Below are 525498 nucleotides of genomic sequence, written 5' to 3'. Positions count from 1 at the left end.
GATTCATCTATTTTTAAACAAATTTGAAACACGAATTATGGAACGGAGACAGTACTAACTCGTGCTCCGTATGCTTTGTGATGGAGTGCGGCCGCCTCTTGCGAGCGTTAGGGATAAAAAAACAGGTCTCTGTTCTACGGCTTATGACGCTAATTAGTTAATGGAAACCTCCTAGAAAACAAATCATGCGAAGAGAAGACGAAATTAACCTAACGGAGTCGAAGAGGGCATGAGCTCGCGGCCAGCCGGACGAATCGTTGAGAAGACGGCGACGGGTATGCAAAAGCGCCTGCGGACTGCGGGCTCTGGGCGTGCGCCTCGCTTCGATCGGGCAACCGGAGGTTCGAGGAAGAGAACTTCGCCGTGAACGAATCGTCTTATTCCTGCATACTTTTATTTTTTAGAGGATCTTATTCCTGCATTTGTTCGGGGGTTTTTGGCACAGTGTTCGTCGTTTGTTAGCAAGATTTGATGGTGCGGATTCGACTATGGCCCAGCCAGGCAGGCCTTTTTTTTTCTTTTTTTAGAGGAGCCCAGCCAGGCTGGGCTTTCGGGATAGAGCAGGCCTGTATTTGTTTTGTTATCATGGCCCATAAGCCTGCTGTGACCATCTTGGCTCTGTTCGGTAATTTCAGCCAGGCCTGGGTTGTTCGTTTGCGTGCCGCCACCTCGCGCCACCGCCCGCTAGCTCGTCACCGCATACAGGGTGAAGCAGTGGCCGCCCAGACTACACCTCCAGCAGCACGAAAAATAACCTATCCAGCCTGTGGTAGTAAGCTTGAAGCAGTCAATTTAAACGCTGTGTGATCATCAGGTTGAGAGAGGAGGTACCACAGCGATAGGCCGGGTGTGCTATGGTTGGCTAGCTAGCTCAGGTTCAGCTTGGAACATACGAATAGCATAGGAAATTTACACTCAACACCGATATTTCTACAGGGGACTTGCACAAAAATTACCGGCTTCTAGACAGAACCGGCTTCCGTAGGCAGAAACGCAAGCAGCCAAGGAGGCACCGAGAGTCGATTTCAGCGGCAGCAGGAGCGATGGCAACAGAACACTGGTCCCTGATACAGTATATATTGCCGTAGCTGTCCCAATCGAGAGCCCACGGTAACGCTCCGACTCCACCCACGGGATGCTTTACCTGCGTACCGCTGCAGCCTATCAAGAAGAAGCACGACTTTTCGAAGAAAAAAAATCAAGAAGAAGCACGTATTCCCGATAGGTGCTCCTGCAAGATCTCCCGTCAGGCTGCGTTTCAGATGGGCAGAGCTTCCAATCCCGTGTGCCAAGCACCCAGTTTTGACCCCCGGATTCCAACAAACTTGATGAATTTGCTCTAGGTCTAACCTATGCCTGCCCTATAAAGTGCCTCATCACTTGTATACGAGTGTCTTGTATAAATGTATCTATTTGCACGTTCAAGGAACTCTATAGAAAGTGCCTCGCTCTTGCCACACCAGACTTCTCTGTTCGATCGGAATTCGCACTCACTGGCCACTCTTGCTTAATCCTCGCTTGTTGCAAGTCGATCGATCGATGTCGAGTCTGATAGATATTTGGACGGCGGAGCTGGAGAGGATTCGGGCCACGAGGCGACCGGAGGAGCCTTTCAGGCCAGTGGCTTGGCTCGGCCGCGCGGGCGCACGAGAAGGCGGCCACTTCGCTCGATCTGACGACCATGGCAGTACGGCTCAGCCGTGCGACGATCGAACACCTGACGACAACATGGCTTGGCCGGCCAAGAAACAGACCGCTGGTGGTGCTGGCTCTAATTGCTCGCCGTCGCCGGTGGTTGTTCGTGAAGACGCCTTCTTGTCCATCCTGGTTGATTGTTTGGGCCAGTAGATCGATTTGTGCTGAATGCTACTGTAGAATATAGGCATGCTATACTTGTGCGAGTGTGCTTTGTTATCAGGCAAATTCAGCAACTTCTGAAGTCTCTGTCAGAAAAGCCCGGTATCTCCAAAAAGTTCATTCTCATGGGCCATCAAAAAGGGAATTCGTTTTCACGTGTACGATATCGATCGAGACGACGCAGCCAAGTGGAGCTGTATTTTCATTTAAACCGCCTAGTCAAAAAGATATTTTTTTTGTGTCAACTACGTGCGAAATATCTCCCTGCGCAGAGATATTTTGCTCCCATGTCAGGAACTCGATCGGGCCCTGAGTTAGCTCGTGCAACGTTTTCCCTGAATGATCGCTGTCTATTGATTGACAAGCAGTGAAGCAGGGGCCAACGGTTGATGGTGTGTTGTGTTTGCCGTCCTCCGAGCGTCGAAGACGTTCCCACTCCAGCAGCACCTCACAAAAACTCCCAACCTCGCTCTGGTAGTCTGGTGCCGCGGTTGCGCGTAGAGATGCCGTTGGATTCTTCGGTTCCCCGAATCAAATGCCGGAGGACGTCCCAGTGGTGCAAGGAACCTAGACGGCAGAACCAGACACCGGAGCGCGCGCACCCGAGCCGGATCCGCGCAGTAGAACGGCATCTCTCCGGAATCCGGATCCGCACAAGGAATCGTAACAAAAGTGTCCCTTTTCTCCACGCACCGGTGGGTAACTAACTGGGTATGGCAAAGGGATATCCCCAGGAATCGCCACGGGCACGACGGTGGCCGCACATAAGCTTGGCCTCCGAGCGCGCGCCGTGCGTCACATGGGAAGGCATGGCCCTGGAACGGACAGGGCGATAAGCCTGTGGCCACTCGGCGCCGAAACAAAACACCCGTCCTCTTTGAAGGAGACTTGAAGGAGACCGCTCGACACTCATCACCCCACGCACGCATCCCTCTCTCGCAGGCAGTTTCCTCCCCTTTTCCCACTGGCAAGGCAACTCACAACAAGTGGCGCCTCCAGTTCCAGAGCTCACATCCGCGACTATAAGTACAGCCCAGCACCCCCGGCGTAAGAAACTACCACCAAAGCAACCCAAGAGCGAGGAGCTAGAGCTCAAGAGCCTTCTTTCGAGTGTGTAGACTTTGTGCAGACAAGAGTGTTTAGACTTCAGACTGAACAATGGCTGGGTTGGTCAGTGTTTGGTTCGCCAAGTTGGGCAGGGAGACGGCAACGCCGGCCGCCGACGACGCCGGTCTTGGCCTTGGCCGGCGCCACGAGGGCGACGGCGTGCTCGAGGTGGAGAGCGTCAAGATCAAGGGCGGCGGTGTGCAGATTCAAGAGAGGAGGAGGCGGAACAGCGGCGTCCTCTCCAACTCCGAGGCCACGGTGTGCATGCTCATGGACCGCTTTGCCCCGGCGTGACAGCCCAGAGCCCACTGTTCGGGGCTTCAGGCCGGTGTTCATATACGCTTGAATTTCAGGGTAGGAGCGCGGCGCGGGCACCGCAGAGATCCACAGCGTGCGCGTGCTGCCTGTAATTTGGGGAGTCGTTCTTGTACATATAGAACTCCTTTTCCATCGCTTAGTTGAGTGACGGTGCTCATGCCTTCCGTTCAAGAAACGATAAGTAAGTGTCTTCTTTTTCCGCGAGGAACGAATCAACTGTATCCTAAGATCTTGTATATATGTATAATATGGATCTGTCCTTTGAATGGGTTACTTGTGGAGCCTCCCTCCTCTTATTTTTGCTTCTTGTGATAACTTTGCTGCATTCCGATGGATCTTCTCCCGTACTTACACAATCCGGAAACATTTTCTTCTTTTGGGGAAAGGTCTGGAAACAATTTCTGCTGAAATGTATTTATTGTACAGAACTTATTTGTATAACTTTAAAAATAATACTGGAAAATAGAGAAAACTAGTCAATGAGAACGTGACAAGAGAACAAGATGAGAGGAGAAAGACAAGGGGAGAGAGCATGTCCCGGGTGGAGATTTTTTATTCCTTGTCAAAAAAGACCACCCGGCGTGGATTGCTTATGTATACTATCTCCTTGCTTTGTTCTCTTTCAATTTTTTGATTTCGCAAGCAACTTACATGCGAGCACGATTTGTCTGAAAAATAAAGTTGCGTTTACCATTGGTGAAGGTAAAAAGTACAGGACCTGCTGCTAATTTACACACGGAATGCATTGTTTTCTGTCATGTGATGTGAACCGACTCTACCTCAAGTGGTCTGGTTTATTGTGGTGAAACCAGTCCATCCAGGATCAGGTCCTAGACTTGACATGTGTGACACATTTCTTGGATTATTTCAGAATTTAACCGACGTTATTATTTTAATGATAGGTGACTTAGTATGCAAGAGTGTTTTCAGCTTAGTGCATGTGTCTGGCAAGAATACTTGTATGCCATTTTTTTACTAATTTAATACGGAGTACACATAGAAAAGTCAAAAGTATTACTCACTATAACCGTTGGGTTAATATAAAGGGTGTGGCTATTTTCAGCCAATTGATTTTTAAGAAAAAATCTTTAAATATCAATCGACTCACTTTAGCCATCGGATTAAAATTTGGATGTCATCCCTATTTTCTCACCTCTCACGCATTGCCCTTGAATTAAGATCTAACGGTCAACACGTCGACTTATCTTTATAATTAAAAACCAGTCGCTTCCCTATAACAAAACCCTAATATAAATATAGACTACATAAAAAGTCAAAGGAGAAAATGCCGGAGAGCTAGCGATATAAGTCTGATATCTAGTAGTATGCAAAGGAGAAAATGCGTTAACAGTAACATCAGCAGCTGAATAGGAACTCTGAAAAAACAGATTGTATTTTTGTCCGATAATTCCTTACACCGATGTTAGGGGCATCCCCCGATATTCAGATACAAGAACAACACTTTAACTGTCCTTTGCTAGCTAGTAAGATACTACATTTTACCTGCAGCTATATATATCCACCATCAATGGACTGAATTCCAAGCAATATCTATCTTTTTTTTGTTGAGAAAAGCAATATCTATCTGAAAGACCGGAAGACTAAACAACTGGAACAGAACAAACTAAAATGACAGCGATACACTAAACAAAACTGGAACAGGACGACAATAGCAAATGATACTTCCTGGCTGGGTAGTGTAGCACCGACCGATCGACTTCAAAGCAAACCAATACCCCAAGGCTGGCTAGGGTTTAGCCCTCCCCTTCATTCTTCACTGGGCATCTCATTAAGGTCAAAATCTCGGGGATCACCTCTGGGCGCTGCCGGTGCTGATACGGCAGCTTCCGCGGCCACGGCGGGTGTTGCAGCTGCGACGGCTTCCGCGGCCGCTGCGACAATGGCGGCCCTGGTTGCATCTGCTTCCGCCCGTACCTTGTCAGCGATCCAGTGCCTACGCTTGTGGCCGCCGAGCGCCTGACCGGTGCGGAAGACGAGCTCGCACCGGGAGCACTGGTACGCCGCGGGCGGTGCCAGCCGTATTGGTGCCGTCGGCGGCGGCGGGAGGATGATCTGCAGCCCGAGCCCGCTGCTGGCATCAGCGGCGGCGGCATTGGTGCCACCAGTGGTGGCGGTGTTTCCGCTGGCGATGGCGGCGTTGGCGCGTGGGATGGCATTGGCACCGCCTTGGCTTGCCATGAGGCTCTGCACGGCGAGCTGGGCGACCAACTGCCGGTGCTGCTGCCCGTCAGGGCCGTACTTGTTGGCTCTGTTGTGGCTGGCCATGTGGCCGCCTAGGGCTTGGTAGGTGGGGAACTGCTTGTCGCATCTCGGGCACACGAAACTCCGGTCCGACGCCGGCGACGGTATGCGCCTCGCCCTGGTCATGGCGTCCGCGGCTTCTGCCGGCTCCGACGAGTGCGCTGCCTGGATTTCAATATCATGGAGGAGCCGACGCTTCTTCATTGGCTTCTTGGCATCGGACACGACGAGCTTGCCCAGCTTCTTGTCGCGGGCCTCCGGCGACGATGCTGCGGCGACCTTGGCCTGCTCGATCGCCGCCGCCAGGGAGGCGGAGGACTCCGTGATGATGCCGAACATATGCTCCACTGCCACTGGCGGCACGGACTTGTCAGCTTCCCACAACGCGGCGCCGGCAGAGCCATGGCCGGGCATCATAGGCAGCCACGCGCCGGCATCAGAGACAGAGACATGGTCTGGCATCACAGGCTGCTTCTCGACTTCCGGCGCGTCGAGCATGGCGACGTTCTGGACATGGTCAGCTGGAACCAGCTCGAGCTGATCGGCGGCTTGTAGTACGATCTGGCTCTGAGAAACGGCGACAGGCAGCTCCTCTTCTGGTTCACCCCCGCCGCCGCGGAACCCGGACAACTGCAGGAGAATCATCGCAGCCTCCACCTCCTGGCTGCAGAACGAGAACGACGACTCCAACACCGCCGTACTCACGGACGAGGACGACGACGCAGCGCTCCCGGCGCCTGCGGTGGGTGCCAGCGGCAGGCGCCCGCGCTTGGCCGTCACGGGCCACTTGATCGAGAGCCCAGACGCAGCAGCCCGATTCTTCCGCCGGGCCACTTTCCTCCGCCGCTTCTTCGCGTCTCCGGCTCCGGCCACAGAACCAGCGGTGGGATTGGGAGCGGGACGGGTCGCCCCCTTGTACCCCTTCTCCGGGTGGGATCTCAGGTGCCCGTACATGGCCTTGTCCGACGGGAACACCTTGTCGCACTCGGGGCAGATCAGGTCGCGCAGATCCGCCCCCTCCGCCGCCGCACCGCCGCCATTGATGATGCTCAAGCTCTGCCCATGACGCGGCGGCGGCGGAGGCGCGTCGTCACCAGCTGCGCGGCCCTGCCGCGCCTGGAAGTAGAAGGTCCGCGCCGCTACCTCGCCTCCCGCGGTGGCACGAGCTGCTGCCTGAGTGGTCACCGTCGCCGCCGCCTCAGCCGCCTGGAGGTAGTAGGCCCGCGCGTCCATGATCGAGGTTGCTTGCTGGTGGTGCCGACCTGAGTTAATTCTGCTCGATTAGGACGGGGAGGAGAGTAATTAACTGGGGTTAATGGCGGCGGTGTGGGCTTACTCTTGGGGAGCTGGGTGTGGTTGCGTTGATCCGTTTCAAGGAGCTAGCCGGGCGAATTAAACTACTACTATCTCTTTGATCCTCCTTTAAGCCGCAAACAAGAAACCGAAGCAATGCAAGACTACCGGACACTGGAATGATCTGATGTGAGAATCTTTAAAAGTGCTCTCCCGTCTCACTGCAATTCCTTCTCCTCCTTCACCCTGGACTGGAAAAGGGCAAGATCGGAAAGCGGCCAATCAGTTACAAAAGCAATCGCCAGTCAAAAAGAGGAGTACAAACCAATAAATAACTTTTGGAATTACTAGTCGATCCTAAACAAGCACCAAAAGAGTCCGTATAAATTGGATGCACATTTTAGTTGGACCAAAAAGCATAAAATCACAAGCCTTGTTGGGAAAGAAAAGAGAAAAACCGAGCTGAGCAACGAAAACACATCTCCATCTCCGTTGGGATCGGAGGATGGGTGGTAAAAGAAGCTGCTGCCCAAGTTCACCTACTAGTACTATACTTCCAGTGAAGTAGTATAAAGCGCATGTGAAAAAGAAAGTTCCATGCACCGAGGTGACAGGTGTGATCCTCTTGCAGCCTTTTCTGCCAAAAGAGTAACAGAAAGCCAGAGATAAGAGCTGGTTGTACTAGTATTAGCTCGTAAATTAAATGTGCATCACCACTAGCATCGCCAATGAGGGAGGAGTTCTAATCCCAATGCGCTTCATGCTTTTCTAGGAAGGAAACCGATCGGAATTTTTTTTGAATCTGCGTCTCGTGCAGTTATAGGAAGACAATCATGAAGCGGGGAAAGATTTGATCGAGGCGCTTATTGCTGCACAGACATGCTATACATAAACACTAATCCGCATTGTAGTGAGACGAAAACAAGCAGCTAAGCTTAAGCCGTTTAAAGAAATAAACAAACGGACACGTAAAGCCCCACCATCAAGGAAAAGAAAAGATCAGCGAAAAGGTCCTCCTGGGTCCAACCAAAACTGAAAGAAAGACAAAAAGAAAGGAGTCCTGCTGCCAGACCCCATGAACGGGGGACTACAGTATGACCAGATACGGAGTATTAGAGCTAGTTAGGAACAAAGCTCATCCGAATTCCAAGACAATTGTTGTTCTGTCTGGATAGATCGATAGATCAGGAGCATGAAATTCAATGCAATAACAAACAGAAAATAAAAGAAGCGGCTCAATAAGCATATGGAAGACGAGATTGAGCCGGGGGTAAAAAGAAAACAGATCATAACAAAATGGGATGCTCATGCGTATTGAATACACGACTCCTCTATATATGCAATCAATATTTTTCTGCTAATAATAATCAGCAAAAACACGAACCAGGAAGTTGAAGAGAGAAGAGACCGATCAAATCCATGCACACAAGATAGTAAGAGGGGTGGAGAGAGAGAGAGGGGAAACTAATGTCATCTTGAGAGAAGAACAACTCAAGCTAAAACCCCATGAGATGACACGAGAGGAGAAGGAACAACTGTGTTGGTGGTAACTACCGGAATCACAAAGAGGAGGCAGGCAGGCGAGTGCGGGGAGCTATTATAAGGGGGCTCTCTCTCGGTTGGTTGGTATTCCCACCTCCTCTCCTCTCCTTGCTGATTGGGGACCAGCAGTATCTGCGAGTGAGCTAGTTATGGAAGTGGCCGGTGTGCGAAGCGCGTGGGTGTGTGTGTGTGTGTGGGTTGGGGGGGGGGGGGGGCGATTGCGATTCAAGATCAACGAGGATCAAGGGCAGGAGAACGTATGGACATAGGACGGTATAGCAACATGTCACGATAATATGAATCACGACGCTCTCACTACTCCGTCATTTGCTTTGCTTCTTTCTTACGATGAGGGGGGAGGACAAAAAGACCATGCTTATCATCTAGACATTCGCCCCGTCCTTGTCAGAATCAACAACCCCATGTATAGATGTTACATAGTACTCATTTCGACCCAAAAATATGGAGTATTTTGTTTCTGTTGAACAATCCTTTGACTAACAGTTAGTCTATTAATATATATTCCCTCATTTTCACAAAAGCTGGCATATTTGGTTTAGTTAAGACAAGATTTGACCAAAAAATACTACACTAATATGTATTTTTTTTTCATACATGAAATTTATACTCCCTCCTTTTCAAGCGTTGGCACAACTTTGTTTTTAAGAACCTGTTACTCGGTAAATTTTTTTTAAAGAACTGCGGCATGCTTGCAGTATAGGTGAAGATCATGGGCTGGGCCACTGTGTCTGTCTCCGTCCAGCCTAGTTTCGAACTCGGCCTTCTTGATCAGTTCGGCCTGGTCCAACTCCACCAGGACCTAGCCCCACGGTCCAGCCGAAAGGAAACCCATACTCCCCAGTACTCCAGTTCACAGAACGCTAGAGAAGGGCGGCGTCTCTGCTGTCTGCTCCTCCGCTGTCTCAACTCCCAGCTTCCGTCGCAAGTTGAAGCCTTAGCACCCGACGGCGGCAGGCCCCGATCCGAACCGACCGCGATGGACTTCGCCCTCGTCGACGGCGAGTCCTTCTTGCCCTCATGCTCCACGCTCGTCATGGTCTGGATGCTAAATTTCCGCTGAAATCTAGCCCTGGTAGCTCCTTCTGGTTTCTGACTTTCTGAATTTGCTCATCCGCTTCCCCTTCCGCAGCCCGCGCTTTCGATCGGCAACGTGGGGCAGCTCGCCGTGGACCTGCTGATACCGTCGTCAAAGGCGAGGCGCGTGGCTTACCTGGACGAGCCTTCAGCGCTGCCCTGCGCCGGCAACGATGCCTTCGGCCCCGACGCCGTCGGCGACCTCGCGCTCGCGCTCGAAGGTTGGGTTTCTCGAACCTCGATCCGTTGTTATCCTGCGCTGTACTCACCGACAGTTTGATGAACCGTGTTAGCGCTGCTGCTTTACTTGCTTGTACTCTTGACCCGTAACTTGTTTGATGAAATGCGTTGCAGCGCAGCGTGCACTGTGTTTGGTATGCACACCAACTGTTTGATGAAATGTGTTGCAGCGCTGCATGTACTGTATTTGGTAGGCACGCCAATTGTTAGATGAAATGTGTTATGGTGCTGCATGTTTTGGTGTGCGCACCAACTGTTTAATGAATTCCCCACAAGTTTTTCTCTCAAAACGGATCGATACAGTGATATGTAAACACATGAGTTTGTGTTAGAATACAAAGATACAAAACATGCAGTACTGTACTGTTTGTGTTAGAATATCTGCATGTACTGTATTTGGTGTGCAGACCAACCGTAATCACATGAGTTTGTGTTAGAATACAAGGATATAGAAACGTTCAGTTAGTGAAATATCAGTATGACATGCATACTCACCCTCACCATATTTCGCATGTTTCTTTGTAGAGTATGAATCTCCATCTCATGGGCTGGCTTTCATTCAACAAAGATCTCCGATTATCACAGTATGTTGATCTTAGCTCTTCTGTTGCTTGCCGGCATCTTGATATGTTTTAAGAATCTTCAGTCATGGCTAGATATTTTCAACTTGCTGGTGTTACTTAGGCAGTACATTAACGTGTCCGAATCCTTTCTAGCAGATCAATGTTCCTTTGTATACGGGGTTATGAAAATAGGTTCCTGTTGGAAACACCTTGTTCCATATTCTCTCCCTCATAATTTTTCATTGTGTATCTGTTCCTTGCTAATTACTTATAGGTACATGGAACATTTGGTATTCTGAAGTCTGAACTGAATCAGTTGATGCAGTACAGAGTTTGTAATTCTTATGATTAATTGTACCATTTTTTTTCAAGGAGGTATATTGGGGGGCCCTCATGGCTTTAAGGATGCTTGTAGCTCTTTGTACTTTTTTCCGAATTGTGGCAATGAGGACCTCAAAATGTACAACTGGTGGATACATTATGGCAACTTTGGTTTCTCGTTGCAAATGCAGGGGATGATGGTTTCATTTGCAAATAATATTGCTAATTTCATCAGCAGCATTGGAAAGGAACATGTTGTTATTCTTTCAAGTTTAGACTCTGGGAAGAGGAGAGTAATTGATGCATCCAGGTAATTGTAATGTGTAACTGCAAACATACTATACTATCGCTTGGGTTTGAATGTTCTTTTAAGATTGGGATGATTTGTTATTTGTTAACCATGTTTCATCAATGCAGTGATATGCTGTATTACCTTTCAAGTTGCAATGAGGATGGTTCTGACCCAGAACACGAGAAGTTAGGATGGAAGAAACTTGAGGAATACGATCCATCTCAAAGACGGTGGAAATATCTCTCTAGTCTCATCGAGGGTGGTGTTCTTTCAGAAGATGTGGATGATGATCCTGAAGAGATGACAACATGTGATTACTATGCGAGCTTGCCATTTGCGGCTCTATTCTTAGCCTGCAAGGTATCTGATTTTGTTTCTGGTCGAAAGGATTTTTACCTGTTGAAGCTACTGTCATTACATCTCCCTATTTATGACAGGCCAAAGGTTTGAAAGTTAGCTGTGTACTATGCTACTGCTCAGAAGGGGACAATATGCCAGAATCTTTCCACTTGGCAGAGGCACTATGCAAACTTCAAGGCCAAGACCCTGAGCAATTCCATGGTACATTGCTAACCTCAAGCACTTATCCCCTTAGTTACTCTTGAATGAACACACTAATAACATTGAAAATACCTGTGTTTATTCGCTTGTTGTCAAAGAGTGATCAAAGCCAATCGTTGAGATTGCTGTGTAAATTATAAACAAATGTTTATGTGAATTTACAGGAAATGGGCCAAATGGATGGACGATTCCCTTGTCCTGGAGATCAGTTTATGGACCACCACCTGATATGTCTATTTTCTAGGCTTATCTAGTAAGTGCAAATGGCAGTTTGCATCTGATAATCTACAATCATTGTGTTGTTCACTACTACTTAGAAATATTCATCCTTTTCTTGGCCCTCTCTTTAAAAAATAAATAAAAATACTTTACCCAAATATTGAACTTACGATTTTAATCCCAAGTTAGTCCTGTACCCCACCATGGAAGATTTTGGATTATTCTTGACATCTGTATGAACTATGCTGCAATTCAACATGATAGAATAATTTGGCAAAATTGGTTATTTTCTGGTGACTTGCTTGAATAGAAATGGTTCTCAGACCTTTAGAAGATTAACAACTTCTCTTATACGGTATGCAGTATTGAGCTGTGCAAATTGTGTAGCGAAGTTATAATGAACATCATCCACTTATCAACTCGTAGCTTATCAATAACCAGTCGACTTTGTTCACGAGATTCATTCTAGCCCTTGTTTGTTACTATAACTCTGTTACCAATATCAATATTGCTGCTGCTGTGGGCCAGTAGCACATTATTCCATGTGACCCATGGTATATTTCTACCTGGGTAACCCATGATATTAATAAGATGCTAGTCGATAGTGTGATATCAGGATATATCGTTTATTCCTTGTGCATCACTGAAGAATCTGTAAAGAACACATCCTTTGAGCCATCTTACTGAAATTCTATGGTAGTGTTGCAGCCTTGCAGGTAAGTAGGTAACCACACACCAATTGAAATTTCTTGTCCCGTGCTGATACATCAATAGAGGTACTGCCAGTTCAATTTACTAGGATAGCCAATTGGCTCCTTGTCTTAGAAATCACTAGAGCCACCACTACCAGTTGGTACTGCGTGTCATAATTGAATCTACCTTTTCATTATCAAAGCTCCCTGATTGCAGTCTCGCTTTTTCTTTGCAACTTTTGGTTGGTTTAATAAAAGGGGTTAATAAAATTCTTTTTCTCGTGATATGATAGGCGAGGTAGCTATCATGGTCAATTCTATATTTAGTACCGGCCTATTGGGGATGCTGAACTTCTAACGTGAGACTGTGTACCAGAAAGCTCGTTGAAGGTGAGTAGCAGGTACTTTAGTCAAGTGACAAACGTTTTCCACCATTCCTTCTAGAACTCAAGGCATCGTTATACTTGAACCTGTAATTCGGTGACTTTCTTATTTATGTAATTGATAGCTATGACTTTATGAAGTCAGATCTTTGTCATTTGAACCCAGACGCAGGTGTTGCACCTGCAAATTTCCATATAGTTTCAGTAGTCTTGATCTGATTATCGAATTCCAATCTCCAATTTGTGGTGATTCTTATTTGCAGCTACTGTTGTTGTGCACTTTGGTTAGGTTGATTTTTATGCCGTGCAAGATTCTGGGCGTGTTTAGTGCGCACTGCTTTATGAGAAAGTGGCTGCTAAAAGGTGGACTGCTGGTGAGGCAATTGCCTAGGTGATGCCCATTTGCTTGCTCATTTCAGTTGGCGACTGGCCCCTACGGCACATAATCAATACGACTTTTAAACCCTCTGCACATGTCTGTGACTAGAGCTGCATTCTGCATGTCTTTCCCCTGTGACATGGCTGGGCGGCCAGGCTGTGGCCATTCAGAGTAGGGTCTAGTCTGCCTCAGGCCGTCGTGCTGATAGTCAAGCTGCTGAGCCCAAGGAGGGAAGATTTCGTCACTTGAGTTGTGACATACGAATCTAATTTCCTGTCTGGAAAGTTGTTGGGCAGAGTGTTTTTTTTAGAGTGAGAACACAATACAGTTAACACCATAACAGGATTGTTACTAACAACCTGCATATAGAGTATAGACCAGCGGTCAAAAGAAAAGAAACTGTATTATAGAGCATAGTACCGTATAGAGAGATTTACATCCTACAGGAGCATGCATTTATGCAGGCATGCAGCAATCATACCGTACATATGCGACCTTGACCACTTTCTAAGCACACTGACTCTCTGGTCCTATGTTAGGTTCGTGCCATGTAGATTTGCCTATTTTCCTTCCTTGTGGTAGATGACAAAAGCGACCGTTCAAACACATGGAAAACGAAGCTAGTTCAGCTGATTCGGGACTGTTGATCCGATCATTCTCGAGTTGCCAATTCAGTACCTTCTTTAAACCATTGCTCTTGGTGCGAGCAAATGCAATCTATTGACGAGAGATGGAAGCAATTCATTCTCGGATTTTGGTAAACCTTATCTTGATGTATCAGAATCAAAGTTAGTGCTAGGAGTAGTTGTTTTGTCCCGTCAACTACTAGTAATAGCATTATTAATTTTTTTAAAAAGCTGAGTATAGAACTAATTTTGATTCTGATACATCAAGATAAGGTTTACAAAATTATAAGTAACTATTTCCTCTGATCCTAAATTCTTGACTCAAAATTGTCCAAATATGAATTTACCTATTCTTAAAAAACATCTGGACACATGTAATATTTTGACAATAATTTAGGATCAGAGAGTACACAACAAGAGAAGGCTTTAAAAAACGCCTGTCCACAGCATGGGCCCATGGACAATGAAATGCAGCCATGGAGGTAGTATTCCTCTTTCCTGTTGAATTGATCCCAATAACTGCACCTCCATCCATCTACTAATCTGCTCGTCCAATTAATAACATCACATGAACATTGTACCTGTTCTAGTTGCCATCACCATCGACCCCTAACCTACTCTCTGGAATCTTGATCCATTTTTAAAGAAAGAACCACCAACCCAGCAGTGGATAACATCATAACAAATTAACAAGCTCAAGCAGTAGGTTACGTGTCTCCTTCGTCTCACTCGCAGCAGCAGTGGCAGTTCTCTGATCTTGCCAGGAAAGCCACAACACATCTCCAAGTCACCAAATGTTCCCCGAGAAAGAAAAAAACATCTCGTCTTTACTAAGAAAAGATATCTGTTACACCTCCAGTCCTCCATGCAAGCCGATCACGTTGTTGTTGCGGAATATACCGGTGCCGAAAATAGAGGGGGGGAAAAACAAGGCACGCGGTGCCGTGGCGACCTTGGCCGTGGACAGCAAACGAAATGAAGCCGGTGAGATCAGAAGGTGGCTTTCTTGAGCGAGGTGATGGTGACCGAGGAGCCGAGCGCCGATGACCCGACCTGGACGTCGAAGGAGTCGTAGCGGAGGAAGAGCTCGGCGACGAGGAGGCGCGCGATGAGCACGACGAAGTCCTTCCCGGCGCACTGCTTGTCCTGCAGCGTCGGGGACGCCGTCTCTGGCCCGTTTGACCAGACGACGTGCCGGAGCAGCCTGGCCCCGTCTTCCCCAAGGAACCTGTCGGGCACGTACTCCTCTGCGCGCGCGAAGACACGCGGGTCCTTTGTGGCCATGGGCTGGTACCCGAACAGCAGCTCCCCTTCCCTGACCTCGTACCCGTAGTCATGGCTCTCCACCACCATGTCCTTCTTGGCCCTTCCGTACTGCATCGCCACGGGGGGCTCGATCCGCAGCGCCTCGTACACCGCCGACTTCACCAGCGGCATCTCCGCCAGCGCCTGCATCGTCACCTCCCCGCCGTTGCCCCTGACCGCGTTCCGCACCTCCGTCGCTAGCCGGCCGTGGATCCGCCCCCCGGCCCGGCCCAGCCACTTGATTAGCGACGGGAACAGGATCTTCATCCCGCCGAAGGAGTTGAAGCACATGGCGAAGAGGATGTTGTGCACGGCCTCCTCCCGTGCCACCCCCAGCCGCCGCTCCCCTTCGTCGATCACGGCTCTCCCCGCGTCACGGAAGAAGTCCGCGAGGCGGGTGTAGTCTTTCCGGATGAGCGCCGGAGGGAGGCGGAAGGAGTGGAGCAGCCCGTCCTCGACGAGCTTCGGCAGGCCGAGGTTGAGCAGCGGGCTGATCTGGAACAGCACCCACTTGGTGATCAGCTTGGGGGCCTCGTCCCGGAGCGGGGAGTCCGCCGGGTCTTGGCCCAGGAGCGCCCGGCAGAGGAACCCGAACGCCGCGTCGTCGTTCCGCTCCCCGAAATCGGCCTTCCCGGCCCGCGCGAGCTCGCCCTCCATGAGGGCGAAGAGCTCGCCGTAGACCTCACGGAAAGTCGCGATCACGTGTTCCCGGCGGTGGGTGAGGAGGTGGAAGAGCAAGGACTTGAGCGGGGCGTGGTTGGGCTCGGCGGGGTCGACGTAGGAGAGCACGCGGTAGCCGCCCGTGAGGTCGACGGAAGGCATGAAGGTGCCCGTGAAGAGGTCGGTCTTGTCGACGAGGGAGGTGTCGAAGAGGACGGGGAAAGAGGCGGCGTCCAGGAGCGCCACCACGCGCGGGTCCTTGGCCACGAAGGGGCCTGGCGGCATGTTGAGGCGGACCACGGTGGAGCGGTGCGCGCGCACGCGGGACGCGAAGAACCCGTCGCGCCCCCCCGGGCCGTAGAAGTACTCGAGACGGTCCTTGAGCGCGCCCACCAGCGGCGGGCCGTGGTCGCCGGGCACCTTGCGGAGCGGGAGGCGGCGCTTCGGGGACACCACCTCGTGCCGGTCCGTCGCGGACGCGGACGCGCGCGCGTGCCGATGCCGCTGGCGGCTGCCCGGCGACGGCGTGGTCAGGGAGAGCCGGAAGGTCGCCGTGGCCATTTTTGCTGCTTCTTCTTGATCTGTGTGTGTACTGTGAGCTCTGCACAAGCTTAGCTACCGCGGTGGCAGCGCAGAGCGGGGTTAAACGAAGTCCGCGGCGCTAGCTGAGTAGCTGCTTGTGGTCGTTACGCGCGGGGGAGTATAATAACTCGGGTTGTGCCTGGGGCGGCGTTTTAAAAAGTTGGAGGCAGGCAGGTGTGTGTGCATATCGACCGACTGCGCGTGCGTGGAGGGAGCGGGAAACGTGGTTATTTTCTTTCTTTGGGCGCGCGCCGGCCGCGTGCACGTGGAGAGTCAGAAAATGGGATCCTTGAACAAACGTGTGTCCTAGTATAGTAGTGTACCGATAATAAAAGGTGGCGAATCCAACCACTCGAGTACTCGACGAATAGCTGGCGCCTCCACTGGAGCCGAGAGCGGCAGTGTAACCATTATTAGTTAGTGCTGATGTCTAATTCACTCGTGTCGATCTCATGAGTCATAAGAATCTGTAGAGTACCGCTAGAGTAAAAGAAAACATTTTACACGAGACATGAGGTGAGGATAGCCCGGTCATTTGGGAATATGCTTGTTTTAAGTATCGCAACCCCTCTTGTTTAAGAACCTTTTTTTTGTTGTGTAATTTTCTCTCCACAAAACTCACATTTCTTCATACTAGTTTGTACTAGCTAGTTTGGATTTTGTTTACCCTAACAAACATTTGGCCATTTTGAGACCGAAATAATTAATCTTACATTACCTCGCACTCTTTTCACAACTCACTCCCTTTTAACTCTGCATTTTGTTTCCCTTTTAACTCTTTTGACAACTCACCCCCTTTATTTTTGAAGATTACATCAGAGGCGAATACTATACTCTCTGAGTATTGTAATGTGTAAATACTACTCTACAATACTACTCTCTGAGTCTCTGTTGTGACTTCTGTGTGGGAACGCTTGGCATGTGTGGAGTCGTGGACCACGCCCAACTTTACTATTCCGTTCAAAGTATTGGGCCCTATAAATGACGAAGGACATATTCGTGCGCACATTATGCAGCCAGCCATCGAACGGGAATTGTCCTTTTATCATGGTCGAAACGGCAAAACACCTACTACGCAGCACAGCAGCAACGGTGGGGTAGCAATGCAGGAAACTTTGGCTCTGCCGTTCTGCAACCCTTCCGTTTGGTTGGCGGGGAGCAGTCTTTCTTTGGACTACTCGATCCGTGGATGGAACCATTGACCAGCACTTCAGCAGCTTGTATACCTGTTCTAAGATACATACTGACAGGTACTATAAGCCTGCAACGTATATACAGTACACCTGTTTTCCATATACTGATTCTCATATGACATCGTGTACTAAAAATTCTAAGATCAAATGTTGTAGCCGGATGCCTGGAATCAGATAATCCAGTTGCACAAGAACAATCATATACATGAATCATTGATGGTATTGCCTTTTTTCTTAATGTGATCTCTGCAGTCCGCCAGCTCTGCCCAACGCCCTCATGCAGAACGTGCATCACCTACAACGGCATCCTGCAGGAATCAGAGTTAAATAGTCTGACACGGTGAGGGAAACACCTGATAACCATGAAGCGGTGAAGTAACTGACGTTCGAAACAAGCTGATAAAATTCCTTATTACTTGGTTGACAATAGTGTATTTATGAGCTAGAATTTCAGTGAATCAGTGCATACAAGAAACTAACATGTTATGTAACCCTACTATGCCATATTGGCAAAGAGCTATTGCCTCAACATCACTGAGTCTAAAAGTACTTCTGATAATCAACTTGCCTACCCACCTCCTCCTGTTAAAGGACAATAGACATACTAAAACTCTGACTATTCAAGAGATACAGAACAAGACTTACTTTTCAATGAGTCTTGGCATTATAGCTAAAACTGGTAACCGTGAAGAGTTCTATTACTAGCCATGACTTCTGGGATCAGCAACTTGGTGTACTTTTCTGAACTCTGCACTCGAGTATTGACCGACGGCTCGCGAATGAGGTATCGTGGGATCACCGGAAGCAAGAGCAACCACATTATCAACAAAATACTGTTTTGGAAGCTTCCCAACAACATTGCCTTCCTCATTTCCTTCCTTATCCAGAAAGGCAAAATGAGGAATACCTTCAACTCCAAACTCGTCAAGCTCTTGTTCCCACTTTGTATTGTCGACATTTAACATAACAAAGTTGATACGGTCCCTACAAAGAATTCTTCCGGTAAGTTAACTAACATTTAAAGAAACCTACCAGGTGATGCAAGAGGTAAGTTGTTGATAATTACTTTAGATATGGAAACTGGCGCGGACATTTATAGCTACGATATCTCTTCTAAGATGATGTACAGTTATGGTTCTTCTAGACTATTTTGATCCACAAGTGTATATATCAGAACAACTGAACAAGGCGCATATGACCTGGGTGCAGATCAGAATTATCGTTTCTAGATTCACTAAGGAAACGTGGTCCATCAGTACTTTTTTATAAGAAGAAAGTACATTAATTAGCTAGATCTTTAAGTATGGTTTAAGTTTGGCAAGTGTATGATGACTACTGCATGCTCTTACAAAGTTAGAACGGATTAAGGTAAGCATATAAACCCTCCAGATTTATATTTTTTAAGGATTGCTTCCAACACTGAATGCGTGAGTTCAGATTCCATAGCAATAAAAGTATTGCAACTTGCAGGTATGATGTAGCACTAATCCTTTAAGTACTTTAGTGTTTCTGACCTTTCACTGACTTTTGATGGATTCTTCGTATGCTTATAAATTAATTCCCGTTTTACATTGGACCCCGTTTTACTCTCTTCGATCCGATTAAAAAATTTCTTTAAATATTCCAGCTATCTCAATTTCCTTGAAAATGGTGCTCAACCAACAAGAACAGGAAGGCAAAATTCTTTAAGAAAAAGAAAGAACCTTGTCTTCAAATGGAGAACTAAATGAATAAAAAAAAGTAGGAGAAGATTACTGAAGAATGAAGGAACCAAATCATATTTGCAACTTCCTCGGGGTGCAGAGGAGTCAAAACAAGAGTACATGTCGAAAGGGAGTTTACTTGTACTGCTGCTCAACTTTGTAGATATCTGGTGCTAACTCTCGACAAACTTCACACCAGTCTGCATAAAACTCAACAACAGTCGGCTTGCCATTTGCGAGAGCCTGCAGATGCACTTATATCAGGCTAATTAAATTCTGAAGGCAATTAGACATTTAATTCAAAGAAAAACATATCCAAGGAAATAAAGTCAGCACCGCCAGGAAAATGGAGGCTCAGTCATAATAGGGTTGCTTGTGAATTTGTCATGAAAGCCGTTCATCACAGTGCACAAAATCTATATATACTACTCCCTCCGTCCCATATTAAGTGCCGAAATATTACATGTATCTAGACGTATGTTAGTATATAGATACGTCCATATTTAGAAAATTTTGAGTCACTTAATATGGGACGGAGGGAGTACTTGTTTCATTTCAAATAGATGTCCTTTTAGAATTGGGCACAAGAATTAAGCGTGTGGAAGAAATGTCCATATTGTCGATATCTTTTCCCTCGCCTAGGCATTATTTACCTCCTTTTCTTTCCCAAAGCAACGCATACAAGCACAAAAGTTATTTTAATCGGGAAGTGCGTGGATCAAAGAGTTAGTTAGCTCCTTTTTATGAGTCTGACGAACGATGAATAGGAAAACAATGACTAAAATTGCATTGGAAGTGTAAAATGAGAAGTATCTTGAGAAAAATTGGAGATACTAACAATATCTATTTTGAAACAGACGGAGAAATTTACTGATGGATCATACAGGAGCAAGCTTTCACATGAAGCAGTACTAAATCTACTTTGACATCTTGCAACTCGAGTAACATATATATTAAAATGAACATTTGCGGTATAACAGACAAAATGATAAACCAACAAAAAGCGATTGCATGTTCAACTTAATCTTCTGAATATTAGGACACCATGGCAACGACTAGATGAGTTTGCTTTTATAAATTAGATGATAAAAAAGTTCTGATCACGGTTGAAGAAACAAAGTGAGCATGGCCGAAATGACAGGTTATAGAACTGGACTCTTTTTCTTATCTACTGACTACTTCAACAATTTCCTTCCCAAATTGGCTGCAAACTTGTAATTTTACCATATCTGAACTGAAACCAATGATGTAGTGTTGGTCACTTAACTATAACTTTAAGCATAAAATCTATTAGCTTAAAAAAAATCTATTATCTTAAAAATACAAATCTGGAGGGTTGCACTAACTAATTTCAACTACAGAAGATGGCAGCAAAACCTCCATTTGCTCTTCACATTTAGCAGAATATTCTGCAACAATTAGTATGTCTTTTTTTCACTATAGAGCTGAGCATACAGCTCCTGTGGAGCAAAGGCCAAGAAGCGCAAACCTCTTCATATGGCACAGCATTGGCCGCTAGATCTTTGAGGGAAAACCCGCCAAGTTGGAGCCTCTGAGATGCAAAGAGGCCCGTAGCTGCAAGAGTGGAGAGCAAAGCTACCCTTCTGTTGAGATCCTTATCGGGGACAGGTGGGTTCTCAGCAGCAGCCTGGGATGTGCTGCTGCTTGTCTGGACCTTTTCCTCGCCCATGTCAGCTTTGACGTCCTGCTCGTCCTGTGGAAGCAAATGGGAGCACCAGTCACTTCACATGCAAAACTGCAAGTTCATGCTGTCTGACTGCAATCTCTACTACTGGTCTTGTGAATACGAAGCAGGCGAAGCACAAACCGTATGCTTGCTAGGATACGAGGACTAACCGTCTTTGGCTCCATGGAATCGGGCGGTGCGACACAGACCAGGGTCCCCGGCCGGCGACTGCCCTTCCACGGATGGAGACAGAAGGGAGCGGGGGAGCGACGGCGGAAGCCGTGCTGCTGGCCGGGGAGGAGGAGGAGGCCGGAACACCTCGACGCGACACTCGCCATTCTAGCTTGCAGTTTGTGGCTTCGGTTCGGTTTGGGGAGGCGTGCGGGGGACGAACTGACGACGAGCCGCCCGGGTGGAGATGCCGGGTCAAAGCGGTAGGAGGAAGACGATGATGATGTGGGTGGCGGACGCGGCGCCACGTCTCCCGTAATTCACGCCATGGAAATGGACTCCAAGAAAGAAATAAGAGCGGCCCACGGCCCAGTAAACGAAACCTAGATATCAGATATAAGGCCTTTTTTCATTTTTGAGGGGAAGATATCAGGCCTAGGCAGCCCATGCATGTGTCTCCCGGAAACCACACCCCGGTAATAAGGCCCAAAACCCAACCTGGGAAAATATCGGCCAGGTGGAGTTGGCATCGTCTTCGGGGCTGTTTGGTTAGCTCCTGAAAGACTTGCGCCTGGCCTGGAGCTTCCTTGAGGTGTGCCTGAAGATTGTTTGGTTGCTGTCCTGAAGATTGAGGATGGTAGCCTGGCCTGATGAGGATAGCGCAGTGATTAGTCTGACCTGACAGCACTGACAAGCTCAGAAGGAGATTAGCCTGGTCCAGACCTCCTATTTTGCACGCCTGGGTGCAGCAACAGCTGCCTGGCATAGCATACAACAATTAGCAGATATATTTTTTTGTCTTCATTTTCTACTATTACCTACTTGATGCATCTCAGGCCAGGCTCCAAACCAAACACTCAAAGCGAAGCTAGCCTCCTCAGGCACGAAAGATCAGTTTTTCAAGTTGAAACCAGGCTTCATAATTTCTCAAACATAAAGCTCAGGACACCAACCAAACAGACCCTTCGTCCCGCCCGTCCGTTGGAAGCAGACACAGAAAAAAACACAACACGCGATCATCCATTCATTCTGTCGCTTGCGCCATGCATGCCCGCGTGCCAACCTGCCCTTCTTCGAGCCCCTTCCCCTTTGCTTTGTCCGATTGCCTGTCCCCAGCCGACTGCCCTCATCATCAGGTTCAGGTCCTCCGGTCCAAGGGAAAGAGGAAATACAACTACAGCCGTAGCATCGTACAGTACAGATCGACTCCAGTACAATAATGGCCGACGGGACGGGCAGTGGTTCGGCGTGTACTAGTATTAGTATTTATTTATCAGGGCAACAACTAATTAGGTGCTGCGATCATGAGAGGGAACCCAAACATTTTGCTAGATCTTGGCATGTACTTGGGGTCTATTACGTGCTCAGGGTTGATTTCCAGCGAATACAGCCAACTTCGCTGAGCCAATTGCCGTGCGTCACGAACGTGCGCCATGTGGGATGTATCATAATTCGCCGGTTTCTGCTAGCTAGTACCTGTGATGTGAAGGGAATGTAGTGTTAGTGTAGATCGATGGTTTGTTTAAGCTATGCTGCATTGTTCTTTTGCCCCGTGTGGTGTTGTTACCGTTGCAGGGTAACTTTCTATTCCCTGGATGTTCCCTTCCCCTGCTCCCAGCCGGCATAGAATAGTCCGCAGTCTATAGAGAGCATAGCATCATACATCATGTCCGATCAACAGCCCGAAATGCTCTTTCTTTCCCTCCGACAAGACAGGAGCTAAGATTTCACAGCCAAAGAGAAACAAACTGCATGCTCAACACCGATGAATTCCTTTCCACTTGTTAGTGCAAGAGAGCACGGCCGGTTCTCAAATGTCAAGTCGTCGTAGCATGCACACTCATTGCATCATGAATGAAGATTACAAAAAGGACAACAGATCAACGAAAGGCTCGGGAAAAGGTTGCTTGGACTTGAGCTAGCTAAGCTAGGACCGCATGAAACGACCCTGGCCGTTCCTAAAGGTTTGCACAAAGCTGAGAGACGCACCACTTGTTGCTTGCTACCACTCCACCACCCAAGTCCCATACCCTGCCTTGCCAAGATCGCCAGCATCTGCATTGGTATCTTCAAAAAATTACCACACTAACGTGTCACACTGTCAGTGCTCAACTGCTCATCCATCAGTTCTTGGACAGTTGGACCGAGCAGCAGATTGTGGGCTGTAATAAGTTTGATGATGGCAAGCACTCAGCTCATCGTTCTCGAACATCGTCTGACTCAAGGCAGAAACAACTTCACCTCCAAAGGGCAACGGTAGTAAAAAAACAGTCGAGTTAACCCTTTGACTGTAACCTTTTTTTCCTCCAACTCCATCCAACAACGCTTTCGAAAAGTTTGAGGCAAGCTAGGCTTTACCGAAAGGCCAAGGCTCTCGCGTGCCTTTTGCTTCTCGCAGGTCTACTAGATTCCCCGTGTCTCTCTCTGTAATAAACCTGATCCAGCCACAACCCACATGCCCTGGGACAAATGTTCACAGAAATCGGAGAGATAAATCAGCCATGCCGGATTTGCTCATGAAAGCCAAAACTAAACGCTCGTGTACTGTAACCCGATGCGATGCCTCGTGTCCACGGCCACGAGTATGGAGTATGATGACAAGCTTCCACAGAGAAACACGCACCTGGTGACCTGGGCAAATCTGCTTGTAAGTTGTAACATCGTCAGTCGCGTTAGAACTTTGGATTGGCCGTCGTTGTTGGCTTTGTGCCTTTCTTTCGCGTGTCCTTCGTGGCCTGGCTTTGTGCCTCTCGGCGTGTCCTTCATGCATGCAGTGCCAATCCTAGGGTGCCAATGCCATGGCCTTTATTGGCACTGCCAGTGACAGTGCCAGGTGCCCAGGTCCATCCATGATCCATCTCCAGCACACCACGCACGCCCGCACGCCCCACCATCGGCACGAGCGCTGAGCAGTGAGTGACTCACAGAAGCCTCCCTCGATCTTTTTCCAGGCGGCCAGGGAGCAGAAGCAGGAGCCCTCGTCAGGCCTTCAAAGGGGGTTCTCGCCTTTCTGGGGTTTCTGTTGCACTGCGTGAGATCTATCAACCCTATCCACCGCTGTGAATCCCCCTGTCTCTCGTGCACCGGCCCCGTAATAAATGGCGGTGCGCCAGCACCCTCCAGAATTGATGGCCGGATCGGTTCACGCCTCCTCATTTATTACCGTCCGATCGATCAGGCAAATGATGCCGTCGCGCCTCCCCCTTGGTTGGTGGGTTTGTTTTTCTGAAGGCAGAAGCAGCACAGAGATGGCTGGATCAACGTTCAAACTTCTGCGGGTCTCAGACGACCACAGAGCGCACTTCGTTTGCACTTGGATTGGACTGACAAAAGAGATGGCTGGATCATATGGACGTTGGTTTCAACGAAAAGAAGGGTCTTTGGCATGCACGCCCTCTCGTGCAGCGAGATTCCTCCGTTCTTCTCGTGGTTAGCAAAGGATTAAACCGGACCGTGGTCTCTCGGTTAAACTAATGCCGCTTTTGGCCGTTATCGAGACAGGAGAGCTGTTTTACATAACCATCAGATATCAGTAGCTGAGACCGGTAGCTCAATTAGGAAGGAGAAATTGTTTGTCCCCTGCCCCTGTAAACTTGTTGCGGAACTGACTTGTTTAAATTAGAAAGGGTTGCTTTCGTTTCGTGCAGAATTCCCGGGAAAACTGATACAGTACGTTGGACAACATTGCGGTACTATACAAGTTTTTCTGTGAGTTGTTTATCACACTATCACAGCAGGTTGTTGACAGGGCCAGGTCGAAGCATACCAAACACGTGAACGGCTCGGCACTCTTGCCGCGATCAAATTCGACGGCAACACCCGGCGTGTGACTGCCAATATTTTTCTGTCAGCAGAGTGGATGGCAGTCTTGTGAAGGGAGATTGCTAAAACACTCTCACTAGTTAAATGGAAAGCGAGTACGGGTGGTTGATTAAACAAATGGCGCTAATGGCGTGGAGGATACGTGCTTTTGAGGCAAAAACAGAGCAGGGGATGGCATTCATCAAAGGAAAGGGAAACCAAGAACGCCATCTTGTCCCCGTCTCCCTCCTCCAATTTGGAATCATTTAAGTCCCCCCACCTAATACAAAACACGAGAATAGTTCGTCATTATTGCGAGCTCCCTCGTCTCCTTCCCCCCTTCTCTCTGATTCCTACAACGCCAGCGGCGCAACCATTGCTCGCGGAATGCCGTAGCAGAAAGCGATTGCACGGCTGTAGAATCTCTCTCCGTCGATCCGTGCCTGCGCTGCGAGAGGATCGTTTCAATGCAGGGGGGCCGGAAGATGAAGAGCACCAGGGAGATGGCCGCTCCGGAGCAGCAGCCCAGCCCGAAAGGCCAAGCATGGTAAGCAATTGCTGTTCATTTTACTATCTCTTTCGCCGGTTCATCAGGGTGATTTCCTATCCCGCGGTCTCTCTAATGCTCCTCCGCGTTTTGTGCTCGTCAGGTTCTGCACCACGGGGTTGCCCAGCGACGTCGTGATCGAGGTCGGCGACATGACCTTCCATCTCCACAAGGTCAGTCAATCTTTACTCCACGAATTCCAAACTTTTCTCGATCTCTTATTTGGTACTACCAGGAGTGTCTGGGCATGCGCATTTTTGCTGTCCTGGTCTCCATTCGGTGCTAATCTTGCGCGCATTTGCTTCTTTGTCGAGCTTCTGCGTAGAGCGTGGAAATTTACCGCGGCTGTTGATTGATCTGAAAATCACTAGCGGCAGCTGAAAACCGATACCTTGCTTGCAGTTCCCGCTAATGTCGAAGAGCAAGAAGATTCACGACCTCATCACGAACCGGGAATCAAGCCAGGTCGCCAAACAGGAAGGAGGGGAGCAGCAAGCATCAGAGGAAGGGGGATCCGAAACAGGGGAGATCAGGGAGGAGGAAATCGTGCTGGAGGTGGACGAGGAGTCCGCCGACGCGCACCGCATCCGGCTCCCGGACTTACCGGGCGGCGCGGAGGCGTTCGAGCTGGCCGCCAAGTTCTGCTACGGCGTCAAGCTCGACCTCACCCCGGCCACCGCCGCGCCGCTTCGCTGCGCCGCCGAGCGGCTCGGCATGACCGACGACCACTGCGAAGACAACCTCGCCTCCCGCGCCGACCGCTTCGTCTCCAGCGCCGTCCTCCGAAGCCCCCGGGACGCGATTCGCGCTCTCAAATCCTGCGAGGGCCCTCTCCTCTTCCCCATCGCCGACGGGCTCGGGCTCGTATCCCGCTGCGTCGATGCCGTCGCCGCCAAGGCCGCCGCGGCCACGCCCACCGCGCTCTTCGGCTGGCCTGTCGCCGCTGACGCTGCCGGAGCCGGAGTCGGGGACCGTCCTCCCCCACGCCGCAAGAACAATGCCGCCGTGCCGTCCACCTTGTTCGACGACCTGGCCGGCTTGTCCCTGGTCACCTTCACCCGCGTCATTTCCGCCATGAAGGAGCGGGGCGTCGGGCCAGAGGTCATCGAGGGCGCTCTCATCGCCTACGCCAAGCGGTCCATCCCCGGGCTAGCACGCTCCGACCGACATGTCGCCGGCGCCGCCGCCGCTGCCGCAGCCGCCGCTCCGCGGTCGGCGGATGGCGACCAGAAGGCGCTTCTCGAGACGGTCATCGCCAACCTCCCCGAGGAGACCATCAAGAGCAGCGCGCAGACAGGCACGGCCGTGGGCGCCACCACCGCGCGCGTGCTCTTCGGCCTCCTGCGCACGGCGAACATCCTCCAGGCGTCGGGGGCATCCCGCGACGTGCTGGAGCGGCGCGTGGCCTCGCGGCTCCCCGACGCGGCCGTCGACGACCTGCTCGTCCCGAGCTACTCGTACCTCGTGGAGACGCTCTACGACGTGGACTGCGTCGAGCGCATCGTGCGGCACTTCCTCGAAGGCCGAGATGGGATCGCTGAGGAGGAAGACGAGGAAGGCAGCGAGGCGGAGACGCCGGGCAGAGCGGGCAGCAGACGAGCCATGCTGGCCGTAGGGAGGCTCATGGATGCCTACTTGGGGGAGATCGCCACGGACGCCAACCTGAAGCCGGACAAGTTCTGTGATCTCGCCTGGGCGTTGCCGGACTGCGCCCGCGTCTACGACGACGGCCTTTACCGTGCCGTCGACATCTATATCAAGGTAAAGGAACACATTGTGATTTGTGAATTTCGTCTTAATTCATGTTTGCTGCGCATTGCCGGTGCTCACAAAGTAGCCGCCGTGTTTTTTGTGCAGGCTCATCCGGCGCTCAGGGAAGAGGAGAAGGAGAAGGTGAGCGGCGTGGTGGACGGCCGCAAGCTGACGCTGGAGGCGTGCACGCACGCGGCGCAGAATGAACGGCTGCCCCTGCGGACCGTCGTGCAGGTGCTCTTCTTTGAGCAGCTCCAGCTGCGTCGGGCCATTGCGCAGACGATCGTGGCGAACGAAGGCGGCGCGGCAGGCCAAGGAGGGGAAGACGTCGACAGCGATGGCGGTCGAACGTGGCGGGTGGCGACGAGGGGAAACCAAATGCTCAGGCTTGACATGGACAGCATGCGGAACCGGGTGCAGGAGCTTGAGCGCGAGTGCACGACCATGAGGAAGGCCATCCAGAAGATGGACCGCCGAGGCGGCGCTCCGGTGGATAGAGGAGCAGCGCCAGCTGCAGAGGGGAGGTGGGGTTCAATGGTGACGAAGCGATTCGGATGCAAGTTCCCGGCACAGGTCTGCCAGTCACAGCCGCGTTCCGTGGTGGCACGGTCTCGCCGGCCACGGATAGAACAGAGCCCCTGAATCCTTCTCCGCTGCACATCATAGCTTGGGCCATCTTGTTTTGTTCTCTTGATTCTTTTCTTCGATTTGTGAAAAGTGAGGGGTTTAGCTAGGAGGCATTGTGAGTTTTACCATGTTTGTTCAATCCAATTTCGTTTTAGCATTGCACAATTGCTCGATGTCATCTTGCTGGCCACAAGTCACACATTGGTTAAACAAAGTGCTTCATCGTTTCCTCATCACTTACAGTTACAAAAGCCATTGCCACAATCTACAGGCTTGGTCAAGACACTGGACTACAGAAAGGAACAGATATCAATGGCAGGTGTGGTGGAGACACCTCACCAGTAATCCCCGCAGGAGCAGGAGCCGTCCTTGAAATGGTGGAACCGCTTGTTGTCCCTGACGATGATCTCGCGTCCGGTCACCTTCGCCATGAGCTTGACGGCGTTGTGGCAGTCCCCGCAGATGCGGAGATTCTTCATGACCCGCAGCGGCGTGCCGGGCGGCGTGCTCACCAGGCCGAACGCGATGGCCAGGCGCTCGCTGTGGTACATGAGCGCCTGCACCTTGGCGTCCTCGTCAATGTCGTGCAGCACAAAACGGGTGTCCGGCACGTACCCCGCCGCACGTATCTCCTCGTGCAGCTCGCGCACCTTCTCGTACGCCTCCTGCCGCTTCGTCCGCGCCTCGTTCGCCTTCCTCCGTGGCGGCGGCCTCGACGCTTCGTTGAGGACACGCCGCGCGTCGCCGGGGGCGCCGAGCTTGCAGTACAGCGTGGCGATCCTGTGCAGGATGGGCGTGGTGATCGCGGACCGGGACCTGGGACTGGAGAGCAGGCGGTGGGCTCGTCTGAGAGAGGACAGCGAGCGCGCGTCCGCGCAGCACTGGAGAACCGTTACCTGCTCTTCCGGCGCGAGTTGGCCCGACACGCCGCCGACGGCGCCTCTTCGGTGGAGCATTTCGTCGAGCAGGTTAAGTGCGCCCTCGGGGTCGGGTTCTTGGCACAACCTCGCGAGCTCGTCGCGCTCGAGCCGGCACCCGGTGTCTCCGGATGGGATGTTACTCGTGATACCAGCGGGAATAGAAGCAGCGCCGGCAGACGCAGAGTAGAGCAACGGGCGGCAACGGCCGCGGTAGTAGCGGGTCGTGGCGGTCGGTTGGACGAGGCTCCCGAGGCTGCGGCAGCTGAGGCTTGCGGCGGTGCGGAATGAGGAGGCGTGAGACGCCGCCGGTGCTGCGAGCGTTGGAGTGATTAGCATGTTTGCCGGCGACGCGTCTATGCGAGCCAGAAGCGATAGGGGAATTCGCTAAAGGCGAAGCAGAACTCCAGAAGGGGCAGCCGCAACCGTGTGAGCGTTCGATCGACTTCGACCAAACGAGAACGATGACGGAGGTCGGAGCCACGGGACGAGAGGGCAAATGGGCCATGTGTGTATTGGGCCGAGAACCCGTTCTAAGTTACTGGACTGCCGTATGCCCAAATAGAAAGCCTTTTCCACTCTGAGTTGCGATAAGCCATTATCATCAGAGCCCGATAATAGGCCCAACAAAACTAGCTTATGCAGGACATCTGTATACGGGCCTGCTTAATTCGCATAAATCCCTTGCCTCAAAATACTCGCATAAACCCCCACTGGTAATAATCGCATAAATCCTTTGCCCACGACGATTTCGTTCGTAAATTTCGAAAATCAGAGCATACGCACACTTTCTTGCGACCAGTGGACAGTACCACACACCATAAGTAGGAGGAAGACCATTCAAAAACTGAATAGGAGGAATGAAGGATGGCACATATGGTTGACTATTATCCTTCTGGTAGGCAATGGCATTGCATAATTAATATCTCCTTTTCTTTTTAAACAATGTTAGTTTCATCTTAAATTAAAATCTGAAAAATTGCTTATTTATAAAGAAGGTATCAACACTTATTTGCTATTGTAATACATGTTGCTAAAATTTAGGACTTGGATGGACGCCAACGATTGAGTTCCATCCCGTGACGTTTGCTAGGCATTTGGATGGACGCCAACAATTTGACGAGCCCAACCTACCGCAGGTGTGCGCATTATTTCTCCACCAATTCTTGGGCGAGCGGATGGCGTTGTTTTTCTTTGCCAAAAAATTGGCAGCCAAATTTTGTTCGTTGTTTCTCTTCTCCTCCACCATGACGTAGACAACGATGTTGGGGTGGTCATCCATGGCGGATTGGCCGGTAAGCATAGAAATAGAATCAAGAAAGATCTAGGAATACAATTGTGGCATCATCTTCTTCGGCGACGCATCGTGCCATCCGACAGTCAACGGTGACGGTACAAAGCTGATGTTACGGTCTTATGGGTGCCCAAACTCGAAATAGATCAAGGGAAAACTTAGATCATCTAGTGTCTGAGTACATACGGTTTAGATGATTTGTTATGTCTCTCGTAGCGGGTGAAGAAATCAATACAACAGTTCTTAGCAGGAGTTCGAGAAGAACGTGATTTTTTGACAATGTGGTTGATGGAACTCCAAATTTATTAAGTCGTCTAGCTTCTGACGATGTGATGTGGTAGGATCATGTAGGTTTGCGGGCAGGAACTGAACCATGGGGAGCATGTTTGTGCGGGAAGGAGGACAGGAGTATACCTGGGCAAATCCCGAGCCGGGCTCAAAAAGCCCGATGGGAAAACCTCAAGCCCGAGCCCGGCCCGAAGACCGACAAAATGGCCATTTTAGTATTAAAATAATTGTTTTTGAAATAAATAAATGATTTTTTATATCTATTTTCCCCAAAAAAACACGGTTTTTTGTCATTTCGAGCTTTTTTCGGGCCGGGCTTGGGACTGGAAAGTGAAGCCCGGCCCAGGACGTCGGGCTTCGGGCCGGGCCACCCATGCCCAGGTATAGACAGGAGTAGAGGCCAACATGATGCATCAGATGATCATGCTATCTTCAATATCCACGAGCTTGCTAGCTAAATGAGAATTGACGCATACAATTTGTCCAATTGTTTCTCGTGGGTTTTCATAACCCTGTTGCGCAAAAAAGGGTTTGCATTTGAAACATATGTCTGAGTTGTTACGTATATCATGATCGATACATAACGCGATTGAGTCATATGTTTCTTTACCCTAGAAAAAATATTTCTATTTTACATATCCAGGGGTAGATCCTAGAATTTCTATAATAAATCACAGGTAGCTAAGCTAATGTAGTTCCTTACACACCACTACACAAGCATGTTGTGATTGTGCCGCAACAGTCGTACGTTCCGATGAATTTCTTTAGCAGGTAGAAACGGAAAGAATTTTGCTAAAATAAAATGTTTTTTCCTAAAGAAAATGTGCAATGCAGATCGGTGAAGTTCGAGCAGCTACCAATCTTTTGTAGCTGCAAGAGCGGCAAACCAAACAACTGCTACTTATCTTTTGGCCACCCTGGTTTCAGTAATGTCAAAAAAAATTGCGGGGTCACTCACGGCTTAAAAAGCGAACGTACCCTAACATAACCAGAACACGAAATAAAGATGATACTCTCTCCATCCGACAAAGAATGTTTCAATTTTGATCAAATTTAAATGCATCTATATACAATCATGTCTGCATACATTCAAATTTTGACAAGACATATCTTTTGTTGTTGTGTTGGACGGAGAGGGTATGTTATCTACGTGGAAGCTATGTCGGCACAGTCCTTCGGAACTTTCTGATATCTTCGTCCGAAGACAGCGAGGTCGACGTGTACCCACGTGGCCGCGTGCAACTCGCGCTCCTCCTAGCCTCCTGCCGACCTGCCACCGGGTACAGCGACGGCCGCGCCTGCCTGCCGGCTGAGCCATTCGGCACCACCAGATGAACGCAAACCGAGAAGAAAAATCGGAAGAATTCAGTCGCCCATCACATCAAAGCGAAGATCCCGGACGAAGGAGATAGAGTTTAACATTTTTTGTTATTGTGGTCGACCAAGAGATTTAATTAGGATTAGAAGTTTAGAACGCGTAATCTGCTGCTGTTGGCCACACATTCGCATGTGTGTCCACGTCGAGACGACGATGTCGAGAGTAATCGGTTTTTAAGATGCCTATAATTGCCAGATAGGCAAGCGAAGTGGGATTTTTCTACGTACCTGCTTATGTAGTTATGCGTGGTGCGTACGGCTGACACGTCGGTACGGCTGCTTAAAATATACAGTTCCGTTTGGCTAAATTAGAATCACATTTGTGACTTGCGATTGCAATAAAAGGCAGCTCCAGCGGCTAATGCTAGTGGGGAGTAACATAGAGTAGTATATTACTAGTCTAAGTTAGCAACTTCATAATGGTAATAGCATATATATGGTACCATGCATTGTGTCATTTATTAGTTTGTAGACTTATTTTGTTTTGATTTGTGTAGACTTATATCTAGTTACCACGTCTTTTTTTTTCATTTAATACCATGTCATGTCACAAATGCCTAGTTGGCATCTTATGTTATTATCTAAGTTACTTTCATATGAGCAGCCTAACAGACCAACCGCACACGGTATCAGTAAACAAAAAAAAAGGGAACATCTGAAATTTCACTTGAAATCTTAAATCAAATAATGTCACGAATAATACTTATCCATCAATTAACTGCGCTATTTTAGAGTGTTAAAAAAACTATGTAAAAAGCCAAAGATCAAACAACAAATTTATACTGCTATGAAAAATTTGCCATAGAGATTTTGAAAAGAAGAGAACTCGTCTCGGGATGAAAAGAGGGACACAGAGTGCGTCGGTCCCAAAAGAGACATCAACGTGCTCTGCTAATTTTCCTTGTGTATGTATCTAAAAAGATCCACAATAGTTCTGCTAATTATCTTTCTCTTTCTTCGCATCCTGAAGGCTGAATCCCAAAGTCAAAATTGTTCGCACTAAATTATGCATGCATGCAATAATGCACTGGCAGGAGTCCCCCACGTGTCTCTCATGGGTTCGTCGACGTTTACCCCCGGAATTGTCCAGACCGTTGGCCACCTGTTCCGTCGACCCCAGCAATCCAGCTAAGCTAATTAAGCAGCCTGTACATACATATCCGCAGAAATCAAACCCAAACCCAGCACTGTCCCTGACGGCCTGACCAGAGCCCGATCCGCGCGCAGACAGAGAGCCAGAGAGAGAGAGAGAGAGACTGAGAGGTTCGTGTAGCTCGGCGATGGGGAAGATGCCGTCGTTCCTGGAGATGAAGACGGGCGCGGCGAGCGGCGCGTCGGAGGCGGCGCAGGCGCTGATCGAGTCGGACCTGCGGGAGCTGGGCGTGGCGGCGCGGAAGCTCGCCAACCACGCGGTCGTCCTCGGCGGCGGCCTCGGCTTCGGCAGCTCCCTCCTCAAGTGGCTCGCCTTCATCGCCGCCGTGTCAGTACACATCTCTCTTCATTTCCTTTTTCTTCTGCCTTTTCCTTTTGGGCGAGTGGAGAGAAAAGGGGAAAACTGCTTTGGTTTTGGCAAAGGGGACACCCACCGATCTCGCTTTTTGGGGTTCTGAATGGATCAAGTCATATGTGAACTTGCTTGGGTCACCAGGACGGTAAACTTGGGAGGGATCGCTAGCTTGGAAGTAATTTAGGCTGTCCCGTTGTTCGGACTTCAGAGAGGCGCCATGGGTGAAAGACTGAAAACTAAATATTGGTAGGAAATGTTAACAAGCTCGTCAACTCAATCGTGTCGGAACTGGCGAAGTATACCGAACTTGTTTGTGTTTTATTTACTGTACTTCTGAATGTTAGGAATAAGTTGCTCCTCTATAGAATTTCTATGCCGTGTCAAACTGAAGTATTGTTCGGAAGATGCACAGCCTAATGTTTGTTCGGTTGTCACAGTATTAGACTTTGTCTGAACCTGGAATTAGCACTTCTTGAAGATTTGTCGGTTGTCACTTGTCACAGCATTATGCATTATCTGAACCCTCTCATGTTCTCTTCTACTGCAGATACCTCTTGATATTGGACCGGACAAACTGGAAGACCAACATGCTGACGGGCCTCTTGGTCCCTTACATTTTCTTCACCCTGCCTGGTGTGCTGTTCTCTCTGATAAGGTGGTTATGGCCGCAAACAACCTACTGCAGCATGCTTTCATGTTTAAAATTAAATTCCAATTTTCATGAGCTGGCGGATTGTTCTATTGTAGTGGATTAGCAGGATCAAAGATGTGAACTGATAAAACACTGCTTATATCAAGTTGTCATACTGTTTGGTAATTGACTGACATCATCATCATAGGTTAAATGTCTGAATGACGTTTTCCTTTCAAAGAATTTCACTAGATTGATGATAAAATAAAACAACTTTATAGGTTGTTGATAAAGCGACGTAAAGGCTATTGCTACCTGACTACAAAACTCAAGCTACCTTTTTCATACTTGTTATTTGTTGGTTGGAGTATAGCTGATACTCGCATTTACTTCCGTGATTCTATATCCTCTATTGATATATCACAATTGCACAGCATTGCACACAAAATTAAAGCAAATATGTGATGTCAAACATCGAAATTGCAGGGGAGAGGTTGGTTGCTGGATTGCGTTCATTGTAGTCATCCTTCGGCTCTTCTTTCCTCGCCACTTTCCTGGTAATTTTTTTGTTCTCTACTATTCAATTTCATAGTGTCCCATCCAAACAAATTTTCTTTAAGTGTGTTGCATTACACAACGAGACTGTCTCGATTTCGGTCCATATAGTGCTACCAATATGTTTTTCAAGTAATAAATAAATTGGTAGGCCGTTAAATTTTCCATGGGTATCAGAATAATTTTCTTCACCTGCATCAGATTGGCTGGAGCTGCCAGGCTCTCTGATCCTTCTCACGGTGGTCGCCCCAAGCCTATTCGCGGACACCTTCAGGGGTGACTTCGTCGGCGTCGGCATCTGCCTTGCAATCGGGTGCTACCTGCTTCAGGAGCACATCAGGGCATCAGGTGGCTTCAGGGAGGCCTTCAGGAAGGCCAATGGCGTGTCCAACACCATCGGCATCGTCCTGCTCTTCATCTACCCCGTCTGGGCCCTGGTGCTGATGCTGCTGTAGAAGAAACACCATTTCATCGCTATCAGTGTCTGGTTCACTTCCGTTTCACTGTTCGATGAACCCTCGTGGAGACCCTATGTTGATTTCATGATTTGGCATCGATCGTCTGGGCTCGATGAACCCTGCACGTTTGTAATTGTACCTGTCCGGGGCATGTTTTGTTTTTGTTGCGGTCCTTGATTTGTCGGGTACATAAAGTTTCAATAAGAACATCATCTATGTTGCTTTCTGTGGTGAAAATGTGAACGAGTCGTTGGCTAAATTCTCAAGCGAGGTCTTCTGCTTTGCTTTTGAGCATACGATGACATGATGTTAAGCAAAGGTTTACCGGCAACAATACGCTTGTAATTCCTAGAGTGTACGGAAACAAAAAGTAAAGCACTAACCGAGCTGGAGGATGGGCCGCCGTGGTCCGTGGATAGTCATTTTTGTGTGGAAAATACTCTTTTTAGGCCCAGCTTTACGCCGCAGACAGTTTTAGAGGGCTTGTGGGCTTTGTGGCCAGCTGCATGCCGCGCAGTAATGCCTCCACAGTCGCACACCCGCAGCCCGTAGGAACCGAAGAGTCCACAGATGCAGCGCAGTAATGCCTGCCAGAGAGAGGTCCGGTCTCATAGGATCTTTTTTTCCGTTGTTTCGGGCTTTTAGCTCCGTTTTTTCTCACTCGCCGCGGGGTGACCACACAAGGTGCGCGCCAACGCACATTCTTCCCCGCTCGATAAGCCATCCGCTTCTTTTTATATCTTCCAGACAATATTATTCTCCTGATCATCCTGGATCAACTCGACCAGGCTGCTGCTGCAGTGCTAATGCGTGGACCAGAGGAGAAGAGAAGACCATCAGTATTTGTCCTGTCGGCCCGTTGTTACGATCAGCCAAATCACCGACCTCGATCCCGCACCTTTGGCGTCTCCACGTGCGGCTCGATCTGCCACGTCTCCCGAGAGACGTCGCCGTCACCGCTCACCAGCGCACAACTAGTCCCCGGTCTACGTTGTGCCGTGTACACGAATGTTGGGTACGTGGAGAAAGCGACGATTTAGAGAGCGGCGAGAAGATGAGCGAAGTCAAAAGGCCGGACGGAAGTGGTAGTAACCATGGCGATCAAAAGGCTCTCGAGAAAGGCGGAGAAGAAGAAGAAGAGAGAATCTGCTCCCCCTCCACGCTCGTGCCCGCGTATCCATCCACCCAAAGCCTCCAACTTTTCATCTTGTTCTTTGTCCCTCCTTCCCCCTTCTTCCTTTCTTTTCTCCGCAACGGACTCACGCAACACGCATCATTCCATTATCTCCTCTCTGCGTCGTAGCGGCGACGCAACCGGCCAGGGAGTTAGCGTGAAGTGCGACAAGCTAGCGGCTAGTGTGTTGGAGTGAGGAAAAGACTAGGCGTTGTCGCGTATGGGATGAGCCCGCGGCCGGGGGATGGCGAACCGGGAGAGGGCGGGCGCCGGCGCCGTGGGCAGCGCCGGCAGCCTCGGCCTCCGCGTCGGCCAGGCCGTCTTCTCGTCGGCGGCGCTCCTCTTCATGTCCGTCGGCGTCGAGTTCTTCAGCTACACCGCCTTCTGGTACGCCTGGATCTTGCAGATTAATCTTGGCTATGTCCTTTGTCCTCCAAATTCTGCACCCGCATGTCTGGCTCTGCACAGTCAGGAGTGCATGCGTGTCGAATTGGGGACGATTCTGCCTTCAGGGGTACAGTGATCATCAGGTTTAGGATTTTTTCTTTACATTTAAGTCACAGGGCACCTGTCGTTGATCTATCATACGCAGGGCTGTCTTTCTTATATCCTGAAAACAGAAACCATGTTAAAAGTTTTCTCTACAGACTGCATACGCGCGGTTGATTGTTGATTCTGAAGTTGTCTGAACCCCGTGCTAAAAAACTTGACAGCTTCCTAGTGACAATCATGGGGTTGGTGATCCCCTGGAGCTGCACGCTGGTTATGATCGACGTGTACTCCATATTCGTCGGCTGCCCGCTCCGGGTGCCGGGTGTCATGGCCATCGTCGTCGTCGGAGACTGGGTACGTTCTCTCATCTCGCATCTCCTAGGTGCCACACTTCACCTGTCCTGTCAGTAATTAGCATGATGCACGATGTGTCTTGTTTCAGGTGCTGTCCATCCTCTCGCTGGCCGCCGCGAGTTCGAGCGCCGCCGTCATCGACGTCCTCCTCCAGTTCCATGGATCCCAGTGTACGGCGAGGCTGTGTGAGAGGTACCAGCTGTCTGCGATGATGGCCTTCTTGTCCTGGTTCCTCACGGCCGCTTCCTCCCTCTTCAACCTCTGGGACATCGCCTCCAGGTGAGGAGGGTGAAATGCAGAGATCCTGACTGACTCCAGTATGACCCCGAATCCCCGATTCAGTCTTGTTTTGGGTACAGTAGGTTGGAAGGAACGCTTTGTAGTATTCAGAAACCTGCCTCTGGCCAATTAGCCAATCTGTGGTCGATGCCCACCCAACCTGATAAAGGGTGCTTCAAGTTAACCTTATGCAATTCGAATGATCAGATTCATGCGAAACCCTACACTAGTTTTGTTCACATCATTCTATGGTCAGTATAATATCTGGAGAATTCGTGCATAGATAGAGGACTGGACAGCATTTATTTTTCTTTTTGAGGGCCTGAAGAGCGAACGAACGTTCTGCTCGTCAGTCGTCACACCGATGGGCTAACAACGTGTCCATAGCGTCGAAGGCCTTTGGGTTTCTTCCCACTACACTGGCTGCGCGCCTGCGCATATTCGGGCCTCCATGCATCCTCAGTTTTGGCCCATAGGATATGTAGCAAATAAATTCCATTCGAAACGTGCAGTACATTAGCTAAGTTAGGCTTTGAGTCCAACAACACAAAGCACCGCCGGTTCTAAAAACAGGAAACACTGCCGAAGGCCATATGCACCATGAGTGTCCAACATTTCACAAGTTGATCAAATTGTGTACATTTCCCTTCATTAACCCGTCAAAACAAAACTGTGTACATTTCCCTTCCCTAAAAAAAAGTCATGTACATTTCCCTATTTTGATTGTATATGAAGATCTTAATCGGTGGCCGTCTCTGTTCATCTTGATTGGAGTTTTTTTGTGGTCCATGGTAAAGTAGCAACGCTTGAGTCTTGGACAATGCATCCAACTATTATTGGCATTTACAAAAAATAATAATATTATTGGCACGTGCCAGTTGCGCGCGGGAATAACCCTGGCTAGGGACATACACAACCACTCAAGCTTATCGTCTACCTGGAACTGCAACGCACGATGCAAATCATGCTACAAGCCAACGACAAGATCGAGCAGAGAGAAATAAAAAAACACGTGGTTTTTTTCCTTTGAGTAAAAGGCCAGATTGGTCGACATGCATCCTGTCCCCCCCTCTCATGGTGGACTGCCCTGCCCCATTTGTTGGCCGGCTTTTCCAGCCTGGGTGGTATCCTTGGATTCCCTCCAGGTTCCCATTCACAGATGGGTCGCAACCACATCAACGCCAAATGGATGTTGGTTTCATGTACTATCATGCATGTTGCTCTGCCACACACTTGCTCTGCACCTTGGCAATTGGCATGCGCTTTTGCCTCACTGGAGCCCCACGGGCCCAGGCTGCCCCCGGTCGATCTTTGGACATGTCGATGTGTCCAAAGCATAGGCGTTGGTTCACTCAATTGGAATTATTTGCACCACAGCTCCTTTTCGCTGGATCGTAATTAACTACCGCGTCTGCAACCGTACGTGCACCCAGTCACGCTGTGGCTGCTGGTGTGCGACCTAGTTAATACGACCATATGCCGATATTTGCTATCTCACCTAAAGATCTAGTAGTGCCTTTTTCTTTGGATTATTGAGTCTTGTTGATGACCGCGATGCGGCCGTTTGAATCTAGATGACAAAGAAACCACATCGTCGAAGATACTAAGATCTAGAAACCTATTGTTTTTTTCAGTGAACGGGCCTGAAAACTTTGTTACTATATTATACCGTAGTTATATATATATATATATAATCAGGATCGTTTTCGCTTCGTTCGAATTATTGGACAGGATTGTTGAAGGACACCAAAGGTTTGTTCATTTGCAATTTTGAACGGGTGTTGGACGTGCTGGTCCATGGACGCAATCATGCATTTTACGACATTCTAGATTTTTGGCCTGCAAAACGTTGATAATGAGGGGCACACGGTGTACAGCTTTAAAAACTATGGCGATCGACCACGTTTGGTTGCATCTCCAACGCCCGGATCTCAGACATAACGAAAACAGAGAGTAGACACGATCTTTATGTGTTCTTGAAAAAATCGTCAGCGCGTATATACTGCCAATTGTGTCACAGCCTCACTGGCAGTAGTGGTTATTTAGTTTCCTGTTCGCATCAGGTGTGCATTTAACTTCTCAGTTTACAACACAGTGAAAGAAGTGCTACGTATGGTATCCGAGAGAGAGTTCCTGAGTAGGAATGCAGTAATTAAAATAACTACTACTACTACTACTAACTAAGCAATTAGAAACAGATAGCAGATCCTTTACTATAGGTCAAGCAGCTAGCCAAACAAGAAAAATAATGTGCCTGGAGTTGTTGGAACTGAATTTGGCGGAGTAATCCTAGTGGAATCAACTCGCATGGTGATGGGAATGTGCATGTCACTATATCATCTCGGCCGCTGGATTAACTAAGTTTAGTATATAGACTGAAAGATTCTTGGTTTCCATAAACTACAACCTTTTGCAGTGAACTGGGAACATGTATTTTGTCCCTCGTGGCTTCTCTTGATCGCTTCCATACTTTGTCCCCTCCCGATGCATTATATATCTTGGTGCCATGGATAGTTAGTCAACACTGTGGATTTTCTCAATCAAACCAAGGAAGCTTCCCGGCCCGGCTGTAGACACACGTACTAAAACGGGCGTATCCAGACGAACACATTCTATTTTGGCGATCTAGATCGCCGTTTTGCATCGTCCTTGTCATAGCCTGCTCAAACCCACAACAGGCATGTGAATGTGGGTCGAGGGAGGCCAGTGTTTGTCTTTTACGATCTGTAATCGTCCGTTTCGAAAAACAATCTGTAATTGTGTAACCGGAGCAATCATCTTACGTTGAATTCTAATTTTCGTACGTAGTGTTCACCGTCTCATGATTGCACTGGTATTATTAAGCCAGGGCGATGTCTTGAACGTTTTGTCTTGACGTATCGTTTTCCCCTAGCTCCTTTTCGTCCTTGCAACTGTAGTACTGTACTACGTAGTACTACCGCATCACCGGTTAATGGACCAAAAAGTATGCTATATTCCCACTTGACGCGATGCGGCCGTTCAGTAGTCAACCCTTTGCCGCCCCCGACTTCAACTGGCACCAATTCCACACTTATACAGTTTGCACGGAGCTGCTGTTTCCGAGATCAACGGGCTGGAACACGACTTAAACATTTCAGGGCTCAGGCAGATCCCCTTGAAACAACCACCTGAAACAAAACCAGCACCCAGAATTCCAGAAACATGCCAGCATACCACGACCGTACAGCTCGATCAGCGCCTACGGTGCGTGCACGGCTAATATATATCTCTCCGGAAGCGTATATGGCGGCCGGCTCACCGTCCAGAGATTCCCCCTGCCGCGTCCGGTCCGGCGCACCGGCGACAAGATCGATCACACCGTGGCGTGCGTCGGTCGAGATCTCGCGCTTCACACGCAACGAACGTTCGGTGAAGCTAGCTCGAGTCGAATCGAACTCTCCTGGTCAGGCGAGAGGAGAGCCGGAGCACCAACTCGGAAGGGAGGGAGCGACGGACAGGCCACGAGGGCCGGTCGGTTGGGTGAGCGAGAACCTGAGAATTATTTGCGCGCGCGGGCGGACCAGACCAAGTGCCCGCCGTGCAGCTGCGGGTGCAGGACGTGGCCGGGCGAGGGATTATGTTGGTCGTTGCGTTGCGCGCATGCAGGGCGCCACGCGTCCTCGCTGGCTGGCTCTGGCCGGTAGGCGACGCCCCCCGTTCCCCCGGCGCTTTAATTTGAGGGATACGGGGTGCATGCATATGCGTCCATGCATCGCCTGCTTTGTCTGTGTTGGCGTTCTTGCTTCCTTGCATGACGACGAACGTATGTTGTAAACGCATGCATGCATGATTTTCTCCGGGACAAAAAGACGCGCGATTTCGCTCCCGGTCGAGCGGTACAGCACCTGGTTAATTTCCAACTCCGATCGATCTCTCCTGGCGGCGCGGGGTTCATCCGGTCCAGGGGTGTGTGGTTGCCATCCCTGTGGCTGCGAGAATTGAGAGATGGGCACGATCATGCATGGGCTCTAGTTAGAATAGCGAACCAACCACCGTATTCTATTCATGCATTCCGTGGACCGTATACATGCACGTAAAATCCCGTGTGTAGGCACGAATATGGATAGGGCCCTCTGAAACGGCTTGTCGTTTTCCAGGCGCTTGTATGCATTATAGGGCCGGAACCGATCGAGTTAATTTCTGGCACGATATGATGACACGATGGTTGCTTTATGTATGTCAGCTACCTGTAGTCCACATACATATACGCTCGAGTATAATACAAAACGGCATGTGTCAAGTACGTACAAACCAAGTGCTTCTTGCGTCCGTGCTTTGGGAAGAGGGAGCCAATATATATATAGATCTTGCTGACACAATTAATTAGGACACACTTTCGATTCCCTTTTCCACGAGCTTAAGTTTTTGGATCAACTGGAGTAGTTTATAATCTTACTTGATCTCGTCCCGTCTAAAAGTTCTAATCCAAATCGAACAAGAAGATGTAGTAGCCGATATGATCATGTTTCGTGTCCGGTTCTAGCCTAGCTTGTAGGGAGCGAGCCAACAAATGCAACGACCGATCTGTATACGACACTCTACATGCCGTGTGCGTGTAACACAAGATATGATGAAATCCGTCCAAAGAAACGAACCGAAGCCGTTCGCTCAACCTAGAACACGCTTGTCATGGTGCGCATGCATGCAGCACGAATATTGCTTGCCAGCAATATACCGTGTCTATAACGTTGATCGATCGTCACGGCCATGCAGTGTGCCCATGCAGCCACGTGAACTCCGTCAAACCCTTCCGGCCGGCCGCGCCACGCGTACGTACCTCTAGAAGCTTTAAATTCCTCCGTGACGACAGACGCGGCCGGCAGTACCCGGCATGGCGCCGCTCCGCCGTCTCGCTCCCTGATCGGGGACTACACGCTACGAGCGTGCACTACTCTACATGTGCCTACATGATGACATAGCCTGCTATAATGGCGCGGGCTTTGGCATGCTGTCCTTTTGGCCCTACCCGCAACTGAAAAAGGTTTCAATGACGCGAACGAGACCGGGGATATTATTCCAGAAGCTTCGGCAACACGCTCACTCTGTCTTTTTCTTTTTCTTTCGAGAAGGCCAAGACCATATATTAAATCAACCAATCCTTACAGAAACCATTTTTGAAGTAAAAAAAATTACACGCAAATTTTCGTAAGTAATTCGTTATCTTCCTCCCGCACTCGCCGGTGGCGCGCTGTGAGCGAACCTCGGTGCTGCCTCTGGACTTCCGAACCACGTCGGAGTCAGGAAAACGTTGTTGACATAGCAGCCGAAAAGTCGTCGGTTTGAACCAGAAGACGTTGGCAACATGCCGACAACCTGCAAAACACAAACACAAGACCAGATCCAACACTCTAGAAGAGCAGCGACCAACTGTCCCGCATTCATCAACGCCACCGGCAGGATCGCCGTCGATGAGGTGGACGAGGAATCATGAAAACCTACGATAGCACGAAGCGTAGAGAAGACAAGGACATCCGGGACGAGATCGATCTGGAGGCACTGGTAGCGGCGGCTAGGGCGTGGGCGTTCTTTTTTCTATCCGGGAAAACGACCCACGCTCCCTCCATTCAGCCAGGTCTTATACATCGAGTCAGCAACCCTCGCCGCACAACCTTAATGCACGCCAAGGATCAGCTATGTGCACAATTTAGATGAGAATTGAGGCAGAGCATTTGCGGATTTAGCTGGCCCAGGCAACTTTGCAAAAACACCTCACGATTTTCCTATCTTGAACACACATGCATGGCGCAACTTTCTCTGATACGGGCCACACATGGCTATTTTTATTTTTCTCCAAAATATTTTTAGACTATACTGTAGCAACTAATTTAAGATTATGAAGCCAAGTGTGCATTTTTGCGTTCATGACTAAAGTGTTCATTTACTGTGAATTAATGAACTAGCCGCGGCGTATTTCACTCTCGCTACGATACCTCTACCGTCAGAGGTGCGAGCTACAGCAGCGCTTTACGATCTCTCTCTTACGGCGCTTGAAGGATGCGTACGTTTCCAGAGCCGTTGGATGCTAATCGGCGGCAGCTTTCCTCTAAACAATGTCACGTCTGTCTGATAGTGTTTGGAGGATACCTCATCCTGTAAAACTCTGCGTATCTCCGTCCATTCCCGTGTACAAGGCGTGTATCTGTCCGTAACTTAACCGCGTGGGGATTCTGCAAGTTGGCCGGAAGTTCACTGCGCTAGCTAGCTTGACGAGAATAAATATCCTCCGGCCGAGACCCCGAGCAGTGAAGGAATTGACCGTGTGTTACGTTGCCACGAAAAGCCCGCCCAGTCCACGCCAAATCGCTGGCCGCAACAAACCTCCAGCCTGTGCTGCCCCCACTCCCGGCTACACGACAACTCGCCCCTCTGCCTCCCCGCTCCCCCCGTACTCCGGCCGTCTCCCTCCCCTTCCCCCCATATATACCTCTTCGTCCCCATCGCCGTCTCCGGCATCTCAGACCATCGGGCAAAGAAACAGCATCTCGACCAACACAAGAACAAGAGCAAGAGATTCGTCACTCAGTCAGTCAGTCAGTCAGAGACCTTAATTGCCGCCCGAGCAAATACTACAATGGGCCTCTGCGTGTCGTGCGACGCGGCAGCCGACGGTGCGGCGACGGCCAGGGTGGTGCTTCCCAGCGGCGAGCTGCGGGAGTACTCGCCGCCGGCCACGGCAGCCTTGGCCCTCGAGGAGTTTGGCGTCGGCCAGCAGCAGAAGCAGGGGTGGTTCCTATGCGACGCCGACGCGATGGGCTTCGAGGGCTCGGTGGCTTCGGTGGGCGGCGGCGAGGAGCTCCGGCCGGGGCAGATCTACTTCGTGCTCCCCGCCGAGACGCTCCGCCGCCGCCTCACCGGCGAGGAGGTGGCCGCGCTCGCGGTCAAGGCCAGCGCCGCGCTCGTCAAGGCCGCCGCCTCCTCGGCCACCGGTGGCCGGCGCAGCAGGCGAGGGGGCTCGGTGTCGCCGCTCGTGTTCGCGCCGTCAGAGGAGGACTACTCGGCCGACACCATGTCCTTCGCGGCGAAGAAGGCGGCCGTCGTGCAGCAGAAGCGGAGAGTGGTGGCGTATCGTGGCGGGAGGTCGCCGCCGCGGTTCTCTCCCGACTTGACCGCCATCCCGGAGAGCGAGTAGATCAGGCGACGGCGTCAGGAAAATTAACCAGCAGAAATGCATCGATCTGTCAAGCGCCACCCTGTTTTTGTCTGGCTGTTTTACCAGACGGACGTGGGTTGGGTTCCACGCCGCGACGGACGGCAGGGCTGGCCGCGGCCGCCGGAGTTTAGATCGGACGGCGGCGAGATGGACGACGCGGGAAATGCTTCGTATGTGCAGTTTGGTTTTCGTGAGTGCTGCGTACTAGGACCGGTAGCGTTTCTGGTGCTGTTAATTTAGGCGCCAGAAACACCGAGGAAATGTAGATATATGTGTAAATATAAATGACACTATATGAAAGTACACTTATTATGCTCAGTTAATGGTCTGGACTTAACTGCTCATGCTTTCTTTTTAGCATTGTCGTGTGGATCTGATCGAGGACGACCGGTTTTTATGCACACGAGTGCATTTCTAATCATACACGTCAGAATTAAGGGATACTGTTTTAAAAAAAAGAATTAACGGAGATCTCAGGACTGAAAAAAGAGAGCAGAAGTTACATTACTGCAGAAATTGTTCAACAGAACTCATGAATGTAGTGCGTGGTGAACATGTGAGGCTACAAACTTCTATAAATCCTAGTACCATTTGACAGTTTTTTATTCGCATAAACAACAAAAACACTCGGGTTTTTTTTAAAGTGGTGTTTTTTAACAGTTAAGAGGGTTTTATTACTCCATAAACAGGGGTTTTCATTCTTGGTTCACTGGGACTTGGATCGCTGGTGGAACATGAACAATCCACTCAGCTGATCCAATACTCATATCCAATCTAGCAAGTTCATGGGCTATTCGATCTATTACATTCTCTCTTTACATGGTGCATCTGCACATTTTGAAGGCAAGACATGCCACTCCTGATCTCCGCCTCAAGTAAGGACCAGTAAGATCTCGATTCACCTTTCAGCTTGATCGCCGAAACAACATGCAGATTATCGTCTCCAAAATAATTGACATGTGGATACTTTCCGCCGCAGTTTTACCCAAAGAGAAAAGCTTCCGCTTCAGCTTCCACTGCAGAACGGCATAGAAGGATGCTTCTTGTCGTGCTATTATCAACAGCCCTCTGCAATCACGGACGACCAGTCCTAAGCATGCTTCACCTGTGTCCGGCACATTCACCTTAGCCCAGTATTCAGGAGGTTCAGTCCATCGTACTACCGTGGTAGTGTTCTTTGTCGCGCGTGTGCCGAACGGGCAACAGTGTCTCTGAATAATTCAGTAGGAAGGAAACTGAATCCGTTTTTAGATGATCAGATTTACTGTTATACTTAGCGTATACTAAATGCACAAACATTTCGGATGATGTGGAATTTTCACTTATTCGAGCATCAATAGGCCCAGAAGCAACAACATCCAAGCCACCATACATTTCAAAATCTGCAGCAAAATTATGAAGCATGCGCCTGAAAAAGGACACCGCCGATACCTCTTAAGGAAAGGAAAATATATGTCAGTTTAACTAAATTGTGTTGACAGGAAATGAAAAGAGGGTGCTCCAGATGTACTCCATAGCGGTCAGAAATGAGTAGGGAACACCTTAGAACTGGTCAGAATTGATCCATACCGGCTTCACTTCAGCATGTAGATCAAGAAAAATCATCCGACTGAAACAGAATACAGTAGTGCCTAGCCAGCAGTCACACATAATTAGATGTTAAATAAAATGAGGAGATATCTCATAACTTAGAAGCTGGCATGCTCTAAACAGAAAACAGACAACTTGGTGATGGAATACCCAGTAGCTGCCTTTTCTTCACAAGATTTCACAAATAAGGATTGAGCTAATGATTAGAAACACAGCGCCTAGCAACAGTTGTTGCGAGTTGGAGATTTAGAGAATACCAGTTGTGCTTGTAACCCCTAACTCAAGTCGGACCAACACCTTTTGCTACCAACAGCAGTAATATATAACTGCAGTCCTGAACTTCAGCATAAGCTGAATAGTATCAAGGCAGCAACCTTACATATAACACCACAAATTGCGCATCATTGGTGTCTGTTTAGCAATTATAATATGTTAATTTGGAACCCCAAAGGCGTGTGTGCTACCAAATAAAAGGGACCACTTCACACCGTCGCAGCATTCATTCAGATATATGACATCCAAAATCCTATCTTCCCAGAGGGACTGTTCTACTTACACAAATCACAATGTAAATATGTATGTCATTAGAAATACAGGTTTCATACCATATCACAGTTCCCATGACATTTTGGATAAAAATGACAATGAACAAAGGGTAAATAAAACTAACACTTAACATATTATCAAACTGTCATAAGATTTCACCTTTATTTGTGGGGGTTCCCAGAAAGGAGAGTAAGCAATCAACCAGCTCTATGAGGTACAATAAATGTCAGCGAGTTGCATATCGGACTATTCAGTGTGTTTTCATACCGCAAGAAAAAAATGGCAACTCAAAAGAGAACTATGGATCTGAAGAGGGACTAGAAGGAAAAAGAAAACACAGATCAAACAAGGCAGCCATAACCTAAACCCTTGAGAAACTTCTTGCATTAACCAAATAGCTTCATCGTCACCACTTTGCATTCCCCTGAACATTGCAGCACCCAAAGAAGATGTTTAGTTTGGATCACTCAATGGAGGGGTGTTCTCATCAAAAGTATCAATAGATGTACTGAAGATATCACCAAATGATGCAATGGGTTTATCAGATGAGAACTTCTAATAATTTGAATAAAAAAAATCATAGCAGTTGTATACATGACTTGTCCTACCATATTCTGTGCAAAGAACAAAATAAACACATCATGTGAGCGTGTAAACAATGCTCTGTAAACTAGGAAAACCTTAGGACCTGAATACAAGTTAGCCGCTCTTACAAAAAAGAGAAAACACATATCTTCCTCTAAAAAACACACACATATCCACCCTGTGTTTTTTTCCCTTCAAGTGTATGAACCAGATTTCATCAGGACCTAAAACTAAAGAAACTCTTATAGGAGGAACGACTAGGTTCAACAGAGAAAGGCCAAAGAAACAAAACACAATATGGGGCAGACTTTTTGTTATCCTTCTGTTCTGGTCTGTCTGGATATGAAATAGAAAAGTAACCCACAGAGGGGCCAACTACATTTCTACAACAACACCGTATTGGGCGACCAGGTAAAAGGGACCACAGTTGGTCCTCTCAACTTTCATGATAAATTTGGGTAATTGACACCTGTGACTTAACATGGATGATCTGTTAGTGTTCTTAAACAACTTAGAAATATAACCACAGGGGAAAAAGTCACATAACTTAGATACACTCTGAACTTTTCCAGTCAAGAAACTTAGCTGAGAACAAACATTTAACTTTAGGCCTGATATTGAAATGTTATGCCTTATCTGATTGCAGTTCAGTGTTAAGTTTCTTCTATGAATAATTTCCCAATTACAAGCAAGGGATCAGATGCATCTAGAAGATATGTGCAACACCACCGTGGGTTGCTGTAAACCTTAATATCACAGAACAGAGTAAAATAAGTACATATAGCTAAATACAACTAAAGAAGAATATCACTGAGAAAGGTTGTTGCTGCCACCACCCAACCCTGCTTTCTGCCCCAATTCAGCGAGTTGCTGAATAAACTCCACCCCGTTAAGAATCTCTGTTGCTCCATAAATGACATGTTTGGAAGGCTGTGACTGTTGCCCTAGTTCGATCAAGCTCCTGTACTCGATGTAATTGCCACCACCAATCATGAAAACAATTGCTTCTCTGAAGAGTCCTCTAAACTGCCCACCAGTTCCAGATCTAGGGGCCCGTGGATCAAACAATAGGTAGTTGTCAACCTCTGGGTTTGGTTTCCCTTCCATCAGGGCTTCAATTGTCCTTGCCAGAGCGAGCTGCCTCACATCTGACAAGAGATTCTTCACACCTGCCGTCACAGCACTAATGGACTGTCCGTAAAGCTTCTCCGCCCAATCAACAATGTTGCTCCTGCTTGCGGTGCTTGATGCAGCAGCAAACTGCGTGTTCAACGACTTTATCCTCTTCACATACTGGAATGCAGACATGTCCACTTCTGACTCCCGCAGCGCGGCCTCAACCTGCTCAAGTTCAGATGGTGGTGGTGCCTCAAAGGACAGCAAATAAGTCACGGCCAGCCGGAGCTTATCCTCCTTGGTACCCTTCCCTCTGAGGAGGCTCAGCAGCATGTTCCGATCCACAATACCATTCACAAGCATACCATTCTCGCACTCGTAATATCCATCCAGAGACCTCTCCTTAATATGCCCAAGTAATGCAGTTGCAATATTTGTGTGCTTATCAATCATCTTCTTCCGTTCTGTCAGCTCTGGGAGCGAGTTCACCGCATTCATGAGATGCTTGGTGTTGCCAATAAGATCTGTGCCATCAAACTCAACCCCATCCCTTCCACCACCAGTGCGCTGGTTCACCTCGTCTACATCCTGCTTGTACTTGGCGAGCTGCGCCTCTATTTCCTCAGCCACTTTGGGGAATGGCGACCAGCTGTTTGCCACCCAAAATGGGTCGGAATCATCCAAATCGTACTTCTCCGCTGGCAACTTCAACTTGTTCAGCTTCAAGCTGAGAACATCGTGGACCAAAGGCCGGTAGCTCCAATCGTGCTGTATCCCTACTGACAACTCGAAATTCCTGTCGAACAGGCATAGGACCGGACGCTGGAACGATGAGGCAGCGCTGGACGCGGCCTCTGTGAAGAGGTTTGGCTTGGCGAGGAGGTGATCCCGAAGGCGGGCGTCCAGCGCGGCCGCGACCATCTCGGCCGGCCCACCGCTTGCACACCTGATGATAGGCACGGAGCCGAGCGTGGCCACCACGCAGAAGAGGCCCAGAGCGATGGCGTCGACGAGCGCGGTGATGTCTGCGTCGGCAGCAGCGGGGTCGTTCAGGGCGACATAGGCGCGCGGCTGGGCGAGGGAGAAGAGGCCGTCCTCGAGGCAGATGAAGTCGAGGTACTGGTCGGCAACGCGCGCCACGCGGTGCGCCGAGCGGGAGGAGGCGGTGGCGGAGGCAAGGCGCTCGAGGACGGGCCGCGGGACGGATGTGGAGAAGTTGATGTGGAACGAGGCGTAGAGCCCCGCGGCAGCGTCGGCGGCAATGCGGTCGGCGTTCGCGGGCGTGGGGCGAACGAGGTAGACCGCGGGGGCGTCGGCGACCTGCTGCCGCGCCTTGTCGATGTTGAGGAGGAGGGTGACACCGTGCCTGCGGAGGTCGCCGACGCGGAGCACCGGCGAGAGGAGCGAGATGCAGGGGCCGTCCATCACTAGGATCTTGTACGCCTCCTCCTCCCCATCGCCCCCGCCGTCGGGCGACGACTGCTGCTGGTGCAGGTGAAGCATCCGCGTGATCAAATCTGGATCAGAAAGTACAAGAGAGAGTTGTTAGAACCACCAATGTCGATCTGCAGGGAGATGCAACGCGGGATGCTTGCGAGCTTACCGAGCTGCTTCTTTCTGAGGCTGAGCGCCATGGCGGTGCTCCGGCGACCGCCGGGGAAGGATCGGATCTGGGAGGGGAGGCGGGAATGAGGGAAGTCGGGAACAGAGAACTACCGGGAGTTTTAGGAGTTGAGCCGCAAATGAGATTGCTTTGTCAGAATAGCCATCTAATCAAGTCCGTTGATTTATTTCTCGTTAGCCTTGATGGCCTCCCATTTCGTGAGAGCACAAGATAGCACCTTTTGATGGGAATCGAAAAAACAAAGTTTGATCCACTTCATGAGAAAAACGCCTTCATGGGAAAAATAATACGAGCCAATTTAGCATCACTAGATCCATCTTGAAATATAGTTCGTGTTATACTGATTTGATGTTATATATATTGCTACTTTTTTCAACGTTAGTCAAATTCAAATCTTTTTACTTACGACAAAAAAAATACACTTATTTGAGGACGGAGGGGAGTAGTAGTACAAAAAAAACGATCAAAAAAGAATTAAGAACTCGAAAATGGCCAGATGTCTTGGGAATTGCTCAAGAACAGTATAGCAACAAGACCGGAGGATCTCGGAAAGTACTTAAGCTCGCGTTCAACGTCGGTGGCCGGCGGCGGTGATGCCAACATCGAGACGGACTGGAGCATAGAGACATGCAAAGGTTGTCATCGAAGACATGCTCCATGGGTGCTTTCATTGGTGCCGACAAGCAGAACATCGAGTCGTTCATATACTGATGGAACAACTTGGAAAAAAAAGAATGGAGTGTATTTTAGTTGGTACTGATGCGTGGTATCGTCTGAAAGGGGTATAATTTACTGGGGGACCTGGTTTCATGAGATTTTTCTTCCAATCTTGGAAATGGTTCCGAGCTCCGTCGACGGGTAGGATGCATCACTTAGCTGGTTGCCTCCTCGTTCGTACCTCCACTAGTTAGAAATAATGCATATATTTATGGAAGATCAAAGTATCATCGAAGCTACAAGTTTTCACGGCTCTTGCTTAGCACAAAGAGTTGTGGTTCACCGGCGGCCGCCTGGTAACGACAATATGTAGTAGGGGTGGAGGTTTTGCTATGAGTTTAACCAATTCTGCGGGGGGAGGTAACTAAAAATCCTTGACATTGTAAGACACAAGCGACATCCAAATGACAAGGGGCAATGCATGGATAGGAATTTACATGCTTGGTTGAGAACTTAATCTTCCGTAGAAGACGCCTATAGGGTTTGATCTAGCTGTACATCATGCAACAACACCGACGAAGCAAAAGGCTCGGTAGAGGCCACTAATATTAGCCGATTTTGTAGGCCGGTCCATCTCTCATAATTTTTGTTAACAATGCATTTGGTTTGACGTGACGGACAAAATCAGTAGCAATATGGATACAAGTAAAGTTCCGACAATCAGTGCTACAAGAAATTGTGGCGGTTCTGGTGTGCACGATTCAGCACGCAGAGCCGTCACATAACATCCATATCCTAAAGCCGAAGGATTCTTCGGCCTCTCCTTGCTCCACGGGGGCATTGTTGGCTTCGGCCGTTTCCAAAGGGGCAACAACGATCGTGAATGAGTTATTTCGTTTGGACGCTGACTGTGGGCTTGCTTTTAATCATTGGTCCATTGTCAGAGAGAATTCCGGTGGGTGGGTTTGAATGGAGGCTGGCAGTGGTGTTGCGCGTGTTTAGGCAGTTGCATGCAAGACGACGCGTGCACTCAGTTGGATGCGCTGGCTCCTTGGAACCTTCGAGTGTCTGTGTGCTGGCGTTCATAGGGCGGTAAGAGACATTCTCGAGTCTTCTTTTGTTCGCATATTTATAGGGCCGGCCGATGGACATTCTCGACGTTTGGTAGCGTGTTGGTGCTTTGGTTCCGTCGTTCGTTGGTTGCTGAGGCCTGAGGGTGGTTGTCTCCGTTGGCTTCGGGCGGGTTTTGCGATTTGCTGGTTGCGCCGCGCCCTCCCATCTCTCCCTCCGTCACACCCCACGGCAGTCCGCGTGCCGGCACACCTACACCCCCTACCCCACGTCCCCCGGCAAGAGGAGGAAGAGCACCCCCTACACCTTCGCGGCGTGCTCTCCAGAGGCCCAGCGCCATCCGCGACGAAGGCTCCGGGATTGCCGGTTGGGCTTTTGCGGGTGGTCCACGCGACCACGCCCACGACGCCGAGGCTACAGGAAGCATCAAGTACAATTCGAGGCGTGGCGGTGGCCAGAAGAGGAGTCAGGGCGGATTAGAAGCTCGGCGGCGCGGCGGTCGGCCCTACAGGGAGTTCATCAATGGCGGCTGCGGCGAAGGCCTGCTCGGCTACTTCCTGAAGGGCTCCGTCGAGAAATTAATCAACGGCAGCGATAGATCCCCCACCCATCGATTTCTCCGTTTCTTAATACTCGTGCCTAACCGTGCAACCAAAAAAAGCTTAAATAGGCCCATATTTTTTTAAAAAGGTAAAATATGCCCATATTAGTCGGTAAAATAGGCATAAATCGGCTAGCCAGGAGACATAGGAGTAGCACTAACCTGAACCTGAACAAAAGAGTACCTGGGCCTATCACAAAAGCGGACGTACTGCAGAGGGTCACCGCCGGGGCAAGTTGCCGATTTTGCACCATCTCCAAGCAAAATCCACTGCGCTCTGCTATTTCACATGCGTACAAGCTGTCAGACGCCCAATCGGTTTAAATTTAGGGAAATTTATGTATAGCAATAGGAAACTATGAACCAAGGTTTTTTTATGATTATAAATTTTTGCACCCTATCTTCAACTTTTGGTTCCGTCCCCGCTTGTTTGCATCTTTTTTGTTTATAATGGGGAACAGATCTTCCTTGCTTCAGATCTTGGTCGGATATATGTGTGTACCCTAAAATGCATACCCATATGTTTGTATTTTATCCACATATGCGTCAAGTCCAGGTTTATGCATTTGCGAATTTTTCCAAATGTTTGCATTATCCATATATGTGAGTTCAAGTTCATGAATTTGTTTTGAAACCCTTCTGGATGTTGCATTTTTATCCATATATGTGTGAGTTCGAGTTCAAGTTCATGCATTTTGTCTTGACTTCTTCCAGATAGTGTACTGTTAACAATTTTGTGTTATGAATTTTAGTTAAAGTTCTGCATTTTGGTTTGAATTTCTTACAAGCGGTATACTCTTAGGTAATACATTTTTTTGGAAGAATAAGCATCCATCTATGAATAATGTTGGATTCGTATGGTTATTTTATATTTTCGGTTTAGGATGCTAATCATGTAACATTAAAGTGCTATGAAATATTTAATGTAATCTTGGTCAAGTTGGAAGATTAATATTCGAAGAATCTTGTTAGAAGAAATATGCATTAATTTTAAGGTGTCTTACGCAATAAGACAAGGAATGCATAATGGAGAAACATGAAAGATCAAGGTGTATGTTGCAAGACATGGCACGAATTTTCCAAGTAATAGTTGGTGGAAATTGTGAGCAGAAGTCATACCACACATGGCAGTGCAATTTTGTTTGTTCGTTGTTAATGTTGGGTGCTAGAGCTTCTGTTAAGGTTGGCTTCATTTCGTCTTTTTTGGGTCGCCTTTTGGCCTACCTGCACGTTGCGGGCTGTTGTCGTTCTAATTTGTCTCTGGGCGTTTGTCTCGAAACAACGGGAGAATTGTCACGTATTCGCTTCAGTTTGATCATCGGCGCGGCGAAGCGCGCGTAAGCCGCTAGTACATTACATGCGCACGGATGACACACGCGAAGACACGAAACCGAACCATCTCTTCCTCTCGTGCAATGGGAGGAGTGCCACCGCCAGTCTGACACCTTCACCGCCGTCGTCTTGGCTCACCGTCTCGAGGCTTTGCTGGTGCTAAGTATGGTGGTCGTGGCGTCGTCGTCTCGAGCGACCAGGGCTCTGCTGCAGTTCGAGCACCCGTAGGGCTAGCGTGATTGGGTATTGCTAGTTTTGCTGTGTCTTGCCGTTTGGTTGTTTGCTTTGAGTGAACCAGATCGTGGCTTCCATGAGGATTAAGCAGTTTTCTCGGGGCGAGCGTTTCTTGCGGCCGGAGGCGAGCCGATCTGGTTTTTCTGGCCCCTTGGGGATAGCTTGCCTTCAAAAGTCAGGATAAATTGACAGATCGAAACGCTGGGCCTTGCTGGGCTAGACCGTTGAGCTTTTGCCTGGAAACCAAACGAACCAACTTGGTAGGTGGGTAGGTTGTGATGGAAAGCTGCACCGATTCAGTTCTCCACTCTCTCTGAACCTGACCTCGCTATAAAGAAAAGCAGAAGCGCCGCCGCACACCAACCGCAGTACCGCAGCCGCCGCACCACGACAGCTCCCTCGGCGCCGCCCTCTCCCAAACCCCCAAACAAACCCCTCGACGCCAGGGAACTCACCATGGCGGCGCCGTCCCCGACCACCGCCGCAGCAGCCACCACGCACCACCGCCTCCTCCTCCCCACCTCGCACCGCGCCCTCGCCCCTTCCTCCTCCTCGCTCCGCCTCCCCGTCCGCGCCAGCACCACCCCGGGCGCGCGCATCCGCGTCTCCGCTGCCACCGCACCCGCCGCCGCGGCGTCGACCGCGTCCCCGCCTTCCTCCGCATCCGGGGCCGTCGAGGGGAAGCCCACGGTGCTCGTGGCCGAGAAGCTGGGCGCCGCGGGGCTGGCGCTGCTCCGGGAGTTCGCCAACGTCGATTGCTCCTACGGCCTCTCCCCCGAGGAGCTCCGCGCCAAGATCTCGCTCTGCGACGCGCTCATCGTGCGGTCGGGGACCAAGGTCGGCCGCGACGTCTTCGAGGCCTCCGGGGGCAGGCTCCGCGTCGTGGGCCGCGCCGGCGTCGGGATCGACAACGTCGACCTCGCCGCCGCCACCGAGCACGGCTGCCTCGTCGTCAACGCGCCCACCGCCAACACCGTCGCCGCCGCCGAGCACGGGATCGCGCTGCTCACTGCCATGGCCAGGAACATCGCGCAGGCCGACGCCTCGCTCAAGGCTGGTGAGTGCAAACTGAATTGTGCACAGCTTTCTCTGTTCCAGCGCGTTGACGAAAAACTCCTAGCTCTGTATCATTTTCATCTCTTGTCTCTAAGATTTATTGCCTATGTTGTTAACTGTTATGTTAAAGTCTTGTCCTCCGAGATGCAGAAGCTTGAAAGGATACCCAATGATTATCCCTTTAGTTTTATCCAATAGAAATCCGTCAATTTTGGTTCATCTGCAATTAGTATCTGCTTCGCCTGACAAATTATGATCAATGGAATACCTCTGGCTAGCTAAATGCTGTGGATTGAGTAAAATACACCGCTAGTTCATAACTCGAAGGAAATGAACACTTTAGTCCATGAACTCAGAAAGCGCACTAATAAGTCCATGAACTGTATCACTAATCTCTGTATCACTAACTCGAGTTTATGTACTTATGTGTGCGTTTTCTGAGTTCGTGGACTACAGTGTTCATGCGCTCCGAGTTTATGGACTAGTGGTGTATTCTACTCTTAGCTGTATATTATATCAATGCCCATCCTCTCTTTCAAACAATATGCTGACCATTTATTTACAAATGGAATCAGAAATACCAAAACCAAGTATCCTGATTCCCGACAGCTTTGTGGTAGTTGTAACAACCTTTATGTCAGTCATGATAATCTTCAATGCATTTTGCTTCCAGACAAACAGACACATTTTGACATTCTGTTTGAATTTGTTTGCTAATGATTATCTAGCAATATTGTTCTGTTTGTATCTCATTGCTTACTTGACTATTGTGTAGGTAAATGGGCGCGCAACAAGTATGTTGGTGTATCCCTTGTTGGTAAAACTCTTGCTATCCTTGGATTTGGAAAGGTTGGGTCAGAAGTCGCACGTCGTGCTAAAGGTTTAGGAATGCAAGTGATTGCACATGATCCATATGCTTCTGCTGATCGTGCTCGTGCAATTGGAGTTGAGCTAGTAAGCATGGAAGAGGCTATGACAACCGCTGACTTTATCTCATTGCATATGCCCCTTACCCCTGCAACAAACAAGATGCTCAACGATGAAGCCTTTGCTAAGATGAAAAAGGGTGTTCGGATTATAAATGTTGCACGTGGTGGTGTAATTGACGAAGAAGCTCTAGTCAGAGCTCTTGATGCAGGAATAGTTGCACAGGTCTGTTTGATTCTCTTCCCTTTGGTATTTCATGATTTCCCAGAGTTTGTTCCCTTTGAAATTCAGGAATATTTTGAACTGTTTTTCCAGTTGTTCTTATGTTTTCTGTATCTATATGCTAGGCTGCTCTTGATGTGTTTACTAAAGAGCCTCCAACAGCAGATGACAAATTAGTACTGCATGAGAATGTTACTGTGACACCACACCTTGGTGCCAGCACAGTAGAAGCACAGGTATGGTGAATTGGCTCAGTAATATCGTCATGACTTGCACTCAGGTTCTGTTATCCAGGCTACCAAATTGCTAAATATCTCAAATTTTTAGGAAGGAGTGGCTATTGAAATAGCTGAAGCTGTCACTGGAGCTCTGAGAGGGGAGCTTGCAGCTTCTGCAGTCAATGCACCAATGGTTCCTGCTGAGGTATCAGTCTCCTGTTCTCTGCCGATTCTAGCTTATTCCTTCTGCCATTTGAATCTATCTTATATATAGAAGCTTATGTCCTTGTGTTCAATGCAGGTGCTGTCAGAACTTGCACCTTTTGTTGTACTTGCGGAAAAGCTAGGGCGTCTGGCTGTGCAACTAGTCGCTGGTGGTGGTGGTATCAAGTCTGTGAAAGTGACCTACGCATCTGCAAGGGCACCTGATGATCTAGACACTAGACTTCTCCGCGCAATGATCACCAAGGGTGTGATCGAACCGATCTCCGACGTTTTTGTCAATCTGGTTAATGCTGACTTCACTGCAAAGCAGAGGGGGATTCGCATCAGTGAGGAGAGAATCCTGATGGATGGCTTGCCTGAGACACCTCTTGATCACATTCAAGTTCAGATTGCAAATGTTGAGTCCAAATTCCCCAGTGCGATAGCTGAGACTGGAGAGATCACAGTAGAGGGAAAGGTGAAGGATGGTGTCCCTCACCTAACAAAGGTTGGAGCCTTCGAGGTTGATGTGAGCATGGAAGGCAGCCTGATTCTTTGTAGGCAGGTTGACCAACCTGGTATGATTGGGTCAGTTGGAAGTGTCTTGGGTGAGGAGAATGTCAATGTCAGCTTCATGAGTGTCGGGAGAATTGCTCCTCGCAAGCGCGCTGTCATGGCGATTGGTGTCGATGAGGAGCCTAGCAAGGCGACGCTGACCAAGATCGGGGAGATTCCGGCGATCGAAGAGTTTGTTTTCCTCAAGCTGTAGGGGCATATGTATGTTTGGGGTTGCAAACATGGTTGTGCAATTTTGATGTAGCTAGCTAATTAATTAGGGACCTAGGGGGTAGATGGTTGTCGTTGGAATAAGGTTTTCTTAGAAGATCAGGGATATCTCCCCGGTTCCATTATTGAAAATGAAACCAAACAAACCCAGTTCACATGTTCCAGTTTAATCTCCGGATTTATACATAAAAACTGAAACGTATACTGCCTGTTGGCGAAAGATCTACCCTAAACTAGAAAGAACGAGGCAGCAGCATCTGTGTCTGGTCTTGCATCTCGTCAAAAGATTTACAGCCGCTAAGGATTCCAGAGCGCGTGGCAAAACGTTAACAGGTCTCTTTTCTCATTTTTCTTCCCCTATTTCCTCTTCATCTACAAAAGATTTACAGCGCCAAAATACACACTGCATGCGCCATCTACTAGTTTACTACTCACACACTAAGCCTACAGAAATCATTGAATCTGAAACATCTTCGACCCCCCAAACCTAAGCCTATCACACATGAACACTATACTTGATCACTAGGGCCGTGTACACGGTCAGTTCAGGTGAGGAAACGCGAGGTCCCGAGCTAGCAGATACCGGAAGTTCAGGTTGTAGGGCACCCACTCTATGATCTTGCTCGACCTGCCCCCCTGCTGCTGGCACTTGTGCATCGCCATCCTCAGGCTCTCCGGGAGGTACCGCTGGACCATGTCGACGAGGCCCTGTGACGAGAGCTTCACGTCCTTCGCGTATGCCTCGACGAGCTTCGGCAGCAGTATCTTCTGTTCCCTCCAGACGCCGACCGTTGCCCGGATGAACTCTTCCTTGGCGGCCTCCAGCTGATGGAACAGCCTCTTTGGAGTGTACACCCTCACCTGCAGAAAAGGAGAGAAACGGTGCTTGTAAAGGGGCTTGATTTGGCTGGCACCACGGGTAATTATGTTTGCAGTACTTTGACAAAAGATTCCTAACGTGATGAATGATTGCTAACAAGATTCCTAATCAACAAAAGGTTTTCGTTTCATAATCATGTTTTGACAATGTGTCAGGCTATGATTTTTCTCAGGACACGTGCGCCTTTTCATACCAAATTTGTGCATGCATAAAGACTAGCCAAGAATCACGTGAGTATGGCATGGAAAAAGGAAGCATTTGCTACGTTATAGGTGATTGAGGTACAATGACAGCAATTTGTGCACGCATAATAGCTTACCGCGGGATCAGAATGGCTGCCCGAGCAAAGCGCAAAGCGTAAAAGAGGTTCTGTTTGTGCAACGGCAAAGGCTTGCCACTCATGCCCTACTTTGCTCACTCTGCTTTTGATCCTTGGGTAAAGCAAAGTCCGTAGCCACTGCATTAAAAGGATCAACAGGTGGAATTAGCATGCTTGTGATGTACTAGTAATCAGTACAGTAGAAACATTACACCTTTAACTGGTTTTTGACATTATCATGTTTCCTATACCTGTCCGGGACAATGTGTGTTGCATCCAAGAACCAAGTTCTGGATCACGGCTACATTGATGTTGCGTCCAGCAATTTTGCAGGCAGCCTGTGGAGAACATCGTGTCAGGGAAAGCAGAAATTTCGTCTGGGTAAGTACATCTTATTGCAGCAACATTGCATTGATTCTGCAGCAGAAACGTATCCTCTTTACCTTAACAAGCAGTGATGACTTCTTCAGATTGTTCTGTGGGACGCCATACCTGAGATAAGCCTGTGGAAGTAGTACAAATAGATCTCATTAATAAAAAGTAGACAAGATGGCAAGAACTAGCAGTAAACTGCCAAGGCCAAGGACAGAAGCACTACATGCATCATCAACGCGTTGTGTATGTTAACCCAGAATGCAATCTTCTCCTCGTTTGTCATTCTTTTGAGATCAACCGTTTCCAACCGGTACAAAATCAACCTGAAATATGAATTTTAGAAGTGTGTGTAAGTTACATTGAATTGATGAGCAAAAAAAAAATCACTGAGTAATAATGACGAGTAAATCTCACTTGTAAGTCTGGAGCAGATCCTCCACTTCTTTTAGCCTCCGACTATCACGGCAAATCGCTGGAACCTCAACCATTGTATTGTATGGTCCACTGAACTCCTTCAACCCCTCGACATGGAACGGATTTATCAACCGGGAGTCTAGTGTTGTTTCTCGCTTGTAACTGGGGCTCCACATGTCCCCCAGGAACTGTGGAGAAATTGCACTGGTTGAGGAGAATGACGATGTCGGAGAAGACGAGGAGCCATGGTGAACCAATGGCGGATCTGCAAGTTTGCAATATACCCCTGCCATGCATCTCACCATCTCCTCGGAAAGGTTATTCGGAGTTTCAGGGATGTGATCAGCTACATTAGTGCCTAGATATTCTGCTAAGCTTATCACCCCTGCTGCAGTAGCATCTCCTTCCTGCACAAAGAAATTCATAAAATGAATTTTATTTCTAGAATACAAAAAATAAAAGTTATAATCTTATACATCTTCAGAAAGAAGCTACTAAAATCACTGAATTCATATGTCTTATTTGTAAATCTCATAAGCACACTGCAACATCTTATTCTCCAAACTGGAACAAGTTATATTTGAAACATTATATTGACTTCGTGTAACAGCATACCATGGACCAAGTTATCATGTCCTAGGAATAGCACAACTGCCAATTTTGTAGTGCAGATTATTACCTCCAAAAATGAGAAAGGTTGAGAGTGGCACGAGCGAAGAGCCCTCGCGAGACTCTCCTCAGCTGGTGATATCCTAGATGAACAGATTCCACGGTACGACAACGCAGACTGACAGCGGAGCACGTCAGAATCATTTGGTCTACCGGAGCAAGAGGATGTAGAGCAATCTGTCAATGGATCATTCCACTTCTTATGGGACGGTGGCGGTGGGTAGCTAGACCGGAGCATTGAATCCCCTCTACTCTTACAAGAAGCCTTCGCATCGGGTGTTTCCCGGAGCTGCCCGGACCTCGAGCTCACCGACAGCTTCGGTGCTCCACGGCGATCAGGGGGAGAAAATGCAGGTGCTTGCTGCTCAAACGCTTGCCGGTACAGAGTGAGGAGATACTGCTCCATATTCTTGACCTCTAGCTCTAGTGTGGCAATCTCCCTTATCAGTTCGTTTGCAGCCTGTAGAATCAAAGTAAACTAATGAGCATTGCAGGAAAGAGAAAATTCACACCAGTTCTGGGGCCAAGGAATCACATTTGGCATTGGATTCTCATGTGACAGGTTGACCGGGACAGCGTTTGGCCCCAAAGCTTTCTCCAGGGCGCCACGCACACCCTGCTGGTCCTTGAGGTGCTTTTCTAGTTGTAGAATCTGCATCAGGTAAACCCCTGAGTTTACTACACTACAAGAATTCCGCAGCAAAGGTAGCAACTACAAGCAAGCTTAGTAAGAAACTGCACAACAGAACATCTTCAATTAAGTTCAGAGAAACAAACAGTATGCTCTGGAATATCTCAGTTCCCAGTGATTTTTTTTTACCATTTTATACTCGTAAAACAAAACTGGGCCTAGAAGGTAGAACTCCCAGAAGAAGAAAAACTAGATGGATTAACAATGTCTACTTCCCAAATAAAAAAACGGTGCCTTGTAGCAAAGCATGAAGATGACAAGGAACTGCAACTCCTCTAAAAAAACAAGGAACTGTAACCTCCCATCCCATTATTCCATAGTGGAAAATTAGAAGTAGTCAAAGGCGAGATGTCAAGAAATCCTTGAAAAGTAGCATTATTTTATAGTGATTACCTCTTTTCTCAAGGAACTTTGTGCTCCTCTCCCAGGCTGCACTTCCTTACTGAAATCGCTCTTTACCTTAGCCTTTACACCATCCTGTAAAACAAATTAGAACACAGAATTGGTCAAAACTACAGAAACTGCGAAAAGGATCTTGCACTTGCTGCACAATACAATGTCGAAGTTGCAAAATAGGAGGACAGAACTTACTTGCTTAGGACGAACGCATGTTTTGTCTGCAGCGTACAAGGCATCTTTACCATATGTATTCTCAAGATCACTGCCATTTCAGAAACCATAGGAGGAAACAAAAACTCAGCATGAGTGTTCTTCACGACGCAACCGAAGAAATTTGCACAAGCAATATTTCGCCTCTAGGGCACCAACCTCTTAGAACGCTTGTGCCTTTCTGAAGAATTGAAAGACTTAATTGCCTTAGCAAAGGCTCTGTGGCCCTTCTTCTCAAGGGCCTCCACCTCCATTTCTTGGCACCCCTTGAAAACCTCCCAAGGACTGGAAGCAAACAGAAACCAAACCACTCTTATAAGCAACAAAACATGAAGCATAAGTTTTAAAAAAAAAACATGAAGCATAGGAGAACTCAAAGACACAGGAGACAAGAAAGAAGAGAAGGAATACGAACAAAACAAAAACTAACAGAGTTTGGTTGGGCGGTCAGAGCTCAGAACTCAGAAGCAGGAAGAGAAGAAACCCAACAAGCAACGTGCTCCAGATGATCCGAGAATGCAGAATGGCTTCTTGTGAAGAAACACTAAGCTCCAACAAACCCTACACTGTGCTCAGCAACCAGTGTATCATCTTATATCTACCACCAGTCCACCACCTCCCTTGCACTCCTCACTCCTCAGGTCAACAGCTAAACAGTCATTTTAGAGAGGGGAAAACAAGGCCTCTCTTTCTCTCTCTAACTGCTCTGCAGAAACCAACCCCCGCACTGGGTTTTTATACAGCTGCACACCCACCACCAATCACACTAGTGTGCCTGCAAAAAGGCCGTTGACTGTGACCACTCGTGAAAATGCCACACACAGCTTTTCCCCTGGTTCCTTGTTGCCATGGATAAGTAGTAGATTAGACACTGTACCTTTTCGCTCAGGTCAGGAAATTTTTATTCCTCCCGGCTTCTCTTGTTCTTGCTGCTTGCAAAACTAGGAAAAGGGAAACTTTTAAACCAGCCAGCTCGATTATTTGTGTCTTAGGCTTTCTAAACCAACCTGGATATGGTAAACAGTGTTGGGTCCTGAGACATCACACATGTGCAAGTATAGCATTTAGGCATTAGACTAATAGGAGGCTGCTGCCACCACATGCCAATAGAGCCAAACCTTCTTACTGCTCTGACAAAACATTAGCTTTATAAATTAATTAGTACACTGTTGGGCGAACTTAAGTGACGGATTTTTGCATCACAAACAGTGAGAAGCAACTGATGAGGATACCAAACGATAAAAGATAAGCCAAAACGCGACAGTGTGCACTGCATGCATTGGGGTTTTGTATGTGCTTAAGCTTGGAAGGTGGTGCAGGTACTGGTGGTGGACGGTGTGCCTTTGGATTTCTAAATGGAACAGGTAGGTTTCTAGATGTGCTGACATAGCTCTTCAAATCTTCGTAACATGCATATATAATCTTCATTTTCCCTGCAACTGATTTTCTATGACTGTGACAAGGCAGCAAATGGTATGAGAACAGGAGGGTTGCTGTCTCAATTGTAAAAGGCGACACAAAAATATTGGTTTGTTTGACAATGGGAGTTAAGTAGCTTAACAACCTCCATGCTAGAGAATGTGACATTTTCTCTTTCTGGATTCTTACATTAAATTTGAGAAAGAAATGAGAACTCGATGGATTCCATGGGCAATTCTAAAGCACACACCTAAAAGTATAAAGGAAGATACTCCATATATAAAGCACCCTAAAGTGGGAAAAAGAAAAGAGACAACATGGTATCTGCCATTTGGGTTCCAAAACAAGCCCCATCTTGACGCAAACCAGACACCAGCACTGGTAGTAGCACTACACACCACAGCACAAAATGATTCGAGGCTAAAGATAATGGTACTAGAGCCCTACGCCAAGACAACAAACAGTCATTAAAGACAAGGCCACATTTGTCCAAAGAATGATTAAGCCTTCTTTAGGGGCACAAACCCTAAAAGAATGGAAGGGGAGTGGGGGATGCCTCATCTCAAAAGGATCGAAAGCAGAGACGGAAAGGGCAAAGGAGGAGAGCCCCCCTCCTGTTGGGCGCTTCCCCTTGTTGGCTCTCCCCCGTTGTAGCTAGGGCTCTAATAAAACGGCCGGCTAGAACTAAACCAACCCATCTTTACATCTCAAAAGGCGGCGGCCGGGGGAGCACTTGTCCTCTGCTCCGGGGGAGCTTCTCGGTTTGTCACGGGAATAAGCTCGATTCCGGGTGGCGGCGAGTGGCGTGCTGGGTGGGCTCGGCGGCCGGCCGGGCGCATGGGATCTGGGAGGCGTGGCCAGGGTAGGACAGGCAGGTGTAGCCGTGCAAGGAAAAGTGGCCGGGGGAAAGGCGAAAGGCTGGAGCTTTTGGGGATCCTCTGTGCAATGCTGCGTATGGACTGTCGGCAATCTTACGAGGGCAGTGTTCGTTTGTTTTTCTGGGAAGGGATTATTTTGGTGCTGCTGCAGAATAATGTCAAAGCTAAAATTTTGTAATGCAAAGGCTGGGTCAAATATAAAATCTGCTAAAAGAGGTGAGGTTTTGTTGGTGACCAATGCTGGGCAAAAAATGTTTAAGGCCACCGCTGTTTGGTTCGCTATCAAGGACCAGTTTGACCGTTCTTTTTTAAGTACTACGAGAATGCATGATGTATTAACGTGCAGGAGTTGTTGTAACAATCGTTCAGCACAAACATATCAATGTAGTGAGCAACATGGCCAACCAAAGTCAGCACCCAAACAACTGAGTCTACCAAACTCGGCCAACTCATGATCACGAGCTACCATATATATTACACTTTTAATTTCCTGTATTTTTTCCACATAAACATCTTGCATGATTCGGATGATATGGCATGTACTACCTTTTATTCCTGCGGTTCACACTCATACGCATCAGCCACATGGGAGACGGGATCAAGAAGAAAGCAACATCTTATTGACCGTGGTCACTTATTCACATGTCACAAACAAACAAGAGAATTAGGTTTGAAGAACACAGCACCTTCCTATCGTGATCCCAGGTCACAGGCGAACCTTCTTATTATGAGATAAGATTTCTAAACTTCGAAGTCGGGGCTTATGAAAATTAAAACCACCTTGTTCTGAAACAAGCTCTTTCCATCTAAAAAATGGAACTCAAATTCAGTTTGGGAAAGGTGTCTGGGTGAGAGATGCGCCACTCCTTGCATAATTAATATGCATGTGTTTCTAATTTTGCAAAAAAACGACAACATGATACCACATGTCATGAACATTGATCCCCTAAATTTCTCCCGAACACAAATATGGTCGCGCAAAATTTGTTCGACTTACAAAACATTGCACCATGGGTGATGGGTAACCAAAATGCATTTAATCGTGATCAGTGACATATTCAGATGGAACCACCGCCGATGTGAGGCTTTCTTAGTGAAATATTTGTATGTGAAGCCAGTACGGCAAGACGTGTCATTTGTCTCTATCAACCGGCGGTTTTGTAAACTAAAAGTTCTCACCAAGGAAGATCTACTTAATATTCATCCATTTTTAAGGAAAAGTGCCATATCTTTACACTTATAAAGATCTGAGTTGGTGGTCGCGAGTTCACTCCAACAATAGTACTCTTTAATGGCTACGGACTCATCTAATTGCCACTCATTTTATACGTATCATGATTTTTTGACTATTCTTGATTGGTTTTGATGACTTTCAAAATTAAAAAAAATTAAAAATAATATTTTGAGATAATTCTTATTTATCAAAAATTTAAATAAATATGAGCCACAGCCACAGATCCTTAATTTCGTAGCAAAGCACGAACATTTAGCCAGTATCATATATATACTCAATGCTCTCTAAATTCATTGATCTGCTTGATCCATATATACCTTAGGCTAGAATCCTTCTTAGCTTTGTACCCTTTATACCACCATCATTATCGATCCATAGTTGAATATGGTAGTCTTTTACATTTTCTCTTTTACTATTGGTATGTAACTTGGATTGTTATTTATTTTCACATGGGGACGTGAATATGTATTGAAAATTTGTAAAATTGGAGATATTATGAAAAACAAAACATGAGGATTCTACTAGGTGAAACTCAACAGTTTGAATGCAATAGGAGCCGAAGATTGACTTCTAGGATTACATCTATCTATGAATAGAGATATAACTTGATTGAGCAATCGAATTGTTGTATGAGCTCTATTTTTTAATCAACAATTTTGCATGAATCATTTTTCCAATATTTTTCTATGGGAATTACGGTGGCCAAATCCATCCTAAAGAAACTTTATTTCAGGGGTTACAAAAGGAGGAGGGAGGGGGCGGGACTTTTGTTTTCACTCCTTTTCATATTGCATCGTATGAAAGAGTTTGGCTTCTCCAGTTTTTCCTGCAAACCAAATAAGCCCAAATTTAACAACGTAGCAGTGAACGCACTACCCTGTGGCATAATTTCAAAATCATTTTGGGAAGTGTATAAATTGCAGAGAGAAACTATGATGTAGATCATGCTGCGATTGATTCATGGTGCAATGCAGATTGAAACCCGGGTTGCACTCCTCATGGTGCAGACTCTAATATTAAACCCAACCGTGTTAGTGAGAACTCTGGCCAACAGAGCAATGACCGATTCTGATCCTAAAAAATTCAGAGATGTACTCAACATAATACTCTCAGTGGTACTGTTACAGCCACATCTGTGGTGCACATATGTGATAGGTTCCTCTTCTTGCCAATATGCCAGCAATGCATCTCCCTGATGAAATTGTACGGGCTCATGTCTGGACAAAATCGGCATTGTTCTTCGTCACTGCCATTATGGAAGACGTCTAGCTTCTGGTCGCTGAGCCTCGCAGCGAGAGGAGTACCACGCCCCCCTCCTCCTCTTGTGCTGGCGAATGGCGTTGCCTCTGCCATCTTTTTGCCAAGCCACCACATGGCTTGTCCAAGTCAATCGATGATTGGCCATTTGCTCCCCCGCAGCACATGATTAATAATTCACACACGCGCAATGCACCAAAACCCCCAAGCAAACATTCATGTTACTGTTCCTTGTAGTACTCCTACCACACTTAGCTACAAGCCAGTGAATAATTCATTAATTGATGGTACTGACTGTCCTGCATAATGTCCTAGGCATAACTAGTTGTGAAAAGAAAATCCTTTGTTTTCCAGCCAGATATACAAGGAGGGAGTATTTATAGGTCGGCAGACACATATGCTCGCAGGCTCGCGATGGATGGGGCTTGCTTGGGATCTTGATTCCCACTGTCAAATGTCACATGGATTAGACAATACTAGTTGTATGCTTAATGAAACAGTAGTACTACTGTGTATAGTATTTGCCTTTGTACGCACATTGATTTGCTTTTTGCTTTGGGTTGCCTTGCGTTGCATGGATCTTCTTGAGATGCGGAAAGATGCATGTTTGTGCAGCGCAGAGAGGAGAGAGACAGACAGCGTCCGGTTCTTTTCAATCAAATCCATGTGTCAATTTTTTAGTCTCGGCAACTCCAAGGTCTGCCCCTGCTAGCTGCTGTGCTGTTCCTCGGCCTCCGTGCCATGCCGCTCTTGCATTCTTTATTGCAAGGTCAAAAAGAGAGTCGAATCCGATGGTCTTTTGCGCGCCAAAGTCCACGATGGATGCCCGTATATACGGTGGTGCTCCTGATCAAACCACCACGTTAAATCTGTTTCTGAACTTCTGCATATCAGGTTACTTTCATAAGGAGGGATGTTTTGTGTTATCCAAAATACCTGTGCGTTTGCAGTGCACGGCAGAGGTTTCAAGAAAGAAAGAAAAATGTCAGGAACCAAGATCCTACTGCTACGCAGAAATAACCTTTGAAAACTGGAAACCCATCACAATTACCAACACACAAACGTCGCATGCTTAAAGTTGGCCAAAGCACCAGGGGAAAACGCTGCCATTAACCAGTGACCAGACCACTACCTACCGGCTACAAGCAGCGAGCCGAGAGAGTGAGCAAACGCAGAAAAACATCTCGCACGCACCGGCCGGGAATCCTGGTGGGTCGCGCGTAAAAGCGCAAGGGGTCAGTGCTACGTGCGCCTGATACTACTCTAAATCTTTAATTTTACGCGGGGGCAGGGAAAGCTAGGGCGAGAGACTGTGTGTGTGAACTTCACACCACACGCTGTGTCAAGTGTTAAGGCACAGGAGGAAGCGACGACGGGGGAAACCAAAAGAGAAAGGCTACGGAAGAAAAGCCAAGAGGAAGCGAAAGGGTGAAACCGTGAAAGTATAAAGATACTCCTACTCCTTATTAACGCTGCTGCACGTACACAACTGGTAAAGAAACCGGCCAAAAAAAGGGTGGCGAAAGACTGAAGAAAAGGAGCAAAGCTGCAAAAAGGAACGTGCAACGAGAGGGTGGCGTGGGAGAACCCCGAGTTTCCAGCCATCTTTTCGCCGGAAAACGGGCATCGTGTAGTTCGCGTTCGCGTACAACGTACGGGTGCGTGGGGGCGCTCGGACTTTGGATTCGGGCGCTTTTGGAACCTAATTACGTAGTGGAACTTGATACTGCTGCGTTGACACTTGAACTTGACACACGGTATGGTATGGAAGAACTTTCGAAAGCAGTCGATACTACTAGGCTATTCCAGTACTAAGCAAAATCTACTGTTTATGTCCCCGAACCGAAAGAGGTACCATTGGCAAGATCAACGGTAGTCGATACTGCCAGGCTATTCCAACTCAAGACGCAACGTGTGTTTCTACCATAACAAGGGCGTGTTTCTGCTCCGCGGCAGTCTCATTGCTGACACCTCTCATTCCCAGCGGAGCGGACTCTGTCTCGCTCGAAAAGCTAGCTCCTCATGTCTGTAAAAATGTTTGGCTCTGGTCCTCCTGGGAAAACAAGACAAGCCGGACTCGCTACTTAACTTTGCTTCAGGGCTCCAGAGGCATTCATTTCGTTTAACACTTCCCATGGTCGCCTCACCTACCGGACCTTTGCTACGGCTTCAGGGTTTGTTTCAGGAGGCAGAGGGTTTATTGCGTCCTCTGAGCAGAGGACGAAAGAAGACACGCACGCCCGGGAAGCACAGCGAACGGTACTGCCCCCGCACTTTCGCAACGTATACTTGCTTAAATGACCCAGGACTGCTGAGTAGGTAGGTACGCGCAAATAACTGCGAGAGAATGCATGGTGGCAGGTACCTGGAGTTTGGACGTTTCGAAAGCAGAGATTTCACATGACTGTCATCTGAAGCAGTTTAGTTCCTTGTAGGAATCAAGCAGTGACAGAAGAAGAGTATAATGCAAGTGCCGCTGTGCCCGAATTAAGGCATCGACTTGGCACGTACAGTAGAATTCTTCGTTTCTTTACAAAGAAGAATGGCATGCTACATTTGCCTTCAGTAACATTGCGAAGCCATTCTCTTCTCTGTAACACTGCACTGCACTACTGTTACTAGCTAAGGACCCTGAACAACTGATCTTTTCGCTACGTCAGTACATCTACACGAGAAATGAACCGTATTCAAGTTACGCACCACTGAAATTCCATCCCAGACAACACCCAACCAAAGGGGCAGATCCAGATTCAAATTCAGACTCAGAAGCTCATCTCCGCTCCTTGGCAAGAGGCTTCACCTTGCGCCTGTGGCCAAGGCTGTTAACGAGATCCTTCCGGGCGCACACTGGAAACAGGTGGACGCCGGGGAGCCTTAAACGCCTCAAGACGTATGGGAAGCTTAGCTGATCCCGGGATGTGAACCTAACCACCTCGTTGAACCAGAGGCACATGAAGAGGTTAGTCAGAGGGGCATGATCCCGCACAATAACTGAAGCTTCTGCGAGAGCTGTAAAAGGCACACAGAAAAAAAAGAAGCATTGAGTCACTTATTATCGGTTCAGAAGGACCACTGGCAAGGTCTCAAGAACATGTATGATCTGAAGCGTAACATTGTGTTATTTTGTGGGGGTGCTTCTAGTTCTACATAGCCCACATGTGGGGGAAGGAACGGGCGATGAAATGGTGTCCCCTGTATCACTGGTTGAGGTGCAGAAAGCCAGAAAAGGGAGAGTAGCTTTTATGCTAAACGCATGCAACTGACCAACTTTATAGCTCATGCCTTTTGCACAACTACAGCCAAGCAGTAACACCAAGTATGATTATCGAAGGTACATGATATTCTTTTTATTCATTCCAGTACGTCTGAGGCCCAGCACCCTAATGTCCTAGCCTGCTCTGTAAATATATCATGGTTCTTTGTACTTGCTTAAGCTCATACTCCTGTTTTCTCTTATGAAGTGATCAAGTGAATGAATGGCAACCCATCTATTGTAGGCAGTAGCGAGAGCACATACGGGAACATGATGGATGGCATAACATAATAGACAGGCACAAGTAATAGATGACCAGATGAAAACATAACATCAGTGCCAACCATTTTCAAGGTAAACTATGCAAGGCATGATAAGAATATCAGAAGCAAACAATAGTAGGCAACTCAAGATTACAAGCTAACCTTTCTTCCCATTGAATCGTTTGTCATCTGGAATGCCATCTCGTCGATACTGATCCAATTGTATTTTAACTTCTTCTGGAGTTGCTTTGTGTTTCTTAACAATTGCTTTACCCTCATCATACAAGCTACTCCTAGCTCCATGTTCTGATAATGCTACAGAAGAGTTTGAACGCCACAGGAGGGCTTCAAGGACTCCTAGTGGATCTCTACGGAACTGAGATTTTGAATCCACCCAGATTGAGTATCTTGCCATAGGGAAAAGGCGATGACTTATCAGCTGAAGAGAACAAATCACCAAATAGAAGTCAGTTTATGACAAAAAGGATTCATCTTACACATACACCACATGCAGTGATCATATAAATGTGGATATTTGTAAAAATAAGCCCCCAAGCCGTTATCTTGTCCATAGAATACTAAAGTTGAATGTTTGAAACGGAATATTGATGCTTGCACTAAAAAAGAGCTGCCACTGAGACAATCAAGGCAGAGTTTTCAGATGATACCTTGGGAATTTTCCCGTTCAACCGTTGATCCATGAAAGGAAGATCTCTCACAAGAATGATCCGCCAATGGCCAATCATGAGATTTTCACCAATCTTGTTTCCCTCCTCCTGTTGAGCTAAGCGAGTGACTTCATCCCAGAATGCAACATAGCATACCTAGAAAACAATGACAGGCATCAGTGAAAATACCGGACAGAAGCTCAAGACATCAACAACCAACACAAGAGAAATAATAAACCTTTCTAACAGACACATCTGTCATCCCTATGGGCTGGTGAAGATCATCCCCTCCACCAAATGCACAAGTGGCTACGACAACTCTACAAGACCTCATGTAATCTTTATCCACATCAGAAATCCTGAATCCTCCATTTTCACTGTAGAAGCCGCAGTGCACCGTTGTAGTTTCCTTCGGCTGTAACATTAGGAGCAGGAAAAATGAGGATAGAAGCTACTTTCTGAATAGCTGCCACATGAGAATCAGTAGAAATAATATGGTATTGTTACCCACATACTAAACAAGAACATGCATACTTCATAGATCAACTACAATTTCTTACAAAATTTTCAAGAACTTCATGAAATACAAAGCTGAAACAAAACCTTGAAACTTTCTTCTCTTTCAGTAAGAGTCTGATACCCCGTGAATGAATTAAATCGTGAATTCGTCATATGGGATGAAATGTTATCTTCAAGATGGGGCAGACTGGACCTGTACACAACTTTCTTGACTGGCAGATTTTGTTCAGGGGTTTCAGGAAGTTCCAGATTTTGAAGCATCTCATGATCAAGCATCTTCAGGCATGCTGTCAATATAACAAAACACTGAATTCATGAGCAAAGGAAAACGTCCTAGTGAGCACACTGATATTTGATTTTACAAAATGATCACGTTAGTACATCAGAATAAGCAACAGAATATGTTGTACAGTTGTAATAAGGTTGAATGATTTCATCAAGTGTTCAATGCCCAATTCCTGAAACAAGTGTTGTACTAAATCAGAAGCCCATTTTGATTAACCTTACCATACAGACAAAAATTTATGGCCAACTCACATTATTTGCCCCCACCCCACCCCCAAAAGAAAATCCTCTAAATATGTAATCAACAGATCAGATCCCATCATGCAAAGAGAAGGAATAAATATGATTGCCTAACTATTTGTAGGATTAGAAAACTGCACCACAACTAAGGGGGTCACCGGGTCAGGACATCACCTGAATACATGATGATACTACAGACTGAACAGCACAATATAATATAGCCAATAGACCACCGAATTTAAGTCTACCAAATACATCACTAAACTAAGACAAAGTTTAATCCAGGCCAATTTAGGGTTCAAACGACCATGGGGCGCGAGCTTACACTTCCTGGCGCCATCGGCTGCTCGGGCGTCGCGGTCGACGCGGCTGAGGTTGCTGGCCAGCGGTGGGGGCAGCGAGGAGGAGGAGGAGGAGGTGGTGGAAGGTGAATAGTATGGGTAGAGGCGGTAGTACTCATAGGTGAAGAGGAAGACGGCGAGGGAGGCTAGCAGGAGCGGACCGCCCAACCGCGCGGCGCGGCGGAGGAAGCGGCGGCGACCGGAGATGGGTTGTCGGTTGCGCTTGCGGCGGACGCGGACGCGCACCTTGCCCGAGGCCTCGTCGTCGTCGGAGACGGAGATGGAGATACCGTGGATAAGCGACGACGACGACATGGACGGACGGAGACGCAGCTGGGGACGACGACGAGAGGGTTCGGCTCCGGTGGCTGGGGTTAGCCGGTTGGGCCGCACATGTCGGAAATCGTAATGGGCTTGGTTTGGTTCGGTTCGGCTCGGCCGGTGTTTAACTGTTTCTACGGACCGGTCGCTTTGCTGACTTTGCACTTCGGCTGCCAGTCTGTTTCTCTGTTGCCAGTTAGCCAACGCCAGCAGAATTGCTTCACCAGTCTGTTTTTATTCGCTCAAAAAAAAAACAGTCTGTTTTTATGGAAGAACTATTCTGAAAGCAAAGGGGACAAAAAATGGTTTTCATTTCACCATTCGATCTCTATCGAATCAACAAAATATCACCCTGAAAAATTACCACGAAAATATATGTACCAGTTCTGGCTTTTGCAGTGAACATTACACGCACTCACTCAATCTGAAGGTGGACTTCGAGCTTGAGCAACCACGTCAAATTTGGACAGTGATTATAAGAGAACTGTCTTCTGTAACCTCAAGAAAATTGCTTTCAGAAAACGAATATTACAAATCTGTGGCGTCCAGCACAGAACAACAACAGAAGAGGGATTTTTTCACGTGGGGAAAGATGGCACAGAACATGAGATTCTAACAACAATGAAGTATCCTCCTCAACGCTTGGAGAACTGGGGACGCTTGCGCGCCTTCTTGAGACCAGCCTTCTTCCTTTCGACAATACGGGTATCTCTTGTCAGCAAGCCTTCTGACCTCAGAGGAACTCGGTTGGCGGGGCTGATCTTCAGCAGCGCACGCGCCACACCCAGGCAGATAGCCTGGGCCTGGCCTGAGAGACCACCCCCCTGAACTTTCACAAAGACATCGTAGTTGTTCTCAAACCCTAGAGTTGCAAGGGGGACCTTGCAATACTCCATCCACATTGGATTTCCTTGCAAATACTCCTGCACATATCGAGCTTATAAATACAATGCAAAAATTTATGATCTTTGTGATTTTGCACATGCACCTTCAGGTACACTGAAGCTGTGCCTCTGTTCATGCTTAGCTGAAGCAGATGCGGCAGACTAGAGGTAGTCAAGCGATTTCAGTAGTCATCTACTCATTTAGCATTGAGGCAGCTGAAACCAACTACTGCTAGTGTTTAACCTTATATGTTAACGAAGTTTGCACCATAATTTAGATCATTCATTTAAGTAGTTGAACTAATGTACACCACAGAGAAGTTCTTTCATGAAATTTGATTGCTGAACTCGTGATCATAATGTGGTCCTCGAGCATAGGTTACATATGATGTTTCATGTTTGGAGATTCAGTAATCCTGAGCACATCGTGCTTATAAGTACAGAGCAAAATCTATGATGTTGGGAGTGTCTATTTCTCAGTCGCCTAAGAAATACTCCCTCCGTTCCCAAATACTTGTCGTGGTTTTAGTGCAATCGTGGTTTTAGTGCAAATTTGCACTAAAACCACGACAAGTATTTAGGAACGGAGGGAGTAGTTATTTCTCAGTCGACAATAGTAGCCATCCAATGAAGATTTTCTTATTCATCGGACCTACATTAATCTTACACGAATCTCAATGATTGAATCCAAAGGTTGTTATCATCGACTAAGAAATAGTTATTTCTCGGTCGCCTAAGAAATAGCAAAACCGTTTTTTGAAGGGCAATGTGCAGGCTTGACTATTAAAAGTAAATGCGACAGACTAGAGAGAGTCAAGCAGTTTCAGTAGTCATCTACTCATTTAGCATTGGGGCAACTGAAACCAACTACCGTCTACTGCTAGTGTTTAACCTATATGTTAATGAAGCCAACACAATAATTTAGATCATTCATCCAAGTAGTTGCAATGCACAGTTGTACACCACAGAGAAAGAAGTTATTCCATGAAATTTGCCTGCTGATCCAGTGAATCTAGAACTAAACCTCAAGCATCCGCTGCAAGAAACCAAATTCAACTTCTGCTACCAAACTGCAGGCTGTTCAAACTCTTTCCATCTAAACTCCTAAAGCATACATTGTTGGTCATGACAACAGTGTTAAGCAAATGGAACCAATCAAGTGGATATACAGAAAATCTTATAAGAAGATCCAAGTAGCATGTTATTAGGCATCCTAACTGCGTGAAATTAAACCCTCCTTTCACTAGTTAAGCATACATTTGCCACTTCTTCTCGATCTTGCAACCACCAGTTCTGTTAATTTACTCACCTAGTTAAGAATTCCTATCACTTTTCCCCCCTGATTAAACATCTCAAAAGAAGCTTCCTCCTTACGAGATGTCTTACACCAAACATCCAGGCACGCACCAACTACAGAAGAGTACTTCTTATGGACATGCATTACCGTAAATTCAAATACACTAGAAGGAATGGCTTAACCTGACAGTTTTGACAAATTAGAATTGATGTCTATTTAGAAGAATTCAGTTAGTATCTAATCAACTACTCCCTCCGATTCAATAATAAGTGTCCCTGATTTAGTACAACTTGTGTCGCAGGGACCGAGGGAGTAGAATCTCCAATCATGAAACATCATATGCAACCTATGCTCAAGTACTCGACTAGCTGTGAACATGACTAGGGCCGATTAATTTACTGCTACATTAACAGTCGGCAGACATGCTTACTAACAAGCATAGGAAACAAGCATCTTCAACAAAATCCCCTTCCAACGTTTCTACGGATAGCAAACTCTAGGGCCATGCGCCACATTGCCACATCAGCATTGGGGGCACAAAATGCTGCAACGGTGTTGAAATCAGGACGCGCATTTATTAAATCGAGGCAGGAGATGAGCACCTTGGCGTCGCGGAAGTTGATGAACACCTTGCCGGTGCCTTCCTGGAGCACGACGCGAGCGGATGCCGTCTTGCGGCGGCCCGTGGCGGTGATCCGCTGCGCGGCGAATCCCCCGGGCAGCCGCTGCTTCACGTACTTGCGCAGCGCGAATCCGGAGAGCGCATCCTCCTCCGCCTCCGCCTCGACCGCCAGCACCTCGTCCACGGCCGGCGCCTCCGCCTCGACCGGCTCGGCGGCGTCGGCCGCGGAGGCGGAGAGGGCGAGGCGAGCGGCGCGGTGCGGGGACGGGAGGAGGCGGAGTAGGAGAGGGGGCGGGTGGGGAGCGGAGGTGGAGGGGAGGGAGAGGTGGGAGAAAGCGGAGGCGAGGGAGGAGACGGAGAGCGCCATGGCTGGCTGCTTCGGTGGCTGATGGGCGTGCGTGCGTGCGGGGTGGATAGGCCGCGGCCAAGGGGAGATAAGCTTTCGCTCTGCAAGTGCAAAGGATGGCTGCATTGCTTGACAGCCGGTTGAGTTCATCGAGGCTTGTTCCAACGGCACGTCTCCAGCGGTAGATCGGAGATCAACGCTCGACATTAACTCTGGTCCTACCAGCCTGCAACAAAAAATTGCGATGGTCCTAACGTTTTTGGTTTTTGGGTGAGGTGAGATCTTCTTTTTTCTTCGGGAAATCCAATGAGCAAAGGAGGCCGATCCCGAGAAGAGAACAAGTTAGTAACTGGTGAACTAAGACGGCAGTGGCCGAACTCCGACAAGATGATGTATGCGATACTAGAGAGGAGATCATGAAATTGGACGCTTAATGACGGCACCCGAGGGCTTAGGGGTGGCCTAACATTGACGCGTGAATGGCTGCATGAACAATTTTTTGTTTTGTTCAACAGGTTGACAGCAGAATGAGGAAGCAAAGAGAAAGAGAATGGGCACGAGATGACGAGGGAGGAGACGAGAAAAATGAACATAGTTGGCGGCATTTATTTTGTAAGGAAATGAGAAAAACGATGCACCTAATTGGGTCTTCTTATGGCAGTTTTCTTAGGCAGAGACAAGATTCTACATTGTTTTGTCTTTTGAATCCATTCTGATTTCAAAACTCATTTTATATTCAACAATTAACTAAGAATCCTATCGAAATGATCGGGTTTTAAGTTACAGGCTGGAAATTTTGACTCAACGCGTTGGATTTCTATATAAGTGTGGGATTTGAATTAAAGGAAGGGAAAGTTTGAGCCATTGTTGTATAAATGGATCGCTGATCAAAGCGTGCTGCTAATCTCCACACGCGCACATTTTGAATGCAGACTCCACCCGAATGCTCGAAAATGGTTTGGCAGATGAATTTCCACCGAAGTGGTAGGTACGGCCGGGTTTGTCTACGGTAATGTCATTTCGTTTCGGAATTTGAGTTTTTCTTTCCTCGAAGGATCGGGCCCAGTTAGTGAACGAGTGGAAAACATTTAGGCCCGCTTTGACCGTGCATTGAGTATTTGAGTAGGCCTCACGCTGCGGCCCGTGTACCTCGGCTCAAAAGCGTGTTAAGGCCTAAAACAAACCACTGAATTCCATTGCCGGGATTTGAACCCGGGTCGTCTGGGTGAAAGCCAGATATCCTAACCGGACTAGACGACAATGGATTTGTGTTAAAGTTACTGAATAATTGTTACTTCTTCCAAAAACAACGAACCTAACAACAACTCCGACTATGAGGCTTGTGTTCACAATTGGATGCGACTATGTTTCAGACTTCTTATTTTTTTAAATAAACGGTTTAAATTTCAATTGACACCTACAGAAAAAGGCGTACAGTACTAGAATAAAAAAGCGAGCCGCGGCCCGGCACGGCGGCGTCCGCGTGCGTTGTTTGCTCGCGTGTTTTACGTGTCATCACGGTGGATCAGTGGCAGGCAGCCAGAGTCGGCGTGCCGCCGACGCCGAGCACGCACGAGGCGCACAGCGAAATCGCTCGCGGCATGCGCACGCCACGCGACATGTACATGGATCCAGCCATCCAGGCCGCCCGTGCTGTCTCTCCCGTTCCACTGAAACAAAGCAAAGCAAAGGCGCACAGTACATCTCGCGGATTCTAATTCCGAGTTAAGACATGCAAACCTTTGCGACGTGGCTCCAAACGAAAGCAGAATATCTTGGATTGTATGCATGATAAAATATGGAGTTATTAATGCCCAGTTGGAGTATTGGGACTGCGGGACAACCTGATCTTTTGGATTTTTTGGTGTCTCTGGCACTTCTTCCTTGCCAGTGTCTTGTGCCACTTCTACTTCGTACTGTGAATCCGTGATTTCGTTTCCACTGTTCTCAGGGCAGATTCAAGCCCTGACATCCAATCGTCATGCTAGTTTGGAGGAGTACGAAGCAAGAAAGAGTGGTCTGGATTGCACTACAGGCACGATCCCAAGCCCTATGCCCCTAGGGCAATGATAGAAGTTACAAGGGAGAACGTGTCGTGCCGGTGACTTATTTTGAACCAACATGCCGACATGCTCGAGGGTTTGTTCACATGGTATCCATCCACACGGGTTTACACTTTAACATCTATTATATACTAAAATCTATATAAGGAGTACGGAGGAGGCACCACGTTAATCCGCGTCACTTTTATTATTTTAGCCGTTGGATCTAAAATCCGAGGGATCTAAGTTAAGCTTCGGTACGTACTTTTTTTACGGTAAAAAAAGTGCACGGCCGCCCGTCCAGGCGTGGGCGCGCGTTTTGCGGGCGCAGCTGGCCGTTCACGCGATGTCTAGCTGAAAAATCGCACGTGCGGTTGCATGCTAACCCAGAAAAGTCAGCCCTTGAATGCATGCACGCTCACTGAGAGAAGTCAGTTCGGTACATCCTGAAAAGCTTGCGTTAATATTACAGCTTGAGTTTTTTTGACAGCATATCAGAGCTGGAATTTATATGCCTTAAAAAGAAAAACTGAGGGAGTACTGTCTTGGCCAATATTTTTTTGCTAAAGCGGAACCGGAACCAAATCGTATGTTCGTCAGGGACCGAATCCCACGTACGTTAGCTTTTGGCTTAAGTACAAATCAGCAGATCAGTTATGATTTTTTTTTCAAGCTGCAACTAACTAACAAGCAATGTTTTTTAAAGCTTTATTTAATTTAATTAACGAATGAAACAACAAGAATAACAAGAGTGATTCTAGGTAAACCTAAATTACATTAAAAAAAAAACTTTGAAGACAACGCCATACGCATCTTGATATTCTGCAAATATCTGGTAACAAAACATCAGAAGACCAAACCTGCATAAACTCTGCTGCCATTTTAGGTTTTACTGAGACACATAAGCCGCCCACCCCAACGGTTGAGAACTTGAGATCATTGAACGCGCGGTGTCCGAGACACATCTCTCACAAGAAAGGTTGGCAGACCGTTGAAACACCGCCAAACCGATGAGGAAGAAGACCAAAATCACGAGCCGTGAGATACATAAACTTCATGAAGTAGACCATGATAGCCACACCAGAATGATGATGGAGTTGAGACACATTTAATCCGTGAATCGCCATTTCCATCGTCAAGAGCGCCGTCGCGAAGGACACATGAAATCTTATAAAGAAGGTACTAATATAATGGCCAGACGTTGATCCGTGGTCTACCTCACATCCAAACGCCCAATTGGCTATAGGAGACAAGGGAAACCAATGAAGATGGGAACCTGGTCCAGATTTAATAAGGATGACAATTTGATTTGATTGATGTGAACATCACCTCATGATATATTTGATTTAATTGATGGGCTAGAATTAAACATCGCATAGGGCCATTACAAATTGATAAACAAGTGCAAGATAGTTGCCGGACATGATTTGCAATTGGAGCTATATGCTCACGTGAATCACGTCTGACATGATTTTGAAGATATTTTTTCTACAACCATTTTTGATAAATAGGTTTCTGAAAAATAAAATTACCAAATCAATAACAATTTATGTTTTCAAGATGCTTTTTTTTTAACGATGGGACCATGATTTGTGCCAGGGAAACATTCTGCTCAATCGATAAAAGGAGACATTTTGCTTGAGCGCTAAAAGCATATTTTCTTGACACTAACATAAACAAAATTTCACAGTAGCGAAAACAATGTTTTGGTGTAATAGATAAAGAATCATCGAGACAAATTCATTTTTTTGTTTGAGAAAGGCAAATCCTCATATATTAAAACAACGAGCTCTTACGATGATATATATTCAATTAAACAAAAATAAAATTGCACAACTCCTTGAGGGAAAATGACTTTGGACTTCCAAACTACGTTGGAGCTAGGACAATGTTTTTGACGTAGCAACCGGAAATAAAATGAGCTAGAAGACGCCTGCGATATTGATCTGAGAAGCAGACCGTCATCCCAAAGGCGACGACGAGGTCTGGATGATCTCATGATCATCATAGATTCGACCAAACCGATCTGTTGAGACGTAACCTTACTAGCCTCGGGGTGAAGCCCAAGTTTGCCCAACTTCGCCGATTAAAAAAAGTACAAACAAGAAGTGTATCTGTAAAACACGAAGACATGGAACCGAATAGACTATTACAGAAGAGTCGCCGCCGACGAGATCATCACCGATGAGGTGGATCATTAGTTGAGAAAACCTTAATCTTAAACCACGTACGCGGCACCCCCATAACGTCGTAGCCGAGGAACCAAACCTAACTCTAATAAACCTAACTACCACCCTTCAACGCAGGTGAGAATCCAACCCCTCCTGGCAAACAGCCATAGCGGCAAACGGGGGAGGAGCGTACCTTCGCAACGCCCGCGGGAAGCAGTGGAGCGGAAATGCTCTTTTGGAACAGAAGCGACTAGGGTTTCAGGAGATAAATACCTTTTTATTTTGACGAGCTACGAAAACCTTAGGCAAGATGTCATGTCAACGATATATGTTGAAGAGTTCACCGAAATGCATGAAGGCTATATTGACTTCACACATGACAAACACCTATCATTCATTAGTGTTTTTAAAATAATATAACAAAATATATATATACAGTAAAAACGTAAAATGTTATAAAGACGTTTTCGCGCAATTGTATAAATTTCCAAGAAAAAAGAAGAAGAAGAAGGTGTGCACGCAGCTGCAGATGGAAACGTCCATGGCGATGAAAAGGCATTTCAGGGCCAAAGGCCAAGATAGATTAACCCTCCAGAGGCGTCGAGGTTAGTGGTGAAAACAAAGCAAATGCAGGACCCAAGAACACTAGTAAGACGTCAAGGAGAGAAGTCAGTCAGACAAGAGGCCGCACCAGAGTCCAGACTCAGCCTGTCTGTGGCCCCCCCACACTGCCCAGTCGCTCTGTGAGAACAGAAACTCCTCGCAAGAACCGACGCGGACCGGACAGAGGGGGTACTACCAAAAGACAGTAGAATCTCGTGCCAAGTTTAGGCTACTGTAGAGTGACTGAGTGAGGTATCTGATGCGAATGGAAAGCAGAACTACTTCTTTGAGAAGCGGGTAGTCCGGTACAGCCGCGAGGAAAGAGCGGAGAGAAAGGAAACAAGAGGAGAGGACGACGGAGAGGAACGAAGAAAAAGCCGGAAGAAATCCAGAGACTGGCTGGCATGATGGCCAGTGTGTCATCGTAGTAGACGGTTAAAGGGAGGACACCCGCTCAAGTCCGGTAAAGCCAAAGCCCAAAAGAAGCTGCTGCTGCTGCTTTGTGCTCTCTCCCTTCCACTGCTTTTCGCTGCCTCTTTGGCTCTTTGCCATCCATCTTTTCTCAACCTTCGGCTTTGGGGGAAAGAAATGATGCGAGGTTCCTGTCATGCCCGCCTAGATAGATAATGCTGCACCTGCTCATCTTTTCCTTTTGAAATCTTTCGTGTTGGCTGCGGTTGAGCTGTGGTGGGGGACGGAGGTGGGTGTCCGTGTTCCTCCTGGTGATTTGCTCGGTGCGACGGTGCAGCTCTCGAAGGCGATTCCGCTCTGGTTTTGCCTGAGGGCGGATGGGTTCTAGCCTTCTAGGGGATTGCTGATTTGGTCAGCTTGCTGCGAGATTGGGGGCCTTTGCGCGTGGTCGGAACTCGTAACGGACGAGTGAGGGAGGATTGTGCTGGAGAGGTATGTCTACCTTATTGATTCTCTTCCTTTTCTCTATGCGTTAACCTGGAATTGTTCTCCTGGAGTTGTTAACTAGGAATACCATTGGTGGATTTGGTTGCGTTTTGTTCTTGATTTGGTGACTTTGTGGGGATGATTTATGATGGCCGTTCCAATTTTGCTGAATATTGGGCATCCATGCATTCAGGGCCAGGTGGAAATGTTGAGGGCTAGTAATCTGGTTATTCATGTTTGGTTCCATGATTGGTTTGATTTTGAAATTTCGGAGTGTTTGCTTGGTACTGTTCAAATTATTGTCTGGTTTTGACAGTTGGGTCTGAAATTTCTACTACTTTTGAAGAAATAGAAATAAGTTGGTGAGAATTAGGAATTAAGAATTTAGGACAGTCATTCACTGCTCATAGAGAAGATACTTTGAACTGTCATATTATTACCTTGTTTGCTTGCAGAACGGAACATTCACACTGTTGGGTGCAACTTCAGTTCATCAATTTAACTTGTGCATTACTTCTTAGGTACACGAACTAGTGCTGGTTTTTGTAGCTACCATCAGAGAATTCACAGGTCATAAGCAGCTCACGGTGACATGGCTGAATTCAAGGTTGGAAGCCTAGATGCTCGAGCGACGAAACTCAGAAATGTCCCAATTGCTGTTACTCCAGAAGGGTTCTGGTGCTGCCCATCTCAGACTGTGCTCCAGAAGACAATGAAGAATCAAAGCCAGCAGGCAAAGCCTAAAGTGGGTGCATCCCCTCCTGCATCAAAGGCCTCCTCGGTCCAGAGGGTGCCGACTATCTCATCGGAGAGAAGAAATCATTCAACTTCAACAAGGTCTAGAACCAATTCAGACGAACAAAGATGCTTGTCGGCAGACAATGTCACCTCCAATCCACCAAAGGTAGTGAGCGACAGATCACAGAAGCAACACAAGATATCTGTTGGTTTTGGTCAGATTGAGATGAGTGACTTGAGAGTTGTGTTGCATGGCAAGGATGGGGTTGCTGTCAAGATGAGTGTTCACAAGAACATCCTTGCTGAAAATAGCACCCTCTTTGCTGATAAGCTATCAAGCCAATCTCCAATGTCTAGTATAGAGGTGTCTGATTGTGAGGATGTGGAGATTTATGTGGAGACTGTTGGATTGATGTACTGTAGTGATGTCAGGCAGAGGTTGATCAAACAAAGTGTGCCATGCGTTCTTCGAATCTTGAAGGTCTGCTCTAGTTCAATTTTGTATGTCTTTTTTTCAGTAAAAATAATTATAGAGAGGGTAAAATAAGATAAGGGTAGAATGATTGAATTTAGTGCAATATTTGCTTTAGTACAAGAACCTTTGCTTCCATCACTGCATTTTTTTTTTAATATCTAGAAGCTTCTCCTGCGTACAATCTACTTAAACCAAAGTTAATATTAGCTTGGTATGTCTACCTAAGAATTTTTTATTTTTTTGGCCTTACAACAGCATAATTATTTCTTCAAATAGTCAGCTGCATAATCATGAACTACCACTAGTAGCAAACTAATCATTCCTCCATGTTCAACTGACAAAGAAACATTGTTTAAGCATAACGAGTACTATATGCATGTCTGTTTCAAGCTGTTACATCAAACGGATATTGCTTTCTATATATAGTAGAATGTGTCATTTAACCAATACAAGTCACCGAAGAGGGCATAGCCCATAACCGATAATACACCTTGCATGTACCAGCTGGTGGGGGATTGAAACAATCATACCAATCAGGCCCATGATACCATGGACCTTGGACATGCCTTACTAATATGGTACCTCAATCAGGAAGATGGACCAATCCTGAAACTAAAGAACAAATTCACTTAAGTTCTGCTATTCTCTGTCTAACTTAGCTTTTATGCTCCTCTACAGGTAGCAGAATTACTAGGTTTCCGAGCATGTGTCCTGTCATGCTTGGATTACTTGGAAGCGGTCCCTTGGGCTGGGGAAGAAGAGGATAATGTGGTCTCATCTGTTCGGCATCTTCAGAGTGAGAATTATGGTGTTACCCCAGTATTGAAGAGGGTATGTTCTGACCTAACCACCAGCCCACCAAATGACACATTTGCGCTTATCATAGAATTAGTTTTGAAAAGCAGTGATGATAGAGGGAGACGCGAGATGAAGTCCTTGGTGCTCAAGCTTCTCAAGGAGAACAGCAGCTGTGCCAGTAGTTCTGCTGACTTATGTGTTGAAACTCTCTATGCATCTTGTCGGAACTGTCTGGAGTCCTTGTTGACCTTGTTTAGACAAGCATCTGACAATGATTTTTCTGAGAAATCTTTGGAACTTACAGAACCAGTTTTTAGGAAAATTGCTTTAGAAGCGGATAATCTCCTATGGTTAACTGAGATTTTAGCAGACAGGAACTCTGCAGACGAATTCGCAGTCATGTGGTCCAACCAATGTGAGCTGGCCGGCCTTCACTCCAACTTACCAACCAAGTCGCGACATCTTGTCAGCTGCGTCACAACACGGCTCTTTGTGGCAATAGGGAAAGGCGAGATGCTCCCTTCAAAGGACACACGGAAACTCCTCTTGGATGTCTGGTTGCAGCCTCTCATGGATGACTACAACTGGTTGCAGCATGGTTGTCGGTCATTTGACCGGAAAGTCGCCGAGGAAGGGATCGGGTCGACTATCTTGACGCTCCCGCTGGAGGATCAGCAGGCAATACTGCTCTCGTGGCTCGGGAGCTTCTTGAAGGTTGGAAACAGCTGCCCCAATCTGCAGAAGGCCTTTGAGGTGTGGTGGAGGAGGACTTTCGTGCGTCCTTACGTCGAACAGAAAAGGAACCAATTGCAATTGGGTCAGAGTTGAGACCTCAAGTGGTTGGTTGCACAAGACGATCGTTGTGTTTTCTTACATAGAATATCGCGAAGTAATAGTGGTAATGTCTTATATTGTAGCTTGTTCCCCAGGAAGAGAAAACAGAGTGGGGATTTAGATTAGTACCTTTGACTACCGAGGCTTGAAAATGTGCATTTTGTGTGCTTGCGATGCTTCACAGATATGTGAAGCTATCTGAATTCTGGGTACAGAATTTCTTGTCTGATTTGCTACTTATCATGAGACATCAGTTTGTTGCACTGTGTTCATTAGAGCATCATGCAGTAGTAGTATTGTAAATATTCTACTAAGATGTCTTGTATGAAGTTTGGGAGAGAGTGTTTGAATCTTGCTCAGACTGTCTCCTATTCTACTGAGATGCAATGTATGAATGCACAATGCATTGTGCAGTAGTTAGCACAGACTGTCTCCTATTCATGAGATGTACTGTATGATTTGGAGTAGTTAGCAGCTTCCTATTATGTCAGTATCATTAACTCCAGCCCTCCAAATCACAAAGAAGAGAAGACGTCCAGACCTCTGCCATTTCAACTTGATGAAACTTGTTCCGTCTCATTCCTTTTCAGCCATTTTGCAGAGATGAAGCTCTGGAAGTATCACAGTTCTAAAACAAACTACTGGTAAGAAAGAAAAAATAAATGGAAATCAACTGTAACTTCACTGATACACCGGTGTCAGTTCCCAGACACCAAACAACACAGGACGAGACTACAGCAGATTTGGGACATTATCTGCGTGGTCTCATCTGGATGCAGACAGAGTTATGAACAAGAACCATCGTTGTCGGTGTGGCCAGCTTCATCTAGCAGGCTAGCTCATCATCCTCTGGAACTCATGGAAGTCGAGCCCGCCATCGCCGTCGACGTCGTAGGCCCGAATCATGGCCTCGCAGTCGGCAACGGACCGCTCGTCGCCGAGCTGCGCGAGCACCCGCCGCAGGCCCCTGGCCGTGATCCGGCCGCCCGCGGGCTCCACGGCGTTGAACACCTCGAACGCCCTCCTCAGGTCCTCGTCATGGCTGCCCTCCATGAGCTCCACGAACCCGGCGAAGTCCAGCAGGTAGCCGCCGCCGCCGCCTCCCGATGATGGCGGCAGCGGCAGGTCGGCGTCGCCCATGGACGCGAAGAAGGCGCTCAGCTCGGCGCCGGAGATCTTCCCGTCGTTGTCCCTGTCGAAGTGCTGGAATATCCTCCGCAGCTCCGACTTCCTGCTTCCGCCGGTGCCGGACGAAGACGAAGAAGACGACCGGGCCGCGGCGGCGGCTGGGCTCGCCACGTCGGACTGGCCGCAGAACAGCGGCAGCCCGAGCCTGAAGCTCCGCTTGCGCGCCAGCCGCTTCGCCATTGATCCTTCCTTGCCGATCGAAGTCAAAAAGAACACTACAAGAACTGAAAGAAATACGCAGAGGCCTTGGCTGTTCTGTTCTGTTCTGTTCTACGGTGTACAATTGTGCTGGGAGAAGAGATTTGAGATTTCCAATGCAGCTGTGGAAGAAGAACCATGGCGGGCGTCTCCTTTTATAGGTGCTCAGGTCAGCGCCAAGCGCTTGGGATGCCATTTGGGAAGCAGAAGCTGCCATCTTTGCGTGGGTTTGACCGGTCGTGATCAGAAGTTGGTTAGCAACTACCTTGCCTTGCTCTCGGATACTGTCAAAGCCTCCTCGTCGGACAACGTGAGCACATGGCTCGCGATCCGAGCGCCGCCGTCCACCACCGAACAACGATATCTCGGATCGAGGCCCCGATCGAGCGGTTCAGTTCGAGATTCCCGGTGGTTCTAGCGCCCGGGTTTGAATTCTCGGTTCACTCAAGCTCTTGGCCTGCCGACTGACCGCTGAGAATTTTACCTGTTTGCACATGAAGAGGAGCTGAATGCAACAAACTCTTCTTTTCTTCCAGGAGGCCAGGAACTCAGGCTACATGCAGGTTCTGAATATGTAGGAGCTGGGCTGTCTGAAATGTCCTTTCAGGTTCAAATAGAGAGAGAAGAAATCTGAAGCTCGTGTGTCCCGGTCCCACAACTGGATCTTGATTTGGGTTTCTTCAAAGGTGGAGTACATTTTGGAAGAAAGAATAAACAGTGGATACTGAGATTTCAAGAGAGATCTCATTGCTTAAGGTTTGGGGGCAAGGAAATCCGAATTTTTATACTCATGCAAGAACGAGCTAAACAATGCAACCGCAGAACTTCCATGTGCCTCTCATGGAGGCCATCAACTGCTAGAAACTAGCAACTGTGCATGCCACATGTCTGTTTGGCATCACCACATGTCAGTAGATGCTGATTATAGATAAATAATCCCACCTGAAACTCATCATTGGGTTCGGAGATCGAAGCTTACCAGCAGAAGAATCCCCTTTGTTAGTTTATGTTGAGCGTTAATTTGACCGGAATGGAAAATGTCAGGTACTGACAACAACTTGACATACAATCGAGAAGCAGTTGATACCGCACCGACCACAGAAACAATGATAGGAACGGAAGTTGTTTATAACAATCAAAGTATCTAGTGTCATTTTTCAATGAGTTTGTATGGCTACACCTACAAGTTGCAACATGTTACCCAAAAATTCAGTAACAGAACCAATTGTTCATCTTCAGGGTATAATTTTATCACTTTGTTCTGTAGTAACACAGGACAGAATCAGCTCTGTCTTGATGCAAGAACACCATAGATCCATTAGAATGAACGTTATTTCATCTTTACGCCAATTTCGCCTTGATGTTGAATAAGAACTTAAATTGCAGCATGACCTATCTTCAGTCTTCAGCAAGAAGATAGTACAGTATGATTTTTGGTTCTCTGCGTCTTGTTTCTGAATTCCAACCTCAACCCACAAAAATGTCTCAGTGTGTTTGAACGGTCCCAACCAAATAAAGAGAATCCCTCATGTAGCACTTGATTTATTATCTACTGTTTTCTCATTAACACTGATCAACTCTGGTACTTTATTGAGTAACCGGTTCATCTCATCAGAAAATTCAATCTTTGCTCGATTTGACTTCCCTCCGATGACTACTGTAGTTCCGTCTTGCAATGCCCATAACTAGGAAATATTAAATCACAAATTCTGACAGTTAATAAAGTTCTTGTCTAGAACAAGAATGAAAACAGAACTGCCGTATTTGCACACACCTGAGCATGTGAAAGATAGCTAATGCAGGTTGTCAACATGAGTGCGCCAAATCCAGCATAAACAACAGGAATTCCAGGATCGGTCTGACGAAAAGGAGAACACAAGACGCATTTAGTGGTTCATGCAACATGCACAAATGTCATCAAAAGGGAAGCGTGATATCTATAGTCCTGACCTTAAGATCGAGACCTGTACTGCCAATAGCGTCTTCAATTAGTATTTCATTGCCGTTGATTTCAATGGGCAATTTTGAACTTGGCCGACGAACCCCTACAAACTTACCATCTTGATCATACAACACAATAGACTGCAGATCTCGAGCAAGCATTGATCTGCAGGTCACCAAGAAAAGAAGTTAATAAGTCATAGTTAATGGCTCAAATGCAAAATTAACGCATGAAACTTTGAACATACATTCCCTTCACACTTGAAGAAGAATCAGAGTCTTCAAGTGGCAAGAATGTTCCATAAAGCTTTTTATCACCATTCAGTTTCAAGGGGGCCATGGCCAAATTGAAAGGGCCTTCGCCGTTTTTCTTCACTTGTAGTGCTGAAAATCCCCAGTCTGTTTGGTATATTGTGATCCCACCATACCTCAGGGGATCATTCACTTTGATCGTCCTCCTCATTACTTCTTTGCCGTCAAGGTCGAAAAGTGAAAGGTCGCTATAAAATTGCGAAACCTGGCAACGAGAACATATGTTTACCTATCAATCTAGTGTCACAATGAGCACACAAGAGACATGTACCAAGCAAGGTGGCTACCTCTCCACTGTCATAGTACTCCATGTAGAACCGATTAACGTGGACTTCTGTGTTGAAAACATCCGGCGCGACCGAGAGAAAGCCTTTTGGTTTCATGATATCTCCGATGACGAAATTCAGTCCTTGGGGAACATCCACTGAGCCTTTAAAGCTTCCGGTCGCAGTAAGTGTGGCGCCTGCCATGACAAGAATCATCGCTAAGTGCACGCCAATAGGCGCATACCGGCCAGCCAACCCCTTGAAAGCATACAGAGATGGCCCCTTAGTGAAGACCTGCAAAATATCAAGCGCGGAAATAATGTACATGCCAAGAAGGCAAGAACAGCAATTTGGGGGAATTGTACTGCACTGAAGGTGACAATTACCTCATATCCGGCGCCCATTAAGATGACCCCCAAATCCTGAATGGATGCGCGGGGAAGCGAGTCAGAAAAGTCTTGCTTCCTAATGCTTCCTCCTGAACTCATAAACGACCATCTGCAAGTACAGCAACAATTGGCACCTGATGCTGTTAATTGGTCATCTGATCAGTCAGTCAGCCCAATAGCCCATCAGAAGGACATAACATACCTCTTCGCGACCTTCACCATGGGCAATTGGGTGGTGTAGGTGCAGGCCATCAGAGAGGCCGCGAGTAGCGCGAGGAGGCCGAGGAAGACCGGCGATGAGAACATGTGGTCGAAGCCGGGGGTGAGGATCCACCTCCACGTGATGAAGCCCAACACCGGGTTGTCCTCGGGGAACTTCTCCAAGTAGTAGCTCGGCGCCTCTCCTTGGTCAATCACCGTGCCTGCGATCCCGATCACAAAATTTCACAATGCAAGCACTACCACCTCGCGATTCATTCATCGGACCAGCAGTATCGCGAGATTACTGGGTGTTAAGGAGCCATACCCAAGGCCATGAGGCCGGCAATGGCGAACATCTCGGTGATGGCGAGCGGGAGGTTGGAGAGGACCGACAGCGTCCGCTTGGTCGCCCGCCGCAGCAGCCGCAGCGCCGCGCCATCCTGCTTCGGCTCCGCCTTCTTCACCTTCCCCTCCTCGCCGCCGCTCTGCTGCGCCAATGGCGGCGCGGCGTCGAAGAACACGACCCGCTTCTTCCCCTTGCCGTCTCCGGAGGGGATGACCCCACGCTTCGCCCCGCCGCCGTCACCCCCTTGCCGCGGCACGTCGCAGGAGACGCGGAGCCGGCCGCAGCGGGCGGCGGCGGGGGGGCGGGGGGACGGCAGGAGGCGGCGGTGGGCTCTGGAAGGGTTTAGGAGGAGGTAGCATGTGGGGGACGGCATCGCCGTTGTCGTTGGGTCGGCGGGGAGGAGGGAGGGAGCTGCGGAATCCGAGTGGGAGCGGGAGAGGCGAAGAGTGGTGGTGGCGACGCATCGTTCGTTCGCTTCGTCTTTGCGCGGAAGAAAGAGAGAGTATGCGGATAAGGTGTCGTCGTGCACGCGTGCTGCCGCTGCGGCACAAAGTGAGAGGGAAATATCTTTCGACTGGGCCGATGGTTTTCGAACTACTAATCGGGCCGAGAGCTCTTTAGGCCTTGTTAGCTTCGTCTGGGCTGCAGGGCTTGGCTGGTCTAGAAAAAGTTCATCATCGCCTAGGGCGTGTAGAAAAAGTTCACCCTCAAGTCCTCGATGAGTTAACTACTCCCTCCGATCCTAAATTGTTATTGAAATATTACTTATATCTAGACGTTTTAAGAATAGATACATTTATATTTGGATCGAGAGGGAATAGATACAGGGCCGTTCCCTAAAAAAAAAAACTAGATACAAGGCTGGGGGCGGTTACGGTCCACTTACAAAAATAATTTTGATAATGAAATTTTTTTCATTTCGGTTTTGTTATATCAAAGTCGTCTGATTTTTAGTTAGACATGAGTTGATTTCTTAACTGTTGGATATGGTTTGTGCTTTAAGATTTGAAAAAAAAATAAAAAAATACTTTGGAATCTTGAAACTAATACAACGCCTCTGATAGTGATTCGTTAACTTAGATTTAAACATTTTCCTTAAAAATCAGAAGTCTGGGATATAGCCACACCCTATTGATTTTTTTTTTTTATCTCGGTCTCACTAGCTTACTGTCATTATTAATTGATCAGTTTTGCTATTGGCAAGTCAACCGATTACGTTACAAAACAAGTTGATTGATTTCTAGTTAGAAATCAGTTGATGTGCTTGACTGTCGAATCTTAATTCAACGATATCATGTGGGAGAGGAGAGAGCGGGGATGGACCGCATCAATGGATCTGGTTCGTCAACTTCAATTTAAATTTTTTTGCTTAAAAGTTAGACAACAGAGAAATAGCCAAGCACTATCTATAATTCATCAAGCTTTAAGTTCACGTTCCTGCATGCGTAAAGTCGAATCACACGGTTTGAAGAACGGGATACAATAGCAGTATAGTTTATGGATATAAAGTTGATTTCGTATTTACATTTGGAATGGAAAGATAATTCCTATTTCTGCGTAAAGTCGAGCCACACGGTTTGAAAAACCGGGATTCCATATATAGTTATTGGATAGGAAGTTGACTATGAATTCACATTTAGAACGGAAAGATCATTATGTAATCGTTTTCTCTATCAAAGTACGTTCCCTGACATAATACACAGAAAAAACCAGACACCGAGAAAAAGAACACGTGGGTAAACATTCACGAAATGAAACACGGCAAGAGGTAATGATAAAACTCGCGAATAAAGATGAACCATTGGTGCCCTTGGACGACAATAGGAGGGTCAAGGCAACAGATGCTGTCAGTGTCTCATGCATGGCCCACGGCTAAGAAAACATGTCACGATATATCCTGCGTGCGCCCACCCACTGCAAAAACGGTACCGGCGGCGTCGCGGCGCCCATCGAGTCGATCGAGCTTAGGTGACCGGTGACTCAGCGGTGGGTGAGACATATCTACACCGGAGGCTGGTCAATTCGGAATCTCAGACATTTAAAAGTAAGCAAAAAAAATAGACAAGGACCAAGGAGTTCATGGAATTTGTAACACGGATAACGAAATGAAACAAATAAAACACTCAAGAATTCATCCCTAGATCGCACTACTAGTATTATTTACAAGCGCAAAATCCCAAATTTGAAGAGATCAGAGCAGCAAATACAATGGCATGCGGCCGGGAACACACGATCGCGCATGAGGGGATCGATCGAGGATCAACCAGCGGCAGCTCACTAGCTCATGCAGCCGAAGGTCGCCACTTTCCCGTGGAACCTCGACCTTCTAATCCCCTCGGCGCCGCCGCCGACGTAGCTCCGGCTCCTCGAGTACATCCCCTCGCCACTGGCGCTGCCGCCGGAGCCGAACTCGCACGGCGCGTCCTCGTCGATGCGCGCCATGGACGCCGGCAGCCGGCCCGCCGTGCTCTGGCTCCTGGCCACTCCCACGGGCACGGCCTGGGCCCGCTGCTGCTGCCTCTGCGACGCGGCACGGATGCGGATGCGGATGAGCTCCCGGAGGTCGTCGTCCTCGCCCCAGTGGGAGCCGCAGCTGTAGCTCCTGGGCAGCGGCGCCGGCACCGGGTAAGCGCCGAACGCGGCGTCGGAGGGGACGTAGCGCGCGCAGCCCGTGACGCTGCGCACGTACAAGTCCCGCGCCCGGCCCAGCGCCCGCGCCGGCGCCCTCCACAGCCACCTCAGCTTGCTGCTGCTCCCCCGGCTCATGCCCACGCTCACCAGAGATAACTCAGATAAGCCAAAGCCTCGCTTAGGCTAACAGCGACGGACGCTGTAATGGCAGACAGCACTGGAGGATCAGGTGATATGCGATGGGTTGGATTGGATTGGGTAGGAATGGATCGAGTTGAGAGCGTTTCTGGTCTGGTGTGGGTGTGGTGGCCGGCCTTCTTGTATCGGTGGGAAACCGGGCCCCGCGTAATGGACTAATGGTATTGGTAGGTGACGGGGAAGAAGAAGACATCTGCGCGGGCCAGCGTGCGGCGAGGAGTAGGGGAAACAGCAGAAATTTGCGCCGCGGCCGGCCACCATCCACGGTGTCCTGTATTCCAGCGGCGACGTTGCCAATCTCGCGTTGGTGGTTTTGGTTCAGGCCTTCTAGACGGCTGGAGCAGCGAGTCAGAATCGGCTCCGACTCCGTGACGCGCGTGGCGTGTCAGCTTTCAACGTTGAGTTCATCATCCTTCCGTTGTGTGCTGGTGTGACCGTGCAAGCGACTGTGCCATTTCAGACTGGACCCGATAGCGCAAAAGCAATACTGCCCCTTTTCTGGTATAGAATTTGACATGACTAGCCAGTTGGATGCTTTGGTGTTTGGCCGTCTGGTGGCCGTAACGGGCCGCCAGTAGTGCTTAATTTGAGTACGTTTCACGCAGGACGAGTGAGCACTAATGCACAGTACATAGTACTAGGTAAAAGACCGTTGATTGGGCGCTCCAGTTTTGTCATTCTTTACTCGATACAGATAAATGTCGTCACCATGTTAAACACGTGGTAGCCGATATAGATCTTGCACCTGATCAAATTCACCGCATCGGTCTACATATATAACCTAACTGGCCCGCCGTCTCACTTAATTATAACGTATGTCCACCGGCTACGTGCATGCATGAAACTAATTCCTTCAATGTTCCTTGCTTTGTAAACTAATTAACTGAATGAATGCGTGCTGAATTGACTTGTTTATATGTGTGGAATCCACTCGAAACCCAACATTTTTCTATTCATGCATGCATATCACGATGCAGTCTGGCGCGACGATGGTCCACCAACTTGAATGGAAACGAAACAAACCCAATCCTTCCTTCAATTAAAGACGTGGTTTCGGTAGGCCAGAAATTCTCGTAGAGAAAAAGTGCCATGCGCACATGCTTTCCCGTAAGTTGAGCATCCAAATCATGACGCGAGACCAGGCTCAAAAACAAAAGGGACGGGCCCGTGTAGGCCGTAGTAGCACGCGCGTAACGATATTCCAACCACGACGATCGAGCATCGATCAGGTGACCGGTGCGACGTCTCTGTCAGTTTGGCGAGAGTGCCGATGTGGAACCCCCAGCTCGGCGCCCGGATCCCTCAAAAACGACCCCGCCGCCGACGTGGAAGGTGCCCGGATCCTTCCAGAGCCGACGTGGAAGGTGCGAGGAATTTGGTGTGATACATCCTGATCCAGCCCGAGAGGCCGAGACGGCGCGTGGTGATTCACCCTCGACGTGGAAAAAAACATACGCGCGGTTTGGTGCAAACTGCGTGCTGCATAACTTGCGTACCGTGATGTGACCGCGTGTCACTGAGTGACTTCCTCAACGCTCTGCCGCCGATTTGGCTGACCTTGCCCGATATCGAGACTGGTCTGGACTCTGGAGGGGGGTGGGTGGGTGCCGGATCTCAGTCGTGGTGTCAGATGGTTGCGGTGTGGAGAGCCGGAGCCCTGGCGGGGCCGCGGGGCGTGATTAATCATAAGCAGGACTAGTAGTTATATATAGCCCAAATGTCACCGGCCACAGGAGCTCGACCTGACCTCGTGGAGTTTTCAGAAAGGGAGAGATTTTCTGACACCCAGAACACGCACGCAGCGTTCTGCAGGACTTTAAAATATTCTCTCCGTCCCATATAACTGTCGAAATATTACATGTATCTAAACGTATTTTAGTATATAGATACGTTTATTTTTAGACGAATTTGATTCACTTAATATGGGACGAAGGGACTACTCTTTGACTGGATCGAGATTAGTTGAAGGTATACATTTATACATGGGCCTTTCGATTCGTAGCAACGAAGTCACCAATACAAGCTCGTTGTTGAACCCTGCACGTTCCAAATGAGCAACTTCAATGGAGGTACCTCTAAAAAAAACTTCAATGGGGGTACTACCGTTGGAATTAACGGGCGCAACCAAGGAATGTACACATAAGAGTCTACTGCATGACGACCACGACCGGCCGGTGGGTGCAGAACCACGTCCCGGTCCACTGCAACCAGATCATCATCGCCATGAGCTCCGCTGAGAGGCGCCTGGAACGCTTCCTTGTACCGTGCGAGGGCACTCTCTGTAACGGCCATCTGATCATCATCGTCCTCCACGAGACCTACCCATGCGTCGCAGGAGGTCACGGCCACGGGTGCAACTCCGGAAACAAAAGGTAGGGCAACCATCGCCACGTGAAGCTGCGGCGCGGAGTGACATCCGCAGCAATCACCTTGCGACGGGGCTTGTTGAGAGCTAGTCAGGGCACAAGGAAGCTTGTAAGAAAAAACTGTGATGGAAGAAGTTTTATCAAGATCGTTTATACACGATTCGATTCAACATTTTGGTGTCTTCGGTTTATATACATTTTGTCCATGTAAACTGCTAGAAACCGGTCTCCAAAATAGAGTATACCTTTTATGCCTTCATAATCCACGTGTAGTCACCGAAATCATGAACGTAGGATGCATGCCGTAGTAGGCCATGATCGATCATCACCCACGTAGTAGAGTGTTTTCGCTTCTTTGTGCCTCTTGACTGAAATGCTCCTCCGATGGATGAAGAACCAGGCTTTCTACGTGTGAGTTTGTGCCGTATTGTGCTCTTTCTGTTAGGCAAGCGCTTCTGCGAGTAACACCAGTGTTACCGTAAAAAAGGAGAGAGTGATTGCCAAAGCAATGGCCCTTTATCGTTCAAACAACCGATGCATCTTTTGGAAACAGCTGACGCGTCGTTTTCGCATTTGCGTGTGGCTGCTATCCTTTTGCATATCTCTTAGGCCTCATTTGGCATTAGATTTTTTCTAGTGTTTCTAGATTTTACCCCTCTGAAATTCAAAAAACACTAGAAAAAACAAATTATTTGTTTGGTAGGGAGGATTTACAGGGGATCATCACCAGATTCCCTATAAAACACCTCATTTTCTATATCAATAAAAACAACTACTCCACATGCATACAAGACCTCACGTGCTAATCTCGCGGCTGCCGGTTGCATGCAGCAAGTGGTTACGACGCTTGCATGCATACCCACATGCACTTGTATGTTCCCATCCCATGCATGCACTCTGATTGATTAATAGCCTAGCTAGCACTCCATGTATGCATGCAACCTTGTTTAATACATACACACATATATTGTGAAGATTATCGGGGGGCGGGGGGGAGAAAAGAGGGATTTTACGACACTGAACTAGCCATACAGTTTATATTATCCTTGTATTCGAATACAGATTAGAACACGGCCTATAATTATTAATGCCGTTAAATTACCACCAACCCCGCCAAAAGATGATTTATGCTTAAGTGGCAGGTTTTGACCGAGTTGGCTCCCTCCGTCCAGGGCGTTGCCAGGGTTCCATTGAGCCTAGCGTCATGGCTCCAAGTTTTCTTTTAAAAGACCAAACAAGACCAGGGCCAAACCTTTGAATCACCAAAAACTTAACAAAGAAAACCTAGCTCCGTCCCTGCCTCCATCCACAAATAAATATAGTTCTAGGTCTCGTTCTAAGTCAAATATTTTAAAGTTTGACCAACTATATGAAAAAAAGGAACAACATTTATGGCACCAATTTAGTACCATTAGATCAGTCTTGAAATATAATTTCATATTATACGGATTTGGTACTGTTATATGTATTGCTACAGTTTTTGATAAATTTAGTCAAAGTTTAAATCTTTTGACTTAAGACAAGAGCTAGAAGTACAGTTATTTGAGGTTTGAGGACGGAGTGAGTAGGTGGAATGCGCTGAAATTATAAGAGTAGGCTCACGGCAATATTTATGATTTTCTATATTTTTTCAATGTTTATCGAAAGTTTTATTTTTGAATTCAAAATTTGAACGTCAAACAAAATATTTCATCTTTCTGCCGAGTGTTTACCAACCATCATAATCTTTTAATTAAAATCACACGGAAAATTGCATGGGCCATATCGAATATACAAAATATTCTTACAAAGCTCACAGACGATGAGAGCACGCGAACGAAGGCATGTGATCGGCGAGGGAGGGGTGGGCCTCAATCGCCGGCGCTCGGCGGCGGTAGAGACGATGAGGGTCGACGAGATTAGCAGAGAGCTAGAGACACCCTGGATCCGGAAGCAACAGGAGCAGGGCAGGACCCAGACACCGAAGTAACAGGGCCCAAAAGCGAGGCGTGGCTCCCCGCTGCGGCCCGGCAGGAACAGAACACGGCCCCGAATGCTAGCCACAACCCACAAGGCCTACGGAATCCGCCGAGGAAAGGCCCAGGACTAGGGGGGGGGTCCAGCAGACGAGCAGTGGGTGGGGTCTGACCGTCAGTTACCGAGGCGGTGGGAACTGGCAAAAAGGAAGTTCGACCAACGGGGGCCAGCAGGGGCAGCAGATCCCAGGGACCGCTCCGGACACGAGAACCTTCCAGGGCGACCAGGTCCACCACGGCTCCTGCCAGCATTTGAAACTGGCCACGTGGAGCGCCAAGGGCCTAGCGTTTGAAATTGGCCCGCTCTCAACCCTGACAGGCGCAGGGGAATCAGCAGCACATTGCACTTTAACGACCCACTTTTGCAGACGACGGGCTTTGTCTCGACGCGACACATTCAGCCTGGTGCCGACCACTGCGCGACACATCCGGCCTGGTGCCTACACGATCTGTACTTCCTCTAAACAGCTCCTTTTGTTTGATGTTTTTGACTAACCGCTAGATATGACACGTGTGGTGTAATATGGAGAGCTGCCAAAGAGGGAGGAGAGTCAATAAACTGGGATTCAGTTGCTTGATAATGCATTTGATGAAAACACAATTGTTTGACAGTTTAAATTACCACAGTGCGTGAAATTGACCCTACTTCAATTAATAGCTGCAGCCAGTTATTTTACTCTATTTTTCTCAACGAATTTCAGTAAATCGTACTGGTGAAAAATGAACTTTCGTTAGCAATCTCTGTTATATTTGAATAGTTTTCTGAGGAGTAGTATTCCTTCGGCGGATCGACCAATAGTTTGTATATACTCTCCGTAGCTAGCTAGTATGTACATGCATGGCTCTGAGCTCGATCTGACCACACAGCTCGAGTGGATTTGCTTCTCAGTCAACAGTCATGCATGGACGTGAATCTCGTGCATGCAGTGCAGTACTTGTCCTGTCGTTCAATCAGAGCATACGTATAGACGTATAATAGTGCATGCATGCTGTACGCTAATCTGTATCCTAGCTAGCTTGACACATGCACTTAGCATTTGCGTGGTCTATCTTTTGATTTAAGGACAACTATATATGATCTGACTAGTAGCAGCATGCAGCACGTCCAGCTGTTTATGCATGCATGGTACAAAATCTCGTCAAACACAGTGTCACAGCCAAATACACAGTTTTGTGAGTAAGCCTTATATTTGTTGCGGGTCACAGCTTAGCACCCACGAGGGGCACTGTACATAACTCATGCTCTAAGACGCAACACAATGGCACAAGAGATCTGCAAAAAACGCGAATAGCAGAGAACAGCGTTCTGATCACCCAAACTGTGGACAGCGCACAGCGCTTGCGCGTTAGCGGGTGCAGAGAGCAAACGGTCCGGATCATGCACGTTGGAAGGCAGTATAAATAGCCGCTGAAACCTAATTAAAGAGAAGACGTCGATCGCCACGTGGCACGCAGCGCAGCCTGACACCGTCCTCTCTTTTCGTCGTTCTGGTCCGCCTGAGGGGGGCGACGGCGCGTGGCCAGAGAGATGCCACCACAATGACGACAGAGCATGTGGCCGGTATATATCTCCTTCGTCTGAAGACTGAAAGTTGATGCCATGCATGCGGAGTGCACCTCATCAAGCACCCCAATCGACACGCGCATGCGGATCACCACGCTGGAGTCCGCCGTGTCGGGTCACGCCGGCCGGTTTGCAGTCCGCGGCATCACTACGCACTCCATTCTCCATTAGGCATGGCCTGGCGCCGGCCGGAGATAAGCAGGCCAGGCTGAGAGCTGCCTGCTAACGGAGACGCACACATCATCTCCGATTTTTTGACCGAGATGTTGACGGTTTTATAGGCACGTCCATGCTGTCACATGAAGATGAAGTGCCATGCCGTTCCTTGACGCTTGGCCGTTTCCGGCGACCACGTACGACGTACGACTTTCGTGTCAACTTGGCGCGCATCCGACCAACGTGTCACCGCTGGCAGTACTGTGCACGCCGGTTTTAAACTGGTGTCGGTCTCGTACGTACCCACGCAAGTGTCGTTGTGCCCCTCGCCTATCCTGATCGATCGTCAATAAGTCGAAGCAAATTAAGAGGAACCATGCTACGTACTTCAATTAAAACTCAAGCATCCACGCCGTTCAAGACCTACGAGATCAATAAACTTTTCTCATATATTAATTTGGCATATACGCATACACACCCGCTATGCTCCTTTTCTTTTTTTTTTTACCCTGGTGCTTAATTAGTGATATACTGGCCTCAATACGTATGTGGTACCGACTTTGAGAAGAAGTAAGAAACATTTTTCTGTCCCTCGTTGAAGTGTTTTCTTGATTGGCTTCATGTGTAGTGGCAGTTGACCCCACATTGTAGGCATCGAACCGGTCTTTGGCCTGTGCCCGATTCCTTGAAAACCCTTTGACAGACACCTCGTAGGGCTAAGATTTTATCGGACCATAATTATCGCTAATACTCTCGCAGAACCACATTTCAGGTGGAACCCACCCACCATAGGTCTCGTCAGCTCTCAGAACTGACCTGATCGACCAATGGTTATGAGATTTGTAATGCTTGGAGCACAAAATTGATCCCGACGTGAGCTGACCTGGCAGCGAAAAGGGTTTGACCCGTCCGGCGTGGCATCTGACAGCTGAGTACCCACATGCTAGAAACAGCGTCAAACGCCCTTAATTACCCCATTTGGGTTCTGTGAAATAGCAAATGTGGTCCGATGAAATCCTACCCTTAAGAAATGTGGTTTTGTGAAATATACTCTAATAAATTCAACAATAGGAAGTACTCGTATTGAGCATTTTATGAAGTACAAGTTATTTAATATCTCCCTTTTCAATAGTTTTCGGCTGGAGTCGAATGTGTTTACTGCAAACCACTATTCTTAGCTTTCAAGATACTTGTGCAGTACTACTATATTGGAGTTGCATTGCGTATGCCGATTGCATTTGTCCCATGTTATCATGTTTCTCTGTCAGGCATTCTTTCCACACACACCGCGCCCTTCCTTCTATTAAATTCCTGCTGCATCTCACGTGTTTCTCCAAAGGACGTGTAACGATGGCTCATCAGATACAGAGTCTGAACTTTGCATGAGTATCCAACGGCACCCTAGGCTTGCCGAGCTTACCGCCGCCACTGGTTTAGTATAAGAGTATCTCTAGCAGATTCCGTTTAAAGAAAATTTAAAAACCGTTTTGCGATTTTGAATTGCATCGGGCGGAACATATCCTTCAAATGTGTACTGTAAATTTGAAAATCAACTTCATGCGTAGTTTATCATCTCAGATAGAGAGCAAAAGGACGTGTTGTTGATCATGACATCATAGACCAATGTTCATCAAGGCATACTACATTGATCCCTAAGATAGCCTAGAATAGCGCGCGCGCACACACACACGCTAAAGAGCTCTCGGGCTCACTCGGAGTCGGAGGAGAGGTCGATGAACGACTAGAGCTCCGCCTCCGCTCGCCACACCGTTGTCTCCATCGCGATCTCCTTCGGATCTCATAGTCGCATATGCCCCGCGGCAGTTGTTCGACGTCGAAAGCCTAGTGGCACGCCTCCACGGTGGCTGTCTCCCTCGACAGCCGGGTCGCATGTCGGAGTGTCAGCACCTTCTCGTCTTCGTCCTTGTTATCGGATGGGCGTGCGGTGCACGGCGGAAGCCGACCCGTGGAGGGTGGCGGCCCAGGAGTGCTCCTGCTTCGGCTCCGATTGTTCAGGAGCTCTCCTCCTCCGGCTCCACGCAGGCTACCCGGCCAGGAGGTGACATAGAGCGAGCTCCCGGCCCTCTCACCATGCCCCAATTAACCTAGCGCAAACACTGTAGAGGCACATGCATGAAATCTTGACGGTTTGTAGATTTTGACGCTCGAGTCCTCGGAGCGGAAGAGGCCGAGCTGATTGCAATTAATTCAAACAAACATAGTACTAGCAGGATTTGTGAGGCTCTGAAATTTAGGGAAATGGTTACTCGCAAAAAAAGAAAAGAAAAAAAATGTAGGACAAAGGTTCAAAGCGGGACGTGAATGGGGTAATACTATTACCCCCACCCAAAAAAAACAGTCAAAAAAAGAGCAGAGCAAAAGACTCTCCGCTATAACGCCATAAGACTGGACGAACACAATAGACGCAAAACGACAGAGCTTGAACACCATGGCCGACGAGATGCTCCACTACTCCTCCTGTGACCTCCTCATGAGAGACATAGACAAGGGAGGCTTCGAATGGGACCTCCCCCCGCTGGATCAACACCGGCATTTACTTGCTCATTTGGAGGCCGCACGCAGGGTGAGGAGTAAACCCCAGAGGAGCCTAAAGGTGAGGGTTTTTTTTCCGGATTTTTCTTCCTAGCAGGGAAATTGGGGTTGAATCTTGACTTGCCTCCGTACGTCGTCGTCGCATCTCTGTTTTCATTGTTTTTTTTAACTAACGGTGCAATCGCATTAAAGGTCAGTTTTTTTTGGGATATTTTCAATTTCGCAAGGATATCCGGTGATCCACTGCCCGCGAGTATACTGCCTTGTCCGTCCGTCGCTGTCGAAACTTAAGTTGAATTGCATCGCTTCTTTCCTTTTCTTTTTTTGACACGCATCGCACCGCTATTTTTTTGTTTTCTTTCGCATCGCTTCTTAATTCCCGGAAAACCCAAGGTCTGCTGCCACGTCCAGTTGAAAAAAGCCCGAAAAGTCCGGTTTTTTTAATCCAACAACGGCGGCGACCCACCAGTCCGTACGTCGGCAGTGTGTTTTGGTTTAGGACGTAGAGGCCTGCTTCATAAGAGCAGAAGCCCACAATCTTTTTTTTTCTCGATTTTTTCGTTTGCGGGGCGAGCCCACAAGAGCCCAGTTACAGTTAGCTCAGCGCTAGGTTTAGCGACTGCGACTCTGATATTCAGCGACGGCGGCGGCAAAGACTTGTCTTCTCCAGGGCTTTAATTTCGTGATTTCAGCTGAGCGTTTAGTTAATTTTCCCGCCGACATTTGCCCAGGTTCATTTGCCTAGATCCTTTGGAGGCCCTTCATACATTTGCCAAGGCCTTGATTCAGTTCGCTGGGATTTCCTCCTTGATGGCATGAAGAATTTTGGTTTTGGTTCAAGATGGACTGACCTGATTTCCATTATTTTGGCCTTTTCCTTGTCCAAGATCTTGCCGAATCGGTCGCCGGGTGTTTGTCTGGCTCATCGAAGAGGCCTCAGACATGGGGACCCTTTGGCTCCCATGCTCTTCATTCTGGCGCTCGAGCCGCTTCATCAACTTCTGCAAAGAGATACTGACTTTGGGTATCCTTATCCCCCCTTGGCCGATGAACGGTTGGTATGAGATGCAGTCTCTACGCCGATGACGCTGCCCTGTTTCTAAACCCTGTGAAGAGAACATCTTCTATGTTAGCCGGTTAAACGATGACGCTGCCCTGTTGCTTATCCTATTCTTGACCTCTTTGGTGAAATGTCTGGACTGACCATCAACCAAAATTCAGATTGGCAATGGAATGAGAACTCTTCTTGAGGTGTCTCCGTGACCCTCTTGCCGTAATCTAGTTAAAGGGTTCTTGAGGTGTCTCCGTGACCCTTTTCTTTCTTCTTTTGTTTTTTTGTAGCTTATTTCTAACTTGTACAGTTCCCCTCTTGCTTAATGAATTGCAGTAATCCTGCTTGCCCGTCAAAAAAAATTGTACAACAGTTTTTCATATTGTCCTTGTTTTCTCCTCTCACTGCCAATTGACAATTTTGTTTTGATTCAGGAGGTACCAATATTCTGTATTTCAATCAACGCCAGTGCGGACTGCTGGGTTAAGTTAATGGAAGTCGTCAAAAGTAATATCAGTAAGGTACAGTCGATGTCCCTTTTTGGTCATCCTGTAACACCTCCATCTCTTGGCGTTGCGGAGGAGTGTTACTACATCATAAGGCTGCAGAGTGATAAGCCAGGAGATACCAGATATGTGGACCTTCTCTCCAGGGTCTCTGACATGTATTACATTGCTTTTGGGCCGTGCATCAAACCACAACAGCAGGTTATCCTAATTTTATGACTGACTTTCTTTACATAGCTGTAATTACTTGTTTGTTATACCAACTGTCCCATGTAACTTCTATGATGAAAGTATACTTTTTTTTGTTTTTTGCATGTAAAAAAATGTATTTTTCTTCTTTTGTATAGTCAATAGTGGTTTACTTGCAATTGATCCTCACTATCCGATGGCTCCTCACATATAGCAGTTTGAAGCTTATTAACCCTAAATCAATTTTTTATCATGTCTTCGCCTATGCGCAGGAGCAAGTGTTCTTCAGATTTGTGGATGTGGTGTTACCTGATTGGATAGCGTCTCATAAACTGCCTTATGGTTCAGCACACTCAGCAATGTAAGCTTTTTTGTGAACGTATGATCAGCTAATCTTATATTCAGAGACCCATATAACGCCCTGCCTCACTATAAAATTACCTGCAGATCTGATACCATATTCGGCACTCATTGGTGGGACCAAATTTTTAACACATATCTGAAATGTGCGCCAAAGGACTGTGGCATCTACCAGGACCAACGAAGGAAGGTACTTAAGTGGACCATTCTATTTTTTGGTGAACCACCGAGGCTATAGTCTCTACAAGAAAATTCTGCAAATGTGCTAAAAACTGGCATATCAGAAGACATAGGATGTGCGAAAGAAGGGATCCATAATTGGAAATCATTGAGCAAAATCGGTTTCCGGTATGAATTGAGACCTTCTTTCCTTCACTCCATGAAACTAATGCATGCGCACACACATTATGATCTTTGGAATATGAAGACAAATAAGTACGAACCTTGGGCCATTATTGGGTCAAAAGGGGAAGTGCTAGTACTGAAGTACGATGAGAAGCTTGTACTGCAAATAATCAAGAAAAGACAAGACCAAGCAATTCTCAACATCTGTAAATTACTTGAGAGGCAGCAGGCTCCAAGTGGCAACTGGAAGAAATATATACACCAAAGCCAACATCCAAATGTTGTTATATACCTTGTTTACATCCTTGTGCATGGGCAAGCAGAGGTAATTTTGTACTCCCTCCTTTTTTTTATGTAGGGCCTGTATTTTTTTGTACGAAGATTAACGCAGCAAACAATCGTTTTGGCTCGATGCCATCCACTAGTAATGCCGGCAACTGCCTGCTTTCTCCCGTACATGCATTCATCGTTAACTGCCCATATCTGTACAAGCAAAAAGATTTTCGCAAAAAAAATCAAGCAAAAGGAAACCGCCGCCTTTTTCTCCACGGATGCAGCATGCAACGGAGGGCTCTTCGCATGCAACTGCTTCGCGCCTTACATTTTGGAAATTAGGGAAAAAAATTACACGCACTATATAAAAAAACGGAGGGAGTATCATTTATAATCTTATAGATTCAGTCATGCATATTATTGTATTTCCAGCATTGGTTTTTTCATCTGTTAGGCAACCAGATCCAGAATGAACATAGCTGATTTTCCCCATATAGTTAGTGATTTCCCCCTATAGTTAGTGCATTAAGTAAAGCATATATTTAAGGCATTAGTGCTCTTAGTGCAGCATGTAATCAGGCCATTAGTGCCTTAAGTACAGCATGTAATTAGGTCCTTAGTGGTTGTATAAATATGATATATGAGTGTTAAGTGTGTCATATCTCCTCTTCCTGTTAGATCGATCTTTTAGGTGAGATGGTTCATTGCTATATCTACATGATATCAGAGCTAAGGTCATGAGTTTCAGTCTCAGGGCCCCCGCATTTTCCCAGTTAATTATCCACGCCCACGTCGGGCATGAGGGGAGCTTCTTTCTTCGGGTGTTCGGTGTATCATATCTCCTCTTCCTATCAGATCGGTCTTTTAGGATAGATGAGGTCTTGAGTTCGAGTCTCAGTCCCCCACATTTTTCCAATTATTATCCACGCCCATGTCGGGCGTGAGGGGAGCTTTTTATCCACGCCCACAGATGTGAAGGGGGGTTGTTAGGTGTGTTATATATCATTTTACTATCAGATCGGTCTTTTAGGATAGATGTTTGGTTTCTATATCGTAACAATGAGCAGATCACAGTCCATGGCCGCTTTTCCCAAACTTACATCATCGTTTAAATATTTTGTAGGGAATTCCCTTTGAAATAAGGGAAGCTGCTGGATTGCTCTTGAAATGGAGTCTACAAAATGACTTCAATAAAATGGAAGTTGCTCGAGAGATTATGTGAAATCAGAATTACTATCTTGTCTTTCAGAAGAAAATGATTCGATTAGATCAGCTTCTGGAATTGTAATAGTTGAAATTCTGAAAATAATTGGGGCTCCTAAATGGAAGGAGTTGTTCTTATCTCTAAGGAATTGTCTTGACAGTGACATGCTAAATCACATGGAAGGTGCTATGAAGCTGATTTCTAAGGTAATGGTCTGTCTAAGCACATGAATTAATCGCTCTTTATAGTTATATACTTATTTTGTTTGTGGTGACAGATGTGTGAAGATGCTATAGAGGAACTCGACTGTTGTGTTCACGATTTGCTTGAAAAACCTCTCCAAATGTTTCTTTTGAGATGGATAAAGGTATATATGTGTGTGTATGAGGTTGCATTAGAGTTCTTCATAACATGAAAATTTATTTGAATTTTTTCCCTTCGATAACAGTTGATTGGATCCAAATATGCCAACTTAAGAAGCTTATCATTTGGCTGTATTAACCAATGCATTGTTGTGAAGCCACGGGTAAGAGTCTTTCTCCCTCCCTTTCTCACTATCAATTTTGTTGTTATTGTTTTTGAGTAATCATATGTTCTTATTTTAGCTTTTGCACGAGTGTATTGATCAATACCTCAAGGCCTTAATCTGCCTTCTTAAGGTAGACTTTTGTTGTCTTATATTTGTTTTAGAGTAAATTTCAAGGAACCATACCTTTTGGGGTTAGGGTTTCACTGAGACACAACTCTTGGCGTTTGTTTCAAGGAACCCCAACTCTTGGCGAGGTACCGTCAACGATCTGAAAACACTTGACTCTAGAGTTGGGGTTACTTGAAACAAACCCCAAGAGTTGTGTTTCAGTGAAACCCTAACCCCAAAAGGTGTGGTTCCTTGAAATTTACTCTTTGTTTTATTTTAACCATTAGATCCTTTCAATTATTGTTTATTTGGTTGTATAAATTTTCAGAAAGGATTTGCTCAGATGGAAGAAAATGATTGCAAGGACAGGGAAGCCGCAGCTCTATCTTTGAGCTCTTTAGCGGAAGTTTGCATGAGTGGATCTCATCCTTGTATTTCAGAGGTACATCGCTCAACTTACTATGAGGTGTATTTTAGAGTGCACTATTGCCAAAAGGAAATATCTATTTATCTGTGTCTTTACATAAGAAATTTTCTTATATTGCAGATTATTATATTGTTAACCCAACTTCTTCAAGGTGCAGTTACTTCTGTACGAAGTGTTACATATCGTACACTCGTTCGGTATAGCAAGGTTATTGTTCAGGTTTGTTTTGCTTAAGATAACCTTTTATGGATGTGAGCTTCGCTTAATTTATGCATGCCGATTCCTGAATTGTGGTTCTTAGCTCCCTATCGTACTGTTATTTTCTTTTGCTAACGCAGCTCCTTGGCCATCCAAATGGTCGTACACAATTTAACGAGATCATGTATGCTCTGTTAGGAGGAAAATCAGATAACAATTGCAGTGTTCAGGAGGCTGCTATTTCTGCATTGGCAACCCTTGAAGAGGTTACATACCTATCTTCACTTGGTTTACTTTTTGTAGAGTTAGAGACGTACTCATTTATGTTTTCAGGAGGCTGCAACCCTTCAAGAGGTTATTGATCAGCTTAACTCTCAGAAGGATCTGTTTGCACTGGTTCAGTGCTTTTCATCTGTCGCAAAGGTGCCTCTTTTACTTGTTTTCATCGGTGTACTATTAATATAATCTGAATTTGCTTTATCAATGCTAAAATAGTGATGTGAATATCTTGGTTAGTGATCCTGGGGTGAAATGTAGCTTATTATTGTACTCACCCTGTATAAAACTCCTTATTTTTTCAATATACCAAGACATGAGCTTTGCATTTCCTTGACAGAAAAACATATCTTGGTTATAAACTTGGCCATTTTAAGTAAAAATACTCTGATTTGCTTGGTGTTAACAGATTTTTTGAATAAGAATTTGGAATAGAAACCGCTTCATCGAATCATGAATCCATATTCTGCCGAGAGTTTTTATATCTTGATGGTGTATCGAAGAATATGAAAAGTTCTCTCGCATCTCCAACTCTTCACTATTCAATATATCACATGCTGCACCCGTTAATTTGTTGATTGCAGATATACTAAAGTAGAAGGCTCTGCCCAGCTTTTCTTTTGAAAGCTGTTAAAGATCTTACTGAGACCCGGATTTTCTCGATTTGCTGATCTGGTTTTTCATGGGTGCATTAATCTTATCAGATCCCTGCAATTAGCAAAGGTTTGTGCAGCCTTTTGAAATTCTATTTTAAGGCTTACTCCGTTTGCTTGATATTCCGTCTAGCAGATTCCACTCAAGCTGTCTGAGTTGTTTAATAACCTAGGCCAACTAGACAATTTATTGTGATCGAGAACTTGACAGTAAATCTTCGTTGGGAGTATGCTTTAAGTTCAATTACATAGAGATAAACTCATGACATTTTGTTTCTTGGGGGATCTCTCCTTTCTACATGCAGGCTGATCCTTCTGCAAGCGTTGCCTCATACAACAGGGAATTCATTGTCTGGTCATTACACCTGTTGTCAGTACTTGCACAAGGCTTGTTTGCTGGTATTGAAAGCATGGTAAATGCAACTCTTTGATCAGCGATATTTATTGAATTGTTTTGTTAATAATGTGTTGCTATTGTTACATATATGGCTGAGCCTGGGTTCTCTTCAACTCTCTTGTCTTGTTGATGTCGGTACTTGATAGGATATCCATACCCTTCCATGCCTTCTGATGCATTAGTTGACTTGGTACATTGTCTGCCTCAAATTGTTTTCTTATATACAAAGGCTGGTGCTTTGCCATTTTCATCAAGATAGGAAAAACTAAACAAAGTTGTATCTATATGATTCTAATAAATGCACAAGCACTACATTAATCTGGAGCTGCAAGTCTCCTCTGGTGAGAGTGTCTTGGTTCAGCAAATAGGCCACCCGACAGTCTTGCTTTCATTCCTAAACGCTCTTGCACCTCTCCTTCCATACGTCCCAAGTTACCGTGAGCAGTACTCCACCGAACTTCCTTTTAGCTTCTGCATCAAGTGCTACCACTACTAGATTCCGCCAATCCTCCAGTAGCAATTGCTGAAGACCATGCTGCAATGGTATGTTATTCCAACCCGCTACCAATCCCCATACACCCCTGAGGAAAAAGCACCCTCTGGATAGGTGATTATTTGTTTCCGGTTGCATGTTGCACAGCCTGCAAACACCCCGTTGCGGAACTTTCATAATGGCAGGCCTGTCTGCAGTTAGAGGCCCTTCATGGAGAGCTAGCCACCCATGAAGCTTGACTTTAGGCTCAACATCTGCTCGCCACACCTAGAAAGGGATGGACGCTCCTGAGAACTGCATCGTGTCAGCTGATTTGGTCGTGTACTGTCCATTGTCCATCCATTTCCAAGTGATGGTGTCTACTGATATGTCGTTCAAATTTACCCCTTCTTGCATTCCCAAAGTTCCACAAACTCCCTAATCTGTTCATTAGTAGTAATTGGTCTTAGCATTCGCATCCAGACATCATGCTGCAGCTCTTGTTTGACCTTGCGTCTTCTCCTCTTGGCCAGCATGTATCGGTGCGATGCAATGTCCCTCAGGGCCTGCCCCTGTAGGCACCTGTCGCTCCAGAATTCCGCCTTGCCTCCATCACCTAGAGTAATTGAAGTAGATGCCTGGAAAAGCGCCATGTCTCTTGACCCGCAAGGCAGAGAGGGCCCACGCCATGCCTCAAATTGTCAGTTTTGTTGTTGCCACATAACAGAAGAATTGATTATTTTTTTCTTCTCTTGAGCGGGCACCTAAGTAGTTGATGGGCAAGCAAGCACCTGTTGTTTAACCTCAGTATCCTCTTCACTACAGTGTATAGGTGTAGCTGAGGTCTTCTGCATATTAGTGTGGAGACCAGTAGCCGTTCTGAACAGGTTTAACAGTTGAAGGGAAAATTTGCAGCCTTGTTTATATGGACTGAGGAAAATTATCGCATCATCTGCACAAAAGAGGCCCATTGTGCTGGTCGACGACCAGTCAGTTCAGACAGAAGGCACACTGGTCTTGTTTAAATTGCATCAACACCAAACACGGTAGGTATAGAATCGACCATCCTCTAATGAAGACACATTGGTTTTATTTAAAAACAATCGCAGAAAAAGGTTTTATTTAAATTGCATCAACACCAAACACGCAGGCATAGTGCCGAAGTTTCTGAAATAGATACTGCCGCATGTCAGTGTAACTGGATATGGATAGCAGAGCAGTTCTTGTGTTGTAAACTATTAGCTATAATTAAGGTTGAAATACTCAGTGAATAGTATATAGAGAAGAGAGTTGTGAGTAAATTGACAGGGAAGTTTCTATTAACCATGCATTGATTATAAACTTGAGTTGCAGATTATTTTTAATATTGCCTGTCCTCTGTTTGTTGATTGGCATTTCAACATTGTATTATATCAGCAACACTTCTATACTGAGCGAGTCATATTTATTTTTCTTTCAGATTTCTCAAAGCTCTTTGAGTGAAATACTTCTGAAATGCTGCATGGATGAAGCATCTGATGTTAGAAAAAGCGCTCTGATCCTGTTAGGGGATCTTTCTAAGGTTGGGTGCAAAGCTCATGTGTTCACTATACGTTGCAACTCCAACACTTCAACCTGTAAAATAGTAACATGTTTTCATACACTAGGTTTGCCCGAAATGTTTGCAACAATATTTTGCAGATTTGCTAAGGATTCCAGCGAAGCATTTGGTAAGTATATCCTGTGTACTTCTGTAATATCTCATTTTTTGGTTCCTGACATAATTTCGTTAATGTAGTCCCCAGAATTTGTGAAGGACACCGCCTCAGTAGGTAGCAGTGCTTGTAGGGCCATTGGAGGATTGGAAATCACGGTTCGTGCCACTTTAAGAATAATATATTCATATACTTTACAATGTGAAGTTGTTTTCCTTTTGTCGGCAAATTACAATTTTTGCATATCACTTAAGTAGATAACTCTTGTACTGCCATTATACTAGTTACATATTTCTGAGTGAGCATTTCAGCTAAATTTGTTCTGTCTTGTGACATAATAGGGCTTGAAGAAGTCACTTACTGAAACGAGTGCAATTACACTTGGGAGACTTTGCCTTTCCTTTCCAGCAATGGCGGCCACTTATATGAAAGACTTTATGGAAGGATGGTGCAACGCATTATGCATGTTAGCATTTTTTTAATTCTCTTGACTTCTTTATGGTGTATCCAAAGGGTGAAGGAAACTGTTACTTTATACTTTTCTTGCATGCATTTTGAAGCTAAAATTCTGTCGTGTGCAGGATAAGAAATGACTCTGAGAAAGAGGAGGCATTCCGTGGTCTACGTGCATTGGTAAACTATTTTTCGTTTGTTAATTTTTGCTGGTACTTTTCTCATGGCTGTGGATTATGAACTTACAAAACAATGTGTGTGCTGTGCTACTAGCTTGCAGAAAATCCACCGATCTCTGCGGATTCAATTGCTTGCATTTCCCGTGCCTGTGCAAGTTTGCATGTAAGACAACAACTTGTATTGGATTTATATTCCAGACTATATAGATATGTGACATCACTTTATATATGTACAGGAGCTTAAAGATGAAGCTTTACAAAGTCAGATCCGTAGCATTCTGGCCAGCCTGCTGCAGTTGCATTAGAGGATTAGAATGGTGCTGTTCCGATATTATACAAGCAGGTTCATAGGAGTCCAGCCTGAATTGGTGGCACTCGGTTTGTAAATAGGCTTCCGAGCAGGGCAAATCAACATATGAAGTTTCTCTATGTTGTTTTGTATTTCTAGAAAATCAAGAGTAGCAGCATTGGGCAAACTTGAACCACTCAGTATTTCTAGAAAATCCTTGGGGATTTGTGATTTTGCATGTAAGTAGCGTAGATTAATAGTCGAGCAATGTACATGTAAGTAGCGTAGATTAATGCACTACGTAACGTTCTACAGCACCCTATGCAACTAAAACTGGGGCGGTGGTCTCCACCAGGCGATGATGTTCTCTAGATTAATATAGATGGCAGTTTCCATGTTGAGACATTGTCAGGTGGCTGGTGTTTTGTGATCCGGGATAGAAATGGTGATGTGTCTGGTTCAGGTGCGGCAAGAGTCCTGAATGATGACGCGTTAGACCGACCCGCTGCGTTCATGAAGCTCGGGCTATGCATGCTCTGTGCGTAGGAGCTCTCCTGCCATTGCCGCTCTCCATGCTGTCGACCACGTAAAGTACAAGTGTACAACGCCTAGGACGAAGAGGCGTCTGTGCCGAGGGTGGCGGCGAGATGCTGCAGGTGTTGTTGAGTTGTTCTGTGTGTAGTTGCCGACGGGGATAAAGCCGATTTTGTGTTCTAGGTTCATCTCCATTGGGGAATTTTTCGAGAGGTTGGGACTCAGAACAGAGACGAGTGGCTCGTGCTATGTTTTAGAACTATTTCAAGTCCCAAAAGTACCTTGCCATACTCGGCGAACCAATAATTCAAGGGTCTGTATAACCAGCAGGCGTCTGGATTTGGACTTAAATCATGTTTATGCAAAATCCAGTCGTCTGATTTGAGATTTAAAAACAGTCATTTTTTTTAAGGCTCACATCTTATATCTAACGGACAGAAACAACAGAAAACTGTTGTGTGTTTGCTCGTCCCCCAAACCCCACCTACCGCAACTAATTGGGTAACGGACAAAAAAAATTCATAGCAGTAATTGCAATCATGAATACAAAAGGTAAAAAGTGTCTAACATTCAACTGCATTTTGATAGAAATGGATTGCAGTTATAAACTATTACTTTGTCTAAGAATTCTGGACTGTACAGGAAAAAATGCATAGCTGTTCTGGACTGGACTTGGCTTATTCTGGAGTAGTCTCATCCTAATCTACTATGGGCACAAGACTCCTTGTATCGTTGGAACAGTATTCAAGACTAAGGCTAAGACTAAAGGAAAGAAAAACATAATACAAATTTCTAACAAAAATCTGCTTTGGAACAGATTTTTAAGATCTAGCTGGCATCAAAACCTGAAAAAAAAATACAGAATATTGGGGGAAGCAGATTATGGGATCATCTAAAACACACATGATAAAAATCTGCCTTAGAACAGAATTCAAAATTACCTTAAGAAAATACATAGTTGTAGATAGCTGGGATGCAATTCCAATTAAATCAGCTGCAATTGTATTTTTATAGAACTAGGATTGCAAATTGTAAACATGATGCAATTAAATTTTAAAAGAAGTGCAAATTTGAATTAAAAACAGGGGATGCCTTCTCCTGTGAAAAAAAAATACAAATTTCAGTCGCTTCTCCCTCAGCCTTCAGATTTGAATCTTGTGTCTACCCTTCGGTTTCTTTTTTATTTGCCTGCTCTTCCTGCTTGTTGTACGCTTTGTGGGCTTCACAAAGAAGTGACTCAAAAACAAAACAACATTCGGCCAAGCCACTTTAAAAACCCCTCTCAAAAATTCACTTCAAAAACATGGCCTGCGACAATGCTCTAAAACTCGAAAACTGCTCTCATCTGGAATATGCTTGAGATGCACAAGAAACAAAAAAGGAAGAAAGATTAGTAACATGCCTGGAGTTTTCTTGCGGGAAAAACAGGGAATATGGAAAATAGAGGCCGTGAGAAGATGCATACTCGCATACCAGGACAGGTTAGGCAATAAAGACATATAATTATTTTTATCCAAACAAAATCATCTTACCGATGAAAGTGAAACAACATATTCTATTCATTGGTACCCCCCGTATGCAGACAGCTCGCAAAATTTCCCTTTCAACTTCACACAAGAGCTCAATGGAGCATAGATAACTGCCAAACACAATTACTGCAATACTGATGCTTGCTGAACACTGATCCATGTATACATTTTCCCAAAATAGAATCTGCCAAGGCATGTAGATAGTACAAATCATCTTTATTTTTCCCAGAAACAAATACTGAATCTACTTGTGCTTGCGGAACAGTGGAACACTAATACATGTATGCATTTTCCCAAATAGAATTTGCCATGTTTATAGATCAATAAAAGGGTACAACTCGACAAGGTGATAATAAAATTCAAAGCTAGGCTTCCAATTCATAGGTAAAACATACAGTGGAGATACATTAATGAGCAGCTAGCAGCAGGACCTAAAAAGAAAGGGAACACAAAATTCAGAAATGCATACCTCAGACCCCCATGGGGATTTTCATGTGTCAAAGCAGCACAAATTCAGAGAAACATGTCTATACATCTGTATTTACAAATTTGCCGTGCTAGCCCGGATATGTCCCATCTTTTCATCCAAAAAGCATCATCTATTTTTTCAGTCATCGAACACACAAAAAATCGCTCTCCAATTGTCAAGGACATATGCCCAGGCCATGTCCTCTATTTTTCAGATACGTTAGGAGACAGAATTAGATGATTGAAAAAACTGATAATTAGATGACTAAAATTATGCAGGCAGGCAGGCCTAAATCAGTGAGAAACACCTACCATTCAAACCTGAGCTCTTAGATTCCCTGTGCCACACTCCAGCCTCCACAGAAATTTGAGGCGTATGAAAATAACCAACTGAAATACAAAAAAATGGCCTTCTCTGACTATTTCTGCATCTGAAAGAAAAACAAGTCGAAATTTCAGCGCAATGAAAAAACAAGTCGAAGGAGTGCACCTAAGTTTAAGAGTCAGTGGAATTTAGTTTAACTTGCAATTTGACAAAGGGTCTGTCTAATGGGCAGTCACCTGATTTTGAACCTAAAAGCAGTCACCTGTTTTGAAACTAATAAATAGGCATCTGTTTGTTGAACAAAACCAGTCGCCTGTTTTTTCTTCAAAAAACAGGCAGATATCACATGAGCTGATTGTTTGGCAAAACATTCAACAAGTTGATGCCTTTGGCGCCAAAACAAAAAATTCAAACTGCCAAAAATTATGGTTTTGGCGTCAATAACATAGGAAAAAATACAACGAAATGATATGGGCAAAAAGATGTTTTTGCTGTGCAAACCTGTTTCAATTCTGCAGCCAAAACACATAGAAACTGTAATTTCTTCAGGGAAAACCCACACCCAGCCACCCGGCATTCAAATGTCGAAATGATCTGGGCATAAGAGCACCAAAATTCATAAGATCCAACATCCAAAGACAATAAAACTGCAATTTAAACAGGGGACAAAGCACACCCAGCCAATCAGCCTACCCTGGACTTCCTACTGTACTCTATTATTAAAAAAATCTCATCAAATGGGCTGCAAAAAAGGCTAAAAACTTGAGCATCAGGCAAGCAAACATTGGTAGTGAGAAATCATGTTTTAATTGTGCAGCCAAACACATGGAAGGATTGGAAGCTGCAATTTTTGCAGTGATTAATCACACCCTGTCACCCCCAGCATACAGATGTTGAACTGACCTGGGCAAAATGCAAAAGATCCAAAATGACCGCATAGTGGCAGCATAACTACATTTATTCAGGGATAAAAGCACACCCAACAAATCTTCATACAAATACTCAGAAGATCTGGGCAAAGTGCTAGGCAAAAGATCTGGACAAATAGCCACACAGCAACTACTACATTGTGGCAGCATAACTACATCAGTAACTACATATCTTACATAGTGCCTTAGATACTTCGCATAGAAGCAAAAACAGCTACAAAAAACAATTTATGGGGAAAACACAAACCACACACAGTCCTCGAAAGATTCGATGAGATTGATGCAAAAGAAGCTCTTTTCCTTGTCTCTTATCTTGCACAGCCCACTTGGCTTCCCACAAACCTCACAAGAACCCTTGCATCGAAGAGGAAAAAATTGAAGGAATTGGAATAAGGAAGAAGCACAAAAACGTTGGATCAAGGTACTGACAAAAAATCAGTGATAAGGATAATATACCTCCATATATGAGCTTTAACCAAGCAAAATGAACCTGATGCAACTAATTAATCTGCAGTAAAGTTTTAAAAAAGGGTGTGAACAAAATGTTGATTGCACCAAGATGAAAGAAAACAGATATTGCAAATGTGTAAAATGTGCAAGATAGCCAGTGCAGATTAAATGCAGAAAAATGCGATTAATGAAAATCAAGAGTGCAATTACACTTACTAAGAGTACAACTTGCAAAAATATTGTTTTCTCGGTGCATAAAACAAAGAGAAAACAAAAAAGTTCTTGGGCAGAAATATAAGTGTGGAAAAATAAACCCACTAGTTGGAGCACACAAATTTGCAATTGAAATTGCTCGCAGTCAACGGTGCGATTGCGCTTGGACAGATTGTAAGATGAAGTACTCTTTGTCATTGACACAAACAAATTGAACAAGATGTTCAACTTATCTGATGCTAGTGGTGATATTACCCCACCACTAGCTGGTACCATTAATTAAATGCAGAAAAATGTGATCAATGAAAATCAAAAGTGCAAATGCACTTAGGCAGAGTACAACTTGCAGTAATGTTGGGCAGAAACCCCACTAGTTGAGACAAAAAAACTGATAATTGCAATTACTGGAAATCAAGAGTGCGGTTGCGCTTAGATAGAGTACAACTTGCAGTAGTGTTGGTCGGTGCATCAAAATAGAAAGTGAAATAGATAAAAAAAAAAGATCAATTAAGGCAAAACCCACTAGTTGAAACAGAAATTGCAATTGCAATTAGTGAAGGTTGATAGTGCAATTGCGCTTAAGCAGAGTACAACTTGCAGTGTTGTTTGTTGGTGAATCAAAATGGAAACAAAAATTGATCAATTAAGGCAATGGGTAAGGCAAAACCTTCACATAAAGATCCTTCAGCCAATCAAGATAGAAATGACACCCTACCCATGGTTTTTTGGGAACAAAAAAATTTAACCTGTTATGCAGATCTTGTTTATGAAATATCAGTGATATGGAATTTGGTGCAAACCTTAGTTTCTCAGATAGCAACACCAATCACAAAAACATCGTATGTCTGTGAACAAGGTGAACAATAAGGGTGCAACACTCAATCCATGCAGAATTTTAAAATGTGAAACATTATAACTTCACTTACTGCTTGCACAGATCCACCGGTACACGCCAGCCACCCCCTCCACTACCCGCTCGGATAAACAAAATCAACTTAAGCAGATAACAGAGGACATGAAAACTAAAATACAATAAAAGATGCAATTAAACTCTACATATAAACAGCAATATGAATGGAACTCGTATAAAGCTGCAAAGAAAAGAGGAAAAAAAAAGAAAGGAGAAGCTAAAATACCAATTGCCCCTTACAAAGAGAGCCATTGTAGAAATAAAGTGGTGCGATCCAGTGCAATATAAACTGTAGCATTTGTAGAGAACTGGAATTGCAAAAGGTAAAACTGCATGGCTTCCCACCCCCACCCGTGCACCTCTTCAAGCAAAACCAGTGAGCAAAACAAACCCAGGACCAGAGAACAAATCGAATCCACTGAACAAAAACTCCACCACTATTTTCCGAAGTTCAAACAAGGAACCAAACCCTACAGCAACAACTCACTAAAATTCTGAACTGCAATTAATCTAAAGCACAAAATGGGTACAAAGTACCACATAGCATACCCCAGCTGCAACTAGCCAGCCTTTTAACGCAACAATTTATACAGATTTTTTTTGGCATCTCCGCACGCAAGTGGGCCGGCCCACTTAATCCTCCGATTGGCCAACGTCGCGCTGCATTTTTTAGGTAAACACAAAATGGGCATCGTTGTATACTTGTATGCATGCTTGGATTCAACAAAACTACACAATTCACTACGTATTCAAGAGTTTTTTTTGTGGGTTACGTATTCAAAGTTAGCTTCATGTTTACCTAAAAAACAATAACAGTTTCACGTAGTAGCAACGTAACATGTGGAGATTGATCTTCATTTTGTGCGAGATCGAGTTGCTCTTTTTTATTTTTGAAAGCACGGTCGAGTTGCTCTTGGTGAAGCAAAGGTTCTACATGTTCCTACATCTTCACAATTTGCTGATATATTCACCAATCAGGGGCTTTTTTCGCTGTTGTTTGGAGAATTCAGTGCGCGATCGTGTGTTCCCGGCCGCATGCCATTATATTTGCTGCTCTGATCTCTTCAAATTTGGGAGTATTATTGGTAGTACGATGTACGGATGATTTGTCTCATTTTGGTATCGGTGCCGCATATTCTGTGAACTCGTTGTCTCCTTTGTCCTTGTCTATAGTTTTTTCTCGCATCGAAATGTGGGGAATACGGAATTGACCAACGCGAAGTGTGGATATGCGCGAGTTGTCTCACCAACCGCTGAGTCACCGGTCAGGCGGTCACCTAAGCTCGATTACGAGCTGGGCACCGCGATGCCGTTGGTACCGTTTTGCAGCAGAGTAAATTAAAAAAACCATCACATTAGGGGTTAAGGTTTCACTTCGATACGATTTACGTTTTGTTTACTAAAAACCATCGGATTAGATTAAGCGTGCGGTTGTTAGCGAATAAACGCGAAACTGACAAGAAGGGCCCACCGGTCAGGCCAGCTGAACCACCGTGGCAAGACACCGTAGGCAGTGCAAGCGGCGGCGCGCGGTCGCGAGCAGAGGCGCGCGGGCCGGCGCGCGGGGGCAGGCGATGGCGCACGGTCGCGGGCAGAGGCGTGCGGGCGCAGGCAGCGCAAGCGGCGACGCGCGGGAGCAAGCCGAAGCGCGCGGGCGCGCACAGAGCGAGCGGCGCGCAGGGCAGCCGGGCGCGCCCCAGCCACGGTGCTCCTCCTCCGCCGCCGCATCTCCTCGTCGCGGGCCGCCTCCGGCCACCTCCTCCCCTAGCTGTCGCCTCCAGCGGCCTCGCCGTGCCTGCGTGGGGCATTTCCGCCCCTCGAAGCTCGCCCCGGAGCACCCCCGCGCACTTCGTCTTCCCCAGAGCGGTGGCGCGCGGCCGCGAGCAGCGCGCACGGGGGCGCCGCGAGCAACGGGAGCGCGCGGGGGGCGGCGGGGCCGCGGGAGAGGTGGCCGGAGCAGCGCGCGCGGGGGCCGGCGCGGCTGCTGGAGCGACGCGCGCGGGGGCGCCGCGAGCAGAGCGGCGCGCGCGGGGGTGGCTTGTAGCGGCGGCCGGAGCAGCGCGCACTGTCCGAGGGCGGCGGCGCTCCGCAGGAGATGAGGAAGCGCGAACGAGGACGACGAACGTGAGCTGTTTCCGTTGAGGATTGACACGTTGGCGAGCCACGCTGGACTGACCGGTGGGCTCTGTCAGTTTCGTGCTTAATCATTAGTCACTGCATGCTTAGTCTGATCCGATGATTTTTAACAACTAAAACGTAGACCTGTAATTTACTTTTTGCAGCGGGTGGGCGCACACAGAATGGTGACATGTTTTCTTAGTCGTGGACCATGCGTGCGTGTGACAACATCTATCTGCCTTGACCTTCCTATTGTCGTCCGAGGGCATATAAATAACGGACTGAGTATCTTTTCGTTCCAAATGTGACTACACAATCAACTTTCTATCCATAATCTATATATGAATCCCGTTCTTCAAACCGTGTGGCTCGACTTCATGTAGAAAGAGGAATTATCTTGTTGGGTGGCCTGCCAGTAATAGCCTTGTTGCTGCTTGAGGTTGTCGTGTAACCTTTTTTTGGGGTGCTTTTACAAACTCTTCGCAACTTTGAACACCGACAGAGGTCGGCAGGTTTCCCTTCTTTTTTTAAGCAAAATGTTCTTTTAGTTTTTTTTACTCCGTACCTAAAATCCAAGTTCATGAGCATCCACCTGATAAAACAGCAAGTCAAGTTTTGGGCCCAAAATAATAATTCTGCGCATATCATTTCGTAAGGTTCTTTTGCAGGCCCACAAAACATGGCCCATTATTCGAGCCGAAAAAATCTAGGCCTGGGCCAAAGATATTCGGGTAATTCTGACAGGTCGAAATTGTGGAATTCGTGCGGAGCACAAATCTGGGGGCCCCACATACCCCATCGTCTTTATCGCCGACTCCGCGTAACTACCTGCCTCTCCCCCGGCGGAAGTCCTTCACGCTACGCTCACCGCGCCACCGTCTGACGTGGCATTCCCATCCGAACCCTAGCTCCGTTGACCACCATGGATGGCCTCGTTGCCTTCTCCCGCCGCCGCCGCCGCCGCTGGCTCCTCTTCGCCGCGTTGGGGACGGCATCGGCCTTCGGGGCGTACAAGATCTACCACCACCCGGCTGTCGCCGCGCGCCGCCGCCGCCTCGTCCGCCTCGCTGCGGCCGTCGCTGCCTTCCTAGACGCCGCCGCCTCTTCCGCCGATGCCGCGGCTCTGGTGGCCTCCGACCTCGCCGATTTCGTCCGCTCCGACTCCGACGAGCTCCCCCGCAGCGTCACGCAGCTCGCGAAGCTCGCCGCCGCCCCCGAGGTCTCCGCCACCGTGTCCACGCTATCACAGGCGGTCGCGGCAGGGATACTGCGCGGCGTCGGCTCCACCACCGGGCCCGGCTCTGGCGACAAAGTAGCCCTCTCCGATCGCCTCGTTGACAAGCTCTTCTCCGAATCTGGGGAGCGCCTGGCGTCCGCCGTGGCTGGGAGCTTTGCCCGCCATCTCATAACCACCTTATACTCCGCCCCGTCACCTCCTGGGGAGACTTCCTCGCCGGGCAAGTGGGTCAACGTGGTTGCAACAGGCAAGGGCCAGAGGGCCATTAGCAATTGGGTTGAGGTCTTTGTTGGCACCGCAGTGGGGGTTTTCATTGACAAGACCATACACATCAATACATATGAGCAGCTCTTCGAAGGGCTCACAAATCCAAACCACGACGCCAAGATCAAGGAATTGCTTGTTTCGGTATGCAACGGGGCAGTGGAAACTCTGGTGAAGACTTCTCACCACGTTATGTCCAATGCCAATGGTAAATTGGATGATGATGGTAATCGCAATAGCAATTGCCGTGGTAATAGTGGAGTTAGGGAAGGATGGGTGGAGACAGTCTCGAGCACATTGGCAGTTCCGAGCAACAGGAAGTTTGTGCTTGATGTTACTGGGAGGGTGACATTTGAGACAGTGAGGTCTTTTCTTGAGTTTGTAATGTGGAAGGTACATGATGGTGCGAGGAAGAGTGGGGACACCGTGTTAGACAGCGGACTTCGCACCATGAGGTATATGAGTGACAAGTCCATGCTTGTCGCTACAATCTGCATAACCTTGTGCTTACATGTGTTAAATGGAACGCGATTCTTGGTTACGGCTTGAACTTGCAGTCGACTGAGTGGGGGCTTGTGTTGTGCTTATTTAGCAGGGTGTTTGTGTACAGTTGTAGGTGAAATTTTACTGAAACCATACATTCAAATAGAAAAGGAGCTGAAAGGAGGTAGCTTTGCAAGGTTTTATTGTGTGATACATTTGTGTCTGCCTTTCACGGCTGTAGTTGGAGTGGTTGATTTGTTGTGCCCTTGGGAAGTGTATTTGCAGGATTATTCGATATGGAGATGTGTTGTACGTTCTGTGGAAATTATATCAAGTTGTAACATTGCTTATACCATCAATGTTATCGGGCACTTTTATGAATATAGCATTGCTGGTATCATCAATTATGTATGTTTCTCTAGTTGGTTCACCAAATTCCTCCAGCAAATCTAGTTAATTGTTTTTTTGTGTGTCTTTTGTTGAATATAATGTCAAACATGGGTTAACTTCCTTGTGGCAACATTAGATGTCTTAGTTTTTATTCGTAGATTTTAGTAAGCTTAACACTAGTAACACGAAGGTTGTTGGGTGGCAAATTGTCATCCATCTTATGCACTGTAATGTTTCTAAGAATTCATACATGATGGACTACATAAGTTGTATCCAATGGAGCCTTACAATCAGTTCTTGGTAGAAGTGAGTGGTGACATGGATGCATTGCCAAACAAAATTGTATCCAATGATAAAAGATTATTGTACTGGAAGTTATTTTCTCTATGCTACTAGTTTATATGATATAGTCACCGAAACAGTTTTTGACATCCTGGTGTGAGGTTCAGCAGCTATTTACCATAACTTCCATTTGATTTCTGTACTTCCTTTAAACAGTTCCTTTTGGACATGGCCTCGAGGTAAAGATGAGAAAAGGAACTGTGTAATATCCGCTGAGGTTTGTGGAGTGCCCTTGAACACTTACTCCATGTCTGCATGTGGCAACGTTATGGGTTTTCACACAGAAGAATTTTTTTGCATTTGTGTTTGTTTGATGTTTTTGACTAACTATACTACGGCACTTGGTATAGTATGCAGAGTTGTAAAAGAGGTAGGAGGGTCAGTAGACGGGGGTTCAGTTGCTTGATAATCTATTATCGATGAAAATCAATTCTTTAAAGTTGCTATAGTATTACTGTTTTGTTGGGCTTTCCCACTGAATCTGGTCAATTTACTCTTATCCATAACCTGGTAACTATTTTTTTTACTTCAAATGAGTACTGGAACTGTGATCATTTTGTCGATTTCATAGTAAACATTTAAATGGTTCGCTGAGTCTTGAAATAGTCCGCATGATTGTGATCAATAGTTGATGTTCTTATGTCTCTCCCTTCTCTTTTAGCTATTCACTGTATGAAATTGAACCTATTTTACTACATTAGCTGCAGCCATTTCTTTTATATTGACTCTAGTTTTTTCATAGAATTTCATTTTATTTTACAAGAGTAAATTAACTTTTCATTAGCAGTCTCTCTTATATTTGAATATTTCTTCATAGAAGGGGGTGCTAAACTGGCAAAGTATTTAATTTCGCAAAAGTGTGTTATTCTGGTACCTTCAGCTGTAACTTTAGAATACTTAACATGCTATTTATTATTATCTTTTTTCATATACGCAATATTTTGTTCCCTTCACTTTCTGGCATCACCATTCTTTCAGCCTAGAGTACTCAAATAATTCATGTCAATCTATTTTGAAACATACACTATAGATGACGATATTGTGCTTGTTTTCGGAAATCTTTAGTCAAGTGGGATTTGTTTCTGCACTGCCTAGCAATGACCGAGTTTGCAAATAGTTCCTGCAAAAGCTGGTATTTACATTTCTAACCGATTGACTGCAATACTTGAGGTTGAAGGACTCAATATTGTTTTCTGTATAAAGTATGGGAGTGTTATCCATTCTGACTGTCTGTTCGATGCCGAGCAATTCTACTACAGTGATGTATGCTTGCTGCTCGCTGGTATGTTCTTTAGTCCTTACAGTGTGAGTCCTCCTCTTGCTGCTGCTGTACAGTCACAGTGTGTGCAATTTCCACCAGTGGTGTTCTCTGCTATTTGTGTTTGTTCCAGATCTGTGCTGGCACTGTGTTACGTGATGGATTTTGCACTGCAGATTGCAGATATTAGTGGTCGGCAGTTTCTCTATCAGGCTGTTCTGTCATGAGTTCAACAATAGGTAGTAAGCAGTGAGCAATTTCTGAAGTAAGCAGGTACGGAGTATTTAGCATCTCCCTTTTGAATAGTTTTCGGTTGGAGTCGAATGTGTGGCCTGAAAAGCCGCTATTCTTGTCTTTTGAGATATTTCTGCTCTATGTTGCAGTCGCATCGCGTCCACTTCATTACAGGTTGCCGATCGCATTTATCCTGTGTTCTCATGTTTCTCTACCAGGCATTCTTTTCCGCCCTTCTATTTAGTTCCTGCTGCAATTCACGTGTTTCTCCTAGGACGTGTAACGATGCCTTGTCAGAGTCGAACATTGCAGGGGTATCCAGTATACAGTGGCAGCGTACGCTTGCCTATTTTTTTTATTTTAGCGAAAGCCTAGGCCGCTTGCCGAGCTCACAGCCACCGCTGGCCCAGTATACCAATCTTATCCGGCACGGGCAGCGCTGATAGAGCCTTTCCACGACCACGAAGGGGTAGGCTGATTCTTTGTCGGCCCAGAACGCTAATTTTAGGCCGATTGTTCTACAGAACTGTAGGGAGGCCCGGTGCGGTCGAAGTACAGGGAACGCAACGCGCCAACCCCTCGTGCCGCGTCCGAATTGGAACAGCACGAGTCCGCGGCCAGCATGCATGGCACGCCGACACCGTCCACCCGTCCACAGCTTGCCTGATCTTCTTCTCTCCGAAAGGCAGAAAGTTTTGGCACGGCCACTGCTGGGCCTCTATGCGCGATGGCTGCGACAGAGCTTAATTTAAATGATACTGATCTCCACGTGCTACGGGTATCGAGGGAGTGCAGTAGACCGGAGCGCTGGACATTAGCTAGCTGAGGTACGTGGCGCAGCGCTCTGATCGCATCAAACGGATAATACTGGCACAGAGCTCGATAAATGTACCGACGGGAAGGTGCTAAACCCAGAGGCAGATGTGCATGTAGGAAATAGGCGTGGATCAGGTCTAATCTGACGAAGTTTAATCTTGAACCTTCAAGAGGACCGAGTGCTTTATTACCCTTTCGTTAGCGATTTATTATTTTAGACCAACAGGGTCCCTAACCCCCGGTTTCATTAACTGAAACCAGGCAAACAGGGGCCTTTCATTAGCGTGCATGCGCTCAAGTGGTAAAGTAAAGCTAAGCACCATATGCATGCACGGTCTAAAATTTCAACGTAGAAAGGCATCCATGTCTGTTTTGGCACACTCAAGTTCTCTGTCGCTGATTACGATATTGAGATTACTCGGTACAACTATTAGGTCTGTTTGAAAGGCAACAGGAAGCAAATTGGAGTTTCTCTTTTTCTAGCAGTCGAGTCCAGGTACTGCGCCTATCTGATTTACTTTTGGCTACTGTTTTGGAGCGGGCACGCGCGTGCTTTTACTAGAATTAATTATCGCGGGAATTTTGTGGATGAAAGGATGTCTAATTTGGCCTTTACTTTTATTCCATGTGTTTTGGAGTACTGCTACGCCTGTAGGAGCGTCTGCATCCCCTAGCACATGCAAAATACTGTACATTTACATTTTTTAGCCTTTTTTTTTCTAGTAACAGTTAACACGACGTGTAGGTAAAGGGCATCAGATTTCACCGCCCAGATTAGGGAATGGACATGCATAAACCGGGTGCTAATTAAATAAAATTAGAGGTGGCGCAAAGTTTTACTGTAAAGGGTGCTAACAAAAATTTGAGTACCCGTACGTTGCCTGTCCCTACCTCTCTTAACCTCGAAGAAAGACAAACAGCTAGGATGTACTATGTTGCTTCTGGGGGGAAAAAAACAGCTAAGATGTATTCTGGGTTCCAACAGTTCAGACAAGAGTTGAGCTCGATTAAAGTTTCGGCCATTTACACACTTGCTCAAAAACTCTGACTCAAGCTGTGTTTGGGACAGCCCCAGCTACATGGATTTGGTGAAATTGGTCGGTCATTCATAGCTCCCATCATTTAAGTTATTTAACCCTGAACTTTGGACAATACTAGATCGGCCACGGAATGTATTAATCGGGTACGGTTAATATTAATATATTGTGCCATAAGTTTGGTTAAACAAAAAAAAATACTGTTGGTAAAATTATATAACGTACATTTTAGTACAAAGAGATACTCCCTCCGGTCGAATTACTTGTCAAAATAATACATGTATCTAAACTCTTTTTACACATAGATACATCCGTATTTGGATAAGTTTGAGACAAGTATCTAATTGGCTGATCGGTGAATGGGATCAACGTACCCCATTTGCATGCACTAGCTAGTGAGCCATCATCACTAATCAAAGGTAACGTGGCTTACGTTACTCGATGGCCCGCCAAAAGAAGCTTTGCTCCTTTCCGTTTTTTATGACACCGTCAAGACTCATTTACCGTTTTCCTAAAAAAAAGACTCATTTACCGTTACGTAATTGCATGGCCCATCCGCCGGCACAGAGAGTAAAAACAGAGAGACAGAGTCAACATATACATCCAGATCGACGCCATGGACGACGTACCGTTTCGTCCATAGTTAACGTACGTGCACGAAGGCGCAGAAAATGTAAATCAGGATCAACGTACCAGACGTACTCTTTACGTCGCCAAAGTCGTGGTAACTTTCAATTTTACTTAAGTAATTTACATCAGACTCTCCATTCATCCATTGTACTTAATCATATAGCAATGTGTACGTACACGTCAACACCAGCTTAGTACGTATAGCATGCAGAGCTTAAAGCGCTAGTGCGTCCCAGTCCACTTTTCACGTACTCTCGCCATCACCGGTTCCAAAACTTCACCTGCGAACAAGTGATTTCCTGGTCACGACTCATTACCCATGAGTCGTACGTGAGCAGTCCTCCTTCGTTTCCTCCCTAGGTCATCAGCGACGCCGCGGCCAGAAGACCCTGGGGTGCTGCCACCGCCGGTGCCGCAAAGTCCGCGGCTCCCGGTCCGGCTTGTCCAGCAGCGCCGTTGCCCGCGGGCTGAGCCGGCTGCGGCGGCCGCAGGACGAGCAGCTGCCGCGTGAGCCGCTGCAGCGCGAGGAGCCGGCGCGCGTCGCGGAGCCTGCGCGCGAGCGCCGCTGCCTCGGCACGCAGGCGCGCGTTCTGGCCGCGCGCGGCGAGCCCGTGCCGCGCCGCGGCGTGCAGCCGCGCGCCGAGCTCCTTCTTCTGTGCGCGGAGCTGCGCCGCCTCCGCGCGCAGCTCGTCGAGCCGCTGCTGTTTCCGCGCCCTCGACCGGCGCGCCGACAGCCGGTTCGACAGCTTCCGCCGCTGCCGCCGCTGGAGCTCCTCCTCGTCCTCTTCCTCGGCCGCGACCGAGCTTGACGACGACGCCATCAGCTGCTCCAGGGTAGGGCACGTGTCAGGCCCCCACGGGGTGAATCCCCCGAACCCGGACGTCATGACGTCCAGGTGGTCAAAGTCAATCGCCTCCTGCAGAGACAGCATCTTTCCTTTCCCTTCCCTTCCCCTGACAAACAACAATACTTACAACTAACTCCCAACGACCAGCTAACAGAGACGTAACCGTGATTCCGGAAAACTAGAGGGCTTGAGGGAGGAATCGGGGAAAAGGGAAGAAGCGATGAGGAAACTTGCGGTATTTATAGGCGCGGCCCGGGACCGAGGGAAGGCCGAGGGGAGCCTCGAGCGTGGTGGGCCCTGCCCACGATGTTGGGCCCGCACTTGCGTGGGGCTTCTTTCTTCTTCCTTCGTTTCGTCCCCGGTGGCCGCTCTGTGGGGTTTGGCTGCCTAGCTTTCTTGCCCCCGTCGCTTTAGCCGTGGCAAGCAAAAAAAAGATTCTACGGCCGTCACGGTATATCCGTATACTGGGGCCCTGCCATGCGTGGCCACGTGCTGCCATTTTCGGTGAGATGAGATCAACGGCGGATGATGAGCTTGGTGGCATGGACGGACGGCGGATGTGGTGGGTCTCGCTTACATGGCCCCACGTGGCGGTTCTCTTTTCGGGTGCCCCGGTTGGTGCGACGTGCGGTTTGGGCCCACGTACGCCGGAGGTGGAAGCGGTTTAGCTTAATCGCGAAGTAATGGCCGCTAGATGCTGGGGCATCGATGGCTCCGGTGCAACGGTGCTGCTGCACACGTGTGGGAGCCTTCCATTGGCCGACGAAACAAAGGTCACTGGAACGCGGGACCCACCGGGCGCCTACGTGGCCTGTCCAGCGGGCTCGTTCGCGGCCGGCGATCGAAACGACACGTCAGCATGGGTGACCGTGATCATGGCAGCTGCGTGTGTAATATACTCCTCGCTTAATTTCCTGGCCCAGTGTCAGGTTGCCACACTTAATTACAAGTCTCGGTCGAGCTCAGTGGGTTTTTTACTGGGGGAATGCGTCACGAGACGATACGTAACCATGCATTGCAGCCTCGAATTTTAAAGCCCTATCCACTACTGTACGAGTGTCTACACGTGTGTGGTAAGATACCACGATATGCACCAAAGTGGCTAGTAGAGACTGCACATGAGTCATAGATCGATGCAATCAAAGTTGATTTGATAAACAGTCTGTGTTGCACATTCGGGAGTGTGTCAACTTCAGCTGCCTAATCAAAGCTAAAGCCTATACCTGCACGTGTATGGAGAACCGTGAATCTTCTATCGGTACGTAGTATCATGTGCAACAATTGGTTGTTTCCGGACGGATGCATGCGTTGCGAGCTTAGTAAGTACGGCACTTGGATTAGGCGCACAGGGCTTTCTGCACGCTTCGTGATGTCTACTTGGGTCCAATTGATCAGTTATTAATTGCTTCTTGTGTGTCGGGTCAATTGTCTGCACGCTCCGACCATGCATGTACACAGCACCTGACATATCCACATGGTCAATTGGTCATTGCATTAGTTTTAGATCATCCAAAGATCAGTGCTTAATCATGGTGTTCTTCTGTTGTCCCCGTCCACTTCATGCAATTGAAGCCGAAGTCCCAAAATTCCCATGTATGTCGTCCGTTACTTTTGCACGTTATACTCCTATGTTTATTTCCTATATCGTGATGCAAGACTAAGATAACCACTGAAAGAAAAAGGAGGAGAAGACAACCACTGAAATTTCTTGATTTGGGACATTGACGGGCAGACCCAGGGAAAAGATATTGTTTGTGTCACCATGATAAAATCTCTTTTTTCAGTTTCGTTTTGTTGTACCTTGTTTACTGAATCGATAAATTAAGATACAGTGCTATACTGGTGTCATAATACCAGTTCACGTTTTTTACGAGATTAGATCATTGTAGAAAGTATACGGGATACGACGTTTATTAACGAGGTTTAGCTTAACAGGCGCACCTCCCATTGAATTACAGTCGACGACAAACCCGACGAGGGACAGATCACGATTACCACGCCACGTCGGTCCGGTCATTCCTGTCGGAGCGCCGGACCATCCATTGCAATCTCTTGTGTAACTTACCATTTTCGTATACTTTCGCTGTCCAACAAAAAATGTCTCAAGTTTGTTAAAATTTAGATATATTTAAACATGAATTAGTGTATAAATGCATTCAAATTTAGTTAAAAAATTAAGACATTTTTTTTATTGGACGGAGAAAGTATATTATTAGGCCCATGTTGCTAATGTTCAACACCTGACCTACCACGTAATTCAAGTTCAACTATAACTAGCCTATACACATATTCGTGACAACTTCAACAATATCTCTGCGGGATCTTTGTCTTCCTGGCTCATGGACCGTATGCCCAAGTTGATATAGTTGATCCCCGTCCCTTATACTCAAAAAATATTCGCGCCTGTATATCATGCAGCAGTCAACTCGTGCTCGTGCAGTTGCATCTATAGAAAAGAAATAAAAAAACCAATCCTAACACTATCTGAGAAATTGAAAGCCCACGAAATCATATGTTGAATCTTTCTCGAAAAATAATAAGTATCATGTCCTGGAACATAAGAATACCTTAACATCTCGAAGCTTATCCAATCCGTTTGAACACCATTAATTGGATGCGATTGTATAGCATTCAGTCGAGTGAATGAATAGAGGAACGACAGATCAATGCCATACATGCCTACGGCGTCCATAAGACCTCTAAGAATACGAGAAAGGGAAAAGGTGGCGAGCAATTTTCTACGCGAAAAGATGAAAAAAGCAAACAAATTTACTAGGAGTACTAGAAAGTACGTGCCATGCTGTCGGCAGACCATATGCAACGAGCTAATCCTATCGGTCGTATTACAGCACAATCTACATGTACGTTCTACTGAACTTAGGATCAACACTGGCACAATTCGAAAGATTCGGTCCAACAAAGGAGTCACTCATGTACATCAGCATCTACAACTGCGTACATTGATCGATCGCGATATCCATGACGACATCAGTTACTAGATAGGGTTAATTAAGCTGCAAATATAAATATTAAGTTCAAATATTAACAATGCATGCTAGCTAGCGACTTTAGATAGTGCTTGAATGGCACATGAGGTCAGGAAACAAAGAAATTTGCGTTGGCGTTTCCAAGCTACCGAATGAATGAAGAAACTTTTGCCTTTTACAATGCTTTAACTAGCTCGTTTTGGGGGCCTTTAGGATAGGTGGCTTAATTTGGTGCACTAATCGACCACAACTAATTTTTTTCTCTTGAGGCCGATTCGGAGTGCGCCACTACAGCGAACTGGGGACCCAATTAGGAGGCTGGTTAAGTACACTGATTGATGCAGAGAAGGCCAGAGGAAACATCCGGAAAGGACTGATCGACGAAAGGAAGGGGGAGGAGAAGAGATATATACCACAAGTTATTTGAGCAATGGGATTGCTTCGAGTCTTTTAGTGGTTTGCTTGGCTCTCAGCAATTGCTTTGTTTCGCTATTAGTTAGTACATCGATCCAAGTAAGGGCTGTCGGATTGATTGCACAGAAAGATGCATTATTTTCTCTCAGATGTTCCTCGGTTGTAGGAAAATGACGTTTGCATACAGCAGTGGTGCATAATATGAAAAGTAAATTTTGGCCCTCAATTAACAAAACCGGATAATTGTGGTCGCTCTTCTGGATTATGAACGGTTTTGACTCCACCTTGAGTGGTTTTCTTCCGAATTTGCCATGTCGGATGGCTCAATGGCATTAGGTCCTCTCAAAAATGGTCCCTGAATTCGAAATTGTATACATTTGGTTTCTCAACTATTCATTGTGGCATCTGGCATGGAAAATTCTCAGTAAAAACCATGCCACGAGGAGTCAAAATCGTCCAAAACCGGAAGACGGACTAAAAGTATCCGGTTTTGCCAATTAGGGACCAAATGTATACGATTTTGAGTTGAGAGACCATTCATATACTTTGCTGCCAATTGAGGGTCCAAAAATATACTTTTCTCTATTGAGATCGTTTATTATAAGCGGCCTGAAAGTTATTTTCATTTCAGGCTCCTTTCTTCTAAGCTCTATAGCAACATAAAAATGGCCCAAATTTTTTGATGGAAAGACCGGAAAATTCGAACCCTGGTGAGTGCAGTAATGCGTCCACAAATTTCACCGCCACATCAAGAGGTATTTCTCATAAAAATGGCCCCATCAACATGAAATTCGGATTCCCGTGGTGAAGCGAACTGTAAGTATAAGTCGGTTCGATTAACGCCAGGCCATAGGTTTTTCTACAAGAGTGCCATTTAGAACGCCAACAAACAAACTGCCAAATTTCGCCTAAGTGCTAGCCTAGAAAGTTGGGGGTGTGAGAGAGGCTCGGTTTGCTGTTATGAATTCATCAACCCCACCTCATTCCTTGTAAAACCTGCGGATGAAAAAAAATCCAGTTAGGTTTTTTCCAAACGACTTGCAATCTAAGATGACTGAAATAAAAAAAATTAAACTGAGAATTAGCAAAAAAAAATGTTTTTTTTGTCTATTTATAAGTTGCCTTATATTAGATCGATCTCAGCCACTTTCTAAGCACACATGGAGATCAATTCAACTATCCTCGTCTCAACATCACTGCGTTAATGTTTTGCTAAATTTGCACTCTCCTTCGGGACAGTCAGTCTTAGTAATGTTCAAATGTAAAAATAATAATTAGGTGACAGGGAAATAAGTGGCCAAACAAGCATTGCTTATCTGTATCGGAGTGATAGCGCAGTGCTGAATAATTGGGGTACATATATCCATTGAGTACGATGGCGTAAGCTAAAAAAGCATCAATCATAAAGTAAACCTAAGGTGAAATTGCACGTAGCATTTGCACGCTTTCTTTAGTTCGACGATCATGTGATGAAACGCAACCCGATAACTAAAGCAATATGCGCGGCCTTTTTATCCTTTCCCAACATTTTCCAGTTGCGTCAAATGTTAATTGTCCCAGCTCTGCTGAAAGTAGTAGTACCACCCTACCGATCTTCCACACGTTATTAATTATCTCAGAGGCATTAGTCTTATCTCTTTTTGTCGACGAAGGCATTGGATCATCTTATCCGATTCAGTTGTTATTCTACCAACCATATTTTGTGCTTAGAAAATGCCGACCCCCTCCAAGTCGTGGAATCACCTGATACCACTATTTCAACTCGCCGATAAGATAGTTTTGCAGATTCTCGAGAAAATTAGGAGATGCAGACAAGACGACGCTCAAACCATTCTTTTTTTTCCGAGGAAAATCGTATGGATCGAACAAAGAAACCAGCGGCTCTCAAAGGGTCTCGCTTTGCAGAAAGGCGCGGGGATCAGGAAGGTATGGAGGCGTACACATGGGGTGTTTCCGGGGACACGCGGAGGAGAGAAAAGAAAAGAAAAGCTTTGGTTGGACCAGCCACCAACACGAAGGTATGCACGCAAAAAGCTGTGTTTCCGTAGCTCTCTTGGCCTTTCACATGTAACCTCCGGATAGGCAGTGTGCCTTTTTCTGCTCGATTGGAACCATCACGCGAAAGGCAGAGAAAGATCCGGCAGGGACGGGATCTCTCGACGAGGGATCTCTCGATCTCGTCCTGTTTCCACGCCACGGCAGCCTTTTGGTTTTAAGGTGGTCGTGAGGTCGTCTTTGCTTTCCTGGCTGTTTTTTTTTTCTTTCGTTCTTTCTCTCTCTGGTCGAGGGCGAGTCACCCCCGGCCAGCCAGCAGGCAGCAGCAGAGGCTGGGTGCCTTTTTCGTTTTCACCCGGCCTCTTCTTTCCCCGCGGTAATGGATGGGATTGGCCAAGCGTATCACGGTAATTAAGCAGATCGCGATGGCTGCTAGACTGTTGGCTCACACTCGCTCGTTCGTTTGAGTGGGTGTGACGGCGCGCTCGAGGAAGGAGCACGGATGCTCTCCCTCCCCGCCCGATGCCTGCCTCCCGCTCGGTCAGTTTTTTTCGTTGGGTGCCTCTTTTCTTTTCAGCTTTGCATTGCAACTTGTGCGCCTGGGACGGTGGCAGGTGCTTCCTAGAGGCCGGGCCGTTTTGCTTTCCTCGCAGCCCATTATGTCCTGGAGCCAAGTGAGGCTTTTCGGGTACTAGTAGCACGTTCCTAAAATTTAAATCATGTCTTTCAACTCTCATTATTATTCAAGTTTTTTTACACCAATATATTCAGCATTTATTTTAAGATCACTGCTAATTACACAAGGGACTTCACTGCTTATAAAAAGAATCAGCTAATCTATGTCGACAGAGATATGTGAGAGTCTAAATTCCAAATCGAACCTAAACAAGGTAGACAAGTTGAGAACCTATGGAAATGAAGGAAATGCTATAACACAAGGGCAAGCACAGAAGAGGAAGTGTCAAGCACCTGGTATCCCATCTCCAGCAGTGATTCCAGTGTTAGGTTGAAGGTCTGGCCTTTGTTGAATGAAATAAAGTTCCTAACATTTTCTAAAAGGAATAATCTAGGACGAAAATATGCTGCGAAGGACATAAATGTTAAAATCATCTCGCGCTGAACTTTGCTCCATGGACTCTGATTGAATCTGTTCATCCCAGAAAACCCCTAATAAAGGATGCACAGAGAGTCAAGCAGCAGCATAAGATTGAAGGAAGCATAAAATATTTCAATGCTATATAGGTGAAACAACTGACCTGGCATGGAGGAGATTCTCAATTTTCTCATCTAAAAGTTTAGCTGCTTGCTCTGAAGCCTCCGAAGTCGAGATGCATCATCAGTATCATCACACTTATCCATTATTTCCCTTCAACAGCCAATAATCACAAATGAGCTGGATATACAGGAGTAATATAGGACCGAACCCTAGTGCCCCGCCAGCCGCTCCTGCGACTCCCGGGGCAATACCCCGCTGCCACCCCCAACCACCCCCTCCTCCGCCCATCCCTATCTCTGCTGCTGCCGTCGTTGGCCCCTGGCCGGCCTGCGGCGGCGGCAAGGCCTTCCAGCCGCTGCCATCCCATCTCCTCCTCTCACCCCTCTTCCCTCCCCTCTCTCTTGCGCGCGCGGCAGCATGTTTCCGGCGGCGGGGGCCAGATACGCGGCGACCTGGGTCCGGCTCGCAGAGGTGCTAGCGCGGTCTTCGCGCGGCAGCCTGATTCTGGTGGCGGTGGCCCGGTCTGCGGCGGCGCAGCCACGACTCCGGTGGGAGGGCTCCGACCGGTGGCGAGGGCTCCGGTAGGGGGGTCTCGGGAGATGGCTCAGGAGACGTGCTTGGTGCGTGTTGGCCGGCTTGGCTGGCCACACGTGGTTGGCCGGTGCCTGGAGGGAGGCGGGTGTTGGTGTGTGGCCTGATGTGGTCGCCGGCATCGCGCTGCAGGTTGTGCGGCACGCGCCTCTGCGCCCATCCGACGGCACCCCGTGCCTTGCAGCTGGCACTTCGCCGAGCTCTAGCTTGGGGTGTTGTCGTGTGCACTGGTAACTGCAAATCTGGGCGTTCCTGCCACGGGTCTGGGTTGGCTTATGCACAGGCCATTTGGGCCATGCGCCAACTCCTTCCGGAGTTGGGATTGTGGCTGGTGCGTGCGCCATGTCGCGCGGCATGTGGTGGCCTTTGATGGTCGGACGGTGGGTCATACAGGTTCTTGCACTTGTGCGGTTGTCGGCGTTGCTTAGACTTTGCTGTTGTGCGGGTTGCCACGGGTACTTTTGTTTTGTCGTGGTGCTCCGGGCGAAAGTCTAGCCTGACCTTCTTTGGTGCCGATGACGGCGACGCTCTCGGGCGTCGTTCCCTCCTTGGTGGCATCGTCGAGGAGCCTCGACCAACCTCCATCCCCTGTGGTCCAATCCTTCGGGTGAAAACCCAGATTTGGCTAGCCAAATCGGATGACGGCGGCATTGTTGATGTCGCTCCCTTGTTGGAGGCGTTGTTCTTGGAGGATAACACTTGGCTGGAGTATGTTCCCACGGAATATGCCTTGGCTCCAGTAAGCAGGCCTTGGGCACACTGGCATCGGGCAAGTGCGCTACCTTGGACGGCACGGTTAGTGGTTAGCGGAGGATCCCGTGCTGTGGCATCTTGGTCGCATGGGTGCACTCGACAGGTATCGACCGGCTTAGATGGACTTTTGTTATGACCAACAAGGGAGCGGTGAGGTATGGCGGCGCAATATTCGGGACGAGCGTGACGATCGACGGCCCAAGACTTCTGCAGTTGACGAGACGCCTCACAGGCTTGTCTTCGAGTTCTGCGAGGCCGGCAGGCCACGGCGCCTTCGCTATCCGGTACTTTTGTGTTTTTGGCATTTAGGCCTGCCTTGGTTGGTGACGTTGGTTGTAATGATAGTTTAGCAGTCGTTGGTCGTGTTCTTGTTTTGAGTGATTGGTTGTGTTGGCCTGTTCTTGGGCTTGTAAATACTTTCTTTCTATCAATGCATCGAGACGCAAGCTTTGCGTTTTCTCGAAGAAAAAAATACAGGAGTAATATGTTAAGTACACAAACGGAAAAATGGATTTCATACTTCAGAATCACATTGCAGTTCTCCACAAATACTGCAGCTTCTGGATGATTTTCACCAAATGCTTACCCATCAGGTTCTTCATATTCAATTGCCCATTTTGTACGTGATGCACCTGCAAAACCAAATGATCAGCAAGTATGTGTATCGGAGGCCAAGGTGTTCTGTCTACCAACATGTACATGGGAAATACATTACCAGATAGTTGCAACCCTTCAGACAAGCCTCCACAGCCGGCAAAAATATCAAAGGTTGCAAGACTGTTCTCTGATGCTGCAGCCTTCTGTTTATCTGAACCAGCTTGATCACTGTCACAAATCTGCTTTCCTTTGTTCTTTTTTGAAGTAGGTGCACCTGAAGAAGTTTCTCATTGAAAAAAGGGCAAAAGTATTGGGGAACCAAAAACAGAATCTGCCAATAGCTGGCCTGCTTGAAAGCTCCAGTACCAGGATCATATAAATGATCACAGTAGAAGAGATGATCAACCACCACCGGAAGATTTGAATCTGGAAGGTTTGTAACCTCACATTTTCCTTATATCATCGCCACAGGCACACTCAGTATTTCTTCATTGTAGTATACCTGCATAAAACGACAAGCACTAACTTATTCTGATTATCTCATTCAACGGTAATTTGAAACAATATTTAAAAAGACAATAACTCAACAATATTATCCAATATTTTGTTCTCTGATAAAATGTATGCATAAAAGCAGATCATCATTTATACTGTCGGCACCCAAACAATTGTTCTCTCAAATGAGAATCTCTAGCATGACATCTATATAGAAAAAGCTATTGTATCTACTCATTATTTTTGCTAAAAAAGGGAATACTTTTGGACTAAACTGTACACAGAGTGGCATGTAACGAAGATAGTTCCATAATACTGCACAATGATCAAGAACTATCACTTTGACAATAGCATTCATGTATTATGCAACTAAAGGTCTACAGCGAGGTGATGATATCTCAAACCTGGAACGCCACACCAAGTGACCGCAGGCCATGCTCAGCAAATTTTTCAATCACAACTCTGACTCTTCTTTCAATCTCAGAAGGCCGTTGCAAGGGAGGCGTGTGGTTACCACCTCCCCCGCCACTCAAACGCGGCTCCGTTACCCAATCCTCGCGTCGCACAACTGTTGGTCCGGGGCGCCGCCTTCTGGACTCAGCAAGGCATCACAGCAGCACAGGGAGCAGAGAAGGGAGCCGAAGCTTCCACATCTGAGGGGTTTCTGTAGAAGAGAAGAAGAAGAACGGAAAGGCGGAATTAAGAACCTGGTCGCGTGCCTCCCGTGAGAATGAGACGGTGGGGATCGGCGGCGGCGGCTCGCGAGAGGAGATCAGTGGCGACGGCTCGCGAGCGGAGATCGGCGGTGTCTCGCGAGAGGTTCGCGTGAGGGGATCGAGGCGGTGGCGGCGGCTCGCGAACGAAGATTGGCGGCGACGGCTCGCGAGAGGAGATCGGCGGCGGCGCGCGAGCGGACCTTGACGGCGAGCAGGTCGAGGTTGGGGACCGGACCGACGGCGGCTGGGCGCGAGCGGCGAGCGGGTCGCGGTCAGGGACAGGACCGACAGCGGCGAGGCGCGCGGGACGGGACGGGCATCGTGCGACGGCGGCGGCGGGGCGCGCGGGGATTTGGCGCTACGGCTTTGGGACGTGCGGGCGGGCAGAGAATTTTGAGAGGACCAGGGAATATTCTCCTGCCAGGCGGACTTTCACTCAAATTCGTGACTTCACAAGTACAGTAGAGATAGAGAAGAGATGTTTTGTTTCAGCTAGGTTTGCGCTGCACAATAAAATTTGTTAGAAAAAAAATATTGGTTATGGGTGTTGCTTACTCGCGACCACGAGTTAGTTAACTTGGTAAGGATTAAGGACACATTGAGCAAAAGGACACAGTCATACACAAAAAAATATAGGCGCGGATCTGGCTCGACTCGGCGAGGGGAGAAGGGCAGCGTCAGGACCACGTGCGGAGGAGGTGAGGCCGCGCGACGGACGAGGCAGCACAGGGATAGGGAGGGAAGGGGGGTGTCGGGCCTCCAGAGGAGGAAACGAGATCCTAATAGAGGGGGCTTTCGTCCACCGGGACGTGGATGGGCGACCGAGCGACAATACGAGAGTCCGCAGACAAATACAAATACAATACGACAATGTTCCAAATGTGCAAACAGACCCCATTTTTTGTCTTGATTTGGTAACCCGTAATTATGCAATATGTTACACAAGTACACAACCGCATAGAATTAGGAGACGTCGCTTGTCATGCGCTGTCGTTGCAGACATATGACCCGAAGGAGTCCCCAACGACCGAACGACAGTCACTACACAACAAACTCAAAAAAATCCTTCCAAACAAAACCCGATCCAAACCAGAGAAGCCGAAGTCCCGCTCCAATCCGGACCGTCCACTCTCCCCCAACTCCTTAAACCCGCGGGGGCGAGCCACCTTGAGAACGCAAACAACCCCAACTCTTGCTTCTGGTTCTCTATTCAGGAGCGCGTGTCCTCTTCCCCTTCACCGCCGCTATTCTCTTCTTCCCAACAAAACGATGAGATTTTCTGTCCTGTTGTCGTCGGCGACTCGGTGGTGCGGACGACATAGGAGTTCTCGTTTGTCCAGCGTGCTCGTTGCAGATGTACGACCAGAAAGAGTACATGCGAGGAACAAAATAAATTTGTCTGGCAATTTACGTGACACATAACATTCAATATTTCTTTTTTGTTTACAAAAATGCATTATGTAATAGAGTTATTTCAGTTGGTTGATTTGCTTTGCCTTTAGAATCCCGATTGATATTTGGAATGTTAGCAAGTAGGCTATACTTTTTGGGTTCCATGTAAGTACAAAATATGTCATATCTCGTACAATTTAAAACTGTCAAATGCAACAACTGAAGTTATCTCAGTCCAAAACTCTGTTAAGAAGAATAGTATGACTAAACCAAGAGTTGCATGCATGTTTGCGGTGTAATAACATTAGTGATGCTTATGTTTCTATGAGTCCAATATTTCATGCAAGAATAAAACTCATAAGAGTGGATCATCAACTCAAGTCTTTGTAAATTTATAGTTATATTTTTTTGCTTCTAGAAATATCTTCATACTTACATACATAAAAAGATCAAATAGATCGATATTCGGGTTGATATATCTAAGTTGCTGATTTTGAGTTAGGGATAAGTTGATTTTTCGGTCCTTGGATCTGTATCGTGTGCTTTAATATTTCGGAGCGAACGATGGAGAGAAGGAAGTAGGGATCATGTCCAGACAGGTTTGCAGGAGTCCAAATTTCCGATCTAATTGAATTTTCTATCAAATTGTTGCTTGTGTGGGACATGATTAAAAAAGGCGAAGTTAAACTTGAAGGAGACATATGCATTGTACCGAGTATGTGTATCTCAAACAGTCGGTCATAACCGGCATTGTCGAGTGCATCGGTGTTAATAGTTTGCTCGACTCAATGAGATTTACAGGAAAATAATAGTTGTTTCTCGCATAAATGAAGACAATAAAAACCTTTTTGGCTGCATCACCACAAGAGGTCCAACTCGCTGGTGCGATTTGTTTGAAAACGACGTTATGAAGAAGCTGAAGAAAAAACACTTCATATATCGTGTTTAAAAATTTAGAAAATAGACAAAGTCTACAAACGAAAAACAAATTCACATAGTAAAGAAGTTGAACAAAAAACACTTCATAGGTCCTAGTTAAAAAGTTTTCAAACAAAAATAATTTTTTTTTGTACATATGCATCATATGACACGTGGTTAGATTAACGTTCAAAACTAACCTCAAAGCAAAACGAGTGAAAAAGAAATAACAATCATAATTATGATACGGTGAATTTGTCACGTGTGGTAGAGATTAGGCTTTATAAAAGGATTAAAAATATTTTCCTTTCGCCGAAGGAGGGTCTCCCTACTTGCGATCTGAACAACGGCAGAAGTCAAAGTCCAACTCCAATCTGGTCTCCCTCCCGAGTCCCCACGCAAAATCCTAATCTGAACCGATCCAATCATCCAAAGCTGAGTAGGGAGAGTCCATCTCCAATCCGGCCTGTCAGCCCGTCCTCTTCCCCAGCTCCTTAAAAGAGCAAGCCCACCCCACAGGCCCGTCCTCTTCCCCAGCTCCTTGAAAGAGCAAGCCCACCCCGAGAACCCACCAAACAACCCTAACCTTGTTTTCAGCCCGTTTCTTCGCCGTTTTTCTTTTCCATCCTAACGAGTCTGTGTCCCGTTGCCCATCGCCGGCGGCTCGACTAAGTGGGGTGGCGATGGCGTTGGAGATGCGGAAACTGTACGTCGGCGGGCTCCCGCCGTCGGCGCACGAGGAGGAACTGAAGGAACACTTTGCCCGCTACGGCGAAGTGCTGTGCGCCCGTGTCGTCCGTCACCGGGACACCGGGTATCCCCGTGGCTTCGCGTTCGTGGAGTTCGCCGACGACGAAGGCCCGCGTGCCGCGCTCGAGGATAAGGAGAAGGCCAACCACGTCTTCGGCGGCCGCACTGTGAGAAAAACCTCCCTTCTTTCGATTTCACAGAACCCGCTGGATTGAATCATGACTGTTGCACTTACATTGAGAAATCGGACTGCTTGAAAGTTTAGGGGCGTGCGATTGAATGTACCTTTTTCCTAGTTAATCTAATTGCTCATGGTTGGTGTGAGGTGACCAGATTACATTCGTTTCCTGTTAATGCGGTTTACCATCAAATTGAATTGGGGCAATTCAATTCTCTAGGCTTTGGTACTTCCTCTAATTCCTCTTAAGAATTAAGATACAAATTCTGTAGATAATTTGTAATCGTGCTGCTTTGATTTATCCTAGGACAGTGGGTGTGTATAGTAAGTTGTACCACCGGTTTAAACGAGATTACAAAATTTCTGACTTCCAGTGATTCCTCGAGCATCTGAAGGTCCTGAGAAGAATTTATGGTAGCTGCTTGTGGTTAGAAAAAAGAATTTGCCACAGTATTTATTCTGTGCAATGTGAAGCTTCTTTAGATCTTGGGGTGTTTTAGGGTTTTCACATGTTTTTATTTTTCCTCTTAGCCTCCTAGAAAATGAGTTTCTTTATTGTCATAAATCAGTTGAATTATATTCCTTTTTTGCTACATTGTGTGGTTGCGTGTTCTGCAGAGCTTGCTTGATGTGTCTTCTGCACAACTCTGCTCCAGTCCAACACAATTTTACCATTCTGTGCACCATCTGTTTTGTTGCAAAAATTGTTTCTTAGCCACACATCTGAACTACGTCTATGTTGTTGATGATGTATTTGGATAGGTTGATGTGAAGAGAGCGAGAGTGAAGCCGCGATATCAAACTGAGCAATCTTTCTACCAATACAATCAAAATCAGAGTCCAGGATGGTACAATCAATCTTCTAGCAACACAAATGCTGGATATGCTGGTTATGGCAGTAGGAGCTGTGATCCAAACAAAGTCTTTATTGGTGGGCTACGAGGTAATATTACCAAGGAGGACCTCAAAAGTTATTTTGGGAAGTTTGGCGCAATAAATGATGTTGTTGTGATCTGTGATGGACTTACTCATAAGTCGAGGGGCTTTGGTTTTATTACGTTTGACTCAGAGGATTCTATGCTGAAGGTTCTGGAGAATTCATATCATGACTTGAATGGAACAAAAGTGGAAACCAAGGTTGCAATTCCAAAGGATCACAGCTACTACCATCATAGTCAGCAGAATAGTCCGATGAACTGGGCTGGAAACAGTCCTTCTTACAGCTATGGAGTGTACCCTCCACAGAATCTGCATTATATCGTTACTAACCAAAACCATTACATGGTTCCTTACATGTATCCACCATTTGCAACTGGAGAATATGGCTACATGCCTAACACAGGTGCTCCCATGGTGGCAAGGCAAGGTGGTTCGATATACAGAGGTTATAGAGCACCTTCTGCATATGATTATGTGGGTACAAATCTCAATGGTGTTTACAGTGTGGATACTGGAAGTGAAAGCAAAACTAATCAAGTCATGACAAATCAGCAAGAAGTTGACAGCCCCAGAACCAATACTTCCAAACAAGAACCTTCAGACTCGGTGTCTACGACCTTATTGGTAAGAGCTCCTTGTTGTCTTTTGACATGACTTTTCCTCCTATTTGTGTCGAATGTTCTAAATCTTTAGTATCCTGAGCACTATAGTACTGACTCCTTTATTCCGAGTTGTCTTGATTACTACAACGGTACTGCTTACTTATGGTATATGACTAGCCTTTTCATCTCTATATTCAAGAGCACAAAGTAGATAGTATAACCTTTATTTTCAGATTGTTCAGCAGTCTTTTGTTAGCATTTAGTACTAATTAAGATGTCTTGTTAAATAACTATAATTAAGATGTCTCAATGCTGAAGTAGTCAATCTGCTGATGATTAGACACCTCAGTTGTTCTTTTAATTATACCCCACTATTTGACTGTGAAGTAATTTACAACAAGATGCACAAAAAGGATTTAAACACTTATATTATTCCATAATCTTGCGATCGCTCCTATTTTTAATTATTCTTCAAGTGCAAATGGAGCAATCATTTAGCGCTAGCGGTACATTCAGTGAAGGTTTGACCTGTTTATATTGACATGGCCACATGGGATGGATAAAATGCTGTTTCTATCCTTTTAAATTTATTTATACACTTCTATAAAAAGTAACAGCCTATGCTTTCTTATCCACACCCAAAACGTGTCCCAAATACTTTCTGATCGGTCCCGCAACCAATAACAACTTGTTTCCAGCCACATCATTTGGACCTCGGCTCTAACCACCGATCCAACAGTCAAAATCTAAGTTTTTCCTGCGAGTAGTTAATAGTCCTGATTTGGTTGGAGGTAATGATGAAAATGATTCTTCCTGATAGGCTCCAGAAAATGAACAAACAACTCAATGCAGACTGACTTTCTTGCGTCTTGTCCTAGTGCATGTAATCACCGACTTTGATGCATCTTCTCCTGGGGCATGCATAACTTGTCATGTCTTCCCTTGGGTCCTGCATTCACAGACTTGGCCATGTCTTCTCCTAGTGCATCATTCATAGACTAAGCTGCAGCGTAATATGTACAGCACACAACAGAGTTCATGACATGAACACATCAACAAACATCGATGTTTTTAATAATATTATTGTACTGCACCACTTATTTCAGAATAAAACCCCGAGTTCCTACTAATCCATAGTTCACGTTCAAAATGAGTTTGACATGAATGCACTAACTCAGTAGCAAAACTCCATGCAAAAGAATGAGATCATGTACGGAACAAATCGAGCTACCCACTGGTAATGTTGTATACTCACCTAAAAGCAGGTTGTTTTAGTTTTTTCCTTCCCCCCACCGGTAAATTGGTTGTTTTAGGGGTGGTTAAGTCCTGCATGTCAGTTGTGTGAGGATTGAAGTATTAATAATAGTAATGGATGTATTATTCTACTTTGCATTCTGATTGGCAGAGGCATGTGTTACACGTGCATGCTGACTATTAATACATCGTTGATGAATGCCATGAACTGTTAGTTTAACTTTTGCAATGGTCAGACAGTCCGGTTTCTCCTAACAGGATGGAAGTTCATGCCGATCTGATAGTTATTTGTTGATCAATACTCTTTTGTAGTCAGAATCTGAATTCTGAACATAAGCCGGCATGCTTGTCAGTTATATTCCTTTGCTGTGGTTATTTTTTATTTTCAATGCAATCATTCATTGCCTGGTATTCGGAGCAACAATGATGTTCCCCAACAAGGAAATGGACTGCACCTTATCTCCTTAGTGCTCTTTGGTTTGCCACGCTTGAGCAGGCAATTAATATTTATTGATTACAATTACTCGTCTCCTGTTGGCTCTGTCCTGATAATTCTATTCATCTAAATTTTATCTGTGCAGTGACCAGGCTACTATTACAACATTGTAACGTTGGACAGCAAACATGTTATCTGGAAACTCAAGCAACTGTGAAGAATCCGATGACAGAATATATCCCTGGAATTGCTCCACTTACCCTCGTTCCTTTTCAACCTTCTGTACATGGAGTACAAACAACCGGCAATTGACCGGGCCGTATTAAATTCTTTGTTACTGCTGTTATTGTTTTTCTTGTGACAGATATTTTATATTTCTTCTTGGTTTCACATATTCGGTGCATGGTTATTTAAAATGTTTTGTTTCGTACTACGTAGCTATTTATTTGGTTCTTGCAGCTGCCCTGTCACGATTTAGTCGGATGTGTAGACAAATATTTGTCTATTCCGAGCCCGTGAGTTTAGACTGAACTGTAGTATATTGCCACCAGTAGTATCTGGTACGTGATCCTTAGTTATAATCTTCGATTCCTTGGAAGCCTATACTTATTATCTACACATCTGATTTGTTGTGTGGTGAGTTGTGTGGTGATTGAAAATCGGAGAGCAGCAGTGTGGTTGCAAAAATTTAGGTTTTAAGTTGCCAAAAAGCCCACAAAGGTTTCCCGGGCCTTTTGTTCTGGTTGAGGTGCAGACTACAGGAAGATTAGGCCCTAGAGAAATGTAGGAAGAATATTCCTGTTCACTCACCTTTCCTCAACTATAGTTCATTGGAAATTTTACTGTGGAACGGAGTGCAAATGGACATTCATATATAAATTTGAATCGTAGTTGTAAAAACCACCTGCTCCTTCTAACAATTTTGTACCAAATCATCGACACTTATTTTGGAACGAAAGGAGTAGTAGATAAGGGTTCGTGCCGAATGCGGATTTTCCATACCTAGTTACTTGCCCTATATTGCACCTCCCATGTTACAGACGTAAAAATTCTAGCCAGTAGATAGAATTTTCAGAAAAATTGCAGAACATCATGGATTAACTTAAGTTGATCTTGTGCACCTACAAAATTCCATCTAAAAGAACGATATGTGCTATGTGAAAAAGAATGATAAAAAGAAACATTTTGTACTAGGTGAGTAGTACGCATTTTGTATTAAGTGTACGACACTTTTTATGGATCGGAGGTAGTGAAGTTTGATCAAATCTGTAGAAAAATGTACTAACATCAACAACACTAAATTAATTTCATTAAATCCGTCATGATATATGTGCATAGTATACTTATTTGATATTGTAGGTACCAGTATACCTTTCTATAAACTTGATTTAATTTTAAGAAGTTTGTGTTTCAACAAGCTGTAACATCGCATATTTAGGAACAAACTTTTTATATATCATTTTTCTTTGACTACAAATAGTCATATTTCTAGATGAAATTTGGGGATTCCTAAGATATATCATAACCTACATCCATGAAATTTGGGGAACTTAGAAATACCGCACATCAAGTGTGAGGTCCAACTAGTTGCGGATTATAGACTAGTTTCCCGTTTTAAGTCTTTCCGTTTGGTTTTGTTTGAGACGCCAGGGAGTGTTTTCTTTGCTTTTAAAGTTTTCCCTTTCGAGTCTTTCCGTTTGGTTTTGCGAGGTGCAACTAGCTGCGGATTATGCACTTCCCTTTCGAGTTTTCAGAAAAATGCAAAATATCATGGGTACAACTTATGTCGTCTTGTTGTTAGTTAAACTTTTAAAGTTTTATCAAACGTATAGAAAATCTACTAACTTCTTCAGCTCTAATTAAATTAATTTTACTAAATCAGCTGTAATATATATCTTGGTAGTATATTTATTTAATATTGTAGATACTAGCACACTTTCCTGTAAACTTGATCAAGTTTTCAAAGAGTTTGTGCTACCACAAAACTATACGAGAATTCTATTATAGCATCTATTTATGAACAGAGGTTTTTATATATCGTTTTAGTGGGCTACAAATAATCATATTTCTGGATGAAATTTGGGGATTCATAAGATACATCATACATCCTAACCTACATCCATGAATTGTTCCATTCTCTTTTGGGAAATTAGAAATACCACCCATGAAGTGTGAGGTGCAACTAGCTGCGGATTACAGACTGGTTTCTCGTTTTCAGTCTTTCTGTTTGGTTTTGTTTGACACGGCAGGGAGCCAGGGAGTGTTTTTCTTTACCCCCAGCCATCCTTCACACGATTTTTTGAGAAGGGGGTCTTCACTTTGTTTGTTGTGCAAAGCTGTGCGTGACAAGATGGTACTAGTACTACCAGAAGTAGAAGCCAGTACCTGTGCCCTAGCGAGCACTAGTATGGATCGGGTAGGACTTTTTGTAGGCTCGTGAAGGCCCCACGGAAGGAAGCCAGAGGAGGGGGTTTCGGCGACTGAGGAGTGCGTGAGCTGACCCCTTCCTGTCATTCCATGTCGCTCTAGCAGGAGCTAGCCTAGCTCGTCGTGATAGATGCGTGCATGCATCGCCATGCAAGAGGATTGGAGAAGACGGGCGAAAGAAAGAAAGAAAGAAAGAAAGCGACCCTCCCCATCTCTCCTGCCTACAGACGGAGTACAGTACATCTCCCTTATTAATATCCCAATTTTGATGTGGACGGGATAAGATGGATGGAACGGATAGAGATAGGGCAGGCGTACGTGATGGATGCTTGATGGAAATGGCAATTTCGGGTAGCGATCGAAGAACTTGTGATGGAAGAAGGGGACAGCGGTGCGAGCGCTTCCGATTGATGCGAGGCTCTGCTCGACTTGCCGGTTTTTGAGATGTTCTACGAGTCTTTCTCCTGCCGTGTAATCCGGTGCCTGCCAAAGCTTCTTTTGCCGGAGACATGACCTGAATTCAAGGAGGGCTTGTGTTTTTTTTTTACTATTGTTGCTTTGATTCTTCGAATTCTCTTTTCGAGCTTCAGCCTTATAGGTTTAGGAAATTGCGTTCCTTCAACGGTTAGCTCTGGTTAAGTCGGGTGTGTGCAGTGATCGCCCAGTTTGGATGGGTGTATTATTAGTAGATTGAAGTACTCCGTAAATAGGAGTGTCCTTCACGAAAAACAACAATCCGAGCAGCCGTGAAAGCTGACACAAGCGCGCATAAACACGTCCGCACTGATCATTTAAGTCAGAAAATTGGATTGCTCTTCTTACTTGGGAAAAAATAAAGAGAAAATTCGGAGAACTTTTGGAAAATGTACAGAAAATAAAAAGGACGCATCGGGAAGTTTGCAATTGTGCCACTAGATTTTTTTTAATAACGATTTGTGCAGAAGCCAGAAAATAACAGAGAAGTACCAATCATTTTCTCCGACTTTTACATTTTCTGATTGATTTTTCCTTTTCTAGATTATAAAAATAGACTTTTCCCCTATGATGAAACAAAAAGTCTTTCATCGGCTTACTGAATGTTGCAAGGGAAAACATACACGTATCTGTTGATTTCTATAGATTCCATGAAAATTACATATATAAAAAAACAAGTTTCGTGCTTACAAATTGTGCTAGCACTAAATTTTGTTTCTCTCTCCATGACGAAAAACGTGGAGGAGGACGTACATAGCCGTCTTGTCCGCCGCCGGGTAGATCAGCAGCGTGTGCACGGCAACACACTGTAGTACTACATTTCCTTCGGTACATGAATGAACAGTGCACGCAGCTTTAGCAGAGTGCGCCACTCTGCATTGGCATCCAGCCATGCACGCACACAATTCAATTCAGTAGGTAAAATGGAACTGCCATCAAATCAGCTTTGGAATCTCTGATCCAAAATTTCCCAGCTCTTAACCCAGACTCAGAAACTAAATCGCCGAGGTCGTAAACTCTAAAGCAAGGGATGCTGCCGAACACGCTCTAGTGGCATAGGAACCGGTCAATCTTGTTGGCAACTTGGGGACGGGAAGGCAAACGCTACGCGACGCCTGCACAAGAAGTGAAAACGGGAGAAAAAACGAACAAAAAAGGGAAAGCGAAAGAGGAAAGGGCACGACACGGTGGGGAACCAAAGCGGGGGCTGTTTTCAGGCTTGGGCACAGGAGCCCGGACTGCCGGAGGAGGGCCCCGAGAGAGAGAGCCTGGGGTTTGAGCAACTTTTTGCAGCAATTCAAAGCTGCCGCGGCATGCTTCGTCCGTCGTCGTTGCCATTGCTCGCCGTCTATGGAGCTAGCTTAGCTTTAATCGGGCATGGGCGCATGGCTGGCTGATGGACTGCGGCAGGCAGGAGGGGGGCCGCCGGGGCGGAGAATGTGGAGGCATGCATGCAAAGCCCCCACACAACGCCGTGACGCGACGTACGCAAGCGATCGAGCCCATGCCGTTGTTGCCCCTGCGTGCCTGTGTGGCACGAGGAGGAGCTAGCTTTGGTATGGCCTTTCGTGTAAAACATCCGTCGGTTCGTGAGTTCGTCAGCCGCTGACCTGACCGGCCTCGTTCTTCTTCTTCAAGTAGTGTTTCAGCTGAGCCACGCCGGTGTCGGCATGGATACCTCGGTGGCGTCAAGCTACAGGGATATACTACTATCCTATCCTATATTAGTATATGCTTTGACATGATTTGGGTAAAGCGTGATCTACTGATTGCTGAAACACGAGGATCGATCGATGATATATCGGTTGTGCTGTGCGGCCGTGTTATTAATTAGCACCTGTGCGATCAGATCAGACAGCGGGTACGCCCGACGTTCAGCACCGTAAGTAGCACGGCAAGTAGTTTACCTGCAGTTGCCCGGCCTGTTAGCGACGTCGTACAGTATTTTTGCAGGTTCAGTGCTTCAGTTTTATCCTTGATGGAAGCTCTCGTAGCTCTTCCAGCGAATTCATTCACATGCCGCCGATGGCAGCACTACTGCACCAGTACCTTGGCACGCACTCGTAGTACGTCGATCGAAGTGATCGAGCCCAGTTCGCACCTCGTGCAGCAACCAAACATATGTATCAAGACAAACCTGCGTCCTGCCGCACACATATATATGGACCACGGGCACCATGGACGACGACCAGATCGAGATCACCAGGCCAAGCTAGATAATGGAGCCAGCTGAGAATGTACATAAAAGGACGCCCAAGCTGGGCAACTTGCGACGTAATCAAAGACCCGCTAATTGGACCATACTAGTACGTACGTGCAGTGTGCTGATCTGAAATTAATCAGAGAAGAGGGGCAGGGGAGAGCAGGTCGAGGAGACGGCGACCCCTCATGGCATGCAGACGGAGGCCGAGACTGACTTGGCCGGTGCTGGTTTTTAATTTAAGCTGTGTAAACGAGGGCACTAGAGACATGTTTTGGCAGGCAAGAGGGGCAGAACAGAAGGGAGGTAAGCTGCTTTTAATGGAACACTTTAATGGTGTGCTTCTACTGTAGCACGTGTGGGGGCATAGGTGCATAGCAGATCGTGCAGGTGGGCCTAAGCGTTTAGACTTTGGTGGAAAGAGAGAGAATGTGGTCAGATCACTCTCTTTGATCAATCAGATCATGGTTGTGCATGCATGCAAGTGATCGTTAGCCAACTCTCTTTTTTTTAGCACGTATACGTAGCAGCAGCAGCAGGAGGAGGAGGAGTAAAATGTTACTGAAGAGGTCAAGTAGATGGATGTGCTATTATTTTTTGTAGCTTGTTATTGTAGTGGTAGGTTTGGAATGGCGGAATAAGAAGCAAAGCAAAACTTGTGTTGTTTGACAGGAAACAGAAAGACGTACGGTGCAAACAACAAAGCAAAGCATGAGAGAGAGGGAGAATCCCAACTCCTACAGCGGCTAGGGAGATAGTTGTGGAAAAGAAAAAAAAAATCCAACAGCTGCTCTGCAGTCACGTATAGTTGCTATCTCAGGCCGGCCGGGTCCCCCCTCGCAGTACTTCTCTTCCCCGTGCTTTCTGGTCTCTCTCTATCTCTCTCTCACGCATGCAAATCCACCTTAGATTTTGTTTGGATCTTGTGCGTGCGCCGTGCCCATCTACTCGTCGAGCCAAGGGACAACGGAAAACCAGAGAGGCGGCCGGACCAGGGTCAGAGCCACGGCCAGCCAACTTTAAATGCAACCAGCTGCTGCTGCTGCTCGCATGCACCCGCCCCAGCATGAAGCAAGCAGCTAGCCCTTTGCAGCTGCCTAGCTGCCCTACGGCTAACGCCAAAGCAAACAGCCCCTATGTGGCTATGTGCATGTAATTGTACACACACAGGTCATATATATGCACCGATGCACAACAGAAAAGACAAGCTCATGGAGTTGCACATACATTTTGTAGTACCAGTACTATACGTACTTCGATCGGTCGCTAGGTTGTTGGTTTCCTGTGAGCCACTTTTGCCTGTTTCGTGCTGTGCCAGGCCATATATGGGAACGCATGGCAGCGGCAGCTGCAACTGCTGGGCAATAGATGCGATAGGGCAAACAACTTAGTTAAAATCCGTTTACATATAAAACTAAACCGGTGCATGCAGTAGATGCATGCATGCCAGATTGCCAGTGCACACAACAAAGGATCGATCACGCATCTGTCGTCACGTATCATGCATGCACCGAGTTTGGACAAAGTTTTTTTTTTCTCGTTCGATCTTCCTTCCTTCCGTTGGACTTTGTTTTTGCCGCTCTGAGCCCCCTGCATTGCAGCTGGTAGTACTGTGTCTTCGTCGCAAGTACTCTCGGGCTATTGGATGTTCTTATCTACTCTCGTGATCGTTCGGCGTCCTATAAAATAAGTACTCTACTTTTACTTGTTTGCTCCTAGGAGTAGCTAGCTTTGCTAGCACACCTGTTCGCTTGTGCAGCAAGTGTAGTGGCAGGCCAGATAAAGCTGGCCGGCGTACGTACGTCTACCCGGCCGTAGCACTCCGCCGATCGTGACTGACGTGTATCAGTTTGCCTGAATTTCGCAGGAAGAGCTGTCGATCGAGTTTAATTTCATTGTTCGAGTTCCGAGTCGACCAGCGGCGTAAGTACGACGTGACACCCATCGATCTCACAAAGTTTTACGCGGTGAGTAATGTGGGTGTAACAGGTACCGGGGTGAGCTGCAGGCCGGGTGGTCGCGTGGACGTGGGACCGAAAGGACGCCGAGTTTGCACGCGTAGACTGACGCCTGAGAAAGGCGCGAGCTACTCTGCCAAACATGCTTAATTTGCTGGAGTGAAAAGCAAGACACAGATAAGGCCCCCCAGCCCAGGACCCAGCTATGGCCTATGGAATTTGGGAAAGGTACCACGTGGAGATCAGTTTGTTTGCAAATCAAAGAACCGTCATGCGGAACTAATAAACGCGTGCGTACTTAGCAGCATGTATCGTCTAGGATAAAAAAAATCTATCGGCAGACGGACACGGACAATTCTCAAATGTTATTTTGTATATCTTTGCATTAGTTATTACGTCTGCCAAAAAAAATACCAAATGTCCAATCATCTTTGTATCTCTTTGCTTCGTAGAACTAGCAAGGGCATCAGCAAAGGATAGTTCTTAATTGATTCTTATTAAGGAGTTGTTGACGTGGAAAAAATTAGAAAGAACAGAACCAAATTTCGAGAAGAATTAGACTTTTAAGGTCAAGAACCGACTAAGAGCTAACCTTTTCAACATCGTACAACATCACCTTTATGCTAACAAATTATATAGAGTCAGTTCAAAACACAAACTATAAATGACATTAAGAGTCAATACTGATCCTATTATCGTGGGTGTCCTAAAAACCAGACTGGTGATCAAACTAATGAGGCTCTCGGTTCAGGTTTTCATTCACTGTCTATTTTTTAGATATACAATAATACATTTTTGTTCATAAATGCTGTAATAAACAGATAAAAATGTAAGTCGCAAGGAAATATGAATAAGAATTCACCTAAAAATTAGATAGACTGAATCATCGACAGGAAAAGCTACAGATAGCATCGTCTTCTTTTGCTTCCAAAGTTATCTCAGCATTTCCATGCAAAAATAAATCTAACAAAGGGTAAAAAAAAACCGATCAGTTCAATTGGTTTTTTTGGTTCGATGGCGGCGCTGGTCCTATGCGCTTACAAAATTCCCGTTCCGGTTTTGAATAGGTTGGGAACGGATGTTCTTGTAGATGTCCTAATTAAATTGACATTGGTATTTCTCAGAGGAGCCAGACGTACGGAGAATAAGCAGCAGTGAATCGCAGCCAAAAAAAACTTACACGTACGTTCCTTGGAAAACGGTTGTTCACGGCGCACGCACCTTTAGCCATGCATTCCAGAAGCATATACGAGGTGACGTGCGTATCGGATACTCAAATCTTTTGCCACTTTCTTCCGGCTTCTTCGTCCGCGATGGATCGAACACATATGGCCATCACGTTCATGGAGGACGGAGATGCCCCTCATGACTTGTCTAATCGATCCCGTGGACAGCTCCCGGGGCCCGGCAGAGCCTTCCATGCCTTGTTCTCATGCACGGCAAACTCGACCGATCTCCTACGTCACGCAGGCAAACCTGCTAGCAATAACAACATAAATGGTGTAGCATGACTATGTGGCATTCATAGAGAGTTCTCAGATATTTATTATGGGGGCGCCCATCTCTCCTCTGATCAGACAAACTGTGCATACGAGATCGATCGAGAGCATGTGGTCTGAGCTGCACTGTTGCTTCCCTGGGAGAAAAAAATAGTACTACTACTCCATGTTTGATGTTTCTGGGCTGCAGCACTGTTGCCGGCCATGAAACCCCATGACTCCTCCTCTTCCTCGCAATAAAACCCGTCATGGAGCTTCTGCGTGCTGAATCCGGCCGTAAATTCGACGGAATAAAATCGACGAGCTGCATGGGAAAGTTTCTTGGGTTTAAAGCGGAACCTGCCTGGCCTGGCCTGGCCCCGATCGATTTGCCGTTGGGTCAGGGGGTGCTCTCTCTCTTGTCTGCTCCGGGAAAAAGTCGCTCGCTGGCCACTCTCGCCATCATTACATTAATCAAAGCTGGGGCAGGGAGAGAGAGAGAATGTGATGAGGATCCCCAGTTTCAGCTTTCCGGTTTGAGATCCCGTGTGCGGCGATTTTCACGGCGAAGTGATGCCTGTGGCTTTTGGACCAGAATGATCGAGCCGAATTTGCTGTTCATGAGATTAGATTTAAAAAACCACAAGATGTTTTCTAAAAAGTGTTCACACGAATTTCGAATGTTAATTTGTTTCTTGTTTCGTTTCTCACATTACTGTCATCGATCGGAAGAATCCTGTTGACTGGTGTACTATCTGGCTGTATACTTCTAAGCGACATGTCTGACATACGTACGCAAATCACGTGGATTGCAAGTCTTAAAATTTTGAATTTTTGGAGTTTGGCGTCCCGGGAGATGACATGCGAACAATGAGAAAGAATCCAAGTGGGGTACAGGGCAGGCCAGGCCAGACCTGAGGAAAGGAAAGCATGTATGCATCTCTAGCTCGATCTCGATTTCTTTGACGGTCACGGGAACATCGTATTGACCGACATCTTTCTCTTTTGCCTGCAACGGTTGACCGCAACATTTTCAACAGAGCTACAGGCCTAGCTATACGGGTGTACGTACCGCTGTCCCATGTTCCCAACCCGGTCGGCAGCCTGCACAGCATGCATGACCGGCCTCTGGCCTTTTCAATTTGAATTTTGGGTGCACGTTTCTTCTTAACTACTTGCTCCTCCCTTTCATAATTCTCATCGAAATATATGTACCTAACCGTTTTTACAAATAGATACATTCATTTTTAGACAAATTTGAAACAAAAATTATGAAACAGAAAGAGTAATTTTGTACAAGTAGCAATCGCTTCGGGTTTATGGAAGTGGGGAAGTACCTATAAAATATTAAAATGTATGGCAATTGTCATAACGCAGTCGACTTTGAGGTCACTTGGAGACAACGATGGAGTTTTTCTTTTTTTTTGAGAAAGACACGTTGGAGTTGAGAGAGACAGATCTAGTCCAAGTGTTGAGGACGGCGAGATAGAGCTGCTGGTAGGTAATTTGTTTAACTGTTGTAAGTTTGTTGTTTTGTTACATTGTGTAAATTGCAATCACATAAGTGATTCCATTTACTCTTTTTATTGTGGTGGTCGTATATAAGAGGGACGGACACATGCCTCCGGTAGCCGGCCTGTGTCCTGGGGTTTGAGAAGAGCTTACCATGGTAAATTTTGAAGGATTTTGAATTTCGCATGGGATGTTTTAGTTATGCGCTAGTTGATATCACATCTGAATGACATTTTCGAAAAGATCACATTAGAATGCAATGCAGGAAGATTTTGTACTTGCGTCCTCCCGGCGAAATAAGCTCCCCGGTTGACACACGACGCTACAGCATGCAGGAAAACTCCAAAGCGTACGTACGTACGTACGTACGTTGCGTGTTGTTACATGCAAAAGGAGTAAATGTATACATGAAAACGGACCTGACACGGTAAATATCAGCAGTGTCTCGCCGGAGGAATAAAGTGCACGGCCGACGGCGACGTTCGTGTTTACTCTACACGTTACGTACGCCCCTCTGCACTTTACCAATGAGATATCAACGTCTACGAATAGGATGAGCATTACTTACTCGTATTTATATTCCGTCCGTCCATCGACCGTCTAAGTCAACCGCTAGCTAAGTCCATTGCCACCGTCGATCTACGTCCTTCTCCTTTCAAAAATAAATAAATCTCCTTCCTTCTCCCTCCTCAAGTCCTGAGTTATTGTTTCTGCTACACGAGGCGTGTGCTGTAGCAGCCTACCAGGGGCTAGATAGTAGTAGGGTATAAATTCCATGCAATGCAAGTAGATTTAAGTCCCCCCGTCTATCAGCTGCCGGTGCAGGCTCTGCAAGGCACCTACAGTGTTGAAGTGACAAGCGGTGCAGAATTATGTGTGCGGGCGCCGTATGCCCGTAGAGAGATCATCCTACGTCGGTACAGGAAAAGCTGTTCTCGTGCATTGCGTGTATATACGCTATAAGGCTACTATGACACATTTTTGGTTTGTTCAGCCAAGAATTTAGCTAATAATTATTCTATGAATATGTGATCCATGTGGTATAAAATCGTAGCCACAATTAAGTACTTCCTCTAATTCACAATAAACTGTGACTGCCCGCGTGTTGCATGCGGCGGATAATTCTGTTTGCATATCTTGACATGATGTTAGGGATAAATGACAATAATACGAGCAGATGCAAAAGAAATATGGATATCACATGGCCAAACGACTTTATCATCAATAACATATATGCAGGAAAAAAAAAGAGTAAATTTGATGTAAATGAACATTAATAACTTTGGAAAACACGAAAAGAAAAGCTACAGGAACCTGAATATTCGAAGCTGTTAGAAAAATCGACATACATATCATGGATACTTGGTGATATATTTATATACAATTTGAAGTGAAAAGTTTTAGGAGCTAAAACATTGATTTGACGAAGAAGCCAGAAAAATGAGTGCTAGCTAGTGGGGCTCCAACATATGATATGTATGGTGATTGGTGACATGAACACTTAGCATGCATATGGTGTGGATTAGTGGGAACTATCTTTATGATTTGAACATTTTGAATGTTGTGCTTACTGGAGATCAATTTGATGATGTGAACACCTTGCATTTTAAGCTTGCAAACATTTATGACTGTTAGGGGGATTAACTTTATAGAGATTATAGATGTTTAGGATTTAATTAGTAAAAAGTTGTACTAACGTTGTAATAAATCTTTGACACTTATTATGAATCAGAGGAGTACTTTTCAATGTCAATATAAGGTCATCCGGTCTATATCGCACAAGTTACATGACAAGACCGTGTCGGACAATATTGCGTCTAGTATTTAGCAATATTGGAAGTCTGTATTACTCCATTTTCATGTATACATTTACTCCTTTTGCATACATTTTAACTGAATTTCTAGTCGTGGAAAATTACTTGGTATTGTTTGACACCTTTTTTCTCAAGAACAACCTCAACATTTTTGTAGAAGTAGTAAATCCGAGGCGAAATCTAGGAGCCCTTTGTGAAAATCTGAGCTGAGGTGAGCTGACCTTCCACCACAATTCCTATATACTCCATTAAAGTCGAGATCTCAAAGTAAACTTTTGGGGCTAGTGGGCCCTACTCATTTTTCATGAAGATTTTTGGGTCCACAGGTCTTATTTTCCCTCCACCGTGGCCCTCCAGGAGACGAGAATCCGAAATTACTTTTTAAAAATCACACATGCTTATATCTGAATCTTATAAGTGCGTGTCAAATTTGGTGCAAAAGGTATTCTTTTGTGCTAGAAAAAAGATAGATTTAATGCTAAAATGTTTGCCATTTTACGAGAAGGGACTTTTTTTTATTTGCTAGGGGTACAGAATGCTCTGTCTGATATGAAATTCTACAAACCTTTTAAGACCTGAATATACATGTTTTTCTTTTCAGAACTCTTGACTGTATTTTCACCTTAATGTTCAACTGTATGCCGGCAGACCGCGGGTTCAAAACTTCCATGCATCTATCATAGAAAGCCAAGGAAGCGGTTCTGGACGGGCGAACCTCGTACAAATCTCCGTCCATGAAACTCTTCATGAACAACAAAAATATAACTTGCAGTCCAAATCTATCGAGTCAGATCAATACAACAACAGATATAGGGTTGCACACCATACGAGAGTCAGATCAATACGAGGGTTCCAATCTCATCTTCTGCATGTCACGGGTCATGGCCAAGTGCTGGTCATTCCGTTTGCACATGTTTAAATCCTCAGACACCCTCGTGGCCTCCTCCTCCTCCTCGCCCTCTCCGCCGTTCCCCCGTTCCCGACCCTCACTTTCTTCCTCCACCTAGCTCCCACAAGTACAAGTTCTGGACTTGGCTTTATCCAACGCGCGCGCGCACACACAAACCGAAGTTCCCCCTTCAAACCCGCAGAGGCTGAGCTAGTAGCAATGGAGAGTAGCCGCATCATTGCGACGTGTACTCCCCAATGATTGATCATCTCATTCTCATCTCTTCCAAGAGCCCCTCGTCCCGCACGCCTGCTCCCCTCCTCTTCCTCCTCCACTCTACCCGATGACCAACAGCGGCAGCGCCGGCGTCGTCCGGAGCATGAGCGGCAACGGCATCGTGGACGGTGGCAGCTGGCTGGGGTTCTCGATGTCGCCTCATGCAGCCGCGCCCATGGCCGCCGGCTCCGCCATCGACATTGGTGGCCAGCATGTGCAGCACCAGGGCGGCTTCTATTACCCTCCTGCCACTGTCACATCTTCCCCGGCGTCCTACTACCTCGGTGGCGCAGGTAATGTCGCCGCCGCCGCGAATGGCGGGTACAACTACTACTCCGGGGTCTCCTCCATGCCTCTCAAGTCCGACGGCTCCCTCTGCATCATGGAGGCGCTCCACCGAAACGAGCAAGAACACCAAGGTAAGCTAGCCGACCAACATCGTGGCATTCGTCGAAGTAGTACTAATATCTGCATTGTACAGTGTGAGTTCTTGCTTGCTACAGTCGAGGGGTGGGTTTATTGGTTCTTGGCTTTTAGCTGTGCCCGTCCGACTGTCTCTTTATGTCCCTTGGTTCCGTTGCCATCTGCAGCAGGAGCGATGGGGTCGGCGTCGGCGTCGCCGAAGCTCGAGAACTTCCTGGGCGCGGGCCCTGCCATGGCGCTGAGCCTCGACAGCTCCAGCTACTACTACGCCGGCCGCGGACATGCGTTGGACCGCGGCGCCGGAGCCGGCACGCACCAGGTTCAGTACGCCATCATCCCCGGTGCCAGCGCCGGACACGACGTGTACTACGACGCCCACGCCCACGCGGCCATGATGGACGAGCAGGCGGCCATGGCCGCGGCCGGATGGATGGCGCGGGGCGAGGAAGGGGGATACGACCATGGCGGCAACGGCGCCGAGGATGGCGCCCTGGTGCCGGTCGACATCGGCAACCAGGTGCACCCGCTGGCGCTGTCCATTAGCTCCGGGTCCCAGGCCAGCTGCGTCACGATGCAGGCGTCCGCCTACGCCGGGGAAGAGTTCTTGGCCGTGGGCGCCGCCGTGGCCAGCAAGAAGCGCGGCGCCGGGCAGAACAAGCAGGCGGTCCAGCACCGCAAGTCCATCGACACGTTCGGGCAGCGGACGTCCAAGTTCAGGGGCGTCACCAGGTAGCCGCCCAAACAACACAACCAAAACCATATGCCATTGCATTGGCACCGTCTTCTTCTTCCTCGGGCTGGCGGCCGCTAATGCTCTGGATTGTTGTGTAAAAGCAGGCATAGGTGGACGGGGAGGTACGAGGCGCACCTATGGGACAACACCTGCACCAAGGAAGGCCAGACCAGGAAAGGCCGCCAAGGTACAATGCATTCCGCACACACATTCCCTAATCTAATCCCTATGCATTACTACTTCCTTCTTGTTCCCTTTCCATTAGTAGCTTTGTAGCAGCAGTCGTACGTGCTACTCCCAAGTCCCAAGTGCTAATTAACTAATCTGGAGCCCTTGCATGTGTGATTGTCCTTGCTGAACCTTTTGCCTGGGGATCGTGCTACTTGTGTCTTTCTCCATCTGCAGTTTATCTTGGTGAGTAGGAGCTGAACTTGCGAAAATGGCTTTTAATTTAATTTAGCTGGTATCGATTAGCAGTAACAGACGGAGCAGTGCTAACAAAAAGACTTGTTTTTGGTCAGGTGGGTATGACATGGAGGAGAAGGCCGCTCGGGCGTATGACCTGGCGGCTCTCAAGTACTGGGGCCCTGCCACGCACATCAACTTCCCGGTCCGTAATAAATCTATCCATTCTCCGGTCACAAATGTAGCATTTCTTGGCGTTGTTTCTGACGGATTTGCGATCTTCCATGCGTGCAGGTGGAGGACTACCAGGAGGAGCTGGAGGAGATGAAGAAGATGACCAGGCAGGAGTTCGTGGCGCACCTCAGAAGGTATATGACATGCCTGACTCGATCCTCAGAATTGTAGATTCCTATCGTCGATACGGTGCTCCAAATGCATGCGTAGATAGATACTCACGCCGTGTGATCGCCATTGCCGCAGGAAGAGCAGCGGCTTCTCGCGCGGCGCTTCGATCTACCGTGGAGTCACCAGGCACCACCAGCACGGGCGGTGGCAGGCGCGCATCGGCCGCGTCTCCGGCAACAAGGACCTCTACCTGGGAACATTCAGTACGTGCTCCCCCTATTCCCCATTGATGCTTTCCTGAGAGACGTACTGCTGCCATTGCCTCGTTTACTACTTGGTTAGTTGGCCTGGCTATACAGTGCCGTGACTCGGCTTGGAGGAGTCGGGTTTCACCGGATCGTGACCGGGTCTTAACCACCTTAGACCGGCCGGTACCCGGTCCAGACCGACCTGATGGCCACCTATAGCTATAACCCCTCTCTTTCTCTTAAAAAAGAAAAAGAAAAGCTAGCGCGAGCGCCGCCACTCATCCTGCTGCCGAGCGCCCGAGCCCCCTTCGTCTTCCTCCTCGCTCAAGCGCCTCCCCCGCAGGTTGATCTCCCCTTCGATTCTCTCACTCCCGACCGTTTCTCCTCCCATCACACCACGAACGGATTCCGCCCTTTAGATCCCCGTTTCATAATTTTCCCCAATTCGTAACTGAGGCAAAATCAAGGTAGGGCGGGCGCCCTACCTTGCCCTACTGGGTCCTCCGCCCGTGACTGCTGCAATGTGTCAACCTCGATCCTTGTATGCGTCATCACAAGATTTATCCCTGCATGCATCATGATAACAACCAATGTTGGTTCGTTGTCGATGGCATGCAACAAAAGTATGGTTTTTTCAGAGGCTGTAACGGTTTAAGGACGCAGGGCGTCCTGTCACAATGATAATATTGCGCGCTCGATCCTCTGCTACGGCTCAATGATGCCCCCTGCCGCTCCTCTGTGTGACCCCTGGCCCTCCCAAAAGAATGTCTCGCTCTGCCGATTCTTTGCTTGCTTTTGCTTGCGCCCATGAGCTTTTGCGCGTGCATGCATGCAACACGCCGCCCCCAGCGCCGGAAGTGCGTCTGCGTTTTTGTTCTCCTTTTCCGTAAGGCTGTCGCTCTGTGCAGGCTCGCGCGCTTGCTTTGGCATGTTTGACTGCCCAGGCCAAAGCTCGGCTCCAAAGCTGTTGAAGCTCTTTTGTGTGATCGGTTTGCTGAATTTTTGTTCTTCTTCTTCTTCCTCTTGGTGCAGCAACGCAGGAGGAAGCGGCGGAGGCCTACGACGTGGCGGCGATCAAGTTCCGCGGGCTCAACGCCGTGACCAACTTCGAGATCACGCGGTACGACGTTGAGAAGATCATGCAGAGCAGCACGCTCCTACCGGGCGACGAGGCCCGGCGCAAGTCCAAGAACGCCGAGAGCGGCGGAGCCCTCGTGGCCAACGACGACGCCGCGGACTGGAGGACGGCCACGCCGTGCGAGGCCTTCTACGCGCTGCAGGACATCGTGTCCGTGGACGACGAGGCCCGGGTCTCGTGCGCAGGGCGGGGGCGCGCGCGTGTCGAACGCGTCGTCGCTGGCGACGAGCCTGAGCAACTCACGTGAGCAGAGCCCCGACCGAGGCGGCAGTGGCCTCGCCATGCTGTTCGCCGGGCACGCGGCGCCGAGGCCTGGAAGCGCGCATCAGCTGCCCTCCTGGGTTGTCTCGTCGTCGGCTCCGGTGCCCGGCGTGTCCGTCGCGCACATGCCAGTGCCCATGTTCGCCGCGTGGGCCGACGCTTGAGGATGATGCCGGGATCGACAGGCAATGGGTGCTCTGTAATCTGTAGTTCGTTTAGCGGTTTAACGAGTAGTACTTCGGTAACCACTTAGTCAAGGAGTAGTGGCCATAGTTAACTTACCGCCATAGTTCGATGGCGAGTATTAAGGCGTGTGCATGCCTGGTGCTCTTGTGGTTCCTTCTCCTGCTGTGTATGAGGGAAGGGTTCCGTTTTTGTAATATTGAGCCTGTCATGCGTGGCATGCAACGGCAGCATCAACGCCGGTAGCCACACCACTGGTCGGAGCTTTGGGTGGTTAGTTTCGATCTCCTGACCTCCTAACTTCAGGAAACCAAATACTAGTTTGTTGTTTTGCAAACTATCTGGTTCATGGTGCTCATTGCAAACTAGCCTTCAGAACTTGCTCGTTTCGCCAGTAGTGGAACCCGGCACATTGTGGCGTCCCCGAAGTCCGAAGTCCGAACTGCCTTGGATGTTGGCACTTCCGTCGATCTTGCTGACAGGCCAGTTCTGATACCGAGTGACCTGTTCACCTGGGGCTGGGGGTGCCCGGGCACCGATTCGACATTAGCGCATTTACATTCCTTTCAGCTGTTGATAGCATTGTCAATTTGTCATGCATGACTGCAGTGGGAACGGAAAAACCAATTAAGGAACCCGCGCAGAGAAAGAAAAGAAACAGGACGGAAGGAGGAATAAATGATCCGGCCCACTTGCTCAAGGAGATGAGTTTATAGCCCATATGTATAAACGGGCCGGCTCATCTGGGTCTTATTTGTGTGAAACTGGGCTGCGCCAAAAGTGCTTTCATGGACTACCCTAAAAATAGTCTTTTGTGGACGGTTAATGGGCGTCAGATGGGTATGGATGTGATGTCCTTCTAGACCTGCGCCATTGCTATCTTGACGCCCCATTAACCGTCCACAAAAGAATTTTGTTGGTCGCCGTTGCTCTACGGACCTGAAGTATTAACTCTGGGCCTCTGGCTGCATGGGTGGGCTTTTGTACGGCAGCCGGCCGAAATCTTGATCACTTACACGCTATGCCCATCTGTTATTGCTGAGTGCCCCTCAAAAAAAAAAAATCTGTTATTGCTGAGAGTTATCTAGTTTGCATACAAACTTACAATGGCATGCAAGTTTGCTAACCTGCTTTGGGCCACAATGGGCCTAGTAAGGCCAGAGCAGGCTACGGACACCAAGCCGAAACCTTGCTGAAGTTTTTCCACTCAAATGAAAACGAAATCCTTTGTTCTGAAAAAAATCCGCTCAAAAAGAAATGAAAAATAAATAAATAAAAACTCTCGCTGAAGCCTGGGGATCTATTTCTATATTTCTAGTACTCCTCTGTATCTAAATACTTGTCGTGGTTTTAATACAAGAATCACGACAAGTATTTAGAAACGAAGGTACCTTCTAAATCCAATCCGTAAAGATGTCGCACTCCGTACCAGTAGCTGTCAATCTTCATGGCTTTGTCTCTGCGGTAAAATCAACCCGTGAAACAGCAACCGTGGACTGCCGTGCTTGTCACCGTCTGCATGCTCCGGCACTGATTCTGCACCGTACGTTCTACCTACGGCCTAACGGCCCTAGATGTCGTGGTCGCTCTTTACTGCATACGTACACCACTATTACTCCGTACGCCGTTACTCTCTCGGAACTCAGATGCCCGTGTTTGTACCGTTTTACCACTCGGCTCTCGCGTTGTCGGCGGTGCACAAATAATTGAACCATTAGACCATTCCTTCTCAGCATCAGACGAAGAAACATTAGTGCGAAACTGGCGCCACGGACTAAACTCGCCCCACAGAGCACCAAAGGACTAGCTCGTGCAATAATTCCTTGACGCCATTATCGCCATCATCATCATCAATTCGCTATGGCTACTCTACAAGCCAAGGTTGCCGAGCTACTGCCCCATCATGCGCAATGATCGCCCGGGATTTCAATCCAAACTGCACGGCCGGTACGTACGTAAGCGACTAAGCGAGGCCGGCCAGGCCCAGCTGCGCCCGGCTTCATACCTTGGCTTGTACTGCACGAGGGCGACCTCCCAAATTACAAGCAACTACGTGCATCAGACAAATAAGCTGCACTCGAGCACTATGTTATTATACCACTAATAATCAAGTTATAATACTACTACTGCTTCGTAGCAATTATTCTGCAGAGAACGTCAGCTTCCACCGCCACGCCAACGTCGTGCGGAATGCGCTTACCGCAGCAGAAGAAGATGGCTTGGCGCGGCATGGGATATTGGCATGGCACAGCTGTCTCGCAGCCGCACGCAATTTCTGCAGATAAGGATGAGATCGATGGGCATGCGTACAGCTGCTGCACGCACAGGTCGAACTCAGGCTCAGTGACACTCCTCCTTCAGTTACGCACAGCTCAGCTCCAGTGCGGCCAAGAAAGCGGGTTTTCTTTTGTTTTGCTGCCATCCGAGTATTTTATCTGGTCCTTGAAATGGACCGGATAGGGACATGTTTTTATATACAGCTTAGTTAGGCTCTATAAATGACACCTTGCATCTGCAGGCAAATATTGGAACGTTCATGGTGGTGTTCAATACTCCAATATAATGCAGAGTTCTATAATGTACTCTAGAACATTGCATGGAGTTGTACAATATGGTCTCCAGCTGTAGGATGACCCTTTCTGGCCTTGTAACAACAACCAGGGCACTTGGTAAGAACGTACCACGCAAGCTTCTATCAGTTTGAGATCTGCTATGAAAAGTTCATGCGCATTAATAATGGTGACAGAAGGAACCGTTCTTGACCAGACGCAGGAATCTGGATGCAAACTTTCTGGTCAGTTACACCAAAAAGTTTCGCATCATGAGACGTTGTTCTGGGCAGTTTCAACTTTGCCGGCGACACAGCAGGGCCGGTACACCAATACAGATTGACCAGCTCAACCCGTATATCTGAACCAAAGGATCTGCGAATAGGCAATGTAAGACACATCGGCAACACGGGTGTGGATGGTTTCCAACCAATGGCGTTTTTGGCTTCTTCATCGATCAATCGTTACATGATTACATCCCCCTTCACGACCATCAAAAATTTCTTACAAAAGAATGGAGAGGAACTAGAAGAGCTGAGCTGATTCGCAGGTAGACAGAGCTATATCTACACATTCTAATGGGGCCAGAAGCCTCTCTCTCAATATCGACCTTGCCCGCCGATCCTGTCGTGCAGTCATGATTGATCCAGGGGCGACAACGTTCCTTCCATCGAACCCTTTTCTTTTCAAACCTCGGCCGAGAGCTTGGACGCAGAATCCCTGCAGCACCTCCCATGGTGTGGATCACTGTCTTAAAGATAACTATCTTGCCCATGATTACAGTTTACTCAACCTGCTCGCCTATGAGGTCGAGGCCTACTAACAAGAAGGAGATGCCCTGGAACAGGAGGAAGTAGAAGTGTATGCCTTGTTTCGTGAGCAGGCTACGGGCAGCAGCCGTTAGGAGAAGCAATGACAGGACAAGCTCCTTCTTGTATATCCGGTTGTGCTTCTTCTTGGTGTCTTTCTTCAAACCTGATTGCTCCTTGATGATCGCGTCGAAATCAGGGGCGGACCCGGTCTTCTGGTGTCTCAGCTCCTTGGGCGTAACAGCCAAAGCAATGAGGTCACCCTCTGATGATCGGCCTGATTTCTTGGTCACCACCCACTCGTAGGCACTACCTAACTGGAACAGACCGGAGATCATTGCGTTGAACTTCGTCACGGACATGGTGTTCTCAAAGAGTAGGTATGGGATGATGAAAGGGAATGACTTCGGAGAAGGAAGGATGTTGAGTAGGGACATCAGGGCAGGAATGTAGCATACGACCCAGTCAGGGAGCTCCGCTTCAGGCACAAACATTGTCATCGGGAGGATGATGCAGAATAATGTGAAGGAGTAGAATGGTAGTATGAGCTTTCGGAGAAGGAAGAAAAGGAAGATCAAGTTGGCTTTCTTCCAAACCGATATCTGCAGCAAAGTAAAAGGGAGTCAATAAAATAGATTGGGAGATGAGAGAAGTAAATTATTTCGATGACAATAGCAACACAAACAGGTCAAGAACAAAGCACAGACCGATATTTCAATTCACGCACGCTAACACAAAACAAACTAGTCTGATAGTAAGTAGGCAACACAAATACAGTACGGAGTACATGACAAATTATATCAAACATTCTCTAAGCGTAACCTAAGCAAGCATTACAAAAAAAAATAGTATTGCAAGAGTATAGGTTTCATTGAACTGGATACTTCCAATTCAAAAGCGTCATTCAACATCTAAAATTTCAGATTTTTCACCAGAAGGTTAGCAATTGGCCTAGGTCTCACATGACATAACTACCTCAGCTGAGCTTATCTAAATTGCTTGTCCAATTATGCATAGGTAAAACAGAAAGAGCATAAATACCTGGGATTTGATGATGTCTGGTATGCAAAGCCTGAATAGCTGCATTGGACCTGAATGCCACCGGTGCTGCTGCTTCCTGTAAGCCTCATATGATTCTGGTAGTTCACATTGGCACTGTATCCACAACAAACAATTTAGCCCAATCCGTCATAAAAAATCAGCTAAACTGAAAATGATGAACAAAACAATCAGACGGACGATTCAGAAGAAATTGGCCGCAAGTTATACCTCGACGTCATTCAGATAGATGAACTTCCAGCCATGGAGGTGTGCGCGAACTGCAATGTCCATGTCCTCAACCGTTGTCCGCTCCAACCACCCGCCCGAGTCCTCCAATGCCTTGATCCTCCAAACCCCGGCAGTGCCATTGAAGCCAAAGAAGTTTAAGAATATGCCATTTACCTGCTGTTCCACCTCAAAGTGGAAGCAGAGATTGATGTTCTGCAATCGAGTCAAAAGGTTCTCATCCTTATTTACAAACGACCATCTTGCTTGCACCAGCCCCAATTCATCATTATCCTGAAACACAACGGTTGACAAATCAGAACTGGAATTCTCTAAGCTATATAGTTGATTAATAACAAAAGGTACAGATTCTCCTCGATTTACCTTGAAATGTGGCACGGTGCGCTTCAAGAAGTCCGGGTTTGGTTGGAAGTCAGCATCAAAGATGGCAACAAATTCGTAATCTTTTACGTAGCTGCAGCTCATTGCTGACTTGAGGTTCCCAGCCTTGTATCCGTCTCTGAGCACACGGTGCCTATACAAAATCCGAGCCCCGGTCTGCTGCCACCTTGCGACCTCCTCTCTGATCAGTGATTGTGTCGTTGGGTCGTCGGAGTCATCCAACACCTGAACCAAGAAGTTGGACCTCGGCCAATCAAGGTTGCATACGGCCGCAATTGACTGCTGATACACCTGAACAAAATTATCAGAGAACGAGAGGTTTCAGAATTGCAAATTGAGGGATAAAATATTGCGTCTTCAGAGCTACAGCTAAGTTGAGCAGCACCACTGACCTCTTTCTCGTTGCACATTGGTATCTGGACGAGCACCATGGGGTAGTAGCCGGCGTCAGGGTCCTCGGCGTCCGGCAACGCCGTGGACTTGAGCTGGGGCTTAATGCGCTTCACTTTTATGTAGAAGCAGCCCAGGCACTGGATGAGGCGGTCGGCGCTCTGGATGAGGAAGAGCACGACGCACGCGTCGGTGAGGAACTGGAGCAGCGGCGCGAGGTAGGCGGCGCGGAAGCGCAGCCAAGAGCCGTAGAGCGACTCGACGCCGATAATGGGGATGGAGAGGGCCGAGGCGGCAAGGTTCCATCCGTTCAAATGCGCGGCCAGCTCGACCGCTAGGAGGAGCATGGAGAGGACGAGGAAGGCCCTGATGAAGGCGTAGAAGCTGGAGCGCAGCACGGGGCTCTCGCCCGCCGCGACCACCGCACCGGCATCGGCATCGGCATCGGTGCGCCCGTCGGCCACGCGGCGCCTCGCGGCGGCGCCCAGCGCCACGGCCGCAGAGGCCAGCGACGCCAGGCAGCCGGCGGCGCGGTGCGCCTTGAGCAGAAGCACCCACGTGATCTGCTTGGCGTTCTTCCCGCGGCCGCCCTTGCGCCGCCCTCCGCCGGCGCCGGCGGCGGCCAAGAACTCCTCGTCGTCGTCCTCCGGCGAGGAGATCTCGGAGATGGACCAGTTGGGGTTGTCCATCTTGACCACCACCGGCGTGCCCCGGTAGGCCTCGCCGCCGGCCCTACCGCCCCATAAGCCGGTCCACGGCGCCATCAATGGCCGGTCGACGAACCCAACTCGTCCCCCGCTCCGGCCAAGGCCCTCTCACCTTTCGTTTTCCCCTCCCAAATTAGACGCCCACTCTGCCTCACACTATTCCTGGGGTTCCCCTTCTTTTAGCACTCCAACTCCACCACCCCAGCAACAATCTAGTCTACTCAACAGAGCTCCACTATGCAGCCTTCGCCGCTTACTCCACTGCCATTGGAGTTTAAGAAGGGGAGAGAGATGGAGACGAGGCGAGCAGAGCCAGGGGAGGAGGACGGACTGGGAATAGCTCAACGCGTCTAGGGAGAGAGATCGGCTGCGGAACGCAATATTTATGTTTCCTTGTGTGAATTTCCTTTTCTTCGCTATACCTGCCTTTATTTTACTTTTACACGGTTGAGTATGGTATACAGATTTTATTCCGGAGTTAATTACGCTGAGAAATTACGCGGTTCCTGCCTGTGGTTTTGGCAGGGGGACAACGAGGGCAAAAGCGGTAATCATATCGCTGCAACCTGGAAGCTTTTGGCTTTAGTTTTCCGGCTGGGATACATGGAGCGGCTTTGCACTTTGGTTCGTTCTTTCAAAAATATCAAGTACTCCTAATATTAATATTTTATTCACTTTTTAACTTTGCTGTTAAACTATTTTCGCTCACATGAGCTAGAACTCTTTTTTTCTACAGTAGCGTCACATGACCTTTTTCCATGTTCTGATGATAAATTCCAGCGTAGCTTGGATTAGATTTGGCCAATCACGGAAAAGATGTGATTTGCCTATTTTTACCCCTTGAGAGGAACAATACCTCAGTGGTGTGCTTTGCAGGCAGAAGTACATCCCGCCGGTCTGGTATTTTAGAGGTCAAAATGGTCCCTGCCCATTACCCAACCACGGGTAGATAGATTTGCTACGTAACTGCACGTATTCCGCATGTGGAAGGCAGAAAACAAATCTTGTATTTGGGAGAACAACAAAAAACGTTGCAAAAAAAAGAAGCTCAATTGACACGACTACCGAATACTCAGGCTCATGTCGTTAAAAGTGGGCAAAAACATAAAATAACAAAAGTTAACCTGACGATGAAATAGATAAATTCTGGTTAGAAAAAAACCAGGTTATCTTAACCCATCAAGGGATAAGCATGCAATGTTCAACTTCAATGTGCCAGGGGACATACTTGATTTGGATGTGTCTGCGATCACAATGGTCTAAATAATCCGCTACGGTTCCTCTAAATCCAATGTACATTGCACAGTAGTACAACACACTGTTGAAAGTTGAGATAGTCCGGAGACTATCGGGGTGCTTGATTTAATCTTATGTCAAGCCCACATAAAGTTTGGCTAGGCAACATTTTTGACAAAGGTTTTGGTTACCCATATTTTGACCAATATTGACAAAACAAATGTAGTAACAATGTGTCATAAAGCATGGGCTTCAAAAATGTTGGCAAGAGGCAGAAAATTTGATCATGACAAAAAAAAATGGCATGTTGATCTTGGATACCACCCAAACACACTATACACCTCCATCAAGGATCGGTGTGAGGCGTGTTATGAAAAATAAGATCAATACAAGATAATGTGCAACCATTTGGGGACGTAATATGTTTGAGCATTAGTGGTTATTGTACCTTATTTGCGTAACATGGAACACGTGAAAAGAGAATGAATGTTAAAAGACCCTTGAAAACTAATGAGAACCTTAAGAAGTGGTGAGTCGTGTCTTAAGAATATTCGCATGCGAAAATGAACATAACCCCCTTTAAAGAACAAGAGGGTACCTTTAAAGAGCTATCACCCCCACGGCATGGATTATATTTGTTTTTGTTTTCTACGATCCTTTTGGTAAACATGTCAACGCCCAACTAAGAAAATTATTCTACAAGTTGGATAAGAGTGCTCCCATCTTATTTCACACGAAAAAAGGTAAGTAAGGGTTACAATCGCGCTTATTTTTAAATTTGGCATATATTTGACTTTTTTTTGAAAAAGATATTGAAGGCAAACAGGGATAGTAATTTCTCTCCAGATAATCTTGCAAATGTTGTAGCGAATTGTGTATCATTGTAAAATTCCGTAAATATGCATGGCCACCAAAGGTGTGCTTGGGCCCACGTTCCGTAAGCGTTTCTCTTGTATTTTCGCAAAACAACATTGAAATTTTGCATCTATACCCTCATTAGTGCCCGCCCTGTTTGGAACATAGTAATCCCATATGATTTTCTAGAATTTGACTTGGATTTGGACAACGCGAGGTACTCCCTCTGTTTTTTAATATAGGGCGGATAAAATTTCCTTCCGATTTCCGAATTGTAAGGCGTAAGACAGTTGCACGGAGGAGAAAAAATCAGGAGCCGCCGGTGGCTTGCTGCATGCGGGCGTAAAATTGGCAGTTATGGTGCATGCGGTTGCAGTAGGGAGGAGAAAACTTAGCCGACCAGGCAGTTGCTCACGTGGTGACTGACGGTGTTAATATTCGTGGCACGAAATACACGCCCTACAATGAAAAATGGAGGGAGTATAATAATTCGGTGTTTGTTATTGAGAAGTCGGAAGTCACATGTTTTCTAGTTAAACATAAACCGATGTGTTTGGAGGTCGGATCTTAATCAAACGACAACAGTTAACGGTCAGACTCAATCCAATGAATCGAATGCGCCGATTTTTATTTAAAAGTTAGTCGTAGTTACGGGATCCGAGCAGTAGCTGGTTCTGCGAAGTCGCCGTGCGATGGGGACCAGCCACGCGTGGCTCCGTCTCCCGTGAACTCCAGCGGCACGACATGAGGCGATCGGACGGCCAAGACCCGCACCGACGCGGCAGGTTTCAAACTGGTCCGTCCGATGGCCTTTACATTCCCGGCTTCCCCCCACCCCCTGTCCTGTCCGTCACGCAGTCACGCAGACACGCAGCGGTAGTAAAAGAAAGCGACAGCGAAGCAAAGAAAAAGGAGATCAGTAAAAAGGCGAAGCGTAACAGAGCGTGTGTGCCCCACGTCAGGCAGCCGGGCATGCGGGTCCCATGCACGAGACGTGACGTCCGGTGGTCCCCACGCGAAAGCCGGAGCTAGCGGGTCCACGTGCCCCCGTATCGCGTCCGTCTCAGCCCCGGCCGTCGCGTCGCGGTCTCCAATCACGAATTCTCGCCTCTCGCCGCTGCCCGTCCGTATCTGCTTTCCTTCTTCCTGCGTCAGGATTCAGGAGGAAGAAGTGAGAAGAGCTCTCACGGCCAGGGCTAGAGAACACGAAAACGTCCGCCGTGTTCAATTAGCAGGAGCCGCTCGGAGAAGAGCACGCGTGCCCCAAATCAATGCAGCGCCGCCATAAATGACCTCGCTGGCGGCTGGCTGTACCGCTGTAGCTAGCTGGGGGTGGCTGTGTCCGGGGCGCGCGCAGTGGGCTTGCATCGCTGCATCATCATATAGAGGGAGCTTGCACGGCCCGACAGTGAAAGCCCGCGTCCGTGTATATAGCCTCTGGCGCGCCTTTGATGCGGCGCCAGGACGGGCCGGGGGAGAGAAACATATGGATCGATGACGATCGGTACGCACGTACTAGTATCAAGAACTGCTAATTATGCTCGCCTAAGAAAACAAAAACTGCAAATTACGCCGCGTGTGAAGGCCTGTTGCAACAACAAGAGAGAAGTTGTCAAACATCGACCAACTTCACCCGTCGGCGGCTCTTCGGGTAGCTGTTCAACCAGGACGCACGTGTCTGGACTGCATGCCAATGTTGGGTGAATTTTAGACTCGGTCAATAGCTGTGTCTTGACTGACACAGGTGGTTCCAAGGAGTATTCGATTCGACAGCACAATCCAAACGTCAGCAGCCAGCTACGCGGATTACTCCATCTCCAAAGCGAAGCGTGCACCAAGGCAGCCGGTTGAATTCTTTCTCGATCACTTCTCGGTAGCGCTACCTTTAACCCGAAAGCATTTTTATTCTGGTGCATCGTACTTGATCGGATGTACTAACAAAATGATATCTTTACTTTACACGTATGCTGACTGGGCGGTGATGATTCAGCTTTGTTCTGTCTCTGTAGCGGGCGCGGTAACATGGTGTGCATGTGAGTGAAAATAATACACGTATAGTAGTACTCCGCAGGTGAGAGTGGCTGAGTGGGTATATGACAGGGTTCCAAGAAGGAGGATGGAGCAAATGTCGTGGATCCCCATGCATCTTACCGTTTGAGCTGGCTGCCCGTGTGGGCTTGTCGTTTGTTGTTTGCTTTCAGCCGCTGTTTACTGGGCTACCACTGGCGATTCCGGCCGCCCGACATGATGGTTTGGAGTGGACGGCGTGCGGGAGCGCCCTTCTGTACCTGTGCATTTTGCTATGGATGCCTACCTACGCTGCTCCCCGGTATTCAGGATTCGGCGAGGACTCGGCGCTGCGCTGATCCTACGGGAACACATGGGTTTTCATTGAGTCTGACAGCTTACCGAACTACAGCCCGGAACATAGCGGAAAACAAAAGGGAACCCTGTCACCGATCTATGCGGGGTCGTTCAAGTTGAACCAGGAACCGCGTCAGTCCAACATCTCTGAATGCTACAAGTGGAAGCGGAGAACCGGCGAATTGAAGCGAGTTCTCTCAAGGCCAGGTCGGTCGTGTTTGCATGTGTCGAAAGGCAGAAAAGAAAGAAAGATAAAGGAAGCCGAGAAAGGAGATCGACGAGGTCCGTGATTAGAGACGGATCACAGGGGGGAGACAGCGGCGCATTTACAATCATTTTATTGATGAGGAACATGCGCATGGACCCTCCTTGTCCTGGTCTGGCTTTCAAAGCTCGGGCAGTGTTCCCGGATCAAGCCCTTCTCTTTCGCTTCGATCCTTTTCTTTTTGTGAAACGGCGCGCGCGTTTCATTCTTCTTTCCGTGTATCCCGTTGAATTTGTCATACTCCCTCCGTACTAGTAGTATACTACGCGAGGGCCGTCGAGCTAGTATGGATATCGTTTCCTGTACCGGCAACGTGGGGCTGGACTATGTGCAATCAGGGCACAGAGGAGGACAGAGCTCTGTTGTCGGATTAACGACACCTAAGCCTGACCAACATTCCCGGAGCAAACGGTAAAGATTCAGAGACAGATTAAGATGTGTCGGCGAAGTTAGAGTGAACAGAAGCGACATCTGGCTGGAGACCCGAACGAGCACTGATGATGGCCCGTTCTTGACTGCACACAGAGACGCGAGACGGCGAGAGCCCGTTCGGGCATACATGTATGCAAAATGTCCAGCAGAAGTGAGATTCCTTCTGCCGAAACTAGCACCTTTCCGGTGCCAGATTAGCAAAGGTAGCGTTTGCAAAAGTGCATGGGTGTGTGATCGTGTGAGGGAACAGTGAACGTCCGGCCGGCCGGGCGGCGTCCAATCTCGATCGGTAGCCCTTCAGCTTCAAGCCCACGCGCGCGTCCCTGAAGTCGCGGGGAGGCGCATGTGAGGTCGATCTACAACAGTCCAAGTTCACTGCCCCCATTTCCTTGTCACCGGACCATGATCTTCTGTGTGGAGCCTGGCCATACGATCCACAACTATGACGACGGTGCATGAAGGAAGATGCGTCGGGACCGAGCGTGCTACTTACTGTACGTGGCACTGGCTTTCACTCCATGCGTCGTTGTTGGCACAAACTCGACTAACATGGCAGGGCTTAAAAACAACGCAAGTTACAAACATTCGGGCAAAGACGCAAAGCCAGAGCCCAGAGAAGAAACAAACATGCTAGACCAGCTGAACTAGGCCACCAGCTTGCCAAATGAATTTATTAATTTTACACACTTTGTGCTCCCACAACAATACCCGACATACGGACAAGGAGGGGCAAGTTGTCGCGCTCGCGCAGACGCAGGTACTAATGTTTACCTGATCTCGCTTTCACTTATTTAAGAGTGGGGTGCGGCAGGCAGGCAGCGGAACCGGAAGTCAGAGTACGTATTGCGTGCACCTCCTTGCCTGTCACCAACGCACCACATGCATGCACAATTGGCGATTAAACATCAAAGGACCACCCGATTAATTGTCCTCTCCTGTGAGCCGGAAAGGACACACGTCCGCCCGGGACCCTGGCTGGCCTCGCCGACCGCCGTGATCACTGCATGATTCCCGGCATACCCCGGCTCGCTCACACACACCCCACCGCGCCCCTTTGCCCCCACAATCCCACATGAAAAATCAACACTCCATCCTAAAGAGCCTTGAATTCCTGTACATTTTTCTGCCACCATGGAATACCAGCACATACTACGCCGTACGGGCCGTGATTTGTTAATGAGAAAGAACACGCTTTGCGCACCAGGTTCGTTCCTGGAATGTTTCGAGCCAAAGACAGACACGAGGCTCCTGTCGCCGAACCACTAGCTTGGCTATGAATGCAGGTGTTGATGGTTCCAAAACGAACACCCTGCAGATCCGTGCGCCTCTCTGGCGAAACAGATAAGGCCGGTACAGGCATTAATCGTGACGCTACAGGGCAAAACCGGCCGTGCAGTGCGAAGCAGCAACATACGTGCCGTTCCAATCCAAACAACCGTGCTGCCAGCGCCTGCACCGGAGAATAGTTTTTGGTTGGCCCATTTGGAGGGCATCCCTGAAGACAGAAGAATCAACAGAAGCCGCCGATGGTCTCGCAACATCCCAAATTACTGATCAAAGATGGCGTGTCTTGGAAATACGTATCATGGTTACGAAACATGCGAAGAACAACAAAGCATATGAGCCCAAGCTAAAAAAGACCATCTACCTAACAACGTCCCCCCGACCCCTTCAAATCAAAAGAAGGAAAAAAAAGAAGGGAAACCTGACGTCGTAGCGATCACTGATCAGTTGCCACTTGCTGGTTGCACGAATTCACCCCGCATCACCCGGGCTATTTCACCGGCCGGACCCCCTCACGGATCGATTAATCGAGGGCCATTGATCAGAGGTGTCGGGCGGCGGATCGTAGATTCAGCATCACTCCTCTTCCTGTGCCGCACGGACGGATACAGTGGCGGTTGGATGGGAGCGGGGACCAGCCAGCGGTCTGGTTCTGGTTCGGATTGGTTGGACGGCATGGCGACCGGCTACGCTCCTCGTGTGACATTTCCAATGCAACGTTCTTAAAAGAGAGACAGCGGCCTGTAGTGTAGTGTCCACTGCTAAATTAAATTTCTCATGTGCTTTCAGTTACAAAAAGAATATGTTGTCCAGTAAAGATAGGAGCACTGCTACATCAGAAACTGCTGTAAAAAAACCCGGTAGCAGTACTACAAAACAAAAGAATTCCAGTCACCACACCAAGTTCATGGACAGAAAACACAAGGACGCGCGACGGGACCTTGTTAGTGTGGGTTCTACGCCACCCCTGCTTTCTCTGCTCAGTGTACACTTCTAGTTAACAATCAGATCTCCGCAGTAGATACATATTTCGTCTTTGGAGCAGACAATACAACAGTTGTCATTTTCCCCCCTTTTGCTACCTGACTGAACAATCATGCTGCTGCTGCGTGGAGCCTGGATGTTTTCGCCTGGGTCTTCCTCTCTTTTCCAATCTGAGAAGGCGCTCTCAAACCACTGAACACAGGGGGAGAAGAAAGATTACATAATGGTGGCAGATACATGCATCAATGACTGAACTCGTCAAAGATATCGTTTGGCAAACCTTGTTACTCTGGCTGTTCTTGTCGATGACGCTGCATTTGCGTCTCTCTGTGATTTCTCGACCAATTTCCCTTTCGTCACTGCAGGTCGCACATCGTTGCATCGGATGCTCTTCAAAACCGTTCTGGCTCCACCAAGATGACTTGTGGCAGTGTGTGTGTTTTGTTTCTTCTGAATATATGGCACGCACAGGTCAGCAATTCAGCATGCGTGTTTCTGAATTCTACCAAGTTATCTGAACCTGGAAATGCTCACCTGGTTCTCGCCACAAGCCAGTTTGTCTCGTCCTTTTCCATCAGGGCATCTTCCCATTTGCTGCATCATAGTAGTAGTGTAGCGCAACATACAAACAGAGCAGTTAGCAACCATCGGTTGTAGCAAATTATTGGTAATATTGAACCTGGCGTGCTGATGCATCTTACCATCACTCGTCTATTTCCATCCTTCAGTACTGCCATGGAGTTGTTCTTGACGGGCATCTGTTTTCTTTCTGGATTTGCTTCTTTCAACACCTGTCGTTCCTGAATGCACAAATAGTAAAGCCTTTTAGAAACTGAGTGAAATCCTTCACAAATACTCCGCACTGGGGGATGCAGTCAAACTTACATCAGTCCTTAGCCTGAATGGTCTTTGAGTGGTAGTTTTCTTGAGCTTTCCTCCTTGCTCTGCATTCACCTTGTTCTGCATTTTAGCCACCTGCATTTGGTCCACGACAGTGTTTCAGGTTCCCCATATCCATACAGGCTACAACAATACTGCTAAACTAAGGGAAACCACATTATCAACATCAGTTTCAGTACCTTTTGAGGAGGAACATTCTCATTGTTGTCCAATTGCTTCATGTTTTCATCTTCGGGATGTGAACCATTCAGGGTTTGCTCGCTCTGTAGATCACCACATGATACATTTTCCTTATCATCATCAGAGTTGTGAGGCTGCAACGTTTCCACCTCAATTCTTGATACCTGCAGAACCTCCTTCAGTTCGCCATTGGACCTTGCAGTTTCTGGACACGAGTTCTCATCTGCAGCGATGTTCTCACGGCCAATTCGGTTCTCTTCATCAATTTTAGCATTAGCGCATTTCACTGAACGGCCTAAAACCTTCTTCTTTCCATTCGTCCTTGACTCTTGTACTCTCTTGACGCTCTTCGCTCCCGTCTCTTCGCATTTCTTGGTGATCTTTGGAGTGGACAACTGAGACAAGTACCTGCTAGGCACCTCCCGGCACGCCAAGTTCAGCTTCTTCATTTTCGAACAGACCTCAGACACGGGTGCCGGGCTCTTTGCCGTCGTCTTGCAGTCCTCCTTCTTCGGCGTGCTCATGAACAGCGCCTTCACCACCGTTCCCTTCCTCGCAGCTGCCGTCTCAATCGGCTCCTTCTGGTGCTTCACGCTGAGGAATGGTTCCTGCCTCGGCCGGACAGTCTTACTCCTTGGCGTAGTCAGAGCCTTCTTCCTCGCGCTGGACACTTCAATCCTTGACGCCTTTGTCCGGATCGGAGAATCTCTCAAGCTGCTGATCATGTGGTCTTTCAGCCTGGGCTTCGCCGCCTTGTCGGCAGCCCCCGTCACCCTGCTCATCCTCGTGATCCGGGTCCTCGGCGGCTTCGCCGGCGCAGAGTGGGGGCATTCGGGCAGCATGGAACTGCACCAGAATAATGAATGGACGCGTCAATCGAAAGAACCATCTAATTCAGTTTGGCAGCGAAAGAGAGTCAGGATTCAGAAACGCACCTCTGGTTTCTCCTGCTGATCGCCTTCTGCATCCTGACGTTGGGACTCCTGGCCGCCATGACCTGTCAGAGGATCACATCCATTACAAATTCGCTCGGCCACGTTTGCATACCACGATGAGATAGATGAGACGCGAGAGGGGAAGCGACGAACGAACCCGCATGAAGAAGCTTTGGTGCAGAGCCTCCGGGTCGACCTGCTCATGGTTCTGGTCGCAACCTGCAGGGCGCGCACGAAACAGATCAGAACTCAGAGCTCAATTTCATGTCTTTGCACCGCAGATTCAGAGCAGAGTCTGATGTGAGGCTAGATTGAAGATGATTACCGATGCGGAGGCAGAACCAGGCGGGGTCGTCGGTGGGGCGGGCGGCGTCGGGCGCGGAGAGGTCGACGAACTTGGGCGCCTCGATGTCCTCGTAGAACACGCTGTCGTACTCCTCCTCCTCCTCTTCCTCGTGGATGCCGAGCTTGACCGGGATCTCCATCTGCGGGTTCCCGGCGGGATCGGCCTGGCTTGGCTAAGCTAGCTCGCGCGGGCGTCGGCGGAGAAGGGGGCGTCGGCGAGGAAGATTAATGGCGTTTTTGGCTGGGATTCGGTGGGCGCGGTGAGTTCTGCGCGTGGATTTTGAGTGCGAGTGGGTTCGGCGGCCGATCGGAAACTAGCCGTTGGAGCGCCGGGTTGGTGTCGAGTTGTTTCTTTTCTTGGCGTTTAAAAACGTCGAAGCGGTCATTGTCGTGTCTCGTGTGCGGCAAATACTAGCAGTAGCAGCTGTGCGCCCGATTCGATTCTTCCGGAGCCGTTGGCATCCATCCGAGCCAGTCTACACCAAATCAAAGTTCAGACAGTTATGTAGCCGAAGACCTACATTTAATTTTTTTTTTTTAGGAACGCGCGGAAGCTTTATTAGATAAAAAAGTTAACCGGGATGTAAAGATTTGCTGGTGGACGATCCAGCCAAATAGAACGACCAACATCTAGAGTAGAAACTAGTCGAGCCAGTCCATGTGACTACCCATTCGATTCACGTCGTTCATGACTAAAGACCGTGTCTTGAAATTGTAGTCGCCGAGTTGAGATCTCTCGCAAGATCATGGCATGAGAACTGAAGGACTTGCCTTCACTTATCTCCTTAATGACAATAAAGGCAATCCGAAGCAACGTTTATACTCTGAGCATTCAAATCAGTAGCGAGAGCCAGAGCCTCATCACACACACAAGCTTCAAGCACAGTAGGATCAGACAAACCATCCAGTACCGCTGCCGAGGCTCCCAAGAATAAACGCGTTATGACTTACGACAGTCAGCCGCATCAGCACCCTTAGGGCTCCCCTTAGCAACAGCCGCATCCACAATCTTCAGAAAATTCCGCGGCGGCTTCTCTGAAGATGCCGAAGCAGGCTGTACCTGCATTTAGATTTGGGTGTGAAAACTGAACCACAATTCTCCCAAACAGGCCCTAAACAGTCTTGGGCTCAAATGGACCCAGACAGGTCCAATAAGATATACGTTAATGGCAGACACTTCCTTAAGCACCCAGGGCCAAGGCTGAGCCTGTTCTCCAGAACTGCGTGCTAATCGAGCAGATCAACTTGTCATGTAGGATCACGGCTCGCCATGTGGCCCAACCCAACTTCTGGCGAAGCCGAACAACACTGCTTCGCTATTCTCGCGAAGCAATGGAGATCCAAGTGCCCGGCCTCATGGGCTTATGCAACTATGCAAGCCCATGCCACATTCTTCCCCTTCGGCTTCCCCCGTAACTGCGCTGCGTGCGCCCCGTCGGTGTGCCGCCAAATTCCTCCTCCCCGCCGGGAGCAAGCGTGGGGATCGAGGCGACGGGGACTCGTAGAGGCGGAGGCGGACCGACTGGAACCCAAATTGTAGGGTTCCTCGATCCTCTCTGATCGGACCGATCCGAGACGTCCTTCCACCCTAATTTCCTCTCGCACGTATCAAAGGTACCGATGATTTACCCTCTTCGTCCTCCTGGATCGCATGGTCCGAGCGATTTTTCTTCTTCTATTTCTAGTAGTTCCGTGCACGCGCTGCATGCGTCGTGCGGAGAGGCACAAGGCGAGCCGTGACATTCGGAAGCAATGGCGGCTCATATGCTAACTTTGGTCCTTGTTTAACCCGCAAATCACGGCGGGTTACTACTGACAAAGCCTCGGCTGTCCTACTGGGCGAGAACTGCGTTCAGATTTTAAGAAACTGAGTAAAATAAATTAAATCGTGGTGGTGAAATTCTACGTGTGGTATCTCAATTTCCAATTTTATCAGAAATGCGTTCCTGGGTAACTTTTACATGATCTAGCCTTACTTGGTACTCAAGAGTCATGTTTTGACACTTGGCTGTTTTCAAGTAAGCCAGCTGATTTGGTCAAAGAACATCTGTCTCTCCTATCATGATATCTTAATTAACACATAGGTGAACTGATTCCAGTACGTCGAATTTTGGTATCCCGTAGATGGGTGGCGTAAATTTGGTTGAAACTGTCTCTATTAGGATCCTAATCCTATAAGATGCATACAACGTTGGCATTTTGGTTCCTGCTACTTGCATATATGACTCTAGTTTTATGGTTACACCAGTGCTTTGAAGTCACACATTTGTCCTGTAAGATTTGGTTGCTACTGTAGTATACGTAGTGTCATCTTATATTTTCATATGACTTTGCTATCTTATCAAGTAGGGTGGATACAATCTAAACTAGGATATTTCGTATTCAATCAATACAGTAATGCTACACCTAAGCTAGTTATTTAGCTATACTTTAAGTTTGTGTTCTGCAGATGATTGAATTGCTCTTATCTTTGTAGATTGGTCTGCTTGTTTTATATAGAATTTTCTAGTCCGATGAACTGGAGTATGGATTTCATTGTTTTAATTCTTCAACTTTTATCATGTATCCATACTGTGGACCAGGATATGGATCCACATCTACAGGTTTACATGGTAAGATCGTATCATAAATATTTGTTCCTTATTTATTAATGAAATTGATGAGAGTCTATTGGAAATAAGAAATAAATACATGTTTGTTTTATTGAGTTAAGGAGCCATTGTCTCCCACTTTTCTCTTTTCACGGTTAGGGGCCTTCTGTTTTATCTTAGATCATGATAAAGGTCTCCCATCTTGTGCCCAAAGAACAAATAGTAGATCCTAGGCCTATTGTAGCATGTCAACAATTGTACAACCTGTGTTCCTAAGAGGACATTGGTGACATCAACTGCGGACGCAGGAGAGTACGCACCTTTGTGTTCCTTTTCTTAACAGACCACGTGATAGGACATGGAGTCCACATCAGGGGTCTTCGATCAGAGGAGCCTCGCAGTCAGCATGGTTAATCATATCTTGAGCATGCAAAAGGATATTACATTTATTTTGAACAATGTAACATTAGAAATCTGTTATGCTTTGAGCATGATGTATTGTCCCAAACATACTAACAAAATTCATCGATGTATTTTTTGAACCGAGAACTGTAGGAAAGAATTCATGGATGTATTACACATGAAGCTGCGTAAACGTGGACATGTTTTTTTTTTAATGTCAAAATCGTCCTAATAGCGACAAAAAAGAGAGATATGTATTCAAATTCGTACAGTTCATATTGCTGGAACTATATTATTTGTTGTTGTTGCTTCTTGATTTAAGGGACAGTTCTGATATTAAAATTTTGTATGAATTTTGTATCATGTATTGAAATATGGAAAATGTGGTCTCAAGCTCCTGACATGAATCGTACTAATATTTATATATCGCATCAATGTAGGAACCGGGGATAGAACTCTTCTGTTCACACAAGCAACTCCAGTTTGAATGGATCCCTCTCGAGGACCCTCGTGGAACTTGCGACGTCTGAAAGGTGATGCATACGTCCTGTTACCTGAGCACGATCATGTTACTTGAACTTTACTGCATCCTTCCTAGTTATTTCGTATGCAGCACAATGTTGCAACTCACTTTATCCTTTAGTTTATCTTTATATGATGTGACGGTTCAACAAGAATCATAACAGCCTTTTCATTCCTGTCAAGAGGTAATTGATTATTATTTTTTGTAATCTAATAACTTTCTGTCATCCAAATAAAATAGAAGCAGATTCATAATTAAATTATTGTGAGCAGAGTCATAAGGAAGAAGATAGCCAGTGAGGCTACTATGATTATTCTTTGTTGGACAACATAATCAGAGCCATCCTGACATCTTCTTCTTGGAATGGAATAATCAGCAAGTTAGTAAAGGGCCTGCCTGGTGTCAGTCACTAATTAATTACGACCTACATATGTACAATAGACTATGCTGGGGGGGGGGGGGTCTAGATTAAAAACCTCGCATTAGCTTCAGAAACTTTAAGCAACATCACAATCCATCTTAGTGACTGTCTCTGTCTTGCATTAAACAATGAGCCCTTCTCAGATTTCCTGACTTTTTTTAACATCACAGTGTGGTTGTTTAGCTCTTGTCTCAGGTGCAGGAATACTTGGTTTGAAATAAATTATCTCAGCCTGTGTTGACGGCATGTGCCATCAAGTTGTGAATGTTTGACGTTTTGCATGGCCCTCTTTCTAGCAGAAATCTAGTTGGGCAGGGATATTCTCACCACTTTACAGCCGCTGCCATGGTTTTTATACTGAAATTTTGCTAGCTCATGCGTTCCTTTTGGTATGATTGTACCTTATCTTGTTGTAAGCTCCTGTTTGCGAGAGGTTCTTGTTATAAATTTTGCTAGCTCTTTCAGGGATCGTGATTTGTTTAAATTAAAGGACAGTTTCGTGTTTGCACGAACCACATGCGGGCTTTGCACTGCTTTGTCGAACTGATTGTTTAATTATATTATGATTTTCAATGGTCTTATGAGTAGTTACCATTCTTATTTTGCAATGTTCTTCAAACTAATTACTTTTCTTATTTACAGTGTTCTTTAAATTAGTTACAGTCTCCCTATTTCATTTTAGTTATGTGAAGCTTTGTTGCAATAAGTAGTCAAGCAACCGCTGCCTAACAGTTTGTGCCAAACAGTTCATGATAGCTACCCCTATGAGCAACATGTATTCCCCTACTTCTAGCAGCCTAGTAAAAATAGATACAGCAATGCTATACGTACGATAGAATTTGTACAACATTTTGGTACGATTGGCCTCAGATCAACCTGCTGTCAGTCCGTGGGGACATCACCATGCTGTAACTTGTGAGTGTGGTCGTACGCAAGGCATTTCCGTACAGAGGGAGCATCTGTTCTCATTCTTCTGTACAAAGGCTTAGCATTTGGCTGAGATGACTCAGTGAGATATGGAAAGAAGTAATAACTCATACCGGAAATGCCATATATGTGTTTGAAACTGCAGTGATCACGGATCTGTTTATTTTCATTTATCAATGGTATTTTATAGAAACTAAGTCACTTTGTTTCCTGTGGGAAAGTTGCTCTTGCTTAACTATAAACAAGCAATTGATAACCTTGTAAGAATAAAAGTAAATTCTTCTAAGTTTAGACCACTGATGTGGAAAGAGCTTTAGCTTGCTTGTAAGGCCTATACGACTAACATGAGGGAAGAAGGCTTGACACTATCAAAATCTCAAAATAATTAGTTTCTGGATATATGTATATTACCTGATGATTTACTGGAGAATCAATGCTTTAACTCCAAGGCTAACCCTCTCTGACTAGAAAAACATGCCCTTATATTGAATCATATTGTGGTTGTTTGAAATACTGAAATCACACAACAAATGGCACTAACTGAACCAAGTTTCTTATCTAAACGTATTCTGTTAGACAAGATGGCATTTGTTGTTCATTATCTAACAAAGAGGAACAAATATTTTTATTCGATCATTATCTACATTGTCAGTCGTTAAAAACTAGACGGCAGAGGATTCTCTACCTTATAGTTTCCAACTCTGTTGAAGATGATCAGCCAAGTCAGAGCGTCTGTCTTGTGATTTTCCTGCAATGTCACTGCTTACGTAACACACATAGGATTTCTTGTCCTCGTCTTCAGTCCACCCATCCATTGATCTATTCTTTGTTATGACAAAGCATATGTCATAACTAGCCACACTGGTCGAAAGTAGATGGCATCTCCGCAGGCCATGAAACTAAGTAAAAATACCTACTGCTGAGAAGAATATGTTTTTTAGTCCCTTCTACATAATCTTGTACATTCGGTTAGTTTTCAAACTGAAAGGCAAAGCAATGTTCCATCTGTGCAGGTGTCAAGGTCTGAAGTGTTCGGTATCATCAATTGAGGATGAGCTGTTACAGCAAGTACGCTTCAAGACTGATGTCTCTAAGATGTGCTGTGGCCGTGCTAAACATTATCGATGAATTAATAATTATTGGTCACGTTTGACAAGCTAACCATGAGGTGAGTAGTTGGTTTAAATATTGTCTGTTAATATTGTTTCTTTATGGAATATGGTGGAGAATGAATATCTGGTACAAGATATATAGGTGATGATATGATATATCTACACTTAATTATGATGAAACTGTTTATATCAAGAAGTTAAATATTTGGAAATATAATTATAATTGTAAATAAGTACGGAACTGATGGCTGTTATACACTTTTTTTTTATGTAACTCATAAATTCAATTCAAAGAAGTTTCCTGTCACTTACGCACTGTTACTAACAGATGAGACGACTTTATCCCATCAAGTCATCACTTTAAAACATGCCTATAACTCACCTACGGAGAGGTTAGGTAACCAAAGCAACATTGACTTATTTGTAGAGGCTAGCTATGCAAGCTCCCCTATGACCTTGGACTATGAGTTAACTTCTTTGACTCTTCCCAGACAAGCTCTCTAGCCTGTACTACTATATAAGGTTTTCCCCAATTAAATAGTCGATCCGTTCTTGATGCGTCCTAATCATCATACACACTTGACCTCGTTTTTGTTTGAACTGAACTTCTCTTACCAAACAAGCAACACACCTAGGCCATGTACATTAAACCTTGAACTTACTGAATAACGTCAATGGAAATAAAATCTTATTCATTCAAGTGATGCATGGAACTGGCATCAACCAGTTGGCTAGCGGTGCATGCCCATGTTTGTGCGCCCAGCCCGCCACCTATGCTGTACAAGGTGTGTGTGTGCCTTGGTTGTTTCTTCTCAACTAAAAAGCCACAGGGGCTAGTTCTCGTTGATCAAGTTTTTTTAATTTGATTGATGCATGTAACTATTTTAAATTACCAGATTTTAGTAGGATGTCATTGATGGAGAGGTAGGGATGCGTGTGTTGTCGTCACCTAAGATAGATAAGCTACATGATGTGGCATCCTAGTCTGTGCCACATCAGCCTGATCCACGGGCCAGAGCTGTCAGAATCCTCCATTAATTCTTAAATCTGGTAAAATCTGAAATTATAGGTGCAAAATAAGCGAAGTCATGTTACATAATTTAAATCAAGTAAAATCCATCACTTTGTCACATGTTCATGTTAAAAATTAAATTAGAATTTACTTCTAGCATTTTATTTTTCACATTTTGTTTTGCAAACTTTAATTAACACAGTATTTTAATCACTCCAACCATTGTAGGGATGTAGGTCCCTAAAACTCTTATGATGTACTTTCTCCTTTTCACAGAGGCTTGCGTATTTGGTTTCATTAAGACAAGGTTTTGACCAAAAATTACTTTATTAATATGTTTTTTTTCAAGACATGAAATTTATATCAATAGATTCATCTTCAAAAGTTCTTGCTGATAATTGTGAGTTCCTATCATATAAATCATCCCTTCCAATCTATAATAAGTGCTGCTGATTTAGTACAAAGTTATACCAAAACAGCGACACTTATTATGGACCAGAGGGAGCATATATTAATGAAGTTATTATTGGTCAAAAGTCTTGTCTTAACGAAACCAAATATGCCAACCTTTGTGAAATGTATCATGAGTGTTTCCTGTGCATGCTACTAAATCCTTATGTAGCATGCTTATTACTAAATTGATGCAAACATTGTTTTCTTGGAACCATGTGTGGTGTCATTGATGGAGAAGTCAGGTTTACATTTTCTTCGGAACACTACTTCATTGTGCTGAAGTATTCCTTGGTCGTAGGAAGATCATACTGCTTTGTAAGCAGTTTGGACAGAGATGCTTTTCATCTAATCATTTGAGAGTTGAGATAAAGGTCAAGCAATGGCTACTATAGTTTTCCGTTTGCTTGTGAGGAGTTTAGCAACAGACAGTAATGGTATGTAGTAACCCGTTTCAAGTATGAACACTGGAAATGCAACGTTTAGAGTCAAATAGGTGAAGTAGAAGCAAACTTTTGATCATTGCATATGACAGGAAGGTAAATGAAGTCTCATTGATCATTTTACACTCCCAAACTTCAAATTTTATTTGACAACAGGAAGAGATTGACAAAACATGAGCAACTTTACACTAAATCTCTTGTTTCATGGCATCAAATAAATCTATTGGTAAAAGTTTTTATTGCCAAAACGCCAGGAATATTAATCTGAATTCAGACAAGTAGAGTGCTGGACAAAAAATGCTTCTTTTACATTACGGAGAGCTGGCCTTGACATTTCAGACAAGCAGAGATTTCTGTCCATGTATGTCACGGACCTGAAGTACTCCCTCCGTTACTAAATACTTGTCGTGGTTTTAGTGCAAAACGGAGGTAGTATGTATTAGGTATGATTGTTAGCACTTTTATACGTTGGTTCTCTTAACTTTGCAACCAAAATTTAGGGTAGGGGGGACGTTGTAGACATGCCTTATTATCGCATGAAAGCATAGACCATGACTTTTTGACCAAAATTAGGCAAACCGTGCACAAGATGCAAGTAAATTTCTATGCTGTATGGAACACAAACAAATCCCAGACACAGACCAGCCGAAGTAACATATATAATCCGTAAGGCAGTAAGCCCACTACTGGGAAAAAAACATTCCAAGACAAGACTCACATAAAGATACCTGAAAACAAGGCATCTCTCATCTAGGAGTGGGGAGAGATCTTATTTTTCTTCATTCAATGCTCTCATCTTTCACCATTCCCCATGAATGCTACAAATTTACACCACAATCATGCATGTACATGAGAACACAGACCAATAGCTAGTTCCCTACTGCATCCCAAGGTCAACCGGCTCCTCAACAAGGCAGTACTGCTGGATCCCTTGGGAACTGGATGCTACAGTATTGTTAGGGCAAACCAAGGGGCTCACCTCATTCCACCTCATGTTCTGGTCGCCCATGCCGAAGAAGCAATCGAGGCCGTCCAGCTTGATCTGGTTGAAGTGGAAGCTCTCATCAAGCTCCAGCGCGGGTAGTATGCTGGAACATTGGATGCCACCTTCGCTGGGCGGAGTCGTGTGAACTGATGGCGGCACGAAGCTTGGCGTTTCCCCATACACTGGTGGAGGCGGCAGGGACATGAAAGGGCTTCCTCCTAGCTTAAACAGAAGCTTTCGGATTGACTCGTCAACTTCTTCTCCGATACGATTGCCTTCCACCATTGAACCAGACATAGGACGCACCGGCATGGCCATGGCCATGGCGTGCTGGTGCCAATTGTAAGCACCAGCAGCAAGGCCATTTGTTCCGGCTGCATCCCTGCTTACTTCTTCCTTCTGCCCGCCATTGGCTCCCTGGCGTGCAAAGTGCTGCTGCCTCTGGTCCTTGCGCGACTGCTTGCCGAAGAGCTTCTTCTTGAGCCTTGTGTTCCAGTAGTTCTTGATGTCATTGTCTGTCCTCCCCGGCAGCTGTGCCGCTATTATCGACCACCTACGCCCACAGCATGCATGGTCTGTTTAGAATTTAGATCATAGGTAATAGATTGCACCACACCCATGTGCCTCCCTACCAGGTAAGCAGCTAGATAACCCTCAGTTGAGTTGATCAAAGAGATGACAATACGGGTGAGACTGACTGAATCAGTACCTGCTGCCTATGCTGATGTAGAGGCTAAGGATGATCCTGTCCTCCTCCTCCGAGAATCCACCATGCCTGATGTTCGGCCGGAGGTAGTTGAGCCAACGGAGGCGGCAGCTCTTTCCACACCTCTTGAGCCCTGCACAAGCCAACTTAATTAGCTTCCATCTATTGAGTAATACTGCTACTGGCTGCATCGCTATATCGTGCATGGCAGTTGTGATGAACACATACCGATCTTCTGCGGCAGCGCGATCCAGTTGCCTCCGGTGCCGTTCTGCTCGATGTAGGACTTGAGCGTGGCGTCCTCTTCCGGCGACCATGGGCCCTTCTTCACGCTCGCCTTGTCGCAGCACGGAGCTCTCCCCATGGCGCTATCTTTCCTCCTCTTCTAGCTTTGGGGTTCTCCTGTGAGGGGGACGGGAAGAGGCGTTGATAATTAGGGCCTAAACTTGGTTAGGCATGATGATGGTGAGGGCGGTGGGTTTATGTGCTCAAAAGGCAGGCAAGATAGGCGAGGTGTATTATTGACATGGGAAAAGGTGGCTGCGTCCTGCGTGCGATGGTAATAAAATATTGTTTAATTTGTGGTGGTGTGATCTGGGTTTGCTTTCTTTCTAATTGTTGTTTCCCTTGGATTAGAATCTCCATCATGCGTCCATCAGCAGTTGCTGCAGGCCTCATCCTTGAACTTGGTCTTGGTGCACCGTAGGAACTTTAGTGAAGTCTTCTTTGCTTGTCTGGTTCCATGGGTTCATGCCATGTTTCTCATATGGACATAGTTCACCTGTATATATTCTATTATTTGAGCTCCGTACTAATTTGTTTTTGAGAATGCAAACTTACCTTCCGGTGAGAAGGAACGGTACAGAGTGAAATGACATTCTCAGAAATAACGCCCTAACTGTACATCCGACATCTCCAAATATGGATACTGTAAATACTGGTAAATATTTCCCATTTCTGATGGACTGATGGAGGGTGGTACCAAAAGCATAATCAGTTGGCACACTAGCGACAAGCTGACAACCACAACACCGTATTATCTGTGCTATATCAGATGCTATTTTATCTTCATGTTCCATTCATTCCATGTATGACTGTTTTGATGTCCTAATTTAGTATATACATTATGCAATAATTTATAAACGTGATCCGATCTTCAGACTGCATGTTCTCTGAATCCTGCTGGCAGCAGTCCTGTATTCATACTGCCTCCTTGGAGCTATTTGATGTGTAATTGCCTTTGATGGATGCGCACGCCTCACGGACTACCATGTAAGCAGTCTGTCATATTCACCTTCATTTTTATGTGCCTGGATTAAGCTCACTTGCGGAGAACTTAAGTCAAAGAATTTGCTTGATTTTAGAGTGCTTTGAAATATACTCAGAGTCACAGGTCACAGGATAGACAAACCTAGCATTTGTCACTTCTTGACCCCCTGGGTCTCTTCTGTCACTGTCAGTGGTATTGTGATGTAGGCTGGCTTTTATCTTCTTTTGAACCGGATAGGCTGGCTTTTATCATGGTAGATTTTATTTGGTGGTAGTGGTATATGCGTTCTTATTGTAGGTTCCTTCTACTTGGAGTCTGTGTCCAGATTTTAGATTTCACGGTTTGAGCCGTGTTCTTACAAGGATTTTTATTTTGCAAAGGTCAAAATATTGGAATTCGTAATAATCGTATGGATTACTGTAGTTATTTGAAAATCGCAACCTAAATAAGGCTACTTAATCTTGTTTTCTATTGCTCATCATGGGTCATACACATCCTGTGATTAAACAGTGGCACATCATCATGTTGCTTGGCAGTAAATATCTCTGCATATATCAGATTACCGTAGCGTGATGCAAGATGGTATCCTGAAACTGCAGCCAGACAAATTGAGAACCTGTGTGTAGGGTCGTGCCTGCCCACTTTACCATTGAAATTTCTGTATTATTTTTTAAACTCTTGATTTGAAGATTTGGTTTCTCATGGTGTCATTCACGTGAGAGGTTAAAGGACGTCTCTTGGTATGATAGCAGAAGTCTAACTGAAGTAACTCCGCACACGAGACAATGACATTGAATGAATGGCAGAAAAGTATGTATATATTAACCATCACTCAAAATCAGAATCTATGTGAAAGTAACCTGGAATGGCGAAACTCTAAAAGCAAATTGAATGGCTGGCGAGTGTGATTAGACCAAGTTTGTCAGTTAGTTGGCTATCTTATTTGACAGGTGAAATTGCTCGGTGGAAGCGCGGTGGAAAATGGAATCAGTCTTGCACCAGTGAAGCTTTATGGTAGAAAAATGACTTCGAGGGCCGAGGTTGATGTGGCCCATATAATTAAGATACACTCCCAGGACCTTGGGCTGGTATTATCCATGGCCTGACCTCTGCTACTCTGGCCAGTGGCAACATTTGAAGGCCCAACTGCTACTGGAATCTACTACTAACATAATTTGGTCCTAAGCCGAATGTTTGTGCTACCAGAGTAGGAAGAGCGATCCCAGTCAGTGCTTCTATTGTTTTCTTGTAAGCAAGAGTCACATAATCCTTGATATCTCAGCAAGTGGTTGTATCGGTCCATTTATACATGCAGGTATACTACGAGCAGAACATCATCCTTCATATCTCAGCATCGACGGCAAGACAGGTAGCAACGATTATGTGCCTATGAAAAGAAGTAAAGAACGGTAGATGATTATTGCTTTACACTTTAACAACACTCGGTTCTTGCTACAAAATAGTGGGTTTCGGAGGAAGACCTGATCGAAGCGATGGTCTGAGGTCGGGGCCTGGGCGCGGCGCTGAGGCTGGAGGTGGGTCACAGGAGCAATGATTCTGACAGTTGCATGGGCCTGCGCACAAAGCCGTGCGGCGTACACGGACCAAGCGCCAAGCTCAAACCCCCGCGATTCGCGCGCGTACACGGATCAACGGCTCAGCGGTCAGTACCCAGTACCCCATCTATTCGTTCTACCACTCTCTTAAGCTGCATTAAAGAGCCGTTGATGACGGTGTCATTAGTAGTTAACCCTCTAGAACAAACTGAAGTGTGATAATTCGATGGTAGAACAACCGCCAGCAGTTGTTGTCTCGTAATAAAGGCACCTGTTTGGAAGGTATGTACTCCTTCCTTTTCACAAAGCTTGGCGTATTTTGTTTCGTTAAGACAAATCTTTAATCAAGAAATACTCTATCAATACGTAAGTTATATGATACGAAACCATGATCATTAGAAAGAACTTTTAAAGACGAATCCGTCGATATAAATTTCATATATGAAAAACACATATCAATGGAGTTTTCATCGGTCAAAGCTTTGTCCTAACGAAACAAAATACGTCAACCTTTGTGAAATGGAGGGAGTATATCTAATCATATCAATAAATATCACACATTTGATTTATTGGCAACTTAACAGTCACTAACACGTCAAGCCAGACCCACGCGTTAGGGACTGCGTTGTACTTCATTGAAGCTGCATCCGTAGTTTACGCTTGCCCTAACAAGAGCAAGAAGGCCCCTACATCAGTGAAGAATAAAGAGGTTAGAGGATTGCGAGATTCAACAAGCCTGCAATCGCTTCTGTCATCCTTTGATTTCTTCACCATGAGAGCTAGTGTCGCTCCTCCTTCGCTTGTTGTCATCACGATAGTCATAACGGTGGCCAGTTGGTGTTTTTGTGGTTGTGCTCACGCGGCTTGCACCTGCCTCATCTTGTTCCCTACCGCTAGGACATTAACAATAACAGTTTTACCTCCGCTAGTCCCGTCGCCTCACCTTCATCGCTTCGCCTCCGATTAGCCGATGCTCTCTTGCTTCCTGACCCCTTCGTTGTGTCTGTCAATTCCTCCGTTGCGAGATTTCGTGTTTTCCACTTTATTTGTCCAGAGTTTCTTTGCTCGTAGTATAACTCCCCCTACTTCGCTTGTCTGTCTCAGTGATCATGTGCTCCCCATTGTTTCGGAAGAGGTGGAAGAATAGGGCTCCCCAGATTCAACCTTCTTCCACCTCTTGTTGAACAATTGGGAGCAGAGGAACACTGAGACAAATAAGTTAAGTGTTGACATTTTGTTTGAATCCCTAAGACAAAGGTAATACTGGGAGCAGAGAAACATCGGAAGAAAGAAAGCTAAAAATAAGAACGAAAATCTCACCATGGAGGGATCAGCTGACGCGGCGAGGTGGTCAGCAAGAGAGCGCCGACAGATCGGATGTGAGGTAGCCAAGGTGAAATGACGGGACAAGGCAAAATTGTCCGTAGCAGTAGATTTTTTTTTCATTTTTATGGGGCGTCCGTAGCAGTAGATGGGGATGGGTGGATGTATACGGACGTGTACCTTTGAAATGCATGACCTACCGGAGACCATGACAACAATTGTAGAGAGGGCTGATTGCTCGTGGCCCACAACGGCTTGAACCGGCCCACTCTGTGGTGCCCATGGCAACAGCTGGGCCAACAAGAAAATTTTGCACTGTGGGCTAACATTTCAACTAAGAATCAGGAGATTTTCCTATCAAATGTGTTATGCTAAAAAAAATCAAATGTGTTAGATATAAACTTGTGAAAAGTTTTGCACCTGAGAAAGACAGGCGACAACCCAAGCATGGTCACTGTAACCCTCCGCCGGGAAATCGATACAAATAAATCTCATTTTTAATGTACGGTCTTTCTCAAGGGGAAATCTATTACTAGAAGAGATGCCAAAGAGGTGTATGCACATAAGGATAGCAGTGCTGTTACTTATTAGTCGCAGTAGCAGTTCATTATTTTGTAGCGACCATTATGTGTACACGTATTGGCGCTGATCGCATAGCAGGGCACAGTTGACAAAGCCGCATAAAATTGCACTAGCTAGCAGAGCAAGCCGAAGAATACGTACTCGTACGTACCTACAACAGCTAGCCGATCGATGTGTGAGCCGACGTAGCATCAGCCCTATAGCCAGCCTAGGGGTACACGAGATGACATGATAGGCGGCGAAGCTTTAAGTCCCATCCTTACTGTTCGATAAGATTCTTTGACCATCGTATTTCCAAAAGATATCAGAACGAAATTATGTATAGAGTTGTAGACCAACTTGATTATTGAAGTCCACAACATCTAGAGACCTTTTTAGCTGATAACTACAGGACACTTATGAACGTACGTACGCTAGGTTGTACGCCAATAAGAATTCGGCAACTTATGAGCTATAAACAGCTACTGTTGGGTGGTAAACTGGTACTCAGATAGCAATGGTTCGTACTGCATGGATCTCGAAATCATCAAATCATTATCGTGTCAAAAAAAAAACTTTCCTGTGTATTTTGCTGTGAATTTCATTGGATTTGTTGAAATGGAAGAACAAATCCAATGAAATTCATCTGTACTGCAAGCCCAAGGCATTGCCTGCTACGCTAGATCATGTGCCTGTGCCTGTGCCTGCACAGCTTGATCGAACTGAACGTCGCTAACTCTAGTAGCCCATCTTTCGAGACAGATTTGACAGGACGAGCAGAAAACACGGGCTCCTCTCTCTCCTTGTGTTCGAGGCTGCGTGGAGAGCGCTCTAGTTTAGGTGCTTTGCTTAGCAGAACGATGGAGATGATATATAAGTGTAGATGATTACAGAATTTGAATACTTCTGTTACTTGAATTTTAAAATACATTTGGGCGAATATAGTTCTGTTTGTAAGAAAATGACAGTGCACTTCATATTATGTATGAAACGTAACTCTTCATATTCTGGCATATCCATTCCATCAAGTTAATATATGTTGTAAATATCACACGTTTGGGCGCGTGTGTGGCGAGAAATATAATAGTTATTTATTATTGTGTTCTTGTTTACAATATTTGTATTTAAGTAATAACGTCAAGTTTGATTGAGAAATTATATTAGTGTTTTTGCTGATTGTTGGGAGTTTTTTTTTTCTAATAAGATATACATATCTTATATAAATAAGATAAGCTAATGTCCTTTTTTGTTCTCTAAACTTTTGGCATGTTTCGTTTTTGACCCCTCAACTTCACAAACTAAACATCTTGGAGGAAAGCAAATAAATTTGGTTCATAGACTAAGTCAAAGCGGCATGATCATTGACATGATCGGGTTTTCCACGTCGAGGCAAAACTTGTTCTTAGAAAACTACAGTCTTATCTAAATTTAAGGAAAATGTAAAAATAATAGAAGTGTTAAGAAATAATAATATATTGAAACCATGTTTTTTACCCCGAAAAAAGTTAGGACAAGGGGAAACCGTAAGTATTGTTTTTCTAAATTTGGAGAAAAATGTAAATATTTTAGGTAGAATGTTGTGATTGTCTAGATTTTCAAACAATATTTGTAACAAAACAGAAAACTCAATTTTTGCATAATATACTTCTAGGATTTTTATCAAGTCATTTTAGTAATTCATGTTTATAGGTTCTCTACTTTTTTTTTCCTTTTCTATTTTTCTTGGTTTTGATTCTTTTATTCACAACATTTTATGATTATTTGTTTGCCCTCAAAAATTAAGATGTGTTTGCAGTTTTACTCGCGTTTTTCCATATTATTGGGGCATTTTTGTGCATTAGTGGTTGTCTCATCTCAGAATCACCGGTGTGTCATCATTATTTCTGCTTTCAAAAGTTTTAAGTTATGAATCAAATTTATCCAGTTTTGAAACTTCAAATGTTGAGATGTGTGATATTTACTAGTCTAGAATGACCGAATCGTGTGAAAATAGACATATTCCCTAATGACCCTGGTACAAAACTTTAACCGAATGACTTTTTTTTTAGTGTTTTCAACGTTGAGATTAGCTAGGTTAGCATCATACATCATGCCGCTGGTTTTTTTTTGGTGTTTTCACGAGGAAAATATGGATCTGGTGTTCAGCACCAAATATAGCATGTGGTGCCGAGCCGTGTAAGCTAAGCGGCAAACGGAATGGCGCTGAGGATTTAAGACCAGTCTGTCTAGCACTAACCTCTGGTTCGTCATATTGCTTATGAAGATGCTATGTTTTTTCAACAAAGTGATGTATGAGCTGACCTAGCCGATCTTATCATAGCAGGGGCGATGGAAAGAAAATGATTAAATTTGGTTAAACTTTTGTACAAGATCAATTTTGACTGAACTTGAAAACGGGTTCCTCTTTTGCATTTTTTCATATGGATATACTGCCTTTGTTCGTAGATATAAGATGTCCTGACTTTGTCGGGAGTCAAGTTTGATCAAGTTTATAGACAAATGTACTAATATCTACAATATCAAATATGTATACCTTGAAAATATATACCAGGATAGGTTTGAAGAATACTAATTTAGAGTTTTTAAAAAACTTAGGACAAAATTAAAAAATCTCGGAAGGGGGTATATAATTTAATGAACATAGAGCTGGGGAGAGTGACAGGGCAGCTGCATGTAGACGAAGTAGCGGCATGCCACTTTTCCAAGAATCTTTCCATCCTAGTGAAAAAGGAACACTATAGCTCAACACATGGAAGAGGGACCAAGCAGGATTAGACGGGGAGATAGACGACGACCTGCATGCCGGTCACACCGCAACTGTAATAACCCTGCCACTTCTTGGTACCGTCCCATTATGTGACGCATGGTACTGCTGGCAGATGAAAACAAGTCACCGGCCACTCTGACTGCACGCTCGATCCATCCATCTTTCAGTTCAGTTCAGACTTCAGAGCCTACCAACGCGCCATGCACCCCACAGAGAAACCTGAAAAGGATTCGCCCAGGAAATACCCCACCCCTACATGCATCCACGTGTACAGGCAAGAGAAGCTAGAAAAATTAAAATGATGTGAGATCATCCAGATGCATGTGCCATGTACACTCCATCGGAGCCTCAGGTCGGCGCGTGGTACGTACGGAGTCCGGCTATTCTATCAATCTAATCCCCTTCCCTTGTCCGCGCGCGGCGTGAGCTAGCTTTGCGTCGTGAACAGCAGCGAGCGGCGCGGGGCTTGCAACAGCAGCGGCAACAGCAACGCAACTACACGGCTTCCTTCGATCGCTCTCTTTACTCGTGATTTGACATGGGAACAAAGCCAGCCCACCAGTCGCCCACGCACACTCATCATTCACCTCTTCTTCCTCCTCCTCCTCCCCACCTTCTTCCCGTCCGTCCCAAATATCTATCTCCGCCTCTTCTTTTCTCCAGGAGACGTCAATCTCCCCTTCCTTTCTTAGGGTTTCTTTCTTGGCCAGCGGTCTCTTCTTTGATCGCCGCCATGGAGAGATTCCGGGAACTTGGAGGAGGAGGGGGGAGCAGCAGCAGCAGCGCCGGCTCCATGGCGTCCTTCTTGCACCTCCCGCTGCGCGCCGCGGCCTCGTCGCCCGAGCTGATTCCACCGGCCGGCGGCGGCGCCGAGCACCATGGATCCCGGCTCGCGTTGCACCAGTTGCTGTCCAATCCGCCGCCGTCGACGCCACAGCGCGGCCACCATAAGGACGGGGAGATCTCGCCGGGGCCGGACGCGGAGGCCGTCAAGGCCAAGATCATGGCGCACCCGCTGTACTCGCCTCTCCTCGCCTCCTACCTAGACTGCCACAAGGTATATCGGAGCCCAGCAATCCCCCATGCACAGGATCGTGTTTAGTTCATTTAATTAGGTCACTGCAGAACATGCGCAGCAGCGTAGGTAACGCCATGTGCTGAACCGTGCATATGCTTTGTTGTTTCTCTTAGGTCGGCGCCCCGCCGGACGTGCTGGACCGGCTCTCGGCCGTGGCGGCGAAGCAGCTGGACGCCGCCGCGGAACGCAGGCGGCACCGCGAGCCGCCGCGTGTCGACCCGGAGCTCGACCAGTTCATGGTTCGTCCTTCAGTCCTTTTAACACATTATATTGCACGGACGGCCGGAGACGGTGCATGTGATGTAGTACTAATTAATCTCATATACGGCTCGTTTAATCTGTTGATTAATCTCATGTGCGTACGTGCAGGAGGCTTACTGCAACATGCTGGCCAAGTACCGGGAGGAGCTGGCGCGGCCGATCTGGGAGGCCACCGAGTTCTTCAGGAGCGTCGAGACACAGCTCGATTCCATCACAGGTAAAAAAAAATGTCTGGCTTGCCGCATTGGGAAATGGTGTTCGATTTGTGCATGCGGGAGCCATAGCCATGTACCTTTTCCCCTCTTTTGGATCCATGCTGTTCCTGCAATCCTGCCACGGTTGCTAGCTTTGGTGCTTTGTTTATTCGGGGGAGGGGATAAGGTTTGCATGCGTTTACTACTGCACCAGTAACACGGCTCGTCTAATAATTAATGCTTAGCAATTACCAGTGCACACATCAGCATGTTTTAGTACTGCTTTATGTATTAGTACTCCAATAAGCATCACGAGGCCACAGTGAGCTCCAGTTTCTTATTTACACCTCTCGATTTGTTATCTTAATTTAGCCAACTTTTCATAGCTAGTTAACCAAGATCGGAGTACAATTTTTAGTTTAGGTAAGGAGTTTATGTTAGTACTGCCAACTTGCTTACAGTAATGCGTCAAGGCAATTTATCTCTATCTTCAATTCCTTGCTCAAAAAGTAAAATTCGTGCTTGTTGTTTGGTTTCCATTTCTGATCGATGTCTTCCACACTTTTAGGTCTGTTTAGCCCAGAAAGAAACACCATGCCAAGCTAATTAGTGTCCAGTTCAGTATTGGCGTCCAGTGCATCTGTGCTTGTACAAAGAGGTTACATCGGATAGATGGTTAATGTTCACAACTAGTACTACACTAATAATAACCGCAAGTGTTATTCTGTGGACATAGTGATTAATTCAATTGGCATGCAACACCAACAAACCTGTAAGTAGTGGCGGTGGATGAGCGGTGGGGCCGTAGCAATATTGTGTGTCTCCGCGAGTATTACGGTGCTCAATAAGTTGCCTCACTGTACGAGATGGATGTGCACTGTTACTACACTGTGCACTCTGTCTCTTTGTCTGATCGAGTGCATGGGGTGACAGGGAGAGGCTCTTCAATTCCTTGTGAGAAAGAATACATAACAAATTTCAAAGTATTTTTGCTAGCTGTGTGTATTTATTCCGGAGAATCTGGTTTCTGAAAGTCCCTGACCTGTAATTATTACTTGTCTGATGTCTCCTTTGTGAAGAAACATTCTGTTTGTACAAAGATTTCATGTTCCCATTTTTGTGTGTGCTGGAGAAATAAGAACTTGCTTCTCTTTTTTTTTTAAGGGGAGAACTTACTATTTTCTGTTGGATATTTTACTGAATAATGCTGTGAATACAGAACAAAATTGTCCTCTTCATATCAGGTCAAAATGTTGATCCTTATATTAGGAGGGGAAAATAATGTGGGATTAATTATTTCATTGTAGTCTGAGGAGGCTTCTTATTTCTCCAATTTTGGACCCTTGTTCACAGGTTGTCTAAGCCTTAGGTTTACAATAACACTTTTGTGACCTAAGTTGATTTACAAAATATGATTTATGGATTGATAAATATATAGTCGATAGATTATCAGTATATTATAACATGTAAGATAGCTTCACCACTGATGCATGGGCTTTACATTTTCTACGTGGCCCTGTTGGGGGTCCCTTTATAAATTTTGTGAATACTTTTTTGATGAAAACAACCGCAGCGTGCAAAATTTGTATCTCTTTAGAACAAAGGAAATTAGAAGGAAAATGAAGGAATTCCCTACATATTTTTGGAAGATTCTAACATGAGGTAATGTAAAAATACCTCATGTTAGCATTGAGAGTTGTCTGTCCTCTCTGTAACCAAGGTAATATGCCATCTCAAAATGTCTTCATTTTTCATGTGGGACATCTAAACATCTCTTTTGAGCAATGCTTTGTTGCTGTGTATAATTAGCATTCAACAAGACTTGACATCTGAATATAACCTTTGGCTACATAGGTACTGAGTGCAGTTGTAGATGATTAAGATTTACGGGGAAAAAAATTAGATATTTGTTTTTCTATATGATGTGAAAAACTTGCATATACGTTGTATATTAATTGCTAAAAAAAAGTTATAAATTACTTCCCTGCTCCTTTTTATGTGTTCTCTATCTTACATGGTAGATGGCAAACTTGCACACAATTGAGTGCGTCGCCTAGTGTTTGCAAATGTTTAGTCCAAATGCCTTTATAGAAAACCTTGAATAGGTACTGAGTGCACTTGTAGTCTGTAGATGATTGTGATTTATGAAAAACAACAAATATCAGTTAACCTTTCATTAATCTAACTGTTATCTGGCATCAGCAGACAGTAATTGTGAAGGTGCCGGCTCGTCTGAGGATGACCTGGACACGAGCTGCGCCGAAGAGATCGACCCCAGCGCAGAGGACAGGGAGCTCAAGCACCAGCTTCTGCGCAAGTACGGCGGCTACGTGGGGAGCCTCCGGCAAGAGTTCTGCAAGCGGAGGAAGAAAGGGAAGCTCCCCAAGGAGGCCAGGCAGAAGCTGCTGCAGTGGTGGGAGCTGCACTGCAAGTGGCCGTACCCATCCGTACGTACGTTAAACACCATGTGTACACGTGGACCGTCGAGATCGACGTCGGTTGGTTTCAGTTCCTGATATATAGTATGATATGCAGGAGACGGAGAAGATCGCGCTGGCGGAGTCGACGGGGCTGGACCAGAAGCAGATCAACAACTGGTTCATCAACCAGCGGAAGCGGCACTGGAAGCCGGCGGCGGAGGACATGCCGTTCTCCATGATGGGCGGCGGCGGCTTCGACCACGACCCGCCGGGCGGAGGCGCCGCCGCGCCGTACATGGTGGACCGGCCGCCGTTCATGTTGGACGGCATGTACCGGCTGGGTTCCTGAAGCCTCAAATGATCCCTATATATGGTGGTGTCGTCGCCGGCTGCGTGCGTGACCGTTGACAGCAGACGCAGCATGCATGGGTTGGGGGTTTCTTCAGTGAATACATGTGATATATTCCGTCATCTGGGGTAACTAAAATGGAGGTCGAGATCAGATCGATGCATATTGTACGTACTATACGTTTGTGCATCGATCGATCGTTTCCGGAGTACTGGTGAAGAAAACATTATTTTGCTTGCGAGCTAATGACAAGTCAAGTCAGATCAGATGTACCATACGTAGTACGTGCCAGTTCCTTCCCAGCATATAATTCAAGAAGAGATTGACAAACAAAAAACACTGTTTTGCCTATGCCCGGCCGTGGTGTTCCTTTTCCCCTCGGTGCTGAACAGTGCTGCAAAACAGCATCTGAACCCAGGGCCTCTCATTGGAAAGTCGGGATCGCATATACTTGTTGCATGATGGTGCACCTGAACGTGGACACCGACACGGCATCCCCGCGGAGAGATCGAGGGCTGTGCCTGTGCGCGCACAGTGCCAGATAGCGGCAGCGATCGATGAGCTGAGCCGACGGTTAATTAGAACCAACCGTATGCAGCTTGTGCAGCGTTGTAAACTTCCAATGGAAACGTCGTTGCCGGTCGTAGAAGGCTTTTGTTCTGCCCTGCGCACTGTAGTCGCGCGTCCTGCGACGGCAACGTGGGAGCGGAACCATGTACTGCTTTTGCCTGGCGAACACGGTCGTCGCACTCGCAGGAGAGGAACGTGTGGTATAGCACTGTTTGTGAAGTTTGTTCGGAGTTTCGGATGTGGGAGGACCCAAGGCGCTGCACGGCTCAACAGTAGCGGTAGGTAAGCAGCTGTACCTGCACGGCTGCGATCTGGTTGATGACGTTATACGTACAGGATTCCTTCGTCCGCTTCACTGGCCACCGCTGGTTCAGGCGTGCGCCTGTGACGTACTCGTGTCGGGCGCGTGTTCGCCGTTGCACCCTGGCATATCCGTCGCACCTGCTGCTCTGGACCGGTGTAAAGTCGTTAGATCATGCTTACTCGCTTTGTTGACAGTCATTTTTGGAAAGTTTAAATGAGTTTACAGGAAAAAAAATCGACATCTAAAGGACTAAAATTTTGCCAGAACCTCTTGTCTCTTGGGACCAACATTTTTCTTAGAAACTTTGTACCCGTCAATAAGATATACGGAGTACTTGCTCCTTTCCAAAATATAAGGCGTATATTTTTTTTGTTGACTGTCAAGATTTGACGAAGTTTATATAAAAAGCCAGCATTTATAGTCCCCAATCAAGATCAGTAGATTTTCATAGTGTATAGTGTATTCATTTGAAATAATAGATGTTAATATTTATGATAAGCTTGGTCAAAATCTAAAAAGGATTCAACATAGAAATTGCAATCAGACTGTAGCAGCAACATCATTGCTGGTATCCCTGCACGAACTTGACTACCTTCAAAGGTTTGGAAAAGCACCTTAAGTCGCTCATCCAAAAAGATGAGAAGCCATTAGCGTTGAACGTATTTGGGCCGGGGATGATTCCCTAAACGTTCAGGTCGTTGAACCGCAAGATCTTCATCAGAACGCCAGAGAAGTATTCCAAAATTACAAAACATAAAACCAACAAAAGCACCATGACACACTAACAAAAACTCAACAGATACGTGTAAACGGATCTGTGAGTACACAAACCCAAGATCCACAAGATCGGGTACACTAAATCCATGGGGATTAAAAATCTCTGGCTCCGCAGCAAAGCCCGTTGAGGCACCACCACAAAAAATAATAATCAGAATACCTTTATTCGTGACGGCATCGCACCTTCCGCCATGGCGTTGCCAATCAGATCCAAACATTCGATATAAGCAAAAACTTCTGAATAATTTTAGAAGGAACCGAGGTTCCCCCACCTCCCAACGCCAAAGCGGCGGCCGGCGGCGAGGGGAACCAAAAATCTCCTGGACGGCGACTACGGCAGTGCGTGGCGGCTCCCCTGACAATATGTGAAACCGTCAAACTGCATGGTAATTTAGACCTGGTCCCGTTCATGCAAAAGGCCCCCCTCAGGCCTCAGCCAGGCTGAACGGAAATGCGGATTCGGCTCAGCCAGGCCCGCGTGATTTGTCCTCGGTATCATCTTGCTCCCGAGCTCGACCGCCCCACCACCGACATTCGTGAAAAGGAGGCTATTTGGCACGGGCACCTGGATAACATCCACTGTTAACACCAAATGGGCCTCCTTTTCACGACATAGGCCGTAATCGAAGCGCGCGAAAGTTACGTGCGCGTGGGCTACGACTTCACGGCCTATTAGCTCGCGGCAGGACTGTACGCTCTTGGCAGCCAGAAAAATCGTTGATCCGTGGCAGGCCGTAGGTGGAAACGGCCCATGTATCCGCGCGCCTCCCGGACTTGGCACGAGGACGGAGCGGCCGCTGGCGCAGCAGCTCCAAAGTCCAGCTCTGCATACACACCACGCCACCAGCAGCCGCAGCCGGGTCTCGGTCGACCGGTCGGAGTCGCCAGTCAACTCGGGCCCGGGTCCAGCGCCGACGGGCGACGACTGTAGCACTCGGCTGGAAGAACAAGAGCCACTGGAATCTTCCTTCTCCGGACGATTAATTTCGAGCCACTGGAAATCAGCATCTAGAATACCCCGTTAAATGCCAAAATCGCCAGCCAAGCACGACAAGTGGGTACTCCATGTTGGTGTCATCATGGAAAGGTCTATTAGGATAAAGAAGGATCTAGGATTTAGAATATCTATATTATCCTTCGGTCAAAACATGGACCTCACCTGCCTTTTCCCCAACTTTACCACAGCAATCACATCCCAACTCGCCGGCCTTTTAACTACTGCAGAGGACAGAGCAGTCTCGATCTTCCTCGTCAGTTTACGCCGCCCGTTTCTCCACACATGTCCGCGTCAGTGCGTCGCGGCACCAAAACCCTTGGACTCATCAGAAACTTCCGACCTGGGACCAGACAAGGGGATGCGTGGTAATTAAAATGACACGTTCTAAATCACTTCAGAACTCAGCCTCGGCCGAAACGCATGCGTGCTCGCCTTCAGCCGTGTGCACAACAAGGAAGACCCCAGCAGCAAGTCAAGCGCGCGCGGAATAGCAGCCGTACCATCTGCCAGCCGCAGATTATTATATACGGCGCGTTGGCAGCTCGCCGGGCGGCTACACTGCACTGCACACCACAATCCCCACGACCCCGCATGGAGAACCCGCGCTTCTTCCTTCTCGCGGCTCTCCTCCTCTTCCTCGGCTCCGGCGTCGCCAACGTCGTCCATGGCGCCGACGGCGAGCAGTTCGTCTACTCCGGCTTCGGCGGCGCGAACGCCTCCCTGTCCCTGGACGGCACGGCGGTGATCGAGCCGAGCGGCATCCTGGAGCTGACCAACGGCACGGCGCAGCTCTCGGGCCACGCGATCCACCGGACCCCGCTGCGCCTGCGCCGGTCCCCGGGCGCCGGGGTGCGCTCCTTCTCGGCGTCCTTCGTGTTCGGCATCATCCCGCCTTACTCCGACCTCAGCGGCCACGGCATCGTCTTCTTCCTCGCCAACAGCAACAACTTCACGGGCGCGCTGCCCAGCCAGTACATGGGCCTCCTCAACAGCGCCAACGAAGGCAACGCCACCAACCACGTCTTCGGCGTCGAGCTCGACACCATCCAGAGCAAGGAGTTCAACGACCCCAACGACAACCATGTCGGTATCGACGTCAACAGCCTCAAGTCCATCGCCGTGCACCCCGCCGGCTACTACGACGACGATAACACCGGGGCCTTCCACGAGCTGCTCCTCATCAGCAGCAAGGTTATGCAGGTGTGGGTGGACTACGAGAGCGAGTCGACCCAGATCAACGTGTTCCTGGCTCCCCTGAACGTCAAATCCGGGACGCCCAAGCCTTCGAGGCCGCTGGTGTCAGCCAAGCACAACCTCTCGGACGTGCTCGTGGAGCCAGCAGCGTACGCCGGGTTCTCGTCGTCCACGGGCACCGTCAGGTCGCGCCACTACGTGCTCGGCTGGAGCTTCGCCATGGACGGGCCTGCCCCGCCCATCGACATCGGCAAGCTTCCCAGACTACCCGTAGAGATCTCCAAAGCACGGTCCAGGGTGCTAGAGATCGTGCTCCCGATCGGGACCGCGGCGTTCGTGCTCGCCGTGGTCACCGTCGTGGTTCTGCTCGTCCGCAGGCGATCAAAGTACGCCGAGGTCCGGGAAGACTGGGAGTCCGAGTTCGGGCCGCACAGGTTCACTTACAAGGACCTGTTCCGGGCCACGGAAGGGTTCAAGAGCAAGACGCTGCTGGGGTTCGGCGGGTTCGGGCGCGTGCACAAGGGCGTGCTCCCGAAGTCCAAGATGGAGGTGGCCGTGAAGAAAGTGTCCCACGAGTCGAGGCAGGGGATCAAGGAGTTCGTGGCCGAGGTGGTCACCATCGGCCGGCTCCGGCACCGGAACCTCGTGCAGCTGCTGGGCTACTGCCGCAGGAAGAACGAGCTGCTCCTCGTCTACGACTACATGTCCAACGGCAGCCTCGACAAGTACCTCTACGGCAGCAGCTCCTCCGGGACGACGAGGCTGGACTGGGCGCAGAGGTTCAAGATCATCAAGGGCGTGGCGTCCGGGCTGCTCTACATCCACGAGGACTTCGAGCAGGTGATCATCCACAGGGACGTCAAGGCCAGCAACGTGCTCGTGGACGCCGAGATGAACGGCCGGCTGGGCGACTTCGGCCTTGCCAGGTTATACGACCATGGCGCCGACCCGCAGACGACGCACGTTGTCGGCACCATGGGGTACCTGGCGCCGGAGCTGGCACGGACCGGCAAGGCTTCGCCGCTCACAGACGTGTTCGCCTTCGGGGCGTTTATCCTGGAAGTGGCCTGTGGGCGGAGGCCCGTGGAGCAGGCCATGGACGACGGCCGGCTCATGCTCGTGGACTGGGTGCTCGAGCACTGGCAGAAGGGGTCTCTTCTCGAGACGGTCGATGCCAGGCTTAAGGGCGACTACGACGCCGAGGAGGTGACCCTGGCGCTGAAGCTGGGCTTGCTCTGCTCGCACCCGTTGCCCGGGGCCAGGCCCAGCATGCGGCAGGTCGTGCAGTACCTCGAAGGCGACATGCCGTTGCCCGAGCTGACGCCGATGCAGATGAGCTTCAGCATGCTGTCCCTGATGCAGGGCGAAGGGTTCGACTCGTATGTCTTTTCGGCGTCGCATCCGTCGTCGGCGTCGGCCACCATGATGACCATGGGCACCATCAGTGGACTGTCTGGAGGGAGATGACATTTGGTGTTAGAACATCATGCGTTGTTGATATGTTGAGTTTTGGATGTTCGTGAGTATTGTTGCGCCAGAGCTATAAACCTGTTCTTTAGCGTAGAGTACTATCCAGCTTATCTCAGATTTTTATAACTTGGAGTATAAAGTAAGCTACACTAGATCTAGATCGGGCTCAAACTTTACAGTACAAGGAGTGCCAGCCTATTTGGATTTTTAAACTGTTGGACTAATAGAAAATGGATTGTAACACTCTGGCAGAGCAATTGAAAAGTACAGCCATATAAGAACAGGTTTCTCTGCTTGCACGTCGAAAGGAACAGTTATCTCCATCTGCCTTAAATTCACTGCTTCACAACGGCCGGCCAACCTAACCTCCGGCTTCTTTGCACAATCAATGGACTATCTGGAGGGAGATGACATGCACGGATGTTAGAACTTGTTTTCTGGAGTTGTTGATCAGAAGTCGTCAGTGTTAGCAGCACGGTGAGCATCGGCATGGATAGCTACTGGTAGCCTGTTCTGTTTTGTCAATGGATTTTCCTCGTCTCGTTAGGTTGCACAGTTCATCTTGATTCCGAAGGACTATTTCGTTTTGATTCCGAAGGGAAAAATTTTAGATATTGGACAAATTAAATGCCCTCGTGGTAGCTCGGTAGGGCCTTGGAGCCTTGTTTTACAAGGAGAAACTGAGACAGCGCAACATGAATGCAGAAACACAATCTGATCAACTCATGAGAGAGACCAGACAGCTGTGGAATAGCAGGCAGGAGCTCGGAGAGATTTAATGGTGAAAGCTACTGAGATATTACTCCTAACAAACTAGGGCCTGTCAGGATAGTGCCCATAACAGAGGACGTGAACAGCGGCAGCAATGCTCGGTGCAGATTTGTCTGCCTGAATAATGATTGCTCTTTTCTTTTTCTTCTTTTTGCGAGGGAGATTGCTCTTTTCTTTTCTTTTCTTTTCTTTGAGTGGACTCTGAAATCTGAACGATGCTTAAATGCTTTAGTCCTTCCTTGGATATATCAGGCTAAGAAAATCACATTATTTGACCAGAAGCAACGAGCGTCCAGATAACAAGCCTTTCTTCTTCCTTTTTGAGACTTCTTGAGACGGGGACAAAGAATTGCGCGCTAATCGGGCAGGCGAATTTACGCAGGCCGCAAGGGCCCGGGTAGGCGGCTCCACCATTACGGAGCAGGCCTGTTGGGTAGGAAAGGAAGCGGCTGCAAATCACAAACAGCGCGGGAGTGTACTGGGCCGTCCAAGACTACTATCCAGCCCACGGCCTGAAGAGAAAGGCCGAAACACTAGTAGCCCATCAAAATACGGAGCAAGTTAGAATAAGAACAGGAACGCACGGCCAGGTCAGCCTACCCGCACGCAGACAAGTCCAGACCCCGAAACGAACGAACCAGCCCTCCCGTTCCCCAAAACCAGCGGCACCACCACCCATGGCTTCGGCGGCGGCGAGATCCGGCCTCCGCTCGCTGGCGGCGCGCGCCAAGGCCCCCGCCCCTGCGAGGCGCCGCATGTCCTCCTCCGTCCACGACGACGCCTGTGCGTACAACACCACCACCTCGCAAATCATTCCTCCTTTTCCGTGGTTCCCGATCGATCAGCTCTTGATGTGGATTTCGATTTTGCATTCGATTGTGTCTCGCAGATGAGACGGCCAAGTGGGAGAAGATCACCTACGCGGGGATCGTGACCTGCACCCTCCTCGCAGCGTGGAACCTCTCCAAGGGCCACCCCCACTTCGACGAGCCGGCGGTCAGATCTCGAACTTCTCGTATTTCCGGTCCGGAGTAGCCTTGCTCTGAATCTGATGTGTGGCCTTTTGTTTTTCGAACTGTTGCAGCCATACCCATACCTGCACATCCGCAACAAGGAGTTCCCCTGGGGTATGGATTTTAATCCCCTACTGTTCATTTCATCGTGTGCTATTGTATTGATCCCCTTAATTTGATTGCTCGTGATGTGAGTTTTATTAACAGTGGCTTGATTTGATTGGCTGCGATGTGATTTATCAGATACATGTGTTAGTTGCATTTCATTTGACGAGTAAGAGAGGCTGCATGACTCGATTATAGTATGGCATCTAATTGTCAGGCTTCACATTTCCTGATGGGAAGATGTGTTTTATGATTGGAGTAGTTGGATTAAGTTGTCCAATAGATAGTCGCTGAAATACCCAAGGATATAGCTATGTAAACATAGCTACAATCAGTTGTCTTGTTCTATTTAATATAGAAGAATTTTTCATCTTAGACTGTTCTGACTTCTGAGCACTTTGGGGAGTGTTTAGGGTAGTGTTCTACTGTGCTGTTCTATAAAATAATGATAATGGCCCAGCCTGGAAATCCTGAAGGTTTAGGATGAATTTGCTTGAAACAACGGACGCTAACCTTAATATCTGTTGTACTGCACAGCCATGTATTAAGAAGTTGACTTTCGCGTATGACTGTTCTGTAACAAGATTCCTTTAGATTGGTGCTCCCAGTTTTTGCTAGTTCTTATTGTACTACCTTATGCTATTTTATGAATTTGTCATATAAAGGAACGATCATTTCACACTTCCATACCGAACTGCATAACTTTAGAAGCTGGCAAACCAGAAAGTGGCAATTTAAGCCCTGCCATGACATGAATCAACCATCACTGGCATCAGGGTGTAGCATAACCAAACCCTAGAAACTCCCCTGGTTAAACATGAACAAGCAGAACACAGATAAGCAAGTTAAGATATGTAGTAAACTGGAACACTCGCCTTGCACCTGTTTGACTACAATTTTACCGTGCTTTGTGATAAAAGTTGAACATAGATTATTTTTTCATCATGTTCTACATGTTCATTAGTGAATAGGTATACACAGTTACAAACTTCTGCTACATCCTCTTTTTCTTGTGTGATTTATTTTTATGTAGATAGCTAACGCAATCCTGTGTGCTGCTTATTGTTGACAAGTTGACATGCACCAATTATATATGTTCTACTGCTTGCTATTATTGTGTGCCTTATTAAGTTCCTATCTGCTACGGTACACAATAACGTAGAAAGAAAATACTTCTGAACTGTTCTCTTGATATTAGGGTTAATTTCACCTAATTCCTCATGGCTAGCATGTGTTCTTCTATAAGTGTGATCTTATTTTTCTGTCACGAACTCTTTGAAATTGTCTGCAGCAGAATCCAGGAGTACTAGTAGAAATTGCAGTTGAATAATTGATGATCATAAGTCCATGCTAGAACCATTGTGAAATGCTTGAGCATTTCAACTATCACTTGTATATATTGGTTGAATGTTTATTCTTGAAACAAAGGTTGACAGAATGCTGTAGTTCTTGTACACCATAAAAAGTTGTCTAATCAGTTTATATGGGTGTCATTTTTTGGGCTTGGTTAATATTGACCAGACGATTGTCTTATTGTTCTCATTCTCACACGTCGTACAATCTTACTGTGCAGGACCTGATGGCCTGTTTGAGGTCAAGCACGACCACTGAGTACTGAATAGCACACGCCTTCAGAAGTCGCTCGGTGCTTGATGACTCTGGTTGTTCCATTGTTCTCTGTTTTCAGTGCTTCCTATTTTGCTGCAAGAAATAAGAATGGCAAAACTCTTGTTGACAATCAGGATTTGACTCTGTTGTGTCTTCTGTTTTATTCACATCAATGATCATATACAAAAGCAATTGTTGTCTTCCCAGTTTCAGAAAACAGTGGTTACCACATTCCCATGCCTTGTATTTCTGCTTTCTGAATGGAATTCTTTCCCCATATATATTTTTCTCCTTTATGCTTTCGATGTTCACCCTCTCTTTTGTTTTTGTTGTTACGGCGGAATGTAGTTTTGTGCTTATGTGCTGACGGAACCATGTTATGCTTTTTAAGCCCATAGCACCTTGGCGTTCAAGTATTATTACTGGGCCTATCACACACACAAAAAAAGTATTACTGCTGGTCCGGTAATAATACTCATGAATGCGGAGAGACCATCAGGACAAGAAGAAAAACAATTTAATCAGCTGGATGCGGTGACGGGCGACATCTTTAATATGTAAGTTGTCCGCACAATCACGAGGTACTGAACGACACAACAGAAGATCAATTCATAGTTAAGCCGGAATTGACATTAGAGCTGTTACTCTCTGCATTCATGCCATTACTGTCTGCAGCACCGGTCACCGTTTCAACGGCAGCAGACGCAGCACCCTCTCGTTTCTGCACTCCGACAGAAGGTATCGCCGGACCAACACTTGTGTCCAATCCATTGCTCTCTGCACCATTCTCGCCATGGAGATCGCATAATCAAAACTGGAGAAGCCATCGTCGTCTTCGTCCTTCTGGCCTTCCCTGGCGCCCTTGCCTGGCATGGACTCCCTCCCGGAAACGGTGCCGTGACCACTGATCCCCGGAGCGTCCTTCTGAGACGCATTGCCTGCGAGTTCGACGATTACCTTCCTGCCCAGCCGGCGGCGCTGTATCAGCTCGCCATCCACACGGTTGTCGCAATTGATCTCCACGGCCAATGCAACCGGCCGTCGCTTGCTGCAGGCCTGTCCAAGCTGGTATACGAGCCAGATACTGACGGCGATCAGGAGAATGACCTGGAGGCGATTCTTTGGCATCAGCCTCTTTCCCGTGCTTTGGTTTTCCTGTTGGATGACTGCTTCGACATGGTGACCGACGAGGTGAGACCGCGAGGTTGTGATTGGTACTCCGTAGCTCGTAGACTTGTGTAAGATCGGAAGTTCAATCTTCTGAAATAAGTATACCAACACAGTATTCAAGGTGAACCAGTAACTTGGGCAGTTGGGCGCCGTAATCCGGGATGAGAAACGTAAAAGAAAGATGCAACTACGCATTTTTTTGGGGAGAGGGGGCAAGGCATCTACTGGGCGACCACTTGTACCAAACAGACCTGAACACATCCGAGAGAGGCAGGAGAAGAATGCAACAAAAGCTGAAGATCCGCCGCTCTTCCTTTTCTTCGCAAGGACACTGCAGGCTGAAAGCCCGAAAGGTGAACCACCTTCGAACTAAGAATGAAACTGCACACACAACAAACGGAAAACGCTCGACTGCTCGAGACCTTGGGAGAAAGGAGAGCTCCAGGTTGAACTGAACTGAACGGCACCATGAATGCCGAGGGCGAAGCAAGTACTGAAACTGTGAATTACATATACATTGCGTGCGCAGTAAAGCTTCGGTCAGTCAGTCGGCGAGAGTAAAAGCAGCGGTGGTACTACAAGGGTACAAGCATGGCGTCTGATCAGATCAGATGAGATCGTAGCCACCAGCTTTTTCTTTTTTTTAGTAAGTAGCCACCAGTTATTTTGTCAGCGGGTCGGATATATGAGATCATAGAATCCCCGAAAGTCTGGCGGCGCAGGACTCACAAAACTTGTTGCGCTTGTGCGTGCTGCCGTGGTGTAGCTTGGTCAAATTGTCAATGTGGTAGCAGCTAGCGTGGCGGTGCAGCATCAGGGCCATGAGACGGAGAGAGTGGGCGAGTGAGATACTTGTCTCTCTCCCTCCAGCTGGATCCATGCATGTCCAATACCCAAGGAACTGGGCGGTTTGCAAATGCAAAGAGGCGTAGGCCCAAGGCATATGTGGTGGTGGGAAATGATTATCTTCGTTTCGGATCTAGTCTCGTATGCTCTCCTTGAACGCGTCAGGTAGGCTCAAAGCAATTCATGTACTCTCAAGTTCAGCACGCCGTAACCCAGCATGCTTTGCCAATTGCCATCCCAGATCACACACGGACACACCACACAACACCACAGGGCCACAGCTAGGTCGACGTGAACGTGCTTTCAGTTTGGATCCTCAGCGAGAGGTGACATGCAGTACCTCCTTTCGTTCATAAATACTTGTCGTTGGGCATTTAGTAACGGAGGCAGTAGCATTTTAGCGAATCAGGCGGGCAAGCAGCTTAGCTGTTGGTTGGTCCGTACGCAACACGAGAACCCCGTGAACCTCGGCTGCACGCACGCACGCACTCACACTCCAGCGTGTTGCGTTGGTTGTTGTTGTCTCGCACGAAAATGCCGCCCGTCCGGCTGCGCCACGCGCGGCACGACACGAAATCGCCGTGACCATCTGTCGTCGCACGTTTAGGATAGCTCAAGTGGCAAAGAACTGGACCACTGCATGCGCTGCACCCAAACCCAAATCCCAAAGCATAGCAAACAGTACGTACGCGGGGGTACAGTATATACAAATCAACAGTAATTTGTATCCGCTTATTCCAGATTTTCGGACAAAGCCAGTTAAAACCATGGGATAGGCAATTCGATTTGCCCATGGGTGGTACGTGGTTGATTCGCGCGTCTTAAACGTGATTCTACGGTACGGGTGCTATGCAGTACAGTACCAAGTACACCTAATAATCCTTCCGTTACTAAATACTTGTCGCTGAAACGTATTTAGGAACGAAGGAGTACATGCATACGGTTTCTTGCGCGAGACGTCGATACATCGTCGATACGTAGACGTAGACCCGTCGAATAGACGACGGCGACGACAACTAATTGCAACTTGCAAGCGCCAAGGCCCCGAGGTAGGCCAGGAAGAACAGCTAGCTGGCCTGGACAACAACGTTGCATCGATCGACAGGTCGATCCAACCCTGACCCATGCCGACGTGGCGACGACGCGATCGCCAGCCACACGATTCAGGCAGGCTTCTCGCCGGCTGGCCGTTCTCGAGCCCAATTCTTCCTTCTCTTGTTACGTACTTTTCCTTGGTCGATGAGAGTAGGGCTGTTGATTCCAGATAAGCGTGGGCTGTCGTGATCCGGATGTTTTGGGGCCTTGGAGGCGGATTTTGGATCGCCAAATCGCGCACGGCCGCCTTAATTTCCTCCTCCTTCAAGTTTCGCTGCATTGTTGCCTTTGCATCGTTTTCTCCATGGCCAGATCATCGGAACGATCGTACGTACGCTGCCAGCTAGATGTTGGTCAAGGGACGATGAGACGTACGCCTCTACTCCCGTACGTCTCCTCTGCCCCGCAACCACCGCTTTGCAAAGGGTCAGAGTGACCAAGGTTACGATCGAAACCGTTTTCGAATACAGTGGTGCGGAGTACTACTATTTAGCTTGTATGGTATGATCAGGTTTTTAATGTCCAGACAGAACTCGATTTGAATCGATGGGTAGGATATGGTATTATTTGATAATATGATTTTCTAAATATGATTATGCTGGCCTTTCTAAATATAGTTACTGTAGGCGTGTGGTGGGATGCGGTGGCGGACCAAGATTTTCTATATTGGGTGGAAAAAATAGTGTATTTTCAAATATTGGTTGGGCAAATACACCACAGTTCTATTCACCCTGGTGGTGGTGTGTGAATCTGTGTGTGTCCGTAGTTTAATCGGTGTTTTTTTAAAATGATTATCCAACTAATGAATTACAGTGCATGAATGTTACCTTCTCTGAGTGAGATGGTGCGGATCTAGAGATTACAGGTGTTTGTTATGGATTTTTTGGACCTTGTTACGGGTTTATGAGTGTTTATCACGTTTAATTTTAGAGAAAAGTATATTTTTGGACACTCAATTGGTAGTGAAGTCTATAAACCGTTCTTCAACTCAAATGGTATAAATTTGGTCTCTTGGTTGGCAAAACCAAATACTTTTAATGCCTCTTCAGGTTTTGATTGGCTTTGACTTCATGTGGCACGTTTTTTCCTAAGAAATTTACTCTCCCAATGCCAAGATGCATAATTGAGGAATCGGATGTATACAATTCGAGTTCAGTGACCATTTCTGAGAGGAACCTAATGCCATCAAGGCATTTGACGTGGAAAATTCGGGGAGCAACTGGTCAAGGTGGAGTCAAGTGTTCAAAATCTAGGAGATGGACCAAAAGTATACAGTTTTTCCAATTGATTGACCAAATGTTTGTAACTGCAAGTCAATGGACCATATATGTCTCTCTTAGTTTTAAACCTGCTCATTAGTTTTTATAGTTCTAATGTTGAACGCCATAGTTAGTTTTTTATATTGGTTTTTGTATTCCTAGATGTTTGTTATTCCTAGATGTTTGTTTGACCTGTTGTAGATGACGTGTTCTATACGCTTGTTCTTGCGATATTGTTAATTATTGCTTGATACGTTCATTGTAATTGTATCCAGTCAGACGCTCTCTGTCACTGTACCATGCATGTCAATTGCCAACATGTTTTGGTTTCCCTACCCCGGATCCACACGTGCGTCGCTTTCTAAATCCGATAAAAACTACCATGAAATAAAATATGGTTTGAGTATTATCTGACCGAATTCGCTTCGGTTTCATCGTCACCACATGGAAATTCGACGACTAGCCAGTGTGATGGTGAATAGACTATTGCTAGTGTTCACTACAAATCGAGCCATGTCGGTAAGCGTGATGAGTCAGTGGTTACCTAACATGATCAGCAATATCCTTGCCACCACCTCATAGTTTTTGAAATGGAATGTCTTAAACTTACTTTTAATAACATGACGTTGAAATTAATTACGGGAAGTCACATTCTATATGGCGAACTAGATTATAACTTTAGTAGCACTTTGCCAAAATAAAAACGAACAACTAGTTGGCGCTCGAGTATTCCTTTGAAGGCAACACCAGGGCTACTAGTAACCCTAGCCCAAGGCACCTCATTTTTGTCTCTATGCCGTAAACGCCACGATGCGGTGGTGGATTTAGTCATTCCAAACGAGACGCAGCTAGGCCCAACTCGCCGGTGGCGCACACTATTTTCTTGGCGTGTGTGCCCACAACCTAAGCGTGGAGCGTCGACGACGTGCATACGACTGTCATTTTCTTAGCGAGAGACTGGGCTGATGACCCTGAGGATGAAAGATGTATTCATTGGCACCGGTAGTGGTTCGCGAGCGGTTGCAATCCTAGTGTCGCTATTTGCCTTAAATGTAGGTGGCATCATTGCGTTTTTACTACTAATAAAGAAAAACCAGCTAAGAACTTTTATTTTTTAGGACAAGCCAAAATAGGCTCAAGAAAATAGGAGAGAGTGTCAAACTATCTTATCCATTATATCAATCACGTTATAAAACATGTGCCAGATACTCTCTCTGTTTTATAATTCTTGTCTCAAATTTGTCAAAATGAATGTATATATTCCTAAAAAACGTCTAGATACCTGTAATATTTTGACAAGAATTATGAAATGGAGAGAATATCATTTTCAATTAAAACATGCCAGTATTGTTTTGGAGCTGATTTAGTCGGACCAAGTTCGATAAAAACATGTCAGTATTGTTTTCGAGCTAATTTTGTGCTTGACTGTACTTTCGCCAAAGGTCGCAGCTCTTTCACGTTTGAGCCTTGTGCCGAAATTCGATTTGGCAAATTCGGCATCTATTTTTGAAAGTCTCATCTGAAAGTGAAGCAGCACTTGTTCTTTTCAAAGAAAAGTCCATCATCAGTGGTTGGCGTCGGATTCCTTTTTGCCCGGAAGGACCAGACCGTCCCGGCCCCAATCCAATCGCCAGCGGGCGCAGGATGCCCGGACCAGACAGGCAAGGGAGTAGTGGCTGGCCTGGCTGGGCGCCAATCCCAACAGCTCCGGCACCAGGGAGGCTCCACACTCCCACGCCCTGCTGCCACTACTGCTTGCTTTGCTCCTACCAGTTTGAACGGCCGGTGGGCGATTTGGTGGGCGTGCCGAGAGCCCGGCCGGATGGGCGGGGAGACCGGCCGTACTCCACCACCACACCTGCCATCCATTGCCCTGGCCCCTCATGCACCTCATCCTACTGTCCTGTGCCGTGCGTTTCATGTTACTCCAGCCCAGGCTTTGGTTTCATCTACTACAGGTTTGGCTCCTCGCTACTGTTGTCGATGAAAGCATGTCGCATGCCATGGAACCTCAGAAGCTTCGATTTTGCGAGCGGAAGGAGGGGCGAATTTGGTTGATGCACCGCAGTTTGTTTCCATGGACAGTCTTTTACTTGTTGCAAAAAGACTGCTTTTCTACAAGGTCAAACTCTAAACTGAAAGCGCATATGAAACATATGAAATGGAGTTGTAGATGATCACAAAAGCTCTCATGTTTATAGAGGAAGAAGGCTAAAAGTGAACTAGCCAACCACAAAAAATCACACCACGCCTCACTGCCGCTCACAAAAAATAAAGCGATCTGAACCAGCTAACCGATCACCAAAATCGAACTACTTCAACAAACCAACTAAAGAACATCTAAACTGCCTAGATTCTCAACTACTGCTGCCTTTGTACAATTTTGCTTGTGATCCGACCGAGTCCGCCGGTCACCGGAGAACGTCGGACCTCAGGTGCGAGAGCTCCTTCCTGAGCTTGTGCGAGAAGAGCCTGCAGGCGTCCATGCTCAGGTCCACGGCCGCCGCAAGCGCCACGAACGCCGCCGCGTCCTCGGCGCACCCGACGTGCGCGACCCCGACCTCCACCGTGGGCTTGCTGCACCGGCCCTCACCCTCCACCGCCGCCGACATCACGAAGCCCCGGTAGCTCCCCAGAGGCCACTGGCTCAGGTCGCCGCTGCCACGCGGGCTGCAGCCCGGGGTGCCGCCGCGGCTCAGGGGGTGCGCGGCGGTCAGGTCGAGCGCGAACTTGCCGCCCTTGGACGCGGCGATGGTGGAGTCCGCGATGGGGACGGCGTGGTCGACGCCGGGGACGAGGAGGTCGAAGCGGTAGCCGAGGCTGTCCGACGAGCCGGCGCCGCCGCGCTCGCGCCAGCACTCGAGGCGCCCCCAGGGCTCCCACGCGCCGTCGCCCGCGGGGCGGAGGATGAGCCACGCCCCCGGGTTAGACCGGCTCACGCGGTCCGACCCCGACGAGGCCACGAACGGCGTCACCATGGAGGCCAGCGCCACGGGGGAGCCCGAGAGGTCGTGCACCGTCACGGACCACCCCTTGCGCTCCTTGCCCGCCGCCTCCCGCTCCGTCTTGGGCACCATTGATCTCCGGAGGTCGCTGTTGGTGCGGCACCCGAACTTGCAGGTGAACATGGGCTGCTTCATGCTGCCCCGGACTTGCATCACCTGAGGGCTGCACTCCGGCTCGCCGTCGAACTCGAACACGAACCGCGGGTCGGGCTCCGCGCGGACAGTCAGGCTGAGCTCCGCGGCCGCGTTGCCACCCTTCCCGCCGCCGGCGCGCTTGCCGATGGATATCCAGCCGCTATGCAGCACCGCGGGCTTGGCCTCGGCGCCCTTGAGATCGAGGGACACGGTAGCCTTGCCGAGGAGCCGCCCCGTGCTGACGCCGCAGGTAGTCCCCTTCCGGCCGGCGTAGACGGACACCTTGAGGACCGCCGCCCCACGGGAAGGGCAGAAGAGCGAGGGCTTCCGCGCGAACCACTCCAGATCAGACTTGGACAGGTGGAACGCGGCGGCGAGCGCACCCGACGAGGCCGGCGGCGTCTGCTCGCCGCCGTCGGACGGCAGCAGCAGCAGCGGCGCGTTGGCGGTCTGGCACGGCATCTTCCCGAGCCGGATCTTGCAGTAGCACGGCGAGGTGGACGGGTGGACCCCAGCCCCGGCGCCGGCGGCCGGCGGCGCCACCGGCATCCGGAGCGCGAGGTTGCCGACGAGCACCCGCACGAACGGGCACGGATCCATGGCGCGCACCAAACTCCCGCGCGCGATCCGCTTCGATTTGGCGGCAGAGACGGATGGCAGAGAGAGCCGAGCCGGTGGAGCGAGGGATAAGGGGAAGGGAAGAGATGGGCGGGTGTATATGGAAGGCACGGGGAGAGCTGGCCTGGCCTGGCCAGCCTGGATCCTGGCTAGCCCTGGCTGTAACCGCACAAGACCAGCAGCTCCGGGATCGCTTTACGTTTGGATCGGGGCCCGCGATGCTGGCCTGGGTGTCAGTGAGGGATCTGGGTTTAGGGGGATGAGTGCGCAGGTGTCTGTGGGGATGCGAGCTGGAGCCTAGTAGACGGATCCGAGCTGCGCCGTGAAAGGCGAGGAGGGATCTCCCCGGTTAGTTCCGCTGCTACTTCTTTTCTTGTTGGACCTCAGCTGACGTGCGGCTGGGCCTGCTTTTGGTCCTCTTGTCAGTAGCGGCAATGGTGTTTCGGACGGATAGTGTCTCGCGCGTGGTTATCGTGATCGTGTCAAATCGTAGGACCGACTGCTAACCACACGGTAATTTTCTTCCTAGTCGTGGTAAGATTTGCTAGAACTCGAAAATTGTTTTTCTTTTGCGAGTTAAAATTGTTGATATCATAAGATACTGATCCATACGATGCATCATCCATCCTATGTGGCGGTGCTATGATCTTTGATGCAAAAGGCTGTGAAGCACGTGCTAGGAGTGATATGATCCACGACGCAGAGGCCGACAGCAAGATCGCTTAGTCCCGTGATACTAAATTCTTAACTTAAATTTGTCCAAATATTGATGTATTTATTCTTAAAAAACGTCTAGATACATGTAATATTTATTTTTTTCTAAAAGATACATGTAATATTTCGACAATAATTTAGTACCGAAAAAAGTAGGTCACATTTTGTTTGGACGGAAAGGTCACAGATTTTTATTTCTGTTCGTTTCTTATTAGCAGAGTCTATACCGCCGGAGCTTTCTTTGTGAGTCCAACATTATCTGCCGCCGGCGGCTATAGAGATGAACAGTTCACCGTATAGTCAACCGTAAAGCACAAGGAAGATGAAAGTTCCAATCAGTCGGTCAGCGGTAGCAAATCAAGATCTAGTTTTTGAAGTTCCAATACACGTCTCCAGTAAATTACGTGAGGTTACCAATTAATCTACGGAGTACTGTACATGGTATGATCGATGTTAACAATAGCTGACAAGTTGTGTTGTTGGAGATGCGTAAAGATAACAAACGGCATGTCATTTTATCGCATCAAGTAGGCCAATTGGCCATCCGCCAGCCTTGTTCGTTCCACCTGGCGTTGTATTTTACTCCTCCTCCAACAACGGCATCCCAACCGCACCGAACGTCACGTAGCACATACTACTTTTTCTTCGCAGGCGCCAGAAGCATTCGCGTTGGTATTTCAGGCACCCCCGGCTTGTCCTCTTGTGGATGGATCACACCACAGCAACAGCGAGCTGTCAGCCTGTCATGTGCTATAGCAGGACTAGAGCGTGGCGACTGTGAGCTTGCACGAGCGCGCGCCCGGAATGTTTTGAAGAATCCAAAGCTCTTTCCTTGGACCCGTCCACACACACAGCTAGATCATCGAGCTAGGAAGTCCTGGCTGGCTACCTCGGCTGGAATCCATCCAGGTTCCAGGTAGCACCATCATCGCACGGGAAACCCTTTTACTAATCCAGCGAGGAGCGTTCCCCCCTGACACGCATGTGAAAACAGCGCAGATTAATCAGAGATTTGTTAAAAGAGTCGAGGAAGGAAGCGCACGCACGGGCGGGTCGCATGCCGACGGGCCGTGCTGTGCAGCTGCAGGAGCTGAGCTGCACGGTGGAGTGGTGGATGGGCTGTGCATATCCAACCCATTAAATTATCGTGATCCCGGTCATTAATCATTTGCATCCCCCAGGGGGCCCGGACGCCATTAACTAATTCAATCCGGACCCCTTCTCTCTCGCCCACGGAAAAGCAGCGCCACTTGCGTGGAGGCAGGGCGATAAAGGGGGGCCCGTGTGTCAGAGAACAGGTGCGCAAGCAAGCTGCAAGCGGCCCGGGAGGGATCTTGACCAAGGGGAGAAAGGAAATGAAAGGAAAGGGAAGTTTGGAGTCCAGGCTGGGAACAGCTGGGGGTGATGGGACGGACGGAAGGACCGGGCCTACTGCTACGTGTGTGTTGGCTAGCCAGGCTAGGTGGCGGCCGCTGTCTGATCCGCTTCGCGGTTTCAGATTCCGATCTCGTCGACGTCGTCCGGATAAAATTCTGAGCGGCCATTGGCCCGGGACGGGGGATGTGCGCCAGCGTGATGAGCCTTTTTTTTTCCTTTTCTTCTGCTGCGTGACTGCGTGATGAGCATCTAGTTTGGGCCACCTGTGTTGTTGGTCGACTCCGGGGGCCGTTCCGATTCGATTGATTCCGGTATTCGGGGCTGGCTCCCGGGATCTCTGGATAGACGAGGGAAGCCGGAAGCTTCTCGCGGCGGCATCTACGGGCGCATCGGCTTGCGTGGTGACGCGACGACGACACCTGTTGCTGTGTTGCGGCAAAGCGTGGCCCGTGCTTGCTTGATCGACGTTCCACGTTCGAATGAGCTGCGATGATCCGCGAGCATACCACGTTGGGAAACAAACTCAAGGGAATTTTTAAGGATACATCCGACGAGGCTCGTTATACCCTGCCCATTGGATGTCCATCCTACTAGTATTACTAAACCCCCATTTGCTTTGTTTCCAGCCACCATTGCAGCTCCTCGATCTGGATTTGGGCGCCTCTCGTTTCATCGTTATGATTGTGAGTACTCCCCCTAGCTCAAAGCCGTGACTGCAAAGGTCATTCGGGCAAAGTACTCCTCCGTCCGTATTAATTGATTTAAATTTATTCAAATATGCATGTATTTATGTCTAAAAAACGTCTAGATACATGTAATAGAAAGTCATTTAATGTGGGACAGGAGGAGTACCAATTATACTCAGTTCAATATAAGTATATTGAAGATTGCATAAACTATTAAGCATATAAGATTGCATAAGCTATCGATATCATCTCTCGATCGGCGACATTTTTTCAGTGACTAAAATGCAGCTTGAACAGGAAGGATGGCTAAGTTATTAAGCATATACTCCTATGGGAGTATCTATTGGATCTACAATCGCCTACGTCTGCACATGGTGTAGCCAGTGCTCCATGCGTACCGACTTAAATCACCATAACTATATTTTCAACTAGAGATCCTAAGATCAATAGGTAGGGGTACCATAGTAGGGATTTTTAGTGCTTACAGGAGTTGAACTAGACTTTGCAATCATACCAGGAGATGTCAGTGCATCACAAAAGTAGATAGTGATTCTCGAAGAAAAGGTGTAGATATTGTGACAATCATGCTGGCAACACTCAAATTCATGTCCCTTCCCCTTCTATTTCGCAAATTCCTCGTGTGACACGACAAAGAGATGTACCCGTACTGTAGTCTTGCTGCAAGAAGGCACCATTTTTGTCCACTTCCAATCTCAAATTGGCAACGGAAGTGTAGATGTAGCAAAGGTTGCTATCAAAACACCGTGAAAACAAGCGTGGCCGTATGAGGCTGCGGATTGGACAAACTCCACAAGAAATTTCATTAAGACAACAGAGTAGTTTCAAGGTAGGTGCAGAAACCAGAACATGAATTAACGAAATAATCAAGATAAAAAGCACTCTGAAGGAGAGTGAGGAACTAAGCTTAAAATTTTCTTTCGTGTAAACATACCATTTCCATATGCTAACAAGGGGTAATACTGCTATGAAATTCCCAAAAAAAACAGTACAGGAATGAGCCAGGAATATATACGGAAACATCTTAGCAATGTTATGGGCAAATGGTTTGCCAACCAGACCAAAACATATCTCCCAACAAAATTAAACACTGCAACACGTCAGAACACTTGCTCAATCTAGACCAGACATTAATACTATGCAGAAGATGATAAAAAAAAATCAGAGCAAGCATAACAAAAGAGAGCAGACATAGATTTAAAGAACAAAACAGAGGGCCATATAGATACAAATTTAGCATCGAACTGAAGTGCCTGGCATCCTTCATCAAAGTAAAAATAAGAACAAGCGCATCCTTTCCATCACAATTGAGACTGAAGAGCAACAAAATTATGTGTTTCACATTGTTCCAGAGGATAGTCGCAGTGGTTCATTACTCAGATTCAAACATTAATAGTCATTACATAATATATGATAAAGATCGTCCTCAATGAAACATCACAGTTTGATGAGAACTTTCCAATCCATGCTTCTTTTGAGGTTTCCATTCTTAACGGTACTGCAAAACAAGAGTACAATTTCAGTGATTCAGAATTAAAAGCTTACGAGACACCAAAAAGGTGCACATGAAAAAACCACGCTCGCACAATCAGGTATTCACAGGTAAAAAGTGATCCAAGAATAACAAATGCATCTGATAATAATTTACCCAAACCAAAAATTCAAACATAAAACCTACAGTATTTTTGTTTTCACAGAAATGTGGAACTGATGTCTTTGAGAAGGATAATCATCAATACAAGTGGAGTTTACAGGTTATCTTAGTCACTCATGTAATACACACAGGATTCTCTAACATAATGGAGATTTGTAACACTGCAATACAGTCACTGTGCTAGGCTGTAGAAGCTATTTATATGCTCAAAAGATACTTGAGTGTACAGTTAGTAAAATCGTGGACTCAAGATGAGAACAAAGCAAGACTTCATTCCGTGCTATGAACGAAACAAATGGAGCAGTATCAACATCAGAAATATAGTGGCCGCAACATGTGCATCTCTTTCAGTTCTAATATTCTAACTAGTGGTCTTTAACGATTCATGCATCAATGATCAAACAGAGAGACTACAATTGCAAGGTACAACATGAGGTGATGATTGCAGGACTTGACCAGGAAGGTTACTTCAGCAGGACCATTCTGAGGCAGTTTATGACAGGCCATAACTTACAGTATGCAATATTTTTTTATGCTAGTTAGTCAAACCAATATAAATTGCAGGAAGTATGGCTTAAATTAAGCTGGTTCATCGCAACAAGACGCCTTGTAGATAAAATATACTGCTGAGGAAATCAAATCAGCACTGTGGCGTATACCTTGATGAAGCCAATGTCCTTGGCGTTGCTGCGAAAGCACTGCCTGCAGCACATCAGCCCGTACTTCCGGATCAGGCCATGCGAATTACCGCAGACACGGCTGCAACAACAAATTCACACAGCAAAACGCGTTACACACAAAACACTGGTCAATGAATCCAAGAGAACAAGCGAAAAGCAATTTTTGCATCCAGCACACGATAACATGGTTGAAAGACGCCGCAGATCTAGCCCGGCTAAGATATCAACATCCGTAGATAGAAATCGCCTCTATCAATCTAAGACACGGCGCGGTAGAAGTAATCAAATGACGGGGACTTGATCACGAAGCAGAGAATAGATAAGATTATTACCAAACCCTGGATCCGGGGCCGTAGTTCTTGGGGTGCGAGTTCCAGACGTTCGAGTGTCCCATGGCGGCGGCGGCGGCGGAGGTGCTGACTTGCAACTGCAAACCCTAGCTTTCTCTCGCCTGGCAGAAATGAGCGGGTCGCGAGGGCGCTAGCTTCTTCTATAGGCAGACAGGCCTTACTTGCTGGGCTGTCGGGTTTCATAAGGATTCTGGGCTCTCGGGTTCTTTTCTTTTTGAGCAAAATACTGGACTCTCAGTTACCCCTAAGACAGATTCTCGCCACATGGCTAGACAGATGAGTTGAAGGGCCGATAGGTTTAGTGAGCGACTGCGTCGCACGTCTCAGCCCAAGTCTCATCTGCAATGGACCTTTCTAGAGAAAAAAAAACTAGTGATTATTGGTCTACTCTAATGCTGAAGGCGCTATGTTCAATTGTTGTTTCATTTAATTATCAAAATGCCTATGACTTGTTATGGACAAGAAATTACATGTTTAAAAAGAATGATATGCTATTATCTACAATTGTAGATAAATTTATATTTGTTTCCGTCTTAATGATTTGTGCCAGATCAACGACAGATGAAAACACCATTGGGCAAACAAGTGACGCAGACAAATCCAGGTGATATAGTACAAATGTGACTGACTACCATCACCAATTTAGTCTGTATAAGAGCAAATATAAGTTGCTTCGAATGCTTTTAAATCACTATCACATTTTGCAAAATTTTGGTTTATTTAATCATTCAGAACTGCAAATCAATCGGTATATAACATGCTAAACTAACTAGTATTGCACAAATATTTCACTAAGATTTACACCTTGGACTGCGTGCAAAGGCTTAATCATTTACAAAATGGTCAGGCAAGTAAGAGTTGGCACATGTGTAATCTTTATAGTTGACATTGTATATCACATAGCAGTAACAAGAGCTTATTCTGAAGCGTGTGTACGGACGTGCAAATGTCTGAGATGTGAACAGAAAAGCTCTCGCATTGCTTGATATTATTTCTTCTCGAATTCAGCGCCTCGGCAGGAGCATTGCGTTTCCATTAAAGGGGGGAGAGTATTTTACAACGAAACTGTACACAAGCCAGAACCCTTACAAAAGACGGCATACCTTAATTTAGCAGGAAGGATTGTGCATTCTTTCATAGTATCTGGCAGTTTACGCTAAATGCTGAAGTGTCAAAAGTGTGTTGCTTTATTGTCCTTTACCATAAATACAAATAATTTGTTCGGCTTGCCTAGCACAATATGGTCCCATGGTCTAGTGGTTAGGACATTGGACTCTGAATCCAGTAACCCGAGTTCAAGTCTCGGTGGGACCTTGTTTTTGTGTTAACTCTTTTCTGTGCTGTTAAAGCCTCCACACTATCACTAGATTTATCCATGCATCCATCTCCTCCATATTTTTCGAAAAGGAGTGAACCATCTCTTCCATAGTAAACTGAACCAGTAAAAGATCGTGCTCCTGTTTTGCAGTACCAAATTCAGAAGTCCAGTATGGCAAATGAGAATGTTCTTCCAAAATTTCAGCCAAATGCGAGGGCCGCAGCTGCTGTGGGCCATTTATTCTCAGTACAGGTTACAGATTTATTCCTAGTACAGGTTACAAAAAAGTGAAATGAGAAGGGGAGGAGAAAGAGAGCCTACTCCCTGTATGCACAGTTTTTCACCTACTAGGGGCATCAAAATATGCACATCAGAGGTCGAATTATACACATCTGATATTTAAAAGAAGTCTCAAGTATCGCTAATCTGTGGAGATCCTAAACAACAACATTTTCTTCCAACTCTACTGGATCTGGGAACATCTCCCGTGAAGCCATCTTGAACGAGAACTGATTTTCCTCCTCGTCACTTCCTTGCGATTTCACGGACTGCTTGGGAGCAAGTGCTTTCCCTGATGTTTGTGTGAGCTCTGACCATCGGTACGAGTGTCCATGGAAAGCAGAACGCCAAGAGCTTCGAGACGAGGTACTCCTGAGCCGAGGTGAACTGCAGGAGCTGGAGAAGAGCTCTTCCCGCACCACCCTTAGCGGGTTCTCCAGTGCTTTCAAGATGTACCGAGCAAGTGGCCGCCTGGAGGGCATTGGATTCAAGCATGTCTTTGCAACAATGGACACTGCCCAGACTTCTTCCAAGTGGTCTTCATCCACAACCAGTGAAGGGTCTACAATATTTGCGATGCTCTCCTTATCATGGGTTTCAATGTAACCTAACGTGCTTGCCAACCACTCCTCTGAGACGGTGTCACTCGAGCCACTCGCACCAAAATTCCCGGTGATCAGCCCAAGTAGCACCATTCCAAAGCAGTAAACATCATATGAACAGCTAGCTGGTGGACCTGTTTGGTGAGAAGCACATGCCGTGATATTAGACAACATGAGTTTATTTAGCTTGTCAGAATTATTTGCACACAGGTTGTACAGTAGATTATAAAACTACCGCAAAAAAAAAGCAAGATTTACACACCTGATTTGTTCTTGTCGAGAGACCTGCCATAAAAAGGAGACAAATACTAATGTCAGGCACGCTGATATTTTTAATATATTAAGAAAACACTGAGTTTTGTAGTAAGTGTGTAGTTTACATGCGGACAACCCCTTTTTCTATGACCTAAAAGTCGACTAGTACTTTCTTCTCAGGAGAATATGTAAAGCTTCCCTACCTCATAAAAATACAGTTAAATTACAGTGATATTTTAGAGTAAGAGAAAACCAACCATTTGTCATCAGAAATATTCAGTATTGTTGACTTGTATACAAAACAACTCTAAACAAGAACCTTGTTTCCCACGGGGATGGGTAATAACTAACATAGTAGCATGTATGATGAATAGTCTGCAGCGACACATTCTTGGAGTGGAAAATTGTAGTTACACTGAAAAAATAAATAGTAGATGTCTCCAGCTTAATGAATAAAACTTCATTGTAAGTATGAAACTGAGGGGAAATTGTATCAATCAACTAAATAGTTCACTACATGTGTCCAGCGCAAAATAAAAATAAAAATAGTTCACTACATTTGCCCGCAATTCGTCTTATTTTATCCTAATGAGATCCTCAAGTTATAATCATCAAGGTGACAATAAATCTAGTTTCTTTTAAGAATAGCATGCCAACTGTAGAGGAGGATAACATAGAGATCTTACTTTGACGATCTCAACACCCTAGAGATAAAACTCCTGCTCCCCTCACTTGGTTGACGGCAAATTTCACTCAAACTCCCAAGGCGCACTTCAAATTTGTCATCAAGAAGCACACTGCTAGCTTGGATATCTCTACAAACATTACGACGAGGCCAAAATCAAAATAAAAAACATGTACTAATAGTTATTTAAACATCAAGAAAATTAGCAACACACATCAACACGTAACTGGAGAGTCAGAATAAGGCAATTGCAACTCCATGAAAGAGACACGAGGCTTTCATACTTATGCACAAAACATGTACTGTCCCCTGCTTACAATTATACCTGGGACTTGACAATGTGCTGCACTTGTAAATAAAACATATGCCCGTAGATAGTAATAAAAAACATATCTAAAATCAGAAGTGAAAAGAATTAAAAATTTAATTGACTCATTTCCTAAACACCCAAGTCCTCAGAATATTCCAATACGTGCTAGAATATACTGTATGTAGGGATCCAGAGCAACTAGGCAATATAGAGAAGATACTATGAATATTTTTAAGCTAGGGTTATGTCCTCACTTGTAAATGGCTGGTCAACAAAAAACTTGTACAGTACCATTTTTTGTTAGAAATCATCGGTGGAAATGCATACAGTGAGATGTGCAATTACTAACCATTCTAATATGCCTACATAGGTAATTTTGTTCTCCTTCTGTCACCATCTTAATTGCTGTTTTTAGTGGAACTTCTTCATTAAATAGTGATCATCCGTTGATCTACATAACATCTGGAATTTCCATTTTCTTATCATGGTGTTAACATCGGAACTAGTTTACTATAGCCATCAGATACTTTATGCAATAAAATCTTCTGTAACTACCATACTCCAAAAAATAGTGCATGCCATGCATTATCATACCTGTGAACCAATGGTGGACTGCATTCATCATGAAGGAAGCACAAGGCCTCAGCTACACCAATAGCAATCTTCAGTCTTGTTATCCAATCTAATGAACACAAACGCTCTTCAGCATGCACAGGCTTCTTGTGCAGTACGGTTGTCAAATCTCCCTTTGCCATGTACTTGTACACTAGCAATGCCTCCTCATCCTTGACCAAATGCCCCAGCAACGGAACAATCCTTCCATGGGATTTTTTCATAAGAAAGCCCAATTCCTCTATGTTCTTCTTAGCGCTCTTCAGGTCGATCCTTTTTACAACAACATTGAAGCCATTATCCAAGACACCCTGGTAAATGTCCCCAGAGCGCCCATGCTTAACAAGGTTGTAGTCTCCAAAGCCTCCGGTGACATGGTGCAACTGCTCGTAGGTGAACTCTTCCATGATGATAGGCAAACCCTTGGGTGCAGTGTTAGCTGTCCAGGGGGCTGCCGTGGGTGACAGCACCACCGGATTCACACTGCTGCTCCTGCGACCAGAGCGGATGCCTTCCTCGTTCTGCTCCAATCCTCTTCCTTTCGGTCTCTTTCTCCCCCTCCCCACCAAGCAAAACACCAGTGCTATAAGGAAAAGAACAACCACAACTGCGGCAGCTCCAAGAACTCCAGTCAGTACATACTTCCACCTGACCCATTTCTTGCCTGGTGATGGCGATGCTTGTGGTGGTTCTGGCAATGCCAATCCATTCCTTTTATAGAACTCCTCGCAATCACCACGGCTGCGCTGGCTTGGTATGCTTGACAAGCAATTCATCTTGACATACACTGTTCCATCAGAGCCATTCCCAAATCCAATCCCGGGCGCTTGGCCAAAGTAATTGCTCGAGACATCGACCACCTGAAACCTCCTTTTGAGGGACCCAAGGCCATCATCGATTGCACCGTACAGTGAATTCCCCGAAGCGTTAAACAAAACTCCAGCAACGTCACCGGCAGAGACAGACACGCTTGGAAGCTCACCGGTGAGATTGTTGTTCGAAAGATCAACAAATTGGAGAGTCTTACCGGAGAAAAGCGACGCCGGAATCCGGCCGGAGAGGCTGTTACCAGCGAGAACAAGTGTCGACAGGTTCCCGGACATGCCAAGATAGAGGGGCAGCTTTCCATTGACGTGAGCGGAGCGGAGGTCCAAGATGGCGAGCGACGGCGGGAGTCCGCGGCCGAACCACGCCGGGATCGGGCCGGGGAGCGGGAACCCGGAGGCGTTGAAAACTTCGAGTGCCGTGAGGCCGGACAGCGCGTCGACTGCGAAGGACGCGCTGCGGGCGCCGGCGGTTGTGCGGCGGAGTCCGCGGAGGCGGATCTCCTTGACGCGCCCGGCGCGGCAGGCGACTCCGACCCAGGCGGCGCAGGGGTCCGCCTTGACCGGCCAGTCCCGCGCGCGCACGCCCAGCGACGCGCGCAGCCGGTAGAGCGCGGCAACGTCCTGCCGCGGGAGCGGCGGCTGCCCCTGGGCGAGCGCCGCGGGCAACAAGAGCACGAACAGACGGAGGACGGCGACGACGAGGCCGTAGCGCGGAAGCATGTGGGAGGAGGAAGAGGAGGAGGAGGAGGGAGCGGAGTGGGGGTGTGTGCGGTAGCGGGAGCTGCGGGTGGTGGTGTCATGGCGCCCCCATGGTGCGGAGGGAGGTGGTGTGCGCAAGGTGTTCGGTCTTTTGGGTGGCCAGGCCAAGGCCTATTCCCCCGCCGGTCAGCGTCTGGGGAAGCAACGAGTTGACCACGGGGAGCCCGGGGAGACGCGAGTGGGAAACGACGAGGACGTCTCGGCGTCGCTCACTTCCCTGTGGCCCCAGTGCGGGGTTCCAGTGGGCCCAAGTCCCAGTGGCGGGTGATCGTTTCCCACGGCTGCGAGTGCGCCCCTGGGTTCTCTATTCACTGACAGGTGGGGCATATTGTGTTGAGTGGGGCCTCTTCTTAGCTCCTTGTCCTTTTTTAGAGCTTCACCTTGTGATCAGTGGCGTTTAAGCCTGTCTGGTTAGGCTGCCTCCTTTACTGGTGCGTAAGATGGAATGTTCCCACTCGTCTAAATTTAGGTTCCTGTCATTTTCAGTGTTTTTTTTCGAGAGTAAACAAATGCGGTGTTCCCAGACAATTCCGATTGCGCAGAAGCGTACGTGCAACTACAAGTGCGGTAGCTTTGCAAACAATATCATTTCTTTTTAGAATATAAAGACCTCATCCGATCCTGCCAGTGCGTCTGCCTCAACCACTGATGATGGTATAGCCCATAGATTGATCTAGTGCTAAACCAAAGCCTGTTAATCTCTCATGTTGCACAGCGGCTGTGACGTACACTCCAGGCGCAGGGGCGCACCATTTATCTATGTCAAAATTTAAATCGCAGTAGATGCCAAAATTGCTTGTGGAAAAATAGTGGAAGAAAATAAGACTTCATCCCGGGTCGCTGTTTAATTAGCCGTACCTCCGGACTCCAAGTTCTTCCAGTCGTCGAGTCGCTTAATTCGTTCGTTCTTCTTCTTCTTCTTTGAGAGCGTCCGACTCGCTTGTCAGTTTCTCCGTCGTTGTTCACCGAAGAAGAAAAATCATTTATGCGGTACACGCATGCATGTCGATCCGTAGCCGTCGCTCTCGACGGCTTGATTTGATGCGGCGTGCACGTCGCGAACGATCCACGTTCGTTGATGCCGGGTCCAAGTCTCCGGGGGCCGGGTGCGGATGCATGATTGGGGGAGTTTGAAACTTTGGATGGCCTAGTCAAGCACGCACCGCACGCTCCTTGTGAACTCGGTCCGAATTTTAATCGGTCCGTTCTCCAAGCGAAAGACACGGCTACGCTGGAGCAAAGAAATGCAAAACACGAATTGATCTCCAGCCAGTGCGGTGCGGATCTGTGCTTCCGCGTGGTGGAACGGGGCGAAGAGAAAACGAACACTCCAACTCGGTCGCACCTATCACCGGACGACATCTCAAAGGGAAACATTTTACCTGCGTCGATCGATATAGCTGGTTGATTTGGGCGTGAGCGTCAGACATGCACGCACGCTGAGATACCGTGTTTAAATTAGGCTATAGCTAATTAAATTGATGCATGGAACCGCTTATTAATTGATGGGGAAGCTTCGTACGTCGCATCACCCCGGTACGCCTCCCAGATGACTACTGTTGGGAGTCTTGAGTCAAGCTTAAACTTAAACATCGCCGACTGCTGTCTTGTACTTGTGTCTGGAACTTCCAAGGTACCTTGTCGAATGTCGATCTTGTTATAATCTTCGCCCATGACAATGAGTTTTCTCGCGCTCGGATAAGAGGTATGACACGACACCCAGATCGCAAGCCAGGAAGTTTTTTTTTTCTTTCAGATAGATCATATATGAACCTTAATCAATGGCTTAGGTGATCTCTATATAAAAAAGGCTACTTAGATAAGTTTTCGATTATTCTTTTACTGACAAAAGTCCTACGTATCTATAGCGGGGAGATACTTACTTTCTGGACCAAAGATGTGACTTACTCCTCGGTTCTTAAATATAAAAAATTCTAACTTGGTGATAAGTCAAATTTCTTTAAGTTTGTTTGAGTTCTGGACATCAGTGCCTGCACATACGCCACATACGCCGATTAGGCCTTCTGCCTTGGCACTCGCCAGTCCACTTCCGGCGATGTCCAGACCATGGGGTGTGTGTTAGCGATAACATTTTGACTGAGCTCGCCCCCACGATCTCCACTGGCTTGGACTACGCCCGTTGTGGTAACCTCTCTATGTACATGTATAAATACCCGTACAAGATGAACACAATTGCCGACTCATAAGGTTTGTTTAAACTTTGACATACATTTGAATGCATCTATACACTAAGTCATGTCAAGATGCATCCAAAATTTGACAAACTTGAAACATTTTTTGTTGAACAGAGGGAGTAAAATAAATGGATCATTGAATTTGGGAGCCAAAAGAAAGAAAGAAAATCCGCACTACTCCTCCGGCCTGGATCCCCAATTTTATTTGCGTCGACGGCGTGAGCCGGCGCTGTCATGGACCAGTCTCAAGCAGCAGCAGATACCTACACACACGTGCATTACGTCGTTTTTGCATGCGTGTGTACGTCTGCACGCTCGGTTCGTTGGTGTCATCCACCAAACAAACAGTATGTCTAGCTAGGTACTTAATCATTCTAAATGTCGCCAATTGCTCCGCCACGCTGACAGGAGTATGGAGCAGATGCTACATCGACATCTCCGGTCTGGTCCCTTGGCATCATGGACGTCCGGTAAGTACACCCCTTCCGTATATAGCGCGCTGGAGACAGCAAACGGCTGCTTCGCTTGGATTGGATCAGGCTGAACTACTGATGCTATGCATATTGTGCATTACTACAGTATTTTTTTTCGAGCGAAAAACGCCCCCCGGTTCCATTTCATGAATGGAACCAGGACAGAGTATCGATTACAGCAACCAGTCTCAAAGTCTCAGAACAGCAAAATAAAAGAGTTCCACAGTCCGGATAACTCAACAACTCATAAAACTACAGGCAAATCACTTGGCGAATGCCTCGACCACGTTCTGGACCTTGGTGCGTAGGCGAGCCGCCGCAACAGCGTCGTTGGGCAGCTCCAAGTGCACCGGGACAGGGGAGATGGATAGCTTAGAGCAGCAGCCTGTCAAGTTGTCATCCAGTTCAGGTGTCCCGGGTGCCATCAGGTTCGCCAGGCCAGCAGGTCTGGAGACGCTAAACGAGCCGAAGTTAGAGAGCAGTAGCGATCCACCTGTTCTAACATGTGATCCTTGAAGAGTAGTCTCCATTCCACCAAACCTGTTTAATGTCAGACCAGGGGTGATGATTAAAAATCGTACTATTGCGAAATTTCCATAGGCCCCATAAAGCAGCAACACAAATGGAATTTAAAACCGCTAGTTACTTATTGGCTACCCAACAGCTTGAAACAGACAATAAGTCACAGCCCAGGGACTTGCCAAACAAATCAGAGATGAAGCTCCAGATTTGCTTGGCAACTACACAATCAAAGAATAAATGCTGAATAGATTCCATTTCAGTACAGAAAACACAATCTTCAGGTTTGACACTATTTCTCTTCTTTAGGCATTACTACGGTATTTAGGGTGGTGGGGTGTAGTTTCGTTTCATATTTCTGCAGAATCGCGCTTGCTAAAATGCATCATAGACCTGGACCTTCAGTTAGCTTAGCTTCGGACCTTCAGTTGGTACAATTCTGGGACCCTCAGTTGGGTATCAGCTTCTAGCTCAGCTTCAGACCTTCAAGTTGGTACAGTTTTCGGACAGTTTTATTACAGACCTCACACTGCATGTCACCTTGCTTAGTTGGTTGCACAAAATCACGTGTCAGATCGATATGCAACGCCCGCACGCACGCTGATCAGGGTTTCTTGTTCGATCCCCTATAGGCTTCCCAGGCATTTGTACGTGAAGAAGGCACTCCACCGGGGCCTGCGCATAACAACCGAAGCCATGTGCATAAGTGCTTGATTAAGGTAAGGAATGAAAAGAGTACGAAAAGTATGCTTACCGGAATGTCATCGTTCGGATCCGGATCGTTATCCCGGATGTCCTCGCTTGGATCTGGTTGGCTAGCGGGGATGTCCACGCTTCGAGCCGGGCTATAACCTGGGGTATAGTTGTCCTCTTCATCCAAACGTGTGTTAGAGACGGCGCTGCTCTTCAGCAGAGCCATAGGTGGGGGAAGAGGAGGAAGGAGGTTTCTCAGACCGTCCATTCCTTGCGCAATTAAGCCTTGAAGGGTGGGGTGCTCTTTGGCGATGGCGATGGCCGATAGCAAATGATGTACGACATGCACTGCAACATCTCTTCCCACCAAATTTGCCTCTGCTAACGCCTTCACTCGTGCTTCCGCCTTATCTTATTCTATTATTTCATCATCAATGGCCTTCCTTTTCTGGCCCTTGCTTTGCTTCGAAGCAGGCGGAAAATAATCATCCTAGGTCGCCCCTTCGCCTTTCCAAAATACACGGCCCGTGTGCTCAGCCTTTTGCAAGTCGGCTGTGACAGCCGACTCCCACCTCTTGCTCTACACGGAGTCGACGGAGCAGTATGACTTTGCTTTATTCACCTCCCATTTGTGGACTCTTTCCTATGATCATAAGACAGAACCAATGTGAGTACACATGGATGAGTGTCATAATGCTGAAAACAAAAGCACGGGAATCCTTACCGCAAAGTTTTTGACATTCTCTTGCAACAATCTTTCCGGAAACAACTTCCAGATCGTTCACAATTACTAAGATTTCCGCCAGACTTCTTCTTCGGCTTTGTCCCGTGCCCTGTCTTCCAATTGCAACTATCTTTGTCATTCCTCCAAGGGTTTTTTTGCAGCCAACCACTTTCGGCGGCCCATGTAAACAATTTTGGTTGAAGCGGACAACCTCTGAGATGTCGTGTTTTCCTCGCACTTTGTACAGTCCTTGTAGCCATGTGTTACCTGGCATGACATATTTCTATCCGCGGGATAGTCATGAACGCACGTCAGCAGCGCTGCTCTCAGCGTGAAGTACTTTCTCATGTTTGCATCCCAAACCACTCTGCCATGATCCCAAAGTTATTTGAGTTCATCCTCCACTAGCTGTAGATACACATTTAGATCAGCTCCCGGCTGCTTTAGACTCTGTATGAGCATGCGCAGGTGGATATGATTCCTCTTCATATTTAACTACGGAGGAAGGTTGTAGACAAACAAAATCACTGATCATGTACTGTGCTTGCTGCTCAAGGTGCGGAAAGGATTGATTCTATCAGTGTTGAGCCAGGGTCTCAGCTTCTTGGGCTACTCGCCGAAATCTGGAAATGCCCTGTCGAGTCTCCTCCGTCGAGTCGCAAATGCAGGGTGTTTGAGGACCCTGGTTTCCTCTTCACGGTTCCTCTTTAGCTATAACATGTTTCGTAGCAGCACTGCGCGCCGTACAGCCATCCTCGTTTATCGGTCCGTCTGTCCGTGCCGAGTGTCACGCGCGCTTCGCCTCGCTTGAAGGCCACGCCTTGTCAAATGCTCTTATTACCACCGACGGCTAGGACAGCCGGCGGCGATTAAAACGACAGTGGGCGGCAGGCGGCGGTCGTAACAAAATGAACAGGCAATGTCTCCAGCTAGCAAACTCTCCTATCAAGGCTCGTGATCCATCGCCACAGCGCACATCACAGCTGCCACGTTCGTACGAGATCGCATGCATGCATGCGCGCGCATACGGCGGCCAACTCATCGTAGTGGCTCGGTGGCTCCCCGGCCCGGATACGTAACGCATTAATATTGGTGCGCGATCCAGATGTGATCTTGGCTAGGCGGTGGGCGTACGGACGCAGCATCTCCGAATCCCCATATTGCAAAGTTTGCTCCATTGTTTAACCCGGCTGGGAACCCCTCTTGTCCCCTCGATCTGCTTCCGCGTGCGGTGCTGACTGGGCCTGAGCTGAGCATGCACAACGACTAGGCCAGGCGACGGATCTCACACGGCAGGGACGGGCTTGACAGTTCAGCCCGTCTGCTAATCTCGGCCCATTCTCAGGTGCCACTAGGCAGCAGTTGTCAGTTGTCACTGAGTCCAAAGTGTTTACCTGAAGAATGAGTCATTCTGAATGACCCGAAGAATGTTCAGGTCACGTGTTCGCGAAACAACCGGACCTCTCGGCACGGCCCGAGGCCATCAGGAAAGAAGGAGCGGCACACTCCAAACCAGCAAATGAACAAGCACGGAAACATCCGTTACTCGCGTCAGCGACATGAGCTGAGATAAAAAAAACAGTGTAGTTCTGGTTATTTTATGCACCGCGGCTGGATTCATTCCACCGGTTTATGATACGACCGGCCTTCTATTTTTCTTTAGATGCGACCGGGGCTTGATTAGCCCAATGATCTCATTGTCCCCCCCCCACCCCCCCCCCGGTTCTTGCTTCTTTTGGCCGGGATCGTGTGGGGTGGCGCCAAAGCGGTGTCAACCACCTTTGCCACCTCTGGTCTGGTGGCCTCCCCGTGATTATTGTTTCCGCTCGCTCGCTCGCTGGGGCCATGCTCCGGTCCCGACCGACCGTACTTGCGCGCGTGCACGCACACACGAGCGACGACGAGTAGAGCTGTGAGTTCGCAACAAGACAGGGAAAGAGAGTCCAAGTACACGAATCCCAAAGCAACTGTCACGCGTCCCGCTGTGCTTTGTGCACGTGTATATATCCTCTCTTTTCTATACAGCACGTATATGTCCTCTCTTTTCTTTTCTTTTTCTACTCCGTAGAAAGATGCGACATGGTATAATCAGGCTAGTATGGACTCTGAGAAAATAAAAGAAAAAATACACTTATATTTCGCCACAAACAGATATGGGAGTCTCGGTACACAATAAATGGTGGTATGCTGAGTGGGTGGATTGTTATTGAGCTTCCGGGACGGCATGGTTCGCGCGCGCCGTGCTAGTCATCTCGTTGTTGGCTCACTGCTCATTTGACTTTCGAATTTCGTTCCGAGAATGATTGTTCGATGGCGTTCAAAAGCTCCGAAATCTGAACATAAATAGCATGCATTTTGTAGCTGAGACCATTAATTGTCCAGACAATATTGGAATTCCGCGAGTTCAGTTCGAAACGTGGCAGATCAGTGCATTGGCGTTCGTTTCGGTGTTCTGCCTCCACGCACATTTGACTTTTGAATCCCGTGTCAGATACTACTAGTAAATTGTTTTGGTTTGATGCCTCCAAGACCCCAAACACAAACGTAACACCGGGTCCAGTTTCTAGGTGGGAAATTCATTTTTTTTCTTCACAGACATTTCAAATCCCTGGATTTCAAATTCAGAAGGCGCGCCGGGAGCCTGGGACATCCTCGATCAGTCTCGATCTCAGCTGAATACAGTTGTACTGCCAATTTCACTGGAAAATCGCGCTTTGTTCAATCGTGTTAGGTGCGACATACACATTTGGAGGGAGTGACGCAGGAAGGAAAAATCAATATAAAATTGAAAACGAATAGAGTTCCTGATGGGATCAAATCTCAATTATTAGTTGCTCCATGCATCCAGAGGATAGAGTCAGCTTGCGCATCAAAGCCACAAGTCCTGTACAAACGTTAGAGAACCAAATTTTATTTTTAAATCAGTGTTCCTTCGTTGTCGAAATGGCGACAGGTTCACCAATATTTCTCTGACTAAGTAGCACTTTTGGTCCATGAAATCAACCAAGCAAGAAAACTGCTCCGTTCGCTGCCCTACGTGGTACACCGGTAGGACTAGCTGCTGGTGCATGGTTGAAGAAAAAGAAATCGACATGATGGCCGAGATTGACATCATTTTCTGTGATGCGGAGATCATTTGGAGATAAAACCCTTTCATTACAGATAGTATATTCAACACGGTCTGTGTTTGGTTTTAGACATATCAAGATGGTTTTAGTGGTTCGATATGCTTACATTTTGATATGCATTTTTAACACGCGTTTACGTACGCGCATGATCGCCATCGTCGCACGGCCCTGGTGAAGTCGTGAACTTAATTTGCTTTGCTTGAGTATACGTTACTGCTGCTTTTAAAACCGTTTAAATGGCATTCACGCTACAGTTAATTTTGAGTATACGACTTGCTAATTGGTTCTTGCTTTACGGGAGCGTTACTACGGTCAATACCGTGTCAATGTCCTATAGAAGGCAACGCAAGTGTTTTAGAGCCGATCGAGAGAATAACGATATTTTCGCAAGCTTGGTCATAGTACTAGAGGTTAACTAGCATCCATTTTTTTTCCCCATCATGGGCTGACCTACACCGGAACACAATATTATATATAGGTCCAACATATTTTGGCAGGGAGCAATTATCTCTCGATCAATCGAGAAATTGCTACTTCTGAACCTATAATTTTGCAAGTTGAGTAAGAGCATCTCCAACCATCCCTCTAAAGACCTCTCAAACGCTAAATGAAGATGTCGGCACTGAAAAATCCATCCAGCCCATTTCTTTAAATTTAAAAAGTAACCGGTGCGGCCTAAAAATTAAGTCGACGTCCTGAACCGCTTCCTACTCAGCGGGCGCCGGTTGAAGCCGACGATTTATAGGAGGTACCTGCTCTGATTCTCTTTACAGAGGTTAACTAAAATACGTAGAATGCATGTTGGGCTGGGCATGCACCATCCGTCGTCCTCCTACTGGTCGGTCACCGAAGCACGCCGATGGGTTTCTGAGCTTGTGTGCGCGATAGGCAGGCAGTACTACTGGTACTAGCGTCCAATTTCCGTTAGCACGAGAGTAGGCGAGACCTGGCAAGCAAACGCTAGCTGCGTGCCCGTGTCCGCGTGTGTCCGTGACGCGGAGATGTGCAGGACAGGAGGACAGCAGGGTAGTACGCAGGTACGGACGGGCTCCGTGTACCGGAGGCGCAAAGCGAACGGACCGTTGGGCGGGGGAAGGGGCCCACCTGGAGGAGGGGCCGCCCCCCACCTCTCCCCTTCCGTTCCGTGTCGCCTTCTCCAGCTGCCGCCAATTAATTATTTCTCCCCTCCATTAAACCACCACCTCCACCTCCTTCCTTCCTCCTCCTCCTCCAAGTTCCAACCCCTCCCCTGAATCTTCTTCGTACCACCGCTCTCCTCTCCTCTCCTCCCCGTCGTGCCACCCACCGGCTCGTACACACACACGCTCGACGCGCGCTGCCATTTTTTTTTGTATCTTAATAGAGGGGAACTATTATTGTCCCTCCTTGGCCCCGAGTTCGGGAGCTTCTCCCGGCTTCGGGCTTCCTTCTGCGGCGGTTACTCGACGGCTCTCCCTGCGGGATCGCGGTTCGGTGGAGGGAGTCTGGGGCTCCGGTGGCATTTTTCTGATCCGGCATTCGTCGAGGCGTGCGTTTTTTTGGGCGGCGGCGGCTCGGTGTTTGCCTGTTTGGTGGTGGTGGGGGGCAGCCAGTACTGCAGCAGCAGGAGCAGCAGTAGCGAGCGCCTTTTCGCGGCGCCCTTTCTCAGCCGTCGCTAGCTGCTGGTTTGGTGCTGGTGGGGATGCGCCTCGCCTTTTCGCCGCCTTCGTGTCGCGTGGTTCCGAAGCGTTGTTGTTGCCGCGGTCGCGTTGGGTTCTGGTAGATTTTAGAATCGCATCTTCTGGGAGGGGTGCTGCTGGGGGCGAAGGTTCCCGTGGCAATGCCGAGCATCCGAGCTCCCGCTTCCAGGCAGACGGCCACGCTGCAGGTACATCATATTCGCACTGAACCGGGCTAATTCGTTGCAATCTGATTGCGGTTTTGTTCCGTTGCTTACTCCATTTCTGCGTGTTTAATTCTGCATCCCTTTTTTATTTGCAGGTGGCTGTCAAGTGCAGGCCACTCACCGACAGCGAGCGTCGGCGCTCGCGGCATATCATACAAGTCATTGATGACAAGGTAAATGCTTGGTTTGCTTTGGCGTATGGCCTAGCAGTTCGTGTGATGGGTGGATAGAATTTTGCCATGGATGGTAATGGTAGCAGAAGTGCTACTAATGTGGTGCTTGTATGTTTCTCCAGAATGTAGCTGTGTTGGACCCTGATCTCTCCAAGGGCTACCTGGACCTCATCCAAAACCGGACCAAGGAGAGAAGATATAGCTTTGATCACGTGTATGCGCCTGGATGCTCCAATACGGTACGCAGGCTCATAGAGCCTATTAGCTTGTGCTGCTCTAATCGGGAATTTCTTTGCTTGTTTTCGATACCGGCTCTTATGCTGATTATAGTATGTGTTTGGAATCTGCATCGCAGCTTGGAAGTTCCTGAAACTGTTCTGCCTTGCACATTAGGAAACTAAACTCCAAAAAGCCAAACCACAACCAACTTCCTTGGACTATTAATTGCTAAAGCCAGTAGTTTCTCCTGCTTGGATAGCTGTAAATTGTAACAATACTATTAGCATGTATAAAAGGCCAATGCTCGAGTGTTGCTCACTCTGGAGCAAAGCAAACACTTGGATGTATCTGTTAGGTATGTTACCTAACACACATATGTCTGGTTCAGGGAAAGGACTGTACTTAAGTTGATTAATTTTTCCATTAATTTCCAAAACCCAATTTTTTTTTTGTCAGAGCTCCAGGCTGGAGGTTGGAGGCATGTATACTTTATCCTCGTCACTTGCCATGTAAACTGATAGCTGCAACTAGCTGGGCAATCATTTGCTCTCTCTGATAGTATTTCACTGTCCACTCTACAGCCATCACATAACCCCTGTAGTATCTGTTCCTTTTGTGTTAAAATTTGAAACATCCGTAGGCTATTTAGTACTTCATCTGTTTTGAGATTTTTCGGGGACTATTGTTGTCTACTACAACAGAGAGATTATGGGAGTACCAAATTGCTGGAATGTATTAGATAGTGATATGTCATACTAGTCCTAATTATGAGCTGGGCTGACTTGAGCTTCATGCAAAACCATCTGCAAATCACGATGTTCCAGCAAGCGTGTACCCAACAAAACAGACTGACACAAGTCCCTAGCAGCTTATCACAACATACAAAGCGCTGGTATTGACTCGTAAAGCCCAACAGGCCTGACAACAATATCTAACCATTAGGATTTTATTTCATACTTCCTCCGTCCCAAAATAAGTGTTGCATTTTTTTCTTTCAAATGAGCGAATTTACACAATGAAACATGTCTACGTACATGCATATCTAGACAAAATTACGACACTTATTTTGGGATGGAGGGAGTATCTATACCATTATATTAAATTCGAAACGGTGGTGATGGTACGGGCGTCGCTGCGGTACGTCACTTTGCCAAAATTACGAATATGCCACCACTGTCCAGGAGATGGGCGCGGTACGTCACATTTGTTTTTTCGTAGCAACGCACGGGGCTTTTTGCTAGTAATATTAAATTATATCTGTTTTTAGCAAGAGTAACATAAATTTTACAGTGTGTGGAAATAAGTGTTGCATAGTCCTACTTATGTGCTGGGCCTTGCGAGAATCATTCTTGTAGAAAACTTTACACAAAACGGTAAACAAGCGAAGTTTTATGACTGAACCAATGTTGCACCGGTTAATGAGTCATATATAAAATGTACTCCCTCCGTTCCATAGTTCTTCCAAAAATTGATGTATCTATTACTAAAAAGTGTCTAGATACATGTAATATTTCGACAAGAATTATGGAACGGAGGGAGTATATAACTAGTTGAATTTCCTGCACGTTCAGATGCACATGTGGTTTTATTTGCAAATACAGTTGTACTTGTCAGAAAATATACAGGTGTATTATTTTCTATACAATTATAGTAGTTCCAAATGCATCTGGCTAATCTGGACTGTCATAATCAAGGCCCAAAATTTAAACAGGATAAATTTTTATTTACTATTAATTTAGAAGTTTTTAGCCTTTCAGAGCAGTGTGCATGCTTCTTTTCTTGTAGCCATTTGTTGATAATATAATAGGTTTGACCAATCAATACTAATATATGTATTTATTGCCCCTTTCTACATCTAGTTTCTTTATACATTATTTGTGAGTTTTTCGCTCCAATACAACCCAACAAGTCCAGTTGTCTAGAATGTATCTGTATACAAACTCTACAATCTGTTAAGGTTCTTTTGGAGGCTAATAGGTTATGTCTTGATATTTAGAGTTTTCCAAACATGGGGGTACTATTACCGAACCATATATGGAAACTGAAAGATGAGAACAGTATGGATGTATATGTATTTAAGATATATGAAAGTGCTCCTGTAAAGTCACGTAAACTTCTGCTAGTCAGCTCATTGCTGGCGAACAGATGCTTTGTTCTTGCACTTCACATTTTACATTGTCACAGTTTAAGATTCTATTTTGATAAGATCATTCATTGTACAGGATGTGTATAAGAATATATCTTCCACAATTTTGGGTGTAGTTCAAGGCCTTAATGTTACGGTCTTTGCTTATGGTTCTACTGGAAGGTATGCATTCACTTGGAATAGTTTGTATTGGCAAGCAGGCTTCTTGTTTTTGCTGTTGTCAAATATGTATTGACCCATGCCCACTGTTTTGAAGGATCTCATAGATTGCTGTCATTAAATATGGTTCACATTTCAGATTCTTAATTTTTTTCAGAAAATTGTTAACGCACTATCCAATTGCTTCTTTTTTTATTGCATTTTTAATTGCTAACCACATTTGCCACGTGGTATCCAATTGCTTCTTTTAATATGCCTGTTGAATTAACTTATTATATTTGCCAATTTTCTCTACAAAATTCAGGAATTTTTTTGGGGCATACTATACCTACTCCACCTACCTCATAATTATTGATGTGGTTTACGGTTAATAAGAGATTAAACTCTTGGCAACCCTGTATTGTATTCACTTTACTCTTAATCAATTGCCAATCTTGTTTAATGATTGTTCAAATGCTAAAATTGAAACTGGTCATTCTGTCTGCTCCCAGTTGTTATGTGAGTCTGTTTTGTTTCTTTCCTTGTTACAGCATAATATGAAAATTATGACATTACTGATTTTCTGAAACATCCATGGTGAAGAACTGATATACTATTTGTCCACATTATCCTGTTATCATAAATGTGTTGTTGTTACACCTGGATACTAAGCTACAATCTGAAGTTCCATATGTATATTTATATATTCTGTTGTCTGATTGTACAGCGGCAAAACTTATACCATGGTCGGAAGCCATAATGATCCTGGTCTTATGGTTCTTAGCTTTCGCACAATCTTTGATCAAATAAAAAAGGATGACAGTTCAGATACATTTGAAGTCTCATGTTCATATCTGGAAGTATACAATGAGGTAATGTGCAGTATATTATGTTATAATATTAAGATACCAGTCCTTCTGTTATTATATATACTGTATATAAACTATTGTGAAACAGTCGGTTTTCTGGATTCCAGGTTATTTATGATTTGCTTGAGAAATCCTCAGGTCACCTGGAGCTTCGAGAGGATCCTGAGCATGGAATAATAGTTGCTGGCTTAAGAAGAATTAAGGTTTACAAATCTTTCTTTTTTCTTCTCTTTTCACATTTTTGGGCAATCCTAACGTTTCTATATTTTTTGTGCACATAATGTTGTTCCAAAATTATGTCATTTTAGACATGAACAGAGTCTCCGAGATGCAATTTTGCCCGTGGTTTTTTAATATGAAAATGGATATTTTACAGGAAAAATCTAATGGTATTATTTTTAATTTGATCCCACAATTTTTGGGATTACGTCTATTTTGGAAGAGATGTAGTGTTTGTATAGTCAGTAAGTTGATGGAGAAAGAAAACTGATTAGATATGCTTGCTGTGCTTTCAAGCTGCCATATCATTTAAATAATTTGTTGGAATAGCCTCTGCTAGAAATTTTTGTGATGCAAATTTTATTTGGTTTTGTTCTCAAAAGATACTGGACTTTCTTGTGTACAGAGACCCCAAGGTGGTCTGACCCTTCCCCGGACCCCGCGCAAAGCGGGAGCTTCGTGCACAGGGCTGCCTTTTTTTTCTTTTTCTCAAATGATACTGGACTCTTATTTTGCTAGGTTCACTCAGCAGATAAGATTCTTGAACTCCTGAACATAGGCAACAGCAGACGCAAGACAGACAGCACGGAAGCAAATTCAACTTCTTCACGGTAATTTTTTTCTGTGTTCATTCTATAAGTCCATGCTTTCCTTACTTATTCACCTGGTTAAAGGAATCGTGTGTCTTGCGTAGTAAAACTTAGCAAACTTCTATAAAGGAGTACTTAATATCTCTTTATCTGATAACTTGTTGAGATTGTGAGTCTATGAAGACAGTTACAATCGGGTGTGGTGCCTGGCTTTTTTAATATTATTATTCTCACGTTGGAATTACCTGTTTCCCCTCTTTCTCAAGTTCGCACGCTGTACTGGAGATTACTGTAAGACGAAAGCAGAAAGGACAATATGGTAGTCAAGTTCTTCGTGGAAAGCTTGCCTTGGTTGATCTCGCTGGCAGGTATTTAATATATTTTTTGTACTGCTGTTTTTACTTACCCTCTCAGGAGAAGTGAGCTTTAAAGTAACATTCTGTGGGCAGTGAGAGGGCTTCTGAAACGAACAACTTTGGCCAAAAGCTCAGAGATGGAGCCAATATTAACCGGTCACTCCTAGCGCTAGCAAATTGCATTAATGCCCTTGGCAAGCAAAATAAGAAAGGTCTTGCATATGTTCCATATCGTAACAGGTAATCGAAGCGTAGATTCTACTATCTGGAACCAATTTTGTCCATAATAGATATATGACAGCGGCTATTTGCAGTAAATTAACTCGAATTCTGAAGGATGGTCTCTCTGGTAATTCTCGAACTGTCATGATTGCTACAGTATCGCCAGCTGATGACCAGTATCATCACACTACCAATACACTCAAGTACGCGGATCGTGCCAAGGAAATAAAAACACATGTCCATGTAAGGGTTCATTTCTTTCGGTTCCACAGAACAAATAGCTGTTCCTGAATCATATATTTATAGTAACCAGTTCTACTATTCTGATTTTTGTTCTTTCTCCTGTGTAGAAAAATATTGGAACACTTGACACTCATGTTGAAGACTATCAGAGGATGATTGAGAATCTCCAGGTCTGCTTTGATGAGGAAACAAATAAACTTCTACAGTCCTACCTAATTTAATTGTTCAGCATGGTAAAATACTAAAATGTATTGCATCTTCATTTGCAGGTTGAGGTTTCTCAGTTGAAAAAAGAATTGGCTGACAAGGAGCATCAGTTAAGTGTGAAACCTACTGAAAAGGCTGCAGATAATGAGCTGTCTTGGTTAAATATCTTGAGTCAGGAAACTGGTGAGAATGTTCAGGAACGCATAAATTTGCAGAAAGCACTATTTGAGATCGAAGAAACCAACAAGCGTAACCGGATGGAGCTCCAGCATCTTGATGGGGCGATTGCGAGACCGCAGGTTGATATCCAGACTCGTCAATTTGATGAGAGCTCATCCAAAAAAGACTGTAGCACCTCTTTCCTACATCTGTTGTTGCAACAGATATACGAGAAATTCCACTCTACGTATATTATACTGATGCTTTTGTCTTCAGGTGAATGAGAAGGATTATACAGTTTTTCAAGCCTTAACATCAAGGAGGCAAGTTATTCTTGATAACATCCGTGACAATGATGAAGCTGGTGCTGGCTACAGAAAGGTATAGGTGAAATGTTTTCTTTTCTACTGCCTTGAAGCAAACTTACATAGCTATGTTTGCCCTATAGGATATTGAACTGAATGAGAGTCGCAGGCGTCAGCTCCAAGATATGATTGAGGAAGCTACCAGTAACAACGGCAACAGGACTTACCTGCACATTCTCAGCCAATATAGACTTCTCGTGAGTAGTCCTCTGATTTTTTATTACTACCTAACAGCATATGATATCACTCAAGTCGCTTACGTATAATGTATCCCCTAGGGAATGACTAATGCTGAGCTTCAAATTGAGATGGCTATGCGGGATCAAGTAATACATAATCAGAGGGAATCTCTAAGGAGTCTATGGAACATTCTCTATGGAACAGGGTTAAACCAGAAACAGATTCTTAAGTTGGCTGCTAAACAAGGCTTAACTATTGAAGGCTGCCCTTTGCCTAGTCAGAGCCCTGATGTTCCTACATCGCCATCCTTTCCACCCCATGGAAGACTTCCACCATTCATGTCATTTCCTAGTCCACAATCACAGTCTTCTCCATCTAGTTACTTTTTCCAACAAGGTTTCAGCACCATGTCTGTTCTAAAAAATCAGCATGAGACACCTACCATATGCAGGCAGGAGCATCTCAGTTCTTACTACCTGACATCTGACTGCTCGCCTTATGCTAGTGATGGCAAACAATGGGCAAGTGGAAGGTCAACGCCGTACTTTTCTACCCCAGGAAAACCTAGGGAAATGTATGGTTTCTCCCCAGGAATGAACAGTGAGCAATCTCCATGCAGTGGGGAGCACCCCGTCTCATATTCCGCAAACAAAGATTTCAGTCTGCAAAGGAAGGTAATTTGTTTCTCCTGTACATGCAAATTGTATTCCAAATTTCCCAAATGATTTCAACGTGCTATTCCAATTTCGCAAGTAGAAGGGGGCATCTGGTCCATGGCTGAAGTGTCAAAACTCTGTTTGTTCATTTTCAGGATTCGTGCTCTAGAGAAAGGTAAGGACACCCTGAGATTCAAGAGTCATGAGCTCTCTAAGCCAGCTGACATGGCTATAATACCTGCCTGATGCTTGCAATTGAGCCTCTGTGTACATCTTCTGCCGACACTGGTTTTGCCGGAGTTCCTGGGTGTGATGAGCCATGCCGTAGATGTTAGTAGATTAGTCAGTCCATGCTGTTGCCATGCCATGGTCCATTTCATGGCAGTTTTGGTGCCTCTAGATCTTGACATGGCTCACTTCAGCCTTGTACAGTAGTTGTTAGCCCCTCACGTAGTCATGTCCGCTTTCTCCTCCGTTCCTTGTATAGTGTACCTCCGGGGAGCTGAATCTGTTTTCTGGCCAAGAATTCTGTAAATTTGCTGTGGTTCCTTCCAACTCTTAATCCCGCCAGGAATTCCACGAAATTTGGAACCGGGGAAATCCCTGGGTTCCAAACGGGCCCAAATCAACAAGAGCTTTTCGAGATTCAAAAACTGATGAGATGAGCAGCGAGCGGTTAGCATCGACATCACCTTGGCGTTGGCGGAATATATATATCTGACGCGATCGAATTGAAGAGCAGGACAGCATGTTGACGACGGATGAACAGAGCAGGGGGTGGCATGTGTTGTGCATGGGCCGGTACAACGAACGAACTACTACTGCCGCCCCGTTGTTGGCCCGCCCGGGGCCGGTGGGGCTGGGATCTGCGGGGATCGGCCATTCAATAACACCCACTCCCGAGACCACATTCAAATGATTCAATCAAGCAGTGCTGCTACTGCTACTAACAAGAATGGTCCCGTTGTGTTAGCCCACGACTCCAACGTCGATCCACACTCCAGACAGTGTGTGTTTCCGGTCGAATGCAACGGGGCAGCGGCTGAATCTGCACGGCAGAGCACATCGCGTCGCCATTACGCTCGACACGTCGGACAGCTAGCTACCCAGGACGTACAGCCACCTCACCCGTGTGATCTGGATGACCTGCCAGGCAAAAAAAAAATTGTGCACGGACGTCTCCTTGTGATCGGAAACCAAAACGTTGCACGGGATTACCTTGGAAATTCGACGGCTTCTGCCTTGCATGTCCTATCTAATTTTTGCAATTTGATTGGCATGTTTGGTTTGGTTCTTTTTTTGGAGGCCTTCTCGACCGGCCGGCGCGGAGGAGGAACATGGAACCGGCTATCATCTGGGGGCCGGGGCTCTCAGGGTCAGAAACACAAAGCGTGCAAGACGTGACCTGCAGACCGGCGGGCGTGCCAAGCCAAAACATGCACTCCTGACTCCTGCCCTGGGTTCCTGGCACCGGCTGGCGATGTGCACGGTACGGTGCTTCGATCGGTGCAGGGTGTTCTGTTTGGGTACAGTGACTCACGGCGGTTTTTGCTTTTGCTTCAGCTCTAACGGATCCAATACGTTTCTACGGGGAGACGTTCCTAGAGTTAAGCTGCTCGGGGCCGTAAGATCGGCGCGATTTGCTGGTGGTAGTTTGATAGGCAAACCGGGCGTACGATCGATCGATCAAATGAAAAATACGGAAACCTTGTGCTACTATTAAATCATTATTATTAATTTCTTGTCGAAAAAATCACTACTCTCTCAAAAAAAAAGTGGAGCCCTGTAAACTCCCTCGAAAAAAAAAGTAGAGTACTTGCAATAGGGAAAAAAAACTAGCAGGGTGACCCTCGCATATTGCGCGGCTAGACTTGTATAATGAAATAATTTTATAAGTATTTTTAATAAATTAATTTTGCATGAAGTTTAAGTGTATTATATTTGCATGCATTTTAGACTTGTTTAATGAGTCTGGAATATTTGTTTTTTATATTTACTTTTTGGTGATATTAATTTTCTGAATGATAAGACTGGATGGTCTGGGTGATTAGATTGGTTTAAGTTCATATCACATCGATTATATTATAAATTAGGTAGTCATTACATGTTTTACTATGAGAGTCGTATTTTATTACCAGTGTCTGCATTATTTGCATGGCAATTCTTTTTATCATTTAAAAAGTGCTCTTTTAAACATCACATATAGACTTTTTAATCATATAAATTATTATTTCGATATTGATGATGCAATAAGCATTTTTTTATCCAGCCCAATCTGTGTCTGTATAATTTTTCAGATTCTCTTTTAGCTGATGTTCCACACGAAATCTCCTTTATTCCATTGTGTTTTTTCTGGTGTTTTTGCTGCTTTTGACGGCGAGCGGAGAGAGTTTGTTTGACTTTAGGTATTCGATTGCGGTCGTGGTTGTGGAATTGTTGTGCCTATGGTAGATTAGATTTCAGCTGGCGTTTTCATGCGAGGGTGCTGCTACCCGTCGGCAGATGTAGATTGCTCCATGCCGATCACATCAAATTTGTTTGTATTTCTGATTTTTTTTCTACTTGGTACCTATCCGAAATCAATTTCCATATCTCCGTACCGACATTAACTTCTTATAATTTTTTCTTTGTAGCGACGTTAACTTCTTATTATGCGGAGTTTTTTGTTTGCACGTACAAACCGATGAGATTTGGTCTATACCACGTAACAAACCTTTATGTTATCTCCATAGCGCCGTTACTTCGATGGGATTTGGTTTATAGTACTCCCTCCGTTCCATATTTGACTCAAATTTGTCTAAAAATAAGTATATATATATACTAAAATATGTCTACATACATGTAATATTTCGACACTTGATATGGGAGGAAGGAAGTACTACGTAATAAACCTCTATGTTATGTTCTTACAGATTTTTTTTTTATTTTGAAAAATTGCCGATTTGTTTCGATTTGCTGTTATTAATTTCTCCGTACCGATGAGACATATTAGATTTACTGGTTTCAATAAATCTGGACCTTTATGTTAAAGTTTTTTTTTTAGGTTTTGTTTTTGCAAAATAAAAACTTTTAAAAAATCTGAACCACAGAACCCTATCGTGTGGCACCCTATCCATCCAGGACTCCATCCATCCCTTGTGCACGCACTAATCAGAAACCGAAGCCTTTGCTTCCTGTAGTGTGTAAACCTGCCGCCGGTCCGCCACCAAATCCCCGACCAAGTTCAGGAACTCAAGAGGGCTTACCTTGGTCGACCTCCATCGCGGTGGACTGCTCCATCTCCTACATCTCTGCTGGTTCCACCCGCCCGCATTAGCGTGACGCGCCCGCGCCCCCGTCGCCGCCGCCATGGACCTCTGATGGGGCCCTTACGTGGGTCGTCCATCACCCTCGGGAACTCCGCCTGCACCTCCTGTCAAAACCGATCTCGCGAAGAAGCGACACCACTCTCCGCCGCGGCGACCGACCCACGCCCGATCGTGAGCTCGGATTGATCCTTCGAGGAGATCGCAGACTTTGAACGTCAGGCTCCGCGCAGAGGTGTTGCGCGTGGCGCCCGTCGCCGGCTTCTCTTTCTTCTGTAGTACTGTAACGCTCATCTTCCAGCCATCATTAATTTGGGGACAACCGAAGCCTTTGCTGATTTGGATTGCTTTATACAACGATGGTTCCGTTGGATTTCCATGCTGGCCGGATTGATCTGTTTGGTCGGGTTGGATTGTACTTGTGAACAAATCTAACGATGGATTTTTGCAAAATCTAGATGGACAAACCTGAACCCTTCGATAACTTTTGTAAAATCTGGATCGTACAATTTCTACTAATTTAATTAGATATTAGATTAGATTAGTAGCACTTGTTCAATTGTCATGACCATGGAGGAGTACGAGAGCAAAGTTTTTTTTTCTTGATTTGCCCAGTTGGACAACATAAATGGTATGTCTATTTCTCTGATCTCTGGCTCCGTGCGTGCGTCTGTTTTGGAAGAAAGACTAGGGCTGGCACAGGGGGCAAGGAAAAAAAATGCAGCCTACTTGGAGCTTGAAACTTCGCGATTAGCCACCCCACTAAGCAAATTTACTTACTACTAGGAGTAGTTTTAGTTAGACCTATGTTTAGATGCAATACAATTAGACAAGAAACACTACGCTATCCCCCATTTGTTTACTTGGCTCTAGGCCGTATCCCACACCCTAATCTAGGACATAAACGATCATTACTACTTCGTTGAAAAACTTCGGCCAAGAACCATTTATGAAGCCTAATCTAATTCAGCAACGCCATCCGTTCAAAGGAGCTTATATACAACTCAAAACCACACCATTCAAGCGAAGAGAAACCATCCATCCATCAAAGTTTTTGATTGGATCGAGTACGTGACCATGGAGCCTTGGAACCATGCATCCACGGTCGCCTACTACAATAGCATGGAGAATCTCCACCCTTTGTTTCTCCTCACCTGCTCCAAAGCATCACATGGGCGTGGGGTAAAGGACCCTGTCCTTTCTTTACTTCTTTCTTTTTTACTATGCCAAGCCAGAGAGACCTTTAGAAGAAAAATGCATTATCGAGTAATCAGTCATACTAGTACTAGCATTTTGATCTGATCCGCATGATTATTCTGAAGATTTTTCGTGTTATCTTGGAGAGCCTTTAAGCGCCACTTTCACCTCAACACATGCACTTTGGATATAATACTCCTACATGCGTAGAGACTAGCTAGAGAGTGTAGCCAGTGTCATCATCATTGGTGTGTTCTCTTTAACCTCAGCGGAGCGAGCGAGCGATATAAGATAAAGCTCAGATTCCTCACTGACTAAAGCAAAAACTACCTTTGCCTTCCGCTTGCCTAGCCCGCCCGCCTTTCGCCAGTCAGCCAGTCACTTCGTGCAAAAGAGAAGTGCTTGCTGCTGCCTGCTGCTGCTTACGAGTAGTTAACTAAGGCAGTGTTCGGTTCGAGAGCGTGGTGGAATGGAACGGAACGATATTGTTTTTATAAGAATGTAATGTCATGAAACGGTTTCATTTTCTATATTCTAAGAACCAAACACTTAAATCAATGGTTTCACTTGCAACCAATTCATTCTTACATTTTTGAGAAATGAGATGGTTAGGCATATTGAGAAAATATTCCTTTTTAGGAAACATATGGTTCCATTCCATTTTTACATGTTCTAAAAACCAAACACATGAATCATCTCGGCTTTTAGAACCATCTGAACCATTCCATTACATTTCACTTCATGATCTCAGCCAACCACTGACTAAAGCAATCAGAGTTTTACGGAAACACAAGCTATCCGAGTGGCAGAAGAACTGACGAGAAAAACACGTGTTGCCCCCGTCATCAGCATATATACCAGACGCATATCCGTCCTGTCACTGCAAGCAAGCTCTTAATCCTCCCGTTAATTAATACTAACGCTGCAGCTTTTATGCATGCGGTGAAAACGTTTTTTTTTACCACCTCCGGTCGTAAAAGCTCTGACGAGAACAGAATAAGGACAGCGCCTAAGCTGAGCTGGAAATTTTAATCTCGGAAGTCACGCGAGGGTTGGCTGCTGCTCTGAGGCGGCAAGCGTAGCAGAGAGAGGGGAGCAGGGCAGGGCAGGGCAAGAATTTGACCTAGTCTCGCGTCTGGTCCCGACCAGGGGCGTGGGTCCCGTGGCGTCAGTGGTGGGACCCGATGAGCCGCAGTAGAAAACAATGATGTGCTCGCCACCAACAGCGACAGCGAGCGAGCCTGCGTGCCTGACTGCCTCTCTGCGGCCTTGCTCAAGTACCACCGGGAAAAGTCTGCAAAGAGAAATGATCACTGTCAAAGTACCCCACTTACTCCTTAAACTAAGTACTCATCCAGTAAACTGCAACCGCGATTTGCTAAGTACCTGTACCTCCGTAATTCCTTCACGACTGGCGATCGGTTAATTTATTACCGTGTCCAGCTCCGGCATCAGCTAGCAGTTGCTAAACGCACGGATGAGCCTGCAGGGTTACGTTAATTTTTGCGCAGCTCGCTCGGGGCCTCCTCTGCGGTTTCTGAGGGAGGAAATTGATGAGATGGGTAAACCATTTTTTTGTCACCACCCTGAAAAGTCAGCGTTGTTGGTGAAGTCGTAAGACTGCCCTAAATGCAGCATCCAAAGTCGCAAAGTATATTGCTACAGTACTAACCACGCCGGAACCTGAAGAAAATACAGAGGGTAGGACAAGGAAGTAGTACGGGAGGTATATATTGGACATTAATCCACATTCATTCCGTCCATTCCGCCGGTCAGAGTTATCGGTGAGGCTCCTCCTGGTTCAATTCGCCCTGAATGCAGACCATCCATCCAAAATCCACGTACGTACTACGTGCGTACGCATACATTACTTGTACGTACGGTATTCCCCTGTGTGTCCTGTACATGTACCGCGGTATAAACCTCCAGAGGATACGCGCGAGCCGGACAGTACTGTATAGTAGTAGCAGCAGCATAGTAGTATACCGCCAGTTAGACCGTGCGAATACTGTAGTATGGTAAATCGTGCACATTTTCTTCCGGGTCAAGAATACCGGTGGAGCTTGCGTCGGCAATGATGGAGTTGCCAGCGCGGGGCTCCTGTCGGGCTGGAGCTTTGTTTGGCGGGTACTCCATTAAACGCAGGCCAAGTGCACTGCGTTGCGTTGCATCCGCGCGCTCGAGGCGGCGAGATTCGCCGCTCCGAGTCCGCCGCTCTCTTCTTCGTCCAGGCAACGTTTTTTTCTAGAATACCGTCCAGGCAACGTAAACGCACGATTTCTTTTCCGATGCCCGTAAAACCCGCGCGTTATTACCAGCAGGTTCTGAGCAAAGTGTGCCGAAACCTCGCGCATTCGTTACTACTACTGCCTCCACCATGCCCCGTGAAACTCCCAGCTATCTCCAAGAACCTTTCTTCGCACCATTGCGGCGCGGGCAAAATGGCAAATTATACCACCGCGGCAGTACTGGAGTGAGTCGAAGTTGCAGCACCTCGAGCACTGGCCACCGGGGTGAGAAAACAGAGGTATTTCCCAATATAAGCAAAACTCGGGGAAAAGCATAAACATGTTACAACTACCTATTGTACAAGTCCTCCATGTGATTGTAAATTCTCATGTCAAAGCTATAGGTTTTAGAAAAATAAAATAAAACCAGTGGTTAATGCCACCTCCCATTTTGGAGGATTCAAAAAATGGCACCGCATTTTTCATCATTTGAAAATGCCACTGCAAATTTGTAGATTCTTCGAAAAATACCACACTACAGTGGGTCTAAAGATGCTATTGCGGTGTCATTTTTCAAAAGATGAGAATTGCAGTGGTATTTTTTGAATTCGTCAAAATTGCAGTTGCATATATCAAATTAACACAAAAAACAACAAGCGCATATGTACACGAACAATTACATGTGTATTTACTAGTACTTCTTTTTACATGTTTAACATGCTTTTCTCTTGGATCTGACTTCTTTAATTGACAACCTTTCCAAAAGTGTTTATGTTTGATGGTTGGACCAAATGTATAATTTCACGATGAAGAATACTTCAAAGTATATTGTTAAACGTACATATGTGTTATGGAAAATTGGTGGTCAAAACTTTACCCTAGGCATTTTAAAACTATAATGTATACTCCTAAATAAACTACTGGAACATTGTATAGTAGTACAGTACAAGTACAATTTTTTTACAGAGCTGGAGGAAGTACCGGAGCACTGTACTACAGCGCAGCACCAGACAGTACATTACAGAGCAAAGACAAAGTCTCAAACCAAACGAAATGAAAATAAAGCTACTATCTACTGGTACTGTACAATAGAGTAGTAACAAGGAGAAATCAAATTAGAGAATAACCATTGGTCAAACTGGCCATGTCTCTCCACAATCCAACCCCCAATCCCCCAGTTTGGCCAACCCCAAAAGACCAATACCCCAAGATCATCATCGCATTATAAAACCCAACCCCCAACCCCAAAAGCAAAACCACACAGCAGAGCGCGCGCACACACACCGCCCCCCAACCCCAAAACGAAACAAAAAGAAAATCAAATTTCTTGCGAGCCCCTATACCCCTCCTCCTCGTGTCCACACCCACAGCCAAAGCGCAACCGCAAAGCAACACCCCCTTCCCCGCTCACTCTCCTTGTCGCCACTCTCCTCTCCTCGCCGAGAGTGTGACCCCTGCGTGTTCTGAGCCTGAGCCCCGCTTTCCCTCTCATCCATCCTCTTCCCCAACAGAAAACCCCAATGCATCTCCGGCTTCTCCCGCTGCTCCTCGTCCTGCTGCTCGCCGGTGCCGGGGTTGGCGCGGCAGCCGATGGCGACGCGGACGCGCTGCTGGCGGCGAAGGCGGCGCTGTCCGACCCCACCGGCGCGCTCGCGTCCTGGGCGGCGCCGAAGAAGAACGAGTCGGCGGCGCACTGCGCGTGGGCCGGCGTCACCTGCGGCCCCCGCGGCACCGTCGTGGGCCTCGACGTCGGCGGGCTCAACCTCTCCGGCGCCCTCCCGCCGGCGCTGTCCCGCCTCCGTGGCCTCCTCCGCCTCGACGTCGGCGCCAACGCCTTCTTCGGCCCCGTCCCTGCCGCGCTCGGCCACCTCCAGTTCCTCACCCACCTCAACCTCTCCAACAACGCCTTCAACGGCTCCCTCCCCCCCGCTCTCGCGTGCCTCAGGGCGCTCCGCGTCCTCGACCTCTACAACAACAACCTCACCAGCCCGCTCCCCCTCGAGGTCGCGCAGATGCCGCTGCTCCGCCACCTGCACCTCGGCGGCAACTTCTTCTCCGGCCAGATTCCCCCCGAGTACGGCCGCTGGGCCCGCCTGCAGTACCTCGCCGTCTCCGGCAACGAGCTCTCCGGCACCATTCCGCCCGAGCTGGGGAACCTCACGAGCCTTAGGGAGCTATACCTTGGGTACTACAACAGTTACTCCGGTGGCCTCCCGGCGGAGCTGGGGAACCTCACAGAGCTCGTACGGCTCGACGCCGCCAACTGCGGTCTCTCTGGGGAAATCCCGCCGGAGCTTGGGAAGCTGCAGAAGCTCGACACGCTCTTCTTGCAGGTGAACGGCCTCAGTGGTTCCATACCGACGGAGCTGGGGTATCTTAAGAGCCTTAGCTCATTGGACTTGTCCAACAATGTGCTCACCGGCGTGATACCGGCGAGCTTTTCCGAGCTCAAGAACATGACGCTGCTCAACCTGTTCCGCAACAAGCTGCGTGGTGACATCCCCGACTTTGTTGGCGACCTGCCAAGCCTCGAGGTGCTGCAGCTGTGGGAGAACAACTTCACCGGCGGTGTGCCCCGCCGTCTCGGCCGCAACGGCCGCCTCCAGCTGGTCGACCTCTCGTCGAACAAGCTCACCAGCACGCTGCCGGCAGAGCTCTGCGCCGGGGGCAAGCTGCACACGCTTATCGCCCTCGGCAACTCTTTGTTCGGCTCCATCCCAGACTCCCTCGGCCAGTGCAAATCGTTGAGCCGTATACGTCTAGGGGAGAACTACTTGAACGGCTCAATTCCGAAGGGGCTCTTTGAGTTGCAGAAGCTGACTCAGGTGGAGCTGCAAGATAACCTCCTCACCGGCAATTTCCCGGCTGTGGTTGGCGTTGCAGCGCCTAATCTGGGGGAGATCAACCTGTCCAACAATCAGCTCACCGGTACATTGCCGGCATCTATTGGAAACTTCTCTGGTGTTCAGAAGCTGCTTCTTGATCGGAACTCCTTCTCCGGTGTGATGCCTGCTGAGATTGGGCGGCTGCAGCAGCTCTCCAAGGCTGACCTTAGCAGCAATTCAATTGAGGGAGGTGTTCCGCCGGAGATTGGGAAATGCCGGCTGCTCACTTACTTGGACTTGAGCCGGAACAACCTCTCTGGGGATATACCTCCGGCAATCTCTGGGATGAGGATACTGAACTACCTCAACTTATCCAGGAACCACCTTGATGGAGAGATACCTCCATCCATTGCGACAATGCAGAGCTTGACAGCGGTGGACTTCTCATATAACAACTTGTCTGGGCTTGTTCCGGTGACTGGCCAGTTCAGCTACTTCAATGCCACATCTTTCGTTGGCAATCCAAGCTTGTGTGGACCATACCTTGGCCCATGCCGCCCTGGCATTGCTGATACTGGTCACAACACCCATGGCCATCGCGGGCTGTCTAGTGGTGTCAAGCTGATCATTGTGCTCGGCTTGCTTCTTTGCTCCATTGCATTTGCTGCCGCGGCAATTCTGAAGGCACGGTCATTGAAGAAAGCCAGTGATGCACGTATGTGGAAACTAACTGCATTCCAGCGCCTTGATTTCACCTGTGATGATGTGCTTGATTCCCTGAAAGAGGAGAACATTATTGGCAAAGGCGGAGCAGGAACTGTGTACAAGGGATCAATGCCCAATGGTGATCACGTGGCCGTGAAGAGGCTCCCAGCAATGGTCCGTGGCTCATCACATGATCATGGATTCTCAGCAGAGATACAAACACTAGGGAGGATCCGGCATCGCCATATTGTGCGCCTGCTAGGCTTCTGCTCAAACAATGAGACTAACCTGCTGGTCTATGAGTATATGCCCAATGGCAGTCTTGGGGAGCTGCTCCATGGCAAGAAGGGCGAGCACCTGCATTGGGACACTCGGTACAAGATTGCCATTGAGGCTGCCAAGGGTCTATGTTACCTGCACCATGATTGTTCACCGCTGATACTTCACCGTGATGTCAAGTCGAACAATATACTTCTTGACTCTGACTTTGAAGCTCATGTGGCCGATTTCGGGCTGGCTAAATTCTTGCAGGATACCGGCGCATCTGAATGCATGTCCGCAATTGCTGGCTCATATGGCTACATTGCTCCAGGTAACAAAACATATACTCTTCTAGGTCAGTTCAGACTTTTTATTCTCAAGATGCACAGTATAACATTGACTTCAGTATTATTACATGGGCATGTTATAAATTTTATTTTTCTAAGCATACTTTTGTGCAATTTGGTTCAAATACTTTAATGTTGTATCTCATTCTAACTGGATATTCTCTAGCTGCAAAAGAACAGAAATGTAGTACTTCCTAATTAACCAATCTTACATTACTTTGTCACCTATGCCTTTCCAGAATATGCATACACCCTGAAGGTCGATGAGAAGAGTGATGTGTATAGCTTTGGTGTTGTGCTTCTTGAGCTTGTCACTGGGAGGAAACCAGTAGGTGAGTTTGGCGATGGTGTCGACATTGTCCAGTGGGTCAAGATGATGACGGACTCAAACAAGGAGCAAGTGATGAAGATCCTGGACCCAAGGCTCTCGACCGTGCCGCTGCACGAAGTCATGCATGTCTTCTATGTTGCGTTGCTCTGCATCGAGGAGCAGAGCGTGCAGCGCCCGACAATGCGGGAGGTTGTGCAGATCCTCAGTGAGCTCCCAAAGCCTGCTTCCAACCAAGGAGAAGAGCTCCCACACTTCGACGAAGGTTCTGCTTCCAGCCCTCCGGCTCCAACCAGTTCCAGTGAAGCAGCACCAACCACCGACGCAAAAGATCAGCAACTGCATCAAACAGGCTCGGAGTCATCAGCTCCTCCTGATCTCATCAGCATCTGATGATCCAAGTCTTGAAATGCTACCTTCGTCGCCACACAAAAAAAAAATTGCGAGCTTCGATCATGCAAACTTAGGTCCGAGTCTAGGGCGTGTTAAGTTTCAAGACTAATTGTGCTGTACATATTCAAGCCTTGGTGTTGGGTGTCCTGTTTGATGTTGTTTGCTTTGCTGCTGTAATGTAGGTCACTGTAGTGAGTTAATGTACTCTTAGAGCTCTTGATCCTCTTTTCTCCAATGTAGCCATTTAATGTCAAGTGCATTTCCTATCCTGTTCAGCATGAAGGAAGGATCGAATCTAATCTTTGTTGTGGAAGAACCAAGAACAAAGATCCTTTTTAAAGTAGGGCCCTGTTGCCGTGCAAACATATGAAGTGGGATGGTCTTAAATTCAGATCTCATATCACAATTGCAAGCACTTCCAAAAAAAGAGAGAAAAGCACTTTTGCAGATCGAACAGCTGGTGTTGCCAAAGCACTTCGACTGATGCTTCCTTTTGACTTTTTTTCGTTCCTCTCTCTCAATCCAAGAAGTTTCATTATCCCTTCCGTAGGATTCGGATGCTTGGTTGGTTTGCAAATGTCAAAGGATGTGCAGGGTAGGTAGGCGAAAGAAAACAAAGGGTTCTGGTTAGCAGATGCTTTGCCCTTGGCGTAACGTCATGCCGCAGCATCAGATACTGGATCAGATCGATCAGCACTGGTAGTAGAAACTAATCCGCTGCGTGAGCGGTGAGCCCCATGGCAGGACGATGATTATGACGCCGATGCCTCTCGTCATCCGCGTCCCCCGTTGTGGGCTAGCCATGGCAATAATCATGCTCCATCGGCGGGTGCGCTTATTGCTGCGACGTCGCCAGGGCCAGCTCCGGATGATGGGGGAGCGCGCACGCACCGGGGGCCGGGGCACCGACCGCCATGGAACGCGACGGGGAACGGCGCGCCTTTCCACGGCGCAGGAACATGTCGCCCTCTCCTCTCTCTCTCTCGGCTCTCGTTGCTCTGATCCCCGGCTCTGCTTTTTCTGTGGGGGGAGATGGTGACCTCTCTGCCCTGGTTTTGCCCCAGGCGGCTAGCTTTCTTCTACCGATGGAAATCTCTCGCTGAACTGTGGAATTTAAGTTCTTTACGTACCGTGTCCTTGTCAATGGCTTTCTTCTCCGCCATCGGGACTTGGGAGACGCGATCGCCGGCTTCCTTGCCTGACGTGACGGCGGATAGGGTTTTTTTGTTATTTAAAAAAGGGGTATAGTTTCGTGTAAAAATCGAATTAAATAGCTGGTACCCTACGGTTGAAATGTTGGCCCTCCCTTCCCCGTGGTTTTTCTCTTCCGTCTTTGTAACCGGCTAGTAGCGGCCGTTCAGTGACCTGAGGCAGATAACGCAGATGAAACATGTACGTAACTCTTAGTTATTGTTGAACGAGCTTTCAAAATTTTGGGCAAACTGTCCTCAATATTCCAACCAAGAAGAAGAGTATTTCGTGGCACGAGCTACCATCAACCAAACGATCCGTAAAAAAATGAAGCAACTGCTAGACAAATTAAAAACGAGAAGGACCATGAGATTAGGTGGACAGACAGTGCGATCGATGTCATATGGTACTAACCAAACCGCTGCCGCTTTGTCCGGTCCCGTTCGATACGTCCAAGAGGAAGGTCACATCCGCGACGAAACGACCGCAGCAATCGAATGCGCGATCCCGCTACGCGGCAGCGCCATGTGTTCGCCCACACCTGCCCGTCCAATTATTGGCGTGTGGCCCCAAATCTTAGTACTGAGTACTAGTAGCAGTACATTGTTACGTTACGAGGTTAATTTTGCTGCCTGTGTATGATAGGATGATGCGGCTTAATGGACACCCAGAGGAAGCGAGAGATCTGCCGTCCACCGGAGGGTCAAGGCAGCTAGGCAAGGTTGTCTGGTGGTAAAACGGAGGCTTGATGAAGATGTTTTTGGTGATTTCGGTCTCCTGTGGAGCAAGCAGTGCTATACTACCGCCATGATTGCAGCGCGACATTGCTCCGGTTGCAGCTTCTGTTGCCTTTCTTACTGTTTATCCTAACGCTATTTACCACAGTTTACAGTGTACCCGCCTGTCCGAAATAGAAAACACGCTTTACCTGTGAGCTACACTGGCCGCGCGCGGAGTCACAGTTGAGCCAGCTATCCCTGCCTGTGCCTCCTGTCCTGTGAGTCCCCTGTCCTGTTCGCTCGCTCTCATTCATGGCCCAAGAGATCACCTTCGAACGGGTAGCCTGGGTTGTACCATCGATCGACCGGTATCCACGCGTGAAGCTACATACTTGCACAGTTGCACCACCAAAAAAATCTCAAAAAAATATACGCTGTTATTGGAGTATACTGATATGGTATTTTTGTCGAGGTTTTCTTTTAGTGGTGCAACCGTGGATGGTGCATGAGATTTTTTACCTTTCGAACAGACCAGCGTGTGTGACCCCCGGAGAGGTAGCTAGCGAATGCTAGCTAGGTCGTCAGGATTGGTCTCGTTTGGACCGTGCACGGGATGAACAAGCATGCACCGGAAGCATGCAGACAGGCTAGCTAAACCATGTGCCATAGTGATCTACGTTACCCAACAAACGACCTTGCAAAGAGGGTTCTTTATTTATCCATGTTGCAGACAAATTAAGGACTCCAGTACGTTGTTAGATTCTCAAGTAACAAAGGCCCGTCGAAAACGAAATGATGCGGCGCTAATTAAGTGCGTTTTGCTCATTCGATCCGGACAATGGCTTCGGTGAAAAGCGAAAGCGGAATCGGGGGCGCGCGTACGTGGTCCAGTGAGTCCAGGGACGCAGAGACGTCGACGGAGGCGGCCGTCCGGACGTGAGTACATCTGGGCTCACTCACATGCATGATCCATGGTGTATAGCCAGGGCCCTGTATATAGCTACGTACCGTTGCGGTGGTGGTGGTGGTGTGTGCCCGTCTTCTCTTTCTCCGAAGAGGCCCAGCACTTAGCCGAAACAAGGGCCTGCATACATACATACACAGTCACGTTAGATCTGAGCAGACCACGCCCTCTCGCAGAACGAGTCGCAGGGAAGCCAGGAAGGGGTAGCTAGCCCTTTGTACGCACGTAGAGCTCGTGGTGGCGTGCAGCACGGGCTGGCCCCTGGGCCCGTGTCTCCGGCATGGGCCAGCCAGCCATCTCTGACGCCTCTTGCTCGTGCGCACGCGTATGTACGTCCTCCTGATCGATGGTTCGGGATCGAGGCCGGCCGGAGAGTCATCATAGATTTCTTGATCAGGCCGGCCGGCCTCATCGATATCCTTGGTCAGGCCTAATCAATCAGGCTCTGGTTCAGCCTGCGTGCGGTGGATACCATGTTATCGAGAAGAGATTTAATTTCGTGTTTAACATGTCTGAAAATGGATCTACCCGTGTTTCCATAAAAAGAATTATCATTTGATCCCCGTGAACACAACTTGCCAAGGGCTATAGCTGACATGGAAATGGAGAAGGCAGGGTAGGGCGTTTAGGGGACGACGAGAGTGAACCCCCAACCCCAACTGGAACCGACAGATTCAAGTGGAAGCTGTGAGCAGGTAAAGTGGACACACAGCAGCAAGCCTAACAATTAACCGGATTCAGAAATGTACTCCACCAAAAGCATAAGAAAAAGGAAACACCAAAAGGAGGGTAGGGAGATGGAAAGAATTGTGCAGCATTTTTCAGGCTACCATGTGGTACTATTAGTAGATCTCTCCCTCTCTCTGCACTCTGCAGCAGAAATGAAGCCAACTCGCTCATCTTTTCTTCTTTTCCGATGCAATCATGCACCGGGACCGGGGGCTCTTTCCCTTGGCCCATCTGCCCCTCTTATCATCTGATGGCATTAATCCCCCTGAAGAAGTGACCATCCTGAAGAACTCCTTCCGTCTGATAGTAAATGGTCAAGCAAGGGGCAAGGCGCGGGTCCTAATCTGGAGTTTCGGGCTCTATCCATGTGTGTTCCATGGAGTGCGTGAAACGAATTTAATGAGATAGGTACTACCAATAATTTGGCGCATTACCGAGTAGTAGTACGGCGCAGGCAGGACCAGTAGCAGTAAACGCAGGTCAAACTGTTAACAGAAATGGACTAGAGCTAGTTAATGCAGATTGCCGGGTCAAGCTGTCGGAGAGTGAGAGCGCTGTGCGTAATAATAAGAAACAGTGTCGCAGAATCAGAATACAGAGAGGGAGGGAGGATTTTGTTTCCTTCTCGATGTTGGGCCCAATTGAGTATAACCACTCCCTAAAGGCCCAAGTTCATGTCGCGCGGGTGCACAAGCTGCGTATCATCGGTGCAGCGCAGTTGTAGCCGCGGCCCAGCTGTAGGTAACGAACGCCTCGTCCCGGCGGCCCGGCTGCCCGGCTGCCCGCAGAGTGTTTGTCACATCCCCGCCATGGGCTGGGTCTTATCGAAGCTGGACTGGACTGAGGTCCACACTCACAATTCACAACGTTGCTCTAAAAAAAAAACTCACAATTCACAAAGGGCAGACACTACAAGAAGTGGCACAAAGGGAACCTTTTCTTTTGCTGCGCAAACCGCGGAAGGTATAGAAGAGGCGGATACATATCTGGATCAGATCGAAAGTCCTCACCCTCTGATCTTTCGATCTCACCTCATGATTCTCCTCTAGCTTGAATTGCTCCCCTCTCCTTTGATTCTATCTCTCCCACTGTATCCTCAATACTTGTATCTGGATTGAATTACCACATTTGTATTCCCTGAATCACATACTGTGAACGGGTGCTCATCATTCATCAATGGAGGTTGTTAACAGTGTTTTGGTCCGACCTGCTACACCAAAGTCCTTCCTCGCAGTTAACACTTTCATAGGACCCGATCGGCCCCGCTGCAAGGCGACGTGAAATATAATTCGTTCTGCACGTTGTGCTACCCAGCGAAGCGGAGGTGCCGATACATCACAGCCTGGGTCCATGAGACCATGAGTCCATGACTGGACAGCTATTCACAGCGACATGTTCTTTGCCTAGTAGGCTATTAGTAAATGGTTTTATTTCGCGATGAAAAGAAAAGACTCAGTGCAGCTACAGGGCAATTAACCTTTGTACTAGTGTCTTGCAGGCAGTAGTGGCTTTACAGGTATAGGAGCACTATATCACACTCTTTTAGTCTTTGCATCTTCTATGCATGTATATGTCGGGGACGAACGATGACCCATCCAGCCATAAGGTTTCACTTGTTCATGAACGCCACGCCCTTCTGAATGCTCTCGGCCAGCTCCTTCTTTGCCATCTCCAGGCCAGCTCTGGAAAGCGGACATTAGGCAAAGCAATTACTTTGGGAAAGAGAGCCACTTGTAACGATTCGCAGGCAATTGCTTATGGAAGCGACCAATTAAGTAGAGCCAAGGTACCTCTCAAAGTCATTCAGTGGCCCGAGAGGAAGGATCTCTTCGGCTCCGCCCCGACCTAACCGCACTTTTGTCGCGAAGAATGGCAGCTCTGTCACCTATAATGCAAGACAAAAGGGAACTAATCATGAGTTTCTGTGATGTGAAGGAGAAGGGTTGAGGTTTGGTGTTAAGAATACCTCAGATGCAACATATGAACATTCCACGATGCCAGCATCGCCCCGCATTCCTCGCAAGCATGCGTCAGCGAATTTTGCAGCAGCAAAAGCCTGAGATAGATGTTTCCATCTCTGTTAGTAATCACTATTTGACTCAGCTACTAATCATGCAAATCACGCAGCATCACCTACCATTGACAAAGTTGCAGAGCCTGCTCCAGCCTTTGCCTGAATCATAGGTGAAAATAAGATATGAAACTCCATGGATGAAAAAACAAAACTTAAACTGGATCTGTGGAAGTTTCAAATATAGACAATCCAAAGGATATGAAACTACATCTATGTACAGTAGATGATTGAATGCTACAGAAATTTCTTTCATACACAACTAAGTGCAGGTATTACATTTCCTAAAAATATGTCTATACATTCCTGCTAACTTGGCCAACTAACTATTAACGACAAAATCCTTAAGAAATTTTAAAGAGCCTCTCACCTGAGGGTCCACTAAAATGCATGATATTATTGAAAAATGGGTTTCCACTAAAATATTTCCTCCGCGAAAATGGAGCAGAGCTGAGGGTCCACTAAATTTTAAGAAATGCATGATATTATTGAAAAATCGGTTTCCACTAAAATATTTCCTACGCAAAACAGTATACGTGGAATTTGTGAATTACAAATTAGATGTGCTTTCAGTTAGAATTTATCAGCTATAAAATGCATAGCCAGAGTATTAACAAAAATGAAATGGAGAGACCACACGAAGGCAAAATCTATCATCCAACCTACTACTAAATAGGGGCTTAAGTTGTAAAACAAACTATCATATGTAAACAGCATCATACCTCAACAACTTCTGTACCACCATTCTGTATGCGGTTAGTCAAATAGCTGATTTCATCTGCAGTGAATGAGCATGGTGGACTGACCTGCAGAGAGGTCGCCTTCAGATTAGCAATTGGTATTCACAGAAGCTATTTATTTTTCTTGATGGGCAAATTAACATTTGCAATGTGATAACATCATGTTCTAAAAAAAAGCGATGACATCACCACAAGATACCTGTGACAGGAGGGGTAATATAGTGACCCCTGCATGACCACCAACAACCGGAACGCTGACATCTCTTGGATCAACACCAAGCACTTCAGCCTGTAAAAAGCAACAAAGAAGAAAAATGAATTACTGAGAGCCGTAAAACAATGTTAGTAATGTATGTAACTATGTACACGATGTTATGATAGAGTATGCAAGTACGTAAAAGCTGTTTAAGAGAAGGCATTCAACATAGTTTCCGTAGGCTGCATACCACAAAGGTGTTAGCCCTCGCTACATCAAGTGTCGTCACTCCAAGGAGACGCTTGGGACAGTAAGTTCCAGCTCTCTTGAAAACCTCTGCTGCAACGGGGACGGTGGAGTTCACAGGGTTGCTGATCAAATTCACAATTGCATTAGGACAGCACTTGGCAATGCCTTCACAAAGTGAGCGAACGATCCCAGCATTTTTGTTGAATAAATCATCCCTTGTCATTCCCGGTTTTCTTGGGAGGCCAGCAGGGATGATGACAAGATCCATTCCTGTAAGTGCTGCCTCAAGCTGTTGTTGCCCAAGGAAGCCACGGACCTGAAAGGAATATTTCTCACAATTATTTGTTATATCAATAGCTGTGGTCTGAGATAGAACAAATCTCTAGTTGATTTCAACCATCAGAAAGTACTGAACTGAGATAATCATTTCTCATCCTCCTAGTTTTTCCAACTAGCAGTCGATTTATATTTTCTTCAAACACTTCCCTTTATTTGTTCATACTTTCAATAGACAATAAGATAGTATTTCAGGCTCTGACTCAATAGACAATAAGACAATAGCAAAGCATGGATTAGACTAATGAACTGCTAAAGGAACAAATGGAAGGTGTGCGTGTGTTTTTAAGCATATCAGGTAGCTTTCTTTTCAACACAAGACAAGATGTTGCCAGGATTTCGGAGATATTTTGGGGAACTCCACTGAGCCGGTGGGACAGTGAGAAACCGGTGAAGCATGAGGTGTCAATTTTTGCTGGTGCGCCAGAAATCGCAAATGATTGAGAGGCCCCTATTTTAACTTCCAGGCTACTTCACTTGCAATCATATCCCCCTATTGGTCACAGTTTAGGTGGGGAGCGTGCAGAGCGGTTAAGAATAAGAATCCCCTATCAGATGTCACCACAGGTTGCTGGAAAAAACATCGAAACTCCACCTAGAAAGCAAATAAGGCAAGCCACCAACCAAATCAATCTCTACTCAGCGCTGTACACTGATTCCTGGAATCATTCATTAGCACATAACATCGGTGGTTGATTGATTCATCACAACGAGAGGAGGAGGTCAACTGGTTACCACGGCGGTGGTGTCCATGTGGCTGACGTCGGCGGTGACCCCGGGCGTGTTGACGACGTCGTAGAGGTGGAGCACGGAGACAAGCGGGTTCATCTTCATGAGCAGCGAAAGCGACTGGCCGATCCCGCCCGCCGCGCCCAGCACGGCCACCTTGAACCCCGGCGCGGCGCCCTTGGCGCGGCACGCCACGGGCCTCAGGCCGGCCTCCTCCATCTGCGGGCGCGGCGGGGTCAGCGGGTTGAGGTGCGCGGCGACGCGGGCGATGCGGTGCGAGGGGGAGGTGGCGTCGGGGTGCATGGTGGCTCGGCGACGGAGACGAACGATGGGGCGATTCAGGGCTTGGGGGTTTATGGGAGAGAGTGTGGGGAGGGGTGCTTCGCGGGAGCGGGTTTTGGAGGGTTGCGCGGCGCGTTATCCGGTGGCCTGTGGCTTGGAGAGGGCGGAGGAATCGGGAGGCGGTGGTGAGGCGAAGGCGAACTAGCGCCGAGAGAGGCTCATCTCTTTTCTCCGCCACTGCTCCAAGACGAAGTTGTTGGCTTGAGCAGGATGGTGACGTCAATTTTTCCAAGGAACCTGGGGCGGGCTTGCCGCTCCCCGGTATAACTGGCTATCGGGCCGGGCTTTTGGAAAAAGCCCGGAAGCCCGGCGGGCTAAGGCCCTGTTTGGTTGGGTTTAAAACTGTTTTTTGATTTTTGACTTATAAGTCACAAAAGCACCTAAATAGTTGTTTTTGACTTTGACTTTTTGTTTATACCATCATCTAACAATATCAAATCAAATGTCAAAAGCCAAAGCTGAAAGCATCTAATTTGGTGCTTTTGCGGCTTATTGCCAAAAGTCAGAAAGCAGTTTTAAATCCAACCAAACAGGACCTAAGCCCGACAGAGCCAGGCCTGGCACATATTTAATCGAAAATACAATAGATCGATACAAATGGAACCAAACATAAGCAACGAAGATCCTCGATAAAACTAAATGCTTCAACAATGTTCTTCTAAATCGACATCTCTAGGTTCACCTTTTGCATCTCGACTTTTCTCCACGTAACCGGTAACGAAATTGCAGAATACCATGCTTGCACAATCTGTACTAACCTCATAAGTTTTGAAAAGCCGCATGAGTCTCACACTTCAAACAATGAGAACTTAATATCGTTGAACGTACCATGACGGGAACAACCCCTTGCAAGACAAGCTGTGAAACTGTTGCTTCGTCAACGAATCGACAAGGATAAAGACCAACAACATCAAAAGACGAACTGCAATAAACACCGACTCCCTGGAGTAAGTTGTGATGCCTGCACCAAGACGAGGACAGAACCAGGACAACAATCTTCTAGACGATACCATCTCCACCGTCATGATGATACTGTTAGGAACACACAAACCTAACAAAAAAACAAGACTAGATGCCAGACGCTGATTTGTGGTTCCCCTCGTCTCTCAACACCAAATCGGCGGTTAGAAACGAGGGGAACCACCGGAGATTGAATATTTTCCTTCCGGCGGCTGTAATAGTAGTAGTATGGTTGCGCATAAGAAAAAATGTACTCCCTTTGTCCCAAAATAAGTGACATGGATTTGCATAAGAATCTATACAAATCCACGTCACTTGGGATGGAGGGAGTACAAATTTTGCATAGACAATTGTGTAAGTTATAGTTATAATTGGCGCAAAAGAACTTTTTCACGAAGTCTAACAAGTTCCTATAGGATTAAAGTGTAAGAAAGCGATCCACGAGAAATGTTAGAAAATGCATTCCTTTGAATCAAAGTCTCTCATGCCCCTTTTGGAACGCATCATATAAAATCACGTAGGCATGGGGAAATACCGAAATTGACAGGACAAGTATCATGTCCTATGGAGATAAAAAACATACTCCCTCCGGCCGGAATTACTTGTCTCAGATTTATACAAGTTGTACAAAATCAATGACAAGTAATTTCGGCGGGAGGGAGTAGGATTTTTGGAATGGACACACAAAAATTATAGGAATCGACAATATCCTAGTCATCAGTTAAGTAAGGAACCAATGTGAGAAAATATAATAGATATGATCCTAATCATCAGTTAAGTAGTAACCATGTCCATGTAGCATATACTAAATGCATGGCTTAATTTCGTGAACTTTTCAACTTTCTAAAGCTTGACCAACCTTTTAACAGTAGTATCAACCTCTACGGCGTGGAATGAAGTCATCAGATCCATTCTAGAATATATTTTCATATTATTTTGATTTGACACGATGTAAGTTGAAATTGAGTTGACTCGCTTTACAAAACGCGTGTAATTTTTATACTCTCTCTATTCCTTAAAACTGGTGTACTCCGCATTTTGTTTCCTTTGACCGAGGATTTAACCAACGATTAATCCATCAACCTATGAAATCATAACCATAAATACGTATTTTTTAATACGAATGCAATGACATCAATGTTATTTCACAAAAAAATATCGATATTTCACGAAGGGAGTATAACCAACTAACCCTTCCAATATCATTCAACTTCCTATAATCTGAACATAAAAATAAAATAAAGTGCGACCAATATTTGATTTTCCTAATTCAGTGAACGACCTTGAGGAGAATCTTAAAATTCTGATGCCATCCTTTTTCAGTTGGAGCAATGCTCCTTCGTCTGAAAATAATTTTTTTCTTTCAGTTTCGGCAAACAAGCTCCGATTGCGTCGATCATTCACGCATGGTCCGCGCGGCCGTGCCTACCGGGCGCCACACCGCTCCACCAGATATTTCCATCCGGGAGGGCAGCTCCGTCTTTTCCCGTGATCGGCGCGGCGCACATTTACAATTTTCAAATTTTGAATCCAGTCGGCGACCGGAGCCAACGTTCCCTTGCCGTCCCGCAGAATCCGTCCTCCCCACCCCCCAACCCCCCATCCACCGACCCCTGCTCACTGCACCTCAATGACACATGGGCCCATACGAACAGAAACATGTTGGCGCCCCACATGTCTGCCAACCATCGCGCTCGCGGAACCAGTCGTACTAGCACCAACCGCTGGCAGGCCAGGCTGGCGAGACGGGCCCACCGCGGCCCACGCCTAACGGGAGCGAAACGGCCGTTAGGTTAACCCAGGGAAGCCACCGCGCCGCCTCCCCGCGGCGGCTATAAAGAGGCCGAGGGGGCCTAGCGGAGGAGCCACTACACATCCGGCGTCTTCACAAACGCCGGCTCACTCGTTCGGATCCGTCTCTCCTTCCTCCTCCTTCCCCCAAACCCCAGATCTCGTCGAGCCGCCACCACCCCCTGCGTCGAAGATGAGGGAGTGCATCTCGATCCACATCGGACAGGCCGGTATCCAGGTCGGGAACGCGTGCTGGGAACTTTACTGCCTCGAGCACGGCATCCAGGTTCGTGAATCTCCCCTCTCCCTCTACGATTCCTGCTCTGTCGCCTTAGATGATTCGTTTCGTTGTGTCTCTGGTTGATTGGTTGGAATGGTCCCTTCGCGGTTTGTGGATCTGAGATAGAAATTTAGATCGCACCGCGAAATGTTTGTGTTTTAGTTGTCAGATCTGTTAGCGCTGGTGTATCTGTAGGCTGTAATTTGTCGCGCGATTTGAATTGTTATGACTTGACTGCTTCCGCCTTCCATTTCGGTGGGTTTTCTGCGCGTAATTATCTGCAGTGCGATTAGGTGTGTTCCCTGTCATGAATTATTTCAGTAGTTTCAGTCACTCACATGAATCCTTCGACTAGGAGTGAGCCTTGTGCTTTTCCGTTCTAGATTTGTAGCGTTTCGTCTGTTTGATGCAGTAATTTAGCCATTTGTTTTCGATCTGTTCTGTTGATGTAGTGTCCTTCCTTCTGAATTATTAGTAGTAACCCCATTGAATTGTCAGAAACGCGAATTGGTAGCATGTGTTAAATTAAGTCACGGATCTGAGATGTCTAGATCTGGTTTGAAATTGTCGGACCACAGCGCTAGTGCCGTGGCCATTATTTTTCGAAATCTGAGATCCAGTTAACTCTTCAGACTTGATGTGCTCTGCTATTACCCTCTGCGCCCAACTAATCAGCTTACTGTTCTCCCTGCAGCCTGATGGCCAGACCTCCGGTGACAAGACTATCGGAGGTGGTGATGATGCCTTCAACACTTTCTTCAGCGAGACTGGCGCTGGGAAGTACGTGCCCCGTGCGGTCTTCGTCGATCTCGAGCCCACCGTGATCGACGAGGTGCGCACGAGCGCCTACCGCCAGCTTTTCCACCCTGAGCAGCTCATCAGCGGCAAGGAGGATGCGGCCAACAACTTCGCCCGTGGTCACTACACAAGTAATCCCCCACAACCCCTCTGTTCTTCCGTTGATTAACTGATTTCACCTTGTTCGAATTCTCACGGCCGATTTGCTCCTGTTTCTGCAGTCGGCAAGGAGATTGTGGACCTCTGCCTCGACCGCATCCGCAAGCTGGCCGACAACTGCACTGGCCTCCAGGGCTTCCTGGTCTTCAATGCCGTCGGTGGCGGAACTGGGTCTGGTCTGGGCTCGCTCCTCCTCGAGCGCCTGTCCGTGGACTACGGAAAGAAGTCCAAGCTCGGCTTCACCGTGTACCCATCTCCTCAGGTGTCGACCTCTGTGGTCGAGCCCTACAACAGCGTGTTGTCCACGCACTCGCTCCTGGAGCACACCGACGTCTCCATCCTGCTCGACAATGAGGCCATCTACGACATCTGCAGGCGCTCCCTGGACATCGAGAGGCCCACCTACACCAACCTCAACCGCCTCGTGTCCCAGGTAACACATTGCCCAACATCTGATTGTTTCCCATGTACTAGTGCTATGCAATCTGTGATGTCAAACTGAAAACTGTTCTGAATCTTGTTTCGTTTGGTTGTGCAGGTGATCTCATCACTGACCACTTCCCTGAGGTTCGATGGAGCCCTGAACGTGGATGTTACCGAGTTCCAGACCAACCTGGTCCCGTACCCAAGGATCCACTTCATGCTCTCGTCCTACGCTCCTGTCATCTCCGCCGAGAAGGCCTACCACGAGCAGCTCTCCGTGTCCGAGATCACCAACAGCGCCTTCGAGCCATCGTCCATGATGGCCAAGTGTGACCCTCGCCACGGCAAGTACATGGCCTGCTGCCTCATGTACCGGGGCGACGTGGTGCCCAAGGACGTGAACGCGGCCGTGGCCACCATCAAGACCAAGCGCACCATCCAGTTCGTGGACTGGTGCCCCACTGGGTTCAAGTGCGGCATCAACTACCAGCCGCCCACCGTGGTGCCCGGCGGCGACCTCGCCAAGGTGCAGCGCGCCGTCTGCATGATCTCCAACTCCACCAGCGTCGTGGAGGTGTTCTCCCGCATCGACCACAAGTTCGACCTCATGTACGCCAAGCGCGCCTTTGTCCACTGGTACGTCGGCGAGGGCATGGAGGAGGGCGAGTTCTCCGAGGCCCGTGAGGACCTGGCTGCCCTGGAGAAGGACTACGAGGAGGTCGGCGCTGAGGGAGGCGACGATGAGGACGGCGAGGAGGACGACGACTACTGAGATGATCGCTCCTCGGGGAATTCGATTCCTCTGCTTATCTTTACTATCATGCTGTGCTGTGCTAAAAACTTTTGTGCTGGGGTCTCGGGTTGTGAAGCTGTCGGTGCTTCTGTGTCGTTGTTGAGCTGCTTCATGTAGTGCTTCCGTGGAACAAGTATCTCGCTTAATTTGTTCTGTCTGTTCGAGTTTGAGTTTTTCTTGGCAAACTGGGTTGTTTTTTGTTGTCGTGATTTATGCACGAATCAGAGTTGTGAAGTCGTTTGTTGGACGGAGGAAACAGTAGGAATGCGCTGCTGGGCTTGTGTGGTGGGGAACAGCTGACGCCAGCTCAAAGCGGTGGCCTTTTCACAGCAAAAGCGGTCGGGCATTATTTTCGGTATACTCTTTGAGCTCGGAATTAATTTTATTTTCATTCAGGGCTACACGAAAGGAAAGTGCATTATTTGTGGTCTTATAAATTTACATAAGTGTCTTTTTATGTGAAAACGCATTTCTGCTTAAATCGTTGCACATCTATGAGAGATGGAAAGGAGTGAACAACACAAAGATTTATGAGTCGGCCTTGCAGCTACGTTGCAGTATGGAGTAGCAACGATGGCTGAGCACTGTAAACGAGAAGCACGCACGCTTGCTCTTGCGTATGAAGTATGAACGGGGCCCTAGCTAAAAGTACGAGTATGTGGTTCGAAGATCTTTTCCTGTGGCATTCCTCTCTCGTGAGTAACATTTGTGGCCTGTCAATTATTGCTATCTTACTCTCTATTTTTTTTATTGATCTTTTACTTTTTTTTTATGGAAACAGTTTTAATGGTTTAAACCTGCAGTTGCAGAATGCTGCTGCAGGTTTATGTGACTTTGTGTTTCTTTGCTTCAAAATTAGTATCACAATATATGTCCATCTTTTAAGGGTTACGTTCTGATCTTTAAGAAAAATGCGTAAATCTAAGTTGACGAATTATACCTATTGGATTAGTATCTAGATCTCATTTTAACCTTCTTTTTTTTGTCATCCGTGTCGAATCTTAAAGCACAAATCATATCCAACAGTTGTGAAATCAACTTATTTCTAACTAAAAATCAGTCCAATTAGATATAGCAAAACCTATCTTTTAAATCTCTATATTTGTGAGTCTATTTTGTTGATGACTACTGGAGTACTTGATGTGCGCGGAATTACTAAAGTCAAAGATTGCCGAAATGGTTAGAGACAACAAAACACACACAAACACAAAAGAGAGACCAAATTCGTTCCTGACTACGATTGAAAAAAACAACAAAACGCATGCTTTCATTGAGAGTTGAACTCAAGACCTCCCGCTTAGTCAAAGATTGCCGAAATGGTTAGAGACAACAAAACACACACAAACACAAAAGAGAGACCAAATTCGTTCCTGACTACGATTGAAAAAAACAACAAAACGCATGCTTTCATTGAGAGTTGAACTCAAGACCTCCCGCTTACTAAACGGGTGCTCTAACCAACTGAGCTATGAAAGCTTCTTGCTATCCATTAAGTAATAAGGTTAATTGTAGACTAGGATACTTCAAGAGCTACTGCGTTCTCCTGTTTAAACAGCTACAAGAGCACGTAACAAATCCTTATTCCATCGTGTGATGACTAAATATGACTTATGAGGAAACTTGAAGCCTCAGGGCATTTGATACATTTAGCTTATGAGGAATTTACAATGCTAGTTTACTTTTCCTGTAGGTGTTTCCCAGTGTTTTTACCGACCCATACAAATATATAACTCCAGGTTGACAACAAATATATTTCTCTCATACAGGCCTTCGCATTTGCAGAAGGCAGGCACGCGAGCACACACCAGGTAAGTTCATAGCCCGTGATTAATCGACCATTCATAAGAAATACAGAAAATGTACTGACAAGGAAATGGGACCTCCTTGACTAAAATGCTTTGTTCACGATGCCATCAAAGTTAAAAACATGCTGAACATGCTGTGCATCTTTACCCTGGAGCATAGTACAACAGATGGAGCCGAGGTACAAAAACAAGGTACCTGGTTTTCAGGTTAAAATACAAATTCGCTTATTTATGCGCTACTTGAGCAAAACAGGGAAAATGGTAGATCCTGTTTATCGCAATAAGGGGGCAAATCAACGGTAAAGGGCCTCAGACTTTAAGTTTTCTGCAATCTCTGTCTCCCAGCGATCGCCGTTCTCAAGCAGTTTCTCCTTGTCGTACAGAAGTTCCTGCACCATAGAAGGAAAGATTTCCCATAAATTATGCAGTGGCGGAGGCAGGGGCCAGGGCCAGAGAATTGAAATTTCTACTTAAGTCCTTGTATAGGCTTTGTAATTTCATCACATAAGCTTCATATTTGTATGTTTCGACCCCCCCCCCCCCCAAAAATAAATCATCCCTTCTGTTCTGGCCCTCCCTATATTTTTTTCCTGCCCATAAAAATGTGGAAAGAACACCATAAAAATAGAATTACTAGTTAACCTCGTGAGTTTCAGTCGAAAACTCAAAGTTAGGCCCTTCAACAATAGCATCAACAGGGCAAGCTTCCTGGCAGAACCCACAGTAGATGCATTTGGTCATGTCAATATCATATCTGCAACAGAAAATTGATCACCACAATGGAGGTTAATGGCAGATCAAAGCAGTAGATCACAGTGTCATATTTTACAGTTAACACAACTCATAAAAAATAAGCAGCCATTCAATTACCTTGTGGTTCTGCGACTGCCGTCTTCACGTTCTTCTGCCTCAATAGTAATTGCTTGAGCTGGGCATATCTGATCACATGTGATGCCATGTGAGCAAACGATATTTCTAAAATCAAGAAAGTTTGAAACATCACTAACTCATACTACCTCCGTTACAAATACAAGGCATACCCCCCCCCCCCCCCCCCTTTTTGGTTTTGTAAAGCGCATTTGTCTTGGAAACATCAAACAAGCAAATATGAATGACACCTACAACTACTATGAAACTTTGGCTTCCAATATGGAAACACCAACTACTATGAAACTTTGGTTTCCAATATGCATGAAGGAGATTGCTGTGCGTGCATGTTTTATTGATAATTAGCCTAGCATCTAACTACACACTCCTTGGTTAGTGTAAATTATTGGTTGGTCCTTGTAGACTGAAACGGAGGGAGTATGGAACGCAGGGATTAATATACAATTTGTGTGACATATATTAGATATCATTATATTCACATTCCAAAGTAGTTGCTTATGTTTATGATTTGGATCACATAAGTCACATGTTAATCGAGTAATTCTTGGTCAAAGGAAGTGAAATAGCATTATATATTGGAACGGAGGGACTATTAGTTAGAAACGTCACGGGGTACAACTACAGCAAGCTACTTCTCAAGTTTATTGGTGTTCGACCTTGACAAAGTTAATGATAAACTAGTATTGTACTAATGGACACAAGGAAGCCTCACAAATTTCAGCCTTTTGTGTTGAATTGCAAAATATCAATAAATCTACACACGACGCCCCTTTTTCTTGGGCCTCGTGCATATTAGTTCAATACAGCTAGATTCATACAGAAGCCCCACTAAATAGTGAGCTGAAGTTTCCCAAGTTTTTCAAAAAGATTTTTCCGACAAAAAATATTGAACAGCAAATATTTGAATAAAGTATTGGACAGAACTGCAATGCTTTTCCTGCCAGGCTGCCAGTGATTCAGAGCTCAAAGTTCTAGCTTCTAACACCATACACTCAAGAGGTAGCAAGAACTATCAGGGTTTCAAATCTGGAGTAACCTGTTAGAATCAAAGTTTTAAAACCAGACTGGAGCACCGGTCGGACTGAAAAAACAAGAACCAGTAGCTCCACAGCTCAATTCAGATCAAACTATTAAAGACCAGTCATGCCGTTTTTTCAGAAAAAAGGGACAAGCCGGTGAACCACCCACTGTGTGGACAGAGCCGGACCTGAAGAAATAGCACCCAGGTCGAGGGGGTTGGCAGAGCATCAATTTTGGCCCAATAACCAACTTAACAAGATGATTTCAGTGTCCATATAGGGAAAGTAATGGAATCTACCTGTACTTATGTTCTATAGTCCTTATTTATTGAACCGGCACGCGAACAGGGTGAACCAGTGGTTGGGCATGCAGACTGACCAATTCGACCAAAATATGGTTAGGACATTCCTGTTTGGTTCATGCCCATAATTGCTGTTGTCAATTCTACTTAAAATTTGAGTAAAACGTTTCAAGGCAGGGATCTGTTTTCCTTGTACTCAACGAAAAATCTGTTACCGCCAGGATTCGACACACTATCTACAACGAATGATCTATTTAAAATACGAACGGAACATCAATATTAATACTTTACTCAACAAACAATTTAATATTGAAAAGATAGCATCACAACTATAACGTTGCATTGAGTAGTACTATCGGCGCAAGTTTCAAAATTTTCATATAAGCAGAAGAATCAAAATGTATTCATGGATTCATGGACGAAAGAACCTCAATTTCTTTTCGCAATAGACAAATTGATATACTTTGCTAACTGATCTACTTTTGGTATCGCTATCAAGCTTTAGCATAACCCCCACTCACAATGCAAGGCTGAAGACAATATAACTTACAGCTTCACATAGTTTACAGGCAATGCAGCGCTCTTCCCCAGAATCATAACGTCTGAGAGCATGCTCTCCACGGAAACGGGGGCTAAGAGGACCCTTCTCAAATGGATAGTTGATCTACAATGAAGCAAGATGAAAACAGTCAACAGAAGCAAGTGACTACAGTCAGCCCCTGACTACACTAAGGATAACAGCACATGTGAAATTCAGCACTTAACTGTAACTTTCCGCTCAAAGAAGTACTTGAGCGTCAGCATCAAACCACGGACCATTTCAGTCAAAAACAATGTATTGATGCTCCTTTCAAATACTGAAGCAAGATAAATTTAAATGAGAAAACAACCGATATCCAAGCAGCAACAAGGAAAATAGGCAAGGGTCATTAAATTGCTTTATGTACAGATAAACAATACTCACTAGCATTCCAATCTTTCGCGAGCTCTTTTGCAAGCTGTTCTTTCTCCTCGTCCTCTGGTCATTAAAGAGGACAATACTTTAAGAGCAGTGTGGCACCACGAGAATTGAAATTCAAGTATAGCATGAATTCAGTGTTCGGAAGAATAAGGCGAAGTAGAGTTCGGTACGACCATCCCATCATCAGCAATCGACTTTAAAGTTCTAAAAGCAGAAGAGCTTATCCTAAAACTTGCCGAGACATTGTGGCACAACTTTGAGAATTACACATCGGATGTTGGATACAAACAACCGGTCATCAAATACCTATCCTAAGGAGTTCAACATATATACCGTCAATTGACCAAGTCCCACACTACTGTATGTACCACAATCCATCAACAGATCAATTGCTCCCAACATATAGAACGCCAACAAATGGTGCGTCACAACCAATGCAACAGGAACCAAATCCTTCAAAAGTAACTTTAACACCGAATAGCATCATAAAAAGGGGCGGAGGGGTAGCGACCTTTGAACCTCTTGGGCGCCCCCGCGTTCATGTAGGTCCGGAGGTGCCCCTGCATCGCCGTCGCGGACGGGCCGAGGTGCGCCTGCGAAACCGAGACCATGGAATCAGAGATGCGTCACAGCAAACAGGGCACCGAGCGGCATGGCTCGATCTGAGAGTCGGTGGGCAGACGGCGGAGATCTAGAAGGGCGGGTGCGGAAGGGGAGCCGGGGGAAGGGTTTCTCACCGTCTGCCTTGCGCGGAGGGCTAGCGCCGCCTGCCGGGCTAGGAACGCCGCCATGGTGGCGTCGACGGCGACTGAGGAGGAGGCGGTGGGTTCGGATCGGAGAGGGGGTTGAGGCGAGGTGGGCTGGAGTCTAGTGGCTGGGGGATGGCCGGATGGAGGAAGAGGCGCTGCCACTTGCAAGTGGGCCGGGCCGGGCTGGGAGAGGAGGCGGTTCTTGTTGTTGTCAGGCCGGTTTACGTCCTTCCGTTAATTAATAACAGGAAAAAACAAGGCTGGTTCATGTGATCATGTCTGCGGCAGCCATGTAACGATTATAAACGAAAGATCTTTGCGCCTCGTTCGCATTTTGTGGTACATGATTCAAATGCGCGTTCTTTGTAGGATCATGCAGAACCATTCAAGCTGGGAAGAACTCTGGTCATTTTGTTTTCCTCTCCTTTTATTAGCATAAAAAATATTTACTGACGAAGGAAGAACAGAAGAGAAGCAAAGAGAAAAACAGCCCCACAGGCCACAGAAGAAGAAGAAAAAACAAGTTGGCAGCTAGCAGTCTCTGGGTCGCGATCTTCCTTCTAGGTAAGCCACTTTTAGATGACCAATAGACTCGTCTCGCTCAAAATTTGATGGTTTCTTTCTCTCCATTCATATATTCATAGGGCGATACTCCACGGCTTTGCCGTGCATGCTTCTGTTCCACCGATCCGGGCTGAGAAATCATTTGTCAGGCCAGAAGGAATGGAAAGCCAAATGAGCACAATGCTCCCAATCCCAAACTCCCCTTGCAAGGGTGCAGGCCCGCACAAGATGCTCATTTGTTTCACCGCGAGTGAAGCGCATGTGCTCCATGCGGTCATCCCTGATTACAAGGCGGTCGGCGGTCAGGGATTTTCTTTGAAGGAGTAAGACTAGAAGCTTGCACCCCTGCTCAATATTCGCTCGCCACTTTCATTGGCAGAAGGGAGGAAGCGTCAACAAACCATAGATGCCCGACGGGATTCCAAGCCAAGCGGTGGAATCCTGAGAAGCAGGGTAGAGGTGAACATTCTGGAATAAAAGCTTAGAGAACAACATATATTGGCAGATCTGATGGGAGGTGGTAAAGCGGCCAACGAAGTATAGAAAAGCATCGAACAGTTATTCTCAAACTCTTTAACAACAGACCGTTTCTTGCGCTTGGCAACGGGAAAAGTCCAGGGAGCTTTGTCAATATTTTGGTCATGTCTTTAATTTGGTCATGCCAAACTGTTGGTACAGCTAGATGGGGCTCAATCCAAACAGCCCCTACATGCCAGTACATTGGCGGCAGCCCTCCAAGCCAACAGTCCTACCAGAAACTGTTTGAACCCAATCCACGAAAGGAATTATTTTATCATTCAATCCAAACGAGCATTGACGAATGATGCAAACACAATAGCAGTGTGACAATTGCTTCAAGGCTAGGACATGATCAGCCCTCAACTTTTCTTTCAATCGCTCTCTGTTAATGATATGGCATGTACAAAAGGATAAACATGTGAATTTTCTATAAACAGCTATAATTACTTCAGATAAACATGTACAGTGGGTGAACGGAGCTTCACCAGAAAAACCTAATCCCTTGTTTAAGGTGGTAATATATGAAACTAGATTGTTATTCAGTGAATCATAATTTCATGCTCAAATCTTGCTGCAGCCGAGTCTCCCAAGGGGAACTTCAATTCAACATGAGAATAAACTTGTAGCTACAGGCCTAGCACATCAAACTCATGGGGCATATAATCTTCGCTCGGGCGGTAATACTTGTTGGGAGAATACAAACCGAAGTTTGTAACTTGGCTGCAGTATAGGCACGCAAATCTCTCAACCTGTGGACACAAGCAAAAGTAGAACATTTCAGTTATGTGCTAAACATGTCTGACTGTCCATAGTCTTCTTTTACAGGTAACAGCAGACCTGATGGGCAAACCGAGAATTTTGGTACCCAGTCTTCATAAGCTGGCCCCACACCTTGTGAAACTGCACACGAACAAATAATAATTGAGCAGGCAAGCTAGAGATGAATTAAGGATGACAGTTCCCTAACTTTAACTACAATACACAAAGATTAATTTGGGACCACATAGTTATGTGACTTGGCAAATTACCTTCTGATGATGCTGCAGCTGAGCATCTCGGAGAACGCATCGGATACCCTTCAGCTTTTGCTGCAACCAGAAGAAACAAAAATAACAAGTTACACAGCAGAAAAAAAAATGTTCTTGCCCTATGGAGTTGGAGTCGATACTGCATGCTTCAAATGGAGTCTGTCATATTGGACAGATAACCTATGTTATCTTTAATAAAGTGTTCTTCTTGGTCAAGCATGAAATGGTGCAGTAGATGCTACTCCCTCCGATTCATGAGAAGTGTCGGGGATTTGCCCGACACTTATTATGGATCGGAGGGAGTAGTACCATTCTTCTCGAGGAAACAGATGGTACCATTTTGCTTCATGTGGGACAACCAATTTCTCGCAAATACCACCAACACGACTAACTCAGAACAAGGTCTTACCAGTAGAATGTCATGCTCAGAGAACAACTTCTCCTTTCTATTCTCTGTAAGATCTTCAAATCTGTACAACAAGAGGTCAGACTCCGGTTTTTTTTTAACTATCTATATGAAATCGGCAGGCTCCCTGCCTTCAGGGTAAAAAGAAGAAGAGGTCAGAGAGTGATTGATGACGTAAAACAAAAATAAGAACTATCAACAGAAGTAACTGTTTTCATAAAAGGATTGCATTTGACAATAAAAGCTTCTGTACACGGCCAGTAGTTGGCACTTGGCAGAAAAAACTAGCCAAGAAAATATCCTATCTTGAAAAACAAGTGGTCCTCAGGCCAGGGACATAACAAGCTTCGCTTATTGTTATTGGAGGCTGACATTGACAATCATCAGACTCAGATACTATAGGTGACCGAACGTCTAACTTAACATTCCAATGTGCAATATGATTAGATAGAGCTATGATCTTTTCACATGACAATCATGGGCTCAGATATATATATAAATGCCTCCTGAAATATGTTTGGGCCTTTTGAGTTTCGACCATGCTATCTTTAAAGAACCTTTCTGCAAAAATTTGACCAATGGCAACTACAACATTTTTTTAGCACAGATTCAAAATTTAGCTGCATATTTGTATTAGCTTGTATCACGACAATGGCCACTGCCAGCTATAATTTTGAGAACATTCCTGGAGTGGAGACCACGTTTCTTTTTGTGATTTCAATTGGTCAGCTCCCACTGGAGCCTAGCCATCATATGTATCCCCGCAAAGGAAGATAAACTAGGACCCACCATACTCTATTTGGATTCAATACAGTATTAGCACCCTAGGTAAGCCATTTTTTAGACCGTTAAAGGGCATGTGGTCTTAAATATCAAAATCTTTGAGCAGTTGTACTATCTGGTGTAGGCTTATGCAATGAGTTGCTTCCATTAAATGTTTGATTCACATACATAAAGATGTAGAAAAATATCACAAAGGGCAGCATGGAATCAAAACTGAGGAAACTTATGAGACTTCATTTACTTACTGAAGAGACCATTCAAGGCGATGGATTGTGTCTTCAATTGAATCACGCTCCATCCTAAGGTGTCTAAGCTCCTGAATAGGGCATCATATAAAAGGGTCATCAACAAGGTTGCCCAACAAATAGATTTAATGAAGAAAACAAAACTCAAATGCATATTATTGGGCAAATGAGATATTTTGTTTAACATGTGTGCCTTGCCTACATTTTCCATAATGACGCATTAATCAGTGGTGAATTTATAGGTCAAAGAGGTGCATTCCCCTCACAGAAGACCCTTTCTTGGTCAAGATTATAATCAATTTAACATGCAATCCTGAGTAGCCACATGCAACTGTTCTTCGTAAAAGTTGTGTGAAATTCACCACCATTAGAGGGCTGTTCTGCCACGTTTCTCTGCCATTCTAAAGGCAGCATTGTGGTGCAACAGCAAGGTCTCATGAAACATTGAAAATCCTACAGACTGCTATTTACGAACGATGCAAACTTAAGTCAGATATAGCGTGTCACCAGTTAATATATGATATCATTGTTAAGAGTCCTTTTCACGATCAGCAACTTGAGTAATACATTCATACCTTTCGAGTAGATTTTGATTCTGAAAGAAGCTTCACCTCTTGCTCCAGCTCAGGTATTACCAGCATAGTCCGCCAACCTTAAAATGATCACAGCACATGATCACTTGAGAAATGAGAAGTAAATTGGAGAATTGTCTCAGAGGGAGAACCAAGCTCAGCTTGGGTGGTCGACCCCCGAAGGTCGCATTCAGGAGCCCCACCTTGAGAAAATTAATACATGTATCTATATATTGTTGTAATGCAATCGTGCATCTCTTACAGTTTTTTATTTAAAAACAGCAACTCAGAGGACACCAATGAAGCAGGCAGATTATTATACTAAACATTGGTGTCTCCTTCATACTGAATTTGACACTATTAGCGACACTAATTAACATAGGGTGCGACAAGGAGAAATAAAGCACCCAGGTCTCATCGAACAGTGTATACTGTATAGTTACTTGAATTAACTTAATACATGTATCTAGTAAACAGCAGAGCATTGTTAAATCTTTTGCACAATCAGAATTGTCAATTTTACAAAAGGCATCAATTTCCAGCACACCAACAGAGAATGAATAGCACATACCGAGGACTTTCTTGCTACGCAGTATGTCTCCGTATATGTGATCGCCAACATAGAGGATCTATATTACGATAAGATGCTGCATTATTTGATTTGATTAATGTATTATATAAGATGGCATTCGGAGTAAACAGGAAGCTCCTTGCAACCAATCACAAATGAAGAAATAGACAACTAAACATGCAATAAAGCTACAACAAATTGTATGATATGTACAGAAAGACACCTGCGAACTAGAAGCAACAGAAAGTAGTCTATGGAGATGGCCCACATTGCCTCCCTGGAAAACAATTAACTCACTAACTTGAGCGAAAATACATAGTTCAATAGTTTCAAGCAAATTCACAAAATGCAAGCTAATACAAATGATTATGTTCATTGACCAGGTAGTCATTTGCACAATCAAAAAGAAACAATGCAGAAGATTGTTTGACTTTGAGTTTTACCCACATCTAGAAAGCCACTATATGCTCACAAGTACTATATGCACCATGCCAGGTATATACCTGGTAAACTTTGTGAATTGGTTTTGACTGATGTTGACTTGATCTTGGGCTTCCAATCTTCATAAAGGATAATACATATTACAAAAGGATCACAGAGATGAATAGATATTAATATCAGTTTACTGGCCTGAAGATCAGCATTTAGAAGTTTTCCAGAATCAGGCTCAACTTCAAACAGTCCTGTTCGATTATCATCATGAAAAAAACTTGGCTTTGAACTGAAAAGTTCAGAAAGGACAGGTTTGAGTGGAGAACACAGATATATAAGCATAGATTAACGAAAAAAGAAGAAGAAGAAGAACAGAAGATACCAACCTGCCTGTTATAACAACATCAAAATACTCGAGCCACTTGCGGTTGTGATTTGAGCTTACATCCGATATATATGGCCCACATAGGTAGTTCATGACAACATCAGTGTAGTCCCACAGACTGCATAAACAAGCATATCTCCATATAGTAAGAGACAGAAACTAAGAGCTCAAAATGTGGAATGTGCACGGTGAAAAAATAAGTTCAGCATCTAAGTTTGCTGAACTGCTTCAGGTTAGGGAAAAGAAACCATAAAAGCAACACCACATGTTTAAGCTACTCCCTCCGTTCCATAATTCTTGTCGAAATATTACATGTATCTAGACACTTTATAGGAATAGATACATCCATATTTGGGCAAATTTGAGACAAGAATTATAGAACACGGTATATGGGGCTGTTCTCTGCGAAATCCCGATTTCAGATTATGGGGCCGATCTCCTGTTTTCCTTCGTTCAAAGCGATCCAGCGCGTGCCAGCCTCGAAAAAACTGCTTCGCTTTAGTTACGGGAATAAGTAGGCATCGGTTTTGCTTTAATTAAGGGAAAAGCTACCTACTACGGCCCTCCGTCCCGAGAAAATAGCCACGTCTTGTTTCCTCCCCTCCAATCCAGCGCTAGGTAGTTGCATGCACTAGTTATGGCGCAGTTATAAAGCAGAGGGAGACCAACTGATCTTGCAGAAAAATCACAAGCCAATTGATTCTAGCGCTAAACGAGGCCACACCTTGGTTACGGTGAAAACCGAGAACGGCCCGGTATACCGAAATGGAGGGAGTAGCATTCAGCACTGAAATTGTATAAAGGAACATCATACCTATTTGTCACCAAGAATGTTGAGCGTCCAGATTTTCTAAGCATTTCAAGCATTGGTACAATTGCCAAGTCCTCATTGATATACCTGCCAAGTTCGAATACAAAAATTAACCGAGATCATAAACATTGGAAAAAAAACGTACGCAAATCTATGGGCACGTGGAAAAATAACAAAAAGACCAACCAGACCATTGTAAAAGAAAGTTCATTTTGATTGTGTACCTAGAATCTTTTACTTTGATTGGTGTACCTATATGATGTAGAACACCAGTGCATGGTTGTGTAAAATGAGCAGTAAAAGGAAAATTGAACTACCTTCCAGGTTCCATTGCAACCATTCGTTTTAAAGTTCCATCACGATGACACAGGTCAACCGCAGACCTCACGTCTTTATACATCAGCGCATAACTGTAACAACAAAACAATGGAAGATGCAAATCAAAATCTATGGAATAAAGCTTGTTTGTAGTTTTTAAAATAAAAGTCTTGGAGACTTGGGTTATTTTTTTAAGAAAACATTTCTTTTCAACTCAAGATATAGTTTGTTTTCAATTCAATTGCATTAAACAATGCACGCTAAAAGAGGTAATGTCACCGACTCATTCACATGTTTATGCCAATGTTGTGTGCGATTGTGGAAGACATTGATCATGTGCACTTTTATTTTGATAACCTCGTATGAAAAGGTTAAGGTGAGTCATAAATAACGTTCAAAGCTTAGAGCCTACGGAAACATGACAGGTTATCACAAGTCTTGGATTCAGAAAGGGTTTCCCACGGAAAAGAAACATAATTCCAGAGCCTTGTTGGATAATTAACTCACTAGTAACAAGAACAAGGACTGTGAAATCATGATAACACCAGAATCTTTGGTAAAGGAGAAAAGAGTCTTGAACCAGAATCTTGTTCTCTACAACAAGGGACCAGAGGAGTCCTTGATCATGATTCATGTGAAAAGACAAGAGTACCCTGAGGTTATCGACAAGGCATGCCATGAGGGGTTTACAACTTCACACCCTCCAGTCTTGTATAAAGAGGCCGTATTAGGAAAGCTAGTCTCGATGGATAGCAAGCGAATGGGAGAAACTGTAATCCCACACTGAAGACTTTGTCTATAATGTGCTCATAAGTTTGTTAATGCTAGCATAGCCAAGCGATCAGGGGAGCAAAGGAGTGTGGAAATAGTGTTGAAACTTTTATGAGGCTCTCATGAGGACTTCTTTTTTCCTGGACACCTCACATATATGGACATGATGGTCGCATGTTAACTTTGCTGAGGATGAAAGGAAAAATGAATAAACAAACAACCATTCATACAGTAACTATTCTTGCAAACAGGCAAACAAATTTGGCACACTCCAATCATTTTCAAATCATTTTTGAAAAAACAAATGCCTTTGGTGTCAAAAACACATATGGATCAGAATGATCATACTCGATGCCTGAAGGAACTTTTCCAGGATTGTTGTCCATGAAATCCACAAGTTGAGCAAATAGATAGGCTTCACCTAGTGAGAAAAGCGTATCTATAAGGGCATAATCAGGTTCATCAAAGGAATCCCTAATCAATGTATTCCCGTAAGCAGCAACTTTTTCTTCCTTTGACATCTCCCTGAATCCATGGTATGCAACTTTTACATACTTGTGCCGATCCATCTGATAATGCAGACCAACATCGTTACAATGATAGTTAATCTGATCCAGCTAATATGAAAAAAATTGAACCAACAGTAGCAAGTGGACATGTATATCTTGCAGTATTAAGCATATAAATGAATGGAAAAACAGTAGGGAATAACCAGTGGAAACTGAATTTATGATAGGCCTATTAATTCGTTGCCTCTTGTTAAACGAACATTTTTTCGTTAGAGACGCCGATCAGTATCTCAACATGATGAGAAGTGTTCACTGTTCAGTGTACAACTTACAAAGTATGGGTGTGTTGGCTATCAAATGTGAAACAGGACGGTAATGGTTCAACTAACATGTGATCTTATAGTGAAAAATAAATAAAATTTATAACAGAAAAGGTAGAAATTAGGTTAGCACTAGATACCCTTAGTTCAGAATCATTTAAGAACAAACAGATATCAACTTAAATGCGAGGCTCTGTTTTCATAAAAACATGGATGCATGACCTCTGTGTTGCTACTAAATACAAAGAAAGAAATGTCCCTGTCTTCCCCACATGGGTTTCCTGCATTTTGTCCTCATTTTTCTCGATTTAGATCCTACATGTGTATTATGGCTAGTTGCTAACGGCTAACCTTCAAGATATTTCCTCTCTTCTTATCAAGAACTAGTCCTCTGACCATATATTTCCAGTCAAACTGCCATGTTAACAGCTGCAAGATGAAATAGTAAATCAAACTCAGAACACTAACTTGTAAATTGTTAGTTCCAAGAATAACAGGCCCATAAATGTGAGCATCAAACTGTCAGTGCTGAGAACAAACTAAATGCCCTTTCTAAGAAAGAGTACTGCACTTCTGCTTAACACACAGATACTGATTTTGATAGTATGATGCTTTTGCTATTACATTGATGCAGCAGTTGGTGATTCTCTCTAAGATAAACAGCAATAACTACGATAATGCACTTTGGTTAAGAGCAAGACAACTCCAAAGCATGGACAGTGGGAATGGCAGGTAAAGAAATGCTATGATAATGTGCTATGCAATGCAACGATGAGCAAGTTCCATTGAGGAAATTGAACCACGGAATCTTACAGACAACAGCAAACCACAAGTAATATGGAATCTGAGATGACATCAAATGGGAGAAGTAACTAGTGCCATCAATTACTCATATATTGTTGGCACTGAAAGATCTGTCACAGTTGCTCCTATTCCTAACCTCTAAAACAGAAAAACTAGTAGTAAGAACAAACAAATTGGCTTGCTTGTGTTTACAAATAAGAAGTTTGCAGGTATCAGTTCAACTAACCTCTTGAGGGTAGTTGAGATCCTTGACAAGCTTCTCAATCGTGCCATGGTAAGCAAGGGACTCGAACGTCTCGGGCTTATACTGTGCAAGAGTGTAGTCCATATCAAATCCCACTGCGGTGATGTTCCTCATGTTTAGTGATCTATTGCAGAATATCTGCTTCCCAATGGAAATGCTTCTCGGCTCCACTGACGGTGTTGACCATATCGTCCCCGTTGATGCTGGTTCCACCGCACCGGTATCCATCCTTACAGCACTGCAGCCTGATAGAGGTTTATAGAACAAGTAAGAGCACGCCAAAGTACATTTGAGGAGTTACACTGTATGGTTGGTGGGAAAACTTGATATCTCGATCTGGAATTCAACCAAATTCGGTCCAAACTCAAACTCTAGGTGTGATCGACTGATCGTAATTTCGTAACACGAAAGTAACTGAATCTCCATTTATTATCGAAATGTTCCATCCCACAAGGAAAATGCACATTTCGACAATTACAACGATACAATCACAGAACGAGATGCGAACTGCATAATCCATCCCTTTTTTTAATGGTTAATCCGCATGTCACCTTTAGTTCAGCAAAACTCTCCGATCAACCGATGCGAATCCAAGTATCCAACACAAGGGCCAAAACCGTTCTTCTCGTAACAACCAAAACGACCACCAAATTCAGATGGGGATACATAGCCACGCTAACATCGCTAAATTAAGCATCCCACCGTAGAATTCAAACACGAAAAACGACCCAGACCACAAATGCTCACCTCTATGACCCGAAGCGGGAGTTGCTGCTGCTGCGGCGGCGGCGGGGGAGCAGGAGGCGGACGATGACGACGACGCGAAGAAGAGGAGGAGGGGAGGCGAGAGGGGCGCGAGGTGGAGCGCGGCGGCAGCGGCGAGCGGCCTCCTGCAGAGCATATCGGCTGGCTGGGGGCGCCTTAAATAGGCGAGGGGCGCGGTTGCGGATGACGACGACGGAGCGTTGGCGTTGTGGGGGGAGAATAATAAATGAAGTGGGGGGAATCCGAGAGGGTGGGAGGAGCACCGCCGTGCGGCGGCGCCATCTCACCGGGAGGCGGGCATTGGCCGGCGGGACGGGACGGGGATGCCCCCGCGGACAAGTGGCGCGGGGATCGTGTGCGGATTCGGATGCTGCGTGCGTTGGAAGCCAGCGAGCGACGGACGGGGGCGCGGTGGCCGGGGGGTGGTGGGGCTGTTTGTGTTTGGGCTTTGGCTGGGTTGGTTGGGTGGGGCGCGCTAAGCAAGGAGCCGCGAGGCAATAATGAATGACGTGGGTTTTGGGGGGGTGGATAACGGGTGGTGCGGCTCCGCTTCCGCTTCGGGATTTTCCTCCGGCCACACGCGCGCCTTCACCACTCGTATGCGCACGAGGGGATTGAGAGAGCTTCATAGCTTGTTTTTTTCTAAAAGAGACTGACAAACCTTGATAGCTCCAGGGGTGTTCAATGAAATTTTTCACAAGACGTGTTCCAATCAATGGAATTTTCATGCTTTCATGGAATGGATTATATGCCATGGAAGCATTTTGTCCGGTATTTGATGGGGGAATATTCCTCCTGCGCAATTCAAACCTGTCCTCCAAAGGCGAAAATCCAACTAAAAAACAAATATTTATACGGATATTTATATAGCACAAAAACAAGCTACGAAACCCAGCTTATTAGGGGATTTTTCTTTTGTCTCATGCTCGATATATGTCGGTTGTTATGTCAGGGTAGTTTGCAAAACATAGCCACGGTTTACAAGCACTTTATATGAAGATGGAATACTGTGGCATGTTGTTTAGGAGATAAATTGAGGGAAACATCATTTGTCAAATCAACTTGAGGAAACAACTGAGTGGACGATTTTATAGGCAATTCTTTCTAATGTTGCAACAAAGAAAGTTTGTGTTCTCCCCGCCAAAAAAAGTATGTGTTCAGCTGGCCCATCCTAAACTTGTTCGGCAAGTAGGCTCGAAGTAGGTGGCGATGACGACATGCATTACACCTTGGAATGAGTGAGATTTGCAGCAACTACCGAACAAGGGAGACAATAAGAACAATTTGTCGCGGAAGAGTTTAACATGTGGCAGAATCCGGAAGAGATGTCGGACGTCAAAAAGGTACCTCCAGTGTGCAGTGCAGAAGAAACGACAAAGTTGATGATAATATATCTAACGCAAATATGACATAATCTTTAGCCTCATTTATTTTTTTTCTGAAAAAGAGGTTGAAACCCATAATATTTAGCCTAGTGGGCTCAAATTTTTATGCAACGTACTCCGCGGAATTGAAATTTAAGATGCTTCTCTTATGCAGTATTCTCGTGTAGACTTATGGGTGAGTGGAGCACAAAAACCTTCAATGCGGATGAAGGCAGTATCATGGAGGAGCATCACGGCCTTCGGATAGATTGCCTCGCCCAATCGCACCGTAGATTCCACGTCCGCTTTGGATTGAGATCTCTCGGAGAACTATCACACTGAGCTAAACGGGATATCTCACCGTTCACCCTTCGCTTGGCAGAACCTTCAAGTATCGATCCAATTGTATATATCCTGCCTGTTACACACCGCAACGTGATAACACCTCATGACCTGTAAAATGACCGTTTTTTCATACACGCTGACAAGATTGCTTATGGCCTTGTTCTATACGGAGTACGTGGTAACACGTGATGACCTTTCCGTTGGAGTTTTCTTCTTTGCAGCCCAGTTTACTTGCGAGAGTGAGAGTTGCAACAGATCCGGAAAGTGGGCACAATATTCCAAAGATCTGATCTAAACCGTCATGATTAGACTGCTTCGAGCCATTCTGCTTTGCATTTGTTTACGCTGTGACTTGGACACCATGACTAGACACTAATAGGCAGCAAGCTCAAAAAAGAAAGGGAAAAGAACAAAGGCAGTGATCTCGATACCTATTCATGGTAAACTAAAATACGTGGAGCGCAGCATCCCGTGCCGCGCTGGCATCCACATCGAGCAAAAGATGCCAAATTGGAATTCACAATGGTAAGATAGTCTAGAAGAGAATATAATGGTACTAAGATATTTTGCACCATTCGTTCACCGGTGCTCGAATTCTCAGCGCGAAGATGCTCCATTACAACTCTCTTCTGGCAAGGCATATGCTTGGATGGGATACATTTGTTGCAAGGAGCCTAGGATGAGTCGACGGATTTCAAAAATGCTTTCACAGGTGTGGAGCAACAGGCGAGAACAGAACAAATTTTGAAGACGCGACAACCATCGCATTTAGCTGGTTGGTGTCGTGGATTCCACCAATACATTTGGCTTCCGGTTTTGCTCGCATATATAAACTCTATAAAGTTGAAATCCACTAAATGCAATAAATTTAGCAAGCTGAACATGCGGCCTATCCACGTCAGCATCCACGTCAGCTTTCTCGAATTTTCTAATTTCTAATCACGGGACCCATTCTACCTTCCTGCCGTCGCCCTCGGCAGCCCCCTGCGAGCCCACCTCCCTGCCGCTCCGCGCCACACCTACTGCCCTCCTCCCTTCGCGCACGCCCGCGCTCGGCTTCCTGCCACCACCCCTCTCCCTGCTGTCGCCGTCCGCACTCCACGCGAAGCCGCGTCTCTGCCGCCACATGTTGTGCCTGCGTCTCTACCACCGCCTGCCGCTCCCATTCCTACCGTCACCCACACAGGCCCTGCTCCCCGTCTCTCCCGCGCCCTCAACATCTCCACGCGTTCTCTCGGTGATGTGACGCGACCATCTCCCAGGACGCCTGCGCGTGCGGCGACAGCTTATGGCTTTGTGGATCACGTCCGCCTCCTGTTCGACGAAATGGTGCATCAATGGATTTCCAGCTGTGGTCGGCTCCACAAGCATTTGCGTCGGCCCATAATCCAGCCCATTAGACTGTGCTTCTTCTCCCTGCGCGCTTCTGTCGAGCAAACGAGCAGTTACTCCACAACAGCAGTCATTAATGGCATAGTATTTGGTTCGTTCCCTACTTCCCTTGCTCTTCCTATTCCATCCATGATTCCTCGGAAACCAAACGCCGGCTCACTCATCCAGATCCCCACGTTCTCAGAAGAAATAAATTCACAAGAAACTGATGCTGGCATCCAGTACGTTTGCCCACATAAGTCCCCTCCACACAGGGCTCCGCATCTTGCCCTCTCCTTGCGAAGTCTTCGTGTACGGTCTAAACTTCAGCCAATCCTCCTTTTCTCATTCCCTGTTAGATCCTGTCTACTACATATCACATATTTTTGGTTTGTAGGTGCTGGACGGTTTGGATGCTAAGGTTTGTGTTTTTTTTTGTTGATTCTCCTTCTCAGGGTGCTGGATGACTTGGATGCTGAAGCTGGTCCTTTGTTGATTCTTACTTGCTTCGTATTGGTGCATACTCTCCTTATTTGTTGCTAAATCTATTTTCGTTTATTTACATGAATGAACAAATACGGCTTGCAAGTTTGTGTTGTTTTTTTTGTTGGCTTTCTCTCTCAGGGTGCTGGCCGGCTTGGATGCTAAGGCTGGCGTTTTTGTTGATTCTTCCTGGCTGCATATTGGTAAGTATTCATCTTATTTGTTCCTAAATCTTTTTTTTTATTTGCTTGAATGAACAAAAACGGCTTGCAAGTTTGTGTATTTTGTTGATTCTCCCTTGCACCTCACCCCTATGGCATGTGATTTAAAAACATATCGCTGCAATACAGCAAACTGTTGGCTTGGTCTAGATATGAAAACCTACGTGCCTTGATTCCTCCCAATCATGTTGTGTTTGTAAGATTTGCCGAGATGGATAGTGCAGAGATGATCAGCTTCTATTGTAACCTACGTCAATGTACATGCATCTTCATGGCTACTTATTAGTCGCAATGCAAAATGTGCCAACACTACTTTCAACTATGCGCTGCCCAATAAAGGACGTATTGCTCACATTGTTACCCTTCAATTTACATCCTTGCTATTGTACTTGGGATTTTCTCTATTAATTTTGCATTTTGTTGAACCTATACGTTGAGTTCGTTTCATTCATATATGTGGAGCACCATTTTAGCAATCAATTTTTCCTTTTATTTATTTATGCACATTTTTCGTAGACATTTTTTACTAAATGCGCGGGTTATCATCCAGTATTTGTATAATTGTATTCTTCCGTTTATTCTGCGGGGACACGCAAAGCCTGCCACCGTGCCACGCGACGCGAGGTGTCGAGAGCTGGGGTACACGACCGCATTGCAAGAAGGCGGAAGCATGTAACCCGTGAGCGAGTCTTGAAAGCGTAATCAATGAGTACGTATTACGAACTTCGACACGGGTGATAGGTATAGTCCGTTTGCCGCCGTCGGAGACGGACTAGCGTGCGTAAAGCACAAAACTGCTCTGAGGAAGCCGGAGATTCTGAGGGCCTACAGACAAGCAACATCCTTTGACGACCATGAGCCCGACGCCCGCCATCCACTCGCTCAGCACGCCGCCGGCGCCACTTCTCCGGCGCGCTACCTCCGCCGCCTCCGCCTTCCGGGAGTCCTCGCAGCCGCCTCCGAGCGTCTCCTCTCGCCGCGCCGCGCTGCTCGCCCTCGTCCTCGCGGCCTCGCCGGCCCGGCCCGTCGCCGCCGCTTTCTCCTTCAGCTTCCGTACGGACACCATCCTTCATTTAACCTCCTGTCGGTGGTCGTGACTATCCATAGAGCGCGCTCCCTCACTCGTCTCTTCTATGCTTGCTTTTCTTGCTGGTGTGCGCAGCTGGGCCGAAGGAGTTGCTGCGGGAGCAGAAGAGGAAGTCGGCGCGGTTCCTCCTCGCGCCCATCGCCGCCTCCCGCGACACCCTCGTCAAAGCCCAGGCCCTTCTCGGTACTTCCCCATTTTCTTAGCTAGTCCTTGCGTAATTTGATCCGCTATGTCTGTACGGTTCTCGGCAATTGTGACTTTGCAATGCAGCTTCGGCGAATGCGTCTGCCGAGGACGCCGAGGAGGTGAGGGGGCGGCTGAGTGCTGCAGGGAGGGACTGCGTGCCGCGGGAGAGGAACTCGATAGTGGCTTTCCAGTCGCGAACCGGCGTTGAGGTCGGTGGCTTAATGGCTTTGCATTAGCACCATGGGTGGTTTGATTTTGGTACTCCACATGTTTGATGGAATCACACTGTAGGTCTGCACATTCAGCTTGATTCTGAAGAATGCTGCGTCACTGCTTGACGACAAGGATCCTCTCAAGGTTGCAGCTGATACTAGGCTTGCCGAGCTAATACAGTAGGTGTATCGCCAACACTTCAAGAAGCTTGCAAAAAAATGGTCTACATTAGTATGTTGAGTAAACTGATGGTTAACAAACCTTTTGCAGGTCATTCTCTGATCTGCGAACTGTGGTGGAGAACAGTAACTTTGAGCTCAGTGGTGATAGGTCAGTAACGTGGCCACGGACCACCTAACTTGTTTTTTCACTAGAAAAGAAGAACTTGTCCATGAGCTGATGAGTAACCAATTCAGTATGTGTTGATACGTCTCATGTCATCACAGGAAGCTAGCCTGTGTTGCTATTTTTACACTTTGTCTGATTAGTACTGTATAGGTATGAACGATCACTTGAGAACTACCACATAGGAATTCACTAAAAAATTTGATGTGCCCATTCAATCAAAAGAGGAGTTTTAGTAGTGTGTAGATTACAGTTCTTGAATATTGATTTTCTATAGAATTGCTCTATGGTCTTTGTAAGCTAGTAAATTCACTGAAGGCTGACACTTACCAACTAAACCGTGTTGCAGAAAGAAGATGAATGATGACTTGCTGAGCACTATCACCGCTCTCGATAAATATGAACAGGGTGTAAAGGATTGCATAGGTGTATAGAATATTTTTGGTCGATTTATATTATTTTTTCTTTGCAACACCTCTTGAGGCTTAAATCATTTCAAATGACCAAACATTTTGGTTTTCCTTCTACTGGTAAAATTTTTTTGCCCCTGTCCTTAGCTCTCCAGGTCAAAGGAAATAACAGGAGTGATTAGGGAGGGTTTTTCCTCGAGATTATTTGTTACTACTAACATGAATGTCGCCATCTGTCGTGTTCCACACTTTAAATCATAACTACGTCCTTCATGTTTTCAGACTTTTGTGTTCCACCTTTTATTGCACCAGGATTATTTTTTTCATTTTAACTACGCCCTTCAATGTTTTCCCTCAAAACAAATGTTTCCAGTATTTTGTGTTCCACCTTTTACTAGAACTAGATAATACCCCGCGCGTTGCCGCGGGATTTGTTGGTTTATTTGGAATTGTCGATTTGTCGTAATGATTTGGAAGCAAGCTGAAATTGCCAAAACTGAGAAGAAAGTGCAGAGATTTTATTCACTCAGATAGATGCATATGCATGCATTGGACAAATATGAAACAATATTAGTAAGAGGTCTGATGGATAGAAATTAAAGGTGATCAATATAGTTACCAATAATTTTATTCAAACATCACTATAACTAATTTTAGGTAGAAGGCAGTGCAGTGCTGACTTCTGATGTTGCTTGCTGTGTTATGTCCTGCATGTTTTGAAGAAAAATAAATCAGAAAAGGGATAAAGGAAAAACTCTTGATTATGTACTGCAGTTAAAGACTTGCAGTGACAACACATTCGAAATGAACAATTTCAATTTTCTTGTAATAAGGGTGTCATATAAAGTTTTAACGTGAAATTTCTATTCCTAACTAACGAAAAGAAAATCTGATCAAAGTTTGAGCCGCAATAGACTCAGCGCACATCAGGCCGGAATATGCAATGCTATTGAGGATTTAAAAAAATGAGAAACTTTGTCATGCTTACATACCTTCCATCATGTTCCGTAAACTGAATGATCTAATATTTATGCGGTTTAGAACCTCATGTGCACAAAGAATTCTCAGCGCAGCTGTGTCCGCATCTGCCTGAAACTGAATGACTACCAGGATCACTCGAAGAATTATCAGTGCTATCCATATTAGCAAATCATACACACGCAAAAGCAGACAATTTTCTTTTCGTTTGTAGACTACCTTCAAAGTAAGTACAGGTGTTCTGATGTTTAGTCAACAAACGTGTTGCAGAACATCCAGATAAGCTAATTTCAACAAACAATGCATATGCTCATCCAATGCAAACAGAGATGGTACAACGGTAACAACAGCAAGAGTAACACCAAAAAATAGAGGTATACCGATGCAAGTAGGTCGTGTTGTCCAGCGTGCTACATGCAAAATTGAATCAAATCCTGGGCTCTGCATAACAATGACTCCTAATTTGAGCGAGCAGCACGGCTAACCGAAGTAAAATCCTGGACCGGCAAAACATCAAACAGTTTGTAGGCATGAGCCAATATAAGAGATTGACAAACAGACCTACCAGTACATGAGAAGGCAGGTGCCAGATTGGGTGAATCGAGCAGGTGGGTGGTGGCACGGGCAGGGGTTTAAAGGATGAAGAAGGTGACGGCTCAGCTGACCCCAATCATGAATGCTTAGATACGCGGGGCCGTTTCTGGAGCATTGGTGGCTGCATTATTTGTGAGCGGGAGAGGATCGGCCGCGCCGGCGGAGATACTGATGTAGACGAACAGACTGAAGAAACGGCGACGGCTGTGGACGGGGAGGCGAAGCAGCGCACAGGCAGGCGAGACGGGGGAAGATGGGGGCAGGGCAGGTGAAGCAGCGCAGCTGCGCAGGCCACGGAATCGGCAGGCCCACGGGGGAGGAGGACGGATTGGAGGCGAAGCGCAGTAGAAATCGGGAATTGGGGATCGAAGTTTTTTTTTTCTGCTGCATAGGTGGGCTAAAAACTTGGCCCAACAACTATGGACGTTGGCGAAGCCCAAATAGCGGGAAGGTGCGACTGCATCGGTGCCTCAGGAGAACGGGACACCCGCGATTGCGTCGGTACAGAATCGCGTGCGCTGTGAAAAGAAGATGACGTGGCTTCACGAGAGGTCAGGAAAATCAGACAGTGAGTTGCCTCTGCTTAGATATAGAGGATTTTTAGCACCAGCAAAATGTTTACCAATGCATATGTGCTATGTAGCTGTAGTGTTGTTTACTTCTTTTGCTTAGTCATCATATCTGAGCAGCAGTTCCAAAGGCGACGAAGTCTCCCCTGCTACCCCAAAGTATCACACCCACCATTCCGGACAAGGCACCAGCATAAAAAAGGATGCATCACAGCTGACAGGAGGTGATTCAGAATTTAGATACTACTATCTCATATCCTAAATTTCGAACTAAAACAAGGACAAAAATTTAGAATCGGAGGAAGCAACAACTTGAAAAATGAAAAGGTTTCATGGTTTGCAGCAGAGAGGGCAGGTTTATCTCGCGCAAGCACACCTGTGAGATGCGACTCGCACAGGGGTGTTTTCTGTGGAGCACGACGAGGGCCTTGTTGGTGACAAGGTTGAGCTGGACGAGCCCAACATAGGACATGTAAAACAGCAGGGTGCCGCTCCTCTCCCCGAACCCCTCGAACCGAATCGACGCGTGCACGCCCCACTCCTGCCTGTCCACCACCACCCGCCGGCTCCACGTGATCTGATCTGGATCCCCGACCTCAGACGTCCACATCGATATCACCTGGGTCTCCGACACCACCAGGCTCAGCCTCCCGTCCGCCGAGACGGCCAGCGTGATCCCGCTCTTGTGCTTGAAGCCCATCATCCGGCTGACGCAGCCCCGCGGCAGGTCGATCACGGTTGCTCTTGCACCCGCCGCGGCCGTGTCCACGCCCAGAGCGACGATGTGCAGACGCCCGGCGTCCAAACCGCCGCGGCACCCGCATAGCCAGTGGACGCTGTTCCCGTTGATGACCACGGGGTGCTTGGAGGGATCGCGCGTGCGCGCTGTCTGGCTGGACGGCGGATGGTGGAGGTGGTGCTGGGCTGCGGCGGCCGCCGCGTGGACGACGGCGCCCCACTTGCCGTGCCGTGACGAGTAGGTCTGGAACCGCAGATCCTTGTCCGCGACGAGCAGCTCGAAGCTACCGCCGCCGCCGCCGCCGCCGCCGCCGTCGACGGTGAGCAGGGCGTGAGGGTAGTCATCGCTCACGGCCAGCGCCGCGGGATCACCGAGGGGCGCCTCGTGTCCGGTGTTGCGGTTGCACGCCGCAAGCTCCCCGCTTTGGCTGTGGCGGAGGATGACGAGGCCGTCGCGCCAGGCCACGGGCTCCAGGCAGAGGCTGACCGCTCTGGAACGGCTGATGGCCGTGTCGGATGGCGGGGTCTGGAGTAGGCGCACGGTGTGGGACCGACAGATGTCGTCTTCGTCCCTGTCCGTGAGCTTGTACGAGATGCCGCGGACGGAGCTGGGATCAAAGCCTGCGGCTGCGCGGCCGTTGAGCAGGCGGCGGCGGCGGCGGAAGCCCTGCTCGAGGATGGCGGCGCGGAAGTGCTTGGAGGTGGCGGCGCAGCGGACGACGGTCGCGACGTCGGCGCGCGCGGCGATCTCGAGCAGGAGGTCCACCGGGAGGAGAAGCGACGACGACGACGCCTCGTCGCATTCGCGGAGGCGTTTCGTTGACGGGCAAGCGTCGGAACATGCACGTTTCGTTGCCACGGTGAATTCGTGGTGGGCGTGGAGCTGAGGTGATCATGGGGATACCCTTTGACCCTCTTTAGTTCAAACAAATGAACTAGTTTTTTAAAAAATTGTGTCATTTTAAAATTTTAGTTAAATTAGTTGCACCAAGGAGGATCAAGGGTCACACAGTTGCAGCTCGAGGGCGCCGGAGAGCGCTGTGGGTGGCCTTTGGGCGCGGTCTGGACCTTTTTTTTTTTTGACCAACGGTCTGGACTTTATATCGGGTTCGAGTCCAACTCGGCAACTAGTCAGACTCGGAAGTTAAGTGCGGCAGATAGGGACTGCGTGTCGCGGGAGAGGAACTCGACAGTGGCGTTCCAGTCACGAACTGGCGTTGAGGTGAGCGGGGCTTCGCATTGCCATGGGTGGTTTTAATCTTGGTACTCTAGATGTTTGATGGAATGACCCTTTAGGTCTGCACATTCAGTTTGATTCTGAAGAATGCCGCTTCGCTACTTGACGACAAGGATCCTCTCAAGAATGTCTTTTCACCGACAAGATTTGCAGATTATCTCAGACTGAAAGGTATTATACAAAGTCACATCTGAGTTAGAATGCTAATGAATTCTCCAAATAATAATCAGAGGAAAAGAAAGAGGCATAATTAATTATTTCAAACAATGATCCAATGGCCGTGAAGTTCTATAAGGTGGCATGATCATCTGGAGAAGCAGAGGCTTCCACCAAATACAACCTGCAGCATGGTGTGCCATCCTCTGGATTTGTCTCCACTGATCTCGGCAATCTCCTCAGCTTATCAAATAGATTTTGTGGATGATTTAGCAGACCGAAATGTGCTTCGGGATCTCCAATCTGTGACAACAGTGCCTGAGAGAACCCAATCGAAGGGAGCAGCAGATCAGGGCTGTCATGGTAGAAATGGTACATCGTCTGAGAGAGCGCCGTTGCATTCTTGTTCATGAAGTCAGCCAAGAGGACGGTGCAGGCTGAGGTGCGGCATCCTGCAATGGTTTCGAGGACTTGCATTGCATCCGCATGTTGAAGGTAATAGAGAATTCCTTCTAGAACCCATATGGTGTTTCTTTCAGGAATATACCCACAGCTCTGTAGCTTGGCCATCCAGTTTGCATCTCGTATGTCGGCAGGAACCCTGGTCAATGATTTTGCCATCATGGTGAGTTTCTGATGATGTGTAGAACTCATTGCTTCATGCAGAATGCCAGATTTCATTTCTAGTAGCTCTGGGAAATCAAGTTCAAATACAGCGCATTCCTTTAGGCAGCTCAGTCGATAAGCTCTCGCATCCATTCCTATGAAAATATTATTCATCCAAGTCAGTCTTTTTTTTCTCAAAGTGTAATGCTGTACAAATGAACATATCTGCTGATAAATAATTTTATCCCTACTTGCTTCATCAACTGCAAAATGTTGTACATCTTGGCCCAGCAGGGTTTTTTTTTTCAGTTCTTCAGAAAAATATTAGAAGTTAAGTTCAGAAGCACTGTTGAATTCACTGATGGATTTTCACCATGTCATGTATCTAAATGAAAAATGCTAGGATTTACCTGTACAACTCTACTTGTTCCACGAGATGCAAAATGCGGTATATATATGTTTTGTCTAGAATTTTGTGCAATCCCTGAGAAAAACATTAGAAAATTCAAGGATAAGCCTCATTGACATTGTTGAATACTATTACATAGAAAATTTCGATGAATTTTCATGTATCCAAAGGAAAGTTCTCTTCTTGGGCTTTGGGTTTCTATATATAAATGCTCACATGTTACCTGTAGCTAATGAAATGGAGGTTTCTTATGCCAGTGTGTAACAGAGAATGCCAATTTGTATGGAGGACATAATGCACATTTGTGTATCCTTTAGTTCCGTAGGTAGGTAGATGCCAACAAAATGTGCTCTACATGGTGCCAAGTGATGAAAGTATCTAACAGCAAATGCCAACAGCCTGTAGGACATGAATTCCAGTGTCTTTGAAGACATGAAGTTGATGTGTCCTGTCTCCTGTGCTCTTTGGAGACTGGACAGATAGCACTCAGAGTGCCTACAACCCTACGTTGCTGGATAGCTTTGTTCTTGCTGTAAATTCGCCGGGTGTTTCCGTTGCAAACCACAATTGTTTCCGTTTTGCTTCCCTTTTTTGTCTGCGTCACGATGATGACGTCTTTCATGGACCTTGTATCTTTCAACCTCTTGTGCTAGGACCAGGGTTTCTGTTTCATTTTGAATATAGCCCCAAAAAAGTGGACCACATATAAAATGGGCAGCGTGGAAGAAATCTGGCCGGCCAAGTCATGAACAACAGCACCCGAAACTGCTATTGCAGGCTTACCTTTTAAGGTCTGTTTGGTATCCTAGTGTATTATGGCAATCTTGTTTTGTTAGACATGTTTTTGGCGTTTGTCACCTTGACTAGCTGTTACTTATCTTACCAAAATTGTAGATACATATATTTACAGATGTTTACAATAAAATATGAGCTGAAATCGTGAGCAATGGTTGTTATATTTTACTTTAAACAACTTTAGTGGAATAATAGGACCTGCCAAAATAGGTTTATAGATTTTTCCACAACTTCTTCATGCATCAGATTTACAAGTAAGCTATCGCCAACAGAATAGGTTAACACCAATGGTACTCAAGGGATGAGATCATAGGTTGAGTACAAAGAGTCTATCACCAAGCCAAACAATTGTTTGAGATAGCAAGCACAACCTAAAACTCATGATCGTTAGAGGATTGTACCCAAGAGAAGCCAAGTGTTAGAGAGGAGGTTGCTGCCATCATCCTAATTAATTAATTAAGGAATGTGATGAAAGAAGAAAAGTCGTACTGCTAAGCTTATCACCAAAGACAAGCTTAGTAGTTGATGCTAAGTGATAATGATTCATATTTTCTTCTTCGTGAAACTTTACTATAAATACGACGTTAGCATGACGGGTGCTAAGAGATGTGGCAAAATTTTCAGTTAAAACGGGTCTGCTATTCTTGATAAAATAGACTGATAAATAGATATTTGTAAGTACTAATTAGTTGTGTGCAATTTCTAAAATGTATAACCACTCAAATTTTAAAAGTCAACATGTGGATTCTTATAATCCCGTCTGTTTTAAAATGTGTTAACTTTGTATCGAATCGTCGACACTTATTATGGATAGGAGAAAATATTTTTTTTTGCATTTTTTCACAGTAATTTATAAAATAAATTTAACATGGCACAGACCAGCAATCTCAGCCTGATTCTTAGAGACAAGTAATTTCCAGCCGGATTAGAAGTAGACACTAAAAACAGAGTTAAATGTTATCGCGGAGAGATGACACGAGATAAATTACGAAATGTCTTCTTGTCGTCGTCTAATTCCAAGTATTATACGATATGGTACATGCACTGCATTTGAAGCGTGATGAATGGTTGCAGAGGAGGACGAAGCCGAACCTGCGCCGAGGAGTACGACCTGCAGCGGTCCGGCGCCGAGCGAGGCGACGGCGGCCTGGAGGCGAGCGTCGAACCAGAGCGTGCGCACGGCGACCATGACCCCGGACACCTCGCGCGCCCCGGCCCTCTCGTCGCGCATCATCTTGTCGTGGAGGCCCCTCAGGCACCGCTCCCCGGCCAGCACCCCTGCCGCCGGGTCCCGCACCGCGGCCGCCCACAGCGCCCGCGCCGCCGCCGTCTGGCACGCGCTCCGCAGCACGGGTCCCCACTCCGCCTCCGCCCGCGCGTGCAGCGCCCGCACCCCCTCCGCCGCCAGCTGCTCCATCGCCGCCGCCAGCTCGCCATTCCCGCCGCCGCGCGGCGTCTCCTTCGCCTCTTCCTCCTTGGACGACATGATCGATCAAGCGGGGGCTTGGGCGGCCTCTGCTTGATTTCCTGGACACGAGGAGGTACAGCGCGCGAGAGGCCAGCCGGCCACACAATGTGCCTAGCCAGCGGCATATATAGCGCGCAGCGGCACCAGCTTCCGGGCCGGGCGGCAGCGTGTAGTGAGGATCGACCGAAGACGTTTGTTGGGTCGATGATAAACCTCTGTAGCTCACTTTACGTCGATCGCTCGTTGTATGGAGATCAGGCGAAGCGGCCGGGAGGAGGGGATAAGGGGAAAGAGGACCACACGTCCACATGGGCTTACCCAGTTCCGTTTCATCGATCGACCACCTGTGGCTTGTCAGATGTGTAGTGTGTGATGCGTGTTTTTCCGCGGGGCGCGCGGGCATGCGTAGCGTACGTCGGCGCGGCCGGGAACTGTGGCGCGACGGCGACGGCGACGGCGAGCCGGGGTGTGTGTCGTCGGGTTGCTCATTAATAGCGTGGGGGAGAGGGAGATGAGGAGATGAGACGAGACGACTGGAGCTGTCGAGCGGAGAGGACAAGCACGTGCCCCGCTCGGGACGCCGGCCAGATCGGTTAATTCCGGGCGCGACAACATCGTCCATGACGCCTTTTGTTTCCAGCCAACTGTGTGCGATCGGCAGGGATTGTTTCTGCTGTCACCCAGGGGATGTACCATATCCTATAATGATAGTACCTAGCAAATACAATTAATTAAAAGAATGTTACGGAGTACTACGAAAACATGAAAACTTGTGCATGCAAAATTGTCTTATTCTTCTTATGGAGACATCATCTCTTAGTTAGTCAAGAGAAGATCCTTGTCGTTTCCATTCCTCTTTAGTTCGCATCAACAATTATCTTACGTATACATCTCGTTACCAAAAGACTGGCACCAACTCATTGTACACGCCTAAAGGGCAAAGAATTACAAATACTAGAGAGAAACATTGGGTTGGGTGGGATGGGTAGAGTATGTGGCCAATACTAAAGAGTACGTCACGTCTATAACTCCAAATATCCGTGATGACATGTATCTTCATAATATACTTATTTTGTATTTTATATAGAAATGAATATACTTCTCTATAATGTGTTTAAATTTTAAGACGTTTGATATAGGCCAAGGTTAGAACATTTTATATTAAGAAACGAACGTAGTAGCACGAGCACCAAATACCTCATGTGTTTGATTTTAAAATAAAATGTTTAAATCTCAATCGACGCATCAGAAACATTGGATTAGTATCTGGACGACATCCCCACTCTCCATCTCCATAGTTCGTTCCGAACTTTGAAACACAAACCAGATCTGACGGATTGAGTCAATCGTTATCTGACTAAAAATTAGGCGATTTGGAAAGCCCAATATCAAACGTGTAAGCAACATCGAAACATCTCGAATAGATAGCACTATAGTCCACACACAAGAAAAATAATTAAAATAATATTCTCAATCCCAGATGTGCTATGTCGTGAGATCGACGTATACGTATATCGTATTTACGAACGAACAGTTCATTTGGATTTTCCAAAGTAAAAAAGGCCGTCTATGCCTATCAGCTCCTCTCTCCCTCTCTCAAGACTGCCCATCACCCTGTTGGTGGCGTGTCCAGCTCACTCACCGACCTCCCCTGTTTTCCTTCCCAAGTACGAGTAGTACTGTTCAAATATACCTGGGCAAATTCCGGCCGGGCTTCATAAAAGCCCGACGGTCAAACCTAAAGTCCAAGCCCGGCCCGAAATCCTGAAAATAAGCTATTTAAGAATTAAAATAACTATTTTCGGAATAAATAAATGATTTTTATAACTTTTTTTCTTAAAAATACTCTTTTTTAGTCATTTCGGTTTTTTTTGGGCTTTCGGGCCGGGCTTGGGACGGAAAAGTGAGACCCAAGCCCGGCCCGGGACGTCGGTCTTCGGACCGGGCCGGCCGGGCCAGGCCACCCATGCGCAGGTATATGTTCAAACAACAAAAAATACCATCCCTTGTTTGAACAAATAGTTCCGTCGCTGTCGATTCGCGGTTAAAAGCATGACAACAATCCATAGTGAGTAACAAACTAGATTGTGTATATATTCGAGTATCTCCATTCCAAAATAAATGTCACAATTTTATCTAAATAAGCGTGTATATAGAAACGTTTCATTTTCATATTGAAAAAAAATTGCGACACTAATTTTGGAACGGAGAAAGTAATATATTCCGTAGTACAATGTTATTACATACTTCCTCCGATTCATAGTAAGTGTAGCTGATTTGGTACATCTTTGAACTAAATCAGCGACGTTTATTATGAATCGAAGGGAGTAACGTTTGTACCGTGTACGGAGAACTTTATAAATTTCTTAGATCGATCATCTCTCAATTCTCAAAAGAGTGGGCACTTCATTATTCTTTTTCTTTTGAAAGTCAACAAAATGGCGTTTTGACCACCACTATATTTTGTTGTCCTACATCCAAAAAAGTTTTGTCGCGTGACATCATGCAAATATAATTCTTACAAAATGAACGTTGTGCTTTTTCTATACAAAACATTTTTTATTTTTCAAAATTAACACGGTGTAACTGCACTATGTCATGAAAAACCTGGAGATGTACCAACACTTGTTAAATCTTAACACGTGCACTCTAAGCTCACTCATTGGAGACTGGTATGCCAAGCGTTATTAATTGACCACTGACTAACCATGCACAAAGACACGATTTCTTCTTCAAAGGGAAAAAAGTTTACAAAATACATCACCAAAAAGGGTGGGAAAAAAAGAAGAAAAATAGCCAGCCAGCACAGCAGCAACCAACTTGTTCTTCCCGGATTTCCTCTCCCTCTTCCCCCACAGTCCAGCGCCAACCACTCTGCTCCGCTCCACCGACAGCCGCGGCCGCCGGATGACGGTGTTCCGCGGCCCTCCCGGCCGCCCCTCCGCCCTCGTGGCCTGGTGGAGGAGGCGCCCGCCGCTGGGCTTCGCCGCCAAGGTCTCGATCGCCATCGCGCTCGGCCTCTCCTTCGTCATCGTATGGACCACGCTCTCCCCGACCTCAGCCTCCCAGCAGATCTCCACCGAGCGCACCTACTTCGCCGCCGAGATCGCGGAGCCGCCGACCGCCTCCCGCAACCGCACCAGCGGCAGCCACGGGAAGCCCCACGCCACCAGGAGCTCCCGCGGCCACAAGAAGCGCCATTCCCCAACCAGATCCCACTCCCACCGTCCCAATGCTACCCCCTCGCCTGATGCCACGGCGTCGAAGACAAATCTCACCGAGCCGGCTCTGAGACCCGATCAAGAACCCAATGAGAAGGGGCCGGAGCCGGTGACGGAGACGGAGACAGAGCCGGAGGAGGAACAGGAGCAGGAGGTGGAATTGTCCGTGCCGGAGGACAACGGGGAGAACACCGGGAAGGCGCCTAAGGAGGAGGATGAGAAGGCGCCGGAGCTGGATTTGGTCGACGAGTCGAGTGAGCTAGACGGCGACGAGGAGGACCCGGAGGCGGCGAAGAGGAATCCTTCGAAGGAGAAGAAGAAACTCCCGCATCTGTTCAGCCCAGCCGCGCATTACCACTGGAAGCAGTGCAGCGCCAAGAGCGGCCACCACTACATCCCTTGCGTGGATTTCGATGCGGATGGGAGCCAGAGGCACCACGAGCGGAGCTGCCCAAGGTCGCCGGTGACATGCCTGGTGTCACTGCCGAAGGAGTATAAACCGCCTGTTCCATGGCCGGAGAGGAAGGAGAAGGTGACCGAGTCGAACACAGTTTGATGTAAATTCTTGTGTTTTTGCTGCTTTGGTTGTTCTTGTGTGGTGAATTTTTGTTATGCACTTATGGCTGCAGGTTTGGTACGAGAATATTGGGCATCCTAGGTTGGCAAGTTATGCCAAGGGCCACAGCTGGCTGAATCGGACCGGTGAGCACCTTGTGTTCCCACCGGAGGAATCAGAGTTCAAAGGTGGCGCGAGCCATTATATTGAATCAATTGACGAGGTAATGAATGGTGATCTTTGTCATTTTCTTTAACTGGATGGTAGTTGTATGCAGATAGAGCTCTAGCACTTTGCAGTTACTAGTGACTAGTAGTGAAATGCTTTTAAATCAAAATTTGCACGTTTGTCACTAACTTGCACTCTAAATTAGCGTAGTAACAACTAGAAAAATCGTTTAGCAGAAACATGGGATTATAAATGTAAATATGGAACCAATATTTGGCAAATCTATGTACATAGCTTTGTTTGCATGGAAGACGATTATTGTCTTAGCAGTGACCCCGTTCGGATGACTTCCACCATGGTTGGTGGATATATTGAGATTGCAATTCGTCTCTTTGGTTTAAACTTTGTCTCCGAGTTAATGCGCCAATAGGTTTCTTGATTTCTGATAGGTCATTTCTAGGTTGCTCCAATCAATTGTGAAGTCACTTACAATTGATCTGCATTCTGTGTCCTGGTATACAGATTCAAAAAATTCAATTCTTACACTGTTACATGACAACAGATACTGGAACAGATTGGTTGACTTTGGAAATTGAAGATTTATCACTATTCACGTTTTGAAAATATATTACGAATATTTTTATATTTGTACCAAGTGCTTAAAACAATCTACACGATACCTTGTTTGTCACACAGATGGCACCTGATATTGACTGGGGTAAAAATATTCGCGTAGCATTGGACATCGGGTGCAAAAGTGCTGGATTTGGAGTCGCTCTACTTGAGAAGGATGTGATTACACTATCTTTAGGCCTTGCGAATGAACAAACTGATCTTGCGCAAGTTGCCCTCGAACGTGGCATCCCAGCAACAGTTGGCAGTCTGGGATCAAGAAGATTACCCTTTCCTAGTGGTGCATTTGATGTTATTCACTGCAGTGAATGCAACATAGCATGGCATTCTAATGGTATGTATTTGATGCTTCATTCCTCTCTTTAGACCGAGAACTTCACTATCTTGTGTTACTCACATCTCGAAAAACACTACATACTGTACGGATTAGGTGGAAAGCTTCTCCTAGAGATGAATAGGATCCTTCGCCCAGGAGGATACTTCATTATATCGAGCAGGCATGGTGACCTCGAGAGTGAAAAAGGTATGCCACGATACTATGTATGCAGAAAAGGCTATAATTATTGAAAGAGTGAAGTGCGCAAGAGGTCCTTGAACTATTCCAGGTGTCTCATGTAGGTCCTGGAGAACTCCGGAAATCGTTATCTAGGTCGTCAAAGTACATTTAGTGACTCATCTAGGTCCAATTTAGTTGAAATCAGCTGGCATGTTGACCGTTGACTGGAACTACTCCCTCCTTTTCATAAAGAATGGCACATGCATTTTTCGAGGTCAAACTTTGACCAACAATTAGACCACTAATATGCACATTATGTGTTATAAATTTATACCGTTAGAAACGTTTTCTAAATACGAATCCAATGATATAATTTTTGTAGCACATAATCCTCATATGATTAGTCTAATTGTTGGTCAAAGCAAAATCTTGAAATGTGTGCACACCATTCTTTGTGAAAAAGAGGAAGTATTTCAGGGCTGATTTGGACCTGGATGAGTCACTCAATATACTTCAAAGGACCTACACGATGATATTACAGTTCTGGGACCTACGTGAGACACGAGAAATAGTTTGAGGACTTTTGATGCACTTTACTCTTACTGAAAAAACAACGTCACTATAAACCGACCAAGCATGCAGATTAGCTCAACTTGTATGGTACCATTAGTAGTCTTGTTATATTTCCTCAAAATTAGTTTAAATTTCTTCGTTTCTATTAAAAAAATCTTGAAGAACTTCCCTATTTACGCCCCCCACCCCAATTGTTTTTTTCTTTTCCAGGAATATCAGCTTCAATGACTGCGCTTTGTTGGAACGCAGTAGCTTACAATAGTGATGATGTCAGTGAGCTTGGAGTAAAAATATTTCAACGACCAGCCTCAAATGAGGAATATGATCTGAGAGCCAGAAAAGATCCTCCATTTTGCAAGGAAGATCAAAACAAAGCTACTGCATGGTAAGTAGTTGGATTATTCGGTATGGTGTTTCCTTAATTTATTATGCACACTAGTGTGTGTTTGCCTTGTAAAACAGCAGCTTTGATTTTCCTTTGCAGGTATATTCCAATCAAGCACTGCCTGCACAAAGCCCCTGCTGATATTGAAGAAAGAGGTAGTGAGTGGCCTGAAGAGTGGCCCAAGAGGCTCGAGACTTTTCCTGACTGGCTTGGCGACATGCAAACAAGGGTGGCTGCTGATCATAACCATTGGAAGGCCGTTGTTGAAAAATCGTATCTGGATGGCTTGGGCATTGATTGGTCAAATACTCGAAACGTACTGGATATGAAAGCTGTATATGGAGGGTACACTCTCCTTTTTAATTCCAAAAATATAAATAGATTTGCTCTTAATAATAAGTAATGTTACTTTATACTACAACACGTCATGAATTAGCTGTGATTGTTTCCTTGCAGATTTGCTGCGGCTTTGTCATCCAAAAAAGTTTGGGTCATGAATGTTGTTCCCGTGCATGCTCCAGATACTCTACCTGTAATCTATGAGCGCGGGCTGATTGGTGTTTATCATGATTGGTGCGAACCATTTAGCACATATCCAAGGTCCTACGATCTTCTTCATGCTGACCATTTATTCTCACGCTTGAAGAACAGGTATGTTGTTGAAAGGACTGCCGTACTTGGACTTTGTATAATGGTTGGTGTTCTTATAGTGTGGTATGATATTGCTTGCATAATGTAGATGCAAGCAACCTATTGTGATTTTGGTTGAGATGGACCGTATTTTGAGACCTGGAGGTTGGGCCATCATCCGGGAAAAGCTCGATATTCTTGACCCATTGGAGGCAATTTTGAGATCACTGCATTGGGAAATTGTGATGACCTTCAGAAAGGACAAGGAGGGCATCATGTCTGTAAAGAAAACAACATGGCGGCCATGAGCTAATCTGTCGAACCACAAGGCCTCCAGCACACCAATTTTTTGAAGTGGTGCAGTTTTGATTCTCCCTGGTTGTTAACCTGGGATAAAGACACACGATTTATTCATTCCTTGCCTTCCACGACCATCTACGCCTGAGTTTGAGCACACGATTGTTGGCAGGTTGCGGTTCGTGTCACACTTGTCAAGTTCATCTTTGACAACAGCATCCAGCTCTAGGTTCAGACATAGAGGATTCCTTGGAACCAGTCCTGGATCCTGGCAACATGGGGCTGTACAAGATAGAATTTGTTGTTTCTGGAAATTGTAACAATGTGTAAAGACTAAAGGATGTAATTAAACCTGCACAATTGTTTGGTGTTCCTGAAAGATGTAACAACATGTAAAGATCGTAGAATTTGAACTTGCTTGGTATTCTTGAAAGTTGTAACAGTGTGCAAAACTTGAACAAAGCTGTATTGTGTAACATAATGGTCATCTTGAGAAGAATTGGGGAAAGAAATGCTTTCTCTGAATCCACTGTGGCACTGTCCTGTTACTTTGCTGCATTTGTGTTTCAAGAACATCAACTTACAATTGTACAGAGCTTGACAATTCACCAACAACACTGGAGTTACTTGTTGTACTGTGATTATTTCAATCAGTAAAGTCAGCCTTCTGCTAAAGAAAAAAACTGAAAAGAAACTAGCGTTAATTTTTTTCCGGTTAAATCAGTTTCAGCATTCCCTCAAAAAGAAAAGAAAGAAGCACTTCAGCAAGGTGCCAAGGAGAGCCCAGAGCTGAAGGTAGCGGCAAAAAACCCACCCAAGGGGCCAAACCGGCAAACCTCCCCCAAACCCCAGTTCACCCCACGCTCCCAAACCCGCCGCGATGCCGCCCTTCCCGGCGGCGACCACCGCCTCCGCCACCTCCCACCTCGCCCTGCTCCTCCTCTTCTCCTCTTCCTCCCTCTTCTTCCTCTACAAGTCCATCAGCCTCCGCCGCCTCCGACGCAGCCCCTCCCCCACCGCCTCCCCCACCCCCACGCTGCTCTACGCCTCGGCCACCGGCACCTCCAAGACCCTGGCCGTGCGCCTCTCCCGCCGTATCGCGGACGCTGGCGTGGACGCCCGCCCCACCGACGCGGCCGCCTTCGACCCGGACGACCTCCCCTCCGTCCCGCTGCTGCTCCTCGTCCTCCCCACGCACGATGCCGGCGCCCCCCCTCCCGCCGCTGCCTTCCTCGCGCGCTGGCTCGCGGAGTCCGCAGCCGACTTCCGCGCCGGGGCGCTGCTCCTCTCCCGTGTCCGGTTCGCCATATTCGGCGTCGGGTCCCGGGCCTACGGGGACACCTTCAACGCCGCCGCCAGGAGCTTCTCGCGGTTGCTGCGCGAACTGGGAGCCGTCGAGGTGATACCCGTTGTAGAGGGCGACGTGGATGACGGGGACCTTGAGATCGTGTTCGAGGAGTGGTGTGGGAAGGTGCTCAGGGTGGCGAACGGGGAGGAGGTTGAAGATGGGGCCAACGGAGAGAGCGGTGGATTTGATGAGCTGGAGTTGGAAGGGGAGGAGTCTGATTATGATGATGATGATGATGACGAGGAGGAGGAGGAGGTGGTAAATGGGGAGGTTGACATGGAAGACCTTGCTGGCAAGGCGACAGCAAGGAGGCAGAATGGGAAGGTGGCGGGTTTGCCGAATGGAGCAGAGAATGGTGCGAGGGAGATGGTCACTCCGATCATCAGGACAAGCTTAGAGAAGCAAGTGAGCATCAAGTTGTCCTTGCATTTTGTTTTACATAATGCACGATTCCTGTTGTGGATCAGAGCTTTAGGGCAATAGGAAGTTTCTTGATTTCATATGCGAGAGGCACACTAACTCGAAACCTTGATAGCAAGTTGGATATACATAACGGAAATTAAGTACTCCCTCCGCCCCATATTAAGTGCCAAAATATTACATGTATCTAGACGCTTTTTAGGTATAGATACATCCATATTTGGGCAAATTTGAGTCACTTATATGGGACGGAAGGAGTATATCAATTGAGTTTTGTTTGATCTTTGTGTACCTAGCATACATCACTGATGAGGATTTATAGCAATTTTAAGATATTTGGGGACTGAGGCAGATTATTATTCGTAAGCAGATCAAGGCATTAAATGAAGTACTTTCCTTAGATAAATCCATCCCATGCATTTCCTGAACTATGTTACCTTTTTGCCCTACGTCACTGCTGTACAAAACTGCCCGCTCCATACGGGCGCCTGTAAGTTAGGTCTGCCCGTGTGCTAATAGAACTAATGCTTACTGTAGAATAGTTAGTTTGGTAATTTGTTATGACAGAATGAGATTGTTGAAGCAGGTAGTCAAGATTATGTTTGAAGCTCTTGATTATATCAAGACAACTTTTTCTGATGCCAGACGTGTTGGTTAACACTAGGGTTGTATGTTTTTTCTCACACCTGTGCGGTCCTTGCTTGTAAGGTACAAGCATGCTCTGTATAGATGGGGCTAATAGTTGATACTTATCGCCAGTAGTTGATATTGCTTAGTCTGTATATTTATTCTGTATATTGTGATCTACACCCTGTATAATCAAGCTCCATATTTGTGCCAGGGCTACAAAATTGTTGGTTCTCACAGTGGGGTAAAGATTTGTAGATGGACAAAGTCACAACTCCGAGGTCGTGGAGGGTGTTACAAGCACTCATTTTATGGCATAGAAAGCCACAGGTGATTTTTTTTCCATTTCTGTAACATGGTATTTGGAATGATTGTTAAGTACTACCTCTGTTCCATAATTCTTGTCGAAATCTTACATGTATCTAGACACTTTTTAGGAATAGATACATCCATTTTTTAGCAAATTTGAGACAAGAATTATGAAACGGAGGGAGTAGATGGTTGGACATTTGGACTTTGCAGTTAATCATATATGTTCATCTTAGTTAACTTCTTACATATTGTACTACTTAGAGTTGTTCTAGAAGACAATTATTTGTACTGTACCCTATTACATATAATATTTTTTGTTATATGCTCAATTTGGTAGATGCATGGAGGCAACTCCAAGTTTGGCTTGTGCAAATAAGTGTGTGTTCTGTTGGAGGCATCACACAAATCCTGTTGGGAAGAGTTGGAAGTGGAAGATGGATGACCCTCTTGACATTGTTAATACCGCAATTGATGAACACAGGAAGATGGTTAAGCAGATGAAAGGGGTACCGGGTATGCATATCCTCCCAACTCCTATTAAAGTAATTCTCGAATAGTGAAAATCCACTGCATATTCTACTGCCCAAACAACAAATACATCCATGGCAAAACATCTGTAACTTGCCTATAAAGGATACAGATACAGCCTTAAGAAGGTTTTCATGCCTACAACAGTAGTTATGTTGGTAAAAATGTTCCAATAAGATATGCGAGGACCAATTAACTGTTAACTTCTGTAAGTCTTTATTAATGTACACTGCCTGCCGTGCTGGGAATTTAGGCTCTACATAATACAGAGTTCCTGGCTGCCGGCAGTAATATTAGTTAGTTCCATAATAGTATCAGCAAGCAATACACTGTAGTCTTCAATTATAATTTTTCTTGCTCTCTTTTCTTTCAGGGGTAAAGCCAGAACTGCTAGCAGAGGGTTTATCTCCTAGACATTGTGCATTATCTCTTGTTGGTGAACCAATTATGTACCCGGAGATAAATACTCTGGTTGATGACCTACATCGCAGACACATATCTACATTTCTGGTTACAAATGCTCAATTTCCTGAAAAGATCAAGACGCTGAAACCGATAACCCAGGTCATATTCTCAATAGATTCTAATTAAGCCAGTTCTTGGTGTCTGTGCTCAAAACAACACGTTTAGAGATAATTCATAATTTTAATGCCTTATGGTTGCAGCTATATGTCAGTGTGGATGCAGCTACAAAAGAAAGCTTGAAGGCTGTTGACCGGCCACTTTTTTCAGACTTCTGGGAGCGTTTTCTGGTATACATGCAGATATGTTTGCAGATGCACAACATGAAATTATGGTGTACAAATACTAACTCTATTACTTTGTTCTATTTACTTTTGGTACTGAACTAGGATTCACTCAAGTCCTTGCATGACAAAGATCAACGAACAGTATATCGACTGACATTGGTCAAAGGCTGGAATGCAGAAGAAATAGATGCATATGCGAACTTACTAAACCTTGGGCAACCCGATTTCATTGAAATCAAGGGTGTAACATACTGTGGCTCGTAAGTGCCTTAAAAAAAATGACCTGCTGATTATGGTTTGGCTTCTTTGCTGATTTCCTCACCTGATGTTTTATGGTAACGCTGATGCATACAGGTCAGCAACTTCAAAGTTGACCATGGAGAATGTACCCTGGCATGCTGATGTAAAAGAATTCTCCGAGGTGTTGGCATCAAAAAGTGGCGGTGTATACGAATTAGCCTGTGAGCATGTGCATTCATGCTGTGTCCTACTCGCAAAGGTGGATAAGTTTAAGATCAATGGCAAATGGCATACATGGATAGATTATGACCGATTCCATGAACTGGTGAGCTTTCTTCACGAATAAGTAATGCTGGATGTTTCTAAAAAAAAAGGGATTGAGCTACTGTGTCGGTAAAGTAGTTAATATTCTATATGCATCATTTGTGGGTAGTCTAACAAATGAACCTGACTAGTACAATGGGCAAATGGAACTATGAGCTTATGTCCACGAGCAACTATTACTTGTATGATTCACTTGTCCAAAAGACAAACAAATTACAGCATTGCAACATGTTAGAATATGGGACATGCAAAAAGAATTGTGCAAAAGTATGATCATGCACTGGAGCTGTTGTGCACACAAATTATCGTATTTTTGCACACATTTTTACTTGTGTCATATCCTAACATGTTTTATTACTATGTTCTTTTGGGAAATTTTATGATGCTTGAGTACTGAACCAACAATAGGTCCATATGTTGTTAAAAAAAAACAATAGGTGCATATGAAGTTGTTAACCTATGCTTATGAAGTCCACATTCAAGACAGTACTACTATGTTATCCTTCTCGTATTGTGCACTGCTATCTTTTTCTCTATATACATTTGCTCCATTGGGTGAAAAATTGACGGTGGGGGAGTATAATGATGTGGTGCTCCCACACCATTGTCTGCACAGATTAAGATGTGATACAGATAAGAACATAGTTTGCACATCTAATTGACATTCATTCACTAATGCAGGTGACATCTGGAAAGCCTTTTAAGAGCTGTGATTACATGGCTCTGACACCATCATGGGCTGTCTACGGTGCAGAGGAAGGTGGCTTCGATCCAGATCAATCTCGCTACAAGAAGGAAAGGCGCCATGGAACTGCAGCTCTCAAAGGCTAACCAATCTTGTCACTAACCACTAGTCCACTACTACATTCCAGGAGCCAATTTTTTTGAAGACAGAGCTGTGGAGAGTAGGGCGCCTGTGCCCGATTCTTGTTTCTATAAGTTTTGGAATCGACCTTTTTCTGGAATACTTTTTGTATGGTAGTCCGATGTAGTGATGTTTTCCTTGATCCCAATCAGAGCGAATTTAGAACAGAAATTTTGAAACCGGGAAATGAAGGTATTTGTTCTACTGCTATCTGATACTGATGGCCATCGAGTGGCAGAAGCATGCAGTACTCTGCCTCCCTTCCTGCCAAAACAACTGCTCGGTCTGGTCTGAAAAAATATGCTGCTACGAAACAATGGTTAAGTCGTCGTGCTTTGTTTAAACTTTGGTTTTTTAGCATAAAAGAATCCTAGAGTAGCAGTATTATGGGATGTCTGGTTTTGCGTATACTGACATGTACCGCGGACCCGCCTGTTCTCGTGAGAGTGGTTACATCTGCAAGAATGAAACAACAAGAACGTTCATCCTTCCTTGTAAACCAGTTTCTACCAATAATCTTTACACGAGCAGAACCCATCCTTGAAATGATGAAATCTTGTGGCATCTCGCAATATGATCTCCCTGTCCGCAACCTTGGAGATGAACTTGATTGCTGTATGGCAGTCATTGCACACCCGGAGGTTCTTCATGATCCGCAGCGTTGTCTTCTCCGGCGTGCTGACGAGGCCGAAGGCGATAGCGAGCTTTTCGCTGTGGCGGCTCAGCATCTCCTCCTTGAGCTCGTCGTCGACGTCGTGCAGGACAGACTGGAGGTCAGGCACGAAGCCGGCCTTCTTGATATCATCCCACATCTTCGCAGCCGTCCTGTAGACTGTGTCCCTCTGCGGATGCAGGACATCGTCGGCTCCGAAAACATGGACTCTGTTACCTATGTGAGTCCAGCTGAAGCCCGTCTCCTTCTTCACAGACTTGTCCTTCCTCCGCTTCCATATCTTCGCCGCGTCATTCCACCTCCCACAGGCAGAATACACGTTGGAGAGAGCGGAGTAGGCGCCGCTGTTGCCGGGATCAATTGACAGCAGCTTCTCTGCGGCCAGTTCTGCCAAATCTGCATTCTTGTGCACTCTGCAAGCTGAAAGGAGCGATCCCCAGGCTATTGCATCAGGCTCCACAGGCATCTGTTGGATGAATTCCTGAGCTTCAGAGAATAGGCCGGCACGGGCGAGGAGGTCAACCATGCATGCGTAATGGCTCATTTCAGGTACAATGCCGTGCTTGTCCTGCAACTGCTGGAAGTACCTCTTCCCTTCATCTACAAAACCAACATGAGTGCAGGCTGACAACACACCGACAAAGGTAATGCGATCCGGTTTCACACCAACTCGGAGCATTTCTTCAAACAGGCCAACGGCATCTTCTCCAAGGCCATGCTGTGCTAAAGCAACGATCATGGACGTCCATGTGACCGTCTCTTTGCGCCAGTGGACCCGATCAAACACCCTTCTTGCCCATGGCAAGCTGCCCGACCTTGCGTACATGGTGACGATGGAATTGCTGACAGAGCTAGATTGCTCCTGCAAAGACCTGATAGCCTTACAGTGGATCTGCTTGCCGTACTCGAGACATGCCAGGCTTGCGCAGACACTAAGAACAGCAGCAACCGTATAGCTGTTTGGTTCTGGCCCACTTCTAATCATTAACCTGAAGAGCTCCATGGCCTCATCGTTGTGACCATTCTGCTCATAGCCAACAATCATCGCAGTCCAGGCAACAACATCTCGGTTACTCATAACATCGAACATTTCCCTTGCATGCTTCATGTCACCAAGCTTAACATAGCCTTCCAGGAGAGCAGTGAAGGATATAACGTTCAGATCGGCCATCACTGCCTGCTGCATGACCCCCCTGGCATTTTCAACACTGCCGGACTTTGCATACATTGAAATGAGGGCATTCGTGACCTGACCAATGTATGGCATTCTACTCCTCAAAATATATGCATGCACCTGCTTTCCAATGCTCACCATGCCAAGGTTAGCGCAAGCTGATAGGACACTGGTGATTGTGAATTCATCTGGTGCCATGGTAGAATAGCTCAGCATTCGCGAGAAGAACCACAATGCCTTGGCATTAAGCCCATTCTGGTTGTACCCTGCGATGACTGCATTCCATGAGACGATGGTCCGGTCTGGCATGTTCTCAAACAATGATAAAGCAAGGTCCATCCTTCCCAGATGTGCGTCCAGTGATACCATGGCATTCCAGCTCGAAACGCTCCGCTCCGGCATTCTTTCAAACACAGCCCTTGCCGTCTCAGCATCTCCGCACTTGCCATACATGTTGAGCACCGAGTTGGCCACCGGCACGCAGCTACTCAGTCCGAGCTTGACGACGAAGGAATGAACCTTCCTCCCAACTCCACGGGCCTCCGTCGCAGCGCACGACGAGAGCACGTTCGTGAGCGTGAACTGCGTCGGGGACAGCCCATCCGTGACCATGTCCAGGAACATTTTTATAGCCTCCCCGAACCGGCCGACGCGGTTGAGCCCGACGACCATGACGGTCCACGACACTGGGTCCCTCTCCGGCATTTCCGCAAACACTGCGCGGGCGTCGGCCAGGCGGCCGGACTTAGCGTACAGCGACAGCAACGAGTTCCAAGTGAACACATTCCGCTGCGCCGCGGGGATCTCGTCGAACAGGCGGCGCGCTTCCCGGAATCCGCCGCCGCCTCCAGCAGCGGGGCCGGCGTAGTAGGACAGGAGGTTGTTGCAGAGGTAGGCGCTGGCGAGGAGTCCGGCCTTGACGGCGCGCGCGTGAATGGCGCGCCCGGCGCCAGGGTTGGCGGCCGTCTGGCAGCGCTGCAGGAGGCGCGCACAGTGGTCGCTGTCGCTGGCGGCGGCCATTGCCGTCCGCGGCGCTCCGGCGTGGAGCCCCAAAGCGGCATCTTGCATGTCGCAGAGAAGTCAGCGCGGTCAGCAGGCCGCGCGGCCCACGGGATTAGAACGAACCGGCTCACTTCACTTTCCCTTCCTGAAACGCCCACAGGAAACTCGCCAATATTTTTCTCCTCTTCCGACTTTCCGAGTCTTCTCTCTTCCCAAGTCGCACACCAGCAGTACCCAAGAGGAAGAGGAAGAGGAAGAGGAAGATGACGGTGGGCATGATCAACGCGAACCCGGTGGTGCACGAGCGGCCGGAGCGCGCCGCCCACCCGCACGCCGCCGCTCTCGACGCGCTCGACGTCTTCGGTAACAGAAGCACACGCTCTCTCACGAATCCCTCTGTTTCCTCTTAATTTCCCCATTCATTCCTTGGCTTCACCTACTGGGAACTGATTTGGGGCGCCCGCGCCGTCGTCTCCGTCTCCAGATACGGTGCGGGACATCAAGGACCCGGAGCACCCTTACTCGCTGGAGCAGCTCAGCGTGCTCTCCCAGGAGTCCGTCTCCGTCGACGAGAAGCTCGGCCGCATTCAGTACGTATGCGGTGGAATGAACTCATGATTTTGGGGATTAGGGTACGAAGTTCTCAAATTAGTAAGGGTTGGTAGGAGTTAGTGCTTAATGTTACTCCTGCTGTGCCATGCTCCTATTATTCGGGTTTCACAGCTCAGAAGTCAGGATCATTGTGGGTTTGTTAGTGGAAATTTGGGATACATACTAACATACACAATTTGCGCCACTTTCGTGAGTCGCAACAAGAGAATTAACACAAACTAGGCAACTAGCAACCAAATATGGACATTTTTCATCTGTGTCGCGTGGAGGTAGAGATCCAGAATGTGACAAGCAGGCCGCGTAGAGAAATACTTGTTCCTTTCCTTGCAAGAACTATATCAGCTTCAGTTTTTTTGGGGCCACTGTTTACACCTTACAATTGCCTGCAGGATAACTTTCACCCCAACTGTGCAGCACTGCAGTATGGCGACTGTAATTGGCCTTTGCCTTAGGCTTAAGTTGATGCAAAACTTCCCCCCACACTTCAAGGTGCTTAATATGTTCCTATATTCATGGGATTTTGTTTAAGTTGACTGTACATTACTTTTTATGAAGTATCCGTGCCATCAGCAAATCATTTATGCAATCTTGTAGAGTTTACACGCATGTTCATTCTAGGCAATACTTCTGTTTTCTTCCGTCTCCACATGTTGTGAAACATGGGATCAATGGCCGAAGGGAATCTCACACGTTTTAACCATTAGTTGATAATTGTCGTTTCATTCCATCAAGACGCCTGATACATGTTTATGATTGCGTAAACATGGTTTAGGTATAGAGAACCAGACAAGCGTCACAAGCCACACACTGCAAGATAAAGCTCACACAAACCTACCGAACACTCTTTATGATGGTTTTTTATGTGCCTCGGAGGAACGATAATCATCTTAGAACGTTGAAACTTTTTTCAGTAGACACTACTCACTGATCTAGTATTTGATAAGTCAGTTGTTCAGGTGCTTGTGTTCAGTACCATCGTTAAGTTTCAAGCTAGTTATATGCAAACTGACCCTTGAAATATTTTGCTTATTGTTTGACCATCAACTGGCCTGTGATATGCATGACACCTTGATGAATTTGGTGTAATGATGTTAAAATTAACTTCATAATCATTTCTAATTGCTGGAATTTGTTTTATTATCACCAAATGAGAAGAACTTTGTAATTATTTTTAATATTGTTTTCATCACCTATCAAGCATCTCAGTAGTACTATGATTCGCTTTTTTTGTGTATGAATATGCAGATTGACATTAAAGTTGCTCCAGGATCTCTTGCTAATGAAGAATCAGGTGAGTACGATGACAAATATCTATGATGGATAAGTTAGTTGCTGTCAATATAATATGACTGGGCATAGTAATTCATTACAGTGCAGCATTATGTCATCCATGAAACTACATAAAAAATTCATTTACCTTTTACCCACTAAATTTTGCAAGAAAGCCCATTCAACCGGGAGAATGAAATGGCAGTTGCATGTCATAATTGTATGGAGGGAAATTCAGTATTTGTGATATTAACATGCTGAATTGACAGTAAACAAACAACTGAACGACAAGGAGAGAGTCGCGGCAGCCTTGGAGAACCCGAACCTTCGCCAGTTGGTCGATGAGTGCCTTTGCTCCGACCATCCATCCTCATACTAACTTATCCCTGACGCGCCGCAACCTGCGTGCTGTACAGCAATAATCTTTGCATGTTGTATTTTTTTTACCCCTTATACTGCACCTGCCCATGTACAATCACCGTCTGCCATCTGAAAGTGTGGAGGAGGAAAACAAAGGAGAGTATTGTTGTTTTTGTTGTACTACCATGTTTCAGTCATGTTTCACTGGTCCTCTGTCAATTATTATTAATTATTGACATCAGAGTTTACAAGTGGATTTTTTGCTGTTGTTGTGAGTGATGCTTCGTCTATTAACTTTCCAGTATTTGATTTCGTCTTTTCTTTAGACGCGTTAGTCGCGGCTTAATTATCATCTTTGAGAAGGGGAGCCGTGTGGTGCTCTCCATACTGAACTGGCAGTGTCAAATTGAGGCAAGTTTATGATGTGCGCTAGTTGGCTTAATAAACGTGTGAGGCTTGCCTCGCCGTCCATGTGTCTCTGCTCTTCCGATGAATTTGTCTGCATCCTGTCTCAACTCAAAACATGGCTCCGATTTATCTAATCTGGAACTGACCAGATGGTCGACCCTTATCTTCCATGTTAGATGGGAAATTTCCCATCAGATTACGTGAGGTTTGGCTGTATCCCCCCTGTATAGTGCATGGCAGCTAGCACGTGTGCGTCAGAATGGCTAACCAGATGCCGTTTTGTTTGCTAGCTGATGAGATGGAAAATCTGGAGAGAAAATTTCATCAAAGGACAGTCCTCTTGATTAGTGTATTGAAATGACGTGACAAAACATAAGCCAGCAACATCACGGAGGATATGAGTTACCAGAATAAAAGGAATCCTTTCTTCCTTTCTCGAGAATAAAAGGCAGAAAATAGATGGAGACGCTGCACTGCTCACCTACCGGGTAGAAGACCCGCTTATTACTTGTTACAGGGACAGAGCCTGATTAACAGCCAAGTAGCCAAGCCGGATCTTCTTGGATGGGACGTTGGATTTTCTGTCTTTTTGACGTGAGCTCCTGAGAGGTTCTGATTAATCGAGCTTAGCCTCGGTTATTTTATCGTCGATGGAGACCGTGAAAGAGATGGATCGAGATGAACGGCCACCGTGGATTTGGGTATGGGAGCCACGAGTGGGCGTGGTTGTTGCACTTGCGCCGTTGTGCGGATGCATCTCCCCGCGTGTGGCACCGTTTGATCCCATTGCAGCCCCGTTGCCGGCATCCATATCTGAAATGGATAAGGTATTGGTTTATAACTTGTACATTTTTTCCAGAGACTTTCTCAAAAGGGCGGGGCGTTCGCGTAATTCGTTTAGAAGAAAGAGTTGAGCCGTTTATAAAAAAACTGGGCCTAAAAACCATACAACTTTTACACTTTTTAAAAAGAGTACACTTAACTAGTTAAAAAATGAAAGCTAGAGAGTTAGAAGAACAATACGATGGCGTTAGCCTTCTTTCGTCGATAGAATAACTCTGATCTATAAGAAAGGAAAATGAAGAAAAAACATGTCTTTTTTTCTCTACACAAATGGAGATGGTCCAGAAGAAGACAAATTTTTCCGTTTTACTAGATACCATATTTTATTTACAAGTCTCTTCAATAAATTTCAAACACATTTTAGAGGCATGCATGTATTACTTGTTAGAGAGAATACTCAAAATAATCTACAATGTAATGCGTTTGTATTTCTCTAGATAAAGTGCATGATGAGAGAAGAGTGTCTTCTCAACCGCCAAACATGTTCTTTAGAGACAAATGAGAATTGCTTTCATTTTCACGATGTCTATTAGGCAATGGCATGCGTATCCAGAAGACACAAAAGCAGAGTTAGGCTAGACTTGTTGCCATTAGATCGAATAATAGAATACTACCTCGGTCTATTTTTATAAAGCATGCACGTGTTTGAGGATAATCAATTTAACTAGCAAAATATAAGTTATGTGACATAAAAAATATAATTCAAAAGTTCATTTGACTGCGAATCTAGTTATATAGTTTTTGTTATAATATCTTGTTAGTTAAATTGGTGATCCTGAAATATGTGCGTGTCTTATGAAAGGAGATGGAGGTAATGTTCTCCAATTCCACCAAATATTGCATGAATTTTGTATCTTTTTATTCACGTGATGTGACAAAAAGTTGTATTGCCCATATTACCGTATTTTGATTCGGAAACTGTAGTTTGATGATTGATTGAGATTATGTGGATCGCAGTTAGATTTATTCACGTGATTGAGATTGAGATGTACTATCTGATTTATGAACAAAGCTGCGCCCGAGAGTTGAAGTGAGGACCCCCGCGTCGCCCTCCTCTGGCGACACGAGGGAAACCCTAGCCGCCGGCCGGCCTAGGGGCTTCCTCCCTCCCTCACCCGCGCCGCCACCGCTCGAGAGGGTGCCGGCGAAGCCGCGCACGCCCGGGGAAGGCGACGGCGGGGCGTTTTCCTCTCTCGCGCGGGGTCGCTGCAAGTGGCGCGGCACGCGGCGATGTGCTGCTGGCGGCGAGGCGGCACGTGTTGCAGCGAGGCGCGGGGCTGCGGGTGTGACGGCCAGGCGCTGCGGCGCTCTGGCGGCGCGTGTCTTGGTGGCCTGCCGGGCCGGCTCCGGCGGCGGAGGCGCCAGATCCGGGGAGGGCGGCACCGGAACCGGTGCTGGGCTGGGCCCCGGCGACGTCATGCGTGGGGGGGGGGGGGGGTCATGCCTTTCGGCGGGGGCACCGCAGATTTGGGGCTTGTCGGGGCTGCGGCCCTTCAGGCGTGTCCCCCGATCTAGCGACGGTGGCGCGTGCTCCGGCGAGTTGGGCGGCGTGGTGCGGCGGGGCCGGTGGCGTGCGCGGCACGGCGTCAGCAGGAGCGGCGGCGGCCTCCCCACGGCAGAGGCGCCCCTGTGGTGGTGGCCGGGAACTTTGAGCCCACTCGGGGCCCATCTGGTTTCCGGGGCGGGCCTGCTGTTCTTGACGCTGCTCCAGGCGCGCGTGGATCCTGATGTGCTGGCGCCTGCACCGTGGTGGTGCCGGAGGCCGGCCAGGCAGCGGTGGGCTTGGTCCTCACCGTCCAGTCCCCGTCCCGATGGTGGTGAGATGGTGCGCAGCCTCCTACTCCTCCAACGACGTGGATCTTGTTTCTCTACGGCGACGAGGCCAAAAGGCGGCTCCTTGTTGCGTGATTCGCGTCGGGGCTGACGGCAGGGTCGAGAGAAATCCCTGCGTGAAGCTGACGACGGCGACGCCCGCGGGCGCCGTCACCTCCTTGGAGGCGTCGTCATGGCGCTGCCCGTTCTTCCTCGCCTCGAGCACCGGGGAAACCCTTTATCCGCTCTTCGGATTAGGCGGCGGCGGCACATCCATGTTGTTCCCCTCTTAGGGGCGTCGTCTAGGTGGTTCGTGGAGTCCTTGGTGCGACAGTTGGAGTCGGTCGGCCACCGCTCGGAGTTGGGGCTTTCGGGGCGCTATGTATGCCGTCGTTGAAGCTTCTTCTGGGTCGACGCCTCCTTTGGTTAGGTTCGGTCCCGCCGTTCTCTCGCCGACTCTTAGGCGTTTATGGGCGGGCGGTGCGTTGGCTTGTGCCTTCCCGGAGTTGGAGTTGGTCTCGGGAAGTTTCCCTCTTTGGTTGTGACGCGGTTTTGAAGCTCAGTGTATCGCCCCCTCGCCATTCTTGTCGGGAGACGATACAAGGCAAGTCTTTATCGTTGTTGTTGTGTGGTGTGTTGTAATTCGTGTGGCGTTGTGTTTGTATCGTGTAGCCTTTTGACGTTGTACGGCCGTCTTGGCCTCTTGGCCACTCCGTGATGTTGTAACTGGCTTTCTGGCCACCTCCTTCTTTAATCGATGATGCGTCCGCTGGGTCGCATTCTTGAAAAAAAGATTCAGGTCTCTAAAAATGCTTCTTTTTGGGCAACAGTTGGTAAAATCCAACTTTAAAATTCCACGGACCAACATCCAAAAAAAGCTCAATAGTACTCTCTCACATCCGTGGCAAAGTGTATGACATATTTTGATTAGTTAAGATAGGGATGCAGAGGGAGTATATTTGTTGATTAAACGCTTTGTCTTAACCAATCTGAACATGTCCTACAAAAAGAATGTCACATTAATGGAGCCAAAATTGACATATCCTTGTCATATATTTATACACACAAATTAGAAATTGTATGATTTTATTTAAAATGAGAATATTGAACCCCAAAAATATATAGTCTAAAATAAATGTAATATTAGCCTGTTTTCTTTCTAATCCTGACCTAAAATTTATAGGCCCTGTTTGGTTGGGTTTAAAACTGTTTTCTGACTTTTGCCTTATAAGCCACAAAAATATCAAATTAGGTGCTTTCGGTTTTGGCTTTGGCTTTTGATATTTAACTTGATACTGTTAGACGATGGTAAACAAAAAGTCAAAATCAAAATCAACTATTTTGATGAGCCTTATAAACCAAAAGTCAAAAGGCAGGTTACTCTCCAACGTCCCGTAGCGCGCACTACCTTCCGTTCCTCTTCTCCTTCCTCTCCAATTCCGACCCAAGGCGGCTCGAAAATATCTCCGTTCCCCTCCGCCTGGGCAGCGCTGGCCGCTGGGCACTACCTTCCGTTCCCCTCCACCAAGCTCGCTGGGCGGCAGACCGCCGTAGAGCCCGACGTCTCTATTCCCGTCATCAAGTAGCGGCGGCGCAACGGCTGGCAGGGCGTGCAACGGCGCCCCCAACCCCGTCGCTCGTCTTCCTCTTCGAGCGAGCGCCGCCACCCCTCCCTCCCTCCCCATCGCGCTGCCGAGCAGCACCCCAGCCCCCTCGCTCCGTCGCTCGTCTTCCTCCTCATGCGACCGCCTCCACCGCAGGTATCTATCTCCCCTTCGATTCTCTCGCTCCCGACCGTTTCTCCTCCCGTCACCCCACGAACAGATCCCGCCCTTTAGCTCCCCGTTCATCTCCTTAATCTTCGCCAATTCGTAATTGAGGCAAAAATCAAGGTGCCCTACCGGGTCCTTGTATGCGATTTGGGGAACGGGATAGGGAAGCTATTGGAGAGCTTTTCTTCATTGTTTTTTTACCAAAACCCCTAAATATAACTACGGAGAGTTGTTTGGGGCATCTCTTGGATTTCCTCTAACCAAATTTTTTCTCTTGCAGATAGTGGAACTGGGACTATTATGGTGGTGTAGTTTGCCTGTTTTCGCATACTGAGTCAGCGCGATAAAGATCTATTCATTTGATTGTATAAGATGGGCGATGGGATGGCTTTTGAGGCTGCTAGGAAGATCATCATGCACCCGCTTTACGCGTCAAGGTCTTCACCTTGGCTTGACTTGAAGGTGTTCTATGTAAGGGTCAGCAATTGCGTGGTGGACGAGTCTGCACCGGAGCGTCTCACGCTCAACCACATCCCGCTATCTCCTGATACAGTTATCGAGGTCAATGGACGGCGGAGCAGCATGCACACTGAGTTCATCTCGTCGTCCCTCAGAAGGGATAGGATCGACACGAAGACAGAGGAAGCTACGTATGTGAGCACAGATAGTATAAGGATGACAGGGAGCGTGCGGTTTCAGGTGTTTGATAAGAATGATCTCTTGCTCACTGGAGACCTAGAGTTATGCAATGCCAATGGAGTGGTTGGGGAATCGAAGAACAGCAGCAGGAACTGGAATATAAAGTGCCAATCATCAGCATCTTCTAGTGGTTTCTTGAAGGGGAAGATGTCCACAGGCCCGGATTCTGTACACCCTGTGGTCGAGGTTTATGTTGCTGGCACTTTCAGTGGCACACCTATTATATTAACAAAGACTATCCAGTTTATATCACGGAGGAAATCCCAAATGAAACTAAAGCTGGATTCCATCCCAGAGAATGAAGCAACTGAACAGAAAGAAAACTTACATAGAGACTCTCTAAAGGTACTTCACTACTTATCCTCATAGTGGCCATTATCAGAAGTTCCTATTCCACGTTTGATCTCATATTTGTCCCTTTACCCGAACATTGTATATCATCTGTTCTTAAAACATAACTGGGGAACAGTGCTGGACTATTTTGGCTTTAAGCGTTATTTTCCAGCACAGTGATTAGTGATGCAGGTGTATTCGCTTATAAATAAATGACAATGGAAATGCATTTTCTCTGGATAAATTTCTTATCTGGCCCATCCAGCCATATTCAAACTGCATAATGTAAATAAATAAATTCCGGCGAGTATGCACAGTAGTTTCAACTTCACGAACATATATAAGCTCCTAATAAGTTACCTATGTATGTATGTGTTCTTATTTGGTACCTCTAAACTAGTACTGACGTATTTGTACCGATTTCTCATGTTGATGTTACTAGATGATGCCCCGCACGTTGTTGCGGAAATTTTTAGTTAACATAAAGAGTATTCAAAATTGAAAACATATAATAAAATGGTACATTCTTCACTTAGTGGGAATAGCTTGATGCAAGTAACATGCATGCATGTGCAAAAGTATGCGTTTTGCACTAAATAGGTGTGAACAAATTAATATGTGATGATGTGGCATGCTTGCATGTTTAGAGAAAATCAAGTAGTGGGTTGCTTCTACTTAGATATAGAAGATTACACATGCAACCCAGTGTATACATAGCTTGCATGATACTTATTGCAGCATGTTGTGCAAGTACTATTTTAGCCTTTTTATTTCTGAATATTGTTGCTTTCTTGCTTCTTAGTTACTCTTTTACGAGGATGGCTAGGAGATAATACAAGACCTGATAACAATCTATAGTTCACCTATCTCATGATAAAACCTTTTATTTTGGTGCATGCGCGATACGTGAACATTTACTGGTGTACATACCCGTAGAATAAAATAAATGATTTGCAGATACTGAACATTGACATATTTAAACACTAACAACAGAACTATCAAGCCAATAGACATATGGCTGTTGGAACTTAAGGTGGCTGACTGATAGACCTAAGGGCATATTCCCTGTGAGAATTTCATGTGCACAAATCTAGTAGTTAAGGTCTTCCAAGATGGAACCTCGTTTGCAGCTATACAGAGATGATGCTGTTCTCTCTTTCAAGTTAAAATCACTGTACATATCTAACCTATGGATACTGGATGGATGTGGATGGTATAAGTGTGGTACCTCTTTGCAGTAGTTGTATATTCATTGATGTACCATTTTGTACATCAGTTTTCATTTTTTTTTTCAGTTTCCTTGGTTATCCTACAAGCCAAATTGACCCCATTAATTCTACATATAGCATGAGGTTCATATTTTGATTGCAAAGATCATCCTAGCACGAGTACCTCTGAATCTGTAACTTCTAGGCGCACTTTGGCATTGTCAGATTATTGATTTGAGGACATTGCTGTTACAAAGTACATGTGCCAATTGCCAAATGCTTGAGTTCTTAACTAATTGGTGATTTGTACAGCTGGCAAAATCTAAGAATTTAGCAAGACAACTAGTAAGACTGTAATGATGAAAATCAGACTGTCAGTGTTCTCAGTGGGGAAATTTCACTGGTCGACTGGGATCGATGCCCAGACTTCTTATGCTTATGTGGCAGTTCTCCTGATGCTGTCATAGAAGTCATTGTTGGGGTTTATGGTTAACTCTTTACTGTTGATTACAAAAAAACTCTTTGACTGTGAATTACTGTAAAAAAAAAAGAACTCTTGACTGTTGATTTATGCCCACCCTTTATTTTGTCTTGTGCACTAGCATCAAGTCTCGCCCACTTGTTATTTTTGTAAGGGCAACGCAGAACTTATTTGTCTCTCTGCACACTTGTTTAGTACTTGGATATTCAGTTATTTATTGCTACCTGTTGAACACCAAGTCCAAATTTGACGGGACCTTTTTGGATTTATGTATCATCGACATGTGGTGAAGCAGATCAGTTGTATGTGCTGGTGGCATGCACGAATAGCTTCGATTGTGTTTTTATTATGTCTATGTTTTACAATCTTGTGAAAAACTTGCAACCAATTCATGTTCTAATTGAGTTCTTATTATGCAGATATTTGACAGTATTCTTTCCTTTCCTATCTTGCATTTTCAGGTATCAGAATTCCAGGATCCCAAATCTGATACAGATGTGGATGTTGACTATAACAGCTTGTACTCGAGACATGACTTTTTAGAGGGCGAGGATGGTGAGCTTTCATGGTTTAATGCTGGTGTGCGAGTTGGAGTCGGGATTGGCCTTGGCATATGTGTGGGCGTCGGATTGGGCGTTGGCCTACTGGTTCGGACATACCAAAGCACCAGCAGGAACTTCAGGCGGCGACTGCCCTGATGACCGAACCTCTCGGGTGTAGTTGTGTATTTATCTTGTCTCTGTAGGGAAAACTAACTGTCCGTCTTCCTTGTCCATGCTAGTGATAGCTGAGTGAGGCCTTTTGTTCTTCCCTTCTGGAGTCACTCTGGGTATCTGATGCTTTCTTGTGTGCATTGCCAATCTTTTTGCCCCCCTGAGGTGTAAATGCAGTCTGTATATAGTATAGTAAAAATAAGAGCGAAGTCACTTGATGTTACTGTGATCATAAGGTGGTTCTTTCTGGATTCTGGAATTAAATGTGTTGGCGAAGGAACTTAAGTGACCGACAGGTGCAGTGCGTGGTTTGAGGGCGATGTTAGACCTAAGAATTGTTGCAACTCCTGACTTCTTGTGCAGAGAGAACTAGGTTAGGTGGCCAGTTACCTGTGCCGTATGGTTACTTGAGCTTTTCCTATCTTCGCATCACTTTTAGGTTTCTCTTGTCCATTATGCACCCTATTTTTATTTTTTCAAAATGACATCTAGAACTAAATCTCCAGTTCATTATACATCCTGGAAGTGTGAAACCCACAATTTCTTGTTGTATTGTAACCACTGTTATCAATGCTTATATCCTAATCTGTGCATAAAGTCTGTAGATGAATGATATTTAAAGTGGTCACTGTAGGCCCTTAATACCCAAGATGGTATCGTATAACCGATTTTGATCACCCTAATATAAAACCAACTTTGCAAGACCAGAAGCCCAAACACACATAACCCAGCTTTGTACAGCCGAAACGTGAGCATCTTCCCAAGCCTTTTGCAGTACTGAAAATGTTTGTTTACTTAAAAGCAAGATCTCAATCAATCACCCCATCTTTTAGCCGCTGCTAAATAAACACATATTTTCAAAAAAAAAGAACCACTCCTTCCGACCGGTATTACTTGTAGAAATATTACATATATCTAGAAACTTTTTAAACATAGATACATCCATATTTGGACAAATTTGAGACAAATAATATGGGTCGGAGGAGTATATTATGTTTTGGAAAAATAAATAAATCATAACCCATACTTACAGCCACAGTGTCACAACCAAAAATCCCTTGCTTTACACACCCAAATTGGCATTGGACACGCCATCATAGTCAAAAGGAGACGATGAACCACCCCCACTACCACCTAATCAAAAGCCACAAGCCTCACAGATGAGATGATTATTCCAAATGCATGCAAAACACTCTTGTCTCTTCTTTTTCCCCCCCGCTGGATACTACTTAGTGAACTGGAAGATGCAAACAAACAAGACATGCCACACAGGGCACAGGGTATGATACCGTTCATGCAATACGGACATGTAACTTCCAAGGCAATCTTTCTCTCAACCGAAAGCCATCCACCGGAGCTGCAGATTGACACCGTCGCTCGCTCTCCCCAGACGAGACACCCCACCTCTCTCCTTTGCAGGTCTCATTGAAGAGAGGGGAAAAGAAAACGAGAGGCCTGGGCACGCACCAACTTGAGGAAAAGAACACTGCACTGCACTGTGTTTTCTTTTCTTTCTGCTAGGCAGCGAACTTGCCCGGACCGGTGGTTTCATGGTGCAGAATAGGGGGCGTTTTGTGGAGAGGTGAGGAGGATCCATGGCCATGGTGCCTGATCTTGGCTCCGACTTTGCGCAGAGGCTCCTGGTGGACCTCCGGCGACGCCGGGAGAGACTCGGCTTCGAGTCGTCATCGTCGTCGCAGCAGCAGCAGCAGCAGCAGCGAACGCCTCCTCGGGGTATGTTGCGTTGTTCCCCCAGAGTTTGAGTTCTGTTGTTGGTGTTTTGCTCTTGCACTTGCAATTTGTGTTCTTGCTTTTGAATGCTCCTATGTTCTGTGATGATATATTGGTACTTAACGTATATATTCTGGTTGAAAAATGTTGATTTGTTGATGTACTCTAAGGTAATCTGGTCTAAAAGGCATAGTAGGTTCCATATGTTTAGACGCAGGTTCGATCCTGATGATTATGCTGCATGACAGTAAGTGAACGAGTGCTTGTGTATTACAGATGCTTGTTCAAATTCTCAGAGACCACTTCGAAATCAGAAGCCACAGCAAAGAGCTCCTGCTCCTGGAGCAAGGAGACCACCAGAATCAACAACGACGACACAGAGACCATCAGTAAGCAAAACTTCCAAACCAATCGTGATTCGATTACACCTGCGCTCTCAAAAGCTTCGAAACCTCTCATCACAACACTAACTTCCTCTGAGCACTTGCAGCACCAGCAGCAAGGCAGCAGCGGCAACGCCATTGCCATGGCCGGCAAGCCGCGGCGCCGCCGCGCCGACATCGTCGCCGCCGACGCGCACGCCATTGTGCCATTCCAAGGAGGAGGCGGGGGCGGCGCTAAGCCGAAGCCCTCAGTCGACGTGCAGATGGCGGCGCTGGCCCTGGCTCTCAGCAGCAACGGCGGTGGCGGGAAGCTGCGGCGCGTCGAGCTCGTGGCCCGCAACGGCTCCGTCTTCTTCCGAGATCCGGACATGGCGGCCGCGATCGGGGTGCGGGAGCTGAACGAGATGCTCATGGCGTACTCGAACTCTTCGGGCGGGAGGAGGAGGAGCTCCGCGGCCATGAACCTGGAGGAGTCCCTGAGCATGCTCGTCATGCTCCAGGACGCCTCGGGCTACGCCATAGAGTTAAGATCAGGGACTGCGAGGAGCGGCGGCAGCGGCAAGGTGCTGCTGCTCAAGGGCAAGGAGAACCGGAAGAGCTCGCTTTCGCCGTCGAGCTCCGCGAGGATCGTGGAGATCGTCGACGAAGATTCAGATGCAGAGCAAGCCAAGGATAGGAAGACATCAACGCAGATCGTTGCTTATAACAGTTCTCAAGGCTATCAGAGTCCAACTCCAAACAGTAGCTCGGCCATGGCATCTAGTGCTGCTGGCTCAAGCAATTCCAAGATCAACGGTGCTTCTGAAGGTGAAAAGGATGGTTCGAAAGTGAGGATGCCCAGTGTGATCGCCAAGCTGATGGGGCTGGACAATCTTCCTTCGTCGTCGGCGGCGCCGGCAAAGGCGGTGCCGGAGCGCAAGGGGACGGAGAAGTTTGTGAGGCCTGAAGCGCTGCCAAGGAAGGAGACCAGAGCGAATTCGATGGACCGAAAGTTGCCGATACGGATTGTAGCTTCAGAGAAGGCGTCATCCAAAGGGCAGCACAAGATTTTGCTGGCAGGGGATTGGAAGACTGGCGTGACAAACTATGGAGAATTTGAATTTGCTAATGCACTGTCAAACAGTCCATCACATCCTGCACATGGGGGTAATAAGCAAGTGAGGCAAACCATGGGGCAAGTGTTGAGAAAGATGGTAGGAACAGAGCAAGGAGATGATGATGAGAGAATTACTCATGAGGATAAGGCATTTGCAGAAGAAATCAAGGTTCAGATTCCCGTCAACATTGGAAGCCGCAGCGATGCGGGTAAGAAGACGGACTTTCTCAAGAGATTCAGGAAGAGTTCAGAAAGTAGACCAGCCATGGAAGACAAGCACATTACTGAAGAGAAGAGCGCAGGAGCTGGCAAGAAGCAAGACACGATCATCAAACGGTTGCTGGGAAGAGACAGCGAGACAAAATCAAGGAGGGCGAGAGAGAAGATTAACAAGGAAAACCTTGCCGTTACAGAAACCAATGCTGCAGGAAAGAATGGCAGGACAGATCAGATGAAAAGGCAAGCACAGAACAAACACACGGACAGAAAAATCACGAGGAAGAAAGCGCAGAGTTGTCGCAAAACGCAGACCGAAACACCCGCTCAGAACCTAGAAGATAAGAAACCAGTGATGTCAGAAGCACCACATATGAGAAAGAAGCTCGAGTATACTATAATCACAGAACAGGAGAATGGCGAACATACAGAAGTAAATGATACTGTCAGTTTTAGCAAACCATCAGACAGCACGCATGGCGATGTCGTCGGTTTTTCGGAACAATTGGCAATAGCAGTGACACGCAGCATCACAACTGAAGCAGCTTCCTTAGACCAAGCTTTACAGGATATAACTGAAGAAACCAATGATCCTACAACCATTGATGTTGATGTTATACAGGAAAGTGAGGACTCAAAATTCTTGGACCAGACTACAACTGTTGAGATGATGAATGTAAGTCTGCCAAACTAGTCACCGCTCTCCGTGCACGCATTATATTGTTTTAATGAACCGTATATTTTGGTGTAAAATGCAGGATGGAAGAATTGACCACAGAGATAGTGAAACTACACAGATACCTGAAACATTTGCTGAGGAAGAGCAACATCAGCAGCAGCAACAACAACAACAAATGATAGTGAAAGATCAACTAACTGATGGTACGCAAATTCTTGGTATACTGTAGCAGTAAACTGAAGAAACTGACACTTTTTTTCCTTTCCAAAAGCTATTGAATCGACAACCCTATGGCACCTTAATTGCAGGTCCGGATCATACCACGAAGTCCACCGATCCGACAGTTCTGCAGGATCACAAGACACATGTGGTTTCATGCGATTCATTCACAGAGAGCCAGCTACTGCTAATGCAATTGCTGCTAAAAGATCGGTACTTGCTCGAAACCGCGAAATCGATCATCAAAGTTGACGCCCCCGTCGATCTCGCCGTCAACGCCGGTGCCCGGAACTGGTCAGACAAATGCAACGGCCTCCTCTCCGACGTAACCCAGGAAGTGACCAGAAGGAAGGCCAAGCGAACGGAGGCCATGGAAGGAGTCGCCGGGAGCCGGAAGCTACGGTATCTGGACGATCTCGTCAGAGAACTGGACGGCGACATCGAGAGCCTGGACACGTGCAGGAGACCTCATCGGCCGCGGGACGAAGATGGCACGGCTGAGATTTTGGGGATTGTGCTTGAGAGGGACATTGAGAACAATCACCCGGACGCCGACTCGACGTGGGATTACGGTTGGGACTTTCGCGTGTCGGGGCTGCCGGTCGAGAAGAATGAGGTCGTCAGGGATCTGGAGAAGAACATACTTGGTGGGATTATCACTGATGTGGTCAGGGATCTCGTCGGAGTATCGGTGCGCCATGGGTGTTGTCCGTGTGTTGATTGAGTGAATGAATAGTTGAGAGTTTTTTTTTTCTTTTTTCTTGAGGGCGCGCCCGAGTACAATCCAATTATAAAATGCACACTAAGGAACTTTCCAACTGATTTTGCTTGAGTAAAAAGCTAGCCTCCAAAAAAGATGTTGGACTAAGAGGCAGGCGATGCTGAATAAAGATACGGAGTATAAGTAATGTTGGCACGACATGCAGAAAATGCTAAATGTTGGTAAAAAGATGTAAATGTTTGCATAACAATCAAGCAATGCTAAATATAGGCAGCAACAAATATGTCGGCATAACTGTATGCTCAATGTACCTAATTACATGTACTTTATGCCTTGCTATAAAGTTCCAGAATAATTTCTTTTAATTAGTAATACTATTATGGTCATATATAATGTGCATTTCATTAGTTCATACTAAATCATACAATGCACATATGTACCAAATTCATCTCTGACTGCCTATATATTTAGACGTCCATGTTGATACCTGCAACCTGCTCCATCATAACAGTCAGCAACAACACCTTTGATTGATTCATCTTAGAGCTGCAAAACTACATCCATCGAAACCACCGGCAACATGAGGACCTCCAGCTGCCTCCTCCTCCTTGCTGTTGTCACCATCATCGCCGTGGTTTATCCCGTTACCACGTCTGCTCAACAGCCTTGGCACCCGATCGACGGAGAGGACATCGACAGACCGTTCTACCAGATCCTCGGTGGGTGGGCGGTGATGGAGCACGTCAAGCAGGCACACGACGGGCTCAAGTTCAGCAAGGTGTTTAGCGGCGAGAAGCAGGATTTGTCGACGAGTGTGAAGTATCACTTTGTCATCATCGCATCGGATAGAGGTGGCAAGACCGATAGGTACGACGCGGAGTTGATCGAAGGCAACCCACGCAGGCTCATCTCCTTCGCCCCAGCAAACTAAAGCTCGATACCACTCTGGCTGTATATTTTGAATGTAATAAACTAGGCCCGATCGAGGATGGCAGTTATGTCCTTTCAATTTAAATAAATAATACGAAAAAATTTGAACTTCGAAATAAGCATTTGGTCTACACTTGAGTTTCAAAATGCAGAAAATTTGTGCTCAGACATTGAACTGCTTGACAAGTACAGTACAGTACTAGGGATGATTTTCAGGAGTTGTGTTGAGGTTAGGCTAGTTTCTGCCTTTCTGGATCCGTAACACACTTTTTAACGGCGACCGCCCGGTATCCTGATCATGACCGATAAATTTGTTTTAGAAACATCTAGCTTTATTGATTCAATAAACAAAGTACAAGTGATCGAAATTGAACGAAAACCAACGACAAAAAACCCTAATGAAACTAAAAGTTACATTAAGATTTTTTGAAGTAAACAACTCTTGATCCGTCATCCGTATCTTGAAAACTCTCCACGTCTACGTTGATGAAGTTGCAGAAGACCAAACCTGAACAAGTTGGACTAACCTTATAGGTTTTGAATAGTCGCATGAGTCGCTCACCGCAACCGATGAGAACCTAATATCGTTGAACACACTTTGGCCGGGGACACACCCCTTGCAAGGCAGGTTGTCGAACTGCCGATTTATCGCCGAACCAACTAGAAAGAAGACCAAAATAACGAAAAAACAAACCGCGAGATCCACTAGCCCCATGGAGTAGTCGTGTTGACTACGCCAGGAAGAGGATGGAGCCGGAAGACTATTATTCCATACGCCGTTGTCTGGTCCACCAAGACGCCATCGCGAGGACATAAAACCTCCCAAAGATGTTAAACATATTGCAGCCACATGTTGATCTATGGTTCCACTCGCCACCCGATGCCTAATCGACGGTCGGTGACAAGAGAAAGAAGAAAAACGCTGATCCAATGCTCCTGGCGGTTAGGGTTCGCCTAGCTCCCGGCGGCTAGTGCTCAACCAACGACCGATAACTAACACAGGCCGCCTAGAGCGCTCTAGGGATTCATCAACAGCCATGTCAACCGAACGTGAATCCTCCGGTGCTCCTTGCCCAGACTCGGCCCCCGCCGGCCGCCCGTCGAAGAAACGGCTCCACGCATCATCCGATGAGACGTCGTCGCCACTTCTCCTCCCGGTGGACCCTCCTGCTGGAGATCGCCTTGCGCGTCGACGCCGGGACCGTCGTCCGCTGCGCCGCCACCGGCAAGAACTTCCGCGCGCCATCCTCGAGCAGGGCTTCCGCCGCCGCCGCCGCGCCGCGGCAGGATTCGACCCCAGCTCCCTCCGCGGCATCTCGTACAGGCTCGTGGACAGGGACCAAGACATCTGCCGGCCCCGCATCTTGCGCCTGCTCCAGAGTACCCCACCACCGTCGTCACAATCCGGGGCCCAAATCAGGCGTTCCAGAAGCAACCAGCCTCTGCCTGGAGCCCGTGGCCTGGCGCGACGGCCTCGCCATCCTCCGCCACAGCCGCTGCGCCCAACGCGGGGCGCTTACGGCCTGCAACCGCATCACGGGACACGAGGCGTCCCTTCAAGATCCCGCGGCGCTGGCCGTGCGCGATTACTACTCCCACGCCCTGCTCACCGTCGACGCCCTAGGCGGTAACTTCCAGCTGCTCGTGGCGGACAAGGAACTGCGGTTCCAGATCTACTCGTCCCGGCACGGCAAGTGGAGCGCCGTCGTGCGCGCGCAGCGGCAGCCGCCCACTCCCAGCAGCACCATCTGCACCACCCGCCGTCCTACCAGCGTCGTCACGACCTCTCCAAACAGCCCGTGGTCATCCCCAACGGACCACGCGGAAACACCGCCAGCGTCCACTGGCTGTGCGATTGCCGTGGCACGGACGACGCCGAGCGGATGCACATCGTGGCCGAGGTAAATCTGCCCTCGTTGCTGCAGGCCATGAAACCGTATCAAATTGTTTGTACCACTAGCTAGCTGCTCCATGCGTAGTTGCGTACAGCGTACGCAATGTTATGGTTCTCTTGTTGTCCTTTTTTAAGGTCAAACAGCCGGCTTTATTAACTTGCTAACACTTTTTTACAATCAGTTCTCAGACCGTGAAAAAGAAAATTAGAAGCAGTATCTGCCCAATCTACAGAAATGCCATTCAAAGCCCCAAACCTAACACACTCGTGAGCTGTCGAATTTGCCTCATGCTTAACAAAAGAAATCTAAAAACTAGTAAAACGCTGACTCAACTCCTCAATCTGCTTCTCTCTCATAGAAGCACAAGTTCAGCACAGTCCGTTTCAGTGATGACCAATGCAAAACCTTTCTCCCTGGCAAAATCGCACACGTCTTGTAGGGCCAAAACCTCGATGATCAGAGGATCAATACACCACCACGGATCACCATACAGCCGCCGCCGCCGTGCAACAGGAGGATTCGACCCCAACTCCCTCGTTGGCATCTCGTACAGGCTCGTGGATAGGGCTGAAAACATCTGCCGGCCCCACATCGTGCGCCTACTACAGAGTACCCCACCACCATCCGGCACCCCCATAAGCCGTTCCACAGCCGTTGTTAGCTGTCGAAGGCCCAGGTGATATCGATGTGGACGGCGTTGGCGTCGGGGGATCCAGACCAGAATCAGAACGGGTGGAGCCGAAGGGTGGCGGTGGATAGGCAGGAGTGGGGCGTGCACAAAACTGCTTCTGCGTGCTTACTCCTGTGCGGACCACGACTTTGCGAGAGAAGGCTGTGAGCACAGGGCCTGGACGAAAAGATCGAAGTTCGACAATCTTATTGAACGCTCGCTAACTCGGTTCGTTAAGAGCTCGGTTCGTTAACTAAAGAACCAAATAGGGCTTTTTTTTCCAGATCGTTAAGCTTAACGATCTTAAAGAGCGACCTCGGCGAGCGCTCGTTAATCTCGTTAGCGAGCTCGTCTCGTACATCACTCGTGAGTGGCTATTGGAACTTATTTTGATGTTCGAGTTGTGTTGTTATTTCTCTTTTTTCATGTTATTTCCAATCTTTATAGGGTTGTTCAGCTTTTGATATATTTGTTTGTTGCCAAAATTTATCCCAAGCAAATAGGTAATGCCGCCATCTGTTTATCTTAATGAGTTTTTAACGAGCTTAACGAGCGCTCGCGAGCTCTTAACGAACTGAGCTAAACAATGGTCTCAGATTGTTAACGATAACAATCTTAATGATCCGAGATCTTAACGAACCGAGCTGCACAGCATCGTGTGCAAACTAGGAATAAATATTTAGGCCCATTAGACTCACGAAAGCAAGCTGCACAGCATCGTGTCGTGTGCAAACTAAGAATAATATTCAGGCCCATTAGACTTATGTTGGCCCAGTTTAGTTGCTCTGAGCAGGTAACAGTTCTCAGGCCCATACCAGTTATCGACGGACGGTACTTCAATCAAAACATGGCACCTTCCTCTAAAAAATTTAATCAAAACATGGCACCTCTTGGACTGCATGCTTTTCGTCTGTTGTCAACAGCTGTAGTTGACCACGTAGGGTTTTGTATACTTGTGTAGTTGACCACCGCTGCTAGAATAGACTCCAATAGCGTATTCCATTTGAGCTGTCGTTTACCATTCTGACCTGTCGCTAGAATAGAGGACGACTCCCTTCGTCGCTGTTCACGGGCGCTGGCGCCCACCTTCTACAGCCTTCTTCCTTCCTTCCCGGCCTTCGTCCTCCATCTTATCAAACCATCCTGGCCGGTCTGATCCATCCAAGGGAATGACCGCCCCGGGGAGCGACAACCGCAGCAAGGACGTGGAGGTGGAGGCCTTCCTGGCGTCGTGCGCCGCGTCGGCCGACGCCGCGTACGGCGCCGCCCAGGCCGTCCTCGAGCGCCTCCAGGACCCTGCCTCCCGCGCCGCGGCCCGGCGCCTACTTGCCGACGTCCGCCGCCGCTTCGCCGGCAACCCCGCCGCGGGGGAAGAGCGCTTCCACGCCGTCCACTTCCGCGACGTCGTCGTCGAACCCTACCTCCGAGGTCGCGCCCCTACACTCTCCCTGTAAACCTATCTCCTCTGGCCGATTCGGCGATCTGGCCGTCGATACTTCGCGGCTTGCTAAGAAATTCAGAGTCTCGTCTTGATCCGCTTTTACTGTTGTTTTAATTGGCCTGCGAAGAAGTGGAGAGTGCGTTTTGTTTTTGGAACTGAAGTGAGTAGACATGATTTCAGAAGAGAAAACCATAACGACAAAAATAACATGTGTGCTCTGAGCTGGGTGGCTCTGAGCCACCATCTCGAAGGGAATAGGGAAGGATTAGATACGTTATTAAAAAATAAGGGCACATCTATGTGTGCCTTATATATACGGCAACGATTTTGTTTGTTATCACTTCAAATCGGTCTGTTGGAATCATGTAAGCATATGGGTGATTGTGCCGGAGTGTGAACCATGCGGTCGCCTCGTAATGCTGCTGACTACTGTAAGTGTTAGGTCTCCCTGGAACTCAAGGATACATGTGTTTTTTATAATTGTGCAGAGATTTGATTCCCATACTGCTTACCCAGGGAACACTTTGTATCGCTTGTTGAATAATTCATATATAGTCTGTTTTGGAGTTTTGTTTATATAAAATGGGAAATGATGGCATTCTTGATCTCATTGACATAGTTTACTTGATGACATTCAGCTTTTAGGCTTTACTTCAGAACTCACTACTGTTTAGAAATACTCCTGCATATGCAGCTTTTAGAAAAAGCCAAGGCCAGCCAACATTTTATTTTTGACTAGGTAAAATTCAGTTTGAGCCAGAGTTAATGTGAGCGAGAAAGTAAACCAAAACCAGGTTCTAGGTTTTTGTTGTGATATACATTAGGGATAGTAAGCTGCTTACATTCAAAGATATGGTCAACATGACTACCTTGTTCTCTAGTGGAAGTTCGGTAACCAGAAATGATAAAGCAAAATTCAAAAATTGATAAAAAAAATAATATTCAGATTAATTTTCATGGCCTCTAGGCGTCATTATTCATTTCTCCTGTGTAAGCTACAGATTTTGGGGAAAATGTTGTCTGCTTTTCTTCTTCTAATTTCATCTTTGGCATCGCCGTATCCGTGCACCATAGTTTGGCAGAACATTCCTGCCCGACGTATGATCATAAAAATGAATGCGTAACAGACGAGCGTGGAAAACTTATTGCCGTAACAACTAAACTAGGCATAATCTAGATACTTTGTTGGGAATTGTTGTCATCCCCCCCTTCCCCCCCCCCCCCCCCCCCACCCCCCCGCTCTAATTTATCAACAGCTTGTAGGTTTTGAGCAAAGAAAGAAGCTAACAATCATGGAGATACCTAGCATTTTCATTCCTGAAGATTGGTCATTCGATTTCTACAAGGGCCTCAATCGACATCCAGATTCTAGTTTCAAGGATACGAAAGTTGCAGAGCTTGGGTGTGGCAATGGTTGGATATCTGTCGCGCTTGCAGAAAAGTGGTCCCCTTTTGAAGGTTGTTTTCTATTGTTCTATTGATATTTTATCTTATCATCATTATTAAGTATGAGCCGCTGCAGTTTAGTTTCATGATATGTCAATTTTCAGAGTTTAGGTAAATCGCCAATGGTCAAACTTGCTTGGTACATCTTGATAAAACAATATCACTGAGCATATTTCTTCCAGTTTTGAGCAAGGCACTACAAACATTATTCCAGCCATACTGAGCAATCTGTCCTTTGAAAGGGGAAATAGGAAAATAACATGCTACTCCCTCCGACCGGTATTACTTCTCTCAAATTTGCCCAAATATGGATGTATCTATGTGTAAAAAGCGTCTAGATACATGTAATATTTCGACAAGTAATTCCAGCCGGAGGGAGTATTAGTTTTTTTATCTGCACATGTCAGTGACTTTAATGAGTCCACAATGAGTTCAATGTTACCTAATAGTCCAGCTACTTTTTCTGACAGAATTCAAGCTAATCGTTTGTTTCTTTGAAGGTCTAAGGTCTGGACATTAACCCAAGGGCTATCACGATTGCATGGATAAATGTATACTTGAATGCACTAGACGACAATGGTCTCCCAGTCTATGACAGAGAGGGAAAAACATTGCTTGATAGAGTTGAATTCCATGAATCTGATCTTCTTTCTTACTGTAGAGAGAACAAGATAGAACTTGATCACATTGTTGGATGCATACCACAGGTACGATCAGTTGTTGCTATATTTGGTGAAAGGAAATTATGGTCAACCTTAACTGAAGGAAAATGCTTACTTTCAAAATCTTCTTTCAGATTCTTAACCCTAATCCAAAGGCAATGTCAGAGATTCTAACTGAAAGCTCAAGCGAGGAGTTTTTGTACTCCTTGGGCAACTACCGTGCTCTTCAGGTAAGTTGAGAGACGTCTTTTTCATGTTCATCACGTGAGGAAAATATATTGACATGTATTTAACTTAAGATATCCAGTTTACCTTGTAGGGGCATGTGTTTCTAGCCGTTATACAATGAAAAGCTTCTTCTTTAAACTAGATATGACCTGTACTGACAATTTGGTTCCACCAGTATAGTACTCAAGGCGGATTTTCACCACCCCAGTGGCTGTCCACCCGATGTTCAAAATGTTACTATTTAACATAATTTTTTTTGTTAATTCACTGTTGATTGCTTTAAACACAGAAAAGTTGATCAGTTGCGAAGTATTTGATAATCTTTATGACATGATGTACACAAAGTTTTAGTCAAGGCAATAATTTTTATGGATGGCGATGGCTGATTATTTTCTATTCCATTTTCCTTTTGTTCATTTGTTATGTTTTTGACTTATTGCATGTCTTGCTGCATCCAGGGCTTTTTTGAGGACCAATTTGGCTTAGCTCTGATTGCTCGGGCAGTTGAGAAGGTATAGCTGTCATAAAACCTATGGGTACCATGATATTCAGCATGGGAGGCCGACCAGGTCAAGCTATCTGCGAACGCCTATTTCTACGCCGTGGATTACGGATCAGAAAGCTTGGCAAACGAAAATTATGCAGGTTGCACCGCTGTGATGGACCCTATGTTTGTTAATCAAGAAATTGCTTCCTGGTTTGATGAACAATTAGGGCCTTGAATTTTCATAGGGCAGCTTATATTGTTATATTACAACGGCGTTTTTGTTTGGCAGCATTACCAACTAAGTTGAGTCGTTTGCAGGATGCCAACTCTGATATTTCAGCTTTAGTTGAGGTTGAGAAAAATAGTCCACATCTCTTTAAATTCTTCATGGATCTTGTCGGGGATCAGCCTGTCTCCGCATGCACAGCATGGGCATACATAAAATCTGGTGTCCGAGTTTCACATTCTTTGTCTGGGTATAGTTGTCAACTTCGACAGCCCAGTCAGGTTCCTTCTGTTCTCTTCATATTTATAAAATGAATAATACACGACAAAATAATACTAATTCAGACAATTTTTAGGTGAAGAAATTATTTGAGGTTCTTAAAGATGGGTTCCACGAAGTCAGCAGCTCCCTCGACTTGTCATTTAATGATGATTCTGTTGCTGATGAAAAAATCCCCTTCTTAGCATACCTCGCTCTTTATTTGAAAGAGAAAAATCTAATTCTTATGTGCCTCCAGCTGGATGTTTAAACTTCCGGAATCTTGTTGCTGAATTTATGACGAGCTACCACCACATCCTATTAACTTCTGATGTAAGGCTTGGAGTGCTATTGCCTTTACCATTATGTTTGCTTATACCTGAAATCCATAAGATCAACTTATTCGCTGCTTCTATCTTACGCTTCATCTGATGTTCTTTTCTGGTGCACCAGAATATTATTGTATTCCCTTCCGTGGCTGTGGCGATAGAAAATATTCTTCTATTGTTCTCACCGGCGCTTGCAATTGTTGGTGAACATCTGACCAGACACTTGCCGAAGCAATGGTTGACATCTTCAGTAATTGAGGTACTCTCTCATGCAACAATTCTTCTTTGAGCAAAGACTGGTCTGTACTACTTTATATTTTGTGCAAAATATCATTTGTGGGAACAATGGAAAAGACATGTCTGTTCTATACAGAAAAATGATGGTACAAGAATGTTGCTGCTGTTTCTTTTTAAATTTCAGGGTAGTGCAGGTTGTAATTGCCATGCTGAAGACACAGTCGCTGTAATTGAAGCACCATGCCAATCAGATTTGCTGATTGAGTTGATCAGGAAACTGAAGCCTCAGGTGGTTGTCCACCTGGGGTTTCCCCCCTTTCCATTACTTAAAACGGAAATACACAAGTTCACAACAGACATTGAGGAGCAGAAAGTACTTCGAACTACACCTATGTCTGGGCCTCAGGTGGTTGTCACTGGCATAGCTCTGTTTGAGGCTATAACTAGTGCCGTTTTTGTGAACTTACTAAGTACAACGAAAGATGTTGGTTCACGGCTGTTCCTAGATATTTCAGAGCATCTGGATTTGTCTAACCCGCCAAGCTCTAATGGTGTGTTGAAGTATCTTGCTAAAAGCACCCTACCTTCGCATGCAGCTATACCGTGTGGTCTAAAGAATCAGGTGCCTATAAATTTACCACATCAATTAATCTTCATCGTGGAATGATGGCATGTGTGATTTTGTTATGATGTGTTAACATCCTATTCTCTCTCGCCCTTCCCTACATGAGGGATTTCAGTGATGGTTGATCTAGTACATCGTTAGATGATTATAGATTATACAAAAAATGATCGTATGTTAGTGGTTCTTTTCCCATGGAGGGGACTTATATACCATGTTATACCAATCATCCTGGAACTTTATTTGAACTTATGTACATACTTACGCCTAGTTTAGAAACACTGTCTAAATATTTCAATTCGCACGTGCTCCGTCTTGTGTTGGATTAGAATTTTACAGGTCTATTCTGATCTGGAAGTTGCTTTTGCCATTTCTGAGGACACGGCTGTCAATAAGGCATTGTCACAAACCATTGAGCTATTGGAAGGGCATACTTCTGTGATCAGCCAGAAGTATTATGGCTGTCTTTTCCATGAGCTGCTGGTGTCTCAAATTGGCGACTGGCATGCACAACAGGAGGTAAAAAGGGCTTCCATTCTCGTTCCTTGCTCTGTTTTCATTTTTGGTTTGTTGCTTTTAATTGTTTCCTTCCTCTGTTTTCAGAGACAAGCTGAACAAGTGATACCTCAGAATTTGATAGGATTTTCTAATTCAGCTATGTCTACCCTAGAAGAAACTGAATTTTTCGTTCCCGATTCCAAGGAATCTGGTATAATTCACATGGATCTAGACCGTGGTTTGCTGCCATTACCTTCTACAGTAAAGGCCTCCATTTTCGAAAGTTTTGTTGGGCAGAACATCACAGATTCTGAAACTAATGTTGGCTCCATCATTGAAAAGCGGATGGAATCTATATATGGATTCCCGGGACCAGGACCATGTTGTTCTGACAAAATACCTGGCTGCAGTAAGGAAATTATATTTGGGAGCACCTGTCTTGCCCTCTTCAGCAAGCTTGTTCTTTGTTGTATGCAAGAACCTGGCACCTTCTTTTTCCCCTTGGGCACCAATGGGCACTATGTCTCGGCAGCAAAGTTTATGAATGCTAACACCTTAACTATTCCAACAAATTCAGGTTCAGGATTCAAGATTAAACCAGAGGATCTAGAAGCAGCTCTAGCTGATGTACGTGGGAAGAAAGTAACTAGGCCGTGGGTGTATATTTCTGGCCCTACAATTAATCCTTCTGGTTTGCTGTGTAGTAATAACGAGATAAAAGATCTGCTTTCTATTTGTGTTCATTATGGAGCTAGGGTTGTGTTGGATACCTCCTTCTCTGGTCTGGAGTTCCAAATAGATTACTGGAGTTGGTGGGATTTGAAAGGATTTTCTTATAATATTGACTTAGAAATACCACTGACAGTTTTCATGCTTGGAGATCTGTCCCTTGAGCTGACCATGGCTGGGTTTGACCTTGGGTTTCTTATTTTCAATAACCCGTCATTGGTTAAACATAGTTTCAAAAGCTTGAGTCGGCCACATAGCACATTGAAGTATACTTTGAGAAAATTGTTGGATCTTGAGGTCCATTGGGATGGGAATTTCCGTGATGTCATCTTGCAGCAAAAGGAGACATTGAAGAATCGTGCCAACCATTTGGCAAAGGTTAGATTTTTTTTTTTGGACTTTTCTCACACATTTTGTTTTCCCTTCCAAATCTTCTTAGTTCATAGAGAAAGATTGCCGGAACCTTAGCATAAAATTAGCAGTGTATCTAAAGTTTAATTGGATCCGTGCTATCACATGAAAAACAACAAGATTGCATCCCGGTAGAAATACTAGTCCAGATTGTGAGGACTTTGAATTTGAGCACCATGGAGTTTGCGAGGCATGTTTGACATGCTATTGTTTTCTTTCTTTTCCTACAATGAGCAGACACTTGTGAGCTGTGGCTGGGATGTCAAGGTGGTATCTCGATGCTGGCGAAACCGACTGCCTACATCGGGAAAATCATTCAAGACGGACGGTTTCGAAGGCGAGCTCAATGGCTGCAACATCAGGGAAGCCATTCTTAGATCCACTGGACTGTGTATAAGCAGTAGCAAATGGACCAGGATACCCGACTACTGCCGGTTCAGCTTTGCTCTAGAGAGCAACGATTCAAAGAGTTTGTTCTGATTTTTAATGAGCTGATTAGTAACAATTAGCTAAAATGCAATTTCCTGGGTGGGTGGGTGGGGGGGGGGGGGGGGCTTGCCCCCAGCGCCCCCCCCTTGATCCATCCCTGGTTGAGCAGAACACTGTCGTCGTTGTTACATAAAGCATGATAATACAAATTAAATGAAGTTTACAGATCCACATATGATAAAATTATTTTAATATGCATAGCTAAAATAGCCAGATGATGAAATTAGTATATAGTAGTATTTTTTTAATGACAAGTGTATCTTCAAAAACAAAATATCTTGCCACCTCCACCCACTTTCTTCTCATTTGGTCTGCACTTATTCTCATGTCTCATTGTCTTCTTCTCAATCATGTATCTCACTCTCTTCCCCCTCTCCTGATAGTCCTCACTCGCCGTTCGCGGCGTCGCACGCGAAACCTTGTTCTCCCTTTGGTGTCGGCTGCACCGCCGCAGCCTCTTCGTTCTCCATCCTCCCATCGCTCCAGTGCAGTGGCCTGCCACGAGTTTCCTCACTCTCACGCACCTCCCTCCTCTCTCAAGCTCTAGTGCTACCGCCGGTCATCGTTGCAGCCTTCTCGTTCCTCTTTCCCCCTCTTTACAGTAACTGCATCCCCCCGAGCTCATGCAGCTCCGCCGCCTCGCCGCGTCTGCCCCGCTGCTGCTGCTCTGCCGCAGTGGTGGCTCCTGCTTCATCGCCATGCATGCCCGCCCACAGGCTGCCCTGCGCCCACTGCACTTCCTCTTCCCCAATTTCTCTATCAAGGTATTTTTCTTTCTTTCCCCAACATGGAGTACCAAACTACTTGCACCAAATCTAGTTTTGTTTAGATCCAAGTACATTTGTTGTTAATCCAAATTTAATAAAAGTATATGATAATCTCTTAGAACAAAATTTTTGTTTACCTTTTGACATTCACTTATATTAATTAAAAATCATCCCGACTAATTATCATCCAATAATTTCCATGTCAGTATGTATTAACCTCTCACAACAATTTTTTTACATGGATTTCTGTAAAAAAAAAAGCATTTTTTTACATGAACAGGGAACTCCTCCCCACGAAAATCAAATTTTAATGACCAAAATCCAAGACTGCAAAACCTTTTCAGGCACTCATGTTATGCACAATAATTATCTATGCACCAAAATCTGCACTCCTCCTCACTGCATCCAAGACTGCAAATGTTGTACTCCCTCCGTCCAACAAAGAATGTCTCAATTTTGACCAAATTTAAATGCATCTATACACTAAGTCATGTCTACATACATTTAAATTTTGACCAACCTGAGACATCTTTTATTGAACGGATGAAGTACCCAACTTTTGCATGCACTAATAAATCATCATTCAAATTATGTACCAAATTTTCACATTCTAATAAGAAAAGGTCCAATACAAAAGTTCAAAACATAAAGCAAATTTGTATACATCCAAAAGTCTGGAACCCATAGAAAAAAGATGCTGATTTCCAAGCATGCAGTCGAACTATCATTAGATGCTAATTTTCAATCACAGCATGCACAATGTAATCATTTGGTGCATGGTAGAACACTAATCTATCTATTATTCATAGCAACTACCATCAATCAGGTTGGGAGTACATCTCAATTAGCTATCGAATTATCGGTCGATTAGTGCAAAGCACCACAACAAACAAAAACAACAAGGACTCGCCGGATGGTTGAGCTATGGCCGGCCACCTACTGGATCTCATGCGTGGATGGCGGACGGCGGCCACTTTCTGTATCACGCGTTGGGACTGTGGACAGCGGTCGTCTGGTGGATCTTGCGTGGAGTCGGTATGCTTAACGTGGCCAGGCCCCGAACTGCAGCGAGAGAAGCAGTGATGTCCAGGCGAAGGAAGGAGCAGGAGGTCAGGGGAGAGAAGGGGGCTGCGGCGGCGGGGGTGATGGAGCAGGTTGGGTGGGGCGTCGAGAGGGGATCGAGCAGGTTGGGCGCTAGGGGCGTCCGGGTCGAGAGAATAACGAGCGGTGGCATATTGGCCGTAGTTTTGATGACACGATGTATCGCGACGTCCGTACCATCTCTGTTCATCACCAACTTTAATTTAATATATTGGTATAGATGTCTATATATGCGCAGGTACCTGCCCTACCATAAGCTACTGCTCGATGTGGCGTCTGCTGGCGACGGCGTGGCATACGAGTGGTTACTGGCCGACATGCATGCCAAGGTGCACAATCGACGCCTACGGCAAACCTCTTCTTCCGAGTCGGTCACAGGCCGTATCGCTGGCTGATGCTTGAGCTTGTCGACTCTCCCGGGGAAACGACCGCACCATGTTCGCGGTGGCGGCCTTCGCTGACAGCGCCGGGCGGTGGTACGTCTTCGGGAACAAAGCCCACCTGCGGAGCGACCGAGCTGTCCTTCGAAGGACGACGACTACAAGGGCCTGATGGGCCGCAGCGGCCACGAGGGAACTCAAGCTGGGCCACGAGTCAATTCTCCGAGCCATAGCCCAGTTGGCGAACTACTTGCACGCGGTGATGACGGTCACCCTGTGCGAGGCCAGCCGGTTCAGCGCTATTTCTGCCGCCGTCGCTTCAGGATGGCGCTCTGGACGTTTGCAATGCGACGCGACACTCTACAACAGTTTACGAGCCTATAAACTAACTCTCTCTTCAACAGTTTACGAGCCGAAAATCCAAAGGTTTCTTGAGTTGAGACTATCCCCTACGTCGCCCGGTGCTAGCAGGAATACCCTGACTCTGAACCGCAGCCTTGTACTAGTACTTTCGCTTCCTCCCGTCTCATGTGCAACGTTAGCTCCGGCGAGTTCAACACATTACACATGAGCTGTTAAAGGCTCAGGCTACAAAATTGGATCAAGTCCCTCCTTTTAACACGAAAACTGTATCTCGTTGTTGGTGGTTATGACTATTATCAACTTCAAGAGTCAGGCTAGACTTATCCACCAAAGCTGGGTACAGGGTAAGTATGGTTTGTGTTCAACGTAAGGGTGCAAACGGGATCCCACGAAAGTCCCACTTCTAGTTAATTCTTCAAAATTGAATAGAAGATTTGAAGAATTAACTAGAAGCGGGACTTTCGTGGGATCCCGTTTGCATCCCTAGTTCAACGCACCAGATAGCAGCTATCAGTCTTCACATACATCGGTACGAATCCATCTGAGTTTCGTTCCAGACAGTATTTTTTGCATGCAAACAGACAATTCAATATCAAGCAGGGATCATTCTCCATTAGTTAATGCAGATAAGACCATCCCTATAGAATATTGCCTTGTCAAGACTCGCATAATTGACCACAACATTTGATATCATTTGCAGGTGATTAACCTGAGCCAGCCAGAGCTAACTGTCAACCTCCACAATGCTCTTGCAATACAAAGGCGCCCCAGATGTCAGCAAAATGAACGGTGTACGTTCTTACACATAAATAAATTAGATTACCCTAACATGTCTAGTCATTCTTATCGTGCAAATATACCTGTCGACAAGGCACGCTTAATTGTTTACCTCAAAAAGGAAATTATCGATAGTTATTGAATGAATGGCGTGCTCTAAGTTCATAACATTTAGAATGCACATATTTCTAACTTCAACCATCTCCAGACTCTAGTTATTTACTGAATGGCGTGCTTTCAGTCCATAACATTTAGAATGCACATGTATGTAACTCAAACCATCTCTAGTACATGAACACTCAAGAATGATGAACTAGTGCACCTGAGAGCTGCAAACTTATTGAACTTCACAGATTGGACACAGAAAGGTCACAACTGTGCATGTATGAGCTGATCTTTTCACCCTAATTTCTAAACACAGCACGTACTTGACAGTTCATCACACTAACTGCATATGAGGTAAAATGTCAAAACGGGGTAATTCTTTTGTGCAACATTAGCATGAGAACATAAATTACTTTCGTAATAGAAATGCATTGAATTAGAGCAATACATGTTGCAACAAAATCAAGCAAAAGAATAAACATTTAACAACACAATCTACCAGACCATAATAACAGTTCGAAACTGAGAACATAATCAGATTGGAAGAATAAGTTGAGCTTACCTTTTCTTGCCTCTACAGTGGACCAGCCAAATTCGAGGGATAGGATTGCACATGCCCATCAACTGAGCTAGCACAAACTATTCTCTCGGTACAAATGCGCTAGCCGGAGAATATAATGGAGTGATCACAGGATATATGAGGTAAACAGATTTTATTTAACTGACAACTGGCCCAAATTCATACATAGTGAAGTATGCAATCCATTATTTTACCGCACAAACAGATGGATTGCCAGCAGAGCAAACACTGGCAGCAGAACAGCAAACAGTCAAGAACATTAAGAGGTGACTCCACTTCCTTTTACAAGTATTGGCAAAGGAACATGACAGCTTACAGGTAAAAACAGCTTCTCCAAGCAAATTACTCCGTAAGTGGTTTCATTGCTTGGAGCAGAGAGGCCAAATTGATCTCATGCATGCAAACCTGTGTAACATAGGCCGTTTCCATCCATTGGTACACGACGAGGGCCTCCTTAGTTGCAAGGTTGAGCCGGACGAGCCCAAGTCTACCCACATTCAAGAGCACAGTGCCACTCCTCTGTCCGAACCCCTCGAACTGGACCGAGTTGTGCACACCCCAATCCTGCTTGTCTATCAGAACTCGCCTGCTCCACCTCGACGGAAAGTTCGGCTTCTCCTCTGTGGCTGCTGACAGAGTCCACATCGATATCACTTGAGTCTCCGAGACGACCACTATCAGTCTTCCGTCCGGCCAAGCGGCTAGGATGAGCCCTCGATGGCTCATGGAGGCCGTCATTCTGCTCGTGCAGCCCCGCGGCAGATCCATAATTGTCGCCTGCGCCGTGTCAACATTCAGAGCGACGATGTACGGCTCTGTGGTTGACCGCCCCGGCGGCAGCGGATCCGGTTGGCATAGCCAATGCACGGTGCGTCCGATTACCAGGGGTTGGGAGTCGTGAAACGGCCTGGATGGTCGCTGGATCTGTGCTGCGCGGACGGGGCCCCATCTGCCGGTCCGTGACGAGTAAATCTGCGTCCTTAGGCGTTCGTCCGAGACGAGCAGCTCGAAGGAGCGGCCAAGGTCGTCGACGGCGAGCAAGGCGTGCTTGCGGTAGTCCCGGATGGAGACGGACGGGAGGATGGAGCTGTGGCCGGTGATGCTGTTGCAGACGCGCAGATCGCTCCCTGGTGGACCATCCTCGACGCACTGGCCGAAGATGGGGCGCGGGCGGAGGCGGCGGAGGACGACGAGGCCGTCGCGCGCCGCCACGGGCTCGAAGGTTAGGCTCTCGTCGAAGCGGATGACGGCGGGGTCGTCCGACGGCAGGGGCTGGAGGATCCGCGCGGGGGGTCGGTAGGGGTCGCCGACCTCGATCTTGTAGGAGACGCCTCGGAGGAGCGAGGGGACGAATCCGCCGTCAGGGGCGGCGCGTTGGGCCAGGAGGCGGCGGAATCCATGGTCGAGGATGGACCGGCGGATGGGCTTGGAGAGGGCGGCGCAACGGACGACGGTCACGACATCGGAGCGCGCGGCGATCTCGAGCAGGAGATCTATCGGGAGGGGCGCGTCGCCGTCGTCGACTGCGCCCGGTGGTGCGGGGACGGCGGGGACGGCGGGGCGCGGTGGTGGCGGAGGAGGAGGGGCTCCGTGGGAGCAGCCGGGCACGGAACCTGGCGGAGGGGTTGCGGCGGCTCCGTGGCCGCCCATGGGTGCGGGTCTGGGCGAGGAGGGACGGGGTTTGCGCAGTGAATCCCTTGACCTGCGAAAGGGGATCTTTTGGGAGTGAGTGGCGGCGGCAGGCTAGGGGAACAAGTTATCTTCCTAGGACAAGGTTCGTTAAGAATTGCCCGGTAGTGTGACGTGTGGCTTTGATGGGCTGGTGCCGGGCCGGGCTAGTTCACCGTGTCCACCGGGCTAGTTTTTTCTTTGTGAGACACGTCTAACCAAATTTGCACCGTGCAGTAAAAAAAGAAGTTGTGAAAGCACCGAGTAAAACAAACTGTGAAAGCACGACGGACACAGGGAGACTAAATTGATGGAGCTCCCCCGATGAACCGTCGGAAGATTTTTTTTTTTCCTTCCTTTTTTAGTTTATTTTATTTTCAATATTTTGACTTTTGATTTTTTGCTTTTGACTTTTCTAATATTTACTTTTTGATTTTTTTACTTTAAATTTTTAACTTTCATTTTAAACTTTTAACTGTTTGCGAAATTAAAAAAACTCACCGGTGGCATCAAAGCGGTGAGCGGGGTGCAAGGGCGGCAGCTGCGATCTCCCAGTGGATCCATATGGCGACGAGCTTCCAGCGATGGATCCACACAACACTGAGCTCCCTGTAGCGGATCCACACAATAGCGAGCTCATGACAGTGCGGATCCAAGCCAATCTGGGCCATAAGGAGGCCCCGCATTCGGATTGCGGGGGAGGGCTGTCGTGGCGCGAGGAGAGAGAGTCGCAGCGGCGGAGGCGTGCGCCGGCAAGCAGCACGGGGGGGCCGCCGGATCTGGCCATACGGGGACGACTCGGGCCAAATCCAGGCCATAGGGAGGCCCGGCGGTGGCGAGCTCCCGGCGAATCCACACGGCGACGAGCTTCCAACGGTGGATCCACACAGCAGTGAGCTCTGTGCAAAAGATCCGCACAACAACAAGCTCTCGACGGTGCGAATCCAGGCCGATCTAGGCCATAGGGAGGCCCCGCGTGCGGATTGTGGTGGATGAATCTGATGGCGAGAGGAGAGGTAGCCGCGACGGTGGCGTGATCCAGCGAGCGACACGACGGGGCCGTCGGATCTAGCCATAGGGGGGAGGCTTGGGCCAGATCTAGGCCATAGGGAGGCCCGGTGGCATGGGATCTGGCCTCCGCAGGAGGTCGTGGGGGAGGACGGCGGCGGTCTGAGGAGGAAGGGGCACGACGAGAGGATATGGAAAGGCCCATGGAGAGAGAGGAGGGGGTAGGTGGGGGCGTTGGGGTGGAAATGAGAGAGAAAGAGGGGTAGATGCAAGGTAGAGACTGAGGGCGGGTGGGGCCAGGAAGACGACCACGAAAGAGGTTTGTCGATGGACATGATGCAGATGCTACGCAACCTACACTACTCCAGTTTGCAAAAAAAAAAAGGCTAGCTACTTTGTGTTTTTGCGAGAAGGTTTGGATGCGATCTGACATGCATCAACGCATCCATCTCTAAATTTATTCTAGCAACAACTTAATTATGGATTGAGCATAACCAAGTTTACTTCAGTTTCGATAAATTGCAACTGAATTAGACATGCATCATAGTAGAATCAATTATGGGAGTATTTCTTTACTCCACAAGAGTAAGGATGCTGATGTGACAAATAAGTATACGCCAATTTGTTTGGTGTGTGTTTTACTGAAAATGGTCATCAAGGCGATGACAATGGGATTAGCACTTGTAATGCCCAAACTCATAGAAGCTTGAGAAAATACATTTATCAAAGGCAGAAATATAATGGATGGCATTGTTTCTATGCATGAAGTTTTACATGAGACAAGGGTAAAGAAGCAGCAGGGGTGCTCAAATTGGACTTTTAGAATGCATAGTCAATTGGGAGTTCTTGTTTAAATGTTTGGAGACCGGAGGTTTCTCAGCCAAGTGGTGTAGATGGTTTAAAGATGGGGTGGTGGGAGGAACTTTGAGTGCAAAGTAAATAACAAAAGTGGCCCATATTTTGGTAGTTCCAAAGGAGTTAGCCAAGGGGATCCCTTGTCTCCTTTTTTATTCATTCTGGCTACTGATTGTTTGGCTACCATGTTCAAGGAAGGACAATCAAACAATATGTTTGTGGGATTGGCCTATCATTTGAGAGAAGCAGGATTTGCTCTTCTTTAATATACAGATGACTCAATTGTATTGTTTGAAGAAAGCATTTAGCGGATAAGGAATGTCAATTTACTATCATACTTGTTTGAACGAATGTCAGGCTTAAATCAACTTCCTGGAAAGTGAAGCGCTAATGATTCAGCAAGATAGTGATGAGTTGAAATTCTACTCTGACATGTTCAATTGTCAAATGGGGCAGTGGCCTTTAAAGTACTTGGGAGTTGTCAAAGGATCTAAGTCTCATTAATTGTTGCTTATCAAATGCTCTGATTTATCATATGTCAATATACATGTTACCTCTAACCGTGATTGAAAGTCTGGATAAGCCTATAAGGAAATTATTCTAGCAGGGGTCAACAAAAAAGAAAATATCATATGGTGAAATGGAAGATTATTTGTAGGCCTAAAAGGAAAGGTGGTATGGGTGTTAATTTCTTTGGATATCTACATATATGTTTGCTTTGTAAGTAGTGCTGGAAATTAGAGAATGAAGAGGGGATTTGGCAACATATTGTTAAAGTATGGGGCAGCTGGGTGTATTAGGCACATTAACCCTAGATGCTCCTATTCCTCTCTTAGTCTCTTTGGTAAACAATGATGAAAACCATGGACATTTACTTCCAAGCTAGGAAAATGATTGGTACGAATGGGTTAAGCACCGATTTCGAGGAGGATTGGTGGGTTGGTCAAGGTCCATTAGGTGATAAGTTTCCTGAATTATATGTTGTGTGCATTGGACAGGTAATTTATGTGAGAGAGTTACACATACGGCTGCAGTTTAGGAGAAGGCTGGATGTTGATCTTTTTTTAAAGATCCAACAACTGCTGGCTTTTCATTGATTAGCCGTTAGAAACATATATACAGGGGATTTTGATCTTCAGGGGCAGCATCGTTGGTTATGTGACATGTTGATGTCTTGGGCTGCAAATTTAGAAAGGGATGTGCCTAGGTGGCACTGGAATAAATGTGGCAATTTTTCTATCAAGAATATTGTTGGTTGTAGCCTGCCGTGTGTGTGTCTGTTTTCCTGGCCCATGTAGCTGCCTTGGCCCAAGAGGCCCATGTAACTTAGTATATATCTGTTGGCTCCTTTCTGGGAACCCTCACTAATAGAGAGAGAGTTCCACCTCTCTCAGCCGTCACTTACCTTCATGGTATTAGAGCATAGGTTGCTGCTAGTGGAAATGGAAGAGGTGGATATCTGACAGGAGGGGAAGGCTTGCTCACCCCTCAGGGCGGAAGTAGAGGTGGTGGAGAAGTAGATCTTGGTGCAGGAGTAGGTCTGGGCGGAAGTAGAGGTGGTGGAGAAGTAGATCTGGGTGCAGGAGAAGGTCTGGAAGAATGAGAGATCAGGGAGTACTAAAGATGTTGGAGAAGCTGGCAGAGCTTCTCTCTGTCAAGGCAGAGAGCACATCGGCTGCAGGTGCACTCGTGCCACAGGCTGAAGTGGTCCAGAAGATAGAGCTGATGCCTAATGACATCAAGCTAGAGGGGGTCAAGAACTACTTGACTTGGTCCAGAAGAGCTCTATTGATCTTGAGGACCAAGGGGCTGGAAGGCTATGTCAAGGGTGGAGTCAGTGAACCAGAGGACAAGACAGGCTCAGAATGGAAGAAGTGGAGCATCGTTGACTCCACTGTGGCGGCGTGGTTGCTGAACTCATTGACTCCATCAATTGCTGCAGCAGTGGAGACCTTCTCAAGTGCATCAGAGGTATGGAAAACCTTAGAAACAATGTATTCTAGGAAAGGAAATGTGATGCTTATGGCACAAACTGAAGATAGAATAAATGAGTTGAAGCAGGGGGATAAGTCAGTGATGTAGTATGTGGCAGAAATACGTCACTTGTGGGCTGATTTGGATCACTATGATCCCCTAGAGTTGTCACATTCAGAGTGTGTTGCTATTGCTAAGAAATGGATAGAGCGAAGGAGAGTAATGAAGTTTCTGAAGGGGCTCAATTCTGAATTTGAAGGAAGGCGTGCTGGATTGTTCCACCAACCAGCACTCCCATCCTTGGAGGAGGCAGTTGCAGCGATGGCCCAGGAGGAGGTAAGGTTGAAGTTAAAGAAGGATGGAGAAGCAACTCCATCACGTTCAACCTTCATTGCAGCAAAACGTAAGGAGACGAGGGAGTGTTATAATTGTGGACAGATAGGCCACCTAAGTCACTATTGTCCAGAACCACGCAGAGAAATGCGTGGAAGGGGGAGAGGCCGTAGCAGAGGTGGATCCTATAGAGGCAGAGGCAGGGGCTATTCTGGTGGCTCCGTCCATGTTGGTGATTCTAAAGCAAATCTTGCAGCTCCAGAAGAAGGAACATCAAGTGATTCTCAAGGGGAGTTAAAGAGGAAAAACCAGGAGGACAACAGCTTTGGGAACTTCGCTCACTTTGCCTACACCGATGAAGGTAATGTTGCAAATGCATCCATATCCACACACAAATCATGCCCAGATTGGGTACTTGATTCTGGAGCATCCAAACATGTCACGGGTAACTCAAAGGAATTTGAATCATACATTCAGCATCCACCTACACACAATGAAACAATTCAAACCGTAGATGGCACCTCTCAACCTATAAAGGGACTTGGAAATGTTCAGTGCATTCCTGTCATTAAGTTATCATCGGTTTTACATGTTCCAGCCTTCCCTGTAAATTTGGTGTCTTTGAGTGCTTTGATTGGTCAACTAGATTGTCGAATAATTCTTGATAAGAAGATGTGTTTGATTCAGGAGAAGGAAGCTTGGGACAGGAACCAGGCGTAAAGGATTGTGGTATATGGACCGTGAGATGCCCAGCACTACCACAAGTTTAGTACTAGTTGCAATACTAGGTGAAAAGGAAACAATGGCAATGATCCATCACTGCCGGATGGGGCATATGGCTTTTGATAAGATGTATAAGGTGTTTCCTGATGTAATGTGTGGGGTGGACAAGAGTAAACTCAAGTGTGATGCATGTGAGTACGCAAAACACACGAGAACTTCCTATGTGAGTAAGGGGCTTAGAAGTATATCTCCGTTTATGTTGATTCATTTAGATGTGTGGACATGTCCTGTTGTCTCTGTCAGTGGTATGAAATATTTTGCGACATTCATTGACCGCCACACTTGTATGACATGGATATATCTCCTGCGGCATAAGGATGAGGTGTTTAAATGTTTTCAAGATTTTTATGCCTTTGTGAAAAACCAATTTAGCGTGCAGGTACAAATGATAAGGACTGATAATGGTATTGAATATGTGAACCATCAATTCAGTGGCTTCTTGTCATCTCAAGGTATACAACATCAGACCCCTTGTCCTGATACCCCCCCGCAGAATGGAGTTGCAGAAAGGAAGAATCGACACATTCTAGAAGTGGCCCGGTCACTCATGTACACCATGAATGTTCCCAAGTTTTTATGGAGTGAAGCTGTAATGACTGCAACATACCTGATCAACCGTATGCCTTCAAAGGTGATTGGCATGAAGTCTCCTTGTGAGATGCTACTAGGGGAAAACAAATTCCTGGTTCCCCCAAAGTTATTTGGATGCACTTGTTTTGTTAGAGATCATAGACCATCAGTTGGAAAACTGGATCCAAGAGCACTTAAATGTATCTTCATTGGTTACCCCGCAGGACAAAGAGGTTACAAATGTTGGAGTCCCACTGAACGGCGAATATTTGTAAGCATGGATGTTACCTTCCGAGAGGCTGAGCCTTTTTATGGGGAGAAGACAGATCTCAGTGCATTATTTGAAGATCTTGACCCTCCCAAGTGCATAGAGGATTGTCAAGAGGGGGAGAATACATCCAATGCTAGGGAAGAAGAACAACAAAGAACACCAATAGTGGGATCCATACCGGTTGATGTTGAGAAAATTGAATTACCAAATGCCCAGAGATGGCCAAGACCGAATCAAGAGAATAACCTTCAAGTGTACACAAGAAGGAAAAGGTCTATGGAAGAACAGGTGCAGGGGGAGCAAGGAGAAGGAAATCAACTTCAGGGGGAGCAGCATGAACAAAATCAAGAGCCTGAGATCTCATTTGGAGGAGGCCAAACTTCAGATGACACAAGTACCAGCATGGACTTGCCGATTGCCCTGAGGAAAGAAACACGGGGAGCATGAAGAGAACCACCAGACAGGTACGGGTTTAAGCATGAGATAAGTAACTATGTTTCATATGAAGCGTTGTCTTCATCATATAAAGCTTTTGTTGCATCACTTCAAATTGTTGCAATACCAAAAAACTGGAAAGAAGCAAAACAAGACCCAAGATGGAGGGAAGCCATGATGGAGGAATTAGAGGCTCTAAGGAAGAATAAAACCTAGGAGCTAGCTTATCTTCCAAAGGGAAAGAAGGCAGTTAGTTGTAAGTGGATCTATACGGTAAAGCAGAATCCTGAAGGGAAAATTGAAAGATACAAGGCTAGACTAGTGGCCAGAGGGTATAGTCAAACTTATGGCATTGATTATGACGAGACGTTTGCACCGGTGGCAAAAATGAATACTGTGAGGATTCTAATATCTTGTGCTGCTAATTTTGGTTGGCCACTACGTCAACTTGATGTTAAGAATGCCTTCCTACATGGTGACTTACAAGAGAAGGTGTACATGGAGATCCCACCTGGTTTTTCTGTATCCAAGGCTGCAGGAAAGGTATGTAGGCTGAAGAAATCACTCTACGGTTTAAAGCAATCACCGAGGGCCTGGTTCGACAGGTTTAGAAAGGTTGTATGCAACATGGGGTATGGACAATGTAATGGTGATCACATAGTGTTTTATGAGCACTCTGAACAATATATCACTGTCCTTGCTATCTATGTTGATGATATCATAATTACAGGAGATAATGAGCAGGAGATAGCAAGATTAAAGAAATGTCTAGGTGAGGCATTTGAAGTTAAAGATCTTGGTCAGCTAAAATACTTTCTTGGTATATAAGTTGCCAGGTCAAAGAAGAGAATTGCTTTGTCTCAGAGAAAGTATACTTTAGATCTTCTAAGTGACATGGGAATGCTTGGATGTCGGACAGCTCCAACTCCAATTGAGCAAAATCATAAATTGGCTGCTCAGCTAGGTGAACCTGTTGACCGAGAAAGATATCAACAGCTGGTTGGTCGACTTCTATATATGTGCCATACAAGGCCGGACATTACATATGATGTAAGTGTTGTCAGCAGGTATATGCATGATCCTAGGAGTGGACATCTTGATGTTGTTTATCGAATCTTGAGATACCTCAAGGGCAGTCCAGGGAAGGGGTTGTGGTTTAAGACTAACGGTCACCTGAATGTGGATGGTTACAGTGACGCAGACTGGGCTAGCTGCTTGGATGATAGACGGTCAACCTCAGGTTTTTGTGTGTATGTAGGGGGAAATTTGGTATCCTGAAGAAGCAATAAGCAGCCTGTGGTGTCTAAATCAACAGCTGAGGCTGAATATAGGGCCATGTCTCAAGGTTTAAGTGAGATATTGTGGATAAGAGGCCTCCTACTTGAGTTAAAGGTACTGAGACAATGACCTCTGAATTTGTGGTGCGACAACAAGTCTGCCATTTGCATTGCAAATAATCCTGTTCAGCATGATAGGACCAAACATGTAGAGATAGACAGATTCTTCATCAAGGAAAAGTTGGATGCTGGTATTATCCAGATTAATCATGTTAGCTCAGGACAACAAGTTGCAGATTGTCTAACAAAAGGGTTGGGAACTAGAGAGTGCAATAGACATATATCATCCCTCTTGAGGGGGAGTGTTGGCTGTAGCCTGGTGGGTGTGTGTGTGTGTGTGTGTGTGTGTGTGTGTGTGTGTGTGTGTGTGTGTGTGTGTGTGTTGGCTGTGTGTGTCTGTTTTCCTGGCCCATGTAGCTGCCTTGGCCCAAGAGGCCCACGTAATTTAGTATATATCTGCTGGCTCCTTTTTGGGAACCCTAACTATTAGAGAGAGAGTTTCACCCCTCTCAGCCGTCACTTACCTTCAAATATGTATACACATTTCTAACTGGGGCTGGATAGACCGTTTAAACATTCGTGGAAGGCTCGTATTCTTTTGAAAATTGAAATTTGGCTATGGCTTATTTGGAATGATGCCATTGCTACCAAAGACAGTATGGAGAGGAGGCATTGGGAAGGAGACTTTAGTTTTAGATTGTGTTAGCATGATGAATCTATTGGTCTCATGTTCTTTGGTTGTGTGGATGCCGGCTATGTTTGGAGTGTAATTAGTTTATTGATTGGAGCCAATATGAGACTAATTAGTTTATTGATTGGAGCCAATATGAGACCAAACTATTTCTCACAGTATTTTCGTTGGTTTCCAGACGGTTGTCGGTTTGGTTGCATTGTGTTGGGCAATATGGAAACAGACGGTTGTCGGTTTGGCTGCATTGTGTTGGGCAATATGGAAATGCAGTAATAAGGCGTGCTTTGAAAGAAAAAAACTGATCAAGAACCATATGGAACTAATTTGCCAAACGTGTGCTTTTTTGAACTACTAGGCAGGGTTCCAAAAGCCTGATGACAAGGAGGTGATAAACGCTGGTGCAAAAGCTAGCAGGCCAAGGCGTTGGAGTTTCCCAATGGAAAGTGAAGGGCGGTGAGCTGGCCTCGGATCGAAGTACCGGATGGCGAGGAGGGATGATTCATCAAGGGAGGTTGACACGCCATGGGAGCTGGGATAGTTTAGAGGTGGCATTATGGATCTGCTGGGCTCTGGCTTAGTTCAAGCATTCCGTTCTCAGAGAACATTTTTACTTTCTGTTGAACCATCTTTAATTTCTGCATTTTCTCAATCCTGTTATATGTTTGCTTTTTAATGGAGTGCTGTCGTATGCTTTGCGGCCGGGTGGGAAAAAAATCGAAATGCAGCTCTGATACAAATACCTATAAACCTGAGAACATGCGATTTACAAACAGCAACAGAAAAGTACTCCGTACCATGGAGTGTTTTATTTGATTCCACGGGGAAGGTACAGTAATCTAAGCTGACCAGAATCCACAATGAACTAGGATAGACAAAACAACCACTGCATTTGCAGCTCATGCAAAAGCTTATTTACAGTGTCAAAATAAAATGAAACACAAAAGAACATCAAAATTTGCTATCTGTGTTTTATTTCCACCAAAGGGCAATACAGGACCAAACTATAATATCAGAAGCTTGCAATAAGTTTACATGAGACAGGGAAAACATATCAGCAATTGGCGACTAAATACAATTCTGATGCTTTAAGAGAACGGGAAGTCCCTGATTTATTGGAACTCAAAAGGAAATGCCGAGCTGTGATCTATACCCTTCTCAAACAACCGAAGCATTGACAGGCATATCCAGATTAGTAAACACGTGCTTTTGGTGGAAAAGTTTCGATTTCATCATCCAAGGTATTCATGTGAACTGGCCGGTATTCTAGTCTAACCTTTTCATCCTCCCAGTACCTACAAGAAACATATTGTCAGATTCTCAATAATTGTCAAATTCTCGATATATGAAATGATGCGATCATTCAACAATAATTCAGCGGAACTAATAAAAGAAAAGACTAACCCTAACGAGTGCTTCATCCACTTCTCGTCATCTCTTGTCTGTGATGACAAAGGGGAAGGTAATGTTAGAAAATAGAACCATGTGGTGTGAAAGCAAGAGAGCACAAATAATAGGAAAGCAACAAACCGTGAAATCTTCGCGAGCATGGGCTCCTCTGCTTTCTTTACGAGCCTCAGCTGAATACATGGTTATGCATGCATTTATTAGCAGATTTTCTAGTTCTATGGTCTCTATCAAGTCCGAGTTCCTGCAGAAAGAGAATGATGCCCAATTTGTGAGAAATGGAGAAAATAAATGAAGAAAACACACCATTTCATTAAAAAAGAGAATACCATATGAGACTTCTGTCACTGATCTTGACATCATGGAAACTTTCCTGTGCTTTAGTAATCAGCTCGCAACCTAATAAGTTCACAGACCAGTGAAAAATCAACGTTATACAAGCTCACATTTCATGTACTGGAGTTTACTGTATGAATGTCATATGCTTGCTTCCTACTGCCAGATAATCTGAGATAAACTTAAGATGATGAATTTATGAACAGAGCATGCATACCTTCCGCAAGAGTTTCCTGTGTACGGAAAACAGCGGCATTATTTTGCATAACACGTTGCATGTTGAGGCGGATCTTCGAAGTAGGCAGTGATCCATTGGAATTTCTCAGCTTATCCAGCCATGCGATGGTCTTCTGACCCGCGTCTTTTTCAAGAGGTTTCTGCTTCTCTCCTATAATTATGGTGCAACAGGGAAATAGAATAAGCTAAGAAGAATAAAACAACTAATAAAGTATACTAGTCAACAAGACATGAACTTGCCTGGCTTGGAAATCTCAGCAACCCTATTTGCACAAGCCCTCCCAAAGACAACGATATCAAGAAGGGAATTTGCACCGAGGCGGTTTGCACCATGGACAGATGCACATGCTGCTTCCCCAGCAGCCAACAGACCAGGAATGACTGAATCTGGGTTATCACCCTTGATATGCACCACCTAATATGCAAAACCAGCAGGACATTTTGTTTCAACATAGGCATATAATAATAATACAGCCCCATAATGACACTTGTCCTGCATACTAGAAGCATACCTCCCCATGATAATTTGTAGGGATCCCACCCATATTATAATGCACAGTAGGCAAAACAGGAATAGGCTCTTTGGTGACATCAACACCAGCAAAAATAGCTGCAGTTTCAGATATACCAGGAAGCCTTTCCTTTAGAACTTCTGGAGGAAGATGATTAAGGTGCAGGTAGATATGGTCCTTCAATGGCCCTGAGGTAAAAGATACAGCAAGAACCATGAGAAGAACTACAAAAACAGATTACCACCTCAAGCATAAAAAGAAGAGAGTGTACACACATACCTACACCGCGCCCTTCTCTTATTTCCATTGTCATAGATCTCGAAACAACATCTCGAGATGCAAGATCTTTTGCAGTAGGAGCATAACGTTCCATGAACCTTTCACCTTCACTGTTCCTGAGAATACCACCTTCACCACGGGAACCTGGAAAACAACATGATGGCTTGGTAATTTCAGAAAAAATCGTACCTGCCTGATATTTCAATACCAACTGAAGAAATGCACCATGCACAACTAAATTAATAAACATGTAATTTCTGTAGGAAAAACAAGTTGTGGTATATAAAACCTTCAGTTATGAGGCATCCAGCACCGTAAATGCCTGTAGGATGGAACTGCACAAACTCAAGATCCTGCAAAATCAAAAGATAAATTTAACCATATAAATTTAACCATGACATATCAGTTGTAGCTAAATCAATCAGATTTAGTTCAGAAAACTGACCTGAAGGGGTAACCCAGCACGTGCAACCATAGCATTGCCATCTCCAGTACATGTGTGAGCTGAAGTCGCTGAGAAGTAGGCTCTCCCATAACCCTGTTGAGGTCAAAACAAAGACATGGTTATATGCTTACAGTAGATTGAAAACAAGCAGTTCAACTAAAGATAGGCGGTTATATGCTTACAGTAGATTGAAAACAAGCAGTTCAACTAAAGATAGGCAGTAAGCTGAAAACAAACAATACAAGTTAAGACACAAAGATTCTTACTCCTGTTGCTATAATAGTATTTGTTGACCGGAAACGATGAAGGGTACCGTCCTCCATGTTTAGTGCAATTACCCCCTGGCAGGTGCCTGCAAAATGAGTGTGCATTAATCAGCTCGATCATACACATGCAGTCAGGAAGTACTTATGACTAATGGCAGAAATCATACACATGCAGTTAGTAAGTATTTACTACTAATGACAGAAAGAAGCAGGGAGAAAACAAAGATGTTGTCAACGAGATGACAACCCTAACTATAGCCACTGAAAGAGCCCATTAGTCAATTGTTTGCAACAACAGTTAACATTATAACAAGCTCAGATCTCACACAAAAAAAGCTTAGCAGCACCAAAAGAGGTAATGCATTATGGACTGTAGAAAAATATCTAGAGCAACTGAACAAGCGTGCCAGTGAAAAAACAAGGAAAGAAAATCTCAAACAAATATCAACGGCAAGTTTAACAGAAAACAAAGTATGGCACTAACGGCAGCAATTCAAGACTGTTCTCCTTGACCATGTTCATATCAGATTACCAACACATGGAAGTTAGCAACAATCTACGCTACGTAGTACAGCAATGCATTATTCAAGACCAGATTCGAGCCATATCTTGGTTTAGTACTACTACTAGAACAAACAAATAAATAAGTACCTTCATTGTCCATGATAAGGTCCAATGCAAAATATTCAACAAAAAACTGAGTATTGTGCTTCATCGCTTGACCATAAAGCGTGTGCAGCATAGCATGCCCTGTTCTATCAGCAGCACACGCACACCTGTAGGCCTGGCCACCTGAAGATTAATTAGAAATAGAAATTGAAATATCAGAAAAGATGTGACAGCTGCAGGTTTGCAACCTAAAATTGATGTTCGAAGGCAATTTACCTTTTCCAAAATCTAAGCTTTGGCCACCAAAAGCACGTTGATAAATTTTCCCATCTTCAGTCCTGGAAAATGGTAGTCCATAGTTCTCAAGCTCTATAACAGCTTTTGGTGCTTCTCTACACATATACTGGATAGAATCTTGGTCACCTAGAGAGGAATAAGAATAAGATGTCAAAGTCTCAAAGGAGTCAAAGGAAAAATATGCTAATCTCTCTAGACAATGTCATGCATTGCTTAAAAGTTAAAACAGTCCCTTCATGTAAACTTACCAAGCCAATCACTTCCTTTGACTGTATCATACATATGCCACCTCCAGTCATCTTCAGTCATGTTTCCAAGAGCAGCGTTTATTCCTCCCTGCATTCGTGAGTGTTATTGGTAAACAACGAAAACCACAGCATCCTCCAACAGAAAGCCATGCACAACACAACATACAAATCATCATGAATTATAGGGAAGTCAGTAAGCAAAAACATGGTTCCCAATTGAAAATATATTTCCAAACTAATCAACAGCGGCAGTAGTACAATTGTAGACACTTCAGTATCGAACCAAGTTCAGAATTTAATAGGTCACAACAATACATCATAAATTTGTACCAAACCTCGAAACTACTTTGCATCCAGGGGTCTATTCTTTTAAATGGATTCCGGTTCAAAACACCTAAAGTAGACTTTCTTGTGTTAGAAGTTCTGACTGTAAAACTTGATACCTCCATGCAAGTAGCACAATTGCTGATGCAACTTATAGTTTAAGCTCAACCTACCTCCATTGAGCATGCCACAACAAGTGAAACAAGTCAACTGCATTGTACATACAGTATTTCATAGTATAAATGGAACTTTTAATGAGATAGCGAATACTTTATATTGCTACTGCGTGCCATTGAAATATCCCATCACAATTAACATGTCCTGGAAGTAGAGTAACATTTCCAGCAAAAGAAAAGCCCCACAAAAAGATAGATGTTTCTCTAAATTTATTTATCCTGTAATGCATAACATCTAACAGTGCAGTAACATCGTACTGCAACATCATATCATTCGCCCAAAATACACGTTGCTTATACCATAAAAATGACTAGGGATGCAAATAGGATCCCATTTATATCCCACTTCTACGCCAATCTCCAAATTCACAAGTCAAAGGTAAGCAAAAAAAATTGAACTAGCAAGTCATTTAAACTTACAAGTCAAATTTAAGCAAAACAATTGTGGGATAACTGGACCCCAATCCCGACTATACCAACAAGCATGCACAACATGCCATCTCTGCATTCTGTTTTTTGAAATTATTCGCATGAACAAATCAGGTGGCAGCATCGGCAAATTTGACTGAAGCTCCACAAAAGCTAAGCAGGCAATATGATTTAAAACACTTCTAACATGCGGCTTGGAAATACACACGAATAGACCAGCTGATCTGATCGAGACACCTATAAAAGAAAAGCAGACAATCAAGTACCTGCGCTGCCACGGTATGCGACCGCGTGGGGAACAGCTTGGTGATGCAGGCAGTGTTGAACCCATGCTCTGATAGCCCAATCGCGGCCCTGAGCCCAGCGCCTCCAGCTCCAACCACAACAGCGTCATACGTATGATCCACCACCGTGTAGGACTGCAATTAAAGACACAAAACTCAGTCGCTCAAGAATCAAGTACCATATGCTCCAAACCACACGCCTATCCCAATCAGAACGAGCAGTGTTACATTATTATTTTTATTTTTATTTTGAGGAACGGGCAGGAGCACTGCCTTCTCATTAAGAAGATAGCAATAAATATTTACATAGAGTTAAAATCACAAGCTCATAACAGCAAAATTGCAAAATCAACAGAAGCAACCGGCCGTCTTGTATCTGATCTGCGGTTGCGTGATGCGATTCAAGCCACAACCCCACGTTGGAATCTACAGTAGTGGTCGAACTAAACGATACCATCACAGAAATTGTTCCCAAATATTGTATCCATTTTTTATAATTAAGCACATATCACCATCACCGCATCACGACCACGGATCAGAACATTACATCACCGAGAAAAGGTAAGCCGAGCCTAGATGCGACGAATCGAGGGAGGGGGGGGAGGCGGTGAGATACCGAGCTAGAGGAGAAGCGCCTGGCGGCGGCCTTGGCTTCCCTGAGGCCCCGCGACACGCAGCTGCGCCACATCTCGCGGATCGAGGCGGCGGCCCCTCGCGCGCGCTCTTAGGTTTTGGTCTCCCGGCTGTGCGGGGGCGAGGAGGGTGAGCACGGGAGGGCAGAAAGCGGGGGAGGCGGCTCCGGTGGGCGGCGAGGCGTGGGATGGTGAGGTGGGCCCTTTCTTCCTGTGCGTTTTTAGGGGTAGCAGACTAGCAGGCGAGCGGACGGGTTTGGCCTCGCGGCTGCCCCCCTTTTAACGATCGTGCCACTGCTCTGTGCTGGGCAGGGCTGTTCGTTCAGGACTTTTCCTCTGTTGATTGCGGTAGTTAGTTCATCTACGTAGTCAGTATAGAACGAAGCCGTGGAATTATGTTCGATCTGTACTCGTGACTACTCTTGGTGGAAAGTTACTCCCTCTGTGCAGGACGGAGGGAGTAGCATAATCGCTTTTGAGTTTTGAGAACTCTCGTTTTAGTGCTAAGGAGGGTGAAACTGACAAAAATCAAAACAAGTGTGTGAGGAACCTAGTAGTTTAATTCAAGGAATCACTGGAATTACGCAAGGTGGGGGATTAGAAGAGGAAGATGAACAGTAGCAAGCTAGCCTAAGCCATTGACATGCCTTCGGCCGAAGCCGCCGCCCATCCGTTCCAAGCCGAGTCCGGTAGAGCAGTTCCTTGGGTATTTGTATCTACCCTCCCGTGCCTTACATGTGGGGCCCTGCCTAAGGAAGCTGGCCCATGGGTTCATGTAGACAGAGACGTTGACAAAGTGTCATTCTCGTTTTCTCATCGAAGATTCGACCGATAAATTTGCAAAAAAAGGTATGTACATATCATGTATAGGGATTGTTGTCGTGCTGTTAAATTCATCTCTAGCATACAAAAAGAGAAGAGAAGATATCAATGAATACGTAGAAAGGTCACGTCTGTATATCGTAACGAGAAGTCACATTTGTATAATTTGTGATGGGATTGTTTCACCCACTTTGTGATGCATTCTAATATTTTGATAATTTTCGTTGTCAATCATGCATTGAATTGTATTTTCGAGGCCAGAAAACACTCGGTGGATCGAGGCATGTATTATGTACTTGCTACAAGTGATAGGTTGAATCTACTTAAGATTCATCATGTTGCATGAGAGTTTATAGAATTATGATTTCAACTCTATCAATTCGATCTGGGTGTTTATTTTCTCGCATTTTCTTTGCCAAGCATGCTACATTGCAGTGGCGGAGCCAGCAGATTCATAGAGCCTGGGCAAAGTAAAGGTCCTTCTTCTAAGCTAGAGTTTGCCCATAAAAATCTGCTAACTTTGTCACCATGCTTCCTTTGTTTCTAAAAGGAGTTTAACCGGGGAGCTTGGGCATTTGCCCGGGGTGGCAGGGCGGTGCTGACGCCCCTACTACATTGTGTTACTCCAAAATTCTAATACATTATTTATATTAACAATGGGTCGTTATGCCCATATGACCTGAACCTAATTTAATTTTAGTTTACCATTATCTTGCAAATACATGGTTATATTTTGACTTTGAAATAATCTAGGAATCAAAAAATGGGGAGGAGGAGGAGGACGAGATCTTCGGAGCCTTAGGAGACACGGAGGAAAAGATAGCAAAGTTGGGGAAAAGGGAGAATTGAGAACAGCTTTGATAGCAATAGTTGTTGAGAGGTTTGAGAAGTTAATCGAGACTGAATGTGCAATGAGCTGTCGACACGCTTAAAGGGAGGCTTGATTAGGGCACCCATGTCTCGTCCCGTGCCATTGTGACGACGATGCGTCTAAAAAGATGAGGAGAAGGAAGTCGAATGGGAAAAGAGAGAAGTATGGTGATGGAAGAAAAGGAGGAAGAATACGAGGATTGGAGTTGGATTAGGGATCACGCCATAACAAAATATGTTGTATCGATAGGTCACGGCTTAACTAGTTTTGTCCGTTTAAATCGGATCCAGTGAAACTTTACACTGTAGCATGTATTTGGTCCACTTTGTATTTACCCCTTCCTGTATCCAAACATGGCATGGTCAGCACGCCACAAGTATACACGTACACGACGTGTCGGCTCCATCCACCACAGAACTACAGAAGGATAGCACACCACCCAGCCGTACGACGCCAACACCCGCCCTGGCAAACAAAATTCGGTCAGAGCGGCTGCCGACGGCCCCGTGCTGCGGCACCTTCCTTCCCCACCGGGCTCATCTCGTCGAGCCACGGTGCTCTGGGCTCATCATCGCCATGGCCATCTGCCTGATCCAGCCAATGCCTACGCTTACGAGTTATGACCCTGTAGCAGCCGGAGCCTCCTTCCTGTACCCGGACGACTCCGCGGCCGCGTCGAACACCCCGCTCCGCCCGGGCCGCACCCCCTCATTCAAGTCCTCCAGCGACATGTCCCCCTCGAGCGCCCTCACGACCTGTCCCATCTTGGGCCGCTTCTTCGCCGACTGCCTTACACAGGCCGCGGCGCACGCCACCACGCGCGCCATCTCCGCCGGCTCATAGCCGCCCTCCAGCCTCGGGTCGGACACGCCGCCGTAGTCGCCGCTCGCCAGCGCGCGCGCCATGGCCGGCCTCGCCCAGTCCACGAGCCCGTCGTCCTCCTCCAGCAACGGGCGGCGGGCGTCGACGGGCCGCCGCCCCGTGACGAGCTCCAGCAGCGTGACCCCGTAGGAGAACACGTCCGACTTCTCCGTCAGCTTCCCGCTCGACGCGTACTCCGGCGCCAGGTACCCGAACGTGCCCATCACCCGTGTCGACACGTGCGTCTCGCTGTCGCTGTCGCCGGATGTCAGCTTGGCCAGCCCGAAGTCCGCCACCATGGCCTCGAAGTTGTCGTCCAGGAGGATGTTGGCCGACTTGATGTCCCGGTGGATGATCCGTGGATGGCCTTCATGATCATGCACAAAACCTCGCTGATGTTAGTAATTCATGGAGTTTTCTGCGACTAGCTGTGTACTATGTGCTGCTGATGCTCACGTACAGTCTTCGTGCAGGTAGGCGAGCCCCTTGGCCGCCCCGAGCGCGATCCGCAGCCTCGTCGCCCATGCCATCGCCGGCAGCCCTTTACCTGACGAAAAAACGATTGATTTCTTGCGGTGAAAGAACAGTTAATGTCGTGCGTGCCAATGAAATCCTGAAAGGTGTGCTTGCATGGCCATATGAGGCACTGACCGTGGAGGTGGAACTCGAGGGTCTTGTTGGGGACGAACTCGTAGACGAGCATCCGTCTGTCGCCGGCGACGCAGTGGCCGACGAGAGACACGAGGTGGCGGTGGTGCACCCGGCCGATGATGTCCACCTCGGCACGGAACTCGCGCTCCCCCTGCCCGCTCCCGGACTTGAGCTGCTTCACGGCCACCGCCCTGCCGCAGGGGAGCACCCCCTTGTGCACGTGCCCGAACCCGCCCTGCCCGAGCAAGTTCGCCGCCGAGAAGTCGCCCGTCGCCAACGCGAGCTCCTCGTAGGTGAACGTGCCCTTGCCCTTGCCCAGCCCAGGCATTGGCTGCCCGTGCGTGCCGGAGCTCGTGTCGGGTGGCGGCACGTGCCAGCTTGAGCAACCCGGCGAGCCGAGCCCGGGCGCGCTCATCGACGGCGCCCCCGCGTTGGCGTCACTCTGCCATTGCGGCTGCGGCTCGCTGGTGTAGTACGAGCTGTTACCTGCTTGTTGCCATGGCATTTGCTTTACATTGTCGGTTAATTACACGAAAATCACGAGCAAGCAAGATGAGCAGAGTAGACAATGGAGATGGCAATGGTGTGTGTGACCTTTGTACGCGGAGGAATCTGCGTAGAGATGCATGGGATTTTGAGGCTTGCGGCGGCGCCTCCTGGGCGCCGTCCTCCTGGAGCAGCAGACGCAGGCGGTGACGAGGAGGGCGAGGAGCGCGGCCGCCCCGGCGACGGCGAAGATGATCTCGGCCGTGGTGTTTGAGCCGACACGGCGCGTGGAAGCCTGCGACGACGACGGCCTGCTCGAGCCTCGGGAGGACTCGGATGGCGGAGAGGGGTTCCCGGCCGGTAACGACGGAGCGCCATGGGAGCTGCTGTTGGACGGCGCCGGTGGAGGCGAGGGGCCGTCGGAGTTGGTCGGCGCCGGAGAAGACGAATTGGCGGTTGGCGGCGACGGTGGAGGCGACAAGTCCGGTGACGGCGGCGGAGCGGCTGACGGGGGAGGCGCCGAGGAATTGGATGACATGACTGGCGAACACAATCAGGAAGGATTCAAAGTCGATTCAACCAAGGTCGTGCTGCGCTTCCGTTCTCCAGGCGGGCAGGAAGATGTTAATCCATTCGTCCTCCCGCCATCTCACTGGCTGCGAAAGATCCCCTGTTTTTTTTTTCTGTTACGCGGGCGCGCGGAGCTTTGGGAGTTGGTTGCTGCTCCCGATCTTTGCGGGTGGTGGGTGTTCTTCGCCTCATCATCATCTGCAGGAAGGTGTGGTGACATGTGGTGTGGGGGCTGCGCTCTGCGGGATGCCACCGTGGACTCTCGAGGCCAAGGGGCCACTCGCAGACTCTTTCTCTCTCCCATGCTCTATGCGAAAGCGTAGTAGAGTATCACTACGAAATTTGCCCAAATGATAAATATCACTCAAAATTTTCTCTTTCTAATATGTACCACTCAAATTTTGTACCGCATCTAAATTAATCACTACCGTTAGTTGGCCCTCAAGTGGCAAAAATCGAACACTATTTGAGTATATTATTTTCAACACTATTTATGGTTGTGAATTTTAATGAAGCTGGGTATATTATTCTGCTGAAATTTATTTCTGAAAATAGTGATGTTAAACTAAATAAGGGAATATGCCGCTCGAATATTTCGCTAATTCAGGCCGAAATTACTGTTTTATGCTGAAGTTGCTCCGAACTTGTTTGCTGAACTCATGGCGAAAATTAAGGAAGAGTTGGGGCTGACCATGTTAAGGTGTTAGGGGCAAATTCGTCTTTTCATCAGCAATTTGACGGTCAACTGACAGGTAGTTGGACACGGTACAAAATTTAACTAGTGTATTTGGAACGAGGACATTACGAATGGTATTTAAGCATTTGGACAATTTCATAATGGAATATTTGGAATTCTCCCCAATGAAAAGCATTGTTGCATTGACCCAGAGCTTGCAGAGACCAGTGCTCTTCAACGAGCGATCATGTCCTCGTTTTTTTTCCTTTTCATGGTAAGTAAATCCCCCAATTTTTATCGTTAAGTGAAACAAAAATCCAAATGTATTACTTGTCTAAACTTAAACCTCAATTACAACGTTTCCTCTACATTTACTCGGGAATTTCACAAGTACACAAAAGTCTTAAATTTTATTTATCTAATATTTCCAGAAATGTTTATGTTTTCTTTCCATCCGGAAGTGCAATCTGTAGCTCGGGACCCAGACCTCCTTGTTTTTTAGAAAAATGGTATTTCCTTGTGAAGAACTTCTATGGTCTTCCATGGATTGGTACCGGCAAATTATATCCTAGTGGGACGGGGCGAACGAATAGTAGGAAATAATTGAACATGCTGGTCATATTTTAATGGAGTTAACAAATTCCGCGAGTATGCTCCATCCATTGTTGCACGGAGGCGCGGCGTCTAATCGAAGCTGGAGAAAGCCAGTCGCTCGCTAAGACAAAGTACGTGCATCTAGATATTATTCGAGCAACTGAACGAGGCACGTAAACTGCAATGTTGCGTACATATACTCATGTGTAAATCATCACGTATAAAATAACAGTACAATAGAAGCTCGGGCAACAAAGGCCGAGCCGAGCGGCAGTAAAGCGTAAACGATACTTCAACAAAATGCACCCAAACCAGGTAAAGACTATGCAGGAAGGAAAAACAAAGTGTAACTGCAAAGAAGAAAATAAACAGCACCGTGCATAAATTAGTAATCCAGGCCCGGTTTTCATTAAAGCCAATCTACGTCGCTTTCGCTATTTGTGTTTTCAGTCGCTTTCGCTATTTGTGTTTTCAGTGTCCTCGTCGTCGTGGTCGCTGCTCCCCTCCGTGCCAAATTTCTCGGATTCATCGTTGTTGTGAGCCCCTTCGCGGCGCCAGAGCATCCCAGGATGCCGTGACATTGTCATCGCCCTCCACCGCATCCGAGCTCTTCGCTCCATCACGGCGTCGGAGCTCTCTTTGTCCTCATCGTCGCTCTTTTTGTGTCTGAGTTTTCGATGTCGTCGTCATCGTGGTTGCTGCTCCCCTCCGCGCAAAATTTCTCGGACTCATCGTTGTTGTGAGCCCCTTCGCAGCGCCAGAGCATCCCATGATGCCGTGACGTTGTCATCGCCCTCCACCGCATTAGAGCTCTCCGCTCCATCGCTGCGTCGGAGCTCTCTGTGTCCTCCTCGTCGCTCTTTGTGTCTGAGTTTTCAATGTCCTCGTCGTGGTTGCTGCTCCCCTCCGTGCAAAATTTCCCGAACTCATCGTTGTTGTGAGCCCCTTCGCGGCACCAGAGCATCCCATGATGCCGTGACGTTGTCATTGCCCTCCACCGCATCAGAGCACTCCGCTCCATCGCTGCGTCAGAGCTCTCTGTGTCCTCCTGGTCGCTCTCCGCCACGGAGGAACTCTCTGTGTCCTCCTCGTCACTCTCTGTGTCTGAGTTTTCGGTGTCCTCATCGTCATGGTCGTTTCTCCCTTCCGCGCCAAAGTTCTCGGATCCATCGTTGTTGTGAGCCCCTTCGCGGCTCCAGAGCATCCCATGACGCCGTGACGTTGTCATCGCCCTCCACCGTATCAGAGCTCTCCGCTCCATCGCCGCGTCGGAGCTCTCTGTGTCCTGCTCGTCGCTCTTCGACATGTCGGAGCTCTCGGTGTCCTCCTCGTCGCTCTCGGACACATCGGAGCTCTCCGTGTCCTCCTCGTCGGAGCTCTCCGTGTCGCCATCAGAGCTCTCGGTCGAGGCAGAGGTCTCGGTGTCATCGCAGCTGACCAGCCCTCGAGGGGGCATGGCAATGCTTGATTCAAAAGCGAGCATCTGGAGTTGTCGTGACAATACATCGTTGTGCCCCATGGCCAAGCGGTCGTTGTAGCTCCAGCAGCCAGACTGCGCCACCACGTCGCCGGAAATCTCGGCCAAGGTCACGCGGTGCCGTCCGGTGCGCTCCGCGTCAGAGCTCTCTGTGCCGTCGCTCTCCGTCGAGGCAGAGCTCCCAGTGTCATGGCATTCGCCGCTGTTGAGCGCCGGATCAGGGGCCATTGCAAGGCTTGATTCAAATGCGAGCATCTGGAGTTGACGCGACAGGTCGCGGTATCCCATCGCGAGGCCGCCGCGGGGTCTGCTGCAGCTGAAAGACTGCGCTGCCGCGGCATCATAGAACCCGGGCGTGGTCACGAGACGTTGTCCCGTGCCAATGCCATCATCGGCGCAGCCTGCACGGAGCATCTCATGATCATCTGGTTGCTGCTCGTCAGCGTCGCCTTCGTCTTCGCTCCCCACCGCGTCAGCGCTCCCGACGGTGTCATCGTCGTAGTTATAATCGCTTCCCGCCGCATCTGAACTCTGAGTGTAAAAGCTCTCGGTGTCAATGTCGTCCAAGCCAGCACGGACGAACTCATCATGGTCTGGATGCTCATCGGTGTCATACTCGTAGTCGTCGTCGCTCCCCGTCGACGCGTCAGAGCAGGTGGTCTCGGTGTCAATGTCGTCGTAGCTGTTGGCACGGGGGAGCTCCTCCGGGTGCTCGTCGTCCTCACTCTCCGTGTCAATCTTGGCGCAGTGGGCACGCACGGACTCTGCTTCCGGACTGCCAATGCCGAGGAGTCCAGCAACCAGATCGAGGTCGAAACAGTCGTCAGGGTCGTCCTTCAAGCTGGTTTCGCCGCCCGCGAGAGCCTGGAGGTTGAGGTCGAAGTAGTCGTCGTCGTCCTCGGTCTCCTCCTCTTCCTCTTCGTTCTCGCCGCCGATGGGCGTCTCAGCTGCTGCATCGTCGATGTCGGCAGCGGCACATCTTCCGCCGATTTGCACCATGGTGAAGCTCATCTCGCTGCCATTGTCGGTCTCCGAGCCGCTGCCGTCGACGAACCGCATGGTGTCGGCGTCGCTGTCGCTCTCGCCGAGAAGCACCCAGTCCTCGTCCTTCTCCATGGCCTGCCGCCGGCGTTGGTTGCTGGTTCGGTACGTACGTCCTCGAAGGCGCGCCGCACAGACCTTCGAATAGCAAGCCGCGACACGCACACGGGGTTATGGGACTCACGCTCTACGGATTGGGTTACTCGTCTGGCTGGGGAACGTATATACGCTCGAATTTATAGGTGATGGATACACCCGGACACGATTTAGTCCTTGTGTTCTACCAGGAATCGAAGACCGTATAACTGACTCCAACTGCAAAAAAATAAATAACTTTCAGCAGTTCCTTTCCAAAATAAATAAATACTTTAAGCAGTTTTCTTCATGGGCCGGCCTGTTTCGGAGTTCTCGTGGGCTGTTTGCTTCCCCTTGGCTTGTTTTCTTTTCTCACACAAGTTCAAACATATTGCATTCTACAGAGTCAAAATATCTCGTATAAACATTTCACGGACTCGAAAATATAGCATCAAACCAATTGCAGTACCTATACTTGCAGTCTTGCACTACAAAAAAGACTTACATTTGCACTTCAAAACTGCATATTGTATACGACAAATGTAATATGAACCCGTACAAAACTCCAACGTCCCGTCAATCTGCACGTGTTTTTTTTCAATTACTATATCCGTTTCTAAATATAAAAAGTCCTAACTTTACATTAATTCAATCATTTTGATACTATATATCATGATAGATGATTTAAAGTCATAGATGTCGGTGAATTTTTCTATAAATTTGATCGAGATCAAAGTTGAGAAAATTTGACTTGAGACAAAATTATGATACATATTTGGTACCATTTTTAGATATTGCTTTAAATTTTGAATATATGTTTTTCGTGTCTAGAATTTTAGATATATTTTCTTTGTTACTCAATTCCTCTCATGTATATATGTTAACTTAAAATTTCCGCACAACATTTTGTATCGTAGTTTTAGTAGTACTTTTTGCGTCCAATTTTTTTAGCAACAAAATACAAACGTAGATGCTCATAACACATGCGTACACTCATCCCTATGAACGCATACACACACCCTACCCTACGAGCACCTCCGAAAGACTGAGCCGTCAGATTTTAAGAGATTGATGAAGTCACCGCATGTGACTCGCTGTTGACGGGTATGTTACCTACCATTGAAAGAATAGCGCCGGTTAAATCCTGAAATAATCGACGGAAATGTGACACACATGTCAAATATAGGACTTGTACTCGGATGGGCTGGTTCTACCACAAAGATCCAGACCATCTGAGTTGGGCTGAGTTCACGTTTTGCGTCCAAATTTGTGTGGGACAGAGCATGTATTCTAAAGTTGAATAGAAGAACTCCTTGTCGTAATATCACTAGGTTTGTAGAAAATGAATAGAAGAACTCCTTCTCGTAAAATCACCAGGTTTGTGAAAAAAACTTGCTGTAAAATGCGCTAGAGCAAGAGAAAAAGAGTGCGAAGAAGATAAAAATAACCGGATGTAGTACATGGATAAATCGTTCTGTGATACTGAAAGTTCTTCCTGCAACTAGCATCAACGGCAAAGTTCCTGAGTGCAGCATATACTGTGCGCCTAATCTAATTTGCGCCTGCGCACTTTTCGGTCACGTGCGGTGCTCGCTTGGCTGGTTTGCTCACCTTATCCATGACCGTAGGCCCCACCCTCCATCCCTTTCTCTTTCTTCCCCACGCACGCAGCCCCTTCCTTCCTCCTCTGTCCTCATCCCACCCACCCCACACTGCGATCTCGAGCTCCCGCAGCGCGTGGCTGGTCCGCTCGTCGGCCCGGCGTGGAGGCGAGCGCCGGGTCCTTCCTCCTCCTGCGGCGTGTTCTTCGAGGCGGGGGCATCCTCGTCGGCTTTGTGCTCGGAGGCGGCCGCGGCAGAGCGACTCGACGGCGAGCAGCCGGCATCGGAGATTGAGATGGAAAGAGGCGTCTCTCTTCCGTGGCTGGGAGGGTCCTTTTCTCTCGATTCTCTTCCTCTCTTTTTTTTCTTTTTGAAATCGAGGCCAAATGTTGACTCCCACCGATTTTGCGTTGTCTTGTGGTGCCACGCCCGATCTGGGAAAGGATTTGTTCGTCCTGTTCGTTTTCTGCCGGATCAATCGGGGGCAGTAATCTGGGAGACGCCCTCATGTGTGTTTATACTTCTCATAATATTTTCCATTCTTTGTTGGATCTGAACTTTGTCTACTGGTGATTGATGTAAATTCTGGATTAAGAGTCCATCTCTGATTTTGCCGGATGTAGTTCCACGGTATAAGAATTACTTTTATGAGTTAAAGAGATGTAGTTTTAATGTCAAAAATTACTTTCATATTACTTTAGATGTAATTGTGAATGTTAAAGTTACTTTTGGCTCTTTATTACAGGTAACTTTTATACACTAGTTGTAAATTTGTGTTTTGACACGGAATGAACAGAGTAATTTGACGTTGATTCTCGTTTTTTACACGCTTTTCAATTTCTAGAAGTATTTTCTTCCATCGAGATGTATATTTGAGGTGCCGGATTTTTTTTTCTGGCTTTAACCTCGTCGAGTTTTTTTTTGGTTGGATGTAATTCTGAGCAGAGCAGCAGATCTCACATACAGCAATATAATCACCGGAGGGAGAAAGGAAAAGGTGATCCAGTAGAAAAAAGGAAAAGGAGTATGCATCAGACGTTGACTGAGTCAAACGCGAGGCCTTCTCATTCGGTAGTAACTAGGCTGTCGGAAAGTGAGCACGGGGTAAGCCACGTAGTGCGCGCACTCCCTATCCAGCCCCTATACTGTGGGGCAGTACCCTCCGTCGCATATTAATTAACCTTGCGGCCAGGGGAATTTGAGCTGATAATGATTATTTTATTTTCACTTGCCGAATCATGATCATTATATACCTTATTTTATTCTTTTTGGGTACGTATTATGGGGTGTTCGTTTCAATAATTATATGAATCAACATCCGGCCGGTTTCTATATATCCTGACAATTTACGCCCAAACTATAGGGACGGGTGCGGCAACACGCGCTATCATGATGTAGCAGTAAGTACATAAGAATGGAGAGAGCAGAAGGGTTTCATGGACTGCAACAAGGAGACCAGATCCATCTCGTGCAAGAATACTCGGTCGACATTCAACGTTTCATGGACTGCTGACGGCCTTGGTTCCCAGGTCGAGCCGGAGGAGTTCGCCCTGGATCAGCTTCAGGATGACGGCACCGCTCCTCCCCGAACCCCTCGAGCAGAAAGTTGTACGCGACGTAGCGGCAGGTTCCCAGCCCCAGCCCCAGCTGGCGCGCCTGCGTCTCCACCTCCGCCCTGCAAATCACGTCCTGCCGGCTCCACGCCGGCTGCGGCGTCCGCATCGATATCCCGTGGATCTCGCTCACGAGCAAGCTCAGCCGGCCGTGCACGGACGCCAGGAGGAGGTGGTCGCCTTTCTTGATGGCCATCATCCTGGACAAGCACCTCGGCGGGAGCTCGATCATCGTGGCCTCCGCGGAGTCCACGTCCAGAGCCAGGATCCGGTCCGGGAGGACCGCGTACGTGCTGAAGAGCCAGTATACGGTGCGGCCGATGACGGCGGGGTTGCGGGAGGAGTCGAGCCAGAGATGGTCCGGGTGCTGCTGGGCCTTGGTTGCCTGGCGGACGGCGCTCCATTGGCCGGCCGCGGACGAGAAGGTCTGGAATTCGCTCATGCGTGCGTCCGCGATTAGAAGCTCGAAGCAGCTGGAGCTGCCGGAGCTGAGCAAGACGTGTGGCGCGTACGCTCCGCGGATGGCGGGTGGTGGGAGGAGGGTGTCCCGGCCGGTGAAGACGTCGCGGACGCGCAGGACGTCGAGGCGCCGGTAGTGGCGGAGCACGAGCAGGCCGTCGCGGGCGGCCACCGGCGTGAAGGAGGAGTCATCGTCCAGTAGGAGGCGGCGAGCGCCGAGCTGGAGCTGGATCGTGTTGAGGGTGGACTTGCCGTTGTGCAAGTAGCTGGGTTCCGGGGTAGGAGACGCCGAGGAGGAGGGATGGGTCGAAGTCGTCGAAGACGGCGCCCGTGCAGGACTCTGCTTCCAGGAGCGCGAAGCGGCGGCGGGCGAAGGCCGGGTCGAGGATGGCGCCGCGGAGGGCCTTGCAGGCCGCGGCGCAGCGGAGCACGGTTGCCAAGCCACAACGCGCCACTATCTGAGCAGTAGGTCCACCGGCAGTGGCTCCGGCGGCTCCCTCCCTACCGAAGTGAAAATCTGCAGCAGTTTTCTTCATGGGCCGGCCTGTTTAGGAATTCGTATGCGCTGTTAACTTCTGGCCCACTCGCTGCCGAGCGCCACTCTCCGTCGCTCGTCTTCCTCCTCGCGCGAGCGCCGCCAACGCCGGTTACTGTCCCCTTAGATTCTCTCGCTCCACACCGTTTCTCCTCTCATCACCCCACGAACGGATTCCGCCCTTTAGCTCTCCGCGTCATCTCCTTAATCTTCCCCAATTCGTAAAGGAGGCAAAAATCAAGGCTCCGCCCGTGACGCCATGCACACCACCTGTTCGCGCCATTGCCTGGCCGAGCTGCTCCGCCGCCTTGGCCAGGTTCAGGCGCAAGGCAAAATACGCTGCCCGTCGCAGCTATCTCCCGCGCGGTTCATGACGCGAGGCCGGAGCGTGAAGGAGCGGAGCAAGAAGAAGCGCGTGAACGACCTCGAGGTGGTCATCGAGCGGTGCAAGGTGATCTCCAAGGTGCTCACCGTCGTGGACGCGCTCAAGAGGGAGGAGGAGCACGTCATACCTCTCAAGCGCCTCGAGATCCTGCGCCCGCAGCTCGGCCTCACCAAGCCGCACAAGGTGGCCCACTTCGTGTACCGCTCGCCGCAGCTCTTCGAGGTCTGCCGTGACAGCCGCGGCGTCACGTGGGCCGGGCTCACGCCCCAGGCCGAGGCGCTCGTCGATGAGGAGGCGCGCCTGCTGGAGGATCACTCGCGCACGGCCGCCGAGTATGTGACGAGGCTGCTCATGATGTCGGTGGAACGGCGCCTGGCCGTCGACAAGATCGCACATTTCCGGCGTGACATGGGGCTTCCTCATGATTTCCGGGCACGATGGGTGCACATGTTCCCCGAGCTGTTCAGGTTGGTCAGATTGGAGGATGTCGACTACTTGGAGCTTGTATCTTGGAACCCAAACTGGACAGTCACTGAGCATCAGAAGAATGTGGCAGCAATGACCAGTGATGCCAATGCCAGCTCCATTGTCCATACACCTGGAGAGCTCTCGCTTCCATTCCAAATGAAGTTCCCACCGAATTTTAAAAGTTACTACAGATTTAGAGGAAAAGCTCACCATTATGTGAAAACTGGCAACACAGAGCAGTTTCAGAAGACAACCTACCTATCCCCTTATGCAGAGGCAAGAGAATTGACCCCTGGTTCACAGGAGTTTGACAAGAGGGCAGTCGCAGTGATGCACGAGATACTGAGCTTCACATTGGAGAAGAGGCTGGTAACCGACCACCTCACGCATTTCCGTCGTGAGTTTGTTATGCCACAGAAGCTGATGAGGTTGCTACTGAAGCATTACGGTGTATTTTATGTGTCTGAGAGGGGGAAGCGGCTGAGCGTGTTCTTGATGGAGGCATATGATGGGACGGAGTTGATAAAAAAGGCCCCATTGGTGCGGTGGAAAGAGAAAGTCCTTCAACTTACCGGTTATAGAGGAAAGAACAAGAATATTGGAAAACATCATGAGTCGTCTGATTCAGAGGACTATTTGTTCGGTGGTGGTGGTGGTGCTGCTGATGATGATAACGATGCTGTATTAGATGTCGAAAGTGAAGATTCAGATGGTGTCTTGGATGATGGCACTCTTACAGATGGTTCTGAGATGGATTTAGGGGATCTAAGTGATTATACAGAGGGTGGGTCAGTAACATCCAGTTAGTAAACTAATAGAAAGAACATTTTCCTGTTTTTGGTTCCTGAGCATTAAGCGCAGAATTGATTGTGATCATTACTTCCAAGTCAGAGCTATGCTTGGTTTCTGCCTTGATGCGTAAATGCATATTTGTTCCCGCTCAAGACTTGCTTGGAGGCTTGGTGTTTGGTATTTGCTGTCTCAAGCTTAATCACAATTAATCAGACTGGAAATGTCAGGCTTGGGTTGCTTATTTCTTATGCAGATCAACTGGTTCTGCTTTTTCTTCGTAAAAGATTAATGTGGTGCATCAATACATCATGTACTGATGTATGAGATATCCAAGCAGCATTCCCTGAAAGTCTGAAGCAACCCATAGCTTTTTCTGATTTCAGTGATCTAGCTCCTTTTTTTCATCTAGGCGTGGATGAGCTTCAGTGCTTCACAACTCAGAGCTTTCTTATGATAATTTTGTGGCTTACATATGAAAAGAAATCTATATCTAATATTAATTGTGTTATGCAAAATCCAGTGATTTCACATATGATAATCGATTGGTCTATTGTACTGTTTGAGAGCTTCAGAAGTGGTTGTTTCGTTCAACAGGTAATCAAGTTGTTGACCTATTTGTTTCATTTAGGCGTCCTACTTCAAAATATTCGTTGTATGCGTGGTTGAATAGTTCATTTCCTGCCGCAGGTCGCTGTGGCTGTCCTGCAAGATTATCCTCTCAAGCCATCTAATCCATTTTATACATCTGTTTGTTCATGCAGATTGTGAACAGGCCAAGTCACCTGAAATTTCCCAAAGAGGTATATAGCTTTCTCCTAAAACCAGGGATATCTCAGTAATCTTTTCTGTAATGTTGGGCAGATACTTGGACCAAAAGGAGCCCATGAAATTGTGAAATCGTATGTGATGTGTAACATTGGCAAGTGTTTTAGATGAAACATTGATGTGGATACTTTGGATAATATGGATATTTAAGTGATGACATGTATCTTGTTTGGACTTAGTGCTTTGCTAGTGGTGTGCTGATCCATTAGTTTCTTATGTGAAAACATGGCGTGAGTTGTGTGAAACTTACCCTGAGTCAAGTCGTGGACTTGTGCTCGTACTGGTTATTTGTGTGTTCACTTTCAGGTGTTGCTGGAGCTAGAAGAACGTGGTCGATGACGGGATCGAGAGACGAAGCTTGGGAAGCTGAGGTCGAGGATCAAGGTCATGCGGGACGTTCGTGCGAAGGAACAATGAAAGTGAAGGCTACGATGATCCGGGAGGGCACTGGTTTGTCGTATGTTGTTTATACTGGAGATGTACGGTATTGGAGATATTCGATACGTGATGGTCGAGTTTTGAAGACATCACAAGAAGAGTTGATGGCATGAAGTGACATCAAGGTGAAGATATGTAGGTCCAGCCGTGGCTGGACGAGAGCTGTTTAAAGATTAAACAGTAGCATCATCAAGATGGCGTCGGATGGAAAAGTGATCCACATGAAAGTTGTGAGCGTCGTCGAGACGAACAACTTTGCTTTTGGAGTCATCTCAATCCGAGGTCGTATGCGGGCCCCACGGGCAAAATACTGACCGGGACAGAGGAGTCCGTGTTGGATTCGGATTCGGTTTAGGGTTGCGAATTTTCCCTTGTAAATAGAGGGCATCCTAGCTAGGGTTTTAGCAAGGACGTGAGGGAACTCAAAGCTTTGGATCTAGATCAATTCTTGTAGAGTTCTTGGATGCATGGTTGCATCTTTTGTAATCGATCGACATCGTTGCAATAAAGAGATTCGTTGGCGGTGTCATCTCTGTTCTTTTCGGATTTTCGTGAAATCTTCGTGCTAGATCTTTCTAATATTTTGGTGCAGGTTCATCACAAGTTCATAATACTTTGCTGCAGGTTTATCACGAGATCAAGAGAAGATTGCAATTAATTCATCTTTCTTGTTATTCCTCGAAATTGGTTTTAGATTAATCCTCGTAACTTTCTGTCAGCTGTTACTATTTTGATCATATCTTTTGATTGGTAAGTCCGATTGAGCTGATTCTTGTTGCGTTGGTTAGATAATTTTAATATTTTTCTTTTCCATACTCATACGTATTTTTTGGTTCATCCAATCAAAAGTTACGGCTGTTTTACTATCACGGACAGAAAGGTGATTTAGGGTTTGAACTTTCAGGAAAAGTTTTAATTTGCTTCCGCGCAATCATTCACCCCCTCTGATTGCCTATCTCGATCTCACAGAAATAGAAGTGTGTTATCTTCCTTTTGTTTTATGCAAAGTGCACCCTTGGTTCTATCAGTTACTTGCTTAATTGATGTCGTCATATCATCCACTTTATGCACATCCATAGTTTAGAGTTGCCCAATATTAAACACAATGAAAGCCTCTTTCATACCAGAAATTAATGGTGAGTTGGCTACTCTGACCTTTGAGAAAATTATAGTGGTAATTCTGTTTCCCCCCTTTGCTGATTTCTCTAGATAATATGATTTAGTAATAGTTTCATGCTGCATACGCTTTTATGGTTTCCAGATGCGTGACAGTTGATAATCAGCTTGGACTCTTTAAATGAGAACTTTCCTTTAACACTTCTTAGTGTTAAAAGAGGCCCGAGGAGTTGAGGATAAAAAAGCACAATGAGGAAAAGGAAATAATTTGGAGGTAAGCAGTATATCTCATGTCAAAGGTTCAGGATGTACTAGGTACGCATTGACTTGACTCCTGGTCCTCGGTCAAGTCGCGCACCGAGGACCCCGATCGATCACCTAGCATAGCCGATGCCTTCTCCGCAAAGGAAACTAAACTGCATAGCAGTTTCCTCCGGTCCCGCGGGTCAGTTCCGATCTGGGCGTAGCACCCGCGGCGGAGCAGAGACATGGATCAGACGGCGTCGGCGGCCATGTCCTGTTGCGACGACGCGTCGACCAGCGAAGATCAGCAGCTGGCGTGCCGTCAAGCTTCGAGGCGGCGTCCGCGTGAACGCGTCCGGTGCGCGCCGGCGCCGGCGCCGCTGGCCGACGTGGTCCGGGAGCACGCGCTGCTGCACCTGACGCCCGCCGCGGCCGCGCGCCTCCGCCTCGTGCACCCGGCCTGGGCGCGCCGCCTGGCCTCCCCGCTCTTCGCCGTGGCGCACGCGGCCACGCCCCGCCGCATGTCGGGGCTCTTCGTCCCCACCTCCGGCTTCCTCCCCTTCGACTCCTCCGACGCCGTGCCGTCTCGGACGCTCGCCTTCGCGCCGGCCTCGCCGGGCAGCATCACCGTGCTCTCCTCCTCGCACGGGCTGGCCTGCTGCTTCTCCCCCGCCGACGACGCCTACTTCCTCTGCAACCCTGCCACGGCGTCCTGGGCGCCCGTCCCGTGCCCTCCATGCCGACCTACCTGGCCGCGCCCGGCCATGGTCGTCCTCTTCGATGCGAGCCCCTACAACTTCCGCGGCGACTACGCGCTCGTCTGCGCCGCGGAGGTCGCGCCGGGCTCCGGCGCCTACTGCTTCAAGGTGTTCACGTCGGGCACCGGCGCGTGGCGTGTCGCTGCCGGGGACGACGCGATCGTCCCTGCCGAGGGGCTCGTGGCCGCGTCGGGCGTGGCAACCGGCGCCGGCGGGATGAAGACCGCGTGGTGGCGGACGAGCGTCGGCACCGCGGTCGGGTACTCCCCCGCGACGGGGCGCGTCGAGATCGTGCTGTGCCCCGGCGACAGCGGCATGTGGGAGATCGGGTCGGCGGGGGGAAAGCTCCATTGCGCCGTGCGAGATGGCAGCGACGTCGCCGTGTTCCGGCTGATTGGTGAGCACGGGAGCTGCAGCTGGGAGGAGGTCACGCGGGTGTCCGTGACAGAGCTGCTGCCGTCTCGTCAGGTCAAGCTTTCTGAGTCTGAGGGGAGCGGGGATGATTGTGAGCTGGAGAGTGCTTCTGTTGCCGTCGTGGAGGAGAAGGAAGTGCGGAGGCTGGACGACGACGGCGTGCGGCTCCTGGGGTTCCAGGGCGGCGCGGCGTGGCCGGAGGTGGTGGTGCTGGCCGGCAGGCGGCTGGTGGCGTTCGACACCCGGACGCGGCGAAGGCGCGAGGTCACCGTGCCGGATCCAGAGGAGGAGGAGGAGCAGGATGAGGAACAGCAACGATGGGATGGCGCGGAGTACGCCGTGCACACCAACACGCTCGCGCTGGTGGCGCCCGCCGTGCTTGCCGGCGAACCGATGCTCGTGGATGAGTCGTTGTCGGCACCGCCGGACGAGGCAGAGTTCGTCGCGTTTTCTTGACTGAACTGTGTTTGGGACTTTGGGCTGCAGTCGTGCAAAAGAATATGGCTGACACTGAAATAATCAAGCGCGTAGAACTACGAAATTAATTTTTCGGGTGAGAATCTCTGAACGCTGTGTTTGGAGTACATTATTAGTTTGAACTTTACTTCGTGTTTGTGCATGTTCTTAGTGATTGGGTTACGTTTGGCGAATTTGGAAAGCACAGAGCTTGCCACATGCCAAATTGCCAAGGGCCATACTTCTCGCAGTCAGCTTAGAGCCAATCGGATAAATGGATAATCAATGTCAGATTTCCTCGAATCGTCAAATTTGGTGGCGAAGTTGAAATTATTAATATCTACTCCCTCTATTCGACAAATATTTAGAAACGGAGGAAGTACTAAATAATACACGTGCAACTATGTAGCGATTATCTATGTGGGCATGGCTTATAGAGACCGCAAAGTTTCACGGTGTTGCTGTTCTTCTTCAGTTCTTCTCCATGGATTTTCACATCTACTGTACGGTTTTCCCCTCGTTTCACATTTCCCCGCTCCTCCTATGGAATTCATCCCCCTTTTTTTTGAAAAACCCCGTACTTTGGACAAAGTTCCTTTCATTTCCCATGGAATTCATCCTTTTTTCCTTTTTCCTCGGGCCTTCCATAATCCCGCAGCCTTTGTACATTTGGGCTGCCCATCCACGACCCCTATACAGGCCGCGTGGGCTCTTGAGCCCACAAGACCACAAGCCCACAACCGGCTTGCTGCGTGCGTTCCAGCCTTCTCCAGAAGCGTCCCGTGTTCTTCTTCTTGGAAAAAAAAAGGAGTCGCATCTTCTTCTTCCCCAAGAAGAAGCGCGACAAAATTAAAGAGAAAAGGAGACCACGAAACCAACCGCTCCACCTCCTCCTTCCCTCATCTCTTACTTGCTGCACAAGAACACGCGGTCGCCTTATCTACCGCCCCCGTCCACCGGCAGTCAATCGCGCAGCCCCCGCTCGAATCCCCGCTAGCTCGTCGACGGATTATTTGGTCCGGCCGTCTCGCCCCAGCGGTTCCATCCGACAGCGTCGGTACACTATGGTACGCCCTTCTCCTTGTCCCCTCCCCTGTTCATGTGTTTCCATAGAGTTTCGATCTCGCTGTCGTCTTTGGAGGCGCACGCGCATGGCATGATTCTGACTCCCCGGTACAATCCAAGGTTCCGACGAGCCAGCAGCGTAGTGTGTAGGACGGGAACAGTGGAACGACAATGCCTGCGAACTTTCCTGCTGGTCCGTCTAATTCAAGAGGCTTTCCGTTTCGCTGTTGACGATGGCGACGGGGTAGGCTGCTATTGCTGGTGGTTTGGTTGAATTCGGGTCATGAGGGGGTCGGGCTTTCAGTCCCCGACGGCGAGTGCTGTCCGGTGGTCCGGGGAAGCAGCAGCCGTTTTGCCTTGCGCTTTGCTGGTCCAAATACAGAAACACTACTCATAGATAGAGATAGCAGGCTGGCCAGGTTCATGTACCTAAGATTGAAATTTCACCCCACGCGGGCATGTGCAACTGTCTAATTGTGGTTTCCAACTTCGTGGTGCTGAACCAAATCAAATTTGTTCGGTGTAAATGCAAAGAAAACGATGATGACATTTCTGTTTTTATGTGTCTGTTAGGATGCCTAATTGAACCTGCACATAATTGACAAGCTTACTCATGACATGATTTAATTTGATTCTGAATTTATTGATGTCATCGAGTCTGTGTCCTGAAGTGAAACACTCTGATACCGACAGGCTACGCCACTGGTAGCTGGGTTATCGGTGGCTGCTGCTGCACTGGGAAGCAGATATATGATTCAGGCATGGCAAGCCTTCCGGATCCGCGCGGCAATGCCGAGGGTGCGTCGATTCTATCCTGGTGGATTTGAGCCAGCGATGAGCAGAAGAGAGGCGGCATTGATCCTTGGCGTAAGGTGAATTTTCTTCTCTTCCTTTTTGATTGTTTACTGTATCATGAATAAGGTCACTGAAATCCTGTCAGCTGAAAAGATGCACACTTGCACAGTTGTTTTTGCCTGCCTTGGAGATACTGCAAATCTGCGACCGCCATTGTTAACTAGGGATCTTCTCCCTGTTGTTGCAGAGAACGTGCTGCACTGGACAAGATCAAGGAGGCCCACAAGAGAGTAATGGTGGCCAACCACCCTGATGGCGGCGGGAGCCATTACGTTGCTTCTAAGATAAACGAGGCCAAGGACATGCTCATGGGAAAAGGGAAATCTGGTTCCGTTTTTTAGCCTATGCAAAACAAGTTGAAGTATTTTTGCAATCATCACGATGAGGTAGCGATTCGCTTTCCATCGAACTTAACATTGTTGTGCTGATTGTACCATAGATATATGAACAAAGATACAAGTTACATAACTTCATAAATTATCTGGTGACCTATATATATTGCCGAGAGGTTCTAATTGTTATGCTCATTCTGCATTTTTCTAACCTTTGGTTAGGTTGTTAAAAAATGGTTTAACTTCAAACTGTGAAAACCAGCCATACAAATTTTTGTACTAGCTCGGTGGGGTGATTTGGAACCAAAGAAAAGAGATGTGCTAGGATACCCAGTGGTTTGTACAGTTTCAAGCCAAACCGTTTTTTAACCCGCCTACCTTCTGTCGTGGCCAACTGACAGGGAACGATTGTAGCTTCAGAAAATGTTTCAACAATACCAGTTGATCTTAACTCTGTAATGAGAATCTGTCAACCTTGGTTCTTCTAGAACGCTTAAAAGCCATGTAGGTTGGTCCATGGAGAACCAGAAAGGTTTCCCAGATTACTGCAAAACGTCCAATTCAACACACAGTGATTCATATTGTTCCAGTGTCAAAGTGGCCTTTCAATGCATAGCATGTGTGATTCTTTGTCGAAAGTCTGGACTAAGTCTCTTTGCTGTGATCCAAATCCAACATTGAGATATCGCAAACCTCTTCTAAACTATTGACTTCATATTTCTTGTTCAGGCTAGATGATGACCAAATGACTATAATTTGTCTCGGGTCAAATACTAATCATGTCGGAACATTTATTTCTGCACTGTTTCACCATATGAAAACTAACCTACTAGGACAAAATCTATCAGCCTCTTGTTAGTCCAAATTAATAACTCAAAGTTTATATGACCGAAAATTCAATTCCTGCCATCAGCATGGCAAAAGTCACATTCAATTTCCACGTGAATCAAGAAATAAAAATCATGCATTCCTTACCATTTCCTTTATTTGCGGTCGAAATCAACAGAAATGGTCCAGACTGATTCATTATTGACATTGTTGCAGTGCCAAAACCTCTTGTCAGTTATCACCATATAGTACCAGACATTCTTCACACAACGAAGCTTGCATTAACTCTTTTCATTAAGAGCTTGCCTTCAAAGGCCCTAGAAGGACAAGGACCGCAAACTACTTACATTCAACCTGTCATTGATAATGTTGAAGTTTGAAACTATACTTACCAATGTTGAAGTTCGTTTGACTTTCTGACTGTAGATAGACTGCAAGGAGTACTAATATTTGATGAAGAAGGCATTAAGGCAGTCCTAAATCTTAAGGTAGCACTATGCTAATTCTGCCTTAATTATTTTTCAATCTTTGGGTCATGTTCTGTAACATACTCTGAATCATAGCCATGCCATTCTTCTGGGGTAAATCAGTATGTAATGAACATGCAAGAGGCTTAAGTAATTAGCTATCTTTTGTTCAACCAGATCATGGGTCTCTTGAATGCCATTGAATTTCTTGACCAAATCATAGATCTGCCTGAAGACATTTTATGGTAGTACCAGGTTTCATCGCAGGACCAATTCACAGTAATGTCTCAGGTCAAATTGTCAATCCATGCATACGATGACCTGCCTGCCATATCAAATACTATCAAATACCAAATTTGACAACACAAAGTCTTACAGTAGTACAAAACATTCAACCCTTGCCATTTTTCCAGTCAAAGGCAGAACTATTGGAAGGTCATCTGTATTTGCTGCTCCTGAATACTGGCCATCACTTTGGGACCGGCTGAATAAATTCCAAAAGATGGGGCCCTTCATTTTTGTTCTTGGACAGTGATTCATCTTGCCACTGTACTTGTATCCATGGCGGCGAAGCATCAATAGAAATAAGGACAGAACAGGCATCCATAATGTGATTGACAACGATCAGGATTTAGCTAGAGCAGACCTGAAAACAGTCATAGACTTCTCTGATATTTCCCTTGGCTCTGCTGTTGCAGGGACTGCTCGCGGAAAGTTACATCCGGCCAACCTGAAAGGGATAATTCTGTCCGTGAATCGTGAATGCGATGGCTGGAGTTGATTGTGGCTGCTTGACCTCATGGATCCTATCGCATTTTAGCCGGGCTCTAGGGCATGTGTCTTGGATATTCCTTTCTGTCCAGGACTAAGTTCAAATGTTAATTGCATATGCTGTATGCTACTGTTATGTTGCAGCAGTTGTTACTTTTGACCTAACAGTAGGACTTTAGCTGTCAGCAACAAATAGGGATCTTAAATGTTATGAACCATTCCAACTCATATCAGTTGTGTAAGTCCGGGTTCATCATATGTAGTCCTGTTGCCACCTTGACAACATAGCTGTGTTCTAGACTGCATATGGAGGTGTTTCCAGTATCCATAATGATGTTGCTAATACTACAATCTTTGTATGAATTATTAGGCACAAAAAGTAGTTTTTGTCTGTTGGTACTGAGTTCTCTTTTGGCCTTGCTTTTAGCTTCCCTTTTTCTTATAAGTTGGTTGGACAGAAAGGTTTATATGATGTAGCACTTCAGGACCAAAATACAGGAGACTGCTGAACTGATAAAAGTGAACAATTTTTCAACTCTAGTGCTGTATGGTTCAAAGTCCATATAATATGCTTTCTGACAAGATATGTTTCCATAGAATTCCACAAGCATCAGAATATTTACCATATCTTAGCCTACCAGGAAAGAAAAATAACCAGACCAATTTGATTGGTGATTTCACTACTCAGCTGTCGTTTGAATGGTAATAGGCACGCTTAACTTCTATATATAAGTTTGTCATTTTGCCCTGGCAGATCTTCTATCTAAATCTCTGATCTATAAATTTCAAAGTAGACCAAACACTTGTTGATGGAATAACCAACATGCTCCAGTTTTTCCTTGTCTCCTTGTTGGATCGCAATGATCTACAAGTAGCTGGCACTTGTTTCTAGTCAGCAATTAGCACATGGCTTCTCCGGCCCTCTTCCGCAATGGAATCGAACTCTAATACGTCCCATAGGTATTTGCTGACCTACAGTCTTAGTTGTATGTAAACCATGGTTAATTAAGAAACACCACAGGTATCGCTCCTCTTTAAGACAAATAAATGGTACTCCAGTGTATACATGCAAACATAATCATGTGGCTTATGTACTGCACCCAAATAGAATTACGTGCTGCCTTTTCCTCCTGTGCAATTTTTTTCTCTTGTCAAGACTAGAGAAGAGGACTACAGGAGCCGTTTTTTCTCGGAGGATTCAAAAGGGACGGGAGGCTACTGAAAATAGAAAGTGTGGAATATCCAAGGGGAGGACTGAAGGTGAGATCTTTGCTAATCTTGGCGCAGTTCCACTGTGTGCGTACACATGGTTTCATTGGTTGGTCAGTCGATAACGACAGTGACCGATCAATCGAACCGCCTTTGCGTTGCGCGGCTGGTGTTCGTCCATGGGAACGGCAAGATTCCAAAGCTCTGCAGCAGCTTCCGAGAAGCTTATCGCGGATGGTCGTTAATGTCAAATGTGTAGTATGCGATTGTCATCTAGCTACAGTCTGGGCAAAGCCTTCGACGGGTTGTCGCAGTTAAAACCCGGGGTAAGAATTTGACTATGGATAGGGTAATATTATATCATCTGGGGTACTTTGTTCGTGATATTTGACTATGGATGGAGAAAAGCAATTGATATTTGTGTGCTTGGCCGTTTGTCAGTGATAACTTAGTCGTTGGCGGTGGATTATTCTGCCCAGAGGCATGGGCACATTTTGTTTGCTACATTTCCCCCCCCCCCCCCTTTGGTTCGCTTTTGGTTGATCTGTTTTTATTGTCTCTGACGACTTCTCTCTAATGAATTTATGGCTGTGTATGTATCTTCAGGTCTCTTTGATTCACAAGATTTTGAAAACACAACTAAATGTATGTGCAAAGTTAAGGGTTGGAAAACAGCAGAAATTTGTAGACTTTTCCGTTTAATTAATTTGCAACGGATCGATAAAAAGCACATAAGTTCTAACGAACATGTTCAGACACTATAATTTTTTACCACTGAAACTTTTTTCGGACAAACAATACATACTGAGCCAATGACATGATTTATGTAGCACGCAATCCATATAGTATTGCAATTGGTATAATCGTTGATCAAAATTAAATCTCAAAACATGTGCAGTCATTCTTGGAGAAACTGAGAGAGAGTATCTTACAATTACAATACAATCAATGTTCGAACGAACCAAAACGATTCAAAAAGTGTTATTACATCCTTTCCTAAATTCTTATCGTTATAGTTCAAATTTATACTAAAACAACGACAAGAATTTAGAAAACAGGAAGAGTACAAGATAAATTTAGTACAATGGAAAAGATTATTTTAGCATTTTTAAAATGAAACATTATTTACTTTCTCGCACTTCTAAATTGGTACTCCACGTGATTTTTGTTAGAAAGGGGACTATTGTGGAGTATGTGCCTACCGTGAATTGTGTTTGAAAGTTGAGAATCAAAAGTTGGATAAGATCTGCGTGCATGCGGAGTGACGTGGATGTGGCTGCATGCAGGGGAGTCCTCCATGCGTGCGGCAAACATAGCCGTGGCCCATGGGCCCACCTGCAGCAAACAGAGCGGCGGCTGATATCTGGGCCGGGTGGGCCAGAGAAATTGACTAGGGGTGAGGTTCGTCTTCGTTTCGGGATTCGTCGTGTAGTCCCCTTCCAGTTTCCAAGCTCCAACATTCTTCGACACGTAGTACTAACGTACAGCCGTCCTTGAGACCTTGTGTTGAAGACAGAACATTGTTTTTTTGCTGCTGATACACGTGTTGCCATCCTGTTCATCGTTGAATAGTTAGCGTGCAATGAAATGGGAAACGTGATGTACTTTTCGAGAAAAAAGAGAGCCTTCTTGGACGCACCTATAAGGCTATAATACAAACTGCAGGTCTATAGATTTATGTGTATAACCTGCAAAAAAATAATATAAATTTATGTGTATAGACATTCTTACGGGAAGGCAAATTCTGGTTGTCTCGGAGGCAGTTAAAATCTTACTTAACTTAGAGGTACATTTTTTTAGAGGTACATTTCAAACTCAAAAGATATGCATTTTTTTTTCTTTGACTAGGAAAAAATGACATGCAACTTTGAGTAAACTGATGATGCATTACACTTTTATTCGAAAGAAAGGTACATTGGACTTTTAAAGAAAGGTGTCTTTTTTCTTTGGAAGATTATGTCTGTTGTCACTTTAGTGGTAGTAATTTTTTCCATTTTGAACTGAGGGATTAAGAATTCAAGATTCAAGGGCTTAATTAGGTGGATTTGAAAACCTTTAAGACTAAGCACTGGACTAAAATTTCTGCAGTAACCAATTAGGTATAAGCTCTCTATTCCATAATATAACGAGTGTCCATAGCTCAAGATTCAATTTTGATCAACAAATAGCCCAATGATACGTGCTAGAAAAATTATACCATTGGTATAATCTTTTAAGAGCATTGATGATCAAAAATTATACCATTGGCTTCTTAATCGGAATAAATTTTCAATGGTATAATCTTTTATAACATATAATTCTCATTTTGTCGATCTAACTGATGATCAAAACTAAACTCAAAATGTTTTGGCACCTTATATCATAGTAGAATGGAGGAAGTAGCTCGCAAGGTAGAGCGTCCACGTCATCAACTAAGAATTCATCTTAAGTACTCAATGAAATGTGTGTTAGCAGGAGGTGATCTTTATAAGCTTTGCTCGCGTTCCACCTTTGTAGCTTGTGCATGATTGTTCATACAACCTTGCTCTCTTATCGTTTATTCACTTCCGTGTCACAAATCAAGTTCTACATGACAAATTTACCAACAACTTTTTACCATCGTTATACATGCCCTAATGACCGGTAAAAAGTTAGGGCATATTCTACATGGGTGCACACGGCATTTCTATGGACTGATTGCAAAGCAATATTTTTCTTGGATCCGGTGGATGTGCTCATGTGCACCCCATGAGCTTAAGCAGCTCCACCCTTGACACCCTTAGCAGACTGAGCACTTAGATGAAGAAAAAGGAATACAATAACCAAGAGAAGCTTTCCATTTTCGAATTGAAAGATTATATGAGGTCTAGTTGGACCTGGGAGTGAGATTGAGTTTTTATAGAGGAAGAAAGAATATCAGAAATTGACGCTGTAAAAAAAATCAGAAAAGTGACGTGACACCGAAAGAGAAAGGAGAAATTAGTGAACGGGGCACCGGGCCGAATTTCTACGAATCGTAGTCACTCGGTCCCATAATATGAGGCACGCACGCATTTCTAGATTCTCAATTTGATTAATTAAATATGTATGTTTCTTAACAAAAAATACACCATTGGATTCGTTATCGAAAGAACTTTCTAATGATGTAATCTTTTAATTATTTAATTTATATTTAGTTAGCTAAATTTAGGGATGCGTGCGTGCCTCATGTTACGAGACGGAGGGAGTAATAAGTAATTCCTTGCGACTGTTTCGTAGAAAAAAGAGTGTAAACACATTTACTCGTTGAGTGCTTAGATTATAAGTAAGATACTAATCAACGTCCGCATCATCCACGCAAAGGGCCTTCTGGAAGTTACATGTGTCATGTGTGTACGTGCTACCGCAGCATGGCTCACACAATTTTGCTCCACTGTCAACGACGACTACAATCGATCTCTCGCTCCCCCTCCATTGTTCGTTTCTTTGTGTGTCAAAACGACGTACTACAAGCTAGTTTTAATTCTTAACCTTTTCTTCTTTGTAAAGGACGGATTACAAGCTACTCCACTACAGTGCCTCTAAAGTTATACTACTACTAATATAGTACTTCCTCTGATCATAAATTGTTGTCGAAATATTACATGTATCTAGACAGTTTTTAAGAATAGATACATTCATATTTGAGTAAATTTCAATCAAGAATTTAGATGGAGTACTATATTCCTTTTCTCCCGTCTCTTTTTGTCATGCAGGTTAATTTTCAGTCCACACGCACAAACTGCACACATATTGTCGCTCAAACAAGTCAGAAACAAGCAACATGGTCCGTTTCATTTTACCCGGTACTCAAGTGAATCGCACATTAATGAACAGATGACAAACCTAGCGCTTCAACCCTTGACACCAAAAACCGAATACCTTTGCAAATATTCCTTCCCCTCTTAACCCGGAGCCGAGTCAAAGGCCATGAGCTCACGCCTTTTGATTTCTCTGCCACCTTTGCACGCAGTGGCTCCCATGCATGGAAGCTTTACTCCTTCCAAAATTCCAAGGGCCAGCAAGGGCCTGCTATCTATATATACTCCCTCCGTATACATACGCAACACAAGAAGATCCATAGAACTACACACACAGGTACAGAAGCAGCAGCACCAGCAAGCAAGACATATAGATTAACAAGAAGCTAGACTTCAAGAACAAAAGGCGATATCGGTTGATCGATCATGGTGACATATAAGGAAGAGAGAGATCAGAATCAGAGCATCGCCATGGAGAAGGTGAAGAACAACGGGGAGGTGGTGCTGGGCGAGGAAGACGATGCGGCGCTGCCGGGGTACCGGTTCCACCCGACCGACGAGGAGCTGGTCACCTTCTACCTCCGCCGGAAGGTGGCGAGGAAGCCGCTCAGCATCGAGGTCATCCGGGAGATGGACATCTACAAGCACGACCCATGGGATCTCCCAAGTATGTCTCCATATGCATGCTGCCCTTGTTAAATTAATCTTGTTCCTGCTTCTCATTATACACTTCACTAATTTTGACGCATAAATCTATGGCTTCAAACATAATTTTCGGAACAAGAGTTTTATCTGACACTCCTACTAGATCATAGGATCATGTATAAGTGGTATCTATACTCTCATCTCCTTCACACTTTGGGGATTTATTCGAAAACTGAATGATTGATATGTCTGTGCAGAGGCGAGCACGGTTGGTGGAGAGAAAGAGTGGTACTTCTTCTGCCTCAGGGGGAGGAAATACCGGAACAGCATAAGACCCAACCGGGTGACCGGCTCCGGGTTCTGGAAAGCCACGGGCATCGACCGGCCGATCTACTCCGCCGCAGCGGCGAGCTCCGGCGAGTCGATCGGCCTCAAGAAGTCCCTCGTCTATTACCGTGGCAGCGCCGGTAAGGGCACCAAGACCGACTGGATGATGCACGAGTTCCGTCTCCCTGCCGCCGCCGCTGCCAACGCCTCCCCAAGCATGCAGGAAGCTGTAAGTAGCATATGCATACTCTTCATCATGTTCCGTTTCCGGCAACTTGGACAAGTCGTTGTGCTAGGTCCTGCACGTGTGGATCGGCTGCTATCAGTGTGATCGTACCATTGACCCATGCGTCTGGAAAAAAAATGCAGGAGGTGTGGACCATCTGCAGGATCTTCAGGAGGAACATCACCTATAGGAAGCAGCAGACGTGGAGGCCGCCGCCGGCAGCAGCGGTGTCCACCGCCGTCGCCGCCGACTCGAGCTCCAACACGGCGGGGAGCTTCGAGTCGTCGGACGGCGGCGGCGACGACTACATGGCTCAAGCAGCAACGACCGGTCCTCCGTGCATTATCCCCCACGTGCAACAGCACCATGGTAACCTGCAGCTGGGCGCGACGAACGGCGGCTTCTTCAGCCAGCAGTTCCAGGGGCAATGGAGCAGCGTTCCACCTCCGACGCTGCCGTTGCCGGACCAAAAACCGCTGAATCCGGCATCGGCACCCATTGCCTTTCACCTGAATGATCACAGCCTCGCCGCCGCCAGTGACTTGTACAAGGTCGACGGGTACTTGGAGGAGATCGCCAGGATGATGGAGGTCACTGATCCACATCCAGCAGCGATTTATGACTACAGATACGCTTGAACAGCAGGGAAAGGGCTTTGCTTAGCTTCAGAACGATCTTCAGAATTCAGAACGTAGATTGGCTAGATGCTTAGATGCATACAGAATTCGCCGGCAAAGCAGGTAATGCTGTCAAGTGAGGGACGGACACGCAGGGCCCTGCCACAGAGGCCGCATACAATAGTCCGGCTGATAGACTTCGCCACAGAGGGCTTTCTTTCTTCTTCTCCTTTCTGGCGATCTAATGTGTGAAGTATATGTGCTTGTGATGCAATGTATGAGTTGTGTGTGTGGTAGTGTAAGAAAGTAAAGAATATTTGCTTCAGACTAGTTCATGACTTCAAAAAAAAAAATCTTTGACTTATCATGGTTTTATTCCATCGACCAATGTGTGAGCACTCCTGTTGTAACTTGTTCAGGTCATTCAGATAAGCATATACATGACAGGTTCTGTAGCTTTGTGGAAATGTGCAGAAACTATTCAAAGAGTAAAGATTAAAAATTGCAGCCGTGCTGCTCCATACTGAACATCAGAATGTACAAGCAGTATTTTATTTCCTCCAGATTTATTGTCATTTTCAGAGTCAAATGGAGCTAAGATAATCAGCCCTGTCGGCATAAGTTTTGTCACTACTGGTTTACGCCCCCACAAGTCATGCAAAGCTGCGCATGATCCGCACTTCCGTGTGCAATCTACACAATTGATCTGATAGATTTTGTCATTTGTAGACCAAAAAACTATTATCTATGATGTTAAAATTACGAAAGTAATCGATGTGTCGTTTTCAAGTTTTCTTGTGCTGACCCTCTTATTTGACTCTTCCAGCACACTAGAGGGAATAAACAAAATTTCTCCCAAGTTGATGCTGTGTTTCAACGTGTTTGAATCACTTGAAGTATGACAGTGAATAAAGATTTACATGGCAATCCATATATCAAACTCAGAAGACATCTTTGCTTAGGTCACTGCCATGTCCAGTTAAGTTAAAGAAAAGGATGTACCATTCTGGAGGCTGAAAGGGCTTCCTAGAAGATGAAATCACCATCTATAAATTCAACAAACTGTAATATAAATACCATACGAGCATGAAACATCCAACCAGATCAAACATTTTTCTCGTGTTAATTAACTGCTCAGGTTATGATATTCATCCGTGTTAGGACTTAGATTAGTTGCATAAGCAGATTTTACGGGTTCAAGTACAGAATGCAATACTAACAGAATGGGCGAACTACGGAGCTAGTAGTGTTAGACTAGAAACAATCAAATTCAAAACCTACACCTCGTCACAGACAAGGACAGAAAGGCAAATTCAAATTGAACAAAAGCACCACTGAAGACAATAACTTATAGAAGGATAAGAAATTGGATTCCATTTGTTACTTTGTTCAAGGCAAACAGAAACAAGTGACCATTTTTCTGCTGTGGAAGGCATGCTCTAACTTAAAATACAAGTACGAGTAGTAGAATTAAAAATGCATATCACACAAGACATAAAAGAAAGTAGTACAGCACAAAGAAGAGAACAGAATAGAACAGTGAGCAGCACAAGTTGAGAATCTCGATACCAATTATATATGAAATCAACCATGTTGATTTGTTTTGGAACATTGGTTCATCAATACATAGTAACCGACAAAAATATTGTTCCTGAGAGCCACCTACTGAAGGACAGTAGAGGGGAACAGAACTGTGCAGAAGCCATCAATCACGAATGTGGCAGCAAGAAAACCATATTAACTTGATGCTCCATAACTCTTTGCAGACCAAATATCATGTAAAAGCAGTGACATATAGATGGTTGGATGCAGCAGTATCACTTTCCTCACCTTCTACACCTGAAAACTGTGATGTATTTCCGCTGGAGCATTTCCTGCCAAAATCAAACAAGACATTACACCATGCTCAAAGGTATGATTATGCACTCAGGGCATTCAAGAAATTTGTGAAATAGAAGAAAATTCTGAACCTTTGGGAAAGCAACTTCTCTTCAGATAAAGCCTTTTCAAGCCTCTCCTCGAATGGCATCGCATGCCAACTCACCTTCTGGTCCTGATCATGTAACACATTATTTGTAGGCATGCCACATTTACATGTTTAATAGAAAGTAAGAGAAGCAGAAATAGACTTTACTTCTTTGTACTTATTTGTTGAGTTTGGAATGCCATTTCCATCGAACCATTTAGGAGTAAAATTCTCTGGCTCTCCGTCTTTCCAGTGAGCTGCAACCATTCCAATGATAGGCCTATCCTCTTCAGAACTCTTAGCAGAATGAACTCTGTCGCTTGTATCGGTCCCATCCATGATCACCTTTCTAGGATTTGGAGGCTTTAACCACTGGGATAGGCTTGGGAGTTCCACATCTGAACCACTGTTTGTAGTCACCTTCTTTCTGCTGTCAAGAACTGTTGCCTCAGAGGCGACGCAATTATCTGCGGAAGCTGTGTTCATGCTATCACTTATCTTGTTACATGATGATGCAGAACCATCAGAGTTCTGAAACAGGGAACATTCATCAGACATTGAAAGTTCAATCGAGATCAGACTGCCATTGTTTGCGCATTTTAGATTCTCATCTGATATATCTGGCTGACAGGGGTCTTCTTTCAACACTTCAGAATTTTTGAAATCTTCAACAGGATTCAGAGCTTCATATAAATGCTGCGAAGAAGCCCTAGTACTGTTCTCATTCCTAACCTCTTCCAAGTTAGGTGCATGAGTAGTAGCTGGGAGCTGTATCTCAGCATTCACTTCTGAAGGAGTTGAAAAGGGTGAAGACTTGGAAGAGCATGAATCTAAGGTCGGTAACTGGATCACAGAGTCAATCACAGACTCATTATTCACCCTGCATGATTCTATGCTCTTACTCACAGGTTGGGGATCGTGCTGACTTGATGCATCACAACCTTTCCAAGAAGAGCTGCCATCAAGAAATAAAACATCCAAAATGTTCAATGTATTCACTTATTACGGTGAACAGGAAGACCCCAGTATCTTCAGAAGCAGGGAACAGAATAAATGCATTAGTATTATCAGCAGATCGAGGTTGGCATACCTCATAGCATCTGGTAAATGGGAGCTCTGATGAGACCCTGGAGGAGTTTGGCAATCCTCAGCCTTCAGCACTTCCATGAGATCCAAGTTTTCACAAAAGGCAGGTAGCCGTGCTGAATGTGTTTCAGTCTGGTAAACTGGATCCGTGCTTTCAGGCCCTTTTCTAATTTCCTTTGGAGTTTCCAACTGCACACCACCGTTTTTGAGGGAAGTGACCTGTTAATACCGGTGAAAGTCAGTCTGTTGTGCAGAACATCACACTGATAAGTAACATGACCACCTCCAAAAAGGAAGAAAGATAAATAACATGATAAATTCACTACTAAGAGTACAATCTGTGTCACTTCAGTGACTCATGTATGAGTAACAAAATTCTCATCCTCATATACAAAATTAGCAGTTAGCTACAGCAACTGAGTAGATTTCAGAGATTAAAAAAACCAAGGATAGGCATTATAAACACAAATGGAACTTGCAATGGCTTGAAGCCTTCAATTCCTATGTCAGTGGGTCAGTGCAATCAAACAAATGAACAATGGCCAGCTCACAAGTGCAATGCTATTTTTTTTATCAGGATATCAGTGTGAATCACAATGTACAGCACTCCCACCCGTTGCCCGAAAAACCAAGCCCCATGATTCAGTTCACCAATGATGACATAAATACATAATACTTTTCTAGAACAATAGTGGCATAACACATTCTTATGCTGTCACTAGTCAGAAAAATTCAGTTCAAATCGCATGATATAGCTCATCAAGGTAACAGATCTGCATTGAGCCAGATTGGCAGAACCGATCACCATACCTCGTGCATGAGCTCCCGATCCACCTTTTGCCTATCAGCGCCGTGGTTCGTCCCTGAGCTCGCAGCACGCGATCCGTCATCTTCACCCACAATTCAAAACCAAAAACAACAGGAAGCACATGACGGCATCAGAACCACACCAGGAGAATAAAACGGAATGAGAAGAATCGAGGCGGAAATGCTCACCTTCGCGCAAAAACACGGCGGAGAGCGCGTTCCTGGACGGCTTCCCCCTCCTCTCGGCAAACTGATCAACACAGACAAAACTTAATAATCAGTCCCCGCCGCCGCCGCCGCGGCTAGCTGATCCGTGTGTCGCAGAATCGAAACACGGGTTCCCTCACGGGGCACGAAGAAGAAAAAATAAACAAAAACCTTGAGATTAGCGGCCGGGGCCACGGAGGACACGAGATGGGCACGGGAGCGCCCGGCTCTCGGCTCGCCGCCGGCCACCCGGAAGCAGTCGAACAAGCACCCCATCTCCTCCTCCTCCTCACCGCGTCCCCTTCCCCAGCTGGCACGGAATCTCCGAGCTGCGGAGCCGAGGTTTCATCCGCCTCGCGGAGCTGATTGCGTCGTGCGTGCCGCGTGCGCCCAGTGGCAGGCAGCCAGAGAAGGAGACGGAGAAGGGGGGGCGAGGTTTAGGTAGAAGCAGGAGGGGGTTTCGAAATTTAAAATCGGAGCGGAGGAGGAAGCTCGGGGAGAGGGAAACTGGAAGGCGCAGTCAGCGAGTGGAAGGCCGGGCGCGGGCCCCACCGCCCCTGTTCTCTGCTTCATGTGCCGCGTTCCGACGTTCCGTGCGTGGCCTTTTTGGGCTTTTTGCTGACACTTTTTGGCTGATTTTCCTATTTGGACGGGAGCGATTTTCGGGAGGTGTTAAGATGATGCTAGTAAAAGAAATGAACGAGTATTAATTAATGATTTTTATTTACAAGAGTATACTGCTGTAAAATACTCCTTTCGTCACAAAATAAGTGACATGGATTTGCATAAGAACCTATACAAATTTACATCACTTATTTTGGGACGGAGAGAGTACATCCTTATCTATCTAGACCGATATAGAAAATTACGTGTTAATGTAATGTTTGATGCAAATCGTTCTAGCCGATCCAATCTAACAATATAAATGTTCACTAATTAAATTGGATATCTCAAAAGAGATGTCTTGGTTATTACTCCGCCATGATAATTACATTTACAACACCTATTTTCTGATATTTAGATTCTTGTCATGAAGCTATGAGTGCCAACCTTATCTGTCCTCTTCATATGGTGTTTTTGTTACGGAATGTTATGTTTATTGCGTCACTTGGAAAAAAAAAGGTTTTGCCATTGAGAAATTGGCTGTTATTTAGTAAGAGATTAGTCGACTTGTTTGACCGTTGAAACTTAATCCAATGACAGCATGTGAGAGATGAGAGTAGAGATGCCATCTACTTCGTAGATCTTAATCCAACTGTTCTCATGCGTCGACTGAGATTTAAGCTTTTGCTTAAAAATCAAGCGCCTGAGATATAGCCACACTGTGACATACTGGCCTATGGCTTAATAGGATTGATAGACTACATATACCAATAAGGTACATCTTCTTTTCCTGGAGAGCTGCCAAGAGTGACGTTGGGACGGTACAGATTGGTGTGCGCCAAGAGGGGACGATCTGGTTCAGGCATGTGACTGACGAGGATGTCAGGTCCTTCGAGGAGGGATGTGTGTGTGACATACTAGCCTATGCTTTATATGATTGATGGACTACCTATATCAATAAGGTGCATCTTCTTTTCTGGGAGCCCATCTGCTTGGAGCAATTTGAGGATGGGTGACCGACTGGAAAATTTCTCTCGGGAGCGCATTGGGCACAACAATTTGAGGATGGGTAACGGACCAGGAAGTTTATCTTGGAAGCACATGAGTGAGCACAAAGTGCGCTGGAAAGACTTGTATTGGTATGTCAGGACAGTCTTGAGCCTAGAGAGCTGCCATGAGTGATGTTGGGCGTTACACACATCCTAAAAAATGTCGCATTCACAAAAATTTAGGAAGAGATGAAAGTTTCAAATCTAACGTATCATATTCTGGAAGGCCTAATTTTATACAAATATTCAAAAGGAGCTAGAAAACCCAGAGCTTCTATGCTTCCCTAATTGTTGTGGTGGGACCGGGATTAAAGTCGACACTGTTGGGGGTGTGTTTCATGTTTGCCAGATTCCGAACTGCAAAGGTGAAAGTATCGAGTTTTTCATTGGTACTGTTAGTTTTCCATTCAGATCAAAATCTTACTCAACTTCCTTCTGAGTGTGCTTCAAATCCAAACCGTCCAGGGGTGAAGCTGGTGTTTCTGAGTTTTCTCTTTCTCTTGTATATAGTGCTTCATTGTGAATTGTCGTGTCTCCGAGTTGGTTCTAAGTATCACCAATTTAATTTCATGTTCGGGAGAATTTGGAAACTTTCCTTGAGTGCAAACAGGTGTTTCGAGGTTTGGTCCTGACATCACTAAGTCGCCTATCTGAAGATAGGGCTTGGTGCCTTGGCGTTGAAATCTCACAGCCACCGAGTTTGGTGTGTGAACCACCATTTTCTCGTTTGGCAGTTTCCTGAGAAGTTGGTTGAGAGAAACCAAAGGAACCAGGTTTGATGTCGAGGTCGTCGACTTAATTAATCGATTCCGAGTGTGTCTGAGTCAGCGTTGCTCCAACTAGTCAAACCAGTCAACCTAGCCGTTGCAGTAAACTAAGAAGTGTCGAGTTGAAGTCCGTAGCACCGAGTTGCTTCATTATTTGAAATGTAAGCGAAGTAACATTTAGTTTTTTTATATATGCCTATATAAGTAGTCGGCTCCCTTGGTCCCTCGTTTATTCGGGGACTTTTGCTCAACTGTTTTTCAGCTTCCTATGTTTAAATACACCTTTCTCACAATCCAAAGTCCATCTTCAAGAGAATAGCACTTGAGAGTGAGACTGAGCCTTAGTTGAATTTCAATACTCACTCTGATCCATATTATTGTTGAAATATTACATGTATTTAGATGCTTTTTAAGCATAAATATATTTATATTTGAACAAATTTAAGACAATTAATATGAATCGAAGGGACTGCTGTTCTCGCCCCTTGAGAGTTGAGAGCGTCCGAAATTGTGCTCCTGTTCACCAAATGCCAAATGCCACCCGTGAAACACCCCCGTTTCCCCAGAGCCTGACCCGAGCAACTCGGCTTCAGCTCGCCGTCCGCCCCTTCCTCCCGCCGCCTCTCTCCCCTCCGCCCTCCTCTCAACTCCTCTCCTCCCGCCGCCGGCCCCTCCTTCACTCCCACTGCCGGTCCTCCTCCCCGCCGCAACCACCGGCCTTACCTCACGCCGCCGCCGACCCTCCCTCGATGCCCCACGTCTAGTCCGCCCCCTGCATGGAGCGGTGCAGGATTTGGTGGCCGCGCCAGCAGCTTCAGCCCGGATTGGAGTCCGGCTCTGCCAGATACGTTCTGCTCGGATGGCTCTTCTCCCGCGCGGGCTCTGTCGACATCGTCGTCGCGGACTTCGTCTCCGAGGGAGAGATCTTGCGGTCCTTCCCTAGCGTCGACACCTTCCAGGTCAGTCATGGCAACATTACAGCAGTATGAATGGTAGATGAAGTACACTTTGCCATTTTTGTTCCGCTTATCTCGGATTCAATTCAAGTAGGGTTTTAGTTGGGGTTTGTGTGGCAGTGTTCAGTTTGATTCAAGTTTTGCTGTTTTAAGGCGTATTAACCTAATTCAATACATATCACACACTTAAGAAGGCAAAACATTTGAGTAGGTTCTTTCCATTTATAGCATAGACAAACTACAATGCAAAATGTGGTAACCAGCCAAACAATCCTAATTTCTTGTTAATGTAAACATTTCTTGATTTTGTTACCACGGTTGACTTTTAGCTGCACTTAGAGCATACTGTGAATGGGACACACGTTTATTTTATTTGGGAGGTATGTAAAAAGTAAAAGCATGAACGGTGATGCTTACTGTTTGCCATTATTCTCTGTTGAATTTGTTTTGTACCTCCATTATTAATTTGAGTTTGAGCTCAAAATTTACATGTTTATAAACATCATTCCCCACTATACTCCCTCCGATAGTGGGCGACACTTTTTATGGATCGGAGGGGGTACTCCATATTAATTGTCTCAAATTTGTCCAAATATGGATGTATCTATGACTAAACAGCGTATAGATACATGTAATATTTCGACAACTAATATGGATCGTAGGGAGTATTTTGTTAGTATTGTTGAAAACTTTAAATATAGTTTCCATGTGGTTTTCACCAGTCCCCTTATAAAAATTGGGGATACATACATTATGAGAAGGGGGATACGGCATGTAGTGCAAGATCATTGTTAGTTGCTAACTTCATAATTCCTGTACGAAACTTGAGATGTGAGGATTGAGTGCATTATTGACTTTAGTATATGATTGCTTTTAGTTGTTTTTATTATTGTTGTCTTCCTTTCTCAATGTTATCTCTCTTGTTAGACCATCATCCTTTCCTCAAACAAAAGGATGCCAGTGAGGCTACAAGAATCTGCTGCATTTACCATCCTTGGGGATTGTGTTATGCATCTTCCAAGAGATTTTGAAGTCTGTTGTTGTAAACAAAAATGTCAACCACTGCACACTCAAGTTTTTCAGAAGCAGCATTTTGACACAAACCAAGGCAGTTCTGTTGTATCAAATGGATCACTAGGAAGTGAAAATCTACCCCGAGGTGAAAATAATAGAAATCAGGAATGTGATTGTAGTGTATTAGATGGTTTTATGGACACTTGCAAGAAGTCAGTGGTGAAAGGTGGCAAGTGGGTGCACTTCTGCTGCAAGTCTGAAAAGAGCTTTGGATGCAATATGAACCAAATTCCAGTGCTTCATCATTTGTATCTTGATAACCAGAAGGTTGAACTTAATCATTTGCACGTATGTAAGTCAACTCTCATGCCTAACATCTTTGTGATAACCATAGTTTTAATTTCTTTCCATCTTTGCTGTTCAATCGTTTTACTGTGACCAATTACTTCAGACATTTCAATTTATTTAGGTTATACTGTATGATGTTCCAATTGCTGGTAGAAGTCATTTTTCCCTGGGTGAGGATGCACCTCATAGGTTAAAGACCCCCTTCAAAGTGCCAAATTGGATAAATAATCTGCAAAAGAAACCATCAGTTCTTGATTTGGTATGTGCCTTGATGCTTTTAAACGTTATTAGTATTATTTTGAACAATTAGATAATCTTGTTTACATTTATATTTGAAGGATCCGATTGTTTTGGCGCTTAATTGTTCAAATGCAGCTAAACTGCCAGTTGCTTGGAAAACTGCTGCCAATAGTTCTGTCGCTCATGTCTTTTTTGCAACTATGTAAGAATCATCCTTTCTCTACTCTTCTGTGATGGACACTGTTTTCTTCTTCTCTTACATGGCTGTTATTTGTTTATTCAGATTTGATGCCTTGGTTCAGGTGGTACAACATTTCACAGGAGTATTTTTTACTTTTGTATCGACTATCGTCTACATCATCATTCAATTGTTTCAAAAATGTTTGAGCCATATGCCTGAGTATTTCATGTTACAAAAGGTTTTCAGACATTCATGGAGAAATATCCATATACGTAGTTGCCAAATTCTATACTGGCCAATTTTCCTCCAAGATACCTCCCTAAGGTAAACTTAAGAGTGCCTATGCTACTGCTGAATTTATCACTGTCTTAAGTTGCCGCTAACTAGTTATCTTGTATAGACATGCCAAATGGGGTTACTCTTGCCAAACGGACCTAGTTTGTTTTCTTTATGATAGTTAACTACTGTACTCCCTCCATTTCACAAAGAATGGCACGCACGCATTTCAAGATTTTACTTTGACCAACAATTAAACTAACGATTTGAGGTTTATTTGTTGCAAAAGGATTCGTATTTCAAAAACCTTTTCAACGATATAAAATGTGTAACATAATCTACATACAATTGGTCTAATTGTTGGTCAAAGTTCGACCTCGAAAAACGTGGGCGCCATTCTTTGTGAAAAGGAGGGAGTATTTCATATCAATAGTATTTTCCAAATTCTTTAGTGGCCAATTATACTCCAAGATACCTCCCTAAGGTAATTTTGGCTGGTGCTACTGAATTTACTTGTAACTTAAGTGACCACTGAGTAGTTATTCTAGACGTGCCAACTGGGTTACTGTTGCTGAACTGAACTGGTCTATTTTCTTTATGATGGTTAACTACTGTATTTTGTATTGAGAAATTTATAAATGCAAGTATCCCACTAGTCAACTCTGGAATTTTAAGTGTGCCGTTAATTTTTTGCTATTTATGAAAATGTCATTGCCCTGTTGGTTTCTCTTTCCATTTTGCCATGCAGAGACGTTACCGTCTGGTCAAGGCTCTTTGACCGGTTTGGCCCTTGGTGGCACACACGGAAACTTACGTACGTACATATATAAATCGTCTCCATCTCTACTGTAGATTGATGGTAAGACAAATGCTATCTGCGCCACGTCTGCGTGTCCATGGATGGATGGATCTTATCAGCCTCAGGTCAACAGTAGTAATAATTAAGTCAATGATCGTGAGGAAATTAATGGCTAATACAGACAACAAATGGAGGGAAGCTACAGCCAGGTGGATAGCTTGATAGAACAAAGTTACAGGAATACATTACTATCTAGTAGCAAGAACTGTATATGTACGGTGTACTAGATTGAAAATCCTTTTGGTTGTTGATAAAGTAATTAGTAGTATGATGGATGATTTAGGTGGCAAAATTAATGCAGTATGGCTTGACAACAAAGAGTGGCTTGTGCCTCAGCTCCCGGCACCGCCACACGCTCTGCACTAGCTCCCTGTTCCCTACCTGCAACGTGAACAGCAACGTCGTATTTCTTCTTCTTCCTCTCACATTCTTCTACCATGTTGTCGACGCGGCAGCAATTTGATCCACCAGCATCATCATGGATCAGCAGCCTTGCCAGACACGGCCACCACCTCTACCACGATGCGCCTGTACCTCAACTTCATCTTCTAACTCATCGTCTTCCTCCTCGTTGATAACAGCTATTGCGCCGCATGCTGTGCCTGCACCATACTTTGCATGCTTCTATTAGTGCTGCTCATCCTCTGGTCATTAACAGAGTGGCAGTTGATGAAGCAGAGCCTGAGGCATCTTCCTGCTGCTACATGTGGAGGTAAGCCTGTGGCCTCACGGCCATGTGGAGGCTGGACAGCTGGAGAGATAGGATTGACTAATCAGGCAGGGGATTCAATCCTGGAGATAGAACTTGGGTAGAGATTTTGGACAAGGGGGTTGAATCAGGAAAAAATGATTTGGGTTGTGAAGGAGGGCATTTTGGGAACCAAATTAGCCTGGCCAGTAAGGGTTTTGACCCGACTGTAAGGTCTCGGCATGATAAAAAGGAAAGAGAGCTGACAGAGCAATGGCATTTTCAAATAGCACGAACACTAATGGTACATCTAGAGTTCCAGAGTTGACGAGTGGCATTGTTATACATTTCCCTTTTATATATTTATAACATTTCATTCTGTTTTGTTGGTTCATGCCAACCTTCATATAATGAACCTTTGTTGTTCTGTAATACTGAAGTTGAGATGACATATATTAGCTGTTAGTAGTGATGATAAATAAATTATTCTTAACACTAAGCTTCTCTTCAGTTATTCTTGGTGCATTATCTAAGCATCTTACTGCTTATACTCTGCAGCTCCTCTGTGAATGTCGAATATGCACACAGAGCTGCGATCCAGAAGCATGCATTGTGGTCAAGTATTATCATCGATCTTCTGATGGGTTTCATCCTTGGAGCAGCACTATTGTTAAACACAGAGATTATTTGTTCTTGGACTTTTGCTCTTCTCCACTACATGACAGATGCTGTCTTGAGATCTGGTTGTGTGTGGCTGATGGGTGTTCCAGCAGGCTTTAAGCTTAACACAGAGTTAGCGGAGCTTCTAGGCATGATTTCTCTGAATGCAATCCAGATTTATTCTACCCTTTGGTTCATCATGGGAGGCGTCCTGAGGCATATAGTTCGAGGCCTTGCATTTTCTGGAATCCTTTTTGGTTTCACAGTTCCTGTTTCATTCTTCATAGACATTATCCAGCTTGCGACGTTGCATGTTACCATGCTTCAGTGGTTAGTCTCATTGATATACTCAAGGCAGATTCAGACAGTTACATCGTTGTGGCGTCTTTTCAGGTAAAACATGGTACATTGCTGGGTAAATGTATTTATGCATCTACGACCATACGAACCTATTTGAATTTATGTTAATGTAGAATTCAAAAAATTATCAAACGGAATTTGTCGTACTAGAACATGTACATGTAAAAATATTCTGGCAAAAATACGATCACATGTGCACCATACCAAGAAGACAACAAATTATACACTTCAGCTCAAAAGACCATGCATTTGTCTATCTTGCACGGTACACTTCTCATCTACCTTTATATGAAAGTTTATATGTATATGTGCTTTAACATGTTCTGTTACTGTGAATATTTTGATAAATTTTGAATTGCGCGTATACATTATCTCTGTGACGTGTTCATATGGCTAGGTTTGCACCAAGCCACCAACTCTGTTTTCTACTCTTTTTTTTCAAACCGGCACCGAAACACGCATCATTTCTATTAGAAGAGAAATGACAAGGCACAAAAGTGTAGAAGGGTAAACCTGCAAAGCCGAGAGAACCAAAACCCTAGCTCCAAGCTAACAACAAATGAAAAAAGAGAAAAACTAAAACCCCACAGGGCATTTTGTCAAGTATAAAGAAACTGCAACACAAACCTGATTCTGTTGCTTACTAGTATCAGATTTATTAGTTAACTATTCTCTAATTGCAATATTTTGTTTCTAAATTATTACAGTGCATTGTCACAGTAATATGGCACTGTCAAGTCTGACAAGTTGGATGGTTGGATATCTAATGTTCAGAAGCAAGTGTGGTGCCAGATCCCTTGTAGAGGGAGAGCACATGCTAATAAAAAGTTGGCTATAGCCCCAGAGCATCTCAACTTAAACTAAACTTTGGAATGATGTTGGTTTCCCATCTTTCTTTCTTTCTTTGCGAGGTTTCCCATCTTATTTTGATGACTCTTTTAGCCGGTTACTTATTTATGTGAGGAAATAATCAATTGTGGTCGTTCTAAATGAATCTATGGCAACTAAAGTCCCCAAAACTTATGTTTCTCCATTAGAGTCTTCTTATGTTTCTTGTAGATTTGCTAATACATGCTTGTGTTATTAACAGAGGGCGCAAATGGAATCCTCTTAGGCAGAGATTAGATAGCTATGACTATACGGTTGAACAACATGTGGTTGGTTCACTTTTGTTTACACCAGTCTTGCTTCTTCTACCCACAGCTTCTATATTCTATGTATTCTTCACTATGTTGAGCAGCACAATCATTTGTTTGTGCATAGTATTGGAAATTGCAATATGTATAATCCACTGTACTCCATATGCTGCATTAATTCTATGGGTGACAAGGAGGCAAAGATTTCCTGCTGGATTATTACTCCTACCTGTGTCGTTGTCATCTGTATGCACTGATGAAGAGGATGCCCAATCAGTTGAATATTGTTCAGCCAGTGGATTTGGTGATAGGCAAACAGACCATCTCGTCCATGTACATCCAGGACCTTTAGTTTCAAGACTTCACTGTAACTATAACACTATCGGTAAGTTGTCTCTCTAGACTTTAATGTACACCTTTCTTTTGTTCATACCATACTTGCTTTGTTTATTGGCGACGTATCATGTGAAAACCTCTATTCGGCAAAAACCTGGAAACTTTTAATCCTAGCACTTAGATCTCAAATAAAGGGATCTGATGACAGGGGGAACCTTTAATGGCTTAAACATATTTTATGAAAAAACTTCTAAACTTTCCCACGTTGGGGGTTTTCAAGTGATTAGAGGTTTCCCCTTTCACCCAATCCGTTTATTTGAGATATAATGGCTAGGATTGAAAGTTTTCAAGTTTTCAAGTTCGCTTGTTTGTTTGTGTTTTTCTTACTATAAATATCTCTGTTTCTTATTCAAGCACTTCCTTCTACCATGTTGTCATTTTATTTGAACACACGTATTCTAAAAACTTTCAGCTTAGGTTTGTATCTCATATGATAAATGAAGAAAACATTCTTAGAAGAATGAAATCATCTTTAGCATACAGTTTCTCCTATTGATTTTTTCAGCCAAGATCCTGCTAACATAAACAAAGCCAAAATGCAGGGCAAGTGATAGGACCACATTACCGAAAAGCTTTTGATGGGATTGCTCTCTCCTTCTGCAAACAATTGGCTCATGGAATTCTCAGCGGTGCAAGGTTGCTACTTATCTCTTTAATTCATTCGTATTCCTTTTGTGGCTTTCATGACACTTGCTCGGTTGGCGGCAGGATCCCAACAACACTGCACCTGCCGTCTTCTCCGTTCCCCTGGATGCATATTGGCATTAGACAATATTGGATGCTCTGCCGTGACGCAACCAAGCAGGGATGGAATTGAAGTTTTTCGTGTACTGTCAACTTTATACCGCCCTCGAGATTTTGCTTCAACTGCCTAACACAGTAACAGAATGTTGTTGTTCGTAAGATGTCATGTTGTTGACTGCTCTGTAGATGATCGCTGAAATACCATTTGGAGTTTATAGGAAGTTAGGAACCGATGTTGCTCAATTCTGTCTCACCCAACCAACAGATTTTGCAATGGACAAGTACTGACATACTTTAGAGAAGTCTTCACCAGTCCTTTTTTTTAACCGCATCTTCGGGGTAACCGCGTCTTCGGGGGTCTCTTTTTTACTAAACCGTCATCTCAAGCAAGTTTCAAAAGAAAAATATCGCCTCTGCTAGTATCAGCAAGCGGCAAGCGGCACAGGGAGATGGATTCCTGACGTACTGTCGCAGGGGGCCACTGGCTTGTGGGGCCCACATGTCAGTAGCCTTACGTTACCCTGCAGCCCGTCAGGTAAGCTGCGTCCGCGGGACAATGCCTCACACCATAGTATTTTACAGGAAGGGAAACCTCATGGCATCGGACTGACACATGAATGCCAACGTGACGACGGTGATTTGGGAAGTAAACAAGTCATACTTCGTCAGGTTGGTAGAAATAAGATCAACTCCTCAGTTACCACCATCGTAGACAACCAATAATCACTTCCAAGATCTACAGGTGACGAGTTTCATACCAATTTAACATATCGCTCACAAACAGCTATGGCCGTATAGTACAAGCTGGATACAAAATTAGCTATGGACAAGGAAGCCCGTGGCAGCAGAAAGGGATATAGAGGTCACCAGAGGTGAACGAGATCTCTGTTGCTCGGCATGCCATATCCATCGCCTACTGATTCCCATGTGATTTGCCGTTCCCGGGTTTCCATCCTAGTTCCCGAGCCCTTTCCTCCCACAAAGCAGTCAGTTTCTTTTGATCGAGCAGTGAGTCTGCTGACTTCTCCCTAGCTTCTTCACATGTATCCATGCCTGAACTGCATTTGTCAGCCTCCTTTTGATACTGTGAAGCGAGCTTTTTGGCCTCGAGCAATTTTACATCAGCTTGTTGCTGAGCTTGCGTCGCCTCCTCCTCTCTCTGCTTCAGTTCTTCTATCAGTAGCTCCGTGAAACTCTTCTCTGTTTCTTCACCGGAAGCACGGCTGCTAACCTCCTTGAATTGTTTGCCACAGTCTGCAAATATCAGAAGCAATTGGACCTAGTTAAATCAGTCACTAGATCATTGCAAAATAAATCTCCATGAGCACTTCATTTGCCAGGTTTAATATGAACATACATATAACAGTACATATGTTCCCAGACAAGACCATGCTTCTAAGGTATCGATCATGGCATTTGCGCATACTAGCATCACAATAATCTCTGCATAGCCTTGACCCCTAAACATTCAGTTCATGTTGCAGTTGCACTTCTTTATTCATAGAAGTCATAGAGGTTATTGTCATCGACCACTTTTAATACAGTACAATATGCTCTAGTATATTCTGAGTCTTAAATCCTTGCTAGAGGAGAAACCTAGAGGCCATGTGTACATATGGGATTGACAAAAGGTATTTTGTCAGTTAAGCTAGCTTGCGATCTCTGTATAGCTATCGGCACAAAATTATCCAACTTTGCCATGGTCATTGCAACTTTGGTGAAAAGGATCAACAGATGAAACACTTGACTAAGGGAATACGAAGCTCATCTACTTGGCATTCAGCTTATTGACTTATAAGTTGAAGCCTATCTACTTCACTCTTAACAAACACAAGAAACCCCCCATAACCCTCTAAGATTTGCAGGTGGCCACACTGTGAGGTAGGTTACTGGACAGGCTTCAGGCTCAGAACATTGCCCAGAGATTACACAATATCAAAAATCATACTAGAAGCTGAGCTTACTAGTTAAACTACATGACGAGGTCTATATCATGGATAGAAGCTAAAGAGTAAAGAGAGACATAAACATAACATATGATTTCCATGGATAGCAAGCAGACGTGTTTGAGTAGATTGAGGATATGTGGCGTTCATGACTGACTAGGCAACTGTTGGCTGGAGTTTTCCATCTATCTATCATAAATATTCCATTTCCTGAGCAAGGGTAGTCAATTTGACACCTGTAAGCTGCATCAAAAGCATGGGCAAAGGAAGCCATCAGAGGTGGGACTTTAGCATCAAGCCAAGATAGGCACCGGCCTTTCAGTGTCATGCCATGTTATGTCATACGTTGGGCATACAGAATGACTCCCAATTCATAGCTACAGAATGACCTATGGCCTGTTCTGGCTTCAAGGGTTATGTATAGTTCTAGTTAATCATTCAGAAATGACCTGCATATGTATGCACAACCTTATCGCGTCTCGCCCGCAGCAGAAACGAAATAGCTAGCGGCTAAAAGCCTAAAACACAGACGCATTGTGGAAAAGCACGGTATAAAAGGAAGAAGAGCGGCTCTGCTCCGCGAGCGAGATCCAGAGCGATACGGTGGAGCAGCGAGCGAGATCTGGGCGGGGTATAGGTGCGTCGGCGGCGGGACGGTAGGCGCGCACGCACCTTCGGGTAGCGAGAGCAGCGGGAGCGCGTCGCAGTCGCAGGCGCAGGCGGGGCAGGCGCCCGGCGAGCGGCCCAGCGCCTCGGCCACGTGCCAGTAGAGCGGGGGCCCGACGATGTAGCCGGCCAGGCCGAGCCCCACCAGCGCCACCAGCGCCGTCACGGCCGCGGGGCTCGGGCCCCACGACGACGGCCCACCGGCCATGGCCGCGCGCACAGACGGTGGCTGGATGGTTCGGCCACGCTGCGGGCCGAGGCGAGGGGAGGGGAGGCGGGCCTTTGTGTCGGCGGCTGGGCGCGGCGGTGATGGGGGTTAAAGGGGGTGGGGGGCGAGTGGGGTGGGGGAGTGATGACTGGTGAGTGGGGATAGACCGGAAGGCCGGACGCGAAGCCGGAGTGGAGAAAGACCGAAACCTGCAGGGCGGGCAATTATTTGGGCAGACCGTCCCTGTCTCACTCAGTTTTACAGATGGCCCATGTGGCCAGCATCTGCCTCCCCCGGTAAATCATCAAAAAAGTGCTACTGCTTCATGCGTGCTGCTAATAAAAAATGGCTCAAGTTTGTCAAAATTTCGATGTATCTAGAGTCTAGACATACTTAGTGTATAGATGCATGTAAATTTAATCAAAGTTGAGGCATCCTTTATTGGACGGAGAAAGTAATAGAAATAAGGCAAACTGATGATCAAAATTTCCGTTTACATGGGCAGTTCCTGTACTTTGGGCGATGGCCTCAGTTCAGTCCTCGCACTCGCAAATTGCTCTTTCGGCATCCTAAGCTTGATCCGTTGGCTCAATTTAGTCCTAACACTTGTGTGCTAGTTGATCGACATGGTTGGAGCTACTCCCTCCGATCCATGTACTTGTTGCGGTTTTGTTTAGATAAGCATGTACATACACAATGAAACATGATACGTATCTAAACAAAGCCGCGACAAGTAATATTGATCCAGAGAGTACTATGGGTCTATGGCAAACTTAAGAGATGTTGTAACTCGATCTTTGCAACCTAGCATAGGTATTTATCTTTATGGAAGACAAACTTGGCACCTATCCAATAGTTCCATAACTCTTGGTGCATCTAATTCATGTAAGTCGTGTTACATTTGACTTAAATGCTTTATAAATCCTCCAAAACAAAGAACAACCAAATAAGATTTTCCTGTCATTTTGTAAGAACCATTCAATTCAAAATGGCTTCGAACAAGAGTTATTCCAACCTGGAGAATTCATTACAAGAAAATATATTTGTTCCTAACAAGGCAGTAAAGTACAGGCTTTTCCTGAGATGGCAGCGCACAAATATAGCAAAACCGGTGTTGGCACTTGCATAAAACGAACCGCCCGATCACCCATAAGATCCAAAAAGAACCGGAAAGGAAAAAAAGGCCAGGCCGGCCTTGCGCCTACAAACCCCCGCTGCAGGGCACGACGACGACTTCCCCAAGTTCGAGCCATTCGCACCACCACCATGGAAGGCCTCCAGCGCCGCCCCGCGGCGGCCGCGGCCAACGCGAGGGCGCAGCAGCCCCCGCCCGCCATCCACTGCGACGTCGAGCCGGCGCCGCGGCCGTGGCCGGGGATGCAGATGCTGGCCATCGCCGCCGTCCTCGTGCTCGGGGGCCTCCAGTTCCTGCCGGCCACCCACTTCCGCCACCCCGCCGACCCCGGCCGCAACTGGGTCCCCTTCGACCCCACGCGCCACCCCTTGGTACGCTACTGCTCTCTGCTGCCCCGTCTCGGTCTGTCTGTCCCACCCCCGGGCTCTCCCCCATGTCTGTTCCCTGCGTGTGATTCGAGCTGTATTCCCTGCCCATTGATTTCTTCAACGTATTTCACCTCCACAACCACGGTATCGCTGGCATGAGATTCATTCAAATGACTGGGATTGCCATTTTATTGGTGCCAGTCAGTTTATAACTGCTTCACTCAGTAGAGTGCACTCCTTTTCTCGGATGGGGAAAATTGAGTGGATGCTATTCGGTTTCCATTTCGCGGGTTCTTGAAGTATATATAATATGGGAAGGCCAAATGTGCGATCAACTCAACAGGAGTTAAATTCGAACTTATGTGTAGTGGTTTACTGTATTTTATAGCCTACTCCGCCAGTGGTGGTACTGGTTTGAACTGACCACGGTTTGGTTCATTTACAAGTTAGTCTGGGTTACCAAAAATCGAAAATGTAGGGTACTAGCTTTCTTGAAGTACCCTTGTATTTTTTTTTCCTGCAGGATATATCTGGACGTATAGAGATCTTCTCTTGGATAAGCTGTCTGGATCTTCGTACTCTTGCTGTGCTGACGAACTCCACCCTGTCCAGCTCAAGGTTCTGTTTCTTTGTTTCATGTATATCTCACTGATTTTACTGCGAGGAAATTGGCATGATAACTGTGATCTTTAACTACCAGAACTTTTTATAGCTGATATGGAAGAATTTCGATTGGCCTAATAAGTGTTTTATCATCATGATCATTTCACACTTCCATGTAACAATGGTGTCCGCAAAAGATAAACTGACAAACCCTTTTGATAATTGATACCGGATAGTTTTACTTGTGTGCTTATTGCACTGCTAAATGATATTATAATGGCGCAATTGTGGCTTCATGTATTTTTCAGTGCCTTATATAGCCAATATGTTTCTTCTTATTTGTTTGACAGTGAACCACATGATGTATACTTCAATTTCCTGATACCTGAAGGAGGCAATGACAAATTGCCCTTCTACAAGATAAAATCAGTGTTACCTGATTCAAATATTACTGTTACTAGGTGAGCAAACAAACCAAAATGCTCATTTCTCTTTGGATTTGTCGCATCCTCATACTTGTTACCTCTTCAGTCAAAAGCAAATCAAGGATAAGCTAAATGTGGCCACTCCAGAAGGAAACTTTTTTTGGTCATTCCACAATGAATTATCGTCAATCATTATCGCAACAACTCAACCCTCAAAGAAGAGATATGTTTATATCTCAGCAGACTCAGTCATAAAGGTACTATGCATATATCTTATCTACTTGCCTCAACATATCATGGAACTTCCAGACAAACAACCATTGATCTCATAATTTTTTTCTGCCAGAGTGGCTAATGCTTTTAATCAGTCAACCAACAAATCAAACCTGCATCTGTAGCAGAACAATATTGGCATGATAAGTTCTTTGATAAATTAGGCATATAACTCCATAGAAATTTTTGAACACTGAAGTATGCATATCCAGTTCTGAAACATCAATCTCCGCCCCTTATGTGAAATGTCAATCTCCTCACCAGGGCAAAATTGAAGAGCTTGCTCGCATTGATTTAGGCATTTATGCCATTGGTGCTGTTGAAGATTGTAGCAAGCGTGTTGGCGACTACACCAATATGGATGTTCTAAATGCTGTTCATAGGACAGCTCCAACAGGTTTGGCATCTACAGAACCTTATAACAAGGACACGTGCTTACTTGATATTGATGTGCTTGTGGTGGAGCCACGCAATCTCAAAAGAAATACGATTGACGCTATCAAGGTGTGGGTCACAGGCCTTAGCCTAGCTAATCCAAGGTCAGTGACTCGTATTGTGTTCTGAACAAAAATATCCACCATCGGCACCTCCGTCCCAAAATAAGTGTCCCGAATTTGTATAAGATCTTGTACAAATCCACGACAGTTTGAGACGGAGTGAGTACATTATAAAAATCATATAAATTCAGCTACTGTATAGTAACACCATTTCTGGTCATTTCGCAAATCCATTTTCAGGGATGGCATTCAGTTGGCGATAACTCTGGCCTTCTATGACAATTATCTAAAGCTACCTTCCAGCTGGAAGCGCGGAAATGCTAATGCGGACATTCTCCACTACGACGGACCCAAGAATGTTTGCTCTGCAGATGGTCGTCAGCATCAAGAACAAGGCTCTGGCGAGACCTGGCGGCAGTACCTTAGTGAGAAGTCCGACGCAATGCTAAGCACCTGAGAAACTGCCCTTGGTCATACGTCCTCCATTGTGTGGTAGTGGAAGACGAGTATTTGATAGGGCTTTCAGGCTTTCAGGCTTTCAGGGGTAACACAGGATAGAAGATACGGGTTCCTCATTAACCTGTCACACATACCCGTGAAAGATTGTGTTGTCTACCAATTGATCACTAAATTTTTGTACTCAATAGACTGATTTTTTCAGCAAAGCCAACAAGCATAGCGTTGCTCAACTTTCCTGTTTATGCTCTAATTGTTGAACTGAGTTCATGTTGCTTTGACAATATGGATACACTCCCTCCGACCAGTATTACTTGTCTCAAATTTGTCTAAATACGGATGTATCTATGTATAAAAATCGTCTATATACATGTAATATTTTGACAAGTAATTCCGACCGGAGAGAGTACATAAATTACCTGCTCACTGTTAGGCCACATGTCATAAATACCGAGGTTAATTGGGTCAGCTTGTCAGGTTGGGCCCAAGTTTTGCCCATGCCCCCACATTTCACTGATATAAACAAGCTGGGCAAGAAATATTTTCGTTGCATAATTTACAACTACAATATTTTACAGTTTCTACATTCTGGCATACATCACAATGTACATCACAAGAAATCCCACACTGGGATGGTGTACTGGCTATCCGTCGTCTGGTGGCCCAGTTGAGGATTGCTGCTAAGAAATTGCAATGACTGGATGTCTGGAGGGGGAGCCTGCACCAGAACACCACGAACAGTAGTTATTACTCCCTCCATCCAAAAATGACAAATTTGAGAATCTGAGGCAACTAAAGGAAATATTTCTCCCAAAAAATGCGCTGAAGTCATTTTATTCCCTATTAAATTTCCTAATAGGCCCACCACAGTGCAAGATTGAGTAGATGTGCAATTAAGAGTCAATTTGGCAATGAGTAACAAGAACACAGGGAGCGGGAAGTGTGATGGAAACTCAAGGATGAATTTGTTCTTATATTTTTGAATTTCTTAGATTACGATATATCCTTATATTTTTTGATAGAGTATCATTTTGCCTCCTCGGAAAATTTAGTCAGCACGAAAGTTATCACATGAGTTCGCAGGGGGTAATCTTGATTACAGTCACTTGACTGAGTATTAACACCAACATGAATATCTCCCATGGAGGAAAGTGATTCTAGATGGCAATGTGTGGATATGAACTCAATGACCACTTAAAAGTCTTAGTGTCCTACCATAGCAACTGCTAAGGAAATCTGTCGAGTAAACTCCCTTGGGGAAGGAAAACATGGCTGTAAGCAAACAGAGTAGTGCATCGCTATATAAATGTACAATCACCTGGTGGATTTGAGGACCACTAAGAAAGTGTGATTGTTGTAGATGAGGTTGCTGAAGATGAACATGTGATGGTTCCTGCATCTATTGACAAAACAATAGTGAGAGTAAAGTACAGAAGTAGTATTCTTTCTTCAAGCAGTAAAATATAATCATGACCTGCCCAAAAGGAGATATGCCAGGAAATCCTTGAAGAGAATTAAGACCAAACTGCTGTGTAACATAAGGTACCTGTTTGACGAAGCTATAATTTATTAATACTTCAATTACCTTAACAGCAAACTATAATTATCATCACCTTCACTTTCACTCTGTCCACCAAACCAGGGGTTTTAGGAAAATATAAAGAGAACATAAGTTTTACCTGCATTATATGGCTTGGTGAAAGGAACTGGTTGGTTGGAGTTGTCAGGTGATTCGGAATGTCATTTGGTATTGTGGAAGGTTCATTCCTAAGTGGGACTTCACACTCCTCAGGCTCCAGAAGATCTGCAACAGCTTAATCAAGATCAAACACTGATAATGTTCAAACCAGCATGAAGCAGCTTAAATGGTGAACAAACCTTGTCTGCCCTTTTGCTTCTTACTTGATTCAAGAGGACTTTGCTGCCGGCGCCGCATCTCTACATTTTTCCTTTTCTTAGCACTTGCTCTGCGAGGTTCACTGTTGCTGGCATCATTCTGAATCAAATTTTGCTGATGATTTTTCATGATAGTGCTTAAAGAAGATTTGTCATGCAACTTTTCTTGCAAAATAAGCTCAACTTGCTCCAGGAGCTGATCATATTGGTTCTCCATAAATGTATGAGCTTCAGTGTTTTCTGCAGCCTTTGCTGCAATTTTATATAAAGTTCGACAAAGGGAGTTGTACCGTTTAGACACTGAGAACTTGGGATCTTCATCTACAGCAGCAAAACCTGGAGGTTCAGTCTGAGCATCCTTTCGCCATCTTTTCAAAATATAGTGTGGTGGAAGTTCTTTAACATTTCTGATCTCGAGAACTTTCAATATATGGCAACACAGGATACCTACAAATTCAAACTTCTTGCAGCTACAAATAACCTTATATTCTGATGAGTCAAATCTAACAAGATGAACCCGTGGCCTGTTTTTGACAGTTACCTCATACTCAGATATCGATCCAATCTCACCGCAGCTATAAATCATGCAGGCCACGATCAGTTCATATTCTAATCTGAACATCTCAAACAGTGCTGGAGTATATGTATTAGCAGCCTGCCAAAGTAACCGCAGAGGAGCTACCCTCTGAGTCATTTGAACACCAAGGTAGTCAGCTTGTCGTTCAGCTAGACGTTTATCCTCCAAAAACTTATTGTAACTGTTAAAGAAGTATGGGAGATCTATTTCTGCTTTAAGAATATCTGCCAGGATGGCTTCTGTGTTATCACATTGGAGTGTGGCTTCAATATCTGCGCAGAATGTATCACGCCCAAATGGCAAGGCCCATCTTTCTCTATTCTCAAAGAATTTACTTACCCACTCATTATCCTTCAGATTGTACTTACCCGTAATGATTTCCCAGTTAGACAAGAAGTCCTCCTCCTCCTCATAGTTGTACAAAGATCTACTAAAATCATGGGCAAAAGTTTCTGAGCCTTGGAATGTATCCCTTAATATCTTGGTAGCATCTTGATATAAATGCAACAGTGAAAAGCGGTGGGTAGTTCCTGGCCAAGCAGAAGCAACTGCATCGCTTATCGTCGGAGAGTGGTCAGTCAAAACTGTTTTTGGCTGCTTTCCGCTCATGGCAGATTTGAAAGTTTCAAACAACCACTTGAAGGATTCGACTGATTCATCGTAAATAAATGCTGTACCAAATATGGTTGGCTGCTTATGATGATTAACACCAATAAAAAGCAACAAAGGCCTACCATAATGACCTGTGCTATATCTTGTGTCAACATATAGTACATCACCAAAGTAGTTATAATCCATCATTGATTTAATATCCGACCAGAACACATTTCTGATTTGGTCGTCTTCATCCACTTGAATGGAATAAAAGAAAGATGGATTCTTGCCTTTCATCCTCTGCAAATATTCACAAATCGCTTGAGCATCGCCCAATGGCATATCTTTTGTGCTCCTTGTCCTTATGTAATTTTTATAATCATTAGGTATCAAAACAACTTTCGGCAGATCCAGAGGCTGCTGTAACTTTGCTAATAACTTCTGTGATCTCAGAATCTGAATGTCCACCAAGGGAGTTTCGAGATCATGATTATGATCGGCCACATACTCAGTCACTACATATTTGCCGCTGGTAGTGATTTTAATAGTCATGTGTGCTTGGCAGCCAGTTCTTGCATCTGGTCGAGGCTTCTTTTGTTCGGCAGTAACACTTTTAAGGCGGAATCCTTCTTTAGAACATACATATGCCCGAGATCTCATAACATTATTCGCAGTTTTGTCAGAGCATCCTTTTCGGACATTGAACCCTGCAGATCCAGCATAGCTAACATAAAATTCATAGGCCTTGTCTTCATTCACAAAAACCATTCCAATTTTTGGCTCTCCTCCAGGCCCAGCAACTACTTCAGTTTCTGGATCTGCTTCTGCTTCAGTTATTTCATCTTTTTTGCTCTCAGGCTGGACAAAGCGGAAACAATGTGTTAGTGAGCAGCGAGACTTGAACATAATAATACACAAGGCAGCAGTTCATATGGAATACATGGCGCAAAACTCACAGCAATTATTACCCCCTTTTCAAGTTACTAACCAAAGTTAAGATACAGAAAACTCAAACAATCATTTCCTTTGTATGCAACATTTGCACGAGCAAAAAAAGATCATAGTGATTAAGCAGTTTGCATTTAAGCTTACCTTCTCTTCTTCTTTAAGATTTTGCTTCTCAAGACGTTTTGAACGCCTTTCTGAAAGTTGCCGTGAAGGCTGCAACCACAAGAACAACAAATAAGAATAATGAAATAAATGCCACAGAAAGACTTCGCCTTTGGTTGAATTTTTTTAATACATGGAACTGGAAGCAAATCAATGCTTATTGATTCAAATGATTTCCACATTCATGAGATCTCAATACAAAGAAACGACAGGTCAAAATAAATCAGAATATGCCAGTCAGCCTAAAAGAGTTGCAACATGGAGGTAAGTACAAACCACCAAGAGTTCTGATACAGTGGCTCCGTTTGGCATTGCGGTGGATTATCATAATCCCGTTTTTTTCACCCACTGTTCACTATTTTTGTGTTTGGCTAACCAACTTTTCTCTACTTTCGTGTGTTTTTCTTCACAGCAGATTATAAAATAAGTTCAGCGCAGCACAGTTCAGCAATGCCAAACTAAGCTTAGGTCAGTAAAGGCCGACGAGAAGAGCTACAAAAACTAACCCCTCCGTTCCTGAAAACAGGGCGCATAATTTTTCTCTGTTTGTTCCAAAAAACAAGGCGCATTTCTCCTATTGCTCCCAATGTGAACAAAATACACCCTAATTTATTCACCTCGGAGGATTAAATCGGTAACTGCATGCCTAATTAGACGCCCGGGCTTCTGCGCATGCAACGCCTAGCTTTTGCCCATATTGATGGAGTTTGCATAGTGGTGGGACCGCAACCAGCTAATAATGCGTTGTGTGTGCTGCAACAACGCCTAGGCTTCTCTGCATGTAGCACTTGTTCCGAACAGTTCGCTTGTTTAATTAGGGGTAAATCAGTCACAAACCGCATGGTTTTGCTCTTTCTTGGTATGCGAGAAACAAAATATGCACCCTGTTTTCAGGAACGGGAGTATATTGAAATCAGCCCCAGGGAAGTCAAGTATATATCATGCAGGGTACACATACATAGTTGATAATCTAATGTTTAAAATTTAAGCAGAAACAGGAACTGGAGATGCGGATGAAGTAGTAGAGCATATCTTCCATATAGAAGGTGCCAAGTTATGTGCCAGTGTGTAAAAGTTTCAGTGAGTTGTAACTTGTGACTTCTGACTCTGAGAAAACAGTTAGACACCAACTGTGTGCTATCATTTCTCTTTCACTGGCCGACTAACCACCCACTTAATGGAAAATGCTAACAGCCGTATAGCACAATAAAACTGAGCATTCATAAATAAATATAGGTGACATATAAGCAAAGTTACCGGTAGTCCTTCGCTTGCAAGAAATCTACCGCCAACACCACGCTTACGTCTTTCCGCCAAAGCTTGGCGCGAGACAATCTAAAAAGGACAAGCACAAATACTTACAAAGTAAACTAAGCACAATGACACAATATTATATGTGCAATTACTTTAGTAGGTACATGCCCATTGCCTTGATACTTCAACATTCTAACACATGTTTATGTCTTGACATATGTACCACAGCACACATGCTTTGAAACAAAAAAGTGCACTTATGATTCTGCTACTTCATGCCCCTCTACTTTGGATACTAGGACTTGTGGTTTCTTCTGTTGTGTTTCATCACAGAAAATGAAATGTGGAGTCACATGGTGTATGCACACACCTTAAGTTTATCATGTGCTGGATGGCTACATGCAATCATCGTTACCCACATCAAATGAGGGCTAGAATAGTCAATGAGCTTGCAACATGAGTGTCTTTTATCAGCTTGCCAGAATAGGCAGCTTTCACGTTTTACAAGAAAACTAACACCCATTTTATCCATGGTCAAACAGTGCTTCCTGACTTCCAGGTAACAAAGGGAGCAAACTGAGCTTGAGCGGAAATTAGGACCAGAGTACACATTCCCCTACTTGGAATTATTTACTTGAGAAGAGCTTTTTTGAGGATTTTGTGCATCTATATACTGACATTTTGTGTCATTGCAATGTGGCACAAATATTTCATATGTGAAAATCAGTTTCATTCCCTTGATGAAGAAAGACACAAAATGGGTAGGCACAAATATTGATATCTCAAGTACCTAAGTTATCTTTTTTCAAATGAACAAGTATCAATGATGCCTACATACATCTTACTCTGCACTCCAGCATTATGATATACAACATTGCAATGTGAGATATATCCTTCATCGCCATCACAACTAATAACAAGGTGTAAGCAATTTACCTTAGCAGGCCTGCCGGAGACAGGTCTGGTTTGTCGCTTCGAGAGATATTTATCAAGTATCTTCTTCCTGTCATCGTTGTTGCACTGTGATGCACTGGCACCAAGGTCACATGCCTGCAGGGCATTGCCCTCTGTAACAGCCTTTCTTGGCCTTCCCCTCCCTCTCTTTTCCTTTGTTCCCACTTCCTCTTCCATTTCATCCTCCTCCTCCTCATCATTGGCGCCGGCAGAACCATTCCGTGCACCATCCACCGCCTCATCATTTCGTTCTTCAGGTTCGATGACATTCTCGACAGCCATCCTGACAACATCATTTTCATCCCTACCTCTCCTTGAACTCCTCCTACTAGGCACGGCTTGCACAATCTCTGTGCACGCTATTCCACCGCCCATCTCCACCTCCGGCGCCTGTGCATTTTTCTTCCCAGGCTTGCGGCCCCTCTTCTTACAGGGGCCAACCTCTCCCTTTCCCTTTTCCGCGGCACCCTCCTCCACCTCCTCCAAACCCTTGGCGGCTTTACTCTTCCTATTCACATAATTCCCTCTACAGCAGAGGAACCGCTGCATGATCATCGCGCCCGTGCCAACCGAGCGGCGGTTGGAACCCGTGCGCGCCTTGAACCCTGCCTTCTCGCCGTACCCCTGGTAGAACCCCTTGGCGTCGTCGGCCGAGTCGAACTCCATCCCGAGCACCGGCACACCAGCTCCCCCTCCCTCCACCGGCGCCACCTCCAGCTCGTGGTTGTGGTCCACCACCAGCTTGGACACCTTCCACTTGCCCCCCACCCCGACCGCGTCCTTCTTCACTACCTCCATCATCGCCCTGCACCTCTCGCCGCCGGGCGCCCCCGCGGGGGGCGGCGGCGACCGCGAAGCTTCCTCCTCCTCCTCGCTTGCTTCGCCAGCCTGTCGGAGCGAGAGGTATTCCCGGGAGAGGGGCTCCTCCGGCTCCAGCGGGGGCGGATCGGGGGGCCCCGACGGTGGCGCCGCGCCGGCCATGCTGCTAGGGGGAGGGTTTGGGGCTAGGGTTTGGGGGTGGGTTTTGAATGGAGCGGGTTTGGGCGGCAAGCGAAGCGAGGAAGCAAGGGGGGAGATCTGCTGTGGGGAGGAGGCGTCTTGCCCTGGCTGCGGCCGCCGGCGAGAGACTTGTGGATGCGGAGAAGGGTGTGCCGCCCGTTGGGGGTCCCTGGGACTGGGAGTCCAAAAGGTGCCGTGTGAAGTCTTCGCAAAGGAGCGTTACTTGGCTGACGGGTGGGGGCCGTAAGCGATGAGGCCCACGTGTCATTGGAGTAGTCATAGGTGTGATGGTGACGCTAGGGTAAAGCACCGATGGGGTTCGTGGCTGGCGGCGACCTCTGGGGACGGAGACAGACACTGTGGTCTCAGCGAGAGAGCGCGACGCGTGGCCCCACGTGCAGCGAGTTTAGGGGTTGGAGATGAGGACGAGGACTGAGAAGATATCCACTCCTCCCCCCGACGAGTTAGGTAACACTTTTAAAAAATGTCAAAAAATTTAAAATAAACTGAGTGCGTTCATAATATATGTATCTACCATGTTAGAAAGTTTCAAATCCAAATTTATTATTCACAGAGAGAAACAAAAAAGACAAATACAAACATGAATAGTGTCAGAAATTTTGTCTTTTGTGTTTTTGTCTTTTTGCGACCTACTCATATCTGAATTTGTTTTTTTTTTCTCTATGCATATAATGAATTTGGATTTGAAACTTTGTGACATGATAGACACATATTTTATGAACCTACTCAATTTATTTCAAAAAAATTGAAAACTTTTTCAGGGTGCTACCGTGCGTCACGGTAGCACCTTAAGGGGTGGGAGCACCGGATATCTTCTCGATGAGGACTAATGGGGTCCGGGTGTCAGCAGGAAGGTAGTAGATAGTTTGCTCGTCACGTTCGCACAGAGATTTTAAATTTACAGAAAGTGTTATTTTTGAGAAAAATAAATACGGAAATTATCACGAGTGCGCGTGCGCTGGCATTTCCGCACGGCACGCTCGAACAGATCTACTGTTGTTGCTACTAGCGGCGGGCACGCATGCGGTGTCCGCGCGGAATGAGCTAACGCGGGCACGTTCTCGTCCTATTCCAGCCTGACAGGTCAACAAAATTTAACTTTGTCATGCATAGTATATTTGATCTTTGAAAACTTTCTCAGTTGGTTCATCTACAATTACCGTCTTCTTTTGTTAAGAAATGACACAGAAACCAAATAGTTAAACAGTGGTAGTTTTGATTTATCTAGAGCCATTATGGTTTATTTTAATCATAAAAAAAAGTTGAGGAGAAAAAGATGAGTATGAGTTTTTCCCTTTACATTTTCTTTGATCTCGTTCTACCCCACTTTCGAATTTCTATGCACGGAGAATGAGACGAGAATTTTTTTTTTCATATTAAGATCCTACTCAACCCGTTTTATATTAATTGGCACGGATTTAGTACAAGTTGTACTCTCATGCTATTAACATGGAACGGAGGGAGTAGTATTTTACTTCTGCAAAAAAATTGTTTAACTGTGTTTGGTTAAGATTTTTCTACTCATGCTAATCGAACACCCAGGTTGACGTAACTATTGTGTCTTCTAATAATTTGTTTTGTAAATCAAAGAGGCCCTTAGCATATTGTTTTAACTATGTGGAAACCCAACTCTTCTTCTTTTGATCTCTCGATTGATTAAATATCAGGGGACAGAGACATGTCCTCGTTGATTTATCCATTTCTAGAACTAGAAGAAGGCAAAAACTGTGAAGCGATTTTTGATTGGGATGGATTAACAATAATTTATAAAAGGCTCTTTGCAAGAAGATTCTTTCATAAAAGATGGTTCTATGTGATTAACCATTGATATTCAAAGGCATTGAGACGGAGAAGAAGATTTTCGAGAGAAAAAAGAGGAAGAAGATTGTAGGATGAGGATGAGGGGGATGGCGGGACACGGTCCGTGAGGAGGAGAGGAGTGGCGTAGGATGGCAACGCACGTCCAGGACGTGACAAAACCATGTACTCCCTCTGTCTCAAAATAAATGACGTGAATTTGTATAAAAATATATATATATATTCATGTCACTTGTTTTAGGACGGAGAGAGCATAACAATGACCCCACGCAAGTAAACGGAAGTTTCGAATGAAAAAGCGCCCGAAACTGCGTTCAATTTTCCAGGAAAGTCACATATCCGAAAACTCCCTCCGTTGGAGAACACGGAGACGACGACCTGGTTTCTCTCGACTCTCGAGTCTCGACGAAACGCAGTCCCAAGGTATCAGATCACTAGAAAAATCCCAGGAAACCCCACGGAAAACGGACGGAAAAGGAACGGGAACTCCCCGACGCAGTCAGTCCCACGAAAGTCAGACCAAAATCACCAGAAAATCCCCCGAAAACCCACGGAAAACGGATGGAAAAGTAACGGAAACCCCCCGTCCTACGCAGAACAGTCCACGGTCTTCCCCTCGATCCTTTTCTCCCAGCTCAGAAAAGGACACCAAAGATTGCTCCAAATTAACAATGGTGTGGCACAAGAACGGAAGCATCGCAGGAGTTTCCTACACCCGACCCCAGGTTGCTCCGGTCCTCGATCGATAAAAGACTTCTCAGCGCTGCCTTTTGCTAGCCTAGCTATATATAACCCGGCGCCATTTTCTGTCCTTCATGCCCGCGTGTGCTAACACACACTGCAGGCTCATGCCATTCTTTGCTTCTTCTGCCACACCAATGATACCATTGTTGTCTGTTTCCAGAGAGATGAAGCGCCACTCTAGTTGAGATCACTCTCTTTTTTTCTTCAGTCATCCTCATTTTGAGACTAATGTGTTAATGTGCTTCGCTATTTGCTAGTCGATGAATGATGATCTCTGATTTTGTTTCATGCAGAGCTGCTGGGTTAGGACAGGGCGAAGACGAGACCACCAATTTTTGGCGGTAGATGAGCCGGCGCTGGCGCTGTAACCGGAGAGATTAGATTAATTGATCCAACATTGTCCAATAGGGCTCTCTCACTGGGGAGGCATGCCGTGATATTTGAGTTATGGCATCGTACCCGTAGATCATATACAATGTTATAATCACGACTCCAGGTAGTTCAGGATACGTACGTAGCTGCACGAAGACAGCTGAAGCTGTGCAAAGGAATAAGAAGAAGAAAAATGAACCCTGAACTTGGTTGGTGCTTGATCTAACTTGAACCTCCTATGAAATTGTGTATACTAAGAGACCATAAACTCTAGTGCAAGTTTGGATAGTGGATTCACATTTTCTTTTGCTTTCAAAAAATGTTCAAAGGATTCAGAATGTATCGTGGAGGGTTTATGGTTTCATCTAGCCAAAACTTTGATTTGTTTTTTTTTTTTGACGAAAGAAGCACAAAGTGCCTTTCATTAATAAGTAGTTGAGAAAACTCAACCGGGAGAAAAGTAACAAGTTATGGATTTACAGAGGGATGGAACAGACAAAAAGATCCCAAAAGAAAAACTTTGATTTGTTTTAAAACCAATAAGCTTAAGATGTACTATATTCAGGCTATCATTTGGTTTATTGGTTTTAAAACAGATCAAGGCTAGATATTTATAAAGCACATTTTGAATTTTTCAAAATAGATGATGTATAACATTTTAAAGAAAACCGAAACGAGCATGCATGATTCATAGTTTCTCCTGAATGAACAAATACCACAGTTTAAGATATTTTAACACCATTAGTTATAAGGGTGCTTTGGTACTCCAGAAAAGGGATGAGAGCAATAGGCAAATCTAATTGTGCATCTAGATGGGGTAATTTAGATTGTTGCCCTTTTCAACGCAATGTGATTCTCTCTCTCTCTCTCTCTCAACACAACCGCCTTTCTCATGATGGAACACGTCGCCGCTTCTCCAGATCGCCATCCCTCCCCCTCCTTTCGTAGGTTGTCCTTTTCCGCCATTTTACCCCCCCCCCTTCTTGAAAACTTTTCTTACCAACGACCGTATCATCCATACTGATGGATCTGCATAGGTCTATATTAGGTGATATGGTTGAGGCGTATGGAACAACGATGACAACAATAAGACCAAAACAAGCTCTTTGAACTTCTGATGAAAACAAGGAATTCTATAGAAGAGCGGGCAACATTGATTTTGAAATCCGCTAATGATTTTAGCAATAAAGATATGTTCATGACGAATTGAAGCTAAGGATTCCATTTTTATCTTCAAATTCGCTGAAATTAGCTCATAGCAGCAAAAAGGAACAGCTGATGTGCGATCCTCAATTTGAGTTGGTACTCCTTAACACTTTATTTATTGGAGTACCAATTAAATGCATCTATTAGGATACGATGCATAGATGTTCTATAATTATTCTGGATTACTCTTTTAGAGCTCAATAAAAAATAAGAGAGACACACGGATGATCCAACTGTTGACAAAGTCAACCACGATTCAAAATGACAGAAGATTGAGCTACTATATCTAAGTTGCCTGATTTCTAGTTGAAGATAAATTGATTTCTCAACCATTAAATATGACTTGTGTTTTAAAATTCAAAACGGATGATGAAAAAATAAAGATAAAAATGATATCTATATACTAATCCAACGGTTCTAATTCGTCAACTTAGATTTGAACCTTTTGTTTAAAAATCACAGAACTCAGATATAGCCACAACAGCCACGATATAAACACCCTGAAAAAAGAGAAATTTGACAAAATGCAACGTCTTTCTTTGTACTTTGCCTCAAATGCACACCTTTCATTTTCTTAGACAAAATAGCACATCTTTCTTTGACACCTTGATAATACACCATTTTTCATTTTCTAAATTACTTTTCCAATCTAGACCCACATGTCATGATTTTTGTAACAAATTGCCCTCGTCTAATCTCTCGATTCGGATGGATTTCTGGATCGACTTGGATCGATCAAAGGGAATGAATTGATGAACACCACTACCCTCCTCATACACCGGACGAGGCAGCTGCCGGCTTCCTCGACCAGTCTCATAAGGCCCACGCTGCTCTAGCAATTTGCTGCTGCTTGCTGTATCTCATGATGCCATATACGGTTCATGATTGGTATGCTATCTAATTAACCTCTATTGATCAGCCATATACATAGCAATGCTTGCTTGCTTTAGCGCTATAGGCTGTCGTAGGCTAAACTAGATGGGCGAGAGAAACGGCGTGGCGGGCTCGTCCGGCGCCGGCAGTGGTGGCCTCATCCCTTCCTGCGTTCCGTCTGTTTTGCAGTTCGATGGATACGAGAAGATGGATCGATCTAAATCGGCAGGGGTGATTTGGTCCCAAAAAATCATGGCATGTGAGTCTGGATTGAAAAAGTGATTAAAAAAATTTAAAAAATGGTGTTTCATCAATGTGTCAAACAAAGGTGTGCTATTTTGTCTAAGAAAAATGAATGTGTGTATTTGAGGCAAAGTACAAAGAAAGATGTGGCATTTTATCAAATTTCTCCTGAAAAAAGATTCGAACCTTCTTTTTAGAGCCAAAGGCCCCCGCCCCATTCCATTTTCATTGAAAATGAAACAACAGTCTTACAACGTTTAAGCCCACAACCAATGCATGACAGCGCAAACATCCTAAAGGATAGAAATCAACAGCAAAAACTGAGAAAACAACAATTTTTCTATCGACAACAAAGAGCTAAGCATGCCGCTTGAAACCACATCCCTCACACCAACTTATGGACAATCAGGTGATCAAAACTCGTCGCGGTCCAGCAGCTTGGGATGTCCCCGGGCCAAGCACGATAGTCAACTTTTTTTTCTTCAGCACAGCAGGATCCTGGGGGCTTCCTGCACCTTGTTCTCCAGCAAAGTCACGCAATTGTCCATCTGCGTAAGTCTTTTCCTGGGGCAAAGCACGCTCCATCTCTTCAATAAGCATACCAATCTGTGCCAGATAATCTGTAAACCAGACCAATTCACACGACCAAAATGCATGTCATTTCGAAATTTCCACATTGTCCACAAGAAGGCACATGATATCATATTGAAAACAGCATGATTAGTATTACTAAGCCATAATCTGGCAACATCTTCATAACAGTTAACTTGATTACTTCCTAGCAAAGCTGCCATTTCATGCCAAAGTTGTTTAGTAATATCACAGGAAAAAAACAAGTGTTCTAGTATTTCTGGTTCACAACACATTAAAACATGTTTTATCTTCAACATGTTGTCGTTTCTGCAGGTTATCCCTGATATGCAGTCTTTTGTGTGATAGAAGCCAAAGAAAGAAATGCACCCTATGTGTTACATGTAGTTTCCAAATAGATGGGATAAAGACAGGGGAAATCCCTCTAAAGTTGATGATGGCATACAGAGACTGTACATTGTACACACCATAACTGTGCAACTTCCAGATTAATTAAACTTGTTCCTCAGAGAGGACCACACTTTCAACAATGTTGATCAATTCAAACCATTTATGCATCATTCTGTCATCAAAACCTCTCCTAAATGATAGCTTTAGTTCATTTCCACCCCAAACGTCAGAAATTACCACATTTTGTTCATTACAAATGAAATACAGCTCCCAGAATTGAGTGGCCAGACTAGAGCTGCCAACCCATTGGTCCTCCCAAAATCTAACTGCTTGCCCATTACCAACTATCCAGGTATAGCCCTATCTAGCTGCATGACAAGCCCACATAATCCCTTTCCAAAAAGGAGAGGCATTTTGAGGGAAGTGAGCAAGAATATTAGGGTATATGTCATCATATTTATAGTCCACAATTTGTTTCCAGATTTTCTGCCCATCTAATTGATACCTTTTTATCCAAGAAGCAAGTAAGGCAACATTCAAATCTCTTAAGTTTGGAATGCCCAAACCTCCATATTCCTTTTTCATGGAAACAAGTTCCCAATTGGCCAAGTGATATTTCCTGTGCCCCTCATAATTATCCCAAAGACAATGAGCCATCTGGGATTCAATGGCATGAAGTGCCCAGGCAGGAAATTTAATAATAGAAAGTAGGTAGATAGGTCTACTAGCTAAGCAGGCTCTAATGAGGATTAGTCTGCCACCATAGGAAAGAAGTTTCCCCCTCCACCCAGCAACTCTTTTAATTACCTTGTCAACCATAGGTTGTAAGTCATCTTTGGTTAATTTACTGTGGTGTAAAGGCACCCCAGGTACCTAATAGGAAGTTCACTTAGTTTACACCCAAAAACTTGGGCAAGAGTACTGGAATCAGTCTCAGAGATGTTTATGAGAACAAGATCACTTTTTATCAAAGTTGATTCTCATCCCTGAAAGCTGCTCAAAAAGAGCCAAGATCCACTTTAAAATTTGTGCTTTCAATTCAAGAAAAATGAGAGTGTCATCAGCATATTGTAGGCTAATGACACCCCAGGTGTAAGTCTAGTCAAAAGACCAAAAATAAGGTTATGTTGAGCATCTCTAGAGAGCATTTTAATGAACACATCTACCACCAGGTTGAACAGCAGAGGAAAGAGTGGGTCCCCTTGTCTCAATCCTTTGCCAGGCTCATAATAGTGACTTTCAACCTCATTTATTCCCACTCCAACAGATCCTTTGATCATTAGAGCTTGGATCTTATTTCTCCACTTCAAACTAAAACCCCTTTGTTCTAACATCTTATTTAGGAAGGACTGGTCGACCATATCGTAGGCCTTTTCGTAGTGAAGTTTCAGAATGATCCCCTCCTCATTGTTCCTATGTAAATCATGAATAATCTCATGAGCAGAGACCACATTTTCTAGAATAAATGTTTTTTTAATAAATGCCGTTTGGTTATAGGAGATGAGTCTGTTAGCACATAAACCCAATCTATTGGCAGATTCGAACCTTTTCGTCGAACGGAATAACAGAGTCGCGAAATCCAGTGCCATACTGCCATGGCGGCCGGGGAGGCGAGGCACCGGCCACCACCGGCCTTGTCGGATGATATCAAAAGCCCCTGCCCGCCAAAACACGCTCAAGGCCCCCCCCCCACCCCCCCACCCCCACCCGTCGCACGCCACGCGGTGCGGCTCCGCGCTGGGCTGCGCTGCGGCCCGCGGGCCGCGGGAGGGAGTGCGCGCGGGGAAGAGGACAAATGCCAAATCCTCTCCTCGCTCCGCTTGACTTCCTTTCGTCTTCCCTCCTCCTCCGCCTACATAGAAGCAGCAGAGCTCGCTCCACAACACAAGCCCCCACGATACAAATCACGACCACCGCCCCAAATCCATCTCCATTCCCCCCACCCGGTTCGCTGCCGTGCTAGTCCACCACCACCATCACCCTCGATCCCTGCCCCCGCCCCCTCCCCCGAAACCGCGTGATGTCGCGCAAGCGGGCGCTGGACGCCGTCGAGGCGGGGCGGGAGGCGGCGCCGCCGTCCCCGAGGAAGAGGTTCCGGCGGACGGTCCTCGTCATGATGTGGCTGTGAGTGTCCTGCCTGCTATCTATCGAGCCGTTGCCCGTTGTTTCTCTTCTACCGTGCCCATGGGTCCTCCCTTTGCTTCCTTAATTCGAACTCATTGGTCGCGGTTGTTGCTTCGCGCGCGGATCCGCGGACGCGCCGTCGCCGCAGGGAGAGGAGGAGGGCGAGAGCGGCCGGTGTCGATCAGACGGAGCAGATGGTTCGGCAGGTGAGGGTGGGATTCGCTATTTCCCGTTCCTCTCCGCATTTCCGATTTTTCCTCTTTTAGAGGTTTTCCTCCGGTTGTGCTTCTGATTTTGTTGGGCTCTGGCTTGTTTCCGTGCGGCAGGAGCAACTCGATATACACAAATTGCTTATGTTTATCATGGTGCTTGTTGCGCGGCTTGTCTCGGTGGAAAGGGTGATTCGCGATATACCGGCCACCCTCGAGAGATTTTTGGCGCGGCAGCTTTCTTTTCAGAGGTACACATGTCCATCTCAGAATTCACGCCCACTTATGGCATCTTGGATCGGCCTTTTATGGCAACATAGGAAATCGGCATAATAGGAAATGCATATTGTAGGGAAGTACAAAGTGAGCTTTATTCTCTGAGACATTGACAGCCATTTATTTTAGAGGAATGCATAGGTACTCGTTTTTTTTGTAAAAAGATTTTTTTTACTATAATAGTACTATTTCAAGCTTACAATATATCAAATTATTCATGGATTGAATAAACCATGGATTTGTTCTTCTTTCAATAATGGTATGGGTGAAATGTTGCAGTGTTGAAACGGTCTATATGTATTGAGTACGCAACTTTTGAATGTTGTGAATGTGATGGATTTTGCTTCCATATTGCTTCATTTAATTAATTAATTAATTAATTTTATCTCCTGTTGTGTTGTATCCTAGATCTTTTATGGGATCCATAGAAGAAAAGATTCGATCGGTTATCCAGACAGAGGTAATTTGAAATCTTTATCAATGTAAAACGTTTTGTCTTTCTGTACCTGCACTCTATCTTAACTCCCTTCCGCTATGTTATGCAATAGATGCAGGAGCGACAAGCAGCTTCGCTTCCTAATTACGTTTATGCGTCTCCTAGGTATTTGCCATTTTATTTTCTTGTCTGCCCTCCATCTATAGTTGTGAGTATTAATTCTCCATTGAAAATTGAACACTAAACATGCATAGTTCCTCTGGTAAATATTCTTTACAGGTTTTTTGATTCATGTCAGGATACTAAAGCTTGGCAAACTACGTAAATTTGCGTTTTACATAATCTGGGGTTATTTTCTGTTGTTGTCTCACTCTCATCCTATTTTAAATTCTAGGCAGACATCAGAAGGTTTTCCTGGAACTGGAAGCATAGCTAGAATGATCAAGTTACGCTTTCTCAATGTTGAAAGACCGAATGATCCACTTTACACTGGTTGTCCAGTACAATGGAAGCATGGAAAAAACGCTAAGGTAGCGATATTTGAAAATGAGAGGCAAATCACGCAGGGTGATCTTTCTAAACTGCAGATTGAGATTTTGTCAGTCCATGCTGATTTCTTTACCGAGCGAGGACAAGTAGATTTTACCAAAGAGGAATTCGACAAGCAGATATATATCTATAAAGGGAAAGATTCAGTCTTGACATCCGTTAATCTAAAAAACGGTGAGGCCGATCTTGGTCCCGTCTTCTTTCCAGAGAGCTCCTACAGGAAAAGGTTAAGATTGACAGCAAGAGTGAAAAGGAAGGATCTTGCGGTCAGAATTCAAGAAGCAATCACTGATCCATTTGTCGTGAAAGACCGCCGAAGTGAATGTGAGTATATCCAATTATCTGTTCTGAAGGTCTAGACTTTTAACTACGCCGAATTGTGGAATTTTTATACACTGTAATTTGATCAGGCAGTGAAACATTGTTCTTTGCCATAGCCCATTAACATTAATATGCATGGGCACCATTGTAGTTTTAGTGTGGGCACCTTGTATATTTCTTTACTGTTATATATTGGCTGGTAGATTAATAATATGCATGGAAATCCGTTATAGCTTTCCATGTACATTAATCCTTTGCTAACTACCATTGCAGTCAGATGCAAAGACAACCAGAGTGAAAATATTTCATACAAGCGATCCTGTCTTAACACACCCAACCTTTTTGTCTATTTTCAGTCAATGAAAAGATTTATCCTCCGCCTAAGGACGAAGCTATACATCGATTGGAGAAGATTTCCCTGAATGGAAAATGTTGGGGTGACCTCGTGGATAAAAAAATTACGATGGTGAAGCACTTACTGCGTCATTATTATAGAGATAGTTCTGGTCTCCAAAAGGTAAATATGCAATTGTAATCATGTTTCTACAGGCTGCAAAATTTCAAATCACATGCAATAGATAATCAAGTTAATCATTGTCATGGATTGGAAATAAAATATCCAGCATCTCCTAGGACTTATTTGGCTACAAGTAATGCTATATGTCTTTTCGCGCACTATAATAGCATTTCATTTTGTTCTAAGAAAACTCTTGATTTCTGGCAATTAGCTTACTGGCATGAAGAAGGGGAGTTGGAGTACCATGATTAAACATGCAACCACGTCTGATCCTGGGGCGGAGATCTATTCTCATAGAGTTGAAGAGGAAAATTATGAACTCTTATTCAATGATTTCTATGATCTTGTCGGCATCATGATCAATGAAGCCTATGTTCCTTACAGCGGCCTTGATCAGCTTCTGCAGGTATTACGTTGAACACTGTTCCATTTCCATAGCAATTAGGCTGTTGATATTCACTAAAATAGTAGTGTGCAGGCAATTTACCTCACAAGGTAATGGTTATGAGGTACTATATAGCAAGATTTACTTTTGGAAATTGGAATATTTTCACAGTGAACAGCTATTGACTAATTTATCTGTGGCATTTACTTTTCGTATAGTTGGGACAAACACATGGATTGAATGAATTCTTATCGCTAAATCCAGCGTCTGTTTCTACTGTGGAGTTTATTTTGCCTATGAGCATACTCACTCGTGATTAAAAGTGTGTTTGTTCAATGAATACCCCTTTTTGTTTGCAACATCTAGAAACCTAGAAGGACAAATGTATAGAGCAATTGGATTCACACCTTGCGGTGTTCCCGTGCGTGCACCATGTAAACCCCTTCAAGCACAATGGAATTCAATATTCAAGAAATGGAGGAGCTAATGACCACCTTATTACCCTTTCATGCGAAGTCCCAAACTCTCTAAGTTGGGATGACAGATTTATTCCTTATAAAGAACAGAGAAAATATACATGTTTCCTGCGCCATTACATTTCCATCCCAAACTCCTGTATTCTTTTTTGCTGATCCAGAAGGTTTCATAAAGGTGGGAGCATTAGATGCTTTCCTGTACCCAAAATTACATGCAAGCATGTGCTTGAGTCTTGGCTGCTTGTACATCATGAAGGTGATGCCATATATTAATTAATGGTATGAATTAATTACTGATGTATTCTGTTACAGGTTAAAGTGAACAACTGGAAAATGAGTGCACATAAGAAATTTGAGGATCTGGAGAACTCAGGGAAACTTAGCCCTGATTATTTCATGATCAATGGCTGCCCTGTCCGGGCAGTGCCTCAGAACAATGATGCCAGTACTTCCATACAAACAAGAACGACATGGCCATGCTCTAATGACATGACTGCACAGCATGGTGAATATTAATATTGTGTTCCATCACTGACCTTGGTTGTTACGTGTTTCTCAAAATTCAATTATGTCAGAATTTGGTGAGCGGCAACAGCAGGAGAATGGATTCTCACCGGCACAAGTCTTCTCAAACAATGGTGCTGGTCCTTCGAGGCAAGAAACACTAGTGTTTCCACAATACACTTATAAACAGGCTACACATCAAGGTGAATACTAAACACATGCACGGTTTTGTATCTAACATCGTCCATATTATTATTGCTGCTTCCTTGCAATTGCAAAATGTAATACTATTGCTATTCTCCCTTAGAAAAAACTATTATCGCACTCACAGTTTCGGCTATCAATTTTCTGTAGAGCTATGTCAGCAGGATCCTCCTATGCCGCTTAATGAAATTCCTTACTTGACTCATGGAAACATCTTAGATGGTCAGGGATCATTCTCAGCACAGTCAATTATTCCGTCCCACAATTCTGTGCCAGTAAGTAAAGATACCTGTGACACAGTCAACTATTCTATCCCGCAATTTTTCATTGACTACTTTAAGTTTCACTGAACGTAGGCCGAGGAGGATTATTTAGTTACTGGTGTGAGTCTAACTACCCAACATAATCAGTACTCAAGCTCCTGGACGACTCATGGTCCTGGTACTTCTTTTCCTGTAACAGGTATGCTTGTTACACCAGTTTTCTTATTCTAATTTCACTGAATATGAAGTGTTCTAGATCATCAATTGAATCACTTCGCCATTATGCATTACTGGGTACTTGGGTGCTGAAATGTTGCATGGCTTACTCTTCATCAATCAAATGTTGGTTCTGGAACATCCTCAGGTGGCGTTAGTCAGGGAACCTCTTCACTTAACCCGCAGACTGACATCTTCAGTGGGTTACCTTCAATTGAAGTATGTGTTTTCTTTTGAATAAGCTGGTTACTCTTCAGAACCAAACAATTATCTTTCATCCGACTGAATTTTATCAGTCTATAGTAGTTGCATGGCTTTAGAATTTTTCCTTTGTTATATCATGATGACTCTTGTTCTCGTGGTCCAGGAATTGTCAGAACTAGACTCATATGTGGCAGGCCTGGAATTTGTACCAGCTAACAGCGGTATGCTATTTTCGTATCCATGGTAACCATACGAAGTTGTGTTAATACTCAGCTGCTAAATCATAGAGTTTGTGTTAAAATGTTCCAAACGTCCTTTCTAATCAGTAATCACAACTTTTAGACTACCAAACTAAGATGATTGCAAATTGATGTTTACTTTACGCTCATAATAAGTTAGTAATAACTAGAGTCGGTATGCTTGACTGATGACTACCAAATCGTTGAAATCCCATCTACTTAAAAGTTGAAACTGGGTGTTTAAGGACATGTACAATGGGATGACGTCAGCCTTCTCTTAGCGATGCCACATAAGATAAAATCTGATGTGGAAGAGAGAGAAACGAAGAAAAGGCACAAACCTTCTCTTAATTAAGAGATGATCTTTTCACAAGAATGATAAGGCAAAGATAAGGCAAATTTACCATTGTATTAGATTTCACCTTTTCTTAGCATTTATTTAGTTAATTTTATTCATCTAAACATTAATTCTAAGATAAAACATTAAGAGATAACCCATTATACAACATGTTTTGTTGTCTTTTCTAATTGACGTGGAATGCCTAAGATAAGACAGTCTTATCAACCATTGTACATGCCCTAAGATCTTCTATTGCATGTCATGATCGTGCGTTCATTTTATTTCAGCACAACTTCCGAATTCTGGCAGCCAATTCCACGGTTCCGACTTCTGAACATAACAACGACAGCTGGTGATCAAACGTGAAACAACTGTAACTGGCTATCCTCTACCGGAGCGATGTGTTTCATTGTGATTAAACATTTAGTTTGTAAAAGTCAGTGGTGTTTTACTTTTAAGTAGTACCAGAGATTATTTATATTTGCTGCTGGTTACACGAAGAAATTCGGCTTGTATTCAATACCACGAACACGAATTTGAATTGGTGAAATTTGTATAATTCTGTTGATCAATCTTTTTTCTGCAGTTGAGTCCCTGTTTATGTTCACAGATTTTGAATCGTGGTATGCTCTGCAACATGAAATCGTTCTCAACAATTTGAACTTGGCAAAATACACACAAGAGAGGTACAGTTATACAAGATTTCAGTTTCTTAGATACAAGAGAGCTTCCATTCCTCCTTTATCCTATCGATCAGCTCCTACACCAAGCCCACACAGGCACCACAAGCCTTCACATCCCCCCATTGCCCAGCTGAAAAAAGAGGAAACAAATACATTAATCATCCATCATTAAGTGATTGAGCTATTAGAGAGCAGAGGATGCAGAGCAGAGCACTAGCAGCCATGGAATGGAAGCAGAGTTCACCTGACCGGGGACCGACCGACTAGCCAACCATGCGTGCACGCACGGCCCGCCAATTAGTATCCGATGTCGGCGTCGTCGACGACGAGGTCACCATTGATGAGCTCGCGGTAGGCGGCGACGGGCCAGATGAACCCCCTGGGGATGATCCTGGCGGCGAGCTCGACGTCGATGATGATCTCCCTCATGGCGGGCTTCTTCTCGCCGCTGACGGCGATGAGGTAGCTCCTGCCGACCCAGCCGATCCAGCCGGCGATGTAGAGGAAGAGCACGCCGGGGGTGACGAATTCGCCCCAGTGCCGCTGGTCGCCGCTGACGATGAGGTGGGGCAGCCCGTCGGAGCCGCAGAGCAGGCCGAACTTCCCGTAGTTCTCGAACCGGCGCTGCGTCTTCTCGATGGTGGCCTGGATGGCGAGCGCCGGGGCCGAGTCGGGGGCGTACTTCTTGAGGGAGGAGGTGAGCTTCTTGACCGACTGCTTCTCGCGCTTGGCGAAGGCCTTGGAGTCCTTGCACGGGGTCAGGCCGGCGATGTCGGCGGCGGCCGGGGGTGGGGAGAAGGTGGCCGCCGAGGAGAGGAGCACGGAGGATAGGGCGAGTGCCGCGGAGAAGGTCTTGGCGGCGGTGGCCAGAGAGGGGTTGTTGTTGTTGTTGTCGCCGGTGGCGGAGCAGGAGACGGAGAGCCGCGCGCGCGGGGTGGGGGAGGAGAGGCGCGGCTTGGAGGCGAAGGCGGTGGACGTGGCGATGGAGGCGGCGAGGGCGGCCATTGCTGCTGGCGCGCGCGTCGTGGGGGCGTGTGGTGGGAGTTGGATTCCTTCCTGGCTGATCAGGGGAGGCGCGTGCGCGGCCAATTAGTTTGTGGGTTTGTAAGAGGAGGGAGGGGATAAGAGATGGGTGAGGCGGGGATAAGGGGGAAGTGAGGTGGGCGCAGGCGATTGGCAAAGGGGAATCCGGCATGGCCTCGTGATCAGATTTTGTGGGGGCGCAGGGGGGCTTGTGGCTGCCGTGCGCCTGTGAATGCAAGTGAGCTTCGTTCTTCTGCTCGCCATATGCCACAACACACTACAACTGCAGATTTGACACCACCTTTAACTGTGGAAAGATAATATCCGGAAAGAACGTCCATTCCTACTCTTTTTTGAACAGTAAAGACCTCTTTATTGCTTACGTCCATTTCTGCTCCCCCTTCGTACACCCCTGGAACCATGAAGAGACATGCAGCTCAGGGTCACATGATACATTATCGGTGGTTCTGATAAGAGCGCTACTACCAGCGCAAAATCGATCGCAAATCTGACTAGGTATGCAGCAAGGTCTGGATTACAAAATACATCTATTCACGTCTGATGTCCCAATGCCACTCATGCCTCAAGACTTCTAACACCTATAGCTCTACCGATGAAGAGTTTAAACAGTGGGGAAAGAAGTTGGATGAAACCAAAGACCACTAGCCTTTTATTGTCGGATTGAAGACTATTGTGAGATGCATGATGGGAATGGGCACACTAAAAGGAGCTACACACACCTCTCTTCTCTCTCTATATATAAATAAGCGTGGTGGAGATCTGCAGTGAATTAGTATAGTACCACGTGATACCTACCAACCTTTATTGTTGACATCAAGGGTACCGGTGATCCCTGCAAAAAAAAAACATCAAAGGTGTTGATTGTAATACGTAATATTGTCAATATGCCGCTGTTGCATAGCGCAAATTTTGTGGGGAAAATGTGCTTGTGTCCGCATGAGCAAGGGTTGTGTACTCAGCCATCGGTGGTGAAGCCACTGTGTGTGGCATCTCCAGTGTTACAAGGTCATCTTCTCCAGATCAACCATGATTACAACTATTTTCACATGACTGGCATTTTTTTCCGTAGGCTCATCCAAAAATGAAACCAATGCTCAAGATGCAATTATGCCCCCTTCTTGCCATATGTAGCACATTACAGATTTGGTGTTACATTATAATCGCAGATTTGATGCCACTTTTAACGACGGAATGAAAATAGTATCCCAAAAAAACGTCCATTTCTACCTTGTTTTGAATAGTATAGTATAAACTCGTACATATGCACATTGTGAGGTGTAATCTATACAAATCGAGTCGATATAATAGTAATAGCACACCTCATGATCACGCAACTGGGTTTTGAAGATATCGTAAACTAGGTCGTGTAACCAACATCTAGTTTCTGCCTGCCAGAATTCACTGATCACTTGCCTGCACAAAACAGGATGACTGGCAAAGAACAATAGAACTAAGAGCAATGATTGTCATGTCTGATTTCCCAATACCATGCATTCCAAGTAGGGAAGGCATATCGATAATTCGATACTCGCAATGTATGCCTCAATATATACTTTTGTCATCTAACTCTAGCGACCGATGAAGAGAGCAGCGTAGCAAAAAAAAAGGAGTTGGACGTGAGAACAAATCACAAATGAAATGAAAATAGTGCATATATAATAATTCGTAGGCTTTGTGGAGGTTTTAACGGACACCTAACTTATGTGCATGCTCTTTCGCATGCATGGATAACACCCATGTTTTCTCTAACTTATGGGTCGACCAATATAGTTATATAGATCATCAGTAATTATTGTAAGATGAATGTTGAAACACAAGAGAAAACTCAAAAGAGCTGAAGCTCTGTATGTAAGGTGTGGTGGTGATGTGCCATGAATACTATATGTACCTACTACTCCAATTTACCTTTATTGAGGGCGTGAGGGTAGCTATAAATAGAGTCATGATGGAACTATAATTTAGACATGATGATCAAACACATATTTTAGTTAATTTTCTCCTTTCGATCTCTTATATAATTTTTGGAACCAATTGAGTCATTATACTTGAAGTATGCTTCCCACGCACATGTACGAATGTAGTGGGTATCTTCTTACCCACATCAGTCAAACAAACTTATCCACGGGGAGAGGCGATGGAGTGGGAGGAGGAGTCTTGCGCCTCCATTTTGGCGGAGTCGGGGTCGCCGAAGATGGCGGCGATGGGGGTTTTGCAGCGGAGAGTTTGGGTGGAGCAGCGACGGAGGGCTTCGGATTTGGGGAGAGGGCGATTCGGATATATGTGCTGCGGAGAGGGTGGTTTGGATCCCCAAACTTATTTTTTCGGGCCGGACTCGTTTTCGGTATCTGCTCGGGCCATTTTTTCCCCAAAACCGAGAACGGAGTTCGGGCCGCCCCTTTACGGTTACTGCTAAAGTTGCTCTTATAATTGTAGATTTGATGCCCTGGTGATGAGAAGGAAATTATATACAGAAAATCGCATCGTCGTTAACAGTAGAGAACTCCTTTTTCTCGAATGAAGGAGCTTGGCTCCCGCAATGTATGTTATGAGGTTCTAGAGGTTTTTAACAGTAAGCAAAAAATGACAATAGCTAGGGATTGTACACAAACACTCCAGCATAACAACTAAAACGATAATGACAACAAGGTTGACGACATGAAGCTGCAGAATTTGATGACTTTCATACGACGTTCTGCCTCCTAAACATCAGCTTGCACTTTGCATTGTCGTAGCCTTCCAGTTTCTGTGAGCGTGAGACACCTCGGAAGTCACCCGGGACAGCCTGGATGCCCCATCCCTTAACTTGTCACGGTCCACCTCGGTAAAGAACTCCTTTTCACGTCGTAGAGTTACGGAGCCACTAAGAGACATGCAGCTCAGGGTTGCATGATACAATACCGGTGGTATCGATGCGGCAACTCCCGCCAGCGCAAAAAAGAACGCAAAACTGACTTGATGGGCAACAGGGCTCGGGGCACCAAGTACGTGCGGTCACGTCTAATTTCCCAATGTCACTCATGCCTAAAAACTTTATCACCTATAGCTCTACTGGCTAGTATCACAAACTTATTACCCGAAAAAAAAGATCACAAGTTGTTATGTCTGATCAAAGACTATTGTGAGATGAACGATGAAAATGGGCACACTAATAAAAGCTAGACACACATCTATATATAGGCATGTTGGAGATCTGGAGTGAATTAGTGGAGTACCGTGCTACTTACCAACTTTTATTGTTGACATCAAAGGTGTTGGGTGTGACATATAATGTTGTCAAAATGTGGCAGTTACATAAAGATTTTGCGGAGAACCGTCCTTGCGTCTGCATGAGCATGTGTTGTGTACTTGCCATTTCGCCACTGGGTGTGGCATCTCCATTGTTATGAGGCCATCTTTATAATTAAAACTACTTGCTCCTTCTGGAAATAAGTGACTTTAAGTTTTTTTTTTCATGACTTGCATTGTTTTCCCTTAGGCTCATCCAAAAATGAAACCAATGCTCAAGCGGCAGTTCTGCCCCAGCACATAACAGATTTAGTGCCACTTTTGACAAGGAAAACAAAAGCTTTGGGAAAATTCATTTTTACTAATTATTTAGTTAATTAGCACTGGTGCATTTTTTGCCGATCATATCTCCAAAGCATTCTAGAATTGACAGGCACATTACAAATCAGAGCAGTTCACTAAGTTTGGTCACGAAAGATCAATTTTCGTCCTAAATGTTTGACAATGAAAATAAAACAATGTCCGGAAAAAACGTCCATCTCTACTCTATATTACTGTTTCCGTTTCTAAATATAAGATGTTCTAATTTTGTCTTAACTAAGTTTTTAACGTTTACAAAATTTATTTATTAGAAACTTGGGCGCGGCGGCTTGTGGCTGCGGTGCGCCTGTGACTGTGATCTGAGCGCGCCGAGCCCTGTGCTCGCCATATGCACCGGCACATTGCAGATTGGATCATTTGACACCACTTTTAGTAATTGAAATAAAATAATATCCGGAAAAGACGTCCATTTCTGCTAAGTAGTTATCCAATCAAGCTCCGGATGCAGTTCTCTCTCTCCACTTATTTGAAACTACTCTACAACACAGGCCTACTCCCTCTCAGAAAAAAGACAGTTGTACTCTGGAACTACGAAGACACATGCAACAGGATCGATCACATAATACAGTAATACAGTAACGGTGGTTCCGATCCGGCAGCTTTGGAGTGCACGAAAGAATGGAAAACCGACTGCAGGTGCAGTAGGAGACCTAGAATGCAAGGAACGCCTGGTCACGTCTGATTTCCCAATGCCATTCATGCCTAAAGACTTCAACATCTATAGCTCTACGGATTAAGAACTTAAACATTGGAAAATGGAATTTTGGATGGGACGAAGGATCACAGATAAATAGAACTATACATTCTCTGGCTTATTATTGTCCGACCAAAGACTATTACGAGATGAATGACGGGAATGAACACACGAACAAGAGCGAGATAAATACATCTCCTTCTCTATGGATACATAGGCATGTTGGAGATTTTCAGTTGATGGAGTACCACGGAATACCTACCAACTCATGCTTCTGCCTTGGCATGGAATCTAATTAAGGCAACGGTGCGCTCTGAACAAGAGGATGAGGGCAATTCAGTGCCATGCTAGCTGCTTTAACGTGTTGAGGGCAGGCATCAGACCCTGCAATCGACACAAAATGCTTCCCGGTGCCGCTCATTTCGATACGGAGATCAATGGGAAAATATACGATGCAACGGTCCGAATGCTCTTGAGTGAGTGAAATTGAAGTGTCGAAAGACACAACGGGAGATGTATAATAGGTCGCTTGGGTTGGTAGGTGAAATATGTTGATTTATTAGGGCCACCAGAGTAGCATGTGTGTGTATCTACTTGCTTCTTTTTCCCTTTGGAGAGATAACTAAGTTACGTACTGATACGCTTATCTATACACTTATAAAGATTTGAATTGGTGGTCGTCAATTCACCCAAGACTACTATGTAGCTTGTTAGATGATCGTCATTTGATTACCACCCATTTCAATGTGGTACATTTATTATGTATCATGATCTTTTGATAGTTTGATGCAGTACTTTTGGGATAATTACTTCTTAAATTAATATTTTGAGAATTTTTATTTAACATAAAATTAGAAAACACGAATCACATGACTATTTAAAGTAACTCATACATGTAATATATATTTTAATTCCGTATCAACGTACATGCATTTAGCTAGTTGTCCTTAAATAGGTGACTTTTTTTACTCTAAACGGGCTTCAAGTATGCAATGTTGACCTTTTCTCCCTATAGGTTATGCAAAATAGTTCTAGTGTGTGTCGGAATATTTTTCATTAGTACTCTAATTCTATATTTCCACATAACCCATGAACTGATCTTAGCTTGCTAGTACTCGCTGATATTGAAAGCCATTAATTCTATCTAGTAGCAAAGTTAATCGTCATGGAGACAGATATCAGATTGACTGAAAGTGCAATGGTTTTGGAATGCATGTGGGTATCACTGTATGCATTGATACCCGTTTTTTTAAAAGTAAATTAGCAGGTGCTCTGCTATTGCATTGATACTCTGTATACACTTTTTTTTACAGCAATACTATGTATACACTTTGTCAGGAGGGGAAACACAAAGGGATCTCTAACTGTCAAGTGTTTAGTGCTAGAATTTGTCGTTAGAAGGAAAGACAACTCTGAATACACGTTTATGTGATCCGTGCAAAAAACAACACTTCATTTGCGCTGCACTGTTGGCCCCTCTTTTTTTTCATGCAAGGTACAAAATGAAAACATTTTTCCACAAATTTTTACTATAGTTCTTTTTTCGTGCAGGTATAAAAATGGGAACGTTTTTCCACGAAAATTTCCTGGTTCATTCTAACATATACACGTCAGAACATTTTATGAAATTGTTTGAAACTCAAAATACAGTTCTTGATTATTATTTTGTCATGATAAAGAAGCAACTGCAGTTCTTTTACTATGTTATTCCTCCAGCCTATGCAAACTGCAGTTAGGAACCCAAAGTTTCTTTCTCTGTGGATCTGCCTGCTCCAGAAAGTGAACAAATATTCAACACGTACTTGTCTGAATCTCCCCTAAAAAAAATACACTTGTCTGAATCTCCTCCGTTTGCAGCGATCCCGGACGCAGCAGGAAGCTAGATTCCTAGAAGAACACTTTCCCTCGTGTCCATCGTTGAAGGTCTTGGGGGTGCTTGCAGAGTAGGCTCTCAGAGTTTCTTCAAGAGTTCATATACGGTCGTCCTGCCAGCGTTTCATTGTCACACGGCACATATTTCCGGTTACGAGCAGTCATTCCATGGTGCAAACGAGCTGAAAAAACCCTGCGCCCACACATGTTTTAACCCCTATCGAAGTCCATGGTTGAGTCGGTGGTCTTGTACGTGCTAGGAATACAATATCCACCATGAAGATTTCAAGAAGACATTCTACTCATGGTGGATATTGCGTGAGACCGGAGCCCAATGATGCCAGCAATTGGGTGTACACTGGCAGCAAGTCACCATGTGTCTCTTCCTGAAGCATCTCATTCCCTGACAAAATTAGAGACATGGCTAGGTATATTGAGTAGTACATGAAAAGGTATAACCGAAAGACACCGAAACGGGACAACCCAATAATAGCGAGAGCCTTGTGCATATATGGACATAACGGAAGGGCGGTATTATATATGGATCGATGAGTGATGGAACAGAACAAAACTTGTTAACACTCTGACTGAGTCACGGCGATGGAGTTGGCAGATGGACTTGATGGTGTATTATTGAATATTGTTTCATGTCATGGGAGTCTATTGTCCTGTACGGTACGGTACGCCTCCTGGTGGAAGGTCAGTGCGTTGCACGTTTATAAAGTTGCATTCATGCACGAACTGCTGTATAAATGTGTTATGTGCATGTACATCATGTATGGAAACAAGCATCAAACTTGGGACCGAGATATTAGAAGAAGAAGAACCTAATAGCGAGAAAGAGTATCGACTAGATTAAAAGTAGGACATGTTTTCACCCAAAAAAGGTACTCCCATATTTTTTTACAGGCTTCTATGCCTCATTATTCATTATATTAGTAAATGAAAAGAAAATCGAGTTTGATGTGTATTGCCAGGAAATTTGCTATCGGAACTTGGTGAGACCGTACCCATGACAAAAACAAACAACAATGCTTGCAAAACGATCTAAATTAGTATGCCGATCATGAACACCTGGCAGGGATTTCATGATAGGCTACCATCGATCATCCTCCCGCTGGTGGATTACTTGTTGTGCAGGTTCACCAGGTAGGCCCTGGTCTCAAATTTCCATGAGAATGTCTCGACCCAGATCCATCGTAGAAGCCCATTGAAGCCTGAGCGATCTCATGGACCATGAAACCACGCCTATGGACCAATACAGATAGGTCACGGAAGATAAGGACAGCAAAACTCCTCTTCAACCCTTTAGCCGCTTCCTGATGCCGCTCATTCCGATCGATGAAGTAAATTAGTTATTAAGGAACTGGGCTTCTCCATCCCGATGTGGCCATCTATTACGTCAAATATTGTTGTGCGTGTGCGCTCCTGCCAAGAGGATCAAACTTGTGTGTGTTGCATGCGAGGAAAAGAGTGAGAAAAAGGCCGGTGTATGTATATACCTGCACGGAATACGCAAGAGTCCTGCATGGTAGGCGAGGTATTTAAGAGCGTAGGTAAAAAAAAAAGGCAAGTGAGCAGGACTTGTGCGAGCTAAGGGCGACTTCAGCGGGCCGACTGGAGAGGCCCTATCCATCCTATGTCTGTTTGGGTCGCAGGGTGCGGCCAACACGGCGACCGATTTTAATTTAAAAACCTCATAATTTTTATTCATAATTCAAAATAATACATTTAAGTTGAAATTACTACATATAAAATAACTAGTACTAAGCCATCCATCCGGATTCCGAATTCTCGCCATTGGATTTGCAAACCGTATGGCAATCATAATACTTCGTGCTAAATGGCTTGAGGACATGTCTTTTGAAGAGGCTCAATCAGCCTCCTCGTTGGAGAGCGGGAGGAGCGTCTGGAGCTGCGCCTCTGTGCGCCACTGCCCCGTCGTCCTCTGATGCTCCTTCTCAGCTCCAAAGCCCCGCCACGAGCTCCTCAGCTTCGAATTCCACCTAGCGGGCGGCCTTCTCGGGTCTCGGCGCTCGTTTTCAGCGATGCCTTGTAGGCGTAGATGACCAGGCGTTCCTCCTCTGCATCAAGAATCTGATGCTATTCAACGACATGTATAAAAACTTTAACTTCGGCCCCCTCTTACTTCATTTCGAGTTCTGGTTAGTTTTATTCAATATGCTAATGCTTCTTGCTCTTACTTTTCTTTTCGCATATAAGAGCAGACAGCGCTGCAAGCTTGCCAGACTACGAGACTGAGACCTTTACACGAAATTTTGTTCCGACGAAGCTTTATTTTCCAAGCTCATTGAACATCATGCGGTCACGACTCAAACTGCTACTGGGAGAAAGTGTCAGCCGACACGAACCGGCAATGTACCCAAACCCTAGTTTTGAAAACCGTACCGGACCGGACCGGCTGTCCGACCGGAAAAAAACGGAACCGGAGTGCGGTCTGTTTAGCGCACTAGACCGGACGGGCCAGCGGACCAGAAAAAATCAGGTAAACCGGGAGGTTTTGATGAAAACTGGCGAGCCAGACGGTTTGATTCGAACCGTCCGGTTCAGTTCCCCTTCCAAAAATACCCCCTGTTTGATTTATTTTCGTTCTAATAGTGCAGGGGTAGATACGGTATTTTGATTAATCTCTAGGTTTAGGTTTTGCTCCTCAGTCTACTCTCCCCCACGATTTGCTCTCGTACCGCCGCCACCGAGCCGACGCTCGAACCAGAGCCGCCTCCGACGCCGCCATGCCACCCTCGCCGACCACGCCGCTCCGTCGCCCCACTGCCCCAATCAGAGCCGCCCTACCACCCGCCTTCGGCACTGCCCCGCCGCCTGCGCCACCATCGCCTCCCGCTGACGCCCGATGCCAACAGAGACGCTGATTTGCTGCTGCTCCTTCTCTGTTCTTGAACTTCAGAGTTGCTGCTGCTTATCGATTTGGTTGGATTTGGTCGAAGGTGTTGCGATATGGTTAAAAATATAATATTTTATATGTTAAAAACCAAACCTGAACCGAGAGCCTCGTCGGTTCGGTCACCGATCCGGTTTTCAAAACTAGGACCCAAACCTGCAGCAGCCTATCGAAACGACTGCTACAGTCAGAAATGGTCAGCCGATTACCACTGCCCCAAAACAGCAAATGGCTGACGGCTCGAAACCGTCAGGAAAAGTCGAAAAACCGTCAGGAACATGTATACACACTCCAGTCTTGTTTTCCCAATGCCCCTCATTCCAAAGCAGGGAGATATCCATCGCACCAAACTCCTGATAAGCACAACTTCATCATCTAGCTCTAGCAATCAAGAGCTCAACCTAGCAGTGTAGGCAGGCAGGTGATAAGAAAAGGGAGTCGGGTGCATGGGAGGAAAATTTAGTGGATGCACATGCTCTTCTGCAAGGATGATACACACCCAAGTTTTCTCTAGCTTATTAACCAGTATATATCGTCGATGCATGTTGAAAAGCAACGAAAAAACTACAGAGATGATAATGCAGGGAATACTATACATGTTGATTAATTTACCGGCCTCTTTATATTGAGTCTAGCTACGGAGTCATAACGCAATTACGACTTAGATGTGAGACAGTCGTACTCATATTTATTTTTCCTCTCCTCGGGGATCTGTTATTTATATTTAGAACCGATCGAGTCATATTATACCAGAAGTCTTATGCTCTTCAGGTAGGAATGTTATTCAGCGGGTATCCTACTTACCTACATCAGCCAAGCTATATTTTTTTTCTTCTAAAAACAGATCTGACAAATTTTAAAGTAAAGTTGTTAGTACAATCTTTTTGTACATGGTGTTGTGGCGTTTTCACATGACCACCTTCAACAATTGTTCGCAAGAAACCCGGCCTTGTGTATGAATCATCTCTAGGCCTAGAATTAGCTCGGATGTAAACACCCAGCATGTAATACATCCATTACACTCAATTCTCCATTACACTGGATGGGGATTAGGAGATGGAAGGAGCTAGCGAAGAACTGGGGAAGCGAGAAGCAAGGGCATCAATTCTGAAGCAGGCCGAAGCCTTCCGATCCAAGCCAATCTCTTCCGTGGCTGCCTCATGTGGTGTAAGCAGGCCCAAGCCCAAGGGTTGCAGCCCATCATCGAGCCCACCCGTACAACAGAAATAGAAGGGTTGCTGACATATATCGGACGTGCATACAGTTGTACAAGCTCGCCACGTTTTCTCCTCATGGATAAACGTTTTCGCCTCAGTGGAAAGAGGCCAAGTTATGTGCTGGTCAATTAAGTACTGGCCATATGTACTCGCAAAAAATCTACTGGCCATTAGGCCATATGCAGGCTTCCTCATCTGCGGTTCACCATCTGTATCACTTCCAACATGCAAGTTCGTGTACCGCTGAAAAAACCACCGCACGTGTTCAGTCAATTCATTGCCATGCTAACTGCTTTAACGTGTTGAGGGCAGGTACCAGACGCTGCAATCGTCACAAAATGCTTCCCGGTGCCGCTCATTTCGATACGGAGATCAATGGGAAAATATAAGATGCAACGGTTCGAATGCTCTTGATTGAGGGAATCTGAAGTGTCCGAGGACACAACGGGAGATGCACAACAGGTCTCTTAAGATATACAGAGTAGGAGATGATATAAATAGACGCGGATGTATGGAGTAGGATATGCGAACATTCAAGTGATGCATGGGTTGGTACTTGGTAGGTGTGAAATATGTTGGCCATCAGAGTAGCATGTGTGTGTATTTTCCTTTGGGAGAGATTAGAGTATGTTTACTTAATTAGTACTCCTTCCGATCCTAAATTGTTGTCGAAATATAACATGTATCTAGACGCTTTTTAAGAATAGATACATTCATATTTGAACAAATTTAAGTCAAGAATTTAGGATCAGAGGGAGTACATGCGTAGTGTTTTTAGATAGGTGAGACCATTTTTACTTTAAGCGGACTTCAAGTATGCATATTGTCCTTTTTCCCGTATAAGTTCTGCACGATAGTTCTATCGGAGTATTTTTCATTAGTACTCTAATTCTACATTTCCACGTAACCGATGAACCGATAAAAGTACTTCCTCCATCCCATATTAAGTTACTAAAATTCGTCCAAATATAAATATATCTATGACTAAAAAGTGTTTAAATACATGTAATAGAAAATCACTTAATAGGAGGGACTAGTTCGCTATCAGTAGGACATGAGAATTGAATGATGAAGACAGCAGGTCCCGAGTTCGATACTGCATGGGGCCATATATTTTACTGAGTTCGCAATTTCTACGCCTGCAGCGGCCGGACCGGTTAGCCCGGTTTTCCCTGGTTCCATGCAAAACTGCCGGTTCAACCGGAATTTTCCCGGTTCAGTTGGCTGTCCGGTCCATTCTTCTTAACTGACCGGCAGAGGCGTCAGTTCCGGTTTTTTTTGTTCTGTTTTTTTCCGGTCGAACCGCGGTCCGTCCGGTTCCTAAAACTAGGCACTGTCATATGGAACCTTTTCGAACATTTTTCTACAAATTGCCTAGATGTTTTTTCATGCAAGGTACAAAAGGGAAACGTTTTTCCACAAAGTATGGCTAGTTCATTCCAACATATACACGTCCGAATATTTTTTTGAAAATTTTGAAACTTAAAAGAGAATGATACAGTCTTTTCATGCTAAAAAAGCAGCTGAAGTTAGGAGCCAACAATTATTTTTCTTTCTCCAATTCGAACCGCGGCCGTGCTCGTGAGTCGTGATGTTTTCTTCACACCTGCCAGAATCTAGTCCGTCCGTTAGTGCAGAAACAACCCAGCCGCAGCAACGTGCCGCTTGCGTTACCCGGGATTTTGCAGAAGAACACTTTCCCTCGGCTCCGCCAATATGCACGTAGCTGCAGGCTCTCGCGGTCAATTTGAAAGTTCGAATTCACATGCTTCCTGGTGCCTCTCATTCCCAGAAAGTTCCAAGCTAGCTAGCTAGTTCTACAGAGATCCAGGCACACAGAGGGGGGGGGGGGGGGGGGGGGGGCAAACGATCGGCTCGATACGCTAAACGGTAGTAGTAATTCGCCTGGTTTTCCAGATGGGCCACTAATTTCGCGCCCCCCAAGCCCACTGCCTGACTGCCCACCAGCCCACCAGCCCACGAAGCGACCAGGCCTGCTTGGCGTTCCTGATTCCTCGACTGGTCGATCGAGCGACTCGAAGGGACGCCCGCCTGGCCACTTCGCCCGAGTCCTGGCGCATGCAGAAGGCAATGCGACGACAACCCAATTCCCAAATCCCTAATCTCTGGAGCAGCCAGCAGCAGGATAGCCGCGCGAGGAAGCAGGCTGCGTGAAGAGAGCAATCCCCAATCTAATTTCGATCCCCAATCAAGAAGGCAGCAGCAGCAGGTTAATCTACTTCTACTCAGATTAATAAATTTACTTTGTTGTTCATAGACCATAGGAATTGCAGGATTGTGTTCAGGATTGTGTTCAGATTAACAAATTTATTTTGTTGTTCAACTGATACTTGTGTAGACATGAAGAGGAAGAGAAGCGATCAACCTCCTATTCAGAACTTTTTCTCTCCAATTGCTTCAAGTTCTCAGACTTCTCAACCTGGGGATGCTCAGCCACATGAAGAGCACGAGGATGTGCAGCTTAGTGAAGAACCAGAAAATCCTAATCACAATCTTACTAGCACTGCAACCAATGATATTCCTGAACCATCAGAAGTCAGCGCAGAGGATATAATTGTAACCACTGAATATGATCGAGACCCTGGAAGGCGTGTTCAGATTTGGCAAATTCAAGCAGACAAGCAAGATGATGCTCGGCGGTTTTATATATCTAAGGGTCCCTATCAACCGAAATTGGATAAGTATGAATATATCAAAACAGGTGCAAACCGTCGGCGATTCAATAGTGATTGGTTCACAAATTTTCCTTGGTTGGAGTATTCTTCACATACAAATAGTGCATACTGTCTGCCTTGTTTTCTCTTTTCAAAGAAGCCAGTTGGGAAATGTGGTTCGGACGCATTCACAGTCACTGGATTTAATAAGTGGAAGAAGGTCAATGAAGGGAAAAAATGTGCTTTCCTTAAACATATGGGCAAGACTCCTAGTTCAGCTCATAATTTTTCAGTTCGATGTTATGAAACTCTGAAAAATAGTATGAATCATATTGATAAGGTCCTTGTAAAGTAAGCTAAAAAACAGGTTGCTGATGCAAGACTTAGGCTTAAGACTTCCATCGATGCCATGAGGGAAGCAATAATTCTTTCAAAAAAATAGGTTTTCTTATTACGTATCAGGTGTATAACATAATAATAACTATTCACTATTGATTGTATCAGGTGGTTAATGTTCCAAGCATGCCCTTTTAGAGGCAATGACGAATCTGAGTATTCCGTAAATCAAGGTAATTTCAAGGAAATGATCAAGCTTTTGGGTTCTTATAATAAGGAAGTACAAGAAGTAGTAGATAATGCTCCAGGAAACGCAAAGTATACCGCACCAACTGTGCAGAAAGAAATTGCTAAGATATTTGCTGAAAAAGTGCAAGCCTCAATTAAACAAGAAATGGGTAATAGCAAGTTTTCTATCATGGTTGATAAATCTCGAGATGAGTCTAAAAAAGAGCAGATGGCAGTAGTTCTTCGGTTTGTAAACGTAGAAGGAGTAATATTGGAGCGTTTCCTTGATCTTATTCATGTTAGTGATACTACTGCTATGACTCTCAAGAACTCCATTGTTGCTGTCCTAGCTGATAATGGGTTGAATGTGCAAGACATTAGAGGGCAAGGCTACGACAGCGCAAGAAATATGCGTGGTGAGTGGAATGGCCTAAAGGCTTTAATTCAAAATATATGCCCTTATGCATATTATATTCACTGCTTGGCTCACCAATTACAACTGGCTCTTGTTGCTGCGTCAAGGGAGGCAGCTGAGGTCCACAATTTCTTTCAGCATGCCAACCTTATTGTGAATACTGTTAGTGCATCTCCTAAGCGTAATGATGAGCTACTAGACAATCAGGCTGCTGAAATTGCAAGAGAGATTGAACTGGGAGAGCTTGACACGGGAAGAGGCCAAAATCAAATAGGATCCTTACAAAGGGCTGGAGACACAAGGTGGAGTTCCCACTACAAGTCGATCAAGAGCTTGTTAAAAATGTTTGCTGCCACTGTTTTAGTGTTGAGAAGTGTAGCTAATGATCGGTCAGCTACAAGGAATTCTAGAGGAGAAGCTAGTGGTGCCCTTAGGATCATGATTACATTTGAATTTGTCTTTGTTCTACACCTCATGGAAAAAATTATGCAGATCACTGATGTGTTGTGTGTGAAACTCCAGCACAAAATATTGCAAATGCATTGGATTGTGTTGCTAACACAAAAGCGCTACTTGCTGAATTGAGAGAAGATGGATGGGACAATCTTATAGAAGAGGTCAAATCATTTTGTGTGAAACATGAGATTATCATACCGGACATGGATGAAAAGTATGTCTCTTTTTCCTCTCTCCCAATATTAATTACAATGTATAGATGTAGTCTCTTACTGATCTATCTTCTAAATAATTACTAATTTTTTTATCATTGCAATCTTAGGTGTAATGATGTGAGACAAAAACGAAACAAGCAGGACAATACCACGGTACTCCATCATTACAGAGTAGATGTGTTCAATGTTGCTATAGATCAACAAGTGACTGAGTTGAATGATCGATTCAGTTCTCAAGTAACCGAGCTTCTGGATCTTTGCTCGTGTTTGGATCCACGACATGACACATTCAACAAGTCAAAGGTATGTAGACTAGTAGAAAAATTCTACCCCGTAGATTTTTCTAGTCAAGAAAGAGACCGGTTAGAGTGCGAGCTGCCGCATTTCCAGCTTGATACATTGAACCATCCGGAGATCAAAGTATGCAAATCACTTGCTGATTTGACAAAAGCAATAATTAAGACCGGCAAATCTTCTGATTATCAAATGGTCGAGAGGTTGCTACGACTGGTGATAACTCTTCCTGTGTCTACTGCAACAGCAGAACGATCATTTTCTGCTATGAGACTTGTTAAGACACGTCTCCGAGCTAAATTGGGTGGCGATTATCTCCGCCATTGCATGATAGTCTACATCGAGAAGGAACTAGCAACAAAGTTCAGTTCCGACAAAATCATTGATGCCTTTGATCTTTGTGGCGGTCTTCGTGGTCGTAGAGCCAACTTTAAATTAGTAGAAATGTAATTTGCATTTTTATTTTGACTACTTAGATCTGACTCTATTTGATATGATATGCCTATATATATTGGATATCAAGACTATATGTCTTTTATGGAGTTCATCTCGCCGGCTTTACTTTTTCTCGCCCCCCTCATCCCAAATTTCTGGCTCCGTCCTTTCAGAGATCCGAATGGTAATCAGCCATGAGGAGGAACATTATATCACTGGTAATCGGTTTATGCTCTGTGAAATATTAATACATGACTGTCTATATATCTCTATGCCTAGCTGCTGCTAGTGCCAGTTCGTGTATGCTGGATGCATATGGGTATATAAAGCCGTGTAATAAGTAAACATGCATGCATGGGTGAGGAAGGATGAAGCAGGTCGTGTGCAGAAACTTAATTAAAGAGTACTCTTGCTGGTGGTGCATGTATGTATAGCACCTGGGAGCTCCAGCACCCTGCGAGGAGCACACTTGCCCTGTTGCCCATGCATGTTCTAAATCGATTGGTACTTTGGTAGACCCACCTACCTCATGCATGTTCTAAATTATCTGCTCATTCAATTCTACTTCCTCGGTCCCATATTAAGTGACTCAAATTTGTCAAAATATGGATGTGTCTGGATCTAAAAAGCGTCTACATAGATGTAATAAAAGTCACTTAATATAGGATGAAGGGAATACATTTTGTTGATCTGCAGTACATCTTACGGTCTCAGAGTCCGCAGCCTCTACACATATTCAGCATGCTAGGGAAATTATGAAGAACAATAGGAATACAGTCAAGGCAAATTAGAGGACTGAAACTTCGATGATGGGCACCTGAGGACGGAGGTTGCTCTTGCGAACCGAACTAGCTAGCTCCCTTGCATACAAGACACTAGCAGCAGGACCAGATGTGCCTGGTTGTAGAAGGCAAGTGATTTTGTTAGCGAACTCCAAATTAGCGGACGGCCAAATACCCCAGAAATTTCCCCCACCCGATTAGCCAAATTCCAAATCATCGACGGAAACAGGGCCATCCAAACTAGCCTAGCTGACCTCCACTTCTGGGGCGTTCGAGCCAGACTTAACAAGACCACCATCATAGATTTATCCTCGGCGTGGCCCGCGATTGGCAGACCAACCAGTCCCAAAACTGAGCCGCCGTCCGCCCACAGCCCAGTTGCGTGCTCCGAGATGAGGGAGCCCATCACCACATCGAAATTAAGCCATTAAGGGGCCCTTTGACTACGCGCCGACGATACATGGGCGACCAGATTCCCGAGCGGTAACTCCAGCAAAGGACGACGTACGATGGCGTTGGACGATCCGGACTCTGATTGCGTACACGCGGTTCACATGCTTCCCAGTGCCCCTCATTCCGACGACGTCGATGCAAGCAATCAGTCTGTGACTCTATTAAACATCCACGCACTGCCTCTGCTTCATCATTCTACAACCAGTTACTGTATCGGAGGAAAATGCAACTCCTAGCTCCAATGCGCTATTGCAAGTTTGCAACTAGCCACGAGGAGGAACATACAGGGATATCAGCTGAGCTAGCTAGCTGCGTGTATATATAGCACCTGGGAGGCTGGGAGAAATTAAAGCTAGCTCACTTTTCAGGGTACCTCCAATTAAGCTCCAGCTCCCATCTCTCACATGCATGCAATTAAACCTACACTCTTTACAATCGATTAGCTGACCCACTTACGTACCCTCATGGCCTCATGCATGTTCTAAATTTTCTTATTCGATTTTATCAATTGGACATTTCGTTGATCGATCTAGAGTACACACCTTACGGTCTCATAGTCCACATATATGCAGCTACCAGCAACGACAACAACTGAAATCTCTTTTGATCCATCTTTGGGTTTGAACGTACCGTGACACCTTGAAAAAAAGAGTGTGTGCATATGGATGGCTAACTAATTAAGCTGAGAGAAATTCTGCTTTATTCGATCGTTCCTAAGGAGTAGCAGTCGCAACCCTGTGAAGTACTTAGATTATTACTCCCCTACAATGTTAGGTCACACCAATAATGACACAGCCTGCTCAGTGATCTCATATAGTCTTCATGTGAACTCTCTGCAACGTACCACCATCCAACGCTCATATAAGACTACCCCTTCTTCCGGTTCTCCCTCATTCTCGATCGCCTCGTCTTGCCTTGTCGTTTATAGGTACCACCATACAACGCTCATATAAGTCTGCACATTCTACATGTACTAGCAGCGTCCCAGCGCAATACGCCGCAGATTCCGCGCCAAATCGAAGGAATCAAGGAAAGGAAACAGCCGAGCGTTGGAACATAAAAAAGGAGGTCTGGCCCGAGAGAACCCAGATTCCCTGGGAGTGAGGACCTGGCCGGAGAAGGCGGTGGAGAAGCCGAAGAGCGAGGAGGAACTGGTGGAGTTGGCCATGTCCTCCCGCCACAGCGCAAGGATGAGGTGGTGGAGGAGCTGGTGGCCATGTCCCGTCAGGAGGAGGAGGGGGTGTCCCCCGCCCAGATCCCGTATGCACCCGATGCCGCCGGCTAGTCGGGGATGGGTTCTAGGGTTCAGCGTCGAACAACGCACAGCTGCTCTTCCTTTGCGGGAAGCGAAAGGGGGACGAAGGCAAGAGACAGCTGGCGCCAGACAGTGAGACAGGTGGGGCAGCCCGGTCAGAGTTTTCCGTTATTTTAATCATGAAATCGATCAGCACTATGGTACTCGCCATAAGACACGGCAAAACCGAAGACGGGCTTATTAGAGCTGCCAAAACCCAAAGCTAAACAAAGCTCCGTCATGCTCGGAAATTCAATCCACTCGGCTGCAAGAAACTAAAATCAAAACACACAGATCTTATTGTGAGCAGTACCACACAGCCGGCCAGGTTTAGATTGCACAGTTTTATTAATTCGAAACTGAACTTAAAGTATAATAAAAACGAGCAAGCCCAATTGCCAATTGGTGATGATATATAAGGAGGCAGTTGGGTTTGGGTCTGGGCCTCTGGGGAGTAGCACGAGTCGTTCCCCTCTGTTGTGGAAGGGAACAGCTTGGAAGTTGTTGTCAGGGCGCCTCCACGGCGGTGAGAGCGAAACCCCCGTCGGCCAGGACAAGCAGCAGCAGCAGCAAGCCAGCGAAGCGCACAAGACCTTTGGCGAAAGCGAGAAAGCGCCGCCCATGGAGCGGGACAGGCGGTAGGCTCTGGCCATTTCGAGGGCGATGACGGTGAGCACGGCGGCGAGGATGCCGTTGTAAGTGGCGCCGTGGTCGGCGAAGACGGGCCCCTTGGGCGGCTGGTAAAGCATCGTGCTCACGTCAGCGAGCATGGTGAGAGAGCCCACGGCGAAAAAGGAGCGCGCGAGCTTGAGGCTTGATGCCTCGTCGAAGATGGCTGCTCAGTTTGCTGCTGGCTTATTATGTCGACGACTATGGTGGTGACGGTGGCGGCGTCCTCGATGGTGGCTGCTGCTGCTGGTGCGTCGAGTTGGAACACGGCGGCGATGGACATGCTTGATCGCTTAGGGGGCGTTTGGTTGTTGGGCCAGGCGGGGCCAGCAGATTTTGCTGAACGGGCCGAATCGTTTTTCTGGCCTAATTTTCACCGTTCCGTTCAGACCCAACCATCTATCTAAACGCAAAAAACAATGGGCCGAGCCGCCCCAACCCAGCCCACACCACAACCAAACGCATCCTTGGTGTACTACTCTGACTGTACTCCTGCTAGTATCATGAGTCTCCTGCCGTTTATCCTGTTGTTTCTCCTGGAGCGTGGCTTGCGAAGGCGGCTCGTTCTGATGACTGTTGCAGCAGCAGTAGCGGTAAAAACGAAGGCGAATTGTCCAGTTGCGAAGGGACTTCAAAAAACGGAAGGGAGCTCGTCAGGCGTGGGCCACCGGTAAATCTCTGCCGTTGATTCCAGCAGAGGAAATTCTGGGCCATCGAGCGGTTTGCATCGGTAGCACCGACGGAAGCATAGAGTACGCTGCCGGATTTGCATTTCCCCTTCGACGGGAGTATAGAGTACCACCGGTAAGAGACTGGTGGGATGTGACGTTCGGCCACCACCACATGGCTCTTTTATAGGAGTTAAGATATTGGTTGTGGTGTCTCTTCTAGACCACGATCAAATGAGTTACTTTTGGATGAGATGGTTCTAGGAATGGGCGGCGTCAGGATAACGAATCAAAGCATGTACTTACTGAATCTCTACTATATAGCAGCTGCCGCAACGACTCGGCCACCAAAAATCACGAAAAAGCTGGATGGTAGTGGCCATTCTCCAACAAAGTCCTAGCTGCTGTTAGAACAGTTCCCACTGAACGTGAGGTCAATCAGGTCACGACAAGGACGGTCTTCTCGATGGTGGACGGAGCTGGAAAGTGATTCCTAGCGAGCGATCGGAGGCAAATCTGAGGTGTGCTTCTGTTCAAGACAGGGAACTCTGTCTTCGTCCACAAGGTTTTTATACAGTAATCTATCATAATATATAGTGAGTCTAGCTGTGCAAACGCGCGGGTCACACGGCTAGTTCACATTAGACATGCAACTTGGTCCCAAAGCAAATGGCGCTGCAAGCCTTCAAGTATATAAATGTGTGGGGGCAACTAAGGCAAGAAATTCCCTCCGATCCCTTGGATCATCCTCACTGCCAGAGTCTCCGGCCTTGCTGAGGTGGCGGCGGCCCTATTGCCAAGGGTGGGAGGGGCCTTCTTTTTCTTGACGAGTGGCAATGGTTTTCTAGGACGGTGGTAGCCTTTACACGGGCGACGATGGCATACCGATCTGGCAAGCCATACACACCGTTTGTGGAGCATGTGGAAGGAGTATGATTGTTGCAAAAAAAAAATTTAAGGAGATGAGCATAATGGGTCGCATGCATGTATGATGCATGGTCAACTGTTTGTAAATATTTTTGCTTATCCCTCGTCATCGCGAGAAGGAGAGTGTCAAATTATATACCCCGTAATCAAACTGGTTGCAGTAAAGAAACCGATTAGTGGTAGTTTGCTAGAGAACAAACAATTTGCAAATGAAGTCATCATCCAGTCTCAAATCATCCACAAGAATATTTGGCTCATAGGTTGTTGCCTAGACTGGATACACCCATGCTAGTCTACGAGTTTGTCTCCAAAGGAAGCCTCGATAACATTCTTCACAGAGTGGGCAACAGGGAGCCTCTAGGCTTGAATGTGCGTGTAAGAATTGCCGCAGAATCAGCTCGTGGTCTATCTTATATGCATTCAGAAGCCCACACAAAAATTATACATGGTGATGTTAAACCGGCAAATATACTCTTAGATGATAGCTTTGTGCCCAAGATCTCAGACTTTGGCATATCGAGGTTAATTGCAAGAGATAAGAAACATACCGTGAATGTCATTGGTGACCTGACTTACATGAATCCGGTGTACAGAAGAGAAGGCCGATTGACTGAAAAAAGTGATGTCTGCAGTTTTGGGATTGTGATCTTGGAGCTTATTACACGAAAGAAGGCCACTCGTGATTCTGAAAACGGAAATATTTTAGTAACGGAATTCCAGGAATTTTATGAGGAAAATAGGGCAGCTGAGTTGTTTGACACAGAAATTGCAGTACCAGGAGATTTGGAGGTTCTTCGTAGCCTTGCAGGTATCGCTATGGAATGTCTTAACGCTGATGTGGATCAAAGACCATCGATGTCGCAGCGAGCCTTCTCATGCTGAATCGACCCCGTAGGTCGTAACTTGTTTGTCTTCTCGCAAAAAAAAAAGGTCGTAACTTTGTTTTTCATGAAGCTGATGCATTTTCTAGTTTGAACAACATGCATGTATGTTGTATCGTTATAAGAAATCGGTTCAAAAAAAATGTTGTGTCAGATGAGATAGACATCTATCTATCAATGTGGTAACCTTTTATTTTCTTGTGCTTTTTGTAAAAACAGATATTTACAAAAAGAAGCGGTGGAGGTCGACCACTTTTGGTTCCAATAAAATTTGTACAAGAGAAATCGTGTGTGTGCGTAAATATACTTTACCAATTGTATTTATCAATTACTCGTTGTACTAAATTAGTGACACTTATTATGGATCGGTAACTAATTAAAGTAATCATGTGTTTAAGTGAGAAGATGTATGCATGAATTAATGCAAATCTTTGTTATTGTTGAATTATTTCTTGAGAAGGTTGTTGGGTTTGACAGTTTTACTACGATGAGTTAGTACTCGCTCCTTTCCAAAAAATAGGGCACACGATTTTTGTTGGGTGTCGAACTTTGTAAAATTTCACGAATCGTCACGCGCAGGTTCCGGTGGCAGGAGTGTTTTTCTCCCTCATCTCCAATGTATTGCTTCGGAAACATAGCCGTCAGTGTTCTTTTTGTCCTTTTGTCATGGCTATTTCGTTGCTAGTACTCATGTACTCTACTCGTACAACGATGTCTTGGCTTGACCTGGTATCTTTTATTAAAATAAAAATATAATGACTGTATACACATCCAAAGATGCAGATGTCAGAAGGTTTTATCTTCCTTTTCAAACAAAAAAAACTCGGAAAAGTTACATTATTCTCTTCGTTTTGAAGGAAAACAGCCGGTAGTGTGGCTGCGATAACTAATTACATAAGGCTCCCACAAAATTTAATGTCTTCGCGACGATGACAGCATGCTGATACACAGCCCATATATATTCACTTGTTCTGCCCAACTCTCTATACTAGCTGGTCTCTACGCACGCAACGTACATGCACCATCCAACTAACCAAACTCCCATAAGAAGACACAACCAAATTGCTTTCTTTCGCCCTATTCTGGAATGAATTAACTTCTCCGTGGCTCTTTTTGAAGAAGAGCCAGGTATTCTAGGATGAGACAAGTAGTCGGCAGTCGCTCGGAATGGGTGGCGTCAAGAAGATGGATCACAGGATCAGACCATTTACAAGTTTATGTTGCTACAACCTGTGTCCGGTCGGCAGCTTCGGTACCAAAACTGGGCCACAGAGTCATCATAAACCTCGATTGTGCCTGAAATCACCCATTGGAGACCCCAAGCAAAGAGTAGTATGCTGCCGTAGTCAGATCATGTATAGATGTCCGGCCACGAGGACATTCTCCATGGTGGAAAGAACTGGCGAGACATTCTCGGCGAGTTGCCCCCCCGTGCCCGACGTCAACAGAACACAGTCATGATCCATAGGAGAAAATATTCTTACGGTCTTACCAACCAGCAATGCCACAAGTACGTATTCAAACCAGAAGTTTATTTCTATTAGAAGTCTACTAGAACCAGTTATTTCACATGCAGATTATTTTTTCGAACAGATTTTTTTTCAAGGAAGACGGGGGGAATAAATTCCACACCGGTTCTAAAAGAAAAATCACCCAAGTCTCTCTCGAATTTTAGCCTAAAAGTTACACACCTTATAACGGAGGGAGTATTTCTCTGCTTGATCTTTTTGCTTATAGTAGTTTCCTTCTCAGGAGTCACGATCCATATCAGACTATCAGTCCATGCCAAAGAACATGAAACAACTCCTTTGACTATCTTCTAGGGCCCAAGATATGGGCCTTTGGGCAATGACGGTGAGAGCACGTACCAGTGAGAGAGAGAAGCGGAGCAACGGCTGAAACTTTTTAGAGAATTGTAGAAAGCCACCGCTTGATCATGCTGCCCCCATTGTCACCAAGAAAAAATCCAGAGACCCTAGGGTTCCGCCGCCCCCGCCGGCGGCGTCCACCCCCCCCCCCCCCCCCCGCCGGCGGCGGCCCCTTCCCTCCTTCGGCCTGTCCTGCTCGCTCCCTCCCCCCGTTTCCGCCACCGCCGTCCACGACCCGCCGGCGGCCTCCTTTCCCTCCTCGGCCCTGCCCTGGTCGCTTCCTCCCCTCCTCCCCCCCTTTTTTTTCTCTGGTGGATGGCATCCATGTCCACGCCGGCGAGCCCCCGGCCGTCCACCAAGGAGCTGCGCTGGAGGGAGTTGTCGCCCTCCTCCGGCAGCGTGGGATCGGAGCGCTCCTACTACGAAGTGCTCCGGAGTGGCACGGCACCCCCCCCCCCCCCCCCCCCGCGTCCCCATGGAGGTGGGTGATGTGGTGCCTACGGGCACACAACCTCTTCGACGTACTGCTTCAGTGGTGATTTCGGCCGCGGCTGGTGATGGCGGGCGTGAGGACGGGGATGGTGGCGGCTGGAGGCACCAGGGACGTTAGAACCCGTGCAAGCCCCGCCGTCCGATTGCACCTCTCCCCGTGGCGGCCGTCCGGCAGGAGTTGCCGCAGGACCTCGTCGGCCGGTGCTTCAATTGCCTCGCCGTGGACCACGTCGCGGCCCTCTGTCCCAATCCGACGAAGTTTCTCCGGTGCGGCGGCGAGGGGCACGTGGCGAGGTTGTGCCGCGGGAGGCGCAGTCCTTCCGGCGGCTCTCCCCCGGCGGCTGCGGCGCATGGGCCGGTCACGGCGCGGCTCGGTCTTGGGGTGGTGTCAGCGCCTTGTGGCGCTCCGGCCCAGGCGGCGCCATCGGCGCGCGGTGCTCTGGCTCCCGTGGTGGCTCCTCGTGGTGCTCCAGCCCCGGCCCAGGCGGCGCCTTCGGCGCGCGGTGCTCCGGACCCCGTGGTGGCTCCTCCGACCCCGGCCCTGGCCCTGGCGGCTTCCCCGGCGCGTGGTGCTCTGGCCCCGGTCCAGGTGGCCCCTTCGGCGTGCGGTGCGCCGGCTCCGAGGCCGGCACCGTGGCCCGCCCTCCTGGCCCGGCTTGGCCCGCGTGTGCTAGAGCCTGTTGTGGTGCCGGCCCCGGTGGTGGAGGCTGCACAGGCTGCGCCACCCCCGCCCCCTTTGCTGGCGGTTGCCCCCCAAGGGGTGGCGGCAGTGGAGGTGCTGCCGCTTGGCGCAGCGTCCTTGAGGCCGAAGGGCGAGCTCTGCATCATCCCGCGATGCGTTGAGATCGACGCTGCGGAGAGGGCGCTGCAGTGGAGTGTCGTGGTTGCCGTCACGGGCCCGCAGCCTCGTATAGCGCCCACGACGGTCTCCAGGGTGCTCGAGGCGAGCCTGCCGAAGCTTGTGGGATGCTTCACGGTTCACACGTTCTAGCCAGACGATTTCATCGTGGTGCTCAACTCTAGGATGGCGCGCGACGCCATTCTCACCGTCGGGTCGATCGACGGTCGCGGGTTTTCCCTGAGGTTCTTGCCATGGAACCTCTTCCGGCAGGCGGTGGGTCGCACGGCTCTGTTTCGTGTCCATCTTGAGATGGAGGGCGTGCCTCCGCATGCGGGGACGGCTAGCACGGCGGCGGCGTTGCTCGGTCCGTCTTGTGGTATTGAGCGGCTGGGCTCTGACACTTCCAGCCGAGTGGATATGGGACGGTTCAGGGTGTATGCCTGGACGTCGGACCCTTGTCTGATTGCTCGTGAGAAGACGTCGCAGATTCCTGAGGCGCCGACATTTGAGGAGGAGGAGGATGCTGATTTGTTGTTGCCATCTGAGATGGCGATCCCCTCTGAGGTCAACCTCCTTGAGTACCGGGTGCTTATCCACCTCCTGCGGGTAGAGGACTCCACTGCCTCTACGAACCGCGGTTCGTCTGATGACTAGCCTTCCGATGATGGGGAGGCCGGGACCGAGGGTGACTGGCGACCGTCCCGAGGTCCGAGACAGAACTTCTTCAGCTGTTCGAGGGGTCGCATGGATGTGGATGATTTTGGGGATCACCCAGATGACTTCCGGTCGAGGACGGTGGGTGGCCAGGATGGTGCTCACTTGATGCCACGGCTCTCAGCGGCGGCGCCGGAGTTCAGGCCGCTGAGGATTGAGAGTCTGCTGGGAGTTGACCCTCTCCTGGAGTGGGCGGCTCCACTCCCGCGCGTTGATGACGGTTGGGATCCGATGAGGTTGGAGGCCTCGTCCCCCTGGCTGTCCCCGCCCCGCCCTTTGGGTCATCTTGCAATGCTTCGTCATCGCGGTTGTGCCTCTCGCCGTCGTGCGCGGAGGGCGGGTTGGTGGTGGAGTCGCCGTCACCGCTGGCACCCCCTCTCTTGTCGGAGGTCTTGCAGGTGGTGGTGCCCATCGGGGATGCTGGTGTCGCTGGTTTGGGGGATGTTTCTCCCACCATGTCTGGCGAGGCTGAGGTCGCGGCTGCGACCCGGGAGGTGGAGGCCTTCCACTTGCGCGTGCGGCAGGCGGTCTCGCCGGTGTTGTCGAGGCCTCTGGCTAGGCGGCCCAGGCGGGCGGTGCAGCCGCAGTGCTTGGTCAAGCGCAGCAAGCGCCTGGCTGGCCAGGGGGCTTCGGCTGGGGGAGCCAGCAGGCAGCAGCGGGCCATCATCCACCGGCTGGGCTTTGCGAGGGAAGGCGAGCGCATTGGAGACAACACTTTGCAGGCCTACCTTGGGCTGTTCGACAAGCCTCTAGCGCCTGAGCACATCACCGCGATCCTGTCCCTTGTCGGTTGGGAGTCCGTTGCCAACCGATGGAGGAAGGCACGGGAGGGGAGGTGCTGGTCTAGGCACCATCCCTGGTGCAGGCCGTGGGTTTTGGTGGACTTTCCTATGTCTTTGTCCTTCGCGAATGTTAGCTTTTTAGCGGGGAATGTGCGGGGTTTAAACTTCCCTGCTAAATGCACTGCTGTCCGTAATGTGGTGGCTTCTTCCGGAGCTTGTATGTTGGACTCCAAGAATCTAAGTTAAATTTGGTTTTGCGGTACGTGGTCGACGAGTGCTGTGGTTCGGAATTTGATTCCTTTTTCTTTTTGTCGGCGGATGGCACCCGCGGTGGGGTGATATTGGCGTGGAAAAGCGCCATGGTGCATCTCGCCAACCCACATATCACTGACTTTGCGGTCACGGCTAGTGTTGGCGCCGTCTCCGACACCCCTTGCCCGGCGTGGTGGATCACGGTCGTCTATGGCCCTTAGGACGATGGGGACAAGGTGGCTTTTCTTCAGGAGCTGCGTGATGTCCGCGATCTTATTGCAGGGCCGTGGTTCATTGCGGGAGACTTCAAACTCATCGTGGTTCCGACGGATAAGAACAATGATCTTATTAATCGGAGGATGATGGGTAAATTCCGCAAGTTGATTCGAGATCTTGAGCTTAAGGAGCTCTATCTCAACGGGAGGCGCTACACGTGGTCGAACAAGAGGGAGGTGGCTACACTCGAGAAGTTAGATCGTGCCTTCTCTTCGGTGGATTGGGAGAATGCGTTCCCCAACGCTTTCCTCTCTGCCTTGAGCACGGCGACGTCGGATCACTGTCCCTTGCTCGTGGTCTTGGAGGCCCAGCTCCTTAGGGGCCGTCGCTTTCATTTTGAGAGCTTCTGGACCAAGGTTGAGGCTTCTAGGAGGTGGTCAAGGTGGCGTGGGACCTCGGTGATGATCCGGTCAACCCGTTCCTGCGCTTGGACTCCAAGTTGCGTCGTACGGCAAAGCGACTTAGGAGCTGGAGCGACCGTTTCATTGGCAACACCAAGCTGCAAATTCTGGTGGTCACCGAGATCATTCTTCGGCTTGACGTGGCCATGGAGTCTCGGACGCTTTCCCCGGAGGAGAGGGGGCTGCGTAGGACTCTCAAGCGCAAGTTGCTCGGCCTTGCCTCTTTGGAGCGGTCAATTGCCAGCAACGTTCGCGGGCCCTTTGGTTGCGGGAGGGCGATGCTTGCACGAAGTTCTTTCACCTGCATGCGAGCCATCGGAGGAGAAAGAACTTCGTGTCCCACCTTTTGGTGGATGGTGTCTTGGTGGCGGGCCATGAGGAGAAGGCCTTGGCTGTGGACGACTTCTTCTCTGGATTGTTGGGCTCGGCCCCGGATAGGGCCTTCTCCCTTGATCTTGACTTCTTGGGGGTCTCCACCAGCGACCGCCTCGATCATTTCGGAGGCTGAAATTTGGGCCGTGGTTAAGGACCAGGCGCTTGACAAAGCCCCTGGGCCGGATGGTTTTTCTGGGAGGTTCTTCGTGGCCTATTGGGATACCATCAAGCATGATGTGGTGGAGGCCTTTGCCGCCTTGGCCCTGTTGGATGTGAGGGGGATGCAAGCCGTGAATGTGGCTTTCATTAACCTGCTGCCCAAGAAGCCGGATGCGCGGGAGGTGCGGGACTTTAGGCCGGTCAGCCTGATCCACAGCGTGGCTAAGCTCTTCACGAAGGTCCTGGCGGCGAGGGTGGCACCGACCCTTCCCCACTTGGTCGGTCTGCCTCAGTGCGCCTTTGTTAAAGGGCGTTGCTTGCATGATAACTTCATGCTTGTTCAGGGCACGGCGCGTAGCCTCCACCGTGCCAGGATTGATGTCGTCCTTCTTAAGCTGGATATCACTAAGGCCTTCAATACGGTGGATTGGGCCTTCTTTTTGGAGGTTCTGGAGCGGCGGGGTTTTGGCCCGAGGTTCCGGGCGTGGATTTGTGGACTGCTTTCCACGGCTACCACGAGAGTCCTTCTCAATGGCATTTTGGGGGACTCCATCGTGCACCGCCGTGGCCTCTGGCAAGGGGACCCTCTGTCGCCAATGTTCTTCATTCTTGTGATGGACGTCCTTCACTCCATGTTGGAGAAGGCGGCGGAGGTGGGGCTGCTGGTCCTCTCGCAGCCCAAGGGTTCCGACACCGCACGTCCATCTTTGTCGACGATGTGGTCACGTTCCTTCGCCCTACTTGAAAGGACGTGGTGGGGTGCTCGTGGGTCATCGCTGATTTCGGGGCGGCCTCCGGGCTTTGCACGAACTTCGCCAAGAGCTCTGCACACCTTATCCAGTGTTTGGAGAAGCAGCGCTTGTTGATTGAGGGCCTCCTTCAGTGTGAGGTCCGGGCCTTCCCTTGCGTTTACCTTGGCCTCCCACTGGGGCTGCGGAAGCAGACGGCGAATCAGCTCCTGCCGTTGGTGGATAAGGTGGAGGGCCGACTGCCCTAGTGGAAGGCGCCTCTCCTTTCGAAGGGGGGTCGTCTCGTGCTCATCAAATCCACCTTGATGGCAATGCCGGTCTACCCGATGATGTCCCTGGATCTGCCGGTCAAGATCATTAAGGGCGTGGACAAGATCTGCCGTGGGTTTCTGTGGAAGGGTCAGAAAGAGGCTAGAGGGGGGCATTGCCTTGTGGCGTGGCGGGCGGTCTGCTCTCCCAAGCCGCTCGGTGGCCTCGGTGTTCCCAACCTTCACATGCTGAATTGGGCCCTTAGGGTCTGCTGGAGGTGGCTGGAGCGGGCTGACGACTCGCGTCCGTGGAGAGGGCTGGCCTTGGAGACTTCCAATGAGGTCGATGTGATCTTCGAGGCAGCTACGTCCTTGCGTGTGGGAGATGGTAGGAGGATTTTTTTTTGGTCCGATCGATGGCTGTGGGGGATTCGCATTCGTGATGCATTTCCCAGGATTGCGAGCTTGGTCCGGCCCAAGTGGATCCAGGAGCGTTCGGTCCGCGACGCGCTCCTTGGCGCTTGGCTTGAGGATGTGGGGCCGGACTTGGATGCTGCGGCTATTGGGGAGTTTCTCACGGTGTGGGAATGGATCCAGGAGGTTCATTTGGAGGACGGGGTGGTCGACACCGTGGTTTGTAACTGGTCTAAGGATGGGATCTACTCGGCCAAAACCGCCTATGCAAACCTTTTTGCAGGGCGGGTGTGTGACCCGATGGTGTCCGTGGTCTGGTACACGAGGGCTCCGGCGCGGTGCCGGTTCTTTGCATGGCTTGCCGCACGGAACCGTTGCTGGACGGCGGACCGGCTTGCAAGACGGGGTCTTCCACACCCGGCGAGGTGCCCTCTTTGTGATCAGGGGGAGGAGACCATCTCACACTTGCTGTTAGGTTGTGTCCTCTCGAGGCAGGTTTGGAGCCGCCTACTCACGCTTTGGGGCCATGGCGATTGGTGTCCAGATGCGAACTCCAACTTGCGTGAGTGGTGGACCTCGCTTCCCCTTCCGCGGCGTGCTCGGCGTGACGTCCTTTCGGCGATCCAGTTGGTCTTTTGGACTATTTGGCGTCATCGGAACGATGTGGTCTTCAACGGCGCAATCCCTTCAATGCACGTGGTCATTTCGACTATCATGGATGAGTTGACGCGATGGACGCATGCCAGGCTGCTTAGGGTAGTATCTTTTTGTCAGCCCATGGGGCGAGTAGGTGGCTTATTAGCATGTAGTCTTTTTGTGTTTGGTGTCACCTGGTGGCGCTGTATGTCCTCTCCGGCGTTGTACTAGATTTCTGGCTTTTTTTTCTTTAATGGATGATGTACCCGCCGGGTTGCATTCTTGAAAAAAAAAGTGACTGACAAGTGACCATCTTTACATGTTGAGTTTTTTTTGTTTTTTTTACATTTCCCAAAACGAGCTGGGTGAACGTTAATTGATCGGAAGAAAAATATGCTAGTACCTAAAATGCCGGACAAAAGGAGCTATAGTATAGTGACCCCTCTAGCAACTTCAATTGCTGCAACAATTTGTACTTTTCTAAAGATGGTGAGATTAATCTGAGTATAGCGGACAGATTCAGTGACCATAAATGTATTTAACTCTTGAGCTTTCGTATACTAAATGTTCGGTGTTGCATGAACTGTGTGCCTCCAACTCCAAATGAAACATGCCACCAGTAGTTTGATGCGATTTCACCTCCAGCTCCAGCACTGTCTGTTTCATTAGAGGTTTTTACCAGGACACCGCAGTGGTCAAATCACCTCGCATACAACAGCGGCTGGACCGGATTGTGCTGACCATTAATTGGAGACGAAGCCGTCTTTTCAGCCAGTAGTGTCCGCTGTGATAGATTACATATGGCTCCTACAAAATTTAATGTCTTCCCGATGGTCGCTGTTACCGTTCCATATACTCTTCCGTCCAATAAAATGTCTTAAATTTGAAATTTAGATGTATTTAGATATGACTTAGTGTATAAATACATTTAAATTTAATCAAAATTTAGGTATTCTTTGTTATACCGAGGAAGTATATTCACTTGTTCTAGCTGGTCTCTACGCATGCAACGTACATGCACCATCCAAAACCATAAGAAGACCCGTGTCTCTTCCCTCTCTTTCTCTCTTGCCTTGTTTTGTTTGTACGTCTCTAGCTTAGACAGATGTCTACAAGAACAGCGACATAGTACAGGGTTACACAGCCAAATTCCTTGACGAAGAGGTATTCTAGGATGGGACAAGTAGTCGCTGGGTACAGCAGGAAGATGGATCCAGGCACATATATACGTGCCACGCTGCTACTACCTGTGTCCGGTCGATCAGCAGTTTCGCTACCAAAACCGACTGACACGCAAATTTACGTGCCAAGCTGTCTGTTTCTGTAGTCACATCACGCAGAGATTCTCTGTCCGGCCAAGAGGACCTTCCGTAGTTCTCCACGGCCGGCGAGACATTATCGGTGAATTCCTGGAATAACTTAGCATCGAACCTGCACTGTACAGAGGGTAATTTTTTTTGGGATCTATATAATTCCTTTTTTTTTGTTTTCTTAGATGTATAAAGCCCATGTATGGATCGACACTCTTAAAAATGTTAGGTGGATACAGAGGCTATGCAAACCTCAGGTGGAGGCAATTGGTCCTTCCGTCGTTTGTGATTCTGTTTAATCGACCCATCTTCTCTGCAGTAGGTGCGCTAGAGCCTCCCAGGTTTTTCAGCTTTTTCTCTTAATTTGCTCGCCAGTGGCAGTGGCAGTGGCGGTCCAGATCTCATTCGGTTCTGATGGTCTATATACTTGTCAGCCTCACAAAGACAGGTAACTTAAGTCAAAGAACACTTGTCGTATAGAGCAATCCACAAACAGCGCTCGAATCAGCTCGATCTCAGCATAATCTACAATTATGATTATTGCTAACACTGGGTGGTACTACACATATAGCGTCGTTCGGTCCTTACACGCCGCAGACCAAATTAAGAATTTGAATGCAGGCACACAAAAGTACAGTACTAGTGGCGCACTTCATTGTTCTAGTTCCATTGACTTATACTCATTTCACATATCACTACTGGAAGAACGGGTGTTGCCGGAGACCCAAAACCTCCGGCAAAGGCTTTGCCGGCTGCTTTCTGTCAGGGCCTCCGGCAAAGGCCGTCGGTACCAAGACCTGCCGGTAAATGCTTCTTTGCCGGAGGCTTTTTCACGGGCCCTTCGGCAAAGCTTTTGCCGAAAGTATTTTTGGAGCACTCGGCAAAGAAAAGTAGCTAACGGCATGAAACGGCAAAGGATGGCTTTGCCGGAGGCCGACCTTCGGCAAAGAAATTCCACATGAAAATAAAAAAAGCAGCCGAGACATTTGTTTGCCGTCGACTGCAGCACTCGGCAAAGAAAATAAAATATATGTAAAAAAAAAGCAACGCGGCCGGCCGGCGCTGCTGCTGCTGCTTGCTGGCCGCCGCCACTTCTGCTGCTCTTGCTTGCGCTTGCGCACACCGGCCGCCGCCGCTGCTGCTTCTTGCTGGCCGCCAGCCAACCGGCCACGGCTGCTGCTGCTCGCGCGCACCGGCCGCTGCCGCTCGCTGGAGGGAGAAGGGAGAGAAAAGAGAGGAGGAAAAAGGGAGAGAGAGGCACAGGAGGATCGGCCCCCGCCGACGCCTCGCATGCCGCTGCTCCTCGCCAGTCGCCCGCCGCCTCCGCTCGTCCTCGTTGCTGCTGTAGGCCGCCGCCGCTACATACTCCTCGCGCCGCCGGTGCTGCTGCAGGCCGGTCACAGCCGCGGCTTCTCGCAGAAGAGAGAGAGGAGGGAGAGGGAGAGTGGAGAGCAGAAGCAGCAGCGCGGAGGATCTTCGGCCTCCAGTCACCAGCCGGCCACAGGAGAGAGAGGAGCACAGGACCGATTGAGGGAGAGAGATAAGAGAGATGTGTGGCTGGGAGAGGAGACAGAGAGATAAGAGAGACGATAGTGCCTGGGAGCCTTCGGATCGGCTTTCAGATGAACGGTTAGGAGCACGCCACGTGACCGATCCGAGGCGTGGTCATGCGGATCGGTGACATGGCAAACAGTCTTTGCCGGAGGCTAGGCCGCCGGCAAAGATAATATAGTGCCTTTGGCAAAAGATTTTTTTTTCTTTTTTTTTGCATGTACACATTTGATGAGGTTTGTCCCATTTTAATTATGTGTATTGACCTGAAATTTTTACCCTGACCTTATATACCCATAATATGACTCCATGCCAAAAATTTATAATTTTTGACAACGTTTTAGTATTATTGCATATTTTCTATAAAACGGCTCCTAAAAGTGATAAATAATTATTTTTAGATAAAAGTTGGTGATTTTAATTCACATTACTCAGCTTTAGTAGAAAATGAAACTGCAGTAAAAAAATCAACTCAAAAAGTGAAAACATTATAGCCAAACTTGGTTCAAAACTCAAATTGGACGTTTGAGAACTAAGTTCGGTAACTTATACGAAGATGTTAAAATTTGTGAAGCATGTATCATTTTGATTTTGCGTATAGACATGTAGTTTTTATGCCAAGTTTATGTACCCATAAAATGACACCAAACCAAAATTTGTTCTTTTTTTGACAATGTTTTAGTATTATATTTGACAAACCGAAAAATTGCCGCCGGCAAAGTCAGGTTTTCCTGTAGTGTATTTACATCCCCCACATGATCTTCTGGCTTGCCAATGTCCATTTCTTGATTTATTTCCTCATTCATCCCTACACTATATATTGCCTACCATACACCACAACATTTGAAACCATCTACCAGAAGTACCAGAACATACTGATAGTTACCGCCTAGCTAGTCCACACGACACTAATCTATATATAGTCCTAGCTAGCTAGCTTGATCTTACCCCAGATAATTATTATTTACCTATGTTGTTTGAATTGAAGCCTTGATAAGCCATTGATGCATGTATTGGTTAGGAATTGGAGGCACCGGGAACACCGAGGGCAGCAAAGGCGACCATTTCAGTCTCAAAGTCTAACCTTCTACGAAAGAACATTGCGGGCCAATGACGGCTTTTATAAGATCGACAATCCAGAAAGCTGCCACCTCTTCTACACCAAATTGCGTGTTTTTTCGAAAGAACACAGGTGGTACTGATGAGAATTCAAGTGGCGGTGGTGTTGCGCGAGGATGCACCAAACGGCCTCCAATGACGGTGTTTATTTTGACCCTGTTAAACCGTCACTGGAGGGGTTCACGGAAAGGGTATTCTGACGTGGTGGAAAGACTTACTCTAGAGCGTGGTTTCAGATGCCATCCATTCCGAGGAAGCAAAGGAACACATGCACATTTCTGCTTTCGCATAGGCATCTAAAACAATGGCGTGCACTGATCAAGAGCATATATAGATCATGTGGGGTGGGGGTGGGGGGAGATTTCTATGAATGGTAGTTGTAACAAAACAATGAAGAGTCCTCGCAGGTAGAGATATTTAATATCAGAATATTTAAGAGATTTGCACCGGTACACTTAGAAAATACTAGATGGGATACCGCGCTTCGCTGCGGCGTCACGTTCTATGTGCAATTTTTTCCTAGAACTATGCCTGGCACTGGTCAGTCTCGGTACTTAATTCTAAAATGTTGAATAGTTGCTGTCGAGGTGGAGTGGACAAATAAGAAAAATTACAAATTAGTATATGTGAGAAAATGCATATAAGCGAGCGAGCGAAGCGAACAACGTCATTTACTCGGATAGTTGGATGCAGGTCACGAATGCTATATTGAAAGTTAAGAATTGAAACAGGATTTGGTACTTGTTTTGTATCAATGCAACGCTTCCATACATACATTTTTCGACAAACTAAGCACGTCATTACACTAAATAGCATAATCATGAAATGGAGAAATACAATATTTTGCATTTTTTCAATACTTGGTTGTGTCAGGGTGCTTCAGGTTAAGCGAACACATCAAAGATACTACCATCTGACTGGAAAATGAACCCTCCAAGTTCAAATCCCGGAACAAGTTTCGAAATAATTTGTCTAGTTTTTGAGTTGATTTTTTTACTGTGGTTTCATTTAGCTTTTAAAATGAGTAATGTGAAAATAATTACTCATCATTTTCTAGAGACGTTTGATAGGAAGAAATGAAATAATACTAAAACTTTATCAAATATTAACATTTTTTTGCACGGCGCCATGTACGGGGTCTATAAGTTTAGCATAAAAATTACAGGACAATACACAAAATTAAAACATAACAAATCTTATCAAACGTGTACACGCAATTTTTTTTTGTCTTTGCCGGAAGTAAAGACCAAATAACCTTTGGCCACAGTCTAGCATCCGGCAAAGATATTTTGCCACGTCACCTGACCGTCTCTGTCCATTTTCTCTCCTTTCCTTTCTCCTCTGTGATCCACGCAACTTCCTTCCTCCCCCTCCTGTCTTATCTCCTGCGCGTGAGTACAGAAGCCAGACCGCCATGGATGCCCCTCTCTCTCTCTCTCTCTCTCTCTCTCTCTCTCTGCCTGCGACCTGAGCGCCCTCTCCACGCACGCGAGCAGCGACCAGCGGCGGGCAGCAGGCGGGGCGGAGCAGCAGCAGGCCGGCGCCAGCAGTCGCGTGGCGGCGCCGGACTGCAGCAGCGGAGTCCAGCGCGCGCCCTCCTGTGACCTGTGCCTCCCTCCCTTCTTCCTCCTCTCTTCTCTTTCCCTTCTCCCTCCGGCGAGCAGCAAGGGAGGTCGGCGCGCGCGGGCAGCAGCGTTGAGGGCTGGAGGCGGCGAGGGTGCGGCGTCGAGCGGCGCACGCGCGAGCAGCAGCGGGGCCGGCGCCCGAGCGGCAAGTTGGCCGGAAAGAGCCGGATTGACGGGAAGCAGACAACGGCGGTGGCGGCGGTAGATGGACGGGTCGAAATCAACCAGCGGACCAAACAGGACAGAGAAGAAAAGAACGACCAACGAGGGAGATCGGAAGTGAGAACGGTGGGGATAAAAACATGTGGAGGCAAAAACAAGGCCTCAATCTTTCGCCCTTTAGATTAAAGAGATATGCGGATTTTGATGCAGATCAATAGTGGAGATCAAAAGTAACCCCTCAGGTTATATACTTATATATGGGGTAATATGGTCTATTTTATGTGGTGTAAATATTTGTAATTTTTATCGCAGGATGTGCACGTCAATATGGAAGGATCATCCCTTGCTAGCTATGATTATTCGAGGAATGAATATATTCTTAGAATGTCATATTAGCTGTGATTATTGGAGGAATGCATATATTCTCAGCGTACTAATCAACAAAAATGATTATCCCTCGCTACGGAGAAAACTAGCCATGCACCAATGTGAAAAAAAATATGTCTTTGATGAGACTCATAACACTCGATCGGGTTGTACAAAACACCAGTCGTAACCCACATCAACAGAAACGGGTGGGCCCAAATGATCTATGGATCGATCATAAGTTCTATAACTTGTACAAGAGCCGATCTGTGCTGATCCATTTGTGATAAGCTGATTAATTTGTAGAGATGGAACAAACTCATAATTACTTCCGCATGTGTACTCTGCATGTAGCTCATGAGTTGGCTAGTTTACGTAGTAATTAAGGCGTGTGTTGGGTAGAGGTGCAACCTTCAGAATACTCTTTGACCCTCCTTAGTTCAAACAAATGGAGTAGATTTTTAAAAAATTGTGCCATTCAAATTTTAGTTCATTTGGTTGAACTAATGAGGGTCAAAGGGTACCTCCGAGGGTCACAATTTTGCAGCTCTAATGTTGGGGGTGTGTTAAGTAATGATATGACTTCCTGCGCCTTGAGCCACGTTTTACGAATGATTGTATGCAACTTATTTTTTAATTAATACGTACCCTGTTCTAAAAAAAATTCACGTGCAACAGGGGCAGAACCATGATACTCTAAAGCACAGTGACACTAGTGATGTCACTGATGTGGATCCTATATACTAACTACTTTCCATTATGTAAGGCGGTTGGATTTTTTTTTAATTTTTCCTAATTTTAAGGCGGACATGTATTTTTCATGCACAACAACAAGCTGCATTAATCTCGTTCCTGCTACCACTACTCTCATGTGCATGCAACACACCTGATTGGGCTGAGCATGCAGAGAAAGAGTGCGTCATGGGAAAAGTCACAGCATGGGCAACAGGAAGTACTATTCATTTACACCATCTTTCCACTTATCATCCACAAAAACCTCCATCCGCCTTACAAATTGGAAATGATGGTGTACTGTATAACATGATGTTGAGTTACATTTATGGCAGATTAGGACATCGTGTAACTCTGCATCGCTTAGCGTGCTTCCTGATGCCGCTCATTCTGGGGTAGCAAATTAATTAAGGAACTCATCATTTTGCCTACGCATAGTATCTAATGAAGCCTGTGCTGCGCTCTGGCCCGTAGGTTTGAGTGTTCTTGTGTGTCACATGAGTGGAAAAGAAAAGAAAGTGTATAATAAAAGAACTGCCCTCACAGCCTGTGGCAACCCAGTTGACTACTTGGTTATGTGGGCACGAGCACAACCTTCCACACTCGGCAGAATGAGAAGTGAGGAGCTATGTATGTGTTTCCCCTATATATTACCCCATATACTTATATATGGGGTAAAGTATATGGGGGTAATACGGTCTATTTTATGTGGTGTAAATATTGCAATTTTTATCGCAGGATATGCACGTAAATAGGGAAGGATCATCCCTTGCTAGATATGAGTATTCGAGGAATGAATATATTCTTAGCATGTCACATTAGCTGTGATTATTGGAAGAATGCATATATTCTCAGCGTGCTAATCAACAAAAATGATTATCCCTCGCTACCGACAAAACTAGTCATGCACCAATGTGAAAAAAATGTTTTCGGTGAGACACGTAACAATCGATCGGGTTGTCTGAAACACCAGCTGTAACCCACCTCAACACAAACGGGTGGGCTCAAATAATCTATGGATCGATCATAAGTTCCATAACTTGTAAGAGCCAATCTGTGCTAACTGATCCATTTGTGATAAACTGATTAATTTGTAGAGGTGGAACAAACTCATAATTAATTACTTCCACATGTGTACTCTGTACGCACATTCAACGCCCATATATATAACCCTTTTGCTCTTTTTCTTCCCACCAGACAAGAAGAGAATCGTTCAGCGCAGGACCAGCATATAGTCAAGAACACATTAAGCTAGCTCTCGTGCATGCAGCAGTGCAGACATAGGCACATAGCTAATGTCATCACAGTTCTTGTCCAATGTGATATTCCTGCGTGAGCCAGAGATCGTTGGGAATGGGCGGTATCAGGAAAATGATCGCAGCGTGTTGCTCTAATAAGTCTCAATAAGCCTTCTTCCACCGAATACTCGTTACAGCGCTCGAGCGCCAGGCATCTCGGAATCTTGTTCGTCTATCATTTGATCGCACTGCTGAAGATGATCAGACTGCTATTCCTATCAACTTCAAGCCTTTTTAGTACTGTATTTGCGACCTATATATTCCAGTCTCGAAAGATAACAGCTTGAAAAGCAGCATGGCCCACTAAACGCTTGCATTAAATCTTTCCGGATCTGAGATTTGGCCCAAGTTGTTTCAGTGCTGTTGCTGATATGGACCAAAATCTGGCCCTTCCACTTTTGTGAACGTGGCACTCCATTTTGCAGGCCGTTTCTGGCCCATGTTGACCACGGAGATGGACCATGTTGACATCGAGGTCAAACTTTTTTTTTGAGAATATCGCCCGAGGCTTTTATTCCATCGATAATGTATCCGATTGGACAGGCTCAATCAGAAAATTCGAGCACACCGACGAAACTAAAGAGAGGGCAGTGCGAGCAGAAACATGTGCCGCCTTATTACCACCTCTCCTAACAAAGCAAATTCTAAAACCCTGGAAGGTGGAGAGAACATCTTTCATCTCCCGAAAAATCTGACTGGAACTAGACTTATTCTCCAGCCGGCTATCCCAAGCACTGACAACAGAGAGGCAGTCGATTCAATCACAACGTACTGCCATCCCTTTTGAGCAGCCAAGAAAACCGCATCCCTACAAGCCATCACCTCAGCCACGGCCGGATCATGTATGCCAACATACTGTCGACACTCCGCTGCGAGGAAAAATCCTGCTTGGTCTCTAGCAATTACCCCAGTGCCAACAGTCATCTTCCCCAGGTCCACAGCACCATCAGTATTTATTTTGATCCAGCCAGCTTCTGGCCTGGACCATTTTTGCTCCTCGTGCTCGGCCTGTGTAGCTTCAAACCTGGGAATCTCCAGCGAGTTGATGAGCTCAGACACCAGCTCCACTGATTTCAGTGGTTGATACATCAGCTCACCATGAGTGTAGCTATTCCGGCTGCCCCAGATCGTCCACATAACTGAGATTACAATAGCTGTTTCTCTCCTCGGCACGATCTCGGAATCAAGTGTGTCCCTGGACCATGTCCTCGGATGCAGACGCGGCAACTTGAACTAAAACACTTCCATTGCCACCAACCAGAACTGCTTAGCATGTTCACATTCGATCAAGGCATGGAATAATGATTCTGACTGAATACCACACAAAGGACAGTTACCTAGCTCCTTGATATGGCGTCGCTGCAACTCAGCAGAGGAAGGAAGAAGATCCTTCACAACTCGCCACCAAAAAACTCTAATCTTTGGCATTACTTGCAGCTTCCACAGAGCCTTCCAAGTGGCCTCACCCCCCATAGAAGATTCAGAGACTGGCAAAGCTCCTTCACTCCTTATAGCAATCTCTTTATACGCCGATCGCACCGAAAACTGGCCAGTTCTGTCCCATGCCCACGCCCAAAAGTCAGGCTGGGCTGTTCGCGGCCTTGGCATGCTTAAGATTGCCGCCGCATCGATAGGGAAAAAAATTCTCTCAATTTTCTGCACATCCCACACCGTGGAACCTTCCACAAAAAGATCAACAACCAGCTGCACTGGCTCCTCTGACAATCTGCCGAGGGGCTTCATGGATCCGATGCCATCGATCCATCTATCATGCCAAATTTCAGTTGTTCGGCCATCGCCAATACGGCGGATCAGACCTAACTTCAACACCTCTCTTCCCTTCATTAAAGCCTTCCAGGTCGTTGATGCACCTTTGGGGCACGACGCTGTTAGGACATCTCCTCCCTGGTTATATCTCCCGAGCAGCACACGACCACACAAACTGTCAGGTCGTTCCAGCAAACGCCACACCTGCTTAGCGAGCATAGCGTCATTAAATAATTCCAAATCACGGAAGCCAAGTCCCCCTCTGTCCTTGGGCACAGCCATCTTCTCCCAAGACTGCCAATGCATGCCTCGACGATCAAGTGAACCAGTCCACCAGTATTTTGACGGCTTTGTCGTCACTTTTTTGCACAAACCTCTTGTGAGTTTAAAACAACTCATAGAGTAGGTCGGTAGAGCCTGGATCACAGTCTTCAGCAACACCTCTTTCCCCACACAGGAGAGCTTCTTCTCGCTCCACCCTTGTACCCTTGACCTTGCTCGCTCCACAATGTGTTCAACATTCTGCTCCGTGATTCGCCCCACTGCAGTCGGCAACCCGAGGTACTTCTCAGAGAGCACCTCTGTCAATTTGCAGCATGCCTCGCACTACCTGTCGAGACAGGGCCGAGCAGTTCCTGCTAAAGAACACTGATCGTTTTAGCTTGTTAGCACTCTGTCCCGAGCCATTACTATAAATTTCCAAGATGGTATTGAGCCACACAGCACTTCTCACATCCGCTCGTAAAAATACAAGGCAATCATCTGCGAAAAAGAGATGGGTGATCCAAGGCGCCCTGGGGTTCACCCAGATCCCACGATCAATCCAGCCGCCATCATACGATTTCAGCAAGCATGAAAGACCCTCACCACATAGCAGGAATAAGTAAGGTGAAATCGGGTCCCCGTGCCTAATCCCTCGTGAAGGTCGAAAAGATGGCAACAGTTCTCCATTGACCTTCACTTGGAAACTCACCGAACACACACATCTCATAATCAAGGTGACCCACTGCTCAACGAAGCCCAACTTCTGCATCACGCCTTGAGGCCCACTCCACTCGATAATAAGCTTTGATCATGTCAATCTTGACCGCACACCAGCCCTGTCTACCCTTCTTCTTCTTCTTCTTCTTCTTCTTCTTCTTCATTGAATGTATGCACTCATAAGCAGTCAGGACATTGTCGGTGATAAGCCTGCCCGGAACGAAAGCACTTTGCTCCTCCGAAATAATTTCATCCAACACTTCACGGAAGAGGTTAGCAAGAACTTTCGAACACAGCTTATATATAACATTGCATAACGAAATAGGATGATACTGGGTAATATTTTGTGGGTTTTTTTACCTTCGGTATCAAGACAATAATAGTTCGGTTGACAATATCCGGCATGTGATCACCTTGTAAGAAAGCCAGGACTGCCGTCGTCACATCATCTTGAACCAGATTCCAGTGTTTCTGGAAGAACCCAGCCGTGAAACCATCTGCCCCAGGGGCCTTGGATGGCTCATGTCAAACAGGGCCTTCTTAACCTCACCCGCCTCGAAAGGCCGGCATAAGCGCTCATTCATTTGCATAGTTACTTTGGTCGGGACATAACCAAGAACAGCCTCAATATTAATATTCTCTTGTGCCGAGTACAAGTCAGTATAGAAAGAATTTATGCAATGGAAAATCTGATCCCTATCCTCAAGCACCACACCCGCATCATTAGTAAGAACCTTAATGCGATTCTGACTCTTTCTTGTCGACGCCTGCGCATGAAAAAAAGCCATATTTCTATCACCCTCTTTCAGCCAATCCACACGAGACCGTTGGCGAGCCATGATTTCCTTCTTTTGCAGCAGGTCGGCCAGCTGCCGAGCCAACTCCTTCTCTCGCTGGGAAATACCACGATACAGGGAGCTCTTCCTCTCAAACATCTTTCGAACTTTCTTAATTTTCTTCCTGACGTCCCCAAATTTCTTGGAGCTCCAGTCCGTCAGACAAACTTGCATCTGCGATAATGCATTATTCAGCCCAGCAAGGCCAGCCATCCCAGCGCCCGTCGGCCACCCGTGCAGCACAGCCTCTGCATAACTCTCCTCCTTCCTCCAAGCATCTTCATACATGAAAGGCCGAGGTCCTCCAGCAATATCCTCATCCAGCGACTTACGGATTTTTGTAATTAACATGCAATGATCTGACTTAGGTGATGGTGCATGCCTCACAACAGTGCACCCATACAGCGCGCCGAAGGCAGGATTCACCAACATCCGGTCCAGCCTAATCTTCACATTAGCATCTGCACTCTGGCCATTGTACCAAGTAAACGGTACACCAGTATAACCCAGATCAATGAAATCACACTCATCCACTATTTCTCTAAAACCAGCCATCTGCCACTCCTCACGGTCATTATGACCAAAATATTCTGAATTATCGAGGATATCATTGAAGTCCCCTCCACAGAGCCAAGGCAGATCACTCTAAGTACGAAGCCATCTCAACAAAGTCCAGCTCTCAGCCCGCTCGCTGCGTTTCGCCTTAGCATAAAAGCCTGTGAATCTCCAGTGTTTTCTATCACCTCCAATGTTCACCACTTGCACATCAATGTGTTGATTTGACAAGGTCTGCAAAGTAACATCAACTTCCCTCGACCAAAACAACACCAAACCGCCACTAAGGCCATTGCTAGCCACGGGCAAACAACCAACAAAACCCAATTTCGACATAAGATTTCTTGCCCTTGTAGCATCAATCTTGGTTTCACTAATGAAAACCAACGCGGGCGCTTCCAACCTCACCATATTGTGAAGCTCACGAACTATCTCCGGGTTCCCAAGCCCGCGACAGTTCCACACCAAGCAACTCATTGGTCCTGGCGGGGCTGGGTCTCAGCCGCCGCCAAAATAGGGCTCGTCTCACCACCTGAAGCCTTCTTTTTCTTTGAATCTCTGCTGTCTCCAGACCTCTCTGTTTCCCCTTCTAACTCATTAGCGCGTTTCTTATTGAGGGTATCCTGATCTAGCAGCATCAAAGTCTCTCCCTGCGACTGCATCGGAACTATCCGATACATGTGGTCGGAGCCTCTACCACCTCGGCCATAACCTCTACCATGTCCACCCCGATTGAACTGAGAGACCATATTCTGAACTTTTCCACCGTTCTTCACTGGGTATGTCACCTCCTCTCCTTGTTCCTCATCCTGAGCTTGCGCATCGCGGCTACGACTCGCAAACGACCCTTCCTGCGTCGCAGACGACGCATTTCCCCAACTCCTGCTCCAACTCGGAGCACGCAGCTCCTCACTATATGGCAGCTTGCCCTCCTCATCCCGCCTAGCCGGCGTTGGGCAGAAGATATCAGCATGCCCCAGCAAACCACATGAAAAACAAAAATAGGGCAGATTCTCATATTGTAGCTTATACAGCTCCACCACCTTACGCTTGCCCGTCTCATCTTTCCTGAACGAGTCAATCTTCACATACCTCCTAATTGGTTCCTTCACTGGAACCCAAACCCTAGCACGCAGGAACTGACCCCAAGCATAGCCATTGGCGTCAGTATCAACTTTGATCACTTCACCCGTCAGATCCGCAATCCTTCTCACCCAAGGTGGGCGGAGAAGATTAAAGGGCAGATTAATCACACGAGTCCACATTGGGATCCGATCAAACTTCAGATCAAATGGCCTAGAGTTGATATCAAAAAACTCTAATACCACTGCATGCTTACCAACCATCCATGGCGCTCCTTCCCAGATTCGATCTCTGTCACGCTGCGTTTCCAGCTGTGCAACGAACATGTTCTCTCCCATCGATCGGAAGGTGAGCCCCCTTGGGTTACCCCATGCAGGGCGCAACGCCTCCTCCATCGTGCTCACATGGAAGATCTTCCGATGCAGCACCTTCCCAACCAGCGCCCACAAAAGGCCTTCATCCTCATCAACCAACTCCTCAACAACCACGGATTGCTTCTCCTTCTCCGTCAGATTCATCTTACTCAGCATTGCCTCCACCCTCTCTTCTTCCTGATCACCAGGACCTCCAGATGCCATTGCCGCCGAAACCCCAAACCCTAGAATCCTCCCCTCCCCCACGCACCAAGGGCGGGCAGAGATGCAAAGGTCTCCCCTGAATCACCCCGAGTGCAACAGCAGGGAGCGGGATGAAACCAAGGTCGTCGCAGGGGAGAGATCGGCCGGAAGGTGTAGATCTGCGCCTCGTAGACGAGAATCGCCCCAAGCGCCGCCTTGACACTCCGACTACTTTTTTTTCCTCGGTCATTTTGAAATATTCGGATTATCTCTATAAGATCAATATGTCTAAACTAATAACATCCAAATTTCGAAATTTGTACGAGATAAAAGTATGTAAGTTAAGAAGATCTATCTAAATTTCTAGTACAAGATCAAAATGTCTGAAACTAAGAAGATTAGATTGGAAGCAAATAAAACACCTTTTTCCTGATCCATAACCAAATTGTGAACCTTATTCTAAATCTTGTATTAGGCTTGTTGTGCTTCATCAGAAATAAACCAAATGTGTAGGTTGAAGCGCTAATCATGAGTGTCCAACAAATTCAAATTTTGCAATCACTGCCGATCGAGCTAGGAGTACATAAGAAAAAAAAAGAGAACAAACTAATTGTTTGGATGAAACGTCCATCAGCAGGTCGCTGCGGTAGCGGAATCTTGGCCATGCATCGGCCCTACAGGACAGAAAGTTTTCGTTTGATCTGTTCTACGCGGCTAGGCTTGGCGTCTGCTGCTTTCTCGTTACATCAGCCTCTCCAGTGTAAACAAACAAGGCTTCTGATTCAGCTTTTGAGGCTTCTAACTCTCTAAAAAGCACTTGTCCCGTTTAGAAGCATCCAACGTTGAAGCAAAAGCACAAACAAACATGGGCAAAGCATGTTTTGCTCATGCTTGTTCCGGAAAGGAACGCGCACGCGCATGGGTATCTACGGTGCCAAGAGATGAGTAGAACATGTAGGGATGTCCTATTGTGTGTTGCGTGAAAGGAAAAGGAGATGACAAGCATTTATATGTGTGGGTAGTTGTAACAAAGCAACGAATGCTCCTTAGAGACAGAGGTATTTAATACAGGAGCAAATTCTATTTTTTACTACTATTTTCATTTTTTTAAACATTTTACTACCTTTAATATAGTTCTACAAACCTATCACATTTAAACAAAGAGAAAAGTATTTTTTTTGTCTCTCAACTTTTTGTCTATACTTTTCGCCCCCCAAATGTCGAAGTGGTTCTGGTACCAATATGTTTCCCACCGACTTGCTGCATTGGCATTAGATTTCCTTTTTAGCCACAAGTTTATTTTTTTCGTCTCAAAAACTGAGAAAAGAATCAAATAGACCCATGCCGACAGGAGGAAATGTGACAGTGTCTCATCAACATCTTCTGTAGCTGTCAGAGTTCAGGTCCAACAAGATAATCAACACCAAACGCCAACATGGCATGCCCACGTTGACACCGAAACTACTTCATAAGGGTTAAGAGAGTGACAGCCATTGGTGTCGTTTCGACACCATTTGGTATTTTCCGACAAATTGAAGGACAAAATATATACATTTCTATTTAAACAAAGATGTTTTTCTTTCTTTTTTTTCTCCAAATTATGACAGGTCTGACCCGTACGTTTAACCCTATCCCTACGTGTCTTCAGAGAGCACCAAGTAAGTAGTATTTCCTCCAGCTTGATTCACATCTTTAGCCGGGGGGTGACGCTTAAGATAATTTAGGTGTCACCCTGGAAGGCATCTTTTTACCAAGACACTCAGTTGTAGGTTGTTTTTAACTTTTAGTACGTTAGCTTCAGAGTAAATTTCAGAAAATCACAGTTTTTGGGATAGTCGTTTCACCAAATCACAGTTAACACAAAACCGTCCGCAGAACCACACATTCTGAGTCAGTTTATCTCAACCAGCCCGAAACTGGGTGGTTTGGCGGTTTGACCAGATTTCTTACACGTGGAGCCCACCTGTCGGATGTCAAGCCGGCATAGACCCGACCCGTTAACCCCTGTGATTGCGCGCCGTCAAAATCTTAGCTTTTATGTTTTCGATTTTTATTTTTACTTTTGATTTCAGGCTTTCAGTTTTGAACCTTTTATTTCAATTTGTAGAAAAGTTAAAAGAAACCTCACCATCGAGTGTTGAACGTGCGGGCGAGCCGCTGCAGGGTTAACGGGTCGGGTCAATGCCGACGTGGCATCCGACAAGTGGACCCCACGTGTAAGAAATCAAGTCAAACCATCCGGTTTCGGACTGGTTGAGACAAACTGTCTCAAAATGTGTGGTTCTACATACGGTTTTGCTTGAATTGTGGTTCGACAAAATGACCGTGGCAAAAATTGTGGTTTTCTGAAATTTACTCTTAGTTTTACGGTAGTTGGTTTGTGATATGCATGGTTTGGTATTGTTCTCTTTTCACATCTATTGAGAACCTCCGGCTAAAACCGTTAGAGTTGTTGATTTCGTTAATGAAATCAGGGGAACTCTTCCTAAAAAAATACACGATTCTCCTTGAAGCAATGCATATCCAATAGCTAGCTAGATTACTTGATGGGGGAGAAACAAAAGAATTTGAAGGGTCAAACCCGACGGCAGAAGCAACATTTTATTAGATGACCAAGACGGAGAGTTGGAACCATAATCACTTCCGCATGTGTACTCTGTACTTCTGTAGTCTGCATATATATGGCCCTTTTGCTCTGTTTCTTCCCACCACACAAGAGCAGAGAGAATCGTTCAGCGCAGGACAGGACCAGCATATGTATATAACAAAGAACGTGTTAAGCTAGCTCTTGCACAGACATACATACCGTCTTCACAGTTCTTGTCCAATGTGATATTCCTGTATGAGCTAGAGATCGCTGGGAATGGGCGGCGTCAGGAAAATGATCGCAGCGTACTTCTCTCCTTAGTCTTAATAAGCCTCCTTCCACCAGCTTCTTCTCCAAACACAGCGCCACCAGATGCAGCGCACTAGAGCCGTTTAGCTGTTTGGATGATGAACTACCTAGAACTCGAACACCGCGTAATCCTCAGCCTTCTGCAGGTTGTAATTAAGAGAATTGACTGAGCCCATCCAAGGTCTTATTTGGTGTATTTTGTAATCTTGCAAACATTCAATAATGAGGGTTGTGTGCCTCTTAAATGCAAAGGCAGGTGTGTTGAAGTTTCTTGTTTATATCGTTTTGATGCAGCCTGAGTCAATTAATAAAAGCTCTTCCTTTGTTGAAAAAAACTTCCCTATTTAAACTCTATAGGCAACGCACATGCACAGTCGTCCAGCACTCAGATCAGACTTTCCCGTTCTTCATCTGGTTTCTTCACCTCATTGCATTTTGTTGTTGTACATCACCCAAACATATATACTCCACAACTCGACAAGAACAACGATAATTGTTTGATCATATATAATACAGATCGTGTTTAGCTCTTGATCAGGCAAAACTAACGTCTTCGCAGCTCTTGGCGAATTAGAGACTCCATATTGTTGGTTGACGAAGAGCTCACTGGGAATGGAGGGCATCATGAAAATGAGTTGAAGCATGCTATCATTTGTTGGTTCGTGAAATCTTGCAATGAGGGTGATTGGAAATTGTCTGCGAATGCTCCCTAGCAGTAGTTTCCAAGGGGTTATTAGAAGACAAGAACAAGTGGTGGATGGCGACATGGGGTTCTCGCAGTGTTTGTTGGATTTCTCGCGGCCGTGACGTCTGACTTATTCGCATGTTTTCCGCTGCCTCAAGAAAGTTTCCGCCGATCCCTTCGGTGGGATTGTTTGGAATTGTGTCTACCATGAGCTCGTGAAATTTCGCCGCGATCCATCAGCGCAGTCTCTGGCAAACCCGAAAACACCGGGTGTTGTTCGAAGCCGGTGGAAAGGAGAGAAGGAAATACTATTTAATGCACATCATGCCCATTTTTTTTGAAGCGGTATTGAGTGATCTGAACTGTTCTGGTGTTTTCGTTAGAGGAGCTAGTGGGGGTGTACAGGAACAGAAGTGATATCTGACGGCATCTAGAGATGGAGCAGAGGTACCACGGTTCCAAACAATTTCGATTGAGCCCTTACCATTTCAAAGCCACCAAATAGGTTTCGTAGCAGTAGGATAATACCACAAATAATGAAGTTGTTGCGAAAACTTATTTTCACACTTTTGTATTCTGTTGCAATAGACTATCACCATGGTTGATGTCACATTGCGTGAAGCTATTGCAACAAAGAGAATTGTTGCAACAAACTCATATTGCTACAAACTAAACTGGTGTATCACAACTAGGACTTTTTGCGATATAATAATCCTTTATCATGACAAAACAAAATGTGTGGCAATAGTCTTTTACCCTGCTCGATATTGCAATGCGCCACAATGAATGCAGTTTCTTTGCAATAGATACATGTTGCAACAAAATCAAACTTATAACTTGGAAACTGCATCGCTTGTTTGCATGGCAGACCTAGTCCAACTGTCCAAGCCAAACTGTTCAGAGCTGCAGTCCATGCTCACCCACAGAGAGCTAGCCCAAACCTAAAACCGGGCCATTAAAACTGGTTACGCACGTACCACTTCCAGGCCTAGGTAATAGCTAAAAGTTCCTATGGTTCTTACTAACAATTTTGAATTTTCTGATGCCACTCATTCCGAGACCACAGATCCATGTCCTACAAACATATCGATATATGGATCAAGATCTAGCAAGTTAAGTAGGAAAAGCACGAGCCAGAAATAATTAACAGAGGCTGGTATAGGTGCGGAAAGACAAGGAATTCGAGCTGACGGATATATATGCCAAGTGAGTTTGAGTTGGTACATGAAAAATATTGAATGTACAAATAGTGGTGGCTCATATGTTTATTGTAGGAACACCAATCAAGAGAGTGAACATTGTCAGTATGTAAGGATTTACCGTTCAAAATGGACTTTGAGCCAAATATTTTCAGTAAGTACAGATTTAGATGTTCTAAATCGATCAATCCTGCAGAACATGCATGGTCAGCTTGACCTTTAGAGAAAGGATAATTATGATCATAACGTCGTTGATTTTTTTTTGGTTTCAGTGTTTCACCCGAGGCAGAGTGCTGTCCTCGGACAAGGCCGTAGCATTGACATGACACAAGGCATCCGGCACCGCCACTGACGGCAGAAGCAACATTTTGTTAGATGGCCAAGACGGAGAGTTGGAACCATAATCACTTCCGCGCATGTGTACTCTGTATACAACGTACATTCAACGCCCATATACATGGCCCTTTTGCTCTGTTTCTTCCCACCATACAAGAACAGAGAGAATTGTTGAGCGCAGGACCAGCATATGTATAACAAAGAACATGTTAAGCTAGCTCTTGTGCAGGCATAGCTAATGTCTTCAGTCTTCACAATTCTTCTCCAATGTGATATTCTTGCATGAGCCAGAGATCGCTGGGAATGGGCGGCATCAGGAAAATGGTCGCAGCTTGTTTGTCACTAAGTCTCGATAAGCCTTCTTCCACCCGCTTCTTCTACAAAAACAGCACCACCACATGCAGCGTACTAGAGCCGTTTAGACCATGAGCTCTCTAGAACTCAAACACCACGGAATTATCGGAATGCGCTTGTATCCCAACCTCGTGAACTGTGTGCCTTCAAATAAAAAGATAGCATGCCAATTGAATTTGTTTAGACTGTCTAGCTGCCTAGTATACGGTTATTTTACACCATGTTCAGCCTCGAACAAGTTTGCACCATGATCTGTGAATTTTTTCCTCGTAGCGTGAGAGATGTGTCAGCTCAATTCACAGGTGCTAGAGGTGCTCACAGATTAAAATTCTGCTCGCTTGGCACCCATCATTTTGGCATAGAATTCTGAAATTCATTCTGAATTCCATAAACCAACTTGTTTGGTTAGAACGGAATTAGCCACATGAAATCAATCAAAAATTGAATTTCATTTCATTCCTACCAAATGAAATGAAGTGATAGATGCCATTTTTAGATAGGGAAAATCACAAGGCTAAGGTTTCAAGAGGAGCACAAGGAAACGGTAAGATCGTACTTCGTACATTAATCACACGCAGCGCCGACATATGTACGTAGGACATATTTGTCACAAAACAGAGCAAAGTGATAGATGCCACTTTTATAATAGCGCCTATTTTCAGGATTGTCGTCCAGCGCAATGTCTGCGCGCGAAGTTTGAAGAACTGATCTTGCATTCCTGCAAAACAGAGTTTGTGTTTTCCTCTTTCCGATGCCGCTCATTCAAAGCCATGTGGATGCACACATTATTTACCCATCTCTCAAGAGTTTGCTTGACGACATGTATCATTGGCAGAAGAAGAATAGACACGAGATTGGACTCTGGATGGATGGCATGTGTTGTTCGCAGCAGACTAGAATTGACTCCGACGGACGGTGTTAATTAGGGGTAGTGCTGCTATATATTGATTGTATTTATGGCTTTCCACTGCCGCTCTTTCTGGCTTCATTGCTAGGATGTTCATCTCCACAACTCTATCGAGTTTACATAAAGAATTAAAGATGTGCAAAAGGTGGTGACAATGTACAAGAGGTGAATAATTTTTATGTAATGGAATGCGTTAAATATGAGTAGGAATAATTGAATGCCTATTCACTTGTTAATTCAGAGTTGTAGATTTGCGCTGACAAAAATCATGAAGTGGACAACACATAAGCTCAGATATGTTGAATGACATGTATTAGCCAGCAAAAAGAGTAATCGCCTGGCTCTTCTGTTCTGTTCTGTTCAAAAACCTTTCGATGCCTCTTCCGTTCGCGTTGGAGGAGCATGGTTTTCGTTTCCAGTGGCAAAATTTCAGACATAGCTGAAATGAACAAAATTCAGTGAATTTCAGGCCTTTTGGTTTTAGTTTCTGCCCAATGACCGAGCTCTCACCTGGAATTGGTTAAAACCCAACAAAAATTTGAGGATTTTGGACAAAAAAACATTGAAATTTATTTGATTTTTTTGTGTATTACTGAAATGATTGAAATATTTTGACCAAAAGAAAGTTATTCCGGCATCTGTTGAAACACTAAAATCTCATTGATAGTGAGAACCATGCGGAGGATGGCAACCTCGATCCATGATCATGACCCTCCTATATATGTTTGATCGTGGCGTGTAGGTCTGGTCGAGGTGATTCGTCTCCTCCCCTTTTCAAGTTGCGAACTTATGATCCTGTTCGTTAGTTTTCGGAGAACTATGCTCATCTAGGACTGTGGCTTGTATTAGCAAGGTATCCCACACACTAGTCCAGAAAAGATTGATGCCTGAAGATTCTTTATCACATTATGAGTGACCTAGCAACACATTCATGATTTAAGCAACAGAGAATGCACAATTGCGGTGGAATTTGCTGAGATTTTCCTGATGCTGCTCATTCCAAGACCGTGGATCCATGCATTGTTGCTTGCAGCTTCATCAATATAAAGATCTAGCAAGTTAAGAAGGAAAGTCTAGGCGAAGAAATAATCATTAGACAGAGAGGTTGGTGCAGGGAAAACATGGAGTTTCTGGGCAAGATATAATGTGTAGTGGTGGTTTTGAGTTTGATAGGTCGAAGACCTGACCTTCTGGGCGAGAAATATATATGTACCAGTGGAGTTTTTTGGTATTGGTAGCTATGTGAAAAGGTTCAGTAAAGGTTGAATGAATGAATGTACAAGCAGGGGTGGTCCATGTTTGGCGCACCCCCATTCAGTATTCTTCACTCACCGCCCACTTTTGAGTACCAATACGTATTGTTTTACCCTTTCTAGACCAACGATGAGTTAAACATCATTCCCTACGTTGCCTTTCGTATAAACTCTCCCTTCCCATTCAGTCACCACCCATCGTCCAAGGCAAGCCTTGTTCTAACACGTCCGTGGCCCATATATAACTAAATGTTCGCAAGCCTCGCCTGTGATCGAGGCCGTGATGAGTCAGCTATTTTCGCTTGAAGCATAGCTCGTTTGGAATGACGTGAAGCAGCAGAAGCCGTCTCTTCAGAACGAGGGGTTGGGGCCGAGCGGAACAAACAGTTTTTTTAATTCCGACAAATAATTGAGACCGGCGTAAGCTTTGTCGATCAGTTCTTCCATCGATCGAGGTCGATGGCGGCGGCAACCGGTGAGCCCCTCGACGCTGCATGGCTGACCAGGCGTCCGCGTTCATGGCTGTAATGGGCAGCAGCTAGCTCGCAGACCAGACCCGTGCCGTACGTGCGTGCTTCTCTATTTCCTACTGTTTGTTCCGCAATTCTTGCGTAGTTGCGCTTGGTTCTGAGTTTCTAGTTTCTACATAGTTGTTGCTACGATCAAGTTCCTAAAAGTTTTTTTTTTAGGAAGGCCATAATAATAATTAAACAAGAGTAACATCGAAGAGAACTAATAAAACTTGGAGGATTGTCCAGCCAAACATGCGGTGGATCAACCCTAACTACTCTAACTAGCTCATGTGCAACCTGGTTTGCTTTTCTCGGACAATGCTCAATGACAACCTTCCCGAACTCCTTAAGGGCTTCGATGCAATCAATATAAATGGCGGCAGCTGTGAAGAGAGCCAGTTTTCACTTGTCATCTCATGCACCACCTCAACATTGAGATGGAGTTTTGTTCTCTGTTCCGTCCCACCTTGCCTCCTAGATGTATTGGTAATTGGTGCATCTTGCCCCTTAGATGCAATCAGATGGACGGTTGACATTTCATATGCAGCCACTACAAATGTGGACTTAGCTGTTAGCTAACGTGGTAAATCCAAAGTTTCTCTATCGAAGTGCAACCCCACTACGTCCCTTTTTTCTTCTTCTTCTTTTGAGCTTCAACTGGGATACAAGATGTAGAATCTGATCAGATGCACAGCAGCACACACCACACTCGTGCCCACCAGAACACACACACCCCAGCTATGCCCCTAACAAGACCTACAACCTATAACTAATGCTTTCTGCGAGACTTCCGAGGTCGAGAGCTCTGCACGTATAGACTACCGTTTTCAAGATTCAGAAGGGTAGTGTCCTACTGAATTGATTGTGACTGCGAAGATGACTGACGGGCATGTCAGAGAGTCAATTGTGGCGGCAACGTTCGGCGGGTGCGATGCAATCTAAGGGTCGGGAAGGCCTTAGTTTGTTATGCAGAACGGATCGGATCGGATTGGAAAATACCAAGACCATTCCCATGAAGCCATGGACAGATCATGTGGTTCTAACAAACAATTTTCTGACGCCGCTCATTCCGAGGTCACGGATACATGCCTTACAACCCTATCGATATGGATCAAGATCTAGCAAGTTAAGTAAGAAAAGCACGAGCGAGAAATAATGAACAGAGGCTGGTATAGGTGCAGAAAGACAAGGAGTTCTAGCCGAGGATATATATGACAAGTGAATTTGACTTGGTACATGAAAATATTGAATAGTGGTGGGTCATATGTTTATTGTAGGAACGCCAATCAAGAGTAGTGAACATTGTTAGTATACCTGGGCATGGTGGCCCGGCCCGAAGCCCGACGTCCCGGGCCGGGCTCGGGCTTCACTTTCCAGTCCCAAGCCCGGCCCGAAATGAGTAAAAACAGGTATTTTTAGGAAAAATAGGTATAAAAATCATTTGTTTATCCCGAAAACAATTATTTTAATGCTAAACGGTCATTTTCTCGGGCTTCGGGCCGGGCTCGGGCTTGAGGTTTCTTGTCGGGCTTTATGAAGCCCTGTCTGAAACCCGGCCCAGCCTGGGGTTTGCTCATGTATAATTGTCAGTATGTAAGGATTTACCGTTCAAAATGGACTTTGAGCTAAATATTTTCAATAAGTACAGATTTACTTGTTCTAAATCGATCAACCCTGCAGAACATTCATGGCCAGCGTGACCTTTAGAGAAAGGATGATTATGGTAGCGTCGTTGATTATTTTGTGGTTTCAGTGTTTCACCCGGGGCAGAGTGTGGTTGGGTGGCTTGATTTGGAACACATGAAAGAAAAACACAGAAGAAATGGTAGAAACACAGGTATAAATATGTCCTAACTCCCCGTCTACGGTTTTTCATTCTTCACAAGGAAATGCATTGGTGAATCCATAGAACAGAGACCTCTTTCCTCTGTTTTCCCGTGGTCACAAGAAACTGAGGAAAACAGCGCGATGTGTCGACCACCAGCGTGAAATGAAACCGCTCAGATGCGCTCGCTGGCGACGGGTCACCAGCGCTGCACGAGACGATGGACAAGGAGTCCTGCATCGAGGGCAGATGCAATTTACTCTTTGTCGTCTCTAAGTGATACAGTATGCTGGACGTACAGAACTGAGCTCATGATCCCACTCTCATTGTAATCCTTGAGGCTTTATGAAGAGATCTCAAATTTACTCAAAAGATGGCTTCCACTTCAAACTTTGCACATGCCAGACAAGCAATGGCCAGTGACTAATAGCATTATATGGGTCACCAACTCACCATTAAGTTGTTTTCATATGTTCACATCCGTTTTTTTTTTTTGAAATTATAGAGGATTTTCTTTCAAGTAGTTAACATGGCATACATATGGGTAAAGCAAAAGAGTGTGCTCTGAGATACTCAATTGATTTCTTCGATGGAGCAATGGAGCATGATGATGTTCTTCATTTCGCAAGAGAAAGTATAACCAGCATGGCCACTTCGTCGAGTGCTTATTTTGCTAATTTAGGTGTGGGCTCTAGTCGTTTCAGAGTTCTCGGCATCCTAGATAAGTAGGCACCCATTCCTGCATGCACCAGATTGAAGATCAGATCAACTCTTTGGACCACGAACGGTCATCCCGGAACTGATGAAACGTGTGGATTTCTCCTGGTGTTGCTGCTACGTAGCCAAGTCTCCAAAAGACCAGGAGCCCCAGTCGAGGTTCATGTACTCTTTGGTGAACGAGTTTTCCTGCTGCATCTCACTCTAAGTCCTGAACGTGCACTATTATCATCCTATTGTTCCCTGTTACGATCGATGTACGCAAGAAATTCAGCACCAGGAGGAAGCAAGGAAACCAGACAAACTGAACAAAGAACAACGTCAATAGACGAGAGAAGCACCTCGCAAGGACACGGGAGATGCCCTTTGCTTATATGTGTGTAGCTAGAGGCAAGAGAGATGTCCACACACTTTTTTTTGACAAATTTTAAAACTACGTACACTTATTTATGCACGGAGGGAATAGGTGCGTTGTTATTTTTTTTCAAAATCTGTTGTGTTGCAAGATTTAGATTCCCCTTGAGTGAACTAGCGAAATTTTACTGATGGGCTGGACTGTAGCGTTGGCCCGCTGATATTGGCCCAGGCCCAGTAGTACGGAGGGTATGCATATTAGTACCTAATTGGGGGCGTCTTATAATTATTTATGGATTCTAATTTTTTTTTTATGGGCCTTGGAAAACTATCTCTCTTGCGTGTATTCACAAATTCAACAATCATTGAATACCAAACTGAATTTCTCGGTTAACCAAATTTATGGTTTCTAGTTTGTCTTTTTACCAAAACGGTTTCTAGTTTTTTGCTGCTGGGTTTGTCACCATTTGTCACTAAACACCAAATTTACTTAAGCGAAATTTCGGTTTCCAGCAAAAATGTCCAGACCTAGGAGCTCAGTGCTAAGAGGGAGAGGCTGAGTGTTCTGTGCTGCAAGATTTTCTTTTTTAACCAGAGTCCGAAGGACTCAATCCATTGATTAAGAAGAATAGAGTTGTCCAATTAATTAACGAAAAATCGAGCAAAAACCGTAACAAATGCCCAAAGCAAAAATAACCGCACCAAAGACCACACTGGGCGACCTGACCACCCACACTCACTCAACGCACACAGCCGAAAGAAGATAGCCGTCGAGGTTGCACGCATAAGCAAGAAAGGGTGGCCAGACTATGTACGACACACATCAATTGCAAGAAAAAAAGGCAGACAAACAGTTACTCATAGCCCATGAGTTTATCTAGGAGTCAACGCGCGCTGACCATTCTGCAGAAGCAAGGAAAACGCGCCCCCTCGTTCGTGGCCGTGACCGGCGACGGCTCGCTTGCGTTTCCTTGGCTTGGAAGCCACCCGACTTGACCCGATCCGAACACATCCAGGCCCGGCTTAGCCTGAACTTCGAAGCCAACTGACAGAACGTAGTAAACTGGTACCCGAAGCGGCACCGTAGACTCGGCTGCTTCGCAGGAGCATCTCGCTTACTAGTTGACCCATGTGGACACTTTGCGCCCATTTGTTTCTCGATGCCGCACATTCCCAAGACACACACGCAGCTTCTGCTAATTCAGTAGAACTGAAATTAGCTAGGCTAGGCTAGTTCGGCCCAAGATAGAAAAAATAGACTTATGAATTAATTTAGTCTCTAATTCGTACCCTCCGCCGGCTAGCTAGGCTAAACAAAATGAGAGGGAACCCACGCCCCGATTATGAGAGGTACCGTCATCTTTAGCCCTATCAATAAGAGGCTTGTTGTGCACTTGCGCTAGCTAAATGAGGACAGACACTGCAATAATGTAGAGAAGGAAGGAGGACAATTCGTACATACGAGTTGGTTGGAAAATAGTCCCTTCATTTCATAAAAGTTGGCGTATTTTGTTTCGCTAAGACAAACTTTTGACCAAGAATTATTTTATTAATATGTAAGTTATATGATACGAAACCATGATCGTTAGTAAGAATTTTTAAAGACGAATACATTGATATAAATTTCATGTATGAAAAAACACATATCAAAAGAGTTTTTATTGGTCAAAGCCTTGTCTTAACGAAACAAAATACGCCAACTTTTGTGAAATGGAGGGAGTAAATACGTAAGTCACAAACTTTATAGCATGACGTATGTGCGTGGTCATACGATTATGTATACTTTGAACTCTTTAACGGGAAAAGACAAGTTGGTCATTCTTATTATTTTCTTAATTTGGCATTTTAGTGTAAGTATGGATGAATGATGCAGCAGGAAAATCGTCGCGCTTTCGACCTATCAGCTCCCCAATGCTTAACCGGACGGACTGATTCTCTCGTTCTGTTCTAGTAGAAACTTGATTGATTCGTTCCTGTTCAAACAGCTAAAGGATTGAAGTATCTGATTTCGCCCCCCTAATCTCAACTCGTCCTCCTCACGTCGAATTGCTGGCTCCGTCCGAGAAATCAAACTGAGTCCAAAGAATGCACTTTAGCTTTTCTGGGATCAACGAGCAGTTCAGGCAACAGTATAGGCGCCCAGAATCAGCCCTGGGCCTGTGCTGTACATCGAGCTGATCAGCGTTTCCAAGCTGCAGAGATGTTGTGACAAAACATGTGCCTGACCCTCCTGCTGGAATACTAAGGACACCAACTGCTGAACCTTCAATCACAAAGCCATGGTTTGCAGCAACAACATGTGCCCTACACCCCTAAATGCTGCAAAGATGTCTTTTTCGGACCCCTATCCTTTCTGGACAGAGGATAGGCTCACCTTCCTTGCACCATCGATGTCACCAGCATGTTGCCCTCCAACGGTTCTGGCAAGTCTCACTCCTAAATGAGCCAACACGTACCCCGGCGCCGGACCCCGGCGCTTACAAGTTGACCCATGTCAAATCCACATTGCGCATATTTGTTTCTCGATGCCGCACATTCCTAACTCCTAAGACACACAATTCTAACACTCACAGCTTTTACTACTTCTATATCTATAGCAATTGTCTCAAGCTATGCTAGTGAAGATAGAATTAGACTTTCCCCGTCAAAAAAAAGAAGATAGAAATTAGACTTATGAAATATTTAGTGCCTAATTCGTACAATCCGTCGACTAGGCTAAAAAGGATGAGAGCCAAATGAGAGGGATCACACTATTATGTATATTTGCAATGAGTAGAGATGGAAAGGCTTGTTGTGCTAGCTAAATGAGGACATGCACCTGTAGTATATAGAAGGAGAACGACTCGTACATACAAGTTGGTTGGGAAAATAAGTTAGGTGTATAATTCTAAACTTTATAGCATACACTAATACGTTGGTGCGTGGTAGAGAGAAAATGTTATACGGAGTACTTATTAATCCACACGTCTAGACCTTGTGTAACTCCCGAGAGAATAAAAACGGAAAGGATGAGTATACCCGTCTACACAAATTTTTACAAATTTTAGTTCAATTAGTGGCAAGAACTACAGATACTCAGAAGTAATTTGCTCAAGATGCAATTGGCTTTACTAACTGCTTCTCACGCAAGAAGCAAATATGCGGTCGTGCAACAATAATTTTGATCCGATCGAGGCAAAACAACACTACCCTCAAAAGAACAGAATATGGTCTATTCAAAAATGTGATTTGTGCTTGATCCTATTTCAAGCCTGGACTATTAAATATGAACATTCTAAACCGTTTAACCTGAACTCTAGCACAGTTTTGAGTAGCAGTTTTATATGTTTGCGCTTCCAAAAAAAATGGGGAAAATGAATACACACATGACATGCTACATGATTGTAATCTGTGAAAAATCATCTAAACCTAGAACATTTTTTTTATCATGGGCAAATATGACCACATTTTTCTTCTCTTATTTGTAAACAAGATGTCAAGATAGATATGGTCATGCTTTCTTATGAAATTTTCAGCTCTCAATTGCAGCACACTCTTTGTTACATGATTTGTTTTCCTTTTTATTCTAACTACTAGCTAGTATGAATGAATGAACTAGCACATCTGCTCATGCAGCAGGCTGCTGGCAACATTGTGTTGGTCCACTTGACTTCAAGAACGAAAAGGCAGAGTGAATTTAACTTGATAGATTCCACCAGGAAATTTGGACTACATGTCTACTCTTTGGAGAATCAATATTATGAATTCCCAATTAATTTTTTCGAATTAGCTGTTTGTTTAGAAACATGAACACACTCACATGCACCACACAAAGTCACCGTTGACACCTCACTATATGTGAACACATTGAAGGAATATTTGATCTAATTGAGATAGACCGAACGTCAAATATGTGGTTCGACTCCTGGTGTTTGGTTCACAATATATTTTAAATGAACTGCCGGAGTGACAATTCATTCAAACCCTCGTCGGTCGGTCCTTTCAATTAGAGCTTCGAGACAATAACCCACCTTGTATACAAAGCAAACCAAATATACTAGAAACAATTCACGCTTTAACACCTGCAGATCTGTTTCTAAAGAAAAAACACTACCTGCAGATCACAACAGAACAGGATAGGCAACTGTTATTCTAAAAAATAGAAAATCATTAACTGGAGTATATACTGAAATAGCAAATTTTCTATGTCATATTTTGTGTGGACAAATTAAGGTCTTTGTTTTGTTTACTTGCCTCAAGGGTCCTTAGTAAGCCAGGTCAAAATTTCTGGGTTGTCCAGCTAGCAATTCCTGCCAAACAAGGTTTCTTGATGCCCCTCATTCTCAAGTGGTGAATATGGGGTACTTCATCATTGTACCAATATCACCACGCCAGGAATTTCAACGGAAATAACAAACATGGAAAACATAAGAACTAAGCAAAGTGGGCATGAGTAGATGAGGGAAGCACCTTAGCGAGAGGGAAAGTTGAATGTAGATAGCTTTCTTTATATAGGGAAATATCAGGCAAAAATCACCTTCACGGTACGGACTGATCAAATTTCATAGAAATCATCTTTAGAAATTTCAAAAAGATCTACAAAATAGAATATGTTGGAGGCATGATGTTCTACAACCGTGCAAAATTCAAGTTAAAATTCAATTGCACTTGGAAAGAATTAAAAAGAGAAATACACAAATGAATAGTCCCATATACTAGTGAAGAAGTACTATCCATGCTGAATTATTATTATTCCTTCTGTTAAATGCAGTTGAGTTCGGACTTCAAATTTTACACATATATAACATATCACTTCCCTAACAAAAGAAAAAAATTAAAAATATTATAGTGGTTTTCACTGGATACGTTGCCCCTTATGTATTGGTAGATAGAGCCACGTGGGATATTCGTGGCAGGAAGAAATTGAATTGAGAGAGAGAGAGAGAGGTTAATATGAAGTAGATATCAGTAGACCTTATAGATTCTTCGAAAAATGCCACTGCAGTTCCAAGTTTTGCCTAGGCATTTTTCGAATGATTAGAATTCCAGTGGCATTTTTCGAATACACGAGATTAGCAGTGGCATATATAAAATGCTTAGTTCAGCTATTAATTGTCATAGTTTGTCATATATGTTTAAGGCCTTGCTAAACTCTCACAAAAAAATCACATTAGTTCCTGCTAAGAATGCAATCAGTTGCATGTTCTAGTAAAGGTAATTTCAGAGAAAGCAAGTTCAATATGGTGTAAATTTTGTCAACATCGAGTGAATCAATACAAATCCCTAATCTCAATAGGGGGCAAAACCAAATAATCGTACGTATAGATCACAGCATACAAAACACCCACCAGCCTTCCGACGAGGGGATCAAAAGCCGTTCACCGATCACTGCCTGCTCCGAGGCCGGAGATCGTACCTCCGGCTAACCGTGGTGATAAAGTTCTCACCGACGACCTCTGCAGGCAAGACGTAGTTCGGATCCCCTTTGCTGTCCGCTTCATCCGTCAACTCGTCAAACACCCAAGGGTAATTCCTCAGGCTCTCTTCGCTCCTGCTGTACGAGAGCATCCTCTCACCCTTGTTTTCCTCTAGTGTTCGCACTTTCTCGATCAGTGTCTGGAGTAGCCGATGGTTCAGCAACTCGTAATCTCTGAAAAACATAATCAACAGATTAGTTAATTTTTCGGTCAAAAACAGATTAGTTAATTAATTGCCATGAGAATTTAGATGTAGTATTATCAGGAAGTTCATCCTCGTTTCGTATATACCCACCTGAATGTGAAAATGGAATGCAATGTCTGGATTGTGGCAGCAGCGAGGAATATTGATCTGACCAAGAACACCTTGGACAAGACCCAGAATTGATTGTCGAACCGGATCCGATCCTGATCAGACCCATTTCCAGCAGAAGCGTGATGCACAGACCTGCCAAATTAAACATTAGCAATGGAACAGGATGTAACATTTTATTGAGATGCAGTTAGAAGTACAGACTCAATCATTTTAGTGTTCTAGTTTTGCTGTTGCAGTAGCTTTTGGTGCTGCTACTGTAGTCTTTCTGGCTGTTGTCGGTAGGCTCTGTAGTTTAGGTTGGTAGGGCGCGCTGGTAGTAGTCTTCTGTATTATTCCTACAGTTTTTTTTCTGACAGTTTGCATTGAGGATACTGGTTGTTTTGGTTTCATTTAATAAAACAAAATAAAATAGAGCCGGAGAGGGGTCCATATCATCTAAAAATAAGACTTCAGATCAACCTGAATTCTTACCAAAGTAAAGTTGGCCCCTGATTCTGAACGTTTGTTTCGCGCACGTGAGCATGTAGATGAGGAGCACTATGCAACAATAGAAGAAGGCCTTGATGAAGCGGGACTCGGCAAGAATGGCGTTGTGGAGGATATAAAGCTTGTCCAGTGCAGCGAAAATGTTGGCCTGCTTCGCTCTGAACTCTTCCTGCAGCAGGGTAAAATATCCAGTTAGCATACAAGAGTGAGTGAAATCTCTTATCACTAATTGACAGGAGTAATTATATATGAGAAAACATTAACCTGAGCATCCAGTATGGAGTGTGAATTTTCGATGAGATGGTCATGAGCTTGCCGGATTTGTTCTTGCTTGGATAGCAACTCCTCTTGCTGGCGTTGGCCAAACTGTGCAAGTTTCTGCATGGTTTCTCTGCAAATTGCTCAGACAAATATATATCAGCATATTTTCAGTCAATTCCTAACTAACTGCTACTGCAATATTTTGCAAAGTGGTTGATAGATAAGAAATACATACCTGCTTTCCTCAAGAGCCTTTGACTGAAAGCTATAGAGGCTATTCAGCCCTGCCATGGCCTTACTCTGTTCCTCCAAAAGCTGCATCTGATTCTCCAATGATTTGCCCGCCACGCTCCCAATCTTATCCGCAGTGCCCTGCAAATCCTCCATCTTGGAAGACAGGGAATCACCAACATTCCTTATCTCCCTCTGAATATCCACAGTCTCCTCTTTCAGCTTATCCATCCCATTCCAGAGCTTCTCATACGACTCCTGGATGCGCTCCATGCCGGCATCGATCTTCTCCCTCATCTCGGCCTGCCCTCCCTTGAGCTCTGCCTGTGAGGCCAGGATCTCCCTGGACTGATCAAATATCGCCCTAGAGTGACCCAACACGTCGTCTACCAGGACCTGCACGTTTTTCGACGTCTCGGCGAGGCGGTCCGCCTGCTTCTTGACATTGTTGAGCGTGTCCTGCACTTTCCCGGACTCGCTGATGATCTTCTCTGACCTCTCCCCGATCACCTCCAGCATTTCCATGGAAGATCTAGAGGACCTAGAAAGGCCATTGACGAGCCTCTCTGTATTGTGCTTGAACGCCTCTGCCTGCAGCTGGTGGCAGAGGGTGTTTGTCTCGAGGAAGAACTCGAGGAACACCTTGTGCTCCGAATCGCCGAGCCGTTTGAGGCAGAGCGTCGTCTTGGACGCCTGGCTGCAGGAGGGGAATGGCTGCCTGCCGGAGTCCTCCTGGAAGCAGCTGCTGAGGTGCCACGCCAGGCGCGACTGAAGCTCCTTGTCCGCCATGATCTTGCTGCAGCTGGCGAAGAGCTTCCCGTAGGCCTCCTGCCAGCAGTTCTTGGGGCCGGCTAACTTGTTCTGCGCGTTCTCTAGCAGCTTCAACCCTCGAGGGTTGTTGTTATTGTCGTTGTTCATGGAGAATTCGGCCACCGGATCGTCGAGCTCCGTCGTCGTTGGGGTTGTCGGCGACGGCGGGGAAGACAGAAGATGTTCCATGAGAGGCCGCTGCTATGTTGTAGGCAGGCTAGAATCAACAGGATCACAAGCGACGCGCTTCGTCTTCTCATGGTAAATTTATCACCGGAAAGAAGGGACCTGCAGGGTTGGAATCAAAACTTGCAGATTAATATATTGCGTGCTAAGACGGATCAAGAGGGCAAGAATTAATTAAAACGTATTATTCACTGGATACAGATCGTTCTACTCACATTTTCATGTCACTCTGAGTTATAATTACCAAATTAAGGAGGCGAAAATTGCAAGTTCTTGATTATTCCCCAATTACTCATGAGACTTAAAATCCAACTATGTATAGAGATCCAATTAGGTTGCAACCTAACCAGATTCGCCTCTCTCCAACAGCGCAACGAGAGGCATTCCTGATAAATAGCGTTCGGGTTTCTTAGCCGGCAAGGTAGAGTTAAAGGGACTTTCTTGCAGGCACAAAACTACACTTGAGCAGACTAGATCTCACAGGGGTAATTAATTGCGGTTTCGTTTGGAATTTCCTAGTTAATCCTCTGAGAATGCCAAATTGATAAGCTTAAGGTAGTAGAGATCTCTTGACTTCTATGTTCCGTTCAGCAAGGAAGGTTTTGCTAATTAACCAGTTGATCCCAACTAATGAAGTCGGCGCCAAGGGAGAGGGACTACGACCCACCGTGTCAGCGGACATGTCTCTACCCAACCACTGGGTCAAGAGGGCAAGAGTTAAAACGTGCAGTATTATTCACTGGATACAGATCGTTCTACTGACCTTTTCGTGTTCCTCTGAATTAGTTACCAAATTAAGGAAGCGAAATTTGCAAGTTCTTGATTATTGCCCGATTACTTCAGACTAAATTTGCGATGCATTAATTACGCAAGGTGAAGTTCACGCACAGGGACTAGAGAAAACCTTGGAGTGATTTGATTTCAGTCGAAACGAGAAAAGCATCCGGCCGGCGACGGACTGAAGTAGGAAGGCAATTGAAACTCACCGGCGGCGCAGCCCGGCCGTTGGTTAATTTGTCCCGGCGATGTTTGGAACGGGCACTGGGGGCAGAAACGCGAAATCGCAGCGCTCCTCCTAGCCAGCCGTCCGCTTCGAAGAGCCGACTCCTCGCCAGGGCGCGTGCAAGAAGAGAAGGAGGCAAATCGATCAGAGGGGAGACGATCAACCGACTTAACTCTGTTTTTTCTTCCTTTTCTTTTAGAGGGAGCAAGCAACCGACGTAACTTTTCATTTCCTTTTCTATTGAGCTCTTTTACGGTACCCGAATTTAATATGGACCGTTTATTTGTCTGATCTAGTGGCTAGTAGTATTTGGTACTCTTTTTTTAGTCCCATGGAGTACCGAGTCTAAAACAACCGGAGTACCATGAGTTGAGGGCAAAATTGTAATTGTGCGAGAATAGTTTGGTCTTTCCCGTGCTCAACCAAAATTTGGTTTGCAATTAATCATTATTTTAAGGGTTCACTAAAAAAACTTCTTCATGTGACCTAACCCAGCCGTCATTGTCTGAAAAGACGAAAAGCCACGGCCTGACGGCCATGCCGGCGGAGGAACGAGCCCACCGTGCCGATCGATTGGGCGGCCCCAGGAGGAGCGGAGCACGTAGCGCACGACAGAGCAGGCATGCAAACAGCGGCTGAGCGCACAAGATGAACCGTGACAAATCCAATCCAGACGAGATAAACAGCATGACGGACGGGGATAAATGGAGGACACGCCATGCCTCTGTCCTTGCCACTGCTGCCACCGGCAAGACCGCAAGTCCACGCACGACCGCCTGCGCTTGCACAGCAATTTGAAAACAAAAACTAGCATGGAGGAGGTGGAGTGCAAGGGGTCCTCCACGCTCAGCAACAAGCTGGACTGCTGGAGCTAGCACCAGCAAGCAGATATAGCCGGAGCAGCGCTCCTGTGCGATGGAGATCGGGCTGGTGGCCGCGAACTGATCAGGACGATAGGAGAACAGTGAATAAGACCAAATTATTTTTTACAAAATGACTAAGTTACCCTTTCCATATCAACTTGGTACTTCTAAGTAAGCTTTTGGAGTACCACGATACCGTAAAAAACCCATTTCTATTTTTCCTCGTGGGTATTACTTCATCGGTTCTTGAAGGATCTACATACGAGTGATGTGTAAAAAGAATATTTTTCTAACAAAATGGTCCTGGCTTTCAAGTACGTCCCTTCAGGCCCAACAACGGCGCCCTCCGGGCTCCGGCGCACAAGGGGCAAGCAGCCGTGGTTACTCCACTGCCTGGTAAGCGTACAGGAGAAGAATAGACGGTCGGGGCAACAGCAGATATACTGTGTGACCCTGACCAAACGACTCCTGTTGTATTGCGTTGGCTTGTCGTGCTTGCTGGCCTTGGCTCTAATGGCGTGATGGCGTTGGCTCGCAGGAGCATTTTGTCAGCTTGCCTCAACATCACGCCGGAGGACACTGCGTCCATTTGTTTCTGGATGCCGCACATTCCCAAGGTACACGATTGATGATTCGAACACCCGCAGCTTCTACGTACCACTTAGATATCTACGGCAACTATCTGAAAATATGCTAGTCAGTCCAAAATATGCAGTCTTGCGTTTGCTTGCCGTGCTTACTGGCCTTGGCTCGGGTGGCGTGCGACCAACGGCTCGCGGGAGCATTTTGTCAGCTTGGCTCGTCGGCTCGCCGGGAAACCCTGTGTCGATTTGTTTCTGGATGCCGCACATTCCCAAGGTACACTAATTGACGATTCTAACACACGCAGCTTCTATGTACCACTTCAACATCTACAGTGATAATCTGAAAGTATGCTAGTCACTCCAAGATACTACAGAAATTTAGATTTATGAAATAGTGGCTAATTCGTGCCCCTCATCGGCTAGGCTAAAAAGAATGATAGGAGGCCAAGTGAGAGCATGCACATACACATATAAGAGGGGATCACACGATTATTTATCGGATATCTCGATTATTTATAGTCGCAAGGAGAGTGGAGAAGGAAGGCACTGCAAAGTAGCTAGTAATAGAAGGAAAACGACTCGTAAATACGAGTTGGTAGGAAACATAAGTTTTTTTTTAGCTGGGAAAAATAAGTTAGTGTATCGTGTATGGTTGGTTCTATAATTACTCCAACTTTCTAGCATGGGTGATACATAGAAAAGGTTATACTAGACTTTGTGTAACTCCCAAAAGAATACAAATGGAAAAGTTGACCACATTCGTGTATACTAATTTTGGTTTTTCGTGTCTTGCAAACCTCTTTGATTCCCATGAATAAGTTTTGTGAGAGTGTATCACCAAATGTAGAATTAGTTGCTTCGTCCACTTTCTGTCATCTAGAAAATCGGAGATAAAATGATTTATATAGTGAAGTGAATCCTCTGTATTGTCAATCATACCTGTTCTAGCTAAGAATTTAAGTTGATTTATATACAGATCATCAGGATTAATCAACTTGTGGCTACAGAGGATGGGCCAATCGTCTCAAGGTACACTAGAAGAAAGACAGGAGAAGTCCTGGTAAAACTGTGAAATGCCATCAACATCAAAAATTAATCTAATACTCCCATGTTGTTGTACTCCCTCCGTTCCAAAACACAACTCATATAGATTTTTTTTTCATTTGTTCTACAACACACCTCATTTTTCATTTGGTACCCGCACCCGGCCAATAACTACTCACATCCATTTACTATTAATCAAATATGAGTGATCGAAACGAGAGCTGTTTTTGTCCAAGTGCACAAATCTATATGAGTTGTGTTTTGGAACGGAGGAAGTATGTCCAACGGAACAATTGATTTGTCCGCTCAATTGTGAAGCTTCACTGACAACAAATTATGATCATCTGACCTAGCTGCACTGTCGGTAACCTCGAAACCATAGCCAATCCATGATCCATGTAAAGCTTGATGAAGGGACTTGAGTATCAGTATTGATAGAGTCATAGAGAAAAGAAATATCAGTTATTAAATCGTGAGCACATCATCAAGGGATAGTTTTCATTTGCTGTATCTCAGCTGTTTTAGTCAACGCTGGCCTGTTAACACACCTCAATTCACTCTCTCTAGGACAATCACACAGGAGTTCAGATTCAGTGTTCTGGCAAGTGGTGAAGAACAAGAAAGAAAAAGCCAGAAAGGTGTCCGAGACAGAGAACCGGAGGAAGGCGAAGGAGTCGTCGACTTGGCCAAACTAAGCCAAGACAGGCTTTAGCCTGGGCTTCGAAGCCAACTGACAGGTTCACAGGACATGCCCAAGCTGGGAAAGTGACCAAGTTGACTCATCTACACACTTTGCGCTCATTTGTTTCTCGATGCCGCGCATTCCCAAGACACACAATCCTAACACACGCAGCCTCTACTATGTCAACATCTACAGCCGTTAGCTAGGCTAGGTCCGTCCGAGATTGAGATTAGACTTATGAAATAGTTACTGTGTAATCCCTACCCTCCATTAGCTAGTCTAGATCAACACGATTATGTACCCTTGCAAGTAGTAGAGTAGAGAAGTAAAGGAAGGCTTGCTGTGCTAGTAGTATATAGAAGGAGAACGACTCGTACATGCTGGGTTGGCGGCCAAAATAAGTCACAAATACAAGTCACTTATTTCCTGATGGAGGGAGTATGTACTATAAAATTCAAGCGTCTGTATGATGAGTATATTCGTGTATACAAATTTTGGTTAAAGAACCACAGATATCACTAGAAATTTGCTTGAGATTAATCTTTTCCAACTGTTCCTCACGGAAGAAAGCAAACGTGCGGTCCTACAACAATAATTTCGATCAGCTCAAATCCAAACTATATTTCCCTCAAAAAGAACAGAATAGAGTCTATTCTAAGGAGATGTGAACTGTGCTTCATCCAATTTCAAGCCTGGACTATGAAATCTTCTACTCACTCCGTCTCATATTAAGTGCCGAAATATTACATGTATTTAGACGTATTTTAGTATATAGATACGTTTATATTTAGATAAATTTGAGTCAGTTGATATGTGACGGAGGGAGTATGTTAAATCCGAACATTCTAAAACTGTACTCTAGTTACATGTAATCCATGGAAATCATCTAAATATCCGTGAAAACTCCAAGCCAGCCGTCTGCTTCGAAGAGCCGACTCCAGCCAGAGCGCGTACAAGAGGAGGAGCTACATCGATGAGAGGGGACGATCAACCGACTTAACTCTGTTTGTTCTTCTTTTTAGAGTGCAGCAAAGCAACCGACGTAACTCTTCATTTCTTTCCTTTTCTGTTTTACCTCGTGGGCAATTACTTCATCTCATCTTCAACGATCTACATGCGTGTTATGTGGAAAATTTAACAAAATGGTCCTGGCCTCTCCGGGCCCAACGACGACGTCCTCCGGGCTCCTCCGAAGCGCAAGGGGCGTCCTCAGTCGTGAGCGGCACCTCTCAACGATGGCGGAAGCGCCCTCAAAACCGGTCCTCTCCCTCCGCGATCAATACATCTACGAGGCGCGCGGCGGTGGGCGATTTGCCCGAACAAGCGGCGGAGGTTACTCTCGTGCCTAGTAAGCATACAGGAGAAGAATAGATGCCCGGGGCAGCAGGAGATATACTGCGTGAGCCTGACCAAACGACTGCAGTCTTGCGTTTGCTTGTCGTGCTTACTAGCCTCGGCTCTAATGGCATGATGGCGTTGGCTCGCAGGAGCATTTTGTCAGCTTGCCTCATCGTCACGCCAAAGGACCCTGCGTCCATTTGTTTCTGGATGCCGCACATTCCCAAGGTACATGATCGATGATTCGAACACACGCAGCTTCTACTTGCCACTTCAAGATCTACGGCAACTATCTGAAAGTATGGTACTCAGTCCAAGATAGAAATTTAGACTTATGAAATGGTGGCTAATTTGTGCCCTCAGCGGCTAGGCTAAAAAGAATGAGATGTCAAATAAAAGCACACGTACAAATATAAGAGGGGATCGAACGATTATGTATAGCCGCAAGGAGAGTGGAGAAGGAAGGCACCACAGAGTAGTACTGGAAGGAAAACGACCCGTACATACGTGTATGGTTGGTTCTACTCCAACTTTCTAGCATACGTACAACATACGTGCTACAGAGAAAAGGTTATACGTACTAGACTTTGTGTAACTCCCAAAAGAATACAAGTGGAAAAGTTGACCACATACGTGTATACAAATTTTGGTTTTTCGTGTCTTGCAAATCTCTTTGATTTGCATGAATAAGTTTTGTGAGAGCATCGCCAAATATAGTATTAGGCTCGGTTTGGCATGCTGAACTGCCTGCGCTGAAATTATTTCATAATCTATTGTGGAAAAATACACATTAAAATATAAAAAAGTTTGTTAGCCAATCATGAAAATAGTGATTAGCGGGTGAAAAAACTGGATTATGATAATCCACCGCAATGCCAAACATAGCCGCTTCGTCCACTTTCTGTCATCTACAAAATTGAAGATAAAATGACTTATATAGTGAAGTGAATCTTCTATATTGTTAGTCATGTCTGTTCTAGCTAAGAACGTAAGTTGACTTTACAGATAATCAGAATTAATTAACTTGTGGGTAGAGAGGATGGGCCCCTCATCTCCAGGTACACTAGAACAAAGACAGGAGAAGTCCTGGGTAAAACAGTGGAATACCATCAACTTCAAAAATTAAGCTGGTACTCCTATGTTGCTGTATGCACACCGGAACAATTGGTTTGTCTGCTCGATTGATTTTCGGTTTAGAACTATCCATGTATTAAGCCAAAAATTGCATACTAAAAAAGCGCAGTTGCTTGTTTTTTTTTAAAAAAAACTGAATTTTTTTTTTGAGAACAACGATCTGGTTTATTTATTCAAAGAATCAAGCACAACTGATCGAGAAAAACTAAAACGACAACAAAGATTCCGGATAAACCAAAAATTACACCAAAAGACCTTTGAAGCCAATTGCTCTAACTGCATCAATTGCATGTTGACAATTTTTCAAATCTCTGGTGAAAAAACAGTGGAGAACTAAACCTACTAGATATTTGTAGGGTCGAAATTAAATTAAAGCTGTTCCTAAAAAAAATTAAAGATGCATATGTAGGAGAACTGGGTTCACTCTACGAAATAATGGCCTAGCAATCTTTACAAAAAAAAAAGGAAAAGCAGCTATGTTAATACAAAGACCTAGGCCAAAATGCAATCGAATGAGGTTTACACAAAACTCAGTCGACTGCAGAGTAGCCGGCCCTTAGAATTAAGCATTTTCGGTCGGGCGAAATATATCATTTTCCTAGAATTAATTAAGTACGGCCCATGTCAGCAAGAGTGCAAGACATGTAATTAGCGAGTCCACGCAACCTTGTCCTATAATCTTTTTTTTTACGAAACCACAAAGAACAGGTCCAAACCGCAAAAATTTGAAGTGCACCGCCAGTAATCCTACGGTATGGCAAGGATTAGGAATTGAAGTCTGAAAACTACGTCGAGTCCTTCTCGAGCTAGTATTGACCAGTCTCGGCGAAGAAGCGTTTATCAGCCGTTCGTCCGTCCCTATTAAGTACTATATCAGCCTTTGTTTCAGCCTCAGCAATGGGATGACGGTGCCTATCGCTCGCGCCTCGGATCAAATCGCTGCAGCAGATATACTGCATGAGCCTGACGATACACCAACGGCCTTGTGTTACCTTATCGTGATCTAAACTTCTAATGGCATCCTGGCGGTCGCTAGCAGGAGCATTTTGTCTGCTTGGCTCCTCCTATCGTGTACAAGTTGGGTCATGTAACCAATTTGCCCCGCTTGTTTCTCGATGCCTCACATTCCCAAGAGACACAACTCTAAGACAAGCAGCTTCTACCACTTCAATATCTGCGGCAACTGTCTGAAAAATGCTAATCAGCCCAAGATAGAAATTTAGTCTTTTGAAATAATTGCTAATTCGTGCCCTCATCGGCTAGGCTATAAAAAATGAGAGGCCAAATGAGAGCACACACACATATATATAGCAGGGGATCACACGATTACGTATACTTGCAAGGTGAGTAGAGAATGAAGGCAGCGAAAGTAGTTGTATGTGCTTACGAGTTGGTCAGAAAAATAAGTTAGGTGTATCGTGTATGCGTACTAGAGAGAAAAGGTTATAGTGTTGGGAGGATCCACAAAAGGTAGAATTATTTGTTAACTCTTTGTCGGCTTTCTGTCATCTAGAATCGGAGATAAAATGACTTATAGTAAAGTGCATCTTCTGCATTTTTAATCTGTCCTAGCTAAGAATGTGAGTTTATTTATATACAAATCATCAGGATTAATCAACTTGTGGCTACAGAGGATGGGCCAACCATCTCCAGGTACACTAGAACAAAGACAGGAGAAGTCCTGGCAAAACTGTGGAATAAAATCAACATCAAAAATTAATCTAATAATCCTACGTTGATGTATGTACACCGGAACAATCGATTTGTCTGCTCAATTTTGAAGCTTCAGTGACAACAAATTATGAAGGAGTCTATAAAATGCCCAAACACTAACAGGAAAAAAACTGCCACTGGATTTCTTAATAAATTAATTGAGAGCATGACTGCGACTCTAGAGTTCAGTACACTGACCAGCTAACTTCCTTCTGAGTTAATGGTTCCTACCTAAGAATGTAAGTTGGTATATATACACATCAAAGCAATGAACAAACTTGTGGCTAGAGAGGGTGTGCCAGTCATCTCCAAGAACATGAAAATCAATCTAATAAATCTCCATCGCAATGAATTTGCCCCTAACATAATTCTCCTGAGGAAGTTATTTCCATGGTTATATGCCTCAAGTGAAAGAACTTGAGAGGGCGTTGTCTGAATAATCTAGACATCTGAAAAACTGATGATGAGGAAGTCAGAACTCAGAATACAGCATATCAAATGGAAATTAAAATTGCATCGAAGATATCAGTGCTCCTTGCACTGGAGTAACCCGAAAGCATGTAAATGAGCAAAATGGGACCGAATAAGTTGCTCTGCAGTGGGCAAGTCACGTGACAGGAGTAGAAGCTGATGATCCAGCGAACGATTCGAGGCAGGATAATTTGTTTCCAATGGGATTAGGATGGATTCAGCATCTACCACTGGCTAACCGCGCTAGTAGCAGTGGAGCGAGTGCTGAGGGATGGAGGCTCAATGTTACGGACTGCGATCTTTTACCAAGATGAGAACGGCATAACGGCACACAACCATTGTAGCCCATGAGCCAATCTACAGCCGCCGTATCTCAGCTGCCTCGTTCGTCAGACTCTTTCTAGAAGAACGGTAGTTTCGAAGCCACCAGACTTGACCCGATCCAAACCAAACCAAGACAGGACAAGCTTGGCCTGAGCTTCGAAGCCAACTGACAGAACATGGAAAACCGCTACCCAGATCAGCAGCATGAGTGAGCTGACCTGTGACAACACCTTGCGCCTACTTGTTTCTCGATGCCGCACATTCTCAAGGCACACAATTAATCCTAACACACGCAGCTTCTACTATGTCAGTCCAAGATAGAAATTAGACTTATGAAATAGTTTGTGTCTAACTCGTACCCTCCGTCAGCTAGGCTAAAAAAGTGAGAGGCCAAATGAGAGGGCTCAACACGATTATGCATACTTGCAATGATCGAGAGTAGAGAAGGAAGGCTTGATGTGTATGAGGACAGGCACCGCAAAGTACTCCCTCCGATCCTTTTTAATTGTCAAAATATTACATGTATCTAGACGCCTTTTAGGCATAGATATATTCATATTTAGACAAATTTGAGAAAATTAATATGAATCGGAGGGAGTAGTATATAGATGGAGAACGACTTTAATGCATACCATGAGTTGGTTGGAGCATGTATGGTTCTAAATTTTATATCATAACATTAATACATACGTGCGTGGTAGAGAGAAACAGTTACATTATAAATCAACGCGTCTAGACTTTGTGTAACTCCAGATAAGAATAAAAATTGAAAAGATGAGTGTGTTCAAAAGCAAATGGGGCAGCTCAGTCAGCTCTCTATTCTTCAGTGACCGGGGTAAGTGTATACAATTTTTTGTTCAATTAGTGGCAAGAACCACAGATGCAAAGCTCAAGGTTGGCCTTTGCGAACTTCTACGTAAGAAGCAAACGTCCGGTCATGCAACAATAATTTTGATCAGATTGAAACAAAACAATATTTTCCTCAATAGAACAGAATAGAGTATATTCTAAAATGTGAATTGTGCTTGATCCAATTTCAAGCCTGGACTATAAACTCTTCTATGTTCGATCCGGACATTCTAAAACCGTTTAATCTCCAGCACGGTTTTGCGTAACAGTTTTGTAGGTTCGTGCTTCCAAAAAAAAAAATATGGGGAAAATGAATAGACGTGATTCAACGGGATGCCCTGCTCATTATGTCCCTCAGTGTATATGTAAACTGATCGCTGGTTACCCTGTAGTAGATCTCAGGCCGACCCAGTCCAATCACTGCAACCCATGCATTGGCTCAAGTTGCTCTAAGCACAGACAGCCAATAGGTGGCCCTTGACATGGCCATTCCACAGGAAGCAACTCAAGCAACGAACGCTCGTCCCGTCGTTCGTCGATCGGTTTCTGAAAGACTGGTATTTCTGAATCCACCTGACTTGACCCGATCCATACCAAGCTAAGCCAAGCTTAGCCTGAGCTTTGAAGCCAACATACAGAACATGGAAAACTGCTACCTAGACCAGCAGCGTGAACTAGCTGACCCATGTACACGGTTTGCGGCCATTTGTTTCTCGATGCCACACATTCCCAAGACACGCATCCTAAAGCACGCAGCTTCTATTATGTCAATATCTACGGGCGTTAGCTAGACTAGGCCAGTCCAAGATTGAAATTAGACTTATGGAATACTGGTGTCTAATTCGTACCGTCCTTTAGCTGGGCTAGATCAACACGATTGTGTACACTTTGCAAGCAGAGTAGAGAAGGAAGGCTGCTGTGCTAGTAGTATATAGAAGGAAGGCTTGCTGTGCTAGTAGTATATAGAAGCAGAACGACTCGTACCTACTGAGTTGGTTGCGCAAATAAGTTAGGTGTATGGTTCTAACTTTATAGCATACATCAATACATACCAGCGTGGTAGAGAGAAACTTTTTACACTATAAATCCACCTGTCTAGACTATGATTATTAGTATTATTTATTTTGCGGGGAAGACTATGATTATATTCGTGTATACGAATTTCGGTTCAAGTAGTGGCAAGAACACAAGAAATTTGCTTGAGGTAAGCCTTTGCTAACTGCTCCGCACATTAGAAGCAAAAGTGCGGTCGTGCAACAATAGTTTCAATCAGATCAAATCAAAACAACACTCCCCTCAGAAGAACATAATACAGTCTATTCTAAAATGAGAATTGTGCTTGATCCAATTTCAAGCCTGGACTGTGAACTCGATCTTCTATGTTAAATCCGAACATTCTAGAACCATTTATTCTGAACTCCAGCACAGTTTTGGGTAACAGTTTTGTAGGTTCGTGCTTCCAGAAAAATGTGAGGCAAATGAATGGATGTATGACATTTACGAGAGTACGAGATTGTAATCCGTGAAAAATCATCTAAAATTATGACTTTTTATCATGGGTACCTGGTCATTTCTTGTCATGTTTTTTTAGGAGTTTTTGCAAGCTCTCAATTTGTAGCACATTCTTTGTTAAATGACTTTTTAGATCTTCTGAAACTTTTCTTTACACCTGAGTACCTGGTTTCATTTTTTTGACAGCTGAGTACCTGGTTTCCTCTCGGTGAGCGGGAAGTACAATAGTTTGGTTCAGTCCGAGTTGACCACCAAGAGAAAAGGAAACTCCTCGCTGTCCAATGCTAATTTGGGTTGAACAGTTAATTGTACTAGTCACACCCTCTAAAAAAGAGCAAATTATACTCCCTGCAATCAAATTAAGTGTCTCAAGTTTGAAAAAGGTACGGAGTAGTACTTGTCACCTGGAGCTAAACCTCCGGGCCCAGAAGAGGTGATGCAAATGGCAAATGTAGAACCTTTACTTTCGTTTGGGCAAGAATTTTGTGCAAATTACGAACAATCAGAACTGAATCGTAAATTGCCACTGGCGACCTGCGGGAAATTACGAAGAGTTCATGGCATTCCTAACGACTCGCATTCAAAATTTTGAATATACAGAGTAAAGCTGGAATTTTTAAGTAAAAAAACAATGAACAAGATACTAAGAACGAAATATGCATGCTAAACAAATTAAACAACAAACTAGAAAATTAAATTTGCAAACTATGGAAGAAAAGCAGGGAATAGCAGGCAGCACCAAGCACAAGAAAGAGCAGGGTATAAAAGTTGCAATCTTAGAACTAGCATTACAGAAAAGTAGGTTTGACCACAAATCATACTCAGCGCACAAATGTTCTGCCGAATCTGAAATAGAAATACAGTGTACTTAAACGACAAACAGGAACACTACTTGCATTGTTTTAGGAGTCTCAAGCAAGAAGTGCAATGGCCATAGACAAAACTTTAACACTAAAACTGCTGCTAGATATTTCCTCACAGGGACACCTCATTTCTTCTTGGCAGCAGCCTTGGTGACCTTGGCACCGGTTGGGTCCTTCTTCTCCACGCCCTTGATGACACCAACAGCAACTGTTTGTCTCATGTCACGCACAGCAAAACGACCAAGAGGAGGGTACATGGCGAAGGTCTCCACAACCATGGGCTTGGTGGGAATCATCTTCACGATACCAGCATCACCGTTCTTCAAGAACTTGGGCTCCTTCTCCAGCTCCTTACCAGATCGCCTGTCGATCTTGGTCACCAGCTCCGCAAACTTGACAGCAATGTGGGAGGTGTGGCAGTCCAGCACTGGGGCGTAGCCGTTGCCAATCTGACCAGGGTGGTTCATGATGATGACCTGTGAGGTGAAGTTGGCAGCCTCCTTGGCAGGGTCATCCTTGGAGTTGGATGCAACAAACCCACGCTTGAGATCCTTCACAGCAACATTCTTCACATTGAAGCCGACATTGTCACCAGGAAGAGCCTCCTGAAGAGCCTCATGGTGCATCTCAACAGACTTGACCTCAGTGGTCAGACCGGTTGGGCCGAAGGTAACAATCATACCAGGCTTGATGACACCAGTCTCAACACGGCCCACAGGCACAGTTCCAATGCCACCAATCTTGTACACGTCCTGGAGGGGAAGACGCAGGGGCTTGTCCGAGGGCCTCTTGGGCTCATTGATCTGGTCAAGGGCCTCAAGCAAGGTAGGGCCCTTGTACCAGTCAAGGTTGGTGGACCTCTCAATCATGTTGTCACCCTCAAAACCAGAGATGGGGACGAAGGGGACCTTGTCAGGGTTGTACCCGACCTTCTTGAGGTACGAAGAGACTTCCTTAACAATTTCATCATAACGGGCCTTCGAGTACTTGGGAGTGGTGGCATCCATCTGAAACATACCATCAGAGCATCCCATTAGTTTAACAGGACAAGTCAAACAACAGGCACTAGTTAAGGAAGTGACATTTGGACTGACTATGCCATCAAACATGATTAACAGAAAATATAACTAAAAAATAACAGTGAAGTGGTTATGAACAAACATGTAGTTCGAGTACTCAAGGAAGATATGAAGGATGCAATCACTACTCCTAGTTCAGGAGTAAGGTCAGATTAAATGGAGCAGAAAGTAATCATTAATAGTATCTTACATTACATCATCAACACATAACATGATAGATGGTGCTCAATTTGAGAGAACAATGGTGCTTAACAGTGAACATGTATCAAGTCAATCTTAATGATCAAGTGGATATTGCAAGATAACGGTGCTCAATTCACAAGGGAGTCAAATCAGAATATCAGATTAAATTGAGCAGAAACATAACAATTAACAGTATCTTCTGTTACATGATCAACACATAACATGATAAATGGTGCTCAACTCGTAAGGAGAATGGTGTTGGACAGTGAACATACTTTAAGTCATCCTTAATGATAATATCAAGTGGATATAGCAAGATAATACATGAATCTGAGCATTGTTCTATAGAATCTAGAACAGCATTTTACATACATATACAGAAGTTGGATAGCATGTATACCTTGTTGCAGCAGCAGATCATCTGCTTCACACCAAGAGTGAAAGCGAGGAGTGCATGCTCACGGGTCTGGCCATCCTTGGAGATACCAGCCTCAAAACCACCAGTGGTGGAGTCAATGATAAGCACGGCACAGTCAGCCTGGGAGGTACCCGTAATCATGTTCTTGATGAAGTCACGGTGTCCAGGGGCATCGATGACTGTGCAGTAGTACTTGGTGGTCTCAAACTTCCACAAGGCAATATCGATGGTGATACCTCTCTCACGCTCTGCCTTGAGCTTGTCAAGCACCCACGCGTACTTGAATGACCTCTTGTTCATCTCGGCAGCCTCCTTCTCGAACCTCTCGATCACACGCTTGTCAATACCTCCAAGCTTGTAGATCAGGTGGCCAGTGGTGGTCGACTTGCCAGAGTCGACATGGCCAATGACCACGATGTTGATGTGAGTCTTCTCCTTACCCATGGCTGAAACTGCAGCATCGAAGTAACAGGGATTAGAAAACAGTATATCGCCACCATCAACATGTCAACACAAATAATTACAAGAAACAGAACTAGATGTGTTAGTCAGATGGAACAACACCCGAGCAAGTATGACAAGACAGCATGCACCGGTTAGATCTACGGAAAAATATTAGAACTACAACATGGTGGAGACTAAATCTTGACCCAAAACTATCTGTAAGCAACAGTTATAACCGCTGATTCTAAATAAAATCTCTAAATCAGTACAAAATTAAGTACAACGACGTCAGTTCTACTCGACAAACCACAAATACATCGACCGATAGATTCAACCAAGCACGAAGAGAATCAGTAGGAAATCGCGCTTACAGCTGCGGAAGAGAATCACTAGGAAATCGCGCCTACACATGCGCATACAGATAATTGACAGCTCTCGCAAAAAATTATACAGAAACTGAGGGATCCACAGATCGATGCTACGTAGTACGAGCTTAGAGGGCATCCTCCATATTACATACAAAAACAACAATAATCTGCGCAACAAAACCGACCCAAACCTCGATCTAGCAGCAAATCGAAACAGAAGCACGTGCGTAGATCTAAGACTAAACCTCAGGGGAGGGGGAGGATCGATCCGGACGCTAACCTCGGAGGAGAAGGAGGAGAGAGGGGGCGGATGCGGCGGCGGCGAGATGGGAACTGTGAAAGGAAGGGGTCGGAGTAGCGGGGTGGCGCTTTATATTGGCAGAGAGGGCCGCTAGGGTTTCCTTCCTGGCCGTCTGATCTCGTAGCTGCCCTCTTGGTAAATCAGGTCCGTTGAGTGTTTCGTATCGCTGGTTCCTATCCTAGGGGCGGGGCCTACGGGTTTCCCGTGCTTTTTTGCTTTATGTCCACATTTTTGTTGCCGCAATTTTGGCAAGATATGATAATTAAGTTTTGATTATGCCAATCTTGTGTTCATGTTTTCTTTACGAATCGTGCCAAATTTCTGGCCACCCAAGAGTGAATCCTTGACCAATTTTTGGCTAGACAATGGTTGGTAAACTTTGTATGGTATGAATTGACACATACACTCATAACAATCAATCTATCGTTCTGCAGTTAGTTTAGTACCGAACTTCTCTGTTCTCCACCCCACTCGCCAAATCCCTCGCCTCATCCTTCCTCATTTCTTTCTCCTCGCGACTCACCTCCGCACCCCACATTCTCTCCTCTGCTGCTGCCACCGGACTACGCCCTGCGCTGCCCGCTGTACATTGGGCGCGTACGCGGCCCCGACCCGACGGCAGCTCGTGGATCCCCCACTCATGGCGGCGAAGGGGTCGAGCAGCCGGCGAGGGAAGAGCTGGAGGGAGGCCGGCGGAGGGGCGTGGGGTGGTGCATGCCTTCACCCGCGGCGGCGGCGCCACCAGAGGCAGCAGTTCAACGGAGGGGTTCGCCGGAGCCTGCATCGCTGCCCGGGGCCGAAATCTCTGCTGCTTCCGCTGTGCGGTGCTCGTGAGGCTAGGATTCTTGCTTGCCTTGGTTGCTTCGGCGTAGTGGTTCAGTGGGGAAGTGGGAGAAGCTGCTGGAAGACATTGAAGACTTGGAGGATGCGAGGAACAGAAGAGCAAGGTGAAGGGAGGATGTGTGTATGCATGTGTGCTGATGCATTGGTAGAGATTGATTAGTTTATGCATGTCGATTTTTGGTACACTTGATGGCCACTAATGTGCGTATGCATGTGTGTTGATGGATTGGATTGGATAGAGATTATTGTGTATTTGATTTAGTTCATGGGAGCCATCTATTTTGATTGACTATATAATTGTCCACTCCAAACATTGTGTACAAATTAGTTTCTGTTGATGCTTGTTCAACATAGTTGGTATTTCAGACAGTTGGGGTTCATAATTGTCCAGCCCAAGCATGTGGTACTAGTTCCTTCTTACATTGGTAACTTTGTTGTGTCCTACTGCTTGAGTTCTGTTTGATTGATTTATTGTTGCTTGAACTTTGAACTAACATGGAGACTAACTAGTTGAGCTTTGGTTTATTGTAGAGTGCTCGATTGCGAAGAAAAGGAAGACCCTAGTTGATACATATAGGGATGATGGGTCAAGAAGCGAAAGAATCAGGAGGTGTTTGCTTTCAACTAAGCATGCCTATGTGTGGAGGTCCGTCCCTGCTTCGGAGAAACCTCATCGACGTTGCCAAGCAAAGAAGGCCGATAGCTTTAGTGTCGCAGTTGAACTTAGTGTCCTAGCTGAACAATTGGCTAAAGTGCCGTCTGTGGTGGTCAATATTATCGAAAAGTAAGCTACAAAGACCATTGGAAGTTTATAGGAATAAACCACCATTGCTGAAAAAATTGTTATTGAGATATCATCTACAACACCCCAAAAAAGGTAATTGTCTGTTTCAAATCTTCTTATTATTTCCTTTTATGTGTTGGGTAATTTTTTGTTGTAGTGCGTGGTAATTTCTAGTATAATTGTCCTTATTTTTATGATAACTTTGTATGACTCGTGTTTTGGTCATTTTGTGCCATTTAGGGTAGTGATTTTTTATACTGTATGGTGGATGGTAACTCAATAGATAGTAGTGTGGTGATTTAGTAGACAAAAGAGTGGTAACTTTGCGCTCTGTTTCTTGGTAATTTTGTGCCATTTATAGGACGGTGACTTTTTATACTAGAGTGGATGGTAGCTCAATTGACAGGAGCGTGGTAACATTGTCCTCGGTGTATTGGTGACTTTGTGCCATTTAGTACAGTGACTTTTTATATTGTAGAATAGATGGTAACTCAATAGAAAGCATGGTGGTAATTTAATATACAGAAGATGGTAACTTTGTGCTTTGTTTCTTGGTATCTTTGTGCCATTTAGGATGGTGACTTTTTACACTAGAGTGGATGGTAACTCCATAGACAACAGGGTGATAACTTAATAGACAGAAGGGTGGTAAGTTTGTCCTCGGTATATTGGTCACTTTGTGCCATTAGGACGGTGACTTTTCAAACTGTAGAATGGATGGTAACTCAACAGACAGCAGGGTGGTAACTTAATAGACAAAAGGGTGGTAACTTTTTGCTTTGTTGCTGGGTAACTGTAACTCAATGGACAGTTGGGTGCTAACTTAATAGACGAAAGGGTGGTAACTTTGTCCTCTATGTGTTGGTAACTTTGTGCCATTTAGGGTGGCGACTTTTTATACTGTAGAGTGGATGGCAACTCAATATAGAACAGGATGTTAACTTTTTCCTCAGCGTCTTGGCAAATTTAATTTGCCAAATAAAGGATATAGCAAGATGTTGTTCGGTCTCACCTAACCCTTGAAAAACCATGTGCAAGATCCATGTTGACAAGAGAGACTGCGTGATGGGTATAGGATGGCTAGGTATATGTGTTTTTTTTTCCTAGATCTTATAAGGGGGCAGGGTAACTTCCTATGCCTAGGTATGAGAGTTCTTTTTGTCTCCTGGTGGGTAACTTCGGCTAGATTTTTGGTTTTGGGAAGAAAGAGCTCCCATGGGGGATCGGTGTCGTCCTGAGGACGAGGAAGAAGCAGTTGGTGGAGGTGTTGTGTCGTAGTATATTTTGGGCTTGGGCCGCGTTGTGTCGTAGTATATTTTGGGCTTGGGCCACGATTGAAAGGTTGGTGCAGGTAATGTTGGGCTGGTCCAACCCAGCTCGCGTGGTTGAATCGGTGCGCTCGTCGGGATCTTTCGGTACCTAGTCAGGAGCATAACAGTTGCCAAATAGTCAAGTGCATTGATCAGCTAGTCAACTCGCTTTATAATGGTTGATGACTTTTGAGATCAGAAAAGTCATCGGCACATCCCAAAATGAGATCTACTTTTTAGTCCGGTAACTTTTGTGAATAATGTGATAACTTAGTTATTACGGGTTGGTAACTTTGTATCAGAAAACAAAGTCATTGAAACATATACAAATGAGATCTACTTTTGAAGTACTCGTCGCGATGAAGTCAATGGCTAAAACGGGTTGTAAATCGGGTGTGTTGTTTGAGAGTTAAAGCATTTTGAACTTTTAAACGAGAAAGAATCTTGCTGACATCAGCTCTTTTGCCATTGCCTGCAAGTCTTGTGTGATTTTTCTTTTAGAGAACTAAGGACATAGCTGAGCTCGTATAGAAGGAGGATGCAAGCCCTGACCCGCTCGTGTTCGTGGGCTTCACGCGATCGCACACGGATTCCCACTCGCATGGTCGTTAGGATCGTTCGGTACCTAACTTAAATTATATTGCCATTTGTTTTGGTTTGTAGACGTCTTTGCTGACGTGTACGAAGTCAACGAGTCATGTAGGCCAGTCAAACATGTCAGAACTAGATTAGAACCTTGAGTGATCCACTTAAAATAAAATTAGGACCTAAATGTGCAATTTCATAATTTTAGGACTAAAGTGACACCAACTCAATAATAATAAGACCACGATACATTTATGTCTTTGATAGTTGGGTGGCCTTCTCTGCACTATTTTTACTCAGTTATTGATTTGGTTAGTCTGCGCGTGCGGTGCGTTTTCTCGTTCCTCAGCCTAGACCTAGCTTCTATATACAGATCCCTCTCATTCCAGTCTACTTATTATGTTCCCCGAACATTGCCTGCCACGACATGCCACGATCGCTCATTGAGATTTTGACTTGATCCCTATCTCATATCCGTCAAGTATATATATTGAACAGGGGCACTCGTTAGGAATGTGCGGCACCGGAAAAACACACTTGGTGGGCGATCGCTTTGTCAAGCCGTGAGACCCTACTCACTGCTCTTGTTGTTGTTCAGTCCCAGCGCGCTGCACCCATTGATGAGCATGTTTTGCGTAAGCATCTGAACCTGCCCCCAAACATTTGGGGTTGGGGGCCCGAAATCGTGATTAGAAATATAATTAAGTCCAGGGAGGACAGGAGGAAAAAGGGCCATCAACACACGTGAGGGAACTTCACATAATTCTCATTATTCTCCCTAAAGACAAGGCTGTCCAGTAGCCCAGGAAATCGACGGCATCCGACGCTTCTCTGATCGATCCGCTCTCGGTTCTCCTCTCAAAGATGATGGATAGGTTGCGTCGTTCCTGAATTATACTCCACTTAACTGTACTGTACGTCTGGCGGTCTAAGTCCCCTATCCTGTTTTTTCTTTACTTGTACTGATTTGTTCCCAAGTTTAACTAAAGTTCCAATTGTGATGTCTAAATTGAATGTATATCCCCTGGCGGAACTGCAGCAGCTACCTGCTCAAGGAAGAGAACAACGAGTTCATCCGTGTCGAGAATGAACAGAAACTTGTTGTCAAACAAATAACCATCAAAATTTGTGGTCTTGCTCCATTACACGTACCAGGCAGTTTTGTATTCTTAATTCAAATCTGTACTGTGGTCGACGGTAATAATTGTTTCATTTGCTTTGTGGAAACTGGATTGGCGAAAGCTGGTTGGATCATCCTCGACACTGGAGAGAAAAGCATGCATCCGGTACGACGTATATTTTACAATATTGCGAATTTATGATATATTTTTTTGAAAAGGGATGGAGTTCCGGTCTCTGCATCAACCGATGCACACAACTATAGTTAAGAATTTATGATGCACATCTTTTACTGCTATACTCAGAGTTCAACTGTAATAACATCAACATTTACGATCCATCTACATTTTGTAAACATAATATATACTCCCACCTCTCTAAATTGATATTGAGCCGTCTGTGCCACATATAGATCTTGATACGAACTGACCCGAAAAAAAAAAGATCTTGATACGAACTTCATGCGCCTCTAAGTCCAAGCTTACTTGTATGTTGTTCTGTTTTACTACCCACCCATTCACTTTGTCTGGTGAATGAAACCTGGGACACCATACTAGCATCTACTCGCATGCTCGTGACCCGATTCAACAGATCGGTGTGGATGTGGGAAACTCACGACTTGGGATTGAGCGGCATCAGAAAAACGGATCCGGCTCCTCTGACGTGAAGAAGAGAACTCACGATATGAGTTTACCTCACGAAACAGATACCTCCCGTCCAAACAAGAAGAAGAAGAACGAAATTGCAATCCGTTGCTTGCGCGTCCCTTGGTGGGCTCACCACCGACGGCTCACTCTCAGCGCCACCTCTTGCGCGTTCCTCAACTGCGCCGGTCCTCTCATCGCTGGCGGCTCAACCACGGCCAATCCTCCATTGCGTCACTTGCACCTCCATCAACCCGCTGAACTGGCGTATGTGCCTTCGTCTCCTACCTTGACTCGCCCGCGCCGGCGTCAGCACCTTTGTCACCGACGAACGAATCTGTTGGACCTCAGCTTTTGAGAGTTTGCACAGATTTGTTAGGGAAAATGTGTGGCACTGGAAAGACGCACCTGGTGGGCGATCACTCTGTTGGTCCATGAGACCTTTCTGGCGATTTTTTTTTTTTGAGTAATTTTCTGGCGATTCATGCACAGATACACTGTGTGCTGCAAATGTGACATCAGTTCCGTTGATAAGCATATTCCGGTGAATGGATCCGGCGGAGGGCCAGCGCCGGCACTCGCCTATGAGCGGATCCATGGCGGATGGAAGATTAATCGCCTCGCCCGTATTTCCTTTTCTTTTTTGCTGAATCGTTGCCAAGGAAGAAGGTAATCGCGGGGGGTTATCTGTAAAACGTGTTTAAGTGGTTTGAGAGTTGCCAAAAAAAAAAGTGGTTTGAGAGATTCCCATCTCAGCATACGTTTTTGATCCAATCTACTATAAGAAAAATTTGCATGTTTGCACTGAATGTCATTTTTCAATGATACAGCCTTACCTTTTACCTCACAAAAAAAATTTGGAGAGAGAGGGCAATAGTCCGTGTCAACTCTACGTCTTAATTAATCCATGACTTCTCATATGCAAAACCCTGCTGTAAGTTCAGAGCAATCCAAGATATTATTTGTTGAATAATTAGGTAATTTCGATGAATATTTAATCCAGAAAAACAATGTGTAAAACATGTAGCATATCATATCATGCAAACTAGACAAATTAAATAGCAACGCACAGCAATAAAACTCATCTAATTTCACGGCATGAATAATAGAACTACTAATCAAAATCAACAAGAAAGAGCAGATTACGTACGGTGCTGTACTCTTTTCTTGTGTTTGTTTGTTGAGGTCGGTGACGAGTCCGGCGGCGTCGATGTTCACGCCGGCAACAGCAGCAGCCTTGACTACCTCTTGGGCAGCGGCCAACGCCTGCGCTTGTGCGTGTGCAGCAGCAGTTGCCTGGGCTTGGAGTTGGGCAGCCTACTGCTGTGCTTGGAGTTGGGCAGCCTGCTGCTGCTGAGCTAGAATGGCATTCTGAGCCGCGGGATCTCCAAGGTCGTCGGTCATTGGTGATGAAGATGCCGACGAAACAAGAACGTGAAGAAGCGAGCAGTCGCATGAGAACGCTCCCCAAAAACCTTATCGACCGTCTCCCAGGCAGGATCTCGAAGGTCGGGGTTCTGAAGGCCTGCTCTCCCGGCGATCTGTGCACGCAGCCGACGGGATGGAGTAGCAGTTGGCGGCGAACGGCGAGATTGGATCGTGGGCGTGACGGCTAGGGTTGTGGCGTGGTACGTCCGGAGGCCGCGGTCGTCTTATTATATAGGCACGCAGGCGGACTTCGGTTCGGTTTAGGAAACCAAAACCGACTCCGCAATTATCAGGATTTGTTACGCGTCCGCAACGGATTCCGACTGCCAAAAAGATAAGCACGACCCCACCCCGACCCGGCTCGAACTCGAAATCGATCCACGAAACGCGAGGCGCGAGGCGAGGCGAGGCGAGGCGTGTGGAGGAGGAGGAGGAGCGCGTGTGGGGATTTCCCTTGCTCACTTGCTCAAGAGTTGAGAACCAACATACCTTATATATTGGTCCAACTCTCCTAAACTAGCAAGGTGGGACTATTCCCACTTCCTCATCCCACTCCATGAATGGGCTTTTGAGATTTTCCAGGAATTAATTTCAGATTGGGCCTTGTACCTAACCCAAAATTCCAACACTATTTTCAAGTTGCAGTTTTGCCCATCTTCTACTTTGTTTCTGACTTTGTAGATCAATTAAGTATATTCTCCTTTGTTTCCGGTGGATGTATACATGTAACACACACCTGGTGTAGTAAATTAATTCATGAAAAATTATGTACAACTAAGTCATCGGAATAGTTATGCACTTATATAAATATTTTATTTTTACATGGCGGAAATAAAATTATGTCATCCGTTTCCAATCCGTGTCAGGTTCATTTTTTCCCTGAATCTGTAGTCTGGTATAATTCGCATTCGAATCCTAATCCGATCATTATCCGCTCCGCTCCGAATCAAGCAAAAAATTAAGGTAAATGATATGAAAAGAGCATTATCCAGTTCGATCCGTTTACATCCCCCTAAGAGAATTATGTTTCTTTTCCTACTTTGCTGTCGTTTGAGTAGTAATAACTAAATTCAACGTTGTTCGCGACATCATTAATATAAAAGTCGTGTGTATCGATTGATGCAGATGCCGGAAAAAATGGTCTAAACAAGTGTGCTAAAGGGTTTCCGGGTTCCAGGTGAACAAGGTGGGTTGAATACTGTTTATACCGGATTGGCTGAATTTATAAACTCTATAAAGTTGAAACCCACTAACTGCAGTTAATTTTAGCAAGCTCAACATGCAGGCTATCCACGTCAGCGTCCACGTACACGTCAGCATCCCATCCCCTAATACTCACACGTTTTTCCCTCGAAAAAAATACTCCCATGTCAACCCAACTGCTTCTAGCCTGGCCGCTCGGTCTTGCCCCGACCGCTTCTTGCGCCCGATGTGCAAGACGCCGCCCGCTCGGCAGCGCCCCCAGCCGCCGGCTCGCGCTGCACCCGCCGGGCTCCGCCCCCGCAGCCCTCGGGATCAGCCCCGGCCGCCACCCACCCCCTGCGTCCCCGCCGCCCATGGCTCCGCCCCGGCCGCCGCCAAGCGCCTTCCACGCCGCCCTCGGGCTCATCCCCGACCACGGCATCCCTACTGCCCACGGGCTCTACCGCCCTCAGTCCCACCCGCCGCGTCCCCGCCGCCCCCGGGCTCCGCCCCGACCGCCGCGGAGCGCCTTCCACGCCGCCCCCGGGCTCATCCCCGACCGCCGCCGAGCGCCTTCCACGCCGCCCTCGGGCTCATCCCCGACCGCCGCATCCCTGCTGCCCACGGGCTCCACCCCCGCCACCGCCGCCATCCTCGCTGCTGAGCGCCGTCTGCGAAATTGTTCCGGTTGGTGTTGGAACGTAGCTCAGTCTTGGCGCAATTGTTCCGGTTGGTGTTGGAACGTAGCTCAGTCTTGGCAATTGCTCCGGTTGGATTTAGCTTCTTGATGTCCCAATGCTTCTTTTTAATGCTAATTACAGATTATTCCAGTCCAATTAGTGGTCTAGGAAAAACGTGTGAGCCCCAGTAACTTCCTCTGACAAAATGCTTTGCCGCTCCATCGAATTTAATGGCTTCCATCGGCTGGATGCAAAGAGCCGCTCTATCGAAGTTAATGGCTTCCATCGGCTGGATGCTGTACTACAACCCATATATGAGACCCCTTCCATGAGCTCTTCTCATCCAATTGTTGGCGTTGGCTATACGCCTCCTGGTGTTTGCCGGATGTGACGAAATTCCCCCGCTTCTTCCGAGCATTCATAAGTTTTTGGCTCATCTATCTTGACCCTTATATCTTTCATTTGGTAGCGTTTTACTTGTATTTTGTCATTGCAGCCATTGTTTGTGTGAAGAAAATCGCTGCATCACGTGGTTGATTCCATCCAGCAAGGCCGCTTCTAAGGTATGTATTAAGGATTCCCCTTTTTTAGTTATCGGAGTACATGTTTAGTAGGCTGCAAAAAAGAAAAGAAAATCTTTGCTGCAGTCATTAGCAAATGGGCTGATTACTCCACTGTACAATGAAATCCTCTATTTTAGAGGGCATGCATACACCTGAAGAGCCAAGGGTAATTGCTAACAGGCATGTGCCAGCCGAAAATCGCACTGCTCTGCTTGGATGACTGTGATTTATTTAGTTTCTAATCTTGATTTTAGAGCCACCAATATATATGCACTCTGATTAGTTTTATTCAAGCACTCTGTATCAGCTCAACCCCAACATCTCTGAATTCGACCCTCGGCGCCAATTTGATTGGCAACCGGACAACTCTATTTCTGCAACAGAGAACTGCACAATGTCAATCACTAGAAATTTCACCCTTTCATTTCAGTAGTAGTTCTTAGTGTCTACCAAGTTAATAATTAAAAAATGTAACATTCGTCTGGTTGGTAGATTATTCTACTCCTTTTGTTCGTGGCTTGGTGACTTGGTCAGGCTGGTCGTTGATTGATTTTTAAATAGGAAAACTAGAAGCTACTTCAAGTTCAGCAACCAAAATATACATTACTTGGATATACCAGAGATTACCCAATAGAGAAACAGGTTCATCAAGACTTTCAATTACCACATTTTAAATCTTTTTTCTCTTCATCTGCCTACTGAACCAGCATATATTCACTTTCAGCTATAAATGGGAAATTCCAACTCTACAGCAACGACTACCTCAAGTTGTGCATTTATATCCATTTCAAGCAGCAGGCAAACTGCACAAATTTGATGAAATATCTGCATTGCCAATTTCATCTTTCAGGTACTTATTCATTCCCATAGTTCTCAATATTGCTTCTAAAACATTTAAATTAATATTATTCACCTTCAAAACAAAAAGGAGCTACCTACTGTTGCATTGCAAAGATATAAGCAGTGATTCAGTCCTCTAAATGGTACGAAGTCTGCAAAATGTGTGGTCAAGGATACACCAACAATCTGGACACCAAGATGTCCATGTCCTTTTTAGATGTCCAAGAGTATGAATTGCCTAAACCAATTTGTTGCAACATAACTCCATCTATAATCACTCTACACTATTTTTTAGACTATAATAAAAAGGCACTGAAAACTTGGAAACGGAAGATGTTGTAACTGATATGGGTAGTCACACATTAGGAAAAATGATCTAGTGGTTGGGCAAGGTAGCTTCTTCTTTTGAATAGCATTTCATTCTGTTTTGGATGCTTTCTACTATGTTTCAAGTGATCAAAGAAGAGTTTATTTCCCACTACTCATATCACATCTTATGTGTTGATGCAAGCTTACTAAATCAATATGATGATATTCGTATTTGTAGACAAGATGGTATTCTTACTAACAACTATTGTATCATATTTTACTCAATCATGTACAACCTTTCTCTAATGATTACGGATGATACAAAAAGCATGAGTCCTCATACTCTTCTTTCTAACTGCAATACGAATCAAATATAATATGATCTTATTGAATATTTTGTTTTATTATGAAGCGATCCTCCCCTTACAGGGTTCGATCTCTCTGCTTACTGTGCTAGTCCTTGGATCGACTCACTAGCACACACAGTTTCATGATGAAATATACAGAAACAAAGGTCAAAAGTACATTACATCGCATCATCCAGGATTTAAATAGTACTTACAACCTCGCATGACCTCTTGGGCCAGCATAAAGCAAATACTGTTTCAACATCATAAAACAATGTTTTCAAAACTGCAGCGGAAAAGGGTAGAACATAAGAGCCACAACTACTCCAAGGTGAGAGCATGTTGGAATGTAAGCACATGATCCACAACATAACGACAAACCCCACTCATCGTCGGATCCACCTGCATTGTTAATTGTAGCCACTACGTGGTCAATACATTTGAATGTATTGGCAAGCTCACCAGAGTTATAAAGGACCTACCAAGTACATGCATAATTTGGCTAGGAGGGGTTTGGCTATTTGCATGAAAGCATCATTGTTCAATACTATCATTTTTAAACAAATAGTTTTAAATTCTATTGGACACGGGGTAAAAACACCCATGCTCCTATTAACCTAGGCACATTGAGTAGATACATCAATGCTCATACCCGGTTCAAATCCATTCATTTTATTAGGAAATTGGAATGAGTGAGACCTTCCTTACAGCCCCAATATCTAGTTGCTCATAATTGTCCGTAACCGGAGACACGGCTAAGTACTTAGTTTGACACTCTCGAGAGGTTGTACACATTTCCCACAAGAAACCAACGTGTTAATCCCTTGTTGTCCTCAGAGTAGAGTAGCAACGGCATCGATTACAGGAATTTTCAGAACATATTCCCCCAAACCACCTGAGGGACGCGTTCCAATCTACACTGCTACATACCGATGTCACCTCGGATCCAGGTTCATATTTCTTACATCCATCCTGGCAGAGCCCATAATACCATGTGGTTGTACTGGAAGTTACTAAACAGGAAACTAGTCCAGTCTCTGGTTACCCCGGGTGGCATTCCTCAGTTGCAACGCAGGCGCTCCCATAGAAATGGCGAGACGACTCATAGAAATGGACCCATAGAAATGGACCTGACGTCGCATACATCTCCAATTCCTCAAAGCAGCCCACTCAGGACGGTTCATTGAATTACTTGTTTTGCCATACACTAGGAAAACCATATTGTAATTCAATAGTATCACATTGTAATAATACCACCCTCGTATATTATCATAGCATAGCATTTTACTACCACGATGGCAATTGGTGGTGAGGACATGGCAAGGGTATCCTATACTACTAGGAGAGAATAGCTAGCATAGATAGAATAATAATCCTAACAATGCAACTAATAAAATCTAGTGCATAATAAAATAATGGGATGATGGTCAAAGTGAACTTGCCTTGATAGCAGTTGGTATTCAAGCACTCTTCACAATCACATAGTTCGCTCTCCGAGAAAACTAATCAAATACAAACATTGCATACATAAACACACAATACAATCAAAAGTAAAAATATATGCCATGATGCAATGCAAAACATGTGACATGTTTTGGTTTATTTTATTTGGATGATCAACTGATCTTAAGAATTGGTAATTAAAACAAATGCATTAGGGTTTTAAATAAAAGGCAAAAATAATTGATTAAAACCCTAAATTATAGTTTTATTGGCATCAGCCAAATAATTTAATTCAAAATATTTATTTCTCTATCCCAATGGACAGAGGATAAAAAAAAAATTTGGGCACTGGTTTCAATTAAAAAGGATTTCTAAATAATTAGTTATGAATTAAATGGCATAAAAGGACTTTCTGTAAATTGACTATGATTCGATTATGCAAATTTAAATTTAAACAGTGCCAAAAGATTCTACAGGTTGAGAGCTTTTCAAAAAGGTAAAGTTTGTCAAATTTGGCCAAAGGGTTTAAAAGTTATAAGCATTTGAAGTTACAGGGGCTTTTCTACAAAAGTGCCATTTATACTAAACCGGGGGATTAAAAATTACATTTTTATTTTTCTATTAAAGTGTCACGTGTCAGCTTCTAATTGGACGATACCGTTTCAATTAAAATAAATTAACTGGATCTAATCTCGGCCGTTCATCAAGATCCAACGGACGAGATTGAGCATGAGGGTTTACCGGCGGCGCTAGGGTTCTGGCGGAGCTCCGGCGATGGCGGGGAGCGGCGGCGGGTGTTTTCCGGCGGGGTTTCGGGTCGGGGAGGAGATGGGCGTGCGTGTCTTGTCGAGGCGGAGGCGCTGAGGGCGGCGGCGAGGCGCGGGTGCGACGGGGTCGGCGCCTAGGACGACGGAGGCGCTGCGGGCGGCGGCGGAGCTTCGGCTTGACGACGGCGAGGTGCTGCGGTGCGCGAAAAAGAAAACCGAGCGCGTTAGCTTGTCCGCAAGGAAGAGAGGGAGGAGATAGGCGAGGTCTCCGGCGACGTGGCGTACCGTACGGTCGATGGCGAGCGAGAACGGGCGTCGGCCGTGCTAGGGTTCCGGCGAGCAATCGCGGCGGCGTGGGCGCATGCGGGAGGGGGCGAGCAGAGAGAAAAAGAAGAGGGGAGGCTCGGCTTTATAGGGACGCGGGCGGCGAGTTTCGGGAAGGCCGAAATCGGCGGACGCGGGAGTCACGGCGGCGACGGCGCGGCGTGGGGATCGCAGTGGTTGGTTCGGCCCAAAACGGCCGGGCCGGTCCGGTTTTTTCCTTTTTTTTCTTTTAGCCTTTTCTTTTTTTTCCTTTTTCTCATTTCTTTGATATCTTTTGATTTTGAACTCCAAATTGATCCAAATAAATTCTAGAAAATTTGTAAAATCATGTTTTATCATGATTCAACTTTTGGGAGTAAATTTCCCCTCAAAATAAAAGATATAAAAATACATTTGCCCTATAAATGTTTTAGGGCTATATAACTATTTAAATAAAATAGTTTTTCAACTCCAAATAATTATCCAAAAATTATGGGATAGTTCATTTATGCAATAAACCCCTTTTATAAATAAAACCCATTGGTTTGAAGATCCAAAGCTCAAATGGGTGAAAACCCTAGGGTTTAAAATGAAATAAAAATCTTTTAAAGCCTTTTGAGATTCAAATTTGAATTCAAATATGCAATTGTGGCATGATGCTCATGGATGCAATGCACATGTAAGAATTTGAAATTTTGGGATGTTACATATTATCACATTCTATTTTTTCCCGCATGACCCGCAGCAACGCGCAGGGGAATCAACTAGTTATTTTTTATTTTTTTGAGCGAAGGTTGGCGAACAACGTCAAAACCCGCTAAGTAACAATGGTGGTCCCGGGCAGTGAACGGTACGCATGAATAGTGTTTTCTTGTTTTGGGCCATCTTTTGTTTTTCGGGCTGTAGGCTTACATGTTACTCGCTTAATTAAGGGAGAAGAGGGGTTGCTCATGGCAAAAACAGGGGAGGTGGCTGGCCGTCGAGCATTTTACCGGCAGGCTCACCGGAGGCTGGAGCTAACGGGAGATTCAATGCAACAAAGAGAATCCATTTTGCGCAAAAGTTGGTGTTGTGTGCTGCGCGCGGGGTTGGCTATGGGAGGCAAGGAGGCAGCTCGTGATGTACTGTTGCACCCCTATGGCCCTATGCTCAAAGCCTGGAAGGCTGGAACAAGAGCAGAGGCTGGGGTCTAGAGAGGAAAGGTTGCGTTTTTTTTTGTAAAAACTCTCTGCATTCCATTAAGATACGAGTGGGGTGAGAACACCCCAAAGATTACAACTCGACATAACTGATACAAGTTTGTGAATCGGAAAAATTACAACACTGGTCATACAACACACGCGTACACACACACTAAACTGCAGTGAACACGCGTCCATCCGCATCCATCGAGTCGCCACGCGTACATTACACGTGGGAAAAGGATTCATCGCCCTTTGCCGCCGCCGACCGGAGAACACGACATTGCCACCGAGCTGCGTCTCCGGCTGCCACCCGGCATGCAGCGAAGGCTTCGAACAACCAGCCTCCGACGATTCCCGGAAGAGAACCGGAGGATGAAAACTCGCTACGCAAAAGATACTGGATCATATGAGCAAGTGTCAGGCGGTGAACAATAACCCCTAAAACAGGCTGAGACCACCAAGAAGGCCAAGCTGCGCCGTCGTACTCACCATGGAGTCGCTGCCCCCAAAGACCACAACGTCGTGGGCCTCCGAGCTGGAGGTTGAGATGGGTAGCAGCAACTGCAGAGAGAATGCAACGACCAAGACTAGCCTCTTGCTGATGCAGAAAGTGTTGGAGGAAAACATCACCAGCAAGAAATGAAGCGAACACAAGGAATAAGAACAGAATAATATGTGCAAGCTTCAAGCCAGACTGCTTGATCCTCAAGGAGGCAAGATCTGAAGCACCATACCACCGGAGATTTGGAAATTTCTGAGACCAATCCGGCAGACACATACATGGAGAATTATTGGATATCTTGGGAATAGAAGGAGAGGCTACAGATCTACAAGAAGCAACACCACCACCGAAATCCATCAGCTGGCCACCACCTTGGAGGCAAGACAGGAGGAGTAAAGCGCCGGTGATGCTTTTCCTATGGATCTGGGCACAACGCAGCTTCCTCCCGAACCTGCAACCACCATGGCCAAGGTAGGGGAGAGGAGCAGCGATGCCCAAAACCGCCAGATCTGGAGGAGCAGGGGAGTTGGGGTCTGACTGCAGCTGCTCTAAATCCGAAACTTCTGTACCGACTATTTCGATAGAGAAGGCCAGATCGAAGCACCAACACAGCAAACTCCGGCGGGGGCTCCAACCTGACGGCGTACGGACCATAAACGGCATCTCGCCAGGCGCCTCTAATGCAACAACCCTAATACTAATAGTATATACATAGAGGGGAGAAGCCCCAAGCCCCTCTCCCCCTCTTCTCCGGTCAGCAGAGCCGACGGAGAAGGGGAGAGGCCGCGGCGGTGGACAAGCAAGGGAGGGCAGGAGCGTTCGGGGGCGAGCAGGAGAAAGAAAGAAAGTTACTCACTCCCCTGTTAAGTTCGACTCAGCTGAGTTGAAAGGATGCATCTGACAGTGTACTTTTCCAAGATTACAAATTTATGATGAGTATTTTTCTGACTACTTATCAGAATTCAATTTAGTACAGTAAACTTCGCAACATAATTACATAAAGGATGCATCTACCTTTCGTAATACTATCTATGAACTCCGTGCTATATATATCCCACCTAAGATTGTAGATACTCCAAGTAGTTGACATGCCTCTAACTCCAAGCTCGAGCCATTTGTATGGCATGTACACTCAATCACTTTGTTTGAATGTGGGAATTCAGTGGCTTGGATTGAGTGGCATCGGAAAAACATCATCGACGTTCAGACCAGTTTCTGGTTCTTTGTCCCTAACGTGGGAATCCACAAGCGAAGCCCCTCACTCGGCCCCAAGAGCATGGCTTGCCCAGTTCGCCTGATCCATATGCACGTCGGCGACTCGCTCAGCGTCTTGGACTTGAACTCCGTGGAGCTGCTCGAGCTGCCTCCCACCAGCGAACATAGCAACGGCTGCGTTCTGATATGCGTCCGGCTTTGGTGGACAAAGTGGCCGCCCGGAGCCGATGGTCAGGAAATCTTCAGCACTATAGGCTGCAAAGTTCGTTGGCGCCGCTACCACCTGGCTGATCTGCGCGCGCACTTTGACTGCGCTCTGGAGCTCTTCGATGACCAGGACGACTTGGGCCAACTTCCGTCCGACTTGCAGTCAGCCTTGCACCACATGAGGATGTTCAGTGAGCACCCAACCGAGGATAATAGTTAGGTGCAAGCGATGAGCCTGTCTTAGGCCAGAGTAGGCACGGATGACACTTTCGTGAAGGTGTACCGCCCCCCTTGAAAACTTCCTGCTGCATGCATAAATCTAGTTCATTTTGCATGTTGCTAGAATTAATAAGCTTTGATGATCTAACTCTTAAGGATTTGGTTTTTTCAATGGAAATTAATTTGAAAACAAGGTGTCAATATCTTTCTTATGAATTGAATCTGACTATTATGGACGTCATGCATGCCATAATTCTCACCTGTTTCTTTACAAATGGTATGTCAGTACTTGGAAATTAAATGCACACTGAAGACATGTTTTTAAAAATATTTTAAAATATATTCGAAGATTTTTTTTTAAATGTTTCATATGGATTAAACTTGATTCTTGAACATTTGTTAGATAAAATTAGTACAATGGCTGAAGTGGTTTGTATCAAACTCTCACAATTATTTTGTAAGTATATAAATATGTGATATATAAAAGGTGCTGGAGTACATGCTCCAGGAGTATATAAAAAATGTAATCCAACATACACAAGGCTATTGTCCATGCATGAAAGGCAGTGGAACAAACCTCTGTTGACTCACCAGTAACCATCAACACTAGTGAGCGTTTTGAATGCTTACGAAGCAATGACGCATAGTCTTTTTGTCACTCCATGACATATATACATCTTTACTATTCCTTAATTTGCAGTTGCGTCCGTGGTAGGCTCGTACGTCGTCCCACCCCACCCCGCGATCGCTCCCTCAGTCCCGCACCCCGCATGGTAAAAAAAAATGCATGCTGCTCACGCCCTCCTCCTCAGCAGTAAGCGGGCCAATCGGCCATCGCCTCCCCCGCCTCATCTCCCTCCCTCTCTCTTTCCTCCGCCGCCGGCCACCCGCTGGTCGACCTGCGCCCCTTCGGCGCAGCGATGTGTCCCGGGGGAAAAAACTCGCCCGAAGCCATCGCCCTCAATCCCTCGAATCGATTCCCACCACTGGCGCTGTCGTCCTCCCCTCCCCCGGCGCGGCCGCCTTCCCCTCTCTACCTTCCCCTCTGCCACCAGCGCCGTGCCGTGCCGCCTCCTCTCCTCTCCGCCGACATCTCCTCCGCCGCTCCCACGTGCGAGTTCCCTTGTACCCCGAGTCCCGATCTCCTAGGGTTTGCGCTGCCACCCTTACCAACAATGTCGTCCACCCACTCACGAGCAGGCCGCTGTCCATACGTGGCGCTGGGCTGGGCCGCGACCGGCGCCTGCGGCAACACCCTAGACGTGCCATGGCCACGCACTCCCTGTCCGCCGCCGACCCATCAGGCTCCGTCCTGAACCGGCCTTCCGCCAGGCCGCCATTGAGTCCTACAAGGCAGAGGCACACGCCGTTGATTTCGTCACCAAGGTCAGTCATCACTCAGAACCTTCGCCAAACCAATCGATCTTCCACACGTGAAGATAATCTTTCAGGTCGAATGGCGTTCTCCTCTCCCTCTCCGAGCGACCACCATGGCGATCTCTAGGCGATCTCCCCTAGATCTTCTCCGATGGCCGGATCCAATCCTTATGATGATCCAGACTCTCTGGCGCACCTTCTGGATTTCACTCCTGGCCATGCCTTTCGGATCAAGGTTCGTGAACAATTCTCAACTCCTGTCAACTCGTCGGCTGGTTTCCATCTGGTTGTCTCCTTTGGACGTGCTTCTTTCCGGATCTCCACCATCAATGTTTGCCTGGCGCTTTCATCTTGTCTTGCTGCGGCTTATGATGAACTTCGTGTGACCCATTTGTCGGGTAGGGTTTTCAAATTTTCAGTATGTTCAAAGGCTGTGGGTTTCATGATCACCAAGAAATTTGTTTATGAGTGCAACTTCTTTAAATGTTTGTTCCATCTATGGAGTTCTGGCGGTCCCAATTGGAAATTTGAGCACAGAAAATGGTGTGATGAGGAATCTCTATCTTGGACCCCTGTCCGTCGTCATCATTTTTCTTCGCATTAGAATCGCAGTCCGGTCAGGCATCTCTATCAGAATCCGTCCTATGCAGCTGGGACTTGTTCTTCCAATATGAATTCTGGATCTGGCAATTCAAATTCTCATGATCGGACTTTTCGGATCAATTCAACGGACACTGTCTCTGTCACGGGTTCCACGCCACCTGGTTCGCTTTCATCTGGTATGGCTCGTGCTCTTAGGCCTGATTTGAATTTGACTTCATCTGGGCCTGGTGATGTTTCGGCCCATGAACCCACTTCAGATATTCCTGCTACTGGGCCGATCATGTCTTTCTGTCATCAATGCCTATCCACTGGTCATCCTGCCCACCTCTGCCGTAATCGGGTGAGATGCAGGGTTTGTTACAACTATGGTCACTTTGCACACCAATGCTTATCTAATCGCAACAAACGCCTATATTATCGGAAGAAGCCTACTTATAACTCCAACCTTTCCACGCCGCTATGTTGCGCATCGGACGCATCGTCTTCCTCAGTTTTCCCACCCAGCTCCTCCTTCGTCACTGATACCCCCATCTCACAGCTTCCACGAGCATCCGCCCCACCACCCCACCCTTCCACCATGGCAAACTATGCCGCCGACCCCACCCCACACCTCCCTCCCGGCACTACTGTCATCGAACCTAGCCCCCTTCGCCCCCAACGTGGGTATGTTGTCCTCAGCGGTGGTGTCCCTATCATCTGCGATGAGTGGGCCGTTGCGACTTTGGCGCCGCCCATGGAGAACGAGGACTATGGTGATGCACTGGAGATCATCTGCACCTTTCTTGCTGACAGACGTCTGTCGATTT

The 525498-nt window shown here is 46.2% G+C and overlaps 64 protein-coding genes, 9 long non-coding RNA genes, 3 other non-coding genes and 2 pseudogenes across 99 annotated transcripts; 38 read left to right on the top strand and 40 right to left on the bottom strand.

Annotated features, from left to right (window-relative positions):
* The first annotated feature begins 2887 nt into the window (after positions 1-2887).
* Positions 2888-3578, top strand: LOC104581898. Its single transcript, XM_010231018.3, has one exon. The coding sequence runs from the start codon at positions 3016-3018 to the stop codon at positions 3256-3258; it is 243 nt and encodes an 80-aa protein (XP_010229320.1). The 5' UTR covers positions 2888-3015; the 3' UTR covers positions 3259-3578.
* A 5656-nt stretch (positions 3579-9234) lies between these two features.
* LOC100830359 (proteasome assembly chaperone 2) lies at positions 9235-12995 on the top strand. The gene is made up of 8 exons (XM_010231011.3): positions 9235-9436; positions 9530-9695; positions 10240-10298; positions 10790-10908; positions 11016-11250; positions 11328-11451; positions 11616-11704; positions 12656-12995. Exons 1-7 carry the CDS (start codon positions 9377-9379, stop codon positions 11693-11695), a joined length of 843 nt encoding a protein of 280 aa, XP_010229313.1. The 5' UTR covers positions 9235-9376; the 3' UTR covers positions 11696-11704; positions 12656-12995.
* Positions 12996-14157: 1162 nt separating this feature from the next.
* Positions 14158-16463, bottom strand: LOC100839139 (allene oxide synthase 1, chloroplastic). Its single transcript, XM_003558802.4, has one exon. The coding sequence runs from the start codon at positions 16274-16276 to the stop codon at positions 14741-14743; it is 1536 nt and encodes a 511-aa protein (XP_003558850.1). The 5' UTR covers positions 16277-16463; the 3' UTR covers positions 14158-14740.
* Positions 16464-17506: 1043 nt separating this feature from the next.
* On the bottom strand, positions 17507-21332 carry LOC100822896 (thioredoxin-like protein HCF164, chloroplastic). Its single transcript, XM_003558832.4, has 5 exons — positions 21051-21332; positions 20683-20907; positions 19333-19436; positions 18136-18474; positions 17507-17798 (listed from the first exon to the last, which is right to left on the bottom strand). Exons 1-4 carry the CDS (start codon positions 21216-21218, stop codon positions 18192-18194), a joined length of 780 nt encoding a protein of 259 aa, XP_003558880.1. The 5' UTR covers positions 21219-21332; the 3' UTR covers positions 17507-17798; positions 18136-18191.
* Positions 21333-24959: 3627 nt separating this feature from the next.
* LOC100840262 (BTB/POZ domain-containing protein At5g66560) lies at positions 24960-27943 on the top strand. The gene is made up of 4 exons (XM_003559344.4): positions 24960-25399; positions 25503-25572; positions 25802-27160; positions 27257-27943. Exons 1-4 carry the CDS (start codon positions 25320-25322, stop codon positions 27791-27793), a joined length of 2046 nt encoding a protein of 681 aa, XP_003559392.2. The 5' UTR covers positions 24960-25319; the 3' UTR covers positions 27794-27943.
* Positions 27944-27958: 15 nt separating this feature from the next.
* Positions 27959-29168, bottom strand: LOC100839646 (pentatricopeptide repeat-containing protein At4g14050, mitochondrial). Its single transcript, XM_003559342.4, has one exon. The coding sequence runs from the start codon at positions 29032-29034 to the stop codon at positions 28114-28116; it is 921 nt and encodes a 306-aa protein (XP_003559390.1). The 5' UTR covers positions 29035-29168; the 3' UTR covers positions 27959-28113.
* A 3611-nt stretch (positions 29169-32779) lies between these two features.
* LOC100844112 (cold-regulated 413 plasma membrane protein 1) lies at positions 32780-35064 on the top strand. The gene is made up of 4 exons (XM_010230989.3): positions 32780-33134; positions 33709-33816; positions 34279-34349; positions 34549-35064. Exons 1-4 carry the CDS (start codon positions 32935-32937, stop codon positions 34800-34802), a joined length of 633 nt encoding a protein of 210 aa, XP_010229291.2. The 5' UTR covers positions 32780-32934; the 3' UTR covers positions 34803-35064.
* A 780-nt stretch (positions 35065-35844) lies between these two features.
* LOC100821346 (CASP-like protein 5C1) lies at positions 35845-37386 on the top strand. Of its 2 annotated transcripts, XM_010230986.3 has the most exons (4): positions 35845-35978; positions 36109-36366; positions 36693-36825; positions 36914-37348. In XM_010230986.3, the coding sequence occupies exons 2-4, from the start codon at positions 36224-36226 to the stop codon at positions 37106-37108; spliced, it is 471 nt and encodes a 156-aa protein (XP_010229288.1). In that variant the 5' UTR covers positions 35845-35978; positions 36109-36223; the 3' UTR covers positions 37109-37348. The 2 variants fall into 2 exon arrangements, with proteins under 2 accessions (XP_010229288.1, XP_003558875.1); XM_003558827.4 differs by having other exon boundaries at positions 35846-36366; positions 36914-37386.
* Positions 37387-43381: 5995 nt separating this feature from the next.
* On the top strand, positions 43382-44598 carry LOC100825041. The gene has a single exon (XM_003558839.4). It carries the CDS (start codon positions 43697-43699, stop codon positions 44252-44254), a length of 558 nt encoding a protein of 185 aa, XP_003558887.1. The 5' UTR covers positions 43382-43696; the 3' UTR covers positions 44255-44598.
* A 2979-nt stretch (positions 44599-47577) lies between these two features.
* Positions 47578-49904, bottom strand: LOC100841678 (SEC1 family transport protein SLY1). Its single transcript, XM_003558810.4, has 2 exons — positions 49716-49904; positions 47578-49629 (listed from the first exon to the last, which is right to left on the bottom strand). Exons 1-2 carry the CDS (start codon positions 49744-49746, stop codon positions 47804-47806), a joined length of 1857 nt encoding a protein of 618 aa, XP_003558858.1. The 5' UTR covers positions 49747-49904; the 3' UTR covers positions 47578-47803.
* A 4003-nt stretch (positions 49905-53907) lies between these two features.
* LOC100835574 (D-3-phosphoglycerate dehydrogenase 1, chloroplastic) lies at positions 53908-57214 on the top strand. Its single transcript, XM_003558790.4, has 5 exons — positions 53908-54688; positions 55463-55839; positions 55962-56072; positions 56164-56259; positions 56356-57214. The coding sequence occupies exons 1-5, from the start codon at positions 54088-54090 to the stop codon at positions 57025-57027; spliced, it is 1857 nt and encodes a 618-aa protein (XP_003558838.1). The 5' UTR covers positions 53908-54087; the 3' UTR covers positions 57028-57214.
* Positions 57215-57360: 146 nt separating this feature from the next.
* On the bottom strand, positions 57361-63111 carry LOC100839346. Of its 4 annotated transcripts, XM_024455556.1 has the most exons (13): positions 61879-62930; positions 61432-61776; positions 61161-61286; positions 60984-61053; positions 60786-60869; positions 60237-60353; positions 59712-60161; positions 59033-59439; positions 58842-58941; positions 58687-58746; positions 58495-58581; positions 58244-58381; positions 57361-57905 (listed from the first exon to the last, which is right to left on the bottom strand). In XM_024455556.1, exons 3-13 carry the CDS (start codon positions 61253-61255, stop codon positions 57585-57587), a joined length of 1929 nt encoding a protein of 642 aa, XP_024311324.1. In that variant the 5' UTR covers positions 61256-61286; positions 61432-61776; positions 61879-62930; the 3' UTR covers positions 57361-57584. The 4 variants fall into 4 exon arrangements, with proteins under 4 accessions (XP_024311324.1, XP_024311321.1, XP_014752391.1 ...); XM_024455553.1 differs by lacking the exons at positions 61432-61776; positions 61879-62930 and adding an exon at positions 62977-63111; XM_014896905.2 differs by having other exon boundaries at positions 61417-62930.
* Positions 63112-68194: 5083 nt separating this feature from the next.
* On the bottom strand, positions 68195-71778 carry LOC100839040. Its single transcript, XM_003559340.3, has 6 exons — positions 71343-71778; positions 70577-70779; positions 70212-70388; positions 69974-70129; positions 69468-69744; positions 68195-68798 (listed from the first exon to the last, which is right to left on the bottom strand). Exons 1-6 carry the CDS (start codon positions 71671-71673, stop codon positions 68560-68562), a joined length of 1383 nt encoding a protein of 460 aa, XP_003559388.1. The 5' UTR covers positions 71674-71778; the 3' UTR covers positions 68195-68559.
* A 248-nt stretch (positions 71779-72026) lies between these two features.
* Positions 72027-74942, bottom strand: LOC100832075 (30S ribosomal protein S9, chloroplastic). Its single transcript, XM_003558778.4, has 2 exons — positions 74463-74942; positions 72027-72602 (listed from the first exon to the last, which is right to left on the bottom strand). Exons 1-2 carry the CDS (start codon positions 74847-74849, stop codon positions 72315-72317), a joined length of 675 nt encoding a protein of 224 aa, XP_003558826.1. The 5' UTR covers positions 74850-74942; the 3' UTR covers positions 72027-72314.
* Positions 74943-76019: 1077 nt separating this feature from the next.
* On the bottom strand, positions 76020-76093 carry TRNAE-UUC. Its single transcript has one exon. It is a non-coding gene; the product is annotated as a tRNA-Glu (tRNA).
* Positions 76094-79977: 3884 nt separating this feature from the next.
* LOC100827927 (BTB/POZ domain-containing protein At3g50780) lies at positions 79978-83809 on the top strand. Its single transcript, XM_003558765.4, has 3 exons — positions 79978-80547; positions 81063-81760; positions 82433-83809. The coding sequence occupies exons 2-3, from the start codon at positions 81134-81136 to the stop codon at positions 83378-83380; spliced, it is 1575 nt and encodes a 524-aa protein (XP_003558813.1). The 5' UTR covers positions 79978-80547; positions 81063-81133; the 3' UTR covers positions 83381-83809.
* Positions 83810-83942: 133 nt separating this feature from the next.
* On the bottom strand, positions 83943-85677 carry LOC100826698 (probable calcium-binding protein CML41). Its single transcript, XM_014897212.2, has one exon. It carries the CDS (start codon positions 84752-84754, stop codon positions 84221-84223), a length of 534 nt encoding a protein of 177 aa, XP_014752698.1. The 5' UTR covers positions 84755-85677; the 3' UTR covers positions 83943-84220.
* Positions 85678-85879: 202 nt separating this feature from the next.
* On the bottom strand, positions 85880-88722 carry LOC100824637 (cytochrome c biogenesis protein CCS1, chloroplastic). Its single transcript, XM_003558754.4, has 8 exons — positions 88207-88722; positions 87883-88102; positions 87678-87789; positions 87313-87585; positions 86962-87230; positions 86723-86879; positions 86547-86630; positions 85880-86457 (listed from the first exon to the last, which is right to left on the bottom strand). The coding sequence occupies exons 1-8, from the start codon at positions 88598-88600 to the stop codon at positions 86299-86301; spliced, it is 1668 nt and encodes a 555-aa protein (XP_003558802.1). The 5' UTR covers positions 88601-88722; the 3' UTR covers positions 85880-86298.
* Positions 88723-90285: 1563 nt separating this feature from the next.
* Positions 90286-91259, bottom strand: LOC100838736. The gene has a single exon (XM_003559339.4). It carries the CDS (start codon positions 90991-90993, stop codon positions 90505-90507), a length of 489 nt encoding a protein of 162 aa, XP_003559387.1. The 5' UTR covers positions 90994-91259; the 3' UTR covers positions 90286-90504.
* A 26330-nt stretch (positions 91260-117589) lies between these two features.
* Positions 117590-119177, top strand: LOC100844406 (protein PHLOEM PROTEIN 2-LIKE A10). The gene has a single exon (XM_003558734.4). It carries the CDS (start codon positions 117712-117714, stop codon positions 118837-118839), a length of 1128 nt encoding a protein of 375 aa, XP_003558782.1. The 5' UTR covers positions 117590-117711; the 3' UTR covers positions 118840-119177.
* Positions 119178-123554: 4377 nt separating this feature from the next.
* LOC100838130 (ocs element-binding factor 1) lies at positions 123555-124538 on the bottom strand. Its single transcript, XM_003559337.4, has one exon. It carries the CDS (start codon positions 124410-124412, stop codon positions 123837-123839), a length of 576 nt encoding a protein of 191 aa, XP_003559385.2. The 5' UTR covers positions 124413-124538; the 3' UTR covers positions 123555-123836.
* Positions 124539-132682: 8144 nt separating this feature from the next.
* Positions 132683-134743, bottom strand: LOC100837827. Of its 3 annotated transcripts, none has more exons than XR_002964021.1 (3): positions 134084-134743; positions 133000-133967; positions 132683-132916 (listed from the first exon to the last, which is right to left on the bottom strand). It is a non-coding gene; the product is annotated as an uncharacterized LOC100837827 (long non-coding RNA). The 3 variants fall into 3 exon arrangements; XR_730111.3 differs by having other exon boundaries at positions 133000-133383; positions 133781-134722; XR_002964020.1 differs by having other exon boundaries at positions 133000-134720.
* A 2239-nt stretch (positions 134744-136982) lies between these two features.
* On the top strand, positions 136983-140988 carry LOC100839859 (RNA-binding protein 1). Its single transcript, XM_003558719.4, has 3 exons — positions 136983-137319; positions 138093-138893; positions 140707-140988. The coding sequence occupies exons 1-3, from the start codon at positions 137086-137088 to the stop codon at positions 140707-140709; spliced, it is 1038 nt and encodes a 345-aa protein (XP_003558767.1). The 5' UTR covers positions 136983-137085; the 3' UTR covers positions 140710-140988.
* Positions 140989-153271: 12283 nt separating this feature from the next.
* Positions 153272-157662, top strand: LOC100837521 (AP2-like ethylene-responsive transcription factor ANT). Its single transcript, XM_014901971.2, is given in 9 exon segments — positions 153272-154008; positions 154180-154741; positions 154850-154932; positions 155151-155159; positions 155267-155355; positions 155445-155518; positions 155631-155758; positions 156776-157050; positions 157052-157662. Coding segments are annotated over 9 exon segments (1827 nt in total). The 5' UTR covers positions 153272-153656; the 3' UTR covers positions 157307-157662.
* Positions 157663-160289: 2627 nt separating this feature from the next.
* On the bottom strand, positions 160290-163817 carry LOC100836691 (probable xyloglucan glycosyltransferase 9). Its single transcript, XM_003558709.4, has 5 exons — positions 162744-163817; positions 162334-162642; positions 161953-162243; positions 161725-161838; positions 160290-161285 (listed from the first exon to the last, which is right to left on the bottom strand). The coding sequence occupies exons 1-5, from the start codon at positions 163503-163505 to the stop codon at positions 160659-160661; spliced, it is 2103 nt and encodes a 700-aa protein (XP_003558757.1). The 5' UTR covers positions 163506-163817; the 3' UTR covers positions 160290-160658.
* A 6811-nt stretch (positions 163818-170628) lies between these two features.
* LOC100829431 lies at positions 170629-173647 on the bottom strand. The gene is made up of 9 exons (XM_003558685.4): positions 173209-173647; positions 173041-173102; positions 172884-172945; positions 171948-172794; positions 171754-171843; positions 171570-171668; positions 171403-171462; positions 171149-171318; positions 170629-171060 (listed from the first exon to the last, which is right to left on the bottom strand). Exons 1-9 carry the CDS (start codon positions 173366-173368, stop codon positions 170979-170981), a joined length of 1632 nt encoding a protein of 543 aa, XP_003558733.1. The 5' UTR covers positions 173369-173647; the 3' UTR covers positions 170629-170978.
* Positions 173648-174645: 998 nt separating this feature from the next.
* On the top strand, positions 174646-179212 carry LOC112270091. 2 transcript variants are annotated; one of them, XR_002962419.1, is made up of 3 exons: positions 174646-174842; positions 176662-176754; positions 179106-179212. It is a non-coding gene; the product is annotated as an uncharacterized LOC112270091 (long non-coding RNA). The 2 variants fall into 2 exon arrangements; XR_002962418.1 differs by lacking the exon at positions 179106-179212 and having other exon boundaries at positions 176662-177205.
* A 2530-nt stretch (positions 179213-181742) lies between these two features.
* LOC100834958 (transcription factor MYB4) lies at positions 181743-183284 on the bottom strand. The gene is made up of 3 exons (XM_003558704.4): positions 183029-183284; positions 182804-182933; positions 181743-182647 (listed from the first exon to the last, which is right to left on the bottom strand). The coding sequence occupies exons 1-3, from the start codon at positions 183162-183164 to the stop codon at positions 181987-181989; spliced, it is 927 nt and encodes a 308-aa protein (XP_003558752.1). The 5' UTR covers positions 183165-183284; the 3' UTR covers positions 181743-181986.
* Positions 183285-190790: 7506 nt separating this feature from the next.
* LOC100832589 (homeobox protein rough sheath 1) lies at positions 190791-194856 on the top strand. 4 transcript variants are annotated; one of them, XM_014896410.2, is made up of 5 exons: positions 190791-191334; positions 191469-191594; positions 191725-191833; positions 194013-194261; positions 194346-194856. In XM_014896410.2, exons 1-5 carry the CDS (start codon positions 190816-190818, stop codon positions 194636-194638), a joined length of 1296 nt encoding a protein of 431 aa, XP_014751896.2. In that variant the 5' UTR covers positions 190791-190815; the 3' UTR covers positions 194639-194856. The 4 variants fall into 4 exon arrangements, with proteins under 4 accessions (XP_014751896.2, XP_014751897.2, XP_014751898.2 ...); XM_014896411.2 differs by having other exon boundaries at positions 190800-191334; positions 194016-194261; XM_014896412.2 differs by having other exon boundaries at positions 190806-191334; positions 194013-194257.
* Positions 194857-197633: 2777 nt separating this feature from the next.
* On the top strand, positions 197634-200186 carry LOC100837212 (L-type lectin-domain containing receptor kinase IV.1). The gene has a single exon (XM_014896409.2). The coding sequence runs from the start codon at positions 197648-197650 to the stop codon at positions 199886-199888; it is 2241 nt and encodes a 746-aa protein (XP_014751895.1). The 5' UTR covers positions 197634-197647; the 3' UTR covers positions 199889-200186.
* Positions 200187-201244: 1058 nt separating this feature from the next.
* On the top strand, positions 201245-203690 carry LOC104581877 (cytochrome c oxidase subunit 6a, mitochondrial). Its single transcript, XM_010230894.3, has 4 exons — positions 201245-201445; positions 201552-201658; positions 201747-201789; positions 203354-203690. Exons 1-4 carry the CDS (start codon positions 201340-201342, stop codon positions 203389-203391), a joined length of 294 nt encoding a protein of 97 aa, XP_010229196.1. The 5' UTR covers positions 201245-201339; the 3' UTR covers positions 203392-203690.
* Positions 203497-204864, bottom strand: LOC104581876. The gene is made up of 2 exons (XR_002962529.1): positions 204810-204864; positions 203497-204648 (listed from the first exon to the last, which is right to left on the bottom strand). It is a non-coding gene; the product is annotated as an uncharacterized LOC104581876 (long non-coding RNA).
* A 5061-nt stretch (positions 204865-209925) lies between these two features.
* On the bottom strand, positions 209926-211670 carry LOC100826176. The gene has a single exon (XM_003558675.4). The coding sequence runs from the start codon at positions 211496-211498 to the stop codon at positions 210170-210172; it is 1329 nt and encodes a 442-aa protein (XP_003558723.1). The 5' UTR covers positions 211499-211670; the 3' UTR covers positions 209926-210169.
* Positions 211671-213999: 2329 nt separating this feature from the next.
* Positions 214000-215698, top strand: LOC112270157. Its single transcript, XR_002962531.1, has 2 exons — positions 214000-214290; positions 214591-215698. It is a non-coding gene; the product is annotated as an uncharacterized LOC112270157 (long non-coding RNA).
* On the bottom strand, positions 215544-217139 carry LOC106865732 (40S ribosomal protein S29). Its single transcript, XM_014896414.2, has 3 exons — positions 216978-217139; positions 216625-216724; positions 215544-215809 (listed from the first exon to the last, which is right to left on the bottom strand). Exons 1-3 carry the CDS (start codon positions 217037-217039, stop codon positions 215801-215803), a joined length of 171 nt encoding a protein of 56 aa, XP_014751900.1. The 5' UTR covers positions 217040-217139; the 3' UTR covers positions 215544-215800.
* A 1098-nt stretch (positions 217140-218237) lies between these two features.
* TRNAQ-CUG lies at positions 218238-218309 on the top strand. The gene has a single exon. It is a non-coding gene; the product is annotated as a tRNA-Gln (tRNA).
* A 176-nt stretch (positions 218310-218485) lies between these two features.
* LOC100823307 (probable LRR receptor-like serine/threonine-protein kinase At2g16250) lies at positions 218486-223001 on the bottom strand. Its single transcript, XM_003558666.4, has 4 exons — positions 221039-223001; positions 220136-220264; positions 219457-219479; positions 218486-219328 (listed from the first exon to the last, which is right to left on the bottom strand). Exons 1-4 carry the CDS (start codon positions 222601-222603, stop codon positions 218751-218753), a joined length of 2295 nt encoding a protein of 764 aa, XP_003558714.1. The 5' UTR covers positions 222604-223001; the 3' UTR covers positions 218486-218750.
* A 3056-nt stretch (positions 223002-226057) lies between these two features.
* Positions 226058-226923, bottom strand: LOC112270155. The gene is made up of 2 exons (XR_002962528.1): positions 226584-226923; positions 226058-226504 (listed from the first exon to the last, which is right to left on the bottom strand). It is a non-coding gene; the product is annotated as an uncharacterized LOC112270155 (long non-coding RNA).
* A 4641-nt stretch (positions 226924-231564) lies between these two features.
* LOC100820841 (kinesin-like protein KIN-8B) lies at positions 231565-239585 on the top strand. Its single transcript, XM_003558658.4, has 16 exons — positions 231565-232241; positions 232355-232432; positions 232555-232671; positions 234874-234959; positions 235663-235807; positions 235912-236007; positions 236543-236634; positions 236880-236981; positions 237063-237209; positions 237284-237434; positions 237542-237604; positions 237704-237940; positions 238077-238181; positions 238249-238362; positions 238444-239019; positions 239157-239585. The coding sequence occupies exons 1-16, from the start codon at positions 232194-232196 to the stop codon at positions 239178-239180; spliced, it is 2181 nt and encodes a 726-aa protein (XP_003558706.1). The 5' UTR covers positions 231565-232193; the 3' UTR covers positions 239181-239585.
* LOC112270156 lies at positions 239339-242399 on the bottom strand. Its single transcript, XR_002962530.1, has 2 exons — positions 240220-242399; positions 239339-240147 (listed from the first exon to the last, which is right to left on the bottom strand). It is a non-coding gene; the product is annotated as an uncharacterized LOC112270156 (long non-coding RNA).
* A 4581-nt stretch (positions 242400-246980) lies between these two features.
* On the top strand, positions 246981-250933 carry LOC100839339 (leucine-rich repeat receptor-like serine/threonine-protein kinase BAM1). The gene is made up of 2 exons (XM_003558633.4): positions 246981-249853; positions 250109-250933. Exons 1-2 carry the CDS (start codon positions 247252-247254, stop codon positions 250588-250590), a joined length of 3084 nt encoding a protein of 1027 aa, XP_003558681.1. The 5' UTR covers positions 246981-247251; the 3' UTR covers positions 250591-250933.
* A 4653-nt stretch (positions 250934-255586) lies between these two features.
* On the bottom strand, positions 255587-259081 carry LOC100841882 (malate dehydrogenase, glyoxysomal). The gene is made up of 8 exons (XM_003558641.4): positions 258521-259081; positions 257451-257765; positions 257204-257293; positions 256987-257070; positions 256331-256366; positions 256160-256249; positions 255984-256078; positions 255587-255875 (listed from the first exon to the last, which is right to left on the bottom strand). The coding sequence occupies exons 1-8, from the start codon at positions 258815-258817 to the stop codon at positions 255803-255805; spliced, it is 1080 nt and encodes a 359-aa protein (XP_003558689.2). The 5' UTR covers positions 258818-259081; the 3' UTR covers positions 255587-255802.
* A 2584-nt stretch (positions 259082-261665) lies between these two features.
* Positions 261666-264294, top strand: LOC100835359 (tubulin alpha-2 chain). The gene is made up of 4 exons (XM_003558620.4): positions 261666-261893; positions 262582-262816; positions 262907-263277; positions 263383-264294. Exons 1-4 carry the CDS (start codon positions 261801-261803, stop codon positions 264037-264039), a joined length of 1356 nt encoding a protein of 451 aa, XP_003558668.1. The 5' UTR covers positions 261666-261800; the 3' UTR covers positions 264040-264294.
* A 1168-nt stretch (positions 264295-265462) lies between these two features.
* TRNAT-AGU lies at positions 265463-265536 on the bottom strand. The gene has a single exon. It is a non-coding gene; the product is annotated as a tRNA-Thr (tRNA).
* Positions 265537-265869: 333 nt separating this feature from the next.
* Positions 265870-269934, bottom strand: LOC100845125 (NADH-ubiquinone oxidoreductase subunit 8). The gene is made up of 8 exons (XM_003558652.4): positions 269773-269934; positions 269547-269628; positions 269039-269092; positions 268840-268931; positions 268625-268738; positions 266736-266803; positions 266508-266619; positions 265870-266254 (listed from the first exon to the last, which is right to left on the bottom strand). The coding sequence occupies exons 1-8, from the start codon at positions 269824-269826 to the stop codon at positions 266159-266161; spliced, it is 672 nt and encodes a 223-aa protein (XP_003558700.1). The 5' UTR covers positions 269827-269934; the 3' UTR covers positions 265870-266158.
* Positions 269935-271197: 1263 nt separating this feature from the next.
* On the bottom strand, positions 271198-280292 carry LOC100836904 (cytosolic purine 5'-nucleotidase). 2 transcript variants are annotated; one of them, XM_003558625.4, is made up of 17 exons: positions 279814-280290; positions 279049-279311; positions 278370-278447; positions 277538-277758; positions 276418-276510; positions 276104-276187; positions 275291-275407; positions 275103-275193; positions 274976-275032; positions 274696-274749; positions 274473-274530; positions 273905-273981; positions 273330-273400; positions 272305-272365; positions 271896-271955; positions 271705-271767; positions 271198-271616 (listed from the first exon to the last, which is right to left on the bottom strand). In XM_003558625.4, the coding sequence occupies exons 1-17, from the start codon at positions 279965-279967 to the stop codon at positions 271494-271496; spliced, it is 1725 nt and encodes a 574-aa protein (XP_003558673.1). In that variant the 5' UTR covers positions 279968-280290; the 3' UTR covers positions 271198-271493. The 2 variants fall into 2 exon arrangements, with proteins under 2 accessions (XP_003558673.1, XP_014752875.1); XM_014897389.2 differs by lacking the exons at positions 271198-271616; positions 271705-271767; positions 271896-271955 and having other exon boundaries at positions 272361-272432; positions 279814-280292.
* Positions 275542-276094, bottom strand: LOC112269768. Its single transcript, XR_002961733.1, has 2 exons — positions 275842-276094; positions 275542-275777 (listed from the first exon to the last, which is right to left on the bottom strand). It is a non-coding gene; the product is annotated as an uncharacterized LOC112269768 (long non-coding RNA).
* Positions 280293-282676: 2384 nt separating the features above from the next.
* On the top strand, positions 282677-286060 carry LOC100836593. 4 transcript variants are annotated; one of them, XM_010230833.3, is made up of 9 exons: positions 282677-283023; positions 283117-283223; positions 283367-283597; positions 284214-284668; positions 284778-284885; positions 284973-285097; positions 285180-285280; positions 285372-285431; positions 285796-286060. In XM_010230833.3, the coding sequence occupies exons 4-9, from the start codon at positions 284470-284472 to the stop codon at positions 285878-285880; spliced, it is 678 nt and encodes a 225-aa protein (XP_010229135.1). In that variant the 5' UTR covers positions 282677-283023; positions 283117-283223; positions 283367-283597; positions 284214-284469; the 3' UTR covers positions 285881-286060. The 4 variants fall into 4 exon arrangements, with proteins under 4 accessions (XP_010229135.1, XP_024312262.1, XP_024312260.1 ...); XM_024456494.1 differs by having other exon boundaries at positions 283101-283223; XM_024456492.1 differs by having other exon boundaries at positions 282677-283223.
* A 293-nt stretch (positions 286061-286353) lies between these two features.
* Positions 286354-289981, bottom strand: LOC106865926. The gene is made up of 5 exons (XM_024457907.1): positions 289952-289981; positions 287400-289618; positions 287215-287331; positions 286849-286951; positions 286354-286563 (listed from the first exon to the last, which is right to left on the bottom strand). Exons 1-2 carry the CDS (start codon positions 289979-289981, stop codon positions 288287-288289), a joined length of 1362 nt encoding a protein of 453 aa, XP_024313675.1. The 3' UTR covers positions 286354-286563; positions 286849-286951; positions 287215-287331; positions 287400-288286.
* Positions 289982-290090: 109 nt separating this feature from the next.
* LOC100835979 (putative S-adenosyl-L-methionine-dependent methyltransferase SCO7813) lies at positions 290091-293562 on the bottom strand. The gene is made up of 2 exons (XM_003559331.4): positions 293031-293562; positions 290091-290889 (listed from the first exon to the last, which is right to left on the bottom strand). Exons 1-2 carry the CDS (start codon positions 293422-293424, stop codon positions 290261-290263), a joined length of 1023 nt encoding a protein of 340 aa, XP_003559379.2. The 5' UTR covers positions 293425-293562; the 3' UTR covers positions 290091-290260.
* A 2653-nt stretch (positions 293563-296215) lies between these two features.
* Positions 296216-305988, top strand: LOC100846034. Its single transcript, XM_014896707.2, has 16 exons — positions 296216-297159; positions 297257-297406; positions 298048-298318; positions 298415-298507; positions 299264-299438; positions 299538-299783; positions 299895-300089; positions 300178-300373; positions 301165-302118; positions 302975-303090; positions 303410-303585; positions 303974-304164; positions 304266-304352; positions 304452-304609; positions 304704-304914; positions 305595-305988. The coding sequence occupies exons 1-16, from the start codon at positions 296314-296316 to the stop codon at positions 305742-305744; spliced, it is 4215 nt and encodes a 1404-aa protein (XP_014752193.2). The 5' UTR covers positions 296216-296313; the 3' UTR covers positions 305745-305988.
* A 166-nt stretch (positions 305989-306154) lies between these two features.
* Positions 306155-308697, bottom strand: LOC100823919 (pentatricopeptide repeat-containing protein At2g22070). Its single transcript, XM_003558583.4, has one exon. The coding sequence runs from the start codon at positions 308691-308693 to the stop codon at positions 306285-306287; it is 2409 nt and encodes an 802-aa protein (XP_003558631.1). The 5' UTR covers positions 308694-308697; the 3' UTR covers positions 306155-306284.
* Positions 308698-308851: 154 nt separating this feature from the next.
* Positions 308852-311138, top strand: LOC100826697 (protein AE7-like 1). The gene is made up of 5 exons (XM_003558592.4): positions 308852-308990; positions 309112-309217; positions 309629-309728; positions 310485-310530; positions 310778-311138. Exons 1-5 carry the CDS (start codon positions 308891-308893, stop codon positions 310885-310887), a joined length of 462 nt encoding a protein of 153 aa, XP_003558640.1. The 5' UTR covers positions 308852-308890; the 3' UTR covers positions 310888-311138.
* Positions 311139-315311: 4173 nt separating this feature from the next.
* On the top strand, positions 315312-319426 carry LOC100843908 (uncharacterized protein At1g01500). The gene is made up of 3 exons (XM_003558564.4): positions 315312-315691; positions 315984-316747; positions 318886-319426. Exons 2-3 carry the CDS (start codon positions 316076-316078, stop codon positions 319120-319122), a joined length of 909 nt encoding a protein of 302 aa, XP_003558612.1. The 5' UTR covers positions 315312-315691; positions 315984-316075; the 3' UTR covers positions 319123-319426.
* Positions 319427-320336: 910 nt separating this feature from the next.
* On the top strand, positions 320337-324369 carry LOC100835672. The gene is made up of 5 exons (XM_003559330.4): positions 320337-320871; positions 321145-321257; positions 321359-323239; positions 323322-323445; positions 323551-324369. Exons 1-5 carry the CDS (start codon positions 320733-320735, stop codon positions 324183-324185), a joined length of 2892 nt encoding a protein of 963 aa, XP_003559378.1. The 5' UTR covers positions 320337-320732; the 3' UTR covers positions 324186-324369.
* Positions 324370-324762: 393 nt separating this feature from the next.
* LOC104581964 (cysteine proteinase inhibitor 8) lies at positions 324763-325113 on the top strand. Its single transcript, XM_010231173.1, has one exon. The coding sequence runs from the start codon at positions 324763-324765 to the stop codon at positions 325111-325113; it is 351 nt and encodes a 116-aa protein (XP_010229475.1).
* A 3582-nt stretch (positions 325114-328695) lies between these two features.
* Positions 328696-335771, top strand: LOC104581859 (annotated as a pseudogene).
* A 4158-nt stretch (positions 335772-339929) lies between these two features.
* LOC100838516 lies at positions 339930-341561 on the bottom strand. The gene has a single exon (XM_003558549.3). It carries the CDS (start codon positions 341461-341463, stop codon positions 340156-340158), a length of 1308 nt encoding a protein of 435 aa, XP_003558597.1. The 5' UTR covers positions 341464-341561; the 3' UTR covers positions 339930-340155.
* Positions 341562-350606: 9045 nt separating this feature from the next.
* Positions 350607-356463, bottom strand: LOC100831380 (succinate dehydrogenase [ubiquinone] flavoprotein subunit, mitochondrial). Its single transcript, XM_003558525.4, has 16 exons — positions 356201-356463; positions 355567-355719; positions 354372-354459; positions 354103-354249; positions 353869-354009; positions 353218-353303; positions 352952-353044; positions 352796-352859; positions 352507-352650; positions 352228-352415; positions 351956-352130; positions 351696-351866; positions 351472-351541; positions 351266-351386; positions 351140-351177; positions 350607-351030 (listed from the first exon to the last, which is right to left on the bottom strand). Exons 1-16 carry the CDS (start codon positions 356270-356272, stop codon positions 350928-350930), a joined length of 1854 nt encoding a protein of 617 aa, XP_003558573.1. The 5' UTR covers positions 356273-356463; the 3' UTR covers positions 350607-350927.
* A 1671-nt stretch (positions 356464-358134) lies between these two features.
* On the bottom strand, positions 358135-360750 carry LOC100835054 (proline-rich receptor-like protein kinase PERK4). Of its 2 annotated transcripts, XM_010230784.3 has the most exons (4): positions 360016-360742; positions 359422-359907; positions 359231-359317; positions 358135-359137 (listed from the first exon to the last, which is right to left on the bottom strand). In XM_010230784.3, the coding sequence occupies exons 1-4, from the start codon at positions 360443-360445 to the stop codon at positions 358527-358529; spliced, it is 1614 nt and encodes a 537-aa protein (XP_010229086.1). In that variant the 5' UTR covers positions 360446-360742; the 3' UTR covers positions 358135-358526. The 2 variants fall into 2 exon arrangements, with proteins under 2 accessions (XP_010229086.1, XP_024311447.1); XM_024455679.1 differs by having other exon boundaries at positions 359227-359907; positions 360016-360750.
* Positions 360751-362366: 1616 nt separating this feature from the next.
* On the bottom strand, positions 362367-364340 carry LOC104581963 (dentin sialophosphoprotein). Its single transcript, XM_010231172.1, has one exon. It carries the CDS (start codon positions 364338-364340, stop codon positions 362367-362369), a length of 1974 nt encoding a protein of 657 aa, XP_010229474.1.
* A 4250-nt stretch (positions 364341-368590) lies between these two features.
* On the top strand, positions 368591-370725 carry LOC100834444 (protein WHAT'S THIS FACTOR 1 homolog). The gene has a single exon (XM_024455684.1). The coding sequence runs from the start codon at positions 368808-368810 to the stop codon at positions 370206-370208; it is 1401 nt and encodes a 466-aa protein (XP_024311452.1). The 5' UTR covers positions 368591-368807; the 3' UTR covers positions 370209-370725.
* A 2311-nt stretch (positions 370726-373036) lies between these two features.
* Positions 373037-374900, top strand: LOC100834143. The gene has a single exon (XM_003559326.3). It carries the CDS (start codon positions 373061-373063, stop codon positions 374441-374443), a length of 1383 nt encoding a protein of 460 aa, XP_003559374.1. The 5' UTR covers positions 373037-373060; the 3' UTR covers positions 374444-374900.
* Positions 374901-375278: 378 nt separating this feature from the next.
* LOC100826175 (mitochondrial import inner membrane translocase subunit TIM14-3) lies at positions 375279-379164 on the top strand. Of its 3 annotated transcripts, XR_001405895.2 has the most exons (5): positions 375279-375510; positions 376202-376380; positions 376551-376749; positions 377950-378011; positions 378689-379164. XR_001405895.2 is itself a non-coding variant. In XM_014898262.2 (4 exons), the coding sequence occupies exons 1-3, from the start codon at positions 375508-375510 to the stop codon at positions 376702-376704; spliced, it is 336 nt and encodes a 111-aa protein (XP_014753748.1). In that variant the 5' UTR covers positions 375279-375507; the 3' UTR covers positions 376705-376749; positions 377740-377943. The 3 variants fall into 3 exon arrangements, 2 of the variants coding, with proteins under 2 accessions (XP_014753748.1, XP_010229071.1); XM_014898262.2 differs by lacking the exons at positions 377950-378011; positions 378689-379164 and adding an exon at positions 377740-377943; XM_010230769.3 differs by lacking the exon at positions 377950-378011 and having other exon boundaries at positions 375280-375510.
* A 4808-nt stretch (positions 379165-383972) lies between these two features.
* On the top strand, positions 383973-386002 carry LOC100833834 (transcription factor JUNGBRUNNEN 1). Its single transcript, XM_003559325.4, has 3 exons — positions 383973-384395; positions 384631-384929; positions 385070-386002. Exons 1-3 carry the CDS (start codon positions 384155-384157, stop codon positions 385562-385564), a joined length of 1035 nt encoding a protein of 344 aa, XP_003559373.1. The 5' UTR covers positions 383973-384154; the 3' UTR covers positions 385565-386002.
* Positions 386003-387088: 1086 nt separating this feature from the next.
* On the bottom strand, positions 387089-390106 carry LOC100833527. Its single transcript, XM_003559324.4, has 7 exons — positions 389781-390106; positions 389592-389652; positions 389406-389485; positions 388600-388814; positions 387678-388464; positions 387514-387596; positions 387089-387417 (listed from the first exon to the last, which is right to left on the bottom strand). Exons 1-7 carry the CDS (start codon positions 389883-389885, stop codon positions 387318-387320), a joined length of 1431 nt encoding a protein of 476 aa, XP_003559372.1. The 5' UTR covers positions 389886-390106; the 3' UTR covers positions 387089-387317.
* A 2448-nt stretch (positions 390107-392554) lies between these two features.
* On the top strand, positions 392555-400212 carry LOC100846144. The gene is made up of 9 exons (XM_003558488.4): positions 392555-392987; positions 393912-394346; positions 394468-394605; positions 394685-394788; positions 394870-395091; positions 397149-397643; positions 398701-399131; positions 399685-399778; positions 399851-400212. Exons 1-9 carry the CDS (start codon positions 392805-392807, stop codon positions 399957-399959), a joined length of 2211 nt encoding a protein of 736 aa, XP_003558536.1. The 5' UTR covers positions 392555-392804; the 3' UTR covers positions 399960-400212.
* A 344-nt stretch (positions 400213-400556) lies between these two features.
* On the bottom strand, positions 400557-402853 carry LOC100843397. The gene is made up of 2 exons (XM_003558479.4): positions 402505-402853; positions 400557-401140 (listed from the first exon to the last, which is right to left on the bottom strand). Exons 1-2 carry the CDS (start codon positions 402704-402706, stop codon positions 400800-400802), a joined length of 543 nt encoding a protein of 180 aa, XP_003558527.1. The 5' UTR covers positions 402707-402853; the 3' UTR covers positions 400557-400799.
* A 1039-nt stretch (positions 402854-403892) lies between these two features.
* LOC100841880 lies at positions 403893-406747 on the top strand. Its single transcript, XM_003558474.4, has 6 exons — positions 403893-404212; positions 404733-404827; positions 405163-405273; positions 405344-405494; positions 405775-406049; positions 406248-406747. The coding sequence occupies exons 1-6, from the start codon at positions 403973-403975 to the stop codon at positions 406462-406464; spliced, it is 1089 nt and encodes a 362-aa protein (XP_003558522.1). The 5' UTR covers positions 403893-403972; the 3' UTR covers positions 406465-406747.
* A 111-nt stretch (positions 406748-406858) lies between these two features.
* LOC100839033 (protein FAR1-RELATED SEQUENCE 5) lies at positions 406859-414033 on the bottom strand. 5 transcript variants are annotated; one of them, XM_010230737.3, is made up of 8 exons: positions 412831-414033; positions 411898-411975; positions 410623-410691; positions 408342-410388; positions 408143-408267; positions 407938-408009; positions 407782-407856; positions 406859-407181 (listed from the first exon to the last, which is right to left on the bottom strand). In XM_010230737.3, exons 1-8 carry the CDS (start codon positions 413827-413829, stop codon positions 407074-407076), a joined length of 3573 nt encoding a protein of 1190 aa, XP_010229039.1. In that variant the 5' UTR covers positions 413830-414033; the 3' UTR covers positions 406859-407073. The 5 variants fall into 5 exon arrangements, with proteins under 5 accessions (XP_010229039.1, XP_010229043.1, XP_010229047.1 ...); XM_010230741.3 differs by having other exon boundaries at positions 407782-407862; positions 408143-408276; positions 408366-410388; XM_010230745.3 differs by having other exon boundaries at positions 407782-407862; positions 408366-410388.
* Positions 414034-416452: 2419 nt separating this feature from the next.
* LOC100837422 lies at positions 416453-417166 on the top strand. The gene is made up of 2 exons (XR_137731.4): positions 416453-416610; positions 416724-417166. It is a non-coding gene; the product is annotated as an uncharacterized LOC100837422 (long non-coding RNA).
* A 4695-nt stretch (positions 417167-421861) lies between these two features.
* On the top strand, positions 421862-427953 carry LOC100833216 (calmodulin-binding protein 60 D). 3 transcript variants are annotated; one of them, XM_010230715.3, is made up of 15 exons: positions 421862-422229; positions 422378-422441; positions 422556-422689; positions 423123-423174; positions 423263-423315; positions 423545-424023; positions 424377-424537; positions 424749-424943; positions 425711-425903; positions 425974-426105; positions 426257-426381; positions 426463-426568; positions 426734-426804; positions 426953-427032; positions 427656-427953. In XM_010230715.3, the coding sequence occupies exons 1-15, from the start codon at positions 422126-422128 to the stop codon at positions 427732-427734; spliced, it is 2028 nt and encodes a 675-aa protein (XP_010229017.1). In that variant the 5' UTR covers positions 421862-422125; the 3' UTR covers positions 427735-427953. The 3 variants fall into 3 exon arrangements, with proteins under 3 accessions (XP_010229017.1, XP_010229022.1, XP_010229026.1); XM_010230720.3 differs by having other exon boundaries at positions 421864-422229; positions 422378-422435; XM_010230724.3 differs by having other exon boundaries at positions 421870-422229; positions 426953-427010.
* Positions 427954-427994: 41 nt separating this feature from the next.
* On the bottom strand, positions 427995-429152 carry LOC100831679 (photosystem I reaction center subunit III, chloroplastic). The gene is made up of 2 exons (XM_003558441.4): positions 428296-429152; positions 427995-428181 (listed from the first exon to the last, which is right to left on the bottom strand). The coding sequence occupies exon 1, from the start codon at positions 429054-429056 to the stop codon at positions 428349-428351; it is 708 nt and encodes a 235-aa protein (XP_003558489.1). The 5' UTR covers positions 429057-429152; the 3' UTR covers positions 427995-428181; positions 428296-428348.
* Positions 429153-454502: 25350 nt separating this feature from the next.
* Positions 454503-457289, top strand: LOC104581962. Its single transcript, XM_010231170.1, has 5 exons — positions 454503-454836; positions 455364-455572; positions 455728-456022; positions 456239-456987; positions 457041-457289. Exons 1-5 carry the CDS (start codon positions 454503-454505, stop codon positions 457287-457289), a joined length of 1836 nt encoding a protein of 611 aa, XP_010229472.1.
* A 31259-nt stretch (positions 457290-488548) lies between these two features.
* Positions 488549-491125, bottom strand: LOC100831780 (annotated as a pseudogene).
* Positions 491126-503338: 12213 nt separating this feature from the next.
* On the bottom strand, positions 503339-506368 carry LOC100822789 (elongation factor 1-alpha). The gene is made up of 3 exons (XM_003558411.4): positions 506218-506368; positions 505108-505577; positions 503339-504452 (listed from the first exon to the last, which is right to left on the bottom strand). The coding sequence occupies exons 2-3, from the start codon at positions 505567-505569 to the stop codon at positions 503571-503573; spliced, it is 1344 nt and encodes a 447-aa protein (XP_003558459.1). The 5' UTR covers positions 505570-505577; positions 506218-506368; the 3' UTR covers positions 503339-503570.
* Positions 506369-506579: 211 nt separating this feature from the next.
* On the top strand, positions 506580-508090 carry LOC112271122. The gene is made up of 2 exons (XR_002964011.1): positions 506580-507185; positions 507613-508090. It is a non-coding gene; the product is annotated as an uncharacterized LOC112271122 (long non-coding RNA).
* A 6228-nt stretch (positions 508091-514318) lies between these two features.
* On the top strand, positions 514319-515004 carry LOC104581961 (basic proline-rich protein-like). Its single transcript, XM_010231169.1, has 2 exons — positions 514319-514820; positions 514955-515004. Exons 1-2 carry the CDS (start codon positions 514319-514321, stop codon positions 515002-515004), a joined length of 552 nt encoding a protein of 183 aa, XP_010229471.1.
* The last annotated feature ends 10494 nt before the right edge of the window (positions 515005-525498 follow it).

This window comes from Brachypodium distachyon, chromosome 1 (assembly GCF_000005505.3).
Source record: "Brachypodium distachyon strain Bd21 chromosome 1, Brachypodium_distachyon_v3.0, whole genome shotgun sequence".
NCBI lineage: Eukaryota > Viridiplantae > Streptophyta > Magnoliopsida > Poales > Poaceae > Brachypodium > Brachypodium distachyon.
This window is presented reverse-complemented; position numbering and strand designations above follow the sequence as displayed.

Bases quoted from the DNA above. Each gene is read 5' to 3' on its own strand.
- LOC100820841 (XM_003558658.4), top strand. From the start codon at position 232,194: ATGCCGAGCATCCGAGCTCCCGCTTCCAGGCAGACGGCCACGCTGCAG. The intron at 232,242-232,354 runs GTACATCATATT...TTTTATTTGCAG, and splicing joins GGCAGACGGCCACGCTGCAG to GTGGCTGTCAAGTGCAGGCC. The intron at 238,182-238,248 runs GTATAGGTGAAA...TTTGCCCTATAG, and splicing joins CTGGTGCTGGCTACAGAAAG to GATATTGAACTGAATGAGAG.
- LOC100822789 (XM_003558411.4), bottom strand. From the start codon at position 505,569: ATGGGTAAGGAGAAGACTCACATCAACATCGTGGTCATTGGCCATGTC. The intron at 504,453-505,107 runs GTATACATGCTA...GGTATGTTTCAG, and splicing joins TGATCTGCTGCTGCAACAAG to ATGGATGCCACCACTCCCAA.
- LOC104581962 (XM_010231170.1), top strand. From the start codon at position 454,503: ATGTCTGGCGAGGCTGAGGTCGCGGCTGCGACCCGGGAGGTGGAGGCC. The intron at 455,573-455,727 runs GTGGATTGGGAG...TGAGGCTTCTAG, and splicing joins TAGATCGTGCCTTCTCTTCG to GAGGTGGTCAAGGTGGCGTG. The intron at 456,988-457,040 runs GCACGTCCATCT...CCTACTTGAAAG, and splicing joins AGCCCAAGGGTTCCGACACC to GACGTGGTGGGGTGCTCGTG.
- LOC100821346 (XM_003558827.4), top strand. From the start codon at position 36,224: ATGGCGAACCGGGAGAGGGCGGGCGCCGGCGCCGTGGGCAGCGCCGGC. The intron at 36,367-36,692 runs GTACGCCTGGAT...AAAACTTGACAG, and splicing joins TTCAGCTACACCGCCTTCTG to CTTCCTAGTGACAATCATGG. The intron at 36,826-36,913 runs GTACGTTCTCTC...GTCTTGTTTCAG, and splicing joins TCGTCGTCGTCGGAGACTGG to GTGCTGTCCATCCTCTCGCT.
- LOC100838516 (XM_003558549.3), bottom strand. From the start codon at position 341,463: ATGGGCGGCCACGGAGCCGCCGCAACCCCTCCGCCAGGTTCCGTGCCC.
- LOC100824637 (XM_003558754.4), bottom strand. From the start codon at position 88,600: ATGCCGTCCCCCACATGCTACCTCCTCCTAAACCCTTCCAGAGCCCAC. The intron at 86,880-86,961 runs GTATGTTCAAAG...GGTGACCTGCAG, and splicing joins TCTTCAAGTGTGAAGGGAAT to ATCAATGCTTGCTCGAGATC. The intron at 86,458-86,546 runs GTGTGTGCAAAT...AATATTTCCTAG, and splicing joins GCTATCTTTCACATGCTCAG to TTATGGGCATTGCAAGACGG.
- LOC104581964 (XM_010231173.1), top strand. From the start codon at position 324,763: ATGAGGACCTCCAGCTGCCTCCTCCTCCTTGCTGTTGTCACCATCATC.
- LOC100826698 (XM_014897212.2), bottom strand. From the start codon at position 84,754: ATGGCGAAGCGGCTGGCGCGCAAGCGGAGCTTCAGGCTCGGGCTGCCG.
- LOC100843908 (XM_003558564.4), top strand. From the start codon at position 316,076: ATGGGCGATGGGATGGCTTTTGAGGCTGCTAGGAAGATCATCATGCAC. The intron at 316,748-318,885 runs GTACTTCACTAC...TTGCATTTTCAG, and splicing joins TACATAGAGACTCTCTAAAG to GTATCAGAATTCCAGGATCC.
- LOC100826176 (XM_003558675.4), bottom strand. From the start codon at position 211,498: ATGGATCCGTGCCCGTTCGTGCGGGTGCTCGTCGGCAACCTCGCGCTC.
- LOC100836691 (XM_003558709.4), bottom strand. From the start codon at position 163,505: ATGGCGCCGTGGACCGGCTTATGGGGCGGTAGGGCCGGCGGCGAGGCC. The intron at 162,244-162,333 runs GTAAATCGAGGA...GTTGTGTTTCAG, and splicing joins GCACCGTGCCACATTTCAAG to GATAATGATGAATTGGGGCT. The intron at 161,839-161,952 runs GTATAACTTGCG...TTGTGGATACAG, and splicing joins TCTATCTGAATGACGTCGAG to TGCCAATGTGAACTACCAGA.
- LOC100838736 (XM_003559339.4), bottom strand. From the start codon at position 90,993: ATGAGCCGGGGGAGCAGCAGCAAGCTGAGGTGGCTGTGGAGGGCGCCG.
- LOC100833834 (XM_003559325.4), top strand. From the start codon at position 384,155: ATGGTGACATATAAGGAAGAGAGAGATCAGAATCAGAGCATCGCCATG. The intron at 384,396-384,630 runs GTATGTCTCCAT...ATGTCTGTGCAG, and splicing joins CGACCCATGGGATCTCCCAA to AGGCGAGCACGGTTGGTGGA. The intron at 384,930-385,069 runs GTAAGTAGCATA...AAAAAAATGCAG, and splicing joins CCCCAAGCATGCAGGAAGCT to GAGGTGTGGACCATCTGCAG.
- LOC100834444 (XM_024455684.1), top strand. From the start codon at position 368,808: ATGCACACCACCTGTTCGCGCCATTGCCTGGCCGAGCTGCTCCGCCGC.
- LOC100822896 (XM_003558832.4), bottom strand. From the start codon at position 21,218: ATGGCGAGTGTCGCGTCGAGGTGTTCCGGCCTCCTCCTCCTCCCCGGC. The intron at 20,908-21,050 runs GTTAGTCCTCGT...TTGCTTCCACAG, and splicing joins ATTCCATGGAGCCAAAGACG to GACGAGCAGGACGTCAAAGC. The intron at 19,437-20,682 runs GTTTGCGCTTCT...GTGCATCTGCAG, and splicing joins ATGCTGTGCCATATGAAGAG to GCTCTCGCAAATGGCAAGCC.
- LOC106865732 (XM_014896414.2), bottom strand. From the start codon at position 217,039: ATGGGACACTCGAACGTCTGGAACTCGCACCCCAAGAACTACGGCCCC. The intron at 216,725-216,977 runs GTAATAATCTTA...TTGTTGTTGCAG, and splicing joins GGCCCCGGATCCAGGGTTTG to CCGTGTCTGCGGTAATTCGC.
- LOC100844406 (XM_003558734.4), top strand. From the start codon at position 117,712: ATGGATGGCCTCGTTGCCTTCTCCCGCCGCCGCCGCCGCCGCTGGCTC.
- LOC100841882 (XM_003558641.4), bottom strand. From the start codon at position 258,817: ATGCACCCCGACGCCACCTCCCCCTCGCACCGCATCGCCCGCGTCGCC. The intron at 256,250-256,330 runs GTAGGTGATGCT...CATCTATCTCAG, and splicing joins GCTCTGCAACTTTGTCAATG to GCTTTTGCTGCTGCAAAATT. The intron at 256,079-256,159 runs GTATTCTTAACA...CTTGCATTATAG, and splicing joins GTTCATATGTTGCATCTGAG to GTGACAGAGCTGCCATTCTT.
- LOC100826175 (XM_010230769.3), top strand. The intron at 376,381-376,550 runs GTGAATTTTCTT...CTGTTGTTGCAG, and splicing joins GCATTGATCCTTGGCGTAAG to AGAACGTGCTGCACTGGACA.
- LOC100845125 (XM_003558652.4), bottom strand. From the start codon at position 269,826: ATGGCGGCGTTCCTAGCCCGGCAGGCGGCGCTAGCCCTCCGCGCAAGG. The intron at 266,804-268,624 runs GTAAGTTATATT...ACATGTGATCAG, and splicing joins CCTGTAAACTATGTGAAGCT to ATATGCCCAGCTCAAGCAAT. The intron at 266,255-266,507 runs GTTAACTAGTAA...TCTATGGTGCAG, and splicing joins TTTCGACTGAAACTCACGAG to GAACTTCTGTACGACAAGGA.
- LOC100839346 (XM_024455553.1), bottom strand. The intron at 59,440-59,711 runs GTAATAATCTGC...TTCTTTGTGCAG, and splicing joins AACCTTTCTCATTTTTGGAG to GAAGGAGATGCTACTGCAGC. The intron at 58,382-58,494 runs GTATAGGAAACA...CTTTTAATGCAG, and splicing joins ACACACATTGTCCCGGACAG to TGGCTACGGACTTTGCTTTA.
- LOC100839139 (XM_003558802.4), bottom strand. From the start codon at position 16,276: ATGGCCACGGCGACCTTCCGGCTCTCCCTGACCACGCCGTCGCCGGGC.
- LOC100823307 (XM_003558666.4), bottom strand. From the start codon at position 222,603: ATGCTTCCGCGCTACGGCCTCGTCGTCGCCGTCCTCCGTCTGTTCGTG. The intron at 219,480-220,135 runs GTAAGATCTCTA...TTTTTATGGCAG, and splicing joins AGGGTGTTGAGATCGTCAAA to GTCTCTCGACAAGAACAAAT. The intron at 219,329-219,456 runs GTGTGTAAATCT...CTCACCAAACAG, and splicing joins TCTCGACAAGAACAAATCAG to GTCCACCAGCTAGCTGTTCA.
- LOC100844112 (XM_010230989.3), top strand. From the start codon at position 32,935: ATGGGGAAGATGCCGTCGTTCCTGGAGATGAAGACGGGCGCGGCGAGC. The intron at 33,135-33,708 runs GTCAGTACACAT...CTTCTACTGCAG, and splicing joins CTCGCCTTCATCGCCGCCGT to ATACCTCTTGATATTGGACC. The intron at 34,350-34,548 runs GTAATTTTTTTG...CACCTGCATCAG, and splicing joins CTTTCCTCGCCACTTTCCTG to ATTGGCTGGAGCTGCCAGGC.
- LOC100831380 (XM_003558525.4), bottom strand. From the start codon at position 356,272: ATGTGGCGCAGCTGCGTGTCGCGGGGCCTCAGGGAAGCCAAGGCCGCC. The intron at 354,250-354,371 runs GTAAGTTTACAT...ATTCCTCTCTAG, and splicing joins CAAAGGAAGTGATTGGCTTG to GTGACCAAGATTCTATCCAG. The intron at 351,867-351,955 runs GCAAGTTCATGT...CCATAATTATAG, and splicing joins TGCTGAGATTTCCAAGCCAG to GAGAGAAGCAGAAACCTCTT.
- LOC100835359 (XM_003558620.4), top strand. From the start codon at position 261,801: ATGAGGGAGTGCATCTCGATCCACATCGGACAGGCCGGTATCCAGGTC. The intron at 262,817-262,906 runs GTAATCCCCCAC...CTGTTTCTGCAG, and splicing joins CGCCCGTGGTCACTACACAA to TCGGCAAGGAGATTGTGGAC. The intron at 263,278-263,382 runs GTAACACATTGC...TTGGTTGTGCAG, and splicing joins TCAACCGCCTCGTGTCCCAG to GTGATCTCATCACTGACCAC.
- LOC100829431 (XM_003558685.4), bottom strand. From the start codon at position 173,368: ATGGAGATCCCGGTCAAGCTCGGCATCCACGAGGAAGAGGAGGAGGAG. The intron at 172,946-173,040 runs GTTCGTTCGTCG...ATCCTCTGACAG, and splicing joins ACCAAAGCTTCTTCATGCGG to GTCATGGCGGCCAGGAGTCC. The intron at 171,669-171,753 runs GTAAGTTTGACT...TTGTGCATTCAG, and splicing joins CATTCAGGCTAAGGACTGAT to GAACGACAGGTGTTGAAAGA.
- LOC100835979 (XM_003559331.4), bottom strand. From the start codon at position 293,424: ATGTCGTCCAAGGAGGAAGAGGCGAAGGAGACGCCGCGCGGCGGCGGG. The intron at 290,890-293,030 runs GTTCGGCTTCGT...ATATTTTCATAG, and splicing joins GGTCGTACTCCTCGGCGCAG to GAATGGATGCGAGAGCTTAT.
- LOC100831679 (XM_003558441.4), bottom strand. From the start codon at position 429,056: ATGGCCGCCCTCGCCGCCTCCATCGCCACGTCCACCGCCTTCGCCTCC.
- LOC104581963 (XM_010231172.1), bottom strand. From the start codon at position 364,340: ATGGAGAAGGACGAGGACTGGGTGCTTCTCGGCGAGAGCGACAGCGAC.
- LOC100826697 (XM_003558592.4), top strand. From the start codon at position 308,891: ATGACGGTGGGCATGATCAACGCGAACCCGGTGGTGCACGAGCGGCCG. The intron at 309,218-309,628 runs GTACGTATGCGG...AATTGCCTGCAG, and splicing joins GAGAAGCTCGGCCGCATTCA to GATAACTTTCACCCCAACTG. The intron at 310,531-310,777 runs GTGAGTACGATG...CTGAATTGACAG, and splicing joins TCTTGCTAATGAAGAATCAG to TAAACAAACAACTGAACGAC.
- LOC100839859 (XM_003558719.4), top strand. From the start codon at position 137,086: ATGGCGTTGGAGATGCGGAAACTGTACGTCGGCGGGCTCCCGCCGTCG. The intron at 137,320-138,092 runs GTGAGAAAAACC...GTATTTGGATAG, and splicing joins ACGTCTTCGGCGGCCGCACT to GTTGATGTGAAGAGAGCGAG.
- LOC106865926 (XM_024457907.1), bottom strand. From the start codon at position 289,981: ATGGCAATGCGAAGCCCCGCTCACCTCAAC. The intron at 289,619-289,951 runs GCCAGTTCGTGA...TGATCACCTCAG, and splicing joins GAAGCCCCGCTCACCTCAAC to CTCCACGCCCACCACGAATT.
- LOC100833216 (XM_010230715.3), top strand. From the start codon at position 422,126: ATGTCGCGCAAGCGGGCGCTGGACGCCGTCGAGGCGGGGCGGGAGGCG. The intron at 422,442-422,555 runs GTGGGATTCGCT...TCCGTGCGGCAG, and splicing joins AGATGGTTCGGCAGGTGAGG to GAGCAACTCGATATACACAA. The intron at 425,904-425,973 runs GTGAATATTAAT...CAATTATGTCAG, and splicing joins TGACATGACTGCACAGCATG to AATTTGGTGAGCGGCAACAG.
- LOC100832075 (XM_003558778.4), bottom strand. From the start codon at position 74,849: ATGGCGCTCTCCGTCTCCTCCCTCGCCTCCGCTTTCTCCCACCTCTCC. The intron at 72,603-74,462 runs GTGCTCATCTCC...CGATATGTGCAG, and splicing joins TCAACTTCCGCGACGCCAAG to GAGTATTTGCAAGGAAATCC.
- LOC100836593 (XM_010230833.3), top strand. From the start codon at position 284,470: ATGAGCCCGACGCCCGCCATCCACTCGCTCAGCACGCCGCCGGCGCCA. The intron at 285,281-285,371 runs GTAGGTGTATCG...AACCTTTTGCAG, and splicing joins AGGCTTGCCGAGCTAATACA to GTCATTCTCTGATCTGCGAA. The intron at 285,432-285,795 runs GTCAGTAACGTG...ACCGTGTTGCAG, and splicing joins TTTGAGCTCAGTGGTGATAG to AAAGAAGATGAATGATGACT.
- LOC100835054 (XM_024455679.1), bottom strand. From the start codon at position 360,445: ATGTCATCCAATTCCTCGGCGCCTCCCCCGTCAGCCGCTCCGCCGCCG. The intron at 359,908-360,015 runs GTCACACACACC...GGCAACAAGCAG, and splicing joins AGATTCCTCCGCGTACAAAG to GTAACAGCTCGTACTACACC. The intron at 359,138-359,226 runs GTGAGCATCAGC...ATGATCATGAAG, and splicing joins TACCTGCACGAAGACTGTAC to GCCATCCACGGATCATCCAC.
- LOC100825041 (XM_003558839.4), top strand. From the start codon at position 43,697: ATGGGCCTCTGCGTGTCGTGCGACGCGGCAGCCGACGGTGCGGCGACG.
- LOC104581961 (XM_010231169.1), top strand. From the start codon at position 514,319: ATGTCAACCCAACTGCTTCTAGCCTGGCCGCTCGGTCTTGCCCCGACC. The intron at 514,821-514,954 runs GTTGGTGTTGGA...TGCTAATTACAG, and splicing joins CCGTCTGCGAAATTGTTCCG to ATTATTCCAGTCCAATTAGT.
- LOC100838130 (XM_003559337.4), bottom strand. From the start codon at position 124,412: ATGCTGTCTCTGCAGGAGGCGATTGACTTTGACCACCTGGACGTCATG.
- LOC100834143 (XM_003559326.3), top strand. From the start codon at position 373,061: ATGGATCAGACGGCGTCGGCGGCCATGTCCTGTTGCGACGACGCGTCG.
- LOC100839646 (XM_003559342.4), bottom strand. From the start codon at position 29,034: ATGCTAATCACTCCAACGCTCGCAGCACCGGCGGCGTCTCACGCCTCC.
- LOC100837212 (XM_014896409.2), top strand. From the start codon at position 197,648: ATGCGTGCTCGCCTTCAGCCGTGTGCACAACAAGGAAGACCCCAGCAG.
- LOC100833527 (XM_003559324.4), bottom strand. From the start codon at position 389,885: ATGGGGTGCTTGTTCGACTGCTTCCGGGTGGCCGGCGGCGAGCCGAGA. The intron at 389,486-389,591 runs GTGAGCATTTCC...TTGTGGGTGAAG, and splicing joins CGCCGTGTTTTTGCGCGAAG to ATGACGGATCGCGTGCTGCG. The intron at 387,418-387,513 runs GTTCAGAATTTT...TGATTTTGGCAG, and splicing joins GAGAAGTTGCTTTCCCAAAG to GAAATGCTCCAGCGGAAATA.
- LOC100841880 (XM_003558474.4), top strand. From the start codon at position 403,973: ATGGAAGGCCTCCAGCGCCGCCCCGCGGCGGCCGCGGCCAACGCGAGG. The intron at 405,274-405,343 runs GTGAGCAAACAA...TTACCTCTTCAG, and splicing joins TCAAATATTACTGTTACTAG to TCAAAAGCAAATCAAGGATA. The intron at 406,050-406,247 runs GTCAGTGACTCG...ATCCATTTTCAG, and splicing joins CTTAGCCTAGCTAATCCAAG to GGATGGCATTCAGTTGGCGA.
- LOC100827927 (XM_003558765.4), top strand. From the start codon at position 81,134: ATGGCTGAATTCAAGGTTGGAAGCCTAGATGCTCGAGCGACGAAACTC. The intron at 81,761-82,432 runs GTCTGCTCTAGT...GCTCCTCTACAG, and splicing joins GCGTTCTTCGAATCTTGAAG to GTAGCAGAATTACTAGGTTT.
- LOC100839040 (XM_003559340.3), bottom strand. From the start codon at position 71,673: ATGTCGTCGTCGTCGCTTATCCACGGTATCTCCATCTCCGTCTCCGAC. The intron at 70,130-70,211 runs GTTTATTATTTC...ATTGTTTTCTAG, and splicing joins CAGATGTGTCTGTTAGAAAG to GTATGCTATGTTGCATTCTG. The intron at 68,799-69,467 runs GTTAGCTTGTAA...TGCCTTTTACAG, and splicing joins ACGATTCAATGGGAAGAAAG to CTCTCGCAGAAGCTTCAGTT.
- LOC100834958 (XM_003558704.4), bottom strand. From the start codon at position 183,164: ATGGGGAGAGCTCCGTGCTGCGACAAGGCGAGCGTGAAGAAGGGCCCA. The intron at 182,934-183,028 runs GTATGTGTTCAT...TGGCTTGTGCAG, and splicing joins CGCGCTGCCGCAGAAGATCG to GGCTCAAGAGGTGTGGAAAG. The intron at 182,648-182,803 runs GTACTGATTCAG...CTGTGGGCGTAG, and splicing joins TACATCAGCATAGGCAGCAG to GTGGTCGATAATAGCGGCAC.
- LOC100832589 (XM_014896410.2), top strand. From the start codon at position 190,816: ATGGGAACAAAGCCAGCCCACCAGTCGCCCACGCACACTCATCATTCA. The intron at 191,335-191,468 runs GTATATCGGAGC...TGTTTCTCTTAG, and splicing joins CCTACCTAGACTGCCACAAG to GTCGGCGCCCCGCCGGACGT. The intron at 194,262-194,345 runs GTACGTTAAACA...TATGATATGCAG, and splicing joins GTGGCCGTACCCATCCGTAC to GAGACGGAGAAGATCGCGCT.
- LOC104581877 (XM_010230894.3), top strand. From the start codon at position 201,340: ATGGCTTCGGCGGCGGCGAGATCCGGCCTCCGCTCGCTGGCGGCGCGC. The intron at 201,446-201,551 runs GTGCGTACAACA...TGTGTCTCGCAG, and splicing joins CTCCGTCCACGACGACGCCT to ATGAGACGGCCAAGTGGGAG. The intron at 201,659-201,746 runs GTCAGATCTCGA...GAACTGTTGCAG, and splicing joins CCCACTTCGACGAGCCGGCG to CCATACCCATACCTGCACAT.
- LOC100846034 (XM_014896707.2), top strand. From the start codon at position 296,314: ATGACGGTGTTCCGCGGCCCTCCCGGCCGCCCCTCCGCCCTCGTGGCC. The intron at 297,407-298,047 runs GTAATGAATGGT...TTTGTCACACAG, and splicing joins ATATTGAATCAATTGACGAG to ATGGCACCTGATATTGACTG. The intron at 304,915-305,594 runs GTGAGCTTTCTT...TCACTAATGCAG, and splicing joins ATGACCGATTCCATGAACTG to GTGACATCTGGAAAGCCTTT.
- LOC100835574 (XM_003558790.4), top strand. From the start codon at position 54,088: ATGGCGGCGCCGTCCCCGACCACCGCCGCAGCAGCCACCACGCACCAC. The intron at 54,689-55,462 runs GTGAGTGCAAAC...ACTATTGTGTAG, and splicing joins CGACGCCTCGCTCAAGGCTG to GTAAATGGGCGCGCAACAAG. The intron at 56,260-56,355 runs GTATCAGTCTCC...TGTTCAATGCAG, and splicing joins CACCAATGGTTCCTGCTGAG to GTGCTGTCAGAACTTGCACC.
- LOC100840262 (XM_003559344.4), top strand. From the start codon at position 25,320: ATGCAGGGGGGCCGGAAGATGAAGAGCACCAGGGAGATGGCCGCTCCG. The intron at 25,400-25,502 runs GTAAGCAATTGC...TGTGCTCGTCAG, and splicing joins AGCCCGAAAGGCCAAGCATG to GTTCTGCACCACGGGGTTGC. The intron at 27,161-27,256 runs GTAAAGGAACAC...TTTTTTGTGCAG, and splicing joins CCGTCGACATCTATATCAAG to GCTCATCCGGCGCTCAGGGA.
- LOC100843397 (XM_003558479.4), bottom strand. From the start codon at position 402,706: ATGGCCGGTGGGCCGTCGTCGTGGGGCCCGAGCCCCGCGGCCGTGACG. The intron at 401,141-402,504 runs GTGCGTGCGCGC...TGATATTTGCAG, and splicing joins GCTGCTCTCGCTACCCGAAG to ACTGTGGCAAACAATTCAAG.
- LOC100841678 (XM_003558810.4), bottom strand. From the start codon at position 49,746: ATGGCGCTCAGCCTCAGAAAGAAGCAGCTCG. The intron at 49,630-49,715 runs GTAAGCTCGCAA...TTTCTGATCCAG, and splicing joins CCTCAGAAAGAAGCAGCTCG to ATTTGATCACGCGGATGCTT.
- LOC100830359 (XM_010231011.3), top strand. From the start codon at position 9,377: ATGGACTTCGCCCTCGTCGACGGCGAGTCCTTCTTGCCCTCATGCTCC. The intron at 9,437-9,529 runs GTCTGGATGCTA...CCCCTTCCGCAG, and splicing joins CATGCTCCACGCTCGTCATG to CCCGCGCTTTCGATCGGCAA. The intron at 10,299-10,789 runs GTATGTTGATCT...TTGCAAATGCAG, and splicing joins AAAGATCTCCGATTATCACA to GGGATGATGGTTTCATTTGC.
- LOC104581898 (XM_010231018.3), top strand. From the start codon at position 3,016: ATGGCTGGGTTGGTCAGTGTTTGGTTCGCCAAGTTGGGCAGGGAGACG.
- LOC100839033 (XM_003558465.4), bottom strand. From the start codon at position 413,829: ATGGCCGGCGCGGCGCCACCGTCGGGGCCCCCCGATCCGCCCCCGCTG. The intron at 411,976-412,830 runs GTAAATTGCTTA...TGTCCTTTTTAG, and splicing joins TCTCCGGCAGGCCTGCTAAG to ATTGTCTCGCGCCAAGCTTT. The intron at 407,863-407,937 runs GTCATGATTATA...TTTTGTCAATAG, and splicing joins GCATATCTCCTTTTGGGCAG to ATGCAGGAACCATCACATGT.
- LOC100846144 (XM_003558488.4), top strand. From the start codon at position 392,805: ATGGAGCGGTGCAGGATTTGGTGGCCGCGCCAGCAGCTTCAGCCCGGA. The intron at 392,988-393,911 runs GTCAGTCATGGC...CTCTCTTGTTAG, and splicing joins CTAGCGTCGACACCTTCCAG to ACCATCATCCTTTCCTCAAA. The intron at 394,347-394,467 runs GTATGTAAGTCA...CAATTTATTTAG, and splicing joins TTGAACTTAATCATTTGCAC to GTTATACTGTATGATGTTCC.
- LOC100836904 (XM_003558625.4), bottom strand. From the start codon at position 279,967: ATGCTCTGCAGGAGGCCGCTCGCCGCTGCCGCCGCGCTCCACCTCGCG. The intron at 276,511-277,537 runs GTATGATCATTC...TTGTTGTTACAG, and splicing joins AAAGTTCCTTCAGGCATCGA to TTATGCGCTGATGTATAAAG. The intron at 275,408-276,103 runs GTATGATGTTCC...TTGTTTATGCAG, and splicing joins ACATTCTTGGTGACAAATAG to TCTGTGGGACTACACTGATG.
- LOC100839339 (XM_003558633.4), top strand. From the start codon at position 247,252: ATGCATCTCCGGCTTCTCCCGCTGCTCCTCGTCCTGCTGCTCGCCGGT. The intron at 249,854-250,108 runs GTAACAAAACAT...ATGCCTTTCCAG, and splicing joins ATATGGCTACATTGCTCCAG to AATATGCATACACCCTGAAG.
- LOC100835672 (XM_003559330.4), top strand. From the start codon at position 320,733: ATGGCCATGGTGCCTGATCTTGGCTCCGACTTTGCGCAGAGGCTCCTG. The intron at 320,872-321,144 runs GTATGTTGCGTT...TGTGTATTACAG, and splicing joins GCAGCGAACGCCTCCTCGGG to ATGCTTGTTCAAATTCTCAG. The intron at 323,240-323,321 runs GTAAGTCTGCCA...TGTAAAATGCAG, and splicing joins CAACTGTTGAGATGATGAAT to GATGGAAGAATTGACCACAG.
- LOC100823919 (XM_003558583.4), bottom strand. From the start codon at position 308,693: ATGCAAGATGCCGCTTTGGGGCTCCACGCCGGAGCGCCGCGGACGGCA.